Raw genomic sequence first — 487,643 nt, 5'->3', positions numbered from 1 at the left:
AATTTCCCTGGAGGGAAGAAAGGCTCCAATATGGAATTGCCAAGAACATCCTACCGTAAGAATGGCTCAGAATACTCCAACCACTATCATTAACCTTGGTGTTAGATGAGCCCCAGTAGATCCTTGTGGATGAACTACATTCACCACTGCCTTCTGTAAGTCTAGCACTGAAAACAGATCCAGCATGATTTGGAATAAAAGGAAAGGGCAGATAAACAAGATCAGGTGCCCTTCAGGGTGGGACATCTCAGGACACCTGCTCCAATAACAAAATCCTCCCTGGCACTCAAGAGCCAGCCATGGTCTCACCAGGGTCCTGAAGGTTCCCCTCCCACTCCTAGTCCTTGGCAATGATTCCCAACTCTGAGCCCAGAGGAAGGGATTCAGCAAATACTTGTAATAAATATACGAACCATGGAACAATAGATTCTACAAAGACAGAGACTGGTAAAGTATCGGTTTACCTGGTTTTGCTCAATCTAGGCAACAGAAACTTTTTGAAAAAAATCACAATTCTTTTCTGATTATAATAACAATATATGTTCATTACAGATATTTTAAATGATATTAAGTGAAACTCAAAGAAGAACAAAATACCTACAGTAGAACCACCACTGTTAACCTGCAAGTGTATATCTCCTGACCTTTTTTCTATTCATCTTTGTATATTTTTTCATATAAAATCGGGGTATGATTCAACAGCCTGCTTTTTCATTTAACAATATAGCATCACCCATAACCGCTATATGGAATTGTATATGGGTGGCAGAATGAAAAAATAATTATGTAAAAAAACAAAACTGGCAGTGGGCGCTTTGCCTTCTAAGTATAGGGGATTACATAAATTCTGTCAGCAGAGAAATTTTATATTGTCATTCTATTTGCAAAGACTGGTAGGAGAATTAGAAAGTCAATTCTAAACTTCTGCCCAGAGACTGACGCCCCATCAGCCTAGACAAGACCTTCTTCCTACCCAATCTTTCCTTCTGCTCTCCTTTCACCGGTGTCAGACTTGCATCGTCCCACTTGCCTATGGCTGCTCCCTTTCTTTGACCCTCAGAGGGATTTCTCCTGATATGTTTCTTATACAGTTAATCCTCCCTTGGCATCTGCTTCTTGGAGGACCTGAACTGATATAATACCCATCCACCAAATATTAAAGCAGTTTTCAAATATTATAAGAAATATATAAGGATAGAAAAAATAGGATTTAATATTATCAAAAATGCCAATATTCTAAATGTACATACATGATCCTAGTTTTTTTTAATGACATAGAGTAGTAGGAGTGTGTGTGTGTGTGTGTGTGTGTGTGTGTGTGTGTTATAAAATCCTTCACGTAAACATCACAACATTAAGAGTAGTTATTTCTGGGTGAATGGATTATGAGAGCTTGTTACTGCATCTTTACTCTTTTATTCTCCAATGTTTCCATAATGAACATTATTACCTTTATAATCAGAATCAAAGATAAAGTATACACACATACAAAGTATCCATAAGGACCCTGAAGTCCCTCTGAGGTTGAATGCTGTCTGAATGAAGCACACTGGCTGACCCATCACTGGAGGTTGATGCATAGTAGGCCGGCACGGCTAAGTGACAGGAAATACAGATAATAATGTCAACGCCCAACAGCTTCAAAAATGTGCTTGGCTGATTCCAGATGTGTTCAAAATCCAAATTGCATTTAGGAATCTTGATGGAGCATCAAAGGGAACAAAACAGATGGAGTGCCAATCCTACTGAGCATTTCTTACTTTAGTTTCATTACATTTAAAAGAAATTTCTATCAAATCATTATTTATCCAAACTAATTTATTTTTCATTTCGTTACTTATCTGGTAGCAAGAATGGTGTCTTCTCCTCCTTGAGAGACAGGCAACTTTCCTCCCAGTCTGCCAAAGGGTTGCCTGGGGATACTAAGCTGGCATGGGGCACACAAACTGTCCTTCTACCTAGACACCCTCAAATTTGCCCTGTGTTCCTCCACCATGGAGCGTCCTCCACGATGCCTGTGTTTTCTCTCTCTCTTTTTTTATAAAGTACAGTTGGCATACAATATGACATTAGTTTCAGGTATTCAACATAACGATTTGACATTTATGTATCTTACGATGTGCTCACCACTCTAAAACTAGTAACCACTGTGCAGTTACCACACTACTGTTGACCACGTTTCCCTTCACCTTTTCCCCCCATCCTTCCATCCCCCTCCCATTTGGCAACCATTTGTTTGTTTTTGTTTTAATCTGTCTGTTTTTGTTTTGATTTTCAAAAATTCTACATATAAGTGAAATCATGCAATATTTGTCCTTTCTCTATCTGGTTTACTTCACTTAGTATAATATCCTCTGGGTCCATCCATGTTGTTGCAAATGGCAGGATTTAATGCTGAATATTCCATAGTATTTATGTACCGCATATTCTTTATCCATTTATCAATCGATGGACACTTAGCTTGCGTCCGTATCTTGGCTGTTGTAAAAATGCTGCCGTGAACATAAGGGCGCATGTATCTTTTTGAACTAGTGTTTTCATTTTCTTCAAATAAATATCCAGAAGTAGAATTGCTGGGTCATATGATAGCTCAATTTTTAGTTTTTTGAGGAATCACCATACTGTTTTGCATAGTGGCGGCACCTATTCGCAGTCCTACCAGGAGTGCGCAAGGGTTCCCTTTCTCCAATATTTGTTGACTTATTTATAATAGCCATTCTGACTATGTCCTTGAGGAACTCTTAAAAATCCAAATGTCAAAACAATGTAATACTACCAGCAACACAAGAGTAAGAACTAACTTTTATCAAATGACTATTATGTGCCAGGCAATGTTCTAAATACTTTCCATATATAAAATAGCTCATTTAATCTTCGCAAGAATATTATGATGGAAATGCTAACATCAACCCCATTTAACAGAGGAGGGTGCTGAGTTATAGAGAAGTAAGGCAACTTTGCCAGAACCACAAAGCCAGTATATGGTGGAGCAGGAGTTTTAATAAAGGAAGTCACAAAGGAGAAATAAGATCAAGAAAGCAAGTTTGCTGCTCAGATACACAGTGGCAGTCCTTGACAGAAACGAACGGTGAACAATGCTAGCTAAGCAGCAGGGGAGTGCAGTTCCACCTGGGAGCAAGTCAGTCAACATACACGAGAGGATACAAACTTAAAAAAAAGCAAGGGAAGAAGTCAAGCAAAGACTGCTAAATACTGAGAGACGAACAGATAAAGTGACACAGACATGCATGAAATGACAGGACCAGGGGAATATCATTCAACAAATCCAAGCAGCCATTCCATTACAGAAAGGGCCATAGAGAGGAAGGGAAGTGAGCAGGTGAAGACTGGATACAAGGGATGTGAAATAAACAGATACATCAGTGAGAGAGGTGGGACTGTCAGCAAAGAGGAAGGAATGCAAATGCAGGGGTATAGATATGTCCACTCTGCAAAAGCAAGAGGCAAAGACGAGAAAGACACTGATTTGCAAGGGAATCACAGCATTTCCTTTTCACTGCTATTTTAACCTTGCACGATGTCTTCCTCAGCTACCCTGTCAGACAAATTGAGGAAGGTGAACTCCTCCCTCAGGGCTTAACATTTTACAGAATGAACTGGCAACATGCCAGTTCCATGGTGCATTGAGTTAGGTCAAGTGGTTGGTTTTCTGTATGTCCTCTGTTTTTAGGGATTCTTGCCAAGAATGAGCTGTGATTTTAGGTTAGTAGGTGCCACTTAAAAAGGGGGTTCTCCTCTTGCAAAATCATTATGGCTGTGAATGAAATAAGATCGCATGTGTAAAGGACAAATGCCCAGGGCTTGACACTTAGTATGCGCTCAATGAACGAAGGTCATGAAGAGCTGGGTGTCTCCTTACTCAAAAATATTCAGTGGCACTGGCGCTCAGAGCTCTCCATTCCTTAGCCTTATATTTTTATAACCTTAATATTTTTGTAAACTTACATTTTTGTAACTTTAATCACAGACTTGATTCACTATATTTACATCTTGGCAGCTTTAGTTCTACTCAGAAATGTCATAAAGTCTCTGTAAGAGGATTTAAGAATTAAATGACATGGGTCTGCTTTATCACAGAGCTTAGTCATGGGTCATAGATGTTTCTCTATAGCCAACTCTTTCAGATCCAGGTGGGCAAAGTGAGAAAACATCTTTAGCTGCATCGTGAAATTTTGGTCGCGTTTCGATAAGAAGAGATGGCAGTGCGAGGTCGCTGGAGAACAGCTTTCTGTTCAGACACTGGCAGAACAGGAGGGAGACATTGGTGAACTCAAGAGCAAAGGAACAAGAAAGGAGAGCAAATGTCATATGATTTCAATTATAAAAATTATGCTGGGATATTGCGTTTTAAGATAGATGTCCACAAGTGGCCAGGCTTACAAATGAGCAAACGACAGTGTGTATAGGGGCCCATTGGGCAAAGCTTAAGGAATCCTAAAGCAAATAAGGAGACTGTTGTAGACATTGTTCTCCAGCATAAATAAGATTAAAAGTCTTATTTCAGACTTTTCTACATTCCAGACACACACATCTCACTTCTACCAATCACTCGGTACAAAGAAGCTACACTTATTTTTGTTGTGGGAGTTTTTGCCCTTCTGGCAGCTTCACCGCTGGTGCTCAGTCCCCATCCTTGTGATTCCATACATTGTTCTCAGTGTAGGCATGTGACCCAGGCTGTCTGGCCGCCAGAACATCACATTCTTTCGGCCACAGCGATTGGTTCAGAGCTGGGTCTGTGGCCCGGTCAGAAGCAATGAGATTTGATAAGACTTTTGTTGGGGTAGCAGGGGGAAAGGGACTTGCTTTTTTCACTGAAATTTCCAGAAGTAAAATGACATGTACCTGATGCTGCCCAGCAAGCTATCACTGTAGAAAACAGAGCCAAGAAATGGAAATAAAATGGAGCCTCAAAACACCGTTTGAGCCTTTGGATCAGAATGCACCTAAAGCCAGTCTCCCCCAATAAAGTCGAATTAATTCCTAAAGCCAATAAATTCCCATTTTTCTTAAGCTAAGTTGAATCGGGTTCCATCCTCATGATAGAGTCATAACTAATGGAGAAATGGAAGCTGAGGCTCAAGCAAACTTATCTCCGCCAGAGGAGTGGCATGGCCCCTGGACTAAGAGACAGACTCTGCTTCCGTGCACCTGCCCGGCGTTGGAGAACCGTGACTCAAAGGCTGTATGTATCTCATGGGAAGGAGAGCTGGTGTAGACTCCCAGAGACCCAAGCAGCTCTTAGCCTAGATTTGGTAACTCAGGTAGCCAGGAGGGAAAGTCAGTTGTAGGGGGCCCTCTATACGTGTCTGTCCCATAATCTCCACTATGGGCAGCTCGTCTTGTCCACTGTCCTGAACTCAATCCACACTCTCCAGTGGAAACTGGTCTCATTGCTGTCTCCTGACCACGTCGAGTGTCCTGCTGACTCCACATGCTGGCTCCTTCCCACCTGTCCTCCTCCACCTCCTCTTCTTTATCCATCTACCCTGCCCATGTTCCAAGGCCTGGCTCAGATCTTTTCAATGTTTTCTGGCCTCGATAACCCATACACGAACACAGTTTCCTTATCCATAAAGTAGGACAATAATATGTTACAGATTTAACTATTAAAACATAATGATAAAATTGTTATAGCCAACATTTATGAAGCATTTTCATATATGTCAGGTACTGCTCTAAGTGCTTTACATATATTACCCCAGTTAACCTTTATGTACCCTTATGAGAAAGGCATTGCTCTGACATACATTTAGGCAACAAGGGCACAGGGAAGTTGAGAAGCGTGCCCACTGTCATACATCTAGAAGGTGAGAGAGCCGTATTTCAAACCCAAACAGTTTGATGCCACAGCTTTTATTCTTGACTACTATCCTCCACTGCTCTGAATGGTATTAAGATGATATAAGAGCATGGGATGCAGGAATGTCAGGATCCTGCACAAAGCACTTTCATCCCAAATTGTAAATCCCCTCGGAGAAGTATACTCACAAATGCGGTCGGTGTTTGCTCTCTGCAGAGATGACACGGCAGGAAGCATACGGATCCTCATTTATCCTTCTCTGAATGGATGCTGGAGCTGGAAGCCTGTCTTCAAAGCTTGCTCTGCCACTTGCTCACTGTGTGACCTCAAGCAAATCACTTAACCTCTTGTACCTCAGTGTCTGTAGAGGAGGTAATGTCACAAAAAGTAAATAAGTTAATACATGTAAAGCACTTTAGGATCATTCCTGGCACACAGTAAGTGCTGGGCCATAAATGAGCACTGAGCAAGGCTAGCTTCTGGAGATCAGGCTGCTGCTGTGTTCAAATGTTTCAATCAGTGTGCTACTCATCTTCATGGCACCCCATTTGCAGGCTACCCCTGCGTGATCATGTGGGATGAAACTCATGCCCTTTAGCAGGATAGGGCTCTCAGAAATCTCAGAAGAGACGATCTGACTTGGATTCTGGCATGTTGGCAAAGTTGCTTTTCAGAAATTTGGCTTTGCAACTTTTAATTGCACAGTCTTGGTTTCTGTGGCTCAAAGAACAGAGCTTCCTGCCCTCAGGTCCCGCCTGAGAGCAATCTTGACAAGGTAGGCCACCGCTTACCTGGAGTTTTTCTTTATATGTGAACATCTGTTTCCAACAACCACAGGCAGGTTATTTGCATAAACCACACAGACCTGGTAACTGCGAAGGGTTCTTTATCTGTTTGAAGAAAGCATCGTTCTGATACTATGCACTTTTTGACTTTTGCCTAGATAGTGATGAGATGCACAGAATCTCGGTGAGCAGAGACAAACTGGGCAGGTGGAGCTGGGCAGCCTGCCAGGACCCAGGCCCCAGCCAGCCATATGCACACCATGCACTGCGGGCATGTGCACTGGCAAGGACAGCCTCAGCAGCTGGCGGCAGAAACACCTCTCCGACTGCCAGGAGTTTTGGCTTACAGACCCATGAAGCAGCCAACATAGTCTCTGGTGGTTCTTATTTTCTTTCAGGCAACCCAGGATCATGTAAACCCCTAATAGAGTGAGTGTGCAGGTGGGTAAGAATGGCGTACCCTGGGACAGGCCGTGCAGGGAAGGCTGGGTGAAGGACAGAGCAGGGCACAATCTGAGAAGGCTGCATGGCAGACGGAGAAAGGAGTAGGTAGTGACCTGGTGCATACGGGTGAGGAGGCAGGGAAGGGAGATGGCAGATAGATGGCAAGGGGGCCATGCAATGACTTGGCGAAGAGCACAGCCAGATGTCAGCGCACAGGGTGTCAGGTCGATACTCCAGTGATATCAGTGATCAGCCATATGACCCACCTGGTCTTTCTAAGCCTATTTTCACATCTAGAAGTGGAAGAAATAATACTCATAAGAATATTGTGAGAATCAAATTAAATAATACCACCATAATAGTTATTTTTGTCATTGTTATTTGCTGGATTATAATTATGGGTAAAGAGTGCAGAAAAGTATTCTTTGAGGAATAGGACCACCCAGTAAGTGGCTTTCAAACTTAGAAGTCTAACTTTCATGTGATTTTCCAGTGAAAGAAGAACGCCAGTGTATGAGCCTACAATGACAGGTACGGCTTCAGAGAAGACTAGACCCTTTTGCTCCATCGACGCACACTGTCCCTGAAGATGGGCTCTCGGGTGATGCCAGTCCAGCTGAGCTCTCCAAGGCTCCCTACCCTGGACTTTATGGCACTGACAACCCCCACTTCTGGGGAGTGTGATATCTGGTGGGACAGGTCGGAATCACGTTGGAAATTACACAGGGTGGTTATGTATAACTAATATGATTTAATGGTGTTAGAAAATAGTAGTTTGGGACTCTGCGTATAAGAATGAGAAGATAGGGGAAGGGTAGGCAGAAGGGAGGGACAAGGGAAAGAGAGGAATAGGAGAAATAGCTAAAACCTGGTTACTCAGGTTTTAACTGCACTAGCATTAAGCCACAGCCAGCCAGAGAATAAAATTGAGTCAAGTGTCCAGTTGGCCCTTGAAGTCTCTGTGGTAAAACCAGATTATATCTTCTATACCACATGGAGTTTGCTTAAATGTCATTTTAAGAGGTTTATTGTAGGAGAGGGCAGCCTTAATGAAAAAAACAGTTATCACATACATGTTTCAGGACTCTGAAAAAAGTACAGGAGATATCTCTTGTTACCTCTTTCCTAACAACAATGGAAGTTTGTAATTTTGATAATAAAAAGGCTGTCATCGGGTTTTACGCTCACTCAGGCAGAGACACTGGAATGGCCTGCCCAGGCCTGCATCACCAGACCCTAAAGATGCTTGCCTGTGGGAACAGCTGCTAGGCTCTGGGTCAGTGTGCCAGGCCTGGTGGGACCTCGGGAGCCCATTTCTAGAACGGTGAAAGCCTGAAGGAAGTGTGGTCACCAGTGGCCCTTGCAGTTAGTGTGCAGGGCTGCCCAGCCCTCACTGGCTATAATGGCAAGTTTTCTCTAGACAGCCCCATCCCCCACATTGGTTGGGCCTAAGTCCCAGCTCATTTTGCTCTTCGTGGTAGAAGCTTTGAGGGTACAGTGCTCATGTCCCTGCCCTAAAAGGCAGCCCAGTGCACCTGCATCGTATCCTTGCTGCCTGACAAAGAAGAACCACAAATTCCTCAAAGCTTTTTGTGGTACCTGTCTGGCAACTTCATCACTGCCTTCTGCCCTGGTTTGCACTCAGCAACTCATCCTTGATTTCGGTTCACATCTGTAGCCCTTACTCAGCTGTTTGGACCTGCATAAGACTTGGAATCTGAGCACTGTCTCCCAGGTCTTCTGCTCTGGGCATGCTGGAGAAAAGTCACATTAGTTTTGGTTCTTGGAAGGCAACTCTGTGCTCTGGGTCATGGCCACCTGGAAGAGGGTCAGGGCTGCCCTCATTAAAACTGCTGAGCATTCTCTTTATGCTTCTGTCTCTGGAGGAAGGGATGCAGGTACTACTAAGACCGAGAAAGGTCCAAAAACTCTTGTCTGTCTTCTGATAATTATAATAAGTGGTTAGATCTCTCTTGCTAAAGTGAAAACAGCCAAGAACTTTTAACTCCAAGTCATAGATTTGCCTAAGAAGCATTACTTCTAAGTGAAGCAAAGCTGGATGCATTTAATGAAAGAGTCTAATCAAGTGCATGTGATAACGCCAAAATAGGAATGAGAACAGAAAGTGCCTCTGTGTTCTTTGATCTTTATTCCTTTATGTATCTTTTTAAAATGTAGCACTTAGCGGTACTTATATAGCATAGCTGCTTTCCTTAGAGAAAAGGGTATTAATTGAAAATTTTATAATTATGGTTTGAATCTCATATTTAAAGTGGATTTCTAAGTATTTATTCCAGTGGTTATAACCCTCTGTGGATTAGAAATAACTGGAAAGCACATTATGAGGCCCCATGCTTATAATTCTGGGCCCAGGCATCCATGCTGCTAGCATCTATGATGCTTCAGAACCACCAGTCTAGTGTCTCTCAAACTTTAAAGTGCATATGAATCACCCAGGGGTTTGCTTGAAAAATAAAGATTCTGACTCCGTCTGGGCTGAGGCCTGAGATTTGGTGATTTAAACTAGCTCCCTGGTGAGGCTGATGCTGCTGGTCCACACATCACACCTTGAATAGAAGGCGTGGACCATGGGATCAGATTCACCCAGTCATCTAATGGCAGCTGGGCCCAGATTGAAGGTTAGACACCTGAGAGTCTGAACACTGAGTCATGAAGTGATTAACAATAGATTTTACATACATCACCTCAGTAAATCCACACATAAACTACACACGATCAGTATTATTATATTATTTTTTTATGAATGGAAAAACCAAGACTCAGAAAGTCAGACAGCTAGTAAGTGGGCATAGTAGTTTTCTACTGTTTTTATAAATGTCCACAAACTTGGTGGCTTAAAACACAACTTTATTATGTTTCGGCTCTACAGGTCAGAAGTCCTAAAATCAAGGCATTGGCAGAGCTGGATTCCTTCTGGGGCTCCAGGATAGAAACTATTTTCTTTCCTCTGCAGCTTCAGAACCCACCTGCATTCCTTGGCTCATGGTCCCTTCCTCCACCTCCAAAGCCAACAACATCTCTGACCCTTTTTCCTTCATTATATTTCCAAGCACAGCTGGGAAAGCATCTCTACAGAAACATGTAATTACATTGAGCCCTTCTGAATAATACAGCACATTTTCCCATCTCAAGATCTGTACCTTAATCAAATTCGCAAAGTCCCTTTTGCCATGTTAGGTAAATATTCACAGTCTCTAGGAATTAGGGTACAGATACCTTTTGAGGGGCCATTATTCTGCCATGGTGGGAAAACCAAGATTTGGAGCCTGGAATCAAATTCGGATAGAATTCTAGGGTCCATGCTCCTTCTAGTACACAACTCAAAACAGCAGCTAAATTGCATGTTGTCGTTGCTGTTTTCTGGAGGCCAAATCGAGAATGGAGCATAAGTTTGGTACAGCTGTAGGCAGCCTGAATCCCATTATCATTTTAAATTGAATGAAATGGTGCTGAAGTGGATTTTGTTTATTGCAAGTCGTTTTGCAGTCTCCTTAGACTCAGCAAAACCCAGTCCTTCTGTGCAATTGCAATGCCTTGGGATAATTCACGGACATCTAATTGTGGTCCTGGTCGTTATTTATCCTAAATAGAAAACAAGATGGAAACTAAGGAACATCTTTTAGATGTGGCACTAAGTTACTTACACTTGCAAGCAACCATTCTGAATCAAGATTTGTAAATAAGCTTTGAACATTCAACTCCCTTGCAAGGAGCTCTTTGACTTCTGGGGTCTGTGTTCACCAAACCATTCAGACTCCCTGCAGCCACAGGAGACAGGCGCTGCTGTCTGCAGCTTTAGCTTCAAATTGAGGCAAAACTCATCCCACACTTCGAGAGTGCATTCAGATCTAGGTTTTATTTTTAGAGCAGTGATTCCATCCACAGAACTGACCCTTTAGTTATAGAACACATTATCACTGGGCCAATGTGAACAGAAAAATATTTAGTGTGGGCTTTTTAAACCTCTGTTATGAGCTAAATTATGTTACCCCTCAAAAAGAACTGTTCTAACTTACGGTACCTCACAATATGTCCTTATTTGGAAACGGAGTCATTGCAGATGTAATTAATTAAGATGACTGTTATCCACATAAGAGGAAAGGGACGCAGGAGGAGGTGCCCACGTGAAAACGGAGGTGGAGATTGAAGAGATGCACCTGCAAGCCAAGGAATGCTGGGGGCAGCAGACATCACAACGTATAAGAGGCAAGAAAAAAGGAGTCTCCCCTACAGATATCAGAAGGAACCAACCCTGCTGACACCTCAGTTGTGGACTTCCAGCCTCCAGAACTAGGACAGAATAATTTTCTGTTGTTTTAAGCCACCTAATTTGTGGTGCTTTGTTATGGCAGCCCTAGCAAACTGAATACCATCTTTCAGGATGTCGTTACAACTTCTATTTCTCACTTTACAGAATGGATGTATTTCAAAAAGGTCGATGAATATAGATGGAACAATGACCAGAATATGACTTCAGTATTGGAGATGAAGTCCCAGAGAATGATTTTGACTACAGGATGTTACTTAAAACCACACCACAGAAATCTTGCCAAAACACTATCCATTGTAAAGAGAAATTTAGCACAACTGGCATTTACTAGTTTGGTCTCAGGAAGAGGTTCCAAAACAACTTTACAGAGTCTGCACCCAGGAGACAGTTCAGTGGTGGCAGCAGCCCTTAAACGGGGACCTGCTCACTTGTAAAGCACCTATTATGTGCAAGGTATTGTTCCAGGTGCTTTGCAGACATATTTTTCAAGACAATTACTCCTCCCTTTTGTAAAACAAACAATGGAAAACCTTTTCCTTCAGGCTGAGGCCAGCTGAAGAGGGTAGGAGAGGAATCTAATCAAGTAGAACTCTCATCCAGGGTCCCACACTGACCCTTGTCATCGCTGAAATTGCTCCTCCTTCTGAAGCGGTAACCTCAGCATCTCCATGTCTCACTGCCACTGCCTGCCAGTCCTAACAAGTGCTTATCAACCACTCCTGCAACCGCTTTTCTAACCTCATCAGGACCTGCAAGCCATCAAAGCGCCTATTCACCCCATCCTTTGCCTCCCACTCTCTCTCTACTTTCTATTGTTCTTAGGAAAAGGATGAAAACTTAACTTGGCCAAGACTCCATGGGAAGCAAGTCTGACTCCGTGATCGTGATCTCCCTTGTTCTTCTGGCTCCAGCCACACGGGAGCCCTCTCAGATCCTCGTGCTCCTTCCTTCACACTGCCACACAGCCTTTTTATACCTTGTGCCCTCTGACCTCACTGCTCTACCCTCCATGCCCAGTCACGTCCTTGTTCTTCATGTCTTCCCTGCATTGGCTACTCCACAGAACTACCTAGCTTTCTCTAACTCTCTAAGGTCAGATTGGCCTATCGGACATTCTTACAGCTCAAGGCCACAGTTCCATTTTCACACTTATTCGCAGACTTATTTGATGGATGTCTTTCCAAATAGACTGAAAGCTCAAAACAAAGCGAAAGAGTCGTGTGTGCTTTTGTTTGCCACTGTATCCTTAGCATCCAGTGCCTGTCATATGTAGGCATTCAATGACCAGTTCAACGAAAGTTGAATGAAATGATATTTAATTTTCTCAACAACCTGGCAAGGAAGCAATTATTTTCACTTTACAAATGAGGAAAATGAAGAAGCTCAGGAAGTTAAAATTACTCAAGTTGTAGATAATCAGAGACCCAAGTTGTCTAATTATAAAGCTCATGTTCTTTCTCCCTGTACCCTGTATCTCTCATAATATGATCCTCAAGTGTCACAAAATAATCTGTGGTAACACTACAAAAGATAGGGTCAGAGGCAGCATCCCCTTTACCACCCAAAATGCAACTGGCCTATATAACAAAAGCATAAGAATATTAGTATCTTCTTAATATTAATAACTCTTCATCTAACAATTCCATTTCTAGTAATTTTAAGAGATGAACAAAACAATATATGATCCAGGATGTTCATCATAGACATGTTCAAAGAGGTTAACAGTTAAATTATGATACATTCTTATAATGAATTTTTATGCAGATACTAAATATATACATTTTAAAGACAATTTAAATGTCATGAGAAAATGGTTAAACATAACACTCAGTGAATAAGAGGACAGTAGACTAATAATAAAAGGATACTAGTATGATCTCAATGTTGGTGGCATGTGTTTCCATCTATACATAATGAAGAAAATAAAATACAATGAAATATTTACTGGTTAACTCTGAGTAGTAAGATTATTATCGGCAATTTATATTTCCTCCCCTATACCTCACAGTATTTTTAACTGCTTACAATGAACATGTGTTGCTTTTATAATGAAGGAAAATGTTATTAAAAAGCAATTGAGCATGTAATTTGCTTGAAAGATTTTTCTTGTATTTCATCAGTTTTGCAATTGCTATTTCTAAATCATTTCAAAAACAAAATTGCTAGTCTTTTGAAGAATTTTCCTCCTCTTTCAGGTTATTTAGATAATGAAAGATGGCCACATGGAGAGTACATTGGACTGTTTCATATGAAGGGATTGGAAGACATCGGAAAAAAACTGGGCAAACTAAAAACTGATTACTTTTCTTGAACTCATCAGAGAACTGACCAAAATGTGGAGAAAGAGGCAAATCCAGAATCACAGCCAAGATCTACTTACCTGGAGCAGAAGTGCTACAGCCCTAAGCTGGTAAGAGGACCACAGCCTCAGGGGAAGCCCTTGCTTTGTGGAGCATGACCTCCAGAATTGCCACCAACTTCACATGGTGAAGACCAGGGAAAGATGCCCTCATGGCTCTGGCAGGTGGACAAGGATAATGTTTGTGAAGTATGTCCAGTGTTCTCCATAGCAGCGGCTTGCCTAATCCCTAGGGAAAAACCAGAGCCTGGTCCTAACGCCGTGGGAGGTCATTCTTCTCATGCAGCCCCTCCTAGACTTCCTAACTTGCCTCAGAGGGATGGGAAAGCTATCAAAGAAACAAGTGTGAAGGGCCACAGACTCAAGCCCACTAAGAGACCTGAGATTTAATCATGACACTAGAGAACACTTCCCTCCCACACACTTTATCACCATACCAGTTACTCCAGTGTAATAGTAGATTGCCCCTGCAAGAGCTACAAAACACAGTCTCTGAGAAGGTATAGAAGCCCAAAGTCAAGAGGGGAAATGAAAACAAGGACTCCAGAAGAATTTGAAACCTCTGGCAGCAATAGCTACAGCAAACATTAAATACAGACTAACCCCTAGCCAGGTGATCATAAATGCCCACACTAGAAGACTATTTCAGTTCCTATTACCCAATATAGTACGTCCATCTTTCAGGGAAAGAAAAGAAAAGGGGAAAAAAAAAAAAGGCATGCTAAAAGGCAAGCAAAACACAGGTCAAGATATGTGATCAAGCAAGAAATCAGAGATCTCAAGTAAACAGAATGTGACTCATGTATGATACAGATGTTAGAATTTCCAGACAGGGAATTTAAAATAATGAGCATTAATGTCAAGGGCTCTAATGGAAAAACTAGACAACGTGCAAGAACAGATAGGTAACGTAGAGAATGGAAATTCTGAAAAAGAAGCAGAAGTAAATGCTAGAAATCAAGAAATCCAAATCTAGAAATAAGGCAAAAACATGAAACCTAAGCATATCATAAGTCAACTTGCAGAAATCCAAAGACAAAGAGAAATATCTTGAAAGAAGTCAGAGCGAAGGAAAAAACATTTTACTATAGAGGAACAAGAACAAGAATTAGAGTGGACTTCTCTTCAGAAAGCAAAGAAGCAAGAAGATAGTGAGTAAAAGATTTAAGGCATTGAAAGAAGAAATACCACCAACCCAGAATCTTGTATCCAGCAAAAAATATCCTTCAAAAGTGAAAGACGGACTCTCTTAGACAATTAAAAACTGAGAGAATTCATAGCCAGAAAACCTGCCCTGCAAAGAAATATTAAAAGGAAAATTACATAGGTCAGAAATTTAGATCTAAATACAGAAAGGATGAGTGTTGGAGAAGAAATAAAGGAAGATAAAATCAAATCTGTGACTTTTTAAAAAGCCTTAGTTGAATCTAAAAAATAACAGTTTAAAGTAATAGTAACAACGTATTAGGTGATAATAGCATATGGGTAAATGAGTGACAGTGACATCTTAAGGGATGGGAAGGAGGAATGGGGAATACTGTTATTTGAAGGTGGACTTAGTTTAAAATATACCGTAAACCTAAGCAACCATTAACATTTATATATATATACACATACATACATACATTCATATATATATATATATATATATAAAAAGTACACACTAGAAGGTGCCAGAGACCCAAGGCTGTAGGTCTCTCCTTTCCAGGCCCATTTCCTCATCTGTGAAATTGTATGGTTAGAATAGATATCTCAGATTCCCTTCTTGCTCTGAAATTCTCTGACTAAAAAATTAAAATAAGTTAAATAAAAAGGCTACTTCTTCAAGAATATCTATGAGGAAGAGTCTTTTGAAAGGTATAAAAAGACTTTTTAAATAATCAATCCCCTACTCTATTACTTGAGTAAATTTGGGTTTCCATATTTTCATGCTGAGTTGCATTTTAGCAGGTTGATCTAGTAAGTATAATAAAATATTGGATTTGCTCACCTGGTTCAGCCATTCTCAATGCATTGTGCTGTAGTAAAAAACACACGAGGCTGAAAGGAAACGGCCATTTCACAGTATTGATTTCACCGCCAGAGACAGCACAAGATATGTGCCTTTCAATCCAAAATAGAAATAAACCGAGCTGCCTCCTTGCCTAAAGAGCCCATAATTAGTTTGTGATTACCTCCAGATCTGTCAATAGACTTTCCTTCCTTTGCTCACTGTCAATACACTTCTGAGCTCAGTGTACACATTTATGAGCTACAACTTCCCTGTCAGTCAAAAAGTTTTGATCTTCTACATTATCGCTTAAGTTGCAGTGTTCGTTAAAAAAAAAAAAAAAAAGTCACATTGGGGCTAGCCTAGCAATGTGGAAATGGCCTGCTCCTTCTGAAATGAGATACACATCTTGCTTCAGGTTAAAGCTACTGAAAAAATACAGCCTCATCTCCAGACTTTGCTACTCTAACCCCTTGCAATAAAAATTCCCAACATGCAGAATTCTACTCATAAGGCCTATTTCCAACTTTAAGGCCATCTGCTTTGTGGCAGACAGATATAAATGCTTTAAGCCTCACGGGGCTCGTACTTATTCTAACAGTTACTTGCATTCTACTTTTGCCCTACTGGGAAATAAAAGTGGCATGGAAGTCAATGTTTCACTCTGGGGGAGAAAAGGGCCAGACCAGACATCGATACATTCCTTCCAGAATTAGACAGCTCTTCAAAGCACACTTAGCTAAATAAATTCCAATAGGTCCAGATGAGTCGAGGTGCAGGCATTAGCTGGAATGAGGAGCAAATCTTATTTGTTAAAGATCTTTGGCTAATAGGAGAGTCTCTACTTGTTAAGAGTAAGAAACAATCCAAGAGACTGTGTAGTCAATAACTCTCAATTTTGAATTTTATCCAAGTGTTTCAGACAATTAGGAGTCCCTCAAGCCAGGAGTTCAACTGCCCAGAAGTAAAAATGAAGACATTCAGACCAGGAGCAATATGGCTCCTTTTCAGGGTATTAGCGTATTCATCCCAAAGGCTCTAAAGCTCAATTTCATACAACAGCGTGGGATTGTGAGAAAAGTTCAAGTTCTACAGCCAAGTGAAGATTTGTTTACACCACTTTATGGGATACCAGATTCTGTGTAATTTGGATGTGTTTGGGACAGAATGCAGTTATTTAAGGGAAAAAAGGTGACTTTAAACTGCCATTCCAGATGTCACAGTCCAATGGAGATAGCAAGATCAAAGCTTCATGTTTAAGGAAATTATTATTTCCTTTTTTCTCATTTTTCCAGCTGATAAAGTACTGCTTCTCATTCTAAACCACATCAAAATACTCTAGTCAGGATGTTTCTGCCTTTTAAGCTCAGTCCAAATATGATAAAGTATTTCTAAAGTTAAAAAATATATATATTACTATATATTTGCCTCTTTGCCAACAGTTTACAAATCAAAAAAGGGTGTTTTGGTAACGAAATGAGAAAGGCAGCACTTGCCTTCATTTCATTTTTAGTGGTGAGTTCAGGTAATCCTAGTATTTGCAATGATCTACATGCCTCTTAAACAGGGAGGAGGGGGAGGTGGAGGGAGAGAGAAAGAAAGAGAAGTAGATGACTCTTGGCTAACAGAGTTTCAGAGATTTGAGGTCAATGAAACCCGTGCCAGGTTCAATATATCTATTTCATTGCTCAGTCACACGACTTTTGTAGGTTAAATCACAAAACTTTTTCTAAATGAAAGGGAAGCTAGTAGTGAAGAGGTCTAAAGTAAACAAAACGAAGCAAAAACAGTACTGGAAATTTCTAGGACTGTAAGGTTCTTTTTGAACTTACAGAAAACTTAGAAAGGAGAGACCTGGTGATCACCACCTTAACCACTGTAGCATCATTGACAGAGACAATCTGACATTATGTGCCTCTTATGAGATGGAATTTCATAAGAGTTTGGAATCTTCTTGCCAAATATGTTAACTTGAATCCAGTCATGAGGAAACAAGTAGAACATTCTACAATAATGGATATTCTATAAGACAATTGTCTTGGATTCTTTAAACAAGCCAATACATGAAAAAAGGATTATTCTAGATTTTAAAACTAAACAGCCAAATGCAATGTATAAACATTCAATGGATTCTGGATTGTACAACAAATGGGTATCATATAGAAGACATCTTTGGGGCATTTGGAAAAATTGGAATACAAAATGTTTATCAGGTATTGTTGCATTTCTAGTAATTTTCTTATGTAATGATATTAGTGGATATATAAATGCCATTCTTAGAGGTATGCTGAAGCAAGGGGGTGGGAATGAAGGGTGTGTAACTTATTTTCAAATGATTCAACTAAACTAAGTACATATACTATCTATGCACGTGTGTGTACACATATGCATGGAGAAATAAATGTAGCAAAATAAAACAATTTGGTGAATCCAAAGGAAGACTACACCAGTGTTCGCTATACTATTCTTTCAACACTCCTGTAGATTGTTTTCTAAGGTCAGGGGAAGAAAATACTTTTGTTTCTCACGACAAGCATCTCGTCTTCTTTTCATCAGCTTTCTCCAATGACTTTTAAATTTCTACTCACTTGGGATTTAAACGGTTTGTAGAAGAGAAGACCACTACCCTCAACAGATGAGCCTTTCATTTTAATTCATGGAATTAGGAGTTAGGTGTGAGGCTAAAGAGCTCTAAAATTTTCAAAATCTCACAGATTTTGTGTGACAGGGTAACTTCAAACCGTTCTGAGTCTGGAGTCAGGAAGCTGCCCAATTCCCGTATAGTGCCATTTACTTTTAAAGAACCTCACTAAAAAATGCTGTGTGAGAACAGTTTTTAAATGAGTATCAAATTATACAGTGCCAGCATCCTTCTTTTTCCTCAGTCTCCTTCCTGTGCTGCTCCTGAACACACCCTTCCATCAGAATTACTATTTTCTTATGTCATGTTGGCAAGTGTGTGTCCTGAGTTGTGAAGTTTCGTGAGGCAAGTATCTTGTTCTAACCCTAGAATTTAGATTAGCGCTATGGCATTTCAAAACAGGAACTCAACAAATACTAGTTGAATAAAGGAATAGGTAAAATAAAGATCTAAGGTGAAGATTTTCAAAGGGAAACTAACATGAGTATTTTAATATGTACTGGTGTGGCTTCTCTGATACGGCTGGCTGGTAAGAGAGGTAGGAGGAACCATTCATAATAAAAACTTTACAATTTTATTGTTAGCCCCTTCGTCAGAGGGTGGGAGAACGCTCAGGAATATAAAATAAAGAGAAAAAGAGGATATTACGGAACAGAAAGGATCATTACCTTATATCAGGAACCATAGTTCAACCAGAGGCCTGAGTTGTTTGCCCAAAACTTAATATGGTTGCTACAAGGCTGCATTAATAAACAGAATACTGCATATCAATAATTACATTTTATGTCTTAACTGAGCACTTAAAAATTCAAGATAAACTAAGTCTTTTTTCTTGAGCTATTTACAAAGCCCATTTTAACCTAAGAGTTAAAAAGAATGAACCAAATGCTTTAAGAGATATGTTTACTTTTTTTGCAAAGTAGCTATTTTAGTAATATTTGCTATAACGCTATAATGAAATCTTTGAGGAACCAGAAAGATGAGTACTTTACCACAACTGAAAAACTGGAGCTTGTTTGAGAATTTCCGATAACACTAATGGGAATAGTGCCTCAAATGAAAATAATTAAGTCAACAAAAAGAAATTCTTCTTAGATCAGTCTTGAGAATTAAGTAATAATGATAAAGAAATATATTAAAGAAGTGTTTAGTCTTTAAATGAAAAGAGAAATTAAAAGAGGAACTAGGATTTGCTACATACAGCACTACCACCTACTAGGACAGCACCAACACCAGAGTATGAAAGGAAACTTCTCTTTAAAATTCACCACGCAATTTTTATGAACCAGGTTTTTTTGTGAGGAAAAAGACTCGGACAAATCAAAGGTAAGGTATCTTTGGAAAATTTAATTTGGACCATATTTTCTTTCCCTTGCTGAAAACATCCAATATTTCCAAACATTTTGGGTTCCGCAGCTTACAAAGGGGCAGTGGGTTTCCTGCAGTTACATACTGTACCCAACTTTCTCTAGAAAGATCAGATATTTTCCAACCTTGCTTTTGAGTATTTCCTTAAAAATGCTTTAAAGGTTCCTTTTAATAAATGGCCAGTGAAACAAAATAAGGCTTTATTTTCTCCTTTTCCCCCTTTTTTGGTACTGCATGCTGAATAAGAAAGGAAGACTTGTCACATCAGTTGGTACACATTCCGAGTCCTCCAAGGTGTACCCATATCATTGAGCCCTGATGCACCCCTGAACTGAGGAGCCTGAAATGGGTGTCAAATATCCTTTCAGAATCACATCACAGCATGGGGGAGTGGTGTCTGTGGGTCACCTGGGTCTTCTTGGTGTTCCCAGGGCTCCTGGCCTTGGGAGTAACAGAGGAACTAGGACCAAATCACGACCACCAGAGGCCTTCCACCTGGTACTGCACTACCACAGGTTCACGTCTACGGGCCTTACGATGATGTGCATGTAAAGTCTAAATGTAATTACTTAAAACAAAATGAGAAAAAAATCCCTTTACTAATTCCCGTATCAAATTACTAGAATGAAAATAAAAACGTTTGTCTGATAAAACACGTTTTCTTTGTCAGATGAAAGCATCTTCCTTCCAAGGTAATCTCAGTAATGTGTATTTGTCAGTATTTATATAGTTTTGTTTGGTGCACAAATTTCTTAACTGCATCTGACACAGCTTTGTCATTTTTTGAACAAGTAGTTTCATTAGCTTAAAAATGGGATAAGGCAACCAAATTTAAATAATTTTGGTTGCAGAAAACCATCTCAGACGTTAATCTTCATCTTCTCAAATGTTAAGAGCACATGATTAAAAGGTAATCAAACAGTTTCTTCTCTTAACAGGAAACTAAGCAGCTATTGTCATCAACTCTCTACAGTAAACACAGGGCCCCTCATAAATATAAAATTAAATTCTTTTCGAGGAATAGGTTTGTGATTTTATGTATGTGGGATTTACATTTAGTCACTAAATTTTGTAGTAAAAAATTGTGTGGTCTTCACATCTTTATTTTCATACACAAGGGATTATTTCTTCATCGTCTCAGCAGGCTCTCACACCCAGATGGCTGGCTGGCTTCCTTGGCTTGTTTCGAAAACGGAGCAGCCACATGTCATGTGCTCTCAGAAGCCGTGTAAAAACTCCTGTAGCTGGGTGACGATCTCTGTGTCTACCGTCTCCATGAGGGACTGGAAGCCTTGCTCTCCCAGTAGCTCCTGCTGTGCCTTGAGCTTCTCGTAGATGAACTGCTGCAGTGACACTGTGTGCACTGGGTCCTTCAGGGCCAACTGTGGGACAGAGAGAGGACATACTCTGTCAGAGGCAAAACAAGTCCCTCTCCTTTGTGACTAAAATTCTTTGTAATCTCTTCCATAGCAACACAACTGCTTCTGTCTCCCTTCTTACAAGGGACTCTAAAACAGCTTCATTGTGGAAAAGTTTGTCAAAGAAAATGTCATTCAATTAGTCTAACCTCAGTTCCCCCAGGCCTCTGAGAATAAACTGTTTGATGAGTCCAATTTCTCAAGAGCTGAGAGTTCATCCTTGTAAAGAATCAAAACCAGTTAGAAAGTGTCCCAAAAGGAACAGAATAGACCGATGAGCATTTAAATCCAATTGTCCAGGATTCCTATTCAGGCTCTCTACTGTAGCAGCTCAGCAGGCCCTCAGAACACTCCCTATCCTGGATTGTGATGCTATTTACATTGATGTATATGCTTCTGAATTAAAAGAGAAATTTAAAAAATATAAAAACCTAACACATACTTTTCCTCCCTCATTGGGATATTTGGAAAACAAAAGAAACACAATTAAATTAAAAATAGTCCATCATTCCACTCCCTAAAGATAACATTCTGGCCTCTTGTCTTTTCTGTTCTTGTGGTATGCACATATACACATACATGTAAGCACATAATCACTACTGCTCTTTGCATTTATATTGTAACAAAAAAAATTCTGTTCTAACACATTTTAAGAATTCTAAACCTATGTCATGATATTTTTTGTTACAGGCATGTTGAGGTAATCATGCTATAGTTTAAATACAATCTTAACTATGTTTTACTGAATAATCTACCACGAACACTGGTCATGTTACTATAAATACAGACTTCCTTCTATATTTCGTATTATTTCCTTAGGAAATCTGTCTCTATCTCAGAAGGATTACTAGATTCAAGGGCATAGACAATTTTATGACTATGGTTTGTACCAGTTTTAAAAGGTATGATTTTTTGGCTTGTGGTATTGTTGTTACTACTGGTACTATCATTAAGCTCTTCATAACTGGAGAATTGAAAAGTAGTGCCACTGCTTTAAGCCATGCATTTCTCTCATTATCAATAAAGCTGAACATCTGCAAGGTTTTAGGTAAATGCATGTGTTTTTGTCATTCCATATGGCTGCACAGAAATTCTTTTTCCTTACTGATAGTCAACTGTATTCTAGGTAGATGAAACGGCTGAATTACATCTGCTGTTTGAGTAATGTAAACAGATTTTAAAATAATGACCACAAATGGCAAATATAAGTGAGAGGAAGAGACATAGACGGCATGAATTTGAAATTAAACCCCTTAAGTGACCATTCCTGAGTTATAGGATACATCCAAGGCAAAGTAATTTCAATACTCATTTCCCTGGAAGATGGATAGTAGGAAGAATACCAAGAAATGCAGATACGAAGCCCTGCGTTCACAAACCTAAAGATATCATTCCACAAAATTTAAGATTAACATTTAAAAATATCTACTCCTTTAAGTAACATGCAGTAATATTCTGTATTATGTTAATTATCAAGAAATTGACCCCTTACTAAAGAAAGTGTGGACTTTGTTGAAATAGCAGGAATTATCCGTAACTAAAACTATCTGATACAAAATAAGTAAAAAGCAGCTGAGCTTGAAATCGATATCCAACAAGTCATTCCAACTACTGAAATGAAAATTAAGAGTGTAGTTCAAATGCTGTTATAAAAAAAAACACTATAAAAGTTAATATCAAATCTCCACTCTATAATTTTCAACAGATTAAAAAATATATCATACTAAACCCACAAGGTATGGCATAACACTACATCGGTATAATATTTTTAAAAAGTGTATTGATCAGATTAAAAGCATTAATCTCTTTTAGAAGCAGAATTGTGGAAGGGAGAAGGGAGGGAAAGGACATACAGAATCTCTAATTCCGCACATTAAGGGAGATTGAAAAAAACTTTTTTAAGTTAAAAGAAAACCCCTACATGTTAGCAAATAAATGTTTATTTTGGCTTGGGGTAGACATTCATTAATCATAGCTATTAACACCTTCTTTTGAATATCATATGAAATAGATTGACTAAATGTTTCTCTAGAGAATTATTGCTACACATTGACTAAAAATCAGATATCATTTCTAAGAATATAACAGTGTCTATAGTCACTAGAATTAAGAAATACTGAAGTCACTAAAAGCATTTTCAAAACTGTTTTATATAAATAAGTCCCACCTAACATTATACACATAGTTATCTGATTTAATATGAAAAAATATAGAATGCATTCCTGAGAAAATAATGTTTTTAATGTAATAAGTAAATTATAATTAAGATAAATCTGCTGCTGGAAAAAATATACTGCAAAGGTTGACGTGGTCTCCACTCCTGTGCAACTGAAAATCTACATATAACTTTTGACTCCCCCGAACTTAACCATTAACAGCTTACTGTTGTCCGAAAGTCTTACTGATAACAAACAATTGATCAACACATATTTTGCACATTATATGTATTATATACTGTATTCTTACAATAAAGAAAGCTAGAGAAGAGAAAATTATTAAGAAAACCATAAGGAAAATACATTTACAGTACTGTACTAGATTTATTAATACCATAAGTATACTTCATCTGTTTATAAGATGAATCATCTGTCTGTTGGTACGTACATCAATATTATCTTATATAATACAAAACACTGTAGACGCTCTATGTATTACTAACATTAGACATCAAAAATGAAAAGATAATGTGAAAAATAAATTCATATTTATTTACAGGTATAACAACTCACACATTGATAACAAAGAAGAAGCAATATGACTGATTTATAGTAACCTAGTATAATCAATACAATTGCTTCATAGTAGCTTAGCCTGTACATTAATGAATATAAATCACTATAAAATTTTTATGGCATTCCTCATACATACAATGTTTTTAATGTAATAAGTAAATTATAACTAAAACTGCTCTTGGAAAAAATATACTACAATATACAATGGCATTAATTTACAGTCACATTCATAATACAGCACTGGAAACATTATTACATTTTTTTTAAAAAACTACTTACCTGTGATAATAGGCACAGTTTCTACAATTACAAGAGAGGCATACTGAACAGTAATGTAATTCTTTAAAAGCAAAGTTATAAAACAGTAAGAAAACTAACATATTAATTTTATATCAAATATCACTCACTTCATGCCTATGTAAGGACAGGCTATCCACTTCCATACAAGTCTTGCACACGATGTTCTACAGGATGAATCGTGAGGAAGTAATGATGATGATGATGACACAAAAACATCTCATATAGTTCTGTACAGTTATTAGATTTTCACATGAAGACACACATACATAACAGATAAGTTTATTAACTGTATAGCATGATGTTTATTTACTATTCACTGATAGTGGATCATCATGAAGATCTTCATCCTTTTTTGCTTTTTCATTTCTCTAAAAATGTTTCTTTATAGTACCAATCCTTCTTCGACCATTTGCTTTAGTTTCAGTGCTTGAATTATAGAGGGGTCCATGTTGTAAAAGAAGTCAAAAAGAGTCTTGAATAATAAGAACACTTCTGCCAGATTGTCTAATGTCAATCTGTTCTCTGACATTGCTTCTTCTACATCTCCTTCCTCATTTTTGCCACTGGTTTGGTAGCACTCATCTCCATCAATTAGTCTTTTGTTAATTCCTCTGGTGTGGCATCTAGTAGCTCTTGAATTTCTACAAGATCCATATCTTGAAAGCCTTCACTCCTCTTCTGTTATCAAATCCACAATCTCATTCAGAATTTCCTTGATTGGTTCTATCGTAAAGACTGTGAAGTCATGCACAATGTTTGGACACAGTGTTCTCCAGCAGAAATTTATTGTTTCAGGCTTAATGGCTTTCACAGCTTCTATAACAACATCATCTTCGATGGTATAATGCTTCCAGACTTTCATGATGTTCTCTCTCTGTGAGAGTTCTCTTCCATAGCGCTGACAATCCTTTCCAAAGAGTACCACGTGTAAAGTGCATTAAAGGTCCTTATGCCCTGATCTAGAGGCTGAATTAGAGATGTTGTGTGTGAGGGCAAGTAAACCACTCTGATGACTTTGGTAGTGAACTCATGGGGTTCTAGGTGGCCAGAGGCATTGTTCAGTATCAAAAGAACTTTAAAAGACAGTAATTGCATTACTGGCAATGCAATTCCTGACTTTAGGGATAAAGCATCAATGGAATCAATCTAGAAAAAGTGTTCTTCTTGTTGTCCAAGCCTTCCTGTTGTACAACTACAAGATTCACAGTTGGTGTTTATCTTTTCCCTTCAAGGCTCAGAATTTAGCAGCTTCAAAGTTAAGAGCAGTCCTGATCATAAATCTGAGGTTTGCACGAAACAGCAGAGTTAGCCTATCCCTTCCTGCCTTAAATTCTGGTACTCCTTCTCTCCTTTACTAATAAATATCCTTTGTAGCATTTTCTTTTTTCCCCAGAATAGGTCACTTTTATCTGCATTAAAAACCTACTCAGGAAGATTTACTTTCTCCTCAGTGATTTTCTTAGTAATATCTGGTTTTTAGTAATGTCTGGAACTCATCTGCTGCCCCTTGCTCAGTGGAAGCTTCTTCTGTTGTCTTGACATTTTTTAAGCCAAATCTCTTTGCAAAATTATCAAAGCATCCTTCCCTGGCATTAAAACCACTAGTTTTAGATCCTTCACCTTCTTTTTGCTTTAAGTTGTTATAGAATGACTTCGCTTTTTCTCGAATCATATTAGATAAGAGTCTATAGGTATGCCTTTCTTATAGCAATCCTGCACCCACATAAAAGCTGCATTTTCAGTAAGAGATAAAATGGTATTTCATGAAAAGTGCAAGGTGTTTGCACCTGCTGGCATAGCTGAAGCAATGGCTTCACAAATTTCCTTTTCTTTTTTTACAGTACTCCTTACACTGGGTTCATTTATGTTGACATAGCAGGCAACTGCAGTTGCAGGCATCAATTTGTGGTACATATTAAGCAATTCAACTTTTTCTTGTAATGGCAAGACTTTTCTCCGCTTCTTGGGAGTATTTCCAGCATCACTAGTGGCACTTTATATGGGTTCTGTGATGTTATTCAAGGTTTACATGATGAAAAATATGTGAAAACTTCAAGAGATCACTTTTTACTGCAATGTGTAATTTACCATAGACAAATTGCTCACATGGAGATAACTAGGATCGTGCAGCATTTTAAGTGGATATTCCCAACACTTGAGCTCACCACAATAGCAACAGGAGGTGGCTACAAAATTATTATAGTGGTACAGTATGTATTAGTTAATTTTATGCAGTGATGATTTAATACTGCATCTTTGCTTGTTTACAATTCTCTCAACTGCACATAGTGCCATGTGTGACAGTCTTGTGTTACTGTTTTGATAAATTTTAATGTTTTATAATAAATTTGTGTATATTTTATATTAGTAAATGATAAAACAGATTAGTATCTACCTATATTTTATGCATTCATGACATATCTAACTTTTGTTAATTTTTTTTTTGGTATTTCTAGGCTATGCAGTTCCTCTGCTACTTTTTTTTAAACTGTTGCAAATCTCCAAAAAAATTTTCCAATATGCTTATTGAAAAAAATCTGCATATAAGTGGACTTGCACAGTTCAAACTCATGTTGTTCAAGGGTCAACCATACAACTAAAAACCCTGGACATTATACATGAAACAAACTTAAGGTGACTCTAAAAGGGAGAGGGAAGAAGGCAGACTGATTGGAGACCCCAGCAGCCAAGGAACAATACAGTGTTGAATGCCCTGGCTTTCTTCTTGCCTCATATATCCCAGATTTACATCTGAAGAAGGCAGCAAACTGGAAACACCAATGAGCACAGAAGAGCTTCTTCAAAAGCCTGCTCTCTAGCCAAAGGACCAGAAAAAGGACCATACAGCAAGTCACAACTTTTAGACAACAATTGGTCTACTTCAGCCAAACACCACAGAATAAACTGTGGAACCACCTCCAGCCTGTTACAAGGATTCAGCCTACCTATTCCCCAACAGTGTTTGCTGCAGCACATTGTGAATCTGAGAAATTTTTTTTAACTGCTGATGTCTAAGTCTCACTTCTAGAGATTCTGCTTTAACTGGTTTCAGGCACTAGGATTTTTAAAAGCTTCCCCAGTGAATCTGATGTATATGCAACACAGCTATAGAAAATTTTAGAAAAACCAGTTTTGAGCACTAAGATTTCATCTGAACCCCCAAAACACCTCTAGATGTTTTCACATTCATTAAAAGAATATAGGTAGTAGACTAAGACATATGACACTTAAAAAACAAAAACAAAAACAAAAACCCTTACAGTAGTAATTCTAAGCCCTAAAAACTTAATTCGCATTTACCACCATCTATTTTTAAAACTCTTTAGAGTTTCCTTTCTTCTTTACCTTCTGGCAGGCATTTTTAAGTTCTTTTGCTTGCTATATGTATACTAGGTAATGTCAGTATCTTTTTTTTCACCAACTGACTCTTCCACCAGCCAAAAGTTTAATGCCTTTTTGATTTTGTTTTTTTGATTCCAGATTTCTTCCAAAGGATTCTCCAAATCACAGGGTAAATAAAACCAACCCTGTAAGGGACCTTTATTTTTCCTGCTTTTCCTAACTGGTTATTGTAGGATGTAACAGCAAGATACATTTATACATTTGTTATTTAATTGGTCACCTTATTAAACTCTCTTCGTAGGTGCCCTGTTGATTTTTTTGGACTTTTTTGGCCTACACAATCATTTCAATGACTACAATCGAGCCCTGAACAACATGGGTTGAACTGCGCAGGTTCACTCGCATGAGGATTTTTTTTCAATTAATTACTGAAAATGTATTTTCTCTTCTTTACAATTTTCTTAATATTTTCTTTTCTCTAGTTTACTTTATTATAAGAATATAGTATGTAATACATAACATACAAAATACGTTAAATAACTGTTTATGTTATTGTTAAGGCTTCTGGTCAACAGTAGGCTATTAGGAAAGTTTTTGGGGAGTCAAAAATTATACATGGGTTTTTGACTGAGTAAGGGTTAGCACCCCTAACTCCCACATTGTTCAAAGGCCATCTGCAATGACTGTTTTTTTGTTTGTTTGTTTGTTTGCCAATACTGAATTTGTATTCACTCACAGGCCTTCTGGCAATATCTTTCTTCTCATCACATTGGCTAGACACTCCATGTGACAAACTATCACCAAACCTTTTTTACTCTTCTTCTTAGGTACAGAGATAGACCACAATTCCCAGCAATGGAATGTGAGCAGAAAAGGCATGTGTCATTAGCCAGATTGACTCTTAAACTACTCCTACTCAATTCCTGTTCCCCATCTTCCAGCTAGACAGAAGCCAATAAATACGGCAGCATCTCAATACATCTGGGTCATTCTGACTGGTTGTGTGAATTACACATCCACTCCTAACCCTCTCCTTTTGTGCTTTTCCTGAGTAAAAAATAAACTATTACGTTAAGCTTTGATTCCAGGGGGTCTGTTTTAGAGATGATGTTCTCTGGCATTTAGATCATTCACAATCTAGTGATATGTTTGTACTTAGTTTCAAATAACTGTACTCAAAATTATGTTAAAGGCATATTATTCTAATCCTAGTTCAATAAGATATTTTACCAGAAATACTGAATTTAATGCTAAATTAAATTTGCAAATGGTAATTTACATTTTTACATCTATAAAAAATTTCCCATTTTCTTTTCTGTTTTATTCTTTTCCTGACGAATCCCACAGATTTCCATGTTCTAGAATAAGTTGAACTAGCATAGCATTATCCGTTCCTTAAAATTAGATAGGATGGATGGATGGATGGATGGATGGATGGATGGATGGATGGAAGGAAAGAAGGAAGGAAGGGAGGAAGGAAGAAAGGGACGGAGGGAGAAAGGGAGAGAGAAAGGGAAGGAGAAAGGAAGGAGGGGATGGAGGGAGGAAAGAAAAAAGGGAGAAGATAAAGGAAAAAAGGGAGGAGGTGGAAGGAAGATAAGTTGTTGCCTAAAGGATGTCATTGGTAAAATTAAATACATTGAACTACATGTATTTTCAAAAAATTGATAGCACATTCCAGTAAAACCACTTGTAAAATGGGAAAATAAGAAACATTACTGAGGGAGGGTTTGGGGTGGTTTGTTTTTTGAGGAATGGGGCAGCAATTTAAAATATTTCTATGGTTATAAATGTATTTCTACCCAGTCTTAAGTTGTTTTTTATTTATTTTTATTTTTTGGTAATTTATGTTTTATTAAAGTCACCCATTTTGACAAGATTTTCCGCTGATCAGCCAAGAACTACATGTATAATCCCTGAAGTTATATTATATGTGTTCTTATCACTAATACTGAATATTTACTCCCCTACCACTGATTTTGGCTCACCAGAATAGGAGCTTATGGAAGTCCAGTGAGCACTGAAGTTTTAGCTCAGATTCATTTCACTGTGGGCTCAGTCAGCTGCCCATCCTGTGGTTATTTCCCTACTCCACAATGCATAACCAGAACAGGCATACCTAGCATCTGGCAGAATCCCTGCATTGGCTTCTAGGTTCCCTAAGGTTGACTTTTTTCTTTTTCTCACATCTTGAAATGAGTTCTGAGTTCATTTATTTTCATTCTTTCTTGGTTAATAATAAAATTACTTAAGGGTATGAATAATTCAGTTGTGTTTTACATGTAATAATCTCACTGTAGTATGTCACCTAGTTGAAAATTGCAAACTTCTTCTTTAAAATATTGTTTTTAAAAACTTTACATAACCAGTATTTCTCTCAACCTTTCTTGACTTTCTAGTTTTACTTCACTGTAGTCAGAGAATATGACCTATACTATAACTACTCTGAGAAATTAGGTTTTCTCTCTAAGCCTAGAATATGCTCAGTTTTTATAAGTATTTCATGAACATATACAAAATGTACAATCTAAAAAATAAAGTATGTTCTATTTATAGAGTAGAATTTTTATTTACAGCTACTAAGTTAAGTTTACTGATAACGTTATTTAGATCAGTTACCATACACCCACTAGATCACCTTAGGTTCAACTAAACATATAGGATCACAAGACTACCATAAACTATCCTTAGCATCAGCTTACTGAGAAGGCCATGGGGATGACATGATATCACAAAATGGAAATGTATAAAAACTAGGATAAATTTTGCACCAATAAAATGTTATGATCATAGGTGCATTTTGAGAATCTTACAAAACTATACTGACTTTTGTAATGACCTTTTATATGTTTTATTAAAGCATTTTTACTATAAATCAATTTTAGCAGTACATTAAGGTCAATCTCCATTTAGTTTCCAGCAATGAAGTTATCTCTACATTAAAAAAATCAACTTTAGTACATAACTAAATTCGTAAATAACAGAAAGATGTCCTCCTATTCATCTTATCATCACCAAAGTAAAATGACCATATAACATAGTGTAAGAGTATATTTAAGAGTGTGCTATTAATGTTATTAAATTAGAAAACAATAGCCTGCTATGTATCTGAATGTGTTACCATTCAGCAATGCCTCTGATTCTACTTCCTTCTCAGAAATATTATTATTCATGGTCATGTTTGCCCATTTTATGAGAGAATATACTATAAAACCAAATACATACCACAACATTAATCCAGTCATATGTAGTTTCAAGGTGACAGAGAATAAAGAGAAACAGTGAGAAAAAATCAGATAAGATTTCTATTTACAATATACATATCATCTTTGGATAAGCTATCTGAGTTTTGTGAACATCATTTGCTGTTTCTGCTTATAACCTTATTAAAGGGACTGAGAAATCTGAGCATCACAAGTGTGAGCCATCTACAGGAAATATGTGCTTCCTTCTGTCTCCTTAATGCTCCAGTTGCCTCTGTGGGCCCAAGAAGTGAGATCAGTGAGCAAATCTTATGAGAATCTCAAGTTTCTTGAAAAAGTGTTCTACAAGGTCAAGCTATTAGGTAAGGGACTGAAAAGTTTAGGTGCTATAAATAGAAAATGTTGAGAGAGAATTTATAGCAGGAAGAAAGGTTAATAATGAGTCAGTCAGCACCCTCAATCTATTTCAAACACTCTATTTCAAACAAAATTTGATGATCATTTCATCGAATTGTAAACCATCAATAATTTATAAAAATGATAGAATATAATGGGAATGAATGGAAGAATGAAAACTGTCCATCCTAACCATCTGCTGATGTAGCTAAATTGTTAAAGAAATCAGTATTTTAAGCCCTGCATTAACTTACTATTTCCGAAAAAGGAAATACTGTTCTATGGCTGTTTAACCTAAATTTGCTGGAGTATTTGAAATGATCTCACACATGATGTAAACTACATTGTGTATTTCTTTTAGTTGGCAGGCTTGGCACAAAACAAAGGAACAGCTCCGCATAGTGCCTTCGCTACTAAATTATCTGGGTAAGTCAAATGGAAAACTCCCAAAAAGAACAGCACTGTGATTAACAAATATGTGACAGTATGACAAGTACTTGGAAAACAAGCAATCAAGCAATTCAAAATATCTGTCTCACTATTTACTTTTCATTGTTGGAGACACTTAAGTCTCAGAAAACTAGGCTTATAAACATTTAGTTCGCATAAAAATGGAGTAACTACAATAATAATATATGTAATACACTTGAAATATAAGACCATAAGTGAGCTTATACCAATCTCTGAGAATCATGTTTGCTTTTTGCTCAAGGGATAAATTCATAGTGAAATGAGAACAAGCAGAGTTTTAGAACCAATGACAAAGCAATCAGTCAACACTCAGTTACCAAGGCCAGATCTTTCCTGAACAGAGGTCACCCAAACCTCCAGGAAACAGCTTTGTTAACTTCTGACTTACGGATTTAAGAAATTTTCTACCACTAGTATCTAATTCTTACTCATATTTTCTTCATTTGACTCTAAGTCATGGTAGGACACTTTCACTTTTGATATAAGTTACATTTTTATTCATGCCATCCAGTTAGGCTAAGACCACAAAGAAGCAACTGCTTTCAGTGTGATGCTTGAAAATATAAGTCAAGGTATTATTAGACTAATCTATGAAACATCCTAAAGAAAAATAAACCTGTAATTTTTAGTATTAAATAGGCAAAGTCTTGTGCCTCTAACTTTCAAACAATACTGTTTCTGCTGTTTTCCAATAAGAATAAGTCCCATTTTAGACTGAGAGTTTTAAGAATTCTTTTATAAAGAATTCTTTTATAAAGTCTTCTATTCAATTTTAAAATAATATATAATGCAGAATTTTCAAGTAAAATACCCTCAAAACATCATTAATGAGTATTAAAATATACTGTTAGGCTATAGTAATTAAATAGGCAGGTCAATAGACTATATCCTTGAGTTCTGAAATAAATCTGTGCAAATCTGGCAATGTAGTATCTGGTAAAAGCAGCATTTCAAAATAGTAGAGAAGAGATACGCTACTTACTAGTTTTGTGACAGAGGGTAGCTATATAAAAAAAAGTTGACATTCTACTTCATTGCTTTAACAAAAAATTTCCAATTGAATTAAAAAATTTAAATAAAATAACTAAACTTGTAACAACATGAGAAATTATGTTCTTGAGAGCTGGTAGCCATTCCAAGCATATAATAAAAAACAAACGCAACAAAAGGAAAACAAAGTCAAAAACAATTCGCTGACAAAGAAATGAAAACAACTACCACTGAAAACTCAATACACAATATGACCTCTCAAAGAGGAGCACAGATCTGGACTAATCACATCCCCAGAAGATAACAATTAATCTTTCAAAAGGAATTTTGATGAAGAAAAACACGCATACAGGAGATAACTGTGATAACTGTGAAGTGATATCTGGGAATTGAAGCAGAGATCACAATTTGCAAAATTATACAAGGCCTCACAAAACAGAAAAACTATCCTAAATCACGATACGCAAGACAAGCAATCTAAACAAATACTCAAAACACAGCTCACTTAGACAAAGCAACTGACAAACTGATCCAATGTAACTGCATGGACTCATCTGCTACAGACCAATGACTGTCCCAGCAACTTGATTGGTTTACAAATTCTGACCAATCCCTGACAAGACCATTCTATGGTAACTCCAGCTCCCTAAACCCTATAAGATTCTTCTTTGATTCACCCATTGTAATATATCCCATGATTCCCCAATGTGTGCATTCTCCCTTGGAGAAACAAGCTAATATACTTCATTACAGGTTTTTAAACAAGCAAACAAATTGAAGGAAACACAGATAAAAGATTAAGGGCTGATTTCTTTACAGCGCTTGTTCAGGTTACTGACTGCTGCCTAACTATTCCAAAACTAGGTGGCATAAAATGACAACTATTTTTTTAGTGTTAATGGATTCTGTGGATCTGAAATTCATACGGGGAGAGTGAGGATGAATTGTCTCTGCTCCATGGTCTGTGAGGCTTTATTTGAGATGACTTGAAGGCTAGAGGTGACTTAAGCCATCTTGGGGCTGGAATCATCTCAACAGTCACTCAGTCATGTGTTTAACGGTTATTGCTGGCTGTTACCTAGGACCCCAGCTAGGGAAAATAAGACCTACAGTCTCCTTGTAGAAGCTTGGCTTCCTTACAGCACAGTGGCTGGATTCTAAGAACAAGAGTCCCTAGAGTACAAGGTGGAAGCTATATATTATGACCTAGACTTGGAAGTCATAAAGCATCAGCGACCCTGACCAACTTCAAGGAAAGGAAATATAGATCCAGCCTTTGAATGGGAAAGAGTGTCAAAGTCACCTTGTAAAAATAGCACATGAAATGGGAGACATTGTTATGGTCATTCTTAGAAAATATAATGTCACAAAATTCTTATTTAAAAGCAAAAAACAAACAACTAAATAAAATTTCTAACAGAAAAGTGGAAGGAAAATATATGAATAAGGCATTCATCAAACAAAAGAATATAAATGACCTATAAACATCTTTAAAATGCTCAGCTTCTCTCATAACTAGAGAAAGTTACTGCTTTCTAACTATCATCTTGTCCAGGGTATGGTTAACTCACGTACCACCACTGGGCACATGGTTTTAAATTATTCGTTATTTTCCTTGAATTGGCAGGTTTGCTTTTGAAGAAATGTATGCCAAATACATATGCCTGAATAACGTGCCAGCCGTTCTTCCATGTTCAAATGGTGCTGCATGAAAAAGGCAGTTAATTCAGCTTAAAACTAAATCACTAAAGTGCTTTTCCTCAAGACAACCATTGCCACAGAGAATATTCCGATCTTGACACAGAAAATATCTTTAAAATGCGTACTCAATAGAGGAAACTTAATAAAATTAATAATTTGTACTATTTCATCAAGGACATACTTGAATGAAACTGGCTTTAAAAATAAACTGAGTTTTGGTAGTGAAGAATATGATGACTACTAGTATAGTTTGCTGCCATTGTCCTTACTGTTGCTAAAGTGCCAGCAGTTATTCCTACCACGGGGTACCAAATATTGTTTTTGCATCACTCGTGCAAATATTCAAACAATGAAAAAGAAAATAATATCTTATTATGAAGAAATAATACTTTTGAAAGGGTTTTGGGAACCCCCAGTTGTCTGTGGACTACGTTTTAAAAATTGCTGCTCAAGAGAGAAATGTGATGGAGACCCATTCAATGGAATGTTGTCACATGTAGCTATTAAGAGAAATAACGCAACCTAAATTTACGTACGTGGAAATATGCTCATGTATTTACTACATTTCAAAAGAATCAAGGATCAAAATAAAATGTATAGTATTCCTAATTTGTGAACTACAAGCAAATGTTTATGTATATAAATAAAATGTTTGGAAAGATATATATCATAATGTTAGTAAAGTCTACCTTGGAGAAAAGGGTATTTCATATCACAAAATAATTCTGTGGTTATCGAACTAGTAAAGGCTACTTTGTAATTTAAAAAATCTCTCCAAAACAGAAACTTCTTTATGTAGAACAATTCTTTGAAAAAGCTCAATTTCCTCTCCTTCAAAAGATAAGCTCCTTATAAAAACACAATTACTGATAATTCATTGAGGTAAAAAAAAAAGGCAGAAGAAAAAAGCAGTAATTAAAGTACAAAAAAACTGCCAAAAAAATAGCCTAATGGTCACTGGTGTTACCTAAGTTACTAAAAATCAAATTCTCACAAACTGGGCCATATTCTTCATTTATAAACATGAAGACTTTATGAGTCAATGTTAGCTGCCAAAATTTCTAGTGAACAGTGGCAAAGTTACTGAACAAATCCTGATTAAGGGTTTTAGTAACAATTCCAATATACAACGAAGAAACAATGAGGCTACCTGATCTGTAATACTCAGAACAGTACTGATGTCAGCTGGCAATTAATCTGAATTCTCAACTAAAAACAAAAACTCAGGAACCAGCATTCTTTTAATTCCAAAGGCATTTTCAACAGAATTTTCTTTCCAGTGTCTTTCGATTATTATTATGTAGCCTACTGTGAAAGATCTTAACCTCTGGACCTCATGCTACTTTTTGATTAACATTTTAACTTTATCACAGAAAGAACTGCTGTCTCAGGAAGATGCCTGTTTATCAATTTGTGTTTTTATTACACCCCAATTGGTGGGGAATGCAAGAGACTGGTGCTAGATAAACATGGATGTAGAAACAGGAGTGGAGTGATTCAGAGCCAAGAAACCATAAGCAAAAGAATTGTTTAAATGTGTCAATTTGTATTTTAGTTTATGCTAGAAGTTATGGAGTTTAAAATCAAGTGTTTTACTTAACTTAAATGTCTTAGATTTAATCACTTGCATTTTATATAATTTATTGTTCTTTCTTTTGAAATATAAAAGAAAGAATGTGTTCTTTTGGCTTTTATTCTAAAAAAATAATGGTAATTTCATTCTCAATAGTAAAATTTTATTTCAAAAGATTATTTTAGTACTGCAAATATAAATGTTTTTTTTCTTTCAGAACATTAAAGAAGCTCTTCTGCTGTCAGCTTGCCTGCTCTGTTTCTAGGGACAAATCTGCTATCATTTTTATCTTTTCCTCACTATATGAATTTTTTTCCCCCCTAACTATGCTAGAGACTTTCTCTTTAACACTGGATTTAAGTAGCAATTTGATTATGATGTGCCTTGATGTAGTCTTATTTCCTATGCTTAGAGTTCTCTGACCTTCCTAGATCTGTGAGTTCACAGGTTTCATTAAATTGGGGAAAAATTTTTACCATTATTTCTTCAAATATTTCTTTTGTTCTCCCTTCTCTTATTTAGAGACTTCAATTACTTATATATTAAGCTGCTTGAACATGTCCTACAGCTCTTTTTTTTCCTCCTAGGTTTTTTTGGTTTTATTTCGTATAGTTTCTATTGCTATGTCTTCAAGTTCACTAATCTTTTCTTCTACATTACCTAATCTACATCAATCCTATCAGATATTTTAAGAAATTAACATCTCTTGTCTAAAGCATATATGATGTGGGGATATCATAGTTTTTAACCCCTAGAAATATAATTTGAGTTTTTTTGAAATTACCTTCCTTGTGTTTACTTAAACATGTTCGATCTTCTAGCTTCTTCATATAGGAAACACAGTTATAACAAAATATTTTGATGATCTTTTCCATCCATTATATAATATTCTTTTCTTAGTAGTTTCAGTTGATTTTCCCCCTCAGCATGGATCTTTACACTCACCACTGCTATCCTCTCCCAAAACAACTACCGAAATGCAGGCACCACATTTTTGGGGCCACTTTAAGACAACAATGACAGTAATTAAATCAATCTTTCAATTATGTAATCTTGGAACCAAGTAGCTGTGCCTTTTCTTCCTAGGAAATAATTTCATTTTAAAATGAAAAAACCCTTTGATGCTAGATTAGTTTTTCTTTTAAACAATAATTCATAATCATCTACCAGCAAACATTTCCATTTGAAATTATAACTAAAACACATCTAGATAGCTCTCAAAAAAATTCTAATGTTAAAGATATCAAAGCATAAGAATAATGATATAATTACTGAAAATACACAATTTGTACTTGTAACCCTGAAAATATAATGAAATCAATTTTGTTATTGAAAAGTGACTGAAAAACCGTAGTCTTCATAGTTAGGTTTATTCAAGGCTGAGATATATAGTCACAGCATTAATCATAAATGCTGTGTATCATCAGCATAAAACTAAGACTTAAGCCTAAGGCATTGAAAATCTTAGAGATGACAATATAAATCTGCAATCAACAACTAGTATGATTACTGATGTTAAATAAAATCAGCCACTTAAAAAATAATAGTTGTTCTATGAAATGATACAAGCTATAACTCGAACAATAATGATAGCCAGCTCTCCAATAAAATTTAGGATAACAAAATCGAATCAAGGAACCTTAAGTGTTATTTCTAAAACTATGTTCTTATAATGTTCTTGCGATATTTCACTTACCTTCAAAATAAAGTCAGAATTAAAATTACTACTATATGATGTTACTGAGGATTCTATATACAATGAAAAACAGATTTGGGTAGATTAATTTGCTAAGGAGAGATCTACCGACTAACTGATGTTAATAAAGTATGCAAAAAAGCTGATGAATAAATGGAAGTAGAATATTTATTGACAAGCTCAGACTCTTATGAAGAATATTGGTATTATATTTTTCTCTAACATAGTCAATACAGTCGATGCTTAAAAAAAGAGGAAGGGAGAGAAGGGGAAAGACAAACTGCTAGGTTATTCCAAAAGGGTAGCATCATTCTAAGTGAAGAAAACACAATTTCCATGTAGTATGGATACAAATTAGCAGTCTCATTTCATGGGAGATATTACGCCAGACGTACACTCAAAATTAAATACTTCACCAGAACAGTACATATTGGGGAGAGATAGGAATGGTTTTAAGAGCTAAATGAATAAAATAAAATCACGTTTCAGTTCACAGGCCCTGGGAATCCATTAATCCAATTTTCTACACATTTCTCAGATGAGGAAACAGATCTCAAGAGACAAACAGATCTCAAGGTCACAATTAATAGCAAGAACGGGACCAGAATTCAGGTCTTACGAATTTTGGGAAATTTTCCTTTCCTCCACACTAGTTGCTAGGGAGATGATCTCTAGCATAAAAGCAAAGTAAAATGAATTAAATTCAAATGGTTTAAAAGAAGGCAGTCAGACCAGTGTAGTATAAGCTATATGCTAAGGATGAAGCTCTTGAGAGTTAATGCAGGATAATTCAAGGAGGGAATATCATGAGCAGACTAAAATAACAATGATAGCTAACACATAATAATTACTAGGTGTTCATTCTCCCATGACCGTTTGCATATTCATTTATTTATTCTGCTTTTGAAGTAGATATTTATTATTATTATTATTATTATTATTATTATTATTATTCTCATTTGCAAATGAGGAAAGAGGACAGAATGAAGTTAATAACTAACTGGTGAGGCCAGGAGACTAGAATAAACTCCAAATGAAAAAAGGGGAAAAAAATCATATGTCAAAGTAAGTATTTAAAAAATCAAGATTATAAATAATTTTAAAAGAAAGATATCTTAGATGTTTCCTATTTTTTGTTCATTTTCCTCATCAGATTCCTGTAGTGAGATGTAATGGTTTTCAAAACAATTTAGCAGTTAATTTCAAAGCATTTTTATGAAGGCCTGTAATGTATCCAGAAAAAATTCATAGCAAATATCCAGAAAATAACAGAGAATGAAGCAATTTCAGTAGATCTGAAAACAGAAGAATCAGCATTAAAACTTACATAAGGTTTGAGGGTCACATGTTTTGTATAAGTAAAAGAGTAAACCTTCTGTTCTGCTAAAACAAGACACAATTATTTCAGATCAAGAGTTAAACTTAACTTCCTATACAAGGAATAAAATTTATCTATTTCAGGAATACACTCCAAATTTCAAAAGCTTACATTAATTTTGCAGCAAAGGATAGATAGATATCTGAATGGACCAACAGATATTTCATATCCACAAAATATGAAATATGAGTTCTCCCAAATTTTTTAGAAGCTACTGTTGTAACGTACCATTTTTTTCCTCTTATCCTGTTCTGTGGGTGGTTCTTCATCTTCTGTTACTTTTGGTTCTTCAAGATGAGACATCAACATACAGCTACAGTAAAAAAAAATGTTTTAAATAAATGTTTAAGTCTATAACATACGAAAAACAAATCCTTGAAATCACTGAAACATCAATGTTTTTATATACCAATATGAGGACTAGCTTGATAAACTAGATTTATAAGTTAAAAAAAAAATTGTAATGACAAAAAGATATCTAAAGGGCAACATGAAAAAATTTTAGAGCATTTTACCTACATATTTAAGGTAGTAAGTTGTAAGAAATTTATTTATAGGCAACTTTTGAATCATATATCACTTGACAAAGTAAGTTGTACACTTTATATCTTTTTAAATGATACAAACACTTAAAATTAATACTTCTTTTACCACTAATCTTCATATGTCTGTAGGTTACATGTTTCATAACCGTAGCAATAACTTAAATAACATAATTAAAACATTATTAATTATGTATGAATCAACTTTGTGCTCCAAATGAAATTATTACTATTCTCTGAGGAACTTGTCCCTGATAGTACTTGTACCTGCAGGACAGGTATAAATTACTTTATTCTGATTATCTGCATCACTGACCTTCACCACTGGCAGAGATAAAAGAAATATAATTTTCTATTCAGTCAACACTGGTTTCAGGAAAACAAGAAATGAATATTGTCTAGGAAGTCAAGTTGAAGAAACAAATCTCAGTTTCCTAATTTAGAACAATAGAATTCAGTAATTTATCAGTCATAGGTTCCTAACCAATAAAAACTGTGAAGGGAAGCTTGGTTTCTCTTCTGTTTTGTATCAAGTACAGGGTAAGGACAGGAAGGACAATTCCTAACTCAATTGTGTAGATGACCTTTAATTCAGGGTTAAAGACAGATGCCAACACCAGAAACTTGATCAGGCTCACTCTTTCAGGGGGTGTGAGTGTCCTCTTTCTCCTATTCCTCACCATCTAAAAAAATTTTTTTTGGAACAACTGCCTTTGACCTATTCAGTGGACATCGGTGAGCTCAAACAGTAAGAACTTTAAACTGAAAATCAGAAACCCTGAAAAACGACAAGAGTTAACACTAGCTCACTGCAGGGCCTTAACCTCTCGGAGCTGCAATGCTTTTGTCTACCATGGCATAATATAATGTAGCACACATAGTTGGCCAAAAGACTCAGGCACAAAGTGAGAAAATTATGACATTATCTCAACCCAAAAGCTACTGAATAAAATAAAATGTCTAGAAAAAGTCTAGATCCCAGTTTGTATTTTAGAACTAAATAATAAAATGGGGTTCCTTCATACTTGCTGCAGACTTGGATTTTAACTGCAAGGAAGCTAGATCTCCATGGAAGTAAGCTTTATAGTGCATCAAATTCTTTCACTGCATTCCAACATCCATTAACTTATTTATATAGTAAAAACTCTCTATTCTCCCTTCCCCAATTAAAAGATGTATCACATTAATAGTAAAGTATATTCTGGATATAAATATACAGGTACACATATATTTTTTTCCCACTGACTACAAATTACCCAAAGGGTAGAATATGTTTTGCTTTGTGATTCTGCAAATTACATTCATTTGGATTTCTGGAAGGTGGAAAATAAAAAATAAAAAAATTTTTTTGAATTGACAAGATCAAAACTAAAATTCTCTCTTACAGGAAAATCTCTAATTAAAAGTCAAATCTTATTTTGTTGAGAAAGGTTAAAGATAGGGAGTCATGTTTTACATAAAAGGCATGGTGAAAATTAACTGATTTCAACTAAGCTAAAATGGATGGGCTATGAATGTAACAATAGTAATAGCAATACAATAATAACAGTTTAGAAAAGGAATGACCGACACATGAACACAGGCAGCCACCTGTCTCATCCTACTCACTCACTGAATAGATCTAGGCACTCTAGCTCACTATCTCCGAATCTTTCCTAACAAGAAACTCTAACCAGCCAAACATAACCATCAGTGTTAGCATGCAACATGAATCCTTTTAAGTTATTATGTTTAAAAGTACTTGTAAAAACACCTTTGATTTAATCTACACAAAGTCATTTCTAAACGTTATAATAAAACTAGAACTGACAACGTTATTTAATTGGTCTCTGTAGTGGACAGTTTGGTTGCTTATATAATCGTCTTCCTTCCTGAGGGAACCCTGAATTTGTCCAGTTATCCTCCTCTTCCATGCCACTATATGCTTCACATAAAGCTGATCCCAGTCCCAGTGCCGATGGCTCAACAAGCAACCACGGTAATACGATTCTCCTGGCCAATGATTGCTTTCAACAGAAGCATGTTTAACAAATCCTAGCCAATTATACATGCAGAGAAATCTGATGAAAAGACTTCTGGGAAAGGTTTCCTATGATGTTTAATAAATAAAAAGGCGGGGAGGGGGAGGGAGATAAAGCAAGAGAAGATTACTTCTCTGGCACTGGCACTGTCATGAATTGTAATGCCCAGCACTACTTTATAACCATGAAGGAAAGCAGACTGCAAATGAAGCTAACGTGCTGCAGGAATAGAGGAGAAAGAACTTGGGTCTTTGAAGGTGTTGTGAGGACCCAAATAACTAATCATAGAGCCACTTACCTATAGTCGTTTGGTTAGTTGTCAGAGATAACTAATTCTTTATTGCTAAAGCCAGGTGACTCACGGTTTCTCTTACAGCTGGAAATCCCTTTACAATTCCTTATATAAATACCTTATCAAAAATTCATATTGTGCTCATGCCCAGAAACAGTCTCCCTCTCCTAAAACGCCTATTTCCTTCTACTTGAAAATAGGAACTATGTAATCCTAACGTTTCTCTTTTTATCCTGGTAGTTAGCAAGCTTAGGGCTCAGTTTTATACGCACATGCCACAAGTTTCCCAATTCCTTCAATCCTGTGCTAACAGTTTTTGGGCAAAATGAGCACATCCTTTTCTTATGCATTGCCTCAGATCCTCTTATGACCACTAGATTGAATATAAGCAACGAACTAAATGTTGTATATTAGCAATACAGACAAAGTGCCATGAAGGAACAGAGAAGGATGCAATTAATGCTTCCTGAGAGTCTGGAAAGGAATCTTAGAGGAAGGTATTTGCAAGATTGGGCATGACATGCCAAGTAAAAAAGAACGTTATGAGTCAAGTAATGTGTATAAAAAGGAATGGCACACCTGAGGAATGATGAGGAATCTAAAGAGGAAAGTAAGAGAAAAGGTCAGTAATGTAAGCTGAGAATCAGCACAGAAGTGCCCCATCAACTTTATTCTGTAAGAAACCAGGCTTCTAATTTTAAGAAATGGGGCAATATGGATCAGAAAACGAGAAGTGGAGAAAGAAAGACTCCCAAGGATGTCACTGGGACCTATATAAGTTAGGATTATATACAGGTGCTAATGTCAGAATCAGGGAACCAAGGTTCTTTTTTATATTCTCTATTTTATTCTGAAGAACCATCTGGTAGGTCAACATAACAAGGAGAAAAAAATGCTTATAAAGCCTAAATTTTACTTTTGTTTCAAATAAAACTACTACTTCTTTTATAGCCAATAAGTTTTGTTTTACACTCTCTAGCTATAAAAACCACAACTTGAGTCCTTTTCTAATGAATTTTAATGCCCCAAAGCATCCTAAGATGTTGACTAAACCTCTCTTCTTTTTTACTTTACAAACATTGACAAAGAGTTGTCAATCTCATTTCCAATTTGCGTAAGAACAAAATATTAAAGGGAAACCACTCTAAATAAAGACAAGAGGAAGGCAAATTCCAAGCCTCGTTAATAAATTTTCCTGGTTTAATGAAATAAGAACTCTTACTAAAATAGAAACATATAATGAAACCCAAGTAAAAAAGAGTGAAACTGGACCACTATCTTACCCTATACACAAAAATTAAGTCAAAATAAATTAAACACTTGAATGTAAGAACCGAAATCATAAAACTCCTAGAATAAAGCATAGGCAGTAAGCTCCTTGACAATTTTTTTGGATCTGACTCCAAAAGCAAAAATAAGCAAATAGGAATATCAAACTAAAAAGTTTCTGCACAGCAGAGGAAATCAACAAAACAGAAAGACAACCTACTGAGGGGGAGCAAATATTTGCAAATCATATATCTGAGAAGGGGTTAATAATCAAAATATATAATGAACTCATACAACCCAATGGCAAAAAAGAAAAAAGAAAAATTAAAAAATAAGCAGAATATCTAAATAGACGTTTTTTCCAAAGAATATATACAGATAGCCAACAGCTACATAAAAAGATATTTAACATCACTAATCATCAGAGAAATGCAAATAAAACCACAATGAGATATCATCTCATGCTTGTTAGAATGGCTACTATCAAAAAAAAAGACAAGAAATAACAAATGTTGGTGAGGATGTGGAGAAAAGGGAAACTATACACTGTTGATGGGAATGTAAATTGGTGCAGCCACTATGGAAAATAGTATAGAGGGTCCTCAAATAATTAAAAATAGAACTACCATATGATCCAACAATTCTACTTCTGGGTATTTATCTGAAGAAAACAAAAACTGGTTTGTAATCCCAAAAGTTTGAGGCTTCTATTTCATCTGAATTCTTGGGTTTTCAAAAGTTAAGTTACATGCCAAACACGTATGTTTAACAAGACTCAACCACATATATCTGGTTTCTATATCTTTTAACAAAATATGATTCAAACAGCAATCTTTCCAATTTGTTATAGATAGTTTTATAAATGTATTGAGCAAACGAGCTCAATATATTACTGAGAAGGAATCAAGTGACCTGGAATCTCATGAAGCCTTGCTTATCATCATATGAAACATGCCCTTATCAATAGTAATAAGAGGAAAGGTGTGGCAATTCTACAAACTACACAGGGATATGTGATTAATTCTAAAAAAGAATTTTAAATTAATAATTATATAAGTATGAGATTTTCAGCATTCCTGATAACGTAATTTTACTATTCTCCCAAAGATAATAATTTTAACTATTCTCTTTTGGAATTAATCAAGTTCCACAAGACCCTCTAACATCTTAATAGTGCCAATGAGGCTTCAATCAGGCAAATACAAAAAGAAGATGCTTACCCATCCCTTTTCCCCCATAAATTGCCTGAAAGTCAGGGAAACTTTGTTAGTTTAAAAGCACATTCAAACATCTCTAAAAAGGAATTCATATGCTACAATACACTGGGATTTTTTTTTTTAAACCTAATGTCTAATAATAGAAATGATAATTAGACCAAAAAAGCTCCATGTAAAATTTCACTATAATAAAATAAAGCTGATCTCAAGATCAAACAACAAATATTAGCAAAATAATAAAAAATTTTCTTTATAGAATGCAAAATTTAAAAGTTGCTATACTGTTCTTATATGGTGATAGCAAACAAAAATCATGCAGGATATAATTAATTACCCTCTAAGTAACTGTCCAAGTAGGATTAATTAAATGATCCACTTACTCTTTATAAGTTCCTGTTTCAGGATCTTCTGTCATGACATCATGTAGGCCCTCCACTGAAATGTTTATAATCCCACAGAATTTATCTTGGATAACACTAGAATAAAAGAAGAGCAAAACAGGTTAAACTAGACTATTTCAACAGGTATTTTTTTTCTAATCATCCTCTTAAACATGAAATTTTAGTTCTAAAATACAAAAGAAACTTTCACAATATATTTCTTAAAGCAAAAATTTTATCTTGCATATAACATTAACATTTTCTTTCACTAGATTAAGTGTGTTTAAATACTAGAAGAACAGATTAGATAGGAAAGAGATACTTTAATATTCTTTAATGTATTATAATAGTCTTGTGTTGATTTTATAACTACAAAAGTAAAGATACAAAAATGTTAAAGCTTAAAAATCTGTACTCTTCTAAATATACTATCAAAAAAAAAAAAGAAAAGAAAAGAAAGACAAGCCATAGACTGGGAAAAAATATTTGGAAAATATACATCTAACAAAGGACTTGGATCTAGAATATACAAAGAAGCCTGAAAATTCAGAAAGACAATGCAATTTAAAACTGGGCAAATATATGAACAGACACTTCACCACAGAATATATATAGATGTCATATCAGTCCCTGAAAAGATGTTCAATATCATTAGTCATCTGAGAAATGCAAATTAAAACCACAATGAAATTTTAATTAAAAGTAAAATTAAGAAGATCAACAATACCAAGTGCTGGCAGGGATGAGAAACAATAGGACCTCCACACATTGCTGGTAAGAATAAAAAACAGCACATCCATTTTGGAAAACACATCAGCAATTTTTATAAAGTCAAACACACTCCATATAACCAAGCAATCCCATTCCTAGGTATTTACCAAGACCAAACAGGTATCCTCAGATCTGTATATGAAAATTTATAGAAACTTTATCCATAAAAATCCAAAATTGCAAATGATCCAAATGTCCTTCAAACAGTGAATGGATAAACAAACCGTGGGACACTTATTCACTGGAATAGAAGTCAGCAATAAAAGTGAACAAACTACATATACATGCAACAACTTGGATAAATCTCAAAACGGTATGCTAAGAGAAATAAAATAGACTCCAAAGGCTACATATTGTACGACTCTATTTATGTGACTCTCTGGAAAAGCAAATTATTTGATCAGCGGTAGCTAGGCAAAAAACACAAGTGAACTCTTTGGGGTGATGGGAATGTTCTGTGTCTTGTGTGTGATAGTGGTTACACATTATGTCAAAACTGTATGCTTAAAAGAGGTTTTACTATATGTGACTTATATCCTAAAAATACCTGACTTTTAAAAAGTGGAAGTACATAACCATCTACTGGCACACTAAATTATACTATCTGAATTTAAAACTGAATAAATTATAATTTTTATTTCCAGGGCATTTATAGCTATCATTCCTACAAAGGATATACCATGTTTCTCATACCACGTTAACATGCATAATTAATTTTTTAAATGTTCAGGAAAGTAGTTCCCAAGGTCAGCACACGTTGGGTCATGTTCTCATGTTCCCATTTTTGTAAATTTAAAACTCTGTCTATACATTCAAATGTGATCATATTTTAGAAGAACTAAGTCACCAGATAGGCAAATAATAACCAACTGAAATCATTCTGATTTAATCTGCAGATAACATCCTATTGCAGTAGTACATATTTTTGATGTCACTATATTTCTTTTAACAATAACTAAAAAATCTCTGACATACATACGGTCTACCTTATCTGGTTCAGTGAAGAGTGCCCTGGAAAAAAGAATTAGAAAACCAAGATTCTGCACTCAAAGTTGGGCCACTATGTGATCCTACTGAAGTTAATCCATTTCTCTAGGTGTTGGTCTCCTTGTCTATAAAATAGAAATTGAACTCAGGGATGGCAAATGCATGGGGGCAGGGGGAATACAGCCATTTTCCCTTCCCAATGCAGAGAAATTCACCACTAACCCATCATAGCACACTAAGCAGGCAGGGCCTGAGATTGCTGTTTAACATAGCAGCACTCTAGATAGTTATCAACCACTGATCTCAATTAGATGAAGACGACAAAAGCCCTCTAGACTATAGCTTCCAAGGTTCTTTATAGGGCTTTATGTCAATGTTAGAACAGTCCACTCAGGCAACTGCTTTCTCCACTTACATCCCCTCCAAGAATCAACAGCACACCTTATGGGAAAACCAGGAATTTCACAAGAAATCGATGAAATTTCTGAGTACTTAGTATTTTCTCAAAAGACTGATTATGAGTTTTCCTAACACATCCGGCAACCTGATTGTGACTATGTTCTGCTATATGGGTGAATGCTAATTACAAGGAAGTATATTAGAGATAAAAATAGTATAATTTGACAACCAGCTCATTAGATTACAGGTTTTGCTTCAAATTATGAGATTAATCAATGTTGGTGGTACCAGCATGGGCACACTGGTTTTTGAGAAGGTAAAAAGTTATGTATCTTTGCCATATGTAATTAGAGAAAAGTAATTAGTAACATGCTGAATTAATAAATGATACTGTCCTAGAGCATTGGGCCTTAATTCAGACAGGCACATTACAAGACTAAGCCTTCAGGGCTGAGCACAGATTTTGATAAACTACAGCACAAATAGAATAAACTTCTGACTACACAATTCTTGCCAAAATCAGTAACTTCACCCCTTGCTCATAAAAGATGAATGTTTACATGACACTGCTGGAACCAGAGTAAAGCATGAAAAGTTCTGCGGATACCAGAGGGTAAGGGGAAGGGGGAGGTAGATGGGGTAAAGGGGGTCAAATATGTGGTGACAGAAATAAATCTAACTATGGGAGGTGAACACTCAATGTAAATATATATATGCCTAAAAAAATTAAAATTAAAAATAAAAATTAGAAAAAAAAAGTTCTGGGGGAAAATTTCATGAGTTCAGGAAGAAAGACTACTGTCCTGGCCCATAAGCTTATTTGGGCTTAAGAACTTAGGCATGTGATCACTGGGGTTCACTCCCCCTTCTTTCCCCTGCCTCTACCAAGTGAAAGGATTGGATAGATGATTGTCTAGTAGGGGTTACGGAAGGGAGTTGAGGTAACCTCAGTTCAGTCGGTCCATCAGTCATTTCTTTCATTGGAATGTGACTCATGCTGCACAGAAGAGAGGCAGAGATTTAGCTAGATGTGGGGGCGGGGTGAACAGGGAAAACCATGCTCATCCTGGAGCACCTATTAAGTGCCAGAGCAGGTGAGGCACAGACTTCAAGTTCAGGAAAAGGGAGAATGACTATGGCCCAAAGCAGAAAGGTATGCAAGCTAGCTTCAAATGGGAAGAGCTGACTGTATGTAGAAAAGGAGAAAGACGAAAGAAAAAGAGTGGAAACAGAGTATCCATACCATATTCCAGAATCAGTAAAAGAAGTTATATAATAATTATCTTCAAAGCATTCCGGTTCGAACAGCACTGAAAAGGATGTACCTCAATTACCATTCATTAAGGAGTTCGGGAAAAGTACCCCTAAATATTAGAGAAAACAAAACCAAGAGGCTTGTACTTCCCTAGCAGACAGAACAGATATGTAAAGAAAATGAGCATTAAGAAGTTATAAATTTCCTCCTATTCTAAGCATTATAAAAATGTTCCTTCCAAATGTGTAAATGTAACATTTCAAAATAAAGCCTTTAAAATAGATTTATTTTATACAGTATTCACTATGAAGTTCTGAATATCAAGCCCTTTTTATTCACATAATACTCTCTGAACTTGTCTTTTACAATAATCAATCCTGTTTTTCATAATATACAACCTTTCTGAATTAAATGCTATAAAATCTGATTAGATGTTTAAAATAGAAACAATCAAAAGAGAGCTATAAACCTTCAGAGAAATGAAATAAAAATGGTTTGGAGGAAGAATGAGAATGATAAAAGGCACATACTTAGATAATCTCATGTACACTATCTCTTTAAATACAACAAGCCAGGAACAAGGGTTTTTGTTTTTGTTTTTGTTTTTAATGAAAAACAACCCAAGTTCTTTCTTTTATATCTGTTATTGGGAGTTATGAGTAATGCTTTATTACAATTCTTCTCAGTGTGTCATCTTCTAATTGTCCTCTTGTGCACATTCATTCAAATCTGGTGTCAGGTATAATGTGGAAAAAGTGAAGATAGCTAGAGAAACCATATAATTTTAGATATCATTCAGTTCTTAACCTCAAACCACTGCATACTGACTAAGAAGTGATAGTTCACATTAACTAGGACATTAAAGTCAAGAGTCCCTGAAAAGATTAGCTAAACGCCATGGTAGCTTCTACAGCACAGTAAAAAACCAACACTCGGGAGCTAAAAACAAAAACCAAAACCTGATTATTGATTATTCCAGCCAAAACTTTACATCTTGGTGAAGTCCCATGAGAAGGCTTTACATCTTGGTGAAGTCCCATGAGAAGGCTTCAAAAGATTGGTTCAGTGAGTAATAATAAATAAGAAAAGGACTTATACTGCATAGCAATTAGTTTGCCGAGAAAGAAGCGATTAAAATAAGTTGTAATAATACCCAGTCCAATCTTTCCTGATGAACAGGTCACCATGATTAAATTCATTCATTTTTGTCAACATTTTATAAGCCCAAAAAATGTGTCAGCCATCATTATATCCCTAAGGATAAAAAAGATGGCCACCTCATGGACCTCAGAAACTAAAAGGCGCTTGAGGTTTAGTGCACATAATTTTGAATGCACATAGGGAAGTGTGTTGCACATTTAAATGTTAACTGTTCTATGATTCAGAGTTAAAAAAGTGAGGAAAGCTATGATATGTGCCCAGGAACTCATTATGAACTAAAATTCTATAGGAAGGATAAAGAAATTAAGCAACAAATGACATTTTTTTTTTTAATCAAGTTATAATATCCTGGATAACTGCTTTTCTCAGCTTTACATGTCTGCTCTAAGATTATAAATAACTTGAGGCAGATTCTATATATTATGTTTATATTTTTATGTCTCATAGATCTTCGTTATGCAAAATGTGAACACTCAGTGAATAATGGTGGAAATTAATGATCCCCAAAGCTTGAAAACTGCTTGTGCTCATTTTCTTTTCACAGTATTATTTTTACTTATTTCTTTTTAAATTACAAGTATGGGTAGCTGAGTTGTATATAACATTATCATAACTTATTACTCTATACTAGACATGAGGCAGAAAATAGAAAAGAAGGTAGCTGTGTTGCAATCTATTTCTGAAGCATTCATTTTAGAAAATCCAAGGAAAGTTTAAGGTCAAGGATGAAAGAGAAGAATGGAAGTAAAATCAAAGGGAAAAAAGTGTTAGCAATTAGAACATTTCTTCCTTTATACTTGTCACAAACACTTTTTTCTTATTTTACATACCTGGCTGATACGTTAATTTATTCACATAGACATATGTTACAAATACACTACAGAAAGACAGGCCTTTTCAAACATCTATTTGATTTGTTTTAAAGTATGTGATAAGTGATATTACACATACACAAACGGTAAATAGGTGAGAACATAAAAAACCGTACTCAGTAAGTAAAGACATTTGATCATTTAAAACAATTCCACATAGTTTTCAGTAAACTTTTCAGTTAAATGCCCATAAGTAAAACTATATTTTTAATCTTGACTATTTCCTAAAGATATATTTCAAGGCATTTTTCTCGGTATATAAAAGTATCTATCTGTAGAGGATATGAATTGCAGAAACTTCACACAAAGTGATTTTTCCTTGCTTTTAGAAAATATGTACTTAAAAAAAAAAAAATTCCAGCCATCAGCCATCTTTCTTGTGTTTATTCACCCAACTTAAACCATGCCGGCTTAAAATTATTTGTCCTTTAGTATCATTATGAACTCAATCACGGTATTCAGAAAACAAATGCCTTTAGAAAGATAAAAGAAAAAACTTTAATCCCCAAAGGAACAAATAAATAAAATATCCTAATATTTATTTGGTTAGCCTAAATAGTAAACATTAGATTGAATGTGAACAGGACTCTAGTTTCTTTTTTCTTGTCTAATTTTTATTAGTATTTTTCTAGTGAGCATTTTACATTTCCACTTTTTAGATAACTGATTTATCATCATAGATAGTGTGCCTTAAATTACTTCTCTGTAAGTGATGGATTTACATATTTACATCACATCTTCATTTCCTTGCACCTGGAAGGAAAACAGGAATGCAGAAACACAGACAAAATTTTCAGTTACCTTTTCTGAACAGTTTTATAATATACAGTTGATGATTTAATAGTTTTCCAAAGTACCAGCCCAAAAAAAGAAATCAGACAGAACTTTACTTTAGAAATTTCCTCTGATCTAACCAGACCACCATTATACTATCTGTACATCACACTTAGTTAACATTTGAAGTCACTCTCACATTATTATATCTTAAATATGAGATCAGTGAAGTTAAGGTAACTTAAGAAAATAAGTTTTTAAGCACTAAAAGCCACAACCAAATAAAATACTGTCTTAACTTTTCTGCTTATATTATATAACAGGATTAAGCAAATAGCAGTATAAGAAAATGGCAAAAAAGAAAGACCTGATTTATCAGTCTTAGAATTTCCACCACACCAGAGGCTACAAAAGTGGTGATATTCACACTAAAATTAGTTTGTTGTGTTTTTTTTAACCCCATTCTAGATATTTTTCAGGATTAAGGCTGCAAATACTTTGTAACTTAAATAGAAACATATATCCTTTCTACATGGCAATTCTCTGGTCATGGAAAAGTGTATTAATAAATCTAGCCCCCCTAACAAACACTGGCAAGGAAATGGAATAAAAATTCATAGTGGAAATTCACTAAGTTATTTTAGAATTGAAGCTGAATTTTTTACACCCAACAACGATCCTTATAAAGGCTTTTATATTATAAACCATTTGCCCAATTAAATTTTTTTGAGTGTACATACACAGGGAAAAGCCATTATCTTTAAGATAATAATAATACTAAAAAAAAAAACAACAACAATCAATGTATAATGAGATGAGAAGACACTGACATCTTATGTGACTTTCAAGAAAAAGACTGTGGTTTAAAAAGCACTGCCCAATGAAGACATACCAAGGTTCCATAAAAAAGAAGAGATGATCAATGACTGCCACTGTTCGGAAAAGACATTCAGCTCAAAAAACACCAATCAATGCCTGTTTTGGATACTTACAGAAGTCACTAAACAGACTGGTTCTTGTTTTGTGAAAAGAAACATAAAAGAATTTACTAGAGATTTAGTAATTATGGGAGGTATGACCTCATCATTGCATATGTTTGATATTGTTGAAAATAAAGCTATGCAATAAATAATTACAAGGCAATCATGAATATATACCTGCAGGACAAATTTTAAAAAGCCAACTGTGCTATTATTAAAGTCATATGAAAAGATTCTTGTGACTTGGAGTTAAACTCCTAAGGAAGTGTTGTATGTCACCCAACTCAGACCAAAATGAAAATAACGTGCTCCGGACAACAGTGTTAACAGAATCAAAAGGGGACTTTGCTAATGATATAGACATTGTTATCAAAGATTTATACGAAGAATTTGAATAAAATTGTATCATGAAATAAGCAAAAAAAAAAAATCTTTCTAAAGCAATATTTTACATTTTTTAAATGTGTGTGATTAAACTAATTTAATAGACATTTGACTATTCTGTTACAGCTCCAGAAGTATAATGTAGTCAGGCTGACCAAAAAACTTCATGTAGATTTTTCAAGGTGAAATAAACACCACACACTCTTCCATGATGAAACAATCTACGTAAGAAACAGATTTAAAATATATTCATGTTTTCATCTAAAATTACAATCTAGGAAAAAGCTTTAAGGGAGAAGCAAAACATTAAAAAGTCTTGGAGAAGAGGACGGTTGCAGCTTTAATTTCTCTGCAATTTCTAATATACATCAAAACCGCTCCTCGGCTCTTTTTTTCTCTCAAAGATCTGTGGCAGTGGTTCTCAAAGCATGGTTCCCACACCAGCAGCATCCGCAAACTTGTGAAATGCAAACTCACAGGCCCCATTCCAGACCTACTGAATCAAGAACTCTGGGAGGAGTGGGGCAGCAGGCTTCCTGGTAATTCTGAGTTTGAGAGGTACTATGTTAAGGTATAATGGATAACATAGCACCTTCTTATAATTATCTCAGTTTCAAAGTACAAACTCAATAATTATCACTTGGTTTAAACAGTCCCAGATTGTTTCAGGCTAATTTCATATGGACAGTAGTAACTTTAGTAATAAAAAATAAAAATTTGGAGGATGAAGATGGATAGCAAAAACAGGAAATACATAGTGCTCAAGAGGAAATTTTTAGTACATATTTTTGATTCAGGTCACTACTAACAGATCAAGTATGGGCATTTACTATACCTGTAACATTCTGGAGAATGCTACACAAGTGCAAATTTATGCTAATAAAGAAAAATATTACATCACCTTAATGATTTCAATGATCACTGATCTATACTAAATATTCTCAATCAGGGCTACTAACATCTCCTGAGGGGCGCTTCCAGCTTATTCTTCCTCATGTACCTGTCTCCCAGAATCACGGCCAAATGGTTACTGTTACTGTTAAGAGTGTATCATATACTTCTGGTGTACTAGACAGATGAAAGGTTAAAATTATTGACCTTTACCAGATAGATCTCTCTCCTTATCTTCTGCTTGCTAATATTTCCACTTGGAGATCCAATGTGAACCTCAAATTCAATGTATCTAAAATTGAATTGTTTTGCTCACACCACACTCATATCCCTACTCTTGCTTCCTTTGCTCAGTCCAAAACCTAACATCTCTGATTTCTCCTTCACCTGGCACCCCTCAGGCAACCACCAAGGGAGTTCAGCTTACTTCCAAAGTAGCACTAGAATCCATCCAACCTCTCTGCCACTATCCTGGCCCAGGCCTCCCAGCCCTTCTTCCCTGGATTAGTGATTCACATTCCTACTCAATTAATCCTGCCTCTAGTCTTACTGCTCCTTCCAGAAAGAATCCACTTTTGATATGTCATTCTATTGCTTAAATTCCTTCCATGGCTCCCTGCTGCCCTAGAGAAAAATATAAAATTACAACATTCTTCATGATCCAATATTTCTCTAGCAGCAAATCTCACACCACTGCTCACAGCTTCAGTCGTACAGAATTTTAGTGCCTGAAAAACAGTATTCTTTCTCTTTTTTCAACTCCTCTGATATGATTTTACATCCATCTCTTACACAGCTGTCCTCACTGAGCTAACTCCTACTTATCCTTCGTGGTCCAGTATCAATGCTGCTTCTCTCATAAAGCTACCTCTTAACTCCATATGTTAGCACTCCAAGTGCAGTACTTACCATCCTGTATAGCAACTTTGTTCCCTCTTCTAGATTTCAAGCTCTACTGAGAACAGGAACTGTGTCTATTCATTATAGTTGTTCACAATTACAACCATAGCACGTAGGCAGTATAACATGAAATTAAAAGCGTGGACTCTGGAGTCAGACCCAAAAAGTGTCACAAGCTGTGAAAATTTGGGAGTTTCTCAAACTCACACTGCCTAGGCTTCCTTACCTGTAAAATGTAGATTACTATCTTATGAGGCTGTTTAAAGATTAAATACGATCTATGAAGTATTTAGCAGTGCTCAGTACACAGAAATATTACCTATTATTATTATATAATACAATGCCTATCAAAAAACATTTGATGAATAAATACAGTATTCACAAGTTATTAAAACATTATTTATTAATGCTAAGCTCATAGAATTCATTATATTTCCAAATAAAATTTATAATTCTATAAGGAGGCTTCAGTTTTATTCATGTCCATGGCGCTGAAGTTTTCTTATAGCCACTATTTAGTTGAATTATAAAGCAGAATGTTCAAAAAGAATGACCTGTGCCTCACTTTCAGGAACAATTTGTTTATGAAGTCGAATCTGCTCCAGACCAGGGCTTTCAAGAGAATTTGAGCGGGTGTTACAAATCGAGGCAGTTACATTATACCCTGCGGACTGATAAAAGCTGTAGTATTCAAGTCTATTTTCCCCTGAGTTTTCTGGTGCCTTTCGTTTTTGTTTAAACTGAATAACTTTGTAGATCAAAAAAACAATTAAAACACAAGCTAAGATGAAAAAAGCTAGTAAAATGTCAAAAGCTTCATTTAACTTTTCAACTTCTTGTGTACAAATTAAAGATGATTTCCCTGACACTGAAGCAGCATCAATTGGTAGAGCGCTGTTTTTTTCCAAGTTCAAGTTAACAGAAGAAGTAAGCTGTATTTTCACAGGTAACACTGCAGTAGTCTCTACTGGATTAACGAAGGTATTCTCTTGAAAATATCTATTAGCAGGTGAAGTATGAATTTGTTCCCAGAAAGTAACACTCTCAGTATTTTCCAAATGTTTCCCATTTGTAGTTACTTTATGCCAGGCCATCATTAACGCAGTGGTCTTGTGATGAATATGAAGAGATTTTATAGCCCAAGCTCTGGATACATTTGTCGAAGATGTAATGCAATTTGTCAAGTCAGTCCATTTAATATAATGCAATGCTCTGCCACGCATGGATGGGGGATTCTGACAATAGATGTTTAGGGTAATGGCTGAAGATGCTAGCCAGTCGCGAAGGCCCAATAGTTTGCAGTTACATTCCCAAGGATTAGAATTTGCCTGAAGGTGAATCAATGAAGACAATGGCTTAAGGACCCTTGGATGTAAGTCTGTAAGATTATTAAATGACAGATTAAAAAATCTTCAAAGATGTTCCCATTTTTTTCAAATGTATCATTATGATATCAATGCTGATTATTCTGTTTCAATCTAACTTAAATTCTTTAACAAGCTAAATGTGTCAGAATTTAAATTTTCTAAATCTTTACAATTTAAGATCAAATGTTTAAGATTATTAATTCCACTAAACCCATCCCTAGTAACATTTTTAAGTCTTGAATTTTTCAGGAGGAGATATTCCAAGTTGACAAGTCTTTTAAATGCAAAGGGCTGTATTGGTTAAATATGGTTAGGAGACAAAGAAAGTCTTTTAAGACTCTTAAGTACTTCAAAAGCATTCGATGGTACTTTTGTTAAATTACTACCTTCTAGATACAAACAATCCAGGTTTCCAAGATGTTGAAAGCCTGAGCCTGATATCCTCAAAATTTTATTGTTTGATAAATCAAGTATCTGAAGAGCAATCCTACCAACAAAGGTACCACTCCCAAGAACAGTGAGGCAATTTTTTTGGAGATTTAAGTACTGAACTGAAACTAGGTCATTAAACAGTCCTCTTGGAACAAAAGAGACTTGATTAGACTGTAAATGTAAGTTACAAAGACTGGAAAGCCTTTCAAATATTCCAGGATCCAAGCGCTTCATAAAATTATTATTTAAATATAGAAAATATAGATGCCTCAAATGAACAAAGGCTTTTGGATACATATACACAATGCTAGTATTATCCAAAATAATACTACAAGAGAATGAAGTACTGTTAATTCACTTCTATTTATATGAGATATATTATTTCCAGTCAGATAGAAAAAAACTATACTTTCAGGAAAATTCTTAGGAATACTTGAAAGGCCTAAATTAGGGCAGTTAATCTGTCTCCCAGTGCAGAGCTGGCAAAGAGATGAACATCCAAGTAACTCTCTATGGAATAATAATACAAGATAACAGGTAACAAGTAGAAATAGTTGTAGGCAAGGCAGAGAAAAATGTAATCCACACATAGCCCTGTTCGTGGTTTTTCTGTTCATATCAATTGGCTATAAAAAGAGAAGGTAAAACTTTAAATCATCAAAAAGTTCTTAAAAGGAAAGTTTTATAATACTCAATATTCTGTGGACTATTTATTTTATAAGACTCAGCCAATAATACTAAGTATTATAAATCATACTACAGTGAAATAATAAAATGAGTTTGGATATGTTCTAGAATTATTAGCATCTCCAGGCCATTAACCCACTCTTTGACAAAATTATAACTCAAATTTAATGAACTACAAAATAAAATGTTTGCTAAGTTAATTTAAAATATTACAACTGACTATAACAAAAGCACCAAATGATAACGCAGGGTATCCACCCGCCTTTCAGTATAATATGATCCTTTATCAACTTAAAGTCAAATATCAATTAAATAACATTATAATTTACGATAATACAAATTCATTACAGAACAATTAAACTCCCTTTGAACTACAGTTTTTCACAAACCAAATTATATTTTGGTTCAGCTTAAAGTTCATATTTAAATAAATAGTCTTACCAAGAACAGAAAATTCATATTATTAACACGGCTGATTCAAATCAAGGTTTTCTTTCTAAATCTGAAGAGCAACATTTCTAAACTCCATTTCTTTCTGTGGCACTGCTGATCTCCACCCCTTCACTTTTTTTTTTTAAGTCACAGTTTGCTCAGGAAGCACCACTCTTCACATTGGTTCCTCCACAGTCAGTATGTAAAACAGAGGTTGCCATGGATACAGGAAACTGAGAGACAGGAAGTAATTTTATCTGTGTTTCAAAAATATTGTTGAAAGGAAATCTCAGGAACTTATTTTTTCAGAATGCAGTTAATTTGAATTTTCCTAAAGCACACACCTAAATAAATATAATTTTTAAATAAGTATTTTTTTTAAAAAGGAAACCTGTACATTTTAGATATTCAGAATGAACGAACTCTGTATACATCAACAACAGACAATTATTATATTAAGTAGAAAAAGCAAGTTAAAATAAGATGTTAATAGAGCAATATAATTTTGGTGAATTTTTAAATGCATAAAATATTTACTTGTTTTGAATATGTATTAAGGACTTCAACTTTTATTTTTAAAAAAACTCAGAAAACAAAAAACGAAAAAAAGGGTAGCAAAAACAACAAGCAATTTAGAATGCTGAGCACAAATGTTACACTATCTTCTTCATTTTTAATTTTTCAAAATAAATTTTGAATATAAAAATTTTTTACTACCAATAATACCTTAATACATTAAGGTATATGCTTTGGGTTATAAAATGATATCAAGTTGTATACCAAATTACTGGGCAAGAAAAGTTGGGAAGAGTCAAAGAGGCCCTTTAATGACATTTTATCGTTTATACATCTAAATTAGTTTTAAATCTTTAAGAATAAAAATGTATCTGTGTATACTGTAATAATTTATGGTAAGGATTTAAAGAGTTATTTAAAAATTGTTTATATTTTATATATATATATTTTTTAATCCCCCCCCCACTTCCACCCCTGGTTGCCGTCTCCCCTTAAGAACTGGATCTCTGAAGGCGGGGTGTCTCCCCCCACATGCTTGAGGTGCACACCCAGGGTCTAGCGCACCTGGGGTATGGACCGTGGCTCCACTGAGGCTCGAACCCAAGACCTTCTGTGTGTAAAGCAGACGTGCTAACCACTACTCTATGGAACCACCACTATATTATATATTGTTTAGCCATAATTTCCAAAAAAGCTGATTGCTGAGGTTTTCTAATTCTGACTTTTATTAATATTACTAATATCCTAAGAATACACTTAAAATATCAGTGATAATATATAATTGTACACTATAATCCTCTTTTGGTATTAAAACAACTTTACTTCACACCAAGACAAATACTTCAGATAATGATATGAATTATTAGATGTTTTATATAATACCCACACAATTTCTACAACAATAAAAAAAATCAGAGGTACATACTATATAACAGATCTTTTTCAAATTATTATAATTCTCACAACTATCCTTTGTGGCTGGCTATTGTTATTTCTATTTTATGAATAAAGAAATAAAACAAACTACCAAAAAAATAACAGAAAAATGACATGCATTAGGTAAAAATGGAACAGGAGCTAGGTTTCTCAAGTCCGTTTTGTTTCGTATTTTCAAAAACATATAAAGTGGAATGAAGTATGTCTCACAGATTTTTCAAATATGTCAGACAACTTCAAGAGTATGATAGGGTTCAGGGCACACTACTCCCAAAATACAGTACCTTGGCATACTGAATATTTTAAGTTGAAAGAGTTTAAGAAAACAGCAGAAGCAGGGAGGTTTCTCCCTGACCTCCTCCACTTCCAACTACACCCCCAACCCCTCTATCCTTCTCCCGTGAAAACAGGTTATAGAACCTTTGTGCAAGAGGTGCCCTCCCTATACTGGGAGGAAAGGAGCATCCTTATCCCTAAGACGAAAGGACTTTGAGTGAAATCCAAACAAACAGGCCTCACAAAATTTCCCCCTCTTTACCACATTTAACCTCATACCCTTTGCCCTTTCATATCTTTCCACGACTTTCCACTCTGCATCAAACCTAGCATAAAAACACACAGGTTTAACAATTTCTTGAGGTCTTCATGTCCTTATGAAATCTCTAGTGTCATGTAAAATTTATATTAAATTTGTATGCATTTTTCCTCTTTTCATGTCTTTATTAGTTTAATATCCAGACGCAGCCAGGGACTCTAAGAGAGTCAAGGAAAACTTTTTCCTCCCCTTGAGTTTGGGAAAAGCCCAATAAATGGTCCATTGAAATCAAAATAAAATTTAAAGAGGGAAAGTTCCAAGGTAATAAGATAGGAACATTAATTTTGTCCTCTATTCGTATTAGATCCTAGAAGTAAAAATTTTAGAAAATTATGCCAAGGAAGAGTGACAGAATAAAATGAATCGTCCATTATTCAAACCTAAAAGCTGAGCTAAACAAAAGTGACTATAACAAATAATAAATCTAAATAATACATTGTAGTTCTCAGGCTGATATCTAGCAAAATTCCGATAACCACAAAACACAGTTTAGCTTTTCTGTTCATTTAGGAGTTGCTGCTCTTAGACACAAGTGATCACTAATAGAGAAGACCACAGAAGTCAAAACTGCAAAAAATGTTGATGCAGGAATGGAATTCTGAGACTCTTCATCCTACTTGCTATGATCACATCACTAACTAGTGACAGAACTGGCCACTCAAACTTTAGGTTAGAACTCAAAGTTTCCCAATTTCCCACTGTACTTACTGAAAGATACATTCCTCTGTGTTCTAATTAAGTACTGTCATTTCACAGTAATTTGTATTATTTAAGTAGTTTAAAATCTCATGAGCTTCATTAAATCCTGTAACATGTTTAGTAAAATCTTCGTATGATCTCCAATGCATAATGATTCTCCCCAGCCTGAATTTTGGCATTTTGATTTTGTTCTGAAATAATACATCAAAATGGTTCCTTATATACCTTTTGTAATTCCTACTAATTTTCATTAGAACTATTTCTGAACACTTCCTTCAGCCTCCTAAATCGGCTTCCTCCCTTTTCTTTCCAGGAAACTGACTCACTGTGTTATTTTTCTCTCATTCTGTTTTTATACTGCCTTTTTCTTCAAATAATCTCATGTTTCATGTATCAACACATATTTATTTTCTTTTCCATTCAGAAATTCTATTACAAATCTGAGAATGCATAAATAAGAGAAAAATATTCTGTTATCATTTTTAAATATACACCATCTTTATTATTTAGATACACAGCATCTATGTATAAACCAATCAAGGTGGGTTTACATATAAAGAATGGTTTAAAGTTACTGATCTTATTTATGATCTTAAAAGTTACTTATGGACTCAAGAATCAAAATTTAAAATGGAGTTTACAATAACAACAGTAACAATACACTAACAACAACACAAAAATACTACCATTTTGCTCAATGTAGGGTAAAATTTTAACAAGAAGCAGTACGTCAATACAGATTGCTATTCAGTTGCAAGGAAAATAAAATAGTAACTACACAGTGGAGAAATCAGAAACCTTGACCAAAATTAGCATCATTAATAAAAAGCAAGTGGCCATCTGCACTACCAGATGTGATATTTCAAAGACACATTACTTATGTAATATTCCAACCAAGAACGCATAACCTGAATCTAATCATGATGAAACATCAGAAGCACCCCAAATGAGGAACACTCTATTCTTCTGAGAGAGAAGGAGGGAGGGATGAGTATAGGGAGGGACGGGGAAAGGGAGAGAAGGATAGAGATAAAGGGACTGTATTCTTCAAAAATGTTAGTCATAAGAGAGAAAAACTCTGGAAATGACATTACAGAATAAAAGAGACTACAAAGGCATGGCAAAGAAATGCAAATGATCCTAGACTGAAGTGTTTAGGGGTAAAAGGCCATGATCTATGCAACTTATATGCAAATGATTCAGAACATAATGTATCACGTATGTTGTGTGTGTGACATATGTACACACATTGAAAGAATGAGTACGAGAGAATATGAGACAGAAAAAAGACATATGTTAACACTGTCCAAGTTCTCATGCTCATGATTATAGACTAGTAGGGTAGACAAGTCATTTAAAAAGTATCAGACACACCTAAATGTCTTTCAATGGCTGAAAGTGATACATCCATACAATAGAATACTACTCAGTAATAACAACGACAACAAAAAAACATTCTAATGACATGCCCAACAACTTGGATGAATTTAAAAGGCATTATGCTGAATGAGAAAGCTAGTCTCTAAAGAATATATACTACCTGATTTCAATTACCTGTCATTCTCGAAAAGACAAAATTATCGTGAAAAAAGGGGAGGATGTGATTCCCACTGAATAAAATACATATTTGTAGGCACAAAGGCGTTTCCTCAGGTGATAAAACTCTTCTGTATTCTGATTGTGGTGATGTTTGTGCAAATCTACAGGTATTAAAATTTATAGTAATGTATATTCTCAAAAGGCAATTTTACCCTATGTATTTTAATAAATAAGTTTTAAGAATCCTTATATTTTAGAATACAAATGCAAATAATTATGGACAAAAAATAAAATACAAATAAAAAACTACTAGATAAATGTGTTTGTTTTAAAATCATCAGTTATATAAAGGAAGAACAAACAGTGCTTTGAAGGTATTAGAAATCATACCAATTTACAGAATTTGTCAGGATTCTGAGGCACAAAGGATACTCCACAGAGAGGCGAGCCAGCATGGCTGGTGCAGAATGACAGAGAAAGTACAATGAGAAAAGGCTCAAGAGGTAAGCCAAAAGGCAGAGAGAGACCCTGTAGGGCAACTGGAGGGATGTGAACTAGGAGAGGAATAAGATCGTTTTTGCTTTTAAAAAAATTGTTGTCTTCTTTTCTGTGGAACATAGCTTGGAGGAGATTAAATAGATGAGGAGAGAACAATTTAGGAGGCTGACACAGTAGTCCAGGAAGAAGACAGCTTACAGTTAGATGGCGGAAGTGAAAATGGAGAAGATGGATTTGAGATATATTTAGATGCCTAATCAACAGCTTTGGTGATGGATTAAAGGTGGGATGTAAGAGGTAACAGTGTTACGGACAATTTCCAAGTTTCTGATATCAATAATTGGGTGTTCAGAAGTATGCGAGACTAAGAGGAACACTGTGCACTGGTTGTCACATCTGTAACAATTATATATGATTCAATAACATTACTGAAAGCCTACTATATGTCAGGCATTATGCTAGACTACAAGAATACTAAAGATAAACAAAATCTTGGTACCTGATCTCAAGGAGCTCAAGATATCCTGTGAGAGAATAAATGTTCAATTGAGATACTCATTATAACAATATTCTGGCCACGTAGAGTGTTCTGTAAACAAGCACACTATGCTTGGTGTTAAGCAGAAGGGAAAAAATGTGTACAACATTATCTCAACCGCTAGAATTTATTTACTGAGCACATACCACTTCTCCAAGTATTTTACATGTAACAGTTCACTTAATATACAAAACAATCCAACAGTCTAGCCCCATTCTATAGATGAGGAAAGAGAGAGAAAGACAGGTTAAGTGCCTTGCTGAAGGTTACACAGTGAATTTAAGAGCCAAGATTCAGAGAATGGACTCTTAAGAGCTCCAGAGAATGGACTCTTAAGCCTTTCACTATATCTCGTCAACATATGGGCTTAATCTCAAAAAAGCCCAGGACGTCAGATACATAAAAATAAAAAGTAGAAGTAGAGCAAGCAATCTAAGATAATGGATATTTGATTCAGTCAAAAAATTCAAAGAGGCAGAAATCACTTTTAGGCAGAGAAACTGGGAAAAGTTTGACAAATGAAAAACTGGGAGATAAAGAAACGTCAAATGATGGCAAAGATTTCATGAGCCAATAAAACTTGAGCCCTATCACCACCTCAAGTTCTACCATCTTTCTCCAGTTGTCTTTCACTCTACAGCCGCTTCTCCAAACATTTTTCCTTGATCCATAATAGATTTACAGGCTCCATCACTGATGAATGTTAATAAGAGTAGCAAATGCTGCTGTCTGGTTGAACATTCAACAATTATTTTAAACATTTAACAACTGACAAATACAAACTGGGGGTCAATTCTATACAACTACTTTGTTAAAAGTAGTCAATTAATGCTTCTTCCTGAGCTGAAATACCTGCCAAATTCTGAAAGGTGAAATGGAGGCAACAACAATAATGGCAAGATAATGAACACTGAGCGAGTGCTTGCATCCATGCATAAGCAGTACGCGAATTAGCTGTAAGAGATAGTATGTTTCCTCAAACGTTGGCACTAGTCACATTTGAACAGACCGAATGGGGAAAAGCCTCAGTAAAGTCTAAGTTGGTACCTTCACAAAATTGGTCAAAATGATTGACGGTAGTAACATTAATAGTAGTAGTAGTGTTAACTGATAGTAGTAGTAAAGACTGATAGAGTAACAACCATTTATTGAATAATCAGATGCATTCATCACTTTAATAGGCATTATATGCATATTCTCCAATTTATTCTAACAGCCCATGGGTGCCAGGAGGTATCACTTCTCACTTGAAACAGGAAATGGGCCCCAAGAGGGAAAACGGGTCTAACGACATACCAATAGTAGGCAAGGGTATGCCCCCAAAGCCAAATGGAGCTTTCCTCCCTATCACAGTGCGCCTTTTTCCCTCTGAGACTCCTGAAGAGAGTGAAAGCAAAAGCTCAAGGAAAAGAATCCAAAAAGTAAGATACTCCTCAAGCTATAAAGGTCTATTATCTACATAGGAACAATCGAGAAGTACAAAGGATTTATGATTTCACTTCTGACTACTATTCTTAAGTTTTTATCTCCTTGTTGATGCTAGCCACTCTAGAACAAGTATTTTTCTTTATGGCTTCAGCCACTTTGAGGGCCTAGACTCAAAATATCTTATTCTCGTTCAGAAACTTCTCTTAGTTTCATTCTAAAACAGTTTGAGATCTTGAAACTCCAAAATACTCTTATTTGATCACAGATTTGCTTTCCTGGGTTAAATGTTTCAAAAGAAGCTTAATGCCATACAATGGTTGGTGATCAGTTAAGAGTACCCAGTGTCTATAAAATGACTGCCACATTATGAAAAGTTTGTCAGAAGCCTTTATATAATTTGTAGACATGGCAATGGTCCAAGATGTAAAGAAGGCACTGAGAGCGTAGTCCCAAATTCACAAGCATTCAGGAATTTTCCTAAGGAGTTAGGACAGGAGATGGAAGACACAAATAGTTGTTGTTCTAAGAAGCCAGGGTGCAGTGAACAATAATCTGTCCTAAAGGTGAGGAAGTGGGATGTAAACTCAGTGCACAGCACGGTGCCCCAGCCCATACTAGGAACTTTAAAAATATTGCTGAATGTTTGTTGTATCAGTATCACAGGCTTAGAAGTAGGAGAGGAAAGTTATGTGCATTTTAGTTCTGCTTTATGTTTCAAGGGTAAAGTTAATTTGCATTGGAAATGAAAACCAAAATGGACTATTGCCACTCGAATTCTAAGGTGAGAGGGTAGAAATACTTCAAAAGTGCAGAACCTTTGGTTGGGGGGAAACAGTAGGTTTTCAAAGGACTGCCAGAGGAACAACCTGATGTTCAGCTTTAAAAGAAAAAAGTTTAAACTATACAAATGTCTAACCAATGTACTGAATACTTGAAACTAGTGAAAACAAGTTTACAAACGATTATAATCATTCAATAAAAAAAAATCACCAAGCCCAGGAATTAATAATTTACCTCTTTTTTTCATAGAACTTTTCACTGCTTTGCAGTGAACATTTAGTTATGGCACCAACTGTTCATTGTACTAAACCACCTTGTCTACACCCGCCAGCTTCTGTTAGATTAAAGCAAACGAAATTCAGTTTATGAATATTAACCAGTTCTAAAGTAGGCCTCTATTCAATTTATGCCAGGGGGAAAAAACCCAGCTTGTAAATTCACAATAAGAAGCAAAGGATACATATGAGTAACTTAGTCAAAAAATAAAAACATTAAAAGCTGCATTATAGAGACTTTTTCCTCAGTTGAAATAAAATTATCAGAACCAATAATAACTACAAATTGCATTACATACAAAGGTAAACATTCATAATCCAAAAATCATTCTTTTCAAAGTCTAAGGATGTCTATCCCATTTGTAAACCATATATTCAAAAGGAAGATGGGGAAGAGAACCTCAATAGCTGAGGCCCTGAAACTTCAAAGTACTCTTCTATTTTCTTTACATAACAATAAAAGAAAGGGCATAATTATTCAATGTACTCTGTGAGGACTGCTCATTTTATAGTCAACTCTAGCAAAATAAAATTTCTAAAGAAATTTGCTCTTGACAACACACTGCCTCTTCTCACAAATCACTATATAATCAGATAATACAAACTAGGTTGGAAATCAGTTCAAGCTCAATCTTGAGGGGATAAAAAAGAGCAGTAATAAGAGCAACCACCACAAAACGAAAACCCCACACTGTAAGTTCCACGAGGGCAAGGAATGCATCTATTTTGCTTCCCATAGTAATCTCATCATCTAGCACTCCACAGTATTTGATGGAAAGTGGGAGGGAATGACCATTCAGCTAAGGAGTAAACAATAAGTGTGCCTTCTGCCACTCTGATTCTGTATGTAGTACACTACAGGGCACACTGAAATAGCTCAGCCAAGTCTTGATTATCATGTTTGTCAACTGCACACAAGAAGTAGAAGACAAAATGTTTTCTATCAGACCTCTCCCACTGGCTTCTCCTGTCTGGACTGTAGAAACACACTAGACTTTGATACACATATGTAGTTTTTCAGTGGCAACTGTTACTCACAATTCCCAGGACAACTTTAGTTGGTAACTTGAATTCCAATACCAGTTCAATCTACTAACAGAAACCCATTTATAAAATCAGGCCTACACAAAAGATTAAAATCATGATCATATCAATAGATGCAGAAAAAGCATTTAAAAAAATCCATCACCCATGATAAAAACTCTCAGCAAAGTAGGAATAGAGGGAACATACCTCAAAATAATAAAGGCCATATATGACAAACCTATAGCTACCATCATACTCAATGAGGAAAACCTAAGGCATTTTCTTTAAGATCAGGAATAAGACAAGGATGTCCATTTTTACCACTTTTATTCAACATAGTATTGGAAGTCCTACCTATAGCCATCAAACAAGGAAGAGAAATAAAAGCCATCCAAATTGGAAAGGAAGAAGCAAAACTGTCGTTATTTGCAGATGACATGATACTATAGAGAGAGAACCTTAAGATCCCACCAAAAAACCTGTTAGAACTGATAAATGAATTCAGTAAAGTAGCAGGATACAAAATTAACATTCACTAATGATGAACTATCAGAAAGAGAAATTAAGAAAACAATTCTATCTACAGTTACATCAAAAACAATAAAACACCTAGGAATCAATTTAACCAAGGAGGTAAAAGATCTGTACTCAGAAAATTATGTCATTGAAAAAAGAAACTGAAGATATAAATAAATGGAAGCATATACCGTGATCATGGAAAATAAGAATTAACATAATTAAAATTTCCACGCTACTCAAAGCAATCTATAGATTTAACGCAATCCCTATCAAAATACCAATGGCATTTTTCAGAGAACTATAACAAATAATCCAAAAATCTATATGGAACCAGTCAAGGCAATCTTGAGAAAGAACAAAGTTTGAGGTTATCACACTACCTAATATCAAACTATATACTACAAGCTTATAGTGCTCAAAACAGCATAGTACTGGCATAGAGATAGACACAGAGAGCAATGGAAGAGATAGAGAGCCCATAAATAAATCCATACCTATACGCTCATTTAATCTATGACAAAAGAGGCAGGACTATATGATGGGGTAAAGCCAGTCTCCAATAAATAGTTTTGGAAAACTGGACAGATAAATACAAAAAAATGAAACTGGACTTTTTATAGCATATACAAGAATAAACTCAAAATAGATTAAAGACTTAAATGTAAGATCCAAAATCATAAAATTCCTATAAGAAAACAAAGGCAGTAAACTCTGACATTGTCCTTAGTAATATTTTTTCTGATATATCTCCTTGGTCAAGGGAAACAAAAGAAAAAATAAACAAATGGGACTACAACAAAATAAAAAGTTTTGCACAGCAAAGGAAACCATCAATAAAACAAAAAGACAATCTATGAATGGAAGAAGATATCTGCCTATAATACATCTGATAAAGGGTAAATATCCAAAATTTATAAAGAACTCATAAACATAACAACAAAAAACAAACAATCCAACTGGGCAGAAGACCTGGTATTTCTCCAAAGAGGACATATGGATAGCCAATAGACATGAAAAGAAGCTCAAGGTCACTAATCATCAGAGAAATGCAAATTAAAACCACAATGAGATATTACCTCACACCTGTCAGAATGGCTATCATAAATAAATCAAAAACGACAAGTACTGGTGAGGATGTGAAGAAAAGGGAACCCTTGTACACCGTCAGTGGGATTGAGAATTGGTACAGCCACTGTGGAAAACAGTCTGGAGGTTCCTCAAAAAATTAAAAATGGATATACCTTTTGACCTAGCAATTGCACTTTTGGGTATTTATCCAAAGAAAACCAAAATACTAATTCAAAAAGACTTATGCACCCCTATGATCACTGCACTATTTACAACAGTCAAGATATAAAAGCAACCTAAGTGCCCATCAATAGACAACTGGATAAAGAAGTTGTCAATGAAATATTACTCAGGCACAAAAAAATAAAATCTTACCCTTTGCAATGAGATGGATGGTCCTAGAGGATATTATGCTAAGTGAAATAAAACAAAGACAAACACCATATGATTTTATTTATATGTGGAATCAAAGGAACAAAGTAAATGAACGAACAAAAAAGAAAATCAGACCTATACAATGTATGGGAATCTGTTATTTGAAATTATCCATTGTTCTAATTCACTCCATCAGAACAAGTAAGTCATGATGGAGACTTTGATTAATCACTTAGAAACAATTAGTCTTGAAGTCTCTCATCTTTTTTTTTTAATTATGAGAGATGATAAGTATAAACAAATATGTCTACTAATGACTTTCACTTCAAAATTAACCATCATTATAATGGAAATAATAAATGATGCAAAAAGGTTTTCAGCATTTACTGAATGCCTTGGGAACTTCTTTAATTATACACTATTTGTATAGTCTGTATATATCGTATTTTTTTAATTGTAGCACTGCAGAACTCTATAAATCATTTATTATGCATTACAGTAAACTGACTTCCCAAGCATTAGAATAAAAATTTAATTCCAAATCCCACAATCTCATATCACCTCTTCCCTAAATTTATAAAAATATATTTAATGCTCAAATGACTAATTTAAATTTAAATGATACATCCTTTCAAAGCAATATGTTTAAATTCATTCCATACTTTTTTGGGAAAGGTTATTAACAAAATTTATATTTAAAATGAATTTAATAAACAGATTAAAAGTATGACTAAAGTAGCCCCATTCAAAGAATTCCTAATTTGCAACAATATTATAAATCACAGTATATATAAAAACTCCCCTCTTTAGTGCTGTTAAATGCAAATATATTTTTGCAATGTGCTAATATGGCAATACTGAAGAATGATCTATTTACTTCAAGTAGCACTCTAAAGAGTGACCAAAAATTACGCTATATTTCTTACCAAGACTGACAAATTGAGAAGTCGAATTAGCTCAATTTTTCAGGCATAAACATTCTTTAGAAGTTCTGAAAAATTTTATCTGGTTGGGAGGAAAAAAATGGCTCACTGACTATTACAGTAAAAATATTTATTAAGTTCATGCAATTCTTCATTCAGTAAAGTTATTGCGTACCTATTCTGTGTTAGGCATGGTGCTAACAAGAGATAGTTAATACTCAGTGTATTAATTATGCCTTTTTATTTTCTGTATGCTGATGTTTTAACAGATGGGACCACGTAGACCCTGGAAAGATTGCTCCTCTTAGGGCCAGACAATTCTCAGAGATAGTAACATTGGCCTGTGACCATATAAGTCATATGCAAACCAGCTGATCCGGAGCCCATACCCCAACTACCTCCTTTATCGGCCTTTTATATTCCAGGCCACTATCTCCATTCCTTAATCACTTTAGGGCCAGGTACCAAACAATTTGTGATATCCATCTACCGAGAGCCTGCTGAAATTATCTAAACTAGTCAATCCTTAGGCTGCTAACTCTGGCTTTCACAATCCTTCCCATGGAAACCACAATAAAGGCTCTTGTCCATACTTTCCCTTCACTCACTCTAGCTCATCAGCCCAGGTGTTTCTCTTGTGGGACTCTGCATGTTCCCTCTTCTTGGAAACTGTGAATAATGAACTGTCAATGGTACTTGTCCCCTGATCTGCTAACCTCACAATATCTGAAAAATAATAAAAACTACATTTTAAAGCATTCAAAACCTACTCACATTCAGTAATATTTACATTCAGTAATATTTATTAAACAAATAAATGAATAAGGAAAAAATGAATATGGACATCAAAAAAGCAAACACTAAATCAAAAATTAAAAACCTGAATCCTAGCATTTTCAATATGCAACAGGCTGGGCAACAACAAAATGGATTTGCTTATTCTGTATCTGCAGACAAGCATGCGCTAACACATTAGATTTTTCCCAAGACATCTGCCCAAGTTCAAGCCCTTTCAAAACACAGATCAAATGCCAAGTGCAAAGCTTCTGTTGTCAGAAAGTACCAAATCTTTATCCTTAAGCTCTACTAGCATGTGTATGTAATACTTGCTTTGTACTTCTGAAATACTATATCATCTACTGTCCCTTCAAGTTTAACAACTCTTCTGTATACTTCCAAAATTAGAACTATGCATTTCTCAAGGGCAATGTCCATGCCTCATAGTGCTCTGTAGCTACACAATACTTACTTAGTACAGTTTTTTATACGTAGCAGATTTTCAATATGTATTTTAATGCGATAACATACAATTCTAACAAAATTCACCAATCACATACAAAAACCGATATAATTGTGGTTACACTAACACAAATGCCTCTGCTGTCTCTCATTACCTATACGACCATTGCAATTACCTTTGTAAAATCACTATGGACAGCTTCCAAGATTCAGTCAACCAAATACATCAATAGGGAAAATATTAAAATCGGTAAGAGGAAAAAATACAATAAGGAGTAGGTAAAGTATTTCTATGATTTTCTTAAGAGCCTATATCACTGCACCATATTTTATCCATAGGGAAATTTGAGTTATTTCTAATTCAAACAAATAAACTCGGCTGATTCCAACCATTATAAAGGTAAAAATAAAGATGTTTATCAAGGAAAAAAAAACCCCAAAGACACTAGTGATTACTGGGATCTCCTGACTCCAATTTTTTTCCCTCCAGTTCTTATTTGACAATCCAAAGTAACTGCAAAAAAACTACATTTATAGTAAAATCACTCTAAGTAGAGAGTAAAAGTATCCAAAGAAAGGTCCACGGAAATCTAAAAGTAACCATTTCCTTGAAGACAATGGCCTAAATCTGTGGGTCCTTTCTGAATATCAACAAAGTGAAATTTTCTCTTCTGTCTCTGCCACCAAACCTCTCTGTTTCTCTTCCTCTCTATCACTGAAAATGGGGCAGAGGAAGGTGGAGATACATGGGTCTAAAATGTTTGGGATCCAGAATTTGCAAAGCTGACTTTTGGTAGTGTACCATTACAGAATTTCTTTTGGCTTTTCCAGATAGCAATATGCAATATTCTTTAAAAATAATACTCTTAAATGGAAATTTTAAACAAAACAGTCACTAGAGAAAAACAACTCAGTCTGTGTCTATGCACAAATTGACTTAACTGACAAATTCAGCTAGAATAAGAGGCTGATACCATACCAGAAATTCAATTCCCACAGAACAATAGATTACTTACTACCTTCATAACTGCTGAATCCCAGGAAAGTAACTCTATTTGTCAGTGTATGTACAGAATATTTCAGTGTCTCTATGAAAATGATATTGACATATGGAAGAATCAGTCTGATAATGAAAAACGGTGCCAGGTATTAATTTAAAAATAAGCTTCCTTTGGCAGAATACATCAATTTTTTCACACTTAAAACATAAAATGTATTTTTTATACAGTATGAAATGTGATCTAGCAATACCAACTGTAGCAGCTATTGTAGCAGCAATAAAAGCAAGTAATACCTATTGAGTTCTTAACATGAATTATATAAAAGAAACTAACATTATATAAAAGAAACTAACATCCACTGAAGTCTTAGTTCAAATTACTTTCACAATAATCCTACAAAAGAGATATTAAACTCATTTTAAAGTTGAAGAAACAGATGTATAACTTGCCCAGAATCACAGTTAAAAAGTAACAGAACTTGGGTAGTAAAATTCTTAAAACACTAAAGTATATATTTACTGATGATATTCAGGGATTCCCAAATCAGCAAACAGTAATCAATCAAGTAATCAATCAGCCTTTGTGTCAAGTAAGCTTCCCAAAGGTGAAAAATGGTATAGGAGAACCAGTTAAAAGATGTTTCTACACAATACAATACTACTTCACACACACTAGCATGGCTATAATAAAAAAGAAATAATACGAGTATTGGCAAGGACATGGAGAAATGTATACAGGAGACACAAGCAAATTCATGTATCATTAAGTTGGTAATAGTGCACAATACTACAAAAGACCATCGAGCAGAAGGTGACATTCTTTAGAAGATATATAGTTAACACACATTGCTTTTAATGAATTAATGAACAAGTATACTCCATATACCTGAAAATGTACCGATTTAAAATGAATGCATGCATACACAGAGACTAAAGCTTTTAGAACTTTGTACTATAGTGGGTGGGTGGGTAGATGGGTGAGTGGATGGATGGAGAGAGGGAGAGAGAAAAAGAAAGGGATGAAATAAAAACAGCTAACTTCATCTATCCAGACAGTTTGACTACATATGTAAATTCACTACAATACTCTCATCAGAAAAATATTATATCCCCTTTTTAAAAAACAAGAAAATTTAGGTACGAGAAAGTTAAGTTAGTTGGCCATGGTCATTTGCAAGTGACTAGTGGCACTGGGATTTGAATGTGGTTCTAAAGTCTATAGTTTTTACCAAATTTCTAGACCAGAAGTAGTAGATTAGAGTAAAAGAGAGTTTAACAGTTTCCTCAATGGTCATTCTTTACAGGAGTGATTGTAAACCGGAGGTGGAAGGTTCTATTGGCATGTCTAATAGGTAGAGGCCGGGGATGCTGTTAAATATCCTATAATGCACAGGACAGCCCTATAACAAATAATCATCTGGCCCCAAATATCACTAGTACTGTGGTTGAGAAATCCTGCTTTAGAACAGTGTATTACTGCATTTGAAAATCCATTACAATAAAAGAAGAAAGTAACATTTCCCAATTTAGCCTGATTAAAAAAGTCATTACCACCATTATCCTCCAGACCTGCTTATTTCAGGCAAGGGAAATGTTGTACTGCAAAGCTTAGAAGAAACACAGGAATAGCAAATTACTATTACATGGGAGATTAACCAGGAAATATCACTGAAAATGTGGAAGAGGGGAAAATTCCCAAGCTCCAACAACTACATAGTTGTTAGCAGAAGAGAGATTACAACAGGAAATCATAAAACTGCTGACTTAAATGTCAACATTACCTCCTCCTAGAACATGTGAATATATGTCATGGGTAATGACTATGTGGCATACTTCTAGAACAATTAAGTTTTCTTTTTTTTTGTTTTTCAGATCATTATATTTTCTGTATCTACCAATGTTTCTTTAGTCAGTAATCCATTAGGAACATCTTAGAGTTTAATAAAATTTTGTTACCGCATTATTTAAAACTTTCTTGGTACCCTTAGAATGACTTGAAATCATTACTGTCCAATAAATTTTCCAATACTTCATCTTACAAACAAAAATTAGATATGACCTTCCTATCATAAAGCTATTTCTTCACAACCTTTAAATATGAAATTTTAATGTTTGAGACATAAAATTAAATATTGAAGCAAATAGTATTCTCATAAAAATGTAAACAAATATGTTTAGATAATTAGATCACTTTCTATACTTCTTAACCTGTACCATTTCTAGTTTACCCTCAACAATCTCAGTACTCTATAGAGATAGAACTCTAACATGCTTTGTTAACTTTAATATTTTTTCCCACTGATTTATTCAAGAAATGTTAACAGTGTTGACTATTGCGGAAGACAAGATTCTTTAACATTTCCATTTTAACGGCCTAAAAAATTCTCAAGCCACTGGTTTTCCACCAAGAGAAAGGGAAACAGCAATAAATTAAAATAAAGGTAGCTGAATTTGGTTTTGAAAAATAAATAAGATGCTACTCAATTTCACAGTGAGTAAATATGTTGGTTTTATGTAAGTTCACCTGAGAAGCAACATCACCTGGCAGTTAAAAGAGCAAGCCCTGGCTTCGAGCTGCTCATTTTCAAATTTGCCCTATGACATGCCACATGCCATACTCTAGGCAAGCTACTTAACATTTTTAAGCTATTTCTTTTCTCTACAAAAAGAGAACAATCATGCCTACGCCTTGGGACTGAGTTACAAATTAAACGAGATATAAATGCAAAAGCACTTAGTAAAATATAAAACATGTAATAAGTGCTCAGTAATATTAACTACTATTATGGTCTGCGGACAAAATAATTACCTATGTTCATAATCCAAATTACCATACTTGAATAAGACAAAAATTTTTAAAGGGCTTCTAAAGCTAAGATTTATTTTACTAATTTATCACTAGAATGCATATGCTCTAAAAAGTCCCTAAGATATAAAGATCTAATATATTATCATTATTCTTCTTACACAGTGTCATCTTAAGTCCTACTTTTATGCCTTTAAAATTAAAATTACTCCCAAGAAAGGCAGATAAAAGACAGGGATAAAAACAAAAACAGATATTCTTCCCTGAATTTCTAAATCAAAGCATTTCATATTTGCTTTATGGAAATGAGAATTTTAACAATGTCTGCCAAGTATAATATAATGACTTCATCTATATATGGAGAAAAAAGACAAGTTGCAAGCTTCTTTATACATAATGCAAAATAGATAAAAAATTATGTAACATACTTAATTACCAGGAGGATAATATATGAAGTGCTACTGACATTGAAATATTACATATTTAATGTATCTACATAAAAAGAGGACCTAAAGTAAATCTAATAAAATCTGATTATTTAAAATATAGAAATGCAGAGAAAAATGAAATAAATTGGTAAAATGAATATGACCATTAAACTACAGTGCCCACCACTCCCATTCACATATTTTTAGATCTAGACTAATACTTGCTACATCATTATCTACCATAACAAAATTAGAGTACATACACATTAAACGACACTGCCAACAACACATAGCAATACCAAATTGCCAAACAGTGCTAATATTTTGATGCTTTAAAGAAACAAATTTTAAGGAAACATTTCCTCACCTATTATCAGATGGCAGAAGAGAAAGCAAAGCCAAAGCTGAAAGTTTTCTTCTTTCAGGCTGGGTAATATTGTCCATGCGATCAACCCACATTTCAATCATATTTCCCAAAAGCTGGTCCATCTGAAAAAAAAAGACCAAGAGGCATCTCATAATAGTTGAAATGCTATGTACTTATGGATAAGTACTGCTAAAGGCTAAAATCTCATAAGGTGGTTAAAGATCAATTCCAGCAAACCACAGAATTGGAATACAAGAATTTGGAGCAAGCTTTGAGCTGGAAAAAAATAATTTGAGCAAACCAGAAATTGACTCTAATTAATCTTGAGAGCCAATTAATTCTGAAAACAAAGCAAACTTGTTCGACTCAACTAGGTCGAACAACTGGACACGACACTGAGGTGTTCAGTTGTTTGATCAAATACTAGTCTAGATTTTGCTATACAAGTCTTTTGTGGATGTGATTACCATTTACAATGAGCTGACTGTAAGTAAAGGAGATTACCCTAGATAATGTGGGTTGGACTTCATTTAATCAATTCAAAGTCTTAAGAGCAAAAACTATTTCACAGAAAAGAAGAAATCTTGCCTCAAGTCTATCCATCAGTAGATGATTAGATAAAGAAGATGGGGTACATACAAACAATGGAATATTACTCAGCCATAAAAAAGAATGAAATCTTGCCATTTGCAATAATACAGATGAACCTAGAGTATTATTTTAAGTGAAAAGTTGGACAAATACCATACAATGTCACTTATATGTGGAATCTAAAAAACAAAACAAACAAAATAAAACAAAAAAAAAATGCACTGATACAGAGAACTGCTAGTTGTCAGAGAGGAAAAGGGTGGAGACTTGGGCAGGAAAGGAAAGGGGACTGATTAAAAAGTACAAACTTCCAGTTATAAAATAAGTCACAGGAATGTAATGTACAGCACAGAAAATAGAGCCATTAACATTATAATAACTGTATAGTGACAGATGTTTATTAGACTTATTGTGATCACTTTATAAGATATATACGTGGTGAATCACTATGTTGTACACCTGGAACTAATATAAACACAGAAATCCTGCCTGAGTTTTCAGCCTGCCATACAAAATTAGAACTTGCCAGTCCCTACAATCATGTGAGTCAATTCCTTAAACTCCCCTGTGCTTGCATGCACCTGTGTACACACACATATTCTCTTTCATTATCCACACACACAGTTTCACTTTCATTCTTTCTGTTTTGACATACACACTTGCACAATTGGTTCTATTTTTCTGGAGAACCCTTACTGATAGTTAAAATCTATAAAGCAAGACATGACCCAGTATACTGATCATGTAGATTGAAAGTGGATCTCAAGGTCTGCTTATAAACACTTGCCCATTTCTAGAACCTTTTATAAAATGCACCTAATATAAAAATATCTACCTCATTGATTTGGTAACATAAAATCAACCTTAAGTTCTCACACTTTTCTACTTTTGTGCTTCTACATTTTTTCCAAAAAACGCTTCCACAAGTTTTTTAAAATAATAAAGTCAAGAAAACACTTATTAGTTCAAAACAATCATTTATACTTGAGTTCTACAAACTGTGCTGCATCCTAAGATGCCACAGTGAACTCACGGAATATTTAAAATTGAGAGAAACAAAGAAATCTGTCTGATACTGCCAAGAACTACTAGCTCAAGACATTCTCAGTTTTAACATTATATTCCTTTCAATGACTTCTTATCTTTGCAAAGTACTACAACAAAATCAAATAGAATAGAAAATGACAGTAGAGGTGTCTAATCTGATTCCAGGGTTTGAGAATTTGGGGTAGTACCCAATAGATATATGTATTCCCTTAGTCGATAATCGTGGTTATTTTATTTAAAAATGAAATAAAAATATTACTCTTAACTTTTAGATTTTGTGTGTTTATTTCAATAGCTATTAAGTTATTAGGACATAAATACATATGAAGTTGTTTGGACCTAACTGCTTAATAAAAGGAACTATGTTTCTTTTGGCCTAGGAACACTTTGAAAATATTACTAACACATTAAGGGCACCATGAACAAAGACAGTTTGGTAATTTCTGATTTATATCATGGTGTCTTCAATTCATATTTAATTGGAAATAAATGGTACAAATGCTCTACAGATTTACTGCAATTAATATCTAGTAAGCAAGATTTAAAAAACAGATTATAACCATTATAAAAGCAAATATTGAGTTATCTTTAAAATGTAATTATACAGCTGAAGCTACGGTAATATATCTGGTTGAAATGAAGAGGCAATCAGTAAAGATAGATATCTCTATAGTCTAATTTTATAATTATTTCCTTTATTATAAAAATATTTAAAAGCACATAACAGTGAATTTGTGGGGACTTTAATTAAACAAACAATTAGAATATGAGGGGTCAGCAACCTTTTCCTATAAAGGGCCAGAGAGTAAATATTTAAGGCTTTGTGTGTTATCTGGTCTTAGTTGCAACTATTCAACTCCCAAAATCTGTCATAAACAATATGTAAACAATGGGCACGGATGTGTTTCAATATAAAATTTCATATAACTTTCACATGTCATAAAATATTACTATTATTTATTTTTTCAAACATTAAAAAATTTTAAAAACTGTTCTTAACTCATAGACTTTACAAAACAAGTAGCGGGCTGGGTCTGACCCATTGGTCATATTCTGTTGACCCTGGGAATATATAAGCAGGGCCAGAGCTAGGATGGAACAAACATCCCTGATAAATGTATCCCTGATAAATTTCCAGTTATACAAACATCTGAAAAAGATCTAACTGAAGTTTAGAGAATTGGGGCAAAATTACCCAGAGTTGTTTAAGGTAGAATCAAAAAAGATTAGGAATCAACTAAAGCAAAGTGAGAGCTTGAGAAGGAGTGTTCTAGGTAAAAGGAAAAGCCTGTATGCAAGGACTCTGAAACAGGAGGGAGAAAGGTCTTTCCACGAAATCGAAAAATGTTCTGAGCAGTGAATGGCTGGATCATGGAGTGCTAAACGGAGGCTAAGAGGTAAAGCGAAAGGATAAAGAACCAGATTATGGTAGGCCTTTGCAGGCAAAACTACATTAGAGAGTTTGGACTTATTCCTAAATCTAAAAGAAAGACACTGAAGAGATCTGAAACAAGGAAATGATAAAATCCTATGTATATATTAGAAAACTCAACTTGGTTGCTTTGAAGTAAAGTCGATAAGGTAGCAAAAATAGATATACATAAGGAATAGTATTCAGCCTTAAAAAAAGGAAACTCTGACATATTGTTCTTAACATGGCTGCAACTTCAATACATTATGCTAAGTGATATAAGTAGTCACAAAAAAATAAATACTTTATGATTCCACTTATCTCAGGTACTTAGACTAGTCAAAATCAGACAGAAAGCAGAATGGCAGTTACCAGGGGCTGGGGGAAGGGGAGAATGGGAGTTATTATTTAATGGATAGAGAGGTTCAAGTTTTACAAGAGTGAATTATGAAGATGAATGGTGGTGATGATTGTATAACATTATGAATACATTTAATACCATTGTTTTGTACACTGAAAATGGTTAAGAGGGTAAATTTTGTTATGTGTATTTTATCACACTAAAAAAAATTGGAAAAACTTTTGATATAGTTGACAGCTTTTCTTTCTCTTCCTACAGCATGTTAGACATATCTCTATCATAGTACTTACAATAGTAATATAATATATAATATTAATAATATAATTAAAATTGCCTGTTTAAGTACTCCCTCCTTTAAAAGAGTACTATAAGCACATCAAAGCAAGTGTTTCCAGTGTAGTGGAGAAGTGCCTGTTCTAGAATAAATAGGAGGCGGCTGAACGTGGTCTGTATACCAACTCCATCATTCACTAACTGTGCAAACTTGAGCAAGTCACTAAAGCTCTCTAAGCCACAGATTTCTCATGTGTGAGACAGAAATAAAAATAATTTCATTGGGTTGTTGTGAGGATTTAAAGTAACACATGAAATGTATGTTATTGTTAAATGTATTGTTATTAAAATCATTCAACAAATTTTACCAAACTCAACTGAATAAACTCTTAACTGTTTAACATTATCCCATCACAGTTAAATTTAATAAAGCTAAAAAAAGATTTCTCCTATCCATCAAAACAAAGGCTAGGATCTCTCATTAGATTAGTTTAATTATAGAAAAACTACATGCATTCTAAAATTTGTACTTTGTTACTCTGGATTTCCTTGAGGCCGAAATAGTTATATTTATTTCAGCACACAAACTAAAAGATTTAACAAAATGCCTCCATTCTAGAGATATCAGTGAGGTACGTTCCTCCTTCCATATTTAATAAATCTTAACAGACCAATGACTTAAAACATAAAAACCATTATTTTAATATAATGTATATAGTCCCAAGTAACCAACTCACTAAAGAACCTATTCCATACTTATTCTGGTGACTGGTTTTAGTTACAGTGTTTTTATAATAAGCCTTTGGGGAAAAAAGTCATTTCCTACAATCGTGATAATGGAAACTCATTGCATAGCATTAAGAAAAAGTTAAAGAGATGAAACACAAACAATATATAATAATATGTAAAAATCCCAGTTTCATTTTATGTATGCTTATGGCTAAGCAGAATAAAACTGAATATTTTGAGAGAGAAAAGAATATAAGTTTCAACTGCCATTCATATTCTTTTTTCTATCTTCTCCCAAATTATAGGTACAACGTAAGTTATTAAAGATTTAAAATATAAAAGTTTAAATACTGTAAGACTTTTATAATATCATTATTTCACCAAATTATTACCAATCTTTATCTGGATAAAGACCTCCTTCAATTTAAGTAAACAGATTCTTACCTCCTGATTAAATTTATGTGCCATCTCAGTAAGAAGTGAAGAAAAGAAACTAGTGTTTTGCAGCAGGACTCGACCCATAACTCCAAGATATGTTGACATCACTACAGGATACCTCTATACAATTAAAATACAGCACATGGAAAACTATGTTAAGGTACAAGTATAAACAATCACTGAAAGAGTAACAATCAACAGGGATATGAAATAGCAATATTCTCTTTCACATTGCTTCTATAATATAGACCAGAGAAAAAATATTTACCAATAGCATATTTATATATTTATATTATTTTAAATGCTCCTAACATACATAGTTACATGGGTCTACTAGAACAAAACTGGTGTTTTCACATATTCAGTATGTAACAAAATCAGCACTATTTTTTTTTCCCATTCCTCTGATTCAAATCTTTGTGAATGAATATATATGCATATGAATGAAAGAGATGATATAGCAAAGGAAATACATACTTTCCTATGAAGACCACTAAAAATACAAAGCTGTGTGACTACCTGAAATTAACTTAATTTGAAATAATCAAATACTCTTTAAAGCTTTCCTTTCATATCTAACAATGAAGAACATATAATTTTCCAATGAAGAAGTAAAAAAAATTAAAACTAGAACCCTATAGTCCAATGCTGTCCTTAGAAACTTAAGAAAAATCTTACCTCCCCTTCTATAATACCTCTGAAAACACAGGGTAGAATTGGTTGAAACATTTGTGCGCCTAATACTGGGTTTACTTTAAGGGCATTTTCCACAACCTAAAAACCAGAACAACACATTGGCAATACTTAATAATGTAAGTCATTGCTTCATGCATAACAAAGGTAAGAAAACAATGTATTAAATAACACACACCAAATCTGAGATACAAATGAGTACATGAGGTATTATTCCAGATTCTTGGCCTAGACACACTTTTATAAGATAATCCATTAAAAACTTCAATTTGATACAAAGTATATAACGTTTAGACATAGCTATACACCTTACACAGAACTATAATTAATCATATTCTGATAACAAAGGTATCATGTTGTTAATGTAATTCTTATGTTTGCATTTTAAACAACACAAAATATTGCACTAATAGAGACAGCAAAAGATATTTCAGAAGTATTGGTTTTTAATAGTGAAAAGGAAAGTTAGTAACAGCAACTAATTTTACACAAAATAAATCTACATTTAAACTTATTAATAAAGTGGATGGAAAAGGGTACGTTGCATATATACTGCATATTTATTAAATGTGAAATAATCTCATTTCCTTTTTAGTATAATCACATAGATTATTAACCATGAGTACTGACTGTTACAGGTGAAAATGAAATAAATTATTTTTATATGATTAAGATGGATTCCTTCTATAGCAGTCCCCAACCTTTTTGGCACCAGGGACCAGTGCTCCTATGAGAATTTAATGCCTGATGTTTTGAGGTGTAGCTGAGGCGGTGATGCTAGCACTGGGGAGCAGCAGCAAATATAGACAGAGCTTTGCTCACTTGCCCGCTGCTCACCTCCTGCTGTGCAGCCGGGTTCCTAACAGGCCATAGACCTGTACCGGTTCATGACCCGGGGACTGGGGACCCCTGTTCTATAACAAAGATAGAAAGTATAAAATTAAAAGTGGGGTGTGGTTTTCTATCTGTTTATTTTTTTAAATTTATTTATTTATTTATTTTTAGAGTGAGGAAGGCAATGGTCAGAAAGCAACAATGAGGGCCAAGAAGGATCTTCCATGCTTCCAGCCCCACTGGAAACAGAAATCATTTGACAAGAATTCTAGGCAACTACCAGTCTCCAGGCAGAGCCAGGTTTCCCTTAAAATTTCGAGCGATGTTTCTCAAGATTGACTACTGGCATTCTAAATGGGGCAAGTGTTTATAATGCAGGACTATTCCATGCATTGAGGGGCTTTTGGCATCTCCAGTCTCTGCTTATTATGTATCAATAGCATGCTCCAAACACGATGACAATCAAATATACCTCCATGCATTTCAAAACATTCTTAAAAAATAGTTCCCAGGAATGAACATTTTGAGCAAGAAGTAAAGAGAATGTCTGGTTACAAATATAAACACTGTGTGCCAAACACTGTTTCCATTAAGAGATACAAAATAAAAGATATAGTTCCCTATTAAAAGCAATAGGAGATGAGATGTAGAACATAATTAAATCTGACTTCAATAAGGTTTATTTTGTTTTAAAAAATTGAATTTGGAATAGAGATGGGAAAAGTATTTGGATAAAGGTAGGGATGTAAATAAGCTAGTAGACTAAGAGGGCCTCAGAAGCCAATATTACCATACAGTCTCTATTTTATCTATGAAAGGAAAGGATGGCCATCCACTGAGTATCAGACACAAATTTAACTTCACTCCCTCCTGAAAACTCTGCTAAAATTAGAGTAAAAGGATTTTATAGGAAAGAGGACATAATTTGAAAAGGACAAAGGAAATGAGAGATGAATATAGAGAACTACAAAAAACAAATTCAGAGGGTAACTGACTTATCAGATCAGAGAAAGCTGAAATCTAAGGTTGCAATGGAGAAAGCTGAGGACCAACTCGATTTCAGATCATGTATCTTCTCCTTACCTCCCACCACCAGAAAACACAGACGTTAGCAGAACCATACACCTCTGGAAAAGAGGTAAAGGAAAACCTAAAAATAAGACTGGTTGAAAGTCTATTTAAGAAACAGACTGCCAAATAATCCCAAATCTGCATATCTAGGCAACTGACCTTCCCCCATCCTAGAAGACAGTGTATTTTCTTTAAAATGTCTTTTAGACCAGTAGTGACCAGTAGTGCCCAGTACAATTAATTAAAATAAAACTACATCAAGGCGCACAACTATAAAATTTCAGGACGCTAGCAACAAGAAAAAGAAGCTACAAGCTTGGGGAAAAGAGCAAGGAGGGGGAATCAACAAGGCTTTGGAAGAGACTTCTTTGAGAAAATTAAAGTAATAAAATACCTAATAGGTCAATATGTCTGAACATATTGAGCACAGACAACTGGCAGGGAATTTACTGCATATAAAAAATTACACCAAAGAAAATTACTAACTTCAAAGATTATAAAAGTTTGTGCAGAAAAGAAATAATCACATATTTAGGTCATTATGACTTTTAAAATATAAGTTCATTTAAAGGCATCATTCAATAGAAACCAGCCATCCTTATGCATTTTTCTTAATACGATCCAGAATATTTCAGAGCTAAAATGAAGTCTTTGTATTCAAAAAGGTTAGGAATCATAGCTATGGGAGATAAAATTGTTTCTGAAAAATTATGTTAGGAAAATGTCACTATCAGACTTGGAAGCAGGGGTTGTGGAACAAACTCAAGAGAAATTTTAGGAAGCAGGGCTGATAAGAAATAGAAAACAAATTGAATAGGTGGTGAAGAAGTCTGGGATTACTCTTAGTTGGGCAATGGGTACAAATTATGGTGCCGTTAATAACAATGAGGTTTGGTTGTAGACATGTTGAACTTGAGATGTCTGTTGGAAATCCATATGGAATGATTCCACGTTTTTACACACATAACTCTATACAGCCCATTTTCCAAGGAAGATATTGCAGCTGTGACTTAAAAGCCAAAGAATTCAAATTACGACTATTTCCACAGTGAAGAAGTTTCTTCCATAATGACTCAAATCTTACCAAACATTTTGCTCAGCAGCATAGTTTTCACTTCTAAATAAAAATTTGAAAAATGCATCTATGATTCAGCAGTAATAAACAATACTGTATATTTTAAGTGAAATGTATGTATACTCACATTGCCAAACAGCTCCAAGAAGGAAGTAACACTAAAGACAACTAAAGTAATAATAGGTAGTTAAAAGGTGATTTACAGAGGTTAACAGAATTTAAATCATGACTTATTCTTCGGGGGGAGGGGGATCATTATGTTCTCATGGGTTTTAGTATGTTTTACGTGTTTTAATTCATTTAATTTGGTTTTGTTTTGATGTTCAAACTATCCCATCATTAGGCAGTGGAAGTTAATTCCTTCATCCTTTTGACAGAATCCCACCTTCTCTTCCTTGTAGCAAATGAGAACTCCCCAGATTATTTTGTGTATCCCTTGCCTGAGCTCTGGAGTCACCCAGCAGGACACAATATTTACAGAGCACAGTCTAGATCTGGGGTGCTTGCTGCCACTAGATTGACACTGTTTCTCGGTCTTTGCTAGACAGCTTAGGAAATTTCTCTTCTTAAAAAGCATATGCAATAAATTCACCAAATCCAATTTAAGATTATATTTTATATAACTTCTTTGATTTTATATTTCCATCTTTCTTCTCTTATACTGTAAGATGTCAGATTCGTAGAACCTCATTTGCTTCTTATTACTACACATTCGAATGCCCACATATATGGGTTTCAAAATAACGAAACCAATATTACTAATAATGATAACACTACTGAATGCAATTTATAATTTTCTTGTGTTTATTTTTGTTCTGTTATATCCCACCAGAGATATACATGTAAAATACTGTGTATTAAAATTACTTGAAATATTATGATTTTATGCAACCAATATAATAATAACTAGATTTAAATGTTTCAGCTTGTTTTTTTTTTTACTTTCAGGAACTGCTTTTACTTTACTTTAAATCATATAGAACATGTGCATTGCTCCAAAAGCAAAAGTACAAAACTGATATAAATCCTGAAATAACCAGCTTCCATTCTCTCTCCCTCTTCCCTCTACATAACCACTTTTATTATTTTGATTTATTTTTCCATTGCTATCTTATGTTGTACTCTTTAAATATAAGAAACTCTAGACACTGTTCTTGCTTATAGTCTCAAAATGATGCTAAAACTATGTGGAAATTGTTTTCATCCCTTTTTAAAGTTACATAGTACTCCTCTGTGTGGCTGAATAATCATCCAACCACATGTTAGTATTGTTTATCAGCATTTTGCTATTACAAATTGAACTTCTGCACTTTAGTTTTAATCCAACTCTTTTCTGAATATTCCTGGAGCAGACTCTGTTTTTAACATCTCTGTCAAAAATGCAGGCTTTTAGTTTGTGCCATGCACCTGAGACAGTTTTACTGATTTAGGCTTACACTGCATTACTAAGTGATTAAGAGCATGGATTCTGAAGTCAGAATACCTACATTTATATCACAGCTCCAATACTTACTAGCTGTGTGACCCTGAACAAGGTATTTATGGCTTTGAGATTTGATTTCTCATCTGTAAAAACTGGGAAAAGGATAATACTATCGTCATAGCTTTATGTGAGGATTACATGAACTCTATGTTACATGCTTAGAAATGTGCAGCATATAGTAAATGCTAGTATTAGCTGTTATTATTACAGAATAAATTACACTTCAAAAATATTTGTACCATCTTCAATGAACCTTATCACAGAGAATGAACGCAACCCGGCTCATTATTGCTTGATAAGATCATGATAAAAAAAGAATATTTCTAACTCAAAGTTGAAAGTATACATATAAACAAATTTCGAATTAAAAAATTTTAACAATTTAAATATGAGTATTTTTAGAATATAATTGTATTCATCTAGATAACTTGTTCTGAGTCACAGAATACAATAAAGCCTATTTTTGCTCTTAACCATTTGTTCCTAAAGCAGGCATACTTGTCTCTCCAATTTTCATAACATTGTAATTTTCTGCTTCAAAGCACAAAGAAGTTATTTCCATATACTGTCAGAAATTAGTATAACAGTGACATTTAGTCAAAAGTATATTAAAAATGTTATATAGCATACTATATTAAGAAACAGTATCTGAGAGGTATTAAAAATGAAAATAATGAGCTAATATTTAGACTATTATTATAGTTTTACTGGAACTCTGAGAATAAGAAAATGCCAAAAATTTTTAGAGTTCCCTCAGCTTTCAAGTACAAGCATAAAAGCACCGTTTACGTTGTCTTAAAATATTTCTTTATATAAAAAACAGAAATGTATTCATAATTATATTCCTAATATTTAACATCTATTTAATAAATAAAATGCAGTTTTCAGATTTCAAATCAAATATACAGGTTTGACTATACAATATTTACATAAAAATACAGTCTTAAACACGTTATTATATTGCCAAATTTTATTTCAAGTATTTATATCCTATTAATGATGGCCTATTAGCATATTTACATAGAAATTGATTTAATCTGTAACATGTTAAATGTTACAAGTATTTTAATATATATTTGGATAACTGATTTGTGCTGAGTCATTTAATCAAAAAATATTAGGTACGACTGAGGAACAAATAATGACATTACTCTGTTTCACTTCAAAAGAAAAAGAAGCAAATCAAGTTTTTTTTTCCTAGCAAAATTATAAGAGTAATGTACATTATGTAAATTTGGAATTTTTCATAATAAAAATTTTTAAAGATTGTGTTATTCTGAAAAACAAGAAATAATTAAGTACAAATAAATTTTAAAAAGCCAGCTGAGATATATAGTTCTTGATAAAGAGTAAACCTCTATCATTGTGGAAATTTCCTAGTTTTAAAAATTTAATGTACTCTTTATTTTAAATAAACATTTATTTAGAAGAAATGGTCAAAGGAATAGGTAATTTGGTTTGTTTTGTTTTCCTTACAGCCAAAGATCTTAGCAACCAAATAAATTATTTGATCTGCAAGTATAGTAGCTTGCTTTACCCCAAAGGAAGATTATATAATTAGGTAAGAATATAATTATATTATAGAATTAAATTAAAATAGCCAACACTTATATTAGCTGATTACATATGAGGCATTACATACATATAAACTCATGTAATCCTCACCTCGACCTAGGTAGTAAAGTTTTCATTTCCATTTTACAGATGGAAATTAAGGAATAGAAATTAACTTGCTCACCTCAACAGAGCTGTGAAGTAGCAAATCCAATATTCTAACCATGGAAACTTTGCTTCGGTCCACAGTGTTACCTGCTATGTTATATATATACTGCCTCTATCTTGCAGGAATATAATTTTTTTTAAATATTAAGAAGTAAATATTCTCCTTAGGATATATCCTAAAATTCAGCTCATTTTTCGAATGAATTTCATAATGCCCATATATATGACTCAAAACAAGCTGTCTTTCAACAATTATTGTACTAATAATTTTACTAAGAAAAGCAAAAGAAAATAAAACACTTTAAACTCAATTTTTTTCTGCGAGTTGTTTAAACATAAAAAACATCCTCTTTCCTTAATCACTTAGAATATACAGATTATAATTTAACAGAGGATTCAAATAATACAAAGTTATATATTATTAAAACTCACATAGTACAACCTGTTATATAATAAATGAGAGAATTTAAGCCCAGAATATACTTAAGAACTGTATAAGTAGCAGAGCTGGGTGTGCAAACCAAGCATAGGTCAAGAAGAGAGTAACATTCCAAATGCACTGTTAGTATGTTTCAGCAGGCATTTCTACTGGATATAGTGATAATCATTGTACAATCCATAACACAAGAATTATGCATTCCCTGGCTTCCAAATCACTTACGTTGTATGTATTCAGAAAAAAGAGAACACAATTTATTAAACTTTGGATCAGAGAAAAGCTTACAGTCTAGTAGAGGAGAAAGATAAAACAACATACACAGAAAAATCTATAAACACATTATAATGACATGACAATTTTCTCTCAAATTTTTCCCAGGTTGCAAATCAGTTTTTCCTCAAATAGTTATAATTAAGTCCAAAGTGTCAATCCCTTTTATCTCCACTACTTCCAGAGAAGAAATTATCATCAACCAAAAGATGAAGCTAAGATTGCATTAGACATATAGAAGTTCCTCAGTATAATTATATATTGCCACTGCATCAATTTGGTAAAGGCATAAATGCAATAAAGATTCACAAAAACAATTATAATGTTACAAATGTTACAATATTTAACAAAAATTACAATGTTACTTGTAAGTTTTGGAGCTAGAATACTTTGAAATTAGTATGAGTGAGGACAGACAGACATTTGGCAGGAGGCCAACAAACCACAGACACAGATTCTCTTTATTACCACTTCAAAGCGCACATGCTGCCTTTTCCTGTCTTGAGCTGTAACACTTGGACTGCTTCCCATGAGCAAAGTCTCTCCCTTCACCGTGCCCTAGGGACTCCTGGTGGCACTGAATTGGTGGCAGAGAACTTAGGTTGATACCACTATTTATGTAACACTAAATACAGACTGGTTCTTTACTTGCCTCCCCCACCTCAACAGAATGAATTACTTTACAGCAAAAACTGTGGTTTTCCTGTCACCTATGCCTAATAAAAGAAAGCACTGAATACCAGTACCAGGGGTTGGCAAAACTACCACAGGCCAAATCCAGCCAACTGCAGAATTTTGTAAATAAAGCATTACTGGAATACAGCAACACTCATTCATTTACATATGTCTATGACTGTTTTCAATCTACAACAGATATAAATAGTTGCGACAACTACTGTATGGCTCACAAAACCTAAAACATTTACTACATGGTCCTTTATAGAAAAACTTTGCTGACTCCCTGACCTATATGGTAAATGACTGAATAACCAGCACTGATACCAAATGCAACCAATTTGAAAGTTAAATTAACAAGTATTTTAACATAAATATCTGGAGCTTTATATGTGCACATGTGTGTACAATAAATGTCTGAAGAACAGCACATAAAATATTATAATGTTTGAATAAGTTCAAACTGATAATTAGTCTTATAAGATGTATAGTAGCTATCCACTGTATTGGTTAATAAGAAAACAAACTTTACCATCTGAATAAACTTTTATCAACTTAGTCCCCTAAATATACTAAGGATTGCTGCTACATTATTGAAGTTAAACATTTCTTACAATGAACCTTTTTGGCAAAATCTTTTCATTTCACTGGAAGGAAAGCAATTAGTTTTTAGGATCTAAAGCAATGCAATGCCATGTTTCTCACACAATAAATGTTATTTTGTTATGATAGTAACACTTCACTTAGGCAGCTCTCATATTTCACTTAGAACATAGCTAAGAAATTAGAAACAAAAAAGGAATACTTTTAACAGCTACACTCTCCCAAAGTCCATACATAAAGCGTATATATGTTTGTATATATATATGTATATACACAAAAATGTACAAGTAAATATAAATTTTAATACATACTTATATTTAATGTAAATATAGATATTTAATTGATACTATTTATATTTTTAATATATAGATATAATAAAGACAACGTACAACTCAGAGCCTGTTAGTTTTACACACAATTATATACAATAAATAAAGATAATATATCTTTAATTTATAAAGATAAAATGCATAAAAATAAACTCAGCTTATTTGGTTGGTTTTTCTTTCGTTTTTTAATCAAGGTATAACTGACATATAACATTATCGTTTCAGGTGTACGAAATAATGATTTGATATTCGTTCTTAATTATACACATTACATACAAACTTGGTATTCTGACTTCGACAGCCAACCAAAATTAAAAGTACCAAATTATAATAAGAAAATTTTATTCCAAAAGCAGGCTAACAAACTTGAGGAGTAAGAAGTATCAAATGTAACCAACCTTTAGATAACTTATAAAAGTTTTAAAGCCTTGCTACACAAAACGATTTCTCAGGATAAGGGGACCTTCTTAGAAATGTGGAAGCTACATTTTAATAACATCCTCAGGTGATCTGTATGAACATTCAAATTTGAGACTTCTGATCTAGAGGTATTAGACCAACTGAACATTGCTAAAAGAAAATACTCTGTCTAGAATTGCTCTCGCAATCATTCAAATCCAATTTCTAATTTCACAAAATACAGATGGAAAACTTACAGCAATAATTTTAAAAAATGACAATACCTTAAGCACTTGAACTTGACCTTCTGTAGTAATTTCCTTTAGGAGGTCACAAAAGGACTGGCACAGACCTACTGCATATGTCTGAAATTCAATCAAAAGTCAAAATACACCCATGAGTAAATCTGCAATATCGAAAACCACATAAAATTCAATGCTTATAAAGCTTCCTTCCCACTTAAAGTAATATAGATCAATCATTTAAGTTTTGAAAAGGCACCTCCTGATTTCAAATGAGAAACAATCAAAATAACAACTATATAAATTTTTACAATGCAAAAACTGCAACAACATACCTGTAAAAATTCTGTTGATGACAAAAAGATATACCCATTGATGATCTTAAAGCAGGTTCTGAGATTTTCTGAACTTAGTTCTGCCAAAATAATAATTAAAAAAAAGACAAACTAATTCATTGTTCAAAATCAGATTAAATAAAGTGATTTATTTAAAACTAAGTTAACAACCTTTCTTTACAAATCTTTTCTGAGTGCTATTCAGAATACTAGTGTATAGATATCTCTCTAAAAACTGGCATTGATATATAACTTAATGCTTTCTTATACCTCCCACTAGATAAAACAATTAAGAATATTAAGCTCCTTTTTCTTTCAAAAAAGACATAACCATTTGACCCAACCTTTTGAATCAAACAATATTTCTAGTGCTAGCATGGCAAACGACATGCAATTGAATCATTTTACCATCATATTTTGACATCTGCTTAAATGGATTCACTAAATAAGCATTTACCGAGTATTGTGCTGGCACTGAATATGCTACACTAGTTATGAAAAGAGTTCCTATTATACTCCAAAAAATTATATTGTTTAGCTATTCTCAGTCCTGGGCTTTGTTCTGCAAATCTGCTCCCCTAAAAAACCTACACATAAAAAGTGTTCTTAAAAAGTAATTATCAGAATAACATAGGAAGAAGATATTGTTTTTAGCTATTCCTTTTCAAGTGTAAAGTAGAAAACTATTTTATTAAAATTGAATACAGTGTTATTTTACATGTCTTATTACATGTAACACAACAGAATAGAGATTACATGTATATAATTACATAGGTAAAAACATGACCCCAAAATATCTGTATCTAAAACCTGCCACTCTTTGTTGTTAATATTAGAAATTCTATTCACTTGCAATAAGAGAATTTAAAGAAATTTTTTTTCTGGCAAAATGTTGACCTTGACCCTGAATATGAGTTGGTTTATCCAACTCATATTCTAGCAAAGTAAGAAGACATTCTATTCATATAAAAATTTCCCATAAACTTCACAAAAAAATAACAATCCTACCTCTAGCTCAAAATGTATTTTAAAATATTAGTTCCTAAACTTTAGGATTTAACATATTAATTTAAAATGAGGATGTAGAGAGGACAAGGTCTGACCAACTTGTTACCATGCTAATAAAAGACACACACATACATACACACAAAGGTTGTCATCTAAATATTTTCACAACAAAAAGGAGACAAAATCTCAGCATAAAGGGGTAGGCCTTTAAATTGAATAAGGTCAGCCTTATAAAAAATTCACACTGTCCTTTTTCTCCTCCAGGAGAAAGTCCTATAAAGTCTGGACTTGTGCACATTGTTTAACAGAGCAACATTAAAAGCCTTGTGATAAGTAAGGCAGAAGGGTCTATACTTAAGTGAGAACGCAGAATTCCAGCCAATGTTAGGGAATATAATTTCTAAATCATCGTCATCTAAACTTTTATTAAAATCTATGATGAAGAAAACAATATTCAAGACAAACTGATTGCAAAAACCATAGCGCCCATTTCTTCTTACAGGTATTTTAAAAACTATTCCTGGATCAATCTATACAAGCCAATACTCAAGTAATTAGCCCACTTCTAATTGCTTTCCATGCCTCCATCATGCCACGGATAGCTTTTACTAAATTTTCTAGGGCATGTGATCATCAGCAAATATTAAATACTGGTATTAAATATATCCTTAAAATTACTAAATTTATGTTTTGAGGTATATTGAACATTATTCATTATATCCATGAGTTCCTAGTGACACTCTGAGGAAAAATTATTGTCTGGTCATAGTATCAGAACCATGCAAAGATATGCATTATTTTCAGACCCTGTGAATTATTAAAGTCAAATTATCTAAACCAGGGGCAATTTTCCCCTCCAGGGGACATCTGGCAATGTCTGAAAACTTTGGTTCTTAAAACTGGTATCTAGTAGGTTGAGGTTAAGGATGCTTAATATTAAGCTTCCTACAATGCACTGGATAGCCCCATACAGCAAAAAATTACCTGGCTGAAAATGCCAACAGTGTCCTGACTGAAAATCCTTCATTTAAGTGATCGAGTTTTTCTTTCATAGTCTGTGAGAGAGCTCTGAGACAAATCTGTGGCCCACCAAAGTATCTAATTATTCTGTGTGCATGTAAGATTTATATCCATTAGTCTAATGATAATTTATACAATGGTCCTTTGCTTTTCTCTATTTCTTTACTCCTGTTTTTAATTTGTACTTTCAAGTGTTACATTTTATTTATTCTTTTCAGTTTCTGTAAAGGGGGCAAAGAGAAAAAAATTATGCTACAGAAATTCAACAGGAATCTATTTTTGTTTAACCACACTATTAATGTTTACATTCAGAAATGCAACTGGAAGTTTTTCTATTTCAAATTTTGATAAAATATGAAGGCTAAAATATGTAGGAGTACCATTAAGGCAGGTGAGAAAAAGTCTCTTCCAAATTAGATGGTAAGTTAACAGCAAAAAATTTTTATTGGTCAAGGAAAATTAGTTTGGCATTTTCAACAACAGAGACAAAAGCCAGTCAGATGTTTATCTTTTAAGTAATGAGATACTAAGTAAATTAACACTAAAAAATAGATTTAAAGGTTTTAAAAACAAGCCCTTAGAATTAAATTATTAGAATTACTTTTAGTTATAGCCTATGGTTCTACTTAACATATCTCCAGCTGTACTTAGATTTAGGAAAAAAGAAAACAAATTTTAGCCTTGGATATATTCACGCTTAACATACCCTAAAAATCACTAACTTAGACATCTAACAGTGTTCAATACTGTTGGCTTTATGTATTTTAAATGAAAATGAGACTCTGCCAGTAGCTTTATTTCTACTTAGAAAAAATTACCATATTCATTAAATAAATTTTTAAAAATCACTGATCTAATAAGAAAAAATGTTTATACTGATTAGAAAACTGAGTATTAATTTTGATCTATAGTCTTAAAAGATTAAAATATTCTGATTATATACCAAAATAAATTTTAAAGTTCATGTGAAAATGTATATGCAAAAAGCTACATATCAAACAATATAAATTAGTTATACCATACTCAAAAATAACAATAAGAGTGATGCAAAGGTAAATTAAACATGCAGATATAACTAAACAGTTTGGTCATTTTATTGAAGCAAATACACATACCGTGATGCATAAAACAAATTATACATAATCTTTTTTGTTTTGAAAAGGAAATATGTAATTTGATACCATCCATATCATCTATATTCATGAAAACTATAAAATAGAGAATTTTTTAAATCTTTGAAAATTTAAAAAGTTTAAACCAAACATCAATGATCACAGGATGAAATTTCGCTAGTTCTTGATTCAGTTAAGTAACCCCACAGAGCTAGTGGTTGGGTACTTTTTCTTTTAAAATAGCAGTAATGTTAATAGTACTAAAAGTTGTAATAATATATTTGCAAAGCCCTTAAGAAGTGCTTGCTATGTACCAGGTGTTGTTCTGAACACATAAAAATCTTCACTGATTCGTAAGTACTATGCATCAACTACAAAGCTTCCTATGGTAAAACTGTGCTAGAGTGGCACTGTATATGGTCTCCAAGTTAGCTAGAATAGAACTAAAAGACCTTTGACGAAGTAAAGAAAATGAAAGGGCATTTCCCATTCTCTTTATGATGTCTTAAAACTTTCCCTAGCAATAGTGACTGGTATATCATCACTGGCTTCATCTTTGGGAATTTTTCCATAATTTTATGGGAATTCTTCATGATAAACAGCAGATGGCTTCTTATTAGAAAATATATAATATTTTCATATTATTTGAAATCTCATCTATTCTAAAGAATGGAGTAGATGAATAGAAACTCAAGAGAAAATGTGAAGGACTAATTAAATTATCTAGGCCATGATAACCTAGCAAATGAAGATTTTTTTTAACCAGTTATAATTTTGTTTTAGTCCACTTCTGTTGATATTGTAAGAGTGCACTACTTCTCTAGTGTATCATTATATCTCAGTAATATTTTTGCCTCTAATAAAGCTGCTCACAAAAATAAATTCTCAGGAAAAAATAATCTTCAGATATTGCCAAAGTAAGTATTCCTCTTTTCCTACATAAATACCCTCTCCTGACCACATTAAACTACTCGGTATACCCAAAGTTCTAATGAAGGATTTAAAGATGCTTCATAAATGAGTCTTAAAGAATGGGGATTTTGAATGGAAAAAACTTAAATATTTTTTACACTTCATCAAACATTTTTTTTTAATGGCAGTATTGTTCAGACTGAAAAAGAATCAAGGGGCCAGTAAACAGCACTGCATACAAGCCTTAAACACTCCATCAGTTTACATGTGAATCTGTACTGGTAAGATCCCTCACAAAACAACTCTATAAACAAAACATTTTTTTAAATTTAAGATATTACATACTTGTGAATGGTAGCTGATAAGTAACAGAAAAGTATTATCTATTATTAATTATCATCAGAATACATGCTTATGTTGGCAAAAAAGAAACTAATTAGATCTCAACCAAGGTGGCTAAAAGGGACTAAGAGCCTACACCTACCACAGCGTCTGTTTCTCTGGTTTCGTGTACCAAATATGTTGCTTCAAAAACATTAAGCTTCATGATTTCACAGCTCATATGTAAATAACACTTCAACAAAGAATAATATGATTTTCTAATATTTAATAATCTTCATTCTACGTGGTTCACATTGTGGTTCCCTAGCTAAATCAAGAGATATGTACAGAACTCATTTGTGAAAACCTATTAGAGTAAAATCACTTTGTAAAAGAAGATTAATAAAACCATGGTAAAGAGGAACAATTTTACAATATAGTCTTTTAGATGTCACATAAAACTGCTATCAAACAGAAATTTTATTGAAGTTCAAACTTAACTGGTAGTTTCCTAAGAAAATTTTTTATTTAGTAATTTAGTATATTTAGTATTTGCTCTTTAATAAGCAGAAATGATTCTTAAAAGTTATGTAGAAAAAAAATCTAGAAACTGTTAAAACACTATCCAACTTATTTGTCAATATCAGGGACATTTGTAAAAACATAAGGTATAATTTAAAGTCACTCATAATTCCCAAAATTATGGTTGCATTCAAAAACAGTAGTGAGTTTATGCTTTAATACGTACCAAGAAGTGGTGACATATTCTGAAATATACGAAGCAACTCTGGTGTAACACATGGGCTGTTTTCCAAAGTCACTAACCTGAGGGAAAAGGGGGAGGGAGAGTAAATCACTTTCCATAATCATTAAAGCTATTAACAATACAACTTAAATGTAAAAAAACGGTCCCGTCTAAAGAAAGAAAAATAGACAATACAGAGTTATAAAATTACCTTTCTAAAAAAAAATTGCCAAATTCATCAAAATAAAACACCTATGTACAAATCATATAATATTATTTCTATATGCATAGCAAAAATAGTAAGGAAAGTAACTATATACTAAAACATGTATAATAAAATGATGATAAAGCAAAAGTCTGATTATTTTAGATTGGTCAAGAAGATATAAAAATTATTTCGTTGTTTTTATTTTCTTGAAATAATGTATAAAAAGTAAATATATATGGGTGTGGTTTATCACAGAAGTGTACACAGTTGGTTTACCTCCTCGACAACCCCCGCCCTAAAGGAGTTAAAGAAGAAAAAACATGACTGTCACAGTATCTGTAAGAAGAGGTGGTGGAAGTGAGAATCCTATTCAAAATCTAACATTCACTATAAAAATTCTTATTCAATTATAAAATAAATAGAAAGGTACTTCCTCTACCTGATAAGAGAGTATTTACCAAACACTCATAGAAAACACACTTAACGATGATATGTGGAAACTATTCTCTAGAAAAACAGAAACATGCCTCAAAAAAATCCTCTATTACCTTGTCTACCTTCATATTTATAGAATGTATATGTGGAGGGCTTCAAACAGAATAAGCCAAGTAAATTTAAAAAAAGATACAAGTAGGGGAGGAAAAAGTTAAAGTCTTTATTCACAGAAAACATGACTGACAAAAAAGAGAGGAAGAAAGAATTCATAAACAAATTACTTTAAATTACTAAGAGAGTTCAGCAAGGTTAGTAAATATATCAATAAATATATTGTGATTGCCCTCCTCTTCTCACCAGAAGCAAGAGACACAGATGGGCATTTTATAAAAATGATGAGATGCAAAAACACAAAATACAACATTCAAAAATACTGGCAACACAATACACTGTAAAGCATCAGTTGTTTATCCTTGTAAACCACTGTCCATCATCATGAGAGAGCATCATACTACATATCACCCAGGAAGAGATCAAAATTCAAAATTCGAAATATGGCTTCTACTGAATCATAAAGTTGAAATATCGTAAGTTGGACCACTGTAAGTCAAAGACCATCTGTACAAAAACCACCTGAATTTCTATATATTGAAACAAATACTTAAGATTTAAACAGATGATGTTAGTAGAATCATAGATACAAAAATCAAACATCATAAAGATGTCAATTCTCTCTAAATTGTTATATAGAATCAATAAAACTTCATTATCCCTTCAGGGCTCTTCCTCGAAATTAGGCAAGCTGATTCTAAAACTTTATGGAAGGCAAATGACCAAGAACAAACAAAAAAATTTTTCACGAAAATAAAAAACTATGGGGAATAGGGGAATATACCTGCTTTATCAGATGATTTACTATAAAACCAGTGTAATTAATATTGTACACAGAATAAAAAGCATAAGAAACAGACCTTTTTGCATGAACAGAAGAGGCTTCAAAGGTCAGTAAGGAAAGGTGAACTGTAAGATACTGGACCTCTACCTCATACAAAATGAAAAAATTAATTCCAGGGATTTATATGAGAAAGGTAAGACAACTTTACAAGATGTCAGGAGAACATTTTTACGGCTTTCAGTTAGAGAAAGGTCAAATAAAAAGACAAATATGACTACATATAAATTAATAACTACCATGTATCAAAAGAGGCCTTAAAAAAAAAAAGCTAAAACAGAAGTCACATACTAGGAGATTATTTACTACACACACACACACACACACACACACACACACAACAGACATATGAATAGTAAATATCCAAAAGGACAGAACACATAAACAAGCATTTCACATAAGATACAAAATTGGCAATAAACTTGAGTGTAAAAAACATAAAAATATATCCAACATGACTAGTAAGCAAGAAAATATAAATTTTAACAAAAAAATGTACAATTTACCACCTCCTCTTCACCCCACCCCCAACAGATTAAAAGATGCACCACATATTGGCAAGTTTAGAGAACAATGCTGACAGGAATTGTCAGGTTGGTATAATCACTTCGGAAAATAAATGTACTTATGTATATATCTATGACCATGCAATTCCATTTCTAGGCAGAATGTATACAGTGTAGAAGGTCTTATACATTTGTACCAAAAGTCATGTACAAGAATGTTCGGAGGCACATTATTTGAATATCAAACAAAATGCCACAGAGTAAGTGAATTCTCTTACATTCACAGCATTAAACATCAATATGGATAAATCTCAAGACAAGGAGCCAAAATGGCATGTTAACAGACATAAAATACAATTTATATAAAGTTACATGTATTGTTTAGAGATATACATACTAATTTTAAAAACATTAAAACACAAGAAAGAAAACCAAGAAATGAAAACAAAAATATAGTGGGTTATCCCTGGCATGGAAGCAGATAGTATCTTTAACACTATCATTACTATTAATGTGACTATATTACAAAAATGAAGCCTATAATAAGTCATTAAAATGAACATTAAGTTTAAAAATTTGTACAAGTGACATGTTGTATTTATAATGCAACAAATCTGGATGTGAACCATATACTTTAATAACAACAAAAAATAATGTTTGCACAGAGTCATTTAAAAAATTGTAATGCTATCCCTGAAATAAAAAATAAATTATATATATTAAGAATTAAGGGAAATAGGCAGTTATACTCTAAGACAAATTCAAAACTTTAAATGTTTTAGCTCTTAAGAAGAACAAAAGCAATAAACTAACCAATTGTCTTACAGTTTTAAGAAAATACACCCACAACTAAGTATAGGAAGTAAAAAATCTGAAGCAGAAATAATGAAAGGAAAGAAACAGAGGTAGAATTCATAAATCTAACATGTAGTTCTTTTATATTAATAAAAAGAAAAATCTCTAATAAATTACTTTAAAAAAAGATAAAAATGACAAGTAAAGCAAATGTAATTTTTTGCTTTTTCAATGTCTGTTAATTTTAGCAATTAGTCCTTTAAGATACTAATAAAAAAATAATTTTTTTTATCCAAAAAATAGTTACCATATTATTGAGAACATCCCAGTATGAAGAAAATAATTCTTAAAAATTGATAAATTAGTAAAATATAACCTTGATATAAAATTAGACAGTATCACAAAATGATCCAACTCATAATTAGAGGAAAAAATAAAATTAGATAAAATATTAGAAAACAGTTATGCAATATATTAAAGTATAATTCATCCTATCAAGTAATATTCATCTCAGGAAGTCAAAAGTTTTCTAAAGAGAGATTTTTTTTTTTAAAAGTAGAACAATATAATCTCCCAAGTAGACAACAAAAACAATCAAATTAGTTTTTTTAAATGATGAACATATTACATTTAATGGTACATAGCTGACGTTGGCTGTTTACCAGTATTCATTACCCCATTCTATTAAAAAAAAAAAAATTGTTCATGCAAGGTCTTTTTTCAAATTCTGCGTAAAAAAATATTTTAGACTATTATATGCTTGTATAGAAAACTAAGTTACTGAGCTAAATCCTAGAACATAGGTTAAATGACACAGAAAAACAAGCCTAAAGCAAGTAGAAAGAGATAAACAGAAGAGCAAAAATTAATAAATAGGAAACAAACATGCAACAGAGAAGTCAAGCCAAAGGTTGGTTTTTGAGAAAACTAGTAACACTGACAAATCTCTAGCAAGATAGATCAAGGGTGAAGGAAAGGAGCCATCGAAAAAAAAAACACACATAACGAGTCAAAGAGTTTCATTTTATACATGTGACCACAAACATCAGCTGGTACAAGTTATCCCTAATAGGCTCAAATTCTCATTCTCCAAGATAACTGCTTTATACCTTTGCTCCCCACAAACCATTAATATCTTCATGCACTCCCACCCTAGCCCATAACACTCAGTTGATAACTATGCTTCATATTTTCTTGAGAAAATAGAAGCTATGAGATGGAACATCTTTGTACCTCATTCCACAACAATACAGAAATCTATCTTCCTGTCTCCAGTTAAAATGGATGAAGTATTCCTGCTACTTAAAAAAACAAACAACAAAAAAAACCCCACAACAACAAAAAACAAAAAACTTCCCATCACTTCTTGCCTCCTTCAATTAATCTCTCTAGAGTCTCTTCTATCCCTCTAGACTGCCAGATTTCTACACTCCTTTTCATAGTAAAAGTTCTCAAACAAGTTGCTGATGCTCACAATCTGTATATACTTAACTCCAATTCACGCTTCGATCTACTCCAATTCTAACTTCTCTCCTTACTACACCACTGAAACCCCTCCTAACATTTTTATGTGGCCAAATTCACCTCCCTATATTGCTCTTACTAGAATAATCAGCAATATCCAACATAGCTGACCACTCTCTCTTTTAGGAAAAAGTCTTCCTCTCTTGGCTTAGTTTTTCTCCTGTATCAGTAGACAGCTCTTCTATGTCATCTTTGATGACTCTTCATGTGATCTCTAAATATTTTAAGTTCTTCAGGATTCTGCCCTTAATAGAATGCTCTCTATCTGCTCTTCTCTTTCTAAGCAATCTCATCCATTCTCACGCTTTAAATGTCACATACAAACTGCTAACTACTTTACAAACATTATCTCATAAAAAGTAGATCAATATAATCTCCCAAGTATCTTATTTCGAATGAGTTCTAACCCACTAACAAAAATATATGAAGACATGTGTACCCTGATTTTTTAAAGAATCTTAGATATTAATAAATGGTAAATTTTCAAAAAACAAATCATAATGACTTAATTTTGTTTACATATAACTAAAGGCTAGGAAAAAAGAAATTAACATTAACAGAACAATGCACTGTTCATGTAATCCTTAAAAAATTTATATACTTTTAATAAACACATTAATATATGGTTTGTAATATTGATAAATATCTGAGTCTGACTCTTTACCATAATTAATATTTAAAAATTGTGTACTAGTTAACATCATATAGTATCTATATGTTTATAGGAAAGTATTTATGTGCCAGAGATTAATGTTTTAATTTGTAATCTAGAGTAGGGGTTGGCAAACTACAGCTCATGGGCCAAAGCCAACCCATACCCTAGTTCTTTAAATGAGGTTTTATTGGAGCACAGTCATGTCCATTTGTTTACATATTGTCTATGACAGCTTTGGAGCTAAAAATAGCATTGAATAGTTGAGACAGAAAGTGCACACCCTGGGAAGCCTAAAATATTTATCTTCTGCTCCTTTACAGAATATAACTGCCAACCTCTTATCTAGACTAATCCATCCTATACTAATAAAAATATATGAATATAAAAGTTTCCAACACATGCTAATTTATAACCAGACTACCCAGAAGTCATTTAACTTCAAACATAAAAGGATGAGAAATGCAAACTGCAAATAAATATCTACCTAGTTATGTTTTAAAACTGTATACCTAGTATTCTGATACAGATCATTAATTTATAATATGTACCAAAGACAATTTCTATGAATCAAAAAACTGTCCATTCCTAGATAAAACTAAGGAAAAACTATGCAAGGAAGGGAGGGAGGGAAGAAGAGAAGGTGGTGAAAAGGAGGAAGAGAGGGAGATCCCAAATGTTAATTTTTTTCTCTGGTTAATTTCTGTAATTTGCTTTTTTAATTCCAATATCAGCTTATATATTAGAATTTTTAAATGTTGCCTGTATTATAAACTACATTTTAAATAGAGATTGGCTCTGCAGAAAACTACTGCCATCAGTTAGATAAATAAAGCAAAATGATTTTCTAGCACAGGTTTTTGTGGGATTTTTTTTGTTTGTTTTGTTTTTTATCTCGACACCACACACTTCATTTAGTAAAATAATAAGTCAAGACTAAGTAACACTAACATTTGGGGCTGAGGTATAATCTCAGTACTTACTGGGTAGGATAATAAGAGGTTGAAAATAACAATCTCCCCCAAATCTCATTTAACACATTATTAAGTTTGGACAATTTATGAAGATCCCAATTTTACATTCCAAATTCCAAAAGATGAAATGCAGCTAAATTCTTACAGAAACTCCCCGTTTGACTACTATAAGCCTACACTGAGTCACAGCTACTAAAAAAAGATGGAATGATTATGTTACCCAGTTCGGGGAAATTGATTTTATGTTTTTGTTTTTAATTGTTGAATTGTTAAGCCCTGTTGCATGATCTTTGCTTTATTGGCATGAGAGTAGGGAAGGCCAGGAAAAAAAAATAAGATCCATAGTATCAAGTTTTTCCACTTACCATAATTCTAAACCATCTTCCAGAAGATAAACATGTGGAGGCTGGGAAACATCTGTACTCAGTTGAATAACTGGGAGCAGGAAAGGGTACAGGTTCTTGCTGTCTGCTCCTAATCCCTAAGGGAAGTATAAATAAAACTTAACATAAGACACTCTAAAGTCCCACCCCCAACACCAAAAAAATCATCTGTCATATTAAAAAAAGAAGCCCTAAAAACAATTTATAAAAAATAAATCAATCAGATCTTAAAGGATGGTCCTAATTATAAGCACTCCTAAATCAAAATTAGTTCTCTTTACAATTACAAAGCAAGTAGCAAAAAGGTACTATCCAATTGCACAATGGTAGTAAAACCATATAACCAAAGCTACACACACCTGTTCATTTTGAGATTGCACATATATTTATTTTCCCATCCCTGACTACTGAAGAGGTGTTAACACTAAAATGTTAAACTCTATAAATTATCTCACCCAAATTTAACAATCAAAAATAAACCCAACCTAAATGTTCATCATTTAAGATAATTAAATTATGATACATTCATATTCTAGAATACTCAATAGCCATGAAAAAAAAATTAGACATGGAATAAAAACAATCTTAAAAATAATTATGAATTGGATTTAAAAAGTGCAGAAATATGTATAATAATTCTACATGCCAAGGAATTTTTTTAAAGAGCTATATTTCTGTATATACAGATATACCCATAAAAATATTTCTTGTGAGAAAAACAGAAAAAAATTGTTAACACTAGGTAAATATGGGACGGGGAAAAGGATGTTGGAAGAGGGTAAAAGGAGCTTTTTTTTACTTTTTTTGTAAGCTTTTTAAAAAATATCTACATGTTATTTTTTAATGAAGAAATTTTGTTAATATTTTTAATGAACCAAGACCACAGAGACAGAGGGAGAAGAGGGCATTTAATCTAAAATTCTACTTTGCCTAATTATTGTCATAAGTTTGAGTCAGTGTGTCACACTAAACATAAACACTCTGAAAAAAAAAGGATAAAAAATCCATTTCTAATTCATAATAACCTCTATAATCTGATTAACACAAAAAGGAAATCAAATAAACCATCAAACACCTCCTTACTTAGAAAATAATTCAAATGTCAATATAATTTATAGCAGATTACAATGCAACAAAATATGTATGTATTCCCCTTTTGAAGAAATATATGTATACTAAATTCAATCTTTATCAGTGAGGCATAGATACTACGGTGGAAATACATAAAGTTTATTCTTAAATAGGTTAAGCATAGGTTCTGGCCCTTTCTAGAACTAAAAATAAGGTGAAAGATCTTATTAAAGATTTTTCCAAAGAAGAGAATCATAAAACTGTCACAGTTAATAAAGTAGTATATGTTGGACCTTAAAATTCAGTTAAAATTTCACTCTCCATAGCTCAATCTTTAACAAAACAAAAAAGAAAGAACATTAAGAAAAACTAGTCAAGTTCATATTATCAGGCAGACTTAAAATTCCCCACAAAATTAGAATCTATCTACTTAGTATACATCCCAATGAGCACAATATGCTAGCATTAACAAAACAAAAGTAAGCAACTGCTAAACATATAAGACTCTCATCTAAGTCAAAGCCTGAAGAGATTCACCTTTGTTATCTAATGGCCAATCTCAGACATGCAGCTTTAAGTAAATTTGAATATTCATTTGGCCCAGTCATGACTACAAGACATTGTCTACAACACAATGAAAGCTCAAAAATAAATTCATCAGTTATTTTAAAAATTATCAGAAATGCTTAAAGTGGGGAAATCATATTGTACTACTGTTACCTAAGACCTAAGGGGAAACTAGGTGAAGGGTACAAGGGAATCTCTCTGTGCTATCTTTGCCACTGCTGTGAATTTTTTTTTTTTTTTTTCAGTTAAAGAAAAAAAAGAACACTGGCATTTCTCAGCGGATTGTCTTTCACTCTAACGTACAGCAGGTCTTGGAATAATAACGTTGTTTCGTAATAACATTGATGAGATATAACTTTTACTTATATCAATTGGCCTATAGTAAAATTGGTTTGTTATACATCATTTCACTTAAAATTAGACATTAAGGACTTTACTATACATGCTAATAATGTCCAAATCTATTATGTCTAACCCAAATCTCTGAACACTCTGAATGACTATAGGACATCATCACCCAGAAGGCATCTGAAACTCTTAAGTCTACCACTAAACCAACCCATTGTCTTCCTAAAAAATGGTTCCTCTTTCTGCATTTCCTAACTCAAGTGACATGAACCACTATTTTTTTCTAGTAATAAATTACATTGCAACCCCACCTCCTAGTTCTTCCTTCTTACCCCACATCTAATAATCCTTGATTCTCTCTCTAATATTTTTCAAATCTTTCCCCTTCTCCCCACGGCTTTACTTCTGGTCATCATCTCTTCAACGGTTAACGAAAGAGGCTTCCAACAACTTCCTTGACCTTCATTTTACTTAATACCAAACCAGTATCCCTACTGGTACTCTGATTAACTTTCTAAAATAGTGATGACACTCCTTCCTCTGAATTGTAAGAGATGTTCTTACATCTTCCTAACCAGGTCCCTATACCCAAGCTATGTACTCTATGTTGCAGCTATATCAAACAACTCAGTATTAGAAATCACTATGTTAATATCTGGAGAAAGTGGGAAGATTTACCCATGCATTTATTACTGTTCTCTCCCAAAATTCACTAAAAGAATATAAGAGGACATGTTTTTAAAGACCTAAAACTGTAAGTACAAAGACAGCATAAGATAAAAGCAATTCATTTTTCAAAGCTGGAAAGAAAGACAAGTGGTAACCATTCTAGCAGACTCAGAGAACCAAATCTCTAAGCCAGCAGTGAAAAAAAGGGTAAGAAGTAACCTGATTTACATTACAGAAATTCCAAAAGACTCAGGAACTGAGAGCAACCGGGTATTTTGGGAAAAGGGAAAGTTGAAAGGAAGATATTAAAAAATATAAGAGGACCTCTTGAAGGTCTTTAAAAAGTAGATCTCATCCATGTGCACAAACAATGGCCCTTCCCTAACCAGCATAAAACTGGCCCTTCCCTAAACCAGCATAAAACAGGCCATTTATTTTCTGGTAAAACAAGCAGTCTTGAGACAGGGATAAATCGGGTCATCAAGAGCATGGATACAATACAAAACAGGGAGATGTAACATGTAACAGGCATGAGACTGAAGAATCTTTCACTGAGAGAAGAGCCCAGAACATAAACTATTTCCCTACAAAACCACCCAGCTGTATCATCCTTAAGGAAAAATCCACAATCAGCAAGTTTCCCATACATACACAACCCGTCCAGTTTTTTAGTTCTCACTCTTAAATTTATACAGACAATATAAGTTCTTGAAGTTGGGTAATTGTTACCTAAAAATCTATTATCCTGTTCTTCCTTCTTTTATGTATTTTTCACACACACACGCACGCATAAGCAGACAACAAGGATCATGATTATATGATTATAATATCTACTATGAAAAGCAGAGAACAAAACAAACAGAAAACAGCACCTTGAAGGAAACAGAGACCACACATAGAGAAGAAAACTTGGAAAATGTGTCATTATAGCATTTGTAGAATAAAAGAAAACATTGTATTCATGAAACAAAAAGGAAATGATGTAAAATGATTATTCAACACAACCTGAAAGAACTCATAGACATGAAAAATATTATAAAGAAAAACTCAATAGAAAAATTGAAAAATAAAGCTGAGGAACTTCAGAAAGTAGAGAAAGGAGAAAGAAAAGAAAAAGGAGAGAACAATAAGAAAAATACAGGACTGGTGCATTCGTCTATTATCTAAGTAATAAGAAGTTCAGAAAGAGACAATAGAAAATAAGCAGGGCAGGAAATAGTCAATAAAATACAATAACATACTCTAGAACCCAAGAACATGAGTTTCCAGTTTGATATGTCCAGAACAATGGGATAAAAATACATCTACCTCATCATGAAGCTGAAAACAAAAACAAAGTCAAAATCATACAAGTTGTCAAAAAAGAAAGGAGTAATGATGCATTCAAGAATCAGGAATTAAAATAAAATAGTTCCTAAAAATGCAATTCTAAAAGCTAGAAGACAAAGGAAAAATGCCTCTAAAACGTTGAGGGGGAAAAAAGCTAGAATTTTATACTTAACTACATTACTACAGAATAAAAACATTTTCAAACATGTAAGAATCTCAAAAAAGAAAAAAATTACCTCCTGTGTGTGTACCGTTTGCAGAATGCCATTGGTATTCACGGGCTCCATTTGAAAGAGGAGGTAAAACAAGGAAGAAGACCAGTAAAGAAAATAAGCATAGGATAGGAGATTCAAGAAGAATCCTTTTGATGGCAGTGAAAAGGGATCCAGTTCTAATAGCTGTGCATGAGCATAGAGTAAAACCAGTCTAGACTAAAACATATAAGAATCTTTCAGATTTAAAGATTATGAAAGCAACAAAATACCTTATATGTCTCAGCATACTGAGGAAATGTTTAGATAACAGGTGAAGTGTATGAGTTTAGCTACCTAAATGTAGTAGGCAGAACTCTAAAATGACCAACACCCATTCATAACCCCAGTGTACATAAACTATTCCCTAGTTATGCAATCAAATGCTAATCTAGACACTATCACGAGGAATTTTACAGATGTGATTAAGGTCCCAAATCAAGTGACCTTAAGATAGGAAAATCATCCAGGTAGGCCTAACCTAACCATATGAACCCTTTAAAAGAGAGTTTTCTCTGACCAGTTGCCTAAGGAGAAGTCAGGGATTCAAAGCCTTAGGAGATCTAAGAATTGCTCAAGGATTGTGGCTGGATTCTAAGGACTGAGACAGGTCCCAGCTGACAGCCAGAAAGGAATCTGGTACCTCAGTCCTACAGATTAAGAAACTGAATTCTGCCAACAAGGTGAGTGTGAAAACAGATTCTTCCCCAAAGTCTCCAGGGGAGAACTTAACCTGGCAGACACCCCAATTTTAGCCTGTCAGACTCGATCAAAGAGTGTAGACATGGTGTGCTAGATCTCTAACCTAACAGAACTACAAGTTAATAAATGGATGTTGTTGGTAATGTGTTATTCGGTAATAGAAAACTTATAAACTAAGCAAACAAAATTACTAATACAGGGGTCGGTAATAGGAGAATGGTTATACAAGAAAGAAAATAAATTATAACATAATGACATATGCCTTCAACAGCCTTTGTAAGATCACACAAATAAAAACACCAAATAGTGACCTAATTTAAATTATAATATAATTACACCCATCCTTCGATTTAAGCGGATTATCATTTTTTACATAGAAGAAAACCAAGTAAAAAGAGTCCACTAATACAAAAAAATATATACTAAATAGGCCAACATAAGTCATAAAAATATTTATTTCACATATTTTCACAAAAAAATGCTAATGAAAATTCAGCAAAACCAAAATAAATTTTATTTGCTATCAGTGTCTGTGCTGTAATCTAAAGCAATCAATCTTCTTTTCAATAGGCACAGTCACTATCTTCATCACTTGAAATATTTGGAAGCACTACTTTGGGTTCATTATTTATGTTTATGTTTTTGAATAATCTTTTTCCAACCCCATCTTTTGCTAAAGTTTTCATAAATTCTTCAGTATTCACTGTAACAATTTTTATATCTGTTCAAAATTTTAAGGCTCGTTGGATGTTTAGATCAAGATCTAGAATTGTGGTTTCCAATTTTGTGGCCAACTGAAGTGCTAGTGATGTAATCACAAAGTTATATATATATATATATATACATATATATATATGTATATATATATGTATATATATATATGTATGTATGTTACAAGCTTCTTTAATTAAATTATGACACAGCTGGTGTGTCAGTGTGTCGTGTCAACTCCTACAGCTATCAATCAGTGATTTAACATTTTGTTAAATTAGTTTCAACTGCTACTGGCCACAGCACAACAACCAATTTTCAAATGTTCCATTGATAATTGTGTTAGTATTAGTTCTTTGTACATTGCTGAGTTGAGCTATTGTTTTTAGAAAGAATAATCGCCAATAATGGAAATGAAAAAGAAAGAACTGTGTAAAATGAGATTGTGTAAATGGAAAAGTCTGCATAAACAGAGCAGGTTTGGGGTGGGGGGGAGATATTCACCTCGTATTAAAAAACTAGCCCGAAAAAAATGCCGCATAAATCAAAAGACGGGTGTACCTTGGGAGGATGAGGGGATAGGAGTCACATAGAGGTGAATGAAAGAATTAAATCTTCATCCTCTATACAGGGAACTCAAGAGAGAATGCCTACAATGTTTAAATCAAGAATGAACAATGTAAGTATGTCACTTAGAACCAGAGATAATAAGCCTAAAAGACCAGGTTAAAGCACTGAAAGTAGACTTCTCCACCAAACAGGAAATGGAGATACTGCTACTTTCCATAAAAAATCTTCAAGAACTCACTCCTTAACCTATCTATCTAACATGTAAAACTGATCAATTCACAAACCTAAGGAGAAGAAACAAAAAGTACCATGTTCTCTCATGCCTATGGGGCTTAACACATGTTGGCACCAATTTGTTTAAAATATCTTTACCACTCTCATCCCTGCATCACCATGTAATTAACATCTCTTGTTTAACACTATACACCAACACTGTTTAAATACCACCTCTGTCAGGAAGGTTTCCCTGATGTCCTACCTCACCCTCAAATCTGAGATAAGTAACCCACCATGTGCCCCCATAGCATCATGCTCTTATTGCTAAAAAAGCACTTAACTGTTAGTCTTCCCCCTAGAACAGGAGTCCCCAACCCATGGGTCACAGACTGGTTCTGGTCTGTGGCCCATTAAGAACTGGACAGCACTGCAGGAAGTGAGCAGCTGGCAAGTGAGCGAAGCTTCATCTGTATTTGCAGCCACTCCCCAGCACTAGCATCACCGCTTCAGCTCTACCTCAGAACATCAGGCATTAAATTCTCATAGGAACACTGGTCCCTGGTGCCAAAAAAGCTGGGGACTGCTGTCCTAGAAAACCACATTCATAGAGAGCTTGCCCTATTCATTTCTGTATCCCAGTGTGTAGTATCATGTACTGCATATTGTAGGTATCCAAAAAAAAATTTACTGTATGAATGAATGCCTACTCCCACTAAAGCCAACTACTGCAGACTAGAAAGCTTATTTTCAGCCACTATTACCCTCTCCAGTCAGAGATTAGAGTCTGGATTCCCAGAATTAATTAATTATTTTAAAATATATTTATTTATTAAATATTTATATATGTATAAATACTTACACTAATATCTGCCTGTTAAATTTTAAAAGTCGTAGGATGGCATTGTTTTCTATGAAAGGAAACTTACCAGTAATCCTTAGTACAATTTTCTTAAATGACTGAAAAACTTATTTTAAGCTATAGTATCAATTTTAATATTAAACGTTACATGATTTCTCCCAAGAAGGGAAGATAATTACCTGGTTGGAATCTTGTACCCTTGACCTATAAAATTACACAGGGCACTTAAGTATCATGATTAAAGGAAAAGGCTCTACAATACTCCAGTCGTTCCATGCAGGTTACTCTGGCTTCCTAAGATTTCCTGAGGCAGCATTGCCTGAAGAGACACAGAAGCTGGGTTTTTTTCACACCTTCCTCAAACTGAGTTTAAAAATACATAATACAAAAGATGTGGGAATCACTTTTTGTTCTGTTACTTACAAGAGAAATCTCAGGCTAGTCACTAACTACCTCTTAGCATTTGTATCCTCATTTATAAAAGAAATATAATCACTCAGGATAATCACAAGAATTAAGAAGTGGGCAGGAAGAGATGCTAGGACAGACACTCATTAAAAACAAAGTGCATTTAAAAAAAATTTGTATCACTATTCAATCTAAAACTGCCTTAGACAGAAATTTTTAACTGTAAAACTTGTCCATAAATACTTACTGAAAGAATGAGTTTATTTCAAAAAAGTGTCGGGGTGCCTAAAAAAAGTTTGTTTTTTTTTTTAACTAATATTAGAAAGGATTCTTTTCTGTTTAACTTATTAGAACATTTTGGAGGAGTAATTCTTAATTTAGAGAGATCTCATTGGAAAATCTATCAAACTTCGGGGCAGGGGCAGTAAAAATCACTTAAAGCATCCCTGTACCTAGGTATTCTAAGTTTTGGCATTAAGCTATTAACATTCTACACTCTCGCCATCAGACTACAATTCACTTTAACAGTTCAAAAGAGAACTACAGTCACATTCTATCTGAAGTTTAGGTTCCTCTCTACCTGTTGCACATCCCAACACTTCAAAGTCAAGATGTCTAACGTCAAATTCACTTCTCTCCTCAAAAGCCACTCACCTGTTTTCCTGCCTTCCCAATTTATAAAAGAAAAAAATTTTATTTTAAATAAAGGATAAAGAGTGAAAACAGAGAAAAAGTTTAGGCATAAAAGCCCTAAATACCAAGGAAGCTGCCTGAAAGGTATAATGGATTATACAAATTATGAGCTACCATCACTGGGGACAGCTATATCTAATAGAAGAAACTGTCTTTAAAAAGTAGAGAATATTTTTCAGATGTCAAAAATGTCCAAAGCAAACATACAAAAGGTGTTTTTAAAACTGTTTAGATAACACATAAGACGAAAAACGTGAGGCCTTTCATTGCTATTTACATAAACCACATGAAAACAATGAAAAATTTTTTAAAAGAGAAAAAAATACTAAACTAAGAAACTGTGGAGAAGTATCTTACCTGAACAAGATGAATAAGTGTTGTCAGAATAGCACATCTCAACATATTGTGTTCTTCACTCTGCTTCCAAAGAAGAGGCAAATATTGCACCAAGCATCCTACATACGGTCGTATCTATCACAACAAAAATAGGGGAAGCAAAAGAATTGTATTAGGAAAGAAGGTGACTTACTTTAAGAAACACTGACAGACCTGTTAAGTCCCAGACAGCAAATATTTACTATTTACTAGATGTAATGTATTAAGCATATATCCTTTTAAAGGTAAATCATACATTATATAGAGACACAGAGCTCTATAAATATTTTTAAAAATTTTAAACAAGTACCAAATTTATTGCGTAAAATACAATTTAGGAATATAAAATAACACATAGAGGCCAGTTATTTCTTTAGAGTTTAATAGAAAATGCTGCTAATCCTGATTCTTTTTTTAATTAAACAGTTTACCTAACTGGAAATACACTGTTTTACAAAGCAGCAGCATTTACGCAGTCATTCAACAATTATCTGATGGCATCTTGCAAGTATCAGGCCTTGAGTACAAGGCACCAGAAAGAAAAGGATATAAAGGTAGACATACAAACCGTTACAACGAGAAAAGAAAAGTGCAATAGTGATGGTGTATGTGAGGGATAGTGGAAACACAGAAGAAAATCCCTTTCAAAGGATAAAATTATTAACATTCTAAATTAAGTTAACTAGTTTTAGAAATATACCCTGAAGCACAGCACAGCTTGACAGTGAGTTTCTTAGAAAATACAATGGATCTACACTGAGGCTGCACAGCACTTCGGCTCTGAACTTAGGGTCGCAGTATTTGGAATTGCTCTAATCAGAACCCTTGGTAGTAAAACAAATGCTAGACCTGCACAGCTTCAGTACTATCTATTTCAATCCCATGGATAAAAATTAAAAATTACTCCCAGAAATAAGAGTTGTTTTTTTTGTTTTTGTTTTTTGCTTATAAAACAGCATACACTATAAAGGTTAGAATAAAAATTGCAGGGTAGGGGTGTGGAGATTTAAGATATAAGAATGTACAGAAGTTAAATATTTGTCCAAATATTTCAGTGATACCTTATTTTCAAATTTCGAATCAAACTATTACAGTGGATAATATTTACTGCTTTTGCTAAGCACTCTATCTCAAAGATCACTCCAATTAGCTTATAAAAGGAGGCCAATTAACATGTAAAAACGCAGGTTTCAAAATACCTAACTCATTCTTACTCAGCTGAAACAGCATATAACAGCGTAGTTCTACTGATAAGGCAAATAAACTGGTTTTGGTTTTGAACAAATAGAATACTTTTCAAGAAACGGCAGAAAGTACACTATGAATTATAGATGGAATAGGTAATAAAACTGAAGTACCCAGTTACAGTTGAAAGTCACAAAATATTTATATTCCAATATTAGCTGTTCATTAGAATATAGTTCTAAATTAAAACAAACACTTCAAAACAACTATTTCAGAAATCATCCATAGAGTCACTGTTGCAAAAGACCAAAAAAGGTCTGGGGATTTAGAAAACAGGGTGATGGAATGAGAGTCAAACACATTCCCTTAAGGTAGGGCAAAAGAGGTTTAAAAAAAAGTACATTGGGGCAACCAAGGAAATCTGAATATGGAGTTGGTATCAGACGACAGTACCGCATCAATGTTAATGTTCTGAGTCTAATGATATTAGAGAACTCTAAATATTAGAGTTCTAATATTTTGGAATGAGTGAAGTATCACGATGTCTGTACTAAAATTAAAATGGTTTTAATTTTTTAAAAATCTGCATATGCACATATCTAATTTTTTAAAATCTGTATATGTGGTAAAATGTTAGTAACTGATGAACTAGGTGAAGGATATATGAGTGGTGATTTATTGCAACTTTTCTGGATTTTTTTGGTAGATCAATAGCAATTATTTGTATAGAGTTTAAAAAATGCATAGATTTAAGGATGTTAGACATCAGGCTAAATAATAACCGTATACTAGAAACTAAACAATGAGCATAATGCAATTGAGAGAAAAAAGTATTCTACATGCATTCAACTTTTGGCATCTCTACTTCATAAAAAATCAGCATTTGGGTAGGAGTACTACAAGTAGTACAGTCTTATGAGTTAGTTTACCACATATAGAGAGATGACCACTTTTGTTGACAACATATTACTGAAAACATGAAAATCAAATATGTGACAGTCTAACAAATGTTTTAACAAGGGTTACATCCACAGATGGTTTTAAAAAATGAGTTCCTAATGACACCTCATCTTTTAGATAATGCTTTCAACAGAATATTTAATATTTCACACGGGCCTTTTAATGTTCTTCTTTTCCTTCAGAAATGTGTAAGTTCAAAGACTGTCTGCCTGACATCACACCTGATGATTCCATGTTTCTTCTGACTATGTATTTATGGGATCCCTGCAGTGGAATAATTTAAGGTTTTCAACTACTTTTGCAGAAAGTACAGGAAATATAATCTTCAAATAATTACACACTATGGTATAAAGGTTAGGGCAACTTCTCTGAACTTCAAAGTTAAACTATTATGTGCCAGAAAGCACTGTTGTAAGACAACTCAAAATATGTATAACGTAATGGACAAAAATCAAATTCAGTACATGAAAGACAGGTGTATATAAATGATGTTGTTCTTCAAAGGTAAATATAGGAAAAAGAAAATATAAGAAAAATGAATTATAGACTATAAATAACATTTCCTATCTAAGTTCTGAAAACAAAAAGTACTACTGGATAACTATATCTTCTTATTTACTGATGATAGAATTACCTGAGCTATTTAAGCTGTCTGTGTTCTGAGACATGAGTATGGATAGAAACACAAAAGCATTTTACATTTACAAAGCAACAGAAGTTTCAAATTTTTGGATAAAAAGGTTTAGTTAGAGGTTCGGGGAGATGCAGGTAAGAAATTCCATTTCAATAACAACAAAAAATCTTTAAAAAAGTTCTATTAGCTAGATGATATATAAATAAGATTATAAAAAATAGCCAAATCTTGTTTCCATAATCAATTTTTAAACAAACAACAATTTATTGTTATTGTATTGTGATCTAAATTGAACATTTGTAATAATTTCATACTCATGAAACACCATGAGCTATGTGAGCTCAGAATTATCTTTACCATTTATACATGAGGACACGAGGTTCAACGTCTTGCCCAAGCTACCAGACTCATTGGGGTGATCATAAGGTACATAAATTTAGAATCACTATGTTGTGCATCTGAAACTAATATAATATTATATATCAACTGTAACTGAAATATAAATTTAAAATTTAAATTTAAACAATTTGTAATTTTTTAAAAATTAAAAAAAAAAAATCACCTTGCCCAAGCTAAATAGCAAAGACAGAGACCTGAAATGAGTTTAAAAGTTTCAATGACTGAACTCTCTCAATATTGTTTATAAACCAATACCAAAATAAAATAACATAATTAATGTAATGAGAACCCCAGGTATTAAGAAAATTGATAAGATATTACCACCTTTAGACAACTGGATCCAGATCACCTCAAAATAATTAACAGTGATGCAAAAACTGCCACTGAAGTTGCATAATGTTGAGTCTGAAAACTGGCAATGCCAATAAGATGTCCAAAATTTGACAAGTTCCTTAAAATCTCAAACTGAGATAAATTCTAACCCCCTTCCCAAAGGTTTTTGTGAGGATTAAATGAGAAATATATCCAAATCGCTTGGCACAGAAGTTGGTAACTTGCCATTACTCAATAATTGAGAACAAGTCTCATAAACTGACTTAGAATTAATAAACAGGCTCAAGGCATCAAAATTCACTAACAGATCCAGGAGCAGATTCCAAGTGTGTAGATTCCAATTAAGTTATCCTTTCCTAATACCTCACAGATTCACTCAGTGCTTTTCAAACAAGAATATGTAATGGTAAACTAGGATATAAGAAAGTACAGGATAATTATAGTGTGGTTTCCAAGACTATCAATTTTCACAAAGATTAGGAGTAATAGCGGATGCTGAACAATTTGACAGTTAAATAATAATTTAACTATTAAGACCTTTACATATCATTTTTATATTAAACCAAACATGGATATAATGTGAGCTAAATCACAAAACACACTTAGTTTTTAAGGTAAAAACAGGCTTCTAAGAATATTTGCCTTTGCTGACAGACATTTGTGGCTAAGCCTTTAAACACACTGAATTTTAAGAAGTACTATTAAGTATAAACTGGATCTGGTAAGAGATATAAAATTATAGTTTCTAAATACCTCTACACTACTAATCCAATTTTTAAATTTTAATTTTCTTAAGTCATTTTTTAAAACCTTGAGTATAAATATGTCAAATTTTGAATGACACATAACTGATATCAAACCTATTTTAATGAATGTTTTAACTTTTAAACAATGTATAGAAAGCAAAGACATTAACGAATTCTACATATACTCTACTTACCTCTCTGACATTTTATTTTCATGATTTAAAACAAAATTACCTGCATGTTGACTCTTTCAATCACACAAGAAAGGACATGTAAAACATGCATCTTTGTGTCACATTCTGTAACTTGCTGCAGTAACTGAAAAAGTAGTGTGAACATGGTTTCCAAATACTGCAGGTCAAAAGGGGGAAAAAAAAGGTTCAAAACAGAAATGTAAGACCTTCACATACAGACAAATAAATAAGCTTAAATCATAATGTCAAAGCAATAAATAAAAGACAAAAAGACAAAGCAACCTCAAATTGTTCAAATTGCCAGTATTTGGAACAGTGATTTTTTTTTTCTTCATTGCTGCTAATCTGTCCACTTTAGATTTTAACTCATCCACAAACAACATTTTCAGAAGAAAACTGTGTCTAAATTTTGTGCTTAAATTTTATATTGCTAACTATTAACAGTGACTTGTCATTGCTCTTCCACATATGCCTGCCATTGTGCAAGGTCTATTCATTAAAGTGAAAGAGATATCAATTACTATGCTCACATACCAACTGTTTGATGTGGCCCTTAACATATACTGCATGAAGATACAAATTTTTCTAGGTAATATTTGTAACTCTAAGAATGACAGAACATTTCTTATTCAGACAGAAAAAACAAATACCCTATGTCTGACTAGTAACTCTTACATTATAAAAATTATAGCAGAAATTAACAAATACTAGAATGCTAGATACATAAAACAAATACTTGGTATTTCAGATATTGGTTCATTTTTATACAGATTTCTAAAACATATTTTTTTCATTCTAAAATATCTAGTGATTTGTTTATTAAAGAAAAGTCTCTGCTGTACAAGTTTCCACACAAGAATAACAGAGATATTTTTATCATATACTTTTCTTCTTGCCTAGTCCTCTTAAGAACAAACACTACTGCCCAAATGTTATTGATTAATTTAACACGTGCTTACTGAGTACCAATTATGTTAAAATGCCATGCTATGTGCTGGAAGTTGAGTGAAGAATAAAAAGACAAGTAAGACTTGGTAATTATTTTTCAAGTAATTTGTAATCTAGTGTAGGATAGAGATATATACACAAACAGCAAAGCAGGATAACATAAGGAATAAAAGTAACAGACACACATGAAATGAAATCACTAGATGTTTTGTAACTGTGACAAAAGAAAAAGTTTAGCAGTCAACTCCAAAACAGATGACAAGATAGCTAAACAAACAAAAAAACAAGCAGAATAAAAGCAAACTTTCAAAGAAAAGTTCCAACAATTACTTCCAAAGTAATCTAATATATTTTTAAACTCAGTCTTAATCAATAATAGCTATATATAATTTCAGCTATAAAACAACTCTTAATAGTCAGAAGAGATAAGCAGAAATTGTTATAAAACCTAGAAATAAATATTCTTACCGGTAGAAACTGATCTGTTCTAAACTCAAAATCATCAACAGGTGAAGAGCAGTTAAGGAATACTAAGAATATGTGAGATTCATCAGGGTAAAATATATATATGAACCAAATATAATAAACCAATCAAAAATTACTTTTTAAACTATCTCATAAATTGATTTAACAAAATAATTAACAATTTTAAAGTGTTGTTAAAATTTTTCACAGTGAAGTATTTTTAAATTCTTTTAAGGATATTTAACTTCAGAGTTGTAGCTGTTTCAATACGGACCTAAAAGAAAGTACATCATGAATTTTGAATCATTCTAGAACTACTAAACATTATTAATATCAAATGATAAAAATTGTATACCAAATATCTTTCTTTACTTTTTGTTAACATTAAAGTCACACAGCATATTCACATCTAGAAATAAAAGGACATTCCTTATTTATAGGGGAAAAAAAAGTAAAGTAGTGTCTACTCCCACTCTCTTAGTTTCACATGATTTCCCTAAGGAGATTTTAATCCAGTGGGTGTTTCCAGGAAGAAAAATAATTTGCCATAAGTGTGTGGAGAGAAAGAATAGTGCAAAGGTGATGCCAGAGGGAAAGGAAAGGTTGAGAAGCAGAGAAGTAGGAAAACAGGGTGAGGCTGGGGAAGCTGCAAGATGTGTAAGTGAAGAGTGAGGGAGGAGAAAAGAAGGAAGATGAGGGAGGAGAAGGAAAACAAATTCTCATTTGTAATTTCTATCACAAGAAATCCTTGAAACGGCAAAAGATATATTCTTAGATTTTTTAAATCACCAAAGTTAACAAATACAGAAAGGTTTATACAAGCTCTTGACCTTCCCAAATCATATTTTCTTTGTATATCAGCATGTTACCTGGGAAAACCACATTATGACAGCACAATCTCCTTATTTTCTTTCAAGTTTTTCCATGACCTGATCAGCTATTTTGGTACGGGCTACCACACTCATAGTTTCCACATAAAAGTAACATGAACACAAACCATGACTACATCCTATCTGTAAAATGATATATCTAAAACTTTCATTTCCTGGCTAAGAGCCATACTTTCTTAAATGCTATCTATACTTTCCATACCTATAACAACTGTTTTTTTCTTTGCAGCTATTTTTCACAATGAAATAGTTTTAATCATTTTACAGGTGCTTCTGAGGCTCTGAGATGACTAGGCATGTTCACCAAATGGTAAGTATTCTACTGCAAAATCCACAGATTCCAAGACCCTAGAGTTCAGATGTTTTCTCACCTGCCTTTTCTTTTTATTTGTTGTCTCTAGCAGTAAAATAAACATTTCTAGATTTTTACATGATTTTAAAAATTTGCTGATTATCTACTACGTGCAAACTACTATGCCGTTTTCTAATATGAAATGACCTAAGAAAAATATGGTATGTATACTCATGCAATTAAAAATATTCAATAAGAAACTGTCATCTGCCAGGCATTGTGTTGGGTGCTGTACAAAAAGAGCTGGGTAAGATGCACCTAGTCCTTTACTTTAGAGACCTTATAATCGAGGAGAGAGAAAAACACCCAGATATTAAATAATTAATAAATATAGCTAATTTGAAAAGCTTAAGAACAGGATAATCCCCTTGAGGACATGGACTATGTCTAGTCATCTTCAAATTGTCAGCATTTAGTACTATGTATTAATAATTTAATTCACAAACACGAGAATATGAAAACCCCCAAAAGAAAATCAAATTGCCAGTACATTAACACTTAAATCTCTTTTGATTTTTCTCCACAAAAGGATGAGGGGAAAAAGGGTACAGAGATGTATTTAACCCATAATCATGACATTTATGCAAATAAGTATAGGAAACAAAAGACAGTTGAATGAAAGCTGTGCTTGCCCTCCTAATAAAAGGAAGTCAGTGCAGTATCACATGCAGAGAAAAAGATGAAATGAATTGAGACTTGCCTGCACTCCAGTTTAACTGCAAGATTAGGAAGCCAGATGATATGGGAAAACAAAAAGCAGACAGAGTAAGAGAGGAGCATTTAAAATGTAACAAATAAAATAAGAACAAAATCAGCTCTTCCTGAGCTATAAAAGAAATAAGAATTTACTGCATAGAGAGAATAAATTTTGCAGTAATTCATTAGTAATGGGGGAAGAAATGAGAACCTGAGTTTATAGAATAAAGAACTGGAGAATGTGGCAGAAGATAGGTAGAAGAGAGTCTAACACAATTTCTAGGACACTAATTGTTCAACAAATACTTGATAAATGCAAACAAAACAAAACAAAATAAAACAAAATAAATCCTCCCTTAACATGATTCTAAACATGAGTATTCATAGAATAAATCCAGACTTTCTGAAGGAGACTGAAACCCTAAGTATCCAGAACTGGATCCAGACTGTGAACTCAGCCTGTGAGTCTACACTATACTTCCAGGTGGAACCACAGAAAATTCCTGAAAAGATAACAAGTTAATTCCATACTGGAGCAAACAAATGCCATCAATGTATGAGAACCATTGGAAGGATCTCAGAAAGCAAGAGAGCAATAGAGAAATGAACAAGAAGAAACCATAGATCAACTCTACTTCCAAAGAACACTACAAAGATAAGAGTATTGAGACAATTCCACAGTCAGTGTCAATGGGAATGAGCGTTGGGATAACTGTCAAGGTGGTTGATTTGAGTTCAAGACCTGAAGTAGCCTACCTGACCATTTCCACTGCCTGCTCATAGCAGTGAATGCAATTCCACACACTAAAGCAGTATGCATGGTGCTGGGGCCAAAAATAACTGGCAGTGTCTCTGAGACTTAAGACCACCAGGAAAATGTAAATAAGTCAGCCATGAAAGAATAATCTTGAAAGGAAGTAACCTGCTAAAGAGAAAAAGAAGAATGACTTTATAATCTTTTATCCCTATCTCCTAATTTTCTTCAATAAACATTTTCTAAGACTTTACTCCATGCTAGGCATAAGAGATACTAATATAAATAATATTATCTATGCATTTATACTATTACTACTTGGTAGTACTTATAGCACTTTTTTTACTCTATTCTACAATAAAGTCAAGAACAGCCAATTACATAATTTGGTGTTTTTGAAATACATATATATTTTTCCTAAAAGGATAAAAAACATCTTCAATTTACTCATCTCCTTTTAAGAAAAAAATTCTAAAGCTCATTTTCAGATAATATGGATACTAGACATATTGGTACAAACCCAAAACTGACTACAGGAAACTTACTAAATTAAGGTTTCCTTTCTTTCTGGTTTTAGTGGCCTCATATTTTGATGTCAAACACAGATTTTTTTTTTTTTGATATTTCCTTTGGAAATTACATTCACTGAATATGTGAATTCGAAATTTATTTTGTGAAAACACAGACTAGCCTACAGTTAAAAAACTTGTAGCAGTGTTTTGGAGACACAAAGGATATGCAACTGGAAAAACAAAATCAAAACTATAAGACAGAAAGACTGACAGAATTGGGAGACCCATAGAAGGCACAAGAGTGGAAAGACAGGAGAATGTCAATGTACCCTATGTAAAATATCTCTGCCCAGATCCCAGCTGCACCTCCCACAGTGCATTCAGGGTTCACTACAGTCACATACATGCCACTAAAAGTCCCTTCTTAATCTCCATTAACTGGCTTACCATCTTGAAAATTCGCTTCTTATGCTGGTAGTAAACCTGTCCATGAAGATGGCCACTTCTTTGCTTGATATACAACAACCGTAGCACACTCCACCTCTAAACTATAAACCTGGCTGAGCAAACATTTACATTTTATATTGCCTCTCACGAAGTTGAAAGAATACACTAATGCTAATCTTTTGGTAGCTACCATTTGTTTTATTGAAGGTTGCAAGTATAACCTAAGTACACCCTTTTTAAAAAATTACTTGTAATTTCCCAAACTGAAAAATATAATTGACTCCAAAAGCTTACAACCTAAAGAAGCTCAATATATATACATCTAATATTCTGGTTAAAGAATCACCTGGGGTCCTAGGAAAAGGTTCCTCTCACCTAATATTTAGTCATTCTGTTTACACCGTGGAAATAGCTTTCTCAAACCTGAAACTTGCCATAAGCATTGCATCTGCTAAGTAACATGTTCAAAGAGGAATAGATGGGAACATATCTAAGATTTTTTTAAAAGGATTTTTCAATAAAGCACTGTAGCATTGTTGTCCTTATTAGAAAAAACAAACACAATATAAATGGAACCTTACTTCACATCATGTTTAAAAATAAATTCCAGATGGAATAAAGAACCAAAAGTGAAGAAAATGGATGTATTAAATAAGAAACAAACAAACAAACAAAAAAAACGGAAAAAGGAAATCAATAAATATGCGCTAAAATTAAAAACCTCTGCTCAACAAAAAGACAAAAGAATGAGAGTGGAAAGATACAGAGATTCAACTGCATTCATGATGTTTTATTTCTTAAATATTTAAAATATATATGAACAATTATTACAGTGCAAATATAGAAAACTGGGTGGTAAGCACATAGGTGTTCAGTATGTTAGTCACTGATTTTTTTCTCTGTTCTTGATATAATTCTTAACTTTTAAATTGTAATAAATTAAAAGCCTCGCCTTTTTAAAGTTGAGTCAGAAATAAGCTTAGAAGTAAAAAACTTCAGAGCAGTTATCATCTTAAACCTAATCAAGTTTTCCAACATTTATAACAAAAAGTTTCCAAATATTGCACTATTACAAATACTTATTCATTATGTCTAGATCAAATTTTAGTTTGTAAAATTTGGATATCTCGCATAAATAAGTTAAATTGCTAAATACTGAGGAAAAATTACAAGATTTCAAATAACCAAAATAATTTCATTCAATTTGCATTATATTCCCGCAGATCAAACAATAATGTTAAACTTCTGTGCAATTATCAGAGATAGAGATGTACTCTACCCAGTGGCCTCTGATATTATAAAATTTATGGAGTCCTATTCTAAAGAACAATATAGATTAAACCTATAAAAAGAACTCTTTTATTTACGACTTTAAACAACATACCACTAAATCTTGGTCTTGAAGCAAGTTACAAATTGCCTCATATAACATGGGTCTTAAGTCAGACTTGAATTTCACAGAAATCCACTGACCGACGAGCCAAATCACCCTGCGTCGCAATGGCTTATACCTAGATAGGGAAAATCATGAAATTAAAATGTTAAATATTTTAAGAAGTCTATTTCACTTAATATATTTCACTATTTAAATCTAAAATGCAGTAAAAAAGCAATCTACATTTTTATACAAAAGTTTTAAAGCTATTTCTAAATGTGTCACATTATAAATTTTAACAATAAAGTCCTGATCTAAAAACTTAAAAATTCTTAAGCGGACCTACTGTAAACTATTATTTTGTATTAAAGAACTATAACCTAAATATGGACATAAAAACAAGTCCATTTCTGTTCTTCAAGTAACCAAAAATGGTTAATTCAAACAGGCATAACTAGCTAACATCCCAAACCCTGAGGATGGAGAGGTCCAAAAATAATAATAAAAGAGCTCCTATATTCGATTTTCCAATTCCAATTCTGTTAGTCTCATAAAGATTATTTTTGGAATATTGTGAGAGCTTTCTAGACTTACAGGAAATAGTCATATAAATTTACACAGATTTTGGCTAAACTCTTACTTTGAAAAGGTGACCAAATATAGAATGTGGTTCAGATCATCAAAAATAATGATTTATATTTGAAAAGCTGTGAAACATTTGCAGTAACATGTACATACATTTTCTATGGTCATCTCTGCTACAGGAAACAGTAGTTCTTTGGGCAATGAGAAAAACCACAAAGCTATAAACAACTGTGTCTAAGAATTCCACCCATTAAGTCTCTTCTTGATATTATATGAATTTTAGTGGCAAGATGATATCTATTTCTGGGTGTAAATTAAAAAAAAAAAGCTAATAAACATACCATATTTTTTTTTAGAAAATTATAACCTTATAAGATGATCAAGCACATAGAAAGAATTGCTCATCATAATTACAAAATGTGTATGTCTCCTGCCCTCAAAAAGTTTATAATACACCTAAAAGAATTAAAGAATGCAATGCTATATACTAGAATTTCAGAAATGGAAAAGAGAATAGTGGGCAAAGGGAAATGGGATTTGAACAGCCTTTAAAATAAAACAGTATTCTGGACAGAAAATTGAAAACAATGCCATTTCAAGGGATAAGGACTGTTTGAACAAAATCGCAGGGGTGGAAGTAAACAAGGCTTTTGTAGAGTTAATGAAGGAATCATAGAACCAACAATTTTGGACTGAGATCTTTGAGATTTCCACATTCAACATTCTATTCCAGACAAAAAGAATGAAACTCAGAAAGGTGAAATTCCAAGACCACAGTCACTTCTGGGCAGAGTTAAAATTAGGAGTTAAATTGCTCCTCAAAGTGTGTGGTCCCTGAACCAGCAGCATCATTTTCCTGGAAGCATGATAGAATCACACAATCTGACCAGACCCCAACCTATAAGCTAAACCAGAACCTGCATTTCAACAACTGGGTGACTCATATACAAATTAAACTTTGAGAAATACTGATCTAGATCAGTTCAGTCCAAAAGAAATATAATAAAAGCCAATATGCAAGTCTAAATTTTTTAGTAACCACACTAAAACAAGTAAAAAGAAACAGGTGAAATTTTAATAGTATTTTTATTTATCTCAATATTTCCAAAATATTATCATTCCAACATGTAATCAACACATATTTTACACTGCTTTAATTTTTAAATTTAAGTTTTAGTAAATTAAAATTAATTTCCTCAGTTGCACTAAGTACATTTCAAGTGCTCAATGATCATATGTACTAGCTACTTCCCAGGACAGCACAGGTGTAGACTAAATAGTCTCTTGGATGTAAGGGCAATCAAACTGTACATCTGTCTCCCTACTGAAGGCTTTCTCTCCATCAATGGCTCACTAGCTTCCTGAGGGCAGAGTGGCAGACCATCTTATTCACCACTGGCTCTACGGGACAAGGCAAATTCTAAATGTTGAAATATTTGTTGACTGAATAAATGATTGAAGAACTAAATGAATAAATAGCTACTTACTCATCAAAATTACTTTTAAAGTACCTCTAGCTCTACGATTCTATGGTTCTCAAGATTTATAAAATGATCCATATATGGATGGCCCTCCATTCATTAATGTAGTCAAGAAATACTAACTGATCTATGACTGACTATATGCTAGGCATTCTGATAGGCACATCTACAGAAATAAATCAATAGAACTGCAAAACAAGAAGTCTCAGAATTTTTTTTGTCTCGAATTTTAAACCAAGGAAAAATTTATAAAAACTTTAAAAGACCTTTCCCTTCCATTTTACTCATTAAGTACCCAAAATTAAAATATCACACAAATATTTAAATGTACATAAAATATAAGAATGGGCAAAAGTCCTAATAAATGGCAGATAGAGCTGTGCTACTGAATTAAGTACCTCAACATGAGCCTAAAGTGTGTTCAAATGCTTCTTGCCATGGTGTATCTATAACTTACTCTACTCTCTCCCAAAAGACTTTCAGTATGCTTTGTGTTATCCCATTCTTTTCAGGATGGTAATTGGGTTAGGCTACTTTTGACGTCAGGCCTACTTCCTGCTAAGTCTCCAAATGGCTCCCTTTTAAACACATTTTCTTTCTACAATTCAGAGACTTCCATCTTCCCTAACCTTTGCATAAAATTTCACCTTTTCCTATACAAACTATCATATCTAATATCGAACACTTCAAACATATTATAATTCACATTTGAACTAAAATAACACAACAAACTTTTGTATGGTTTTCTGTTACATAAGATTTAGATGTCTTATTCCTTTCTATACTAGACACTATCAGCTAAGCCATTCTGAGTCTTTTTATCATTTTAAACAATTTTAATGGCTTATTTTCATTAGAATATCACTATGATAAAATTAAGTGTATAATAAACACAAAGTTTTATACTTGCCTATTGTGAATGACTTGTAATTCTGGAAGAAGTTGGTTTTTAAACCACTGATCAAAATCAACACTGTCAAACAGCTCATAAGCTGCTAATCCAACAGCATTATACACTAAAAAGAAGATATGAGAAAAAAAATTAATTTCAGATACTGGGCCAAATACTAAGTGCCTTATATAAGAAACTAAGCCTTAAGGACTACTTTGAAATATGTAATGTGTTAATAAAATGAAATCTAAATTGTTTCAATCACTGAAATTTTTTAAATAGACATATTTAAAGTTACTTTATGTTTTTCCTGAATATCCCTTTAGTGCTTTCGAACAGGTTATAATTATTTTAAAATATTCAAGTCAAATTATAAAAATTATAAAATAGCATCTGCTTCCAAATAGATGCAATATATAATGATCTGGTCCCTACTTACCCTCTCTCCAGCCTCATCTCTCACCAAACCCCTTAACTCCTATGTTTCAATTAAACCAAAATATTCCCAGTTCAAAAAATAACTGTGCTTGCTCCTTTTCCCTTCAAGTGTTTGTACAACTCCTGCTTCTGCTTGGAACCCTCTTTCTGCACCACCCCCTCCTCTGACTAACTCCCACTCACCCTTGTGTTCTCATATTATACTTCTTCAGGAGGCTTTCCCAAGGTACGCCAAAACTATCTTGTGGTTTTCCACAGTACTAACTGATTACCACCTACTTTAGCATTAATCAATTGGTACTATGTCATAATCAACTATCTGCTCATATGGTTATCTCCTCTACCAGACAGTTCCTGTACTTTAAGTATCCTTGTATCCTAACTCCACCAGCATAACTCCTGCTACAAAACAGACACACCATCTATCAAAGAAATAAATGTTTCTAATCACTTTAGTTTAACATACCAGCATCTTTGATTAATAGTGCATTCATATCTTCCACATTAGTGGGCCCTGAAAAAATAAGTATCAGTAAAAGTAAATAAAATTAGCTATTAATAAATATTTTATTTAAACTCAATTTGTTAGTTTCTTGATTCAATTAGGCACAATATATTTTATGATACTAAATATATGTATAGGTGTAAAGGGAAAGTCTAAGTTTTATTATCATCACTGTTAGAGAACACAGGTACAATAAGTAAAACTATATTATAACTTTAAAAACCATTCTAGCATCTTTGAAAAATGTAATATTAAGCAACAGTCTAGAAAAAGGCATGCCCCAAATTGCTACTATATTATGCTGTTTGTTAAAAAAAAAAAATCTTTAAAAGAAAAGAATAAAAATATGAATTTCACAACAGAAAATAAAAGAACAAGAACAGGCAATTCATACAAGATGCTCTAAATACAAAAAATAAACCAGGTTATAATAGTACATTAAAAAGTGACAACAAAATTAAAAGTGCAAACAGAAAAGTGATTGCCATTATGTAATGTGGACATTTTAGAATAAAAAGGTGGTAGTCTCTGCACTATTATCCAGAAAGGAGAGTACCATGGTTAAGACATGAAAAACAGTTTATTACTATTTCTTTAGAATAAAAAGATTTCTAGAGAGTGTATCAAAGCACTTTTCTGTTAAATATGAATTTTTAAACTCACTAGTCTAATAAGCTAGAATAAGTACAGCTCTAAATAAGCAAATTGCTCCAGAACTAGACATAAAACCTGAACTCCAATCACTAAAAACGTTACCAGCATACAGCAACTTATCAGAGTGTAACTTACATAGCTTATCCACTTTCCTACAGCAGCTTAAAAAAAAAAAATGGATGGGAGAAAACGAATAATGTTCTAACTTCACCAAAAATGTAACTTAAGCAGCATAAATATTATCAAATTTAAGAATCTATAATCCCACATCAAGAAATTAATAAATTATACATTCAGAAATCAAATGTATTTTCATTCCCATAAGAAAATATGATTACTACTCAATTATTTTTTAAAATTACCACAGTAGAACTTGACTGAGAGCTCATTTTTCCCCCTTGGTTTATAATTTAAGCAGGAACACTCTACTAGGTTTTTGAGAGAAGGAAAGCCTAAAAAGTGAGCTACCCTCTAACTACTACAAATGAGATCAGCAATCTCCCTCCCTACAAATTCTCTTCGTGTTGTTTCCTTACATCATCACCTACTCAATCCCTGATCCCTTACAATGTGATTCCTACCCAACCAATCAAGTAATTTTTTGTCTAAGATTCTACTGCCTTCTTTCCTCTTACAGCACTGGACATTTCTGACAACATGCTCTTCTCCAGAATTCATATCCATACTTCTCTTCATATCTGAGAGAGCTTCTTACCTTTTTTTTTTTTTTTGCAGGGTCTTCACCTCCTCATATCCCTAAAGGTGAAAGTCTCAGATTCTGTCCTTGAACTTCTTTTCTTCTTCCAAGGCTCCTCATACACACCCCCCAAAAGTAAAGCTCTATCTACAACAACTATTAATAACTGCTTTCCCTGTTATTAAGACTCTGAAGTTCAAGATCATCTCTGATCACTTTCCCCAGGCCAGCACAAGTCAATTAGTTGCCAAAAGTCAATTAATCAACAAAAAGTTACTGAGTGTGCCAGGCACTGGGAATAATGTGTGAACAAAACAAAAAAAAAAATCACTGTCCCCTCCATGGAATTTACAGTATAGTAGAAAAGTCAGTAATGACAAATTGTTAACAGTTAAATAATTAAAATTCCTTGTGTACAAAGTACAATGATCAAGTGCTAAAAATTTCACTTTATCATTCTCTCTTAAATCCGATATCTTCTCTCCATGCCCATAGCCACTGTTCTGAGGCTAACATTTATTATTTTATCCTTTTCTCTCACTACTTCTCACAACATGCTCCAGATGGACTATTTCCCCAAGCAATATACTTGACTGCCTATTTCCCTGATGTGGCTATTAAATTTACAATAGCTAAATCTATCACATTAAAGGCCAAAAAGGCCTTCTTTCATAAATTGCTCATTCTTGTTCTCTATCCTGAAGGCTATGACTGCAGAAAAGAACACATTCAGTCTTTCTCAAATTCATATACTTATATGATCTAGGAAACAGGGCAATGCACATATTAGGAGTTCAAATTATTTTAACTGAATATTAATTAACAGATAAATTAAAATATTGCAAAATATATCTCACCTTGAAGTGTCTGCATCATTTCTAGAAGTACGGGAGTAAGAGTCTGATTATATTCATGGAATATATCTATAAATAGTACTTCAGTGCAAGGCTAGAAGGGAAAAAAATTTCTAATGAAAATTACATTAATTCTATAATAAAGCAAATACTTATTCTTAAAATCCTAGAACTCTAAAAATGTTTCCAAGTCTTAATGTTTTCTTTTCAAAAAGTAGATTACTATTTTTTGTAAACACAATGGGAAACAAAATCAAATTATAATAATTTAATGCATAATATGCAGAAAGTTTATTTCATTGTTTAAATCATTTGGCACTAAAAAATGCTTAGTTTTTTGAGGACCCTCCATACTGTTTTCCATAGTGGCTGTACCAATTTGCAGTCCCACCAGCAGTATATGAGGGTTCCTTTGGCTCCGCATCCTCTCCAGCATTTGTTATTACATGTCCTGTTGATGACAGCCATTCTAACAGGTGTGAGATGGTATCTCATTGTGGTTTTGATTTGCATTTCTCTAATAGCTAGTGATGTTGAGCATCTTTTTGTTTGTTGGCCATTTGTATGTCCTCTGGGGAGAAGTGTCTGTTCAGATCCTCTGTTTATTTTTTGATTGGATCATTTGTTTTTTTGTTGTTGTTGTTACTGAGTTGTATGAGTTCTTTGTGTATTTAGGATATTAGGCCCTTATCAGAAGTGTTGCTTGCAAATATATTTTCCCATTTGGCTGGCTGTCTCTTTACCTTGTTGACTGTTTCTTTTGCTGAGCAGAAGCTTTTTAGTTTGATGTAGTCCCATTCATTTATTTTTGCTTTTATTTCCCTTGCCTTTGAGGTCAAATTCATAAAATCCTCTTTAATTCTAAGGTCCTTGAGTTTCATTCCTATGTTTTTTTCTATGCATTTTATTGTTTCAGGTCTTATATTCAGGTCCTTAATCCATTTTGAGTTAATTTTGGTATGTGGTAATAGACAACAGTCTAGTTTCATTCTTTTGCAGGTGGCTTTCCAGTTTTCCTAGCACCATTTATTGAAGTGGCTTTCCTTTATCCACTTTATGTTTTCCACTTTTTTGTCGAAAATTATTTGCCCATATAAATATGGGTTTACTTCTGGACTCTCAATTCTGTTCCACGGGTCCATGTGTCTGTTTTGTTGCCAATACCATGCCGTTTTGATTACTGTCGCTTTGTGATATAATTTGAAGTCGGGGAGAGTAATGCCTCCAGCCTCGTTCTTTTTTCTCAGGATGGCTTTGGCAATTCGGAGCCTTTTGTGCTTCCATATGAATCTGATGATTTTTTGTTCTATTTCTTTAAAAAATGCCGATGAAATTTTGATAGGGATTGTATTAAATCTGTATAATGCTTTAGGTAATATGGTCATTTTAACTATGTTGATTCTTCCAATCCAAGAACACAGAATATCTTTCCCTTCTTTGTATTTGCTTCGATTGCTTTTAATAGAGTCTTGTAGTTTCATTATATAAGTCCTTCACATATTTCGTTAAATGTATTCCTAGGTATTATATTCTTTTTGTAAAGCAAATTTTAAAAAAATTTTAAAGAACTAATAATTTCTCTGATTTACAATGTCTCTGGTTTTCTACATAAGCTTATGAAACTCAAAACAGCAAAACATATTTTTAGAAAAACAATAGTAAATTATGTAAACACATGTCTTCACAATAAGAATAGCTCAAAGATTGCATTTGATAAATCTTCCTTAAAGGTTGGCCATATTAATAAATGTACATTTAAAAATAATTCTATAACTAAAAGCAATGAGCTGGTCTCAGAATCATACTAAGTGGTTACAAGAAATAATGTTATCAACAGAAGCTTTATAATTACTGAAATACTTCAAAGGAAATAAAAATCATTCTAGTTGAAAAGAGCTAATGTTCACTTTCAAGAACTTATTTCTTATTTCTACAACAGCAATTACTTCCCAATCAAAATGACTACAAAATGAAGAAAAGTCTAATTTGTAAATCCCCAACTTAATGAAAAAATGTTTTTCAGATTAAAGTTCATATTTTATTAAGTACTTTCCTCTCAAATATAGATTATTGTAATTATAGTTTCCTATCTATCTGACTTAATATTTGGAATCTTCGGGAGAGTATCATTCTCTACTAAGAGTTATCAAAACATTAAGCTTTTCCCTATCATTTTTTCTTTCATCAATACTTACCCTCAAACTGTATTTCCAAGAATCTCCTCCTGTTTCTTCCACTGCTACAATTAAAAATATGACAAATAATGCTCTCCAGAAATAATAGTTTCCAAAATCTCAGTTTGAAAAACAAAAATTTTAAATATTAGTTTAATATTTCTGTGAATTGTTTTAAAAGGAACACTAAACGCAAATCCTTGGAAACACAAGGTTTTATATAGATTACTATAAACTACTACTAAATTACTATAAATCATATCTGTATATGTCACAGTCACCTATCAAGTGCTTTCATCCATAAGCACTCGCTTTCATTAAAAATTATGTATGGAAAAAGCTCAAAGTATTTGTCTCTTCCAGAGTATCTGATATCACCTGATCAGACACTATCTCTACAATCCTGAGAAACATTTCATTTCAATACAATAATCATGTTTCACAAAATGATTAGTTACATTTTCCATAAATTTCCCACATTTAAAGTAAAACACTATAAGGACTTTTAAAAATCTGGGGATTCAATATTTCAGTTACAATATTACATATTCTGCATAAAGGAAGCAATAAGAAACAAGATTTTAGCTAACAGACAAAAACAAAAAAAATGTACTGTAGAGTGTACTATTGTATTTTTTTATGAACTAAATTATTTTCAAATGACAAAAGGAAGAAAAGTCTTCCAGAATGCTTCGGGCATTCTTAAAATATTAGGAAACATATGTCTATAATTACAAAAAGGCACCCAGCGAGAGAGATAAGTAGAGGCTCTAAAATCTAGCCTATGCCCAACTATAACCAAAGTAATTCACACAAAGGCACTTTATTCACACAGAGTTACTTCTTCATGAGACACACAATTCCTTGACTTTCTGTAGCAAGGGCCCAGATAGATGTATTCGCCTTATCGACTAATAAAATTCAAAAAGGTAAAAAGATTTGTTAAAAACATTTTAACTACCAAAAAATGTATTTTAAATTAAAAATTTAAATAGGTAACCCAATCAGCAATTCAGAAATTTTCATCTCCAGAATACCTTTCCGAGGTAAAAATTTCTACAAATTAAAAATATTATGCAATGAATCACAAAGTAGAAACTAACATGATAAAAGACTGGCAGTTAATTTTATATTTTTGTTTTAAACTACATAATATATCTATAATTACTAAAAATTAAAAAGGTCCCTTTCTAGAGAAAATTCTATATATTTGAAAAGGTCACTCATCTTCTGCTCCTCAATATTTTCTAATGGCTAGCAAGAGAGGATAAGTTAATTTTTAAAAACCAGTATTCTCACATCGAAAGTGCCATGTTAAAATACAATGTGTTATTATAACTATAATTCAAATAGATGATATCTATTTATGAAAGGAGGAGAAAAGCCATGTGAAAACTGAAAAACTGATTCTTACTAAAGCCTTCGGGGTCTTCTTCCCACATTGTCAGTTCTTCTTCAGTTAACAGAAAATAATGAGAGACTAATCTTCTACATATCTCTGTCAAAGTGGGATATGTGAAGAAGGCCATCTTAATCTTATGAGCTTCAAGGGTTTCAGGGCTGCTATCTAGAAAAATAAAATTTTCAAGTTAATTGTACGTTCTACACCCAAGTTGGATTATGAAAAACAAATAAATTTAAAAATATACTTTTGGAAGAAAAGATACAGTGGTGTATAAATGTTCATTTTTATTATGGACAAACCTCAAAGACTTTTCTTTTATTCATACCACACACACATTAGTCTTGCTTCTTTCCTACCACTATAGCTTATACATTATCATGCCATATTATCAATCTAAACTGAAGTGACTTACTTATATATGTCTTTCTCTCTCCTACAAGAATTTCTCATTCATCTTGGTACATATGCACACAAATGAATCCCAAATAATACAACAATTTAACCTGTCTGGAAGCAACCCCACTTTATATAGTCAGAGAAAAATTTTAATCATACAAATAAATACAGCCTACAACATGAGCTGCAGTGATTATTGTAGTACTTTAATCTTAAAGTCCCCAGGCTTCAACTGATCTTCTATTGTGCTACATAAGACAGTTTGCTAAATGCATTATATGGTTTTTAAAAGCTGGCATTCACATAATAAGACTTGAACCCTTATCTCTAGTTTATGTCCCAGCAACATTTTATTTTTCAGACTTAAATAAATGAATTTCAAAAAAAAAATTACATGAAAATAGCAATTACTTCACACTTCAATTAACATAGAAAAAGTTAAAAAATAAAACTACCAGTAAAAGCATTACCTTCAAAATTTTTGGATGGCTTATAGGCATAATTTTTGACAATCATCTTAATAAGATTCATGCATTGGACAATGAATCGTTCAAATGTAACCCCTTCACCAACTTCTGTAAATACATAGCTTACAGAAAATTCCAGTGATCTCTGAATTAGAGGAGTAAATGAAAAAGGATGCTGATCCAAGAAGTCCAAAAGCTACAAAAAAATATAAATAAATAAAATGTATTTTCCCTAAATTAATACAGGAATATATTCACCCGTAAGTACATCTGATAACTTTGCTAATAAACGTTCAGCAAGTTTTGAACCTTGGTGGGGAGTCTGTGTATATGCAGTTTCACATATCATATACATGTAATATATGTGTAATATACATGTAATATACTTTTTTTGATTTACATCATGTATTGTGGATTATATCAGATATCTCCTAACCAGCCCTTTCCATTATTTCTAATACAAGGTCCAAAACAGACCCACTTCATAATTTGTTAACAATGGGTAACTATAACACAAAAAATTTAAGTAAACAAAAGGCCTTTAAAAAGTACATTAAGTCCTCACTTAACATCAATAGGTTCTTGAAATGATATATAACAAAATCATTTTTACCATACATTAATTGATATAAACAAGCATTAAGTTCCTACAGAATCTCATCCACACTGTATATGAAACAACATTAAGCAAAACAATATAATTCAAGGACCCATTTATAACAAAAGCAAAGAATCAAAATGTTATTCTGTTTTTCCTGCATGAACTGTATTTTGAGGCATCAAATAGTTGATGAGGGACATTTCTTCTTTATAGAAGAATTCCAGCTCATAAGCACAAAAGGAGTAATAGAATTAGAATGCGACCATTTTGTGACCCCTAATGAAAATGGATGTAGGCCACACAGAAAAAAAAAGCCTGAATGTGATCAAGTCTCTAAATCTAACTACAAATTTGTAAGAAAGATGAGAGGAGGAGGAGAGGGGGATAAAGACAAACATGTTAAATAACAAACACATTAGGATGCAAACAGCCAAATCCAAAACAGGAAAAACTCTACAGGAAATGTTGTTACCTCAACAAATAAATATGAGCAAAAAAAAAAAAAAAAAAAAGGATGAAAAGAACTGACACCATTGAATTCTAATTCAAACCAAGTAGAAAAAATCTGAGAGAAATCTGAAAACTGACTAAATATTTAGATATTAAGAAGTCGTTCCTACTTTTTAAATGTGATAACCATGTTAAGATTGTGTTTTGTTAATCCCTTATCACTTAAAGACATATATTCAAATATTTACAGATAATACTGTATGATATCTGGATTTGCTTTAAAACAACCAGCCAGGAGGGGAGGAAGAGGAAGCACATAGACAAAACAGAATTGACCATGACCATATGTTGACAACTGCTGAAGCTATTCAAAGTATTCAATCCTATTTGGAGGCATATTTGAAATGTTACAATTTTTAAAGTTTTAATAAAGTCAGAGATCATAAATATGAGTTTCTTAAATGAAATTATTTATGAATACTGCAGAGCCCTATTGACTAACCACATCATCTTATTTTACTTTGTTTTGTGCGTTTTGTTCTTAACTTAAGGAATCTAAGTTAATTTTATACTGGCTCTTGGAAGATTAGGTGTGCCTTTGCTATTGAGGCTATTTAGAACATGAGAGTTGGAAATGAAGACAAATGAACTAAAAGAAACTGCTATCTAACCAAAAAAAGAAAAACAGCTCAATTCTATTCCTTATTTTCCCCTCCCAAGGAACAGACAACCTCAATCTTATTAATGAACCTTCAATGAAAAAGGAGAAGTAGGCTAAAGGTTTAGACACTGCCACCTGTCTTCAACCACCTGTTTCAGTAAAATGCAGTCCTCAAACCAGGTCTTCCTGATTGCTATAACCCAATTCTTTGTACTTTCCCAACCCCAAGGCCCAAATTTCCATAAAAATTAATATTTTTATAAAACTTAATTTCATCAGAAATGTATATACATTGCCTAGCAGTGAGTGCATCCATATAATTCTATTCAAAAGATGTTTAATTCGATGATGATACTCTATCATTGTGAATATACAAACTTCCTGATATTATACTGCCTGATACTCTTATCTACTTCCTGCTCAGATGCACTGGTATCTTCTTTATCTGTTTTTTTTTTCCAGTGGGTATGAGAATAATGAGTTTTAGAGGAATCAACTTCCCTAACAGTTAAACAGTTATTAGAACTGACTTTTTAGACCAAGGTGACTTAGACACTATAACGTATGGTATATAAGTTTAATTATTATATGCATTCAAAAGGCTTCGAGATACAAAAGTTTTTTTAAATATATTTTCCTATAAAGAGGAGATAAGTTACACAAAAGTGAAAATTTATGCTTATAAAAATACCATTTTCCTTATTGAATTTGCATATGTATTTCATTTGAGAAAACATAGTTAAGATAAAAAGAAAACTTACCACTTTAGTAAAAAGAATAATGGTCTTTTCCAGTCTATCTCTACATACATTATCTGTACCTATACTTCTACCTGTTGAAAATATATTTCAAATATTAGTACAGTTTATAATAGTCTATAAATTACAAACTAAGAAAATGACAAAACTTTTAACAAAAATACTTATATGTTTTTGCATATTTTGCAGAAGGAATTCATTATTGTGCATTTGCAACTCTCAATAAACTACAAAAATAGTTTTTATAAAACAATACCAAGATTTGCACTTATCAGACACAGTAATCCTCAGTGCCATGTTTCACAAAATTAATCCTAAAATAATACAAATGGAGGACATTTCAATGTAAAAGGGCAACAATTTTATCCATAAATTATGTCACATTTTCAAAAATTTAAATTAGTCATAGTTGAAATACTTTTCAAGCAACATGTAAAAATAAGGTCTCAAAGATTAAAATACTCATTATTTTTCCTGTATCTCTGAAAATTTCTTCTGATAATTTCCCCAGTATAATAATTAAATTTTGTATCAGAATAATGTCCATCAGCCCCTCAACTACTCTGCTCTCTAATCATACTCTTCATATTCTGTCTCATCATTTATCCCATTCTCTTCTCCTTCTGCTTCTCCCATAGGGATAATCAAAGAAAAAATACCATCTTTAGAAAAATGAACTACATTATATCAAGTGTCTTATTTATCTTTGCATACACAGTACCTGGCAATAGTATCCACAGTATTTTTACTAAACTGAAAATGACTGACATGAAACAATCAGTAACACCCTAAAAGTGAGTACATTAAAATATCTCCTAAGGGTAATAAGTCCTCAAATACAAACACATATACATAAAAACACACATGTATATAAGATATACATACCTGTATGTGTATACAGGATACATATACATGTGTGTGCATGCCCACGTGTATGTGTATCCTGAGCAAAGGTGCTTACAACACGGGAAACAGAAAAGGATAAAAAAAACCCCAGCATAAAAAAAGAAAAAAAAGACCACCAGTATAATACAACACAAATGTAAACATCAAATTCTCTTGTGTGGGGTAGTGGATTAAAAGAGCCTTAAAGATAAGCCAGTGAAGGTTAACAGACAAGGGATTTACAAATTGAAATGGACAAGGGATTTAAGGACATTTATATCATATAGATATGTAAAATGTACTAAAAGAAGCAATCTATAAGAAACCTAAACAACAAATGCATAGGGTCTACACGTAAAGATTATTTGTTAAACATGACTGTTGTAGACATCTGCACAGAAAAGAGTAGTAGCAATAGAAATATAGAAAAAGATATAAACACAAAGTAGATTTCTTTTTTTAAAAGACAGTTTCCTCAATACTAAAGAAAAGACAGGTATGTGAAAACAAAACTAAGCTTCCAACTTAACCTCAGAGAATTAATTATCAAAATACAAGATTTTAGCCTCTCTCCAGATTTGCAATTGCAGAGCAGAAGCTATTAATGAATAACGATTCTACAGTAAAAATCACTGTCATGGAAGTACTTACTGCATTCCAGAAATTGTTTTAGACGGTCAAATATTCCATGTAAAAAACCCTAGAAAAGAATATATTTTTAAAGTGTCTCAATTTATTCTGTTATAAACATTTACCTTATACTTTTTTCAGGGATACAAAAGCATATCTACTATATCATTTTAAAAAGTTAAAATTAAATAAAGTAGAAAACATTTCCCTACTATAAACAAGTCTTAGACAAGAAAATAACTGAAGTCGTCCCCTTTATCCACAGGGAATAAGTTCCAAACCTCCAGTGGATGCCCAAAACCCTGGCTAGTACAAAACCTTACCTAAACTATGTTTTTTCCTATACATACATACTTATGATAGTTTAATTTATAAATTAGGCACAATAAGAGATTAACAACAATAACTAAAAAACAAAACAATTATAATAATATAGTATAATAAAAGTTATGTGAATGTGGTCTCCTTCTCTCCCCTCACCCCTTCCTTGCCTCTCTCTCTCAAATTCGATCTGATAACCGAGATAGCTACTAAGTGACTAATAGTAGTATATACGATGTATACAACGTGGATATGCTAGACAAAGAGATGATTCTCATCCTGGGGGATAAAGTGGGCTGTATAAGTATGGAGCAGAACAGCATGAGATTTTATTATACTACGCAAAATGATGAGCAATTTAAAACTTATGAGTTGTTTATTCTGGAATTTTCCATTTAATATATTTGGACCACAACTGTCTGTGGGTAACTGAAACCAAGGAAAGTGAAACAACAGATGGGGGGGCGGGGCTACCATATTATATTTCATCTCTGCAATGTCTCATTTCAGTTATCTAAACTGCTTTGCAGTAAAATATTATTTATTAAGCATATTTCACTAAATACTGTTTTCCTGTTAATTTTTCTTCACAGCCCTGACATATTGTTTGTCTATTATCCATTTCCTCACACTAGAATGTAAGCTCCTTGAGAGCAAGCACTTTGCTTTATTACTCTATCTCAGAACCCAGGAACAGTATTTGGTAATAATAAGTACTCAATACACACATAAATATGTACCAATTATTTAAAGCAGAGGTTCTTAATCTCAAGTGTTAAATACATTACCCTCCAGATATCAGAGAAAACAAGCATTACCTTTTACCATATGGGTCTAATAAACCTTTATTTTTTTGATATATATTTTAAGACACATTATGGAGATTTTACATGTTATATATAAAGGTGTAATGAAAAACTTTATTAAAATTTTTAAGAATTTAAACATCACAGGCTTTTTTGTATCAATAAATTTTGGAGTATAAACATCATAAAAGATGTCACATTTCTTTTTAGCAAATGGGATGGTCTAGGTGTTTGTCACAAAATACTATATGATGAAGGCTTTCCACACAATGATTGACTAGAATAGTTTGCTATATTTCCTCTTTGTCCCTGGAAATATAGAGTTCAGTAGTCAATTCTTGAGGCTGAGGTAATTCAACTAGGATACCATCGTGTGAAGACTTGGAAGCTGAGATTTCACTTAAACAGTTTCACCATCATTATTAAGATCTAGAGTGCTGCTCTCGGTCTCTTTCAGCATTGATCTTTTCTAATTCATCTAAAAATTCTGAAACATCTTCCTCTGTCAATTTTCTTCTCTGACATTTTGGGCAGAAAATGAAAAATTCTGAATTCTCAATTGTGTTAAACAAAAGCTAAAAGTAGAGTAAAAAAAAAAAAATAGTGTTTCCAGTCTTCTTTTTATACCTTCTTGAAAGCTGATGTACTACAGTAGGCAAACTGCAGGACAACACTTCTGGTAATGCTTCATATTTCTGGCAATGCCATATCATTCTTCTATTTTCATACTATTTCAGTCTTTTCAAGCACAGTTGAGAATAACTGATAAGTAATGATAAGTAACAATAAAATAATTCCTAGGATGATACAATAGCAAAATGTTTCAATATAGGAAGAACAAGATCACTGAGATCCCATATGCATCTTATTTTATACAAGGGTCTAATGGTCCCATAGAGTAACTATAAGATAGAAGGAATTTTATTCTATTTTCTTTTAAATAAAATTAGTACACCAGTCAGGGTTCTCCAAAGAAAGCAGAATATTATAAAAGATATCAATTTTGATAAGCTCATCAAGAGAATTAGGAATTTATAGAATTACAGACAGCTGACTAATCTGTAGTCCAAATAAAATAACTTGACTAATGTTACAAAACGGAAAATAACTCAAATCAAAATGATACTTTAAAGAACAGACTTAGTTGCTGAACTTGTTACAAAATCATTATCTCCCTTAATTCTCACAACATCCGACATGGTAGATACTATTATTTCATCTTCATGTTACAAAAAAGGAAACTGAGTACCAGAGGGGATAATGGCCAGGGGTCATGCTATTAAGAAAATGCCAAGTCCAGATTCAAAACCAAATCTATGTGCCTCAAGAAACTAAAATCTCACTGCTATCGTACAGTACTTCTTAAACACTTTTTAAGTTCCATGTTATTTTAAGATCTTTGTTATTTGAAAAGACATCTTAATTTGTTAAAATTCTATCCTCTAACTACTCAAGCAATATACCTTAAATGCTACAATACACATTATAGCTAAGAAAAGGCTGATGTGTAGTTTCTGCAGCAAGAAGACAGACTCTCAAAGGAAAGCCAAAGGCTCACAAAATACTAACAGTATCCAGTTTATAAGAATGTGATTTAAATCAATTCAGTTTTGCTGGAAAAAAGACAAACATAATCAATATTTTAGTTTATATAATTTTATAAAACTCAGAATAAATATATTACATAAATTAAGAATTAGTGATCCTTTTGACATTATGTTCCTACCATATCATACATTCACCCACTTAACAAATAACTATTGAGCATTTACTATATGGCAGAGACTGTTCCAAGCTCTGGGGTGAATAGTGAATAAAACAAAAAGTCTCTGCCTTCATGGCACTTACATTCTAGAGAGGGAATTGAGGGGGAGCTATCAAATTGGTTTCTGAAAACTGTTTTTAGCAGTATGGCAATAAATATAAATATTTTAAATGTATCAGTATTTAAAATTGTGATTGGTTTTTGAAATATCTCCTCTGGCAATTTGGTAACTTTAATCAATACTATAAATGTGCGTACACTTTAACCCAGCATTTCTATTTCTAGGAATTTATCCTAAAGATATCATTGGAAAAGTACACAGTGACATATATATCCAAATGTTCATTTCAACATCGTTTATCAACAATTCAAAACTGGAAACAATCTATATGTCCATCAATAGACATATAGATTAATATAGGTTTTCAATAATTTACTTGTCCAATTCAGTAAATTGGACAAGTAAATTATTGAAAACCTATATTAATTTTATTTTTTAAATTAGTCCACTGATAGTAATATGGATTTACCACGCAATCACTACATGACATATAAAATATTGCCGACATGAGAAAATTATCCATAATATACTAAATTTAAGAAAAAGCAAGTAACGAAATAGCACAGAGTTCCCACTTATGTAAAATTGAGGAAGAAGGAAAGTGTATCTGAAAAAATATGCATAAGATATCTTAAAGGATATTTCCAAATTTTAGCAGTATCTCTGATGGTAAGTTTTTTTTAAGATAAAACAAGTCAAATTTATTAGAGTTGTCCACAGTCAGCAATGGTGATCTTCTTGCTGGTCGTGCCATTCATTCCTGGACCCAAAACGCTCCATGGCCTCCACAATATTCATGCCCTCTTTCACCTTGAAAAGATCACATGCTTGCCATCCAACCACTCAGTCCTGGCAGTGCAGATGAAAAACTGGGAACCATCTGTGTTGGGTCCAGCATTTGCCATGGACAAGATGCTAGGACCTGTATGCTTCAGGATGAAATTCTCATCATCAAATTTCTCCCCATAGATGGACTTCCCACCTATGCCATTATGGTATGTGAAGTCACCATCCTGGCACATAAATCCTGGAATAATTCCGTGAAAGCAGGAACTTTTATAACCAAATCCTTTCTCCCCAGTACTCAGAGCACGAAAGTTTTCTGCTGTCTTTGGAACTTTGTCTGTAAACAGCTAGAAGGAGACGCGACCCAAGGGCTCTCTGTCGAGAAGGTGATGTCGAAGAACACGGTCGGGCTGACCTTGCCTGGGGACAAACGGCTCTAGAGCTGCCTCCTCTGGCAGTAAGTTTTTAAGTGACTTTTTAAATTTCCTGTTTCTTTTCTATGTTTAACTTTTAAAAAAATAAGCATGTAACACTTTTATAAAACAAAATAGTTATCACGTTATAATGATGTATATTAGCAGTTTTTAACTTCTTTTAACAATAGAATCATTATTTCAATCAAAATCTTACCAATACACAAAAGCAAACAAACAAAGAAAAGGAATGGCTCTGGTCAGAAATACCATACTGTGAATGGCTACAATTGTGAAGTAAGGAAAGACCCAAAGACCCAATTAGATGTACTTCTCCACAATTTCTGTGTAGTCCCCTAAAGTAATCCTCAGAAAGCAATGCTTCGGCTGACCTAAACTCACTGTAAAAACTAACATAGATCTGAGTAAATATAATACAATCCCATTTTGTATCGAGATGAAATATTTGCAGCCATATATTTTTTCATAAGGAAGAAAAGACACTATACCATCAATGAATACACATTAAAACTTGTTGGGCTTATCAGTGGAGTTTTCCCCTCTTGTATATTATTTTTTTAATTGATTGCAAAAAGAAAGTATAAATGTTATAATAAGAGGATAATTTTTCATTTACTTATTTTATATTAGTTTCATATGTGCAGTATAATAGCTAGACATTTATATAATTTATGAAGTGATCCCCCGATTACTCTAGCACTCATCAGGCACTATACACAGCCATTACAATAATATTGACTATATTCTCTATGCTGTACTCTACATCCCCATAATTGTTTTTTAACTACTAATTTGTACTTTATTTTAAAAGACATATTTATTCAGCATTATGAACAGACTATTAGTTAGCAATCAACAGCATGGGTGCAAAAAAAAAAACCAAAAAAAAAAACTACATTAAAACCCTTCGTTGGAATGCTTTACACTTTCCACAGCACAGAAACCAAAATAACCTGCTATACAATTAGTCACAAATACAGTCCTCTAGTTTTTTGCCCATACATGAGGATTGTCTAAAACATGTCTTTTCTATAGCAGGTAGGCCCTGCTACCATTGTGCCTAGCTGAGTTCACAAATCTGTTATAACCTGTAGCTTCCCGTCACATCTCTGGTTCTCCTTTCCTGCTAAGCTTTCGTTCCTAGCAGTAATTTAAACCTTCTGTCATTGCCAGAGCTACTGCTGCTGCTGCTGCTGCAACTGCCACAGCCACCTAGGTTTCATGGGTTAGCAAAGCATCGCCTCCACCACCACAGGGACCAGAGCTTCTGCCTCCAAAGTTTCCTCCTCTCATGAGTCCAAAATTTGAAGATTGATTATTGTAACCGCCAAAATTATTGTAGATTCCACCACCTTTAAAACTGCTTCCATCATTACCAAATCCATTATCCCCATCCCCACTGCCACCACATCCTCCAACACCACAGCTGCCACCAAAGACCACTGAAGATTCCTCCTCAACTAAAGTTATCACTCCCACCAAAACCTCCAGGACCACCACCAAAGTTTCCAGAATCACTTCGACCTCTTTGGCTGGATGAAGCACTAGCCACCCCTTGCTTAGATAGGTCCTTCCTTACTTCACAGTTGTAGCCATTCACAGTGTGGGATTTCTGAATGATGGTCTTATCTAGAGTCATGATCATCAAAGATTTATAAAGCAAAGCCTCTCTTCTTGCCATTGCGTCCATCAGTCATGATTTCAATCACTTGGATTTTCCCAAACTGTTCTAAACAACCTCTTAGGTGTTCTTCAATATGTTCCTTAATACCACCAACAAAAATCTTTTTCACGGTTAAGTGGGCACAACCAGGTCTTTGAGAATCTTCTCTTGAGACAGCCATCTTTGGTGCCACGACTCTTCCATCTACCTTGTGTGGCCTTGCATTCATGTCTGTATCCACCTCCTCACAGTGGCATACGTGACAAACCCAAAGCCTCTGGAGCACAGTGTCTGGATCTCTCATTACCACACAGTCTGTGAGCATTCCCGATTGTTCAAAATGGCTCCTCAGACTCTCATCAGTGTTTCAAAGGTCAGAACTCCAATGAAGAGCTTCCGTGGCTGTTTGAGCTCTTTGGGAGATTCTGGCTTAGACATGATGACTGCAGGAAGGGAGCCTTTAATGATGCTTACTTAGCAGTGTACACCAACAGAAAGCAAATTCATTTGAAATATATAAAAACAGACAAAAGAATATATAAAGGATATAAATAACTGTGATGCACCTGATAATGTTACAATAGCAATCAAATTCACAAGAGTTCACTTGAATTCAAATTCAAATTAACACTCTCAATGTACCATGTCATCTTGAGAACTATTCTAGACCTATTTCCTCTCTTTCACACAATAGCTGCTTTGAATAACCATAAGTCCATAAGTATAATTAACATATACAAAATGGTAAAAAAAAAAAACCCTGCAAAAAAACCCTAGATTGTCACTTAATAAGCTTTTAAATGAATGCCAAGTATAAAAAGCAAAAACAAAAAACAAAAACAAAAAACAAAAAACCACACTATAAAATTTTCAGGAAAATACCACTTTCCCAAAATCACAAAGAATCAATTACTTCTTTTACTTACCATCACCTCCATGTTCTTATGAGGTTCCACAAATCCATTGACAGTTAACTTACGCAGCACTGAAAAGTAAAATCGAGTGTTACCTGCATCTTATTTTTTCATATTTTATCCAACTAAAATCATGGTCATAATAATAAAGAATCAGAATCACAAAACCTCATCAAGCTTGGACACAGAAAGGTACTCTCTGGTCTCTGGTTGGTTATTAAAAGTGCGAAAGATGCAACTAAAGCCAAGTTCTTGTGACTCAAAAGCAGTGTTCCTCTCACTTGTCCTAACTACTCATGTTTCTAAACTACATTGCAAAATTCAGTTTAATTTCTATAACTGTTAATACTTCTCACCTGCAATAACCTCAACAGGCTAAAATTGAAAAGGTTACCTCTATTCCATAAACTTTATACTTCAACAATGACCAAAAAGCTTCATTCAATATTGGACCACATTAATGAAAATACAGTATCCCCAAAAAGGGATATAAAAATTACTTCCAAATCTGGAACAGACTGCAGTGCTTAATTATAAGCATCATATTTTATAGTAAACTGGTGTACAATGGGAGACAAGCAGGATAATAGATTTGAAGTCAGATCTAGATTTAAATCCTAGCTCCAATGTCTATAACTGTATTATTTTGGGCAATTTTCTAGATCTCACGTCCCTTATCTGTAAAATGTGGCTAATAAGTACTACTTCATAGGGTTATTAAAGGATTCAGTAGTATCATATATGTCAAACACTTAGCATAATTCAGTAACAACAAGGATGATGACAGCATACAAGACTACAAAATTTAAAATTACCTTCAGAAAACAACTTTACAAACAGCATTGCTATAAATATGAGTTAGTGTTCATGAGGTGAAGTCTATAGTCAATATATTAAAATTGGGTTTAGAATGCACCTGTCTACAAGACAATTTCATACATCAATTACATACAACTCATAAGTTATTGCATCATAACAGAAGTAAATAAGGTTCAAATTGATCCCTTATTCTGAATGTGCTCTTTCAAATCAAAGCATCTTGGTCCACACTACCTGGGAGAGTCTTTTATTTCTCTCTTCATTACCTAGTTAACTTTCACTTTATGATTTTGATTCAAATGTCACTTTCTCAGGGAAGACTTTTCTGACCATATTATCAGTTATCATAACATCAGTAAGGCCCCTGTTATAGATGATATTTTATGTGTATATGTGTGATCATTTTATTATGTCTGCTTCCCCAGTGCCAATCACCTACACATAAATTTGTTGAATGAATAAAAATGTCTAAAAGACAGCAAATGCACATAGATGTAAACTCAGAGATTACATGTAACAAAACTCTAGTCCTAAATCTTGCTTAAGTCAAAATGAGATAGAAATTTATAGCTGGGAAAATCAAATATTTAAAAAAAAAATGCTGTGGAATTTTTCCAGGTCGAATGCTTTAGAAATAATAATATGTATCTAAGACCTTGAGCTGAGGAGGTATTAAAAGTTTAAAGCAGGCTAATACAGAGTAGAGCTGCATCCTTTTTGTCAGGAATTAAGCTGTGAAATCAGTAAAGCAAGAAAACTCTATAATCAAAGAACTCATGAAAATTCCTTAATCATTAAACTCAGTACTTACACACATTTTTGTGTATATAACCTTATATTAGTTTCTCTAATTCTTTCTGAGTAAAGATTTCTCTAGGTCTTTGAATTTCTTCCTCAAGGATGGACAAAACCATCTCTACTCACTTGTACAACCACTTGGACAATGGATTTTACTTGTCAAAATCATTTACACTTTTATCCACAAGGTGCACCAAAATGTGCTGACAGTTGGGTTTTGTGCTTCCACTAACTGGCAAATATAAGTGATACAATAGTGCCAAGAATGTCTGATGGCATCTTAAGATACTAGAGAGTATGATAAAAGGGCTTGTGAATAAAACAGAAGGGTGCTAAATGAGCTGTAGTAAGAGAAAACTAAAGGCTGCTTGACATCAAACTAAGAAACACAAACTAAAGAACTCTTAGCAAGCAGAACAGGAAACAAAGAAAATGAGCCAATAGGGTGTTTTGAAAGGAAAGAAAAGTCAGAATACATGCAAGATAAATAACTCAGCTCAGGGAAGGTAAAATGCAGACTTATGCTAAGAGAATGCCTAAAAGCAAAGCATAGAAAAACGCAGGCCAAGATAGCATCCCACCTTCTAAAAAGCACCTTCTAAAAATCCAAGTGAACCTGAGGTACAAATAAGAAAAATGGAACCTGAATTGTCAGGGAAAAAAATCTGGGAAATAGAGCTCAACTAAGCCATGGGGACAGAAGTTTGGGGGAGTTAGCAAGACAGTGATAAGGGTAGAAGCCCTTATCATTACATACATGAGACATGTAAAGTAGAAGCAAATAAAGTAAGAGTATTTGAAAGGAATGTATTCAGAGTCATGAAAGGCAAGTAATGTGGTAATGTGATATAAAAAAAACTATCGCACACTTTCGTCAATTAGAATAGAGGAAGAGCTATTCTCACCCCGCTCAACCCCCACAAAAAACAAAAAAACAAACAAACAAAAACTATAAATAAGCCCTTGTCTCTGAGGTAGAGATTAATATTTTATTTTCCCAATGTGACTGGGAACAGAAAATCCATCAGAGGAACTCTTTGGTGACTGTTTTGAGGTATGTCATTTCAAAAATGAACATATCAAGTCTAATAGTACCTTTCAATGATAGTAGAGTTCGTTCTAGTGAACTTAGAACTGCAGCTTCATTACCAGAAGAAACTTGTTGAAGGAATGTGTCTGTATGGTGATTCCACAGAGAGCAGGCAAAATTATAAATTCCAGAGGCTAACTGCAAAGAAATATCAACAAATTTGTTCACATTATAAATTTCAGTAATCAATTAGACCTACATAGTAATACGTTTCTGTTTTTAAATTGAGCGCACATTATCAATGAGATTTGAAATAGTCAAGAGTCATTTACCTCAACATTTCAAACTTTTTAAGCCAAACGGCACAGCAGTAAGCAGTTTACATTGGCTGTTGCTATGAGGGCGCACGCACACACACACACACACACACACACACTCACTCAACCTCCTATAATATTAGTTTCTTGAACCAAGACTTAGCCTAATGCAAGCATTACAGTCTGATGTTTTCAATTTATATTTTTTTCTTCTGCTTACAGGTTGCAACGCTGAGTTTTTAAAACACTGATTTATGGTTTATCGTTGACTATATCAAGTCAATATACAAATTTCTGTGTTCTGCCAGTGTTATCCATATGATTTTTGTGCTCTTAAAGCCAGGAACATACATATCATATCACTTGTCAGGCTGCTTTCCTAGTAACTTCTGATATTTAAAAAGTCAACTCTCACACTGAGATGCAGTTAGTCTCTGCCTCCCAAATTGAGGCAGAACCATCTTCCAGTGTTATCTTCAGTTTTTTTCCAGAGGCTCTAAGAGCAAACCAACTGAGCCTACATGGTCATTTTATTCAAATAAAAATCAAATGAAAGTCCATATGACTAGTTATCATTAGCATACTTCAGAATTCTTACTCAAGACATAAGTATATCATTTTGACTAATTAAACATTGCATTTATAATAAGGTTAGATATCAAAACCCAGTCAGAAATGCAATCTTGTAAATATAATAATATTTCTATGGAAAAGTCAAATTCCACTTCTATTATTGTAATTCAGTAATTTTAACGGCCTATGTTTACACGTGTAGAGAAACAGCTTTGCCATGTCCCCTGGCGACTGATAAGCCACAGGAAAAGGCCTGAACCTCAGCTAATCTGAGTACTGGCAGAACATCCTGTGGTCCTTCTGGAATGGAAGGCTAGTAAGGAACTGCTAGGGACAATCTCATGCTCACTTCCCTCCCTCTTCTGCTAGCCTGTCATGAGACAGTTTTCTCCTGCCTCCTGGGTTCTGATAAGGTATAATAAGGCTTTCTGCCCCAAGCTCCTCAGAAAGAGTTGCAGAGAAAATAAAACCACTTGGTCTAGAACGGGCTCCTCAGCAACGGGGCATCCCACAGTTTGCACTGGAGTCATTCAGCTCTATTGCTTTGGCCATTCTTTTTGGTGTGTGGAACAAAGACCACAAGGAGTTGGTACCAATTTCTAACTTCTTTTCTCTGTCCAAAATAAATAATACACTGTCTGAATCTAAAAGTGACTCCTATCTTCACCAACTGATGAGTCAGGAGTAGGACTTGGCTCTCCCTTGTCTTGGGTGAATGCTTGATAAGTACAATGACTACTTATTAAGTCGCTTTAGTATATTTTCAAATGTACATACAATAGTTCAGAGAGTAATACCAAATTATTTAATCCTAATGTTTTATTACTGCCAAAATATTATAGTGATAATTATCCCAATCAATATGATAACAGCACAAAGGTCTAAAATTGACATCATCCCATGAAATACTGTTATAACAGAGAAGCATATACTCAATCTAATTATAAGGGGTATAATCTGAAAGGATTAAAAAAGAATCTTTATCTCAAGAAACTTGTAACTTTTACTTGTAACTTCAAAAAACTTTAACATTTTTCTTAGTAAGTTAAGTACTTTCTCAGAATATGAGGCTAAAATATGTCTGGAGTCAGACCATCCATCATCCTAATTTTTATAATACTTACTATGTAATTTTAAGTTATAGTATCCTATACTTTTCCAAACATACAAGTCATAAAAATATTTTCTGTCAGTCAGAATAACGTGAAAGACTAGAAATAGGGTAGGCAAGGGTAGAAATTATACACAAGACCTGAAGTTAAGTTTTAAACTAAAGTATACTTTTTTATTGTAGTATATATTTCAACCAGTAAAACTGAAATCGATAGCCTTGACTATAATTTTTAGATATATTTTATACTGTCTTTACGTAGTAAATAAAATAAATCCCAAAGAGTGCCATATCCAAATTTTAAATAAGAACAAAAAACTTATACTCTGAACTAGTCTCTTGCTTACAACAAAAAGACAACCTGAATTATTTTATGGGCCTTCTTTACATCTCCTCCTTAAAATCATTTGTTTAACATTTACTTCTACATACAAATTCTATTAAAATTGTTCAGAAAGACTGTCATATATACATATGTCAGCCATAAGAAGAGATGACATACTGCCATTTGCAAACATGGATGGACCTTGAGATGATCATTCTAAGCAAAATAAGCCAGACAGAAAAGGTTGAAAACCACATGATATCATTTGGATATGGGATATAAACCTAAACCTAAACAAACAGGACAAACAGAGACTCATGGATATAAACATAGACTAGTGGTTACCAGAGGGGAGGGGGTAAGGGAAAGAAGTAGATAGGGTAAAAGGGGTCAAACATGTGGTGACAGAAAGAAATCTAACTATGGGTGGTGAACACACAATAAAAGATATATATGACTTACTGTTAAATTGTACATCTGAAATTTACTGTATTTCATTAACCAATGTCACCATAATAAAAATAAATAAATAAATAAATACATACATACACACACAAATAATTTTTAAAAAGAAATTGTTTTGTATCAGTGTTACCTAAAGTAACCTGAAATCTTTTAAAAGGTACTTTCAGGATAAAGGTATTTATGCAGATAATGATAATTTATATGATACAAATAACAATACTAAGAATACAATAATAGACATTTACTGAACCCTATTCTGCTCTAGGTACTGCTTTCAGCCCTTTGCCTCCTGGGTTCAGTAAATCAATTTAGTGAAACATCACAATCTAAACAGTCAATATTATTATTCTCCTTTTACAATAAGAAAACTGAGGCACAGAAAGGTTAATTTGTCCACGAGCAAACAGCAAAATTAATAAGAGGAACAGGTGAGATTTAATTTTAAATCAGGAAAGGTGCTCAGAGCCTGCATTTTTAATCTTTATGTTCTAATATCTCTTAATAAAGTAACTACCAATTAACTACATAGTAATTTCATAAAAGAAATAAGTATTATTTGTATAAATAAGTTCTAAACTTTTTAATATCAAAATATGAACTAATATTAAGTTGATACTAATCCATACATTCAAAATCAATACAGTAAATCCTGTTCTCCAAAAATTATATAATTCAATAATAGAATTTTCTTTTCATAACTACGCAAAGGGAAAATTTCCCACAAATTCACTGACACCAATACTGCTGCTAGTATAGATGCAATGAACTGTTTGAAGCAATGCATTATTTGAATCAGAATTTCATCTAACAAGTTCTACAGTAAGTCCTATCTCTTTTGTGCACCACTCCACAGGAAAATATGTCCTTTTGCTCTATCATTTGTATAGAGTACTTATGCAAGATACAGTTGATATAAACTGAATGTTTTTCACTTTATTTATTTATATATATAATACCACTATCACTTTTTGTCAGACTCAATAAAGAAAATAATGGTAACCATTTCCTAGTTCCCTACCTAGTTCCTCAATTAAAAGTAAGATTATTGAGAAAAGAAGTTGACCAAATGGAAAATGGTAACAGCTCAAGAAGGAAAACATTAAGGGAGAATCTGCCACCCTAAATCACCAGTATATTTTGAAATTATATCTGATTTATTTCAAAGGTATTTTATAACAATAGTAGTAAAAGGACAAAACTATTTTTATCTGTTATAATTTTTTCAGCCACAGCTTCTGTTACCAGGAGAATATCCCTTTACAGAATTCCACCACTGCATATGCACGACATAATTATAGTATGCATACCAAACATAAAATCCTCCCCACTCACTCCCAATACAAAGAACAGAATATGCCACAGAACATTTCTGAATACTTTACCAAGGTTCTTATTGTCATAAGATTTGGATAAAAGGAAATATTTCATCATGGTGGACTCAAAGTCATTAAAATAAAATTTGATTTTTCTCCATAAAAACATCCTCTATTCATACTTTGACTCTAAAACATGAGCAAGTTCAATAATTCAGGTTACCAAAGGCTCTACTCCATTCCACCTTAAGCAACTATCACCAATGTTTGAAATTTTCATTCCCATTTCTTAAAAAATATAACACAGTAACATTTATAGATATTAATAGCAAAGTAAGATCTTTATTAATTTTTCCCTCTTCTGGCCCTGTAAAGTAATAATATAAAATTACTACTTTAAATCAGGACTACAAATATGAAAACCACATAACTAGCTTAGCACACAGCAGGTATTGCTGAATGAAAGCATAATGCATTTGAAACAGAAATCAAGAAAGTAACGGAAAGTAATATGGAAATTTTTCTTTTAATTGATATTCTCCTTTGTTTCTAGTTCTAGAGCTAAGCACCTAGTTAAAGACATTTGGCATTTATTAAAGCTCCAATTCAGGGTTCTTTTTAGCTAGCCTACAAAAGGTCTCTAAACAAGTAGGGATGGTTAGAACGAAGAAAGAATAGAAATACTTTTCAGCACAACAGTGAAAAGAGGGAGACTAATAAAGAGGAAAAAAATAGAAGAATTTGGAAAGAAATACTGCCAACTATCTTATATACATAAGCCCTGCACAAGCTTCTATCTATTCCAGAAAACATCAGCAGATGTATGCTTACAGAAGTCTCAACTGGAAAACAAAGTAAGAAAGCAAGCAAGTAGGAAAAGAAAAATATTCCTTCTACATTTCTTCACAAAAATGTGGAAGGGGAAGGGCACATTCAGTTAGATAATATAGAAATAAGCTATTTAATGAAACTTTTTAGGTACTGGTGCACATAACCTCCAAATACTTGCATTTTCTTTTTCTAAACCAGAAGAAACAGTGCCGCCCATTGACTGCTGATTTTTAAAAAAAGACTTGACTCCATGAATATCAAAAAGGAATGCTTATAGGAAGTTTTATTTCTTTTAGCATTTCAAATATTAAAATTTTTTGCCCCAGGGCTACTGCCCTCACAATTTTCCCTAAGAAAAGTTAGCACCAAAAGACTTAAATCAAGTCTTGTAATTCATTACGAATGGTGGGGCAAGAAATATTACCCATAAACTGTAGTTTTCAAAACCTGCTTAACCTGAATCTAATCAAGGTGCATAAACAAATGTAGAACGTACAAAATTGCATAAGACGACTGACCTATTTTCTTCGACACATCAATAGCATAAAAAAAAGAAAGGAACTGAATACTATTCTAAATTAACAGGTACTTAAGAGACACAACCAAATGTACCCACACATTATTTTTCTGGCTCAAACAAAACACTTGTAGAACAATGTAGAAAATTGGCTAAAAAATATTAAATAATATTAAATCACTATTTTTGCTTGTCTTAGGTGTGATAACGTGAAATTGGTCATATAAAAATAAATCTATCCTTTTACGGATGAATACTGAAGTTATTTAGTAACAAAATATCATGTAATCTTTAAATTGCTTTATAATACCTTAGAAAAAAGCAATAAAGCAAAAACAGCAAAACGGTAACTGCTAAGTCTAGGTAATGGGCATATGGTAGTTTATATTTGTCCATTTTCTGTATGTTTTAAGATTTTCATAAGAAATTTTTAAAGCACCTGTACATTCTTAACAAAAAAAAAATAGTTATTTTAGTAGTAATCAACTTTATCTGTAACACAAGGCTTAAATATAAATTTGTTTCCATTTAGTCATGATAAAGATATATATCAAATTACCAAAATGTGTCAGGCCAGAAGCTTTGATGAGTACAAGATCTATCTCAAAAACAATTTCCAATCAAACTGCCAATGTCTCTCAACTAGTATTTATTTACTTTCAATAAAGGACATTCCTAAAGACTTGTAACATCTGTTACCTATATTTTTTTTTCAGTAAAACCAAAATTTTCATTTTGTTTTCAACCTGCCATTGGTACAGCTCAGGCCCAGGAGGATCACTCTGGCCCATCTTCCAGATGCCCTAAATCCTCTAATCCTACGAACAGCCTGTCTTCAGCCACTGGTGCCTAAACAATCCTCTTATGTATCCAAAGTATCAATTCAGTAAGAGGGAGGAGGTTAGGAAACTACTCTCTTCTCCATTTAGGACTCTACCTTTGCTCACAGCTGTATTTCAGGCATCTACTTCAGTGACTGGCACAGAGTAGGAACCCAAATATTTGTCAATGGACAGATAAATAAGTAAAAGAACAAAGCACAGATTAATACTGTTTAAGAGCAACTTACAGAGGTTTGGGTGATAAGGTTTTCAAATTTGTATTCTCTTTTTTCCACGCTCCAGAGAAGAGGCCTTGTGAACCATACAGAAAGGATAAGCTATATCCAAAATCTCTTCTGTTCAGTGCACAGCTCCTCTTTTTTTTAGATCAAGCTAGTCACCTTGGATCTCTTCTCCTTTAAAGTTCCCACCAAAAGGTTCTTCTTTCCTAATGACTAATAATATCAATATAAGCCTAGACACACACATGTTCAATTCCCCACACAAGTTCATAGCAGAAATGACCCTTTATAAATTATTGGAGTCATTCTTTGAATAATGTTTTTAAAAAGCCAATATAAAATTTGGTGGAGCAATAAACAAGATCTAGAATCAACATTGCATTTAATGCAGCAATTAAAATGACGCAAACAAAACTGAAAACAAGATCTATTTAATCTATTTGATGATTTCCCTAAATGTGAGTACATTTCTCTTTTAAATAAATTGTACTACACTGTAAAATCCTAAAGGATAGAGCTATAAGGCTATAACCATAAAAGCGGCACCTTGGTATTCTCAAATTTAACAGTCAGAATTTCAACTATTTGGGAACTTCCCCTAAGGACCGTATCATGAAGTAAGTTATAAATTTATAAGAAGAAAATGTGAAAGAGCTGTTTTAACCAACCCATCTCAAAGGAGCTGTGTGCTTGTTTTGTTTATTCAGAAAACATAGTAACTCATGAGTAAGACTCTTCTGAAGTATGGTAACTTGACTTTACCTTGCCTCACAGTTTTCTTTTATCTTCACTATGCAAATAATACATATGCTGTTTAGTGGGAATATTATTCATCATAAACTCTTCCGTTTTTAAAATTCAGTTACATTTTAGCCTTGATCATAATGACAACGTAACATAGTGTTTTGTTTCCTTCCACTGCAGATTTTAATAGCTTATTAAATAACTTTTGAGGGTTTGAGCCTTATGACTTTCCCCATGAACATCAAGACTATGATTGTCTTTCATCTCCCTCAGGACTATAGTATGTCTTATATACAGTAAGCAATCAGTATCTGTTGAATTACTCTTAAGCTGAAGTAAGACTTTAAGATTTAACTCCCAATTTAAAGCCTTAAAAAGATTCCTAATAAAACAGGTTATGGAAAATGTCCTTTTTAGAGATTTATACTGAAATATTTTTAGATGAAGCATGTCAGGATCTGCTCCAGCAAAGAGGAAAAGCAAACATGGCAACACCTCGGGAACTGTTAAATATGAGTGAAGGGTATATGGGAATATGTTATACTATTCTCTCAACAAGAGTATACTTGAAATTTTCTTAATTAGGAAAACTGTCTAACTGGTTAGACAGTTGATCCTTGAACAACACACATTAAACCATGTGGGTCCACTTATATGTGGATTTTTTCAATAAATATACAGTCGGCCCTCTGTATCCCTGGGTTTCATTTGCAGGTCCAACCAACCATGGATCTATAATATTGTTTTCGATCTCCCATTGGGATTCTGCGAATGCGGAGGGCCGACTATATGCATCGTTTTACATCTTTTTATGTAAGAAACTAAAGCATTCACAGATTTTGGTACCCATGAGGGTCCTGGAACCTATCTCCCTTGGATACCAAGGGACAACTGTAGTTAACTTTTGGGGGAGTCAAAAACTATACACAGATTTTGGACCATGCAGGGGTTGGCACCCCCAACACCTACGTTGTTCAAGGGTAAACTATGTATCAAAATTACACAGCAAAGAATCTAATAAGATCAGTAGGTCAAGACCTTAACTCTATGCCAAGAAAATACAAAAGGAATGAGACTAAGTATACAAAGGTCTTGGCTTCTAGAAAAATACAGTGATTAAAAATGCAAACATCTATCTTCAAATTATGCTATAACTAAAATTTCTACTTCAAAACTTTAATGGTGCTTATACTGATTAACCTAGAATAATAAAGATTATAAATTCGTAGAATCATATAACTTTAAAACTGAAAAATTTTTTTAAAGAATCATAAATTTAAGTGTCTGGGTCAAAATTCCAAAGCTGCTTAGTACAAAGAAACATTCTTCACTGGAAAACAGGTCCTCTCATAATTATTAACCTATTTTCCAAAAACAAGTGAAATATATTGATCTCGAAAGATCTTTTCATTTGTTAGGTTTGGATTACTCCATTTACCTCAGCATGTACCTTTGTGGGTTACACATCACATCTACATGATATTATTTGGTTAATAAATTTATAATTACATTAGAATTATTATTTGTACCTTATATTTCCTTGCTTTCATAAACTTTAGATCTTGATTTTAACTGTACTTAAACGTAAACTTTTTTATATTCAGGTTTGTATAAGAAACATACTATTTTATAGAAAATGATCCCTTTTATGTGACAAATCAAGCTCGATTATGTTACTGCAAAACAATTTTCCCTCGCCTATTGATTCTGTAATTTGTCACCCCTGAAAAGAACTTAATCTATTTTAATGTAGAAGAAAAATATGATATAAAATTATTGGGACACACTGAACAGCTTGTGCCAGTTTTACGTGTACACTGCACTACTTTGCCCTAGCAACTATCTCAACAATGAACTTACGTTTTTTCAATGTGGAAAACTAATTTAGTACATGAAAACCATCTTGGCATTACCGCAAACATTTATTAAAAGAAAGATTTTTCTGTATTTTGGATTATCAAAATAACAAAGGCTATTTTATTAACTAGCAAAATTGCTTTTTATAATAATGTCTTCCCGCATATGCTATCTTCAATTAAACTACACATCTTGTACCCCAACCTCATAGGACGAGACTGCCCTCCTAGTCTACACTATGTTTCAGGTTCACCTACTCCACTCCAAAATAAAAGGTGCTAAGCTGAACTGTTTTTTCCCCAGGTATCTTGAGTTTTGTATATTCTCCCAAAACTCCTATTTTGAAGTTTTGCACTATACTACACTTTGAAATCTAGCAGGTATCTAAGAACAAGTCTCTTCTATTGTTTATTCATTTAATTAACAGTTATTGAGAACCACTACTTACTTGCATTCTTCTAAGCTTGATAGTAAGGCTATAACGGTAAAAGCTACAGTCCTTCCTATAAAACTCATAGTGTAGTAGATCTCAGAAAGGTAATTATGACTTAGCACTGTGCTGGAAATAAGTGCAATATGCTGGGTAAACCCATATTTCATGCTACATGGAGAGTAAACAGCCTCACAGTACAAGAAAGCCAAACAAGAAAGTTGAAGTGGTCAGGAAGCTAACTCAAACAAGGCTCCTGATTAGACATAACCTGTAGAGCTTGCCTAGGCTAAATATAAATTATACCTGAAAACCAAGGCAACACATTAGGAGAGTACAACTTGAAAAAGCAAAACTAAGAATTAAAACTTCTTTAGAAGGGCAATAAAGAGTTAACTGTAACCTGGAATCTTCTAGATATGTGACTTTTATATGGAAAACTTCCAATATAAAAACAACTGAAAGGGTCTAAGGTGGGGATAAAGGTGAGAAAAATCAACAAAAAATTCACAGAAAGACTTGAGAGGATAAACTGTCCATTTCTTTACTTGAGAAAAATCAATAAAAAATTCATAGAAAGACATGAGAGGATAAGCTGTCCATTTCTTTACTCCTAGTTAGATATCAAGCAAAAGTGATAATGATTGTTTGTCCTCAGATAAACAAGATTGGCTATTTAAACTTTCTGGGTTAAAAATAAAGAGAACATAATGTGGTTCTGGATTAAACTTTGATGTATACAAAAATCATCTTGAGAGCCTGTTAAAAATTCGGATTGCCAAGCTCTATTATCAAAGTGAGGATTCCAAAGGTAAGAACACTGTTAAAAATATTTTGAGGCTCACCAGTATTACATGGTACAGTCCAAAATGTTAGGTTGAGCAATATGAAAATTGCTGTTTTGGAAGAACAAGATGTTTGTCAAATACAAAAGTGCCAAAGCAACTGAATGAAGAAAGGAAAGCATTTTCAATAAATGGTGCTAAAACACTCAATAAGGGACTACCACCCCCAGTTATGTCAGACTCCCTCCTACATCTGCTCTACATCTACCAGTTATCCAGGCATGCCAATTTTAACTTCCTAAATGTCAACTCTATACTCTCCTTAATGTTCCCTTTACCAATAGTCCGCTTAAGAGCTTTATCATCTCATCTGAACTACTTTGATAGCCTCAAACCAGTCTTTGCCTTCAGACTGTTCTCTACCAACCAATCCTCCTCACTGACAATGAAGTAATCTTACTGGACAGATCACTAGCCAGCTTAAATTCTTTCAGATGTTATCTATTATTCTGAACCTTTTGAGAGCAATTATAAAAAATTTGTAATCTTTCAATAAAATATTTAGAGAGGTAAAACTATAAATGTTTTTATACAAGTAGCAGTTTTCATAATTAAATTTAACTGTGCTAAATCACTTACATCATAAAACAGTTTTCTATCAGCAGCCAGCCGTTTAGAGGCCAAAGTCTTAGTAACATGATAGAAGGTAAGTAATGCTCTGTGCTGTCGAAGATCATCCTGGACTTTCACAGATTCTATAAGAGTGGGAATCAGTTCAGGCCACTGTCGGGGACAGTCCAATCGAGCAACTTTTGCAATCAGCACTGCAATCTGAGTTGCAATCTAGAGGGGAAAAAAACTAATCATCAGAAATAAACATATATAATCAAAGCAATTGATAAGGAATGCATTCCTCGTTGTAAATCTCCTTTTTGGTTAATTATATATGTGATCGAAGTGAACAAAAATTTCACTAAACAGTTGCTTAAGACAGTGGTTCTCAAAGTGTGATCTATGGATCTCTGGAGAGGCCTAAAACTCTTTCAGGAGTCTGTGAGGTCCTTCCTTTCCCAGTATTATATCATTTCCTTCATACAGCTTCTACCAAAATAATATATCACAACAGAGTAAATGAAGAAGCAGATACAAAAGCCTAGATGTCTTCTTTTAAATAGCCAGACATTAATGAGATATGCAAAAATGCAGAACAATGCAACTCTTCCCATTAAATTATTTATTATTTGCAGAAATAGCCATTGTTCATTATTTAAAATTCTATTTATGTTAACACATATGGTTTCATTATTTTTAATAAATATTTTAAATTTTTTCAGGTTTAATTTCTGATACAGTAAATATCAACAGTTATGATCCTTTAGGGTTTTATTTTAGCAGTATAAGGAACTCCTAAGATCACAAAATTTGACAACCACTGACCTAAGAGTAGAAATGAACATCAAATATTAGGTATCTAAATAATAGTATCCGTTCAGATCAGTATTTCCCAAATGCTGGCTGACAGAACATCTAAGCAATAGTTTACCCCTCAATCACCCAAACCCTTTCTAACCACCCCTGCCCCATCTTCCCTCATCTCCTTCAGGAACTATAAAGCAGAAAACTGAGATCATTTAAATAGGTTGAAATAAAACTGCACTGGATAAACCACCAAGTACAGTGTGCCTTATGATTCGAATTAAAAAAATCAAATATAAAAAATAGTAGTAACTTGTAAAAATTTAAGAATTTTTGTATCTCTAAGCAAAATTTATTTTATTCTGAAATCATCCTGTTGTTTTAGAAAAAGAGGGAGAGGAATCATCTAAATCATCAAATTTAATTTCTATGCAATAAGACTATAAATAAATAAGAGATTTGCTTTCAATACTGGTTCAAAAACTGAGGAAGTGTAAAAAATGTACAAGTACATCTTAAAATGACTTCTCAGTTTTAAATAATTAACAGCCAAATCTAACCAAAATTCTTAACAGCTAGAACTAGATTTCAAAATTAAAAAACCAATAGAGTAGTGTATACAAACATCACAAATGAATATTATGTAATAAGGTTTTACTTTTAATGCCAAGAAACAAAATTAGTTTGGAAAGGAAGCAAAAATTAAGGGAATTGAAACAATAGTTAGCATTCATTTTCTCACTAACCTGGTTTATTGGTTCATTGAAGTTAGTGATCAGCCCTGCACGCAATGTAGTTTTCTCTTCCTCTGAGAGAGCACTGTAAAAAGAATGATTTATTATGAAAGACAATGCTATCTAACAATGAAGGCAGGTAAGCACTACTATGAATTTTAACAATAAAAAGCTTTTCAAACAAGGTGCCCCTCATTGTTTTTGGTATATAAATAAAATAATTTCTATTGCTTGTACACTGGCACATTAAGTTATTCAAAAGCATAAATTTCCTTCACAACTGAATAAATAAGACGCAAAAAGAGTAAGTCATAGGAAATAAGACAAATCCACAGTAATGAATGTGATGTTCGCTTTTATTATGTAAAAACAGTTGCCTACAAAAAAAATTAATGGTTGGCCAAAAACAATCTGTAAGAGTACATATTAGTCTTCCACTCACTTCTTTTATAAAATCTGAGTGAGGTTATTATTCTTTGAGGAAAGAGATCAGGAATCAGATAATATCTGGAATGGAAGATTCGTTAGAAATCAAGTAGTTTAAAATCTTATACATTTTACATATCTAGAAAGGATAAACACAATAATGATAGTTTTGACTGCAAACGAGGAAGGACAAGGATGGAGTCACTGTATAAGACTGCATACATTTTGATTTTTGAACTATATGACTATATTGTTTACTTAAAAATTAAATTTTAAAGCCCCCATTTTAAAATTTGAACTATATGAATATATTGTTTTCTTAAAAATTAAATTTTAAAGCCCCCATTTTAAAGTTTCATTCTGGCAAATGAATCATCCTAATAAAATCAGCTATAAAAGCTGTATATGATTTTTTAAAAAGTTTTAAGATATCTGTTGAGGTGAACTGTGTCCTGGCAAAAAGATAAGTTCAAGTGGCTAACCCCAAGAACCCATGACTATGACCTTACTGGAAACTGGGGCTTCGCAGACGTAATTAAATTAAAATGAGGTCATGCTGGATTAGGGTGGACCCTAATCCAATGACTAGTACCCTCTATAAGGAAAGGAAAATCTAGACAGAGACACAGAGGAGGCATGTGGAAAGAAGTCTATGTGATGATGGAGTAGACACTGGAGTGATGCAGCTGCAACCCAAGGAACATGAAGGACTGCAGACCACAACTGGAAGCTAAAAAGAGACTAGGAAGGATTCTTCCCTAAAGCCTTCAGAGTGCGCAGAGCTCTGCCAAGCACCTTATTTTTAGACTTCTAGCCTCCTGAACTGTGAGAGAATATACTTCTACTGTTTTAAACTACCAATTTGTGGTAGTTTCCTAAAGGAGCCCTAGGAAACTAATACAGCATCTAAAAACAACAAAGGCAGCCAGAACTTAAGATATGGGATCTTAGGCAAAGCAGAAAGGAGTCTGATGAACTAGTACATTTCTCCATGAGATATTTGCCCACAAGAACTCAAGCTGAAAGTAGCAGTTAAAAGAGACTAAAAGAGCTAAGGAGAGGTCTGACAGTGCTGGAAAGACAAAAATTGAGCCCAGCAACAAGGCAATACTTTGATAAACACCCAAGAGTTGCAGCAGAAACCCCAGGATGGCTAAAACCTGAGATTAAGAGTAAATCAGCAAGAGACCATCTTCAACTAGATCAAGGTTGAAGTCATATCCTCCTATCTCCTCACCCAGAGAAAATGACATTCTCTCCAGATAAAGAGAATAGAATTCAAAGGCTCTCCAATTTCCCCTATACAATGTTTGGCATTCAATCAAAATTCACCAGACATACTATGAAACAGGAAAAAGTGACTGAAATCAAAACACAAATAGAAACAGGTGATACAAACATTGTAATTATCAAAATTACCCATAAAATATGTATGATTACATTCAAGAAAATAGGTAAAAAGTAGAGAATTTCACCAGAGAACTGGACTCTGTTTTTAAATTAAAATATATCAAAGGAAAAGCCTAAAACTGAAAATACAATAAATGAAATAAAAGTAACTGAAAGATCATTCAGTGGAAAAAAATTCAGGTTGAAACCTAATGAGAAAAAAAGAACTGCTTTTCAGAGAGTTCACTGACAATGTACACTAAAAAATACTAAAGGCAGTTCTTCAGGCAGAAGACAAATGAAACCAAATGGAAACCTGGCAACAGTGAAAAGAATGAACACTAGAAGGTAAATTTAAATGAATACTGCTGGCAAAATAATATAAAATAGTATATATTGTGGTGTTTAAAAATATGTGTTGAATTAAACTACTCAACCACAGCATAAAAGACAAGAAGGTGTAAATGAAATTAAAGTATTACACAGTTTTTTCATTATCTTGAAAAAGTAAAATACTAATTGCAAGGATAGTCTCTAGTTAAGTCAAGGATGCATGTTATAACTTCTAGGAAAATCACTTGAGTAATAAGTGTCCTAATCTTGTGGAGGGGAAAACTGAGTAACAAAAAAATTCTTAAATTTTTTGAATACAAAGGAAATTAACTAACAAAAAATTTAAGAAATGTTTTAAATACAAAGGAAGGCAAGAAAGAAAAAAAGGGAGGGGGGAGAGAGATCAGTCAAAAACAAACAGAAAACAAATAGTTGATGGTAGACTTAGTCCCAATTTTTTCAGTAATTGCATTAAATGTAAATAGACATAATATTGAAATTAAAAGACATCAGATTGGATAAAAACCAAAACCCAACTATTTCCTTTTTATAAGAGAAACATTATAAATGGAACACAAATAAATACTGAAAGAAAAAGAAAAAGATATACTATGCAAGTATAAACTTACTGGTGTGGCTCTATTAAAATCAGACAAACTAGACTTTAACTCAAAATACATTATTAGAGAAAAAGAGGAACATTTCATAATTAGGACAAGGTCAATTCTACAGGAATATAAAACCTCTGAACTTATATGATCCTAATAATATAGCCTCAATATATAGAGAGCAAAAATAGAATGAAAGGAAGAAACAGGCAAGTCCATAATTGTAGATTAACACACATCTCTCAGTAAATGATGAGAAAAGTAGCATAAAATCAATAAGGATATATAATAGTTGAATAGCATAATTAACAAATTTGATCTAATTGACATACATAAAACATTACAATCCACACACATTCTTTTCAAATGCACATAAAACATTTACTAAAATACCACATGATGGGATCATTTAAAAAAAAAAAAGAAAAGAAAAACAAAGCCTAGCACATTTCAAGGAATGAGATCAGTAACAACAATAACTGAAAAGTCTCATATGTTTGGAAATTAGGTGATATATCTAATTAACCCACGGGTCTAAAAAGAAATCATAGGAGAAATTTTAAAATATTTTTAACTGAATAAAGCCATGACTACGATGAATCTTTAATGTTTTAAATGCATATTTAAGAAAAAAAAAAGGAAAACCAATTATCTAAGCTTTCATTTCAAAAAGCTAGAAAAAGAATATAAAATTAAAATCCAAAAAAATAACTGAAAATATATTAAACCTTATAAAGTACAATAACTAAAGCAAAGATAGACAAATAGTCCAATAGGACAAAACAGAGAAGCCAAAACAGAGCCAAACATAGGCAGTGTCTGATTTATAACACATTTCCCTATCACTGAAATGTGATAGGGAAAGGGTAATACATGGTGTTGTCCTTACTCCACGTAAAAACCTTACCCAGAAATCACTTCTAGATAGAACTACACCTAAATGTGAAAAGTAAAAAAGCTTCTAGTAGAAAATATAGAATATTTTCATGACCCTGGGGTGAGTAAATTTTGTAAATAAGCCACAAAAGAATTAATTATAAAAGGAAGGTAGATAAATTAAACTTCATTAAAATTAAGAACTTCTCTTCCTCAAAAACACCATTAAGAAAGTGAAAAGGCAAGTCACACACTGGGAGAAGATATTTCCTCCAGTAAGTATATTCAACAAAGGACTTATATCCATAACATATACAAAGTCACACAAATCAGTAAGATAATCCAATTTTTTAATGTGCAAATGGCAAGCTCTTCACAAAAAAAGGATATCCAAATGACTACTAAATATATTAAAAAGGTATTCATTTGTCATCAGGAAAATGCAAAAATTACCAAGCACACCAGCATGACCAAAATGAAAGACAGATTGGACCAAATGCTGATGAAAATGTGGAGTAAATGCCAACACTCACAAGCTGCTGGTGGGAGTGTAAATTGGTACAACCTGTTTGGAAAACTGATAGTATCTACTAAAGTGGAACATACATCTGACCATGAACGGCAATAAAATACACACTTATGTGCAACTAGACATGCAAAAGAGTTTTCAAGGAAGCATTATTTTCAACAGTCGATAACTAAAACTAAGTTTAATGCCCATTAACAGCAGACCAAATAGATTAATTGTGATATGTCCATTAAATGGAATGTTATACTCCTACATAAAGGAGTAAACTACTGCTCTATGCAACTACATGGAGAAATGCCACAAATATAATACTGAATAAAGGCCGGACGCAAAAGAGAACATACTACATGATTTCTACTTGTATGAAGTTCAGAAACAGGGAAAACTAATCTATGGTTAGAGATATCAGATGATACTTAATTGGGGTGCGAGAGTGTGGAATAGGTGACCATGAGGGGGTGGGGGGAGGCTTTCAGAGTGCTAGTAATGTTCTATATCTAAGTCTTATGTTCACATTAAAAACATTCAAACTGTACCATCATTTATGCACTTTTTCAGTATGTTATATTTTATACTTCAACAATAGTTTTTTAAACCTTAATGGCAACTTGCTCAAGGTTAGTAAACAAATGAGAAAACAAGATTAAGAAAAACATCTGGGTGAAAAGAATTAAAGCTCAATGGAAGTCTATGCTTTCCCATCAGAAATGATCCCTAATCCTTTCGTAACTGCTGTATTTTCCAACTTTAATAGCTCCCTTCTATCATTGAATCTCTGAACTGTTTTCTCCTATGTTTTGCTTCAAACTTGAAATTCAAGTTTTCTTCTATGCCAAAGAGTCAGGTTTAACAGTTTTCGTAATTTTAATTAATATAATATGATCAGCTACCAAAAAAGGGGGTGGGGGAGAGTGACAATCAGAAAGAGGGGGAATATTTAAGAAAACAAGTCATTAACATGCAGAAAACTTTGGCAATTCTCCAATAACAGTTAATATTCCACCTTTAATTTTATGCACATGCTATCATTAGATGAATTCAGACTATATAGCCCATTTACTAAAATATCATATGATGGGATAGTATCTACTTAATTAGGACCCAGTTAAAGTTGCATTGCATACAATGATATATAAGCTTAAAGTAATCCTTATTCCATGAAAAGAGTAGTAGGAGTAGAAACTATATAAAATAAACCTTAGATAAAAATATAAACAAGCAGTCTTTTTACGTGTCAAATTTAAACAAGAGTTTGATTACTAATCTTTGCTCCCTTGCTCCCTTTCTAAGTAAATTCTTAACATCGTCCCTAAATACATTCATCTCCTTTCTAGCTTGTATCTCAGCATGTACTAAGAGATAGCTTGGGATTTAACAACCTAATATCATATAATAACTCCATTAATGTTTTAAACTTAAACTAAATTCGTTTCTAACTCTTTATATGAAAGAACAATCTGAAATATTTAATCACGATTTACTCTCCCTTCCAGTCATTATAAATGACTATTTTGTCATTTATAACCATATTATAACTATTTATAGTCATTTATAACCATGTTTCATAAAATCAGTAAAAAATGAATTTTAGGAAATATCTAAAATTTAGATACAGCAGTAGAAAAGTTGGTGCTGCTACACTGTTTCCAAAAACTCAATAACTGTTTCTCATCACTAAATACTTTCACTCAAAATTATGAACCAATTTTAAAATAAGAGAAGGGCTCACTTTATACTATAGTATCTTAAGTGAAGCCTTAAAATATTATAGTTGCCTATAGGAAGTGAACACACAGTGTTTACGCCTTACTGTTAAAGTATACAGCTGACTTATTGGATTTCGTTAGCCAATGTCACCATAAAAAATAAATAAATAAATAAATTTCGATTTAAATAAATAAAATAAAATAAAAAACAAAACATATTCTATTTGCTTTCGATGTCATTCGAGGGCATATTTTGTATGCACTTTGAAGTACTCAGACAAGTTTTAAGGCTTTATAAATATAAGAATGTAAAGAGCTATAGTGCCATCTATTGGAGAACAAAGACTATGTTACTTCTTCAGCAAAGTTCACTATTTCCTGTCAAAGGAATTCCAGGGTGATGTCTGCATTGTCTTTCCATCAATTACATTAAATGTAATTAATTATTAAAAGAAATCTGTTCACTTAACCACCTACAGAATAGTTATAATGGAATTTGATGAGATTATAAATGTATACTATCACATTCCCACAAAGGAAATTATGCAGAAAACTTAGGGAATTAACATCCAGCTGGCTCAGAAATGACCTGGGACTCCCTTCTCAAAGACTTCTTTCTAAAATTCTAACCTCCTACATCTTAAAAAAAAAAAAAAGAAAGAAAGAAAAGAAAAAGACTTTTTCAATATGACTCATTCACTCAGCATTTGTTTTGTACCTATAAAATTAAAGATCTTCAAAAGCACACCTATAAGAAATCTACACACCCCCTCTACCGAATACAAAAGAAATAATATAGACATTGATTTGTAATTAACTATGTAGAACAGGTTAAGGCACTTTTTTTTCTTCTAAATATCAAACACTTCATCAATTTGCATGTCATCCTAGCACAGAGAGTATGCTAATCTGTATTGTTCCGATTTTAGTATATGTACTGCTGAAGTAAGCAGAAACATATTCTTTTACATAAAGAATGAAGATTAACAAGTACATTCCAATAGCTCCCTGAATTTGGAAAGGATTACACTGAGAGAAAGAAAGCAATGGAACTTACTGAGGTGCTACACGTCTCCAGTAACGATCAATTCCATTTTTAAAATACAGCACAGCAAGCCACCTTACATTTATATCCAGAGTGTGGTTTGTGAAAATATTCTGTAAATAAGAAACATTGTATTAGAATGAACGTGTAGTAAGTTGAAGGTATAGTTAATTAACACCTACAATAAAGTAGGGATAGATTTTTTAATTAAATGTTTTATTTGACTTTTGTCACTACATATATCATTATTGTTATTTTCTAAATATCTATAGCTTCTACAATTTAAGAAAACATACCTGCTCAGTAGACTGTTGATTGTTTAACCCAAGTAAGGGATATATGGAGATTTATTATACTATTCTACTTTTAAATATGTTTAAAAATCTTCCTAATAAATCTAAAGCAAAGTAAACCTAATTATGCATCACAACCTACACACACACACACACAAACAAAAAAAAAAAACTAAAATAAATACCTTCTAAATTAAAAAAGAAAAGTAGACCCACCACAGCATAGATTAAAAGATGTCAAGGCTCTTGGGATATTAATACACATTATTAAATGGACTATTTCTAAGTATCTTCCTTATCAAAACAAGTATGCTCACAAATAAGTTTGATAGTAGAATATTTTTAAGTTACATAAAGGCAGAAGTGATGTGAATAATTTCAACTGAAAATTAACCATTACTCAAAAAGTTTACTCACTGTCAGTCCAAACACAGGGAGTCCTCATTCTGCACGTTGGAGTGGTGGGAGACTATAAAAATGACTGTGCAAGCTAAACCATGCAACGGGGTCTTACCAATCAAGAAGAAAATTACAATTGTTCTCTGTGACCTTTAATTTTTATCAAAAAGTTTATTTAAATTATAAAAAATGTATAACTGTTATAAATATATGAAAATAACAAGAATAAAAGTAGTATTTACCCTGTAACTTAAAACATCACAAACATTGAGAATTAAAGTGTTTTATTTCTTTGTAAAAAAATTATCTAGAATAGTGGATGCACTGGACAAAAGTGGGAATATGTTAAGGAATAGTTTAACTGACTAAAACTGCACTACACCTCAGACCAAACACAACTCATACCCCTAGAATTGACCTCTTAAACACAAACTTGTGTAGGGAAAACCTCAAAGCCAAAAATATTAATGTGTGCTCTTTACCATAAAAAATATTATATGTTAAGAATTAAAAACATAGTATCTATACCATGATGCAGTTTTTAGAAAATCATGTGCATACACGCACGCACACACACACACACACACAAAAGATTACAAAGATAATTGGGTAAGTCTCATTTAGTCCTTAATACTCATGACAGGGCAGTCATAGTCCCTCATTTCAGGTCTCCTCTGCAAAAGAAGGTGGACTTCTCTCACCATATTAATCACAATCGACTTTAACACTTTACATGTCTACCTTCCACACTAGATTGAATCATGTCTTAGCCTGGAGTCTAGCAGAGTCCAGCATAGCAGAACTTTCATAAATGTGAGTGAATGAATGGAAGTAATGTGGGAACAACTGTGGAAGTTGGTGGATCTGAGATTGTGTCAGCTACACATAGGGAACCAAGAAAAGTTAAGCTGCAGGTGTCAATCCAAGTAGAAATATTCCATACATATTCTGAATAATAGGACCAGAACACAAGCCTAAGATCAGGCACACAATTTAAGAAATCTTCAAACTAGAATGAACCACTATGGTTAAAGAAGACTAAAAGTGCCAAGACAGTGAATACAGGGGAAAAGGAAGAATTAAGTTAAACTTAGCGGTGTTTGATCTATTATAAATATAATCTATTAATTAAGCTATTTCTCATAACACCCAGGAAAAGTGCAGATATGTCAAGAAAATAAAAATTTTAGTTTGAAAAAGAAAACAATGTTTCAAAGAGAAACACAGTGAGCAGGTAGACCTGACTCTGATACTGCAGTGGGGAGATGGCCTGAACAACTCTGACAACAACAATTAACCAGGGCAAGGATGAAGACAAAACATGAAAGTATACTGTCATGAGTTCAGCATTAACATGCTAAAATAGAAAATCAGCACAATCAAGCCTTCTGAACAGATACTACCGACACCCTGTTAGGTTACTTATTCATCCATCAACAAACATTTCTTAAAAGGCCCTCAAAGATCCATGCCCTGAATTAGTAAATGGCAGTGCAATGGCAGCCAAACAGTTGGTTCAGTTTCACTAGGTAAACCAGCAATACAAGATTTTTAAAACAATTAAAATAATGGTTTCTCATTTTATTAAAAAAAATATCATGAACTATTTTAGAACAACTTACCAGCAACACTGAATAGAAACCTGGCTGTGTCTCCCATTGTTTCAACTGCTCCTCAGCTGGTTTTAACACAGCAGTATCCTGACTGGTGGCCTGTGTTAAGACCTGAAGAACAACAGTGCTGGCACTATTGAGATCCATGGAAACCTGGCAATGATAAATTAACATACTCGAATGTACATTATACATTAAAAAATTATTAACAGAAACAAATATATAACAAGCTTCAATGCTCTGAATTACTCCTATACTTCAGTAATTCACCCACTCCATGTTTTTGCTGGATTTCTATCTTTTCTATATGCCACCCTTACTTAAAATTCCCATAATTCAATTCAAGCCAGCTAAAATAAAAATAAAGTTAAAAATCTTTTTAATAAAGCGAATATCTAAGCATATATTTTATATGCTGAACATTGTACTAAAAGCTTTATTCACTTATGTACCACTAATAATAATTCTATGTGCTAGGTAGAAAACTAAAGGATCAGAGACTTTACCTTGCCAAAGTCACAATCTATTAAGTGACAGTGCTTGGACTTAAATACCAAAGCCACTAGTCTTAGCCAGTATCTAATATTGTCTTCCTTGAATGACAGACTCAACATCGGAAGCATCTCTGCAGTCCCAAAAGCCCAATAAAATATATACTATTTGCTTAATAAATATTTGCTGAATAAAGTGATCAATTTTAAACAATAAAGTACTTCACGGTGAATCATATGGCAACTAATTAACTGATTGCATTTTATTAACTTATTTCATTAAATTTCTGAATTCAGCATCCCGTGTACCAGCCACTGTTCTAGGTGCTCAGACTACAACAGAGAACAAAACAGTATTCCTGACTTCATGCAGCTTACATTCTAATGGAAAAAGACAGATCTGTTTAACTAAAAAAAAAAAAAGAAAAGAAAAAGAAAAAGAGAAGTAGTGATAATGAAGAAAATAAGATAATGTGTTAAGGACGGACTGAAATTTAATGTGTTACTTTAGACTGGGCATTCTGGAAAGGCTTCTCTTAAGTAGCATTTACAAGAGACCCAGCCATGCAGAGCTCCAGGTAGGGAAAACAACTGAAAACAAGGCCTTAAGACCATTGACAAATGACACTTAATGAGAAAAGGAGAAAGTGAAACAGGATGAGGTTGGAGAAGTAGGCAGGAGTATTTCATGTACAACCTTATAGGGGAAAATAAAGTGACTAGACTTTTATATATGTACAAAAAAAGCCACTGAAAGTTAGGAAGAAAATATAAATATATTGATATGAATATAATAATAGAGAAATGCTCTGCTAGAACTCATCCAAATCCCACCTTCGTTCACAAAAAGAAAGAAAAAAGCCATGTCCTTGTCTGGGGCTACCACTTGAAAAATAAAATTACTGACTACTGTCAACCCCCAGGACAATTTTCACCTAGAGCAACAACTGTGCAGAACACTCATACACACGCACCTTCACACCTCACATTTCTCTGGACTTTCACAGCAAGGCAATCCTTCATTCTATGTACTCTTATTCTTATGCCCCGCACACTCTCACCACTTACCTGTTCTAATGGAAGCTGCTAGATAGAGTTCCTATCCCTACCATCCTCCAGCACCCTGCTCCATCCAGGTCCTCCCTAGAAGTATATGCCCTATCCCTTCCACACCTTGATTTTGGCCCTTGCTCCCAAGAAGCCCATCCAATGTGGGAGGGAAAGCCTAGTTCATATATTTTTGGAGAACTAATTTTGGTCCAAGCACTGTGATAGCTGTTAGGATAAATAAGAATGAGAGTCTCTTTTTCTATCCAAATTCTGAGGGATAATTAATTGAGAAGCAGAGAGAAATATTCTTATCCTTAAAACAAACACTATTATGAGTGGTTCACCTAATAAGTAAAAAGACTTTAGGTCTGAGAAACAAACCATCATTCATAACTTCTATTGGAAGTATTTCCAAGTACTAATTAACTTATAAGGGAAGCTTTAAGCAGCAATCAGTTCCTAAATTACAGATTAAATGCATCCTCAAAAATAACAATTCAAGAATGAGACTTATAATGGATTATTTAAAAAACACATGTTTTAAAGATCCCAAACAAATCTATAAAAGCAATCTGGCAGGTGGACTAATATTACTGTTTTATAGAGGAAGAACTTACAGCTATCAGGAGAGTTGTCCAAGGTCATGTAGCAAACGTGTATGGCAAAATGAGGCCTGATAACCAGGTTTCTGGAAATCCAGCTCTTGCTACTATAACAAAATGGCCTCACCACACCCTACTCCCACATGTCCACAAACCTTCCATGCTCTCCCACAATAGGTTCCTGGAGAAATTGTCAAAAAGATGCCTGAATCCATCAGAAATCTAAAAATATCACATTTTCTATGCATTAAATATCCATACAGTACTCAATTGTGAAATTCTCTTGAAAGGACAGTGATGGCAACAAAGAAAGAGGGGTAAGGGGAGATGTACCAAGACATTCAGATGTAACAGTGGAAATAAACTTCACTGGGGTTAAAAGACAGATTACTACTGACTACTAGTAACCAGCTGGAGAGTGGTACACCTGGAAAACTAACCTTCAGTACTTTTTTTTGAAGGGAGGATTAGCATGCATAAATTTAACAGGGTTTCTACTGTTATTTGGACCTAGAAGTGAAGCAGACACAGAGTCTCCAAAATAGCTAAAGAGGACTGAGAGTGATAAAGATGGAAGAGGAAGAAGAAGGGAAAGAAGGAGAAAACAAGAGAGGCAGACTGGAAGATAAGAGAGACAGATGCTAACTTGTGGGAATGGCTAAATGTATTTCTCAAAGAACTTGACAGGATCTTCACAGAGATCATCACCAGATAGACCTGAAGACCAAGGAAGCTAGTCTCTCACTGGAAGCACTGTTAGGTCTCCTATGCAGAGGTTAACATGTATTGAGGAAAATCCTCTGTACATGTTAGAAGAATGTATGTTCTACCTTTCTGTGTTTCTATCTATAAGACCCTTAAGACAAACAAGCAAACAGAAGATTAAATTTGTCTTTTTTCTCACTAATAATGTATACATTGAGGTTGCTTTGATTTTCATTAATTTATATAGTTTTAAAATCAAGAGGAAACACTACTTTATTAGCTCTCAACGACAGAAGAGAATTAATTACTCAAAATTTAAATGCATATTCTTTCTTCTCTAAGAACAATAATAGAAAAGGAGAAAGTGAAAATTAAGAGGGCAGTCATTTTGCCCTTCTCATTATAGTACTTCACAATCCAGTCAGTTCGATTTATTCATTTGTGGACTTATACTATTCTTTGATTCTATGAAAGTCTAAACAATTTAGTAATGTGTGACCAAGAGCCTAAAAATACTCATATCCCGTTACTGGATTTTCTAGGCTTGTTTCTATAAGATACTTTTTGAATTCTGAAAAAATCCAAAGTTATACAGATGTGCCTGAAGTTAGAAACTTACTAATTTTAATTACAAGAAACAGCAGACAAGGGAAAACTCAGCACCTCTGCTTGCCACCAACAGACAGACTTCTCAGGCCTGCAATGACTTTAATCTCAGCTATGATGATTTTCTTTAGACTACTATATTATCTGAGTTTGTCCTTAAAGAGATTCCTACCCCACTATTAAGTTAAAGCAGTAAGTAAACTGACTTAGAAAAAGAAGGTGCAAGATTACAATAAAAATTGAAGAAAAAAGAATCTCAAAATCAAAAAGGTACCCTTGGTGAAATAATTTATTCAGGCATGGATCAATAAGGGATGCTAAAATCATTAAGTGAAAGAGTAGCTTTTGGGGAACAGTGTGTCCAAGTATCACCCCACAGACTATTTGCTTAATGTAATAAACAAACCAACCTTTAAAAAGGAGGGATCTGTCAGTCACCAGCTCAACCAAAAAGGCAAACTTAGTATCATGAACAGCTGCACAACTTGACCTTCAGTGCTTCCCTATGTGATGCAATAAGAAGTACACAATCTCATCTTTGAAATAACAAATAATCAGCTTTAATCTAATCAAGACTCTAGACCCAACTTGAAATAGAAAGTCTCTTCTTTTCCAGAATACTTCTGGAATGGTGGTGTGAAGAGCTACACAAATCCTCTCCTCAATGAAACAACCATAATTGGTAAAAATTATTAAAAACCACCTTTTAGTCTCTGGAAAGTGTAGTTAAGAACATGCAGCAAATAGAGAAACCTTCATGCATAAACTATTACTAAATCTTGAAAAAAACAGCAAGAATTTGTGGCATTGGAGCCAGGAACTCACTCCTGCCCCATGGTGTGATATAGCCAAGAACATGGGGATCCCTCTCACCACAGTTCTTCCAAAGGGGCGAGCAACCAGCATTTCTCACCCACCCCATCTATGTGTTGCAGCTCTATTCCAGGCAAGCACAGCTAAGTGATTCCACCCAGACATCACTCCTGGCACAGATACTCTAGCCCAAGCACATCAGGCCCCAAGAGTAGTGGGCCTTAATCATGCCTACCCCAGCCAGCTCAAAGGGCAGAGGTTCCACACCAGAAATAATAACAGTTGGAGATTTCAATACTCTTCTTTCAATAATGGATTGAACAACTAGGAAGAAGACCAACAAAGAAGTCTTGAACAACATTATATACAAACCAGACCTAACAGACAATTACATAACATCCCACTCCACGACAGCAGAATGTACATTCTTCTTGAGTGTACGTGGAGTGTATGTGGAGCATTCTTCAAGATAGACCATACGCTAAGCCACAAAACAAGCATCTATGAATTTAAAAGGATTGAAATTGTTCTCTAATCACAATCAAAAATAGAAATGTGGGAATTTCACTCACATTTTCAAATTTCAACTTACTACAAAGCTACAGTAATCAAGACAATGTTGGTGACTGGCATATGGATAGCTGTATATGTCAATGAAACAAATCTGAAAGTCTAGAAACAAATCTTTACATATGAGGTAAATGATTTTCAACAAGGGTACCAAGACAATTCAGTGGAGAATTGTCTTTTCAACATATGATGTTGGAACAACTGGCTACTCACATGAAAAAGAGTAGCTGGACCTCTTCTTTACACCATACACAAAAACTAACCCCAAATGGATCACAGAGCTAAACATTAAGAGGTAACACTATAAAACTCTTAGGAGAAAAATCTAGGAGTAAATCTTCACAACTTCATACCCACTGGCATGGCTATAATCAAAAAGATATATAATAAGAGATATTGATGAGGATGTGTAAAAATCAGAATTCTGATGCATTGCTGGTGGGAATGTAAAATGGTGCAGCTGCTTCAGAAAAGTACGTCAGTCTCTCAAAATGTTAAACATAGTTACTATATAACCCAAAAATTCCACGTCTACATATATACCCAAGAGAAATGAAGACAAATGTCTACACAAAAACTTGTATAAATTTTCACAGGAATATTATTTATAATAGCCGAAAGTGAAAACATCTCAGATGTCCATCATCTGATGAATGTGTAAATAAAATGTGGTATTTACATACAATGGAATATTATTTGAGAATAAAAAGAAATCTTTTTTCATATATGCTACAATATAAATGAACCAGGAAACATTATGCTAAGTAAAAGAAGGCAGTCACAAAAGATCATATGTTACATGATTCCATTTTAATGAAATATCCAGAATAGGCAATTTTATAAAAACAAGAAAGTAAGTAGTTGCCTAGGGCTGGGGGATCAGGGGAAAATGTGGAGTGACTGCTAATGAGAACATGGTTTCTATTTTAGACAATAAAAATGTTCTAAAATTTACTGTAGATGTACAACTCTGTGAATATACTAAAAACTATTGAATTGTATAATTTCAGTGAGTGAACTGTATGGTCTACACATTATATCTTAATAAAGATGTTTCAAGTACTTTAACTATGTAGATGCCAGTCAGCAAGGAATAAGAAAAAGTGACTGAAGAAATAAAAAACGTGGCTAGAGTATCAACAATAACTAATGTTAATTCAGAGCAAGGGAGAGAATTTGTTCAAGAAATTAAAGGAAGATTAAAGACATAAGATTTTGGACATAAGCCAGACAGTTCCAAAGATGCCAATCCCATTCAAATTCATACTGTACAGTTTGGATTCATTTCAGTTTCTCAAGGTCATTTGGCAATTTGGACAGGAAAATTCTTCTCTGTGCATGAATTATAAGTTATGTAGCATCCCTGCATACTATATGTAAATAACACTTCATAGGGATCATTTTGACTAAAGATGTTTCCATATATCTCTAAGTACTGCAAATTAAAGAAACACTAAGACTACTGAAGTCCCTATGAGACTTCATGTAGACTATCAAATATTTTGAAATAAAAGATGTGCAATAAAATATATATAACAATAAGGAGAAGAGGAGTTGTTTCCTGGCTTTTTCTTCTCTACTCCTAAAATTTCCCATGTACTCATGAGTTTCAAAGAACCTACAAACGCTCCCACTTGGAAGAAGCTACAAGCTTAAATCTTCCTAAGCCAATCAGGACTTAAAAAAATTCTTGGTCTGTTTTGTACTTAGATATTTATAGTGTCAAATATAAAATATATGTGTAAAAGTATAGAAATATAAAAATGCCTAGGAATAAAAGACAAAAAGGAAATCTATCAGATTATAAACTGTAGTTGTATTGAGGGTAGCCCAAAGGGTTATAAGGATTCTTACAGTCCACATATTTTACCATTATGATGAAAAAAAAAAAAACCACATATTTAGAGGCCAAGAAATTTCATCTTTACCTATTCTAAATTTCCATGGAAAATTTGCTTCATTTCTCTTCCCTGCTTCTAAAAATCCCAATTTCCGAAAAGCTTCAAATCATCGTGTATTTCTCTTGTCAAGCACATACCAAAAAATTCATGGTAATATATTAAATATCACATATTTAAGTAGATAATGTCACTAATTGCACTCTCATCATAAAAGTTCAGGAGAGAAAGCTTACGAACTTGGTTCAGTAAAATGATTTACTAAGCAACAGTACTGCCATACTACCTATATTTGTGATGGCAATGTTTGCCAAAAAACGATCCTCACTCAGGAGACCAAGTCTTGTAATCAAACAGCAGTTTTGCCTGCAAGTAGTCATCTCTACAAAGCATTTAATATTCTTACTATTGTGTTTATTAAAACAAGTTTAAAATATTTAACAGCCTGAGAAAAATAAAACCGAAAAGCTCTGATTTACTAATTATTTAATTTCCTTTAAGCTTCACATATTATATATAGTATATTTCCATTACAGAAGAGGAAAATAAGTTTGTATTTGTTAGCAATATAGTCTTTTTTTTTTTTTAGCAATACAGTGTCTTTAATCAGATTTCTAAGTATTCTCCACAAGTTCCCACATCAACTTCTTCACCAGGTAACTGTGCTACTAGATCTACCATTCTAAAGATGTAAAAATAGAGTAATCTGCAGTGCCACCTGATGGTAAGAAGTGCTACACCACAAACAGTATATTCCAAGCATCCTTTTTCCCTCAACGACAGAGAAAGAGAAGGACATTGAAATTCTCAGTGACCACTTGGCCAGGACAACCATCCGGAAATACAGTAAGGTTTTCAAGATTCAAGAAGTGAGGTCAATAAATGCTGAGAAAAGAACTCCTGTGGGAAAGAAATGAATGAAAGCCTTAAAGAATAATTTAACAAAAAAGGTGGGATTCAAAATATGAAAATGAAAGCCTTACCATAAGGCAAAACATGACAACCAAAAAACTTCCTCAAGGGCTGTTTTTACTTCTGTAGTTCAATACTGCATCTTTAAAAATACTCTCTATCAAAACAAAACATGTGATAAAGCCATGAATGTGTTTTGAGCTTTACACAAAGTAAAAATGACAGAATTTAAGAAAATGTAATAACATAAACAATGTTTAAACATAAAGGAGACTGAGAAACTGTGGAACATGTACAGGCAGAGTAATATTAGAAAAGGGATGAAATCACCTGATGAGAAAAGCACTGCAGTATTCCACAGAAGATAAATATTCATAAAGAGGAAAAAGAATGGCCATATACAAGCCACTGAGAAAGTGACATTAATAACTTAGAAGCCTCAATTTTCCTCCTGGAAGAACAGGTATTGGGCAAATAAAAACTTGGAGAGCAGGCCTTTGGTTAAATGTATAAGCACGATAGTATTTACCATGTATTACTGAAGCATTTCCTACAGAGGGATGAGAGGAAGATGTTATTTTTTTTTTCAATGATGGTTAAATTCCTGCAAGTCAAATCATAATCTACAGCCCAAATCTACAAAAAGAATAGGAGGCAGAAAACATATTCTTTGGGCATTATGAATAGGAAATATTACAAAATTACTAAACTGCTTGGAGTTAAAAGCCAATTAGAGAAAGACAATGTATCTAAAACAAGAAATGAACTCATGTACAGACCAGAGAAGAGTTCAAAAAGAATAAAAATAGAAAAGTTATCGTACTAGAAAGCTTAAAGAGAGGGAAATTCTATTATTTTGAGGAAACAAAATCTAAATTAAAGCAGGTTGTTAAAAAACAAAACAAACAAAACCAGTTAAACTTGAATCTGAGCAAGCTTCTAGTTTGTACTACCAATGGTAGGTAGAGGGAAAGTAGGTAAAAGATGAAATAAGATTGAAAATGAGCTAATAATTGTTAAAGCTCGGTGATGGATAAACAGGGGTTCATTATACAATTCTACTTTTATGTATTTTTTTTTTAAATGGCAACTAATGGACCATGATACAGAGATCACTAAAGTTGCTGTTCATAGCTGATATCGCGTCCTGTGGAAATCTGTAATTGCACTAGATAGTAAAGCACCCTTTCCTCCACATAATTCTATTATTACATCTCTTTCCTTGTTTACTTGCATCTCATCTACAAAATCATGAGCTGCTTAAATGCAAGAATTTTATTTTATTAATCTATATATGCCGACACCTACTATAGTGTCAAGGATATATCAAATCCTCAGTAAATGTTTGATGAACTAAATAAAGCAATAATATGATGGTAATTTCTAAGAGCAGAAGGCAAACTTTTAGAAAAGGTGTAACAAAAAGAGGTCAAAGAAATAACATCCTTCTGGAAGAACAGGAATTATATCAGAGTAAGGAAAGAAATAGCTACAAAAGATACTATAAGAAATCAACAGTATGCTGAATGGCTGAAAAAAAATAATGAATGAATAAATAAGTAGTCCATTCAGTATCTTCCTCTACTGAAATGGGGCTCATTAAGCCAACAAAATTTAACAATACTTTTCACTGGGAATATCTATTTCTAACACCTTGGTTCAGATTATCATTATTATCTGAATGTTTATATAAACCATCTAAATAATTTCCTTGCTTCCAAGAATACATACCATCCCTTCTCTGTCCTTCCTTTTTCTACAGGCAGATTGCAGTGTGACTCTACAGTCCTTCCATGCAGACTTTGAGATTAAAATCCAAACTACCAAGCCTAGGAAGTAAGGACCTTAGTGATTTGGGCCTTGCTTGCTTTTTGCTTTCACCTTCTGCTGTTTTCTGCCTCGTGTGCTTCTGTCATGCCAAACTATCTACAGTTTCTCAAAAGTTTTAGGCTGCTTTTTAAAATTGAGTCATTTATGTGTCGTGTGTCTTCTGCCTAGAACGTACCCCTCACCTGCCTGACAAACCCCCTTACTGTACTCCTGTGGGTAACTCCTACTCAGCACAAATGCTGCCACCTTGTTTCCTTCTGGGAAGCCTGCCCTAGCCTCCCTGTGGTGAGTTAGGCCTCTTACATTCTTCCGTGTAACAGCTTATCATAGCACTTACACTATATTGTAATTGTTGTCTTTTTTCCTCTCTAGACTTGAAAGCAAAGACTCATTTATCTCTCAGAGTAATGCTTGGCCAGTTAAAACTACTTCATTGTTGAATACTGTAAATCCGAAATGCATCATCAGAGTTTAAAAAATGTGGAGTTATATACTCTGGAGTTAGACTGAGTGGGCTTGAAAAGTAAGAGAATTGGGTTCATTTTTGTGACTTTATAGCAGAGATTGGGATTTTGTCATTGAATTCATTTGTTTAACAAATATCTATTCATCACTTTTTGTTGTTGAAATTCTGATCTCTTTAATGTAATCCTTAGTTGCTATACATAAAGCAACCTTGAAATTTGAAAACCATTATAAATATTGTAAATATTGATTATTATCACAAGTATTAAATAGTGTATTTATATTTATCATTGTTCATATGTGCCAGTTATTATTTTAGATTCTGGTAATACACCTTTGAACATATCAAAGTCCCTGGTCTCTGAACCTTAAATTCTAATCAAGGGAGTCTGGACAATATATTAGAATGTCAGATAGTTAAAAGTGGTATGCATAAAAATTAAGGCTATCCAGACTAGAGAGCTTCTGGGTGAAGGGTGAGCTATTTTACATTAGACTGCCAGGAAAGACCTATTTGATTAGTTGACAACTTAAACAGAGATTGGATTGAAATTGAAAAGCAAGATATGCAGATACCTAGAAGCAAGAGTTTTCCAGCCAGAGGGAACAAATACAAGGAAAAGACAAGGTACATTTTATATATCTATTCCGTTAAAGAGGGACAGCATGTTGTCTCCAACTCTCTCTTACTGTAGGTGAACACTCTTATCCTTGTCTCCTTGTAGTCTATGCAGGAATTTCTTTGATTATAGCACCAAGTGTGGAACTGTTGGGTCATAGGCTATACCTTGGTCATAGACAGACAGACAGACTTTCTTTTTCTTTCTTTCTTCTCTCTCTCTCTCCTCCCTCCTTCCTACACTCTGTCCTCCCTCTCCCTCTCTCTCAGCAATGGCAAGATTGTTTTCCAAAGTGGTTGTACCAATGTGTACTCCTAGCAACAATGAATAAGGGTTTATTTCCATACATTCTTGCTAGCACTGAATATTTCCAGACTTTGTAATTTTTACCAATCTGATGATTGTTAAGTAATATCTCAATTCTTAAAAAATTCCTGATAACCAGTGACATAGAATCTCTTCTGATATTTATTTGGCTTTTCCTATCTGTGACTTATCTATTTATAACCTTTGTCCAGTTTTCTCGTTTTGTTGATTCACAAGGGTTCCTTGTATATCCTGTACAATACTCCTTTCGGTCTTTTAAAATTCTCCTAATCTTTACCTTGTTAACTTTGTGTATGGTGTTTTCACTGACTCCATTCATTCTGCTCTTCAATTTATCCGTAATATAAGCTATGGTCTTGATGTCTTATTCTGATTCTCAGGTCAAAGCTAAAAAAATCCCCAAACTCTAAAACACCTAATTTCTCTTGAGGTATCAATAGACACCACCATGATCCAAAAGAAAGAAATCTTTTGCCAAAATTTTTGTATTGGGTTAGGAGACTTGAATTCTAGGTTTCAGAAATGTCATTAATGAGCTGTGACTTTATAGAAGTCACAGTTTTTTTTTTAAACTTTGGAACACAGTTTCTTGCTCAGTAAAACAAAGTGTTTAAATTAGATATACTTACCGTTTAGAGAACAGATATGAATGTCTCTATGGTGACAGGGAAATTATTTTAATGATTCGGAACATTTTAATGATAAAATGTAGAATAGTTCGTAATTGGGGGGACGTTACTGGGCATACAGCCTAGACCTGTTTTAATGAATAATTTTTTATAAATGCAGTGACTATTTAGGCTAAACTCTCAAAATAAGAATGAGATTCTCCTAAAACAGAGTTATATAGACACTGATGTTCTGGACCAGTGATTGGAAATTACCAACCGAAGATGTATATATTTGGCGAGAACCAGATGATATCTTAACGTTAAACTTAGCAAAAGGTTTTGATTAAACTTAAATCTGATCAGTTATAGTTTATTAAATTTAGGCAGATGCTGTTACTCCAATTCAAAGAACAGTATCTGGCTCAAAATCAGGCTTACAGCTTCTCCTTCCTATTTCTTTATGTCAGAGAAGGAATTTTAAAATCAACAAGCATAACGGCTGTTGTTTAGTTTTAATACATATGTGTATTTTTTTGTTTCAGCCAAAGAGATGTCAAAGAGGTAGTAACACTACTTGGGGCCTCACTGCTGGCACTATCTTGGTGTAGGGCTAACTACTGTTTAGGATAAGCTCCTTAACTTTTCTCATTAGGAGGTGTTCATTCACATATACCAAACAGGCAAGAGACTTATTATAGTTTACTATTGTCATTTCACTAAAAACTCCAAGTGAGACACGAATACTTGGGTTTTCTGAACAGGACTTCTCTCACAGCTGCCTTGTGGCCCTGTGTACCGCCTTCTTACATACTATATAATCTACCCATATATTTCTCTGTCTCCCTCCACTAGAGCACAAGCGTACCTTGTTTAATTGCAGCTCACTTTATTGTGCTTCACAGATGCTGTGGGTTTTTTACCAATTGAAAGCAAGCCCCCCATCAGCAAAAAGATTATGACTCGCTTTCTCGTTATGGCCTAGAACCGAACTTGCAATATCTCCGAGGTATGTCTTCATGCTCTCCGTAGGGGCAGAGATATTTTTGTCTTTTTAGATCACAGATGTATCTCAAGTGCCTAGACTAATGTCTGACATTTGTAGGTGTTCAATAAATACTTATTGAATAAATGAAGGCAGAAAAGTCTAATGATAAACCAAGTAAATATCAGAAAGCTGATTGGAGAGCATAGGATTAGAATGAAGATAAAGCCTGCATTAAACTCTCTGGTGATTCAATTTGAATTTACAGTATTCGACAATGAAGTAGTTTTAACTGGCCAGGCATTACTCTGAGAGATAAATGAGAGAGTTTTTGCAGTCAAGTCTAGAGAAGAAAAAAGACAATAATTACAATATAGTGTAAATGCTATAAGCTGTTACACAGAAGAATGTAAGAGGCCTAACTCACCACAGGGAGGCTAGGGCAGGCTTCCCAGAAGGAAACAAGGTGGCAGCATTTGTGCTGAGTAGGAGTTACCCACAGGAGTACAGTAAGGGGGTTTGTCAGGCAGGTGAGGGGTACGTTCTAGGCAGAAGACACACGACACATAAATGACTCAATTTTAAAAAGCAGCCTAAAACTTTTGAGAAACTGTAGATAGTTTGGCATGACAGAAGCACACGAGGCAGAAAACAGCAGAAGGTGAAAGCAAAAAGCAAGCAAGGCCCAAATCACTAAGGTCCTTACTTCCTAGGCTTGGTAGTTTGGATTTTAATCTCAAAGTCTGCATGGAAGGACTGTAGAGTCACACTGCAATCTGCCTGTAGAAAAAGGAAGGGCAGAGAAGGGATGGTATGTATTCTTGGAAGCAAAGAAATTATTTAGATGGTTTATACAAACATTCAGATAATAATGATAATCTGAACTAAGGTAGTAGCCAGAGGAAAAGAGTAGATGAAAGAGGTATAAGAGTTGGTAAATAATTAGTAAGTGATGAGAAGAGTAGCACATACAAGTAATGAGTTAAGATTCTAGGCATCTCCAACTGAGTGGTGCATGCAAGGATCATGGAAGAAAGAGAAGCAACTTCAAAAAGGGTTAGATATAATTTCTGGCATAAGTTTAAGGTATCTTAAGACAACAATGTGTCAGAGTTCAAGAACAATCTTTGCTAAAGAGACAGAGATTTGGGAGTCAACAAAATAGAGCTAGCGGTTGAAGTTATCAGGGATGAGACCACTCAAGGAGAGTAGGCAGAAGTAGAAGACACAACCCCAGAGTGAAACGAATATCAAGGTGGTTAGAGAAGAAAGAAAAATAAACCGAGGAAAGACTGGCCAAGACACAGAAAGGAAATAAGACCATAAGTGTTGCAGAAGTTTAAGAGTATTTCAAGGAGGACAACTAGTCAAAATGTCAAATTACTAAAAAGATTCCATTACGTTTCACAACAGAGATAATGGTGATCATCAACCCATTAAATTCAGTGACAGGAGACTGCCAGCCTTCAATATACAGAAAAAAAAAAGGTAGTAAAAAGGTGGAGAAAATTAATATAACTGTTTCAAGAAACTTAAGAAATAATTACAGATGAAATGAAAGATGAATCTAAAGTGAGGAGAGTGCATTTAAGATGCGTATGTTTAATTCCTAATAAGTTAGTGCCACTAGAGAGTAAAAAGGAGATCACCAAGTGTTATGGACTGAATTGTGTTTCCCCCCAATTCGTATGTTGGAGCCCTCACTCCCAGTATCCTCAGTATTTGAGAGATTTTTGAAGAGATGATTAAGTTAAAATGAGGCCATCATCCAATAGAGTTGGTGTTCTAATAAGAAAAAGAGGTCCCAGAGGTCCCAGTGCACAAAGACATGACCATGTAAAGAGGCAAAAAGAGGGTGGTCATCTGTTAAGTTAAGGAGAGAGGCCTCAGATGAAACCAATCCTACTGGAACTTTTATCTTGGACTTTGAGCTTTCCAAACTGTAAAAAAAAAAAAAAAATTTTATTGTTTAAGTCACACAATCTGAAGTATTCTGTTATGGCAGCCCTAGCCAAATAACAGACTAAAGAAAGTCTCCCTGAGGAGGAAAAACTCAGCACAATTAGAAATGAACAATAGAGGTAGACATGTTTGCCAAATAACAGACTAAAGAAAGTCTCCCTGAGGAGGAAAAACTCAGCACAATTAGAGATGAACAATAGAGGTAGACATGTTTGCAGGTGAAAGAGAACAAAAAGCAGTAAAATTGTCACCAATTTATTTCATTACCTCTGTGAAGTAGAAAGCAACATTATCCAGGAAAGAATAAAGGAAGTGGTGGGTTAATAACTACCACAGGAAACAGGAGTAGTTACTGGAGACATACAGGATTATTGGGCTGCTCGTCCATTACTCAATAAATGTTTGTTGTTAAATGAACACGTAGCTGTCATTAATGAAAGCTTTAATTCAATTTTAATAAGGTGAACTCTGGCAGCAACTAGCAAAAGAAAAGCATTGGAATGAATCAGAATCTGGGTTATGAATCTAAAAAAGTGTGACCTTATACGAGTCACTTACTATTGCTGGGCCTTAGTTTCTTTAACCAGATACATCAGACACGATAATCAGCATAAGATGATCTCACGTTAAAATAAATAATACTATAATTTTATTCAGTCTTCTTTATCAATTGAAGTGCATCTCAAGCTTTAATGTACATCATGTCATCTAGAGAGCCTGTTAAAATGCAAATTCTGATTCAGTAGATCTAATGTTAAGGCTGAGATGGTACATTTCTAATAAACTCCTAGGTGATGCCATTTGCCACATTTTGCGTAGCAAGGGTATAGAACACTGATCCAGCTCAAGCTCTACAAAGCTTATAATTGTGAGCTTATCTGTAATCAGCTTGATATGCAGAAAACCAAAGACACTCCAGACTCGCACCTGTACTAAGTGTCTTGCCATTCCCTGAACTACTCTGATATTAACTGACAGTCCACATTGGGTGCAGATAGAAAAAGAATAATTCTGCCAACAATAACACAAAACTAGAAGCCGAAGATTAAATACAAATATACACTCATATACATACATGCAACACAAAAGTTAAAATCTATCTAATCAAACATATTATCTCCCAAAATATAAATATTTTTATTTCTTGAAAAACATATATATTTATTTCCAAAAAAAATCGTTAGTATCTCAAGCCTACAAGTATTTTTTTGCATTCTAATTTGATCTGAATGCAAACACATTCGCAATGTCACATAAAGATTTTTGTATTAATTACCAAATAATTTTCACATTTGTTAGAACCTCTAATCATATTACCACAACTAATTCATTTGTGGTGAGAATTCTCTTCTGCTTTAGGAACTGTAACTAGGACAGAGCAGTCTAGCCGCGCTAGGGCTAAAACATATTGCCACAAAGCACTGCTATAATTAAACTGTTTCTACTATTCCCTGTGCTAGGTTACGGGTTGGGGAGAGGGGGATGGGGTCCACATTCCTATCAAGACCAATAGGGAGAGATTTGCATTCTAAAATCACGAAAATCTTCCTCTGTGACAAGATAGAAGAAAAGGTGTCTTACAATGGATGTCTTATATTGTAGTCACTCTGTCGTTAACCTGAAGCCTCTGCACTGAATATAGAAGTTTGAAAGAACATGAAAATGGAGGAGTGAACTCTCCATCCAACAAAAATATATGGTTGTAAACTGTTCTTCCTTACTCCCTTAAGAATAACCAAAACTCAAGGACACTACCGCACTACAACAACTAAGCTCCTTTTAACTGGGTGGGGAGGGAGTATGTCAATTGCAATCTTGGCACCAGTAGGCAATTCACCAGTCCTAGTTATTCTAGTCAAGTTACTTTGAAATAATACTTCCCTCAATCACCACCATGTCACAAAAGACTAAAGAAAAACGACAAATGCGATGGGCCTCAAATCGTATTGCTCAATCACAAATTCCCCCCAAATATAAAGCTGCAGAAGTCACTGGGCTTGAGCACTGGCGGCCATACCTTAGCAAGCAGGTCCTCTCTGAAAATGTGTACCTTCCTTCACTTCCTTCACTAAAGGCAAGCAAGGATCTAATATTTAATTAAAGCGTTCACAGTATTGCCATTAGCAGCAGTGTCGTGTGTGCGATAACATACAATGGTTTTATACTAAAGATGACCATGGTCTCTCAAAATTTGCACCACCTATATCCCAAGGGCAAATGCACCACCCTGGCCCGCAATAGCATCCAGAATGGGCACCCTACGCTCTACTCATCTTGCAACCCAGTGTCTGCCTCCCCGTACCCTGGTTCCTCTATGCCATGCTTCCCGCTCCCGTTTGACTGGGGCAGCCCCGAGCTCCCAGGAGTTCCTAGGGTTACGCAGAGAGTCAAGCGTGCAGGCCGCCCTCGCCGCGCCACTGTTATCCCTTATCTCCCGGTAGCCCCACGTTCTTCCTTCGCCTTACAGGTCTCCGCTGTCCAGCCCACTCCTCCCTTTCATCGCGCGCGCTCTGGGGCTCTCAGGCCGGGGCCTCACCGCTTGGTTCGGTCCGGAATAGCCCAGTTCTCCCGCTTCCACTTCCCAACACCAAGCGGCAACGGTTGGCCCCGCGCCCCACGCTTACAGTCCACACGCCGCCGCCTACTGATGCCGAAAGCGGCTTCTAGGAACGCGCCATGTTCCGCGTCGCAGCTCTAAACGACGCGGACGCGCGAATATTGCGTCACCGGCTCCCAGAGCGCGTGGAATAGCAAAGAATGACGGCGATAGGACAACGGCGGGAAAAGGAAGGAGGGGCTTCCTCTTCGAAACCCAAGGCGCCGGGCATCTAGATCAGCAGTGTGCGCTTGCGCAGTATAGAGTGCAGGCAGGCTGGACTCCGCGGGATCTGTAACCATGGAAACCATAGTGCCGCGTTTCCCTACTCCTGAGAAAATCAATTGTTTCCTGGGTTGATTGAAGCTTAAATTAGAACCATTTTCCCTTCTGTAGTCTAGATATCATCTGCTAAACTGCACTGTTTCATGGGTCCTACTCTCATCAGTCAACCCCCTCATGAATATTTTTTAAGGTCCTAAACTTGCTGGGTGCTCTACTCCAAAAGGATAGCTAGGGTGGAAAGATTAAGAAGGAAGTTCAGTTCTCCCTGCCTCTGCTACTAGCTAGCTTAGTGATCTAAGTTTTCTTATCTCTAGAAAGAGAAGTTATGAAAAAAAAATAGAGATTAATAATAATAGATAACATTTCTGAGCATGTACAATGTAATGTACCAAATAGTTCTAAGTTCTTTATATGAATCATGTATTTTAATCCTCAAACCAATCTTTTGAGATGCTTTTTATTATGCCCATTTTACAGATAAAAACAAAAAACAAAAACAAAGCACAGAGAAGGCAAGTAACCTGCCAAAAGTCACACAGCTAGTAAGTGGCAGTGTTAGGATTTGAACCAGGCAGTAAGTCCTGCATTACAAAGATGTTCATCGCACAAGGCTGTTTTTAAAAGTAAATATGTAAAAAGTTTCTAAGTGACTACCAAGAAAAGAATGATTAAATCATGATACATGCATATATAATAAAACACAAATTGTCCATTAAAATTATGTTGACATGAATTTGTTGACATGTTAATACATTCACAATGCATTGGTGAAAGAGTAGGTTACGAAACAATATGTTCAGGATATTCTCTTTTTAAAATAAATGTATGCCAAAATGTTAATTTGTCATTAGTTAAAATTTAGAATTTGTCACTAGTTAAAATTATGGGATGTTTTTCTTTTTTGCTTAATTGTATCTTCTGATTTTACTGATAGGTAATACTTCTCAAATTTTAATTCTGCCTAGAATTACATGGAATCTTGATAAAATCACATCCTGATTCAGTTTGAGGTGGGACCTGAAATTCTTTGCTTCTAATGAGTTTCCAGTTAATGCCAATGCTGCTGGTCCACAGTCACATTTTGAATAACAAGGCTATAAGGAACGTGTGATATTCCAAAGTGGAGGAACACAGATTCAAATTTAGATGCATGCTTTATGGTAGATAGAATAAAATATATCCACATCCTAATACCCGAAATCCGTGACTATTTACTTTTCATGGCAAAAAGAATTTTGCCAGTGCTATTAAATTAAGAATCAGGAGGTGGGAAGATTAATCTGGATTATCCAATATAATCACAAGGGTCTTTATAAGAGGGAGGAAAGTATCAGAGAGAGATGTGACTGTGGAAGCATAGGTCAGAGCAATGTGGGGCCATGAGTCAAGGAATGCAGGCAGCCCAGAGAACCTGGAAGTCAAGGAAACAGATTCTCCCTTACAGCATCTGGAAGACACTTAACGCTGCAGATAATTTTAGACTTCTGATCCTTAGAATTCTAAGATAATAAATTTGTGTTGTTTTAAGTTATGGTTTGTGGTGAATTTTTTTACAGTAGCAATAGAAAAGTAATACATGCTCCAAAGTCATAGGCTTTCCAATTTGCTACATTTCATTTAATATTGCAACTTGTGTAAAATTGGGCCTTGGGCAACTCCATAACACAGCTCATTAGATACTTATAGATTAACTCTTACCAGGTTGTGAAAATAAGTTTTTGAGAAATTAATTGATCTGCCCCTGGTAATATAATTTGGAGCAGATTCAGTTTTGTTTATGATTTTTTAAAAACTTGAAACACTATGACTTTCAGTAAGGACTGATTACAGTAACTATGGTATGTTCATAAAATAGAATATTATCAACATATTAAAAATAGCAATGTAGATTTATATTCATTAGCATTAAACTAAACATGTCCATCATATTTAGTTAGGTAAGAATAGGAGCTTAGAAAATTTTTATATATACAAAGTCTTGGAAAATATGTTAATGACAATGAACTCTGGGTGGTGGGTTTTATGTTCTGAAATCTTGTTATATTATCTAGTTTTTGTAATGGTTAAGTATTATTTTAATAAACAAGAAGAAATAATAAAACTATTTCTAGTTTGGAAAAGGGTACATAAGAATACTCTGTACTATTTATTTTTTTAGGTGAAATTGGCATTTTTTTCATATACTACAAAAATGAAAATTGATTCAACTGTTTTTGGAAAATAATTTGTCAATATGTAGATCCAGGGACTAAAATGTTCACAGAGTTTGCCTAAATAATTATATTCTTGGAAATCTACACTAGGGAAATAATCCAAAGCATAGAAAATATCTTTCATGTATGCACTAAAATGTGTATGGCTTTATTTTTTACAACAATGGTATAAAAATGATTTAGTAAATTCTTATGCATTCACAAGGTGAAGTCTTCTGTAGCAGCTTTCAATGTTGGTCATCAAGACTGTATAACTTGGAAAAATGCTTTTTATTTTCCTGTATTTTATGAAAAAGAAAAGTAAGTTGTATTACTTCAACTATTTAGAAATACATATTGCTAAAACAATAAAACATGTCAAAATGTTCATAGACATTATTCCAGCATAGGGAGATCACAGGTAAATTTTTCATTTCTTTCTACTTTGTTTTTCAAGATCTTTGCAAGTTTGTTTTCTTGTTTTGTTTATAATGTAGTTGTCCTATGTTTGAGGCCCAGGAAATGCATAGAAAGGGAAAATAAAGTTAGTTTTACTTACTACATTTCTGTCGTTGTTACTTTGGACATAAATTTATGATCTGAAAATATCAGAACATGTCTATGGAAGAATCTTGCTCATAGTATTCAAGGTACATTATTTCCTTCAGCCAAATTTCATCAAAATTTTCTGTTAATAGACAGTACAGTGGAAAATAAATCTCTAGGTACTCTGAAACTGTCAAGCTTTGTGAGGCAGCATTTCATTTTAGCATTTAGATTTGGATATCATCACAATAATGTTTCATTGTTCTAATCAAATCAAACAGTTTGATATTAATTAGATTTCAATTTCATTTTTGTTTAATCTCGTTCAGGTGAATTATATTCCTTTCAAAGGAACATAATATTTCAGTGCTGACTCTGTCAAAAGTATGAAATTCAAACATTGTTTTATCACTTTTGAATACATTAAAAGTTACAAGAAACTATATTTTTTACAATAAAATGCTCACATTATATTTTTATTCTTTATTATATTCTCTGCACATTTAAAATGTTATCATTTAAAATATGCTGTGAATGTAAATAAGCATCTTCTACAAGAGCAAATGCTATTATAATTCTTTTTCAAAACATTTTACTAACAAAAAACTATAAGAACGTCAATGAATCAATTATGCACACACAAATTGAGAAAAATAATTATTTTTAATTAACAAAGGATATAAACATGAACCAGAGAAGCATGAAATTATTTTTTATAATTACAAAGCCATTCATAGCTGCAAAGATAACCAATACATTCCAGCATAAATTTCCAAAGCTCATTTCTTTAATGCAGCTCATATCTCAGCATCACACAATTCCCTAGGACTCAGGGGATCCATGTTGCATCCAATATTATCTCACTTCTGAATGATGCCTTGGAACTAACAGAAAAAAAAAAAATGGATGAAATTTGGCCAGAATACTAAGTGATCCCAATTATTTGAACGATTACTGTGTATTGATGATGGTAGCTTTCCCCATATATTTTCATTCCTGTAGAAATTCTTCAACCATTATTTTAGTGCAAAAAGTAGTGAATCCCCACCTTTAGTGTGCATCGGAATCTCCTAGAAGTTCTGATAAAATCTATTTGCCAGGGCCCAAACCTATTCTGATCCAGAATGTTTAGAGTGGGGCTTGGGAATGGGAATTCTCATTAATGCTATATTAGTTTGCTAGGGTTGCCATAAAAAAAACCAAAATACCCCAGATTGGGTGGCTTAAATGACAGAAATGTGTTCTTTAATAGTTCTGGGGGCCAGAAGTCCAAGATCAAGGTGTCGGCAGGGCTGGTTTCTCCTAAGGCCTCTCTTCTTAGTTTGCAGGTGGTCGCCTTCTCACAGTGTGCACACACATCCTTGTGTCTCCTGGTATGTCCAAATTTTATCCTTTTATGAGGACAGCAGTCAGATTGAATTCAGGTCACACCCTGAAGGCCTCATTTTAATAGTCACCTCTTTAAAAGCCCTATTTCCAAATATAGAGATTAGGGCTTCAACATAGGAATTTGGGGAAGGAGGGAACAATTTAGCCCATAACACCTGTCCTAGTATATCTGATGCAATTGGCTCAAGGTTCACAGCTAGCAAACACCAATTTAGTCTCTAGCTAAGCTAAATGTGCACATTCACTTCATTCTTTTAGTTTATATGGCTTAAAATATGACAACTCTTCTAGCCAGGTCTTGTTATATTATTCCAAAAGAAAATTATCATTTGGTTTCCATTCTTATTGCCTCCTATGCTACATAAAATAGCCTCTCACACTCACGCTCTTGATCTTTCTCCTCTACTTTTTCTTCATACTTATCACCTCTTGACATAATGTTTTACCTGACTAGATTATTAGCTCCACTTTGCTTTGCTCATCGCTGTATCCCCAGTGTGCAGAACAGTGACCCAAGAAGATGAGTATGGCTCCGATCCCCAGTATGCAGAACAGTGACCCAAGAAGATGAGTATGGCTGAGATGCCTTCTGTAAACTAAAAGGCAAGGTCTTCTGAGGAGGAGCTGGGGAGGTGGCAAGGAAGGAGGACTGAGAAGAATTAAGGTTTGAAGAACTTTATGGAGAATGGGAGAGGAAGGTTAGAGGGAATTCAAGAAGAGAGGCTGTGCAGGGTTCAGAATTCAGCTAAATGTGGTCTATTAATGCCTCCTATCTTCACTGTTGTGTGATTCCCAGCAGCTCTCAAACCTAGACAGGAGCAGTGACAGCAAAATGGTTACCATTCCTCAGTGACCACCCTTGCTCCTTAGCATACATCTTAGCCCTTTCACAATAAATCCCTATTTACCTTACCTATTTAGTCCTCAGCTATACCAAGTTTCTTTTTCTTCCGTAAACATCTTTATATCTTGGCTTTGTTAATGCCATCCTCTTTGAATCCCCAACCTTTTCTGGCTAACTTTTGTTTGTCCTTTAAAGACTCAGCTCAAATATTAGATTTTGAAAATGTTCCCCAGTTTCCTCAAATATTAGTCATAGTGCTATGGTCATAGCTATTCCTCTTTTAAAACACACAGTCTTTGGAATATACACCTACATTCAAGATGAGGCTATCATTTTTACTGTGTGATGTTCAGCAAGATATTAAACATTTTTATTCTCCAGTTTGCTCATCTGTAAATGGATATAATGATAAGACATATTTCAGAGAACTGTTTGGAAAGGTTAAATGACATAATGTACTTAAAGTACCTGGGACATAACTGATCAGCAAATGGTGTTATTATTGCAATTATTTGTCTCCCACTCTTGATAATTCTTTAAAAGCAGGGATCATGTCATGTTAACCTTTTTATTCCTAACATCTGATACAGTGGCTGGCACACTAGATTCTCCAGAATTGTGGAATATAATGATGAGTAATGGAATGAACTAGGTGGTAGAAGATGCTACTAGGGTATACAAGTTTTTGCCTGAGTTAAAACAACAGCAAAGAAAGACCAAGGCTTGGAAATGCACACACAAATTGTACAGGGAAAAGTCATCTTTGTTAATGACAGAAAAAAAACTGTTTCTTCAAGGAAATTGGGTACATACAGAAACATTAAAAACTGAAAGCCAATACACTGGCAGGCAAAAGTGACATGGACCTCGTACTCATGGAGCTTATAGTTGGATACGTTGTCCTACCATAATACCCAATGCATACCAATTACCACATTTACTGAGTTTTGGACTTTTTGTCTCCCATGCTACTTAAAATAGCCTCTCCCACCCTCCACGTGGATCTCTTTCTCCTTTGCTTTACTGTTTTCTTCACACTGACATAAACTGTGGAATAAACTATTTAACTTTGAATCTCCAGCACCCGGCAGTGTTTAATACCTAACTAGAGCACAGTAAACGTTTGGGAAATGAATAACAGGGCATAAAAGGAAGCGAGGCAACTAGTAGCCCTAGTGGCACTAGACACTTACTGTACTCTTGGAGTTCCTTTCCACAACGCCAGAAGGGGAACACTCCCCCAAAGGAGCAAACTCCTCATCCCAAGGTGCTGGGTTTCCCACCCCAAAACTGCTAGGAAACAGGAGCGAAGCACGTGACAGAAAGAAACCTTTTCTGGACTTCAGCGATCCTGGAACCCGGCCTGACACAGCATCCACAAAGCCTAATCACATTACATAACATCAATCTCCACCGAAACCTGTTGAACCAACGGGGTGGGCACAGGCACGACAGGCTCCGCCCCCATTCTAAACTAGCCAATCCAAACTGCCAGAATCGGTAGCGCGGTGCCTTCCGGGATCTGTAGGCTCGCGAGGTTAGACTTCTCTCTAGCTCGCGACTACGATTTCCCGCGGTTACTGGGCTCCAAAGTTGGCCCCTTTCTGGAGGCGGAGCCCAGAGCGAACGGGGTGTGACGGGTCCTCGCCCCTCTCCCTCGTAGCCGGGAGTACAGTGGAAGTTGCGGGCGGAGGTTCCCACGTGGTGCGGTGACTCCGGGTAGCCGGCTTTGGTCCTCGCTGACTTCGTGGGCCTTGTGGGCCCGCTGCCTTCAGAGATGCCGAAGATCAAGTCAGGGGCGAGCGGTCGCCGCCGCGCGCGCCAGGAACTGCGCCGGGACCTGAAGAGCGCGGGAGGTGGGGACAGCCAGGAGGGAGCTGGGGTCGGGTCGAGTCGAGTCTTCCGGCAAGACCGAGGTCTGGGCTGGGGCAGTGAGGTTGGCCGGGCCCGCGCTCAGCGCGCAAGCCAGAGGTTCCTGGGGCGCCGGCTGCAGGCCCAGCGCGCTGCCTCTGGGTTCCTGTCCACCAAAGGGATTGAGTTAAACAGAGTGTGGGTTTCGGCTCGAAACATGATATTTGGTGCCGCTTGTTGGAGCAGGTATCTTCCGCTCACCAACCTGTTTTCTGCTCCGGAACGGTCTACTATCTAATTTCAGTTGGGAAATTAAAGCTGTTTCTTGTTTCTTTCAGGACTCATGTTCAACACGGGGATTGGGCAGCACATTTTGAAAAATCCTCTCATTGTTAACAGCATTATTGAGAAGGTGGGTGTGAAAGAGGAAAGGTAGTTCTTGGGTTATTTATTTTATTCTTAGGGATATTTAAGCGCAGAGAGGAGGCCTGGCACAAAATAGATGCTCTATAAATAATTGTTGAATGAATTGAAGAATTGTCTAGGATTCACAAGCTTGTCTTCTGCATGATTTGCTTTATTCTGTGGGTCTGGGTTTCTACTGGCTCCAAATCCTTTTTCTTTCTATAAATTATTTACTTTATAGCTGGACATTTGTTCAATTCTAGATGATTATTCTATTCAAAATCACTTTATCTAGGCACTGTCTATGACTGTTAGTTTTTATTTACTCCAGAGCCTAAAGATAATGTCTAAACAGACATCATAGAAAGTTTGTTCGCCCCGAGAAACTTGTATGGTACAATCCAGCTCCACATATAAACTCTTTAGAGTATTCTTCCTGCGTGGTCTCTTATTGTTACCGATGATTGGGTGCTAGGACATGAAATGTAGGTGGTGCAGATTACTTTCATGGCTACAAAGAACGCATCCTGGAGCTGTAGAAAGAGCTTTACATAGTCAAAGGATCTCACCTTGACTTCCTGTTGTTGGCAAAATGAGGATTTTTAACCTTTTTGGCTCATGGATTCCTCTGAGCATCTGATGAAAGCTGGGGACCCAAAATAACGCAGCTGTATGCATACAAACACCCACTTTTACTTACAATTTCTAGGTATTCCTGCATTCCTAAAACCATACATGGGTTGAGAATTGAAGAATTCTGGTACAACACACTATGGTTCTCAACAAGGTCGTTATTTTCCAGTTTGAACTTATCGATAACAAAGTTGTTAATAAGATGCTATCAGAATCATTTCCAAGGTAGAAAGTAAATGCCAATCCCAGAACTGCTCTCCTGCTTTTCTGACTCCTAAAATTTTCTGACTTCTAATTATTGTCCCAAGTTAGGAGAGATGTTACATTTCCACTTGCAAATGTTAATGGAATAAATTAGTTAAGCACATAGATCATGAATGAATCTCCTAAAAATGAAATAAGTATAAAATCTCTTAATTGAGTGCTTTTGAGCAAAGCTGTTCAGGTGTAAGTTAAATTATGTATTGAGATGTGCCAGTGAAGCTGAAGTGGTTGTGTTTGCTTATAGGCTGCCTTAAGACCAACTGATGTGGTGCTGGAAGTTGGACCTGGAACTGGCAATATGACTGTTAAGTTGCTAGAAAAGGCAAAAAAGGTAAAAAGAATATTTAGTGTTTAGAATTAGAAATGACTACATGAGTAAGCTCAGGTGGTTTACCCATATAAATCTTTTAATTAATTGCTATTATTTTAACAGTTACTCTTGATCCTTTGCTAGAAACTTTGTCTTAGAAAATATGGGTGAAATCAGTGAAGGTGGTCAAAAGGTACAAACTTCCAGTTATAATAAAGAAGTCCCGAGAATGTAATGGACACCATGGTGACTATAGTTAACAAAACTCTACTGTATGTTTAAAGCTTGCTAAGAGAGTAGATCTTAAAAGTTATCACAAGACAAAAAATTTTGTAACTGTAGTGCTGGATAGACATCTTGCAGCGTATACACATATATTATTATTATGTTGTACAACTGAAACTAATGTTATATGTTAATTATATCTCAATTTTTAAAAATGGATTAAAAGAAAAAATATGAGCTATATTAGGAAAACAAATCACATTAGACATTTCAATACAGGGAAAGTAGTATAGGGAACTGATTACATGATTGTTACAGAACTAGAAGAATGAAATGAGAACATTGAGGTAACCCAAGAAAAGTAATTCCAAAGAGCAGCTACCACCTCGAGGCTCGGGGAAATAAAGTAAGGAGGTTGGAGATATTGGAACCTAGAACTTTGGAAGAGGAGATATGAAGAGTTGGAGCATAGGCTTCAGAGACTGGGGTGTCACCTGGCTGCTGATAGTACTGTCTTTGTCTTTTGGATGACCCAGTTTCTAATTAAATGGAACCATTGTTGTGTCCTCTGGTGGAAGTAGGCAGCACATTTTAAAGAACTTATCTGAAGAAAGTTTAATGGAGACTATTGACAAAATGTGGGAATGGAGTTAAAGGGAACCAGTAAGCATTAGTGAAACACCCAGGGACTAGCAACAGCAGATAACAGTTGCCATCTACAGCCTCAAGTGATAAGAAGAGGGAACTGTGTTATGGAGCCATTGAAGAGGGGAACACAGCCACTGCTAGAACATCTGCAAGGCATGGGCAAGCATTAGGAAATTTACAGCTTCTACCCTTGCACCCTATAATGCTGGAACCTTTCATTGACAAATTCCTACCAGAAGTCAGAGGGTGAGGGAGCTGGACTGCATCACCCTACAGGGTACAGAGAAAGCTGAGAGAGGATCCAGGAGCCAAACGGACTAAGTAGGACCTATGTCTACTCTGTAGACATGGTCTTCCTGGGAGTAATTAAAACCTCAGCTGATATTGAATTTAAAAGACAATTTCAGCCTTATCTGGTATCCCTTTTCTTTACTTGAGAAGTTATCAATGCTATGTATTCTGGACTTAATAGATGAGAAAAATGATATACTCATTCTTGGGGTGGTTGTCGTGTATGCTTCTAAGAATGTTTACTACCCAGACATTTTGTTTCTTTTTCATCTGTGCAGTTATAAACCATGAAGCCAGACGAGCATGATAATTCTGTCAGTCATTTAGGTAGAACTCTCATGTAATCTCGTTGTCCACTTTTCTGGGTGATGTTTCTTGTTCGAAATTGTAGAGAATAATTAAAGGAATATTGATGGTAGAATTGGGAAAAAGAGATTTAATTCATACAAATCACATAAGAATTACTGTTGAGATCAAAGTTTTATACTCCATAATTACCCTAATTTTTTTTTTTAATTTAGGTAATTGCCTGTGAACTTGACCCAAGGCTAGTAGCAGAACTTCATAAAAGAGTTCAGGGCACGTGAGTATTCATAACAGAATTAAAGTGCAGTTCAATCTCATAAAAGAATATTATTCTAATTACTTTTTTCTTATTATCAGGCCTCTGGCCAGCAAACTTCAAGTAATGGTGGGTGATGTGTTGAAAACAGATTTGCCATTCTTTGATGCTTGTGTGGCAAATTTGCCTTATCAGGTATGTTTTTAACATTATACTAAATGTTTCTCTGGTGTGTCTTTCCCAGAAATAACTAGTTAATTCTCTTACAGATCTCTTCTCCTTTTGTCTTCAAGCTGTTGCTGCACCGACCTTTTTTCAGGTTTGTTGACAAACACCAAAATTACTGCCAAATCTTAGACTGACAGTTTAGACCACAAACACAGACAGCCAAAGATTAAAGTTAATTCAGTTGAAAAAGTACTGGACAATTTGTTTTGTAGAAAATACCGATTTTCGTGGAGATTTTACTCTCTTTTCTTTTTTCAATTGACAGTTACTTGGGGGAGGTATACTGTAAGTTAGTTCTGCTTCTGAGACCAAAGGACCTTTCCTTATTTTCTCATCCTCTTGCCATTAGCTCAGGTTAGACCTCTTATTACCTTATGTCTAGACAATTGTAGTGGCCATCTAAGTTGCTTCTAGTACATTCTATAACAATGATTTTCAAACTTCAAGTCAAAAACCCCTTAGTGGTTATAAAATAAATTTAATGAGTCACGACTGTCATTTTTTAAAAATGGAATAGAATAGAATGTCAGTAAGTCATGACATTGAATAGAATGTGTCAGTGGGCATACATTGCCTGTGGTCCTACTGATTATAGCTTTATAAAAGTTTTGTTTGAGTTACATAAACATATACATAGAGATATTTGTGGCCTGGGTTACAATGTCAGATTTTTTTTTAGTGCAACGTGTGATCAAAAAAGTTTGAAAGTTGAAACCAGCTTTAAAGATGATCTGTTCAAGCTTCCTCCAAAAACCTCTCCATTTCTTGAATAAAAAGTCCATGTTTCTTAACCTGTTAAATCGGGACCCTGATTTCGCAACCTACCTGTCTTACCTCAGCTCTACCATAAGGGTGTTAGCTACCCCGTGAATATAGTTTGTCTACTGAGCCACTTTTGGTTTGGTTTTGTCTTCCTAGAAAGGGTGATAGACTAGTGTTGATCTGAAATACTTTCTCATCTGATCATTGAGGAGTTGCATTTGGAAGGGATGAGAAGTGCAGCCATTATAAAATTAAAAGGCTAACTGGATCATTTTGTGGTAATAAAGCTAAGTGTTCTACCTTCTAACCTGGTGGACTAATTGCCATGAACCATAGATACTGCTTTGCTCTATTTCCTGGCCAAGAAAATCTATTAAAGTTCAAATAAATTAATAAAGTGACCATTTTTCTTATTCCTTTCTGCTGTCTTTTCAGATGTGCTATACTTATGTTTCAAAGAGAATTTGCTCTCCGACTGGTTGCAAAACCTGGAGATAAGTTATACTGTAGACTCTCAATTAATACACAACTGTTAGCACGTGTGGACCATCTGATGAAAGTAAGTAACTATTATTGAAATAATGTGACTTAACTCATCCTTGATCATCTAGCTGTGCCTTCTATGAGAACATATTTGATTACTAATTTATATTTTTGAGAGGACTACTTAAACACTTTATAATTAACAGGTTGGAAAGAATAACTTCAGACCACCACCCAAGGTGGAATCCAGTGTTGTAAGACTTGAACCTAAGAATCCACCACCACCTATCAATTTTCAGGTGAGATTAAAATACTGGGTCATTCAATAAAGGAGAAAGAAAGTCCATGCTGGAAGATGTATACCTATAGGACCAGAGAAGTACTGAGTCAACTTAAATGTCCTAACAGGAAAATATTAATTATGATACATCCCTTGATGGAAAAGGTGGAATAATTTGACTCAAGATAGTTATGAAGACCACAAAAAAAGCGTGGAAAATGTTTGCAAAAGGTAAAGAGATTAGAATGCCACTGCATTTTGCTGAAGATAATAGCTGTGGAAAACATCTCTATTTGAATAAGACATGGAAAACAATAAAATGAAAGTAACTGTTAAGAGTAATATTATGGGTAATACTTTTTAATCAAAATTCTATTTTTGCGATTTAAAGACAGGAAAGCCAGGTCACTTGATATGCTTGCTACCTTAGTGCAATCACTTTGGATCAAACAATTGCTTGTGTGGTCAATAACTGGAGGTAAATGGAGTGGCTTGTCAGTTACTCCTTCAAGGTGTACTGTAAAGGATATATTCTAACCTGTTTTGAATCATGTTTTTTAAAAATGACGCTTAGATGCCAAAATGCCATATTGTTCTTTGTTTAGATGTGGAACAGTTATATATTTTTTCTAATTTTTAAAATTAGAAAAATTTAAAAAATTTTTAAAGTGAGGATAAAATACTCCAGTGAGGTATACACAAGTTCAAAAAGGTATACATCTTACTTCTGCATATGTGTCAGCCAGATCAAGATACAGAACATTTTCATCACTACAGAAGGTTCCTTTCATTTTTATGTATTAAAAGACAAAATAATACCTAGCAGGCCTAGGAAAGTTTGATATTTTTAAGGAAATATCCATCTTCTATTTCAGGAATGGGATGGCCTAGTAAGGATCACCTTTGTTAGGAAAAACAAGACACTGTCTGCTGCATTTAAGTAAGTATTTCACTAATCTAAAATGCATGAAGGACCAGAGTTCCAGATACTGTGCTAAGTTCCTGGAGTTGGGAGTTAGATCAAATTTTTTGGTAAAAAGAAAAAAAAGTTGATCACACAACTGCCTAATTTTTCTTTGGAAAAATGGAGGAATGATGGACCCCTGCCACATTTAAGATTTGTGCAGTTTTATTAACTTGGAAAAATATAATAGCATTTGGGTACTAAGGGCGAAAGAAGATGAAAGCCTTAATTTTAGCTTTTTTTTTTTTTGAGGTGATGTTTTGTGGAGTCTAGAATTTCTTTAAAATTTGAGATGTTCATTAGGACTTTTAAACATAACTACGTAGTGTGATCATTTTGTAAGTGTAAATATTAAATACATTTTTTAGTTTCTTAATTTTGCCATATAAAACATAGATTTAATCTTAAACTGAAAGGAAATTATTGATAATCTCTCATTTTGGAATAATAATAGTGATGTCATTTATTTATGCTACAGGTCAAGTGCAGTACAGCAGCTGTTGGAAAAAAACTACCGAATTCACTGTTCGATCCATAATACTGTAAGCAGAACATTTCTCTGTGCTTTCAATTTGTTTTAAAATGTCCATTCCTTTTTCATCTATCATTACAAAATTCATTTTGTACATTCCATAAGATCCTTAAAAGACAGCATGTAATATATAACTAACACAGCTTTAACTCTAACAGGTCAGTGCTGATGTATATCCTGTGCAACAGATATGAGCAGCCTTCATTACTTCACTCTGTTTACTTTATTGAGCCAGATTCAACTGAGTCATAATTTCCTGAAAGGTTTAGGCTTGTATAGCTTGCATAGCTTGAAATAATTGTGACTATCCCTTCTTGTTTGTTGCTCATATAGCAATTATAAAGTTACCATTTCTTAGTAACTTTAATACCCAGAAATTGAAAATAATTAGAATATAGACTGAATAGCAGATTTCCAGTTGTGAACCTCATGCCCCTTAACTTGTGCAACATTTTCTTTAACTGATTTTGTCTGTGACCACATACATATACCTGTATAGAATGACTATGTAATGTTTGATAACTTTTCTTTTAAATTAATTAAAGAGCAGATAAAAGCAAATTTCCTTTTTATTTTTGGATTCAGATCTTACGTAGTTTAATGTACCACATTGCTACCTCCATTTTCTTTTATGAACAAACTCATTAAATATCTGCCTTAGAAAATATTAAGCTGGATTAAAAAAAATCTTTGAAAGATGTCAAGTATGATATATTTAACATTCTCATGGGTTGGAGAAGTCCTCTTTGAGAAAAATTAGCTGGTAAAATGAGATTTGTGCCAAGAAAATGTGTTAAAGGAGTAACAATTGCTTTAAAATCTAGTTTACAGATCTAATTATTTTATGCTATGAAGTACTTTGTGAAGCCTGAAACTGATAACTATTTTAGAAATTTTAAGAAAAAGGGCAATATACATTAACTCATTCAAGATCTTCTGAGCATTTGGTATGTGCTAAAAGATCAGCCACTTAACAAATTAGAGATCCAAGTCTTATCTGCACATATAGGTTTTCTAAACTGTCGTGAACAGATGGATGATGACTATTTTGACTTACTGAGCTAAAAAAAAGAGTCGAGGTGACTTCATTAAAGATATGTTGTTCATTTATTACGAATCTTATATTGATAGATAATACCAGAAGATTTCAGCATAGCAGATAAAATACAGCAAATCCTAACCAGCACAGGTTTTAGTGACAAGCGGGCCCGTTCCATGGACATAGATGACTTCATCAGGTAATTACATTTTTCTTTTCTTAAATGTTTACATTTCTTTACTGTGACACCTTCAGATTAGAGATTTAAAGGCTTTCAAGCAGTATAAGGTGCTACCTGGGAGTTATTGCATAGCACTTCCATGGCATGGAATAGTATTTGGTGTAGAAGATAGAGGCTAGTTAGCTGCAGCAGAATGAACATTTTAAGAACAGTAGTAAATAACAGTCCTAGCCTGGAGATAGCCTCTGTGTCAATGTGTGTTGTGGTGTGTGTGCTCCTCCTCTCCAGCTCCCTTCCCCAACTCCCATTCATAGTCTTAACAGTTTGTCTCTTCAAGTAGCCTGTAAGGTAGAAGGATCATAATACATGTAGTTGGAGTTCATTCTTTCTTTATTGAGAATAGCTATTATTAAATAGACTAACCATGAAAGAATCAGTTACAATCATATCTGGTTATCATTTCTAGCTGGTTTAGTAACATACTTACTTTGTAGACTGAGGCAAGTTCTGCACACCTAAAGGGTGTCATAATCATCTGGGCAATGTACACTAAAATTTGTTTTTCTTGAATTAAACAAGTAAGGCTCATGAAAACAGAGTCAGGCTTAAATTACCCAGGTAATTATTAATCTGTACTCACCGTTTTTAATCACTAACAATTTGATTTCCTAATAAACCATCCCATACTGCACAGTTTTTGCCTCTTAACCAATTCATTTTTAAGGCTTCCATATTCTAAGGGCTGAATAAAAAGTAGATTATTAACAAAAGTCATTGGTTTGATTTTTCTAAACACATTTCTATGTAACTAAGACAAATGGGTTCATATTTTATATTGGCGGGTTAGTAATACCACTGAAGTTTTAATTAGATGTTAATCCTATAAGTACCGATATCTCACTTTTTTAGACATTTTAATACATCCTGACCTGTTTCTACAGGCCAAACTGGAAATAACCTCAGGTCTAAATAAAAATATTTCATCGTATTTTCTTCATTCTCACAAACTTTCTTCAAGATAATTAAGCATGTGCAGTTTGCTAACTAGGATCTGATTAAGTACATAGGTAGGTATCCAGAGAAAAACATGTAAATACTTAATTTGAACTCTGGTAATGGCTCAGAGAGGAAGCATGGACATATATGTAAGATTAGTTATTCATCTGTCTTCTCATTCCAGATAGCTCTTGTTCACTTATCATGTTGAAATGAAACAAATGCCAATGATTTCTTAAGTCTGGGATAGTGGAGGTCTAAGGCAATTTTAGTCAAATTCATCTTAAGATATATAGGCTATGATAAAAAAGTACCAAAAAGATGTGGTTTAAACCAATGTTTAGTTGAGGAAGTTTCTTTAATGACTAGTGTGAGGTGTGGGTGGGCTTCATAGGTTTGCTGATGTTTTCATATTTTAAAATTTATGGTGTGAGAACTATATGCACTGCCATGTGCTACAAGTTAGCTTTTCAATAATTGAATTTGGTTTCTTTTTTCAGATTGCTACATGGATTCAATGCAGAAGGTATCCATTTTTCTTAGGTATCTGGAAAATAGAATTTTCAAACTCAAGAAACGAAACTGGAATTATATCTTTTTAATGATTTGAGAAGATGAAATATGTTTTTCCTGCACTGGGACACTGTGCTTGACTATTTTTGATTTAATATTGCTGTTGTCAACACTTATTACTCTGAATTTTTAAGGTAGTTATGTCCATTTAAGTACCAAAGTTGTTTTGATTTTGGTTTGTTTTTAATATCTAACATAGGGCAAGGTCCAATCTGAACATAATCTTCAAGTTTAAGAGCCGCAGACACGCACAACTTTACACTCAAACTTATCATTTCTAACAGGTTATTGTATAAAGATGTTACTTTCCTATTTTTCATGTTATATATTATTGTGAGGATCTCTAGGTCTTCAGCTCTTTAGGCCTATGTCACTCAGGTGTAAAAATTAAAATATGCTTAACTTAGTCCCATATACCCATGCCATTTCTTCTTGTTATTCATGTGTATAGTAAAACAACTGCTCCTTAAAATGTTTGTTTTCTCTCATTCTGTTTATCCTATACAACTTCTATCATTGCCTACCCCTTGAGCTATCCTGTAACATCATAGGCTACACCAGGGTTCTGGGTAAGCCTAAGTCAGCTACTGAGATCACGTAGTGCCAGACATATTACTTCTGGGCATGATTCCTTACCTCTGAAATGAAGGTGCTGAACTAGAATGTGAAATGAATGATAAGATTGTATGATTTTTCTTGGGGAGACAGTCATAAGTTAACAAAATCTCTAAAGGTTTTATAAATCAAAACTGGCTTTAAAGTTAAAATCTGACCTTCAACTTCAAAACACATAAAACAAAATTCAGCTAACCTTTCCCCCACAAGTACAAGTTCCCAGTATTCATATGACTTCTGGACAATTAAAATTTTGAGTACTTTTTCATAAATATGATGCTTAGTTTTAGGCTATTTTAAAAATATCTGGTTTAGATTTTCAGTAGATGTCATAATCAAGTCTTAATTAGCTACTATTAAACCATTATTGATATAATACTAAGTGTTAATGTATTTTAATAAAGAATTATAATAGCTGATTATTTTATTTATGTAAGGAAATAAAAATATCTTCATTGATATTTGGCTTGCTTTATACCTAACAGAAGTGTTTCCAAATTATTTTAATACAGGTACATTGAGTAAACATAAGGAAAGATAAGTTGTTTACCTTGACAGATATTTTGAAATCCGATTTTAAAGTGATATATTAAAACATTCCTATATTATTAAAATGTTTGTTCTAGTTATTAATAGGGATATCAGCTTTCAAGTCTGAGAAAGTAAAGAATGTTTAATCCAGATCCAAAAAATTCTTTAAATAGCTGCATCAAACCACTTTTGTTACATAAATATTAAATATACTTAAGAGTAGGTTTTTTAAAAATATCACAAAACTGCTTACTTTACAAAGTTCACCTGTACCATCTCTATACTTACAGGAAAATTTTAAGATTTAATTCCGCTTTTCCTCTATTCCTTAGGAACTTCTGCTGAAGTTTAGTCTCTTTTCTGGCCTTTTGTTTTACCTATGTGTAAAACCAAAGGACTGGATTATACTACCAAGATCTTTTCTAGTACTGATTTTGTATATACCTTGATTACTGATCAGAACAAAGCCATTATAGGATAAGGCAGCATATTTGGATATAAAGGGACCTTCCAGAGATAGTACCCATGTAATTTACATAATAAATTAAGACTAATCTATTGAGCTTTAAAATGAGCAAGCTCCTCTTTTTATTGCCCTTTGAAGGTTGGTTAGCCTCAAAAACTACCTTTTAAACAGCCTCTGTAAGGTCAATAGTAACAGTTCTCCACTCTTCCTTTTCTCTTTGAAATAAACACAAATAGAACATATCTTATAGCTGCAAGAAAACCTGAGTCCTTTCCAAAACAAAGGTGATTATATTGAAGAAAATTATCTCTAAACTCATTCCATAGACTTCATTTATTAATGAGCACATCGTCAAAATCTACGTTTGTTCTAGATTTCAAGTTTACAGAGGAGCATTTCAACATGGTGTTAGGATTTCCCACAACTACCCTCTGAATTCTATGAACAGTGAAGTTGGGAATCTGGCTCATGTGACTCTCTATTCATAGCTTCCTTTGGCTCCTATGAATGAGCTAGCAGTTCCCTAGAGTAAATCAACACAAGAAAGATATCCTTGGGAGATTTTTTGTTGTTAATCTACTCCTGGACTCCTAGGAACAGAGGGAAAACTCCTAGAGAGATATAGAAATCTTTTAACAAAATATTTACATGAAAAGTGGCCAGCTTTTTTCCTTGGAGTAGCAACCTGTAAAAATAAGTGCCACCATTTAAAAAGTAGCATACCCTAGACCAGCTTATCGGTGACAATATGGTGACTCTCACCACATAATCGTGAAACATCACACATTAGGTAATGGATAGAGCTTGGGTAAGATCTGCCTTTTAAGGCAGTCAACTCTTTTTTTAGCTTAATTCTTTTTCAAGGGAGTAATGTACTGTCTACACTTGGCTTAAACTAACAATTCTATTATGGACTACTTTCAATGTACATGTAAATGTTCATGCATCAGAAGCCAATTTCCTTTAACAGTACATTTAAAAGGTACATTTTGGGGTGCAAATGGACACTTGAACTTAAGAGTAATGGTATTGGTAAGGGTCAAATTGCACTATTAGTCTTGTTAATACCACACCAAAACACACACTGCATATATATGTATTACCCTAAGATAAAACTCTTCTCAGAATTTCATTACTTTTTATTATACACCAACTAGATTATATTTTAGTTCTTTACAAAGAAAATGCTAAGAAAATTATATCCACATGTTATATGGTTTTAAAATCATAATTCCAGATTTCTTTACATATAAGATGGAGTGGTCCAGCAGCTATGTCCACTGTCACAGACTTTAGTTCCATTCAATGATATGGCACATCCTGCAAAATTAACTAGTCACACACAAAAAATGTCTCAAATACAGTAAAAATGTACACACAATAAAGGTAAATTTACAATGACAAATAAGGAATGTAATTTATCTTGGCTGTGCTTCAGAATTTTAGGGTCAATAGCCTTAGTCAAGGCACAAAGCAGGAAGAGGTGAGCACAGCTGTCTCTAGGAGTGGGCAAGGTATGTACAATCACTGATGAGGTATGCATGCACGCAAAGGATTTAAAACTGTTCAGTCTTGCTACGAAAATTGAACCGAGTTAAAAGGAAATGCTGCGGCTTCCCCCTACTATTCACCTCCAGATTAAGTCCACAATCTTACTTCATCACATAGAAAATAAAATTGGCAAGGATCTCCAAAAGTAAATCACTATTTGGGTAAATGAAATAAAATGCTTCAATATTCCCAAATCTTGGTTGTGCCTCCTGGGCTAGAAGCATTTTGTAGACAAAGTTGTGTTTCACAAAACTGAAATGTCATTCAGGTGAAGGGACAAGACACTTTCCACAGACACTTAAAATTTCAAACTTTCAAACGGCCTTTACAGCTGAACTATCATATGTTACAGTATTGAGGGTTCTGGGGGTCCTATAGCAGCAAATGCCAATTTAAAGGGCACGGGGTCTCTTCGGGTTGATTTGCTTGCTGGCCTGTTCTTCTTCTTGTAGAGCTGCACGAAAAGATTTCACTTTATCTTGGAAAAAGAAGAATAAGAGAATAAGTATTGTATAACAATACAATATACAACTTTATGGGTCCTATCAAGTCAGCTCTCTTATTTCATAACATTTACTCAAGATTTTTCCTTTTCTTCTCTGCTGTCCAGACACTCAGAACTAAATACAATGCTCAACTAAAGCAACAGTTTCATTAAAGATTTCTGGAAATACCTGCTTTTTTTCAATATTCAACAGGTTTCTGTTTTGGACACATTTTACAGTGTTCAATTTTAATTTATTTGAATTACTTTTAGAATGCAGACAGGCAATATATATGTGTAAAATATGTACAGTCACATCCAAAAAGAACATGAATCTTATTAAACTAAAATTGACATTTCTTCTCTCAATATTAGGAAATTTCTACTCCCAACTCCTATTTTACATTTTTAAGTTATGAAACTTAAAAAAAAACAAAACTTAAGTTTTAAAAAAGAAACATTTTTCCTCATACACAAGGAATTGTAAAAGGAGATGGGGAATTAGAGGAAAATGCATTTCTTGGTCTTACAATTCTGTCTTACTGTCTACCATGTACTGATTCAGTCACTGAAGAATAAAAAGTAAACTGGGGGCAAATAACAGCAGTGAAGATTTTTTAAAAAATCTAAAATGGTGGTTCTCAACCAGGATGATTTTTGTCCAAGGACATTTGATAATGTCTAGATATTTTCTGTCACAACTAATTAAGGAAAGAAACTAAGTTAATGCTACATAATCTAGTCTGAAGAAAATGCATACAGAAAAGTTGCTTGTGAGTTATGGCAGAAAGATGATCAAAACACTTTAAATCAAGGCTTGAATATAAAGAATATGAAAAACTAAATTTTAGAAACTACATCTGCACAAACAATTCTGAAATTGGGGAACAGTCACTACTAACTCTATAGGATATAATTTCAAATAACCAACTTCGTACAGGACTTAGTTTAAAAATTTAAGCAGTTTGGTGCTTAAAAGCCAGCCATCTCAATCTGGTTCAAATTGCATTGCAAGTGCACACACATATGCCCACTTGCATATAAATGGAGACAGCTAATTTGTGTATGCCTAAGAAATTAGCATATACAGTAAATGCATATCTGAAGCTGCACAGATAAACTAATTAAAAAGCCAAGAAGACATGACATGTGGGTAAGCCACATACTTTACTTCTCTTCATAAGCAAAGTAGAAAGAATAGTTTTCTTGAAATCTTTATTTTTTAAAACAAGTATTCCAAGAGAAAATATGACACAAGATGTATAGAAAAGAGATGTAGATAGGAGGCTATAGAAAGATGACCCTAGGAAAAGATTTCTGAAAAGCCTTGGCCTACCAAACTAAAAATGTGAATGTGTATATAAAATTTACAAATTTGTTAAAATACATTTTCCCTCTATAATCATAATATCTTTATCTTCTCAAAAGATTAAAGACATGACTACAGAGCACTTGAAATGATACTCCATGTTTCTTTTTTAGAAATAACAGAATGGTTGGTTTGTCTATATAACTCTAAAAAGATGTTAACTGGTATCCATAATTTTCACTTCAAATGTCCTCCTGAAATATGAAATCCTCCCATTAACTACATACAAACATTAAGCAGATTTCGAACACTAAAATGAAAAAAGAATTACCCCGTAGCTCAGTTAAAATGTCTATTTTTTGCTCAAGAATAGCTTCAAGTTGCGTAGCATATGAATCTACATCATAGTCTACTTCTTCAGTCATCTCTAGGAGAGCCTTTTCATCTTCTAACCATCGAATAGATTCCTAAAAGGACAAAAATGCAATAATCCAATAAGTCTCTAAGACAGAATCAAATTTATAAGTTTTATATATGGTAAACATCAACTATACTCAAGATGGTATTCGCTAAAATATTAATAACCATAAAATATACAGTAAAATTAAGAAATATTTCCTTAAATTCAAACACAAAGACAGACCAAGCAAGATGACTTCATTTTTCTACTTTTACTCTACCTTGGGTCGGGGGTTAGTTAGAGGAGGAAATAAATCAAATCATAAATACCAAGCTGAATCAGTCTGACACTTCCTCACCTGTTCTGATATTCTTTGGAGGAGTTTTTCTTACTGCTGTGCTAACATGAAGACAGTAAAATAAACTGACCTAACATAAAGAAAGGGGTAGTAGAAGGCAGTTCAATCCTTCTCTAAAAATAGACAACTGACAAAAGCAAATAAAGTGGGAGAATGGTAGTAAATAAACTAGATCTTTAAAGAAAGGTTATCTGTAGACACCATTCGGTATATTCAAAATTTACCATGTCATATGCCCTAAAAATATACATATGCATACACACACACAAGTACTTTTTTAGATTTGTGTGACAGTCAAAGAATTACGAAAGGTTTTAGTTAATTTCTCTAGAGAAACATTCTGATGAAAGGTCCTGTCTCACTTTACCTGGAACACTGCTCTGTGATCTTCTACAACTTGTTCTTCCATTTCCACCATCTGTGAGACAGCTTCATGGAAAGTAAACAACTGTGGAGAAACTTCTTCTTCCTTAAAATAAAAACAGTTTAAAAATATGAAAGAAAGTTTACATTTAAATGTTATAAAAAAGTAGTTTTTCTATGTCATTTACAAAAATGTATTTAGCAACCGAGGAAGCTTGAATGGTAAAGACAACTAAAATATAATATGACAGGCAAAGCCACAAGTTCTTTTTATAGGTCAAAAATATTTAATGTAACACTAAAAAAGACAACCCAAACTTGAGCATATCAGTAAGGGCCAATTTTCATTTAGTCCAGGTGCTTCATTGCAGAATACCCTAAAAAAGTTATCTCTTGGAATAGTGTAACTTCTCAAAAATACCTTTACTGCAGGCTACGAATATATTAAAGTATTTCCTCAGTGTTGTTTACTTTTCACTAGCCATTTAAGTCATATATGTCCTTAATTCCTTTTCACTAGAAGAGAGATATAATGTCTTTCATGACTGTGACTATCAAAGTGGTGTTCTCAGGTCTCATTCTTACTAAATCTTAATTTCTGAATTGCACTATATGATTTGCTTACAGGTTTTTACAGAGATTTTAAGTGACAACTCACAACTTTATCAATAAAAAGCCTACATACATATATAATATATTCATATTTTGGTCCTACATCAAGTCAAAACTTCTCTGGCCTTGCTTTTTTCTTTTTTTAAGCTTCTTTCCCAGCTCCAGTGTTTAATAATTTATTTGCGAAACATGCTGCTCTAGTGATAAAAAAGTTTACTTAAAATTGTTTTATAATATGTGAGTAGAAGAAGCAACTTTTTAAAAATAAAATACATGCATGATTCTAAATATATGTGTATATTTTGGTTAAATATTTTAACCAAATATTTAAGTAGACATTTGATTCTTTCATCAATAAACTACCATTCTGAAAAAGTTTATATAATCAAGTTAGCCAAAGAACTCTTTATCTTCTCTTTGGGAAAAGAGGCATCTGTTTTTTATCAAGACATTTAGGCATTATTCTTTCATATTCTTTGTCTTTTTCTCTCTTTCCCTCTCCCTCTCTCTGTTAAACAAAGGCAATCATCTTTTCTGCCCACCTCCCTGCCAAGCTCAGAATGTCTTCTTTCTTTCCTTTGCTTTAATGCAAGTTCCTATCACTTCCATGCAGCCTACTCAGAATATTTTTTTGTCTATATAACTACTTCTTGAATTTTAATGTACTTGATTATCCTCTAGTTTGTTTATCTGTATTTGTTTTAGACCCTATCCCATTTTAATCTACCTTGTTAGATTCAATATGGCAATAAGAATGTGTACGCATGTACCAATACATAACTAAAGGCTAATACTAAATCATCTCATGATAGTTCCCTGGGGATGGCAAAGTTGAAAGAAATTCACGCTCAGATATGGAGAAGGCTGTAAGAACTCATGATGTCATGCTTAAAGCTTCTGGATGAGTTCTGGTCAGCTAGCCAACCTCTTTAAATCACAGTCCCGCAGAGACCCAAGAGATGCAAGAATAAAATGGAAACGATCTGCTACAGGGAGTGCCTCTCTTGTTCTGGTTTTCCATATCTTTGGGAGGTCTACATCTAAGTGTAATGTAGGGTGTGCTTTAAGGATTTTATAAGCAACTAGTATCCTTCAAAACTTTTGGGGACGGGGGACAGACTAAGGCCAGGATCTTATTTTTTAGTTCTTTATGTTCTATGTTCCAAAGTTTAGAACTCTTACTTTAAACCAGGTTTCTCAACTTCAGCACTACTGACATTTTGGGGGAAGGAAGAAGACTATTCTGTGCATTATATGGTGTTTATTACCAGTATCCCTAGCTTCTATCCACTGGATGAGGTTGTCACTACTCATTTGTGATAACCAATGTATGAGACATTTTTTTGGTTATGTCTCATACATTTTTCCTGAGGGGCCAAGTCATTCCTGGATGAGAATTGCTGTAATAAGCTCTGCTTTATTAATAGAGAGTAATTTGGAATATGATAATAAAAAGTAGTAGAACCATTTGTTAATTCTAGAATATTTTAGGCTTTAATACCTGCCGCAAAGTATAAAAACATTAACTTAAGTTATAATGTTTTCAAAGACTATTTTATTGCAGCTAGCAATAAATATAGTTGACGTAAGATTTAGCTCTGTAATAATAAATACTCGTTTCAATCCTGCCTAGCTTCACCACTTACTACTTGTATGATCTCAGTCAAGTTACTTAATCTTTTAGAAAAAAGTCAGTTAAAAAGTAGGAATAATTATAGTTCCTACTATATTGAGTTGTGAGAATTGTATCAGATAATAAGAAAAAGGCTTAGCAAATCTATGTCATGTAGCAAGCAACTAATAAATCCTACCTTTTATCATTATGAGAAAATACTACTACAGGATTCTTAGTGGAAAATGAATGATACAAAACTATATAATGATATATTTAAAAAATGAAGTAAAATAACTATAAATAACTTTTACATCTCATATACCGTAAGAAATCTCTCAATTTATCAATTATGTGAAAATGTGTATTATTTGTTTTGGTTATTTCTTTATATATTTGTCCTTCTATAACGGGCACATATTTTATTATTTTTTGAGTAACCAGAAAATCAAAATTTTAAATTGAAAAATGCCACTAAACATTTCAAACATATAAACATATAAACAAACGTTAGCATTTTTTATATAGTTCATGCATCTTTTTAATACATGTGTATATGTCCCTAGTTAATTGTTTTTAATTTTTATATATGATTTATTATATGTATCATTCTTAAACCTGTTTTTTTCCCTATGGTGCTTTAAAAATTCCCACATTTTAATATCGGTATAAAACTTGGGGGGAGGGAAAAAGTTTGGATCATATGTATTATCTGGCCCTTTCTTAAAGGATCAGATATTATATATTTTAAGCTTATGAGCCAAATGGTTTTTGTCACTTCTGTTATGGTAAGAAAGCAGCCAGACAACCCATAAGTGAATGAGCATGGCCATGTTCAACAAAACTTTATTTGTAAACAGATGGCTGCCTCATAGCCTCTACAGGCATCCCTTGGAGATATTGTAGGTTCAGCTCCAGACCATTTCAATAAAGTGAGTCCTGAAATCAACTATAAGAAAAAACTGGAAAATATGTAAACACACTGAAGCGAAACAATATGCTACTGAACAATGAATGGGTAACAATGAGATCAAGGAAGAAATCAAAAGATCCCACTAGAGATAAATGAAAATAAAAACACAATGACTCAAAATTTATGCGACACAGCAAAAGCAGTCCTAAGAGGGAAAGTCAAACTTCAAGAAAAAAGAAAAATCTCAAATAAACCATCTTACTTTACACTTAAAAGAACTAGAAAAAGAACAGCAAACAAAACCCAAAGTGAATAGAAAAAAGGAAATAATAAAGATCAAAGCGGAAATAAAGCAAAATAGAGTCTAGAAAAACAATACAAAAGATCAATGAAACCAAGAGCTGGCCTTTTGAAAGGATAAACAAAATTAATAAACCTTTAACTAGACTCATCAAGAAAAAAAGAGAGGACCCAAATAAATAAAATCAAAAATGAAAGGGGAGAAATAACTATGGACCCCACATAAATACAAAGGATTATAAGAAAATATTATGAGCAATTATATGCCAACAAACAGGAAAATCTGGATGAAATGGATACATTCCTAGAAATATACAATCTCCCAAGACAGAGCCACGAAGAAACAGAAAAGCTGAACTGACTAATTACCACAAATGAAAATGAATCAGTAATCAAAAAACTTCCAAAAAACAGAAGTCAGGGACCAGATGGCCTCCTAGGTGAATTTTAACAAACATTCAAAGAATTAACATCTATTCTTCTCAAACTATTCCAAAAAATTCAAGAGGGGGGAAGGCTCCCTCTTCTATCAAGACCAGAAAAGATAGGCATTTATAGATGACATGATACTATAGAAAGAGAACCCTAAAGATTCCACCAAAAAACTGTTAGAACTGACAAATAATTTCAGTAAAGTAACAGGATACAAAATTAATATTCAGAAGTCGGCTGTGTTTTTATACACGGATGATAAACTATCAGAAAGAAAAATTAAGAAAACAATCCCATTTATAATTGCATCAAAAACAATAAAATACCTAGGAATCAATTTAATCAAGGAGGTAAAAGACTTGTTCTTGGAAAATTATAAGTCACTGAAAAAAGAAATTGAAGATACAAATAAATGGAAGCTCATGGATAGGAAGAATCAATATCATTAAAATGGCCATGCTACCCAAGCTATCTATAGATTCAATGCAATCTCTATCAAAATACCAATGGCATTTTTCAGAGGACTAGAACAAATAATCCCAAAATTTATATGGAACCATAAAAGATCTCGAATAGTCACAGCAATCTTGAGAAAGTACAAAATTGGAAGAATCACATTACCTGATATCAAACTATATTATAAACCTATATTGATCAAAACAGCATGGTACTGGCATAAAAACAGACACATAGATCAATGGAACAGAACTGAATGTCCAGAAATAATTCCATAGCTAGACGGTCATTTAATCTATGAAAAAGGAGGCAAGAATATACAATGGGGTAAAGACAGTCTCTTCAACAAACAGTGTTGGGAATATCGAACAGATACATGCAAAAAAATGAACTGGACCACCTTCATACACCATACACAAGAATAAACTCAAAATGGATCAAAGACTTAAATGTGAGACCTAAAACCATAAAACTCCTAGAAGAAAAGATAGGCAGTAAATTCTGATATTGTTATTAGTAATTTTTCTTCTGATATATCTCCTAGGTCAAGGGAAACAGAAGAAAAAATAAACAAATGTGATTTTATCAAACTAAAAAGCTTTTGCACAGCAAAGGAAACAATCAATAAAATGAAAAGACAACCTACAGCATAGGAGAAGATATCTGCCTATGATATATCTGACAAGGGGTTAATATCCAAAATTTAAAAAGAAAAAAAAAATAAAGTAAGTCTTAATTTTTTTGCTGGTGGAGAGGCCTGCCTTTAATTTGTAAAAAAAACAAAACAAAAAACAAACAAAAAAATCTGTGACGTACAATAAAGTGAAGCACAATGAGGTGTGCCTGTATTTTGCTGACCTGATTTAGATGCTAGATTTCAATGACCAAGTACTGCTTGATGAAATGAACTAAGGTTAGACAATTAGAACTATATTAAGTCACTCACATTTTGTTCACAAAGAAGTTTTAAATCATCTCTCTGAGGGGAACTTCCGACACCCCACTGTGCCTCTAAGTCATCAATCTGATTTGGTGGATGGTGCATTATTGGACGGACATCACCAGCAGAAGTAGGATCCACGGTCAATTCTTTCACCCTATAAACAAAGAGGTATCTAAAATTAGTAAAGACTTATAGCAGAAGAACAAGAAAATACCAACCTATTCAATATAAAGGCAATTCAATTAACGTATTAAGATTAATGATGTCAGCTTTCCAGATCAAGTGTACCTGAAATCCATGAAAACACTAACGGGATGTTTAGCTGTTTAATTTTAGGAATTTATTTAGGTAACTTTACAATTATTTCAAATATAATTATTGTGCGTAATAAATGAGAATTAGCAAAGTATGTAGATTCAGTACTTCAGAGTAAATGAGACTGCTGACGAAATTAAATGAACAGAAAAATACTAATAATAGCACTTAGATTAATAATATACTTTGCAGATTTTTGGTAGCAATAATGCTTAATTAAAATTAAAATAGCTATATGTGAAATAATCTTATTCTAACGTAAAAAGCTATACAATGTAAATTAGCTCCATCATTTACTAAATGTTTACCCATTAAATTTAAATTTATACACTTGGGAGAGCATACACTAAGTCAAGAGGATCTTCATTATTTTCTTGCATATTCAGAAATTTACAAGAGCAGAACAAAGGTAAACCTTTCATTTTAAAGAGACAGTTTATCCTTTAATGGTACATATGCAAAGATGACATCATCCTTAAAAATGTGGGGGGAAATGGAAAGCCTGAATTCTAAAAACATTTTAAAGCAAATAAATTAACAAAGTACATAAAAATGAAGATCATGCAGCACAACCACCACCTGAAAAACGAAATAAAAATGAAAAATCAAATGGCTCAGGGCAAAAGAAATACAAATAAAAATTTATACATAGCACAATTGAACTATTAAAATAAACATCTTATGTATAGAATGAACTAGACCTGGTAATCGAAGGAGAAAAGTCGTCATACTCATAAGAAGGAGAGAGATCAGGGCGACTGCCACTACCCTGTGAGAAGGGAATGTCTGATGGACTAATTCCAAACTCCTTTACTCTGCAGCACCAAAACAGCAACAAATTAAAAGAAAACGCTCTTGTAAAGACAGCAATGCATATTTCAAATTTTCATTTAGTACTGTTTAATTCGTTTAGAAGAGGATATCAATATTGTTGTAACAATATTTTAGAACATTTTAAAAATCCATTATAAGATTTAGAAACCTGTCTTATTCTCTACTACACAGTCCTTTGTTTCTGGTGTCCTTTTCTCATGATCCTTTCTAGAAATTTAACTAGACCATCACCTAAATTTAAAATGCCCCTTATTTAATTACATGACCAATCTAATTTCCTATGTAATCAATATCATGAACATTTTGTGAATCCTCAACACTCCTGAAGTCTTTTCAAACAGGACACAAGAGAATTAAGTCTTAATGGAATCCACTGTTTGTAATGAGCATCTAGACTGGATTCATCTGTCCTTCATCCTTTATAGTCACTTTGGAAAGCTTATTTACCACACACGCTGACAAATCTAAATTTCTAATACTATTTAACTCTTTTTACTCCCAATCCATTTCCTTTTAGAATCTCCTAATTTAGATACCATGTAAGCCCCTAATCACATATTTTTCCTCTATTCAAAGCCCTCTTGCCCAATCTAAACTATACCATATGCAGCAATTATATTCCTCAAATGAGTTATCAAAGGAGGTATTTCCAAATGCCTAGAGATTTGGAAATAAAAGGCAGAATTATTTGTCCCAGATGGATAGTCATGTTGCAAATGAATTACATTACATGATAACAAATTAAAACATTTTACTTGAACCTAAACAAGAGGAATGGCCAGACACAGCATTTTCACATTAGGGCGGATTCCTTTGCAAAGTCTGAAGACCCTGGAGGGTTTTTGTTTCAGTTCTACACTGTGACAATATTCTACTACACTAAACTGTTCTTCATCTCTCCTACTAACAATTTTGAAATAAGAAGCACTTTAAATTAATGATAAAAACCCCAGAAATACCAAAAATGTTCATTACAGGGATCAATTAAAAGTATCATATATATTTGCAGCTAGGAGCTCATAATTCATAGTTTAAAAGGAATCAAATTTAGAAATGAAGTTCTATTATATTTTTAAAAAGTTATTATATTTTAAGAATCATGCAAAAGGTCAAGAGATTTATACTTTCCAACAGTTTTTACTATAATTTTTTAAAAATCTCTTTAGTTGAAGCAAAAGCAAGATACAAAAGAACAAAGGCTACTCTACCTAATTTATGTCAAGTTCAAATAGAGCTACACCTATGTTATTCACGGATAAATTCATAGGCAGAAAAAACTATTTTTAAAAAGAAAGAAAAACAAACTTTTCCCACAGAAGTCAGGACAATGACTACTTTGGGGTAGAAATTAATGGACTTGGGCATGTTATTCGGGATTTGTGGTCAGGAAAGGACATACGGGGAACTTTCTGGGGGCTGGAATGTTCTATTTCCCAATCTGATGCAGAAATTTTCACTTTATAAGTAGCCATTAAATTATTTACTTAAGCTTTGAGTACTTTTATGTATGCATATGTATCCCACATTTTGATAAAAGATTAAAAATAAAATTTCCATAGTGATTAAAACAAAGAAATAATACAAATACTTGTGTTCATCAAAACTGAGAGAATCTCCACACTAGAAATGGAATAAAAAGAGAAATTTTATCTCTAGGTTAAAATCACAAATGCAGTATGTGATAACAGAAATTTTAAACTATATAGTCAGTCATCCAAAACAAGTGCAATGGGAACAATCTATGGAAAAATATAAATATGCCATCACGATCCAAAATTTCAAGAGTATTTCATGACTATAAAAAATAAACTGCTTTAAATAGTTTATAATCCTCTTGTCCTTTCATCTGTAACTATCCAGTTGCCTATTAGTTTGTAATACTGACACGAATAATAAAACGTAACCCACAAAGAACACCAGAAGGAACTGTGCTGTCACTATTTACTTTCAATCTTAGATTCCCCATGTATAAAATTTAATATTATCAGAAATAATTTTTAGCATATAGCATAACAATTTAAGAAATACAGACTGGCCCCTGATACTTACTGCAGAGTCTTAACATAATAGAAAGAATTTACATGATTTAAATGTAGTAAAATATTGTAAAATGTTATTTAAATGAAAAAATATAATCATGTTCTATGATAGAAAGACCAATTCTACTAAAAATATAAATCTCTTCTCGAATTACAAAACACATCATTTTGGCAAAATAATTATAAATAACATGAAATTTTCCTTTTGACAATTCAAAGAACAATGTAATAAGATTTATCCTATTAAATCAGATATTAAATCAAACCACAGATGTTCTATTCCCCTCAAACTTCAAAATGAATAATCACTTCTCATACCTATTTGCATATCTTAATGTATTAAGAGTATTTTCACAAGATGCCATTCCTGGAGAGATTGTGGCAATCTATGGGGGAAAAACGCAAAGGTAAATAAAATGTTATAAATGATGAAGACAGTAATACTTATTTACATAGCTCATCACAGTCTAATCTTAATATGGTTATTTAAAAAATTATTAATGATATCTGAACTCCAAGATAACTTGCTATCTTATGCCAACGATCAGATATTAATTATACACTCTAGTTAAAATATAAACAATTCTCTGAATGCATGAGAAAATGATCAAAATCGGGCAGAAAATGGGGTCAACATCTAGTAAATGGGAATAATAGCATTGAGTGGCTGCCCCCATCTACCTTTAATAATTTTTTTGCCTAAGAGCAAGCTCTACTGCTGTCAGACAGAACAACTAAAACTTCATTAGAAACCTAAAGTTTTACGTGTTAAGAAACTGAAAGAGAGTTTGAAGGTGAGGATCATACCAGCTGGAAAGTGAAGTTTGTCCCAGAAGAGACAATCACAGAAGGAGAAACTCAAATTCTGCATATAAACTGCCCAAATGTTTGGCTGACCCCTGAACTAGGCATACACAAGGCTGACTCCAAGAAACATAGCTCTAAGTCTAAAAGAGCTAAACAGAGATTTCAATTTCAGTTGCTGCCCACAGCAGGAGAAGAGTTTAGATAAGTTCAGCTAAGTAAATTTTCTGTTAAATAATAAAAAATTGATAATCTTTAGAAGAATGCAATAGAATCCAGAGTGTCTATAAGTCATTCATTCATAATAAAAATGATATAATCCAAAATTATTAGACATATGAAGAAATAGAAAAGTATAACACATATTCAGGAAAGCAAATCAATGGAGACAACCCCAAGAAGACTCAGATGTTGGAATTAGTAGAATGCATTATTAAGTGCAATATAATCCTCTCTGTCAGACCATCTTACGTACACTGTCTCTCTCACAAAAGAAGGATTTAAATGATTGTCACTAATATATATTATAATTTCCCCACAGATATTATGTAATTATTTATTCAGGATTAAAACAAGACAAACAAAAAACAAACATAAACTTACCATGCAGGTACGAGAGTTTTCACCAATAAATGAATCTCTTAACACCTGAGTGAGTTTGCTTGCTCGGAAAGGAGTATGAGGTTTATTTCTACCTAAGGCTCTAATGCACTCCTGAAAATTAAGAAAGCAAGTTTCAGAGATTAGGCTTCTTATAAAGAGTAATCTTAATTAACACATTTAAAAGATCTCTTACTATAACTCTAATATTTAAGATCTGATCAGCTCTAAAAATGCTATGAACAGGTTTACAGCATAGTAAAGAGGTTTCCATAAAATCTAATTCAAGAAAATGAAATTTATAACAAAAAACCCAAAACCAACAAACTACTATTCAAGGAGATTCTTCTGGAATCTAGGACTAATGTTTAGAAGTGAAAGGAAGTAGATAACTATAAAAAGATACTTTTAAAGTGTAATACAAAACAAAAAAACACAGAATGCTTTCTTCTAGTCCTGCCAATCTTTGCTTTTCTAGTCGAAGAAGACATAATACAAGCCTAACTTTTTGAAAGCCATTCCACATTTTTCTGAGAAACTTATTTCTTCATTCTATTTTGTAATTCCTTGCTCTCCTCCAAGAAAATATGACTGATTAAGGCCCTCTGGAATTTTCCCAAGTAGCCCCGGAACTGGCCTGCCAACTAACAGATCCTTTATCCACTCTAAAAAGAATAAATAACGTATGTAAAGAAAATTTCTGGGTACAATATACATCTATAACTGCAAATATAAGCAACTAAATTTTGATAACCTCTATTATTTATTAGACAAAACAAGTAACTATCATTGTGTAGTAGAGTAAACATAAAATCAAAAGTAAAAGATCTTTCACAACAAAATACATTTTATTTACCTTGAGTGCTAAAAGGCTTTTATTAATTTCAGCACCTTCAAGCCTAGTTTGCCTGTCTGCACTGGAAGTATCAGCTCCTCTTTCATTCCCAGCCAAATCGATGAGAGAAAATTTGCCATGTAGTTTCCCTTTCCTCCTAAGAATAATCTGAAACACTGCATGGCTCCGAGATGAATGTGCATTTGCAGATGTTTGACCGGATGTTCTACAATGAGATTATGGACACTGTGATACACAAAAACTTCAACTGAATATACAAACCACAGTATTTTCATTTAAAAATATCCAGTTTTTATTATCTAAATACAAAAGACATTTTGAGTTAATAACACTTAAACATAACCAGATTCATACAACTAAATCTGACATATCTCTAGTATATTTATAGTATGATAGCAATATAATTGCTATCATTCAAAGTTACATGTTCACAAAAGTTTTTATGAACAATAATTTTTACTTCCAAAGTGCACTGAATAACATCCTTGCTTTGTTTTTGTTATAGTCAAAGTCTCTAAAACTAATTATGAAATTGTTTCCCTTTCTTAATTAAAATGAGATTTACCTGCAACTGTTGCCTATGTCAATGAGTTTCAGGACATCTTCAACACATTTGACCTCTCGTTCCTGTAATCCCACCACTTGAACCTGCTGTTTTCCATCTTCTAGCACTCTTAATTTTGTTTTCCTGTTTAGCAAGTCAAACACCTAAAAAAAAATTCTAATTAGAAAACTAGCTTTAAAGAATCAGTTCTATAAAAATGAGTCATTCAAAATCTGAAAATTATTTCAAATAATAAGTTTTAGAATAAAGTGCTTAATACTGAAGTTGAAGAGTTTCAAAGGGAATTAAGAAAATCTCATAACACAAAATTCTAACATAATATTCCAAATACATTTATAAAAATTATGTGGCGGCAAAGGTTCCACAATGTGAATGGACATAATGCCACTGTATACTTAAAAATGGTTTAAATAGTAAATTTCATGTTATATATAGTTCAATAATTTTTAAAAAACTAAAAAAATTTTTTTGACGTTTCCACTTACCTTTCCACTATAAATTTCAAAAAAGGTTGCATACACTTGAAGTTCTAACTTCTTATAGTTTGGCTTCTTTAGCATTAAAAAGACATCTCGGGCTGTCAAGAATTTCACATGGAGAAAATTTAAGATGCAACGAATACTTTTGTAAAAAGCATTTCAAATTTTCTATTTTTAGAGAAACCAGTTAATCTTTACCCACAATAATGTCAATAATAAAAATGAAGACTAAAGTGAACATTAATTTACAAAAGATAGTAATAATACTTTTTTTTTACATTTAAGGCTTAGATGCCACTCTCCATTATTTAATAAAAGGAAACTACTACCTATCCTTATAAATAGCATAGTTATAGGTGGTCATAATAAGGTTACTCTCATAACCATACCAAATCGACACTTTTCAATCATTATTCAACAACGAATAGTAAGCTCCAATGAGACATCACAATGACACAAATATAATCAAGATTTCTACCCCGAATGCACAGTTCTTATCAAACAGTCTGATAACCTGAAATGCACATAACACAGAGTAAATATAACATTACAGATATCCTTAAAATCCTGGATGATATTTCCGAGTCTTATTTCAAAGGCACCTGAATAATATTCAAGAATATTACAAATGATATGCACAAAGGGCACTTACCTGCTAATGCATAAATTCCTTTAGAACAATCTTGGTTCTTTCCTGAAAAGTCACCTCCCATAGTCTATATTGTAAAAAGAAAATAAAGAATAATAGACATTATTCAGGAATAAATCTTTAGAATTTAGGTCTAAGAATTAAGCTATAAGGAAAAAAACTAGCTTCATACCAGAATATAACTGTAATAAACTACTTACATGAGTTTTTCCACTTCCAGTCTGCCCATAAGCAAAGCATGTAGCCATTCCCCTTTCGAATATAGTTTCCACTAGTGGTCTAGCTGTAAACCTTAAAAATAATATGCACCAGTTAGAATGTGCTGTCAATATTTAAAAAAATAAATAAAATATCTAGTCTTATTAAACAAAACTTATACCATGGTTTTTAACAAATCAATAATCTCAACTGTTAGGTCATAATTGAGCCCTTGATTCATTAAATATTTTAAATAACCATATCTTAGAATTACTTAAAGGTCTTTAAAAAATAATCTCAAGCAATAATTTCATAATAAACAATGATCACAATAGACAAAATAAAAAAACTGATAGTAACTGAGCTATGACACATATAGAGGACATTAGGAAAGTTTAAAAAATAACAATGAAAGATGGTAATATTAGCCAGACAGGTAAAACATACATAATGAAAATAAAACAAACAATAAACAGGATCAAAAGTTTCAATACAAACAAGAGTGGTAATCTCAATAGAGAAAAGGTAAAGAGGTTGGAAAAAAACTACAAAAACATATCTTAGACCATTTAAGCAAGTAGAAAAATGATAAGTGATAAGATTTCATTGAATGTGGACAAGTAAATATAAATTGTGCTTAAATAAGACACTGTTCTGAGTTGACAGTCTTAATTCAAGAAAAGGATACCAAAATATTATGGTTTGGATTATTTTTCAAACCTATTTTTGTAATCACCACTAGTTAAAATTAAAAAGTAGGAAGAACAGGAAATATTTCATTCATTGAACAGAGTAGTAAAAAGTATGATGGATAACAAATCTACCTTCTATATAGGCTTCAAAATAATATATGTGAAACACTTTATACAGCCCTACTGATTTTTTTTTAAAAAGGTACAACTAGAGAAAGTACAGAACAAAAGGAGCAGACAAAGTTCTAGAAATGAGTCTGCAGAGTGATTAGACAAGAAAAGTTCTAACTCCTCAATCCATAGAAGTTAAGGATAAAAGAAAGGAGACATAATCAATATTGGTAAAGTTAAGAAGCATGAATATAGGGCGAAACACAGAATGTTTACTAAATCTATTATATACACACAAACATATCTTTATAATGATTTCTTGAAAATGATTATAAAAGGCAAATGGACATATTTTATGAGGCAGGAGTGGAAGCAGGGAAGAGAGTGAATGGGGAGGAGAGGACTTCATTCTCAGAAAGGTAAAAAATACACAATTTATAATTATAATTACCTTTAAAACAATTTCATCGCAGTATTTCTATCTAGCATCCACATATTCTTTAATTTTGTCCTTTCTTTACAACTGAACTCCCAGTTTACTGGCTTAAAACCAATGGAGTTGCTTTCAACACTATTTCATTTATAACATGTGCAATTCTTAGGACTCTTAGTAACTCTGTAATTTTCTGTTTACAGTCATATTTACAAAATAAAAGGGCATCAAAACACAGCATTCAAGTAACTGGCAAGACAGCTCTGCAAGGACTCAAACAGCAATGCCGTTAAACTAATTTATATGTTCCAATAGTTACTAGTGAATGTTTACAAACTACATATGAAAATTTAAATTTGGCATAAAAATTTGGGCTATCGATATAGTATATACATAAATTTGAGTTGTTTATAAGTTAAATATGTGAATATATAAGAATTTCATGTATTAAAACTAATCCAAAGCTTAAAGATGATAAAAACTAGACAAATGCAAGTAAGTTTAAAGAACCTTTTTTTTCTCTTAAGTTGAAGTATGAGCTAAAACAAGATTTAGACAAAGGACTGATATATAATAAATGTTTCAAGTTCCATTACTAGTACAGAAATTAAGAAGTAAAAAACAAAGGTCCTTTAACTATATCCCATTCCTCGAAGTATAGAAAATGTCAACATTTTCCTAGAAATTTTCTATCCATATACATGTTGTGAAATTATAATAAGTTAATCAGTAATGAAAACTATGATTTGGGGGAACATTAAAGAGAACAAATGTTAATATTCGTTATAGTGTTTATTTTATATTCTTTGTCTAAACTCAGAATAAGAAAGCATATTTCACCTCCGAGTGATATGCCAGTATCACGTAAGTTGCAGGGTAGTGAGGAACACATGGTATAAGAACAAAACTCTAATTTAAAATAAATGTATTTACCTACCTGTAAACCATTTCATTAGGAGCTGAGTCATCAAAGGCATAATCGAAACGAAATGTTTGGTTTTCTAGGTACCTTGTTAAATCTACTTTTTGTTTTGGTTCATGTACCATCACAACATCTTTACTAGGGATTGTGATTACATCAAGATCTTTCATTTGAGTTTCTAAAAGAATAAATGAAAATCAATGCCCAGTAATTTTCACAGCATTTGAATTACCGTATGAAAATTATTTTAAGTAGTACGAATTTACATAAAAGTAATGAGTTCTGTAAATATAAATATCCCATAAATATGCTCAACAAGACAGAAAATTTCAACAACAAAGTAAAACTATCAAGATTTTTGTGAAGCAAGAATCAGGAATGGCAATAATTCATAGGCAGTAACAAATCAACAGATCTAACCATAGAAATCTGCATAATGGTTATGTACAAATTAAATGACTAACATTTAGCTGTTCCAAATCAATTTGATTTCTGCTATTACAAAATAAATTACAAACAGGACAAAAGCAATCTTTTATTATAATTCAATAAGCATCATACCTTTTTTATTGAGTGGTCGTTTTCTTACACAAACACATATCCTATGTTCATCAATCTAGAAATAAAATATTTTATTTCAGTGATTATCAGTGGAATGCGAAACGATAAAAAGTAAATAATGCAATAATTCTTTCAGAGGTTTTAGAAATTTAGGCATGGTATAAATAAGATAAGTAAGCGTAAAAAAACAAACTTTAATAGTTATGAGACATATTTTAATAGTTATGAGACGTATTTCTAAAATTCTGAGTATAATGGAAACTTTCTTATTTTTTTATTTGGTTAACCATTAGAAAGTAAGTTTGAAGAGGGTATTACTATTTTTAGTAGCATTAAGTTCATGTTAAGAACCTGCCTAATTCACTTCAAGATATGCTGTATACGAAAAAGTAAAATTTCCTACCAAGTGACACATTTTCAGGTTGATTATAGGGAAAGTTGTTGGCAAAGGTAATTAACTATAGACAAGAAAACTGATTCCAGATTATTGAGCAAAATAATTGCCAAAATTTTCTATTTTGCCAATTCTTACACATAAATACCTTTCATAAAATTTATCTCCCCAATATCTCCTTTTAGTAATAATTAGCATAAAGTAGGGATTGGCCTGCAAGCCTGATCCAGACTACTACCTGCTTTTGTCAAGTTTTACTAAAACAGTCACACTCATTCATTTATGTAGGGTCTGTGGCTGCTTTCATACTACAAAAACAGAATTGAGTAGTTGTGACAAATACCATTATAATGTGGTTCACAAAGCCAAAAATATTTACTATTAGCTCTTTTCCAGAAAAGTTTGCAATCCTTGTCCTTAGGTATGAGCTCAGATGTAGTGGGTTAAACATATGGGATGTAAATGTTATAAACAACTTTATTTAATCCTACATAATACATCTGCTGACCACAAAACATATTTTGTGTACTCAATACTATATTCTGTATGTAAGATGGATTATTTTTTATAAGTAACAATTACAAAAGTATTCCCCGTTTAATAAATTCTCACTTTACAACAGGAAAGGAGTTGAGTAATAAGACCAAATATTTTTTGAGCACTGCATTTCTGGTCTACTGCAGTCCTCAACAACCACTTCTTATTATTAAAAACCAAAGTAACAATTATTTTAAAATAACATAGTAAATTGGAATGACAGTGAGATCTATAGCTTAAGCCAAAAAGGAAATAAGCTTGAAACTGAAATCAAAGTATAAGTGATGATCAGAAAGGAAACTGGGTGTTCAGACATCACTCCTTTAACAGCTGCTCTGCCCAATCAAACACAGGGAGGCTTTGCTTTGAAACGGACATCTCTGTGGGAAGCAGGTCTGATATATCAAATTATGGAAGATAAGCATAAATGTGGATGAGTTCTTTTCTTCTTAAAATGTAGGGAATGAACATCCATGAAGAGATGAAGGTTTACATAGTAAACATAGTATTAAATTAGTGGCTATCAAACATGTTTTTATTTACAGTACAAAAAGTTCCAGAGCAATGGTTTACAAAGAATCTTACGGGATCTGCTGTTGTTAATGGTCTATAATCCAAACTTCCTCTAAAGTCTCTGATCATACACATAATTTCATAATTGGGGTTTGTAGCATCAACGTCCTATGAGAAGACAAAGAAAATCATCATTTATTATTATAGTAATGTGGTGTTTGTGATATATGGTTTGAAAATTAAATAGATTGTATCATGTGTCACAGCCAAGCCCAAACTCAAACTGGAGATGTGATATAATTTAGTTTCAGAGTTCATGACTAATAATATATCCAGAAATCATTTTCATATTAATAACAAAATTCTGTTAGTCTACACACATTGTGCTAATTCTAAACCAAACTCTCCTCATTAAAGCCACCTTTGACCTATTTCAAAATTTCATCCATTATACCTTAATTATCCTAGAAAATGGAGCAAAAGAGAAATAATGCTCATCTTAAACATTAACAAAAAATTCCAGAAAAGCTGAAATTCTATAAAAATTCATTTAATCAGATTCTTCTCCCCAATTCTTAATCTAGCAAAGTAGAAATAAAGATTATATAGATTCGTTTATGTTTGCTTCCTATTTTTGTTGGCTCTCTAAAAAAACCTAAGGCATGGTAAAAACAGCTCCAAATTGATAGGATATAGAATTTAAAGGAATCAAAAGCCAATTTTTTAAATCTTTGAAACTCAAATTATTAAATGCTTACTACTGTGGAAAAGAGACAAAATGTTTTAAGATGTGATCACTGTCTGACCGTGCCTCACTGACTCAGCCTCTCATGCTAGATCCAGCTAGTTTCACTAGATAAGGGTCAGAACAGAGACTACTTTCCACAAACCCCCTAAGAAACTGTGTGACTCTTCCTCTGTGTCCCAGGCTTCTTGGTTCCTAGAATAGGCCCTTACACTGTCTGGGCAAGTATGTAAGGCATTTCTTCCTTTCCCATCCTGCCTTGTCTTATATAACCCTTTAGCACCTGCCACATGGCATGGAGGATAGCCATGTCACTTGCTGCTGCCCAATTCGCACCTCATATGTACGTCTCCTTATTAAATGCTTAATGTAATGATGGAGTGTGTCAGCCTCTTTCTTTGGTCTCTTGGCAATGGGAAATTTTACGTAACAACTATAATTTACTTTTTTGCTTCAAAACTGAGAAAATTCAGATCCAGATACAGTAAACAGCAAGAGTTAACAATCTCTCTTAGCCATGAGTAATAAATTACTGAACATTCTAAGTCATATTTTTTTTTCATGTACCATATTCAGGTTTGCTCTGAATATAATTAAATTTCAAAACTGTTATTGAAACTTACTTTCAATTAATCTTCTTAAAGGAAGTAACACCAACGATGCCAATTGAGAAGTAGAATGTAAAGTGAAAAATAAGAAATCACAGAGATGTGAAAATATGATGAACTACCCAAAGGAAACACCAGGTGGCATATGTGCTAACTATCAGTAGATTTATCTGTTTCGTGTATTATTTATTTCAAAACCAAACTGGTCATTCTCAGGTCATTTTCAAATAAAAGCCGATTTACTCTAGCTGAATATTATACTGAATCCACAATTTCCCAACAAAACATCTTTATGATTAAAGGCATGTGAACATACTCCTAAAGAAACGATACTGTGACAGGAAACAAATTCTGAGAACAGATACAATATAAGGTCAATGGAGGAGTTACATGTAAAATAATAATTTTTAATAAGTGAAGAACTATAGAGAGATAAAAGGCCAGTCCTCTATGTAATTTTCCCAAAGCTAGTAAACAGTTTTGCTACTAGATAGCTAAAGGAACACAGAGTGGAGCAAAACACAGATAGATACACTTTCAATATCCAGTATGACTGAAACTCAAGGAATTTCCCCCCTTTCAATGTGTTACACTGACCTTATTAAGCATGGAAAAATAATAATAAAATTTATGACATAATCATGCACTTTAAGTGGATATTCTTCTGAATGTATTTTTAGATATTTTAAAGTCAAAATCCTTTTACTCTTGATGTTATGACACATGAATTAGAATTCTCTAACATAATAGCTTATTATTCAAAATGGAACAAACTAGGACATACCCACTAAAACATGAAAAGTACAACTAGTAAAATCTGTAACAATAACTTATTTTCACAAGAGTTTATTCTTTCCTCACTATCAGTTTGAGAAACTATGTTAAAATCTTAAATAAATGCCTCGACTAATTTTTCCTAAGCCAACACTTTTACTGACGCAGTCTAATCTTTATTGGTACGTGAACAAAATATATTCCTGTTACAAACCTGGGCTCTTTTTTCTCTAAGTTCTTGCTGTTGTAGTCTCCTTTTTTCTCGTTTTTCTTGTAATTTTTCTACTTCTTTCACGCAATTAGATTTTCTACGCGCTGAAAGAAAAAGATGAGCTGTAGAAGTATAGTCTTCTTTTTAGAGTTTTGTACTTATACACAAAACTTTTATGCATAATTTCACCACATAACCAAAAAAAAGTATACAGTGATAAAGCATGCCTATAACAACTATATGAACTTTACTTATGAGCTGCTTTAACAAAAGTAGGAACAGGACAATATACAAAAAAAAGAGTCAAAAAAAAAATGACTCATAGTAATACATGTCATCTCTTGGTTTAGAATCACAGATCTCTGAAGTAAGAAGCATAAGAATTTCTTCTATAACATCTGTCAAAATATTCTCTGGCCAGAATTTTAAATTCAATGCAACTGACACACTGTTATAATTTTATATTTATAAAATTTTTTTTTCCTCTAAAATATACATTTAAAAACCCAATCAACAGACTAAACTAACAAGAAAAAAGTTTTTTTTCTACAGTGGTAAAATGAAATCTGCAATCAACTTTGTAGTTAGACTGTTTACCATTTGGGGACTTATAAGAATGACCAAGAGAGAATACATGTATGTCTAAAATGACTGAATCCTTGATACATGATTTACATACAAGGGGGTCCAAATTCCTTTTTTGCAGCTTGAACTGGAGATATATCTGAAACACTACCATTCTGTTGTGCAGAAGAAGACTGTTCAGGAAGTTGACTAGGCCGTGCACGTGCAGAACCAACCACTGTAAGTAAAACAAAATTTTAAAATTCAGAACAAAAAATCAGTAAAGGTGAACCTTGGTAAAAGGAACAGTGGTATCTCATATGAACTGATACTTAATAGTTGCATTAGCAAATTGAAAGGTTTTCTACTTATATGAGCATAAGCAAAATATATAATTCTGTTCAACCAACTGACAAGCTAAGAGGTTTTCAGCATAATATGTGCAGACTTAGGTGCCACCAATATAATTTTAAATATAAAACTCTAAATAATTTACATAAAAACCAAAGCCAAGTTTAATTTTTAATAATCATTTTAAAAATGTAAGTGTACAAAATATGAATTTTAAATGCATTCTCATTTTGAAAAATTTATAATTCAAAGTACAAAAACTTAAAAGTCCTTCAACCCTCCTTATATTCCAATTCTCATTCTTTGCTCCTCAAATATGCAAATCTTTAGCAGAGAATTTCCTACTGTGGATGCTATAAAAGTGAAAAAGACATATAACATTAAATATAAATATCATATTCTACAAAGAAATATAAATTTTCACAAGACTCAAAGGACTGTGTTTCAAGAACTTTCCCTCTAGTTCCAATCTCTCCTAATACCTACGCCCATCCTTCTTCACCACCCATATGGAGCAACGTCACTCTCAGAAAGGACCACTCTGAACTGGTGAAAAGTAGATGAGAAGCAAACTATGCTTTGTATCTTCTGGCTGAAAATATATGGAAGACCTGCAATTAACTAAAATTTATACATGTTGATTTTTTTTTTTTTAAGCTGACTCCTAAGTTACTCATGACACTTTCTGGGAAGCTTATTAGCTAGAAAATTATGTAAAATGTCATGATGATTAAATTTACTTTTGTGGAATCAATCAAGTGACTACTTCCTCATTCCTTTCTTTCTCAAAATACTCTCCTCAAATCTGAAAACTTACTGGGTAAATGAAATGAATCAAAAATTGCATAGATCAGAGTTTCATATTCATCACATACCTTTAGAAATCGTTTTTTATATTGTCAATATTATTGTGTTAAAAAATCAAGACGACACCAATCTTAAAATTAGCTACATAATGTTTAAATAAATAATAATGTCAAGGATAATATTTACTTTTAATTTATCTTGTCAAGGCCATACTAAGAAGTCAGTAGGCAAAATTAATAGATAAATATTTGCTTCACCTCTATTATCTCTTGGAGGAGGGTCATTCTTAATAGAAGCCACAGTCCGTCGATTCTGTAAGAGAAAATACTCATTTTACTCCTCATAATCAGCTTCCTTTAATTAAAAAAAGTAGGCTGACATACAATAATATAAAACTAAGTGAAGAAAAAGTATGAACGATCTTCTAATGAATCACGACTAATGCTTTCAATATTCAAGTTTCTTTATACGAATATTCTCCACCCAAAAAAATTATTCAGGAATTAATGTGAGCCAGGTACTGCTCTAAGGACTTTGTATGTATTAATTCATTTAATCTTCACAACAACCCTATGAAGTCACTATTATTGCTATTCTGGTTTCACAGATGAGGAAACTGAAGTAAAGAGATGTTGAGTAATTTCACTAAAGTGCACTTCTAATCATTATGCCATTCTGCCACAACTATGTAATACGTTTCATTTTGAATATCAGGGGGTAATTAATAAAATACTAGTTTTAGACAACTTACATCCCATTGTTAAGCTGAAACATCAAAATATTATGAGATGCACACTGCCAGTTATACTAAAAGGTTTCATTAGACTTTCAAAGACTGCATAGATTAGGGCAGCAAATATTTGGTCCTATTATTTATATACCAAGACTTCATTTTATTCACCTAGGAAAAAAAGATACCAAATAGTGCAGTATTTTTCAACTCTAACTGCACATTCAAATGAGATGGGTACTAGTAAAAAGGTACTGATGTTAGGGCCTTCTTTTAGATAAAATAAACCATCTCTGGGAGCAGGCCTCGGAATCAGTATTTTAAATTCTCCAGGTGATTCTAATGCGCTACAAAAAAAGGTTGCTAATGACATACCCAAAAGGATAAACTATGAAGATCCTTCAGCCTGTGAAACCAAATATGAAAAACAGTCCTTTTACAAATGGTAATTAATGACCCCAAAGCAGTGACTTTCAATATGCTGAAATTATATAACTTGAAAATCTGCCTTATGTTCATATGCATGGCTTAAAAAGCAGAAGGTTCTGTTGATATTGCTAAGCTTCTATCATATTATATTTGGATGTCTTCCCTGCAAAATAGTTGAGTTCCTATAGGGTTAGAGTTATGTCATATTCATATTTGTAAGTGATAAAATCAAGAATGTAGAAAAATCAACAAATGCTTGTTGAATTGAACATAAATTGCAGATTCAACAATTTTCAGGGGCTGTCTAGCTTAAAAACAGTTGTATTTTGATACAAAGTTTTAACAGTCAGAAGTTTTAATAGAAATGCAAAGGAATTATCTTTTAATATAAAAATAGCATGCCTTTTATTTTTTTATAAAGATAAAACTGTTAGGGAGGATATAGCATGGTTATGGTTTTAAAGTTTATCTTCACAGACAATACAGAAATAGTTAAACTATACTCCATTATTTCCCTTCTTTAATAAACATAAAATTAGCAGAATTACTATTTCAAAAGACTATTGGAATGAAACATTATTATGAATAATAAAGTCATTCTTTCTTTATCGAAGTCATTTGTATTCATTCAACAAACACTAACAAGCAACTGTTTTGACCCATATCTCCTGAAAAGCTATTCGTGTTAGGAAAAATCCTAATCAGGCAAGGAATTTCTAGGATGTTATATACTGATTGTCATAACTGTGCATTAGACAACCTCAATCCTTGAAAGTATATATGTATATACATGCATACGGATGGCAGAAAGAATTTTTTTTTTTTAACAAAGCAACTAATACTTAAAACATATTCCCACAGCCTGCCAATTTCAAAGCAGCGTGTGTGCGCACATACACACACATTCATTCTCTGAATTTTCATCACTAACCTTTACAATTTTGTTTACTTTGGCTGAGGATGTTGGAGGTGGAGGTGTTTCTGGACTGGGTTCAATTTCTTCATCAGGTACAAGGTCAGGGTTAAGTGAAAAGATGCTCTCCAAGTCAATCTGTTTTAAAAACCGCATGCGTTTTGAGTGTACTTAGACAAACCTTTTACTTTTTCAAATAAATTTACACAGAGAGAATAAATGTTAAATAATTTTAGCCTAAAGAATGGTATTGCTTTAAAAATTAGATTATCTAGAATTATAACCCACACCTTTAAAAAATATCTCTTAAGGTTAATTTTGTGGTCTTGATTATATGTCCAATCACATAAGATACACATAAGGAGAAATCTCTCCTCTTTCTTTGAGTGAAATTTTTTAATCGTTTGAAAGATTTTAAAAGAATGATAAAGAATACATGTACTATATGAAAATTATATACTTTTCTGTTTCGTTTTATATTAAAAAATTTGATAGCAGGACTAGAAATAAAAATTTAACCTAATGATCATACCTCTTTGCCTTTTGTATCTCCATTTTCTATCCATTCAACAGTCACACTTTCATTATCTTCATTTAAAGATGTTACCATTGCTTGATGTATTCGGCCTAAATGGTAATAAAATATAATTTTTAAAATGCCGTGAATTATGGAATGCCTAAACTCTGTCAAATACAATTTTATAATTCACAAACTATTAAAAGACTACTGTACTACTTTTCTTACAAGAGACTGCTACAGACTCTCAGGATTAGGCAATAAACTTTGTCCATGGCACCATAAATCGATTTGCTACAGGTCAAGACCAGGAACCCAAGAAACTGGATTATACTTAAAGTTTATTTTCAGTATACATGATAAATGGTTACATTTATCACATAGAATACCTGAAATTTTTAAGACTGCTGAACAGTTATAGTCATTAGAAAGTTTCCTTATTATGAGCCAACAATGACTCCAGAACACAGAACAAAAATTCATAAGGCAATTTTTAATACTATACTGTTATAACATACTTTTTATTTAAAAGTCATGATCATATACTATACAAATTAATAATATTAATTTAAAATTTTTAGAAAAAGAATCTGAGTGCAAAAAGGTTTGGAAATGTTAATCTAAAATGTTCTTTTTCTGCATATTGCATATGAAATCCTTACTTTCTCTGATGACTCTAGTATTTATCATCTGTAGAGAGGATAGTCTATATAATGTATTAAACTTGTTTTCCCTCTTTTAACAGATTGTGGATCTTACCTGTTAGTAACTATAAATCTAAGTAATTATTTTTAATTCTTACATAATATGCCATTGTTTATCATAACTTATTTAAAACCTATTGGTGGTCATTTAGATTATGTGCAATACTTTATTATTATAAACACTGTAATAAATACTACTATTGCATATTTGTCATTATGTACTTGCTAGATTATTTTTTAGGAACAAATTCCTAGAAGCAGATCAATAGGTTATGTGTGTATGTTGTGTGTCTACAGTTGACCTCTGTAAAATGTGGGGTTCGGGGGCACTGACTCCCGCATAGTTGAAAATCTGCATATAACTTCCGACTCCCCCAAAACTTAGTTGTTCCTTGGTACCTGCAGAGGATTGGTTTCAAGATCTGCCATGAATACAAAAATCTGCAGGTGCTCAAGTTCCCTATATAAAATGGGGTAAACGCATACAGTTGGCTCTCTCTCCATCTGTGGACTCCCAATAGCAGATCGAAAACAGTACAGGTATTTAGTGAAAAAAATCCATATATAGATGGACCCATGCTGTTTGAAGTCACGTTGTCCAAGGGTCAACTGCGCATACACATACACACACATACGCACACACACACCACATGTATATATGCATATGTACATAAATACACACATATATACATGTGTATACATACATACATTTTACTTATTTCATGTTTTCATATTACCCAATTATTTGATTACTAGTCAAGTAAGGATAGAAATATTTGTTACGTATCTACACCTTCATATTATCTAATAAAATGAACATACAGAATTTTCATCTGTAGTCTCGGAATGAAGTCCTTGGGACATCTATAATTTACCTTATGATAATTTGTAGCTCTTAAAAAAAAAAACCCTGGATATATAGTACATAAAACAATGTTACTATAAGAAGAGATACAATATCTTTAAAGACAATATGGACACTAAGAATTTTATAAGTAGTTATGCATGAAATTACTGTTAATCAGTATCTTTCCCCTATGGGTGCATATAAAAATCTGAAGTAATAAATTAATATAATCTTGTTTCAAAAATTCAAGCATTAAAAATAAAAGTACTCTCAAGTGATAGATCAGTGTTTTTAAAAAAACTAAAATAGGCTGGAGGTATCACACTGCCTGATATCAGATCATACTACAAAGCGACAATAATCAAAATAGCACGATATTGGCAAAAAAACAGACACACAGACCAAGAGAACGGAATTGAGAATCCAGAAATAGGCAAATAATTTTCAACAAAGGAGCCGAAAATATACAATGGAGAAAAGAAAGCCTCTTCAATGAATGGTGCTGGGAAAACTGGAGAGCCACAGCAAAAGAGTGAAACTAAACTGCTGTCGCCACACACCAAAATTAACTCAAAATGGATCAAAGATCCAAATATAAGACCTGAAACAAATTGCATAGAAGAAAACAGGCACTAAACACATGGACCTTGGATTTAGAGAGATTTTATAATTTTGACCTCAAAGGCAAGGCAAGTAAAAGCAAAAGGCAAAAATAAATGAATGGGCCTACATCTAACTAAAAAGGTTCTGCACAGCAAAAGAAACAAAACAAAGAGGCAATCAATTGAATGGGAGAAGATATTTGCGAAGAATGCCTCCGATAAGGGGCTAATATCCAAAATATATAAAGAACTTATACAACTCAACAACAACAACAAACAAATCATCCCATTAAAAAATGGGCAGAGAAGCTGAACAAATACTTCTCCCATGTAAACGTGCAAATGGCCAAAAGACATATGAGAAGATGCTCACCTTCACTAGCTATTAGGGAAATGCAAATCAAAACCACAATGAGAACGGTAGGATGCATGTTTAAATAAAATTATCTTATGACAAACAAACAAAAACTACAATGAGATACATCCTCACACCTGTTAGAATGGCTATCATTAACAATACAAGTAATAAGTGTTGGAGTGGTTGCAGGGAAAAAGGAACCCTCATACACTGCTGGTGGGAATGTAAATTGGTATGGTCACTATGTAAAACAGTGTAGAGGTTCCTCAAAATATTAAGAATAGAATTACCATATGATCCAGCAATCCCTCTTCTGGGTATCTACCCCAAAAATTCAGAAACATGTATCATATACACATCTGTTCATTGCAGCATTATTCACAGTGGCCAAGATATGGAAACGATGAAGTGCCCTTCAACAGGTGATTGTATAAAGACATGGTACATATATAAAATGGACTATTACTCAGCCATAAGAAAAGATGAAATAATGTCATTTGCAACAACATGGATGGATCTTTTGATTATCATGCTAAGTGAAATAAATCAGACAGAAAAAATTTAGAACCATATGATTTCACTTATATGTGGGATATAACACTGAAAGCAACAAATGAACAAAACAAACAAAAACTCATAGACAGATAACAACTTAGTGATTACCAGAGGGAAAGGGGTGGGTAGATAAGGGTAAAGGGGGTAAAATATATGATGGAAGGAAATTTAACTTTGGGTGGTGAACACAATGCAAAATACAAATGTATTATTGAATTGTACACTTGGAGTCTATATAATTTTATTAACTAATGCCACCCCAATAAATTTAATAAAAATAAATAAATACAAAAAACTAAAATATATACTGGCAATCTTTCCATGACAAACCAACACATTAATTTTAACAACCGATATATTAACAACTGCATAGCATTCCATAAAAGGAATGCATCACAATTTAATTATTCCTTTACTAAGAGTAATTTAAATTGTTTCCGACTGTTTGCCATTAAAAGATGTACTCATTGCACTCATTACCTACCTGTACATAGGTGTAAATGTTTTCACAAATACAATTTCTAGGAGGAGAATTAATAAATCAAAGAAACTGAAATTTCGATATTCGAAAACTGTTCTCCTTTTACCTTCCCATCATTATGGGACGTATTCTTCCACACCTTTGTGGAAACTGAGCATTATTAATTTAAGATTTTTTACCAATCCGATAGGCCAGATCTTTCTGTAAGCTACTACTTTCTAAGCATGTATATGTCAGAGACTGGCCCATTTAATCTACACTAGTTTATTTAATATAAAAAAATATATTTATGAAGTATATACATCCATTTTTAAAATGAAGAAACGGGCTACAGCCATGCTACCCTGAACAAGCCTGATCCCGTCTGCTCTCGGAAGCTAACTAAGCAGAGTCGGGCCTGGTTAGTACTTGGATGGGAGACCACCTAGAAAGAGCAGGTGCTGTAGGCTTAAAATAAAATAAGGGATTGTAAACTGACAAGGTCCTTGCAATCCGTGAGGTCAACCAAGGGTTGTCTCTCCTAAAAAATTTAAAAATAAATAAAATAAAATGAGGAAACTGAAGCTCAAGGTGACACAGCTAATAAACAGTACAGATTGAACCTTGGTCAGATACTAAAGCTGCTATTACCACTACACTTCTCTGCTCCCCTATGTTAAGCTGATGAAAAAGAAGCCCATGTAGCTTAAATTGCAACCCAAGTAGCTTAAATTGCAAACACCCCTGTAAAAATGTATAAATTATAGCACAGATTCTCAACTCTCACTGTACACCAGAACCCCCCAGGCAGCTCAGATAAGAGTCATTTCTTATCATTCCACTGTAGTCACCTTGGTGCAAGCCACCAATGCCTTGATTCTAGGTAACTGCAATTTTCTCCCACTAGTCTCCTTGCTTTTCTACCCTATCTGCCCTCTGTATATTTGCCATACAACAGTCTACACATTCCTGGTAAAAACTAAGATTATATTGCTCTTTTTATCAAAACCTTTTAGTGGCTCCCCATCTCACACAAGAGTAAAAAGCCCACGTCCTTCCAATGGCCTTTTAATGACTTATTATAAAACCCTACATGATCTGACCACTCACTACCTCTGTGATCTCATTCATCCTTGACTATGGTAACTCTCCATTTTACTGATTGATCTGTCACACAACACTCTCTCTTCCCTCCCCCAAAAGTTCTAGATGAATCTATATGAGTCCAGAAGGACTGAAATGTGAAAGACAAATGTAAAAGCAACTCAGTAAATAGTGGTGTCATTTACTGAGATAAGTGAACATTAGAGGAGAGGCAGGTGTTGGGAGTGGAGGGAATTATGAGATGGAAAATACTAGGAGACTTCAAAGGAAGGACTTAAAAAAAGAAATTAAATAATCCCCTCTACAATTTGATTTGGACAGAAATCAGGTAAATAACCAGTACAAGTGCTATGTATCAGCTGGGTCTTCTGAGAAGCAGATGTTGAGACCAGAGGACAAAAGGTTTATTGTAAAAGATAAGAGGAGGAGGAAACTATGCAGATCTGAAACCTGTAAAGGAGAGGTGTATGAGGTTGTTGAAGAAAGGTGTACAGATAGGGGTTTCCATGCAATTATCAACAGATAAAAAAAGCAGGATTGAGCAGAGAAAGCCTCAGACCTGGTCTGACAAAGTGTTGGCCAACCCAGCTAGGAGCTCCAGAGCAAAGATTGCTGATTCGAAGAGTCCCATACTGGGCCAAAGTGGCAATACCATAGCGCCCACACTGTATTCAGTCACTGGCTGGAGGTTTCTCAGGAAAAGCAAGGCCTTAATTCAAAAGCTATGGAGCCTTCTGAAGGTATTAACTGCTGGAAGTTATCAGCTAAATGCACTCCCTAGAGCTGAAGAAGTTCTTACTTAAAGGGAGATCCAAGCTGTGCATCTAGATGGTTGCCACAGGATATGAAAAAGAGAGGTTGAGTTTAATTGGTAGAAGTGAAGAGTAAACCCCAGAGACAAGAGTTCCCTGCTGATCACCATCGCAATCTAGGATTTCTATGCAATTACCAACAGAATTACATAATAATGAGAATGGGGAAAGCAAGTGCCTGTTACAAAAGGCAAGACCAACATCACCTACTGTGAGACATCTACCACAATATTCCAACTAGATGTGTGAAAAAAGGCAAACCGGTGGGACAAAATCTAAGACCATAGGTCACAATTTCACAGGGACCTTAACTTCAAAAATAGCACAGAGATTAGCAATGAAGAGGATAAAGAAAATCAAAGTGATAACATACAGTATCAGAAGTCTTTTCAACATTGGTACCTCCACAACTTCAACAGCAATGCAGACATCCAGAAAGCCTTAAACCACAAGCAGCAGTCAAAAAGCAGCTGATCCACCAGTTAAGCCTAAACTCTAGAAGATTAGTAGGGCAGGATGAAGAAAATGTTGGCTTGCCTTGACGATGGTCCAGGTTTACTCATTTAAGAATAAGTAAATATATAAATATGAAAATCCAGCAATAAATAATGAATAAAAAGCCTGGAGCTAAATGAATGAAGTCTTAAGTGTTTGCTTTTTGCCAGTGGATCAGATTACTAGAAATACCTGTATAGTACCTATGCACCATAGAATTTTTAGATTTTATCAAAAGATGTCTCTAAAACAATTAAGCCTGACTTTTCCCAGTATGCTTTTAAACCTTTTTAAATTGTTTTATATATGGTTTAATTAAGATATACTCAAATACCTCATTGAGTATAAAAATTTACAATTTGACTTTTTTCAAAAGTCAAAAAGCACCATTAACAAGGATGTTAAATAATAAAATAAAAAGAGGGACAGAAATACGAGATTTTTCAAAGGAAAAAGTCATTGGTTTAGTGATAACATAGGTATAATAGGAAAGGTCTGAGCCTGGATGATGGGAAAATGACGACACTGGTGGCAGAGAAATGAGATATTTTATCCTAAGTCTTAGTTGTTACTAGGAATCATGCATTGGTGTTAACAAGACAACTACAGATACAGACGTACAGCTTAGGGACAAATCAGGATTGGAAACATCTTTCCTTAGAACCTGGGACAATCTTCCCACATGGCTCTCTAAATACCATCCCATTTCTCTGGTTTGAGAAAATTTCTGTACATCATTCTCAAAACACCCCTCCTTCCCCCTGCCGCCCTTTGACTCTGATTTCCCATTTACTTTGTGAATTATATTACATAGACAAGCGGTTCTCAACCCTTTGGCACCAGGGACCAGTGCTCCTATGAGAATTTAAAGCCTGATGGTGTGAGGTGGAGCAACGGAGGTGATGCTAGCGCTGGGCAGCAGCTGCAAATACAGATGAACCTTCGCTCACTTGCCTGCCGCTCATCTCCCGCTGTGTGGCCCAGTTCCTGACAGGCCACAGACTGGTATTGGTCCATAGCCCAGGGGTTGGGGATCCCTGATATAAGCTTTTATGTTTAAAAATATTAATAGAGCAAACACCTGTGTATCCACCACCAGCCAAGAAGCAATATCTTTGAAACACCATATGTCCCCCTCCTTAAGTGAATCTCTCCCTCTCCTTTCTCCTTCCACCAGAAGGGACTATCGCTATCTTGTTATTTGAGATAATCATATCATGGCTTTTCTTTACAGTTTTACATTTATAAATGCAAGACACACAAAAATCTAAAGTTTGCCTATCTTTAAACTGTATATAAATGGATTGACACTACTTTTAAGACTTTTTTTTCTGAGATACTTGTTATGTATATCTATAGCTCACTCATTTTCGCTACATATGAATATGGCAAAATTTATCTATTCTTCTGTTGATGGACATTTGTTATGTTTTTGCTATTTGGAACAATAATGCTGTTGGCATTCTCATACTTGTGTACTGATATAAATACGCAAGAATTTCTCGGGATATAATTAGAATACACAGATAAATAACTTTTCTAGTTAGTGCTACAATGTATTCTACACTAACTTTCCCTGTAATTATTTGTAATCACACTAACAATTACTTCACATCCATATCTGTCAGATTTAATGTGGTTCTAACTTCTCTCACTCAATGAAGTTGTGCCTATTTTCATGTTTGCTAGCCATTCAAGCTTTTCGTGTGTTTCTTTTTCCCACTTCTAGAGAAATTCTCTATACAGTCTTGGTATTAATCTTTTGCTATATATATGTTGCAAGTATTTTCTCCAAAATTGTGGCTTATCTTTTCAGTTTCGTTATGGTGTATTTTTGATGACCTGAAGTTCTTAAGTTTAGTGTAGTCAAATATATATTTCTCAATTATAGCCTTTTATATCATAAAATTCTTCCCAAGACTCGTCATTAAGATAGTTTCTTACATTTTCTTCTAAAGTTTTACAAAGCCTTTTTTTTACATTCAAGACTGTAACACATTGTCATTTTGATCTTTGTGTGTATTAACCCAATTTCCATTTTTCCCCTATGAAAAATAAAATGGTTCCAGTGTCACTATCAAATTTCAAGCATACATGCATGAGCCTACTTCTATATCATTGAACCAAAATTACAGTGTTTTAATTATTATTAAAACTTTGCAATAAGTCTTGCTATCTGGTAAAATAAGCCTTCCTGCTTTATTGTTCTTTAAGAGTTTAATATTCTTAGCCTTTTGCATATCTGTATAAATTTTAGAATCAGTTTGTCAAGTTCCAAAACTCAAATAAAAAATTTTAAAAAACCCACCTGTTAGGATTTTGACTGGAATTGCACTGAATTACTCTGTTTTGAATTTTTACATCATTGACCAAAAGTAATACTGGCCAGCAGTTTTCCTTTCTCATACTAGACTTATTCTGGAATAGTTAGTGTAAAATTAGAATTAGTTGAACCTTGAGTGTTTGGTAGGAACTGGTTAAAACCATCTTGGCGTAGAGTTTTGTGAGAAGATTCAATTTCCTTAATAATTGTGGGATTGTTGTAATTTTCTATTCTTGATTGTTTTTGATAATTTTATTTTTCTAGATTTATACAAATTTTCATTTTGGACATAAAGTTGCTCTTAATTATGTTGACCGTCCATGGCACCTGTAATGATAATTACCTTTCATTTAAAATTTTTCAACTTTTTCCTTGATAAATGTCACCTAAGATTTGTCAATTTTATTTTTCCAAGAATATATGTGGTTTTGTTGAACCCTTTTATTGTGTTATTAAATACTAAATTACTGCTCATTATTATTTCTTTCAACTTACTTTGGGTGTATTTTGATGTTTTTCCCCCCTTAAATTCTTAAGATAAATGCTTAGCTCATTCGTCATTATCATGTTTTCCTCATAAGCAATTAAAGCTACACATTTCTTTCCAAGAATGGCTTTAGCAGCATCTTACAAATTTTTATATGTAGTACTGTTATTGTTCAATTCAAACTATTTTCTAATTTTATGATTCTTTGACTCTAGGTGATTTCTAAAAGTGAGACACATCAGACCAATGAGAATAGAAAAAGCCTTAATTGCAATGGACTGCGTCCTTTGGAGGAAAATTTCCTATAAACCTAGCTCCAGAGAGCAAATCAGCAGCAATTTTTTATTGGTGTCTTTAAAGAGGAGCCACACATCTTTGTCTTCAGTGATCTGATTCTTTTTTTTTAGTGCCACTACCATCCTCCAGTCAAATTGCCTGCTCATCCCTTAGTATTTCTAGTCCATTTCTTCTCTGTAGTGATATCTTGTTCTTAAGCTCAGCTATGCCTTTTTTGTTTTCTTTTACGTACCTGAAGCAGAAAGATGCCAATAATGAACTTTATAGTACTATTTTGAACAGAAGCCCCTATCCATCTTTAAGTCATGTCATATTAACAGAAAATAGGAGTCAGATTTGAAAACTGTTAAGTTCACACTACCTTATAAAATCAACATTATATAAATTATGTTATAGTTTTAAAACTACAATTTTTTAATACTTAAAAATCTAGAGACATTTAAAAGTTTTCAACTTTATTTCAATCTACTTGTAAAGATAAGTTACAGTGTACAAAACGTCATCTGTTAGAGTGAAGTAAAAAATACTTGCCAAGAATTTTGGAAGTACAACTTCTCCCCAATCATTTTCCCAGTAGGAGACCTCTAGGTCTTTAATATCCGAATTTCATAAAACTTATATCTCAATGCAAGTTATTTTGGCCAATGTTTATACAGGAAAAGAATTATATTTGCACATGCCAAGACAAAATTCACATTTTAAACAATATAGTGTGCAAGAAAAGTTCTGAGTTACATTCCAAATATAATTGATAGCCAAACATAAAAAAGCATGCCAAAGATCAAAATGTAGGCACAGAATAATGCTTGCATCATATTCAGTGTGAGCCATTTTCTGACAATGTGTGCTTATCTTGAAATGTATTTCCAAAGCCTCTCATGTTTACTTAGTCTTTCTTTTGCCTAGTGTTGAATGAGTACGAAAATATTTAAGATAATATTAAAAAAACAAAAAAACACAAAACACTGGGGATGGACAAAAAAGTCATTATAAAGAAAAAAATACTGCACATAAAACTGATGTTAACCTTGTTTATTGTTTGTTAAATGACAGTATTGTACTTATATATAGGTGATTTATAGTATCAGTTATACTTTTGAAATTAGGAAGTTTGGGTTGATAATTGATACTGCAATTTTTTCCCACTTAAAGTAAAGGCAAATAGGCTCCCAGTCAGCACTTTCACACAGGACATCTGATTTATAGGAACAGATTATGGCTTTAGAGGTTGATAACTCTATTGTTTAAAATCAAGATATTCATAGGTTTCTGCTATTGAGAATAGACTTTAAATATAGTTAAATCATATGAGAACCATAGTAATTCTAAGAAAAAAAATCACAATGTCTCTATTTGACCATTTCTAACCTAACAAGAATGGCAATTTCATATGGTTCAACCTAAGAGAAATGCAAATTTCACCCCAAAGTTAGATGTCAAGTTAAAGGTCCAAATGAGTAAAATCTGAATAAAAATTTATAAAAATATTATCTGTTCAATCATATCATATAAATATATAATATTTTGAAATCATAACCTTTATTTCAAAGGCATTTTACCCTTAGTTCATTTACAAAGTATCTTTACATAATTTAAGTCTCAAATTTTTGTTATGGTGAAATCAAACAGAATAGTTCAGATATCAACTTTTTAACATCTGTTAGTATATATTAAGACAAATGATGTGAAAAAAATAAAAAACCCACAAATGAAAGAACAGAAGAGCAAACATGAATTTAAGCCACCTTTGCTGCAGTGAATAAAAATAACAAATATATAAATTTTATATTTCTGGACTTTCTAATCTTTAAAATTAAGATGGTCACTTAAGATTGCTATTAGTGCTATTTAACTTGCCATAAAATCTCATATATTTATCGAGCTGCCAAAAAACAAGTTTTACATGTTGACAATTGCCTTTTGGTCTTTGAAAAGAGAATCCTATTATGTTTCCTAGTTCACAGCTGAATTCACAGCAGCTGTGAGGCTAAGAAATGCCAGCAACCAATTAGGCTGGCGTAAACCTTGTCTAGCATATAAAGTATATAATTTGGTTGCAAATGCAAAAGAGCCAAAATAAAACAGTCAAGAATACTAATAAAATATCATTATGAGTATTTAAGAGTCTGAATATTTAAAATTCTAACAAATATATGTATTTTATTAAAAGGATACAGTGGGAGAACATTAGAAATAAAAACATAAAAAACCAACAATCAATTCTTTTTAGACCCATGCTGTTTCTTAAAAGGCTGGTGCTGTTCTGGACATAGCCGGGATTATAAACTTCCTATTTTTTCTATTCCTATTCTAGAGATGAGTTTTACATGAGCATACATGTGATAAGTCTTCCCCAAAAGTAAACATTATTTTCATCAGGTCCGCTTGAGCTGCTTCCATGAAATTTTCTTTTTATATTTCTAAAATACTAAGACCTTTATAAAAATTTCAAAACCAAATAATGTATGAATAACTAAAACAATTAGTGAAAATAGAACCTGAATTATAAGATTGTTTATAATGGCAATTTCTAAACCCTTTCAAGTTGTTAAAATCTACTATTTTTGTTTAAAGTTTAATACATTTAAAAATATGACAAAAAATTAATGCTTTAGAAATAATAGCTAAAAATATCATTTAAAAAATTTTTACACAAACTGAAAAAACTAGTAGTCAAATGGTCATTCACATGTACATTGCCATGTAATGAAAATACAAAACTTCAGTTTATATGCCAACAAATTAAAATATAGTTCCCTAGTAAATCTATTCTTGATAAAACCTCCTAGTAACTGCCTGACTTTTCAATGAGAATACCACCACATAATTTGAAAAGATGTTTTGACTTTTAAAAAATAGTAATAAAATCTAGCTTTCTCCTTTTGTATCTTCGCAAACAGGGAATATAAAGAAGCAAGCATCAATATCCATTTTAAGAAAAATAATGAAATAAATATTACTCTGAATTGTAAACACTCAGAACAAGTGCTTGGCAGAATGTTTCCTGAGGATGAGTAAAATACATAGGCTTACTCAAAGTAGTTGGTAAGTAGATTTCTGAAAGAAGCACTTTCTCTCAAGTCAGTTTTTACCAGAAGAGAATCTTGGTAAATTACCTTAAAACACACTCGCCTCAAAACCTTTGGGACTTCATATCATGTGACTGATTAAAATCTTAAACAGGTTTTTCATTTTTTCCTTAAATTTTATATAAAATACTGATTCTAGTAAAATAAAGCAATTGTATATTTAGTTATAAGTACCAAGTGCCAGTGTAGAATGCAAATTCAAAAATTTTAGTGCATATTTCCAAGTAGTCATAGCAAAACATGTTAATTAACTTTTGTTGTCTAAGGAGGTTTGTTTTAAATCTATCTTTTAAAACAGATACAGTTCTTTCCTTCAACTTATTAGAAGGATTCTAAAAGGATGCTCCTTCAGAACACGAAAATAACCTAATGGGAAACAGGAAAATGGAGACTGCCAAAATGTTTAAAATAGATGAAATATGACAATAAAAAAAAACTACTAAAAGCATTATTTAGAAAATGAAAAACTGTAAACTATACAGTAACATTCATACATTTTCTTGTCTTGCCAACTACCTCAAAACAGTTAACTTATTATTTTTATTCTCTCCAAAAGTAAATGTCAATCTGTTCCTGGATGCCACTGACCAGTAAATGAGGACAGAAAAGAATCCGATGATTTGTTTCAGATCATTACAGGAGATCCAGCATAAATCAAACTCCCAAACTCTGATACCCAGGTTCTGTTAGGTAATCTAAGCAGCAATGAAAAGAATCTTTAATGAGGGCTATGCAGGCGTCACACCTTCTTCAATAACTTTGGTGGAATAAGATGCCATTAGAGAAGGACATAAATGCCTCAGCTGACACTGGTAACAGCGCCGTTGCTATTTAGTAAAGCCTTGGGGAATGTGACTTTGCCAAACATAGAGACCTTTTTGTTTTGGCTTATCACATTTAAGATGTTACTGTTTATAACTAAATTTAAAAAATTCTAGCATTTCCCTTCTTAGACTTTAAACACAAAGCTGGAATTGTGACACAAGAAAAATGGGTATACTAGAGCTAAGAATTTTTGTGAAGAAAATACATCTTAAAAATGACACAAACTTCATTCATATTGTAAACAAAATACAAATTTTTAAATTTTTACTTCCTCTGTCCATTGTTTTGAAAAGGGATCTCAAAAATTAACACTGCTCAGGGAAACTTCATATCTTGTTGACATTTTTTTGTAATGACCAGATCACACTGCATACTAACAATCTGTTAGACTTATCACTTAGAAGGGCCCATTGTGCAGCTATTTAGAAAACTTCCATCCTGAATTTGCACAAGGGTAATAAGGATAATGTCACAAAGGGGTCATGATCCCAAGAGAGATGATTAAATCACTTAATTTCCTCATTCTGAATATTTGGGGTTGGGGCAAGAAAGAATTAAAACCTGTTCAAAACTACTAGTAAAAAAGAAGGTAAAAACTGAATTTCTAAAATCATAAGTTATATGATTAGGATTCCAGCTAAAATGGTGAAAATGTAAAAAAAAAAAGCATTAAAAAACTTCATTAAGTTAACTAAATAAATCTCAACACATTTTAATTAAAAAGCCATTCTTCATATCTACATTCCTCTGGGTGACACAATGTCTGAAACCTATCTTTATTCATTTATCGAGGAATAAAATATTTCCTATCTAGAAAACCAAAGAGTTTTATAAGTGGTGTTTAACACATTGCTGACAGTTTAAAGTTTTTTAGTGTATGTGCTGCCAAAGCAAAACTAATCTTAAGTTTTGAGAACAAACTTTCACAGATGTTCTGCTGGATACATTGAGCAATGCTATCTAATTGCTCCCTAGTTTAAATTCTTATTTACTCAAAAGGGAATTCCAAACCAATACATTGCGCTAGTCTGTGACCTTTTCATAGCTACATGTAGATATCATCTTCTCTTATGCTTAAATACATCCTAACAAGAGAGAGGGATCTTTTGGAATGTTTTTCAACAGTTTTCAACAGCAGTATCTCAGGCAATATAGACTTATACATATATTTATTAACAAAATTTAAACATAACTCAGAAAGCTGACAAAAACATTATAAAATATTCAACCATTCCAGTATGTTTTCAGCTACCCTCCTAACTTTCATTAGAGAATTTAAGGCCTGAATTCAGGTGACTGGGTGCAATAAATATGTTTTTAGTAAAAGTTGTAGATGTAATGAGGATGTCAAGCAGACTGATAACATCAGAATCTTTCAAAAAAAAAAAATCTCACTGATAAAGAGGCTAAGCAAACTGAACATTCTACCATGAGATGAATCTTAACACATAATACTTTAGAAACTTGCTACTGCCTATAAAACAACAGTATATGCCGACACTTTAAAGAAAAAATCCCTAGTATTGAAGAGCTAGCCTGTCTACCTTTACTGCTGTCCAGCACAATGGGACAGGAGAGCTTCCTCGAAAACCTTAAAAAATGTTAAAAACACATCATAAGTGATTTTCAAAAACACATATTCTAGAAAAATAATTTGTTACCAGAAAAAGAAGAATATGGAAAATGTCTATCCAAGGCAAATAATGATGATACCTATTCTTAAACATTAAAAATAAAACTGTTACAGACAAGAAATGAAATCTTAATTGAATATGCCAAATCTTGGTCATACTAGTATAACATTAAACCAGTCGTCACTGAAAACTAATGAGTTTAATTTTATAATAGTCACATTCTTATCCACTACACAAAAACGTGTTCCTTTGTGCATTACTGTGTTGCTGTGGTCTTGAACGGCAATCGAGATTAATGTTTACCTATAACTCTTTTGCTATGGACTGAACTGTGCCCACCTCCATTTATATATTGAAGTCCTAAACTTCAATGTTACGGTGTTTGGAAGTGGGTCTTCTGGAAGGTAATTAGGCTTAGATGAGATCATGAGGGTGGGGCCATCAAATGGGACTTCTGACTTTGTAAAGGGAAGAGGGAGATGTCTACTGTGTGAGGACACAATGAGAAAACAGTGATCTCCAAGACAGGAAGAATGCTTTTAACAGCACCCTAATTTTTGTTGGACTTACCAGCCTCCAGAATTGTAAGAAATATTTGTTGCTTAAGCCACCCAGTTTATGGTATTTTGTTATCCAGTCCAGGCAGAGTAATTTATCCCCTTTCAAATACTAAAGGCCATGATAAGGCAATAGGAAATCAAAGATGAATAAGGGACATTCCTTGCCCTGTGCCAAAATCTCAACCCCTGATTGCAATGTCACTACTTCCCTGAGGAATTTATCATCACAATCCCTGTTCTACTCTAATTATGAATGCCTATGATGGTAGTGACTCTGAGATAGGGAAATTTTTACTTTCAATGCCTGGTCAATTGGATTAATAGATGATCACTTCTTTAAGCCCTTGTACCACTAGGGTAAAATGTAAAATAATAAATTCAGTGTAGCTAGAAGGAAGGTATACAAAGAAAGTAGAGCCACAGAATCTCATTATGGAGAGACTGACTCAAGTCAGATTATAGGTTTGGTTTTCTACATTTAAGGTTGAGATATCTTCTAAATATCGAGTGTAGATTATCAGTGTGTGTGTATGCGTGTGTGTGTGTGTGTGTGATATATAGATATAAATACAGATATAGTGGATGGTCCAGGTTGAAGATAAAATCTTGAGAACTGTTAGCATATACAGTAACACACATTTTCAATAGGGGGCAAAAATTGGTTCCTTGGAAGAGAAGAGCTTAAATATTACAAGTTTGTGGCCCTCCAAAGGGCCAGAGTACACAAACAAATACACAGTACATTTGATATTAAAATTTTATGGGTCCCTAGGTAGATGAATAAAGACATGCTGTATATATATGATACATATACATATTATATGTACATTAATATATACATATATACACACACATACACACAATGGAATACTACACAGCAATAAAAAAAAGAAGTCTTGCCATTTATGACAACACTGATGGATCTAGAGGGTATTATGCTAAGTAAAATAAGTCAGAGAAAAATATCTATGATTTCATTTATAACTGGAATTAAAAAAAAAATGAATAAACAAAACAGAAACAGACCCATAGATACAGAGAACAAGCTGATGGCTGCCAAAGGGGAGGAGGAATAGAGGAATAGAAAACAAGAAAAATAATTAAAATTAAATATAAAATTTCATGGGAGAGTGTGATTAAGAAAAAAATGTCTAAAACGGTTCTTTGGAAGGGAGCAGTAATGAGAGTTTGGAAAACTAAATATAGATAGTATTTAAGGCAGTGAAAGTAGATGTGATCACCAAGAGAATGAAGGTAGAAGTCCTGGTTTTCAATGTACAGAGTTCAGGGAGATAATAAGTTACCAGCACAGATCAAGAAATTGCCAGAGAAAAAGAAGAAAAATCAGGAAAGTAGATTCCTAGAAGCCACGTAAAAATGGTATTTCTAGAAAGAGAATAAATCAACTCTATCAAATGCTGTTAACAGATCAAGTAAAATTTAAGCACAAGTGGAGACCTTTTTTTTTAGATGAAACAAATAATAGTATTCCAGTATGTTGATGGAAATAATTCAATAAAGGAGAAATTAAGGACACAACACAAAGAACTAATGAAGTGGTAACTTTGGGCAGGTGAAAAAGGATAAAATTTAGTGTACAAGTAGAAGAAATGTGCCTAAAATATGAAGGGAACAGGTTTATCCACGGAAAGGTAAGAAAGGCATAGTTACAGGTACAGAAATTATTATTTGGGTATATGTGGTAGACTTGTAGAAGTCCTTTTCTGATTGCTTTTCTCAGTGGTAAAATGGTATACAAAGTGATCTGTCCAGAGTGTGTATAAGCAAATAAACCTAAGAATTTTATGAGAAAAGTCAGCTAAGAGTGAATGGGCTAGAGATATGACTGTTCATTCAAGGAAAGTAGACATGAATTTAAATTGTGATCAAGCAGCATAAGTATAATTCCCCCTACTCCAATAAATTTTAATCAAGAATGGGCAAGGTGGTTTAAAATATATAAAAGGAGTTATCTGGAGTTTTGCCAATCAAGAGAGGGGCAGCGGGGTAGAACGTATACATATGAGGCAGGGTTTATAAGGAAGCAAGTTAGGACATGAGGTGGAGTAAGGAACAATAAAAGGTAGCAGGATTATAAATCTCGGTGGGGTCAAAAGATTAGTGGAGTCAGGATACTAGAGAGAACATGCTGGATAGACAGAATGGTGACTGAAAATGAGATGCTTAAAAATGAGATTATAGAAACACTGCATGGAGATATATGGGTATAGTGAATAAGCTAAGGCCACGGGCGAAATCACTGAAGGAAGGAAGGAAGGAAAGAAGCTCAAAGTTCTAAGAGGAAGGGGACTGGAAGGATCATTTTTATATGAATGTTGCAATTACATAAAAATAAGAGAGGAACAGGGTAGGAGACAATAACAGTGAGTTAGGAGTCTTTATATTTCGGATATTAATCCCTTATCAGATACATGATTTGCAAATATTTTCTCCCATTTGGTAGGCTGCCTTTTCAACTTTGTTGATGGTTTCCTTTGCCGTGCAGAAACTTTTAACTCTGATGTAGCCCCATTTGTTTATTTTTCCTTTGTTGCCTAAAAAGGGTGTATTTTATAATGTGAATTACACCTCAATTTAAAAAAAGTAGGTCGCAGTAACTACAGAATGTAGTTACTAACATTAAGAGATAGACGAGAAATAAAATTTAGAAAGGAGATTAAGAAGAATAATTCAAGTAGGAAGAGAACTCAGATAACAAAGTACAATCGATGAGAGAAAAGAGTTTTAAAAGTAGGAGATAGACAAAAAGTATTACAATTGACAAAAAGAAAAAAGGAAAAAGTTCACCTTTATTAGTAATACTGAAAATTTAAATAACAATTCACCATTTTTCCCTCTGAAAACGGTTTTTAAAAACAACTTTATTGCTATATAATTCACAGAACATACAATTCATCCATTTAAAGTATACAATTTAATGGTTTTTAGTATACTCTCAGATATTTGCAACCATCACCACAGTCACTTTTATAACACTCTAATCACCTCAAAAAGATATCTTTTAGCTATCGCTCCCCAATTCCTCCAACAACCCCACCACCACCATCGTAAGCAATTACTAATCTCCTTTTTCTCTATAGGTTTGCCTATTCTTGACATTTCAAGAATGGAATGGTATAACATGATCTTTTGCAGCTGCTTTCACTAAGCATGATCTTTTCAATGTTTGTCCATGTTGTACTATTCCATTATATGAATAAACCATAATTTGTTTATTCATCAGTTGATAGTAATGTAAGTTGTTTCCCCTTTTGGCTATTATGAGTAATGCTATAAACATTTACGTACATGTTGTCATATTGACAGATGTTTTCATTTCTCTTGGGTATATTCCTAGGAAACAGCATTGTTGTTTTGTTAAAGACTTTATTTTTCTTAGAGCAGTTTTAGCCTAGGTACACAGCTAAACTGAGCAGAAGGTACAGAGATTTTCCATATACTCTCTTGTATATGTATAGCCTCCTCCATTATCAATATCCCCCACCAAGGCAGTACATTGGTTACAAGTGAAGAACCTACACTGACATATCATAATCAATCAAAGCTCATTACAGTTCATTCTTAGTGTTATACATTCTGTAGGTTTGGACAAAAGTGTGACATGTATCCACCATTAGAGTATCATATTCAGTATTTTCACAGACTTAAAAATCCTCTGTACTCTGTCTATTCACCCCTCTCCTGATTCCAAACCCCTTGAAAAGGTTTTTAAAACCTAAATTGTTGAGGATATGGGGACATGGGTAATCTATTCATCACTGGTAGTAAGTTCATAATTCATTCAGTCAATATTCAACGAATGTTTCCTACATGCCAGACATCATACTAGATGGTAGGTTTATAGTAGAGCACCAAATAGACATGGTCTATGCTTTAAAAAAAAAAAAAAAATCACAGAAATAAATGCATACAGATGGCCCCCAACTTATGATGGTTCGATTAACAATTTTTTGACTTTATGATGGTGTAAAATCAATACACATTCAGTAGAAACCATGCTTTAAATTTTGAATTTTGTTCTTTTCCTGGTCTAGCACTGTGCAGTACAATACTCTCTCATGAGGCTGGGCAGTTGCAGTGAGCTGCAGCTCCCAGTCAGCCAAGCAATCACGAGGGTAAACAACTGATACTCTAAAGTGTACTGTGTTGCCAGAGTTTTTTTGGATACTGTATTTTGTGCTTTCACATGTCATCATGCATACAGAATGCCCTGTGTCTGAAGGCAATTACAGATGCTCCTTGACTTTCGATGGGGTTTTGTCCCAACAATGTAAAATGTTCTGAGCACATTTAAGGTAAGATAGGCTAAGCTATGATGTTCAGTAGGTTAGGTGCATTAAATGCATTTTCGATTTACAATATTTTCAACTTATGACGGATTTATTGGGATGTAACCCCAATCTAAATTGAGGAGCAACTGTACTTACAAAGTGTGACAGCATCTACCAAGGAAATGTAAAGTGTACTGAAAGAGAGTAAGAGATCGAATTTTGATTTGAGAGCCAGGAAATGCCCCTCTAAACAAGTGCAGAAATAATACTCAAGTTAAGAACTAAAAGCAAAAATGTAGTCAGGCAGAATGGGCAAGAAGAAAGTTTTAGGTGAAGGGCATAGTTTACCAAAGGCTCTAAGGTGAGAGTCACCAAAAAAAAGGCCAGTGAGGCTAAATACCGGGATCAAACGGCTAAGTGTGTGAGAAGAGACAAGAGAGGAAAGGTAAGAACCTGATCATACAAAGCCCTGAAAAGTCACGTTAAGGATCATCTATTCCACGCCCTCCAAAATCTTGATATACTGATAATCTTTTCTTGTTCTTTACTTTCTCATCCCTCTGGCTTCTTTTAACTACAAATATGTTGATTTGATTTCTTTCCATTAATCAAAGAACAATTCATTGGGTGGCATAGCTGTGCATCTTCCACGTTCTCTCTAAAAATGAAAGCTCCATGTAAACAGCTTTCTGGTCTGTTCTCCTGCCCTCCCGGCCCCCCTCCCCGCCAATTGCTCTATCCTCAATAGCTAGTACATTACACCTAGAGTATTCAATCATATTGGTCGAATAAACACATAAACAATACATGTACTCTCACCTAACCACTCTTCCAATAAAAAGCTGGTGTTTTGAAAATTTTCCTGGAATTAAGAAAATATAGAACAGTTAAAGAACAGAGAAGTAACTGGCTTTAAGAGATAAAGTTTATCAATTCTGGACTCAATAATAAGGCAATCTACTAAAGTGAGTTAACCAAATACAAATGGATAGAAATATAGGGAAGTAATTCATTAGCATAATTTATTTAACCGTGTTCAGAGTTTTAAAATTACCAATCTATTAGTAAGGCTATTCAAGTTTATTAAGTTAAAAACTATGTTTTTCAAATTTTTTAAATTAAAAAAAAAATCACTATTTCTTAAAATCAGACATAAAATATGACATCTTGTTTTTCTGTATTAACTATCAACACCAGAACTTAAAAGGTTTTCATTATATGTCTGGACCGCCTGAACACTATAAATTAAACATGTTACCTTTTATGGGACATTTAACTTCAGAAAAAAAAATTCTACGGGCACAGTATGAACTCCATAATCCAAGCTGGCAAATCATAAAAATGTATGATGTATACTATGAGGACAAGGGTATGAGGAAACAGGCACTTTTGCAGATAAGAAGATAAATTCACACAATCTCTACAGAAGTAAATCGGTAAGATCTATCAAAATTAAAAATATACAATTCTCTGACCCAATGATTCTACTTAGTGGACTTTATTCTACAGATATAGTCATGTATTTAAGAAATGACGAAAGTTCAAGATTAGTCAATATGGTATTGGCTGTATAGTAGCTGCAGACTAAGTATAACAGAAATTGTGATATGTTTAAGCACTAATAAAATGCAGCTGTAAGAATGAAGCTATCGGACGTGGTTCCATAGTGTAGCAGTTAACACGTCCGCTTTACACGCAGAAGGTCCTGGGTTCGCACCCCAGTAAAGCTATGGTCCACAGTCTACTGCCATGCCACCCTGAACAAGCCCGATGTCTGATCTCAGAAGCTAAGCAGGGTCAGGCCTGGTTAGTACTTGGATGGGAGACCACCTAGGAAGACCAGGTGCTGCAGGCATAAATAATAATAAATAATTTAAAAAAAAAAAAGAATGAAGCTATTATTAATGTACAAAAGTTCCCCAAGATATCACTATTATTAGGTGAAAAAAATTAAGAAGCACCACGGTGTACAGTATACCATCTATAGGGAAAGGCTTATGTTTACACACATATAGATACACATACACAAATAATTTACTTGAAAAGGCAAAACAAATATCTCTGCATGAATATAGAAGCTGGTAATATTGATATCTCTTAGGAAAAGAACTAGGTGGCTTGAGGGCAGGAGAAAGATATGTACCCTTTTGGAACTTAATTATTAACCATAGAACTATACTGTTATTCAAAACATAATTTAATTTAAAAACAAAGTTAAATGTGTACATTAAAAGCAATGACATATACCTGTGATGCCATATTCTTGAAGATTGGAGGATGAACACAAATCAATTTTTTTCAGAATGTCAAAATTTGAATAGGCAGAGTAGTGAAAGAATAGTACAGCTAGGAGTTCATTTAATCACTGGTTCTGCAAATAGATAATTAAGTATGTAGAAGTCCTGTGCTAGGCACTGGGGATAAGATGGAACTTGAGTCTGACCAGACACTATCAAAGAAATAACATAATCCAATAAGTGTTTTTTGACAGGAAATAGAGGAGACTTGGAGAACATAAAGCAGGGGATCCAACCTAATCTAGGAATCAAAGAAGAATGGAATGTTTAACAGAGGTGAAAAGGAGTAAAAGCAGCTAGCTAGATTAGGTAGAAGTGGCGTGTTCTAAGAAGATTTCAGTGTGACTGGAGTGCCTCAAAAAAAATGTCAAGAAATGAGACTTGAAAGGGAGGCCAGATTGTTCACGTTTTAGAGTAAACTATGTTAGAGTTGGGCTTTATCCAAAGGGCAGTAGAGATACAGGAAGTGATCAAAAAGTTTTAAGCAGATGATCAGGGGGCCAAATTTATATGTCTAAAAGATTACTCTGAAAGAGTAATCTACCACAAAGGTGGAGAGACCTATTAGGAATTTGTTGCAGGCAAAACATAATGCTAGCCTGACCAAAGTTATAGTGAAGGGACGGAAAAGTGTATAGATTGAAGACGTACTCAAGCAGTTAAATTAAGAGCCTGATGATAGGATACGAGGTTAAGAAAGAACAAGGAGCCAAGAAAGACATTTAGGTTTCTGATTTGGGCAACAGAGTGAATGAAAGTGATGAGATATACTGAAGAAATAGATTTGGGGAATGGGTGATGGCTTCAATATTTAACATGCTGAATTTGAGTTATTTATGTGACATACAAGTAGAGATAATCAGTAACCTAAATGACCTGGATGCTTCAGTCAATTCCTGTAAGGAAGCTACTCTAGACAGGTAAAGTTACCTTGGAGAGGTTGCTAAAAATAAAAATTTACTAAGTCCTATTAGGTATACAAACAGTAAATGTCTGCAGCTAGCCTGAGCTGAAGAGAAGCATTTAGTTTACCCAGAGACAAAATATTGTATGAGAAGTACTGCAGGGTTAGGACCAAGTACTGAAGAACACCAATATTTAGACAACGGAGAGAGAAAGAAGCCCCGGCAAAGATTAAGAAGGAAAGAACTGAGGGGTAGGAGGAAAACAAGTTTTATTTACTTCTACTTTAGTTAAGAAATGGCTCTTAGTGAAACCCAAAAGAGCATGTAAGGTTAAAAGCAATGTACGGCTCTTAATAAAACTGCACCCCAAGAGCATACAAAGAAAATACATATATAGTTAGAGCAATGAATTGTAGTCCACCACTTCCAATATCAGCTATAACTGGAGAAAACAGTAAAAATGCAAGTCATATATTATCCCCCAATTTCATACAACCGTTTTACAAAAAAAAAAAGATCACTGAATCTAGACAGGCCCCCAAATTCATCAATTATGCCAGAGGACTCCTAGCAAGTTGCTATAATCTGCTACATTTTCCTGACAATATAGTTGCTCATCTAATAAGCATTCTTTCACATGACAGCATATTTATTTGCCTAAACTGAAAGTCTTGTGAACAAGGAGGGCCTAAACTTAGGACATGGAAGAGAGATTGGAAAAGACCAGAATTTCTTTTTTAAAAGAAACAGAGCCACAGAACACCTGCATTGAGTGTAATAACTATTTAATATGCTGTTGTAACTAACACAGTAGCCTTTTCTAGGAAAAAGTTCTAAATCTTTAAAGCATCAGATGAAAGGACACATAATGGTCCTGCAGCAAATGTTAGCTGGATTAATAAAAACACCTGAAAACAATTTATATCATAGAAAGTAAAATGAAAGCATTATTTAATGTACTGATTTCCAATACCTGGAACATCTATAGTACACAAAGAATTCTAACATTAAGAGTGGAAGAGTATTTTAGAAGCAGACAACCTATGTTCCAACTTCATTTTCTACTTATTTTATGCATGACCTTGGACAAGTCAATTTCTTCATTATAAGAATAAGCAAGTTTTGTCTGACAGCAGTATTTCATCAGATAGCTGTCTATAATTAAATTCTAAGACTTATATTACTATTTAGGGCCTCTAATTTGTTCTTATTTTCTAAAAATCATACAGGTAAAACATTATATCCATTTCCCTTTATTAGTCCATAGTAAACTGCAGGCTTAAAAATACTATCCTCTCAAAAAAGTTCAATGCTATCTGTACTCTCGACTCACTTTTCATGAGATGACACATAATTATATTTCCTGTGCATATCTTACAGCAGGAATTCCGTATAGTTTAACTAAAACAGGTAAACTCTTGTTTAAATTCAACCCTGGCTCATTTCAAAGATGACGCTTCTAGACAAACTGCTTGGACATTTGTCATGGCATCTGAACTATAAGCTCAAATGTCCATGGGCTGAAGTAAAGAAATGGAGATAAGGTTGCTACGCATATCTGAATCCTCTCATTCCATTACAGTACATTTAAAATTCTTGTCAGCAAACTCTAAATTTCTCATATTAAGCCAATAAACTAAGCACAACAAAAATGAACAGAAAAATTTACTTTAACTGAAACCCTATATGGTTGATCCTCATTCTTAAAATATTATCAATTCTTGTCATTAATTGGTCCATTATTCCAAATATAGCTTTGCCTTTTAACAACCTAAAGTTTTCATACCTCCCTTTTTAAATAATTTATTTTTAGAGCAGTTTTAAGGTCACAGCAAAACTGGGCAGATGGTAGAGACATTTCCCATACATTTCCTGCTTGCACATACCCATAGCCTCCTATAGTAAGTATCAACATCTCACACTGGGTATACTTGTTAAAATTGATGAACCCACACTGACACATCATTAATATCCAAAGTCCATAGTTTACAGTAGGGTTCACTCTTGGTGTTGTGTCTTCTTTGGGTTTTGACAAATGTGTAACATGTATCCACTATTTAAGTATCATATAGAATAATGTCACTGCCCTAAAAATCCACTATGCTCTACTATCCCTCACTTACCCCTTTTTAAGTCTTAAGTTGCAAATAGCAGTTACAAGATTCTAAATGCAGAAATGCCATTCAAAATCTTCAGGATGAAAAGGAAAGGCAAAAGCCAGGGCAGAAAAAAATAAGCCAAAAATAAAAGCAAAGGAAAAGTAAAGATAAAGGAGAGCAGCTGCATTTCAGGAATCAAAACACTTCGTCCCTTAAAGAGATGAGGCCAGATCCTTTAAGTACTATTTTTCCTTCCCATTCCCTTCCAGGAATTCTAAGAGGATCTTGGCTAATACACTATAACTGAGTCTTCTTACGTAGACAAAGCAGGTAGTTACAGTTTAAGTAAATTTGTGATCCAAATATAAACATTTATTGGAAGTGACTCATACCTTAGACTCACTTACTTTTAAGGTATTAGTAGCAAAAACTATAAACAGCCTGAGTTGGATGTTCTCTTTGATATTACATTTTACATAGGCTCTACAGCAGTTTTCATGAATAGGATTAGCTTGATTAAGCAGAACTGAAGAGACTTTATAACCTATAGTCAGATTTTCCAAATGTTAAGTCCATTCTTTTCAACACATCTGTCCTTTACTCAGCACAAGTGATATAGCACCATATAACATCGATTCTTTTTGCATCTGTTCCTTAATCATTGCTCACTCTCCTAGTCTGATGCAATCTTATCCTTGCTACCTCTCATTTTCAGTACTACACTCCTTCTACTCTATCACTAATCACTCGTTAACTCCTATTACTGCTCTTAGAAGATTAAGTGCTACAGTAGTTTCCAAGTGTCCTAGAAATTAATTCCAAGATGCCTTACCCTACCTTTGTTGCCAAGTCCTTAATAAGGTGCCCCAGATTAGTCTTATTTTCCTCATCTATCACTCTCCCCTTTGCCTGTTTCAATTGTCTTTTACCAGGCAAGCCCTCCATCTCTAGCTAATGTTGTGCCACTTGTATGAAATGCCTCTTTCCCCACAGGCAATCTACTGGTCATCTTCCTCCCACCATTTAAATTTCATTCTCCATGACTTCTTGTCAGGTCACTATTAGGAGATGCATTTTCTAAAATAATGGATCACAACTCTAGGTGCACAGTGGAATCACCAATCTATGAGGTGTTTTAAAATAAAATACTGATGTCCAGGCTCTAGATCAGGCAAAGGACCCAGATATTGGGTAATAGGTTGGGGGTTGTTCGTTTGTGTTTGGTTGATTTTACCCAGAGCCTTACAGGTGATTTTAATGAGCAGCCAGGCTTACAAACTATACTAACCCTATCAATTCTAGAAACAGAATTCCCACAACTACATTTAACCAAAATGTTCTCTAAATATATCCATATCCCACACCCCTAAAATACACTTACAACAACACAGCCTTGACTAATGTATATAATTTAAATATCTGAAACAGCTTTTCATAAGGCTCAAACATTTTACAGGGCTTTATATAATGAGTATAAGGTTCCTCTTCTGTAAAATAGGAACAACACGATCTACCTTATAGCATTGTCATAAAGAGCAAGATAATGAATATTACACTTTTATCAAAGCAACTGGCTTATAAGCACACAAATGTTAAATCCCTTCAGGTATCAAGAGTACCACCTGGATTCACTTTTTAAGAAAGAAACAAAATTCAAGTAGCAGTATGAAAGATACAAGTCATCTGGATGAGGCTGAGTTGATAGCTGCTGGCCAAAAGTTATATAAATCTAAAGGGTCATTCTTTGCACAGTGTTGCCACTCAACAAATTTTACCATAAGTATATCCCATCCTGATCTTGTCTTTCCTTTAAAAAATTTTTATAGGTGAAATATGGTTAAAATTAATGCCAAAACCCTGAGAAAAGTCTTTTAAAGTAAAATATAGCGCAGGGAGGTGTCTGATACTTACAGTTCTTTGACCACACTCTGTGGGGAAGTTGTTCCCAAATTATACGGAAGCACCATCAGATGGCTCAATCTGTTTTCATGCTCTGCTTCCTTGTTCCCTGTGTTTACAAGTACCCTAACACATGATATCCAGGGAGAAACCTCCTGCCAGGGGCTAGAAATTTAAAACTGAACAAACCCATTCCTTTAGATACCAAAACAAAAGTTAAAAGTTATAAAGTTAAAACTCAAATGGGTATTAGAGAATAGAAAATAGGCCAGTAATGACAAATATGCCAATTTCAATGGACTGACCGGGGTTACCAGGACTGGTGATGCTGTATTAAGAACTCAGAGGCCGAATATGGGTTCATGGGGAAAGCACACCATGATAGATAATGGATATTGGTCAGAGGAGGTGAGAGGGATGGCATGTATGACATATATTTTTTATCCAGAAGATTCATAACTTCCGGAGTCTAAAGAGCCGGACCTAAAAAGAGAAGGGTAATGATGTACATACACACAGAATGGCATACTTCCGTTGATATGAACCACACTATCATAATTTATTTATTTGCTTTTGAGGGTGGAAACTGTGTATGCCTTACTCTTTTCTGTATCTCCAACACCTGTCAGAATGTCTAACATGTAACAGGCTGTTATTAAAAGTGCATTTAATTAAATTTGCTATAAGAAAACAAAAATATGAAATCTCATTATTTTGTGATTATGGCATAATCATTTCAGGTCTATACACCAAAATACCCTCATACCCCAGTAAATGCCCATTTGAACTACAAGCCTGACTGTAGTGGGTAGTAGGAAAAATAAGTAGTACCAAAAATGAGAAAGCCCTAGGCAAGAACTAGATTTAGAAGCATGACTTTTAAAAGGGACATCTCCCTTCAAATTTTACTATAAGGATAGTAACAAAAGTTAACTTAAAATTAAGGTTAACCAACAATGTAACGACACATCATTTCATTTTTGCCTAAATTTTCACTGGACAAATCCCAATGACCACGAACTTGAATTTTATTTAGCTCTCTCTGTGAAGTACATGGCGCAGCATGCTCTATGTGTAATTAAGCATGTAAATGTTTAATATGGTGAGGTTCTAACATCTATTTTCACTTAGGCACTATAATATCATTCATGTTACTCTAATCAAAAGAGTTGCTGTATAATGGAAGGGCAACCTAATCTACACTTGCTCCACAACTGGATCAGAAGACTGAAAATAAATTTTACCTAGGGCTTAGAAATTATATCTATTCTTAAGCCCAGAACTACAATCTCAAAACAAATAAACATCTTAAAAGATTATTTTAGGTTCTAGGGCAAAAGTATTAAAAGCAGAATGGGTGGCTGAATCCAAGAATTAAGCTTTGCAAAAGATTAATGTAATTTTAACAACAAGTAAACTTGTGACTAGAAAGAATGGGTCCAGATGATTTCTCAAGGAATCCTGTTCTGGATTTTCCACACTCATGGTCTCCTTCTCTATTTGAACAGACACAGACACTGGCTCTTTGCTATTTTCTCTAGCTTTTTAAAAATTATGATACATAAAACAAGCTGACACAGTCTTTTCCCCGAGTTCTAAAATGTTTGTCATGAGAATCAAGTGACTGGGCAATGAATATAGATTTCTGGCTTTCTGTAGTAATTCTGGAGGCAAGTGGCTGACTATTGAAAAGGGCTTTAAAGGCTTACTTTGCTGAATCTTACTCCTTATAGTTAATAAAATGTCAGGATTCAATTGGATCTCACCAATCTGGCAAATTTTAAGCAATGTAGGTTTTCTGAACCTCTCTGGTAGTAGTAGAAAGAAAACTTTACTACAGAGGTTTGAATCTCAAAAAAGAAAACAAAAGCACACCTAGTTTATAATTTCATAGCATCATCAGTAAACATTTGCCAGCACTTAAACTTAGTCTTTGGTCCAGATTATGCCCCTTATTAATGTCATACTGGCAAATCTGACCTCAGAATCACCTGTAAAATGATGAATTTATCACCTTCCTACCCTGTTTACCTCATACAGCTTCTGTGAGGATTCAATTAGACAACCTGTTTGGAAAACTATGAAGGCCTAACAAATATGCTATATGGAACCATTACCATGCAAGTCATTATGTAAAAGGAAATAATTCACAATTCCTCTCATTCGCCCCATCATCAATCACACAGTTGTACCTAAAGAACTATATTACTATGTGGTATATTTTTATTACCTAAATTCCCTTAGTCTATTCTCCAAAACCCTGTATATAAATGACACGTAAAGATAAACTAGCAGAAAAAATAAATGTGGCAAAGTAGGTAGAGAATCAGGCCATTTAAAATCTTTTCTAAAGTCTACCTGTCCTAAACGCCAAGATTTGCAATGGGTCCTCTGAAATCTTCAATTTCCTCTGGATTTCCGATGATTAGAGCATTCTTTTCACCAACGTGTAATTAAAAAACAGGAATATATTCCTCCCACAATTTTGTGTTTTGTGACCTTTGAACTATATCTTATCACTTTTTATCATATCATTTCAATTGGGCTCTATACTGGCTTTCCCAGGAGTGAGAAGCAATTTCCTACATCCTGATTAGGTTGTAGTTAGCTGTATATGGTTCCTAACAGAGAATTCTCTTTTCTGTCACAGTTCTTGATAGATAGTCTGGTTTCTATGCTGTGCAAGACAGGCTGCATGAATCTTGACAAGTCATTTATGATACCTGGGACTCAGTTTCCACATTTATAAAAATGAGAACCAGATCAACTCCAAGGATCTTTCTGGTTGAAACAGTCTATGATTCTCCTCAGATCACATATATCAACACTGCAACTAAGGAAACTCAAAGAACAATCCCATCCTAATTGCTGCTTCCAAATATTCAAAACATTTCTCCCCAAAGGATAGTTAACAGCTAGAACATTTAAAAAATGTTTTAACAGTGCAGTTTTAAAATTTTTCAATAAAGACTGTATCTAGCTACACAAAGGTAAGAGTGCCATTTAGTTTTCGGAGTCACCGGATTCTTAAAAGGAACTTAATAAAATAATAAGACACATATAAGAAAATAAATAAATAAATATATGACCGTCCAGTTCCAGAAACCAGTCTCATTTTATACCTGGTTACCTGTGGCTGGGAACAATCTCAGGAGGCCAAGCCTAACCTCTGTCACTTCTAATCTAAGAACACCAGAAAAGTTGGATTCACCTTAGCATATCACTCATTTTCAGTCAACTCTAAGAATCTTGAACTAAAAGGCCTGTATGAGATGTGGGGGACCAGAATAGAGGTGGCAACACAGGATGAGCATAGATGTAGGGCTTCACTTCCTGGTAAGAGTTCATCTGAATGGCTGATTAAAGTAATGTTTGAAAACCAAAAATCTAATAATGATTCACTCAAAAACTACATGTAAGGAACTCTGCGAGGCACATGAGGATACACAGATAAATTCAGAGAATTTAAGAGTCTATTAGTATTTTAATCCTGTAATGCCCTGGTTGAAGTGGGTGTGGATAGTCTGTCATCCCTCATTGCATTCTTCATACCACCCTTTCTCTAGTGCAGTTTGAAACATAATATTAAGAGAAACATAACCAAATATTAATACTTAAGGAAATATGCTGTTTCATGAGTGATATAGAATGACTTAGGAATTCAGAGGTTGACTGGCCATCTGCTTTTAGTACTTGGTGATAAGTTCTGAGCAGGGTCTTGAAAGATGGGAACAAATCCATTTGCCCTTGGAATATATTTTGTTAATTTATGAGCATCACTGACAGGAGAAGCATGTTCTAAAATGTGGACAAGGATCACCATCAGCAAGCATCAAGTCACCGGTTAATAGCAGCCTGGAACAGCCCTTCTTCACTCATGTGATTGCCATTGTTTCAGGCATTAAATTAGTGCTCATACTACTTTAAAGTTTATTTTTGTTACAATAACTGCTAGTGTTTTATCCTACACAGATCTGTTGCAGAAGTGGGAAGAAACAAAACAGCTTCTTTAAAGTGAAAAAGGGAAGGCTTGCAGGGAGTCTCCCAGACATTTCTACTGCCATCCAATACAAATGATCATTCTTTTCAAGTTCTCTACTTATCTTTTTAATGTCTACCAATTTCATCAAGCATCTGAGGCACATTAATATGTACATGACTACAGATTAGGATGATACACAGTGTAATGACTTCCATTATTTTTTGTGGACAAATTATTCAAAGTCTGACTTTAGGATACTGGCACTTATATAAGAATACAAAGCTCTTATATGCCTGGGCTTCTGGTATTAGGCAGTTGAAGGCTGAGAGTATTAAAAGCCTCTATTCTAGAACCCTAAAAGAACCAAAATTGTTTCAAGTCCAATACATTTAAATAAAACGATGTTAGTCCCAAAAAATAAAAATATACAAACCTTTCCAATGCCATATAATACTGCATTTTTTCTGATAGGTTTAACAGTAACACCTCTAATTATAGTTAAAGGCTTAGAATGTAAAGAACTTACACATTTTACTGCACTCCAAAATTTTAAATAACATGCAAATCTTACTTTTGAAAGTATATGGTGAATCTGTATTCACCTAAGAAATAAATGACAGGAACGGCACAGTTTAAGGAAAGTAATGTGAAGAGAATATAAACTCCAACTCAAGTAAAGGAGACATCATTTTCCACTAGTGTCCCTGGTAATTTCTAAAGCTGTAAATGGTATAATTTATCTTCTCACATACAGGAAAATAAATGATACTTTCAGTTAATACAAGTTATCTCAAATATAACGAAGAAAAAATCCTCAACTATATACGGTCTTCCAATATATCATACAGATAACGTGAAAGTCAATCTAGCTTCACAAACTTGATCAAAATTGATCGAAACCAAGAGGGTATGGATATGATAGCAACATTACTCCTGGCGAGGCCAGAGGATAATGAATAAGGATAATAAAATGCATGAGTATAGGAGAGATGGAATCAAGAACACCGCACACCTCTAGATATTACACACCTCTAATTCTTTCAATATTTGGACTGAATGAAATTTTACTTATCTCCCTTTACGCGTTTTCTTCATTACAATATATATTATATCCAAGCCTGGCTGGCATTTCACTGCACATCCCAAGCTAGTGACATAAGATATTTTTCCCCAGAGGAACCTACAGAAAAATACAAAAGCCTAAGCTTTTTTCTTGTTAATTAAGCATGCATCTTCACCTCGCCTTGCACTTTTCTCTCGGTTACCTCTCCTGATGGTGTGAAAACATCAACATCTAGTCGCCCACCCCCACCCTCTCAGTAGTGTCTTGCATTGACTAGGCTCATCCCCTCGCCTTCCCTTTCGGTCTTATCATCTTTGAAAAGCTTATCGAATACTTCTTCCCCTTGCTCCGCCCCATTATTCATGGCTGAGCACGACATTCTCCGCATCCTTCTTCCAAGGAAGGGACTGGCAAAAAAGAAAGGCATGCTCGAGAAACGAAAGCCGAAGAACCCTGACAACCACACAGCAGTTTAAACCAACGGCGCTGGCCTTCTCCCTCCACCTCGGCCTCTGACCAGTAGGGTTTTCTAAACACTGAAATCACTGGTCTCCACGCTCTCCCCAGCCCCCACCCCTCAAAGATGAGGCCGGGAAATGATAATGCCCGGGTTAAACCCGAGGGTAGGTCACCCCTCATCAAGCTCGCTATACCCGCCCCGCAAGCCCCGGGCTAGAGTCTCCTGGGAGGATGGAGATCGCGGGAGAGCAAGGGGCCCCTGGCCCAGGACCCTCCACTGCGCCCGCGCTAAGCCTCCAGAGACGCGGTTCGCTACACCCGGGTCCTATCCTCCCGCCTCCCCTCCGCTCAGGCCACGCAGGGGCCCTCCTCGCCCCGCGCACTGCAGCGGCACCCGAGGTGGACCCCACGCCGGCCTCACTTGAACACACGCCACACACAAAAGCGCTGCGGCCGCCGCCTTCCCGCCCCCACAGCCCGGCGGAGCAATCAATGAGGTGGCCGGCGCCCGCGTTCCCTCCGTGCACACCCTAATGCGGGGCCCGGCCGGCAGGGGCAGCGGTGCGGCTCACCATCGCTCCGCTTGATCTCCACGTAAATCCCGATCTGGATCTTGCCGAAGTTGGCCGTTGCCATCACCTCATCTGGAGCAGCGGCGGCGGGCCGAGGGAGGGGGACGGGAGGGCGGAAAAGGCGGGGAGGGGGCGGGGTAGGTGTGGGAGGGGGAGCGGTTGCCCGCGGCCGCGCCGGCCCGGGCGACAGCGTGAACGCGAGCCGGGGCCGCGGGAAGCAAAGGTGGGCAGGCGGGCGGAGGCCCCAGGCCTGCAGGCGGGAGGAAGGACGCGCACGCCGGGGCGTCGGGGTGAAGCGAGGGCCGGGGCCGTCAGGCGGCGCGGGGGAGAGTGGGAGGGCCCGCGCCGCCCGCCCGGAGCCGACGCTGGGGAGGCGGGGCGCCGCGCGCCTGCGCAGAGCGCGCCTCCCGCGTCTCTTCCTCTTTGGTCAGCCTTTCCCGGCTGCCTCGAGGCGGCCCCGCCCAGCTCCGCTGCTGGCGGGCGGCGGCCGCAGCTTGGCCCGCTGAGGGAGCGGAGCGTGCGGCCCGGCCCCCAACCAGCTGGCGTCGAGTTTGATTTTAGCGCGCGGCCTGGAAGAGGCGGGAACCCGCGCTCCGATGCTTTGCTGTTTCTTTGGCTTCCACGAATTGGCGCTGTTGCCGGAATGGATTAAGGCCCAGTGGTTTCAGGACTTTCCAAGTGGAGCGCAGGGCTAAGCGATATGAATTTAGAGGTCGACCATTGACAGCATGGGCTCAGTGTTTCATCTGAGAGTGTCACCTCTATTGCCACTTAGAGTTGGCTAGCCCAAGTAACCGACCAAGGTTTCCCAACCGGTTATGGAAGAAGGGAAGAAACACCTTTGAGATGTCACCTACCATAAATCGAAATGAAGATCCGCTTCTTCTTGGCCTTACCTTAGACTCCTTGCCACTCAGAAAGAAACCCTGTGGTGGCGCGGCCTTGACTGTTTTGTTTATGATGTATCCATTGCTGGTGTCCTGTCTCTACTGTAGGGTCTGTAAGACTGTATCTGCCCTGACCCATTAAGCCAATAACCGTGATTCAAGGACAGAGCAGACACATTAAGGTTGACACTAAGGTATGTGCCTTTTCTTCAGAGTCCCTTGGCTAGACTGACCACATCAGCATGTGGAGGGCGAAGCTCTTGTCCTGGCGGAGCAGGGAGGCCACGTGGACAGGGACTATGGAAACTATATAGCACCATGTAAAAACCTCTAAACGTATGCTTTTTGCTTCTCGTACTGGGAATCGATATGAGAAAACATCCTTTTCGGGCCCTACTTTCTCAAGTCATTGTTAATAAATACAGTTTAAAAATTTTTAAATTGGAAACTGGATATATGTGTATTAAGTGTATAAGTGCATATATGCACATGCCTGAGTTTTCAACCTAATATAAGTAATCAAGCCGAGTAGACCCTGAGAAAATAGTTGAGAGACTCGGGCTACAACTGTAACTTAAACAGATTGAAAGCATACCTGTCAAAAGAACAGAGTTTTTTAAAACCATTCTAAAGAGATAATTTTTTAAATTTTTAAATTTTTAATTTTTTAAAATTTTATTAGTTACAAGTATACTGTACATTAGTTATACATTTATATAGTTTATAAAATAATCCTCCTAATTGCTCCTTCCCTCCTCTGGTTTTCCACCTACCGAATATGTTAATGCTAACTTCATAGGAATAATTTCTGTGAAAAAAAAAAAAAAAAACACTGGGTAGACAACTTAGAAAATAACTTATTTTACATTCGAGAAATGACATTACTATAAATATCACTCAGGACTTATGTTTCAAAATAAGATTTGACCAAATCAAGTTTTGGTTTTTTTTTTTAAATAATCTTAGGGGTTTTAGCTGAACTTGAACTCCTGTCTAGTTGCCTGTCTAGTTGAACTCATTGATGTCTCTATGACTGAGATATAAAGCATTTATTTATTTGCTTACATATTTTTTAAAGAATGCAAAGAAATCAAGCTACACAGCTATTAAATCTACAATTGCTTCATAAAATATTATGTTTTATCACGGTTGCTGACACATACATCACACCCTGTGGGTTATGTAATTAAGAAAGTTAAACCTTTAATCCATACGCAAAAGTATTTTAAAAATATGTTCTTCCTGCTCCATAAAAAATGTATGAGACATGCAATTTGTTAAACACAAAAACCTTTCTATTATAGCTAATACCCCAAAGGCTTATGTTTTCTTGTACATCTTAGCATACATTTACCACAACTTGCATCTTGGGCTTTATATGCAAATGGCCTCCTGAAGAGCAGCCATAAATAAGTGCAATGTGGGTTCTGGATCAAGAATTCTGACTCTGGCTCAGGCATTTAGCAAGATATATAATCCTAACTAGAGCAGTGACTGGCACATAGTAGGCACTCAGACATTTGTTCAATGAATTAAATTATTGCTCCAAATCTCTGTTACTTCTTTGAACAGCCTGGAAAAATAACTTCCATTCTCCCAACTGCAGAAAGTTTTTATAAGGTTCAAGTTAAATAATAAAATGTGATAGTGCTTTGATATTTATTAAGTACAATCAATACCAGTTAAAAACAAAGTAAAACCATCCTACAAAAATGACCCTGTACTCTACTATAATTCTCAAGTCATTAATTAGAATTTTATGTTTAGCGATATAAAATTATACACACTTTGCAGTTTGGCTCTGGCCCTCTTCATTGTAATTGAGAGGATAGCCAGAGCTTTACATATCTGTATATGTTTTTACTCAGTCAAGTCCATCCTACATTAACTGACAATAATCTTGCTCAAGAATTTCCATCAAGTCACATTCTGTTAAGAGTTAGTCTATGGCCATGTTACCCTGAAGAAGCCTGATCCCGTCTGATCATGGAAGCTAAACAGGGTTGGGCTTGGTTAGTACTTGGATGGGAGACCACCTAGGAAGACCAGGTGCTGTAGGTGTAAAATATTAAAAAATAAGGGATTGTAAACCGACAAGGTCCTTGCAATCTGTGAGGTCAACCAAGGGTTGCCTCGCCTAAAAAATAAATAAAAATTAAATTTTTTTTTAAAAAAAGCATAGTTATTATATTTTATCATAGTTATTGTAATTCTTTGACTTTATTTTCCACTTTCTACCTTGGACTTTTTTTGGAGACTTTTTAGTTGTCGGTGACTTCCATTCCCATTAAATTTACTCAGATTTTAATTCTAACTAAACTTGTGTATTTCACTATAACTTATTTTAGTTCTTAAACAAATATGTTAAAAACACCTGGTAGATACAAATCCCAATTTTACCATCTCTAAAATATCCATTCTTCCCCATTGGATTTAGCTCCAGTGCTGCAAATGTGTTCAGGCTCCTGGTGTCCTGATACCAGGTAGGGCAGCCCAGTAGAAATGTAAAAATCACAATTTCTTTCTTAAAGTAGTATGTGTAACCAGACATCTATGACTTGTATTCTATTCCTAATGCTCACTCTAAATATGGAGGGCTTCCATGTCTACTTAGTTACTTTTATATTGCTTGACTTTTAAAGTAGCATGTATTATTTTTATAATCGAGATTTTTTCTTAAAGTGTATAATAACAAACATGAGTCAGTTTATCAGAAGGAGGCTGAAGAGACATATCTAATGAGAGATGTATACACTGAAAGTAACTGGGAAAAAATCTTTAGGTAGGATATAATTACAGCAGGCTTTGAAAGCCATGCAGAGACGTTAACGCTTGGTAGGAGCATCAGTAGGGAACGCCTTTGAGAACAAGCATGACGTGAAAGTCATAGAGTAGTATCATGGTGTGATGGAAAAACATAGACTTTGAAGTATGACTGACCTGTTTTCAAATACCAGTGTTGCTGCTTCTTATGTTTGTGACCTTGGTCAAGTTACTAACTTTTCTAAGTCTCAATTTTCTTATCTATAAAATGGGGATAATACCTATGTCAGAGAGTTTTTGTAATGATTAAGTAAAATGGCATGAGAGTTTAAAAGCACTTGGCACAAAGTAGACCCTTGGTAAATATTTGCTATAATTATTTAAGGGATTTTAGTATAGAAGTATTTTTTCTAATAAATTGGAGGGAGGAGAGTTTTGCATCAGGACAGTCAGTGAGGAGACTCATGAGAAATCCAGGTATGAAATTATTCAAATTCGAATTATTGGAATGGCAAGGAATAAGAAAAGAGGGCAGACATAAAAGATATCAAAGCTGGAAACTGATTACATATGAAATATAGAGTATAAAAGAGAATAATGTATGTAGTGCTCTAATTCTTAAGAATGGAAGAAATTGTCCTTACTAGATGTTGGAATTTTTCTGGTGTACAATTACATGAAGTAGGAAGTAGTCTTTACTGGCATCACTATAAAATGTAGTTTGGGAAGCAAGAACCAAATTACATGCAAGTCAAAGAATGTATAGATAACTGATAATTTAGAGAAATATATAAAGAATATAACTTCTGATGACAAGATTTTGTTGGAATCTATTCTAGTTTATTAACACCAAGTGGTGGTACCATGAAAATTTTACAACCTCATTTAATATCTATAAGAATAAATTATCAACCAGCAATAAAAAATAAAGTGCGTTTTCACCTAAAACCTCCTTCAGAGTTCAAATTCTTATATACAAAGTGAAACCAAATTATTTGAAGCTGTATTTTATTTTGATAGAAATCCCAAGTCAGTCACTTTGGATTTAGTATTGTAGTGTGAACATTTGTTGTTGCCTTCTTAATAATTCTTTCTTTCTTCCTAGAAGTACTTTGAATTTCTCAGTCATATGATTTGAGAGGGATTTACCTCTCCTTCAGCAGCTCCAAGGGTAGGCTCAGTCAGAGCATTTCATCTCCCTGACCTAATGACTGGTTCATAAATGAAAACATGCTCCACTCTAGGCCAATAAAGTGCAGAGTTTCAACTTTTAGACTTGTTTCTAGTTGTTGGGGAAGAAAACTCAATTTTCTGCTAGAAAAGTGGAACTGAAGAAAGTAGCCACAGAGTTATTGGGCAACTGTCCTTATGGCCATAAAGAGGGTCTGGTGAAAATGGATTCAACACTGAAGAAGCGGAGCCAGAAATTTGAGGGAGGGAAACTAGGTTCTCATTCTTAATTCTTTAGCTGTTGAGCTGAATGAAATCTTACCTGAAGTCAGCTCTATCTTTGATTTTTTTCTACACAAAACACATAAATTCACTTCAATACTTCAGCTAAATAGCAGTTGATTTTCTGCTACCTGCAACCAAAAATCTCAACTAATACGAGTGACAAGGCACTTATGGATGTCAGTATCATCCTGAGCTCTGCAGGACTTTGTCAATATCATGTGTCACGTATAGCAAATGGAGCTCAGATAAGAGTTCGAATTTGTGCATTGGCAGAGTTTATAGGAGAGGCCGAAGTCACTGATGTGCAAATTTCTGTGAGGATGTAGAATCTTTAGTAGAATTTAAGATAGTCTAATTAGTAGATATATTCCAAATCAGCTTCTAGGAATATTTTCAGAAATCTCCTATTAAGCTTTGTTTTACCTCTTAACCGAGTACTAGGAGAGACAAGATTAAAGATGTAAAGGGGCTTGGGTAAGTAATTTTCATTTATTTTCTAACCTCTTGATGAGAAGTATTTGTGCTACATTTAAAGATTTACAAAAATGCAGACTTAAGTTTTCATTTTGAAATCAAATCACTCATTTGTGTATAAGATCCTAACAACAATCTGAAGACATAGGTGCTATTTGAAACAAGTCATTGTGTAAACATATGTCTTTATTATTGAACTTGAAGATTTGGGGAATTCTTTTAAAGGAATGATTTTTTTCTGAGGGTGTATAAGCAGTTTCCTATAAATCATATTAGTCCTGAAGATACTGTAGCGGGAGTGGCCCCGAGCCTTGTCTCATTTGTAAGAGTTGCTATTGAAGGATTAGCCAGTGCCATGGTTAAAAGGGTGATAACTAAGAAAATGGATGAAGACTATCTGCAGAAAAGAAAAGGAAACAAGTATGCTACCAGGTGCTCTCAGAGAATCCATGAAGATTTAGATCATGGTTTTGAAAATGGCATGGCTGTAATTGTGACAAAATCAGAGCAGTTCAAAAAGAAGGAGTAAATGGATCCTGTAGAAGTTTTGGGAAGATTTAGGTGAAACATCGGCATGGCCAATTGTTGCAACTATGACCTAATTATCAGTAACTGTCCAGTAATTAAAAGCACCTCACAAAAAGGCTTTGGAGGAAAAACAAGAGGAATGTGTACATATACTGAGTATTAGATATATTAAGGAATTATCATTAATTTATTGGGTATGATAATGTTATGGTTCTGTTTTTTTTTAAAAAGTCCTTATTTGTTAAACAGAAACATACCTATGCATGTGTGTACACACACACACACACACACACACACACACACACACATATACCCTGTATAGACTTTTATTAAAGTGGAGGGACCATGACTCTTTGCATCTTTAATAAAGTAGAATTTTCAGTCTTTAAAAATTGAAGAGTGGTTAAAGAATGCCCCCTGTCATGGAAAATGGAAGATTTGAAATCACAAATATTCCTTAAATGAATGGCAAAGACTGCTAGTGATCATCAGCCTCCCTTGACTTAGTGTCTGACTGACTTCTGACTAGTATAATGTTAGTAGAATTGATATGTACCCTTTCAAGCCATCAAACCATGTATTTTTCTCATTTTCTTTCATCACCTCCCAGCTTCAGGACAGGACTCCTAGAAAAGGGTGGAGCCAAAAGCTGGACAGAGTCTGGATCCCTGAATGACTGCTCCTTTCTCCATCTAACTACAATGCACCATGAAATGAGTAAGAAGCAAATTTTGATTGTGTTAAGTCACCAACATTTTGGGATTTATTTATGTTTATTGCAGAAGTTAGTCTATCATGACTAGTATACAAATTGCCATCAAACTTTGAGATTATTAAGCGATAATTTTTTTAAGTGGTAGTTTGATTATGACCAAATTCTCGCATGTTAAGCTTCCTAGGAAGCTAACTCTGAAATAGAGATTAGCATATTGGAAATTTACTGGGATTGACACCTTTTGGGAGAATGAAAACAGAACTAGGCAAAAAGAGAAGTTGAATTGTGATGCAGCAACAACAAAGGCCTCTGTCAATTCCATGTAGATTTAGAGCTAGAATATTCTTTTACACTTGTCTCAAGTTAAGATGAAGGGGCAATTGTATCCTGCACATGGGACACTTTTTGAATAATGGCACCCCTTGGGGGAGGGAGTGGACCTTGGATGAGGCCATTTCCTTTGGAGGTGAGCCCTCAGTAGCCAACGCTCTCACAAATAGGGACATTAGTGTCTTGGTCTTGAAGGTGGATCCGAGCAGTGTAACATGCATCCACTTCAGGAATATTCCAGAAGCTGGTTTGCAAGTGGCAGTATGCTTCTAATGAATAAGCCAAAGGGCTATTTATTGTTCACGAAGAAGACTGCCTACTGAAGCCAAGGGATAAATAAAGTCTGTATTACATGTCAAGGAGTTTGAGAAATAATTGATATCAAGATACCAAATGATTGTAGATGGAAGAAGCAAGAGAATCTTCTCCGAGGTTCTAACTGAGAGAGAGATTTGGCTAAAGGTAACTACAAGAAATAAAATACAGCTTCCAATTGTTACCCTCCACTGGCCTTATGATGATAATAATCAAATTTCATTGAAAACCAGTGGGAGGCTGGTAAAAATGATCAAAATGAGGTTCACTGAGTTTTTTAAAACTTGATTCTTAATACATTGTTAAAGAAGGCAATCTTTCTCTTAATGAATCTTTATTAGTTGCTGCATAACACAGGATAGAAAAGTTGCCCAAAGATAAACTCCATTTGGAGCATAGGTCCGTTTTTAAATTACATTCTGAACTTACTTGCTTGCTTGACAGGGCCTGCATGAGTGACAGGTGGATTGACTGAGGTCAGCATTGCTCCAGAGCTAACAAGAGAATTTCAGTGATGGAATATCTACCTTTTTACCTTGAAGTTATTAACATACCACCCAAAAGAAAAGGAGTAATATAATTATCATCTGTACTCCTACCACCCCTTATTAATAACTAATAATTAGTTAATAAATAACTAAATATTTTATTCATAGTCCAATGATTTTTTTACTTATAAGTGTTTTGAAATTATTTTCTTTTTTTTAATGAAAATGATTAGTTGGAATTATACTCAACCGTAATCTCATGACTACCTTTCTAATTCACATAATGACATTTAGACAGCCTTTACTAACTCTTGAGACAAATGGTGAAAAAGTAGGAACTTGCCCAGGAGAGGGAAGTCCCCTGAGAGTTCAGAGCTACAGAAATAAATCCTCAGGCCAACTCCATGGGTGCTGAGTTGATCTAGTTCATGTTTTTATTGGAGCACTGACTTCAAAGAAAACTTCCCGAAACCTCACAAATACTGACCTCTTTCAGAAGCTGGTAATATAAAGCAAAACAAAGTTTCCAACAACTCAGTTGCAATGAATTGTTCTTGAGAACAGACAGTTCCTGTTAGAAGTAACTGTACCCTGTCATATAACCCAGCAAACTGTCTTGGATCACCACACTTGAGAATTTCAGGTTTTCTTTTCTAAGTTTCCTGTTTTAAGGAACATTACTCTTTTCAATAGCCATCTCTTTGAAGCAGAAATTTCAGGTTTTACCTGTGAAATAATACATCATAAAATTTAGAGACGTGTATGAAAATATCATTAATATAAATTCTAAAATGAATGAATATAAATGAATATAATGAATATAAACTATAAAAGGAGTGATTTAGGGTACTCCTTAAAAATATATGACCATTTTTTCTTATTAGATAATATAGAATATATAATACTTAGTAAATCTGCTACCAAAGAATTCTTTCCAAACTGTTTTTGGAACTGAGGCCCCTGAGGAATAATATCTGCAAAATTTTCCTTGAAAATTATTCACTTATTCACCCATTCAACAAACATTTACTGAATGCTTGCTAAGTGCCAGGCATTATTGTAGGTGCGTGGGATGCGTCAGTGCACAAAACCAAGATCCCTGTTCTCACGCTACTGGAACATTATATCCTACCAGGGGAGAGAGAAAATAAATAAAAACATAATAAATAAGTAATTAAGTGATGTAGCATATTAGAGAGTGATAGATATATGAGAAAAAGAAAAAGAGTAGGAAAGGAGGATCAGTAGTGTTGGTGGGGCAGATAGTGTGCAGGATTAGGCTGAGTAGGCAGGGCAAGGCTTATTGAGATCATAGGTTTTGAACAAAGACCAGAGGACATGAAGGAGTTTAGCTCTCTGTGTGGACAAAAAGCATTGTAACCTGAAGGAACAGCCCACAAAGTCCTGCCTGATTGGTTTGAGGAAGAGCAGGACTGAGCAGAGGGAAAAGATAAGCTGTGATAGCCATGGCCAATCCCTCAGAGTTGCCTTGAGTTTGGCTAAAACACTCAAGCCTTTATACTCCCACAGTGATCTGTCATAGGATGTGGTGCACCCCAGAATGGCTGTGACCTTAAGAAAGGCGGCTTTCTGTAGCTGAAAGAGCTGAGAGTGGTGAGCTGTCTACTGACATCACTCCAGCAGTCTTCGTTGAAGGAATTGCAAGATGGACATCTCAGTATCAATCTCTTTGGCTTCCTCATTCCCAAGGTCACCTGTAGTCCATGATGGCTACTCTAGTTCCAGCATTTCAACCAGCTAGAAGAGGGGAAAGAAGGAAAAGGGAATATCCTGGTAGTTGTATGCACTACTCCTCATAGCCTATTGCTAGAATCTAATTAAGGAAAGCTAGATCATGTAGCCTTTATTTTTGGTGACTTGGGGCAGCAAACAAACAAAAAGCATATCAAAGTGCAACCAGCAGTCTCTGCTGCCATGATATTCACCATTTTTGTAGGGAAGAGAATGTGGCTTCACCACAAAGAAGAATAAATGAAAGGCAATCCTTTTAGCTCATTCAGGATTTTGTGCTTTGGGGTGCCATGGTCCAGGGGGCCCCGAAGGTGGGCAAGGCGTCTGCGCGGGAGACAGTCGACTACACAACTCAGAGGCAGTGTGACACTGTTTCGTTTTATTGTGATTTGAGTACAACTTTTATACTTTCCATTTTGGCATTTGATTATACTTTGTGGTTAAGGTAGCAGGGAGTTAAATTTCTGTGGTTAAGCAAAGCAGAAAATCTTATAGAGTATATTATTATTAATATTCATGATTAACTAGTACATTCTTTTCTCAATTATTAGAACAGAACTACCTGATGGAACAATCTAAACTTTTAATTCTTACATCTATTACGTAAGATACAGTTTGACTTAAGTAAAGGTGATGGAGGTATTCATAACAGCAAATATTGGTTTGTGGGCAGACATTGTTCTTCTTTCTGCCTAAATCTTTTAATTGCTATTTGATTTATGCTATTATTTAAAGTTGAACCTTTCTCATAGCTGTTCAAAAGTTTCCTTGGTGCAGTATTGAGGAAAAAATTTATAAAAATCAGTTTTACAAAGCTGCTTTCGTAAGTTAAGTTTTTGTTCCTTTGTTTTTTAAGCACTAAGGAGGTCTTGACCTAGCCAGCCTTTCTATAAAACTTAAACTACTATAAGGCATATGAATTCCATCTTTATTCACCATATGTATGCTATCTTCATTATAAGCTCCTGTCTAAGGCAAAGGAGGATCAGGTAATCTTTTCATACTATTAGCCCCCCTAAGTGGATACCAGAGTTTTCCATTTATCCAGTAGGCCACAAAAGGAGGCCCTTCTATAGTAGGCACAGGCTTATGAGTAAATTTCTTATCCTTTACTAATTTTCTACTAACTGTGTGGGAACAGGAGTATAAGCTGGTTCTAGTAATTCAGCTTGTTCTCATTCATTCATAACATCTTTAAGAGGCGCGTCAAAAGGAATTTCTCTTAATAATTGTTCAAATAAAGAGTTTACGCATTCTGGACACATCAGGGTGACTGGAGCTGATTCCATACGCGGGGAATTTACTATGTTTTCCTCAGAGCCAATTTTGAGGAAATCCACTTGTACAGCGTTTACACTTACTAGAATTTGTGCTATCCAAATTCCCCCTATTAATAGGATCGTTCCTAAGAAACCAGTTATCCCTAAACACATGCCACGTCCTCATTCTTGACGATGCATTCTTTGAAGCTTCTGTCCCCATCTCCGGACCTTGTCATGCAGTAGGGTAGACAGAGGACGTGGCATTGGGGTATTGGAGAATTGAGAGTCAGCAAAGAAACAATATTCTTTTGAAGAGCTCAAAAAAGAAGACTTTAGAGGAGAAATGTGACAGCAATTATGCAGATGAGGGGTAGAGCCTGTGAAGTTTGGGAATTAATGTGATCATATTTGTATTCATAGGCTGATACAGTTGAGATCAGTGAGGTGGCACTCGTGCAGAGTCAATTACTGTTAGAACTGCTTCTTTCTTGACCCCCTTTCTTGGCTGCTTCTGATTTTTCAGTTCTTTGCTGCCTCTTCTTCCCATTTCTGACCTTTTTTTTAGATTACAAAAATGTTTTATTTTGAAATTATTTTACTTACAAAAAGTTTATCAAAAATATTTTACTTACAAAAATAGTACAGTTCCCATGCACCTTTCACCTAGCTTCCTCTAATATTAAAATCTTATGTAACCATAATTTCATTATGTAAACGAAGAAATTGACATTGGTATAATACTCTTAGCCATTTTACAGATCTTATTCAAGTTTTACCAATTGTCCCACTAATATGGTACAAAGACCTCAAAAACATGCTAAGTGTGCCAGAAACAAAAGACCACATATTGCATGATTCCTTTTATATCAGCAGTCCCCAGGCTTTTTGGCACTGGGGACTGGTGCTCCTGTGAGAATCTAATGCCTGATGATCTGAGGTGGAGCTGAGGCAGTGATGCTAGCGCTGGGGAGCAGCTGCAAATACAGATGAAGCTTTGCTCTCTTGCCTGACACTCACCTCCGGCTGTGTGGCTTGGTCATTCCTGACTTTTTATTGTATGCTCCTAGATTCTGACCTTAGTTTCCTTCCCTTCTCACAGTGAATCAGAATGCATTTTTTCCTTTATTGGGTCATGTAACTCTCTGAGAATATTATGACCCTCAACTCCTTAAAAATATCTCTCTGAACACCATCAATTTATTGAACAGAATAAACTTGATGGAGTACAAACATTAAAGATTTTATTTTTCTCCCATCTCTGACCTCAATTGTGCTATATCAGTTCTTCTTTGCTAGGTAGGTCCTTCATAATCCATCAGGAAGACCCCAAAACGTGCCAGACCCTTTTAGTTATTAAAAAGTGGTCGAGTCCACAAAAGTAGCTAATCACCTTGCTACTTTTCTACCAGCTGAGGCATGACCCATGGTTCAAGAACCTTCAAAGTCAGCTCTTTCACTCTTCCTTCTCTCTGTCTTCTGATTCACTGAGTTGGAGATCACTAGGAGGGAAGGTAGGATTGCCTTGTGTGACTGGTCTCCATTTGACTCTTTCTGATTCTGTCCTCTGTATCCTATCCTCTGTATCTGGACCTCTGACTTATAGATGGTTTGTGAGGTTTTCTCTGGGTACTTCTCAATCACCTTGGCCCCCTCTGATGCTGAGGACCTCTTTCAGCCTCTACTTCTGTTATGGAATGAAGGTTTATGTCCCTTCCTCTACCTCAAATTAATATGTTGAAATCATACCCCCCCAATGCGATGGCATTAGGAGGTGGGGCTTTTGAAAGGTAATTAAGTCATGGAAGTGGAGCCCTTATGAATGGGATTAGTGCTCTTATAAAAGACACTCCAGAGAGCTCTCTTACCCCTTCCACCATGTGAAGATGCAGTGTGAAGATGGCCAGCTATGAACCAGGAAGCAGGCCCTCACCAGACACTGAATGTGCCAGTGCCTTAATCTCAGACTTTCCAGCCTCCAGAACTATGAGAAATAAATGCCTGTTGTTTGAAAGCCACCCACTCGATAGTATTATATTAGCAGCCTGCACATGCTAAGAGACAACTCCCAAGACCTTCTCTGAAAAAATATCACCTCTTTTAGCTAGTGGCTGCCTGGATAGCCTTATAGCTTCTGCTTTGTCCTCTGTCTTCCAGGCTCCTTCAATATTCTATTTGCTACATATAATTGCAACTACGTACAACATTTGCATTCTTCAGGTAGGCAGATCTCAAAAGAAGAGGAAAGAATGGGTTGAGTTGCAGATACTTCAGTTCCTTCCTCCAAATTCACCTCTCCCCTCTGTGGAAAGCTGTGAGTAAAGAGGAAAAAGGATCACTGAAGTGGTACTCTAATGGAAGTCCCATGGTGCAGGAACATCAGATGTGTGTGGGGAAGTGTTCCTGATTAATAGTCTACGTATAACTATCTACTATCCATCTACAGTTAAATATGTTCCACAGGCATAGTGAACTTAAAATCTATCATAATGAACTCATTATATTTAAATACATTCCAACCACAGAATTTGTGTTTCCGTCCATATTTTCTATCTAACCATCACCTTTTGCTCAGGAAAAAAATCTGGGAATCCTATTGGGCCCTCCTTGGTCTCTACCATCCCAGTCAGTCACCAAGAGATATTATCTCTTAAATTTTACTTCCCTCCTTAATCTCATTGTTATTTCTACTGCCTTAGTTGTGGCTACTACTATCTTTCTTTTGGGTTATTTCAACCACCTTCTAATAAATCTTTCCATATCCAGATTTGCCTTCCTTAAATCCATTTTGCAATATCGCACTAGAGTAATCTTTCTAAAATTCAGATCTCATCGAATAATACTCCTGTCTAAAACGCTCCTGTGGCTCCCCTTTGCTGACATGTTGAGGAAGGTTTCAGAAGAGATAAACTATAGATTACAACTTTAACTACATTATTTAGCCATAAAGGAGAATTTAGATGGCTTTTATAATACCTATGTCCTTCTAAGATTTTGGTGACAACAGTAATAGATTTACTAACAACTAACTTCAGCATCTGGGAGTTTAACGCTTATGTTTAAACTCAAATGTTTTTCAATGCTACAAACTCTTTTTTATTTTGTGTACTTTGGGAAAAAAATTGTTCTCTAAAAGGTGTAAAGACTGCCATTACAAATGTTGTTATTATGGTAAAATAGAAAACATAAAACTATTGAATGTGAAAGTGTGGAAGAATATGTTCCTGATCTAGTTTTTAAAAGGTAGAGAAATTATGATCGGAGTGAAGTCATCTCTGTAAAACATAACTGTCTTAGTCTGTTTGGGCTGCTATGACAAAATGCCAGAGACTAGGAAGCTTATAAACAGAAATTGATTTCTCACTGTTCTGAAGGCTGGCAAGTCCAAGATCAAGGTGCTCGCAGATTCAGTATCTGGTGAGAGCTGGCTTCTTAAATGGCTGTCTTTTTGCTGTAATCTCACATGGCAGAGGAGGCAAGGGATATTTTTTGGGCCTCTTTCATAAAGGCACTAATTCCATTTATGAGGGCTTCTCCTTCATGACCTAATCACTTCCCACAGACCCCATCTTCTAATGCTATCACCTTGGAGGTTAGGATTTCAACATAAGAATTTTGAGGGAGCACAAATATTCAAACCACAAAAGTAATGGTCAAGTGAACAGCTTCTAATCAGCAGGGATAGTGTGTGTGTGTGTGTGTGTGTGTGTGTGTGTGTGTGTGTGTGTGTGTGTGGGAGGATGGAGATGAATGAAGACTATTCTTAGATCCCTTCTTCAGTGCCTCCAAATGCAAACATTCCATTTAATTCCTTATCACATACAACATTCACCACTTTTTAAATAGTACCATGGAAGTTAACATTAGAACCAAAGAAACATGATCTTAGCAACACCAGTATTCTCTACTCATTCCTACCTTTGCGCGGGCTGAGGCCATGAGTGGAAGCATATACCAACCTCCTCTGCTACCTGTTAAGTTGGCTTGCTTATTTTTTCCCCTTGCTTTCCATATTTCCAGGCTTCAGGCCTTTTCACATTGCTGGGACTCTGTTTTATGCCATTAGCTCTTTCCATTAAGGGTTAGCTTTCATCTGCAGTCTTGTCATTCATTCACTTGGTTTCTGCTTTGAGGTTCAGATTTCGACAACGATCTTTTCAATCAAACTCATCAATGGCAATGTTTACTGTCCATTATAATTATGATTCTATTTCCTTTAAATAATCAATGGTCAACTCCTAAAATTGAGTTCTTTGAATTTTGGCAGATTTACATTTTTTTCTATCTTTTCTTTCTTTTCAATATTATATTATCAAAATGTCACACATTTTGTAAAATCTCTGTGTTGTCTTCACTTGTGAATATAATGTTTTAAAATGAATGATAGTTAAAGTAAATATGCTCTAAGCTTCTGGGTAATTACTCCATCCAGTGTCTGTAGTCTACATGAGAAAAATTATAAAGCATTTGTCAGTCATCCAGGGACAGACAATCCAAAGGAAGGTAGGACCATTAAATTGTAAGACTGCACAAAGATGAGGAGACAGAGTCCCAAACAAAACTAGAATTCACTTGTTTGGACCTTCCCAGTATTAGTCATTTGTCAGCCTGATTATATAGTAATCAGAAGCTTAGCAGTAACAAATTACATAGTGCTAAGACATCCTTCAAATGGATTTGTCTCTAAATTTATGGCTTTCCTTTGTCATTATTTTTGTAGCATTTATGTTGTGGTTTAAATTAATACTTTCCTATGTTCTGTGTTATTTTTTAAAACTTGTTCCCCTAAATTCATCCAAAATACTTTTTGAGTTAGGAGTTCAAGCATGGAGTAAAGTAAGTTCTAATAAACATTTGTTAAATGAATAAATGTAAATAGGATAGGATAATACATTATTTTATGGGTTCTTAACATTTTTTTGTGTGTCTGGACCCTTTTGGCCAGTCTGATGAAGCCTATGGACCCTTCTCAGAATACTGTAATGTTTTTAATGCATAAAAAGATTAAAAAGGAAATCAAATATATTGAAATAAAGTGTTATTAAAAATTGAGATAAAATAATACATGTTTTTTTATTGTCATTAAATGATCATGTCAATAACTACCATATTTCAAAGTAGTAATAAATATAATGATGTTTTGAGATATCTGCAACAACTTTAATGAGATTTGAAAATATATGAAATTTCTATTAGTGATAGTGTCCATGCTAAGATTGCTGTATCCTAATGTTGCCCGCATCTGCTCCATTACCCTAGGTCTGTGTTCTTTCTTACCTGGGCCCCAAAATAACTATACTTGTGCCCAGAGTCTCTCAAAGTCTCTTATGAAAATTGACCCTTCAGACTTTTGCTCCTTGCTTTTCATCTCTTGTAAGCAACTCTCAAAAGGTCTTCTATTTCCACCCTCTCCAGAGGAACAAGTGACACTTCAGACAAGTCAACGAATGTTTATGCACTACCTCTCTCTGCTCCCAATCAATAAAATCTTAAAGACCCTAGTTCTGGTTTTGTCTTTCACCCTGTGCAGTTTTTATTCCTTGGATGATAATATCACTGTATTTATTTGAGATTCATTTCTGGTCATTCTGATTTTAGAATTTGGGCATTTATATTGATCTTGTCTCCCTGTGTGTATTGACATCATAGCCCAGAAATTGGGCTGCCAGATATACATTGGTCTGTCACCCAACTGGCTGGAATGATGGTTACAGCTGCTCCTAGACTTACTGGACAGCCATCTACATCTTAATACAAAATGTAGAGAGGTCAGCAGATAGCAACTACATTTTAGGGTGAACTTTAAGACAAACCCTTTCATTTAAGACCTGACCCCACTTTAAATATTACAGATATTCCCAGGATTCACTCCTAAGGAGCCTTCACTTCCCTCCATAGTCTTTAACAATTTGGGGGCTTGGTTTCTCTGCGTCCTCACTCCACTCCTTTGCTTCCTTCTCAGTAGAGCTGGATCTCATATTTTGTGGTTTTTTGTTTTTTGTTTTTTTTTTCCCCTGTTGTTTGGAATCCTATCATGAATAGACAGCGTTATGGTTGATTTTTTTGTGTGAAATTGGCTAGGCTATGGTTTCCAGTTATTTGGTCAAACATCAGGCTAGATGTTCCTTTGATGGTATTTTAGAGATGTGATTAATATTTAAATCAGTACACTTTGAGTAAAGCAGATTGTCCTTTATAAAGTGGGTAGGCCTCATATAGTTAGTTGAAGGCCTTAAGAGAAAAGGCTGGGGTCCCCTGAAGAAGAAGGAATTCTGCTCCCAGACTGCCTTATGAACTCTTCCTTGGGTCTGTAGCCTCCCGGCCCTCCCTGCATATTTTACACTTGCCAGCCTCCACAAATGTGTAAGCCAGTTCTTAAAACATCTTTCTCTGTCTCTGTCTCTCTCTCTCTGTCTCTGCCTCTGTCTCTGTCTCTCTCTCTGTCTCTCCCTCTTTCTCTTTCTCCCTCCCTCTCCTAATGATTCCGTTTCTCTGGAAAACTTGACTAATACAGATTCACTGTCCTGGACCATGATTATTTTACCCACTTGACTTTGAGTTTTGCTCTTTGGGGCCTCTCCTACTGTCATGTGACTTGGACCTGTGACTCTCCTACTGTCATGTGACTTGGACCAATATCTCCACCTGTTTGTCCCCAAAATGACTTTTTCCATTTCTTAAAATATTGGATATTTTATTTTCCAATGGCCTTTGGTGGCACCAGCTCTGCAGCAAGATCAGTTTTCTCCTGACCTTCTCTCATTGTTTCTGGTTCTTTTCTGTCTTCTCCCCAGACTGAGCTGATGAGGTCCCACAAAGTCTGGTGCCTAAGTCTCTTTATGAGAGGAATCTCATTCCTTCTAAACATATTTCTAACTGTTTTAAGCATATCATTAGTCCTAACTATTAAAACAGGAATATTTTCTTTAGTAAATAGATTCATAATCTGGTTTTCAATCTGTTTCTTGTGGATTTGATTAGTGGGAAGGATTTAATTATTATACTTATGATTGAACTAATGAAATTGAATTTTCAGAACCAGCCAAGTTGAGGACCACAGCAAACACAGTGAAGGTACTTGTATTAACTTCCTAGGGCTACTGTACCAAATTACCTCAAATTTGGTGGTACAAAACAATAGAAATTTATTTTGCTCACATTTCTCGAGGCCAGAAATCCAAAATCAAGGACTTCTCTCCAGAGGCATTAAGGAAGGATCCTTCCTTGCCTCTCCCATCTTCTGGTAGCTGTTGGCATTCCTTAGCTTCCTCGGCTTGTGGTCCCATCACTCCAATCTTTGCCTCCATTTTCACATCAGTTTCTCCTCTGTGTATCTGTGTCAAGTTTCCCTCTGTATTTCTCTTATGTAGACATTTGTTTTGGCACTTAGGGTCCATCCAGATAATACAGGGTAATCTCATCTCATGGTAACATTCACAGGTTCTGCAGATTAAGACGTGGACAGATCTCTGAGGAGCCATTTTTCAAACTACCATAGTATCTTTTTGCAACAGTCAACTCCCTCTTTGACATCTCTTAATTACAAGAGCAGTTTCTAATTAAAATTCTATCTGAAAAATGCAGGTGGAGTTGTGTGAAATAGGTCAACATAACATAGAAAGTACCCATTCCACAGAATGGAGGTGGGGAAATATATCAAACCTGAAGTGTTCTATTTGCATTCCTAGCAGATTCAATGATATGAGGCAGAGATTCTGTAAAAAAATTGACCTCAATAGAACTTTCCATGCAATATGCATCAAAATAAGGCTCAGAAGGAGAGTATCTATCATTTGACTTCTTCTGACCCTAATTATTTGCAAGATAATAAAATCCAAATGTATAATTTCAGGTTCAGGATGAGCTAGATGCTCTAGTAAAATAGATATTTGCAACACTATCAATACAGTGGCTAGAAGTGCAAGAAAGAAGTCAGATCCATTTATGATTTAGGAATATTGGCAAAAATGCTTTCTACATTTTTTTCTTAATATTTTAATAATTGACGAAGCTTATGCTCAATAAATATTTACTGGGTGAATGAATAGATTTCATGGACATTATGATATTGCTGGAAGCTGTGATGGGATAATCTGTGATTTTTCTTACTGTTATAGGGCAGTCAGCAAAAGTGCTTTAAGAAGGAACTTTTACACATCAGTAGGAATCTCTGTTAAGGAAATCTAAAACCATCAGAGCCTCGATTTCCCAAGATATTTTCTCATGGATGGGTAATCTACAAAGGAGAATTGGTGTTATTCCTTTTGGATTCAGTTTTTGCATCAATATCCCTAAAATTGAGAAATACACTTTTGCTCCATGAATTATTGATGAATTTGAATATTAACATGTCACATTTAACCAGTGATATTTACCTCATGAAAAACACCAATTGTATCAGTGTATATGATTATATTCAGTGAAAGTATGGGTTTGCCTTAAAATACTACTTTAAAATGTTTTGAATTTCACAATTTGATTTTTATATTCTGTTTTTATTGGTTGATGCCTATACTAGTGTATTCCCATATTCTTTGGTTGTGTGCATTATCTTCTACTTCAATTTTTTGTGGAAAATTTTTTTCTGTGTACATCATTTCTCTAGAAGATTACTTTGGTTATTAGAGGGTGTTTGTCAAGATGCTGAAGAAGCATGTAAAATTTTTTCTGGGAGTAAAAGCAGTGGTACTTCAGGAGGTATTACTAGTGAGTAACTGCTCTGACTAAGCCTTCACAAATGTTTGCCTTTATTGGCTGCTATTTTGGGTTCACACTATCAGCAGGAAGCAGAAGTGTGATTCTCTTTTGACCCTCAATTTTAACAGAAAATGTACACCGCAGAAGCATATGGATCAGGGAAATAGGATTAGGAAAAACAGTAGTAGCACTATAATCAACATGCTCAACTAGAGATATTTTCCTATTTTAAAATATCCCTGAATCTTTATTTTAATACTATAATAAAATTGCACTCTCAAACATTTTTTTGGTTTAGAGAAGACTCAAATGGTTGCACAGGCATTCTCAGGACTCAACATAAAATACTGTATAGGAGAAATTATACTCTCTCTACATTTGGCCAAGTGAATTGCCTACTAGTCAAGTTTTTAAAGAATAAGATGAATTATTTTTCTTCTTCTTGGATTGAAGCAAATTAAACTTTGTTGCTAAACATGATGGTTGTCTTTAAGCATCCAGCCAGCACTTTTTAAAAATATTTTATTTATTGTCACCTGAATTTGTATTTAAGATAAAAATATTTCCTTACAGTGTAACTCATTTTTATAACTCTCAAAAACATCAAAAATCTTTGAAATGATAAAAGCAAAGGCATACTTTTTTCTCCTTTATTTTTAACTTTTTTATGCATATAAAATCCTTTGGATTTGTTCTGGTTTTCTTGAGTTTACTGAGGGTAATATGCACACTCAAGCACTAAAGAGAGTCATTGTAAATATGTCCACATTCATAGTTCCAATCAAAAGAAAGAAACCTATGAAAAAAGTTACAATATTCTAAATTTTCTTAGTACAGAGGAAAATTTTATGTATTTCAAATTCATGTTAATTGCCTATTACAAAAGCCTTATGAAGTTAAATATCTTGTGAATTTATATCTATATCTATTTCTACCTTTATCTATATAACATTTTGTATATTGATAGACTTTTTTCTTATCTGTTACACCAGCAATTCAAATTTACGCTTATGTTTAAGCTACCCAGAGTGCCAGCTAAAGGGTTGATGCTGTCATTTCAGGTTAACGTACAAGGTAGAGTTAGAGATTTGAGAAAAGGATAGCAGAGTTTCAGTATAGTCAACATGCTCAGATGATTAACTCCTCAAAAATAGATCTGGGTAGCTATCACATTAGGTTAAAATAATATGTTTATTAGGTTAAAATAATAATTGTATATCACGATTATTTTTTTGAATCTTCCTAGCTCTGTCTCCAGAATAAAAATATACCCAGAAATCAGGAGATTAAGTAGTACAATAGAACAAGTATGGACTTTGGAGTCAGTCAGACTTGGATTTGAACCACAGATCTGTCCTTTTTTTCCTGTCTCTCAGTAAGTTAATTAATGATTGTGAGCCTCTGTTTTGCCATCTTTAATTTAGAGATAATATCATCTTTTGTAAATTAAATAAGAAAATGTGTGTAAAAAGCTTTATTAGAGTACAGATACATCACATCCATTATAAATATTAATATTTTCCTACCTTTAAAAAATCCGAATTAAATTAAAATAACTTTAGGTATAATCTAATAAAGCAAAAGTCTTTCTGTACATTATTCAGTCATTAAAATAAACAGATTCCTAAAAGAATATGATTCAGTCCATTAGCAATTAAGTTGAGAACCCTAAGTAACTTAAACTTCCTCCTTTATTATTAAAGGAATAAAAACAATAGTGGTATAGCAGTGATAATAGACTAGTGTTCAATCCTTACAACAATCTCGTGAGGCAAATACTATTATCCCCATTTTAGAAAAGTTTAGTTACTTGCTCTATGTCACACAATTAGTAAATGGCAGGGTTGGGACTTGAATTCAGGTCTATGTGACTTCAAGTTGTGCACCTGAATTAAGGTGCGTGAGTGATAAAGAGGATTGGATGATTGAATAGATATCAAAAGTTAAAATGAATTGGACTTCCTGTTCCTGGCTGTTTGGATTGGGGTCTGAGGGAGAGAGTGGAGTCAAGTAAGTGCATCACTAGTGGTGTCCTTCTAGGTAGAACAGTTGCAAGTAACAAAACATAGCTGCAAGTAACAAAAACCTTTGTGAGTTAACTTAAGCCACCTAAAAGAATTTATTGTAAGGTTCTGTGACCCACAGAGCCCAAAACCAGAAATGCATTTGCTATAGAAACACAGGACGTATTTCTTTTCTCCGAACATCTGTTTCACTTGTCTTTGTGCAGGTGGGCTTCCCTGGTTTCCAGTCTAACTGGGACAAATTCACGGCCAGCCCACAACCTCCAAATTTGCATATTTTGGGTTCAGCTGCATAAAGAAACATTCTCTCTTTGTCTCCTAATTCTAAGGGAATCAAGCTGACCTAGTTGGAGTCAGGTGCCCCCAGTCCAAGAAAATGTTGCCAGGGCTGCAGAGTTATATAACACAAACTTGGCTCCTGGGAAACAATCCGGGCCTAGTGGTCAATCCTCAGAGAAGAGGGTCTAGGCAAACAACTCCAGAGTGGCCACCACAGTGCCATTCATTAAAGGAAAATGACCAGGGTCCTAGGCAACGGTGGTATCAAGGAAGCAGTAAACTAGGGCCTTCGTTCTGGAACTGTTTATCCTACTTATGGGGAAATGCTGTGGACATTAATGGTGAGTTGGAAATAGTTTCATATTTCAAGACCTTCCATCTCAAAGTTGTCCTTTTGTATAGAGCCCAATGTCTGTTCCTGGGTATCAACGGTATCTCTTCATAACATCAAAGATAGGTAATAGTATCTTGCATTTCCCCCTCTTAAATATAGCTTAATTTTAGAAAGTTTTAAGTTCAGGCAGCAGGGTGTTGTGGTGTAATGGGGTGCTTAAAATGTTAGTTCTGGAGGAAAACTTAATGGGTATGGCAGCTGTAAAGACTTGCCATTTTATAGTTGTAAGCGTTTTTTTATTATGTGTACATTTTAAAAGTTTAAATTTTAAAGAATGAGGATTACTTACCTCTGGAACAGATAGTTTCTTTATTTTGAGAAAAGCTACACTATGAAGCAAATTAGTTATTTTCCATTGTTCTTGGGAAAAAACTTAATGCAGAGAAGTAAATCAGGAACAGATGTGTACAACAGAAAAGCTCTGTTTAGTAAAATCAGTTAGGAAATTTATGTCTCTACAACTGCTATTTCCCTTAGAAATGGAGTTAAGGTCTCCATTCCAACCCTCTGCTGGCCTACCACTCTCTATAGGGCGAGAAGTCCACAGGGCTGAGGGGACATGCCCGCTTGGAGCCTGTTCTACTTCTTGACCATATTTTGGGTATCAAGGACCTCTTAATTCCCTGCTCAAACATCTCTGCCCCTGCTCCTGCTCATGATGTCTTTGCAGGCCTCTTTACTGAGGGGTATACAGACAGAACTTAAATGAGCAATTTTGGGTAACCATTTATGGAACCCTTTGTCATATGGGATGGAGTTGCATTGGAGGAAAAGAGGGGTGGGCTAAGGGCTTCTATTTGTATTCTTGCCCTGGGCACCACAAGTGTTAGGGGTTGGGGCTGCCCTCAGAGCAGTAGTTCAACCTTAGTATACAGAAGAATTACTGGAAGGGTTTGTTTGAAAGACAAATTCCCTGGGCGCTGTTACCAGAGATTCTCATGCATTTGGATCTGGTATAGGGTCCAAAAATCAGTATTTTAACAAGTATCCCAGGGACTCACAATAGAAAACACTTCTTTTGAGATTTTTATTTTCTTCAATTTGAATTTAGAAGCACTGCGTTTATTTATTTTTTCTTGTTCTTGTGGAGATAGTGTTTACATGTGTGCACGTTTTCTTATCCAGGAATTTTCCCTCAGGATAGCAGCAGTAGAACCCTCGAAAACTATAAGGAATATGCTTCGTGATGATATTTTAACTCATTGTTGGGGAAGAGACCCCAGGCAGCCTTGGTGTGGCACAGCTTGATGTAGGTAGCACTGATGCTTCGGTGTTGATACTGGGGCATTTAGATCATGGGAAATGTGCCAATGGTGAAGAATGATGGTTCTGATGTCTTTTGGAGGCTATGGCATAAGAACATTGCTCTCTCGAAGAGAATAGATTATCTAGGGAAGAAGTCAGTCCCATGGCAGAAAATGAGAGCTTGGGAGGTGAGCCTTAGGCTGGAGTAGAAGGGAATCTCTGTTCCCTCTTTTGAATTGACATTTTGTTCAGTAATCTAAGTTGTGGAAATATTTGGATCTTTCATGGAGGTAGAAATGAGCTGGCCCCCAAACAGGAAACAAGATGTCGTAGCTGGGGTTGCAGCTCTATAGTCTCTATGGGCCACTTCGAATGGCAGGTTTAAAAATTTGCTGGGTTGTTTTTTTCCTCTCATTCTACCTAAATTTAGGGGATTAGGTAGAGGCAAGGAGGAAATTTGCGTCCTCTTTTCCTGAGGCCAGAGTGGTGGTAGAGAGGGCTACTCAGTGCCCAGGGGAGTGACAGTCTCAAGAGGCCATTATCACTGAAGTGGCAGCAGGGCGGAAGGCAAAAAGGTCAAATACAAAGATATATTCCTGAGCACATTTGAGACAGTATTTGGGAAACTCAGAGGTAGCTGCGGGACACTTTGAAAAGAGCTAGTAGTTTCTAGCAATAAAGCTTAAGTGGTTTGTGCTTTTGTAAATTTGTCTAACCTTATTTAGTAATCACAGGCTGGGTCAGGGACTTTTGGGTCACATTCATGGTCTTTTTGAATGTCTCAGTATTTTTATGCTCTGACCACATTATGATGGGGGAAAATTTGCTGGTTCCTCTTGGAACTCTGAACAGGACAGTTCAGTTCTGTACTTCCTGGAGACATAGGCAATACCACAATGACACTTTTATCATGAAAAAGAAGCATTCCAATGATAAACTTTGCTGTTGGAAATAGTATGGTTAGAAACTCATCCCTAGAGGTAGAGATGCTGCAGAAAGCATAGAAAGGTTTTTAGGGTTTTTAGAAAAAGGGAAAATATAACCATAAAATGGTAGTTGATGAGAAAGATAAAAATGAAAAGGAGAAATTGAAATCTGAGTAACAGGTTCAAATTTTACTAATGAAACAGTCTATGGTTAAAAGGGAATTAAAATGTGAAGGCCTGGAAAGCCCTTAATATTTTAAGGGATGGGGGATTTTTAGAAAGTCACAGAATCACAAGGAATTGAAACTTGAATGATTATTTAAGTTGAAAGGACATGTTTAGGAAGCCCAGGAGATGTGTAGATGAAATCTGACCATAAACTGAGGCTTGCCCCAGCATTCACTGGCTTAATCATGAAAGAGGCACCCACCCTCTATGCCCCTGTGACAAGTAGTAGTAAGGGATAACTTTGTTCTCTTTGCTTGGGTAAAGAAATGTATAACCCAAGGAAGATATAGAAATAATGAAACAATAAATAAAAAACCTATACTTTAATGTTCTTATATTTAAGAACAGGTGTAGTAACTAGGCTTATAATCAATTCACTTTTGTATATTCTGTTTCATTTTAATCTTAAGAGGATTTGAACTTGTAAATTTAAAGATCTGGTTTGTTAGATATATAAAATTGCTTATGAGAAAGATTTTTTAAATTCTGACTTGTCAGGTGATTTAGGTGTCATGGTAATTTAGGATGTCTAAAAGAATATGATTAATAAAATGTATAAATAGCTAAATATTTACAAGAGTTTGAGCTGTCAAATGTAAGAGATATTTGAGCATTACTTAAAGAAGTACAAATGATTGCTCTAATTTCATATAAAAATTTATAAAGAAAAATAGGTTTAAAGTTATGTTTCAATACATTGAATATTAATCAAAATGTAAGTAATTGTAAATATGCTTTTCTGTACACAAAACCCCCTCAGATAATAAAAGCTTAGTTGGACCTCAGGTGGTACAACTCCTGGCTCCAGTACTCCCTTGCCTGTGACTTTGAGCAAGTTACTCAATCTCTCTGTTCCTCTTTCCTCACTGTAATATGGAGATAATATTACTATTATCTCATGGGGTTGTTATGAGTCATAAATGAAATCAAACAAGTAAAGCGCAACAATATTTGGCATATGCTAGGTGCTCAATAATTGAATATTATTCAATTATGTGAGTTGTAAAATGCTCAATAATTAAATATCCGATTATTTTGAATTTTAAAAATCTCTATGTACAATAAATAAATATAGCCACACATTGCTGCTGTGGCACTGGAAGGAGTTCTAGTAAAGGGCTCTACAGATAGAGGGGCACAGGTGATCTGTAGCTCTTGAGGATTCACCTGATTCTTCTCCTTAGCAGTTACCTGATTATTGAAACACAACCATTATAAAATTTTTTGGATAGTTTAAAATCATCTGTACTTTAACAACAAACGTCCCGAAAGAAAATCACAGATATATGGCTCTGCATGGGCATTTATACACGATGATGATGGATTTACCAAAAGCGAACCTATAAAACATATGATGGATTTACCAAAAGCGAACCTATAAAACACAGGCAAAGATAAGGACTGCTGCTATGTTCACTGAATGGCAACAATTTGGTTAAAGCATGTGATTACTACAGTAAATTGTATTGAGAAGTCAAGTATGAAAACTGATTGCGTTTGTGTCAAAGCCAAATTCTGTTTTGATTTAATAAGAGACATGGGCAAGCTATATTCATGCTCATCTTCTCATATGTGAGAGGGCTAGAGAATGAGTAGAGAGTAATAAAGAGCAATAACTTAAGTAATAAAGAGCCACATTTTACATTCTACCCATATCAAAAATATATGTGTGCTACCAGACATTGGAACTACATGGGAGGAGGGAGATAGGTTACTATCACATGTCAGATAGCAAGTTCAACTTGCTATTTGTGTAGTGGTGAATACTGACTGCACTGCAACCCAGGTGGAAATTTTATTAAGCCCAAAGAAGGTGAGAAGGTAGTTAGCATCAACTTGTGGTTAAAAACTCATGGAATGCAGGAACCACCAACTATGTTTGTTGCTTTTTATTTTTAATTAGTAGTTCATCTGTTACTACAAAATTATAGAATCAGGTGACATTTCACCCACTTCAAGTCTCCCACTTCCTTCTAATACTGCTTCTTAACAAGACTCACTTGATTTTGCTTTTTATAAAGACTCCCAGGGAAGAGATTTTATGGCTTTCCTTGTTAGTGCTTCCATAGCTGTCAGCCCACATCACCAGCAAATCTTTCCTGGTGTCTCTTAGGAAATCCTCTTAAAATTAATGAGTGACTAAATCTTACTCCTGAGTGGGAGGGAAAGATAATGGAATATGAGTCTGCTGAACCAAAGGTGAATGGAGCCTCTTGTTATTTGATGTCTGAGCTTCCAGAAGTGGTGAGGCGACTTCTACAGGTGAATCACAGATGAGGAGGAGATGTGATTTGTTCCTGGCTCACCTCCTTTGTCTGGGAGAGTCAGATGGAACTACCAGAGAGTACTACAGTAAAACACAACAGAACCTCAGCTAGTGTCAGAAATCTTCACAGATTTGGAGACAGCCACATATATATGTAGTATTTATCATTTCTAAAAATTTCATTTTATAGTAAAGGTACTTTAAGGGATACTTTTTTATTTTTGAATATATATTGAATATGTATATTCAATTTTTAATGACTACTTTGAAATTAAAATGTATTTCAAAATACAATGGCTTATTAAAAAGTCAGGTTACCCTTTGGGGCAGATGAGACTGTTCTAGAAATGGCTGAGGTGATCTAGTGACATCATATGTTATGGCCATTAAAGCAAGGAAAACAAAGAAATAGTATAATGTACTCAAAATGGAAGCTACTCAAGAAAAAAAGACCAGATATGAATAAGGATTGAAAATCAAGTTAAGTTCAGATTAGTTATCTCTTGTTGCTTAGTGCCAAAGAAGTGTTAAACAGCTATTTAAACACTGGAGAGAAGGTGCAAGAGAATTATTGCAATTTCTAAACTGGGCCTCAGGAAATGATGGAATGTGCCAGACCAAGAAAATTGGGGGACAGAAATCTGTTCTAGAGAAGAACCCTAGAATAAGGCCAAGGGTTTGGGAGATTTGAGCAGCACTAGTCTAAGTAGGGTTTGGGGGAAAAGTAGGCAAAATTCAAGTATTAGAAACATAACTCCAATTCAAGTCCAAGTTCAGGTTTCTATCTTAGTAGAAGCAGTGAAGACAACAGCCAAAAGTTCCAAGTGGCAGAAAATCATCACAGATCCAGACAAACAGGAGAGGGCTGTATCAGTCTTAAGGTGCTTTGGTGCGTATTAGTAAAAGCCACCCTTTCTGCCAGGGAGATGGGGCTCAATGTCCTAAGGGTTGGTGAGTGGATTGGAGGCTGGATGTTAGCCCCCATTAGCCAGATGCAACTTACACAAATGCACACATTGGCTCTGCAAGAGTGGTCACTTCAGTGCATCACCGCATCACTGATTCTCACCCCAGAACCCCACTCCAGATTCATGGATTCAGAGTTTCTGAGATCAGATCCTAGAATCTGTATTTTATTCCTTGAATTAAAAAAAAAAAAGTCATATATATGTTTTTCCCCCCAAAAGTAGCACCTGCCTATTAAAGTCAAAATCAAACAAGAATATATGTAAAGAAAAAAGTGGAAACCTATCTTCCCTTTTCTACCCCACCTCTGACTCCCTAGGATTAACCTCTTTTTACATATTTTCTTAGTGCACATGAAAATGTATCTGTATTATCTATATTAATTTCTCATATGAGGTGAAAATTTATGATATAATATTCTCGAAGTTCTCCTATACATTCCCTAATCCTCCATCATAAAAAAATGTCTTTGCCTACTTGGAATTCAGGCTTTTGGTTGTGAAAATGAAGAAAATTAAGAGTTAAAAGGGATAGAACTCAAAGGAGCCTGAGTTGTTTGCATCAGTCAGGATCCTGGCAGGAAACAGATGGCACACTCAAGCTGGGTCATAGAGAGGAGCTTAATTAAGGGACTGTTTACGAAGGGGCGAGCAGAGTTTAAAGAAGCTATCAAGGGATGTGGAAGTACCCCAGGGTTAATAACAACTGGGAACTGTTACCTTCCTTAGGCCTCGTGTGGCAAGGAGTGAGGGCTGCTGCTGGAACCCATGCTGACAGCTCAACATGGAGGAATCAGAAGCGAAAAATAACTTGACTTCGCCCTCCTCCCTTTCTTCTACTTCTTGCCAAGGCTCCCCAATGGCCCAAACCAATTGGAAGCCAGAAGGCAAAGGGGCCTGGTGGTACCATCCAGGTAGGTAAGCCTCCCAGGCCACAGAGCAGGACAGGGAAGGGTGTTGAAGGGACAATTAGAGGAAATCCAGCACAACATGTTCCTGAAAATATATGTCTTAGGAGGCAGAAGGAGGATGGAAAAAACTGCCAGAGACCTGTATACAAAGAAAAAAGTGTTGGTGTACTTAGAGAAAGCAGAAGAGTCTTGAGTTCTGTCACTATGCTGCTGCTGCTGCTCCTGCTGATGGTGGTGGATGGTAGTGGGTGTGTGTGTGTGTGTGTGTGTGTGTGTGAGAGAGAGAGAGAGAGAGAGAGAGAGAGATGGGCAAAAGAAAGGTGCTATATATTATAAATTGAATGCTCTTTAATGGTCTGTAAGAGACTCCTGTAAAGATTGTGTTTCATTTTCAAATATATACTTCCAGTTGTTGAAGTGCTGCTTTTCTCTCCTTCAAATATATACTATGACTTGTATACAAAGAGGTTCATAATGACACATTCTTAGATGCAGAGAAAAAAAGGACTGAAAGGAAATATAAGAAAATGTTAACAGATTTAATCTCTAGAAAGTAGGATTATGGATGATTTTTATTTCTTATTTTGTGCTTTTGGGCCTTTTCCAAAATTTGGACATAGATATGCATTACTGTGCAGTAACTTGGGCTTGGTCTCAGGCTCTATTCCTTTCTTTATTTACACTCTCTCTAGGTGATCTTATTCACTCTCATGGGTTTAAACATCATCTATATGCTGAAAACTGCCGCATTTATATTACTAGCCCAGACTTTTTTTCTGTGTTCCAGATTTATATGACCAATTGCTCCCTGACATCACCCTTTTGTTGTCTAATAGTCTCAAAGTCAACATATCTAAAGCAGAGGTCTTGATTTACCTCCTCTCTGTCTGATTGCCTGATCTCTCCTTTCCCAGGACTGGGGGTTTAAAAAATATATTTTCCCTCATTAATTCATATGGAACAAAATTTACAAGGTACAAAAGTTTAGTCATATGTGTCTGTCCCAAGCCAGGTTTTATTTCCCTGTTCCCTATCTACTAAGTTTTTCTCCCCTAAAACATTATATAAGTTTTTATCTTCCTTGTGTATATAAATATATGTGAATATACATATATTTTATTTTATATAAAAGTTAGCGTTTTTATCCACTGATCAGCATCTCACATTTTTTTCTTAACAAACTTTCTTGGAGATATTTCTATACTAGTATATATAGAGCTGTTTGTTCTTTTTAATACCTGCACCAGCATTCTATTATGCGGATAGGGCTAATTTTTTTTTTTAACAAGACCATGTCCTAGGGCCAGACTATTTATATTCCAGCTATATTATGGGTAATAAAAAATTATAATAAAAAATTACCATACCAGGCTTATTATTATATATCTGTCTGTTTTTGATCCATCAATAGATTGTGGGCATTCTTCAACATTAATAGCTACAGAGTTACCACTTTCTTTTTAATCATAGTTTTCATACTTTACAATAGGGATATACCATAATTCACCCAACCATGCCTTTGTTTATGAATACCTAGGGTTTCTCTGGACTTTTACTTTCATAAACAATACTGCAATAAACATCTTCCTCCAATTCTTTATGGCAGTGGTCACCATACTTTGTTTCTTTTTCTCCAGGGCATATAGCTAGTCTGTATATATTTCCCAGGCTCTCTTCCAAGTATATTGGGCACTTTGAGCAAGTTCTGGCAAAATAATGTGGCTCGAAGTGATGTTTGCCACTAGACCTGGTCCATAAAAGTGTCCCTCACCATCCTCAGTACGTTCCTTCTCCAACTTCCAATGGAGAAGACTTAATGGAGAGGACTCCAAGGACCTTGAAAAGGGTGGAGTCACTGGATAGATTTCTGAAAACTGTGTGATCAGAGCCTCTCTACTGACTTGCACTGGACTGTGATATTAGCACGAATACACATTTATTATATTGAACCACTGAGATTTTAAGGGTTATTTTCACTTTAGTCTACTCTAAATAATATGCACCTATACATGCTTCTAAAGGTATTTTTGTAGGGTGGATTTTGAGACTCACTAAGCCAAAATCACCTAAACATTTTAAATGTGACATTATTTGTCAATATATTCAAAAATAGTACATCAGCTTACAACCCTCCAATAGTACATGAAAATGGTTATGGAGAATGAAAATATCTCTTGTAGTTATTTTATAAAATAAGTGTGAAGTTATAATTAAAGTAAAATCTGAAAAAAATTAAAGCTGTTAAATTGCAATAACATTAAAAGTTTAAGTGGTAAATATAAAAATTATTGTTGTCTAAAAGATTATTGTTGGGGGTGAGAGGGTATCTACATTTTGTTAAAAAAAAAACCTCTCTGGATGATTCCAATGCTAGGTTTGGAAACCACAAGACTGATGTGTTACAGATTCCAGATGGTTAATAACATAAATGCTGTATGTTCAATGGTCACCCTCAGAAAGTGTCATGGAGTCCACATACACCAATGGAAGGATGTTTTCCAGCTTGGTCTCAGTCTGAAAGTTATACTTTTCTTCTTGCCTCTATTAGGCTTTAGAACTCATCCTATCATCATAGCACAAACAGGACAATGAGTCAGTAGCAGAGAGCCCCCAGAGCACTAAGAGCTGTAGGACTGAGTGAATAGACAGAGATATATTTCCAACATTACAGCTCACTGGTCACAGACATTTGCAGAAATGTCCCAGTGAATAGCAAAGTTTCCTTAGAAATCAACAAATAAAGACTTTGAATTTATCCAAAAATCAGATTTAAAAAATATACAACCTAAAGCAGGAATTGATTGATTATTATCTACAATTGTCATTAGCCACCATGATTAAGGAAAGCAATCTTTTCTACAGAGAAGAAATAATCAACAGAAGCTATTCAATAAATAAAGGAAAAGAAAACTAGACAAAACCAGACACTAGTCCCTATTCAATATCTGCCAGAGGATTTTTTAAATCTTATTGAGAAAAATTAGAAGTTAAAATTTAAAAAATATATATGTATGTATGTATGTGTGTATACATATACACACATGAGCATGCACACACACACACATGCACACACACACATATATGGGGAAGTCTGGTGGCAGTGTTAACTCCCACTTATAGGAAGTTTGGGATTCAAGGACAAGTAATTAATTTGTTAGTGGTAGGGTTTTAGGATGGGCCAGAAAGAGCTGTACTGTAGTGGAAAAAGCTGGGACATTAAGATGATTGAAGAACAATTGGAAAGACTGATTTGACATTGAGCCACCAGATGTCTCCAAAGCTGACAGCATATGGAAAATATAATGCCTTTGACAGTAACATGTCTTATAAAGACACCATTTTGGAAGGCATGTGTTTGACCTAGAATGCCAGTTAACAGCAGTACTGAACCCAGAGGCTGTGGAAGGAGGACACATAGCTCTAATTGTAAACGTTAGAGGATTGCAGGGATAGGAGTTCTGCAGGAGTACACGTAGTGTCCTATTATTTATTTTTTTGTTTCACTTCATTTATTTATTCAACACATTATTTACTCAATATTTACTGTGTGCTGGCCATTGTGCTATGGAGGATACAATGGTGAACAAGGCAGATCGGGTCCCTAGTTTCACAGTCTGATACATTTGTCAGGAATGATGATAAAATTATTTAATGAATGGAATGACATATGTATATTGACAGAATAGACACCAGCCATTATGCCATACTAATGTGTACAATTGAGCATCAGTTCTGAAGTCTACTAACTTTATCAATTTATCAATTTATTATAAATAACGGGGTTTTTTTCCTATAAATGTCAGTAGAGTACTTTTTGGAAGACTGGAAGAAAAACAGTATTTTGATTTTCAACTCTGAAGTGGCTATCTATAACTGTACAGACACTGTAGAAGATGATAAACATGCATTTTTCTTTCCTATTTTATTAGAAAACCTTAATATCTACAGTAATCCATCTTCCTCTACTGTGCCATGTGCTTCATGAAGCTAGTCATGGTAATCCTATTTCCATTGCTACTTATCAGTTTAGGTATGGCTCTATGATTCAGTTCTGGCCACTGAGACTTGAGAAGATACCAAATGGGAGGCTTCTAAGACAGATTACCTTCTTTTAAAAGAGAGACACAAGAAGAACAGATACACTTGTTCATGTATGGCACCAAGCTTGCAACCATGAGGGAGCTAGCCTGAAGACAAACTCAACAGAGGGGATAGCAGAGCACAAAGCTGGGAAATACTTGCATCCTTGATGAGACACTGAGTCACTGAGTGCAGCAGCCCTAGAGCTGCCTGTTGGAGAAATTCTTATGTGAGATAATAAATGTATATTGTTTAAGGCAGTTGAGTTAGGCTTTCTGTTACTTGCAGTTAAAACCCATCTATTCGATACTTTTCCCGAGAAGGGTTACTACAAATCACCTGATGGCAGCAACTTGATAGAAAGTGCATGATTCTAAGAAGGAAATGAAAGTTTTCCTTTAGAACCTGTCAAAATTGAAAACGGTAGTGAAAAGGACTTGCATTGCTTGCTAAGGAAAACTTCAAGAGGTTTCCATAATTTTTAGGACCTTTGAAAACAACTATGAGTATGTGTATGTGTGTGCTACATTCATGATTTTAAACCTAATAGAGAACTCTTTTCATACTTTCATTTTATCAGTAAAGGAATGTTTAAAAGCAACTGAAGCTATTATTTCTTAAAAAGGGCACTAGATGAAAAAATAAAGATTATTAACATTCAGTGAGCACTTACTAAGCCTTGGGCATACACCAAGTTCTTTATGTACCTTATCTTCATTGTTCTGCAGAACAACCCTGTGAAGTAAGTACTATTATCATCCCCATTTTACTGAAAATGACACTGTGGCTGAGAGAGTCTAAATAACTTGCCCAAAGTCACAAGTAGTAAAAACTGAAGTCTAAACTCGGGGTCTGTGTGATTCCAGACCCCATGCACTGAATGATGCCTTACGCTGGGCACCAGTCCTTACCAGCTACTTTTCAGTCTTCCTTTGGTTGTTTTTCTTCATAGACCCAGCTCCAATGTCTGGAGGTTCCCTTGTTAGTTATGCAAACAGCCAAGCTGGTTATACAATAAAGGAGAGAAGGCCAATTCTGGCACTAATTTTAGGGCAAATCACAGATGTCTTTGATGTTTTCATTGTACATGAGAACAGAGCCAGTGATCCGACAGCTGCTGGCAGCCCTGATCAAATATGCAGAATATTAAGGCAGCTTTATCTCAGCACCTAATTACAGCTGGCATAGAGAAAATTTATTTTGCGAAAGAGGAGATGTCAAATGTTATAAATGCAATATATAACCAAATATAATCACCTCATTCTGTTTTCTCAGGGCTGTCCAATTACAGAGCACTTTTTGGAAAAACTTTTATTAAATGATGTTCCTGTCAACTTATGTAACCCAAACTTTGTTTTAGATATTATTGGAACAGCTTAACTGCTTTATTGCCTTATACTTCAATTTATTTTCTACTACTTCTTCAGATAGAGTAGAAAATAAATTCTTCAAATTTATCTAGCACTTAATTCTAAAAGCAAATATGATTGTGATATTTTTGTCTAGTCCAGATTTTTACACTCATCTAACCAATGTGATAGGACCATAATCTTTTTACCATTGAAAATTGTTTCATATTTATAATGACAAATATAGGGCAAAGAACTAATAGGTGACAAGTTCAACCACCTGTAGTTGCAGCTGGATGAGGCTCTATTTCACATTTGGCCAAAGTCTGGCCAAAGACACTGTAAACCATGAGAGATTGGAACAAATGTGTGCTGCCCAGACCCCTTTCAAGGATTGGCTTGTTGCCAAGCTATGGGAAGGCATTCTAGCTCTTTGCACTTTCAGATCTGGGTCAGCTATAGAGACTACCTCCTGATGTCATGCCTTGTTGGGGACAGTCCATGTCAGCGACTGAGTGAGGTGGGAATACAAAGGCTCAGGCATATTAGCCTGGTATGGAACATTCTCAGGAGCAAGTCTTGCTGTAGAGCTCTCCTTCTGCTTACCTCTCCTTTGTCTCTTTCCTGTCAATGTTGATCTCTCGTGAACATCTTACATCTCAGATACCATCTCAGCATTTCTCAGCATATGCTGTTAGAGAACCCAACCTGTGATATTATGTAAAGTGAACCATTTAAAGCTGTTCTACTTTTGGGAGGATGATCTTTCAGCAATCATTTGAGAGTAGAATGTATATTGAATTATAAAGTCCAGTGATGACTTTCAGTACTAAATTGCCACATTAAAACATACCAATTATATACCAGAAACTTAATTTTTTCTCAACACACTGAAATGCTTTCTAAAAATATACACATTTTTCTTCTTCTTCTTCTTCTTTTTTAATCTTTCTTGGCTTCAATGTAGTATCTGACACTCTAAGCTCCCCTCTCCTTGAGCCCTTTTCCCTGCATTTCAAAGAAAGAATTACTCTGTTTCTCTTTCTACTTTTCTGGCTGCTCTTTTATAATCTGTGCTTTTTGCCTGCCTTATGATGGTGTACCCCAAGATCCTGTCCTTGGCCTTTGCTCTTCTACATTTACTCACTTTCCCCAGATGACATTGTCACACTGGCTTCAACACCTGCTCAAATGCTAGTTTGTCCAGTTTTTGTGTTTTCAGTTTGGACCTTGATACTGAGCTCCAGAGCCATATAGTTTCTCAAAACAAGAACATCCCAAATGGAATGTTTTTATGGCCACATCCTTCCTTTCAAAACACCCCAAAATGAAAATAACCAACAATGGCAACCTATTCATTTTCTAATAGTCTTGTATCCACAAATAGCACCACTACTCGTCCTGTGGTCTTAGCCTAAAATCTGGGAGATGTTCTAGTACCTTAGCAAGATGTGGTTCCCTCTGCATTCTACAGGAATACCCTTTCTGTTCTCCTTCATCCTCTCATCAGCCTTCTACTGGCACTTGAGCACATATCCATTAAGGCATTTATCATCCTATGAAGGGAATAGTTCTCTCAAACTGGACTACAAAACTCGTTGAGGACAGGGGTTATACCTTATTGAGTTTATATCGGGATATACAGCATAGTAGCTATTGCAGAGTTGCCTTCATAATGTGTTTGTGAGATGAATGGAAATGAGTTATAAAAAAAGTAGTTAATTTTTAGTCAACTGTGGAAATGGTAGATTACTGAAATTGACATTCATATAGATTAGCAACATCTACACTGACTTTGACAAAAATTTATATATAACAAAATTATTTATATAAAATTATATGAATATAAAATTATTTTCATGTAATTTATACTATACAACATTGATTATATATATATTTTATATATAATTTAAAATTATTTTATATAAATTATATAATATACTATTTATATATAATATAAATTATTTTACATAATTTTAATATAAATTTCTATAGCTGTATAACATATAAAAGTAATTTTATATAAATTACTTTTATATACATATAAAATTATCTCTAATTTCTTTTTAAAATTATATTAAGATAAAATTATCTTAATACAATTAAAAAAATGTATATGTTGCTAATAGGGACTTTTGAGTAGATGTAGTGTTCTTTATGGAGTAGCTGACACATACTTTCTGCCTCTTCAAACTGATTGTCAACATATGGGTAAATAACAATCTGCTGACTTTGAAAAATTAGTTATAATCCATTTCACATAATGCATGCAAAGCACAGCAGGCAATGGCCCATAATTGAAGGATTAATTTTGGGCCTTAGGGTGGTTTTTAAAATTCACAGGCTGATAGAATGTTACACCCCATATGGACCCAGAATATTCTCATCAGGGAGTTTCCAGTACTCTCTTTCCTCCTACAGAATACTACGTGTACTGTGTACCAGGAGAAAGAGACACTCTGCATTCATCAGCACAGCTGCTAGAGATCTTCCTGGTGATAAGGTGAGCAGGAGGCTGAAAGCATCTTAGAAAATTTGAATAGGGCCTGAAATGGAACAGATTTGTAAAACCATTTAGGTCAGTTCTAATTTTTCTGCTATCAAAGGCACACTGCAGCTTTTTCTTGTCTCATGCTTGAATCTTGCCTCCCGTTAAAATTGCTCTATGCCCATGGCTCCCTTCCGATGTAGTGGCTTGCCAGCATGGAATAAGAGGCTGCCCATGTGACTGGTATCTCTCACATCTCTTTGCTGACTTTGTTTCTCTCTTTACTCCCACCTGTCTGCTTTGATCTGTGTACCATTTCCTTTTCTGTGCCGGCTTTTTATCTCCAGTTACTGCTTTCCTGTCCTGTTTGTCTTGGTCTTGTATGACTCTTTCTGAATTTCCCAGGAGAGACTTTTTTAATTCAACCCCAACTTTCCCTGGTCTAATCTTAACCAGTCCAGGCTGCTTGGGAAGTAGGAGAAAAGAAACTCTGGCTAACAATCAACATGGTACTTCTGCTCCTGGGTAGAGGTATGGGTGATTTTATGAACTACTCTCGTTTGTATGAAATGCCTGAACAAAGGGGTGATTTGGCAAGCCTGAAGTCACACACTGGAGCTCATAGCAACTTGCTTCTACTAGCAACATGAGGATTAGAAACACTTCCTTGCCAAGTGGCTTTGAATCAGCTAGAAGTGGGGAAGTAATTCCCTTTGCTGAAGGTGACAGCTTCAGAGTATTTGTTAATCGTCAAATCCTTTGTTTAGAGAGGCAAGATATTACACAAATGCACATACATAAAAAAGATTTCTTAGTTACTTATTGTGCTTCATGCTATTATGAGTAAGAATGTTTGAGTTTACAAGGAAAGCTTATAAATCCCTCTCAGATATCTTTGCAAAATGAAGCTAAAACATGGCTTAAAGAACCAAAAACAATAGACATCTACAGTGATTTATAGTTGAATTGGAAATGCATTTGATGCTTTTTAAATGGACAAATTGGTTAAATTTTAAATTAGTCTGCTTTCCCTAGAAACCCAGAGCTAAGCAAAAGAAAGAAATAGTGAGAGTTATGCTGGCTATGTATGAGGGGTAGATGTGGGGTCTAAACTGGGAATGAAATTTCTTTGAGAAAATATACAAAATAGGCCAAGCACACATGGATTATGTGACTTCATTTATTTGGAGAAAGAATGCTGAGCATCATACTGATCTCAGATATCTTCCCCTAGGAGAAATGATCTCTCTTTTCTTGGAATAGTTGTAACAATGAAAATCTATTCCACCCTTTGGCAATTTTAGCTATTCTGTAATGTTATCTGTTTTAGAAATGTTTTACCTCTTCATTTTAACAATTATCTTTTTATGTGTCTGACTTACCTGGGATCCATACATTCCAGGTTGCCTGGGGCAGTTCTGATTTATGCCTGTTGCCATGGTATAATTATTAATAGTGCCTCCTTTCACTCTCAAAAATGTCCTGGTTTGGATGATAACTTATAAGATTACCCTAGTCTTACCCAACTAAACTGAAAGCTCCTATATCAGTCAAGGTCCTAGCAAGAAATAGCAAGCTCTACTGGGATTTCGAAGAGACCTTAATGAAGGGACTATTTATTGAAGTGCAGGCAGGATTAAGGGAGTCCAAAAAGATGTCAGAGCACTTGACCTGAAAAGGCAAAGGGAGGAAATGATAACATGGGAGCCCAGTTGAGAGACCGAGCCTTAGGAAAGGGGCAACCCTAGAGAAGCCTTGGTCTTGGAAGGACTCAAACACTGTAGAATTTGTCAAGTAAGGGAAGCAGTTCTCTACCACTGTGTCCTCTGACCATCAGTCTCCTGTCTGTGCCTTCTATTGACTCAACTCAAATGGAAACCAGAAGGCAAAGGAGCCCTGATAAGAAAGTTGAAAGGCATTCGCTTCTCTTGGAGAAAGAGTAGAAAAAGGCAGAGAAAATGGATAGAGAGGGTCAGAGAGTCAGGAATTGTTAGGAAGTGACAAACACAGACTACAGCCCCTTAAGTGGAGTCTCTTCATCTTTAAGTCAATTAAGAAACATCTGTGGGCATATGCATACAAAACCCTGGAGGAAAGGCCACGATGAGCAAGACTTGGCAGCTACTGCAAGGATTATATTCTTTTTTGTTGAGGGAATAGAAATAAATATGAGAGAGTTAAACTACAAGACTGAAGATAACAGTTGAGTACAATATAAAAGGTGTATAGCAGTATATGGTGATTGTCGTTTTAATGGTATAGAACTTATGTATTACAAAGGAGTTCAAGGGATGAAAGATTACAATAGACGAAGAATATGAAAAAAGATTTATGTAAGAGGAGAGGTTTTCAGTGGCACTGAAATCAAAGCCAACTTGACATTGGCAAAAAGGAGAGGTATGCCTTCTTTGGATGAATGACATGAACAAGAACACAGATGTCAACTTGAAACATATTGTCCCCTGGTAAGAGAGCTGGGAACCCTTCTGAGCTTTTTAAAAATTCCAAAATTGTACCAGGCAATTACCTGTGGAGGTACCTAAATGAAGTTAATTGGGCTGTAAGAGGCATGAGTTATAAGTGGCTGTTTATTCATTCTTTCAACAAACATTTGTTGAGGGCTTGGTATGTATCAGGTGCTGCTCTGTATCTACTGATGCCATAAAGTGAGACATGGACCTTTCCCTTGTGGAGAGGGAATGGAAAAGGTAGCCAAGGTAGACAGTCATTTTGCCCTGTGATTATAGAGATATGCACAGATGATGTTTGAGCATGTAGAAGATCATCTAAATGAGACTCAGGCAGAAGGTGGGGAGGTTAAGGAAAACTTCCTGGAGGAGGTAACACAATCTGAGTTCTGAAGGGTGAGGAGGAGTTTTACAGTTGGGTAAATTTACAATTTATTTAAGTCTATCCTGCTGCATTCTAAAAAAGTCAGGTGTTTGGCTTTAGAAACAAACAGGTCAAAATATAAAGAAAATTAGATAAAACATGAGATAAGCTTATTTGCCTTTTATATGTGTAGCCATGTTTGATTTCAGAATAACTTTACAAGGTTGTAGTTTTATCCTCATTTATTGATGAGAAGCTGAGCCTCGGTGGTTAAAATGCCTTGCTTAAAGCACACAGTCTTGACAGGCAGTGGCAACAGAACAGAACCAGGCTGGTCTGATGTGAGAATCTGTGATAAGAATTGTGCTTGTGGCTTACCTCCCCTACATAGAGCTTGTGGCCTAAAGGTGCTTCACAGGGTAGTAAGGGATAGTTTTGAAGGACTGGAGTGACTCAGTGACTATTTTATAACTACCAATTGGTATTTCTTAATTTCTTCACCTTTTTCACCCAGCCAAAATAGTTACAGGGATGTAAAGGACAGCATAGGGAATATAGCCAATATTATTGTAATAACTATTTATAGTGTTAGGTAGGTACTAGACTAATTGGGGGGATCATTTTGTAAATTATGGAAATATCTAACCACTATGCTGTGCACCTGAAACTAGTATGAAATAATATTGAATGTCAACTATAATTGAAAAAAAAAAAAAAAGAATGAGTCAGTAAAGGGAACAAGGAAATGTGGTCCAAGCAGAAGAATCCTGTGTTCAAGGGGAGAGGGGTGTGAGAGAACATTGTGTGTTGGAAGGACAGATTATTATGATAGGAAGTACTAAGAGGAGTGGTGAGAGATGGGGTTAAAGAGGTAAGTGAGGGCCAAATCTGAAAGACTTTGTATTTCCCTTCCCTGAAGGTGGTGGAGCTTCAGCAGAGAACAGCATGACCAGTCAGGAATTTCAAAAAGCTCACTAGGATAGCAACATGGGCAAGTCTGAGTCAGGACAAGACTGGAGGCAGGGAAGTCAGTTATAGAGCTTGCTGTAGTCATAAGAAGACGGTTGGAATGGGAAAGAAGGGGGTTTGAATTGGGAGCTATTATGGAGAAACCATTAGACAGATGTGGGCACCTGGATTTGGGGGTAAAGGAAACAAGCACTTACTTGAGCAGCTAGCTGGGTGATACCACTCATCATGAGTAGGGGATCCTGGAGAAGAGCCAGCTTGGAGTCTGAGGGTTATGAGAGTGATGAATTCAAATAATGATGGCCAAGGGTAACTAATAAGGAAAATAAACTTAGCTTTTTTACGTTTCTGTTTTGTCTAGTTGCTTATCATAGCCTTAGTAAAAATATGGCAGCCCCAGAGAAAATATTGGTTGTTGATAAAAGGTAAATGTACTAATTTATTTTGATAAACCTTATTCTTTTTTTTGCAAATGTAATACACATGCAGAAAATTTAGAAAATACAGTAAAAAAAATTCTTGTCACCCAAATACAGTCTTACAATGACTTGTAACATTTTCATGTATACACTTTCAGTTTTTTTTCCTAAGAGCATACACACACACACACACACACACACACACACACATATGAGGACATATATATATGGTCCTCATGTTTAAATATATCTTGCACATATTTCAATAGCATTAATAATTCCATAAGATCACTTTGGAGACCTCATGGTTTTACATTTATGAATGTGCTGTGTTTTATTGAACTATGTTCCTGCTGTGGACACTTAGGTCTTTTCCTTTTTTCTTTTTACTATTATAAACAATACAGCAATAAAGTAATTAGAATTTAAATTTACTAATTAACCTTTGGCTTTTTCATAAAACAATTTAGATTATGAAATCATTTTGGCATGCTTTGTTTTAATAAAATAGTTGTACAAAGAAGGGTTGTTTTGAAGTACTCTGAAAGGAATATATAGTGTTCTCTTTAATTCTCAAGTATGAGAACAAACCAATATAAATGTACGTTAGAGGAAAATAATTATAAGAGAAATTGGTATGACTATTAAAAAGAAAGTATGGAAACTCTCTGTAAGTTGAGTCACCATCTATTTTCAGCAAGGACCACATTTCCTAATGGGATTCATTTGCTTTAATGACTTTTTCAGTGTCTCCCCAAGGAGCATAAAAATATGATCAACTCTTCAAAATGATCTTGGAATTGATCAACTTTGTGAAAAACTGCAATCGTAGTTAAATTTAACTTCCTTTTGATTGTACACAATAAATCTTTTGCATATGTCTTTTAAATTTTTTGCTTAATTTAGAAGCAACCCTTGGGGCGAGACAACATATTATAGAATTTTCTTTTTTGCCTTATTATTGCCCTCTTCCTCAGAATTCTTACTAACTATAGTAGGTGTTCTTGTCAGGCCTCTAATAGTCAAACAACTGAAATTCCTCTTCCTCAATGAAGGTGCTGCAGAGTACTTGGAAGAGATATTTCCGGACAAGGCTGGACTCTATACTAGTACAAAAGGGATATAGGAGATCAGTAATAAAGGCATGTTCTCTGTTTAAACAACAGAATGCGACAAGTGCCCCAAAATGTTTCGGAAGTTATCTACAGTTATGAACTCCAAGACATCTTGGCTGGGTGTAGATACAGCTCAGTAGTCTCAATACCCCCTTTCTATTGCAGATATCTTCTATTCTAAAATAAAATGAATAAATAACCTAAGCAAACTCTACGCATATTTTTAAAAGATGGTGACCTAGGTATAACAAAAGAGAATTTAAGAAAGTAATTTATAATAGAAACATGCATTGTAGTCAGATGCTTGCACTTACACATAGAATCATGGTGACTATTGACAGCTACAAATGCAAGCTGATACTGAGACGTTGTATTAATGACCCAAATACCACATGTAGCAACACCATTGGCAATGTGATTTTCCAAAATGATAAACTACACTGGGTGAAGTTATGAGGGAGACAACATCCAATCTTCCTTGCATTTATATGGCAGTTGTATTCCTAGAAAATATAGTGCTTTTAAAACAATTAAAAAATAATTTGTGTTTTATGTATTAAAGTTAGGCTTAGATCATTGTAAACAGTTTTTCTACATAGGAATTTCACTCAAAGCTTGAGGTAGCTCTTTGTTTGCATGACTGACTCATATTATTGGACGTTTCCAATCCCAGGACCTGGTCAGTTGTACCTCATTCATTGTGCAAACCAAAAACATCCACAAAGTTACAAAATGTACCCTTATGGGAGTATATTTCTCTTATCTTCACCTCAACCATTGCTTTAACAGATTGTGGTCTTTTTGACCTAGAAGCATTTGCCTCTGGTGGAGAAAACTAGATCAAACTGAATTACTTTATGATATGAAAAAAATTGTAGTAAAATATGCATTTAATAAAATTTACCATTTTAACCATTTTAAGTGTACAGTTCAGCATCATTAAGTACATTCACATTGTTGTTCAGCCATCACCAGCATCAATCTCCATAACATCTTCATCTTTCCTCCTGACTTTTTAAAGAGAAATCACATAGTATGTTTAATTTTTAGTTTTCTTAGGTCTTCCCAGTGACACCTACCTTGGACATTGGTCTGTGTCTTGATTCTGATCAGGCCAGATTTGAGACTCAACTCTTTGTCAAGTTTGCCATGCATTGACCTCTACCTGTGCTGCCCACATCCCTATCCCCAGTCATGTGGTAACCACTCATCTCCCCCATTCCTGCAGGCCTTGCTGTAATATTACAGCAGTTCCACTGCTGTAATAAAGGCTGAGTAACCCTATCACTGCTCATCAGTCTACATTACAGAAAAATCATCTCTTTCTTGGTGTATCATTTCACATTAATTTAGTAATTTTAGACCTTCTTATATTCAACCTTACATTTCTGCTTTGTGTGTCTACACTTGCCTGTCTGAAACCACACAGTATTAGGCTATGTATAGTTGATCCTTGAATAACTCCAGATTAGGGGCTCTGACCACTGTGCAGTAGAAAATCTGCATATAACTTTTGACTCTACAGTTGGCCCTTAGCATCCATGGAGTCAACCAACCGCAGATCAAAACACTATTTTTGATCCTTGGTTGGGAATCTGTGGTTATGAGTCTATGGCTGGAAATGCAAAAATACTGTTTTTGATCTGTGGTCGGTCAAATCTGCAGTTGCAAAACCCACAGATAGAAGAGCTGACTGTATTTATTTTAAAAAGTCCACATATAAGTGGACCCAGGAAGTTTAAACCTCTGTTGTTCAAAGGTCAATTGTAGTTGTTAGAACTCAGTAGAGCAACTCAGCAGTCTGGAAAGGGCATTAGACTTGTAATCAAAAGACAAGGGTATAACTCCAGGTTTGTCCTGTACTGGCTGGATGACCAAGTGCAAGAGCCTTTACTGCTCTGAGGCTTGATCTCCTCACCTGAAAACAAGAGGACTGGTCACTAGATAATATCCAGCTTTGAAAATACAAGTTTATAAATGAATTTCTATAGAATAGTATCTACCTACTTCATAAGACTTTTATAAGTGAAAATCATAAAAACATAAGGTCTTATTAGATTGCCTTGACTGTAATAAAAGATGATTAATGCATGGTTTTTAAATAACAAAATATACAATAAAATACTATTAACTGAGATTCTGAGAACATAATACCACCTGCAAACCCAAGTATGGTTTGCTTTATTTAGTAGGGATCTGATGCTCAATAAATGTTTGTTAAAAGAATGTATGTGCTCCAGAAAAGGTATGTAAACCTCAATTTTGGGATATTTAGGAGATAGTAACTGTGTATTTAGCATAAGACTAAGCTTGGAAGTTCACATTGAAGTCCTGGAGTGTCAGCAGATGTGCGAAGTTGACTTATGCCTGCTGTCGTGAGAACCCAGCTGGTCTTTATTGGCCTTTAGGAATATTACCCTAAAAGTCAGCCTGGCAGTGATAATTTTCTATGAAAAGAGAGGCTACTCCCAGTCCCAAAGGGACCGTGATAGGAGTACTGAGGAACGATATATTATTGCATGTTCTATTCCCATTTCCAAAGCCCTTAAAGTGTTTGAGGCTGGTTGTTTAAGTCATGGATCCAGCTAGCACTGAGCCATATCAGAGCCTGAGGCAAAAGGAATATGTGTTACATACTATATATAACTATGTATATGGTTTTGTGTATTTTTAAAAGTGGTTTAACATTTTTAATGAAAATATTTTTGATGAGTTTGCTTTCATTAAAGCTAGGAAAGTAAAATTACAGTAAATTCTTGTTTTAGTATAAATAAAATATTTAAACCTAAAATAATGTGCTTTAATACATCTACTTAAAATTTTTTCAATATTTCTTAACTACTTCAGTGTTCTGAAAAAAATTATATGTGTGTAAGGTATTGTTACATAGTCCTTGTTGTAATTAAACAGTAAAACACATAAAACACATATATCAAACATATATATATGAAGGTGCACATTTTTCCCTTTTGCCTTAGGCTCCAATATGATTTGGCATAGCACTATCAGATCTTGTTTTTACTTAAAATTTTGTTATTTTGTTCATCATGGATTTTTTTGCATTAGGTTATTTAAAATATTTGTATTAAAATATTATTTAACCTGGTTACTGAGTTTTTAAGTTCTCTTAAATTTGCGCCTGAGGTGAATGCTTCAGTTGCTTTACCCTAGTCCTGCCTGGCCTTGATCCCAAAACTCCATCCCAGTCAACTAGAATAGAAAAATTGCCATGGGACCAATAGCTGTGCTCACCATGCTAGAAGAGACATTCAGATCCAGCTAGTTTCCCCACAGTCCAAGTGAGTCCAGGAAGCGACTTTTCATAAGTAGAGAAAAAACATGATCTTTAGGGTTAGGCAGATTTGAAATCAAATCCTGAGTTGCTTTTCTACCAGTTCGAGCAATTACTTAACCAAATCTGAGCCTGTTTGCTTGTTTGTTTGTTTGTTTGTTTGTTTTAATCTCTCAAAGGGATAAATAATTTTTTAGTGAGAGTTAAATGAGATGACCTGTGTAAAGCATCTGGACTTGACAAATGTTAACTTGTCTCCTTCTCTATTTTAGTGACAGTATATTGACTCACAGACATTGAGATCTGCTCCCAGAATTGTTGGCACCCAGGCGTAGTGAGTGTAAGTCCTGCACTGTTTTCACAGAATTGCACTTGCTAATGTTGGCTGCCATGGAGCTGCATCTTGATGAGGTATACGTCCTAGTTAAACTGCCCAAGAGAGCTTGTATTAGCAACTCTAGAACAGAGGTGGAATGTAGAGAACCTACAGCCCCATTGAAACAATGAACATAACACAGATATGAGTTCCATCTCCTCTTTCTGATTCTACAGATATTTATTAGCAAGAAATGGGATTCCCAAAAGATTGAAGGAAGAAGACAAGGAACTTCAATCGTTTTTAATGTATAAGACAGTTTGAAAAAGAGGAATTGGATATGCTTATTAATTGTATACATTTTGGTAAATTCTTTATAATGATTTAGATATTATTTCATTTTGGAAGCTGATTCTGTAGAATAAATAGAAATTTTCTTAGTGATGGCTGAAAACCTTGCATCTCTACCAAGAGTGATTAGCTGTGCTTACTATTAAAACTGTATATGTGTATATTTGGGGCATCCTAATGCTCTTAAACCCTGATCTATTTAATTTCCTCACAGAAAAATAGGAAAAAATACTTTACAATGGCAATCTACATAATCAATAATAAAAGAATGGTTATATGAATTATGGCATACCATCGACTATTAAGCTGTCATTAAAAATGGTATTTTCACATGTGGGAAAATGGCTCATGATAAATTGTAAAATGAAAAAAAACTGGGACATAAAACTGTATAATATGAATATCGGTTTGTAAAATTAAAAAATATATTCACATATGTAGAGAAAATAACTAAGATATCAAAATGTTAGTAATTAGTGGTGGGATTATAGGTGATATTTATTTTTTAAAAATTCTTACATAGATTCCCCCTCCCCAAATGCCTGTAGAAGCAAATGTTATTTTTCTTCACTTAAAAAATATTTTAAAACACTATTTTTATGGTCTTCTGAATATCATCCAAGATAGACCTGCCCAAATTTCCCACTGTGTGGAAAGAACTACTGAGAGAATATGCAGTGTTTTGCAGAGTAGTGTTGCAGAAAAGTCATAGTCTTGCTAGCTTTCCAGTCTGGTTTTGGGTCCTTGCTGAGGCTTAATTGTATGGCTGTCCTTTCTGTATGGTCAATCAGTCTTTCCTTGGATTCGATGAATTAATCCCCTCCATTTTTGGGGGGGTAAGTTTATTGAGTTGGGTTTCTGGCACTTGGAATGAGAGAGTAACGAATGAAGAAAAATCTTGAGTGTCCAAGTAGTCCAGAGAAGTGATGGCTTTTAACACAGATGATATCAAACTTCTTTAGGTGATGTCTATCTGAAAGTTGAGGTTCTCCTTTTCTAACACCCTGAAGCCCTGATCTATCTAATTTCCACACACAAAACAGGAAAAAAAATTACTGGCAGAAAATATGACTTTATTATAGGGATACAGGCAGCTATCATACATCTGTGCTTTGTATTTATGCACTGTTTGTTCATTTATGTTGTCTTCTAACTTTCAATCACAGCTACCAAAACCTAAGAAAAATTATGGGAGAAAAAATTTTTGTTGAATGATCGAACACCCACCATGTATCAGGCCTTGAGCTAGGTGCTAGTTTACAACTGTGAACAAGACTAAATCTCTGTCTTCAAGGAGTTTATAATCTAGTGGGGGGAAAGAGAAGTAAACAGGCAATCGAAATATAATGACTCATGTGCTCTGATTTGAGTGCTATGTAAAACTGTGGGTCATCTAGTCAGTGTGGAGGGAAAAGAGGATTCCCCAAAAGAGGTGAGATGTATAGGAATGCGGGTTTAGGGAGTGGAGAGGGCAGGCATTCTAGACTGAGGCAAAAACATGTCAGAAAGGTCTGGAGGCAAGAGAGAACCTGGGATTTCGAGTGACCCAGAATGACTAGATTGTAGAGCACAAGGGATGAAATTATAGCCATAAACTGGAGCTAAATCAAGAAAACCTTTCATGCCAAACAAAGAGTTTGGCTTTAGACTGAGGACAATGGGAGGAGGTTTTGAACAGGAGGGTAAGAAAAATTAAGTTTTTAAAAATGCTTAGAAGTCCAAGGAAGCCTGTGATGTCATGCAGGTTTGAAATGGTGGTGGCCTCCTCAGCCAAGGTGGTGGCAATGGAAATGGAGAGGTCAAGAGAAACTGAGAGGTAGAGTTGATAGGACTGAGTCATAGATTGGATGTGAGGGAGAGAAAAATCACAGGTGCTATACAGATGTCTGGGATAGGTGCTTTGTTGGATGGAGATTATGATGTCATTGCTGAGTCTGAGGGGCCTGTAGGACAAGCAGTGGCTACATCTGTTAAGGGACTGGATATGTAGCATACTGCTCAATGGGGGTATCTGGCGATTTGAAAGTTGACCAAATGTAGTTAATAATTGAAACTGTGGATGAGATTACTCAGAGAAGATGGATGAGATTACCAAAGGAGAATATATTCTATAAGAAAATCACAGAACTGAGAACTTTTGAAGAAACCTCAATATTTAAAGGATGCCATTTTTGGTAGCTGTTCCAAGTAAATAGCTTGGTCTCTGGAACTCTACACTAAGTCACAGGTCCTCATGGAGGGTGGCATCTCTACTGGTTTGTCACACATCTTGTGAATAAAGCATGTATTACAATAATAACAGGAAATTCAAAAACGAGAAAGGAAAAACAACTTCTCAGTGTCCCACCATATAAATACTGACCTTACCCCCATTTATTTTCTTGTGTTCATCTGGGTTTCTCAACAGAGCTCATAATCAATGCTGTGTCATTTCTGGAGTGCTGAGGGTCCTCAGGACTCACATTGGCTTTTGTTTCTTTCAAAAGGTGAGAGCTATGGTCATGCTTGAGGCAAACACATGCTAAGTTTGAGGGGCCACCTTAAACTCATTTTAGGTTGAGGAAGAGTCTTAGAGATTCTTGATCAAGGGCTCAACGTATATCAGATCAACTATAGAACAAATATTAATATTTAATATCCCTGCTAGCAGTCTGAAGAGTTTTCTTATTTCAGTCCCCCTCAGTCTGTTATTTCTTGGGCTTGTTTTTAAAAGCAGAATTTAAACTTATTTTTGAGAAAGGACAGAATTAAAATTCAGCAAATACTTGTTCATGCTGTGTAAATAAATTCCTCCTCAGAAAGTGAAGTAATCCTTTCCTCAGGGACTACAGGACTACTTATAATTACTGTTTTCTTCACATCCAGAGCTCAGTCTTTGTGGCACCTTTGCTTTTTTGGAGGAGGAAGTCAGTAGCTATTATATAAATGTATCATATACATTAATTTTTACTATTACATCTGAATGTTTTGGGCTATATAAGTAAATGTTTCTTGATGTGTGATCTCCCTAAAGTGAATGTAAAGATGCTATGATCTTGAATTGATTAATAGAATATGTGGTTAAACTAGCAAAGACAGCACATTCTATAGCAAATATTGTTATTCAGTAATCAACTGACACCAAATGAGGTTTCTCATTATTTTCCCCATGACCCCTATTTCTTTAGTTCCAGGATTATAAATTCTCCTGTATGTTATCATGTTGGGGATTAAGTTGATTAATAATAGAATTTTTTCAAATGTTCTTCCTCTGAACAATATGACAGTCCCTATTTTGTCCTGATCTATTAATCTGACATTACTTTATATAGACAAAGTAGCAAATACTCTGCCTTCTATTTTTTTTGGCATTTATCAGATGTTGGTGGGACACTTTCAACAAATAGTGATGTAATTCAGTTAGCTTTGACCCTCCCGAACATGTGGGAATGTCATCTCTGATGCCAACAGGCTGCTGGCCACTACATACTCTTGGAAGCTGAATCATAACATTAAGTGAAAAATGTTTATTCCTATGAGAATAATGTAATAAAGATTGCATTGCCTGCATTTGGCCAAATACTAACAATATTATTTAAAAAATACATGACATTATAAGTTTCTAACCTAATTTAAAAAATAGTAAAATTGTTTTCTAGCTTCTACAAAATGAGCCTATTGTTTCTTTGACTAAATAAGGGACACTAGTGATATAGAAAATGTACTCATAGTACATGAAAATGTAACTCCAATGTAGTGTAAATTTGCTCTAAAACTAATATACTGATGATAATAAACATTAAGCATTTAAATGACAACAAATTTGCTTCTTTCTCAGAATAGAAAAGCTTTTTAATAGCATTTTATTTTATTTTTTTATCTTTTATTTTTTTTTTAAGAATTTTTAAAATTTTAATGCAGTTTAGATCAGCATGTCTGGTTCACTTTAGCTCCTTTACTGCCAAACTGGGAGGCAGGGACTGCTTCAGTTTCTCGGCCTTATCTTTGTCTGTGATGACCAAGGTATAAAGGTATCTGCTGCACCGAACTTTAAACTTCATGTTATCCTTATTTTTCTTGATCTTAACAGATTTGGCATCTTTTCATCTGGCTGTGAGCAGGAAGTCCTTGATCTCCTCAATTTTGCGAGGCATGGCTATGAGGACGGTACTTTGTATTAACCCCCTATTCCCCACATCCCGCCCCAGAGACACTCACAGCAAGCCTTTTTGGTAGCATTTTAGAAGACTCAAATTTCTTTAAAACATCTGTCTCAGGAAATCTGAACTAATTTCTCTTTTATTTTTCTCTTGCTAAAATTCTCATTAGCAAGCGAATGCATTCAGAACTGTTTCATTGATCTTATAACTGTATTTTATAAAAATATCCTCAAGCTTTGCCTTTTTGTCCAATAGACTGAAAGTGCTGTGGTTGGCTCTGTGACGGGCACACAAGAAAAAGGGAACTGGGAAATTAGGGACAGTGAGGCTTGAAGAGGGACCTCTAATCTGTCTTTCTAGTAGCATAGTAGACACCTGGGGGAAGGGATATGGCTTCATCCTTTCTGTTTTCTGATCCTGTTTCCTTTGTAAAAAGTGAAGACTTCATGGAACTTATTTAAAACTATTTTGGAAACTAAAGAATGATATTAAAATTCTAGTTTCATGATAAATCACAGTTTGGTGCTTTTCCTCTCCAAAAACCAAACAGTTCCTGCAAAGCAGACCATTACCGCAAATTCAGTCACACTCCATCCTCATATTCCCCCAGTATCTTCTGGTCATATCGGTTCGATGTCACGCTGAGGCCATAAACTCCCAGTCACAAATATGGGCAGGGGACCCATTCAGTTTACCTGATGCAACCCTGCTGAGATTGTCTTCTACCACAGACATGCAGCCCAATCATAGGAGAGTTTAACTTTCTCATTTTCTTTATCTCTTCTCCTGCTTATCTATTCTCATATCTTCTAACACAATCCTGGAAAGATGACTGCAGCATATTGAGCACTTATTATGTGGCAGGCACAGTGCTAAATATATTATGTATATTGTTGTATTTAATCCCCATTGACTTATAGACTTTTAGTTTCACTTTACAGTAAGGAAACTAAGGCTCAACAAAGTTCATTAACTTGTCCAAGATCACACAGCAAGTGTGGTAAGGCTGAAATTCTTACTCAAGTCTATCTTGCTTAGAGCCTATGCTCATAATCGTTGTGTGATGCGATCTTCCTACTTGTCCACCGTCCTAGTCTGGGTACCTTATTGTTCTCATGGAGCACCTCTGGCTTCGGAGATGTCTCTCCCTCCTGTGGCAACTCATGCTTGGGACTTCACCTAATATTCTTCTCCACATTCAAACTTAACACTCACTCATTCGACAAATTTTACTGAATGCCTCTTTGTGCAAGAAAGGCCACTTAGAAGCCAGAGCTCTCCTAAGGGAAACTGATGCCTCCTTAGAAACAACATTTTCATCTGGATCTCTGTGAAAGAAAGTTAAAAAGCCCTTGCCTCCTCCACTTCTATTCTTGGATGGTTTTGGGTCTCTAGTTGGTTCAGGAATTCTTCATCCTCATTTAGACTCCCTGAGGGAGTGGCTCATTCCAGCACAGCCCAGCTTCATTCTGAAGGCCTCCCTCCTGGCTCCATGCCCCGCAAGGCTTGCCCCAAGAGTGGACAGCTGTGAGGCCCACTCTGTGTAGGGACATGTGTGTATGTCCCCAGGCAGGAAGTGTCCCTATCCTCTGTAAAACCTAATGGCTGCTTTTGTGCTCTAGTCACATTCTTTAGTTAAATCTTTTGGGTATGACTAAGACATTCTGTGCCCTGAAATTGGGAGTGGTTTTGAAAAGTGACCTCCACTATTAGACTCCCGAGATCTAAGCTTCCACACATAGTTATCTGTAGTGAAGAAGTCTTTCCCTTTGTCCACTTTTCCCTCCCATATGCAGATATGATGTATCCTATTTGTATTCAAAGTGGCTCAAATTTCAGGTACCATTCATTAGGGATGTTAATCCCTAAATACATACATAGATGCTTCTATCTATATATTCAGATAGTGAGTGGGAGGAAGGCAGCAGGAGATGTCAAATTCACAGCATGTTTTTCTTCATTCTCTCTCATCAGACTCTATTCTAGTCTCTCTTCAGACACCTGTTTTTCTTTGTTTTCCAGCTGACAATAGTTAAGTATTACTCCAGAATCCGGAGGTAACTGCTACATGTTCCTTGTCTGAGAGTACTTTTAATACCTAATCAACAATGAAAAGAACCCATCATCAAACTTTAGGGGAATCGTGGACATAGGACATAGGCAAATATATTTATTGTCACCACATGGAGAGTACACTATACTCATCTATGAGCAAGTGGGAAACCTACTGACATGAGATTATTTTCCCAAAATGGTTCTTTCATAATCCTGTCAGGGTGGCTATAGCTTCCACCATTGGTTACTTCTTTTTTTTTTTTAAACCAGTTTTTCCCATGCTGGTGTTCAAGGAAACCTTAATAAGCATACCCTGAGAAGTGCTTAATGCTCACATAAATTTGAGAGATGTTAGGGTTAAACTAGGCTAAGTAGTTTTTTTAGCTTTAGGCTGCCCGGAGCCTTTAACATGTGAATATGCATTATAACTATTCACAAAAGAATTCCTCATGTGTAACATTTCCAAGAAATTTGACAATGGAACCATTTTTTTTTTTCATAGCAAGCCTAATAATAGCCTAGAAAAGAGTTCCAACAATCATGTGTGGTGAACACTGAGGTCTTTGTCCAAAGCTTTGAAGGTTCTTGTCAAAAGAATATGTATTATCCAGGAGAGGTAATACTATTGGCCACTATTATCCAAGAATAAGTTGGCTGAAATTAGCTAGCTAGTTAACTTGGCAAGGCCTGAGGGATGGCTTCTTCTGTCTTTGAATCCTTGTTCTGTCACAGCTATGTGACCTGGGGCTAACTATTTCACCTCACCGATGCTCTTTCCTCCTCTCTGATTTATAGTCCCTACCTTTCAGGGTCATGATGGGTACCAGGGATAATGTTTGTAAGGTCCTAGCAACAGCCATCCTCCTGCCCTCGGTTCCCCACAGCAAAACACTGTGAGTAGCATTGTCTAATTTAGACATTCTCTGGCTTAAAAGGAGGAAAGATTTTCCTTTCTAACTGAATGTAATCCTGACGTAAATCTTATAGCTTTTTCACCTCTGAAAAATGTGACTTTAATCAAACATGACTGCTAAATATTGAGCAGAGTGAGAATGGGATGGCAGAGAATTAAAGGAAAAGAAGGAAATTTTGTATTAAAATTTCCTGCACAATTTGAAAGAGGTATTTGATGCAGAGGTCTCACAGGAGTGATCTTGTGAAGGTGGAATCATTGTACCATGGCTTTGGATTTTGTAGAAATCTTTTCAGTCGCAGTGAGGACAAACTTTCATAGATATTTCACCCTTCCCTCCATCTTGATCAGCTGTGTAGGCACAAAGGCAGGTAATTAAGAGGTTACTTGGGGCTTTTCCCTGTGATGTAGAACACACTCTCAGCAGACCTCCAAACAAACTTTAAATTCTTTAAGATAATTTGGGTATTATGCTTTACGTGTACATAGCTCTTTAGACTTTGTAAACTTACTTTTAAATGTCTTTTCCCAATTAATTATAAAAGACTTTATTTTATTTAAAATAATTTAAAATATTGATTTTTATTGAGATATAATTGACATGTAACATATTAGTTTCATGTATACAATGATTTAATATTTGTATATATTGGGGAATAATCACCACAATAAGTCTAGTTAACATCTGTCGCCATACATAGTTACAAGTTTTTTTCATATGATGAGAACTTTTAAGATCTATTCTTCTAGCAACTTTCATATATGCAATACAGTATTATTAACTATAGTCATTATACTATACATTACATACCCATAACTTAATTTTTTTATAACTAGAAATTTATACCTTTTGACTCTCTTTAATCATTTTGCCCACCTCTGGCAACCATCAATTTGTTTTTTTACCTCTGATGTTTTTTTTCCCTTAGATTCCACATGTAAGTGAGATCATACAATAAGACTTTATTTTTTAGAGCAATTTTAGATTTACAGAAACATTGCCCAGAACATACAAAGGGTTCCCGCATACCCACACCCTCCCCCTGCACAGTTTCTCCTGTTGCTAACATCTTGCATTAGTGTGGTATATTTGTTTTAATTAATGAACCAATATTGGTATATTATTATTAAACTAAGCCCATAGTTTACATAAAGGTTCATTCTTTGGTTGTATAGTTCTGTGGGTTCTGACAAATCTATGATGCCATGTGTCTACTGTTACAATATCATGCAGAATAGTTTCACTGCCCTAAAAACACCCTGTTCTCCACCTATTCATCCCTGACCTCCTGGCAACAACTGACCTTTTTCCATCTCTATCTATAGTTTGACATTTCCACAATGTGATACAGTTAGCCAAATTGATTTTAATCTTCATGATAACCATATAGCTAGATAACTTTTATTACCATCATAGAGGAGATAAATTTCACTAGGTGAAGTGACATATTTGTGGTCCCACAAATTGAGAGTGCCATATCTTAAGACTAGAACCTGCCAACAGCAGGGACAGCTACTGATCTCCGGCATGGGTTAACTGCTGAGGACACAGACTATTAAGGAGGCCTCTCAGCCCAGGCATTTTAATTTCTAATGGTAGGTACAAGGAGGAAGATTGCATATCTTTAAAGGAAACTGGTTGCCTGATTGGTTCGATGAGACTCAGAGGCGACTTCAGAGACAATGGGTCTAGTGCCCCATAATTAAGAAGGAAGGCCAGTCCCTGCATCTGACTCAGAAGGCTTACTGAGTCATCCTGTTTGTCCTCTCTGCTGCTATTTATGGACTTCTCAGTTGCTGATATTTGTTGGTTAAATGCTCACACAACCAGTCCTGCCTACGGCAGTGTCACTTATGGGATGTTGTGAATAAGTAGGGTGACAGGTGTTGTGGGAGAGTCATTTTTAAGAATATTTAGTAGCTGATTCTTATTTAAAGCTCTCTATGTTTAAAATATAACTGTTCTGAGAGAAAATAAAAGCCAAGACCCTTTGTGCAGATTGCTGCTGAATGTTGGTGTTCACAGTGTTGGCTTGGGCAGAGGTGTAGGTCAGCATTATTGAAGTTGTTGATTAGAACAGCTCAGGAAATGAGGAGAATGAGACAATAAGAGATAAACGCTGAAGTGTAGTCAGGCAACTTAGGTGTGTTTGTCACTAGAAAGAGACAACAACAATAAAACCCTCATAGGCCAGATTAGTCTGAGTCCTGGTAGTAGACAGATTACTCATGCAAACAGAGCGATTGAAGAAAGATTAATAAAGGGACTTTTTACAAAGGTGTAGGCATGGTTAAGGGAAATGCTTTGGAGCTGGCAACTACAGGGGCCCATTACCACCCTCGAGCCTGAAAAAACAAAGGGAGGGACAGCTACTAGAACCCAGAGAGAACTGTGCTGCCCAACCCTCTGCCCAAGCCGACACCGCCAGAAAGTCTTAGCATTCAGCTGCTCTCCACAGAAGGGATCTTGGCTTATATTTTCTTTCAGAATACTTATATTTTAAGCATAGAGAGCTTTAACCCAGAGAACAGTGCTGCCTGACTCCTTTAGGTCCTTTGGTAGAGGAAAGCAAATCCACAGGGTGGGGAGTTGGGGAATGAATAACCTACCCTCTCTTTTCTCTCATCCTCTTATCTCCTGCTGATGACTCCCCTTGGCCAAACCCCCAAATAAGACAGAGACCAAGGGAAACCATATGTTGTGATCCATGAAGGTCCGTGTCCTGGGCCGTTGAGCGGAGCAGACAAGGGTGGAGAGTGGATAACATCTTTTACCACAGGGAAGAGGTCCTGTTAACATTCTAGGGTTAGACAGTACTAGAAGATTTCGTTGAAATTTGTGTTTATTTTATATTAAAGTTATTATTAATTAAACATTAAAATATTAATTTGATGGTATTGAGCATTCATTTTAAACTTCATATATTCCTTGGTGCCTGAAAATTCTGAAGGACTTATATAGAAGCGTATGTCTCTCCCCAAACCCCTGCTGAAATCACTCCTAAGAAACAAGATAAGGGCAGCTTGTGTTAAAATTGAGTGTGTATGGAAAGTTAAGTTAAAAAGTCATTGAGCAGATGAAATAATTAAGAGAGAGTCTCAGTTTGCACCTAGATTTAATTTTTTAATATTTTCCTAGTTTGCACCTAGATTTATCTTAAATTCGTCCATTAATTTACTCGACAAACATGTACTGTGTTCCTGCTTTGTGACCGTAAAAGGGCCTATAATGATCTCTCTCTTGCTAAAGCCCAGTCCCTCCTTGGGCCTCCAGCCACTATTGGCAGGACTGATGATAGGTGGTGAGAAAAAGCCTCTCTGAGGAGGTGAAATTTGAGCAGACACTTAAAAGAAATGAGGAAGGAGCCAGCCATGAAGAGCTGGGGGAAGAGCAGTGGGAACAGCAAGCTAAAAGGCCCTGAGGTTTACTTGAAGAATAGCAAGGGTGGAAGGGCAGTAGTGCTGAGAGCTTATTGAAGGGGCCTGTTCACACAGGGCCTTGTAGACCACAGTAAGAAATTTGAATTTTATTCTGAGGGTGATAGGTAGTAATTAGAGGGCTCTGAGCAGGCGAGTGAGATAAGAGAATTTATTTTTTAAAAGCTTACTCTAGTTGCTCTGTGGAGAATTGATTCCAGAGAAATGGAAACAAGGAAAAACTGACTAGGAGGCTATTGCATTAGCAAGGCAAGGGATGGCAGTGGTCAGCGGAGGTAGTGAAGAGTGGTTAGCGTGGATACGCTGTATGTGGATACTCTCACTTTCCTTTATAATCAGGATGATTTCATTTTCAAAACAAAGAGTTTCTTTTGTGGAAAGAGTTCAGGGAATTTATACCAGGGAAAAAAGAGTTTAATTACTGTTGTCAAACATTTCTCGTCTCAAATTCACTCAATAAACTTACTAAAAAGACAAATTTCTCAATCTCATACCCTGATGATTCTGATTCTACTAAGCTTGGAAATCTGCATTTTGTGACTCAGAATCTGAGAATGACCAGTTAAATATTTAGTAGTATCCCCCTAGTGGCGTTTTTGAAATTGAAGATGTAACAATTGTAAAGTTTAAGAGTATAATGATTATAATGAAGCCGAAAAATTCTTATCACCTAGTGATATAGTAGCTGTCCTAACAGGAGTAGCACAATGCATTACTCATGTTTTTGTGATGATGCCGGTGTAAACAAAACTACTGCACTTCAAATTGTATAAAAGGAGTGCACATGCAATTATGTATAGTACACAATACTTGATAATGATAATAAATCATTATATTACTGATTTATGTATTTACTCTATGATACTTTTTATCATTTTTGTAGAGTATATTCTTTATACTTATTAAGAAAAAGTTTGTTGTAGAACACCATGCTGTGTTATGCCAACAGCAGCCTCATATATTTCCTGTTTACTGTGTTTCTTGATTGCATCATTTTCTGTGCTTGATTTAATCTTATGTTGTTTTGTTCATCATGGCCTCTAAGCATACAAAATCCACTGCTAACGTTGCCAGTAAGAGGCCACATTGAGTGACTGGCCTGGAAACAAAATTAAAAGTGATTAAGGACTGTGGAGTTAGAAAATCAATGATGGTTATTGCTTGTCAGTCAGTCACATACTGTTCCAGCATTGCTACCATCTTGAAGAAGCTGTTAAAGGATTTGCTTCATGGAAGGCAATGAGACTAACAACAATGTGAGAAAGTCCCATATGAATCATGGAGATTCTTCTAATGACCTAAATTGAAGTCCAGACACAGAAGTGTAACTCTCTCAGCACCATGATGATCACGCTCAAAGCAAAAAGTTGGTTTGTGATGTTGAAAGAAAAGGCTGGACCCAACTATGATGTTGAATTTACTTCTAGCTCTAGGTGGTTTAAACAATTCAATAATAGTTATTCATTACATAATGTGAAAGTGATTGGTGACCTTGTTTATTGTTGATAATGATCCTAGATGTGCTACTTTTATCGGTGATCTTCATCCCAATATCAAAGTGGTATTTCTCCCTCCAGATACCACCTCTTTTATCCAACCATGGATTGAGGAGTTAAAGCAGCTTCTAAGGCCCACTACCTGAGGAGGACTTTTGCTCAGGCTATTGCCGCAACTGAGAAAGACACTGAGAAGACACTAATGCAATTCTGGAAGGATCACAACATCTCTGACTGCCTCGAGAACCTTGCTTGGGCTTGGGGTGTATGAATGGCATCTGGAAGAAGACACTGAAGAGGTTTGTCATGGCTTCAAAGGATTTGCCAAGAGTGAGAAGTTTGCATAAACCAACAAGGCTGTGGTTGAGATGGCAAACAACTTTAACCTGGGTGTGGATGAGGATGACATTGAGGCGCTCCTAGAGGTGATTCCTGAGGAACTGACTAATGAGGAGCTGTTGGAACTGGAACGGGAATGCATAGCTAAAGAAGAGGTAAGAGAAAAAGAAACTGCAGGAGAAGAAAAAGAACCCCCCAAGAAAATTCACAGTGAAGGGTTTAGCAGAAGCTTTTGCAGATCTCAACAAGCTCCTTAAAGTATTTGAAAACATGGACCCCAATACTGAAAGGTTTTCATGAATGGAGAGGAATGTCCATGGTTCATTATCTGTTTACAAGCAAGTCTATGATGAAAAAAAGAAACAAACTAAGCAAACCACCATGGATATACTTCCGAAAAGAGTTACATTTTCTCAAGAAGAGCCTCAGGTGGGTCCTTTAGGAAGTATTCTAGAAGAAGGCATTGTTATCATAGGACATGACAGCTCTATGTGTGTTACTGCCCCTGAAGACTGTCTGGTGGGACAAGATGTGGAGGTAGAAGACAGACATGCTGGTGATCCTGACCCTGAGTACACCTAAGCCTGTATATCTGTGTCTTAGTTTTTAATAGAAAAGTTTAAAAAGTAAAAAAATAAAAAATTTAAAAATATAAAAAAGTTTATAAAATAAAGATTATAAAAATATTTGTACAGATGTACAATTCATTTGTGTTTTAAGCTAAGTGTTATAAAGAAGTCAAAAAGTTTTAATAAATTGAGATGTTTATAAAGTAAAAAAGTTATAGTAAGCTAAGGTTAATTTATTATTAAATAAATAAAAAGTTTTAAATAAATTTAGCCTAAGTATACAATGTTTACAAAGTCTACAGTAGTGTACGGTAATGTCCTTGGCCTTCACATTCACTCACCACTCACTCACCAACTCACCCAGAGCAACTTCCAGTCCTGCAAGCTCCATTCATGATAAATGTCCTATACAAGTGTACCATTTTTAATATTTTATACTGTGTTTTTTACTGTACCTTCTTGATGTTTAGATGTGTTTAGACATATAAATACTTACCATGGTATTGCAATTGCCTACAGTATTTGGTATAGTAACATGTTGTACAGGTTTGTAGCCTAGGAGCAATAGTCTATAACCTATAGCCTAGGTGTGTAATAGGCTGTACCATCTAGGTTTGTGTAAGTGCACCCTGTGATGGCCACATAAGAATGAAATCGCCTAACAAGGCATTTCTCAGAACGTATCCCTGTTGTTAAGCGACACATGACTACATATTTGTTGTAAGCAAAGTAACAATCTTTGAGGTTTAAATTAGTGCTAGTTTTATGGGAATAACCAAATGGGGTAGCAACTCTTCTTCAATGATTATCTGGCAAGAACTCTTGGAAGTATTGAGATAAAAAATAATTGAAGCTTTGTAACTAGTAATTAATTGGCTATTAAAATGTCAGAGAGCAGTAAGAAATCCAAATGCACAGCCCAACTGATTATTAGGGTGCTACAAGATTAGAGTAATTGCAACTGTGGAGATAAAATAGAAAGATAGTGGCCTTTTCCAAAAGTCAAAAGAAGCCAACACTTACTTAGGCAGCCAGAGCTTACACCAGCCATGGAAGAATAGCAGTACCATTCCCACGGCTGTGTATTTCTTTTGTATCTTTGTTTGAGTGCTCAGACACCTGTCTTCCGATAAACATTCCAGAGAGAGTAAGGCAGAGGGCAGCTCAATGTCTGAGGGTTCCAGCCACCTGAGAAAATATTGCAAAGGGAAGTCTGCATGGGACACTTTTTTCACTTAGATTGGCTGGAAGAAACTTCCAGCTCCATAGTTTGTTGATTTGTTTGCTCATTTCTGTTTAATGGTTATTCTCAGAATTCTCCATGAACATTCAATCTGCATTTCTATCCCTGCTCCCACGTTTTCTCTCATTCCAATAGGCTCGTATTTGAATTAGAAGATCATCTAGTATATATTTCTTACATTCTAGACAAGGCAACTGAGGTGTGAGTAGAGCGACTACTCTAAGGCTACATAAAGGGTAGCTGCCCAGCTGGAGCTAGAGTCCAGGACCACTCATGGGGGCCCAATAGTGCTCATAGGCTAGTGTCCTTTCCATGACCATCCGACCCTCACACCTACTTCTCCTGTCCTTCCTCCATCCCTACAAACACTCCCTCACATCACACACACACACACACACACACACACACACACACACACACACACACACACAGTCTCTTGGTTTTCTTCTTTCTACAATTCCCTTTCCTCCTTTCTCATCTTGCCAAGCCAGCAAAATGTGAAAAATTAGGTAAATCAAACCTTTAAAGAAAACCTTTTTATTTTAAAATAACAAACCAAAATGGATCCTCAGCTTTCCAACCTTCACTAAGTAAATTATATGGTGTTTACTTGTGTTGCCTCATCTTGATTTATTTTTGTGGGTTAAGCCTCTTAAAAAAAAGGTTTATTTGTTACAATCCAAAAGAGAAGAACTTGAAGGAGGAAATAGAAAATAAAAGGAAAGATGAGCTGAAGGATCGCATAACTAATTAATGGATCAGGAAATACAAATCTGGACCTGCCCACATGTATTTTTCCATTTAGAAACAAACCCAAGAAGCCAGTGGTTTGTTTTTTTTTTCCCCTTGACTTGCTTACTGGGATTAGCTGTGCATCTGGAGTAAGTGTTAGCCTTCCCTCTAGTGGTGACCACGGGCATGTGCAGGCACGTGTGGCCAATTTAGAGCTGAGGTTGCCCAGGGATATGCGCTTGAAAAACTGTTAGAAGATATGCTTCGGCTGCTTTCCAGTAAATACAGCAGGTGGAGACAAACACTGAAAAACTGGAAGAGTCAACCTTGCTTTTATGTGGCTCTTAGAAGATTGCTGGGCATGCAGAATTAATAAAACTAAGTTTGACCATAATTTATTTGTGACGCTTCACATTTCCTGCTTGTTTTTAATTCTTGAAAAATGTTAAGATCTGGAAATTTCAAGCATGTAAAATTTCTAAACCTGTTGCCCCTTCCACAGCATTCATTTAAATTAAATACCTACTATGTGCAGAGATTTGCCATGAGGTAGTGGTGCAAAAGTTAGTGAGACACAGATCTTGTCCTTATAACTTTTCTTCTGATTGAGAAAAAAGATATATTTAGACAATTATAATACATTGCAGTGAAATAAACAGAGAAAGTTTAAATATATATAAAATTATTATATATAGGTTATATAATTATGTATTATTTTGTTATACAATAAGATATATATTAATAAATATTAATGTACCATAACATTAATAATTATATAATTACAGATATGTTCTAACACAATATATAAATATGTAATTATATCATATACAAACGTTAATATATTAAGATATATTAATAAAATATGTTAAAATATCACATAAATATATAAATGCAAACATTAATAAAAACACAATATATTAAAATATTAATATATCTTAATATTAATCATTGGATAATTACATATAGATTTTAATGTATTATATAATATAGTTGTATTTATAATATAGATATTAATTATAATACAAAATATAAATTTAGTATAATATAGTATTATATAAAATATGTTACATTATTATATGAATATATTCAGTTTAAATATAATATATAAATACATTTTACACATATAAACACAGAGCAACTGTGGCCCAGGTCCTGTGCTAGGTATGTCCATATTTTATCTAATATTTATCACAATGATATTTTAACATAAGAGGAAAGGGAGAATCAGAAAGATTAAATAACTTTCTCTAGTTGACATAGCTATGAAATGGCAAAATTTAAATTTCAACTTAGGTCTTTGCTTCCCTCTGTACTTCAATTAACTTTAGGTATTTATTGAGAGTCTATGGATGTTCCAAGTGCTGTGCTATTGGCTGGAGGTACAAAGATGGAAGAAGACACTGTCACTAGCCTTAGGATTATAGTTTTGTAGGGGACTGGGTATGTAGGAAAATAATTAGATTATGTTATGGTACATGGAATAATGGATGCACAAATTGCCTTTGAGCAAAGTAGCAAAGTCTGTTCATTGTTCATAAGTTGTCATCCTTTCTGTCGTGCAATCCTGTTACTTGGCCATGATTGAATTAACCAGAAATTTGTAACTTGGCCGAAGGCCACCATCTCTAGGCTTGAAAATGGCTCTGGGGAGGCCTGATATCATAATTCTGCCCAATAGGAACCACAACTTACTGACCCAATAGATGATCTCTCATAAGCAGTTTCCAGTGAGAAACTCAGAAAGCTATAAAACCAGACAGAGTAGAATTAGGAAGAAATAAAAGTGAAGGTAACAGTTGAACTGGTAAGAAGCAGAAGCACAGGGATCCAGAGAAAAAAAGAACGCTGAATTGTGAGTATTGTGTAGTCACAGGAGTAAGGAGCCAAGGGTACCTTCTGTCAGGGGGAAATCTGTTTTTACTGTCACTTCCTTAACATTGTTCCACTACTCCATAGAGCCGTACTGTGTAACTGCTTAGACGGATGCCTGTGATTCCTTAGTGGCTAAGTGTCCTTACAGTCACCCACATCATCTGAGGTCAGCCAAGACTGTGATCCTGCACCAGAGTCTATGTCCTGAAGTACTAAAGCGGTCCAAAGGAAGGAGTAAGAAATGTTGCTGGAAGGATGGTCTCGTCAAAGGCTTCGCCAGGAGGTGATGCCCAAGCAGAGTTTTGAGGTATAACTGGAGTTCGCCAGGAAGAAAGCTGTAGTGGGTGCTCCAGTAGTTCAGTATTTATTCCAGTACTGAACATGACCAGTGGCAAACCCTTAACGTCCCAGTTTCCCTTCCAGTGTAATGAGTCTGGAAATCTCTCTTTAGGGACCTGGGCATTGAGAGAGGGAGGTGAGATAGGAGAGTTTTCTCTTTCATGAGGGCTCTTAAGTCCCAAAGCCTGCTGGTTCTGACCATTTAATGTGGCTTCAAACATTAGCATCATCTTCTGACTTGGGATAGCTATACCTTTAGGAGTATGCAGTATTGGGCAAGGGGACAGTGAAACTACAAGATATATACAATGAATCTTCTTGGGGTGTCATTATTACAGATGATTTGGGAAGAAAAAAAGTTTAAAATTTTTACAGTCTTTAAGGTTTTGTAATATATGAGTCAGTATAAGCCTGCTTTTCCATGTTGGCTTAATTTTCTTTATTTTTACATTAACTTGCATAAAAGCCAGGGACTTCTATAATTCCAGCATGGAATCGTACTCAAACATACTTGCAATCACAACTAAAATATTATTTCTCTTTAAAAATAAACTTTGATCTAGTATGAAGTGGTAAGTGAAATTTGCATGTATTCTACAGACAAAGTAAAGACTTTAGAAAAGTTTTTGCTCCAAGCTATGTCCTTCAGAGCGACTGCACTGATTTTTCTCTGTCCTGAAGAGAATTCCAGGGGAAAGTTGGAGAACTATTTTTTTAGGCTGTTGCCTCAACTTCCTTACATTGTCTAAATTCTACCCATTAAAAATTTATGTAGGTTGATTTTTTAAAATGGCGGTGAAAAACACAATACAAAATTTACCATCTTAACCATTTCTAAGTGCACAATTCATTAGTCTTAAGTATATCCACTCTGTTGTATAACAGAGCTCTAGAACTTTTTCATCTTGCACAGCTGAACTCTATCTCTATTAAACAACTCCTTATTTCCCTCTCCTCCCGGCCCCTGGCAGACACCATTCTACTTTCTGTTTCTGTGAGTTTCACTACTTTAGATACCTCCTGTGAGTGGGATCATACAATATTTGTCCCTTTGCGCCTGGATTATTTCACTTAGCATAATGTCCTCAAGATTCATCCATGTGGTAGCATGTGACAGAATTTCCATCTTCTTTAAGGCTGAGTAATATTCCATCATATGTATATACCACGGAATATTCATTCATCTATCTATGGACACGTGGGTTGCTTATACCTCTTGGCTATTGTGAATAATGCTGCTATGAACATGAGTGTGCAAGTATCTCCTCAAGACCCAGCTTTCTGTTACTTTGGATATATACCCAGAAGTAGAATTACTTAATCATATGCCAATTCTGTTTTTAATTGTTTGAGCAACTGCCATATTGTTTTCTGTAGTGGTTACACAGTGCACAGAGGTTTCACTTTCTCCACATTCTTGCCAACACTTATTTTCTGCCTTTTATTTATTTATTTTTTGATAGTAGTCATCATAATGGGTATGAGGTGACATGTAGGTTTATTTTAAAGTACAAATTTTCCTTGCATTGGTGAAAGTATCTAGGAACTTCATGCCTTCTGGTTAACTATGATTTTAGCAACCAGCTGAGATCACTTACTCAGTACATGTTATTTTGACATAGGGGAAGATGTTAGGACCCTAGAAAGAGATCCTAGATTCCCCCAAAGACTATGGAGCATTAAAAGGAAGACCCAGGAATGAGGGCTGCTTGAGAAATTTCACAAAGATATTTGCTTCTTAGTTGTTTTGACCCCAAGGACATTTTTATTGAATGGATATAAATATTTTCATCAGAATTTTTCAACATTGCTGAGAATATTATCAAGAAATTACTTTCTAGAGACAGCTCTTTTAAGTTAATTTAATTCTTTAATCAAATTTCTTACTATGCAGTCAAATAATTTTCAATATTTTTATCTTATTGAGATAATTTGGATTTAATTCAATGATCACATTTTATGTCCATATTAAATTTTCCCAACTTTAGCTTCAGCAGTTCTGAGTTTTCCTTTGTGGTTATTTTCTACCAACCCTAATTTTCCTGGGTCAGGGTTTTGGAGATATAATTTTTGACAAGAAGTTTGGATTCTTTAGTCAATTTTTAAAGTCAATAAAAAATTTTGCCATGTGCAATTTTAACCTTTGTCAGTTTTATTTTATATTATTTCTACAAAGTGCAGTTTTAACTGGGTCAATTTTTGTAGTTTTGAGAATGACCCACATAATGAGATTCTTCAGTCAGTTTTTTGTCAATATCAAATTTTAACATATATCATTTCAGCTATTGCAAGTTTAATTCTATGTTGATCATTTCTACTACATCATTTTTTTCTGGTGACCAGTTCAAAATGTACTTGAAGTCAAAATACCAAGGCCAAAATCCAGAACTGTACTGATTTAAAAAAAAATGTAATATCAATGTTCTCATGGAGGCATGGGTAAATCATAGATCTAAAAGTAAGAAATTATAGGTCTTTGTTCTTGTTCTGTCACTTATTATTCTATATCTAATAGACTAATAGTCTTCATCTAAAAGTGAAGTGATTTAAATATATGATTTATAAATCCCCTTGCAACTATGATAGTATAGTCTATGATTTAAATTTTTTATCTGTAAGGGTTGTCTATCTATTTGACCATTATTTTCATCTTATTTGATGCCCTCTTCTCCTCTTCCCCTATAAACCAGTGCCTCCTAATAACTAGCCTGCCTGTACTTCCTCAGACCTGAGCAAGAGCCTCCCCACACACTGGTGAATTTTGTTTCTACTCAGTCTTGGCTCTTGACCTGCTTCAGAGCTCCACTGTTCTTAGGTTTTCTGAGCCTAATCCATGTACTTTCTGACTGAGCACCTGCCAGCCTGGGCTTAGAGCGGCCATCTTTAAGTCTAACCTCCATCTTTAAGTCTAACCTCCATCTGCCTAGAAGCTGCTGAGCCTTGTCTTTCCCTATTCCTACTCCTTAGTCAGTGTTACTCCTACCACCTCTTTTTATTCTGTCAGCCATGAAACAGAATCTTGGGGTTATGTGAGTGTGGTTTAGGGTAGGCCATCCTTGGTGTTGGAGAGGTAAGATAGGGAGTAAGGCTGTCTTAGGTGGAAAGAAGAGATAAGATAGACCACACCACTTGGAGATTCTAATATCAGGATCCCAGCAGGGAACAGATGGACCACTCACTTACATTAGATTAATGTGACTATTTGCAAAGGTTAGCAAAGGGACTATTTACAAAGGTATGAGCAGTGTGTAAGGAACCCATAAAGGACAATGTAGTACCACTGGATCAGTTAAATTCCTGAGCTCAAAAAGACGTAAGAGAAATCAGTTACTGGTGCCTGGAAGGAGAAATCATGCAGAAATGACTACAAGCCTCTCTTTCAGGGAAGGAGCCAGAGGCATGAATTCCCTAGGTCCTTTTTCCGCTTCCTCCCACTTATCTCCTGTCAGAGGTCCTTAACTGGCCTAACCCACTGTGGTCAGAGGGCAAAGGTATCCATAGATGCAACTCATACAGATCAGTGTCTCCAGGCAGAGACTAGTGTGAGAAGAGTGGAGAGTGATTCCAGCACAGACTGTTTCTCTTACTTGTTCACAAATGTCCCAGTGAAATCAGGTTAAAAGGAACATCCAGAGAAGACTTAAAGGGAAGGGGTCGGCATACTTGCTTCAACTTGGGTGAGAAATGAGTCCAATGCTTGCGACCTTTGTTAGTTCTAGCTGATGTCATTGTTTAAAACATCTCTCTCCCTGCCAGCTGCTTTCTGAGACATGATCTTGGTCCTGCAGTGATTCTGGATTAATGAAAACCTGGGCCAGATTGAATAGCTCACTTTGCTCGTACCTGGGAAGCCTCTGAGGAGTTGGCTACAGTGAGAGCTTTGGGAAGGGTAGGATAGAAGCCCTTGGATATCTGGGTGGAGTGGAGGGAGTTCTAAGAATAGAAGCAAGGAGAGAGAAGAGAATGTTGAAAGGGTGCCGAAAGCATGACTGCCTCTGGGGCAGGCCTGGGCTTACATAGAGGGCATTACTATGGGGCCAGGGTTTATAGAGCACTTTGATGTGCTTTCCATGAAATGATGCCATCTCCATTGCCACAGAACACCACACTTATGCAGCAAACACCATTGCAAATGGTCAGCTTTTACTTTAGCTCAATTTAGAGAGAGAGAGAGAAGAGAGAAAAGAAGAGGAGAAAGAGAAAATCTGTCTAATTCATTTGCCTGTGGATGAGTTGATTCTGGTGCTCACCTGTGATTCGATCAATGATTCTGATTTGTGGGCAGGTGGGAAGGGTGCCCCACAGGCAGCAGGAGCAAGAGTAGACTGTGGCCTGAGCAAGAACTTAGAATTGTGTCTGTTACAATCATGCTTTGTTTCTTGTCAGTGTCATGATATGTACTTAATATAGTGTCTTGAGAATATTAAAATGCAATGTAATATAAGCCAGTGGCAAATAATCTTCCTTGCATTCTATACATTTGGCAATGCCTGAGAGGAAAGGAGGGGGTTGATTAGGAGAGGAGAGAGAGGTCAGAGAGCTATGTGAAGGAGATGACCTCACCTCGCTAACTTAGAAAATGTAGCATCCACCTTGATCAGCATCACGGGTTCTAAGAAATCATCAGAAGGAAGGTGGAAGAAAAAAGGACAATGGAGAGAAGTTTAGTTGATAAAAGTAAGCTCTTCTAAGAAGAATTTTATTGTCAAATAATTCCCTGAGGGAAAAAAGTCTTCTGAGAAATATGAAGTACACTTTCCCCTTTCCTTCTGTTGTTTTTTTTTCTATTCCCTATGAATACATAATAAAAAATTTGTTAATTTTTATTAAAAACAAAATATATTTCTTTTTCTTAAGTACTCTATAATTGTATAGGAATGTTTATCATTTGCTCCCTATAATTTTAAGAATATTTTTGAAGACAGTGACATATTCTGACTCTTTAAGAACAAAACAATTCAATTTAAAAATCACTGAATGACAGCAATCAAAGTTCTGAAATGTGCAGTTCGCTTCAGTACTTGTTCGAAATGTCATTAGAAAACCATCATATAGCGGTTGTTATGGCAACTGGAATACCGGAGTTTATAACATCACTGTAATTAATGTTATCCAAACGTTATTAATCTTTCAACATCACTCACATTCTCTGAAGGAACAGCAGTTCTGGTTCTCCTAGGATTTTTCAATAGCGTAATCTGTTGCAGCTTTCTTCACATTTATTTTATTTTCAAGTGGATCTTACTCTGACTTTGCTTTAGTGAAATTAACTAGTGTTTCTACTCCTTTACTCATTCCATTTTGGCTGGTATATTTAGATAAAAATTGAAATAAAATGGAAAAATGGGATTACAGCTAAAAAAACAGAATATGATCTAAAGATGAAAAGATTTATATATTTAAATGTGGAGAACCTGAGAAAAATATTAAAATATTTTGCATACAGATATGGAATATTAACTCATTTGCATAGCACCTTATGATTTTTAAAGCAGTTCTACATATATTATTTAATATGACAACCCTGAGAGGACAAGTAATATTTTTGGGGTGCCTACTATGTGACAGTTAATGTTATCTGCATACATGAATTTTTTAAATCTTACAACAACTTGTGAGAAAATGTGGTTTAAAAATATATCTCCATGACTCAACAAGAACAATTAAACCCCAGTTAAAAAATAGGCAAGAGACTTGAATTGACATGTCCTCAAAGATGATATATACAAATCATCAATAAGCATATGAAAAGATGCTTAACATCACTAATCATTAGAGAAATGCAAATCAAAACTACAATGAGAAATCACCTGACACCCATTAGGATGTCTACTATGAAAACACAAAAACAAAAAATATAACAAGTTTTGGGTAAGGTACAGAGAAATTGGAAGCTCTGTGCATGGGACTGTAAAATAGTGCATCCGCTATGGAAAACACTATGGTGGTTGATCAAAAATTAAAAATAGCATTAGCATACGATCTAGCAATCCTACTTCTGGGTATATATCTAAAGTAACAGCAGAGTCTTGGTGAGATACGTGTACACTCATGTTTCTAGCAGCATTATGCACAATAGCCAATAGATGGAAGCAACCCAAGTCCATAGACAGATAAATGAATAAATATACTTTGGTATAGACATACAGCTGATGTATTCATCCTCAAAAAGGAAGGAAATCCTGTTGTATGCTACCACATGGATAAATCTTGAAGACATACTAAGTGAAATAAGTCAGACACAAAAGGACAACTACTATATGATTCCATTTATACGAGGTATCTAAAGTAGTGAAACTTGTAGAAACAGAAAGTAGAATAATGTGTCTCAGGGGCTGGGAAGAGAGGGAAACAGGGAGTTGTTTAATAGAGATAAGAGTTCAGCTGTGCAAGGTGAAAAAGTTCTAGAGCTACGTGGCACAACAATGTGAATATACTTAGTGTTACTGAATTGCACATTTAAAAATGGTTCAAGTGATAAATTTTATGTTATGTGTTTTAACCTCAATTAAAAAATGCCTCCAGATTGATGCTCTTTTCCTTAAAAGGTGGAGCCAAGTCATCTTCCCTTCGAACATGGATTGGACTTAGTAATTTGCTTCTAATGAGTAATATGTAAGAAGTGACAAGGTATGACTTCCAAAACTAGGTCATAAAAAGCATTGCTGCTTCTGCCTTATTCTCTTTTGGCTTTTGGGGGGTGGAGTGGATGCTTCAGTCCCAGTCAAGCCTTCAGGTAATTGTAGCCCTGGTTGATACCTTGATTACAACCTCATGAAAGACCCTGAGCCAGATCCACTCAGCTAAGCTGACTCACAGAAATTGAGTATCATACATGTTTACTGTTGTTTAAGCCATTAAGCTGTGTAATTCATCACACAGAAATAAACAACTAATACAATAAATATTTTCCATTAATCTGAATCAGCGAAGATCTCTGGTGTGTTAGAAGGGCTCCTCAAGCTTTTTGTGTTGATTTGTGATTTTGTTGATGTGTCTCTGGTCTATTCTGAACATTCACTCTGGGTCAGAATCACGAGTGACTTATGTGAATTCAGTGAATTCAGTGCAGCCCCAGCCTTAGTAACAATATCTGGGAACTAGCTGTTGTGTAGCCCAAGGGCTACTGGATTTCTTTGAGTTCCTTCATCCTCTCTATATGGCATCAAGAAATGAGTGCCTATGAGATATTCTCATTCAAAGTTCAATCACATGTGAACCAATGAGTTTAGATATCAAAGAAAACTTTCAAAGAAAGTTTTTATTCACCTTTGTGGAAAAATTAAAAGGGCATAATAGCAATATGTCTGAGAAACTTCCAAAAGGTCAACAAGAAAGAAAAACTCAACATTGTCCTGAGTAGAAAATGTGGGAGTCCATCCAGGAATGTCATTTGGGAATGGTTTTAACTCTGTTGGACTACACAAATTTTGTCTTTTTCTCTTAAGTGTAGAAATTAAGCTAAAAATTCTGGAGAGTGAGGCAACTTTACTAACTCTGCTACTCTAGCTGCCTGTGATTGCATTGCTTCTTGAAGATGGAAAATGCCTATGGATATCATCTTTTATTATTTTTAAAAAGTTCTTTTTAAATGAATGAACTTGCTTTACTGCTAATATTTATGAATCCTTTGGGCAGGAAAAAGGAATTTCTCCAGATTTTAAGTTTGTGAAAGGCATTTTAAAAAATAAAGTTTTGCATAGCTTAAAAAGAAGGAAATTAGAGCTCTTAGAATCTTGGTTTTATTTACCAAGTTCACATGTCAAGAATGAAGGAGCCTAAGGCTACAAACCCAGATTTTTATGCTTCTGAAATCTACATTGACTTTCTACATCACCAGAGAATTATTATCTTCATTTTAGAGATGAGGAAGCTTATTCTGGGAGAGGTTAAGTAACTTGCCCATGGTTTTACTGCTGGTTAATACTAGAATTCAGATCATAAGTCTTAGTCCAATACTCTTTTGCATGACACTTTATTGCTTTCCTGTTTAGATAATATATTTTGTAAATCTCTGGAGAGATAAATTTGAATGAAGCAGTCAAGTAGAAAATACCCCATCATTGAGGAAACCTGTTAGGTTCATAAATTAGAATTGATTTCTTAGGTTTTCAGTTGAGGATTTCAAATTTTAGATGATATGATGTTTTAAAAACTGTTCCACTGAATCATTAAACTGTTGAGAAAATAACTATTTGCAAGAGCAGAAATACACAATAGTGTCTCATTTTTGTTTACCATGTTACATTTTTAGAGCACTTGCACACACATGGGTCCATGTAGCCACCCAGTCATTCAGCATTGGTTGTAAATGAAATGCAGTCACATCTCTAAAGTCATCATCAACATTCTGCAGTCAACATGTCAAAGTCACTGGAAAGATAATTGAGTGGCAAATCAGGGGTTTCCATTCTAGCTCCTTGGTAGGCAAACTGCAAAAACGGATGGCGTAACTTGGTTTCTCTCCAACCTCCTACCATCCCCTCTCTCATTAATTTCGCAGAAACCAGGGTTCTCCTGTCATCCTGGAATATACCTACCCAACCCTAAGCTCTTGCTGCAAAATAATTCTCCTCTCCTTCCTATTATAACTCTCTTTCCTGTGTCTTGCACAGCAGTCCAGACCTTGTGATCGCCTTGAAGTGAATTTCCCAAGAAGGGCACTGTGTGCTTCAGACTTCATGCCTGCAGAGGCATCTGACTTTCTCTGAATATCCGCTCTCCAGCCTGGGCTTTTAGAACTCCAGGGGTGATTTTCTGCTTGCCTAGTGATGCTGGACAAGCTCTAGCCTGGGAAACCCAGTAGACTTCTCTCCATCCACTGGTTGCAACCATACCTTTTCCAATGAGGTCTGAACCCTGCCATGCCTGAACCCCTTTTCCAAGTGGGTCCTTCCTTGGATATTCTCTCTCTAGTGTTCTCTTTAGAGTTCTCTTTACATCTTTATAGTTACTCTCTTATTGTATCTTCCTAATTTTTTATGTTAAACTTCCTCTTTAAAATAATCGTGTATGGTTGTGTTTAGTGTCAGATAGGTGCTAGAGTAATTGGGGAGATCACTTCATGGATTGTATAAATGTCTATTTTATAAAATTTAAAATAAAAAATAAGTAAAATAAAATAATCATGTAGTTTCTGTCTTCTCATTGGACCCAGACAAATATAGTATGCTGTTGTTATTATGACCATCTAGGAGAAGCTTCTTATTTTTAGGAGATGCATACGGAAGTATTCAGGAGTGAAGGGTCACACTGTCTGCAACTTATTTCAAATGGTCCAGCAATATGTATGTGTGTGTAGTGATTTTTATTTATACATGCATGTGTGAATATTAATAAAACAAATATGGCAAAAAGAGAGTGTTAGCAATTATTGAATCTGGCAGGAGGGCACATGAGCCTTTATAGTACCCATTTATCCAATTTTTCTGTATGATTAAAAATTTTCATCATTAAATATTGAGGGGAAATCCTCTCCTTTGTTCAGTATCCTTGCTTAGTGCAAAGAGGGAGAGGTCCTTTTATTATTTTTGTTGAAATTATACACTCCTGTCAGGAGTCGTTGGAAGACTTAACCCAGTTCCTTAACACTGCCTCTGTATCAGAATAGCCTGGGAAGGTTTTAAAGTTATAGATGCTCAGGACCCCCAAAATTTCATGAATCAGAGTCTCTAGGATCTGGTTATTTCAAGGGGAATTAGAATTCTAAAGGAGAAGCTTAATTGATCATTAGGGTGAAGGTGGGGTATATAGCTAAATTCTTCCAAGACAGTTTGCAAATTACATTAGTTATCAGATATTCTGATATACTTCCTTAAGGGGGCATCCTAGAATTTGAGGAAACGGTTGTAGCTAGAAAATGCCCCTCCCTGTGAAGCTGAAATGTCCTCTCCATTGAAAGCCATTGATCCAAATGGGTCTCTTATTGACAGTGTATGTGGCTGAAAATTTGAACAAAACTGCTCACTGCAGTCCTCAGCTAGTTGTTTCATCCTCTTCTGTTCTCAGCAGAGCCCTAGTAGAAATATCTGGTGGTCTAGCCTTAGTCAGTCCCAACCTCTTTTTGCAGCAAAGATGCAGAGGGAAGCTGAGCTCAATATAGTCTCACTGATTAGGAAGGTACAGACTGACACCTGCTAGCGAATTGATACTTCTCACATCCACCTTAGTCCAACATTTTGCGCTATCAAAATTATAAATATTTCAACATTTTCTTCATTCGTTCATTCTTCATTCATTGTAGTAGACATTGTTGATTCTTTGCCTAGATGCCTTTGGATCCTGTTTACCATTGCCTTGCTGCAAATGGCTAATATTTATTTACTTCAGAGGATTTCTCTTCAGCTACTGGAGCTGAGAGGCAAGACTACCTGAGAGTTACACCCCACTGGGTGGCTAGTGACTGACTGGCAAAGGAGTATAAACCTCAGCTCCCTTGCCTCTGGTGAATATCCCTCTGAGCAGGAGCTGGACATTCTAGACCTCCCCTCAGCATTAGGCTGAAGTTGGGGACCTCCCTGCTGCCCTCACTTCCATGCCACTTCTGTCATAAATCATCTGCACATTTACCCTTGCCTCAGGGTCTGCTTCGGAGAACCCAACCTGAGACAAATATTTACTTTCATTTATTACATATATCTGCCAAGTATCCGCTAAATGTCAAGCCCCATTCCAGGTGCTTAGGATAGAGCAGGAAACAAGACAAATCCCCTGTTTTTAAAGAGCTTTCATTCTAGGAGGGACACGGGGGACAGATAGACAAACACATGACAAATGTATGGGTAATAAAAAATGCTGTAATGAAATACAAAGCAGGGCACGAGGGAGAGAGTAATGGTAGTGACGGTGAGGTGCTGTTTGAAATAGGGTGATCAGATAAGATGGTGTTTGAGCAGAGATTCTGAATGGAGTGAGAGAGTGAACCATTTAGATATTTGGGGCAGGAATATTCCTAAGGGAGGGAACAGGTTATATAAAGGCCCTGAGGCAGGAATGAGTTTAGCAGATTTGCGTAATAGCTTGGAGGCCAGGATGACTAGAGCCGATAGAGGAGAAAGTGTTGGCATGTGAGGTCTAAGAGGACAGAGAGAGAGGAGCTGCTGTCAGATTCTTCAGGGTCTTGTAATTCATTATGATGACTTTGGCTTTTACTCTGAATGGGATGGGGACCCACTGGAGGGTTAGAGCAGAGGAGTAGCCATAATTTGATTTTCATTTTAAAAGGGGTGTTTTTGCTATGTCCAGAATAGGCTATGAGGGGTAGGGTGGAAGCAGAGAGATAAACTAGAAGACTGCTGGACAGTAACTGTGTTTGGGACTTGCGCAGTATGGCTTGGGTGGAGAGAGAGGGTCAGGTTGTAGATATATGTTTCAGAGGTAGATCTGATGGCTGGAGGTGTGAGGTGAGAGGTTTTTGACCTGAGCCACTGGAAGAATGGGCCATTTACTGACACGGGGAAGGTTGAAGGACAAGCCAATTTGTTTTCTTAATCTCAGTGATTGAAATTTATCATTTTATTTAAAAAGACAAAATATGATGCACATCTAAAGGTAGACAACACAAATAAAAAGATTGATTCGATTACATAAACATCTCAAACTTCTATGTGTGAGAAAAACTTGCAAGATGAATGAAAACTTAACGTATTTTAAACCTACTTGACAAAGAATTTATATTCTTATTATGTAAAGAAATCATACAAATCGATGAAGTGTATCTTCAAAAGAAAAAAGGGAAAGGATATGCATAGATAATTTATGTATCTATATGGAAAAGATATAAAACATTACTTATGATCAAATAAATATATACAAAATAAAGATGAGATAATTTTTTACCAAAAAGATTTAAAAATTGATTATACATAGTATTAGTGAAAGTTCAGAGATATAAAATATTTGACAGTTCATGACTGGAAATTAATAATATTTTTGCAGCAATAAGACAATATGTGTCACTATTCATTATCTTTTGACTCATTTATTTTACTTCTAGGAACTTAAGGGAAAAATATCTGTGACATGCCAAAAACTGCTGATGTATCTAAATAATGGAATTTTAATAGTTATAAAAGCCACAATTTAAGAAGTATTTATTTAAAAACACAATAAAAGCATTATATAGAGTTATAATCTATATATTCATAGAAAAAGATGTAGAAAAATAGTTAAACTGCTAAGAGGAATAATATGGGTTGGAGGATTATGGATCACTTTTATTTGCTTCTTTGAAGTTTTCTGTTTAATACTTTTATTTATAATGAGCATTTATTTTCTTTAACCAGTAAAAGCCCTTCAATAATGTTCTTAGAAAACATCCTTTCTTTTTTCTCTCTTCCCCATATTCATCACAAATCAAGGACTGAGGACCTGACACTACTACGCTTTCACTCAATCTTTTTTTTCCCTCTTATCCAACTCCTGTTTCGAATCTTCACCCATTTCTGCTTTTCTCCCTCTTATTTTTTTCTTCTTCCTGTTTTGAGATATAATTGACATATAGCACTGTGTAAGTTTAAAGTATGTGGCATAATGACTTAACATATACATATTGTGAAATGATTACTACATTATAGTTAACGATCTATAACGATCGTTATATATAGATCGTTATAGTTAACGATCTATAACGATCTATGGATATCACCTTATATAGTTACAAAAATCTTTTTTCCTTGTAATGAGAACTTTTAGGATCTAGTCTCTTAGCAACTTTCATTTGTAGCATATAGCAGTGTTGAATATAGTCATCATGTTGTCAATTACATCTCAGTGCTTATTTATCTTATAACTAGAACTCTGTACGTTTTGACCAACCCTCGCCCATTTCTTTTACCCTCCATCTTCACCTCTGGAACCACAAATCTGATCTGTTTTTCTATGAGTTTGGTTTTTTTTTTAAAGCCACATATTAGTCTTTCACTCAATCTTATGGAACTCCTATGCTAATGTAACACAGCTGTCTGATATTTTCAGCCCTTTCACACACTCTCTGGGACTCCTGATATGGATGATGTTTCTTTACTTTTGGGCCAGCTTCCACTATAGATGCCAAAAAGGCTGGATGGCACTTTCCCCATCTCTCTTGAGTTCAGGGCGTGGACACATGTCCTAGGTTTCACCACCCAGATGCGCCTACCTGCACCTGACTTGGCATTGAAAGCTAGAGAGGTGTAGAAGCAGAGACTACAAGGAACACATTTTGGTGAAGCTAGTGCTGGCAACAGTGAAACCAGTTTCCAGGATGGCAGCAGTGGTTCCAGGGATGGGTACTGTCCCCGGCATTTGCCCCTGGTGGTATGCAGAGCGGTTCCAGTAGGTTCCAGCATGTTTGGTGTTGGAAGTGTAAACCAAGTAAAGCAAAATGTCCGGTAGCTGAGGCGCTGGTGTCTTCCCAGGACCATTCTGTGCAGTGAGATTGAGATCGTTTCTGGCAGCGTGGCATTCTCTGGCTCTGCTGAAGATTATGTGAACCACTGATTATCTTTTAATAAAATCTTTCTTATATAAATTGGCCAACAGCTGGCTAAGGTACATTGCAACTAAAAAGTCTGGTAGATATGCCTGCTTCTTGCTTTTTGATCACCTCAAAACTTCATCATTTAAGGTCATTCCTTTTCATACTTCACCAGCAGTAGAGGAGGGGTTGTTTCTCTGCCATATCAGGACTGCTGTCCCTGTCCCTCCTTCACCATTCCAAAGCAGCAGCATCCAGTTAAGCTCATCTCTGCTGTTAATTGACTTGCAGAACCGTTTTTATATCTAGCCTTTTGCTTTTTTCTCTAAAACTACATTTGCATTGGTGACTCACTGTATTTTTTTCAACTTCAATGGCCTTTGTTAGGAAATGACTTTGAATGAATCAGGAAGACACTGAGGTTGGAGGGACAGGTCAGAAGCTTGCTCTGAAATGTTCTGTGCCCATCTCCAAGCTAGTACTCCCCCTAAGTGTTTGTGTTAAAACTCAAGCCACAGGAGCTAAAGCTAGAGAAAAGGTGGTAGAAAAGGAAATATAGAAACCTGACCAGGAATAAAAAGATGGGCAGGTCAGCATTTAGCAGCTGATTTCGTAACGAGGTCTAATAATGTGAAACAGCACCACTGTAAGGCGGAATAGGCTCATTCCATTAACTTAACAATGAAGCTTAGTAACATTTGTTATTTTGTTATCCTCTGAAATTTTTAGTGATAAAATCCCTTAGAAGCCCTCAAATGAAACTGTATGCTTGTTTAGGAGCAGAGGCCAGGGAAAGAAATTTCAAGAATATACTGTTTTTAGTGAAGGAGGGAAACTTAGGTGGAAGATTTGTCTGGAAGATATGTAGTTTTGGATCGACTTCAGATTTCTATCTGCTGGTCACCCATGTTAAACCTCATCTTAAGTTATTCTTATTGTCTGCTTTCAGTTAATATTGTTGCATCAACAATAGGTTTTGGAAAAGGCATGAAAACACACTAACTGGGTCCATTTTTGTCCTCTTTGCTCTTCTCTTTTAGATTTTTTTCTATATACATACTTATATATACATGTAACATTTTTGACTTGTGTTAATTTTTTATTTTATTTTTACAAAAATGAGGTCGTATTATATATACGGCTTTCCCTTTAAGGATATCTCCTGGGCATTTTTCCATGACATTACATGTATACTACTTCATTCTTTCTTGAACAGCTGCATAGTATTTCACTGTATGAATGTATATACTTTATTTTCTCAATTTTATATTTAGGTTGCTTCTAATTTTTTTACTATTTCAAACAATGCTTCAATAAATAACTTTGTGCATATATATTTTTGCACCTGTGCTTTTCTGTAGGATAATTTTCCAGTAGTGGAATTGCAAGTTTAAAGGATATGCATTTTAAATGCTGACATGTTTTAAAAAAAAAAGTTATCCTAATTTACCAAATATGTATGAGAGTATGGTTCTACTCTAAGTGCTAGCCTTACCTGGGCTCTCAATGCACTTTGGGATTCCTACTATCCATCTTTCATTGGTTTCCTATTTTTCTGCCTAAATAACACTGCCAGGCACTTTATATTTCTAAGATCCTGATTTAATTCTGTACTTCCAATCTCAGGAACTGACTTAACCTTCTTCTCTTCCATCTTCAGTGTGATTGCTATTCATCCTCTGCTTGTTGCCTCAGGATCTTGAGGTTGCTGTTGCAACTCCAAACATTTTATCTGGATTAGGAAAAAGGGGGAAGGATGGTGCCAGCTGCATCTATTCCTTTTATCAGGAATGTAAAGCCGCCTTAGAAGGCCTTCGTAGACTTCCTCTTCCATCTTTTTAGTCATAGCTGGTTCCCATGGCCATTTCTAGCTGCACAAGGAAATTGGGATATTTAGTATCTGGTGCAGTGGAACAATATTGTCATTAATATGTATACAAATATTGATATATTGCTAGAGTCTAGGCATGCTGCCATTGAGAATAAAATGAAGGTTCTTTTAGTATGGAGAAAAGGAAGAATGGATATTGAGTAATAATCCACAATATTTTCCAACAATATATATTTTGCTCAATATATATTTGTTGAATGCATGGCATAAGACTAGGTCAGCAATCTGCCATCACACTCTGAAATTAATGTAAATCCCTGATTTATTGATTAGTTATTCAAAGTCACAATTTAGTTCTAAGTTACAAATCCTTGATAGCTGCATTTAGAATTGTATTTGCGTCCTGATGGGGGCACATAATATACATACCAGGGTTGAGTGAAATTTTGTTCTCATTTAAATTCAAATCGATTTTGTCATCTCTGAGGGGCAGATGTTATGCATCAAACAAGTGACAGATTGCAGCTTTAATTTAAACAGCAAGTAAGATTTAGTTTATAATATGTTTACTTTTATTGGGAAAAAATCCATTGATGTCATCCAAGTATTTTCTGGATTAAAGTAATTTTTTTAAATGATAAAGCAGAGAACGGCTGGTTACTAACAGGTCCCATGGAAGAATGGTGGAGACAGCACTGAAAGGCACTGCTTATTTACATTTGGAATAACAGCTCTAGTGGTAGTGACAGGAATAAGTTAGTGGTGGCAGCAGTGGATAAAGTTGAAAGAAGAAAATAATTATGGTAAGAGGGTGAGCACAAAGACAGAGAGAGAAGAAAGGTCAGATGGTTAATAGTATGAATAGAAAGAAGCACTTTTATTTCCTGGGCCCTTTACCACAGTTAGAGTCTGGTTGGTTAGTTTGTCCTTGTAACCTCGTTGATTCCTATGTCAGATAAACAAATAGTCACGTTTGAGTTTGAAAGTTAAGTCATGAAGGAGAATTATAATGCCTAGAGTTACAGAGTCTCTAACTTTAAGCAGCCATGTCCTTCTTTATTGATTTCTTCTTTTTCTTCTTTATTGAGGTTAAAGCACATTCAGTAAAGTGCATGAAGTGCTTTAATCCTAAATGCACAGTTTGCTGAATTTTCACATATGCATACAACCTTGGGAACCCCTGCCACACAAAGATACAGAAAACCCCTTTGAGTATTAGAGTCATAAAGATGTTCAGCAGAACTAAGTTTCTCTATCTAATGGATTTTATTTATTTTTCAGTCACTATAAGAGAACTCACAAACTCAACACTGACCAAGGCAGTTAAAGCAAATGAATGAGATGGATGACGTGGACACTGCTGCGGTTAACTGGAAGTGATGTCGAGTTTCTAACTTTTGTTATTATAAATACTTTTAGTGAACAGCTTTGTGACTCAAGTTATTTTTCCCATTTTAAGATATTTCCTTAGAATAGACTTGTAAGATAAAAAAAAAAAAAGTAGAATTACTTTTAAACCTTTGAATATACATTGCCAAATTTGTTTACCATAAAGTGACTGTAGCAGCCATAGGAATGTGCTTGACCGTCTTCCAAACACAGAGAGCATAGGTGACCAAGGGCCTATCCAAGGCCACTCCCAGTCAATGGGCAGCTCCCAGTCAATGACCTAGTATGGAGGGGACACGAACGCAGGCCTGGGAGACACAGGATTCCTTTGATGGCTACCATTGGCTGGAGGACTCCTCCATTGCCTTGCTGACGCCTTATTAGGCTGCCAGGCAGTCCAGGATGCTTACACCTTCCCTCCTTTTACTGGCGGTCAGACTGCATCATGGTCTGATGGCTCTCTCAGCCTTCCTTGCTATTTTCTCTCATATAGACACTTTCCCTAATAAAACCCTTGTATGTTTAATCCAATCTTGGCATCTGCTTCTCTAAAGACCCAGACAACCACAGTTATATTTGTTTCTATTTATTTCCCCAAGTAATCTATGTGAGTAGATTAACTTTTGTCAGCATTTGATAGTTTCAAAATCTTTACTACTTTGAAAAATGAAGAGAAGAGTCTTCCTTTGATTTGCATTTTTTTAACAGTGAAGTTTTACATTTTGTCACATACTTTTCAGCCATTTGGATAATCTTATTTGTAATTATCCTTGAGGAGTCCATGGAAACACAGTGCTTACTCTGAAATAAAGACCTTTTGGGAGGAGAGTCCTCCACTGGCTTTTCTCTATTGTGGTTGCCAGCACTCAATCAGCAGGTTTCAATGGGGAGGAGCAATCAGCTGCTACAGTCACAGAGGACTGAAACGTGAATGCAGTGTAAGCTCCAGCTCCAGGCTGAGTGACACAAAAATAACCCAGTCAGTTCTTCATAAAATTTTAAGAGCTAATCATGTGTTCCAGCACATGATCCTACATTGCCTCACACTGTCCTGTGAGAAGGAGAGGAGACTAGCAATCATAGAGCACCTACTATGTACTTCCCTTCTCTCATTTAATCTTATATAGTAGGTATTATTTTCAGTATTTTGCTGATGAGGAAAATTATATTCAGAGAGTTGCCCACGTTACACTTAAGAGTGAAAATAAGATAGACTTAAGTTTGGAGTTTCCCATATTTTTTCATTAAATCAAACTTCTCAGGCTCCTTTGACCTCAAGCATTTTGTATCACTCATGTCGTTTTTCTACATTCTTCATTGTATTGCATAGCTATTTGCTTACCTACATTATAAATTTACATCCTCAGTAAATATTCAGTAAAGAATGATGTTGATGATGACTTAGTTTGATTTTCTGGAATTTGAGTCAGCCTGAAGAACCATAGCTCTGAGTGAACATCAGTGGCTAAAAATGATGTATAGTATTCATTTATCAGCCCCATCTAAAGATATCTTTTGAAATGAGATTTAAAAACAACCCCTGCCTCCAAAAACAAACAAACAAACAAACAAAACAAAACAAAACCTGTGAGCAGGAAAGCAAAAACACACACTTGAAAACCCTTATACAAAATATGACCAATTTTTTTTTGAAGTAAACTATTCCAGTATTCAACTCTAAAACCAAAGGATTTCCAGGATAAAGGAATGAAGTTCTTTGTAGAACTACAATTATTTTCAGGGTCATGAAAAGACAGTTAGTTGGCCTTGTATATCATGCGACTATCTGAGTACTCTAAGTTCCTGCCCTCCCCTCCTCCATTGTCCGATGAGTTAATAAGGAGAATATATTATATTCTCAGTTTTTGTGTCCCTAATAAAGCCCATATTTTAAAGCAGTTAGGGAACTTTGCACAGAATACTGGTTTAAAGACGAATTAAATACATAAAAAACTAAGCATGACAGCAAAGTTTAGTTACCTGAGAAACAACTACTAAATTTATCTCTTCCATCAGGAATATAAGATAAATACTTCGCAAAACTCACTATTCTTTTGCTTTCAATTTTAGTTTAAGCTTTATTAAATAACATCTTTGGTAAGAAATGTGCATGTATAATGTAAAGGTATCCTGATCAGAATGAGCTATAATAACTTGGCTATTTGAAAAATTTATCTTTTTGCTATTGTAATGAAGCTTATCTTTCTGTCAGTTTCAGTGGAGTGATTTAGGTTACAGGGCATTGCTATTTCACTCTATCTTGAGTGCAGGTAATCAATGTCAGGGGTGGTAGCAACCTCAAGACTTTTGCAATCTATGTATGTCCCTCCTGTACACAAGTGTCTTCATCCAGTGACAGCTGCCCTTAGCTGGGTGACAAATGGCCAGTGTAATGCTTTGTTTCATCATCACCCCTCCTAGAGATTTCTCTTACTTCTTCCTTTTCCCCTCTACTGATTTGTTGTTGCTTAGGATAGCCGTCATCTTTCTTCTGCTTTCTTTCTTTGCTTTTCTCTTACGTTGCCCAATAACCTACCAAAACCATTACCTTGGGTCTGATCTCCTTAATGCTACTTTTAGCTTCTATCCCTTTTTTTTTTTGGAAGTTCCATGCCTTGTTGGTTCTCATTGTCACAGCTTCTATAATGAAATACTCAGGATGAGGATAAAAGATATCTAGTTTCCTTTTGAAACTGGATGAATCTTACTTTTGCCTCTGCATAAAAAATTGTATATCATTTATTACCTTATTGTGACTTTGTGAGCATTTAAGTTAGCAAAGAAAGATAGGTCGTATAAACAATTGTGAATCCTAGCTCCTACCTCTGCTACTGGACAAGGTCCTGTTCTGAGTATATGACCAAGTTTCTTCTCTCCAAATCACATGGATGGCATTTTCCTTTTTGGGGATTTTCCAAAAGCAAAAGCAATCATCTCAATCACTGTCATTCAGGCAGGATGAGATCTGAGGACGGTTGTTACAAGAGCTACACCAGCTGGGCTAAGCAAATGTAGCTGGCATTCTGTACAAGCATGATGTGTGGATTGTGAGCATAGCACAACATTTTTTCCCCCGTCCTCCTTCTTTAAACTTTGTTTAGTGGGGAATAGGAATTAGGAATCTTCCCCTAATCATGGTTGAAAACTACCAAACCTATGATTTTTCTACTCACTCTTAAATGATAGATATCCTAGAGTCATTTTAAGTCGCAACCAGACCTGCTTTACAATTGGAATGTTCAGGTTGGTGTTATCAAAACTCCAAGCCTGCTGATGGTTTCCCCCCTACTTCCCCAAGTAGACCTGTTCTTCCTGGAAGTACTCAGTGGGTGTGAAAGGGGTATGATCCTTTGGCTTTTCATCTTTTTCTTGTACCAGGATTGACTCCTTTCTCCTAGGAGTAGAAGCTTAGGGAGGGAAGGGAAACACCAACAGAGCAAAATTCTTACTTGGCTAGGGGCTTTGTGTTCTCTAGGCCCAGGATGTAATTGAAGCTGGAATTCTTGTGTCGGCCTGGCAGATGTTTTCTGCTGATTCATGTCTCTCCTTTGTGGGCTTCACAAAGGAGGCCTTGTCAGGTATCTCTTTCCTCTGGTTCTCTTTACCCAGGAAGAAGCATCTTTCTTTTGGCTGATTTCTAGTGACTTTTTTCATTGATTCTAGACATTAGGTGCTAAGTCTCTGGCCTCTTCTTGATGTCTCTTAACTCCTCTAGGTGGCCCTATTGGACAAAAAGCCTAAAATGGCTCTTCTCCCGCTGGCTACATTTGGTCTATGGGGAACACTCATCCTAAGCCTAAACAAACTCCAGGAAATCAGGCTCATCGCATTGCTAAAAACCTTTCCTGAGACCACCACTGGAGCAGTTGGTTAGTCAGCCCTTCTGCTCTCTAAATTTCCCTAGGGGAGGAGGGCTGGCTGTTAAACCCCAGTCTATAGTCCACATTAGCTTTATCAGACTCAGGCACCAGTCCTCAGTGTCACCCAATTCAAAGAACATGTTTCAAAGTTCTCTGAGAGGTAGGGTGTAAAAGTAGGGAAATAATAACTCAATATCATGAGAAAGTAAAGGAAAAATTGAAGTGTGATCATTGAGATAGTTCTTAGCGGCTTGATACGCCAGTGAATTTGTGTCTAAACTGAGAAGCATTTTGTTCAAGCAAAACCTTACATAGATCTAGTATATAAAACAGGTGAAAAGCAATCCTGCTCTGGCTGCAGTAGAGACTGGGTTTAGAGCCAATGTACTCAGTCCACAATACCTACATGATAGCTGCAGGTGAGTTATGTAGGACCTCTGAGTGTATGGAAAACAAATTGAAACCACTGTTATACACCACTCTCTCCTTGGGCTGCTAATTAAACCCAACAGTCAAGCTCAAACATACCAGGTGCAAGAATAATACCTGGATGTTATGGGAGCAGGGTGGGCACCACCCAGAAACGGTAATATTTTAAACGAATTATAACTGATCTGTGAATTCTTGCTAAATCAGATGACATACATGCTTGTCTCTGCCCTCTTTGCCTTCAGATTTATTTATTGCTCTTCCTTGCCCTTTTCAGGAGATGCATCCCTGCAGGCTATGGTGTCTATTTCCTGTGATGGCTGGTTCCTATTGGGTTTGACCAATGGGAGACCAAGGCAGGAGATTTCAGGCAGAGAGTATCAGTTCTCCCTGAGACATTGTAACATGGACTGCTGGTCCCCCTTTTGGGGACACATCCTATAACCTGTCAGATTATCCCCAGTCTCAGTCATTGTCTCTCCCTTCCAGACTGAGATTAGGTTCCAGCATAGGTTCCCCAGTTAATGCCTCTCCATTCCTGACAACTGAGTCTTGATATCCAGGTAGAAAGGGATGTAGCATCCAGGTTGATTTGAATTGGTGTAAATTTATATATGTACATATGGTCTATATGCGTATGTATATTTTTAAAATGGAAATAACTTTATTTTTTTCTGATGGAATGAGATTGTTGTAAAAAATTTAAACATAGAGAATGTAAAAGTTTCCCCTACCACAAATCACTCTTCTGATGAATAATGTTAACAGTTTATATTGATATAATTCTCACAGACCTTTTTAATGGAAGTATAAATTTAAATATACATATTATATATATTTAAATAAACATATATTTAAATCTATATTTTTAAAAGAGAAATCTTATGTTTTCTGTACCTTCTTTTTATTTTAACTTTGTCATTTATTACTGGACATAATCCTGCCCTCGTTTCAAATCTGGGTTTGCTTTGGTTCATCTTCAAAGTAGTCTCTGATTTAAGTATGAAAGAGTAATTCTTCCTTTCTTTTTATAGTCTTTGGAGGGGGGGCATGTTTATTAAATTATTTATAGTAATAGGTTTTACAGAAATAGATGTTTTTTATTGAGACCATCAAAACCCTCAGTGCCTTAATGATTCTGCTGATTAAGTGGAAAACACATGAAGACATGTCAACCTGTCAAGCAAAAGAAAATGCTGTCTCTCTCTAATGTAAATAGATTACATAAAGGCCTGATCTCCCACTGAATCAAGTTATGGTGTTTCATGCTCTAAAGGCCAGGTAGGTATTACTTTGCACAGTTGTTGTAAAATGTTGAACTTTTAAGATGAAGAACCAAATTTTAAAACTGTCATAAATCTGAGTCTAGCTTTCAGAAGGCAAGAATGCTATTTTTAGTGTGTCTGGATTGCAGTCTTTCCCTTTGGTAGTTGATGATGACTGCACAGTAAGAATGAAAAATGAAACTTCTGGAGATTGGATAGCTAAGAAGATTGAAAATAACACCCAGACAGTGGAGCCTTTGGGTCACTAATTTGAATTCGGCTCAGATCAGTGATGACTACAAATTGTTCTGTCTGATGGCAGTGAGGCTTGCAGAAAATCCATTCCTTATTCTTATCTATGTTAATTATGTCTCTATGCTGGTTGGAGCCAGGTCTGAGATTGTAATCCCCTAGAGGGCAGGGACCATATTTACATAATGCACTTTTTTTATCCTCACTTAGATGAGTGTTGATTAAATGATTTTGGTTAAGGAGATGAAGAAGAGCTCTTCCTGAGGTGAGCTGGCTGCTGTGAAATTGTGACTATCATACATTCCTGTGAAATATGGATGACATCTCTTCCAGTTTGTTCTGGGTGGCCTTGGTAATAGTTTAGTCCCATACAATGACAAATAGTCTCTTTTTATAGGCCTGTCAGCAAACACTGCAGCTCATACCCTGAAATTTAAAGATACAATAAAAGTCTTACTTAAAAGTTTGCATAGTCTTTTATATTAACTGTTATTATGTGAGTCATGCTTCTTTTCTGACTCTTAGTATCATGTTAGCAGTGCTATGGAGGAGAGACTCATACAGTCATGCAGGTTGTACACTGCACTATGCTGGAAGGGCTATTCGTGGTGATTGCCTCTGATGACTCTGAAAGATGGAGGTCAAAGAATCACAGCACTATTCACAAATAAAACGTATGTTAGTAATTGCAATAGGCTCGATGGGTAAGAATAAGTCAGAAATGTGTGAATCCTAATACACTTGTTTTTGGACCAAAAACAAATATGAGAGGGACATTTTTTCAACGAGCGAGTGATTCCACTACTTCTATCCTGCTTTGCTTATCCCAGAAGGATTTTATTTTTTCTTGAAGGCTCAGTTTATGCCCATCTCAGCCCTCTAAATAGAATTTGACTTTTGTTAACTCAGTTCTTGGGCTTTTGTGACACAGAATCAGGAGATAGACAGGATTAGAGAATAGGGAGGACAATGGAAGGATAAACAATCCAGTGTCCTGATTGCTGGGCTTGGTGGGTAGGTTGAGAGAGTAAGAGGCTCTAGACCAGAGAGAGAGAGAAGAATGGACAGGGTGTTTCAGGAAGTGCTGCAATGTATATGAATGGATTTCCTTTAATGCTTGCAGGTCAAGATAGGCTAGGTTCTGCTGTAGTTTTCAAGTGGCAAGCAACTGAATCTCTTCAGCTTAACACAATAAAAGTCCATTTCTTGTTCAAAGTCTGGTGCAGAACCCAGGGACCCTCCTGGTCAGGAGTCCTCTGCATGGCACCTTGATCTTATGATCCTGCTGTTGTAAGACTTGCAGGGGAGGAGAGGACATGGAGCCCTCACAAACGCTGTTCTAAGCTTTGGCCAGAAAGAGACTTTTGTTCAAAGCCCATTGTCTGGCCCTTGTCCTGTGGCCTGCCTGACTGCAGGAGGGCTGGGAAGCAGTCTTCTAGAGTTTAGAAGGTGAGAACTATAGTTGGGCTCTGCTAATATCTGCCAAGGGCTCTTTGGAGGCATGCAGGAGGGCTGGAATTGCTCTTACTTTTGGTGGCTGGACATATTTCTTACAGGTAATGCCTCTCTGAGACTAGACCACAAAGGGCCTTGGAATTTTCTTGGTTTAGACAGAAAAAGGCAACTGTATGTAATAAACCTTCTTTAGGAGTTTCTAAAAACACAATAAAGTAGTTGTTATCTTGCTAAATATTATAAAAGTTTTGAAATTTCTTGCCTGCTTGCTCTCTCTTTTTTTGTTCCCTTCTAGTGAGAAAATATTCACAAATGCAATCACTCCTATGACTTATTCAGAGAAAGTTTAAATTAGGTTTTATTTCCTTGGTTTCCTTGATATTCACTTTATTAGGCATCTTAAGATGGAGAAAAGGTTATAAATTCCCTTCAGCGTCATTAAAAAGAAGCCAGGCTAGAATGACATAAACGTGATGGTCATTCATGATTCCTTTGAGCTTTATGACCCTTCTAAGAAAATAAAAAGTCTATATTATAAATCCGTAGGAGAAATGGAGCTGGCAGGATGTGCCTAATGTGATTTGTTAGCAAGTGTATTTCAGCAGAGGACAAAAGAAGATAGAAGAAGATATTTTTTTTTTTTGAAAAATAACAGGAGAAATTAGGAATCAACTTTCGATCTTTCCACAATTTTCTTAACAGGAGCAACTATGTTTTAAGAGAGATCGTCTGATTATTTATGTCTTGACAACATTTCAACAATTTCAACAGGTATCACATACCAATAACAACAACAAAAAAACCCCGGTTGCCATAAAGGCGAGCGAGAAGGCACAACTGAATACTTCAGTATGCAATTACATTTTCTGCATAATTAGTCATAAATTGAGCATCCAAACATAGATGCATGCATCATTAATTATGACTTATTTAAAAGTACTCGGGTTGTGACACTTTGTTCTTCATTTCCTACAAATCAAATTACTGAAGTTTTCATATCATTTCAAAATAATTTTCCCTGCATTATTTTTTAAAATTTCAACTGAGATGTAGAGTTGATTACAACATAAATAACTCAGTCAGAAGGTAAATACCTGTGAGGGAAGGGGAGGGAGACATGATATTTGAAGATGTACAGCTGCAGAGGGTTAGAAGAATTACTCTGAAGCTGGAGGGAGGAAGTTGAGGCTGGGATTGGCAGACTAAGGGATGAAAGATTTTCACGATGTTTTTATGTGAGTTATCTTGGCTAAGAAAGATATCACATTAAGAGAAATCATACATATGAAGAAAGTCTAATGATTAAGTGATTAAGGATCTGGAGATGAAGCTTACATTGCCATCTTTTAAAACATGTTCAGATCAAATATTCTGTCAACCAACGAATATTTCATTTTTAGAAGATTTAGTTAGTATGGATTCCAGACTATATCTCTTTTCTAACAATGTCCATTGATTATTTGAAGAAAGTTAAAGCATATTATGTGGACATGTGTGCTGTCCATATTATTGGCTTTTCTCAAACATTATGTGATGACACCTTGATAACTATTGTGAGGGCTTTTAACTCTTGGTAAGTGCCTTTTCTGGCATAAGTTGTGATAGCTGAGTGATTTAATTTACTAGGTTTCTCTGTGTACAAATTCCAGGCCTGTTCTTTTAAACTTTTTCCATTAAATATCTCTCATCATGTAGACATTGAATTGGTATCTCTAGAAGGCTGGGGCCATATTCCAACCTCGCCCCTGCAGAAAATAGGAAAACTCCTTACTTTTTTTATGTTAGAAATTCATTTGAATTTTTTTTCTATAATATAGCCATGTCTGTTTTAACATAAAAATAACATTTTAAATCATAAACTTTGTGAAAACAAAAATGTTTTCTACCTAACTCAGCAGTTAATGGGTGAATTCTTTTTCAATGAGACTTTCTACTGGGGTGAACCCAGATGAGTGATGGAGATGTAGTGTAGCATGTCAGTTTTGGTGTCCAGGAAATTTCTCTTCTCTTGATATTTCAACAAACCAAACTCTTAAATATCAGGATATAAACATTTGTAGACTTTTCAGAGTTTTATGAGCTAGGTCGATTCTGCTTGAGAGGAGGTTCAGGGCATTTTCATGCAACTACTGGTGAAATCTCATTAATTATCTCTTTTCACTGAGAGCTGGTCAAGTCACTCCTGTGATGTGACCGACTGAAAGCATCTGACCCATTTTTATCACCTCATTGAACATAGCGAGAAGACAGAGGCAGACACTTTGGGGCAAGGCATTCTTGGTGAAGTGTCCACTGTTATAGTCAAATTGTGTAACGGTTTTGATGCATTCTACTGCTCCCACAATGTTGCCTGTCACAGATTTGATGCTGTTTGTACTTCTGTTCTGTATTCCCTCGCTACCCCATTCCCCAGTCAATAGTAGGTTTGGTTAAAAAGGGTCACATTATCTATTCTTCACCAGGTAGAATGATAGGAACATTATTAAGCACTCTGAAAATCAGTACAGGAATTCTTCATTATAAATATAAGGTGTAAAAAATAATTGCAGGGCAAAATCACCTTATTTCTATGCTTTCTTTGAACTGTAAGGTAAAAAGAACTGGGTTACTCCTTTCTTCAGCCAGTTATCTAAATATGTGTTTAAATTATATTAGAGTCTGTAAAATAATGGTAGTCTTTGATGGGGGGTATTTTTTCTAAATGTCCGTTTTTCTTCCAGGCTCATTCAGAGATTTCTGTAGTGCAGGATTCTCTACTGCATTCGCTTCTTTTGGGTTTAACAGGAACGGGACACATTGGCGGCCACCTCTACTTTGACTCAAAGAAAGCCTAAGTGATTATCTTCTGTTCTGTTGCCATCTTAGTCAGGGGTCAAGTTTTCCCTTCTCATCCTCAACCACAGCCGTGGTGTCCAAGTCTCCCACTTGTACTTCTGGAGAATTAAAAATGCCCCAGACTCTCACATGATTACCCTCGAGTACCAGGTCAGCTCATCTCGACATCCTTCCTGCTCTTCTTTCTGGGCCCGTGACAGAAAGCCTTTTTTTTCCTTCCCTCTTTGAGAACTTCTGGGGTTTCTTCTTTTTTAATATAAATTTATTCTTTACTCACTGCTCTCCTTTCTTCTTTTTCTTCCATCTAGTCTTTAAAAGGAAAAGATTTATGTATAGGATTCTATTAGTCTCGTTCTCAGGCTGGCACTTTCTTTGAGTGTTGTTTCTCCTTATGTTTTGACTAGAAGAAGGAAAACATGGCCTAAGTATTGTTGAGAAAGCAGAGGATAACAGAACCTACACACAGATTAAGATTTCAAGATATAATCTGGCCACAGCACAGATTTTCCTCATATTTCTCCTGTCAATTTTAAGGTGACTTTGAAACTGACTTCAAAGGAAGCCTTAAGCAAATCTTTGTTTGAAAATGCATTCCGTGATTTCACTATTAGCTCACCCTTTTATTTGTAGCCTCTCTCAATATCACGGGACTTGGCTGAACAAAGTTTGGAAACATTTGGAGAAGATTTTTAGGGCTCTTTGGAGCACTGAAAAAATAATCCTTAATTTTCCCTTTGGGTGGGATGAACACTGCTGTTTCTTACCCTTAGTTCATTTCTGTGGCTTCTCCGTATTGTACAGCATACCAGTTTTCCTGGACTTCATGTGAAAATATAGCCACCTCTCTTCTCTGTGTTAGAAAAGGGCTTTTAAAATTACTAATGGGGAGGAAAAATTTTCAGGAGAATGACAGGGAGGAGGGGTTCTGAGTCAGAGTCAGCCAAAGAATACTTGTCTGAGAACTGCTCTCAGGCCTGAGGGAGCTCAATTCCAGCCTAGACCCTAGGAGGGGCTGCATCCACCCCAAAGAAGAGGTGATTTTTGTTTTTTGGTTTTTTTTTTTTCAATTCATCTACCCAAAGGAGTAGGTATTTGTTTTGTTTTGTGTTTTTGCAATTTGCACAAAGGCACTGAGCACTGCAGAATCCAAGCTTTGCTAGACATTTTGAGGTCAGTGCTACCACTTGGGTCTTCCCCTTTTGTCCAACATCAATTGACCTGACAAATAATGAAATACCATAGATGCTACATATCAACTAGGGTAAATCTGACCACAGTTTCCACTAAGACAATAAAGGATTGTGGGTTATTTTCAGGTAGTTCTGCTTACTACATAAGGAAATGAAGGATGTCAGAAGATTGTAACCAGAGGCTGAAAGAGATGGCTTCAGACCCTCAACCTAGAGTGGTAACCTCAATTCTGACTGATGCCACTATCACCTAGGAATACTTACTTGAATCACTTGGTCTTTGAACTAAAAATTTAGTTGTCCGTGGGTATAGTTGCTCCATTCAGGCTCTTGAGTATGGGCTGATCTGATAGAAGACACTCTTATTACAACTTATCAGCTAAAACCTCAGCAACCACAAAAGAAAAAATACTAAAAGATTTGAAAGAAAGATTATTTCAAAGTTTGGAAAAAGGGAAATCATTTAATATCTCACTGAACTTAAATGGTCAGGTCTTTTTGAAATCAGCATATAACACAATGACGATGATAAATCTTTTCTTCTGAAAATGCCTTTTCGGCACAAACTGAGCGACCACTTCACGAACAATTGGGCAGCCAAATAATTGGAAATATTTCAGAAGAGCAAATGAAGCAAAAGAGATCATGGAAAGCTGGAAATATATGGATGCAATTTTGAGCCTAAATGAACAAGCAGTGCCATATACAAAATAATCAGTGAGATGTGAAAACGGATGTGGATCCCTTTGATTTGAATCAACAGGGTGTGAAGGGCTCTTATTATTAAAAGAAAACCTTAATGCCACCTCGCCTTGTCCGGATCCAGACATCCAAAGTCCTAGCTTTGGAGATGCAAAAGCTCATCGCTGAGCTGCATCTACTCAGGAGGCCTGAGAGCAGTTCTCAGACTAGTACTCTTCGGCTGACTAATTCATAAGCCCTCCTCCCTGTCATTCTTCTCCTGAAAAGTTTTCCTCCCCATTAGCAATTTTAAAAGCTCCTTGCCAATACAGACCTCTAATTCATGAAGAGAGGTGGCCTATATTTTCACACTACTGCATAGTCTGAATAGATGTGCATATAGAAAAGTAGAGACATGGGCAAGGAGTGTTCTCTGGCTTCCCATCTGCTCTTCTGTCTTTGAATTTCACGAAACACTTCTGTAGTCTTTTAATAAACTTTTCTCTGACTCATCCATGAGCTTCTCACTTTAGTAATGTTGGTTCAGATTCTTGTACAGTCTTTCTTAAATATAACGTGATAAATAGAATTTATTTTTTTTATCGTTAAGGATATTATGTTCACAAATATTTAGCAAATGCATTGTCCCAGACAATGGGAAAATGTGGTAAACAATATAGGTAAGATCCTTGCCCTCATGTATCCTACAGTCTAGCCAAGTTATTTTTAAAATCTGATGTAATCAGAACCTTAAGGTTTCTTGAGCTATGTGAGGCTGTTTATTTACCCTTGCATCAAATAATTTCATTCTGTTGTGCTTTTTTTAAATAAAGATTTGGTCTCCATATTTTATGTTTTCGCTTTTTGCATCTATTAGTTTTATTTTGTTTTGCTGTTATTTTATTGTGGACCTAGATATGAGGCATTCACATTGTTAGAATTGTCTGTAAAGTAAGAGTAAATAGATCATAAATATGAGTCTAAAAAGTTCTTTTATGAAAGTTGACCACATACTTTTGTTTATCTATTTTGGTGCCCACTAGCCTTTCTTGCCTACTTCCTTATTTATATCTACATCCTATGTAAGTGATATTTCCAGTGTATGCTGCCTTTAAAGAAGTCATAATAAGAGGTTATTCACTTATTTCACAACATTTGGAAGATATATAATCACTGAGAAGTTTTAAACTGGTTAAGACCACACCTAATGAACAGGAAATTGAATTACTAGTCAACAAATATTCACTCTCTTCCCTCTCCCAGTTGGGGTGAAATATACTTCTCTACTTCACTGACATTGAGTTTGGTGGTGTGATTTGCTTCGGTCAATAAAATTTGAGTGGATATAATGTAAGCAGAGGCTTTAAATGTGCATGTGAGGCTTGTCTTGTCTTCTTGCATTCTTGTGATTGTGCCTTAGCTATTCACTGCTCCTTCACCTTGGACCCCAAATTGAAACATGAGGCACAGACACAAACCCAACTTGAACCCTGGAGCAAAGCCACCTAACTCTCAGCTTGAGGCACAAACACCTCAGCTGATATGTGACCCTCAAGTGGGAAAAATACATGCTGCCATAGCTGTTGAGTTTGGGATAGTTTGTAACACAATACTATTGCAGTAATGGCTATGTACTAAACTGATTAAATCCAGAGGAGCAAAATAATAGAGTATTGTGGTAGACAGAATAATGGCTCCCCCAAGATGTCCATGTCCTAATCCCTAGAACTTGTGAATATGTCACCTCATATGGGAAAAGAGACTTTGTGCATGTGATTAAGTTAAGGATCTTGAGATGGGGAGGTTATACTGGCAGAGAATGAGTGAAGTTTCCAGTGGCTGTAAAAGGAGAGATTTTAGAAGGAAAGCAGCATTGATGATACCTTGACTTTAGTTCTGTAAGATCCATTTCAGAATTCTGACCTCTAGAATGTTAAGATAATAAATTTGTATTTTTTGAAGCTACTAAGTTGTAATTTCTTACAGCAGCAATAGGAAACTAATACAAATATATTAAGATTAAATGAAGAATTACTATTTCTCTCTCTGTTAAGGGAAAATATTGGTATTTAGAGTAATATACTATGAGACTCTCCTACTAATGTATTCAGAAAGTATCCTTTCCTGAAGTCCATCACCTCAATGTATTTTCATTAACTTTTCATTTAATATGATTGAGGAATCAAGATGGTGTAATTGTTTATTATGAAGACTGTGACCATCCCATGGGAGAATAAGTATGTAATACACAGTAAATACTTTTTAAAAGATAGGACCTGAAGTGGGATCCTTGGCCAGATCCCTAACTGGAAAGGGCACTGTGAGGCTGAAGAAAAGTTCCATTGTCCTGGTCATTACCAGAATCGACTGTAGGTACTCCTCCTGTTTACAAGATATTTCTGACTTACCTTCTGGTCGATTATGTTCTTTAGAGGGGACACAGAAAACAGCCATGGTTAAGAGCACCTTCTTTGTCTGTTCTCCTTCAGGTACCACCTTTCATCATGCCAGGCAGACTGTCTCAGAGAATTAAAGGTGCCTATGTGAGAAGTGCACCCTGGGAAAAGAGGGGCAGGGAAGAGATGCTCAAGAGCACTGCTTCATTACTGTGGCAGTTTCTGGACAAGCTCCAGGCTACTGAACCAGGGTCATAGAGGGGTCACTGGAGAGGCAGGATCAGAATCCAGAACCTCCAAATCCAAGACCTCGTGGGACCCCAGTTCATTCCTTTGTAAATATAAAATTGAAGTAATTACAGATCAAACGTGCCACTGAGATGAATAATGAAAAACTAATAATTGTTTTCCTTCCCTTTAAAAGAAACACACCACACTCAGACGCCCATTTACAGATATTTTCAGTTAAAATGTCACATAATATTTGTTATATCAGCAGGAGAATGGAAATTGAGTTGGCAGTGAAGCATTGCAGTGACAACTGTTACCTTGGAAACTGTAGTAAGCAATCATAATTACAATTAGCAAGACCCACACAAAATGTACATAAATATTCACGTGCCAGAGATGAGTGTCACATACACCAGACAGCAGAGTAAACTGTGGGACCATTATTTCTTTCTCTTTGACATGTCCTTGTAGAAATTTAGGTTCTGTTAAGAGATATTACATCTTCTTTGAATTTAGGTGAATATATTTCCTTATGTGCTGGTTTGTGGACCTGTAACATAACGATATTTGATGTATAGCAGATTACAGGGAAGCTTCAACTGACTCTTAGTAGAAGTATGACCAGTCCTGAATGGACTTTTAAACAAAGGCTGATCTCAGAAGAAAATAAGGCAATTGTAAATAATAAATGACGCCATAGCAGATTTACAGGGTGCTCTGAAGAAAAGTGCTGCAACACAGAAGGAATGGTTAAAATGTGTGATTTAATCATTCACTGTGACCTGACTCTAAGTTTCTTCTTTATTGCCATGGAAGCATCCCCCTTTGGTTCAAGCTTTCCTGTCAAATCATGAAAGAAGTTGGAGGAAGAGTGAATGATAGAATTGTTTTCATGTGGACATACTAGGAGTATCCGTCCTCTGTGAATTCTTTCATGAGCAAGGGAGAAAAGGCAGTTAAGTCAGGAGTGTCTGTGTGTGTGTGTGTGTGTGTGTGTGTGTCTGTATTTCTGTACACTTATGGGAATAAACTTTGAAAGTAGCTATATCTTCATAGTAAAACCACTGTTATTTTCAGGGCCACAGGGCATGCCAAAAATTCCCTTCTCCTGTGCACAGTAGAGTTTTCTGTTCAGCTTGTCTGAGCATGTTGGCTGCCTGGGGCTTCCCGGATAAACATGTGTTGTGAGTGGTTGCCATGATGTGAGGGCCAACGAGGGAAAGAAATGTTGACATGCTTCCTTTGAGAGCAGAGGTCTGGACCTGAGCTTGAAAGAAGTCTGCTAAAATGAGTAGAATCAAATGACCTTGACATAAAAACTCAAATAATTGCAAGAACTCAAATTTTAGTCTGCGGTATCTGTATGGAGAGTAGTGGGGGCGGGGGGCGGGAGGGGGTTGGCGGCGCGGGGAGGGATGGTAGAAGTGAGGACAGTTGGATGCCTGGCAAACTGCCCTCACATCAAGTCCCACGTGTGTACTTCCCAGAGGAGCCTTGTGCTTTTAGCAATGAAGGTTTAGTCATATATCGTGCCCCTTCTGACCTGAGAGTTATGAACTCACTCATGCTAGCTGGATCATTCTGCTCTTTAGGAGGGGTGGGTGTCTGCTGACACAAAAGGCAGCCATGGTGCTGTGCCTCTTCTTCCTCGGGTCCCCCACCCTCATCATTCCAGGCTGCCTGTCTCAGAATAAAAGGTGACTAGCGTTGTGTGGGGTCCCAGCAGTCACAACCATGTTACAAACGGACAAAGTATGTTAGGCTTGCCATATCACAATTTGATGCAAGGTGGGGAAAGAAACCTTTCAGTTAAAATGAGAATTTTCTGGTGCAACTAGAGTCATAATTGCTTATTTAAAGCCCAACACTGTGCTAGGTTCTCTAGAAGAGACAAGAAAAGGAAGTCTGGGCTTCTTTCTTTAAAAAAACTTATGATCTAGATGGGGAAAAGGGGTTAAGACACTCAAACAATTAGCAGAGCAAATGATACCTACTGACTTTTGTCAAGTGTGAAAGTGTTGATCCCCATGAGGTTCAGCTAAGGGGAGATTGATCAGGGCTGAGATCATTGGGAAATATTTCAAAAAGGTGGCACTTGGGAAGGGCCTTGCACTTTGGTAGAACTGGTAGAGTCAATAGTGTTTGCCAGTGTGGAGGAAAAGGGCGGGCGGATGGGGCTGGAGAGTGCTAGGAGGAAGCCTGTTTGGGGAGAGAGCCAAGGGAACTAGAGCAGAGTTGGCGACTGCCATCACTTTAAGAATTTACTGATCTATGTGACTGAGGCCCCAAATAGTATTTCTGGGCTTTGACTGCTCTCTAACTATCCATGTCCTATAGGAAATCTCCATCCAGAGGGCTTACCAGTATTACTCTGAATCTGACTTTAGCAATTTGACCCTTCCAACAGCTATCTTGACTTCCTTTTTATTTCCTTTTCCCTCCCTCCTCTTTCTTTCCTACATTTTCTTTGTTAACATAAGACTATAATGATTAACTATAGAGTCTATGACTATAGTAGTGTATAACCATGATCAAGCCTTAAATAATGGCCACAAGGCGATATAAGATACTGAGTAATCTGGAAAATAATAGGAGACTGCCAAGAATTGCAGGTCTACTATGTCCCTAGTATTTAATCATTTTAAAACTTGTGTTTATTAAAGAAATACATGCATGTGGCAAAAAAAAAAAAATCACATAGAACTGAAAACTTTATGATGAAAAGCAACATCTTTCAACCATCTTTTCTCCATCCCAGTCCATTCTCCAGAAGCAACCTCTTATGTTCAGGCCTCTGAGTCCAAGTCCTCTAATGATTATCTCCCTACCTGTAAATAATGTACTTCCATTTCTTGATTTTTTTTAACTTTAGGTAATATAAGCTGACTCGGCCATGAAAGGCCAAGACTCAGCTCATTTGTATTATACCACTCATGTCCACCCCTGCAGTATCTGATCTTTATGTTGTTTACTTTTGAATTTATTAGATAATGTGATATTAGTACTATATTTATATCTCTATTTCCAATTTTATCCTTTTTATTAGCTATCTTTATTTTACTCCTCTCTTGCCAACTCCCACCTCACTTTAGCCATGTCTTCACTTTTACCTTGTCAGGATGGTTAACATTTACATCTGTCCTAAAACCATAATTAACTGTTATAAATTTTTGCTATAGATTGAAAACCAAAAAAGAAAAAACATTGACATTATTATAAATGTGTGAATATTGCTCACTGCAAAGCCAAGATGTATGACTGTTTCCTTCTTTATAAACCCAATGTAATATCCTCTGGGACACTTAAGAAACAACGCTTGTAGCTTCAAAGTCAAAAGATCTCTCTTCCCTTATATTGCAGCAATTGCTTAAAGTCATAGAATACTTCATAATTGAACCATGAATTTCTCAAACATCTTTTGATTGTTGTTTATGCTGCCTTTTCCCTCTGGAGTGTTTAATGGACTAATATTGCCCATTCATATTTAAAAGGAAAGGACTAAGTAGCTAATATGAATTTCCTCTGCCCTATAGACCCCATGTACAGGTTGGGGGTACATCACAGGCAAACTTAGCTCTGGAGTAAGGAGGCCAAGAGCCCCTCCTCAAGTCAGAATGAAAAGGACATCTCTCTGGACAAAAATATCCAACACAGAACCTTAGCTTCTTCCAATCAATGTTTATTCAGTTGCCTTAAAGTGGAGGCAGAATTTTTGTGAGGGATAAATGCTGAGCTGCCTGTCGCAAGCAGGGAGAAGTGAGGGAAGATGGTACTCCCTAATACAACTATTTAGTTTATGGACATTTAAAGAAACATCTTGTTAGCTCAACATTTCACTATTCCCCTCTGTCTTAAATGCCAGCTCTAAGCTTGGAGCTTGCAGGGACTACTCTGGGAAGATCAGTTTCCACCTTTTCTGAAGCCTCCTAAATCAGGTGTTTTGGGCTATGGTTCCATTCATGTCCCTGTTTCATCTATCAGCATGCTTCCATTCACTGTTTATCTTCCAGAAATTTGTTGAAATGTCTTATCCATCAATTGCCTACCCACTTTCCCATTGTTTTGGGGGGTTCAGAAAATGAATGGGTATAAAACTCACCTTCTTGAACAGGAAATGTCGTACTTCTGTTTATGATACCACTTTTGTTCCTTTACCACCAAAACATTTAAGGCTTCATATTAGTTTTCTATTTTTGCTGTAACAAATTACCCAAACGTAGTGGCTTAAAACAATACGGATTTATTCTCTGATAGTTCTGGGGGCCAAAAGTCTGAAATGAGTCTTACAAGGCTAAAATCAAGGTGTAAAATCAAGGGCTGTTTTTTTCTAGAGGCTCTTGGACAGAACCTGTTCCTTGCCTCTTCCAGTTTCTGGTGGCTGCCAACAGTTCTTGGCTCATGGCTGTGTTATTCTAACTTCTTGTTTCCATTGTCACATCTCCTTCTTCCTCTTCTGTGATCATATCTCCCTTCACCTTCCTTTTATGACACTTGTGATTACATCTGGGGACTGACTAGATAATCAAGGATAATCTTCCTGTCTCAAGATCCTCAGTTTAATCACATCTGCAAAGTCCCTTTTACCATATAATTTTTCAGGGACAAGGATCCAGATATCTTTTGGGACCATTTTTCTGCCGACCATAGTCTTCCTGGATTTCTCCCTTTCTGTTACCACATACGTCCCGTCAGTAAACAAGTCCCATGGATTGATTTGTCTATTGGCTCTAAACTCTGAATGTACATTAGAATTACCTGGAGAGTTTTAACAAATACCATGGTAATGCCTTGATTTTGAAGCTAAGAGAATTATGAGCTCTCAGTAGTTAGAACTGGATATTTTTTTTTTAAACTTTTTATTTTGGTAAAATAGCTCACATATACCCTCGATTTACCAATTGTTTGCATTTTGCACCATTTTCTTTATCATTCTCTATTTTTTTCCTGAATTTTCTGAGAGTAAACACTTCACCCCTAAAAGTCCTTCAATATATACTTCCTTAGAATAAGAATATTCTCTTTTACAACAACTGTGCCATTACCAAAATCAGGAATTTCACATAAATACAATACAGTTTGCTTTCCCATTAGGAATATACATGATATTAGAATTGCTTTTTTATTGTTTCTATTACCTGGAATATCTTTGCTCATTCTTTTATTTATAGCCTTTCTGAATTACTTTATATTATATAGTATGTTTCTTGAATAGAGCATATAGTTGGGTCTGGCATTGCGAGTCAGATTGAGAATCTGTTAGCAACTAAGTTAAGCCTTATACATATTTATTGATAGAATTGATGTGTTTGGTTTCAGCTCTGCCATATTATTTTATGTTATTATTACTATGTTTATGTTACATTTGATATATTTCTCTACATAATTTGTTTTCTTTCCTTTTAAAATTATTTTAATATCTAAGATGATATATATTTTTGTTTTAGAGATTATCTTTGTACTTTTGCCTTTAAAAAATGCCTTTAGTCACACCCATTAGGGTGGCTACTATCAAAAACAAATAAACAAATAAACAAACAGAAAATAAATGTTGGTGGGGATATGGAGAAGTTGTAACTTTTGTACACTGTTGGTAAAATTATAAAATGTTGCAACTGCTGTGGAAAACAGTATGGTGGTTCCTCAGAAAATTAAAAGTTGAACTATCATATGATCCAGCAATGCCACTTTTGGGTATATATCCAAAAGAATTGAAAGCAGGGTCTTGAAGAGATATTTGCATATCCATGTTCATGGTAGCACTATTCACAATAACCAAGAGGTGGAGGCAACCCAAATGTTTGACAGATGAATGGATAAACAAAATGTGAGATTATATATATATATATATATATATATATAATCTCACATTTTGTTTATATATATATATATATTCTCACATACAATGGAATACTATGCAGCCTTGAAAATGAGTAAAATTCTGTCACATGCTACAACATGGATTAAACTTGAAGACATTATACTAAGTGAAACAAGCCACTCACAAAAGGACAAATAGTATATGATTGCACTTATACGAGGTGCCCGAAGTAGTCAAGTTCATAGATGTAGAAAGTAGAATGATGATTACCAGGGGCTGGGGGCAAAGGGGAGTTGTTGTTCAATGGGTATAGAATTTCATTTCTATAAGATAAAAAGGTTATAGAGATCTATTTCGTAGCAATGTAAATATACTTAACACTGTTGAACTGTATACTTAAAATGATTAAGATGGTAAATTTTATGATGCCTTTAGCTCCTTGTTTTAAATTTAATTTCTTCTATTTGGTTACTTTTTAGTATAAGCTTTAAACGGTATCCTTTGATTCCCACCTATTGTGTATACAATACACAATGAGTTTATGCATTAGTAATTTAAAAAATGTCTCCACGCGATTTTATTATGCAGCTAGAGCTGAGAATCACTGGGTAGCTCTCCCATCCATCCTTCCCTCCCAGTGTTACATTACCAATTTATTCCAGCTTCATCGCTCTTCATTTATTGCTAACGTCCCTATCTGGCTTTTCTCAGACTGTCTATTCAAACCTCTCTAAATTCTATATCCAGAGTAATCTTGCAAAAGTTACTTTGTGTCATGTTCTCTAAAAAGTCATCAGAGATTCTTTCCCATTGCTTCAGACTTGAATAGGTGAACTGATTTGAATTCTAGTCGGGTCACTTAACAGTTATGTGACCTTTGTTAAGTAATTAAAGGAGCTAACACAGTTGCTGGATCATAACAAATGTTCAATAAGCATCCTTCTGTTCTTCCTTTGTGAAACACCTGTATCCCATTGTTCCTGTCTGTCCACCTACTCCCTCTACCCACCCACCCAACTTCCCCACCAACTCTCACAGTCATCTTGGGGTTTTAAAACCAGAATTGTCTTTTAAGATCAAATTCAGGTACAACCTCTTGCCTAAACACTTCAGCCAGAAATGATCCTGCTTTCCTCTGAACACCCAGGGCACTTTCTCTAACACAGGGAATCTTTTAGTGATTGTTTAGTTGTGTTCTGCCATTTTACAAAAGTATAAAGTTAATTAAATGGAAACAGAAACCAAAGACTGGTAAAGGAAAGAGACGATTGAACACTCCCTGTCAGAGAATTGAGGAATTACATCATTTGCTTTGAAGACATGTAGCTTTGCTTGATCACTTACAGTCCCATATATTGTTTGGCAAGTTATACATTGTGCAAACCTATTGCACTGAATGCTCATTGAGGGCAGGATCTGGGTCTTAAGCGTCTCTACTTGATACGATAACACAACATTGTTGGAAAGCAATAAATATTTCTTGTGTAATAGGTCTAATAGTTAACTTACTAAACACATGTTATCTACTTAGCCCTATTTTAAGTGCTTTACATTAAGTCCTCACAGTAACCATATGAGGTAGATCTGATTATTAGATTCATTTTACTACTATTAAGCTCTGAACCTGAGATTTAGAAAAGTGAAGTAGCTTGTCCAAGTTTGTGCAGCAAGTCTGTGGCAGAGCCTGAGCTGGGGTAAAAATCCAGTCTGTCTTCAGAATTTATGCTACCCTGCCTGCTACTGCCTGTTATTGATGGACTAACACAATATGGTCATTTAATTATATGCCTGCAAAGTATAATTTTTCATATTTTGTTTCCAGATGTAGACCATATCGATATTTTCTGTTTCACTGAATTTCTAAGCAAATGAATGTCAATGATCCCCTCGGTGTTGACCAGGTGGACTGGAGTGCCCTTTGGGGTCAGCACCTCTGCGTTTTAAAGCTGATCCTGCCACCTACTTGATGTGTGGCCTTGAACAAGTCACTTAACCTTTCTTGTTTCTCATTTCCAACTTCTATTATTAGGCATTTACATGGGATTTGTTGCCATAGTAATAGGAAATAATACTGACCTATCTTTCAGGAGTGAGTGTCATGGGGATTAACTAATTTACAGCTGTGAAGAGCTTTCAACATATGAACTGCTAAACAACAGTGAGATTGTAAAGAGAATTTAAAACACCATCAGCTTGTGGAGTGTGCCTATTTGATGCTCATCATTATATGTTTAACTATTAGCATTACTACTCATAATAAACTTTTATGAGGTACTTTAGGTGGTCGAAGTGTTTTTATGAGAGCTAATTAGTTGTTCCAACCAGCTCTATGAGGTAGGTCAGTATTTTTATCATCCCTCTTTTGGAAATTACATTAAATTGGTGCATGCGTCATTAAAAAAATCTCAAACGTTTAGATATTTGAAAACACTCTGTAATTGAAGACAATGCTCATGCAGCTATCACACCTAACACAAAGCTCCAGTGGTAGGGCAATAGGAAAGTGGCTTCCGCTTGTGGTTCTCAACGTTGTAACACTGGCAAATCTTTTTATTTTTAATTGTTTTGATTTTTGCATATTAATATGTGGCCGTTCTTGGGCTAGGTTCTTTTATGTATCAGTCAGGGTTGATTTAAGAAAATTGAGCCCATTCCGGATGTTTCAAACAAGTTTAATACAAGAAATTGTTTATGCATGATTTGGATGGGCTATGAGAGCAAATAGGAGGAGTAGGTGCTGAGCGAACAATTAAAAAGAGGAGGTCATATCCAGAATCCAATAACTTCAGGAATTAGTCTCATTTCTAGGACTGGGGCAGCAAAAGGGAAGAGATCAAGTTAGCCAAGTCCTGGGCACCACTTGCTGCTAGACTGGAACTGCAGTGCAAGAGCTAGAATCACAAAGGCAGGAGGCCACCTCCAGAGATTTTGCCAAAGCAAAAAAGGAAAACAGCCTTCCCTCTGATCCCAGCCTCAGAGCTTGCACCAGGGCTACTTATTGTTAGAGGCTAATAGGAAGTCATAGGTGAGAAAGCCTGGAAAGTGTGGGTTGTAGGTTTCTAGCTCTAGCTTCAGTCAGCTAAATGGAGAAGGGTAGATGCAGGCCTGAGAGGTACCTGGCCTGTCTTGTAAGTTCACTAAATTTGTCCTGGAGCTCAGGGAGATTCAGAAGCTTGCTCCAAAGCCTTTATACCAGCAAGTGGTGGACCTGCTGTTCAAGCTCAGGTTTGCCAGGTCCAAGTGTAACGTGTGTTCCCAGTGCCAACTTGATCTCTCTCAGTCTTAGCAGGCTCACCTTCTCAGTGGGGTTCCAGTGGCAGATGGTAAGAATGTTCATCTCTACTTATTTTCAAGGGTAGAATGAGGATTAAATTAAATAATGTACCTAAAAGCACTTGGTTATCACTCATGCAAATCAGAAATGCAAGCTAGTATTGTCATTTGTAAATAATTTTTTCAAAAATGTTTGTAAACAGAAATCCAATATTAAGTCTTTCCTTAGACTGTCACTGGAGCGTCTTATGTTTAGACTGTGGCTGAAAATTGAGTGTGTCAGAAGGAACATTCTTGACAGGGTAAACTGAGGCCAGTATTTACCTCTTTGAACCTGAGTCTCTTAGTAAAATAGGAATGCTTGTCCCACCTATCTATCATGTGAGTTTGAGGATCCATCGCGATAATGTATGTTAAAATGTTTGGTAAAATTTAAAGTGATGAACCAATCTCAAGGACTACCACCAAGTTGTCTTTTTGCCTCTTGGACTATATAAAACTATGGCTTTTGCGAACATTGAGAAATCTTTATGAGGATGTAAGACTCTGTAGCACCCTATCATCTATCATTTCCCAATGTCTTGAACTGTACTTAACGTTTATACCCACTCTTCCCCATCAGAAACAATGAAATCACTTATGGCTGGTTGTTTTCTTCCCAAGTAACAGCCTTATCATTTGTATTGCTCTGAGGAAGCGTATGCTAGAATCACTCACCCTGAACCTTTGCTTTTCATCAATCTCTTTTTGGTTACGGACCCATGGAGGGAGATAATATCCAAATTGTTTTCAATCCAATAATGTACCCCAGACATGAAAACAATGACAGCAAATCTAAACCCAAAACACTGGATGTTAAGTGACGCGTGCATTGGAAGGTAAGCAACCATTTATGGGGATCCTTGTTCCACCTCTGATCTGTTTGTTTAAGATGCCAGGTTATGGTTGTCATCTCTGGGAGCTTTTTTTTCCTTGAAAGTGATCCAACTATTTTCCCCGTTGTGGGCATGAAACAGTGATCTTGCCTTTGATTGAGCTGGGTTGGCAGGGACTCAAGCTCTGCTACCTCTCCCCTCCTACATGGCCCCAGTGCCTGAGGCTACTCAGGCCAGAGACACATTTTCAAATGAGGTCTAGGTTAGAGTCTCCTTCTTTTTGGACAAAGTCCAGAATCCATTCTCCTACCCAAACTGATATCCTGTCTAGCAGCTAATCTTGATACATTTCCTTCTGTCCAGTGGTTCTAATGTAATCAGAAGAGGGTCCCATAGAACCTTGTGATTCATAAATTCCTGGGCCTCCCCTTTTCTGTCAATGAAAGTTACATGAGAATGCTCTATTCTGCCACATGTCGAGTATGCATTTGATCAACTAGAGCAGGGTAACCAATAATAATAATGGCCTCATTAAATTCCACCCTCAACAATTCATGGATTAGGCAGGAGCTACTGGAAAGACCAGTTTGACTACAACTTCTCAATGCAACAGATACATCAAAAACAGTTTGTGGATAAATAATACAAGTCTCCAAAATTAATGTGCTTACTAAAAGGCAACTATACCCAAAGGAAGCATTTCTGTTTGAATTTAATTGATTTAAAATTAGCGTTCCCTTTCTTTTGATGGCTCCATTCTTGTTTACTGGGAAAACATTTATAGAAAAACACATACTGTATGTGTACCTGGGCATTGATATTCTCACTGGCAAATACTCTCCACCACAGCGCCTAGATACATATTTGCCTTAGAGATCTGAACTACTCTAAAGGAACTGTTCAAGTCTCCCAAGGAAATGCTATCTTTACTTGACAAGAACGATGCTGATGTTATAAATCACCTTTCAAAACAGTCCTAAGGATATTCCTTGGCCTGCCAAGCTACTGAACTTGTGGAAAACAGCAGAAAATGTTCTGTTAAAGTGTTACTGTAAAGCTATATTGTTTGTTCTCCTTTTCTTTTCTTAATTTTTGGAGGGATGGAGAGTAAGGGAGGACACATGATTGGTTGTCTAATAAGAACTATTTGTCTAGAAGCAGGTTTTTATTGTTGTTCTTATATCTTTGTTGCTTCTTCATTTGAAAAAAGAAGTTTCTTCAGGAAATTGGTAGCATACAGAGGATTCTAAGAAATGGGTGATGGATGTACATGATCATTTTAGATAAAGGTTCTAATTTACCTTATGGTTTTTATTTTTCTAACAGTTTAAATGTTTTTCTAACAGTTTAAATGTGTGTGTATGTGTGTGTGTATACACACACATATATCTATACATTAATGAATATATATAACTTTTTTCCAAAAGTGAGGCTTCATTGTGGAAATAAAGTAAACAGAAAGAAGAAAATAATATCAGCGTTGGTTTGACCACCCAGATGTAATTTTCAAATGTGTCTTCTAAGTATGTATATAAACTTCAGTGTAATTTTTAGTAAAAAGGGGACCATATGGACTATCTTTTACATAATTTTAATTTACTTTTATTCACTTATTGTATTAAATGTATATTTTCATGTTCCATGCTCTACATTATTATATTAATAGCTTTATAGAATTCCATCAAATGATATACCGGTCTCCTATTTTTAAACATTTAGAGTAGTTCCAAATTCTAATCTTATGGTAAATATCCTTGAAGCTACAGTTTGCTGTTTCTTTAGGGTAAATGACTAGAAATGGGATGTCTAAGTCAAGGATATGCAGAAACTTTAAGGTTTTGATATGGATTGTTAAATTTCCATCTATAACGTTGTGTCAATTTTATTTTATCACCAGTAGTGTAAGTGAGTGGCCATTTCCCCATATCTTTACCAATATCAGGCATTTAAAAAAGATCTTTTCAACTCAATGGGCAACAGAAGGTGAGGGAGAGATTACTCAAAACTGATGCAACACTAATAAGAGCACTAACAAAAACATAATTTGTACCTCTTATAAACTGAATTGTGTCCACTACTTCCCCCAAATCAATATGTTGAAGACTTAATCCCCCAATGTGACTCTGGAGATAAGTCTGTTCAGAAGGTAATTAAGGTTAAATGAGGTTATAAGAGTAGGGCCCTAATCCATAGGGTTGGTGTCCTTAAAAAGAGAGGACGAAACACCAGAAACACCAGAGAGCATGTGCTCTTTCTCTCCATGAGCACATAGTGAGAAGGCTGCCATCTCCAAGCTGGGAAGAGGTCTCACCAGACACCACTTCTGCTGGCACCTTGATCTTGAACTGCCAGCCTTCAGAACTGTGAAAAAATAAATTTCTATTGTTTAAGCCTCACAGTCTGAGGTATTTTGTTATGGCAGCTGACTAATACAGTGCCTTTGTAGATTCTTAGCAAAGCCTAGGTGTTCAGCATGGCCAAAGTCTATACAAGGAGCTATTTAAAAAGCACCCGTGTGTGTGCGTGCACGCACGCACACGCACACACACACATGATAGGGTAGAAATGCTGACTTGGGGCACTCAGATAATGTAGATGAAATGGAGCTTTGAGATAGTGGGGCTGCTGTTATGATGGGAACAAAGGGAAGTGCAGCTTTCCATAAGCTGAGAGCCACACAGGTACTTCTTTCTATCTATCTATCTATCTATCTATCTATCTATCTATCTATCTATCTAATCTATTTTAATAGAGTTAAAAGGGTTCTAGCCTATACAGCAGCCAAATTGAGGGCTTTTCTTTTTATTTCCTCCTGATATTCTGGCCCCCCTTGCCTAAGAAAAAACATATATAAACTAATGTCCATATTTTACTGATGTAGTTACCCTACATACCAATCATATATGAGCTAATCGATGTTCTAGAAACATTTCAAAAGCAGAATTGCTTGTCGCCCACTCTGCAACCTCAGTTTCCTCAACTGTCATTTAAGGAGGTTGGAATAAAGTGAGTTTTTAACTTTGTTTATTGAGTAATACCTAAGATTACATCCTCCCCTGTCCCAGTGGTAGAGATGGGGCTATGGGGCCAGGATCTGGTACCTCACCCTTCCTTACTTTTTTAGAACAGTTCTTGTTTTTATTTGCTGCGTCTGATTTTATTTGGAGAACAGGTCTGTTACAGACTGAGCAGTTGTGTTTCCCCCAAATTCATATGTTGAAATCCTTACTCCCAATGTGATAGTTTTAGGAGGTGGGGCCTTTGGGAGTTGATTAGGTCATCAGAGTGGGGTCTTTATGGATGAGAACAGTGCCCTTATAAAAGGAACCCCAGAGCCCTCTTTTGTTCTCTTTCCACTGTGTGAGAATACAATGAGAAGATGGCAGTCTGCAACGCAGAAGGCGACCATCGCCAGAACTTGACCATTCTGGTACCCTGATCTGTGAGAAATAAATGTCTGTTGTTTATAAGCCACTCATTCTGAGGTCCTTTGTTATAGCAGCCCAAAATGACTAAGACGAGATCCTTTATCTTAAAAGATTTGAAAGTCTTAGGACCGGATGGTATTAACTCCCTTCTAATTATAATTCTGTGATCTCTGAAATTGGTTTATTACCTGTGTGGGAATTTGCATATTTTATAACGTTCTTTAGCATATATATTCTCATCTATTCATACATTCACTTCTTCATGTATTAGAACGTGTATCATTACTCTCATTTCATTTACTTAGAAACATTAACTGACTTCCTCAGGTCATACAACCAGATAGAACTAAAGTTTAAACTCGGGTCTTCTACCTCCAAGCTTCATCATTTTCCCACCACTCCTGTGAGAAACAGCTAAGAGTTTCATTCTTAGAAGCCATAAGGAAAATAATGAAAAGAATAATAATCCTAGCAGTTAAAAAGTATAGTAAGTTACATGATTTTTTATTTTCCAAAAAATAATTCTGAGATTGTTTTTCTATTTATTTGTCATTCCTGTTTATCTTAATAAGAGTTATGTATTTTTGGACATAAGGTCAAGAATGGCCATTACTATGAATCTAGTCAGTTTGACTAGAAAGCCATCATTATAAGAACTGCAGATCAACACAGAACTTTATCATTCAGCATACCCTAATTACAAACACGAAACCTAAGGGGAATGATTTCCTGAGATTTGAATGTACAAACTTACACTTAGGAACTGGCAAACATCTCTTCCTCAAATGCACATCACCTCCCTTTTTCCAGTTTTTATATTCTCTTCATATCCAGTAACAAATTATGCTTTCTTCATTTCGATTCTGTCATCATTTTTTTTCTTCTGTCCTATAGTATTGTTTATGGGCCCTGATCCTTTAAATTTCTATAGTTAAACATAGCCATGCTCAGTGGCCTGTAAAGGTAAACTGCGTCTATTCCAGCACCATTCTGGACAACCTCCCAGGATTCTCCTTGATTTGTTCCAAACTGGCTTCTTTTCTATTCTGGGCTCTACCTGGCTCCTGTCCCATTCACCAGCAGCATTTGGATTTGGCTTTCAGCCCTGCCTCCCTGAGCTCTGACTCTTGGCACTTCTTCAAGTCTTGGCTCAGTCTCCCTTCTCTGATTCTTTATATTCCAAACAGCTCAGATAGGTATATTCCAGATACCTATCCCAGCTTCTGCCCCTGGTGACCACTCTTAAGCACTGGCTCATTGTCAAGCTTCATGGCCCCCTACAAGGGCCAGGGGGAAGATGGATGGTGACAACGTACGAGTACGGATATGGGTTTCTCAACATAATTTTCATGCTTCTAACAATAACCTTATATTAACAATAACAAGCAAAATAATACTAATAGCTGATGCTCTTTGAATCTACATGAGCCTATGTACCAGGCATATGGTATGATAAATACTTATATGGATAATCTCCTATTGTGTTTTTCTTGTTTTCCAATTCTACTGTATGTTGCCTAGGGCCAGGGGTCATATCTTACACAGGTCGCAGTTGTAATCTAATAGAGCTAATGGTCTTGTGTGGCTTTAGTTAGCCTTATCACATTATAATATGTAGTACTCCTCTGATTTAAGAAGTTAAAAGAGAGAGGAAAAATATTGAGCATAAGTGGTAGCTCCTTGATGTAGGTCTTGGTGGTTCTCCACTATTGTCCTCCTATTTGGATTCCGGTCTGCTTACTGCTCAAAAATGGCTGTCTTTGACCCAAAACCTCAGGTTGTATTGGTTGCTACCTAAAAGTGACTCCAATATGCTGCTTACCAATTTTTGGATATAAGATACTTGTCCTTCAGGACCCTTACATTACTTAATTGCATGAATGACTGCTGTTCTTTTATTTAATCTCTGTTGGGCCACAAGACAGCCCATTGAAAACAGAGTAGTCCCAGTCTCTGAATGTGTCCCTCTCTACCCTTATCTCTGTCTTTATGTCTCTCTTCCTCTTTCTTTCACTTCTTCAAACCTCTGCATTCCCCTCCTTGCTATAAGGAACTCGAAGAAGAAACCAGAGTCCAGCTTTGATTTCACATTTCTCTGGAATGCTTGGAGGGAGCATGGTGTATGTCCCAGAGATGAACATAAATTTTGCCTTTCATGGATTTGGAATAAGGAATAATCAAAGAAGGCATACCTCCATTCAGCTGAGGAAATGATAGCCTGGAGCAAAATATTTTTCTGATTTTTTTTATGCACACAAACTCACAAAAGCTGAATGAAAACGGACTTGGAAGGAGAAGATGATCAAATTGCTTTAGGCTACCTGCTTGATTACTTTTAGGTACTAAGTACATGTGCCATTTGTGTGACTGATTTAATGGTTTCTCTTTATGACATTGTTAATCATCATGATTATAATAACTTATATTGGTATAATGCTTTATAGTTTTTAAAGCATTTTTATATCCATTATCTTATCAGATATCCACAATAAACTTGGGAAGATATGCTTGCCATAAGATGGTATTTGTGCTGGAAAAGTCATCTTCTTTGAGCAGGCATCTTCAAGAAGGATTATATGAAGACTATTGGGGGAGGAAGGGGATACTGAGTCAACAAAGTCAGCTAAATCCACAGGGCCGGGCAGATGTCACCCTGCCCCTGCCCCTCCACACCCTCAGTGCGAGTAACCAGCCTTGACTCAATTTGGTAAAGCATCACTTTAGTCCCATTGAATCATTTTTGCTGAACAAAAGATTACATCCAACAAACCAGTTCTGGATTTTCCACATTTCTGATCCAGTGGTTATCAGTGGGAGCTCCCCTATCTCACCAGGAACATCATTCTCCATTTAGTTTTTATTATTAATTATAAGTATTTCCTTGGTAACTTCTCTAGTCCTGGAAACCGTTTTTTCCCCAAAACTTTTGTTTCCAAAAGTTGCTCATTATTTTGCCATTTCATGCACTTTATGGTCCTTAAGAGTCAATATGAAATTGTGTTTATTATTAGATCTTCTTCCCAGTCCATAACGCTCTTTTATAAGAGCTGTCCTCCCACGCACAGGAGTGAATCTGATAGTCATGTTTATAGTGCATACCTTTCCTTCTTTTTGTGACTGCTTAGGTGAACCTAAGCAGGATGGAGCAAATGGTCTCTCCTGAAAATTTGGAATTGGAATGAATGGATACTAGATATTCAGTTTTATGGATCATTCGAACCAAGGACAATTAAACTCTGGGGGTATGGCCCTCAGGTTTGGACATGTAAACATGAAGCAGAGATTAAAGAGAGAACAGAAAAGCTGGGACAAGGCAAGCGGAGATGACAAACCGTGCAGTGCTGGAGGAATAGATTTAGGCAGGCAATAAGAGCAGCTGCTTGGTTTCTTAAGAGCTTTTTAGTTCCCAACTTCACATATACAAGCAGCCCAGCCCCCGTTGTAATTCCTGCCCTTGGATCCTATGAGACACTCCAGAATTCTTCCCGATGAATTCCTTTTTTTGGGTCAGGTTAAAGAGAGTTTCTAATACTTGCCATACAAACAGCTTTAACTTGCATGTTCTGAAAAACTATTTTCTGGAGTTATTTTCTTCAAGCATTTTCGTCATTGGCTAGGTATAGAAAATATTCTACTCTAGCCATTGCCATGTCTGTGTACACACTCAGCTTGCACACATGCCCAGGTGCCCACATCCCCAGAGGTACACACGTCCTCAGGTATGCATCCTGTGACCCTTGCCCAACTGTGTGGACAGGAGATAGCTTTCCTCAGTTTGCCGACCTCACCTTTTTCTTCATCCTGAAGCTTTCAGGGAAGAAGGAAGCTTCCAGCCTGATCCTTGCATAACTTCCCCTCATTGCCACCCTTCTCACACTTCCCTTGTGCTGCTGCATGACCATTTCCTTTTTCTTTTGCAGTCGCCCTGTCACTCATTGTTTGCTAATGACTAGTTGGCAGGCACAGAGAAGAGAAGTGCCAGCCAGCTTGGCCTTCACGCTAGAAAGAAGCATGTTTTCTAGAGAATGAAAACATTATTTGGTAAGAAGCACGTTCCAGCACTGAATATTTCTCTTTCACAGTCCTGCTGGGCTCCTTCTGTCTCTGAGTGTCTGCTTTCCTTTGTCACTTCCTCTCATCTCCTTCCCAGATGGAGACTGGCGGGGCCACCTAATTTGAGGACGAAGCTCCTTAAAGGCTGGTGTGAGCTCTAGAGGACACTCTAATTTGATCTTGGGGAAGAAAAATATTGAGTAGTTATAATCATAAGAAAATAATAGGCTGCTATTTGGAAACCTTTCCTGCCCTCTCAGATTTTCCTAGAGAAAGCCACTAATGTGTAAGAAATACTGGGTTCTCTCTGCTATCTACTCAAAAATAAGTCTTCTGAACCTGTAGAATGAAATTACCCTTGCCTTGGATTTAATATTTGTTCCAGAGAAGGACGGTACTCTTGACAACATCTTTCTCCTTACCATTCTGCTCACCTGGGGAATGATCCACCCACCTACCACTCACCCTGGAGCTACTAAAAGCCAGGCAGCCAGGACCAGCCCTCGGAGGCCAGACCTTACTCTGTCCCGAGGTGTGAATAATGTTGTGAACTTCGACAATAGTGCTGGTTATTCATTTATTATTCCCTGTATACCAAGCAGTCGTCAAAGACCTGGTCGAAACGGCACTCAGGTTTGCACAGTTTTCTATGTGCTCCTCAGCCAGAAGAGGGCGTCGCGTTCCTGATTTTATTTTTTTCCTATTAAACTAAGCAAAAGCCCTAGGAGAGCAAATGACTTTTAGATCCACGGTTCTCTCTACATAAATAACAACACAACAACAAAAAGTTCATCTGTTGAAAACAAATAGTCAAAAGAAATATTAGTAAATGCAAACCAGGAAGCTAGTATAGAACACTGCTCTGGGTACTAGGTCACAGTGGCTTTCGGTGACCATATTTATTATGCTGCTTGCTCAGGTTAGAAATGAAGTGACAAAAAATGCAGCAAGGGCCTCTTGCTAGTGAGGAGCCGTGGGTAATATATTTGTTTGTATTATGGGATTGCAGTTCTACTAGAAGGAACACTTGACATTTTGATGAGTGCCTCCAGGGAGAAAAGGTACTAACTTCAGAACTTAGTTTTAATTATACTAAGGAGATTACATTATTCAAAAGCATCCCACTGGTAAGGTGCAACATTTCCTGAAACAGTTTAGTGGAAAATGCCACATTAATCAGTTCAATATTTCACTCAGAAGGCTTAATGATGGGAGAAGTTTAAAGTACCGTAGCACGATAAAGCAGAAGGAAAGGGAAAAAAAAGAAGGTTCACTTGGAGGAAAAGGCTGAAATAGTTGTTAGTCCCTCTTGTGCCTTTCCCCATTAAAAGTTGGCTGGCTGTGCTAGAAACCCAGGAGGGATCGACATGTGGGACCCCACCATTCCTGAAATAAAAGGATCTGGAAAAGGCAACAAACACAATGTAAGAAAGAAAGTATGTTATGTTCAAGCATGTTGTCTGCTCGGGCTGTTTACTTCTGCTCCTTCGTTAATTTGTCGGGTTAGTGATGAGTAGTTGAGGCTCTCTTCCTCCCCACCCAGATGAACGAAAGATATCAGAAAGGTTTATACTTCATTTGGGATGGGTTCTTACCTGAAAGGTGAGAATACACATTCACACCACGCACACGCACACACCTGTTGAGATGCTGAAAACCGAATGATGGTGAGGACTGGAAATTCAATCCAGATCTTAATGTTTGTAAACATACAAACCAGCCCATATGTAGTCAAAATATAGGAACAATTTTTAAAAAATCAAGATCCATTGTTTTCATGAGGCAGAACTCCCGCAAACAAGTATGGGAGCCTTAGTGGCCTCTTGGCTGAACCGGTGAGGGGTACTTGTTAAGGGGTAGAAACAGTCACTGTTTGGGGGCATTTCTTAACATTTTTGGGTCCAATTGTTAGTATGGCATAAAAAATAAAATCAATACTGAAATAGCAGAGCTAACTTACCTAGAATAGCCACCGTGTGACATTTCCCAACCCTGCTTCCTTTTCTCTGTTTCTTAGTAAATGCTATTACAGATTTTTACTACATTTGCACTGTAGACTCCCCTCGGTGTATCAGAGTCACCTCTGTCTTTACCTTCAACAGTCTTTGCTTCTGCATGACACTTTTCTTGCTATTGATGCCATGATACCAAGGTCGATACACAACTTACATGCTTGAAGGAGATATAAGTAGTGTTCTGTCTCCCATTGTTTCTATGGTGTTGAAAAGTCATCGTTGTGTTTTTCTATTTTTGTGTTGCTTTGTTTACTATTACACAAAGTCCTTTGTCTGGTTTTGGACCAATTCTTCAAATTAGATTGAATGTAGTCTTCGATTAGCTTGTTTTGGGCTCCCCATTTGTTTCTTCTTGGAAGCCCTGTGGGGAGCAGGGATGCTGACATCCATTGGGCTATCATCTGTTTCCTTGTCCTGATCACTGTTTTCCAGGTGCTGGTCCACTCTTCAAAATGTGGTTGACTCCATCTGTAGATCTTTACCAAATGAATTGTCTACGCCTCATAATCATACCATCTTCTTAACAAGGTTGAAAAAAGTATATAGCACTGTTTTTATAACAAAATTAGAAAACAGAATTCTAAACGATAAGTCACCTGAAAAATCACTGGATATGACATACCAGGCTGTAGTCCAACCGACTTGAAATATGGAGTGTTCATTAACTATTAGGAAAAGACACAATTACATTGCACACATTGGCATAAAATCCCCCTTGTTTGTTTAAAAGAGCTGATTTTTCATTTGATGCAAAGATTCTAGTGGGAGAAAAGGATAAAGGACACTTCATTCATACTCTATGTAAAAGAGGCCGCGGGTTTTAATTTTGTAACTGTCCCTCCCCAAGTCCCTGTTTCACAATCACCTTTTATGACTTTATGAATTGTTGCTGGCTCTTGACAAGAACTGGAGCTGGCTGCTGGCCTGACCTCCTCCTGTGCTGATAATCTCTTCTCTTATTATTTTTTCATCTCTTATGATGTGATTTCACTACTACCATGATAACAATCATTTACCAAGGCTTGTTATCTGCCTCTTATTGGACAATGCCCATCTATTCTTAAAAATCAAAGCTCAGAGAACATGGCCTTTCAAAGAATTTGTTCATAGCTTTGGGCTTCAAAAACTTCTATTTGATTCTCACTATATGCATTAACCCTTTCTGGCTTCATCTGTTGTTCTTCTTTCTTTTCTTCAACATTTCAACTTATTCTGTTGTTCAGTTTCTCTAGAATCATACAATAGCCTATCACAATTACTCTTATCCTTGCCACGAACAACTATGTATTGCATGATGAATAAATCAAGAAAATGAAAACTATTTGAAGTTGCATTTCTTTTTATAAATTCTATCCATTTAAAATTTAGAAAACTTAATGTTCTTTTGTTATTTAATGTTCTTTTATTATTGCAGTGTTACTGAATGATTGCATTACCTTTTTGCTAAAATTTCAGAAATTACAAAATTAGTAGGACTGTAGTTGTGGTTCTCAATCTCACCACATTTCAGAACCACCTAGAAACATTTTAAAACTCAGTTGCACAAGACATACCTCCAGTGATTCTGATTCAAATTGGTCTGGGGCTTAAACAATCTTTTAGAATAACTGTGAGAACCACTGCAGAGAAATACCAGGCAATAGTGAGATTCCAAAGTATATCATTATTGAGCAGAATACTTTAGAACTGGTTCATTTTGTCTTTCTTTTATTTATCTTTTAAGATTTAATTACAAAATGTGGTTTGCTTCATGACATATTTTAAAATTCTATTCTCCAAAGCAGAATTAAAAATAATTATTTAAAATAAGAAAAACATTATTTTAAAACAAAGTATTCATCAATGCCTTTTCTTATCAGTCACTTTTTCCTTTTTGACAGCAGCAGGAGTTTGCATTTAATTTTTAGGAAATGGTTCTTCTCAGTTTGGAACATCTATTGAAATTTTTAAAATATATACATATTATGACCCAGCAGTTGCATCTGTAGGAATCTTTGTGGTGGAAATACTGCATATATGTATGAGAATTTTCACAGGCACGTAAAATGCAATGGCAAAAAAACAAATCAAACAACAACAAAAACCAAAATAACTGCCATCGGGGCAATGGTTAAATAAAATTTGCAACTCTAGACAATGGAGGAGCATGCAATTTGTAAAAATGAGTTATATAGTCTGTTTTGGAAAAGTGTACATGATATATTTTAAGTGAAAAAAACAAGGTGAAAAAAACTATAAACAGTATGGTCTCTCTATCCCCTACCCCCCTTTTATTGTAAAAGGAGAACACACTGTGTGTGTGTGTGTGTGTGTGTGTGTGTGTGTGTGTGTAAGAGCAAATAAGTCTGGAAGGATAAGGAATTCTCCAGATTGCTAACTGGATTTTTTTTCTGGAGAGTATGATAAAGCAGTGGGGTAAGGAAGACTTTCACTGTATTACTGTAACATTTTATAGTTTTTCTTTGACAAACATACATTACCTGTGTAATTAAAAGCAGAAGGAAATGATAAACAATCAAAATTAGAAACTGTAATTCTCAGCGCCTCAGTTCCAGGCTGGGCCCTCCTACCCCCTTCCCTAGAGGGACAGAATGCACCATGGGGTGCAGTAATCCTGCTAGCAAGACTATGTACGTGTCATTCCTTCCAGATACTTGGGTCCCACTGGCTGATTCTTGCCTGCCCTGACTTCATTCCCTTCTGCTTTTCTAGACCAGTTGCCTACCTGGCAGCCTAAGCAGCAGCTCCGCCTTTGGTGGCCAGTGATAGTGTGGCCCTGAGCTGACTGTACATGATGCACAGGAAAGAGAGCAGGGGCTGGCTTGGCTGAGTTGGACTCTCAGAGTCAGAGGTGGAGATTTCAGAAATTAAACTACAGGTCACATCTCTAGTTTGGGAAGCTGGGAAGACCTTACTGTTGCCCTCATGGATGTAGGTACTATACACAGAAAGAAGAGACTGGCTCTACAGATTTTAGGTCTTCTTTTAATTTTCATTATATTTCACTGCCTAATATCCTAATGTAATAGCCAGTTTTCATGGAGTGCTCACTATGTGCCAGGCACTGCAAGTACTTTATGTGCATTATTTCAATTAATTCTCACAATGACTTATGAGGTAGTTAATATTATCATTCCCATTTTACAGATCAAAAAAACTGGGGCACAGAAAGATTAAGTACTTTGCTCAAAGTCATACAAATAGAACGTGTCAAAGCCAGGATTTGAATCCAAGTGCCTGTCGCTCTGTTCCATCCTTCTGCGTAGGCCAAACCCTTTGGACTTCCACCCATCCTCTCCTCTTTGAAGTTATAAGGCAGTTTGTGGAGACAATAATGAAGCTTCACTTATGAATGCATGGTTCTTTTTTTATGAGAAAAATGTCTTAGAATTTAAGATTAATAAGATAATGATTTTATTGATTTTATTTGTTTATTTTTCAGTTAGAGTTAACATTCAATATTATTTTATATTAGTTTCAGGTGACCAGCATAGTTGTTAGACATAATAAGATAATGATTTAAAAAATAAGATAATAATAGAAGCAATCCATAAAATATATCCATGCACATCCATTTTCTGAAATTATGTTTTATTGTCCTTTGATTTGATAATATTTTCCTGATCTTCCACTGAAAACTACCTCTCAAAATTTATGAGCATAATTTAGCATGTGTGCGGGAAGCAGCATAGCACAGTGGTAAAAATATGGACTTGAGGCAGACTCCCTGAGTTTGAATCTTAGCTTGACCATTTGTTAGCTGTGTGACTTTAGGCAAGTTACTTGACCTCTCTGTGCTTCAGTTTTCTCATCTGTAAATTTCTTCTTATGTAAAATAGCAATACTTACCTCTTAGGGTTGTTATGACAATCAAATGAGTGATACTGTTAAGCACTTAGAACAGTGTCTAGTACATGGTAAGTGCTACATATATATTTTTAAATAATTTAAATAATTAAGAATAAAGTACGGCACAACCAAAGTGTGTAGAATCTAACCCACTGCTTTTTGTTTTGTTTTTAAGGGGGATAAAAGGATAAAGAAACTCATATTTGTTGAACTTCTCCTCGGGCAGCTGGCAATAGCTAGTACCAAACATAGCCTTTAGAATTTCCAGGTAAGTAAAAGTCTCCTTCCAATTCAAGCAGATGATCATGATTCTCAAGAAATGGATTCTGGGTCCACAGAGAGCTAGGCTTAATAACAAAGGGGAAACAGGCCCCAAAGACAGCACGCTGGCAGCAAGGTTCTTGGGCTTCTGGGGCTTGGGGCTCGGGGACCTCGGAATCTGATGCTCGCTCAGAGTTGTTAATGTAGCTATTAGCCTCGAGACTTTTCTGCTTTCACAGTACACATATCCATGTTTTTCTATTTCAACCTTCTACTTATTTCCTCTAAATCTCACACTCTAGGACCTTACCCTGTGTTTCTTTAGTGTTTCGCATTTTTAGAGTTGGCATTACGGTTTTAGTGTCTTTAGGGCATTACAATCTATATTTCACTGTAACAAACAGGAGCAAATCTTAAGATTTCTAGCTGGAACTCTTTGCAGCCTTCCCCCTATTGATGTTTGCAGTTTCATTTTGCTCTAATTGTCCCCAGTGGTGCAAAGAGGTAGGAACTCAGCCCTCACCAATGGATCCTAAGCCGCCACCACCTTTTTCTGCTTAGAAAATAGAATAGATTGTGGGGACAAAGATTAGCCCCTTTTTAACACTGAGCAAAGTTGGATGGAAAAGCTATGATGTTTAAGTTTTGGCTTTATCTATTGATTATTTCCTCTGCTGTTAGTAAGAGGCTTCATGAGAGGGGAAAAAGAGCAATGGCTACATGAAAACAGCAAAGCCACACATACCCTTCGGGATCTCTCCAGCTGAAAAAGAGCTATAAAATGTAAAATAGCATCATTAATAAGAATACTTTTATGATCATAAGTAGAAAGAAGTAAAATCAAGCTGCCAGTTCTCTGAGCTTTTCACTGGGCTACGCTAAACAGGCTGTGGTGCCTGTCCTCTCCTTTTTCTTTATTGCTCATCGTGTATTCTACAACATGTATTTCCGCAATTACCATAAGCAAATCATTTAACCCATAGGAATAATCCAGGGAAGGTGATATCAGTGCAAACAGAGCTGTGGCTGTAAAGACCAGCCATGCACAAACACCCGAAGGAAAGGACTTACAAATCTGAAGTGTTATATCAATAGCAAGTACTACCATTAATTGATAATAACAATATACATGCAGAGCCCAAAGCATGTAAGGAGCTGTATTTCAGAGTTCTGGGCAAAATGAATCAGGCCAATAGAAACTGAAGAGCTGGAGTTCTGAGCTTTGTCTGCACAGCAGGACCACACTCCTAAAGCACTGATTTCCTCTCTCGTGGTATCTCCTCAAGCCCTAATGAGGGTGTTGACAGGTGGTTTATGGTCTTTGGTTTGGTTAGGTGCTAAAAACAGGTTTATCCTCACTTGATAAGATTACTGAGTATATTAATTGATGATGGAAGATACAGAGAAAGCAGTTTCCTGAGATAATTACTGCAGTTTGTTCTCCCTCACCTCCAGGTCCATAGAAAGTTTCCTTGTGATATGCCCGCTAACATTCAGTGGCTCAAAGCAGCAATTTTGGGGGTGTCAGAAAGGCAGCAAATATGGCTTAGTAGCTCAGAGCACTGCTGGGTCTAAATTATGGCTTTACTTACTGGTTGTGTAAACTGGAGAAAGTTATATTACTTCTTTGTGCCTCAGTTCCTTCTGTAAAAAACCAACTTCATAATTATATGTGAGAATTAAATGAATAATATATGTAAAAATCTAGAACACTGCCTGGTACATAGAAGCATTCACTAAAGAATATGTATTTCTTATACTTATCTTAGATAATCTGAGAAATGTTTTGAAGTGCCTAAAATAAACAGAACCAATCTTATCAATTTAGAGGTATGATATAAACCTATATCCCTTTTTAGGCTTCCAATTAAATGACTTGAACCACCTAACCCATCCGAATGTCTGGCTTTCCTGGTTTCACTGGGATAATCTTTAGGAATATTGATGTCCTATTGGTCTATCCAGCTGCTGGAACCAGAGCTCAGGCGTGATCCCTACGAGTGAGAGCATGTTCTCGCTGCCACTGGAAGCTTGTTTCAGTTTGGGTTAATGCATCATCAAGCTGCAGACCCGGTGACAAAAGCTGCAAAACCTGGGAAATCTTGAGGCCTCATCCTTCCTGGGATGACAGTGTGCCAGTGTCTGAAGAAAGCAGTGGATGCCCACAGCGGCAGGGCAGACCTACTCCCAGACTGGTTCTTTGAGGTCTGAGGAAGGCTTATCCTCTGCCTCTTATTATGACTGGCCTGAGGAATTCCATATCGAAATTGAACAGGCGGTCCAACTGGAAGGGTTTTCTTTTTATTCATCCACACGGCTGCTTCCTCAGAGCACAATATTCATTCAGAATCACTATTCCTTTGACTTAGTCTCTTTCTACTCCTTATCTTGGTTTTATTTCAGTAATCTCCTTGTCTCTGTCACTGAGCCTTGTTCAGGGACACCCCTAACAAACTTCAATTATTTTGAATTTCCTAGAGAAAGGTTGGGAGTCTCATCCCTTAATTTAAGAAAACCTATTGTCTCATACAAATATTCCCACATCTTCCTAGCTCTGAATGTCAACAGTTTCTTTATTGGGAAAAAATAAAGTCCTACCTTAGCAGACATCAACCACACTCTTATTTTAAAGTCTTTGTTTGCTTGACAGTTGTTTTTATGGAATATCAGTAGTGAGGGAATGTTCTGAGAGCTGTCAACAAAGTGTCAAGTAGAATGACTGAACAGCATATATCATTTCCTTGTGACCTTTATTTGTGCATTTGAACAACTCTACTTTCTTAAGAGAAGGTACAGAAGAAAAATATTTTTCAGGAAGAGGAAATATCTTTATCTACTATAAATATTTACCGAACACTACTACAGTATTTTGAATCCACTGTGAGATGATTGGAATATTTTGAATTTTTCTCAGTATAGGAAAATTCATGTAGAGAAAAACAGACATTATTTAATCTTCCTTGGACAGCTTGTTTTTTTACAAAAGCTCAAACTCATTTAAGTCGTGTCCTAGAGTTTCAGTTAGCTATTGCTACACAATATTACCTCCAAATAGTGTCTTAAAACAATTGTTTCATTGTCATTAATGACTCTATGGGTTGACTGGGTTCAGTTGGAAGATTCTTCTGTTCCACATGATGTCGGCTGGGGTTGCTGTTGTCTGGGTACTCAGCTGTGCTGTAATGTCCAAGATGCTTACTCTTATGACTAGCAGTTGGTGCTTGCAGTTGGCTGGGAGCTGAGCTGGGCAGTATACGAGAATCCTTGATTCTCCTCCATGTGGCCCTTCCATGGGTCCTGGGCTCCTCACAGCATGGTATTTGGGTTACAAGAAGGTATGTCCAAGGGAATAAGCCTCTGTGTAAAAGCACTTATTAAGCCTCTGCTTATATCTTGCTTGCTAAAATCCCATTGGCCAAAGCCATTCCTATGGCCAAGCCCAGAATGTGGGCAGGGGCTACACAAGGGGAATGAGAACTAGAGGTTCAAATTGAGACTATATTGTAGACTATATCCAGAAACTCTTCTGAATTCTGAGAGCAAGAGGTAGCCCTAGAATTGTGGAACTAGTAGGGATCTTAGAGACTCATAGTTCAGCTTCTTTGTTGCACAGATGAAGAGACAAAAACCCAGAGAAAGTGATTTACTTAAAGTGACAACCCAACCTGAACAATTCATTGTAAAAAAAATTTCGAGTCAGGCTCCGTGCCAGCGCTACCTACCTACATGGGCAGGTCCAGCCTCTAGCCTCACAGTGTAGAGGACATGGCTGTAATTCAGATCTCCTAACACCCAGTGCCACATTTTAACCATGGTACTTTACTTCACTGCCTTCCCGTTGTTAATTAAGTGTGTAATGACTATATTAAAGTTAGTTTGAGGTTCTAATTTATGACACAATAGTTATATTTTAATGTACACTTTACGGTACCTTGGAGTCCCTGAATAATCAATGTGTACTCCCTCTAATCCTGCCTGGTTTATAATACTTGGAGAAAATTTTATTTTAAACAATTATAAGGATTTATAGTTCTTGAATCTTTGCTTTTGTGAAATATTTTTGTTCATGTCTACTATTTACATGAAGCCAAGTCCTTTGTCAGGAATACAGCCTCTAATTATAATATTGTTCCTGTGGGAAAATGTAATTTGCTTTTCAATGATCCACTTTATGACATGGTCTCCAAGAATGTGCTGTTTTGCAATAAAAAGCAAGTAGAGACTGCACACTCCTTTAACTTCTGGCCAATTGCCTGGCACGGTAGGACCAGTATTTATAAAGTAGTTCTAATTTTTTTGTTGACATGTGAAATCTGAGCTAGAAAATAATGATACATTTCACCGAGATGGAGTGGGAGGATGGATTAGGAAGGAAAAATAGGAAACGAGAAGGTTCTATGTTTTTCTCCACAGTCATTCTGTCAGCAACCAAATCCTGTCTGTTGTTTATAGTGTCTCTCACTTTGTTTCTTTCTTCCCACGAAAAAAAGTGGTAGTTACAATAATGAATAGCCAATACAATGAGAGGGACACACTGTGGTGCTCTGGGATGACAAGTCAGGCTCTGGGTGGTCTCCAAATGCTTCCTGTTGGAAAAGGAACACCCTTTCTCAGGGCCAGTCCTGTCTCCTTTGAGAGGAATTTCCTTGTTTCTTTCTTCAGGAATAACATACAGTGACTTCCATTTAACATGTACTTGTAGAGGACAGGTATTGACTGAAGTAGAATATTTTTGATGGAAAGCTTCCTAATCATGGGCTATACAGCAGTCCCCAACCTTTTTAGCACCAGCGACCTGTGCTCCTATGAGAATCTAATGCCTGATGATCTGAGGTGGAGCTGAGGTGGTGATGCTAGCGCTGGGGAGCGACTGCAAATATAGATTAAGGTTAGCTCGCTTGCCTGCTGCTCACCTCCTGCTGTGCGGCCCAGTTTCTAACAGGCCACGGACTAGGACTGGTATCGGTCCATGGCTCGAGGGTTGGAGATCGCTGGGCTACGGCATCGCAACTAAACCCAGTCAGCTGTTCTGTTCCTCACAGATGCTCTAATTTTCTTGACTTTGGCTTCCCTAGACTACTGTTCCATCTCCCTTTCTGATATTTTTTACCACTTTGCTCAAAGCATAGCCTGGATCATGCCTCATGATTAAAAAACAAGTACCGCACTAAAAAGTAAGGGATAATAGAAGAAATTATAACATAGATTTCTCTGCCCCTTAATTCAAATACTAGATAAGAATCCTTCCTGAGTCCAGAGGACGAGGCCTCCCACAGGATCCCCACTGGGTTTCTCTCCTCAGCTCCTGGTCCGCACCCTTTTTCCAGGAGCCCAATTACCTCTCATGAAAATAGACTTTAACTACCTTCCATCTGGAGTTTAGGCCACAGCACATAAGCCCCAAAAGAGAAGGTGGAAGAAGCCATATTCTTCCTTACACATGGTCTCCACTAGCCCTTCTTCCCTGTAAACATAACCTAAATAAATGGGATAAATTCTTTTATTTTTTATTGTTTACTTATTTATTTTTCAGTTACGGTTACATTCAATATTATTTGGGGTAAATTCTACCCACACATACAAAAATCAATCTTTTGTACAGTGGCACTAGATCTTTGCTGGGATTAGGTTCTAAAGTCAGAGTGTAAGGCAAAATCTGTGCAAGAAATGAACTCTGGAAACCAGTTGGAGGAGAGCTGGCCACACTGCAGGAGGATGCACCTTTTCCAGGGAGCCTAGCAGGCCCTTCGAGTTTGGAATAGGTCATCATTTCCTCAGCAGAGCACCAGATGAAGTAGCTGGTCTGGATTTAAGGTTTTTTTAACTTCAGAATTCCATTTACTATGGTGAGATACTCATACCATTTAAGGCACAGGGACTGAAAACCATGCAGAAAAGAGCAGACTCTCAGTTCCTACCTACTCCTGGGGCAGAAATGCCCACACTCTTATCTAGTTTCTAACTCTCTCCCTGTGTCTCTTTCTTTCTCTTTCCCTCTCTAGATGTCTATAGGTAGAATCCTGTGAATTTCATGCAAGCCTGGTGGGATGGCCTCAGCATTATTGTGCAAAGAAGTTGATCACCTCATTGTCAAGAAATTTATAGTTCCAGAATCGTATATTTAGACTTTTCTTTGTAGGACCAAAAAGCCATTAAAGTGTTTTGTTATTTCCTCCAAAACACAAAAGCAATATTCTTTCAAAGGTAAATTCAAACTGTAGTCTGTAGAGAAATAAGAAGTCTGCTGGCAGCTTTGAAATATGGCCCCTTTGCTCACTCCAGCTTTTGGCCATGGAGAGGTAAACAGAGATTAGCTCCTATCCCATCTAGAGTACCCAGTGACATCCCCCTTCCCCACAGTGTCTCTGGTTGGAATCTCTGACCCTTCTCTTCATTTTACCCCAAATGTGCTCCATACAAATCCAGCTCTGACCCTTCATGCAGCTGTTTGACCTGCCTAGAATGCTTCTGTCTAGTCCCTCCTCCCCTTCACTCCCCCTCCTCACTCCCCTTCCCAAACTTTGACCCCCAGATCAGGACCCCTGAGCCACTCTTGGCCATGATCTTTAGTGTTCTCCCTCCTTCTACCCCAAAGTGTCTTTATGTTCAGCTAACATTAAATGTGTCCTATGTATGTGCCAGGCACTGTTCTAAGAATTATTGATACATTAACACATTTATTCCTCGCAATAAGCTTATAAGGGAGGTACTATGATTATCCCCCACTTTACAGATGAGGACATTGAGGCATAGAGAGGTTATATAACCAGCCCAAAAGATTATGTGGCTAGTTAATCCTAAAACCAGGATCCAGACCCAGAAGGTATGATTGATGCCAAAGCCTATACTTCTAATAACATTGTTATGTTGTCTCCCATTTGGTCCTTATGTACAGATTCTATTTCCAGTTGTCCTTTACATGGTGCGCCTTCTCTCCTACTTTCTTTGTAACTTCCTTTAAGGCATGCGATATACATATCACAATCTACATATTTCCATAGCACTAAGGAACTCAATAAATATTTGTTGGATGGTAAAATGATAAAAAACAAAATATGGATCCTTATAAATTAAATAATTTTCTAGATATGTTTTGACCTCTGTTGTTTCTCATGAACATACTAATAACAGTTTGCAAAGCAGTTGAATATAGTTTGATTCTCAAGACACCCTACAATGTGAATGGAGTAGACTTTATGCCTATTCTATAGCTGGGAAAATGGAGACATACACAAAGAAGTTGATTTGCCTCCATTACATTTAGTGCTGAGCTGGACCCAGGACCCAAGGCTCCTGATTTCTAGTCCTATAATATTTTCACTTCCAATTTTGCCCAAGTCTATTCAATCTAATGCAGGCCATGGTCTGGTTCTGGGTTTGTCCATTAATGAAACCAGGGTGTTCTGTTATAAGTGGTTATAACTGGTAGCATTGAAAGGATCGGGATGGGGAAGATGGATGAAGAACACATTCCATTCACACCCTGGACTCAGTCTAGCAGGAGGATAATATCCTCATGATGATCATCATGGAAACAGGTTTAAATTAATGCATGTTATTCGATGACGCTGTCATCCATTGTTGAAAATCCAGTGGTGGGAAACAGATAAATACCAGAAAATATAGAAAATAATTTTAGAAAAAGAAAGAAAAAATTGGAGGAGTCAGTTATAGGAAACTTTCCAACATGCAAATCAGAGAATTTTTTATTTTGGAGGGGTAAGGTAAAAAGAGGAAATATTTGTTCTAACAAGTGAAAATTCAAATTAAAGCCAGAATTTGAGCTGGCAGGTCTTGTTTGGAAACTCTTTTTGTTTGTAATGTAGGTTTTCTCCCCTTTATGAAGCAGATGCTTATACAAGCATTACCAGTGTTGTCAATAATACTGTAACATTTGCCTTCCATCCCTTTGTTGCTCAGGGAACATGTTGGGTTTCGGCACATTTAGCTTTGCCATTTACTTCACAAATCGCAGCTGTGTAGTGCTACAACTATGTCGATTTTACTGAGAATAAAAATTGAAGAAAAAATTCTCCTAACAACCTTTCCAGTAATCATAAGCCTGAAATACTTTGGAGTGTTTTTTTTTTTTTTCTTTTTTAAACAACTTGGTTTCAGTACAATGATGCTTCAATAAGAATCTTCCTGCAAATTTAATTCAAAAGGGAAGGCTTTGTTGTTATTAAACACAATGGCAGTTTGTACATCTCCACATCATTATGTTGCTTCTCATTATGATAATTCATTTGCTTCTGCTTTGTATGGATATCAAATAAAAATCACTCTCGCTCCTGGCAAGTGATTGCCATTACGGAGACACTCTGGGAGCACAGCTAAGCGGTGCTTGGTGTCATAGCAAACACAATTAGCAAAATGGCATCCAGAGTGGCTTTATGGAGTTGCCCTGTGGTGAGTCTCTGTGTTTTCTATTTAACAGGGCTGTAGGTTACTAGGCTTTGCCATGTGCCTTCTCTATTTTCATCTTTGTACCATTTTCTATTCAAGTGGAACAGCGTGAGGACTTTTGTGTGAATTTTACTTCCTGTTTTTTTTCTAATGGGCTCTTTCTCAGTATTTGCTGGGCTCAGAGAACTCTGGGTTATTCTGTCTTCCTAGGAGTCTGCATTTCTCTAAAGAAGGGTCAATGACAGTGTCACCAAATGTCCACTCTGATATCATTGCGAATTTCTTTTTTTTCATTTTTTTTCTTCTTTGCTCCCTATTCCTACTCATTAACTATTTAAGAGGTACCAAGTTTTTGTATAAACTTAAAAAAAAACTTTAAAAGTCATTGTTAATTACCTCTGTGTTAAAAAAAATTACTCTTCCGCAGTGGACAAATTTGAGGAGGGACTTCAACTATGGCTTTGGAACCTCTATGGGATAAAACACAGACATGGCTTCTTGGCTGAGTCATGAAGAGAAAGAGGTTCTGAATTTAGTTGGAGTGGTTCTTCTCTGTGGAGGCACAGGGTTGGACATATTTGTGGTTGACTCTTACTCATCCTTTAACATTCATTTTTATTTTGGGAAACTTTTCCAGATGTCCCCCATACAGAAATGATTGATGTCTAGACCACTTATGGCATACCTTTCAATTGTCTCCTCAATAGCCATTCTACTTTCTTCTTCTTCTTCTTCTTCTTCTTCTTCTTCTTCTTCTTCTTCTTCTTCTTCTTTCTTCTTCTTCTTCTTCTTCTTCCTTCTTCTTCTTCTTCATCCTTCTCCTCCTCCTCCTCCCTTCTCCTCCTCCTACCTTCTCCCTTCTCCCTTCTCCCTTCCTTCTTTCTTCTCCCTCCTCCTACTTTTCTGCATCCTTCCTGATAAGAAAATCTGTAGCCTATGCCCTGGGAGTAATCCCATTTTAGCTTCAAGAGGCGACTCGTCATTGGTCAGAGTTAATCAGGGACTCAAATTTATCCTCCAAATGATTAGTTTAGGCATGGGCTTGAGATATAATTCTGGCCCTGGCAGACTTCCTTCAAGGAAGTCTCTTAGGGTACTTCTGGAACAGTTTTCCTCTCTTATTTAAAGAAAGACATGTTAAGAGAAACTGTCCTTTTTCTGCTTCTGTGTGAGTACAGCTGTGTGAGGATGTGTTGCCTGGAGCTGTGCCAGCACTCTTGTGACAATTAGAGTTAACCATGAGTATAGTAGTCAACATATTAAGAATGACCAAGTAGGAATGTAGAATAATCTGGGTTTTGATGAGTTGAGTCACTGAATTAGCCTACCCTGAGCTTCTTTTAGATGAGCTAATAAATTTCTTATCATTTAAGATATTCGTAGTCAGGTTTTATCTTGCTTGTAGCCCAAAACACCATTATTAATACATTACTACTCTTCTTTGTACCTTTAGAAATGGTATTACTAGAAGATGCTATAATTATTTTTTCAAGTCTGATTAGATAGCAGTTTCTTGAGGGTAGATCTTATTCATTTTGTTGTCCCTGGCACCTAGCATAAAACCCATAAGATACAGGTGCTCAGTAAATGTGTTTTTGGATAAATACTATATATTAGGAATGCTCATCATCAGGCAGTCCAGACTTGCTGGCTGAGCACATCTCCATTTTTAGCCCAGATCTGTCAAAAAAGGAAGAAAAGTCAATGGAAAGTTCTGTTATACCTAAATGCAAAAGCTAGATGCAGTCTTCCTTCTGTGCTATATTTTCGCTGAAACTGGTCAATGTTTCCCCAGATGAGCTATACCTAGAATATTTTGCTTCTGTATCTTCTTCAGAAAATATATTCCTGAAAGGTTATTCATAAATAAAAATTTTGTAAATATATTTTAATTATGATTTAGTCAATATCTAAAGGAATCTCTTCTGGAAAGCAAGAAAATAAAAAGAGAAATCTGAATAATCATTCTGAATAATCGTTTATCTGGATTCCTAAAATTTGCATATGTATGTACAGGAAACTCATTTTTATACAGAGCTCAAATAGTTAAAGTCACTGCCTTTTATAGGAAGGAGGCTGTATTTTATTTTTGTGAAGGGAGAAAAATGACAAGTAGACAAGCTAACATGAGATGGATTTTTAAAAGATTCTCCAGGTTGTGTCATAGGATGTGTACACATTCAGCTCAATCTTTTAAGTTTTTATAACCACACTACGAGCAAATGTTTAGGTTAGTGATGAATCTTTTTTTAATTGAAAGAATGTTTAGAACAGTGGTTGTTCCCAAGCTAATCCTTAAAAGCTCATCTAAGCACAGCCTGCCTACAGGAAAGGAAGGGAAAGGACAATGACGAAGACTTACAGACCCAGGCACTGTGCACCCCGTGCCCTGGGTCAGCATAGGCAGCTGGCCTGGAGGTGAACAGAAACCTTTCTCTTCCTTCTCCCACCCTTTGGGATTTTCCTTAAAAAAAACAAAAAACAAAAAACAAAAAAACAAAACAAACAAAAAAACCCCCTAAAAACAAAACACAACTTTTTATTTTATTTGAAAAACTTTTATTATGCACTTTTATTTTTGTCTACCCTTGGGATTGAATTTCCCTCTCCATAGTGCTTTGCTTTCTGTCTCACTTCTATACCAGGATGAGACCAGGTTTTGGATGGAAGCGTAAGCAGAGCAGAGTGAAGAGCTAAGCCTTGCCACTCCTGCCTCTCTGTTTCTGGAGCATCTGCATCTGTGCTCCCACATGCCCATACTGACACATGAGCTCTTTTTCCTCCACATTTCTTCTCCTTGTTTGCCTTAGGTCCACTCTTTGTTTTATCTCTTCCATTATACACTGTTGCCTGTACCTTGTACTTGTTTCTCTGAAAGGCAGAAGAAGCTCCCACTCATCCTTTGAGCACAATCAGAGCATTAATCAGGGTCTGTGGGCAATGATGGTTGGGCAGTGAGGGCTGGTCCTTCTCTGCTGGTTCCCTTCCTACCTCCTTTTTAGTGTATGAGCTGAGGAATGGAGATGCTGCTGCACATGGATCGCTACCTTGCTCAGGATCACAGTGTTGTGCTATTTGTGTTTTGCATAAAAGCCCTGGACTAAGGGAGTGAGGAAAGGCCAAAATCTAGCTCATCTCCTGCTCACCAAGCTACGCACCCTGTTATATGTCTGCTGGAAGGAGGGATGCCTGATTCACCAATGAAGACATTTCTTTCAGTTGGCTCAGTTATGTGTAAAAAAGCAAGATGCCCTTTTGTTTTGTTTTGTTTTTGTTTTAAGGCTCTGGAATGGCTGACAGAGACCCTGGCACTACTACTATGAACTAGAGACCTGGCCTAGGAATGCCCGGGAGGGGCTGATGGCTCCCATCCCTGTCTCCACCAGAGCCTCTGGCAGGCCTTTCTAGACCAACACAACTCACATAATGACAGAGGTATAAAATGTTCTTTTTTGAAGGGCCATATAGGTCTCAAACACTCAGCACAATATGAGAGGAGGAGAGGTAGTAACTTAATTGGTCCTTTTGTAGCATGCAATAGAAGGAAAGACCCATAAACTTAGACCTCTGGATGCTCTGTCTCTCCTTAACTCTCTCTTCCTTTTCGCACAGCCCTCTCTTTGGAATTCCCGTGTCCAGTCCCTCTAGCCCTTCCAGGGGCAATTTTTATCCCACTTCTACACAGGAAGAGAATTCTCAAGCCTGCTCCCTCAACACCTCGTCTATCTCACACAGTCGAGAGCCTCAGGTTTTTGTCGGATGACATGGCATCTCATTTGGTCATTGTCAGCCAACTGGGATATTGGTCTCTGTTCCATGAATTTAGGGTGCTTTAGTTCCAGTTTAGTTTTCCTGTGAGCAAGAGCTTCCTCACTAGTTTTCTTAAGAATCCAGCCCAAATGACCAAGCCTAGCATTGATGTTTTTGACATCCATATTGTTTAGTCTCATATGAAGAAAGCATATTTTTCTTGTTTGCATGACTTTGACATTTTTTATTTTAAAAACATAACCACTGGCATTGTTGTGCTGAGGAACATTTGATAGTCTCATGCCTTATTTACCAAGAGTTACCATACTATTTCTAAATGGTTTTCTTTTTCTCATCCCTTCGTACCAGTACTGATTATATTATTTATTATTCAAATCTTCCCTTACCTCCAATAGAAATTCAACATGGGTTCTAATTTATCAACTCATATTAGCATCAACTTTTTAACCCCAATATAAAAATGAAAGTGAAAAGTTGGACTGGCCTACGGGGGCACATATTTATCCTTGACATTCCCCTCCCTTCATTGATAGGAAAACCTTTGAAACACATTGTGCATTTTCAAAGGAGAGGAGAATGGTCAGGCTGGCACCAAGAATGATACAGGATCTGAAATGCAGAGGAGTGCAAGAGAGCTGACGACCCTTTATCCCCTTCCCTCCTCCATCCTAATCTTCTTCGCCTCTTTTCCTTTTCTTTATCTTTTCTCTCTCTTGCTTTCCTCTGTACTTTGCCCTCAGTGTCTTTCCTTTCCCTTCTCTCTTCTCCCAGTATTATTAGAACTTCTCATAAGCCAAGTGAAGGGCTGGACACAGGGCTCTCAAGGTGGTCCTTGAATGTTCTGCAATGGCAATTGGGAAGGGGAGGATGGAGAGTAGGGAACCCTCTAGCAGCACCTAGAAGGGACATGGTCTTATTCTCTTTAGTACTCTGCTGGGGCCAGTTTTATACATAAGGAGTGCAGACAAGCCGAGCATAGGTAATTAGGAACTGCATGGAATGTATAACGATAACCGATATTGTTGATGGGAGCATTACATTCTGTTTCTCCCTTCCCACACCATTCTCTCTTCCAGTCTAATCACTCAATAAGTTCTCTTGATTCTACCTCCTAAAATCACCAATTCCTCCCTTAATGCCCTTAATTCTTAAAAACAAGCAAGCTAATTTGGGTTCCCCATCAAAGCAGAACCCACAGGAAGACTTGAGTGAAGGTACAGTTGCCAGAAATAACAGCGTTGGAGTAGGAGGAGTGAGAGGAAGATCAAAAAGCTGATATAAATGTACATTATTGAGATTGTCATGGTGGGAAATGGAGCACAATTCCTCTGAGAAGCCTATGGAATGACTTCTGGGACTGTCCATTGCAGGATGGGCTGTTGGGGGCATTTCCTACCAGATCCTGTCTCCTACTCGTCGAAGGTTGTTTTCAGAGATGTGAATCCCAGGTTTGCCTGGCTTGTGAGACTGAACAGGCTCCTGGGGCTCTGAGGCAGAAAGAAGAACAATGTACAGCATGTTGGGCAGGGTGCTGCCAAGGTGAGGTGGTTCTGGGCTCCCACAGGAACTTTCCAGCACGGCTGTGGCAAACCTGGAAATGGGCTGATGGAATGTGGCATTGAGAATCGAAGGTGCTGCTACGTGTCCAACAAAGGGAAAACATGTGGTCTTAAGGTTTGTCCTCAACTTTGGCCTGAAATACATTCTCTCTAATTCAAGGTGACAAAGAAAATGTATGGTCTGGTATTGTTTTGCTCTCAGTCTCTTTACATGTTTTTCTGGAAGTTTCCTAAAATTACTGTTTCAACCATAGTTGATTTCCATCTCTAAAATCAAAGTAAAAAAGTAATTAAGGAATACAAATATTACAAAAGAAACCTTACAATGTAGCTGTACATTTTACTTTCTGCCAGTCTACTTTATGTTATTTAGAAAAGAGAAATAGAGTAAGGCAACAATATCTCAAAAAGGAGTTAATTTTTAAAAACATATTTAAATACAGTGACCATGTTGTAAGAAAGGTTTAGGTTTGATGGTGGAAAAGGAGGGAGTTGGGGAGACTCAGTTATCCTAAGAAGGTTAGGACAAGGTGAGGGAAATATAAATGAGAAGTGACGAATCCTCAAACTCCACTGACCCATAGGCATTGACATCTGAGTCTAACTTGTGTCATGAGGCCAAACGAAACTTACTATATGGATGCTTTAGAGAACAATAAGGGACTAAGATAGAGAGCTGTGGTTGGTTGATTGGAAGAGAAACAGAGCTTTTTGTTTAATAAAAAAGAAGAGGAGAGAAGAAGAGAACTGAAGATTGCTTATTTCTCTTCTATTTTAAGATCATACAATTCTTGATAGCCCCACCTGCAGTTCTCACCATTTTTGAGTTTTCAGGCTCTTCTCTAACAGAAGCAGAAATTTCCCTACACTGTGAAGAAGGACGTGTCTAGCAGGTGCTTCTGCACACTAGAGAGTAGTCCTCACCAGAGGCCTTGTGCTTCTGAGAGCTCTCTGGTGCTAACTGAGAGTTAAGGCTGCTTCTTTTTTGGTTAATTTGAAAGATTATTTGTAAATTGTAAAAATGAATATGAATTTCTATGAAGCATCTTCTGTCAAAAAAAATTTACCAGGAATTTAAATTTTCATGTGCATGTGCATTGTACCTATTGCATCCATCCATTCTCTCCGTGACCAGTGCATCTCCAATTTCCACTTTGCTGCCACCACACTAGTTTAGGCCATCATCAGCCCTTCCATGGATCATGGCCTTTAGTCTTTCCCCTCAAATATTTTTCTCATGTTTTTTACAGAGATTTTTCTATGAGTAACATTGTAAATCCTTCAAGCTCTAATGGTTGCACTTAAGATGAATTCCAAACTCCTTAGCATGAAATAATTCTTTGGATCATAAGGGCAGGAAACATATCTATCTTCTCACCGTATGTCTTCAAACCCAGCACACTGACTATGAAATAGTAGGACTTAGTAAATTTTTATTTTTAACTACCTCTCCAAGGTAACTTTACCTGTCTAGAGTAGCTTCCCTACAGGAATTGACTGAAGCATCCAGGTCATTTATATATGGGAAACAATTTCTGTGGCTATCGGCAGAGGAAAAGAGAGATGGAGGATTATACAAGGACTTTTCACTGTCTCATACAAGAAGATTGCTTGTATAGCTCATTGACTAGACTAGACGTATGGTTCCAGCCTAACTGCAAGTGAGTCTAGGAAATGTTATCTTCTTGCATGCCTAGAAAGAGGAGAATGAAAGAGAACTTGGGGTGTATGTAGTATTGTATCTGTCACAGAGTTAATTAATAATGAACAAACCAGACTTTGGGAAATGCACTGTCTATATTGTGATAGCTTTGTCTGAGCCACAAAGGTTGGATTTTAACCTGTAAATAGGTGCAAATGATTCCCCTGAAAGTCTGGCTGTTTCCAATTTTAGTCATGCTTGTGGAATAAGAGTGTGTCTTGAGTTTTAGGTGGGAAAGGACCATTGGGGGCCAAGGATTAAGAGCCCATGACTATTAAGTAAAGCGGTCTAGAGATTCCATGAAAGGTGGTAGAAAGAAGAGTACAAGAGAAGTTGATCCCTTCGTTATATAGGAGTCACCTTAGAGCAAGGCTGGGACTCTGAAGTAGGCTTTAGGGTCTGTGAACTCTAAGAGTGGCAATGAAAGAGTAGGTCACTCTTAGCACTCACTTCCATATATCCAAACTTTCACTATATCTTTGTCCAGCACCACTGACTGATCTTAGCTGTGACTTGAAGGCAATTGAAGAGAACAGTATCCATGCTTGGATTAGATCTGCACAGAGTGAATAGCTGGGGGTGGGGGGACTACATTCTGTGATGACACGAAGAGACGTGGGTAAAGGGACAAGTAATCATTAGACTGATCTGTAAAACAGATACAAATGGTCTAAAGCAGTGGTCCCCAACCTCTTTGGCATCAGGGACCGGTGTTCTTATGAGAATCTAAAGCCTGATGATCTGAGGTGGAGCTGAGGTAGTGATGCTAGCACTGGGGAGCAGCCGCAAATACAGATGAAGCTTTGCTGGCTTGTCCACCAATCACCTCCTGCCGTACGGCCCAGTTCCTAACAGGGCACGGACCAGTACTGGTCCACAGCTTGGGGGCTGGAGACTTCTGGTCTAAAGAGTCTCAGAAGTTTCTTAGATTGAGGGAAAACCTACAGAAAGTTTTGACTTCTTTTCATTGTGGGCATTTGAGAGCTTAACATCACTATGGTTAGGACATAAAAAGAAATATGACCTTATTTTGTAACTGAGTTGGTGAAGTGGGATATTTAACTTGCAAATATAGTGAATGTTAGAAGAGTGTTTCACAGCCTGCACTGACACACATTAGCCATGACTTTTTTCTTCTGATAATAGAAATTACATGTAGCAAAAGAGATAGAAAAGCACTTTGCAAGAAAAGTGGAATAATATTATTCATCATTGTTAATGATAAATAGTAACCACAATAATAACAACAACAGCAAACTTACCATGACAACAACAAATAGTGCAAACTTATTTGTTCTTGATATTTCCTGGATGCACGCTTTTCTTATTTTAATCTTCGTTTCGCTTTTAAAACTGTCTAACTCATTTTAGCATCAGCTTTAGTTGCTGCATTCATCAACTTGGAAAGACTATAGTTTTGCCCAAAAGTGTCATTCAATATGTTTGATATATTCAGCTCTGCATCAGTAATCTATTTGCAAAATTGTTCAATTTGAAAGTGACACATTTAATTCACTTGACTCCTTTTCCTAGCATAGTGAAATTTGAAGGAATTCAAGAGGTACTGGGCACTACTCACCAAGGAGAAGGGACAATACAGGGATGTGTAAAGTACTCAAGAAAATTGTTGTGCATCATTAGTAGTCGAAGAGAATGAAGAGCCCTATGGAGTTGAACCTCTCCGAACAAAAGCAATGACATCTGGAGGGGAATAGAATCTTTTCAAGTTTTTGATGTTAACTGGTTGACTTATATTTTTCAATTTCTTAACAGAATTAATTATTTAAGTAGCTCATTCATTGTGGAAAATTTAAGAGTATGTTTAATATAAAAATACAAAAAGAAAAAAAAAATCCCAGAAAATAATTACCCATAATTCTGCCATCAAAGAAAGTTAGTATTCTTATTTTGGCACAATTCCTTCAATTCTTTTTTGCACTATATATATATAAATTGTTATTGGTATTATTATGTTTACAAAATGGAAATAATTTTACATAAAATGGAAATCCTGTGTTAAGAAGCATAATTATAAATTTATGACCTAACTTGTTTGAATACCCATTGAATCTCTAGTGAAAGGCATTACCAAACATAAAGGAGTCTCAATGCTTGCCTTTAAGAGTTTGTTATGATCTGAGCAAGGAGTCAAAGCAGATAACTTTCAGGTAAATCAAGAAGTCCTTATTGAGAAATTTTGCTGTGACCAGCACTGCATCAGGTAACAAAGCTGTGGATACAAAGGGGTAAATACCTGGATCCTGCCTTCAAGTCCCTACAGTCTCATGGAAATCAAGGGACTTACACACAATACAATAAGGAAAGATATCCTAACCATTGTTACAAACAATAAGTACCTCAGGAGTTTATAGGAAGGAGCTATCACCATGAGCTGAAGCTGTGAGTAGCCTTTTATTGGAGAGGTTTTTTTTTTTTTTTTTTTTTTTGAGCTGGATACTTTTAGGATGGAAAGGATTTGTAAAGAAAACAGCAAGTTAGGTGACAGAACACCTCAGCCAAAGGCCTCCCTCCTCCGAGCAGCCTAACAGGAGCTTTGGACCAGAAGGATCAAGGGACTAGCAGGGACGGTGGAAACGTAGGGGGAAAAGGTAAGTTCAGTCAGAGTAGTTCAAGACAGTGCTGCTTCTGTATTTTTCATTCCTAAGTTCCAAAGGAAAAGGCTTCTTTTTTAAACTTGGATCTCAGATCTTTCGTTTGTAATACAGTCTCATTTCTTAAAAGGAATGGAATTTTTTTCTTTCACAATATTTCATGGACTTGGTGAGACCCACAAGAAACTAGAAGGATCACTGTAATCTCATCTCACAATTTAATTTTGAATTTTCAATACTTTTTTTCGTTTCTTATATGATTTAATTCAGTAAAAAGAACACTTAGTAATACTCAACGTTCAGAAATGTTTTTTTTTGTGATGATTCATAAGAAAGACATACCAATGTAAACATACTATGAGAGCACATTACTGCAAGTCTTACAGAATGAACAGTGACTTAAGTGTACAGATGTCACATTCTGACACTGTCCAGCTGTGTGGCCTTGGATAAGTTACTTAATGTCATTGAGCTTTTGTTTCCTCATCTGCACCACAGGGAAAATGATTCCCACTGCATGGAGTTATTGTGAGGATTAAATGAGATACATATGTAACAAAATTTCTGACACAAGAAATGTGTTTAATCAATGATAGCAACTACGATTATAGATAGAGAATACATGTGATGACTTGCTCACAACTTGCTACTGGGTTACTTAAGGATTAGAACTTGCTGGAATGTGCTGCAAACTCTACTAGAGAAGTGTTTTAAAATGTTGGTTAGGCTAATGTAAACACAAAAATTACATAAATTATATAAATTCTTAATGACTAAACATTCAGCTGTTCATCATGAACATTCTGAGTTTTATAATCTATTAGATAATCAAGAAAATTGGACCTCTCTCAAAGCATTTTTTTGTCTTTTAGCATGAGAAGGACTTATTTCTCATCTTCAGTATAGCAATAGGGAGACAGTTTGGGTTGATACTCTAATGAGAATGTAAAGCATTTGTTTATGTTGCAGATGTAGGGAAGATAATAAATATATCTATTAGATACTAGATGAGCTATTTGGAAATTTAGAAGTTCAACCCAGTGTTATTGCCAGATGAAAGACCAATCCACCGATGCAAAGGTGGACTGCAGAATTTTGGTTATTTTCTGGACTCTGTGCCTTTACATGTGCTCTTCTATTTGCCTGGATACAATCTGTATCACTACCACTTCCTGCTCAAAAATCGGGCTAACTCCTGTTTATTCTTCAGGTAGGCTTCTCTTAGTTTAGGGGCATCTCCTACGTGTCTTCACAGCATTTTAGCCTTTAGTTAATGTTAACCTTTTACATTATGGAGGCTAAATCATGGGGATGTTGCTGAATAGTATAAACTGTTTACACATTTATACTATAAATATTTAGTATAAAAGTGCTTTTAGCTAAAAAAAAAATTTCTCCTCTCCCCAAAGCCCAGAAGCCTCTAGCTTTTGGTAAAATGTAACTTCTGCAGCTCAAAAATAGGTAAGATCACAACATTCCAGACAGCTTCATCAGGCCTTTTCCCCATTCCTTCAGAAGTCGGCTTTAGTGTCCTACAGCACCATAGGTTCCAGATGTTCTGTATAATTCATGTAAATCATGGGCATCGTGTAACAAAACCTAAAGAGTAAATTTGAAAATGTGTTTTATCGACCTTACCCAGAAACCCTTTGGCCAGACCAAGTACGATGACTTAGCTTTCTCTTACTTCACTACTGATTAAATGATGCTCACTTACCACCTACAGCAACGGAGGTAGGAGGGGTATTTCCATGGTGCTCTGGATTTAAGTTGTTTTTGTGTGTATCTATCTTCCCTATGGGTCTGTGAGTTCCATGAAGGCAAGGGCCATACCTTGCTCTCTTGTATCCTCTGAGCATATTGCAGTGTCTATCACGTCATGGTGCTCACAAATGTTTGTTGAGTGAAAGAGTGAAAGATTCATAAGTAAGGGCCTGAATGGTCTTTTAAACCTGAGCGCAGATTATTAGAAGCTGAGAGTTGGCTTCTTCTTCTTTAAAGTTAAGGAAGGCTCACCCTTCAGGACATTATCATTGCTCAGTTGCTTCTCCAGAGAAGGGAGGACATCTATTTGCCTTGCCCAGAAGAGTGGGCCAAAAAGCTTTTAGTGCTGCAGAGAAAAAGCAAAACAAGATTGTTCTTTTTATATCAGAACTACACTTTGGGTTTAAGACTTCCTGAAATTGTATATAAAATGTCTTTTTTTCTCTAGAGAAAGAGTGCTTGATTTTTGTCAGATTCTCAAAGTTGTCTATGACCCTCAAAGGATAAGAATTGTTACTCTAGAGCATTCCTTAAAATGGGCTCAGAGGGATCCCTTTTGATATTGTCACCAATATCAAATATGAATATGCCACTATTGAAATATTTTATTTTCCTCCATGAGTAACTGCTATCTCTGTGTCTAGTGATGCCGTCATGGCCAAAGAGAGGTCTGGTGGATGTAAGTCAACTTTCTTCTTAATTTTACAGTAGAGATCAATGGCCTGCTTACCTGTCCTGCCCAATCTACCTCTCTTCCGTCAACTCCCCTACTCAAAATTGAGAGTTAGGGTTCTGGTTTTATCATGTAGATTTTTGCTTCAGCAACTTGCCTTCCTTTTCCAAGACTTGGTTTCTTCATGACTAAATATAACGTTCCTCTCGTGTTAAGTATAATGCTCTTAGGTCACAAAGTTTTTTATTCATTCATTTATTCATTCAACACATATTTATGGAGGGCCTCCTATGTACCAGGAATGGTTCTAGTGGTGAACAAGAAAGACAGAAAGCAAATATTCTAGGAGGAGGAATCAGATGATAAACAAATAGAAAAACAGGATAGTATCAGATGGTGATGAGTGCTCTGCAAAGATTTCAAATAGAATGATGCAATAAGTAGAGAGTGACTGGGAGGCTAGTTTAGGCTAAGTCATCATGGAATGTCTCTGAGCTGGTGACATTTAGGATCTGAAGATCAGGGCAGAGGAAATAGCTAGTGCCATAGCTCTGAGGCAGGCATGGGCTCGACGTGTCTGAATGTTGCTAGCGTGGCTGATGGGATCCCAGAGGCCAGCAGGCATGGCTTTGAAAGCTATGTTAAGGAGCTTGGAATGAATTTTAAGTACAATGAGAAACTTTTGGAAGCATATTAAACAGAGGAGTGATGTGCTCTAAAATACTTTGTAAAAGATCACTCTAGGTGCTGTGTGGAGAATGAATTGTAAAGAACTAAGAATGAAAGCAAGAAAAGTAATTAGGAGGCTTCTCTAGAAGTCTAGGCTATAGGTAATGGTGGCTTGGACCAAGGTGAAGGTGTAGAGATGGGAAGAAGTGGCAAATTGTAGGTATGTGTGTAAAACACTGGGTCCCACTCTTGATGTACAGTGAGCACTCAAGCAAATCTAGCTATGATTACTATCATCATTATTACTATTGGCTTGGTAAAATGAAATTGGACCAAGTAATTAGTCAACATAACAGTGGTTTTAAGAATATTACTGAACTTAGAGCAAATTAGGTAATATGAACCAAATATTATTTGTATGTTGAGATTTAATTAATGTTACTTTCCTGACACTGTCTTGGATGCATTGTTTTCAATTCTTTTCTCTTTGTGTTTTGAGAAGAAATCCATCATTTACTTTTTTTAAGGATGCACTGTTTAGTCATTTTGTAGTGAAAGAATCCTGATTATCTTCAAATGACAGATGTGAAAGACTGAATTCTAAGTTGTGTGGAAGATGTAATATATTGCATTGCTCTGGAATTTATTATGAGCAAGGAGTTGGAAAAAATTAGGGAGTTAATATCCAGGAAGAAAGCAAAACTAAAAAAATGACACAGATAGATTAATATATTTATGGATACATGTCATGCAGTTTGATGCCAGAAAAGCCAAATGAGAAAGTAATGTTCTGAAAACAACTCACAATTATCAAGACCACAAAGCTCTGACTCAGAGAATATGAAGACTAGTGGCATTTGTACACATATAGTTGCTATGGAGTTATTAAAAGATATGAGAGAGAGAGAGAGAGAGAGAGAGAGAGAGAGAGAGAGAGAAGGAACAGTTCTTTTTTTCCATTTTTTTCAGAAGTCTTTTGCTCTGTACTTTAAAGAACACACATTTCAATCTACCCTTATCAAGCAAGCTCGTAGTTACAAGCTAAATTATTCTAAGACACAGAAGCCTTAAATGAAAGACAGACATCACTGCAATCCTTTAAGGTCATGCTGATCTCTTCAAATGTTAGAATTCACTAGAGTAAGTTTGGCTTTTCAGCTAAGTGACCCCATCACTTTAGAGTAATCCTTGTAATAAGTATAAATCTAGCAGCACAATCTAAGAAAACACTAAATTCCAAATGATAATACTCTATGAGGCCAGAGAGAGTTTGTTTTCAAAATGCAGGCACCAGTATTCTCCAAGTAGTGTGGTTTCAAGATATACCGAAGCAATTATTTAGATTTACTGAAGACTCATAGTGGGACAACAATTTTGGCAGTGAATTTTTGCTACCTTCAAAATTATTTTTCTTCTTTTTTTTTTTTGGAAAATTCACATGATAAAAATAAGAGCGTCTATCCATAGTTTAATGAAGAGATGTTTGGATCATTAGAGATACACCTTTTAAACCAACAAAACACAATTGTCAAAAATATAAGCAAAAAACAGCATTCCCAAAAGTATTTTCTGTAGATCACTAGTTCTTCAAGGGATCACTCAAAAGAAATCTCAGACACACTGACTGCTGCATTCCCCTCTCAGATCTTTTTGAGCACCACGTTAAGCCTATTATGCCACTATGTGGCTTTACCTCTTCAAGGTCATGGTCAGCCACTATCTCATTAAAACAACATAAGAAAGCTAGTAGAACAAATATTGTACCTGCAACTGCAGCTGGTCTCCAGGCTATAATCGATATTTATCCTTTTACTCCTTCACCACCCATTCTAGATTTCCTCAACCCTTGGCCTTCACTTTTTCTGCTTTAGATTGCTTGCCTGGTAGAATAACCCAGACCTTTATCTCTAAGTGTCTGACTTCATGATTATCATGTCCTTATTAGGCTATGATTATGACAATTTTTCATTCACCATTGATATCAGGAATGGAAACACCAAGAGACCTCTCAATGAATCTCCTGAGTTCCAGGCATACTCCTCCTTGTCTCTGTTATGTAATGGCAACCCTAGTGCCTCATGATAATTAAGAAAGATTTCTCCCACCAATATAGTAACTCTATCCTTTGAGTGCTCCTCCATAGGTATGAAGAGCCCAGAATGACCAAATGACAGTTGTGGAACCCTTACCATGTTCCTTCATGGAAGAATAGCCCCACTGGGAACCAGGACCTCCAATCCAGCAGAACCTGAGTTGTAGGACTGGGAAGCACCAATATAAAATGAGTTACTGGGAGTGATGGTTAGAGGGACCAATTTTCCTTTCATCTTTTCATCCCTAGACCCATATATTTTATACATAAGATGTTGGTTTAGTGCATCTGAGGGAGCACTCCAATCTGGAGAATTTTGTTTCTGAACTGCTATCTTATCTGAATCTTTAATAGGCCATTACAACATTCTGTCAGATCTGCTGCTTCTAGGTGAATAAGCTTATGGTAGGACAAACAGACCCTGTGATTGTGTACCCTTACCACTGATACACGTCTTTTGCTGTAAAATGTGTCTCTTCATCAAAGTAATGCTATGTGAGATCCCATGGAAGTAAATCAGGAATTCTAAAAGTCCTCGGATAGCGGGCAGGGAAGGCAAACACATATAGAGCAGGTTTTATTTTTGCCCTCTCCAGAGTGGAATGTCTCAAGACATGGAGAGTGACGCTAACCTCTATAATTCTGTCTAAGGTGTGGGATTGCATCTAATTTAAGCTTTCTGCTTAATTGATTAACTTGGTTATTGTTTCATAGCTATTAAATGCTCACAATGTGTTAAGCTTTTAAATGTTATGAAAAAATGTTTATATTATACAATGAGTTTCTATCCCTAACGCCCAGGCTTTAATGATGAGAAAAGTGCATTCATGTAATTTTGTATTTTTGAGGATACTACTTTTACATAAAGTCACCCTAGGATATTGAAGATCTGATAAACAGACAGCAAAGAATTTATTTTGTTGTTGTCTGTAGAACTAATTAAATACATGGACAGACAAATAAGCCAAATCAGTACGCTCCTCTGATCCATCCAAGAAATCACAAGAGAACAAGATTTGTTTCTATTGATGTCTTAATTGCTATAAATCATCCTGGTTCTCCCTGATCTAGATGAATAATAATCATAATATAAACTTTTTTTGGCATATTGTTCTTATACTGGTGACCCAGAATTCTTTTTTTTTTTTTTGTATTGGTGAAAGAATTAATATTCTTATATCTAAAAATTAAATAAATAAATAAATAAATAAATAAATAAATAAATAAAATGCTGAAAAACTTAGAATTAAGTGGTTCTATTCCACAGGCATAAAAATAAGGATGAAATGCTGAGGATAACATGGCATTTGAGGTTCAGCTTGTGCAAATCAAGATGTTGGCTATATTGCCTCCCAGAAAGACCAATGTGGGCAGGTACCTGTACATACCTTTTACATGGGAGGGGAATTGGGGCCAAATTAAAGATAACACAAAACCAGCCAGGTGATTCCTTCTTGCATTCATTTTTGTGGGATTGTGGGGGGGAAAATTGTTCTCTAAATCAGGAATCTCCAGGTTTCAGTGTGATCATATTTAAGTCTTTGGAAGATGAGGCAAAACCTATGGAGATGCTATAGTGGGATTTCTGCTGGCTGCTCTCCTCCAAGCCAACTAAATTAACCTCTCTGTGCTTTAGTTTCCTCATCTGTAAAGTGAGGCCAGTGATAGGAACCTTCCTCCTGAGGTGGTCAGAAGGATTAATGAATTAATACATGAAAAACATTTAGAATACCATCTGGCTCATAATAAGCATTCAGTAAGTGTTAGCTGCCATCACGTCATCATCATCATCATCTCAGTGTATCCTCCTGGGTATGAAAGTAAATTGAACTTAAGAAATATGACTCCATTAACTTGTACACCACAAACTGAAGGAGTTCAGATGGCCTAAAGTGATGAAGATTTCAAATAACTGACTTTTATAATTATTCACTAATTTTCCTATATACCTTTTCTTGATATTATTTCTGAGAAGGTGTTAGGGATTCAATTGTGTCCTCAGAAATATATATTAAAGTCCTAACTACTTGTACCTTAGAAAGTGATATCATTTAGAAATAGGGTTACATTACATCATTGCAGATGTAATTAGTTAAGATGAGGTCATACCGGATTTGGGTGGGCCCCTAATCCAATTGGACTGTGTCCTTATAAGTAGAGGGAAATTTGGACATATGGATGCACAGAGGGATGATGATATGAAGACATACTAGAGAAGGTAGCCATGTGATGATGGAGGCAAAGGTTGGAGTGATGCATCTCCAAACCGAGGAACATCAAGGACTGAGGGCAAATATCAGAAGCTAGAAGAGGCATGGAAGGGGTTTCATCTACAGGTTTAAGAGGGAGCATGACCATGATAAGATCTTGATTTTGGACTTCCAGTCTCTAGAACCGTGAGACAATAAATTTCTCTTGTTTTAAGCCACTCCTTTGTGATACTTTGTTATGATAGCCCTAGGAAACTAATACAGAAGAAGATGGGAAAAAATAGCCCTGAGGGGATAATGCAGAACTCAGACTTAACTAATCAGGTCATTGGAAGCTTAGGGTGATGTTCAAATGCCAAAGGTGTCACTTCGTTTTCTCTGTTTTAATAAAATCCTACAATCTGACCTTTTCTTCCCTCTCATCCTGTTGTATCCCAAGATCTGCTTTTTAGGGGAAGACTTTCTTCACCATTATATAAGTGGCAGGCTTATGGACATACATTCTTTCCTATCAGACATTTGAAGAAACCTTCTCAAATTTTGTGGTATATTCATTCATGGTTAGGTTTTTATTTTGTTGTTTGTTTTTTATTTATTTTTATTTTTTTTTCATTAGAGCATATTGCCAAAGCAACAGGAAGCCTTGTTTAGATTAGCCAGAGTTACAACCATTCTCTGCTCCTGTGAGTCTTTAGAACAGAGAGGACATATTTGATCCTTTGTGCTGATTTCCCCACCATAATTCTTATTTTTTCTTCTCCCTCACTCAGCTTCAACATCATTTGATTATTTCAGAGGAAAAGCAGCCTCTCTTTGTGCTGCAAGCACCAGCTAGATTCCCCCAATATATTTATACCACTTAAGTTTTCTTAGTTCTGAAAACAGCTACTGGACACACACCATTTGTCAGGGCCAGTTTAATCTTTCCACAGTTATCATCTCGGGTCCAGGGTGGCCAGGCCAAGATTTATTTGGTTTCAAATACTTTTTTCCCTGATACCCTGGAATATCCTTCCAGGATTACCAGGAAGTCCTATTTTCACTTTGCACAAATGATCATACAGTCAAATTAAAAAGTTCATAGATGCCTAACCTGAAGAAGGAGGCCAAGTTTATAAGAATATTTTTAACTCATTAGCTATTTTTTTTTCTTGACTTATGTTTACTATCTCTTAAGTTCTATAAGATGATAAGGTTTTGTCTAAGTCAGCAGATACATTTTTTTTCTGGTAGTTTTCATGACTATTCCCAAAAACACATTCTTCAGAAAATTTGTAGTAAGCATTACATTCTTTTCATCATTCTTTTTATCCTGCTGATTTTACTGTGCTATTTTGTAATGTATATTAAATACAAAAGTCACTTAAAAATATATAGTGTGCTTTTTCAGAGGTCTCACGCAAGGGCATGAGCAAGGGCATGTGCCTATAAATCAAGCAGGATCCTGCTTTGTACATTTTTAAGAGAGAGCTGTTAGAGTAGCTTTAGTTCCTTCTGCTCCTTGATTAAATCTTGATTAAAATCAGTGCTGCAGTTAGAATAGGAAGCAGTCTTCTCTTTCCTATCTCTATTGTAGGTAGCATCACTTGATTGCTTGAGACAGTTAAAGGTGCTTTGGTAGTAAAAGGACAGCAAGATAAATGGGCAGGCATTTCCATAGTAAAAGCAAAGCACTCTGGGAGACAGATACTTGGGGGCGGAGCTACAATGCCAAGATTTCAGCTACCATAGCAACAGCGTAGTGTGGGGTGAGGATGAACAGCTACAAAACTTAGCAAAGTTCCATTTAGTGGAGACAATATATAATCAGAGTTTTCAATCTATTTTAAAAATCCAAAGTTAAATAAATCAAATTTGAGACCATGAGCTGATGCAAAACATTTAAAATACACTGTACATCCACTGAAAATTTCTGAAGCATAAGCACAAATAGTTTAAGAACTATCCAATTGTGACAACTTGTTAGTTTAAAAAAATCCAATTACCGAGATTTTTGTCCCAGAGTAGTTGCAGAAAATTACACAATTAGAGCAATTTTTCTCAGCTGCTTCACTATAGAAAATGAAAGTAATTATACAAAAATAGTGTAAAATACTTTTCGCAACTTGTGAGTTAAATTTTTGCTTTCTTTAGGAGAAATTCTATTTTTCTCTATAGATAACCATCTCAACTAAAAGTTGAAGAGGACAGCAGTAAAAAGAAAAAGCAACACCTAAAAGAAGAACAAAGAATAGAGCAAAAGGTGAATGAAATACTAAATGACTTAGTAGAAGCTAAAAGAGTTTAGAAAGACCTAAGAACCTGGCATTTCAATTAAAATGAGTAATAAGTTTGACACAAAAGCATATTCCTCCCCCATTATTAACATCAGAGTTAAAGTTTTGAAGGTTTTCTTTGTTCTCCACAACATTATAATGCATTTAGGGAGCTCACCATTCGCTTAGGACCAGGCATTATTTTCTATCCAGGCCTTTTGTGTCAGGTCTACACAGCTAGTGAAACAGAAAGTTGGAAATTATCTGGTGAATTGAGGATAGTTTAAATACAAATCAAGTCCATTAACATAAATGTGTATGTTTGTATCTGCTCTTTATTAAGGATACTTGTTGTCTGGATTTACTGAATTTTTACTGAGTGTTCACTATGAATTTGGAAAACAGATATTAAGTGATTCAACCCAGCTTCTGCTCTGGGTTGTCAATTCTCTAAACTGCACTTTGTGCCCAGAAGGATCTGGATGCCAAATGTCATTTAAGTATGTGAAAGATCTGGCTCCAGTGTCTCAAAGAAGAGTAATACCTATTGCTAAGCATCCAACATCCATATCCTATATCTGGAAAGGAAGTTTTACTATTAGGAACATCTATGGGATTGCCTGTATAACATTAGCAACTATAATCTGGGAGCTGTTGTCCTTCCCTACTATCCACACAATTAGCATTATTGTGCTTTGACTCTGATTCCCTGTCTCTAGTTGACTGATCCAAGAATGGGCACCTAAGTCTCACTTGGCTAGTCAAAGTCATTACCCAGGATATTGGTATATGGGATTTGCAGAGCCAAGTCAGTCTCTCACCAGTGACTGACTAAAGCTGTAAGGTATAAAACTTGAGCTATCCGTAACCACATGTTTTTATGTCATGTGGATAAAACCTCAAAAGAAAAGAATAAAAGCACCAGAGAAAAGCAGAGACAGCAAGTGGAGACTTGATATTGATGATGTTAAACCCAGTCCAGTTGTTTCTGAAGTCCAGCAGAATTCATTTCCTGTGATTTGACTATATCTGGCCAATAAATCCCCCCTTCCCTCTTTTTTTTTTTTTTAATCTCAAACTAGCTAAAGCTGGGTTTCTACCTTTTGCAACACAGAATTCTAATGTTAAAAGCCTGTTTCCAAATCCTCTAAAAATCATGATAAAAGGAAGAAAATGGAACAACCAGTTAGATAGAAAACACATTGTGGGAAATAAAACAGAGACACAAAAAGCAGTTGCAAGGTTTTACTTTATTTGCAATTCAATGGTTTGTGAGGAGGGAAAGGAGTCTCACAAGCCATTACAACCAGGAAATCATCAAAAGAAATAAGACCAGCTGGAGTATAAATGCAATAAAATCAGAAGGTGCCATCTTTTCTAATTACTTGTAGAGGATGACAAGAATATGAGCTGAAATCTTAATTTAGGCTCCTTGCCTTATGCTGCCTACTGTAGGATGTGCTAGGTAGGCTCTTCCAAAATTCAAGGAACATTTGCACACTTAGAAGATTAGTCTAACATCCAGATAATAAGAACTCACTCTTAAAAGACAGAACATAGAAAAAAAGGGGAAGCTATGATTCAAGGCAATTTCTCTGGACTGAAGGAATTTCCAGATCGAACAGGGTTACTGAGACCCAGCACAATAAATGAACATAGATCATCACCAAGCCATATCTCTGGGAAATTTAGAACACTGGGTACAAAGAGAGAATCTTAATTATCTCCAGAGAGAGTAAAATAAATAGTTAATATACAAAGTAACAGAAATTAGAATTTCTTCCAATACCTCAACAGCAAGTCTGTTGGAGTGATGTCTTCAAAATTATTTCCAATCTAGAATTCTATATCCAGCCCAACTACCAATCAAAAAAAGTGTAAAATGAATACCTCTTAGATATTCAAAAATGTGTTTTTCAGACACACTTTCTAAGAAAATTATTGACAAAGGTGTGACACTAAAAGATAGAAGTAAACCAATAAAGAGGAATACATGGGAAAGGGGAATAAGAAGGCAAAGAGATCTGTAAGACTATGGGGATCCCAGGATGACAGCTGTGCACCAGATTTCGAGGGCCACTAGTCCACATCAAAGCAGGTTAAAAAATTACTTACTCTGATTCCGTATTTATAGCTACCCTTCCCTCCAGAATGAAAAGATAGGTATAGTGATAGCAGAACTCTATTGTCAATTTGTGACAAATTGCTACAAATGTAGTGCCTTAAAGCAAACATTTATCATCTTATAGTTTCTGTGGGTCAAGAGTCCAGGTACAGCTTTGATGAGTGTTCTGTTCAGAGTCTCACAAAGCTATAATCAAGCTATTAGCTAGGGCTGGGTTCTTTTCTTGAAATCAGGGTCCTATGTGCTTTCTGGCAGATTTTAACTTATTGTGGTTATAGGACTGAGGTCTGGTTTTCTTAATGATTGTTATCTGGGGGCACTCTGAGCTTGTAGAGACCACATGCAGTTCCTTACCACATGACCTTCTCACAACACGGCGGCTTACTTCTTCAATGCCTGCAGGAGAATCTCTCTCTCAGAGGAAAATCGAGTCTTTTATAATGTAATCTACTCAAGGGCATAACTATCCCATTACTCTTGCCATATTCTGTTGGCTGGGAGCTAGTCACATGCCTACCCTCAAGGAGAAGGAATTATAGAAAGGCATGACTCATTAGGGGTCACCTTAGGGTTTGTCTACCACAGAACTATTATTTTAATTGATGAGATATGCAATGATGATGGTTTATAAAAGAGGTTGAGTGTTAAGGCAATAAAGAAGTATTTTCTAACATGAATGGTCGTCACACTGATAGCTGATGTTCTTGAAATCAACATATTGACAAGAACCTTCAGATAGTTGCAATGTAGGGGGCAAAAATGCCCAAATACGAGAAATTATAAACACATATGTCCTTCCACTGAACATTATATCTGTAAGAATCACCATATTGTTGAATACAGTAGTAGATTATTCATTTATATTGTTTTATAGTATTCCCTTGTGTGGCTATACCACACTTATTTATTTATTCTACTCTTGATGAATATTTAGTTTGATTCTAGTTTTCTGGCTCTTATGAATACTGCTGCTATGAATGCTTCTCTGTGCGTTTCAGTATACCTATACTTATTTCTTAATTTGATAATAGTTATCTACAAAAATCTATAGTAAACATAATATTTAATGATGAAATATTGAAAACTTCTCTTTTGATATCTGGAATGAGATAAGGGTGTGTAATATCACTTCTTTTAGACGTTTTACTAGAGATTCCAAACCATACAAATACCTAGAAAAAGATTTAAAAGGTAAATGGATTAGAGAAGAGAAAATAAAACATTATTTTCAGATTACATAATTTATATACAGAAATTAAGAAGTACAGATAAACTATTACAGCTAATAAGAGAATTTACTAAGATCAATATATAAAAGTTTATGCTGGCAACAAACAATTGACAATTTTTATTAAAAATTAATTATATAGTTTATAATAAAATAAAATATCAAATCTTAGAAATGAGTCAGATAAAAGATATTTAAGACTTTTATACAAAACATTATTAAATATACTGGGATAAATTAAATAAGCCCTAAATAAATTTGGAGGTATGCCATATTTGTGGGTTTGAAGATTCAATATTGTTAAGATGTTAGTTCTCATTATATTAAACTAGGGATTCAGCACAAACCCTATCAAAATCCTGAGGGTTTGGTCTGAAGAACTTGACAAGCTGATTCTAAAGTTTATATGAAAATTCACTGGGTCAAGAACATACTTGACAAAGAACAAAATCGGAGGACATATACAACCAGATTTCAAGAAATGTTATAAAGCAACATCAATTATGACAGTGTGGTAATGGCATGAGAATGGATAAATAGACCAATGGAAGGAAACAGGACCCAGAAATAGGCCCACACATATGCAATAACTTGATTTAAAACAAAGGTACCACTGCAATTCAGTGGGAGAAAAGAATGTTTTAGCAATAAAGGATTTTGAGAAACTAAATGTTCATGTAGGAGAAAATATAAAAATTGACCCCTACCTCATACTATTCATAAAAATTAATTTGAGGGGATCATAGTTGTGAGAGTGAAAGCTAAAATAATTAAGAAATTTAGAAGAAAATATAGGAGAACATGGTCTTAGTGGTAGGCAAAGATTTCTTAGGATAAAATGCATTAATCATAAGAGAAAAAACTGGATAAATCCAAGTTCATTAAAATTCAGAACTTCTGTTCATCAAAAGGCATTATTAAAACATGAAAAAGCAAGCCAAAGAATAGATAACTGCAACACATATACACAACAAAGGACTATTTGCAGAATTTAAAAAGAGATCTTACAAATAAATGAGGAAAAGACAGGTAATCCAATAGAAAATGGAAAAAGATTTGACCAAGCACTTCATAAAAGAGATATCTTAATGGCTAATGAACATATGAAAAGGTACTTATCATTACAAATTAAAAAGGTGTTTATCATAATTACAAATTAAAACTACAAACCACTACACATTCACCAGAAATACTAAAACAAAATAAAGCAAAACAAACTAGCAAATTAGTTTCACTTATAAATAATAAGCAAACAAAAAAAGTTACCGACAGTTCCAAGTATTGATGGTGCTGTAAAGCAACTGGAAGTTTTATACATTGCTAGTGGGAACGTAACTGGTGTACACACTTAGAATATATAAAATATATGCATATCTGTCCAGTGGCCCAGAAATTTAAGATAACATAATTTAGGAGTAAACCCAACAAAAATATGTACATATGCATACCAAAGTATTTTGAATTGAATTAAACTAATTGATGGTCTGTTTCTATGCATTAAATGGGTAATTCATAGATCTAATCAATAATTCATTTCTATTGGAGCATTAACCATAACCTGTTACACAAATATTTCTGCCAGGAATAATTGGACTTTTCAGCTACAAAATACAAATTTCACTTCTGTCATAGTTTTGGCTTAGAGTGTCAAAAGAGTGAGAATATGTGTCTGGCTTGATTTGTTCCTAAAATTTATTTTACTATAAGTCTAATATCTGGAATCTAACTCAGAATTGTCATTAAAAAACATTTGTAAGGCATAGTTTGATCTCAGGAAATGAACTTGGTTATAGAGTAAAGGAAGTCTTTCTGGTTTGGGTTGGGGTTTTGGTGATGGTGCTAAATGGCTCTATGACTTTGGGTCAAATGTAATAAGTAATCACCAATAACAATCTTCGATTGTTAACCATTTGATTATGAGAATAGCTAAACTGAAAAACATAAGGATAAAAAGTAACAAAAAAATAATAAAATATAGAAAGGCTCTGTTACTGACCAATGAGATTTCCTTGGAAACTGAGAATTCTTCATTGTCTCTGAAAACAGGTTGGTAGAAGTAGTCTAAAGGGATAAAGAAGTGAATGTCATTTTATCCAACATCCTTACTCTTCTATTTATTTCCCTTAATGTATATTTGCATAGCTATATTTTGCTTCCTTGAGGTTATATTCACATTCTGCAATTTTATTTTTAGATTACCTTTTTTATTCAAATAATATTCTGCCTCAATTTGAGTGTTTGGCAGGAATATTAAAGTGGCAGATTTTACCCATTGCATTGAATGCCCGTTTCCTTTTCCTTCCAAAATTTACTTTTCATGTTCTCCTCTTACCTTGTGGCCCCCATTATCTCTATGCTTTCATCCACATTTTCCTCATAAAAACCTATGTGCAGGAAAAGATTGATAAAATTATTCACTGAAGGACAAAATTTGCTTCTGTTAATGCTTTATGTGTATATCAAGTAAATTGCATTCAATTACTTAATAAAAAAAGATATAATTTAGGTGGCTTCAGCACATAAGGGTTTATTTTTCTTGTGTAATGAGAGATCTGGAAACCAATAGTTGATGACTTTGGTACAGTAGCTCAAGGTCTCTGTGATTATCTTGACCTTTTCTTTGTGGTCCTAAGATGACATCTCCTGCTCCTATCATCATATTTGTGTTCCATACAGAAAAACACAGGAAAGTTGGAAAGGAGAAAGGTCAGCTAAGTCAGTGAGTTAAAGAACTTTTCCAGAAGCCCTACCTAATAATCAGAACTGGGTCATATGTCTATCCATGGCTGGTTGCCTACTCTTTTATCTGGGCACATTGCTATCCAGAATAAATTGGGTTTCGTTAGTATGAAATTAGAAGAGAATGGATATTGTGTAGGCAACCAGCTGTCCCTGCCACACATATTCTCCTATTTTGTATTCTAATAGGGCATCCAGCTTAAGATCAAATGAATGAATCTCTAAACATAGAATTTCAAATACTGACCAGGCAGTAGGAGGCATCGTATTGTGAGGGGGGCTTTTACATGATGAGATCTCTAAATTCTCATCATGTAGGCCATTGCTTAACTATATTTTCTCTTAAGGCTGGCCTCTATAAAGGTATGACCTGTAATGTATGACCTGAAATCTGTTGTTATTGAGTGGATACTTATGCTGCTTTACCTCTAGGGTTAAGAGATGCCCAGAGGAGGTGGAGGAAAGAGTGTTGGGGGAAGAAAAATGGTGGCTCGATTATCTGCTTTATAGACTTTGTGAGTCAAACATGGGCGGTGACTCAGATGGACTGCTCTTAACAAAGGTAGAATCAAAAACATAAGGGAGAACAATCTCAGTATAGAAATAATCATCAAACCAGTTTAAACAAATATCAGTGAGTTTCTTATAAACTTACTTTCCAGAAGACTAAGGTTGTGTCATTGGAATGGTTCCAAAGAATACAGGGACAAGTGTAGAAAGTGCTGTCCTCTCCAGGCGCTTCTGGGACTGCCCAGGAAACTCTCATACCCCCAGCAACGAGCTCTGGCTGTTGCATGACAGTCTACGTGGGCCACAACTCCATGACTTCAGGGGCAACTGTTCCACAGAGTGATTCTCCAGAGCTTCTGCCTCATCACTTTGGATGTTACTATTGCTGCCACGTGGACACCATTGGAGCTAGAAATCTTAATGTCTACGGAAATGGATCTCACCTGCTAAGTCTCAAGGCTGGTGATTCTTATTGATTTATTTGAAATTGAAAAATTCTCCCTTTGTTTTATGCTCAGCTGTAGGAAATCCCATATGAAGGCTTCTCGAGCCTTCAAAATTATAGAGATTAATTTGACAGTTCTTTAGACTTATATACGTAGCCTTTTTCTGCCAGTGTGCGTCCAAGTCTCCAGGTGGGCTGTGTCTAGGTGAGTTCCAGTATCAGCCATTGGGCTTTCTTAGAAGTACCACTCACCATCAGTAAGCACAGTCTGTAGTTGGGTCTAACTTCTCTTCTTCCCTTATGGCAAATCCTCTCAGGAGGTCCCTTTTTTCCTGGTCATTATTGGATCAACCCAAACACAACTATAGAGTCTGATCTGTATGGTTGGCTGGGGTCAAGTCTTTTTCAGTAGAGGCTTCTTCGCAACTCTGTAATATAATTGGGAGATATATAGATGAATAAGTATACCTATAATTTTTAAAACTTTAAAACAATCACTCAAAGGCTGAAAGTAGATAATTTTTCTTCAAAACACATTATGTTTTCAATAGGATTTAACCGCTGCCTAACTGACTTATGGCCACAAAACAAACATAAAACACACAGGACCAGGCCCTGGAAAGAAAAATCCACCTTAGTTACTCGAAGTGGGTGTGTGTTGGTAGTCGTGGGTAAATTCACTTAGTCTAATACCTGTTGCCCACCAATGATTCTCAATAATTTGGACAGGCTAATTGAGAACCAAAATATTACCACTGTTACTTATGGAAATCTGATGGGAGAGTGTGACTTTATGTCTATTAGACAATACAAATAGGTAGACTTAACCCACCCAATTGCTTACAGCCCTGGACTGGGGCAGGCCAAGAGGAGGAATGGCACTGTCGAACTAAGCATGCCTGTCTTTCCTTCCATATAAATTCACCGCATCAATCATTCCCTCTCACTAGGGGTGGTGTGAGTAAAGGGCCATAGACAGCTAGGTGTGTGTTTAGAGAAACTCCTCCTTGTGAAACCTGGAAGTGGGCAATGGCCTTTCCTTCTAAAGGTCACCTCCTGTTTTAAGGCTGGTGGGGTAGTTATTATGCTGTCCGGCTTCCAGTTGTATCTTCATGTTTGTTTTTTATACCTTATTTGTACTTTCCTAGATTCAGTTTCCTTTTCAGGGCCTGAGCACTTCATTCTCATGCTCATTCACATTTTCACTTCATAATCATGAAGTGCTCAGTAGTTTTAAGTGTGGCTTTGATGCTGGGAGACACCATCTTCCCCTCAAAATATTTTCTTCCCTGGTGACTCTGAAGAGAAAACTTCCCGTTCGAACTCAGCTCCACAGTGGAGGATCTAGTAAAGTGGATTAGCCAGAACCTGCAGGGCCCCTAAGTAAGTGCACTCCTCTTCAAGACCATTTGCCCACTGAGCCCTCCTCTCACTCATGGCCTCACATCTAAAGATTATGCTCCCCTAGAATATTCTGAAGTGGCTACTGAAGAATCTTGTGAAGTCAAGGCACAAAGAGCCATTCTGTTTTCAGAAATGCCTACATTTATATTACTGAGAGTCTCGCACTTATATGTTAAATTTCCTGCTCTCTATCCTGTGGATTTCAATCTGGCGGGACTGCCACATGTCTTTGTGCTCTGTACCGCACATGTGCATATGGTGCATGCTAAATATAAATGCTGTTTGGCAGGATTCTTTTTTCTCTTCCTTTGTTTCTGAAAATGTAATGAAGAAAATGTGTAATGTGTACCCTCTCTAAAATGAGAGAGACTTTCAGGAAGTGGAATTATCTTGACAAGAAGCCACACATTTTACATATTTCAACACGTGGCAGCAATGGCAGCAGTAATTGTCTGCTGCTTTGCTGGTTTGTACCCTTTTTTCAACAGAGATCAGGGAACTTTCTGCATTACTGAACCATTTGACTGAGTTTCTAGGGGCTGGTTTTTAATACTGCCAGTCCCTCCCTCTACTCATGTACTAGTCAGGTTAGGTTAGTGTATGCTGTAATAACAACTCAAAACTTTCAGTGGCATAACACAATATATCTTTATTTACTTCATGCTACGTGTCCAATGTCAGTTGGCAGTGAGGCTCTGCTCATCACTGTCACTCAGGCCCAGACTAATGGAGGCTTTGGTTCAACATGTGCCTCCATCATCACTGCAGCCATGGGTTCAAAATGTGGCAAGTCATGCTCCAGCTGTGAGGGCTTCCCCTGAAAATGATACATGTCACTTCTGTTTTTATTCTACTTAGTAATTCTCATGCTATGCCTAACTTCAGAGAAGAGCAGGGCAGTATACCGATCAAGTACCTGAAGGGCAGAGAGCTGTAAGTATTTTGGTACCAGCACTGATGACTTCCACATCTCTTGCCAGAATTATGAGAAGAGTAGACAATTGCTCATGTTACTACTGAGGTGCTCTGGTACTTTCTAGGTGCACCAATGGTGCCATTGAAGGAAGAGAGCAAGACACCACAGGATTAAAGCTATTTCATACAGGCACCTCACAGAATAGCACTGTCTTAAAACAATGCTTAGATTTTAAAAGAAGTGTCAAAGCTTAAAGAAACCTAGATTAGGGATAGTAAGGTGAAACACACAAAAGCACACAGATGCGTGCTCCACTTCCAGACTCTAGAGCTGGGGTGAGGTCACATACACACACACGGTGTCACATCCAGAATGGAACAAATATGAAAACTGGTAAAATGCTGCTTGAGCCTTTTAGGAGCTGACCTGCTTCTTGCTCTCTCTGCCAGGCTTCCTGGCATCCCCGTGAGCTCTGCCCCTGCCAGTCGAGTCTGTTCTGACTATTTTTGCTGGTGGTAGGGACCTCAGCAAAGCTGCGATTGCAGCAAATGTGGTTTGTTAGATCTTAAGGACTGAGGAAAGTCCCAGAGCCACTTAGCAGGTGAAGAATCATGACTGTGTCTGTGTCAACTTCGAGGGCCTAACATCTCTGGACTGATTGCAGTGAGCATAGGGAAAACCCAAAGGAGGATTTCAGATCCAGAGGGCAGCTGAAAGGGCTTTGCCTAGTGATACTGATCATAGCTGGCAGGGGACTGCTTGAGGGGAGGCAGTCTGCTTGTTGCTCCTCATGGCCTGCCTTAGACAGAGAGCCTTCCATGTAGCAGCAACAGAGGAGAGCTAAAGGGAAGAGCAGTGGGCTCTCTGGAGAAACCGAGGAGAGGTAGCAAGACTGATTTGACTGTCCACAACTGCTTGGCACAACGAGAATCTCAGCATTTTTAGCAGGATTCTGCTAATGAGTGTAGAATCAAGGGACTGGCAGCTCCATTTCCTCTGGCATTAACATTTTTTACTTTATTTTAATGAGGAAAATGAGATTCTTTACAGTTTCCTATAACTGAACCCGGTTTGGGAGAGTATGACATTTAACAACAGGGCTTTGAAAAATATTAAGCATTATACAAATACAAGGAATTGTTGCTGTTATAATTCTGATGAAGCACACATGCAGCTTCGAATCGGCCTTAATATTGAGGGGATATTTAAGGATTAAGAGGGACTCCGTAACTATCGGGTATTGAGTCAGGATGGCCTTCGTAAAAGGGCCAACTAATCTGGCCATATTAAATCCATTTTTAGAAGCTAAATACCTAAATTCTGAGTCAATAAACTGCAAACGCAGACATAGATCATAAAACTTGATCATCTTACATCAGATGCAACACTCTCATAAATTATAAAATATGTCAGGTGATTAATTCTAATTTGAGGCCATAAGCTGATTATTTTCTTGATAAAAGGAGGAAATGGCTTTGGGCAGGAGAAATGGTCTCAAATTTCTCAATATGTAGATGCAGCCAAAGTGAGGTGGTGGGGAGGACTGCCATTATATGATGGACCTGGGGATGAATCCAGATAATTCAGGAGAAAAAGATGTGGGTATCCTTAATCAGCCCCAAAGTCTTTCATCAACTATAGTTAAGCTTTATTAATGTGAATGAATTTGGGGTTAAGGTCAGTCTGAATTAATAAAACTTTGAATTACAAACTGTTTTGAAAGGTATTCCACTTGCATATTTTCTCCAAGCATAAAAAAATGCAAAATTAATGATAGGAGAATGGGGCCAAATATAGGTCCTTCAAGCCTGCTCAATTATCTTAATTATTATTTGCATGTAAATGATACTACTCTAAAATAGTTCATTCTTATAATAAGTATACTGTTTGCCTTTATATTTTAAAAATATTAATTCATTTAGAAAGTCCTTTTTTTATTATTAAGAAGAAAATTTCAGCCATGTTGAAAAGTTCATCCCCAATTTTTGATGTGCTTGTATAGATAAGAGCCATCAGGAGGCCAAAATGTCTGTCCCCACAGTCCTACTTGTCTCATTGTTCCATGTGCAGTAGGCAGAAGCTGCACAGCTTTTTGAGGAATTCAAAACCATTAATCTGGATAATAAAGTCAGAAGTTGATTTATTTTTAAAAGTCCTCATAATTATCTAAATCTTATGTATACATTGTTTCCTCACCTGCAACATCAACCAGGATAGTTCTAGGCAACAAAGTTGAATAGATAAAGCATTCATTCATATCCTTTATCCTTTCAGCTTTTAGTTGCCTTTCTAGGCCCTTCATTTCCCTCTGTAGTCTCTCCTTTCTCTTAAGCAAGTACACAGTGAGACTTCAAGTCCACCAGGGCAAAGCTCATGAACATATTGTCCTATAAATGTGTCTGAGACATAGTAATGCCTTAGTACGTGATTACTATGAGAGCAAATCAATGCGTAGTTAGCTATTAAAGCTGATAAATTCACACTAAACAGCAAATACTGATAGTAAATTAATGTGTTGGACATTATAAAAGGAATAATCCTTAAATCCAGGGGAATGAATTCTGTTTTGGATTTTAGACACTGGAACAGACAGGTAAATACCTTCACCCTGGGTGGGCGATTGTTATTGCTGCTCTCTGAGTACAAGCTTTCTCTAAAAACAATAACAACAGCAACTACTACTATCGGTTATTAAGAACCTGCTGTGTGTCAGATGTGTACACTTTATTTTATGTGATCATCACAGTAACTACTTGAAGTAGTTATTATCTTTCTTTTAGAGCTAGGGAAATCGATGCTGAGGAAAGTCAAGTACTTGCCCGAGGTCACACAGTGAGTAAGTAGGGGTTTAAAGAACTGAATTCTGACTGATTCCAAATCACTATTCTTATCATGTCACTACTCCATCTATTCTTTCTGTAATTAGAACTTATATTGTTCAAATATAGCCTGTTCCATTTGAGATCTCAAGTGGAATCCCAAATTGTATAATTCCATGATAATCATCATCAATTGCCATCCATTGAGCAACTATTATAAGCAAGGCACTAAGTTCTTCTAAAACAAATATGTTCATATTGACTTCATAACACACTGCTATCCTGGTGATCTGGATTTCACATAATTTCTTTCTTAACTGTGAATACTCTTCATTGAGTGTGTAATACTTTTCATATGAATAAATTCAGAAATCAGAAACAAATTATTTTTCAGACCATGTTCAGATGTGGTTTGTTGTAGTTCTACACCATGGTCCTTGTTATCAAAGAATTGGCAATTCACTTAGAGACACAACATTTATGTTTATAAATAAACAACAATGTGAATGCATTTATATTCAAACTAGGGATGCAAAATATAAATACCATCAGAGTTCAGAGAAGGGAGAGCTTAATATTCTAGAGCAATTGGAGAGGGTTTTTGCAGTGGAAGTAATGATAGGAATGCAGGGCAATGATCATAATGCAGGTATAACCGAAGACAGTGGTGCCTCTTGCCAACTCAAGCATCCACTGGACAGTTTCTACTTAATTATGGCTGCGAATCTGTCCACAAAGGGCTCTCATAAGGTAATTCTCTTTGATTCTAAACATATAAACAATTGTATATTTGATTTATAAAGGAAATAGTATTTTCTTAGCCAAATTGTAGGATATTAGAGAGCTAAATGCTATAGCTAGCTGGATCAGAGGCCTGTATTGAATTTTTACTAATTAATTAGCTATAACTCATCAATATAAAGAGAATCAAAGGTCAATCTTTAAGTTGAAACCATTACCAGGATGTACTTTATGATTTTTATTTTTTATTTTTTTTTAGCTATCTATCTGGAATATTCACTGAAATGTTGGTATTTTCTTTTTAAAAGAATTGCTCTATTCTCTACTTTGCTATGTCCATGGGGGTCTGGCCTGAAATTAATGTATTATAATGGATCTCCTGGGCTCTTATTCTGTTTTAAATGAAGTACCTTCTATTGGGCAGGAAAATGCAGGATATCATATGTCTTGCTATTGATAATAGAGAAGTTTCTCTGGGAGTTGCAGGACCTATTATTTGGGTCCAGCATTTCTGAATGTTTGCTCTTTGGAACATTAATCTCACAACATACTTCACACTAAATAGGTTCCATGCTCTATTAAGTTTGGGAAATGTCCTTTACTTGGCAATTTGTAATGCACAGGCTGTTAAGTCCTATTGCAGAGAAACCTTTTCAACTTTGCTTAACTCAGTGTTTCTTAAAGTTGTTTGACCATAGCAATTGCTGTTCCTTTCTCCACTTTTTTCCCCCTTATGAGGCACTATTACATGCAAGGGTTTGTCAGGACTCAGAAAGAGGGAAACCACACTAGCTACTGTAATGGAGAAAATTTAATATAAAATTAGTAATAGGTGTTACAGCACTAAAAAAATTAAACGTGTGTATATATATATATGAAAGAGAACATTGATAGATCTCAGAAGTAATAACTGCAAGAAGGGAAGACAGGAGCATCAACCTAGGAACTTGGAGGAGCGGGCATCACTCAACTTTTGAAGCTTGACACGGGGGCCTTAGGAAACGGGTTCTGCTGAGCAGGGTGTGATGGGGCTGGTTCTGATAGTGTGGAAGAAAGCTGAACATGGAAAACCACTGCTGCTAGAACTAACTGCTGTTGCCTCAGGTGAAGGGTCACCGATGGAGCAAGGCTGATGTTGACAGGAAGAGCCAGCAGTCAAACAGGAGTGAGCAAGTCCTTTCTCCCTCTTTCTGCCTTCCAGTTTCTCTCTAGCGCCCCCTTTTGGCAGGATCTAACCTGGAACTAGTTGACAAAGAAGAAATATGGCCTGTGGAGATACCTTCCCTTCTCCTCCATTCCCATAGAAATGTGGCTGTGGAACTAGTAATAATAATAACAATAATGCATGTAACAATACATATTATATGTAATAATATAATGGCTTAATATTTGTCACAGCCTTTTCCATTAGCTATTCAGTGTCCACATACACCCTTCTACACATATTTGAACTCACGTAGAGCAACAATAACAACTTATGCTTTTGCCTAACAAGATGAAAATATTCTTTCTATGAATAAAAATGTTCCCATTCTCTCAAAAGGGGAGCTATAAACTCTTGACAGTCATTGCCTTCACCTCTGGAAAATGTTACTTCTTTCTCAAATTCAGTCATGGACCCATCGGAATATTTTGTAACTAAAGATGAAGTTATAAAGTTATCCACCACCAATAATATTTATATAAAATCATAAATGGAAAAAAGTAGAAAGGAGAAAATAAATACGCTGAAAATTTGTTGGGAAAATTATTAGGAAATATTATATTTTTTACTACTGTTTAATTTTCTTCAAGGTTAACTTAGATATCAAGCTTCTTGATCTTATCTGAGCCCATTTATTCACAAAATGGAATGAAGTGGAGAGCTGCTAATTCACCAGTGAATTTAAACTGTGTAGAGAACCAGTACGCAAAATTTATTTTAAGGCCATAATTTTTTGCCTCATCCTAATCACAATTGTTTCACATGGAAATTACCTATTACTGATTAAGTGCATTTAAAATCTAATATCTACCTGAACACCCCAGAGTTGTAAGCTTTCTCGTTAATGGTTGGTCCTGAGTCCCAAGCTAGAAATTTCCTTCAGTAACACTATTGATATGGAGGACCCTGGCAATAGACTTTGCAAAATGGAGCCTGTTACACTATCTAGGTGTCATGATGTAGTTTTCAACATTGGCAGCAGCAGCAGCAGCTTTTAAAAATGTGAAGCATGACCTTTGCAAGCACTTCCTAGGTTCCCACAGCATTCTAACTTTCTTTGAGGGTATAACAGATGCCTCAACTTGTTTGGCTACAGGGGTAGCAACCAAGGGAGTAAGAAAGAAAGGTATAATGAGATCATAGAACTTGGTTCAGCTATAACTAGTAGCACTCTACCCCTGTGGAGAGTAATTTGCGTCTTAATGCACCTCACCTGCTAGAATGGAGTGCCTTTTAAAATTGATCTCAATAATTGCACCCTGCTGCCTTTCTCAATATACACAGGATAAATAGCACACTACTCTCTGCCAGCAGTTACAAGTGTCACAAATCCATCTTTGGGACCTACATAGAGTCTTTTAGAGACAGATATAAAGTTTTAGTTACAGTCGAGTTATCTCATGGATCATGTGAATTTTCTGTCTGGAGCCCTAAGTTCTAAAACAAAGGCTTTTAGGTCTTTTAGATAAGAGTTAAGTGTGGGGCAAAAATAAATTAGGGTGGTGGAAAAACACCTCTACAACAAAGAACTTTATCTGAAAGGTTGTCTGAGTAGTATAGACCCGCATAACATATAAAATGAGGTTTTAGGAAGGGAAGCAGGAGGACACAAGTCCTTGAACGCAAAGGTCACATCGAGGGTAGGTCTGACATATTGCTTTGCCCACCAGTTGGCTCAGAATTTTTGGAGCTGGATTTTTAATTCCCTTCATCCGGATTCAGTTTAGAGGCCTAATCTGAATTTAGAGGCCTCATGTCCCGGGAGATCTCTCCCTCGGGTCAGCTGGTCTTCTCTCACTTAGGTCAGAACCAACTGAGGATCTGCTCGACTGACCACTGCTTGGGGAAGCTCACAGTCATCTGGGGTAGTGTGTCCACAGCCTGAAGTAATCTGTCTCATAACTCCCTGCTTGAGTCTGACAGTTGCGGGGGATGCTTGCTTAATAAATAGCCATTGTAGCATGTGTTTTAGCTTCTAGTCCCAGGATTGTATGTGTCAGATCCAACAACCCTTGTGCAAAATCTGGAATGAAATTAAAACTGAGTTAGTGATGGAGTGTTTAGCACAATGTCTGCCACATAGTAGGTGCTTAATAAGGATTGCTGTTACAGGGCAGAGATTAGGCATGGTAAACTGGACAGAACTTTCCAGCGGCAGAATAATCTAGAATAATTAGAACAATCTGATGGTCCCCCTGGTCCGTCAGGCCCCACCCTCACTGGATCCCATCTAACAACTTCTGTCTAAATTCTTTCAGGATTTCTAGGGAATTACTTGGAACTCTCATCTGTTCATGGTTAGTAGTCAGTAAGCCTTGATTTGGTTGTTTGAACATCCAGAATTGGACAAGAGTTTTATATCACAGGTTCCTTACAACTTTCTTACCACAGATTGTCCATCATGAGTTCTTGTCATCATTGAACCACTTTCTCAGGTACCACAGAGAAATGTTTTTGGTCCTTTTGTACTTTTTTGTGTTCCTGGAGATTTCAGGCTGACTGAACAAATTGGACAGAGAAAAAATAAGTTGTTTTGCTTTTATTGAAACTGTGATCTCTTACTTTGGGAATTATTTCAGTCTTCATGTTTCAATAATAAGTCCCTTTGGAGGTACCCAGTACTTTGGCCATGTTCATGAAAGAAACTTATTGAAAGAAATGACATGCCCACCTATTCATTCATTCAGCTCACGAGTCTTTTTTTTTTTTTTCTGCTTTTCCTCCTCTTTTCACAGCTGTTGAATTAACAATGTATTGAGCACCAATTGCATGCTGGGCTCTGTGCTAGGCGTGGGAAATACAGTGATGAACAGATCAAAGTTCCTACCTAGTTGGGGGAGACAGACAATGAAAGGCTATACATAGTGGTGAGGGATATGAACTAAATCAACAGAGGAAAATGACAGAAAATAATTGTTCGGGATGGGCATGACTTCTGATTTAATTATGGGAAAGACTCCTCTGAGGAGGTGAAACCTGAGGTGAGATCTGGAGCAGGAGAAGGCACTAGCCATGTGGGGATCTGGGGATGAATGCTTCCACCAGAGGGAAACAAATGCAAAAGCTCAAGGTGGAAGTGTGCCGCTCCCACCCACAGCCTCCACACTCCTGGAGGACGCGTAGAAGAAGCTCTCCTATAAGCCCATGTGAGAAGGATAGATGAGAGAAGGCTGAGAAATATCTTTTGGTCACCTGCAATGCCTGCGGATGTAATTGGCGCTTCTTACTGATAGATGTGCTTTAAGTGCTCTATAGATAGGCTGGGGACTGGGTGATTTTCTTGAAATTTCCCCCTATAGTCAAATTTTTCAAGAACTAAAAATAACAAATTGGCAATCTACCTCCACGTGTTCTTTTGTAGCATCCAAGGACACTACCATAGCGTGATGGATAATATTATGAGCTGTCTTAGTTATTTGATGAGTTGGGTTATAAAAGGGAAGCAGGTTTCATCTTGGTGAAATGCTTAGTAGAGGGAGCAGTATTTCCACTCTGACTATCTAGTTGTTTTTTTTTTTTCTGTGTTTTAGTTTTGTTTTTTCCTTCATGCACAGGTAAGTACAAACAACATACCTTCTTAGAAAGAACAAGGACCTCTGTTTGCTTGTTACTGCCATATAAAAAGGAGCCTTGAAGGAGACAGGGTTCTGACAGCCATTTCTTAATCTTGGCACACAGGCTGGTATGAGGAATGGATATTTATGGGACGTCATGTGGCTGATGGATAGAGATCCTACAAAAGCTAACTTCCTCTCGGCCCCCACCCATACCCCACAAGGTCTCAAAAATATAGACAAAAAGATCAAGTAAATGCATGATCTTTATTACTCTTAAGGTATTCAACTAAAAACTGATATGGTCCTCTGGAGACCTAGACTTGACCACATGATAGCCTCTAACTTGCATCACATTGAACTTTATTTTTTATTTTTATTTTTTTAAAATTAATTTTATTGGGGTAACTTGGTTAATACAATTATATAATTTTCAGGTGTACATTATAATTTGACATCTGTATATTCTATTGTGTGTTTACCACCCAAAGTCCAGTTTCCTTCAGCTACCATATATTTGATCCCCTTTATTCATTTCGCCCTCCCTCTACCCCCTTATATTTGACCCCCTTTACCCCGGAGGAGATAGCTCCCCTACCTGCTGGTAACCACTAGTCTATAGTCCATGTCCATGAGTCTCTGTTTGTCCTGTTCAATTATTGCTTTTAGGTTTATATCCCACATATAAGTGATATCATGTGATTTTCAACTTCTTCTGTCTGGCTTATTTCACTTAGTATGATTATTTCAAGGTCTATCCACATTGTTGCAAATGGCAGTATTTCATCTCTTCTTACGGCTGAGTAATATTCCATTGTATATATGTACCACAGCTTCTTTAGCCCATCATCTATCATAGGACACCTCAGTTGCTTCCATGTCCTGGCCACCGTGAATAATGCTGATATGAACATCAGTGACATTGCACTTTATTTTTATTCAGCTGTAGCAAGGCTATACTTCAAGTCTATTTGCTGAGGGGAGGCAGGCTTTTGTGCCTTAGAAGGCACAAGGTAGGCTGAATAGTCTCCTTGGTGTTTTCTTCCTTAGGCCCAAACCCAAGCCTATGTAGTTAGTGAAAAAGGTCCAAGCAATAGGGAAAGAGAAACAACATTTCTACCTGTATAGCTAGTCTAATTCACTCAGCCACGTCTCTTCAGGGCAGACAACTCCCAGGCAGCAGAGCTGGCCCACCTCATCATTCCTGCAGAGGCAGATTCATTCCCATGCTAAAGCGGTTTGAGCTTCAGTGCCTTCCATTTGCTTGAGCCTTTTCTAAATAAATAGTCACTTTCATATCTAGTTTCAAATTTGAATTTTAAAATTTTTCTTCAGGAGCCTTTCCCAAATTGCATAAGATTTAGGTCACACAAAGGTGGGGCCTGCTCCTACTTACCACTAAGGCTGCTACACGAGGCCACTGAAGGCCAGTCCTTTGAAGACGTGCAAAAACTGAGAGGAAAGAGTGGGCCATGGATATAAAATAAAAATATCCGCAATGCCAGAGGGAGGTGTCCAGGCAATTCTACTGTAGAATCCTCTAAAAAGCATAACATAGAGAAGGCTGAATAGTTGCAAAAGTAGTGTAGAGAAGAACTATACATCTTTCATCCAGATTCCTCAACAGTTATTAGCCTACATTTGCCTTATCATTTTCACTTTCTCTCTCTCTCTCTCTCTCTTTCTCACACACACACACATGCACTTTCACCATACACACATACTCCCTTGCCTTACGCACGCACACACACACACAGTTCTTTTCTTTCCTCATCCACTTAACAATGGGTAGTGGACAAATGACCCATTACTCTTAAATTCTTCAGTGTATTTGTTAAACAAAAGACATCCTGTAATAAAACCACAATGTATCCATCAGCATCAGGAAATTAACACTGATTTTATGCTAATGTATAATTCAAAGATCCCATTGCAATTTCACCCATTTTCACAATAATATTCTTTACAGTTTGAGAATCCAAACCAGAATCACATATTGCATTTAGTTGTCATTTCTTTTTAGTTTATTTCAACTGACACAGTTCTTTAAGTCTTTTCTTGCCCTTCAAGGCTTCATAATTTTGAAGCGTCCAAACCAATTACTTTGTAGAATGTCCCTAAATTTGGATTTATTTGATTCTTCCACAGGATTAGATTAACATAATGAAATTTTTTCAAGGCATACCACAGAAACGAGAATATGCGCATGATGTTGATTTGTTTTGTTACTGGTGATGTTAACTTTTTTCACATGGTTATTATCTGCCAGATCTTTCTGCTGTAAAATTAATAAGTGTTTCATGGAGTGCTACTCTGAGACTATGTAAATATCCTGTTCCTCATCAATTTTTCACTCACCAGTTTTAGTATTTGTTAATGATTCCTGCCTAAATCAATTATTATCATAATGATTGCCAAATAACAATTTTAGTTAATTCCATCATTTCTTCTACATGTATTAGTTGGCAGTCTACTATAAAGTAGTCTTTTTTTAACCCTTTTTACTTATGCATTTATTTATCTTCGTGAGATCCATGGATTCCTATTTTTTTCAATGTTATAATTCAATGCTATCATTTATTTCAATGCTCAATTTGTCCCAGATTTGGCTCCTATAATCTTTTAACATGTTTCTATCATTTTTTGAGAACTTATGTTTTGGCATAAGATGTTCTAGGCTTATCTGTACTTTCCTTTTTCTAGCCTTGGTATCAGCCATTTTTCCAAAGTCACCTGGTTACTTTTAGTGGAAAATGGTATTTAAAAAACAGGATCTGAGTGCTAGGTGTGCTCATTGCTATGGGGGTGTTGCTTCTAAGTCCTCTCAACAGAGAGCTAGAAAATAGATGTACACACACACACACACACACCCCCTATAGTTTTTTCTATATTTTTCTATCCATATATATTAAAATCATTAGTTTATACAGATACCTCCAAATTATAATATGACATCATATGTTTTATTGTGGCCTTCCCCTTTCCATATTTAAAAACAGTGGGAATCCTGTCTCCCTTATCCTCAGTCCCTATTTTCTCTATCTCTAGCATGTAATTTCTCAGTCCCTTGTATATAATCAATCTCCAGATCACATGTGCCATCTTCTTACCCTGTGTGACTAACTCACGTCAGCTGATAGTTACCATTCCCAGCACATACCTTTTAGAGTTCCCCTGCTCCAGCCCCAGTGGTCCTCAGACCAAGTGCTATTTATCGCTAGTCTGGAGTTCTCTACTGACATAGAATGTGACTGAAAGTTCTCCCCCAGCCCTAGTTGTATGCAAGCCTGAAGTTCCTTTTAGCTTCAATAACGTATCCATCAAGAATATAGAGATTTCTCTCACCTATTTACCCCTATGTGTGCTGGCTGATAATTCCCCATGGTCTTGGTGGCTTACTTTTCCAGAGTAAGTAAGCCCCAAGGCCCAGAAGTGTGCCAACTCATGCTGCTTGGACACTGGACAGAGGTTTAACAATTTAAACTGATCAGTAAATTAGGGGAATATACCCAAGATATTGGTAAAATATCCTTTATTGATCAAGGAAGGGAGAGTCAACAGATTATGCTTGAAAGTAATTACGGCAAAGAAATGAAATCATTTTTTGCTTAAATCCTGCGCCAGTCATTTTCCTGCTTACTCTCAGATCTATTCCCCTACTCTTCCCCTGCTCTGTATTATAGGCAACTACATATACGGAGCTGCCTTGCAAGCTGGTTTCCAGCTAGATTTGTCCACTGACAAGAGATTGGAAGCCAGGGAAATTTCTCCTTTCCCTTCTACTTTGGGCAGTATCTCCATCAGTGGCTATTCTCCTCTACGACTAGTTTCTGTTTGACTGACTTGCCATGATTCTGGATTCTTCCAGTTGACTTATATTTCTGGGTCCCAATAACACCATCTTCTCCCTTCGTCCTACCAGCACTAAGAGTGGTAATGGCCTTCTGCCATTTCTAATTTCTTGATTGACTTTTTTCTGGTTCTCAGTTCTTCCTCACCCATGTAGCCAATTCCCTAAATTAAATTCCTTCTACTTTTAACACTTAATATGTTTCATGTTTTCCTTACTTGATCCTGAAAATGGCCCAACAAATTGATTCTCCTTAATAAACTTGTTACATAAGCCTGGAGTTGTTGTAGCCAACTTTCTTCCATTTGGAGAAAGACTGTCTGAGAATGAAACCAACACAAAGGAAACAGAGGCAACAGATATCAAGAAGTAGGTCCTGGTGACTTTGAATAACTCCTTGTTCAACCATTACCTGACACCAGAATGACCCCTAGACTTTCCAGTTACTTGCACCAATTGAACAACTTTCTGTTTTAGTCACAACTATTACTTCCCTGTTTAAGTATCTTGACTATCAAATTAATTACAAATTATTGACCATTTACTCTTTGAGCCATGCAGGTGACTCAGGTTCCATTTGAAAGTCACATTTCCTGATGGAATATATCACATTGGGTGATTTACTTATTTGCATACTTAAAAGAGATTTTCTTTCAGCCTCTCCCTTTTAACTGGTCTTTCTGTCTTTTAGTGTATGATTTCCCTTTTCTTTTCTGAGCTGCCATATTCTGACAGGGTCTCATATATTCACTACATCAGTGGAAGGGACAAAATAAAAAATTTATGTCATCCATATGACAGACCTGAAAAACTAGCCTCTCATTTAAATATTGCAAAAAATTGAGTTATATGCTACATAAGTGACAGGAGAATGGGGCTCTTAATCTATGTGAAAGGAAATTGGATTCAAGTTGTTTTATCTCTTGCAGATGTTCAACATTATTTTTGTCAGCTAGTAGTTAAGTTGAAGAGAGACATCTTTCTCAGAATAGAAACATGAAATAATAATGTCCTCCAGCATCATCTCATCATGTTAAACCATGAGATGGATGATATCCTGATGTGAAAAGATGCAAATGATACTGAGTTTTGAAGTATTTGTTGGGCGTGGAAGAGAGGCTGAAGTTTTTTTTCTGCTGTATACTCTTTCTGCATGAAAAAGATAAGGAATCCCAGAGAATCTGTTAAAAAAGGAGGGGGGGGGCGTGTCTAAGCCATTGTTTCCTAAGTGACTTATTTTAGACAAGCATTTAGTAAAGATTTGGGTTTAAAATGTCCCTGCAGACAGTTGGCACTAACATGGGTGAGGAATTGCTTAGATTTGCTCTGATCTTATGACATAAGGGATATAAGGCTATGGGTGTGCTTTGGCCTCTGGCCTCCTTCACGAACCTCTTCAGTAAATGCTATGCTTCTCCTTCCTGACATAAGTCTACTTATCGCCCTCTGTGGGTCTTAGTTATCATATGTGAATCATTTCCTGCCTCTGTCTACAAGCTCAGCCCTACCCTCCTTGAGTTAATCCAGGCATGTCAAGAAGATATCTTAGCAGCTGTGGACCACTGAGATCTGTGATTCTATGTGCTGCTTGAGACTTGATAGCTGATGGGCTGGAGGAATATTATAAAGCACCCCAGAGCTCTGGAATGGTGGCTATCACTAAAGAGTGGGTTACAGTCTCAGTTTTTCTATCTGACACTGTACTACATAAACTAGGACTGGAATCCCAATCAACTTGGCCCACGAGTCCTCAGAGGAGAGTGATGGATTCTGCTCCCTCTACCAGCCTCCACAGCTGTTCTCAGAGGACCAGACATAGTTCTTGGGTTGATTTCTTCAGGCCCTAGGCTGCCTTGTCCAGTCTTCCCTTGCCACCAGCCCTGCTTGTCTCCATTTTCCTGTGTTTCTGATGTGTCGGCATGCCACACATCTAATAATGACAGTTCTGACATGTGCCTTAGGACTTTGGATCTCCCCTGGCCTATACACAAGCATTAGAACATAATTAACCCATGAATGAATTACATTCTACTTTCATTCTAACTCCTATTCTTCATTAACACATTTTTTAATGTTACTATGATTTGATTTGGAATATATATTATAAATGGCATTTATAATAATAATAATGATATAACTTATGCATAGATTCTGTGTTAAGAACTTTACATTTATTATCTAATTCAAACCTGCAGGAAGATACTTATTTCATCAGTTTTAGATGAGGAGAGAGTCCCTAAGAGGTTAATTTTTCTCAGATCCTATAGATTTGGATTTCTAATCCATGTCTGTTTGATGTTAACGTTTATGTTTTAACCATGATATTATCCTGACTCACACATTGGGCATGTGATTGATAACTTTGTAAATCATTCATTATCTGAAGGCCATCTCACTGTAGCTTCAATTGAATATGTTGGGTTTCTACTTTGTTTATAGGTAGGAATGGAAACAAAATAGGTTATTTTATTTAAATTTTATTTTACAGTGGCATTTATAAAGATATAAAAAATACAACAAGAATATCTCGTATATTATCTAGTGCATGTGTGCTCATGCACATGTGTGTGCACATGTGTGCATGCACACACACACACGCCCTTCATAGATTTATACATACACATAGTAATTTTGAGAGCTTATTATATGCCGGGTGCTTTATATAAATGATCTGCTATCTTATTCAAGTTTCCCAGAAAGCAGAGCAGAACCAGAGGCAAAGAATAAAGTACTGATAATTTATTTTGAGGTACAAACCTAGGGCAGCAAAAGTGACGAAAAAGTAGAGAGGCAAGAGAAGATGTGAAGCAATGCAAAGTGACTGCCCTGACTAGTGCTTTGTAGTGGGCACAGCGAATCACGGCAGGACACTCAGCAGGTATGCTTGCAAAACTCTATGGGCCTTTTCTGGAAAGACTTTATAGAGAAACTATGCTTCAGATTTGTTGATTGGAGAGCACTTCAGCAGCTGCCAGAATGTGAGATCCCAGGTCTTGGGATGTTGTGTTTCATTCACATCTCGAAATGACAGGAAGACCGAGCCACTCTGAGCATGTGTTTGGTTGGCTTAATTGTATGGAGGTAAGCCAAGGAGGCTCTTCCAGGGCAAGTAATTGGTGGGCCCTGATGAAAGGCAAGCAGGCAGGGCCTGTCTAAGGAGGTGCGTAACATTTGTAGTTGATGTTTCTACTTAAAATTCACAACAACCCTGAAAGGTGAGTGTTATATTTATTAGTTTACAGCTGAGGAATTGGACTAATTTGCCCAAGATCTCATCACATTGAGCAGTCAAGCCAGAGTTTGAAACCAATCAGTTTGCTTTCAAATTCTATGCTCTGTCCATTATGGTACCTAGGTTTTTCTGCATGCTTTAATTTAAACTTAAAAGAAAATTGATGAAAGTAATTTAAGTTCTTGTGGAAAATACTGAAAATATAAAAAAACAAAATAATCATTTCTTATCCGTAGACCCAGAAATAATCATTTAAAAATATTCTTAGTTTTTCTATAATACTAACTTCTTTACCAAAAGGCTTATCTTTGCTGAAAGCAAACCCTGTCCATTGATTGTTTCTGTGCATCTAATTTAACACACCTTCGAAATGCCCCATTTCAAACCCCTCCTTCTAAAGAGCCATCTTAACTAACCTATAATCCCATCCCACCTTGCTTTCTCCCACTTTCATGTAATCTTTCTTATTTACCTTCCATCCTTAATTTCAGATGCGTAAAAGCAACTGCAAAACTGTTATTCTCTGCAGCGTTTGAGATCTTGCTCCCCGGCATGTCGTCAATTTGGCTCAAATAAATTCTTATAAAAATTCTCTGCATGTTTGGATGTTTCTTACATCGACCCATAGTTGAAATGATAATGCAAATATTGTAGCTCTATGCTCTCGTAATTGATCAATATGGCAAAAGTAGTATGCTCTGTGAATATAAACTTTTACGATTCCATAAAATTTCCTAAATATGTAGCATAATATGCTTTGGAAGCAGCAGGTCTATGATCCATTCTCTCCCTTTACTAGGGAGAGAGGATATGTTCCTAGGTAAGAAAGATGGCAAGTAAACCGGTCTAATCTTGTAAACACACTAATGACAGACCTCCTGACAAACTAAATGACTTTTGCTGGCAGAAGAGTCCTTGTCCATGGAATGCTTTTAGCAGAATGACCTTCTTAGGTAAACAAACCCGGAATCTGCAAATTTACAGGGCATGACTTTCTGGAATATGTCATGTAAATTATGTAAATTCCGAGTATAAAATGGAGGTGTTTCCAATGTTTCAGTCCCTCCCGAACTGAGTAAATCCTTCTGGGTAAGTAAGGTGGCTGCATACCTTTCTTAGAGACCTTATCTATTATTTAGAGCCCAGAGCATCTCTGGTGCAGGAAGAAGAAACCTAAGGAGTGCAGCTAGTGGTTTGGATCCCTCCCTACTCTACCTGTGCCTCTTTGTTACTTGCATCTTTGAACATGTTAGTAAAGCTTGGTACTGGGTAAGCTCTCTGATGTGCATGAGTCTTATTTGACAATTGGATCTTTTTTGTGCCTTCTGCTATATTAATTCATAATCATTTCCTCATTGATAATATTTTAATTATTTAATAACATTTCGTAACTTTAAATCTTACTGCAGTATACAACTTTGATCAAATCATTGTCTGTGTTTTGTCATTTCTTTTAAATGATTCCAAGAGGACTTCGCTATTCTATACTTTTAAATAGCTACAAGAGGGGAACCTCTGCAAGAATCTCTTGCCATACCTCCTGTTCTTGCTACTTTAAGGAGAAAGAGAAAGATCAAGGGAAAAAAAAGGAAAAAAGGGAGGAAGAAGTAGGAGCAGAAGGAATCCCTCCCGCAAGTCTGGGATCTTTCTTCATTCTCTTGGGCTTCGTTCCTACTGCAATCCTTCCATTCCTAGTGCCCTAGAAACCCCACTCCTGCTCAAGACCCCTGCCTCCTGGGAGGTGCATCCAGCTCTCCCAGCATCTCCCTCTAAAGATTAACACCAGCTATTGGAGAAACCTTAAGCAGCTTGGTGGTTCAGCAAGGGAGATACATTCCTGGCATTTCGGACAAATTGGAACTGGTGGTTTGTAGCACATCTGTTCTTTATCCAGCGTTCATAGAATTTGGAGAGAAAGGGGTCAGAGAGTTTGGCAGGGGAGCAGGCGGGGGGCAGTGTACACCTTTATATTCACTAATCTCTAACCAAAATTTATTATTTCTTTCAATTTTAAATGTAAGCAAAATAACAACAAAATACAAACTCTGCTCCTCTAAAAGGTACCTGATTGAAGCAAGTCGTAGTGGTGTGAGTTTTCCCTTACTAAGAACTGAGTGGGGCTTCCCTGTTAATTTATTTTTCTTACATTTAATAAAGATGGTCCCTTGTTCCCTTTATCTATTCACATTTTTCTAGGGGGAGGAGCAGCATGTGATGTAGTGGAAGAACACTAGCCTGAGGATCAGTCAGTCTGGGTTCTTACCTTTGCTCTGGTTACTGGTAAATTGAGGAGATGCACTCGATGGTCTTCATCCCTATCCACTTTGCCTTCTAGGAATTTTTGAGTGTTGAATGGGAAATTTCATCCAATAAGTCGAATGTTTCATTGCTCTTGAGAAAGTTATACTCACCACCCCTCCCTACAGTTCCAATGCATCAACGAAGTGGAAAACTGACCATGGGAAACAGCGTATAATCCTTCCTCCTCTGTGCTCCCTCCCCCAACCTTTCTAGGATATACTTCTAGGTAGTACAAGCTGGCCATGGAAAAATTCCACCCAGCCATGTTCTTACAAGTGGAGAAAGTCAGAAGTACAGATGGAGAGGGAGAACTGGGTGATGTTTTGAGCCGTGATAACCAATATTAAGCCACAAGATACCCTTCATGTAGTCTGCAGAGGGGTCTAGCATGCTTGTCCTCCAAGCCTGGTACAGGGATACTGCTCTCACTCCTCCAATCTCAGACAGAGAGCAATTCCACACATGTAATGATTGACTTCACTTTTTTTTTTATTCTTAAAAATCGCAGCTAAAAACTTTAGGTGAAGGTAGCTTATGTATTGCTGAGATATGTTAGGCATAGTGAGGGAATACTAAAAGTCATAGGCTAAAGTAATTGTTTTCACTGTCTTCATTCTCCTATGTTGTGTACCTATCTTGACTTTTAGGTTGTTCACCCATAAATACAGTTCTCAGTATAGCTTTTAAAAACCTCCAAAGAATGCTCTCAACTCCCAGTTGAAGGAACCCAGAGATGAGGTGTGGAAGAGAGCAATGCCCAACAGAAGTTCTCCTAAATATAAAGCTGAGGGCAGAAGTGCTCCAAGGCACAAAACTAAAGATTGAGTGTGAGCGTGTGGCTCATACCACATTTCCACATTTTCTAGCAAAATCACACATAATTTTTTAAACACAGAACCAGAAAGCCATTCAAAGATTCAAAGATGACTAATAATCAGAATGAAGCCCTATGTATGGATCTTGCCAAAATAATTAATAATAATAATAATAATAATAATAATAATGGAGTGGGGGAAGAATGAAACAATATTTACAAAGTTGATGTAAAACATATGCCAGAGAAAAATTGCCTAAAACTAGAGAAATTATAATCAGAGAAAAGGATTTCAAAGAATAGAAAAATTTAGAGAAAAATTAAAAGGTAACAGGAAAATATGTCAAAGGAACTAAAAATAATGGAAGATAAAAACAACAGAGAAATAATAAATGGGACCAATAACAGTTATGTACAAAATGGCAGGTTTGGCAACCTCACCCAAAATGAAATGGGAAAAACAAAGACATAAAAAAGATTATAGACAAAGTACTGGATATAGAAGAAAAACAAAGGAGATCCAATATATACTAATTGACATTTCTGAGAAAGAGAACAGAACAGATGGAGCAGAAATAATTTCAGATATAAAACAGTTTCCTTCAATAAAAGCCCGAATCAGCACATCAGAGGATAACAGCGTGATCCAGAAAGATTGGCACAACAAAACCCACACCCAGCCATATCCTTAAAAAGTCACTGAATATGAGATAAAGGAAGATTTATATGGGCATGAAGAAAAGAATTTAAGTCACAAAGAAGGGGAAAGTCTGGCTGACTTCAGACTTCTTCATAGCAATATTCAATGCCAAAAGATGGTGAAGGAATGCCAACAAAGTGTAAATAATTTATTAACCATTGCAAGTTCAGGTCTAAAGACAACAGATAATCTCAATAATGTCAGTACTTAGGCAATACAGTAGATAGGAGTCCTTGGAAGAAATAAATCTAATAGATCATGATATGATTCAAAATAAATATAACCAGATTATTGAATGGGTTGAACTTGAAATATCCAAATATAAAATCTTTCATCACATTCTCCAGTCTTCAAATCATCCTAGTCAAATCTTCCTTTCTTCTTTTAATAATATCTTGGCCTGATCAAGTATTCAAAATTCAATAAAACTTCTATCTCATATTCAATTTGACTTTCATTTTCTTTCAATTCCAAGGTTGAGCACTTATGGCACATTATAGGAGCCAGAATGATGGGTACCAAAATATGCCTCTTTGGCATATGAATTATTTTGAGCTAAACACAATTGAAAAACCAGCAGACTAAGGAAAAGTTTTTACCTCCCCCTAACTGCCTAAAAATAGAGCACAAATTTTCCCTTCTGTAAAGGAAGTTTCCATTTGTAAAGATGTCTCTGTGCCAGGAAGAGAGCTACTCCTGCAGACAACTCTTATCACCTGAGAGTCTTATTGGCGTAACAAGACAAACTTTATTTATCATATTTATTTCCTCTTATTACTCTCTTCACTCAAGAGGTTCAAAACCCCTTTTCCTTTGTTTAGCCTAAGATGGTGTATAAATCTCAATCATCTGGCCACTTCCTTAAGCCACATTTTAATTCGTGAGCTCTTATGCATAGTACATAATTAAAACTGTTGTTTTCTGTTGTTAATCTTCTTCTTCTTCTTCTTCTTCTTCTTTTTTATTATTAGTTTTATTTGTAGCTTCAGCCATTGAACCTAAAGAGGTAGAGTTAAAAAGATTTTGCTCTCCAACACAGAGGTCCTTCTTCCTTCCCTCTGCCTTCCCTCATCTACCTTCCTCAAGCACTTTTTCTTCTGAGTCCTTTTTTTTGGTGTGTTGCGGGGAGAAGGACAGTTGGGGGATGGGGTGAACATCACTTAGGTGGTACCACTGGGTGTTTATCAGGTTGTGTTTCCTCTGATTCGCTCTGTGTGACAGAGGTCTAAATGCTGGTGTTCTCAAGAGACACGTGTGTGAGTTTTTTGAGGCCCTTCAAGGACCTTTTCCTTCCCGGACAAGCAACTGGTGCTCTGACAAAGCCTCTCTGACTTCAGCTGAGCTCTGGCAATCTGCTCCATAGCCTCCAGCTGCTAGAATCTTTGTGTCTGGAAGGCTTTCCCCCTAGATGGGGAACTACTGAGATGGCTCAACCTGGCTACCTTGTGTGCACCTGACCCTAGGAAACTCATGTATCTTGTCACTAAATATCTAGAGCACGAGTTGCTCCACCACTATCTGCACTCTTTTTTTTTGTCACCCTACATTAGACACGGAGTGGAAGATCAGCAAGTAAACAGATGTCCAAAGAGGAATGAGAGGGTTGTCTCAGGTTTTTTCAGGTTCCACAAATCTCCACCAGTGATTCTGACATTGGTCCTTTCTTTGGCTTGCTGTGTTTATATATATGTGTTTAGGAGTAAGTGCAGAAGAGGAATGGCAAAGCACAATCCTCCCAGCTGATCCCCACAATATTACTTGAGTTCTTGTCTTCTGCATAAGTAGGCTGGAACGAGAGATAATAGCAGGGTTGGAACTGCCATGTTTCTTGAAAGTTCTGGAGGGTCTGTCTGGCAGTTCACTCTAGAATGTGGGAGTACTTTATGTCTATGTATAATTCGAAGTCTTTACCTCCAGCTGTGGAGAAGACTCCTAGAGCAATTGAACATCTATTTCATGAACTGAGGAATGAATAGAGAAGCTGTGGTAAAGGACATGGGGTGAACCTGGATTTATTTTAACATGTTACTACTTGTCAGAATTATAGTTATAGAATAAAATATAAGTGTTCTAAATCTTGAAAACATAAGAAAAATGGCTAACCAATGTTGGGAGTTGGGAGCAGGAAATGCAGAAGGAATTAAAAGTATCATTTTTAAAAAATTTTTCATGAAGAGGAGTAAATAGAAATTATATGATTAAAAATTATGGTTTCAATCTATTAGTTATTTTTTTCTCTTTAATTCTATTTTTTAAATAGAAATAGTGGTTCTCACTTCGGGGTGATTTTGACCCAGCTTTCCAGGGGCATTTGGACATGTCTGGAGACATTTTGGTTGTCCCACTGGGGAAAGAAGGCGTTTCCACTGGTGTCTACTGGGTGGAAGCTAGGGAGGTGGCTAAAAGTCTTATGAAGAGATTAATAGCCCACCAAAGTGATATAAAAATTACTTTAAACTGAAAAACATCTGAACAATCAATAGCCACAAAAAGAAACATTACCTAATTTAAGCAAAACCTCCTGAAAACAAGGCTTTCATGAATCCTCCTCTGGAGGAAGCTCTTATTTGGGAGAGGATTAACCATTAGCATGAGAACATTTGAACTCAGCTCTCCATTAGCATCAAAAAACTCAAAAGACCCTTCCATACTTTCCCATTGACACCCAACCCCCTCTTCTTTTTTGTTAAGTTAGTATATAAACCTTTGCCTCTCATTCTTCAGTGAATTACACATTACTGAGTGCTCTCAGGTGCACATGTAAATAAACCCAAACTTTTCTCCTGTTAATCTATTGTCCTTTAATTTGCAGGCCCCAAAACATTTGAACTTAAGTAGTTTTCTTCCAAAAACTACAATGTAAGGTCAGCCTCCCACAACAAAAAGACATATTTTAAATGTTAAAATAACTCATTAGGGAGGAAAGTTTTTCTGAAGGTTAATAATTTACTCAATATTACTACAGCTTTTTGTTGCTTTGGTAAAGTGAAATAAAATAAAACTAAACACTTAAAAATATAGAGCTCTTATACTATGATCTTGGTTTTGTAGAATTATTCCTATTTCTTTTATCTATATATATACATACAGAGATGTTTGGAATGGCATTCACAGAATGATAAATGATCGATATCTCTGGATAGAGGAATTTCGAGTGATTTTTAAAAATCTTTTCTTCATTTTTTTCCTTTGATCACTTAAAGTTTATTTTTCAATAATGAATATAATGTTTACAAAAGCAATGGATTTTCTCTTTTCCTATGAGAAAAGCAACAGCAACAGTAAAAAAAAAACCTTTTCAATGGCTCTCCACATGGCTCAGGAGAAAAGTCCAGCTTATCTCCTCTGGCCCTTGTCCATGCTAAAAGAAAACAGCACAGATAACAGTAACCGAGGCCAACAGTGCATGTGTCTGCATGCCTGAAGAATGTGTTGAATGAACTAAAAAAGAGTTTGGAGGCTTTGGCTAGAAATAAATGATAAAGATTTATTCAAGGGTCTTAGGATTGCAAACTGGAAACAAAACTAGGCAAAAACCCAGAAGTGGTACGAAGAAGAAAATTTGAGAATTCTTATAGTAAAAAGTACATTTTTGAGAATAATCAGTTTTGCATTCTTAGCCCTCGGATTGGTCCAGGACAGTTATCAGTCAGATATCAGGCAGGTGGATGATGGATGCCAGTTGAGGCACCAGGAGGTTTAGTCATGTTTGTTGGTCTGGATAATGCATGTCAGGTGTATGTCAGGTAGTCTGGATAGTTGAGTCTTTTAGGGGATAATTAGAAGGTTATCTAGAGATCTGATATATATCCAGGCATTGACATAGAATTGGAAGGTTTAAAAGTTTAAATTCCCAGACTATTTAATACAAGATTAGAAGTGCTTCCTCATGCCTCAACCTATTTAATTTTAGTAATTTAGCTTGACTATAGTGACTCCATTTTATTTCTATACTCTATTCCTCAAACTTCATGAGGGGTGCTTGAAAGGACTTTTCCGTGCCAACAGGGCCAGGCCAGTCCTATCTCAACCTCTTTATTCTTTCTTTCTTTCTTTGGTTGAATTTTGTTTTTTGTTTTTTATTCTTATTTATTTATTTATTTATTTATTTAAATTCTTTAATGTCACCACATATTTGACCCCTTTTACCTCACCTACCTCCCTCTCCCTCCTCCCTCCCTGCCCTCTGGTAACGATTAGTCTATCGTCCATGTCCATGAATCTGTTTGTCCTGTTCGTTTTTTGCTTTTAGATTTATATCCCACATATTAGTGATATCATGTGGTTAACCTCTTTATTTTTGCTCTATTCTATTTTCAAGAGCAAAAATGCGTGCTGAAAAATAATGCCTCTGAATATTCTTTAATAAAACTTCTCTTCCTCTGTTATATGCCGTTTAGGTGAGGGTCTGTTTGTGTCCAGGGAATTATCTCATTGCTTCATTTTGCCGATTCTGGTCTGTCCTTTGCACACACAATGGAGACACACCAAGAATTGAGGGAGGAGAGAGGCCTCTCTTTCACGGAGAAACAAAGCCCTTCCATCTTGACATCTCTTATTTGCACAAAAGTTGCAAAAATTATTTTATGTCTAAAGAAGCTTCTTAAATTATTTCCACCTAGTTCATGAAACAGTGGCCTCTTTTCACTTTTAAAAGCACACACACAAAAAAGTAAATCTCTTTTCTTTATGGGCACCAAAGCAAAGCATATGTGTTCTATTTGGAGGATGCAAATGCTTCAAGCTGCAGCATTTCTTTCACCAGCACCTCAGCAAGTGGCCATTTAGGCTTAATTGCTCCTCACAGCATAGGCCAATTAAGAACGGGCATCAGCAGGGTAAGGGCTATTTGTTAATCCATAAAAGGTATGAGAGACAGTACTTGTTTTGCCTGCGGTTTTTATTCACATGTTTGGGTGAAAATCTAAACAGCTGGAGCTCTTGGCAATTGATATGTGTGTGTATTTAATCTGTTGGTTATGGGCAAGACAAGTGTATAAATGTATTTCACAAAAAGCAAACATTTTCTTCCAATACAAAGGAGAACTTGGTCAAGATATTGCTGAAACCTACCAAAGCATAATAATTGAAGTTGGGGGCTGGAGGGAGGAGGCAGAGCTGGCTTAGAGGAGAAAACTTCTGAACCAAGGGGGCTTTTCTGCAACATGAAGATGGTTTTAGTCCCTAGGAGAGCAATTTCCCTATTAAAGTGCAAATTTTTATCAGAACATATCGTGGGTTGCCGTTGTTAGCATTCTTTTTAAATAGAGGTTTTATTTTTTGAGAATTTGCTTTCTGTACATCATTTTGATGTGGTTCAGGGAGTATTGCCATTCTACTATGGGTGAGGGACAAACTTCTCTCTTTTGACTGGTCTAATAATCAAATAGACATGAGACAGATTAGCAAGAGAAAATAACCAAATTTAATACATACATATTTATGGAAACCCCGCATACATGAGAAAGTCAGAGACCTCCCTCCCCCATATGCACAAGAGGTTCAGAGATAGAAAGGAGGATTTAGGTATATAAGACATCCTGAGCTAGGGATGAGGTAATGCACCTTGGAGGCTTCAAAAGATCCTTGCAGGATGATAAGAAGAGCAGATAAAAGGGTAAATGAGTTTGCCTTGCCATATAGGTGGGTCAAAAAGAGATTATCACTGAAAATCTCTTATCATGGGCAAGGCTCCTAATTCAAATTCTTCTAGGTAGTTAAAGGGACAGGCAGAAGTTTCTTTTAAGCCTGAAACTAAAATTACCTTTAGCTCAAAATAATCTACATACCACTGAGGCACATCTTGGGGTGGCTCGTTCTGAACCCCTATGCTGGGGACAGGATAAACGGATACAAAATGGGAAGTGTGGTTGTGATGTTGTGCCTCTCATGATACGATGAAAAGAGGCAAACATAAAAAGAAACATATATTATGTAGCTGTTAGATATTCTCAGCTAATTCCAGAGTTTCCATACTTCTGTCTTTATAAAAAAGAATTTGATGATCACCAGCCAGGCTGAAGGGCTGTCTACTAGTTACGGAGAAGTCACAGAAGGGAAGGGTAAAAAACACATCTGGGTGACCTGCTTCTTCAGGCTGCTCGTGAGATCCTGGGGTCATGCAACAAAACATATTGTCTAGGAAAGTCAGACTTAAGTGCGGTTGGGAATTTGGGAAGGTGAGAAGAAAGGATGTTTGGTACCTTTGCCTTCCCAGAACAGAGTGAGATTGGATGGCAAATATCTTCCCTGATTTACATGTTGGTTGGGCTTCAAAGACAGACAGAGCCATCAATTCATTTTCTTTTTCAGTTTTTACTCCTTTCCTAACTGTCATCCTTTGGGGGGTTCTGCTCCATTCATAACCTCTCTGGTCTCCAAGACTGTCCCCTCTACAAGCATAGTGAGGGAAGGAAGGCCTGAGCAATTATTCATGCATCTGGGTTGTTCAGTGGTCAATCAACCTAACACAGCTAGGGTCAGAGACTTCCTTGTTCTTCAGCTAAATGAAATCCCATTGTTTCCCCTTTTGATTTTGTTTTTAACTTATTGTCAATTGTTAACCAACATAATACATGTTGGTTACATAATACATAACCAACATGATGAGTGAAACCTTTGCTGTTGGTTACATAATACATAACCAACATGATGAGTGAAACCTTTGCTGATTTCAGGTCCGTACCCACCATCAGATTAATGATTCTCCATGGGAAAATGTCTGCACCCACCTGCCTCTCAGACTGCATCCTGGCGGGCTACTGGCTTCAGGTAATGATATTTACCCGACTCATTGAAATGTCACACTTACGACTGAGCCCTATAAATTATTATTGTGCTCGTGTTATATTGTAAAGATAAAGGTCAGATCAGAGCTCAGATTTATTCACACCGTGATGCATTTCTGAGAGTTAGTAGAAAATTGAACTATCGGGTTTTTCAGTTTTAAAAGTATATACAAGTGAACATGAGCTTCCCCCTCCCCCAACAAAGGAAAAGAAATAACTACAGAACCAGTTAGCTTTTAAAAGAAATAAAAGTAAAGGAGAGATTGGATCATCTAAGTTCTATAAATACTACCTCCAATTTTTCTGCACATTTCCTGTCAGTTCTTTAAAATAACTGGACAAGGTAAAAGGTCAGGGATACGTTCAGGAAGACTAAGGGAACTACTGTGCATTGATCATTGCATGGTGACTAAGTAGATCACCTGCTCTCTTGCAGGACCAAGGTGACCCACCGGTTCCCCATGCAAAGTTGTTTGGTGGCTGAAAAGCCCGTTATTGTAGCTGAGGACCTTTGTGCATAGTCACAAAGTATGTGGCTTTTTACCTTGAACTGCAGATTTCAAAGAGCAGGATTGCTAACCAGTACTAGACCCTACTGGCTCCAAACTTGGAGAGGCAGCCCAATGAGGAGGGAATGATGAATGGTGATATTAAGCACTGAAGGTGGTCCTCCAGTGTGGACTCAAAGTCAGTGCTGGGCAGCGTGAAGTGCATGTTGCCAGTGTCTTTGCTGCACTAGCTCTTTGAATAAATCACGGGCAGAGTGTTGTTAGCTGTCTGGGCAACAGCTCTCACTAGCACTTAATAAAACGTCCCAGACCATCTACATCAAATGATTTTTCTTCCATAAAATTTGGCTTTTGAGCTTTGAAAGAATCTACCAGGCTCACCCCCATTTTTCTCGCTCAAGGATTATCTCCACATGGAGAATGACGTTTGAAGGGTTTAGTCTTCTAATTATTTGAACAAGAACTGCTGGATAATCTTTCATTTGCCTCTCATTTCTGTGATCCCTCTTTCTCCTCTTCCTTCTCTCTCCTTCCTTCTCAATTGAATCCCTTTATTTTAATGTTCTTCTTCCTATATTCTCTTACAGTTTTTTTATTCTTTATTAACTCATTCGTAATAATTATCACTACAAATTCTAAGTGCTTACTACGCAGTTGGCACTGTACTAAACATGGCAAGGAAGGGATAGCTTGTGTATAATATTATTTGAAGCATTTACTAATCTTTGTCATTTTAGTAGGAAGAAGAAAATATGATCATGTTTTTAAAACCTTATAAATTGAGGAATAATAAATATATATATACACCTACCTAATATTATTACACTCATAAAAGAATGTTACCTTATTCACTTTCACATTTATTTTTAGTATTTCTTGATTATCTTTCCCAACATTTACCAAAAAAAATTTTTTTAAAAGAAATGGAGAGAATGTCTATTTGTCTCTAAGCCGCCATCATCACTTTTTCTTTGGTTCCACTTAAAAACAAAACAAAACAGAAAACAACATTACTTTGAAAACAGAATTGCTTTTGCTAACAGGTTTCTCTGAATGGTATTTAGTTTGTTTTTAATGGAAACAGAGTCGAGTAATAGGAAGTGCAGACAGCTCGTCCCTGGGAGAGAGGAGGAGGGGAGCTAGACTGACTCCTCTCTCTCTCAGCCTGGCTATTTTCTTCCTCACTTTTTTCTGTGTTCTTTCTATTTCTCCCCTAGGTGGAGTGTTTTTGCCTCATTGATGAGACATGAGCAGTGAGTTGGAGCCACAGCACGATTTCTTTACCCTGAGTGTTTAGTTTCAAACCAGAAGCTAGAAGATAAGAACTGCTAAATGTAAGTCATTTACAAATCATCTTCCATTCATGCCTTCAACAAGCATTTATATATTAGATGCCTACTTCTCCAGGCTCTGTTCTAGGCAGTTGGGATATATGAGTGTACGAAACAAACCAAAATCCTTAGCAATGTGGATTTTAGATTCTAGTGAGGGGAGACAAATAATAAATAATAAATCTAATGAATTAATTATCTAGCCGTGGGGGAGGAAATTTTTTTTTTAACTCTACCCATTTTAGGTTCATTAGCTGGGGCCCTGTAAATTCGATTGACAAAAGACAGATTAACAAGAGAAAAAAAAGAGAGAGAGAAATTTATTAACATATGTATCACACAAACACATGAGAGTGCTCAGTGATGAGTAACTCAAAGCGGGTGGTTAGAACTTGGGCTTACATAGTATCTTAAAAGAACAATACAGTTTTGGAGAAGTGACAAGACAAAGGAAAGGACTGAGTCTCTAGGGTAGCAAATTGTGCGAAGGGTAAGTATATGGGGGAACTAATGGAAGATAAGGGCTAGATAATAAAGTTAATTATGTAGGTTCTTCTGGTGTCATCTCTGGACTGATAAGGGTCTACAGTTGTCTCTGGTGATTAATTTCTGTCCTTCCTGGTAGAGAGGGGAAGGGGGACACTTTTACAAATTTATGTCTCGCTTTAGGTAAATGGGAGAGGGCGGAGAGCTTTCCTTATAATTGCTTCTTCTCAATTGTGTTTAGCTCAAAATGATTTTTATGCCAAAGTGGCATATTTTAGGATGGTATATTTTGCTACCCTTCACAGCATATTAGAAGATGATAAGTTCTATGGAAAGAAAGAAAACAAAGAGCAAATTAAGGGGATTGGAAGTTTGGGGGTCTTGCACTTTTAAAATAAGTATTGTAAAGTTGGCTTTGTTGAGAAAATGAGTTTGGACAAAGACTCCCTTCTTACCTAGATTCCACAAATGCTCACAGGTATTGGGAGGGTTGGGCCACAGCTTTGCTATAGAATATCTTCACATAATGTGGGAAGAACTGCTATTTTATAAAATGAGCTACTATGAGAAGAGTGGAATCAGGGCTACTATTTTTATATCTTTCTTCTTGGTGTAGGGAAAATATCAGTGCAGAGAAGTTATGTGGGTAAAGACAGATTAGAGACTTTAGAGCATATTGTGAATGATATAGTCTCTATTTCTTAGTGTAACTTAAATACAACTTCTTTTAGTTGATGCCTCATTTCTGGGCCACTAGGTGGTATCCATATAAAACCATAGTTTTAATTTAGAGATACCTATGCAAAAGTATGTTGCAGAGTTTCTATAAAGAGTTTTTATTCAATCCACTTGAGGTTTGTGAATGTTTGGGTCTCTGTTTATGTGTATATGTGAATAGAATAGGTCTTACTAGGAAAAGGTGCTATCTCTGTGCAAAGTATTACACAGCTTTTATTTTATATAGGTAATGATTTGTAATCATTGTCTTATTTGTATATTCAGTTTTGTTAATAATTAGAGTTTATAACATCTCTAAACTTTGATGCAATGATTTTACAACATATATCTTTTAATGATATCTAGAGTAAGGCTCTTAAAATTGTTTGGCTGTTCATAACATTTCTAATGGAGACTGACTATTTAATTCCTTTCTTTGAGGGAACTTGGAGTCTGATAAGTAATACGTCAGAAATGATTATAGAAAAGAAAACCAGGAATGTGTCCCAAAAGAATAAGTATATCTTTGGGAAATGAAAAGAATCTCCTGAATTTCCATCCTGTCACACATTAAATTGAGAACCATTTGAACGAGATCATGCCCTATGCAGTGCCCAGGTTGGATATTCTAAATTCGCAGGCATGAGTGCCTACTGTTTTCCTAAAAACTTTTTGTGTGATTTGCCTTGGAGTTGGGTGGGATTTCCATAGAATAGGCTGTTGGTAGCTTTTCTTAGAATAATAATATATCTTCCAGGGATCAGGCTGTGGGGCAAAAAACATGCATTGGAGGGAAATGTGGAGCCACACTTTTGTTAAAAGGGAGCTAAATGTGGGGACAATGGGCGTGGAAGGTGAGCAGACACTCTTCCTGCTTGGGGAGATAGGAAGGCCTCGTGCTAAAAGGTTTGAGCTTATGTCAGACTTTCCAAGCACTAAATAAGAAGGAGAAGTGATCAGAAGCTGCAAAAAGGAGAAGCAGGAAATATGTAAGTCCAAATTTCCCGCCCCCCCAACACAATTTTCACCGTCAGAAACAAACACCACCTTTTCCGTGTGTTTAATCTGTGTTGTCCAGGTTAGCCAGCCAGCCTCTCTGCCCAGGCCTTGGATCTCGAACTCTTTGTTAGAATTTCTGCTCTCTCCCTCACCTTGTGGCTCTGGTCCAGGCCTTCACTCACTAGGTCTCTCTTTCCATCTGAAAAGTGAAGATAATACTATTGTCGCCAGCAAGAAAGTGTGTGAGAGTTCTGTGTTTTTTAGAGGAAAGGGATTAACTAATACTCTAATTCTAGTCTTGTTTTAACACATGTAGAGGAAAATAAGGATTTTTTAGAAGATGATGTCATTTACAAAGAAGAGTTAAAAAATTATATGGGTTGAAGTACAAATATTTTATATATATTGCTGCTTCCAACTGAGGCATAGCTTTTGTACTTTGAAGAAAATATTTGATTAAAATCATTAAAGGGCTAGAAACTATCTCAAAATTTTTCTTTTCTGATGGGTATCTTACCTTGTATGATAAAAACTTAGAGAAAGTTCTGGATTATGACATTATTTTTGGCTAGAATGAAGATTATTGTAAAGTTCTCATTCTTCCTCTTTTTTTTTTTTTAAAGGAATTACATTTTAGTCAATGTAGATAATCCAAGGGCTGATGATCAAGGAAATAGATTATTCAGTTCCTCTGCTCCCCTATTTGCCTGACTTCTTAATTTTAGAGAGATTTTGCTGCTTATCAGTACCTATACCAGAGAAAGGACAGTAATAATAGAAGAAAAGGAAGCAAACACTTTGCCATATTATTACCTGTTGTCAATGAAGGATAGGGCTCCATGAGGGGAATAGTGGAGATTATGTCAAAGGGAGGCCTGTGGATTTTCTCTAAAATAGGTTTTCTCACAGATAATTAAGAATTGCTCACACCCGGCATCTCTGTACCTCCCTAGCTTCTTCTGGTGAGAACTGAGTAAATCTGTACTGTCACTGTGTGGCGGGCCAACTTCCAAGATGGCCCCCGGTGACTCCCACCTCCTGGTGTTCATGCTCTGTGTAATCTCCTCTACTGGAATGACTTGCTTCTGGTCAATAAAATATTGCGGAAATGATGGATAACACTTTCATAGTAAGGTTTCAGATTGTGACTTCCAGACAGGCAGCATCTCTCCATTGCCTCTTGTCCTGCATGCTTTGATGAAGCAAGCTGCCATGCTAGAAGAGACCAAGTGTGGCAAAAAACTGAATGTGGTCTCTGGCCCACAACCCATGAGGAACTGAGGCCTTCGGTCCAACAACCTGTGAGGAATTTAATCCAGCCAACAACCATGTGAATGAACTTGGAAGTAGGTTCTTCCCCACTTAAATCTTGAGATAACTACATCCCAGTCAAGACCTTGATTGAAACCTATGAGAAAACCTGAAGCACAGGACCCAGCTAGGCCAGATTTCTAACCCACAGAAACTGCGATATAATAAATGTGTGAAGTTTTAAGCTGCTAAGGTTTGAGGTAATTTATTACGTGGCAATAAATAAATTATAGATAACTAATACCGTCTGTTACTATACTTTGCAACTATTCTAATCACTCTTGGCAAAAGAAGAGAAGAGCTGATAAACTCATTCATATGATGACGTTTGGGAATTCAGTGTATAACCCCTGCCGGAATACAGTGTCCTCAGGGGGAAAGTAGTGCGAACACAATAGAATGCGTTTGAGCTGTGAATAAGATTGAAGATTTTAACATCAATACAAAGAACAGAGGAGTTAGAACTAGAAGGAGTGGGAGGCAAATGGAAGAAACCATATAAAGGTCTCACTGTGTAGCAAAAAATCTGCCCATGGGCTACTTCATAATAAGCCCAGAAGGGGTTAGGATAAAATACAGGAGTGTGCTTTCTCATGCCCAGAGATAGAACCAGATGTGTCAAAGCCATGACTAAAAACTGGAAAATTCATGAGAAAGCTTCCCAATTCAAATTAATTCATATGTGTTTCTAAATTGTACTCTAACTTTGGGATATTATTTAACTATGATTTTTTTTAAAGGAATTATGTTTAAAAGAACATTTTAAGAATAAGAAGTGTTTTCAAAATTCAAAATGTACAAATTCTCCCTCCTACTCTAGTCCTCAACCACCCAGGTCACTTGTACCACTCAGACAATCAAAATGAACAGTTTCTTGTATATACTTCTAGAGAAATAATAAATACTATCTCCATATAAATACATGGATATAATCTTTTAAAATGCCTTTTAAAAATCAAAATGTTAGCTTACCATATACACTATTATGTACCATGATTTTTTTTTCTTCTTGTAGCAATATGTCTTTGTGGGTATCTCATATCAGTGAATAAGGATATTCTTAAGGCTGTACAATATTCCAATGTATTAACATTCCATATTTTACTTAATCATTTACTTACTGATACTTACGTAATTCCCAAAATATTTTTCCTGTTATAAACAATTCTGCAATTAATACTTTTTTATAGGCATCATTTTGCACATATATAAGTTTTTGTGGAATAAATTGTAGGAAGTGATATGCTGGATCAAAGAATATGTGTGTGTATTATTTCGACAGATTTTGCCAAATTATTTTTTGTAGAGGTCTTATCAAGTTACATTCTAACTATCAATGTGTGGAAATGCCTGTTTTTGACAGTTTCACCAATATTGTATGCCATTAAACTATTTGATCTTTACCTGACTGATAACTAAAAAATGATTTTAGTGTAGTTTAAATTTATTTTTCTCCTATTATAAGGACGTTTTTATATGTTTAAAGGCCATGCGTGGGATTTTTTCCCCTGTGATTTGAGCATTCCTATCTTTTTCCTTTTTATCTATTCAATTGTTAACTTTTATCTATTATTTGTAGCAGTTCTTTTTATGTTAGGAAAACTAGCTATAGCCTGCAGTTTTCCTAGTTTGTTATCTATCATTTCATTTTGCTTGTTTTATTTTATGTCATGAAAATTTTTAATTGTTGTTGTTAAATTGAAAAATACTTTTAAAAATATCTTTATTTTAAAAGCTGCCCCACCAAGAGATGAAAAAAATTATCCACGTTTTCTTCTAGTACTTTTATGGTTTCATTTTTTAACATGTAAATATTTGTTCCATCTAGAACTTGTTCTAAATGTGTGAAGTATAAATCCATTTTAATTTTAATTTAATTTAATTTTCCCAGATGTCTACTCAGTTGTGCCAATACCATTTTATTGAACAATCCTTTTTTTTTTTTTTACCTCAATTGAAATGCCAGTTTTATCAAATCCTAAATTTGTATTTGGGTATAGTTCTGTACTTTTTATTCTATTCCATTGATTTCTCTATTCAAGTCCTTTCATTATTGTAGCTTTATAATCTGCTTAACGAAACTAGTAATTAAAAAAAAGTTTACTTCTCCATTTAAACGTTAACACTCCTTATCTAACTTGCAAAAACCACTCTATTAGTAATTTTGCCGAGATTGCCTTATACTTATAGGATACGTTAGGGAGAATTGACATCATTATCATGTGGAATCTTCCTTTCCAAGAACATGGTTTATCTTTTTATTTTACCAATTTTCTTTTCTGCCTTTCAGAAATACATGAGTGTTTTTATATAGATTATATATATTTCTTGTTTGTTGCTCTGCTAATGAGATCTTCCTTTATTTTTTCTAATTGATATTGTTTGTACATATAGAGGCTATTTATTTCTCTACATTAGTTGTGTACCTCCTGATATATCTCATTTTTTCAAATAATTTTTCAGTTGCTTCTCATGGATTTTCTAGGTAGAGAATTATATGCTTGTAATAATGATACTTTTTCTTCTTCCTTTCTAATTTTTATATATCTAAACCTTTCGTCTAACTGTATTCATCAGTAGCCTCAAACAACATTAATTAGTAGTTATGATGGTGGAAAACAATCAATTCCTGACATTTGGGACTGGGAATAGGCTTGAATTTCCCATTAAAAAGTATACTGGTTTTGGATTGCCAGTGATAAAACATGATAACATATCATCTATTCCATTTTATTAATTGCTTTTAAAAGTTAAGAACCAATGTTGAAATTTAGGCTTTTTGAAAGAATCTATACAGATAATTTTTTCCCTTAGATTTATTATTGTTGTGAATTATATTAATAATATTACAAATATTTGTGGTAAACAGAATAATATTTCCCAAAGATATGCACATCTTAGTCCCTGGAGCCTGCCAATATTGCTTTACATGAGACTTTGCGGACGTGAGCATCTTGAGATGGGGAGGTTATCCTGGGTTATCTGGGTGGCCCTAGATGTAATTATAAATATCTTTATAACAGGGAGACAGAGAGAGAGATTTGACACAGAAGGCAAAAGTGGCCACTGAAGCAAGATACTATGCTGCTGGCTTTGAAGGTAGAAGTAAGGTCCATGAACCAAAGAATGCAAGGAATGTAGCTCTAAAAGTTGGAAAAAGCCAGGAAATAATTGTCCCCTAGAGCCTCCAGAGGGAGGGCAGCCCTTCTGGCAAATTGATTTTGGCCCAGCACCATGTTTGTGGTACTTTCTTACAGGAAACTAATAGGAAACTAATACAATATTATATATGATTCAATTATTGAGCTGATCTTACATTCCTAGAATAAACCCTATTTATTTGCGATGTTTTATTCTTGTAAGGTGCAGCTAGATTTTGCATTGAAAATTGAAAAATGTTAAAGTGTGCTGTTTAAATAAATCAACCATACCTATTAAACACTTAGGTTCTTATGAGAGGCAGTATTATTTTGTGGTTATGAGTATAGCTTTTGGAGTTAGAAAGTCTATCTTACCACATACTAAATGTGTCTTTTAATCACTCTATGCCTTCGTTTCTTAATCTGTAAAATGGAATGATAATAGAACTTTCCTTAATGGAGTTGCTGTGAAGATTAAGTGAAAAAATATATGTAAATCACTTAGAACAGTGCCGTATAGGTGTGCACTATCATTACTGTTATGCTTTCATTATAACGTGATGCTCAGGCATTGCTACAGTCCTGGCAACAGGACATGTACCTCTTAGGAAACTGATATTCTCATGGTTATCAGCCACAGAGTGTCTACAGGGTTCTCCCCTTGCATAGTGCCTTAGAAGGGGCAATGTGCCTTGGGATCTTTTCTCTCCTCCACCTTGCTAGCACTCTTGATTATTTTAGTTATCTACCACTATGAAACAAGGCACCCCAAAACATAATGGTATAAAGCAACAAATTATGTATTATTTCCTACAATTCTGAGTAGACTGGGCTCAGGTGGGTGGTTTCCTGCTGGTGTAGGCTGAGGTCGCTCATGCAGCTGTACTCTCCTGGGAGCTTGGCTGAGGCTGAATGTCCCAGGTGGCCTCTCATCCTCCAGAACCACTCTCCATGTGGTCCCTCACCCTTCAGCAGTCTAGCCTGAGATTTCATGTAGCATGGTAGCTGGCTTTCATGGCAGCAAAAGCAGGAGCTACCAGGCTCCTTAAGGACTAAGCCTGAGTTTGATACATTGTCACTTCTAATACATTCTTCTGGTCAGAGCAGGTGGTTCGCTAGCTCAAATCCAAGGGTAAAGGAAATAAACTTCACTTCTTGGCAGGAGGTGCTTATGAAGATGGGAGGAATGATTGATGGCAGTGTTGGAGAATATATATCACATGGCCCATCTCATAGCGTCTTATGTATTGAGGCTTACCAATAAAATAGCTTGAGCCCAGGCATCTTCCACAGTGTCCATACCACCCAGGGGAAACTCAAGTATCTTGCCATGCTGAGTCATAGCAATGCTGCCATTTGCCCTCTTATAACTTTTAAAAGATATATATATATATATATATATACTCCAGCAGCTTCAAGTTTGCAGCCCTGTGGTTTCAGATGGAGCTGTCAGCAGTCCCCAGTGTAGTGGAAGGGATTCCTGTGTGGCCAACCCTAGACGTTTGAGTCATTTTCTTAGCATTCCTCTCCTCTTGGTTTCGAGGAAGAGACTCACTCACTTCTCTCCCCTAAACCATTGGGGATCAGCACAGTGGTGTTGGACAACCACCATCTGGAGACAAACTGACTGACTAAACATTGGGGGAAGTGTGTGACATTATGTAACTCTCCGTCTACTTCCTGCCTCCTCTCCCACCTACTCCACGGCCCTTAACACACTCAAGCAGAATTGTAAAATGTGAGAGCTGAAATTCACCCTGGAGATAATTTCAGTACTTTCCAAGTATGCTTCATAGACCATTGGAGATTTTCTTGCCCTCCTGACACAACGTAAGAGCAACGTTGGGGAGGGGTGAAGGAAAGGAACTTCCAGCGGCCCCCTCTCTCCTCCTCCAGCTTTTATGTAATATTTTGTGTTCGACTTCCATGTAGATTTTGTTTTAACAAGAGTTCTACTGTTAAAGTTAGTTTGAAATCTCTGAGAACAAGGCCCAGCGAGGTTAAGTAGCCTATCTGAGCAAAGCTGGATTGGGAAGCAGTGCAGCCTGGGCATTACCTGGGGCAGCAGATAATGCTAAATACATCACTTGGAGGGGTAAGGAGATGCAGTGAATTACATTTACCAGACCCCTGCAAAACTGATGGGGTTCGAAGAAATATAAAGATGAGCCACAAGGGTGTAGAGTGTGACAACCACAGAGGCACTTGTGAGGTCAAACAGTCATGAAATTGCCTTTGAGGAGGATGGAACCAAGAAACTGCACATTCTTGTTTTGATCACTAAGGTCTATTTCCCACACCTAGTACTCGGCCTTACCCTTAAATTTTGGACAAATATTTAAAGGATCTAAGTTTGAAAAAGCATCAAATTTTTCACCTGTCTGCAGCATTCACATGAGTCTGACTGGTGTGGTGCCCTCAGGAGCTTGGCCTCAGCTGGTGGCTGAGCCAGAGTAAGGAACCAAGTCTTTAGAATCCTATTTTAACATCTTTCTGTCACTATGAAACTCCTCCTTTATAAAGAAACCAGCATGGTAATACTTATTGATATACAAAGGACATACACAAGGAACTTGTCTTCCCGCTGTCTCATTTTCTTTATTCAGATAAATCAAGAATATAGTTTTTTGTTCTTCTAGCTATTATGAGACTTGCTGATATAGCGTGTATGACCCTTTGGATAAAGACATAATGTAAAGTAAAATAGTATTAATAAGATATTGCTAATATTAATCAATATGAAATGCAATAGTGTTCTGGGGTGAAGAAGTCAGGAAAGAATGCTGTAAACTCCTCTGGGATCTGCAAGACCAGACACTTCCCAATGCTTATTGGTGAATACTCAGCCCAGAAATAGTCCCCAAAAGTGCAGTAAAACATGCAACTCTAATGTTTGTGTTAGGTTGAAATTATGGCTTGGAAATCTCTAGAAAATCTCTTCAATTGTGAAAACTGTGAGAGATGTTAAATTTTATGTAATTATCCAGTCAGAGTGATAGCCACATCGCATTCTGTGCTCTATATAATAACTGCTTAAAAAGGTCAGCGTCCTTATAGTCTTAGTCTATAGGCCATATTCTAGGTGAACTTAATGTGTCTGGCAGATGGGAAATAGCTCATTTTGACCCCTGATGTCCAGTCTTTTGTTCACATAACCCAATAACATGAATTTATTACTTTTGTATTTTATGCAAGTCTGTAATAAAGACCCCAATTCCAAAGACAGCTATCAAAATTTTGTTTATTATATTTTCCCATTTGGTTATAAGGAGCTTATAGTTATGGCCATCCTCTCATTAAATAAAGAGAACATGGTTCTATTGTTTTCATTTTGTAAAGTGAGCCCCTGAGTTACATGAGAGTTGAGCAGCTTCTTTGAGTTTCATAAGCCATGAGGAGAACTGGGAATCAAGCCAGTCCTCTTGATCTGCTGGGTTTTCCAATCTTTCAGTGTGGAGCCCTTTCAAAGTTTCTTCTGACTCTACAGAGCCCCAGGACCACATACCTTCTCTGTGTCTCATTTTTCTTGTTGATCAGGTATTATTCTTTGGACATAGCCAGTGCTAACTTGTACCATGGAGATAAAAATGAGTTTCTGGGGGTGGAGATGCAGGTGGAGAAAGCCAATACACTAAATGAAACTGACACTGACACCAAAGTCGAACCATGCCAAACGAACCACCTCATGGCTCTTGAGCCGTGTGTCAGTATTTGATTCATAAATATAGCCCTAAAGACCTAAAGAGATAAAACTGCCTGTGAGAACATCCAGTCCTTATCTGGTAAGCATTCACACTTAAGAAGAAGCATGATATCCTATCCTCTCTTGAAGATGTGTTAAGACATCTCAAGGAATGGGGATTTAACTATGTAATTTGTGGATGCTTCCACTCTTTGATTTCTATTTCTCCTGTGGTCACTCTTCTTTTGTGTCCTTTACACACATATTTCCTCCACCAATCCTTTATATCCTGCTAGTCCCTGGAGTTATGTCCTAGTCTCTTTTCTCATCTCCACAGACCCTCTCTCCCTGGGTGATTTTGTCCACGTCCTTGCTTCAGTTACCGTAAAGCTATCAACAGTACCAAAATCTGTGTCACCAGCAGATCTCTTGCCTTAACATCTTTACATGGCTGTACTTTGGGCCCCTCAAATTTGAAATATCTCAAACTGAGCACGTCATATTCTTCATCCCTCATCTCCTCTGCCTACCTTCCACTCCCACTCTAGACCCTCTTACCTATTACAGGAAAAGCCATCACTATCATATGGTTTAATCAGCCAAAACCTGTGATCAATCTCAACTCTTTCTTCTCCATCACTTGCCACATCTAATCTATTGCTGTGTCCTGCCCATTTTATCTCCTGCCAATCTCTCCCATCTACCCATCTTGATTCATTTCCACTGTCACCATCCTAATCTAAGCTACTGGTCTTGTAATTTACCTGCTCCAGCCATCTCCATACATGCCACGTGCATCCACTACTTCTTACCCAAGGGTGCCAAGCCACTTGACAGAAGTGGGTGGACACCCGAGAGATAAGAGTATGGTCTTTGTTCTGCCACTTACTGGCTGTGTGACCCACAGGACCCACCTGCTTCCTTTGTAGCAATGGAAATAATAACAGTTTGCTTTCTAGAATTCGGAGGCTCAGCCAGCTGATCTCTGGAAGGCCCTCCCTGTTTTAAGATCTGTGACCCTGTACAAGACCTCACATACACTGACATGTTGAAGTAACTAGCAATATAGTGATAGTGCATTTTGGAATTGACATTGCCCATGCTTTTTGGCCACTAAGCACCTTTTGAACAATTTATGTTTTAGGGTTTCTCACCTTAAGATTCCTACAACTCGAAGTAGATGAGACAAACTCAATTTCTCAGCCTTCACTGGAGTTAGAACATTCATGTTACCTCATGTTACCTCAATCCCAGCAACTTTTTTTCTGAGATTTAAGTTTATAAAGAGGTAACATGAAGAAAGAAAGGCCATTCTGGCAAGGGGGCAAAGAGACATTCATCTTTCAGAGGCAGCATTGGCACTAGCACAGTGTTAGCCTTGCCACACCTCAGCTCAGCCATTCCAGCAGAGAGCCTGTCTATGCCCGTGGAAGGAGGGTCTTTACTAGAATAGTCCGATGGTTTAATTTGGGCATTATTTATGGCTTCAGAGCTTCCAAGCCCAGTTCTCTGACCTTCCTGGAGATCGTGTAGGCTACCTAATATTCTCTAATAAATGACGTCATTTAAACAAGCTATCAGGCCTCTGTTGTTTGCAGCCATGAATAATATGCATTTCTACATCCTTCAAATCTCAATGGAACATAGGCTCTTAAGGTAGGTAGTACCTTTCCTCTTCAAATATGTCTCATATTTGTAGAGGTGCTTTAAATTACTTGATTGTTTCCCCTGCTCCACTATAAACTCTATGAGGGCTGGACTGTGACTGCCTTGTTCTTTCCTTTCTCTCTAGCAGTTATATATTGTGTAGCACATAGTAATCACTCAGTAGATGTTGACTTGAATCAAATTGCTGACATCTAAATGATTCATGCTGTAGTTAAAGACCAGTCTTCTTCTTCATTTTTTCCTCATTAGAGATGAAAAATAGCTGCTCATGTAGCTCATTTTTTTTTTTTTTTGCTTAAGAATAAAATTAACAGATAACCTGCACTGATGTGGAGGTTACTAGAAGTTTTGGGAGTTAGTCCTGATTCATTAAGCCTTCTTGAGGTTCTTGCAGTTGCTGATTTTATTGAAATTTACAAAATCGGGACTTTTGGGTAAAGATGGTTAGATTTAGCTACACGCTATTTACTCACCTCCTTTTAAGGGCCCACTAAAATAGCAATATAATGTGTAGAAACTCACAGAGACAAAGAAAAAGGGAGCATGAGTCCCCAGTATACTGAGGATGGTGCCAGACATGGCAAGGCAAGGGGACAGAACCAGAAGTGTTTGTGGAGAGAGTCATCCTCTCTCTCCCATCACCTGACACTCATGGTGTCAAACACAGTAGAAAAGTGAGAGCAAGGTGTAGGCAGTGGTGTGCTGGTAAATGTTTTACGACCAACTCTTTGAAAAAAACGAAAGAAGAAGGAAGGAAGGAAGGAAGGAAGGAAGGAAAGAAGGAAGGAAGGAAGGAAGGAAGAAAAGAAAGAAAGCCCTGATTGTAGCATTTACTGATCTGTCTTGTGGGAGTACACCCACGATGGCCAGTTTTGAGTGAACAACATGATATTGCTGAATATGCGATTGAGAGGAAATGTGCGGGATTAGCTCGTATGGGCTGGCAGTAGCTGATTCTGGAACATCACTGAGTGTAGGGCCAAAAACAGAGAGATTTGTCCAAATTTAGAGTATAGAAAGGTCAATCTTCTCCCCAGCTCATGCAAAGAATGTCATAGCTAGATGTCCATCATCTTCCCATCACCACACACAAAGAATTGGAAAACAAAATGGGCCCAGAAATGGAACTCCAAATCTATAAGAATGAATGAAAAGCACCATTTAGGAATATTTCTAAAGGATTTTATTTTATTTTTAGCACTTTTGTCTGTCTATCTGTCTGTCTGTCTCTTTCTTTCTCTGGATGTGTGTCTATAAAATTTTAAATTGCTTTAAAAGACTATGGACTATTTAAAGCAAAACAAATGATTAAAATGCCTTGTGGAGGTTTAAGGTAAAATATAAGAAGAATATTAGGATAAAGGGCACAGGGAAGAAATAAAATTCATACTCATGTTAAGGTTCCTATACTTCTCATGAAGCAAGATGATACTGCTTGAAGGTAGACTTTGCTGACTTAAAGATACATATTATAGTTTCTAGATCAACTACTAAAAGAAATAAAACCAAGAAGAAATATATAAAAGACGTTAATACTCAATTCACCTAAAGGAAGTCAGGAAAAGAAAAAAAAACAGGAGCAAAGAGCAAATGGGATAAGTATAAAACAAATACCAAAATAAAAAATTTTAACCCAATCATTTCATTATTAAATGTAAATATAAATGGTGTAAATTAAGCATACCAATTAAAAATTTAAAAATTTTCTGTCTATTTGAATTAACTCCTTTCAAGTGTTCAATAGCTATACAAGGCCAGTGGCTTCCATACGAGACAATAGAGATATGGAAATATCCATCATCACAGAAAATTCTATTGGACAGCACTTGTCTAAAGAGTGACTAACTCAAAATAAACTGAAAGAATTAAGCACTCCAAGAGTAGGATTCAGTAATGGGACTATGTAGATTTTAGACAGTGCAAATGAATAAATAAGGCAACTGGAATTTTCAGGAAAAACAAAAAGTTGATCAGGAAAATAAATACAGCCAGAGCATACTTGAATCTGTAGTGAACAGTGTTTACATGGGCAAAATTGTTTCGACACTGATAATTGATTTAATTTGTAGATAACTAAATTGGGAAAGTAGACGAGAGGAGAGGTGATGACTGATGAGAGAAAGATAACCCTCATCTGTTGTAAGCAGAAAGCAGTAGATATCAACTAATATTGATAAAAGTAGCCAGGAACATATTTTAGGGAGTGTGGAGGTGACTAGTTGAAGGAAGTTTTCCTCTGGGGAGTAGGATAAGAGGTGGAATGAGGTAGGGTAGAAAATTGCTGCTTGTTATAAACCTTTTAGAAGTATTTGATTTTAAAAAACATACTAGCTAGATAAAATGAAATAATTGTACAGAAAATCTAGACAGAATCTAATTGTTACCTATCCCTGTAGTATTTGGTCCTGACATTCAAGTAGCTAATGGAACCACTGATAATTTATGGAGCCTCTATGTTATAATGAAATCTGTTTAGTGCCTATAAAAAATAAATGTAAATTAAAATATATAAAACTATAAATAGGTAAACTATATTATAAAGAATGAAGAGACACATTCTGTAGGTTCAAAGGATTTATTATAGACGAGGTACACCGGGTTTCAAGAATATGAGAGAAAAAAAAGCAGAAAGAGCTGTTGTATGGCCCAAGAGTCAGAGGCAGGAAACTGAGCCCAATGGCAGAACACGTGCATTGTCCAGAGCCCACCTCTTCCGGCCATGGTGCACCTGGATCCTAAAGATATGGCCCAGAAAAGACAGATTTGCCCCTGAAGAGAACAAACTCAGAGTGTAGGGAATCTGAGCTCCAGGCGCTGTGTAGCAGGAGAAATGCTCATCTCTCTTTATACAAAGGATTGCTGTGAAAACTCTGGCTCAAAGAAGGCAGACCTTGCTAGGATGGTAGCTCTGCCACTTTAGAGCTGTATGATCAGAGGCTAATACTTACTACAGTGATTCTTAATCTCTGTGTTTAAGGTACACTTACAAATATGTAATGTTAGGGCAACACAGTGGAAGAGGTTAAAGACTCAAAATGAAATGGAATAAATTGGTAATAATTAAAATGTAGCCATTACTACTATATAACAGTGTTTCCCAAAGTCTATACAGGTACTCAAAGTTTTGTAATTTTAATTTGAAAGGCTTTTCCTGAGCAGAATTCTACTCTCTGAGTAGAAATGCCTTAATGATTATATATACCTCCATCCATGGAGCCATGCTTCTATGTGTATCAGGACACGATCTTCCCTTTGGTGCTGACTTGCCCTTTCACTTTCCTTCTTGTCTAGTCTAATGTGCAACAAAATCCCAGTTCTTCATCTTGCAACACATCCCACTCAGCAAAATGCTCCATTAGGCAATTAACTATCTGAATTGTCTACTTAGATGGTAAATCGCAACAAAAGGAAGTTTTATACCTGGATCAAGATTTGGCAGAGCACCAGGAAGACTTATGGTTCACAGACATAATTGGGAAACATTGGTTTAAGGTCTCAGGAAATGTCATCTCAGACACCAGAATAAAACACATGTAGGGTACTTCTCCATCGTTCTGTTCTCTCTCATAACTCCCTATGGGATAAGTATGAAGATTTCTGTTTTCCTGAATAGGAAACTGCTGTTTAGAGAGTAATCGGTTCCATTTTCTGGGAGCAGATTTTTTCTATTCCCACATCCTGTTCCTGCCTGCCTCCCTATATATCTTCGTTGATGTACTTCCATTGGTCATCTAGATGTGTCTGAGGCAGGCTGATTTCATAGGAGGGAGAGAGCTGCCTTGGAACTGCAGACATCTGAAACCATCTTCCCCAACAGCTGAGTAATGGGAAACAATTGTTATTAGGAAACAGTATAACAAAAATATACTGGAGGTTGTGAAAATTTAAACTGATTGTCGGTAGTCATTCTAAGTGATTAAGCAATACAGATGCAAGTGGCAGGTTACTGTAGCATCCTAGAAGTTATTTTTTTCTTACAGTTTTTTTTTTTTAGACACTTGAAAGCCTTTGCAAACTAGAAGTTATATTCCCTTTCTTGCCTAATGACACTACCTTCCACACTGTGATCTAAATCACGAATCTGAGAATCGCTGCAGACTCTCCTCCCTTACTCTATAATTACCTTTTTTTCATCACCCTCATTTGATCCATCACATGGGCCTATTAACTTGAATTCCAAAGTATCTCTCAAGTCTTTCCATCCTACTCTAGTCATGGATGTGGCTTTAGGGCCAGACTACCTGGATTGAACGCAGCTCTGCCTCTTGGCATCTATGAGCATTCCCCAGCAGTGTACTGGAGTACTCCTGTTGCCCACCCCACATCAGCATTGAGTACTGTCACATTTCTAGTGCTCCCAAATAGCTGTATTCTCCCCATACCCTAATAGCCTCTTGCTTTAATTTTCAGGTTTTCTTTTCTAGTAAGCTTAAACATTTTCTTGTTGTTTTCCTATTTACTATTTCATCTCTGTTCACGTCCTTGGCCCATTTTCAAAACTTGGAGTATTTTTTGTTTCATTTAAGAATACCCATATTCATATTTCAGCTTTCTCTTTAGAAGAAATTTATTCAATATTCCTCTTTATATTTCAAGCTACTCTTAAAAGCAATAAAATATAGTGAAAATAGTGAAATAACACTACCAAAGCATTAAATACACCCTGGAAGAGTTTCCCTAGAAATTACCTGCATAAAGTGAGTAAACTTTGTATTTACAAGTTAATGAATCATATTATCATCAATGTGAATTGTTGTTATTTATAAATAACACCAAAAATGACCAAAGGACAGGAGTTTAGAAAGGAAAGTAGAAAAAAATGTTAGTTGGTCTCATTCCTCTCATCCTTTTATGTCCGTCCAGATTCTGGTATTAAACTTTTCCAGAAAATGCCAAGTTCTATGTAATGTTTCTTTTATAGTTCCTTAATTATTGGCAGTAGAAAAAAAATGGATACATCATTGTTATCATTCAAAATATATCACCTAATATATGAAGACATTAGTGTGTATATTTTTATTCTAGTGGGGAAGGGAAATTCCTAGGGCCTCCATTTATGTTTTTAAAATTTCATTAGAAAATGATTAAGAGACAGAGACTATCGCTTGATTATTGTGAAAATTTTTAAAACTTTTTATAATCTCTCCAATATGTTTTATATAAAAAGCTACAAAAGTTGCAGTGTCTCAAGCCTATTTCTTTAAGATAGATAAAAATCATAGTAAATTGACTATCAGCCACCTGGAAGTACTCAAGGTATCTGATTCTCTGACTTTTTCCCCATTGTTCTTCAATTGCTTGTCAGGATTAGAGACAAATTGCTCCTCAAATGTGGGGCTGTGTTTTACTCAAATTCCTGTCTGTTCTCTTAGGTTAAAACTAATCTGCATCATTTTCCCTTTTCAGCCACCAACTATATCTGTAGCTGCAGTGACATTTTTATACAAGGAAAGATGTGTGCTGCCCATCTGTCATGTAAGGACATAATGTAGCTAAACCATCTACCCTGTTTCTTTCTACATCAAGAGTGATGAAACACAAAGGGCTGGATTTGGTTTCTCCTGGGAGAATTGGTGGCAAGAAATACTCATTTGCAGGTTCTGCTGCCAAGAAAATGAATATTAGGTAAGCTACGATCAGCAGATTGCAGCAGCACCTCTGCAAGAGGATGTGGATCTGGGCTTGCAATGCCTTCAGCCTGTTTTGAAAGCCCGAGCTCACAAATGTGTCACTGTTTATGCCTGACCTAGTGGATCAGGGAGACATTCCCAGAACAGTGAGCAGTATGATGGAGGGGGGCCGGGAGGTCTGGATAAGAGTATTGGTCCTGTCACTGACTGAGCAGGAGGCCCCTGGCAAATCTCTTTACTAATCAACATTGGTTTATTCATCTCTAAAATAACAGAGCTGGGCTTAAGCATCATTTCTAACATTCTCTTTATTACCATGTCATTTACCTAGGTTGCCTTGAACACAAAGATGATAGACACTATTGACTTGTTATGGGTTAGAATATGGCTGTTGGGTGGGCTTGCAGCTGCACAGAAGTGTCTGCTCTAATTCATTCATGCTTTCTTTTCCAGACACCAACCTTTGACCAGCAGCATGAATTTGCTGTGATCAAGTACACATCTTGTGTTTGTAGATTGAAGCAAAGCTAACACACTCATGAAGGACTGTAGTCCAATTTGTGACCAGGAAAACTCATGAAAGGGGGACTAATGACCAAGACATTTTACTTGTCTATTAGGTAGATTGGATTGTGTCTCCTATTCCTATTTTTAAGACCCATATGTGCCCTTTGCCATGCAACCTTACTGTGTGTCCTGCTGTGAGAAGAGTGTACTTCCTGTTGCACTGAATTCGGGGTTGGCCATTGACCTTCTTTGGCCAATGGAAAGTTACTGGCTGTGCCTCAGAAGCAGAGCCCATACATTATCTAGTGTCATACCGCTTGCTGCCTTGCACTTCTGCCATTCACTTGGAGGAGAACAAGTCCTCAATAGCTGCTGGAAAATGAGAGACTCGTAGAACAGGTCTAGACCCAGCTGGCAACCAGAAGCAGAATGGTCCTGAAGACCCCTAAGCAAGCAAAATAAATACTTTTTCTAAGCCAGTGATATTTTGAGATTGTTACACCATAAAAACTGACCAGAATGTATTTTTTGAGGAAGTTAAAATTCCACAAATAAGTATTTATTCCTTTGGCTTTGTTTTCTTTAAAAATGTGCTTATCTGGATTTTTATTTTTTAAGCTTTGTTTGTGCTTCCTACCTTTAGGAGAATGGACTTATTAAGTCTTTCCTGGAAAGCATGTTGTATGGAGGAGGGAGGAGGAGGGGGAAAAAGCATGAATATACTAGGAGCGGGAAGGACGTGGGATGTGTTTATGGGGATAGCGTGAATTGGAAAGAGGAGACTTTAGAAGCCAGTGGCAAACTTGAACAACTTTATAGCTCGTTCTAAGGATCCTTTGAGCCTGAGATGCTGTGTGTCTGAACTGAATTAAATGTCGATACTTCTCAGGGTTGTGTCCCGAGCCCTTTCCTTCCTCATTCTGCACATACTTTCCCTGGGAAGTCTCATCCACCAGTACTTTATGTGCAGTGTCTCCTGGCACTCCTTTGTAACGCACAACACAATAAGCACAACACACACAACAAACCTGTATATTTGGCAGTCTCCCTTGGATAGCCATAGACTCTCAAACCCAACAGTCTGAACTAAGCTTGTTAACGTCTCTGTCTGTTCCACGCTGCTGCATCTTCTCCTATTGTCATCATTTCGGTAGATAACACCTTTTCCATGGTATCGATCAAGTGAAAACCTAAGTGCCTGCTTGACTTCTTCCTCTCTCACCTCTGACAACCTATCAAACCCTCCTTAAAGTCTATCAGCTTCATCTTTTGCTGCTCCTCCCTCACACTTTCCGATAGAGCCCTGGTGAGCTTCTTCCACTTTTACAGTCTAAACAAGTCCTCTTTGCTTCTGGGTTTTTGTGTATGCTCTTGGTTCCGCTCAGCAGGCCTCCCTAACTTCTCTCTCTCTAAGCTCGTTTTCCTAATAACTCCCATTCCTCTGTAGTCTTAGTCTAGATCAGTGGTTCTCAACTGGGGGTGAGTTGCCCCATCCCACCCAGAGGACATTTGGCCATGTCTGGAGACATTTTGGGTTGTTACAGTTGGGCACGGGTATTACTGACATCTAGTGAGGGAGGCCAAGGTTGCTATCAAATATCCTACAGTGCCCGCCCCCTCCCACGCACACACATCAAAAACCCATACAACAAAGATTTGTCTGTCTCAAAATGTCACTAAGTGCTGAGACTGAGAAACCTCGGTCTAGATTTCACTTTTTCTGGGAAGCCTTTCTTGACCTTCCCAGAATGGGTGAGGTGCCTCTCCTATTGCTCTCATGTCCCTCTCTTTATACTTTTCATAGCCCTTCCCCTATTGTACTATTTTCTGATCACTTGTCTATCTCTTCTTCTAGAATGTGAGCTTCTGGAAGTCAGATACCGTGTCTTGTTTCTCTTTCAGTTCCCAGCTCCCAGCACAGTTCCTGGTAGTGGTGAGCATGCAATACATATTTGCTAAATGAATTAAAAATGAATACACAAAAGTAATTCTAAAAGTGAGGGCCTCACACCACATTTTTTCCAGAAAGCATGTTGTTTGCATGTGGTATAGGCCTCTCCAGAAATTCAGCCATGGCAAAGGAAACTAGCTCAGACTCTAATTCATGCCCCTCCTGCCCCTCCAGGCAAAAGCATTCTTTCAGAATTCTCTTGCATATGTAGGTCACAGCAAATTGCCAACCTGCCCCGAGAAATTAATATTTGAATAGTTATTTTGTTTTCTAGTGGTTTTTCTTACTGGTAATACCCTAGTCATAGAACTATCCATACTCACAGTGTGATGTGTGCTGCAGGATTATTTATTATTATTATTAATTATTATTATTTTTACTATTTTCCATGACCTGATTTTTTTTTTGTTACATTAAATAATAGTTGAAGCAGTTTGTGTCATGTATTTCTTTTATAGATGAAAATGCCACATAATGCAAGTTAAGGCTACGTGAGCCAATATATTTCATCGCCCAGAACCATAATCTATTAAGCCTGAGATATTTTCAGGGAATTGCCTTAAATCCTTTGGTGGTTTAAAGTAGCTTCAGAAGGATTAGTGGCTTAGAGGTAATTGTTATTGCTAATATTTTATTTGAAATGTCCCGTTCAGCAAAGGTAATGTGACATTTTGCTCACTGGAAATCCTGTCTTTCTAGAGAAAGGAAGAGTCAAAAGGTCAGTGCCAGGAGAGGGAGGGACGGGAGCACATAAGACAGGACGTGGGCCTGAGTGGAAGTGACCGGCACAAGTTAGCTGAGTCAGAGCTGACTTCCATGTGAACCCTGGGGAGCTGGAGTTTTAATTTTATGTGAATCGTGAGATTAATCTAGAGTTAATCAGCTCTAAAGGGAAACCTAAGCTTCCCTTGTCTATCTCTTCTTGTCTATCTCTTATTTCTTATTGTTTTTAATAAGTAAGGAGTATGAAACACATAGAGGTAGTTTGCAGGCTCACCCTCTTCTACCGAGACAATAAGTGTTGGAGCTCTTCACGTGTATCTCTCTCTAGGCCATTGGATCTCAAATATAGATGCTTGAGAAATCACTTGGGATGCTTGTTAAAAAGTAAAGATTCCTTGGGCTATACTTCTACCAACTCTGATTTTGTAGTTCAGAGATGGCTCCCCAAATCTTCATTTTAACCAGAGAGATCCAGGGGATTCTGATGCAGGTATTACTTATGCCAAGAAAAACATTGGATTAACTAGTCTCTTTTTTTGCGCATGATGCTGTTTCTCAAATTTCTATGTCCCAAATACATCCTTATGAGTTTTAGGCCCATATATCAAAATGGCAATCAAAATCTCTACTTGAATGCCCAAAGATACTTTAAACTCAGTCAGTCTGATCCCAAATGTTTTCCTCTTTTAGTATTTCTTACCTTAGTAAGTGGCAAAAAATAGATGTCACCTCCCCTTCTGTCCCTACCTCCACTCCATCATGGCCATCACACTGGCCTCAGCTCCCATCATTGCTTATCATCTCTTGTCTGGACCACAGCAATAGCTCACAAACCAGTCTCTTTGCATTCACTCTTCAATCTGCTCTCCTCAGTGAGCCAGAAGGACTTTTGCAAGATGTAATGTTTTAATGTTGCACCCTTACCTGTGAATACACTTCAATGACTTTCCATGGCCTCTCGGATTAGGACCAAAGTCCTTTCTTTGGCTTGCAAAGCCCTACTTGGTGGTGACCACCCAACCACCAGTGCAGCCTTGTCTCACACAGCTTGCTCCCTCGCTCTGCATTCTAGCCACACTGTCCTTTCTTCTGTCCCTCGTAAGTGCAAACTTGCCCCCAGGCACAGGGTATTTCTTTGCCCTGAACCCGTTTTTTCTCTCTGGTCCTCTCTCCTTCCTTTTGCTTAGTGACAACCTATATCTCTTTTAAATGACCCCCCAAATTGTTCCTATGTGATCTTCTCCTAACCTAGCTCAGTTTCCTTGATGATACACCCCTGACCAACTATATACTTTTTGTAATGATACAGTTAATTTCGTGGGTGTTTGATTAATGCCTGCCTTTCTCTAAACTGTAAGAGCCATGGAGGTGGTAGCTAGGTCCTTTTTTGCTCGTTTTTGTAGCCCTAGTATCTCTCACAATGGTAGATGCATGGAGGTGCTCAATAAGTGTTTGTTGAATGAATGTTTGTTGAATGACTGAATGTACCTTGTATGAGACATTATTGAACGAACAAGTTCATTTGAACTTCTTTAGACAGAGAAATCAGAGTAGGCCTAGCAGAGACAGATATGGGGGACTTCAGGCCAAGTGAAGTGGTAGTAAGATTATTAGCTAGATAATGAAGGCAAGTAGGACAATATAATTAAGACATTTAAATACAATCATTAAGTGTACACAAACTTTGTACCAGGCATATAATTTTAAGCTCTAGTCAACTTCCCAGTGATAGAGGGATAGTACATTTTAAAAATAATAATTATTCTGATATGAAATCCTTAGATTTCACTCAACATTGAGAGTATTTAGAACAATGAATGGCCTTTGGTTTATTATATAGAGTCCGCTGTTGGGTATCATCTTGCTGGGCCATTTCTCTCAAAACCATGTTAATCTAATTTATGGTAAGGTCTTTAAAGGGCTTGCAGGCTCGCTCAGAGAAACTTTTACCCCAATTTTCACTCTGACTCAGAAATATAAGATCAGTTCTTGAAGTCTTAAAGGTATTGGAATCTTCTGGATGTATAATAGTTGCATGTATCTGTTAAATGGGTCAGCATTTTGTCAGCCAGATTCTGTGTGTCACTGGGGCCTATCATTTACTAGTCACAACTCTTTCTTAATGGTGTTTTCCTTAAAGAAAGACAGAGTTTTTCAAATAGAAATCACAAACTCAAGAGATGGAAGATGGAAACAAATACAAAAAGACCTTCACAGTAAAGGTCAAAAGAGAAAGAAGTCACTAAAAACTAACCAGTGGAGAGGATTGTGTGGGATATAGATCATGTTTGTTAAATAAATAACACATGAGGCACTACTATAGCTATAGAATATGTTCAAAAGTTGGAACTGCTTTGAATTTCTGTTGCTGATATTTCAAAACTCAATCCAAAAGGAGAAAATAACTTATTTAACATTCCTGCTTCATAAGGAAGAAATCTCCCCACTTCCACAGTGTCTGGAGGAGCTCCTGGTTCCTGCTCATCAGTACCTGATGGAACTGACTTCAAAATTGTGCCATGGCAATGAGAAAAAATAATATTTTTGGTTGTGTGTCTGCTATGTGCCTGACACAATGCTAGACACTTTTATTTAGATCAGAAGTTGTAAACTGGAGAAACAGAGAATTTTTACTCTAGAAGATTATACTTTGGAGAATCTGAACAGCCCAGGAGAAAATCTTTAAAGAGATGGACATAGGAGGCTCACCAAAAAATGCACAGCCAGATCAGCCTATGTAGGATAAGGCCTCCCACTGGCAGGCCTTCTGCATGCCCTGTGCCTACAAGCAGCTCTTTAATGCTCCACATAGCTATGTGAAAACAGACAAGGAGCACAAGACATTGGTCAACTGTCTATGATGTGAAAGACAGAGGCCAAAACCAATGGAGAAATCAACTTATAGGAAACAGAGACCATTCATAGATACGAAACCTGAAAAAATATTTAATCTCTTCAGAGAAATGAAAATATTGTATCTAGGAAACAAGAATAACATGGTATAAAAAAGAAAAAATTCAGAGAACAAAAAAGAGTTCCTGGAAATAAAAAAATATAATAGCAGAAATAAAAAGTCAATAGATGATTAAAAGATAAAACATAAAAAGATTGTGGTGAAGTTATAAGAAAATTAGAGGATCATTTCAGGTTGCTCAAATCCCAATACCAGGAATTCTAGAAAGAAAGAACAAGTAATATAAAATTATTTTAAAAATTTCTAAGAATTAAAGAACATAATTTTCCAGATCAAAAGAACACATCTAGTGCCTAGCGCAAGACCCACAATAAAGTATATTTTTGCAAAAATTACAGAACACTGAGAATAAGAGAATAGATACAAGCTTTTAAGGAAGAAAAACAATTTATTTACAAAAGATCAAGACTATAAGAATTCTCAACAGTTTCATTATAAACTAGCAGAAAATGGAGAAATACCTTCAAAATTCTGAGGGAAGATTATTTAAACCCTAAAATTATATACCCAGATAAACCATTAATCAAAGATGAAAGTAGGATCAAGACATTTTTGGATGTGCAAGACCTCAATTTTCCTCTTGTATATCAATTTTCTAGGAAATTACTCAAGATGGTATAATACAAAAATGAGGAAGTAAACTAAGATAGAAGAGATAGGACACAGAAAACAAGACCAACACAAGACTGAGGCAAAGGAAATCTCCACAGTTGCCATGGAGGGAAATTCCAGAGGAAAAGTAGGCACCACTCGTAGAGGACAACAATTGTGGACTGGGGCAGATCAAGAGGTACTGGGAAAGATGTCTTCAAGAAGATGAAATTGAGAGACAACGTGCTATGTTTGAATGTCCTGGGAGAGATTTTGACTCCTGGGGAGAGTTGATTCAATGGTAAATGCATAAAAAAAAAAACAGAGCAAACACACACACACACACACACACACACACACACACACACACACACATACACACACAGAGTTATTAATTCCCTTGAGGTTAGAAAGAAATCAAGGCCCAGAGGTTTTATAGTTATAATAACGTCAATATTAAAACTGTTCCAACCAAAATTATGGGGTAGCTCTATAGCTCTGATGAGAGTGTTGGGAGATGGAAAAGTCTCATGGGCAAGTGGGGAAGAGGGAGGCAATTAGAGAGTGTGAGGCAAATAGATAATGTCTAAAGTGGAAAGATCAAGAAGAATGTTTTAAACATGTTTTTTGGTAATGGGGGTGTAAATACTGGAAAAGCAATCACAATGATTTTCTTACAGAAGAACCATGCATGTCTTTTAACTCTGTGCATGTGTGGGTGTTGTATGGTGTGTGTGTATCTGTGTTTATCTTTCATGAAACATGAATATTAAGTTAAAAATATAAGGATAGCATTTTGGAAAACAGACTGATAAGAAAGCGAAAGCATTTGTTTAATGAAGAAGTGATGCTTGTTCCAAGGAGGTCAAGGCTGGGTAAATGTGTGCCTGGCTGGATAGCTCTTCCTCTGTGAAGTACCTGGTTAGACAACTCTCGATAGGCTCATTTCTAAGTCATCTTTGTGACTGAGGGTGGTTTAATAATTTCACAGTCTTAATCATGGCAGAGGCACTTCATCACCAGGGAATGATGCCTAGAGCTTTAATGATAAGAAAATAATGGATATGCTCATTGCTCAGGACCTCCTTCTCCCATCCACCAAGAAATCACACTGAAAGCCAGATACATGTTAAATTCTTTGCAGATTAAAAAAAGTAATAATAAGCTTCTGTGTTGTGTTACCTTTGACTAAAATTTTCCTCTTGGCCATTTATCACTTTGTTCCGCAAGCCCTGGACTCAGGTGGGAAGCAGATTGAGTCATTTGTAAACTCCATTAATTGCAGATACACAAGACAATATCTTTCCTTATCCTCCTTTCTCTAAAAGGCAAACTGATTTTTCTTTTATATAACCTACACAAAATAATCTTCCCAAGTAATATTAACATTTAGAAAATGCAGTCCTTCAAATGATCACTGGACACATTGCTTGCTCATCCCAAGCAGCAGATATATTAATAACATTTTTAAGACATCCATGCCTGGCTTCCTGAGGTCTCTATAGAGACTTGAAGAGAACATATTGAAAGTACAGAAAACTTACTTTGTTCTTGAAGAGAACAAAGAGCAACTTTTTTAAGAACATTTTTTTTTTCAAAGATTGGAGGATTCTTTTGTCATATAGATTTGTGAGTGTATTGAACTACAGTCATTTTAATTAAGTGCCTGGTCCTATATGCTTTATTTGACCAAATTTCTATAGAAGGCATTTCCCAAACACCTTTGTACATGATAGAAAAATAAACAGACTTCAGAGACTAAGATGTGCCCATAACTGGCTGATAGATGGAGACATTCTTAACCTCTTATTCTACCTTTCCCTTTAGTCTGGATTCCCATCCTACTCATATTTTATGTACTCAAGCCATTGTGTATCATCATAAAGAAACAAGAGCGATGAATAGAGCTGACATAGGTAAAATGGTCAAAGTGTGGCCCTGGCCTTTTGACTTCTATTGTCTGTATTGTTTAGGATTCTTTAAATGTCATTATGGTTCTACGGTGGTTGATGCCTTTACAATCTGGTCTTGGGCAACTGGCAGAACGCAGAAGGTTGGTATCAGGAGACAGGCATCCAAGACCTAAAGTAGGACCTCTGGTTTTGGCTGCAGATCCACAGAAATGACTGAGGACAAAGAGACAGAAGCTTACAAAGTTTTTAAGAGAGCCGATTGCCAAAGAAATCACATACCTGGCTAACAACAGCTAGTGACTGCTTTTAGGTCTTCCACAGGCCCCAAAAATAGAACCAATAAGAAATAAGCTGCTAAAATTGTACCTCTTTCAAAATAAATATTCTTCCTTATGTTTATTTTTGCTGTGGTCATAGGAGATGAGGGTCAAGGGAGCTCTTTTTGGATGGTAGATCCAAGGGTGTCAAGATTAGGTGACTTTGGCACTCTCTTCATTGACCAAGCAGATTGTCAGTGCAGGATTTGACCTGTGCTAGGAGCTGGTGACCACTTGTATTGTTTCTCAGTCTCTCTCTTCACCCACAGAATGTGAGTTCTTATTGTTATTCTCCTTCTCCACCACTTTACACATTGGACATTGCATGTGTTGAGGATAGACAACTCATTGTTCCGCCCAAAGTCTGTGACCCCTTCGGAGTCACATCTGGACTGACAGAATGGGTGGCACATCATTTCGAGATGTGTAACCTGGGAACTTAAGGTATTAAGTGGATAAGATTGTGGATCGTCTTCTTTTGGGAAAAGAATGATAGTGTTTCAGCTTCATGAGCACTCTAAAAAGTGTTTGTATGGAAAGGACAGTCTTCATGAATGTTGGACAGCGAAAGATGTGCCATAGTAGACGCTGTGGGAATTTCCTAACAATTATTCTATCCCTTCACAAAAATAGTTTTGACTTGAGTGACATGTACTCTGCCCCTAGCTTCAGTGAAGGGCCCTGATTAGTCAAAATCAATCCCATCTCTCTAACCACAATGATTGTTTCAGAGATAGCTGAAGGCAGTCCTAATCATAATAATTCTTTTTTTTTTTTTTCTTTTTTGGTGGTGTGGATCCAACACTGTGTCCTGGGATATAAATAGGAAGTCTATAGTTTTAGTTGCATCAGGAGAAATTTCATTATCATACAAAATAGGTAAGTTTAACCATCTCTTTCACCAATACTCAGAATTCAAGTCCTCCAGTAGAGCATGCTTAGTCATGGTGATTTTTGTCACCAGACCATACTCTGCCTGGACCAGGGAGAGCCAAGCTCTGGCCTGTCCAGATTTTGAGCGGGAGTTGAGCACTTGGACTTATCAACCCACCAACATCCCACACAATTCTCAGAGGCAATTCTACAAAAGAGAATCCAGGTGGTGTTAGGAAGGGAGAGTGGATGCTTGAAAACCAATAAATGACAATATCCACAACCACAATGCTTTCCTTTCAACCCCAGGCACCTATATAACCAACAATTAATAAACCTTTAAAAAGCATTAGTTGGTAACAGCTTAAGGAGTTAACGATAAAAGTTTGCAACAAACATTTATTAAGCATAAACAATTAAGTTAATCTTCCCAATAACCCAATGAAGTAGAAACTACAATTCCTTTTTAAGGTGAGAAAACTAAGTCTTATACAGATAAAAATTATTTTCCCAAGATAACCCAGTTAATAAATGGAAAAGCTGGAATCCAATTTTATTTCTGTTTGCCTCCAAACTGACATTAGTGTAACAATAATGGGGAAGTCCCAGATACCAGAGGGACTGTGTTTTTAGGGGAAAATCACCACATTAATTAGCACACAGTAATTGTGAGTGCTTAAATATGACATTTTTAAAACTTGAGTCTAAACTTGAAAGAACTGAGTTCACTTGCCACAGATCATGGGACATGTAGTAAATAGGGGAAAAAATTGACCAGTTTATTCAAGACTAAAGAGAAGATAGTTTTTCAGAGCATCTTCATGAGGAAAATCAGGAGGGTGTGAGTGGGGAATGTTCAAGTTTGCTGCATGACATGAACAAAGAAGTGACCAAACTTTCAATATTCTTCAGGTTCATGAGTTAACCACTGACAGTTTATGGGTTGTATGGAAACAGAAGCCAAGCGTAGATACTTATGTTCCTCAGTGTGGCCACAGGATCAGGTTAGGGAGACCTATTTTTTAAAGGGCTCTAAGAGACCAAAGCTTTTGGAATTCCATGCACATCCTTACTGATGAGCCATGCACTTAGACAAATTGAATTTAAAACTAAAAGGAAAAAATAGAGTACAGTACATTTGTTTCTGAAAGTACGATCTTATCAATTTAATCTAGAAGCTGATAGTACTTGGGAGTGCCAGTCATTTCCCATTGCAGAAATGTCCTGAGCCTGAGAAGTGACAGAGTTTTCAAAAAGTTGCATAGTTTTAGGATAGAAATGAAATTGCATTTTTGAACTGATTCACAGGTAGTGTTGCTCATGCTATGAGTCTCCTGCTATCCTTGGAGCGTGAACATTGGGGGTTAGGAATCGTCAAGTATCTGCCCTAGTGGTGTGGCTGTTTCCTGAGGGACTGATGTGCAATATGTGACTTAGGTCCACCAGGAAACTCGACATTCCTTAAAATTTGGGCATATATGAACCTCAGAGCTAACCCAAAATTTCCAATAATGTGGTCAAAGTCAGGATAATATTCGGGTCTATCAGGGTCCGTGAAAATATATTATCTTAAAAAAACCAATGACGTTAAAGCTGAGATGCAAACTTAGAGTCAGAACTGAGGTGTACTCTCTAGGGATAATGCTCTTGTTCTTGGAAACAATCTAATTTAACATCTTGAATTACAATATTTTTATTAATTTGATAAAAAGTTCTTAAAGACTAGTTTTTTAGAGCTAAAGCAAATAAATTGATTTTACAATATTTTTATAGTGCTATTAAAGTTTGAATTTTTAGGTACTTTACAGGGTTTATACACAATTATTTTGTCAATTAAAAATTATGTGACTTACACACATGCATTCATTTCTGATTGTGTGGGTCACTATTGGAAAGTGCCCTTTCATTACACTGTTCTCACTTAGCTATCCTTAAGATTAAATCCGCTAAGAGTAAATATCTAAAGACGTTTTCTCAATTTTAGTAGATATCTTTTAAGAAATGCTTTTAAAAAATCTTTTAAGAAGTGCTTTTAATACTCCAAACCATGAATTTTTGCAGTGAGTTTTCAGGCTTTGAGTTTTTGGAGGCAATATCACTACAGTGGCAGTGACCCATAATTGCGGTAGGCTTGTCAGTGAAGTTACTCTATTTAACATTCCTAAAAATCTCATTTTGTTTCTTTGTAATATTGAGGTAAGGAAATTGAGGCATAGGGAAATTACATCTATTATTCACTTTCATAGCATCGTCAACTTTTCTTCATAACACTTACTGGAGTTAAAACTAAATTGCTATGTGTATAATTAAGTCTTCAGTATCTGTCTCCTACTAGAGTATAAATTCTATGAGTGCAGGATCTGTGTCTGTGTTGTACATGCTATATTCACATTGAGCCTCGTTCCTGAATCTCAAATGTGGTCAATGGTTATTGATTCAGTAAATGAATGAACAAAGGGAGGAAGTGACCCATTCAAGGACACACAGAATCAACAGCTGAAGGGAAGTAGATGGGTGGTTGTGAAAGAAACTAAGAGCAAAAGTCCCAAATTAAATGTAGTTTTTCTCTCTAAATGGAAATAGGATTATTTGAAAAGAAACTGTTTTGGCTCAAATATTTTATTTTGTAAAACAGACACTGGTTTAACTTAGAATGTTAAAGGTAAGTTTATAAATAGAATTCAATAACTTGATAAAATAGTTCCAAGGAATGCCAGGCCTGGTTGGAATAAATATTGAAGTATGGATTAGAAAAGTTATTTTAAAAACATCATATTATTCAAACAAAAACTTGTACACCAATATTCATAGCAGCATTATTCATAATAGCCCCCAAATGGAAACAACCCAATGTCCAGCAACTGAAAATGGATAAACAAAATGTATATATATATATATACATACTGCACAAAATTATTCAGCCATAAAAAGGAATGCAGTACTGATACCTGCTACATCATAGGTGAACCTTGAAGACATTATGCTAAGTAAAAGAAGCCGGACGCAAAAGGCCACATGTTGTATGATTTTATTCATATGAAAGAAATGTCCAGAATTGGCAAATCCATGGAGACATAAAGCAGATTATTAGTTGCCAGGGGCTGACGGAGGGAGGAGAATAGAGAGATTGCTTAATTGGTTTTCTTTCCGAGCTGATGAAAATGTTCTGCAATTAGATAGTGGTAATGGCTGCCCAATATTATGAATGTACTAAAAGCCACTGAATTTTACACTTCAGAATGGTTGAAATGATGAATTTTATGTTATGTGAATTGTACCTTAATTTGAAAAATTAAATGATAAAAAAGTCTGTGTTAAGATATACATTTGCTCTGCAATGCTATTTAGAGGAGGAGAAATGGAAATGCAAATTGTTTTTAAAGCATTGGTTTGAAGACTGGTTTTTGACTGGGAACTAATTCTTAATATATTAAATACATAGACTTAATTGAAAAATTGGCTATTTAATTCAGGCTCTATCTTCATTCATTTATCATTATGATGGCAAATAGCAGTACCTATTAAACAAATACCAGTATCCAATCCAGCCTCTTGGAATGAAGACTGCAACTCAGCCACTTAACGTGTTTCCTTTGGCAAGTTAGCTAGACTCTGTATCTCAGTGTTCTCATCTGAAAAGTGAGTATAATGATAGTACCTCCCTTTCTACCTCTAACGAGATAGTGTATATTATTGTTTCTCAATCCTCAAATGCATATGAGGGCACTGACATTTTTTTAAAGACAAGTTCCCAGGTGATTCTAATGTATAGCCAGGATAGGAAACCACTAGTATATAAAAGGCATATAGCAACATGCCTAACACATGGAAGCAGTAAATAAATGGTAGTTTTATAATGTTGTTAAGGATTTATTCATCAATTACAACATATTATTTTATAAGATTAAAGTATATCTACTATAGCATACAAAAGGATGTGGGAGGTTGGGAGAAGGTATGTAGGAGGAAGAAGTATTTTTTTCCTCAGAAATTTATATTCTGCTTAACAAAGAGTATTGTACTGTCTATAGTTAACAGATTCTTCTATTTTAGTAGACTCTCCCTGCATTTTGTTTAATGGAATTTCTCCATATAATTAACTTACTTAACATATTTGAAATATTCTTATTTATTAGCAGATTGTGTAGTCTCAAGAACGATTCTGCTTTTGGTGTGCTTCATTGATGTGAAAGTATAATTTTTTAGATAAGGGTAAACTGTTTGGAAACATAAACATACAAAATTTCAATAATTATGTGCAGATAAAATACAGTGTTGTGGACTAGAATGTTTATGTCTCTCTAAAATTCATATGTTGAAATCCTAATCCCAATGTGATGGTATTAGGAGGTGAGCTTCATGGAAGTGATTAGGTCGCGAAGGGATTGGTGCTCTTAAAAGAGCACCACAAAGTGCCCCTGCCCTTCTGCCATGTGAATATACAACTAGAAGACAGCCATCTGCGATCCAGGAGAGCGTGTCTGGTGTTTTCACCTTTAGCATCTTTGCCACAAACGTTCTAGTCACATAACTCTTTGGCCATAAGGCAATTTTTCTATAACAAAGATAAAATCACAACAAATAGGAGAGGGACATTAAAAATGAATAACAATTAAAAAGATGTTCTTGTGAAATACAAAGTATTTGAATACATTTAAAATGTGTGTAGATTCATGACAATACTGTGCAAATAACTGCTTTTATTTTGTTGATTGTACCTAAGCATTTGTCTTTGTTCTGTGGAAAATGTGGGTGGAACTCTGTGCCCTCTGCCTCTGTCTCTTCTCGATATAGTGTTTCAAAATAAGAAACCAACTATTGGGGCAAAACATTGTCATCTGAAAGAAATGCTAACTACTTAAAGACTACCCTGTCTACTTCTCCCTACACAGACCATTATGAGGGCTAGCTAAGATTAACATATAATCTAAAAATGGGGGTGACTGAGAATGTCATCATGGAGAAATGAAACCGAACTGATAATTAGCTTAACTACATTAAGTCTGCTGAAGGTGGTTTATTTGTCAATGGAGAAATGAAACCAACCAAAAAAACAAAACCCCAAACTGTCAACCAGTTGCTTTAACTTTTTTATGGCAAAATGGCCTTATGGCCAAGTAGTTATGCAGTGAAAATGTTTGTGACAAAAAATGCTTGCAGCAAAGATGTTTGCAGCAAAGATATTTGTGGCAAAGATGTTTATGGCAAAGGTGTTTACGGCAAAGATGCAACAGTGAAAGTATCCAGAATCCTGGAAGAAGAGGGCTGTCTCGAGAACCTGACCATGCTCGCATCCTGATCTTGGACCTCCAGCCTCCAGAACTGTGAGAAACAAATTTTTGTTGTTTATAAGCCACTCTGTTTATGTATTCTGTTATAGTAGCCCTAATGAACCAAGACAGTATCTCTGATTTAGGTGGAATCATCATTAAATATACTGCTAAGATGAGATCTAGTTAACGGAAAGACTTGGGCTTCTCACTTATCCTTATTGGGGGCTCTGTTTTCTCGTTGATAAAACAAAGAGGTTGAACCAAATGATCTGCAAGTTTCCTTATGTCTCTAACATTTTGTGAGTCGGTGAGCACACAGTTGCATTTTGCAGCATTAGGTTTGAAAATAGGTTGTTTTGTAAATGTCCCAGGCAGCTTGTGGAAACTCATGAGCTCTCCTCCTGCTTGCTGGCTGCGGAATACCTTTCTCTGCCGCAAGGTCCTGGAGTGAACACCTTCCCATTGGACTGTATTTGTTTCTGGTGTAGCTTCTTGGTCATCATGTTCTTTCTTGCAGCTTGTTCAGCTTTTACTTTTATGACATTTCACCAGCAAAGGATAAACCAGTAGCTCTCACTGGATGTGGTACTCCCACTAAGGGGCATTTTGGAAATTTGTGGGCTTCTTGGTCTTTTAGTCAAACTTGAACGTTTAAATATTTAAACACATTTTATTCCTAAATTACCTTAAATTTTTTCTGTTTATAATGGCATATGTATTTTAAGTTATATAGATAGGTATATTATATATCTATGAATTTCACTTCAAGATAGTACAGAGAGCATTATAAAATATTTGTTATAAGAGGAATCTGGTGTGGCCCAGGATCGCCATTCTAAACATACCCTGAGACTAACTTGGAAAGATAGGAAAGGTAATGTTTTATATTTACCTAATAATAGGTACTGTGTTTTACTCTGTAAGCTTTCTCATTTGTGTCCTCTACCTTATCTTTCCAAGGTAGGTGATATTATTATTCTCCTTTTCCTAGATGAAGATACTGAGGCTTAAAGAAGTTTATTTACTTTCTTATTCCTTCATCAAATACTTTCGTGACTATTATGTGCATTATAGGTGTTTGCAAGAGAACTGGGAACAGAAAAGTCATAATTTTTGACCTCAAGGAGCTTACATTTTAGTGAAGAGAGAGAGAATGAAGAACAGCAATAACTAAATAAGACAAGTCATGGAGGCATTTGATTGAAATGACTTGAGGATACTTGCCCAAAGTTATAGAGCTGGTGAATGGCGGGGTTCCATCTGAATGACACTGCCTTTTGATTGTGGTAACCACTGCACTGTTATTATTAGTGTCAAATTGCAAAGTCATCACCTCTTCTAAGGTTGTTTAGAACAATGCCAGAATATGTGAACCAAAAAACAAGGAGAAAGAGCTGTTCGAAGCAACTATCACTGGATATTTTTTCTTTCTGCATTCCCATCAGATGAAGTTTTTTCTCTTTGCCCACATGATACTGGTAATTATAACACGTTCTGATTCTGTACTATGCAGTATTTTAATTTAGAATATTACTAATACTTATTAAAATGCATTTCTAAGTAAATATTAATTGCTTTTCTGATTTCTTAAGTGTGATTTTCAGAAACATCCTGTTTTATTCCCCTGTGGCAATGTATCTGTCATATCCAAGTTTTGATAAGTGTATCCACTCTATGGGATGAAAAAAATATGTGTGGAAAATGGGTGTAGATACTCTTAAAAATGAAATATCGGGGATTTTGGGCCAGATATTTGGAAAGATGATTATAGTCATTCCTTTCTACCAAGTGATAGAGAGGTAAGAAAATGGCTTCTGTTTAAAAAAAGAGGAAAAAACCCCAAACCAACAGTTAAAAAATGATGACTGACAAGCCTAAATAAAGTCTAGATTGTGAGAATGCCTGGGAAAAGCTTTTGAAACTAAAAAAACTTGGAAAGTTATGTTCTACCACCAAGGAAAAGATCAGTGTTACAAACTCTAATGATGCTACTATTAAAGATTAGAGAGAAAGACCCACAGGTCTTTTTGTGCCTTAAAACTTTGTTCAAGTTATGTATTCCTTTGACAAACATAGTGATTAGCAAATCTTATGTTTCATTGTTTTAATCATAATTTTAATTCTCCAGAAAAAATAAAATGAAATAGAAGGGAAAGCACTTCTCTATGGGTTCTAGTTATTGGTGCCAAGGAAGTCATCTTCCTAGTCTTCATAGCCACAGACCCAGCATTATTTTTAATGCTGTGACTATTTTCCTAGAAGAAAACAGCTTCTGAAACGGAGAAATAAAAAGCTTCGGGAGGACAATTCTTGCAAACTCCAATTTATAACATAATGATATCCCCACCTGGGCTCATGTAAACTCTTAAGATAGTCTTTATTGAAAACATGTCAAATACCTAGTCATCTTTTTCATTCATTCTTTAGCTTTTATATGATATTCTTCACAATTCCAAGAGATAAATAATATTCTAACCCTATATTTACTATTTAATATGGCTACAACAAATTGAAGGTTATTTTACATATGTGTGTCTCATAGAAATCTTCTAATCTTATTCTTGACTATTCCTTTTATTTTTATAGATGCTCAATATTTTGACAAAAAACAATCTAACATTCCTACTTTAAGTATATTGCTTTAAAGGCACACTTCTCCCTAACAGTAATTAGCAATCTTACAATAATCAGCATGGTTAATTTCTCAGGCTGCATAACTTGCATTGATTTCATAAATTTGAGGGTTAACTTTAAATCATTTCTATAATAATTTTTTAGTATTCACCACCAATTCTGCACTGGTCAGCTCAGACTCTGGGGAATTCCGTCTCTATCTTGTACACTGAGTTCATCTTTTGCAACTATATTGGCCAACTTGCAAATTCATCTGTAGCATGCCTGGATGGTTATGTAGAGAAAGCAGCTACTCTCTGGGGGCTAATGTCTCTTCTCCACCAATCAGAATGCAGTTCATGATTCATTAGATTTGTTGGCTAGATTATTTAACTTAATTCAATATAAATTATTTAATTCCTAAAGCCTTTCTTGTATTCAATATGAATGAAACAATTATTCCTGGACACAATCATCCAAATAACACCACACAGTTTTACCAAGCCCCAAGACTGTCGTTAAATCCCAGCTATCTACTACTTTACATAAACTATTCATGCTGAGTTTTTGAGGGTTATAACATTACTGAAATTGTTTGGTTTCAATGAGGGACTATATGTTATTCTATATTTAATGAGGGAACTTTCCAATTACATAGCAATAGGAGAAATCATAAACTATTTCTAGGTAGCAACTTTGCCCTTGTTTTGATAGCTTCCTTTTTAGTCATCTGTTCTTGTCCATGAGAAAAGTACCAACTTCATTATTTTCCAAATGTAAGTCTGCTGCTTAGAAGCATTCCTTTAAGCTAATCATCTCTTGACATCACTACTATCTGGTCAATGGCTGATAGAAGTAACACATATGTGACAGGTGCTCCCAAACATGGTGTCCCCTGTCTTAGATTGGGCTCTCTGGAAACAGACTCTGAGGCAGAGATTTATATACTTCCTGTAGGGAAGTGAAAAAAGTAAGGATTGGTAGATTAGCATTGCACCTGAGGCTCGGTTGATCCAATGGGGCACGCTGGAGCTGAGGTGACCTTTGTATCCCAGCACCGACCAATCACTGGCTGTGGGCTGCTCCCTGGGTAAGCCCCCTGTGACCGAAGACAGTTGCAAAGGAGCTATCAGCAGCCCATATTCACAGAAGCTGTGAAAATTGGGTCCTCAGTTCCAAGGGGAGATCTTGGAGCATCATCTATCCACTAAGAATGGTGCGCTTGGAGAACCGCTTACCATTCTAAGAAAACCCTTGGTAAGGAATATTGACAGAGACTGAGATATGGAGGAATGGCACTATTTTTTTTATACATGGCCTTGGTTCTTTTCTCAGTAAAGCTCAACTTAAATCTGTAAAAAATTATTACCCTTCTTTTTCCTTTTTCTCCTCCCCCTGCTTTGTCCTAAACAAGGCTGGGAATGGAACAAGGTAGACCCCAGAGAATTTTAACCCTGGAGAATAACAAACAGCATAGCAGTGTAGGACAATTCCTGTGAGACCTAGCTGGAACTGTGGTCAAAGGTGGAGTTACAAAGGCCTGCTTAGAGACCGGTGAATAAAAGGGCACTCAAAGAAGGAAAGAAGCTGTTTAAATTTAGGAGAAGTAGGTTATAAGTAACAATTTGTTTCTTTCCCTCTTTACTCTTTACTGAAGAAAGGAATTGGCATTTCTCTAGCTAGCCACATTGAATTACCCGCTCCAGTCTTTAAGGAGGCTCCTTGCTACAGCTCTCAGGTAGAGGCAAAGGTCTGTTTTTCAAGGTCTTACCCTCCTCCCCCACCTTATACCTGTCCTACTGCTTGCTGTTTCATGATCCTTTTTTAAAGGTAATATTCTCAAAATGAGGCTTTTGTTAGAAAAAATAAGTTTGTACTAAGATTTTGCAAACCAGTCAAGTTCCTCTATCCACTGCAAAAGAAACTTTAATATCCACTCAAATCAAAGTGAAGAACATTCTTTCCTCTTTTCAGTTTTCTAACTACACATTATCTTCATAGCATTTACACCAGCCAGACTTTATTTTATCTTTTGGGCACTGAGAGCTCCTTAGACTTGTACTTCAAGCTTTTGATTTGCCAGGGGGGAAAGTTAACATACAGATTTATCCTGATAACTGAGATGTAGAGAACTTTATGAATAACTCTAAAGGAACATAAGGCAGATAAAGGGACACCATGTTATACTTTAATGGGCCATTTGATTACTTAATCATTTCACTGAAAACTGGCCATGGTGGCTGATAGGGTACCTGCTTCCTGAATGGAATTGTGGGATATATGGTAGCACTTAAAGCATATACTTCAAAGCAAATGGCTATACTAAAAGTTTACTTGCTTTTGGGAAATGAGATAAAAATAACCCCACTTAGGGTGGAAGTCTTTTTCAATTTCTGCGCAGGACTTTGAATAGAAATTTGAGGTTTTAAAATGACATACCTATTCATTAAAGCCCACTTCTGTATGTAAATTCTATTAGTATTACTGGGAATAGATGCTCTCAAGATATCTTGGAGAGATTTTGTTATTCTAACTGGAGTTAATTCTTTATGGCAGTACAAAAGAAAGCCCCTTTTAATACTGTGTCTCTCCTATGCAGTTCCATGATCCTTTTTAAAATTCATTTATTCACAGTCATTAATTTATTCATTCATTTATTGACCTCCCACTGTGGGCCAGTTTTATTCTAGATAGTCCAATTTTCAACTGATTGCCCAGATCTTTTGGTACTTGTTTTGCTTCCTTTGTGGTTCTTATCAGTTTGCCTGACTTCTCACTCATACCTGGTTCTGATCTTTGCTGTCTGTGTAGGTGTTAGATTTGGTTGGTCTTATTGTTTCCTGTTATCAGAAACCACTAATATCTGTTGACAAGTCTGGCTTGATGTCTTCATCTCCACATCAGGCCTATTAAGTGGTTTCTGAGAACTGCTTTGGCCTTCAAGTCATGACCCAGTTCCTCCGAAGGCTGGTACCAACAATCCACCGCCACCAAATCCACTGTGAGCAAAAATCGAAAATACCCCTAAATAAGAATGGCTCTGGCAAAACCTAAATGGAAAAGCCAGATCATGGAGGCTGAGGACAACACTTAGAAATTGTAGAAAGTTGAACAAAACTGAACTCACAGTTTGCCATTAATACCAAAGTAAGCATTTGACTTTGTATACATAATTATTTACCTCTTTCTCATCATTTCTCTCCCAGGGACTGAACCCAATTAAATAATTGTTCTACTTTCAGTTTGGAACACACTTTGATGTTTCTGATTTTATTCTGGTCCAAAAGTTTTAGGTTGGTTTACCTAGTTTTTTTTTTTTTTTTAAAGACCATTTTTTATTTCCTTTCTCAAAAATGTTAAATTTTTGTTTTATGACTCAGTTCAATACGAGTTTCTTATTTCAAATGGAATAAGTCAATAGATTGAGTGTACTTGTTCTAAAGTTTAATACCTGTGTTGACTTTTCAAGATATCAATCTGCCTTGATGCCAACCTGAAGGATGACAGTGTAATCACTATCCTCCTAAGTATATTGCAAGCAATACTCCTTTAACTCTACAACAGCCATGTGATATAGGCACTGTTATTTTTAGTTTACTGGTAAGAACACAGAGGGATAGAGAGTAGCTTGCCCTCGTCACCAGAAAATCCAACTCTAAAGCCAGTGCTCTTGTTCATGAAATTATACCACCTGGTTAGAAATGCACTCAAAGATTATTGCAGACTTCAATTATAATGCCCATTTTGTCTTATATGCCTGCCTGCTACTCCGTCATGTTATAGATAACTTCTTCCAAATCTCTGTTCTGTTTATTCGTACCAGTAGGCCACGACTGGTAAAAATTTACTTGCTATGCAACTTAGACATGGGAACCTGTTTTTTCATCTCATATGTTTATTGACTTTTCATATATCTTCTATTTTGACTGAAGATGTGCTGGAGTCCCTTGACTATCCCTGTTAATTTTTTTCCCCTTACCATGTTTTGGTTTTCATTTAAATTTTGTAATAGTGTTATTTGACTTAGTAAAGATAGAAATTTTATGAGAGACTCTATCAAAATTAAGTTGCATTGGAAGGTATTATGGGTAAAATTGGAAGGAAGGGCATTTTAAAAATCTCCATTGAGGTTCTCTAACTGAGTCTATTTGAGGGTAATGCAATAACCTTGGCTTGATTTATGATTATATATTCTGACGTATAAAATGCTGTTTGTAAATAGTTTAATAAAAGGCTGTTGCTCCAAATTCTAAATTAGCTGTGAAGGTGATTTCTATTAGAGAAGACATTTGTGGAGGATTTTGCTCCTGATGCTTAATAAAGTGAGTTTTTTTTCTCAATACAATACACATTGTTGACTTGTAGCATGGCTCTAGGGATCCGATGTTGTATTCAAAGAGTAAAAACATATCTCTACTCATTATTTACTACATTTTGGGGTACATATAGAAAAAATTTTTCCTTACAGTTCTCAGTTCAGTTTTTTCTTTTGATTATGTGCTAAAATATGTGTATAAAGGTCCTCAGTATCTCAGTTTAACAGTGTCAATCTCCAGGCCTCTTTTATTAAATGACATTTCTAGTATTTTAATGAGGGTTTGACATTTTCATGTTACAATTTTGTTTTATTTTTATATTCATCGAAGTGACTTTCATGCTGCCTTTGTGTGCTGTCAATTTACAATTTCTAAGGTACTTGGAGACACTTTTTCAGAAAGAAGTACATCAGGAAATCATTCAGGATTCTCAGTGTTAATATTCAGAAGAGTATATTTTTAAAAACTGACTCAAAAGGCTTTAAGTGTAGAGTTTTTGTTCTGAGCAACATCCAATACTAGATTTTTGGAAATGGCAAAGACCAAATGTGATTTAGACCAGGCTTGCAAATTCAAATGCCTAGAGAGCCCAGTTGGTGACTTAAGTAAAAGAGGCAGGCCCAGTGGACAGTGGAGGCTGTAGTAGGTATGCTCCATCGAAGAGGACAACTGCAAATTTACCCTTTCTGATTGTCACTATGAGGGAATGTCCAGTGTTTTCAGATTTTTTAGTATTCCAGGGTAATATGGGAATCTGGATATTTAAGTGAAATATTCTTACTTTTAACTTTGGCATTTTCTGGTCTAGATTGTCTAGCATACAATTGAACACATTTATTGTGTTCATAGTGAGTGACCAATGCTTCCAAATAGTCAAGAAGGAAAGATATGGTTGGAGATTGCTTTCAAATGACTCAGAAAAGTAGAACCTCATTCAAGAACTCTTTTAATTGCCTACTAAGGGCAGAGCATTGTGTGGTGTCATTTTGAGGTGGCAAAAGTAACTAAACTGCACCCTCATTTTTTTGAAAAACTCAGTCTAGCAGGAAGCCTAAGACACTACAAACATAACTAAATGGAAGGTAAAGTCAGATAAATTCTAAAAGGGATGTTAAAATGAAATTCACAAGAGGGAGAAGTCATATATAGTTGGTGAGACCAGGGACAAGTTCATGGCTATAGAGACAAGCCTTGACAGTGAGTATAGGATTGTGGTGAATGCTGGCAGGAGGACACTCCAGGAGGAGAAAACAGCAAGCAAAGGTATGGAGATGGAAAAAAATAGGAATGTGAGAATGCTCAGAAAGCAGGAACTGTGCAAGTCTAAAGGCAGGAGAGCTGTCAGCCAGAAGGCAAGCAAGGGAGGCTGTGTATGCTATGGAGGCCTAGACAGAGGAGTTCATACAATGATCTTGGTAGAAAAAGACAAGCCATCAATGCTTTTTGACTTGGAGAATACTGTGCCTAGTGTTTCCTATGGGCCAAAAGTTAAAAAACAAGATGGTAAAACAGGAGAGAGGGCTGGGGGTCAGGATTTAAACATATGAATTTTTTTTTTTTTGGTGGGGGATACAAATATTTAGTTCATAACAAGTGAGTATGTGAAGAATGCAGAGATTTGTTCCTTTTTCTAAAGCTATTGAAGTAAAACCATTGGAGTAATATTTCCAGTGGTTTAATATACCTAAGATGAAAGTGAATGTAATTGTATGATGAAAGCATCGTGAAGAAATGCTAATATAGCCTGTGCTACCCATTGTATGAGATAGAGAAAACGAGGTATTTTGTACTTCCTTCTATAAAAATTTATCAAGTTGCTAAGTAAGTCACAACTCTGCACCCAGTCTCTAGCACAGAATCTGGCCAATAAGTAGGTACTCAAAAGATGCTGGTAGAATAAATGAAGAATGGTACTAGATTAGTTGTTGTTTCATTAAAAAATCAGTTTATCCAGAACCCTGTCCAGGCCTTTCATCGATCCCCACTTTCCTACCACCACACACACCTTGTAGCTTTGGATTTGAGGGCAAAAAGTGAGAGAGTATATGGAGGGATGAAAGAAGCAGAAAGAGTTCTCCTTAATAATTTGAACATAGAGTGGACTTACATCTTACTGGAGGTTAGGTTTTAAAGGCATAATGCAAAGAAAATGTGTCATCCAGTGCAAATTACCCTTGAAAATTCTTTAGGAAAGTACTCCATTGGAGATGTATAAAACACGCCAGTTTTCCTCCCAGCATTGAAACAGCCTACTGCTTTCTTCTGTTCAGCATCAGTTGAAGTTGGCTTGAATTGAAGGGTTATAGTGTATGAAAAAGATATTTTTAAATGCTAGAATTAACTCCATGTGGTGATATGCTGTTACTATGAAAAGCGCCCCAGGACTGAGACTGCTTGAAGTATGGCAATTTTCTACCTCCTCCCTCAGCCCCACATTAGGATCTATGACCATTGAGTAGCATGGTGCAGAGAAATCTCATTCTCTCTCTTTTCCTCTGCTTCCTTTCCTCCCTTTATCAAATTTTCTTGTTTGACCCAGCATGTATGGTTGATTTCCCTCAAGTTATAGCGCATGTAAGATGAAATTTCTCTAGACCTGCAAGTAAGAGAGGCAAATTATATCTGGCCAGCACATAGGAGCTGTGCTGCTTATATTTATCAGATTTAGGATCTACATCACCAAGGCGATGCCCACGGGGATGTTGTAAGTAAGTGGGTGTGAGCCAACCAGGTGTGGTGTCAACACCCTGCCATGGCCACTGTGGTAAAAGCAGTGTCCAGATGGAGATGACTGGTATTCAGTTGTGAGACAAGTTATGTCTACATATTTTTATTTCAGGGATTTTCAAGGGACTCTGGGCATTACCACATGCTGAAGTGAAAC

The 487,643-nt window shown here is 35.6% G+C and overlaps 3 protein-coding genes, 3 long non-coding RNA genes and 7 pseudogenes across 13 annotated transcripts in view; 6 read left to right on the top strand and 7 right to left on the bottom strand.

Moving 5' to 3' along the window:
• Positions 1 to 19,661: 19,661 nt before the first annotated feature.
• On the bottom strand, positions 19,662 to 183,523 carry IPO11 (importin 11). Of its 6 annotated transcripts, none has more exons than XM_039870007.1 (30): positions 183,305 to 183,485; positions 166,334 to 166,477; positions 164,032 to 164,132; positions 157,120 to 157,192; positions 155,597 to 155,800; positions 144,692 to 144,824; positions 141,992 to 142,050; positions 135,251 to 135,299; positions 133,718 to 133,788; positions 131,248 to 131,440; positions 130,391 to 130,543; positions 128,998 to 129,095; positions 126,806 to 126,896; positions 124,559 to 124,606; positions 123,673 to 123,778; positions 120,706 to 120,832; positions 115,911 to 115,944; positions 115,674 to 115,714; positions 114,298 to 114,414; positions 109,789 to 109,902; positions 101,020 to 101,135; positions 94,612 to 94,688; positions 89,491 to 89,570; positions 89,198 to 89,278; positions 79,999 to 80,094; positions 79,327 to 79,440; positions 74,471 to 74,592; positions 44,624 to 44,719; positions 39,131 to 39,215; positions 19,662 to 21,084 (listed from the first exon to the last, which is right to left on the bottom strand). In XM_039870007.1, exons 2-30 carry the CDS (start codon positions 166,469 to 166,471, stop codon positions 20,920 to 20,922), a joined length of 2,982 nt encoding a protein of 993 aa, XP_039725941.1. In that variant the 5' UTR covers positions 166,472 to 166,477; positions 183,305 to 183,485; the 3' UTR covers positions 19,662 to 20,919. The 6 variants fall into 6 exon arrangements, with proteins under 6 accessions (XP_039725941.1, XP_039725944.1, XP_039725942.1 ...); XM_039870010.1 differs by having other exon boundaries at positions 19,667 to 21,084; positions 128,998 to 129,041; positions 183,305 to 183,471; XM_039870008.1 differs by having other exon boundaries at positions 20,268 to 21,084; positions 183,393 to 183,523.
• On the bottom strand, positions 138,857 to 140,035 carry LOC120608225 (peptidyl-prolyl cis-trans isomerase A-like; annotated as a pseudogene).
• LOC120608224 (heterogeneous nuclear ribonucleoprotein A1-like) lies at positions 140,100 to 141,833 on the bottom strand (annotated as a pseudogene).
• LOC120608430 (uncharacterized) lies at positions 163,826 to 163,923 on the bottom strand (annotated as a pseudogene).
• Positions 183,524 to 187,031: 3,508 nt separating the features above from the next.
• LOC120608219 (uncharacterized) lies at positions 187,032 to 190,090 on the bottom strand. The gene is made up of 2 exons (XR_005654340.1): positions 189,814 to 190,090; positions 187,032 to 187,271 (listed from the first exon to the last, which is right to left on the bottom strand). It is a non-coding gene; the product is annotated as an uncharacterized LOC120608219 (long non-coding RNA).
• Positions 190,091 to 190,160: 70 nt separating this feature from the next.
• Positions 190,161 to 200,319, top strand: DIMT1 (DIM1 rRNA methyltransferase and ribosome maturation factor). The gene is made up of 12 exons (XM_039870005.1): positions 190,161 to 190,476; positions 190,810 to 190,883; positions 192,018 to 192,104; positions 193,769 to 193,830; positions 193,911 to 194,004; positions 194,079 to 194,128; positions 195,235 to 195,358; positions 195,489 to 195,581; positions 196,438 to 196,502; positions 197,005 to 197,068; positions 198,190 to 198,296; positions 199,775 to 200,319. The coding sequence occupies exons 1-12, from the start codon at positions 190,398 to 190,400 to the stop codon at positions 199,815 to 199,817; spliced, it is 942 nt and encodes a 313-aa protein (XP_039725939.1). The 5' UTR covers positions 190,161 to 190,397; the 3' UTR covers positions 199,818 to 200,319.
• Positions 200,320 to 201,773: 1,454 nt separating this feature from the next.
• On the bottom strand, positions 201,774 to 262,388 carry KIF2A (kinesin family member 2A). Of its 3 annotated transcripts, XM_039870003.1 has the most exons (21): positions 262,064 to 262,388; positions 229,359 to 229,453; positions 228,845 to 228,964; positions 227,012 to 227,066; positions 225,712 to 225,834; positions 225,036 to 225,136; positions 222,767 to 222,862; positions 221,251 to 221,305; positions 220,705 to 220,867; positions 218,534 to 218,624; positions 218,337 to 218,400; positions 217,691 to 217,782; positions 217,206 to 217,348; positions 216,641 to 216,845; positions 215,788 to 215,898; positions 214,699 to 214,766; positions 212,209 to 212,322; positions 211,196 to 211,346; positions 205,929 to 206,030; positions 205,135 to 205,270; positions 201,774 to 203,488 (listed from the first exon to the last, which is right to left on the bottom strand). In XM_039870003.1, the coding sequence occupies exons 1-21, from the start codon at positions 262,125 to 262,127 to the stop codon at positions 203,403 to 203,405; spliced, it is 2,235 nt and encodes a 744-aa protein (XP_039725937.1). In that variant the 5' UTR covers positions 262,128 to 262,388; the 3' UTR covers positions 201,774 to 203,402. The 3 variants fall into 3 exon arrangements, with proteins under 3 accessions (XP_039725937.1, XP_039725935.1, XP_039725936.1); XM_039870001.1 differs by lacking the exon at positions 212,209 to 212,322 and having other exon boundaries at positions 262,064 to 262,384; XM_039870002.1 differs by lacking the exon at positions 212,209 to 212,322 and having other exon boundaries at positions 201,775 to 203,488; positions 225,769 to 225,834; positions 262,064 to 262,383.
• On the top strand, positions 233,217 to 233,339 carry LOC120608398 (uncharacterized; annotated as a pseudogene).
• On the top strand, positions 250,527 to 250,642 carry LOC120608400 (uncharacterized; annotated as a pseudogene).
• A 38-nt stretch (positions 262,389 to 262,426) lies between the features above and the next one.
• Positions 262,427 to 270,128, top strand: LOC120608220 (uncharacterized). The gene is made up of 3 exons (XR_005654341.1): positions 262,427 to 263,144; positions 268,781 to 268,887; positions 269,975 to 270,128. It is a non-coding gene; the product is annotated as an uncharacterized LOC120608220 (long non-coding RNA).
• Positions 264,893 to 265,011, top strand: LOC120608360 (uncharacterized; annotated as a pseudogene).
• Positions 270,129 to 312,095: 41,967 nt separating the features above from the next.
• On the bottom strand, positions 312,096 to 312,308 carry LOC120608218 (60S ribosomal protein L38-like; annotated as a pseudogene).
• Positions 312,309 to 380,066: 67,758 nt separating this feature from the next.
• Positions 380,067 to 487,643, top strand: part of LOC120608221 (uncharacterized) — a 187,344-nt gene continuing 79,767 nt past the window's right edge. The window contains exons 1-3 of the long non-coding RNA XR_005654342.1: positions 380,067 to 380,159; positions 443,125 to 443,218; positions 444,962 to 445,078. This is a non-coding gene — a long non-coding RNA (uncharacterized LOC120608221). The remainder of the gene's footprint in view (positions 380,160 to 443,124; positions 443,219 to 444,961; positions 445,079 to 487,643) is intronic.

This window comes from Pteropus medius, unplaced genomic scaffold (assembly GCF_902729225.1).
Source record: "Pteropus medius unplaced genomic scaffold, Ma_sr-lr_union100, whole genome shotgun sequence".
NCBI classification, from domain to species: domain Eukaryota; kingdom Metazoa; phylum Chordata; class Mammalia; order Chiroptera; family Pteropodidae; genus Pteropus; species Pteropus medius.
Note: the sequence above shows the minus strand (reverse complement) of the source record. Positions and strands in the feature narration are given on the sequence as shown.

Bases quoted from the DNA above. Each gene is read 5' to 3' on its own strand.
- DIMT1 (XM_039870005.1), top strand. From the start codon at position 190,398: ATGCCGAAGATCAAGTCAGGGGCGAGCGGTCGCCGCCGCGCGCGCCAG. The intron at 192,105-193,768 runs GTAAAAAGAATA...TTTTTAATTTAG, and splicing joins TGCTAGAAAAGGCAAAAAAG to GTAATTGCCTGTGAACTTGA. The intron at 195,359-195,488 runs GTAAGTAACTAT...TATAATTAACAG, and splicing joins GTGTGGACCATCTGATGAAA to GTTGGAAAGAATAACTTCAG.
- KIF2A (XM_039870003.1), bottom strand. From the start codon at position 262,127: ATGGCAACGGCCAACTTCGGCAAGATCCAGATCGGGATTTACGTGGAG. The intron at 225,835-227,011 runs GTGAAGCAAATA...TTTTACTTACAG, and splicing joins TCCTCCAAGAGATAATAGAG to TGGTTGGTTCTGCACGTGCA. The intron at 218,401-218,533 runs GTAAGTAGTTTA...TTTACAATATAG, and splicing joins CTGGAAGTGGAAAAACTCAT to ACTATGGGAGGTGACTTTTC.
- IPO11 (XM_039870008.1), bottom strand. From the start codon at position 166,471: ATGGATCTCAATAGTGCCAGCACTGTTGTTCTTCAGGTCTTAACACAG. The intron at 126,897-128,997 runs GTAAGTATTGAT...TTTCCCTTCTAG, and splicing joins CTTGGAAATACAGTTTGAGG to CCTTGCACTGAAGTACTATT. The intron at 109,903-114,297 runs GTAATTTTGTTT...TTGTTGTGATAG, and splicing joins TTGAAAGAGTCAACATGCAG to ATACGACCGTATGTAGGATG.